This window comes from Heterocephalus glaber, unplaced genomic scaffold, assembly GCF_053883595.1.
Source record: "Heterocephalus glaber isolate CG9 unplaced genomic scaffold, H.glaber_assembly_v1.0 deba00001442, whole genome shotgun sequence".
In the NCBI taxonomy this organism is placed as follows: domain Eukaryota; kingdom Metazoa; phylum Chordata; class Mammalia; order Rodentia; family Bathyergidae; genus Heterocephalus; species Heterocephalus glaber.
In genome coordinates, this window is record NW_028258296.1 from 28,031,427 (window position 1) to 28,516,173 (window position 484,747).

General features: G+C 37.2%; 7 protein-coding genes, 2 long non-coding RNA genes and 9 pseudogenes across 34 annotated transcripts; 11 read left to right on the forward strand and 7 right to left on the reverse strand.

Moving 5' to 3' along the window:
- The first annotated feature begins 6,300 nt into the window (after positions 1 to 6,300).
- LOC147827661 (phosphatidylinositol 4-kinase alpha-like) lies at positions 6,301 to 10,285 on the forward strand. The gene is made up of 4 exons (XM_087212636.1): positions 6,301 to 6,393; positions 9,136 to 9,244; positions 9,801 to 9,937; positions 10,084 to 10,285. Exons 1-4 carry the CDS (start codon positions 6,301 to 6,303, stop codon positions 10,252 to 10,254), a joined length of 510 nt encoding a protein of 169 aa, XP_087068762.1. The 3' UTR covers positions 10,255 to 10,285.
- A 2,374-nt stretch (positions 10,286 to 12,659) lies between these two features.
- On the forward strand, positions 12,660 to 23,214 carry LOC101711248 (phosphatidylinositol 4-kinase alpha-like). Its single transcript, XM_087212637.1, has 6 exons — positions 12,660 to 12,760; positions 19,713 to 19,783; positions 19,866 to 19,990; positions 21,423 to 21,504; positions 21,796 to 21,879; positions 23,110 to 23,214. The coding sequence occupies exons 2-6, from the start codon at positions 19,715 to 19,717 to the stop codon at positions 23,212 to 23,214; spliced, it is 465 nt and encodes a 154-aa protein (XP_087068763.1). The 5' UTR covers positions 12,660 to 12,760; positions 19,713 to 19,714.
- A 1,020-nt stretch (positions 23,215 to 24,234) lies between these two features.
- On the forward strand, positions 24,235 to 31,846 carry LOC147827662 (uncharacterized). Its single transcript, XR_015451987.1, has 5 exons — positions 24,235 to 24,557; positions 25,750 to 25,873; positions 29,701 to 29,793; positions 31,215 to 31,371; positions 31,631 to 31,846. It is a non-coding gene; the product is annotated as an uncharacterized LOC147827662 (long non-coding RNA).
- Positions 31,847 to 34,353: 2,507 nt separating this feature from the next.
- Positions 34,354 to 35,749, reverse strand: LOC147827663 (transmembrane protein 65 pseudogene; annotated as a pseudogene).
- Positions 35,750 to 39,044: 3,295 nt separating this feature from the next.
- Positions 39,045 to 61,415, forward strand: LOC101697203 (leucine-rich repeat-containing protein 37A2-like). 2 transcript variants are annotated; one of them, XR_015451988.1, is made up of 3 exons: positions 39,045 to 45,316; positions 54,878 to 54,970; positions 61,237 to 61,415. XR_015451988.1 is itself a non-coding variant. In XM_087213129.1 (2 exons), exon 1 carries the CDS (start codon positions 39,745 to 39,747, stop codon positions 45,298 to 45,300), a length of 5,556 nt encoding a protein of 1,851 aa, XP_087069255.1. In that variant the 5' UTR covers positions 39,045 to 39,744; the 3' UTR covers positions 45,301 to 45,316; positions 54,878 to 57,250. The 2 variants fall into 2 exon arrangements, 1 of the variants encoding a protein (XP_087069255.1); XM_087213129.1 differs by lacking the exon at positions 61,237 to 61,415 and having other exon boundaries at positions 54,878 to 57,250.
- Positions 46,300 to 73,616, reverse strand: LOC147827664 (uncharacterized). Its single transcript, XR_015451989.1, has 3 exons — positions 72,305 to 73,616; positions 49,099 to 49,234; positions 46,300 to 47,214 (listed from the first exon to the last, which is right to left on the reverse strand). It is a non-coding gene; the product is annotated as an uncharacterized LOC147827664 (long non-coding RNA).
- On the forward strand, positions 61,722 to 67,985 carry LOC101696827 (sperm flagella and cilia-associated protein 2 pseudogene; annotated as a pseudogene).
- Positions 73,617 to 84,310: 10,694 nt separating the features above from the next.
- LOC147827665 (heterogeneous nuclear ribonucleoprotein A1-like 2) lies at positions 84,311 to 88,998 on the forward strand (annotated as a pseudogene).
- Positions 88,999 to 96,046: 7,048 nt separating this feature from the next.
- Positions 96,047 to 156,824, forward strand: Mtf2 (metal response element binding transcription factor 2). Of its 6 annotated transcripts, none has more exons than XM_087213140.1 (17): positions 96,047 to 96,344; positions 123,650 to 123,666; positions 123,747 to 123,848; positions 129,683 to 129,768; positions 132,670 to 132,765; positions 133,008 to 133,108; positions 133,474 to 133,622; positions 135,184 to 135,279; positions 137,422 to 137,490; positions 138,294 to 138,417; positions 145,709 to 145,776; positions 147,661 to 147,831; positions 150,864 to 150,959; positions 152,024 to 152,129; positions 152,250 to 152,302; positions 152,412 to 152,516; positions 154,411 to 156,824. In XM_087213140.1, the coding sequence occupies exons 5-17, from the start codon at positions 132,690 to 132,692 to the stop codon at positions 154,766 to 154,768; spliced, it is 1,572 nt and encodes a 523-aa protein (XP_087069266.1). In that variant the 5' UTR covers positions 96,047 to 96,344; positions 123,650 to 123,666; positions 123,747 to 123,848; positions 129,683 to 129,768; positions 132,670 to 132,689; the 3' UTR covers positions 154,769 to 156,824. The 6 variants fall into 6 exon arrangements, with proteins under 6 accessions (XP_087069266.1, XP_004841309.1, XP_087069265.1 ...); XM_004841254.4 differs by lacking the exon at positions 96,047 to 96,344 and adding exons at positions 115,278 to 122,876; positions 131,513 to 131,645 and having other exon boundaries at positions 123,650 to 123,848; positions 129,683 to 129,764; XM_004841252.4 differs by having other exon boundaries at positions 123,650 to 123,848; positions 129,683 to 129,764.
- An 8,452-nt stretch (positions 156,825 to 165,276) lies between these two features.
- On the reverse strand, positions 165,277 to 200,067 carry Tmed5 (transmembrane p24 trafficking protein 5). Of its 4 annotated transcripts, none has more exons than XM_004841250.3 (5): positions 199,879 to 200,067; positions 189,337 to 189,434; positions 182,437 to 182,620; positions 181,644 to 181,670; positions 165,277 to 165,482 (listed from the first exon to the last, which is right to left on the reverse strand). In XM_004841250.3, exons 1-5 carry the CDS (start codon positions 200,065 to 200,067, stop codon positions 165,384 to 165,386), a joined length of 597 nt encoding a protein of 198 aa, XP_004841307.1. In that variant the 3' UTR covers positions 165,277 to 165,383. The 4 variants fall into 4 exon arrangements, with proteins under 4 accessions (XP_004841307.1, XP_004841308.1, XP_087069268.1 ...); XM_087213142.1 differs by lacking the exon at positions 165,277 to 165,482 and adding an exon at positions 178,101 to 178,207; XM_004841251.3 differs by lacking the exon at positions 181,644 to 181,670.
- On the reverse strand, positions 174,231 to 177,522 carry LOC147827666 (cytochrome c oxidase assembly factor 5 pseudogene; annotated as a pseudogene).
- A 268-nt stretch (positions 200,068 to 200,335) lies between the features above and the next one.
- Positions 200,336 to 381,556, forward strand: Ccdc18 (coiled-coil domain containing 18). 17 transcript variants are annotated; one of them, XM_021255361.2, is made up of 30 exons: positions 200,491 to 200,630; positions 200,811 to 200,914; positions 202,538 to 202,673; positions 203,982 to 204,156; positions 207,276 to 207,437; positions 219,172 to 219,278; positions 220,732 to 220,860; positions 248,059 to 248,155; positions 263,765 to 263,886; positions 270,264 to 270,555; positions 273,303 to 273,427; positions 274,574 to 274,734; positions 284,126 to 284,349; positions 285,257 to 285,367; positions 285,753 to 285,884; positions 290,741 to 290,875; positions 291,034 to 291,111; positions 293,254 to 293,370; positions 295,323 to 295,490; positions 299,691 to 299,833; positions 307,610 to 307,773; positions 307,991 to 308,204; positions 310,727 to 310,826; positions 311,395 to 311,511; positions 312,426 to 312,569; positions 314,940 to 315,143; positions 316,287 to 316,421; positions 320,009 to 320,209; positions 323,389 to 323,856; positions 358,426 to 381,556. In XM_021255361.2, the coding sequence occupies exons 3-30, from the start codon at positions 202,540 to 202,542 to the stop codon at positions 358,615 to 358,617; spliced, it is 4,551 nt and encodes a 1,516-aa protein (XP_021111020.2). In that variant the 5' UTR covers positions 200,491 to 200,630; positions 200,811 to 200,914; positions 202,538 to 202,539; the 3' UTR covers positions 358,618 to 381,556. The 17 variants fall into 17 exon arrangements, with proteins under 17 accessions (XP_021111014.2, XP_021111015.2, XP_087069256.1 ...); XM_021255355.2 differs by lacking the exon at positions 200,811 to 200,914 and having other exon boundaries at positions 200,336 to 200,630; XM_021255356.2 differs by lacking the exon at positions 200,811 to 200,914 and having other exon boundaries at positions 200,336 to 200,630; positions 295,401 to 295,490.
- LOC147827667 (small ribosomal subunit protein eS24-like) lies at positions 204,391 to 205,292 on the reverse strand (annotated as a pseudogene).
- On the reverse strand, positions 304,581 to 305,162 carry LOC101708148 (chromobox protein homolog 3 pseudogene; annotated as a pseudogene).
- On the reverse strand, positions 335,605 to 338,327 carry LOC101707423 (SAFB-like transcription modulator pseudogene; annotated as a pseudogene).
- A 638-nt stretch (positions 381,557 to 382,194) lies between the features above and the next one.
- Positions 382,195 to 396,352, forward strand: LOC110348394 (cysteine-rich protein 2-binding protein pseudogene; annotated as a pseudogene).
- An 8,690-nt stretch (positions 396,353 to 405,042) lies between these two features.
- On the forward strand, positions 405,043 to 405,163 carry LOC147827668 (U6 spliceosomal RNA; annotated as a pseudogene).
- Positions 405,164 to 413,595: 8,432 nt separating this feature from the next.
- On the forward strand, positions 413,596 to 436,619 carry Dr1 (down-regulator of transcription 1). Its single transcript, XM_004841248.4, has 3 exons — positions 413,596 to 414,545; positions 423,028 to 423,191; positions 430,771 to 436,619. The coding sequence occupies exons 1-3, from the start codon at positions 414,326 to 414,328 to the stop codon at positions 430,915 to 430,917; spliced, it is 531 nt and encodes a 176-aa protein (XP_004841305.1). The 5' UTR covers positions 413,596 to 414,325; the 3' UTR covers positions 430,918 to 436,619.
- Positions 436,620 to 484,747: the final 48,128 nt, after the last annotated feature.

Consider the following 484,747-nt stretch of genomic DNA (forward strand, 5'->3'; position numbering starts at 1 on the left):
TATCTTGCCCGGGAGGCTCAGAGGTTATATGATTTGCTGCAAATGTGCTTTGCTGTCGGGAAGAACTAAATCTTTTCTACTATACTGCTTCTTTTCATGTGTGTGTAGAGATTTAACCCAGGGGCTTCATATTGGCTTTTTTTTTTTTTTTTTTTTTTTTTTTTGGTTAGACAGGGTCTTGGTAAGTTGTTACATTGCCCACTCTTGAGTGCCAGCTTTCCATCTTGCCTCAGCCTCTCAGAGTCCTGGGATTATTGGTGTGTACCATCATATGCAGTTCACTTTACTGCTTCTGATCAGTCTCGCCAGGTGCCTAGACAAAGTCTGTGTGAGGGTGATGGAAGAAGCTTCTCTCTAAAGGCCGAGGGATACGCGCTTTATTTAAGTAAACAAAGTAATGTGTAATGGGGACCTTGTGGTTGGCTTGTGGACCATGTGGTTGGCTTATTTTTCTCTACTCATCCCCTGCCTTGTTCTAAGAGGAATTTGCCTTGACTTGTCTAATCTATTTTGGCTGCCAAATGGCCTTGACTTGCTCTTTCTTACTTCTAAGTTATTAACTTCCTGTTGGGTAGATGAGCTATTATCTGATGCTCCCTTGAATGTAGATGTTTATAATCTGACCCAGGCAGACAATACATGATCCCAACTTCTAACTATCCCAGAAAGAATAATTGTGTTGTTATAAGTTTGTTGTGTATTTGTGACCATTTCCAGGAGTTAGTAGCCCCTGCCAAATAGTTGAACTTGTAAAACTTAAAGGATTTTAGGAGGTATAGTAATCTTTGTGAACAATTTGGTTCGCAAATAAAAGCATTCGGCCAAATTTTGCTTTTGTTTGCAAACTCGGCATTGGGTGACAGACATGACCACATCCATCTTCCCCTCACAAACACAAACACAGCCCATTTTCCCCAGACCAAGTTCGTAATCGAGGCACCACTGTAACTGTATGGATATCCCACTTGAACTGCTGTTTTATTTTTTTGAGATAGGGTCTTGCTCTGTACTTCAGGCTGGGCTTAAACTCATTATGTAGCCCAGACTGGCCTCAAACTGATGGCAGTCCTCCTGCCTCAGCCTCCCAAGTGCTGTGATCACTGGCATGCGCCACCACACCCAGCCCTGCTCTCAGTTTTGTTGATATTGATAATGGGAATGACTATTGTTGGAGTTTCTGTTGGATTTGAGCCAAGTTGGTTGAGCCCCCTAGACTCCCTACGTCAGATGCTCTGCTTTATTTGCCCCGGTGCACCAGGACTGTCCCCAGCTGCCTGGGCTTGGGGAGTAGCTGCTGGTCCTCCCTTCAGAGTACTGTTAAAATAGTCAGCTCCAGTTTTGTTTGAATCACACTTCAGAGACTTTTGAATTAATGTATTTTGGAGAGCAAAAGTCACATAGTTTCTGATTTTGAAAGTATCTGTTGTCTTTTCCAACCCTCCCTCTTGGCATGTCACTGAGGATGCAGTGGCATGCACATAGTCTGCACCAGTAAAACGATCTCTAGAAAGTCTTTCTAATGTGTGTGCCTATAAATAGAACTGGGCCCAGTTCCCATATAAAGTCAGACATGGGTATCAGGGGCAGTACACTTTGACAAATTTGAGGAGAGGAGAACCAGGCATGATAGCAAATGCTTATAATCCTAGCACTTGGGAGGCTAGGTTGAGGCAAGATCAAGCCTAGCCTGGACAACTTAGTGACTTAGCAAGATCCAAACTTAAAAAAAAAAAAAAAAGGTCTGGGAAAGTAGCTCACTGGGTTGAGTCCACAGCACCAGGGGGGAAAAAAAGGAAAGGAAAGGAAGTGAAGGAGAAAATTGTCAGGTAAAAGGGCCGAAAACCAAGAGCAGACCAGGCCACAACAAGCCTTTATTAGGGGAATAGATCTGCCGGGCTGGCTCTGAACAAAGGAGAGACAAAAGCAATATGGCCAGGGCAGGGAGAGTCTTTTATAGAGACTGGGGTGGGGTTTGTAAGGGCTGAGGCGGGGTTGAGTGAGGTAGTGACTAGGGACCGGAGGAGCCGGTGATGTCACTAGGTGGTAGGAGGTGAGTGAGTATTAGGTTACTTTCTACGTGGGAACAGGGGCATGCTGGGAAGAAGGGTTTATTCTTTGGTGGGAGCAACCATCTTGGCATGACGTCACACAGGGGAGGGGGCAAGGCATGCTAGGAAGAGGGCAGCTACTATACATAATAGCTGCTGAGGTAGTGGGAGACCTATCAAAAATGAACAACCTGCCTGGGATTTAGCTCAGTGGCTCCCTGCCTGCCTGGCAAACTCAAGGTCCAGAGTTCGATTCCCGGTACCAAAAAAAAGAAAATGAGCAACTTAGTGGAAGTCTCCTGGCTCAACTGCATTTAAGTATTCTTCACAGATTAAAAGAAAAAAATAAGGTTAAAGAACAAAACAAAAACTGGCAAATTAGTAAATGTTCAAGAAAATGAATGAGGCCACCTAGGAAGGCAGTACATTTTCTCATCCAGTATTGAGAGAGTATGTTTATAAGTGCTTATACCTTATTCCTGCATCGTTTGATGAAAAGCCAAAAATTTTTTTCATTTGTTCCTTGCCAGAGAAAAAAGAAAAATACCTGATACTTTCTATGGATTGAGAAATTGAAGATCTAAAAGGTAAATCTTTTACTGTTTTGCTATTTAGTATAATAAAAATAATATGAGGCATTTAAAAACTATCTCTAGATTATATTTAAATCCAGATTACAGTCTTGAAGAGAAGGAATAGTTTTTGAGATAAATTACAAAAATTTGTTTTTCTGGAAACACAGGGCACTTTCTTATGGCATGAGGTTGGCCTTTTTGGTTGTGCATCAGAGCAGAGTACCTGAAAACCATTGTTCCTCCCAGCTCATTGTCTCCAGGCCCAAACAGAGTAGGCAGAATGGGAGAAGTAGCTCTTTGCAGTTGAGACAACTTTTTATTTTGAAATAATTCAAACTTAAAGAAAGTTTAAAGAACAGCATTAAAGCAGCTCCTTTCTCAGATTCACCATGTTTTCATATTTTGGAACATTTTATTTATTCTTTATTTCTCCATTATATGTATGTGTGTATATAAATATATATGTACTCCTACCGACACAAACATATACATTATTTTCTGAACCATTTAAAATTAAGGTCTCATGTCATGTCTCTCTAACCTTTATTAGTAATGCTTTAGGGGAAAATGCCAAAAAATAAGAAGATTCTCATACATAATTATAGAACAGTTATCTGGCTTGAGTAATTTAAAATAGGACTTTAATGTCTTCTACAGTGTTTATCCCAGTTTTGTCAGTTGTCCCAATAATGTAACTGATAGAACTTTATAATAGACAGGTTGAAAAAATACGAACATTTTCCCAGTTCTTAGGTGGCATAGAAAACTTCTAAATTTGTACATCCATCCATAAAGGAACCAGTTGGCCATCTCTAACCACCAAAAATAAGAATTTATAATCTGTAGAAATGTTAAAAACTGAACTTACCTCTGTGCCTCTGAGAAGTGGAGTTACAGAGATGAAACCAGCCAGGGACACCAGTGGGGTTTCGATGTGAACTTTGGTGCCAGACTGTTGTTGCGTATTTTCCAAAGTAAATATGTCCCAATTCAAACACGACCCAACTAGCTTTGTCAGCACAAACTCCCTCAGCTGTATCTTAGATCACTTAGTGATTGACGTCTCCCAGACTCCAGTTTGTTTTCTGCCGAAGTTTTGAATATTACTGTTGCAGTGTTGTCGAAGCGCACACACAGCCTGGGTGCAGGAGCGGCTCTTGCTGGACATAACCAAGGAACCAAGCCACTTGCAGAGTTCTGGGAGCCAAGTTGCACCTGGAGTGTAGCTGTAATGGTCCCCTGAAAGGAGAGACCAGAGCACGTGTCTGCCTCCTACTGTGTCTTGATTGCAGCATCTGACCTTGCCCCAACTGCCAGGGCAGACATAGGTGGTTTGGCTGTCAGGCAGGTGTCCCCAGCCTTCCCTGAATTATTTCTTAGTGAAAAGTGGAGGGAAAATAAGATTGGTGGCTTATAGAAAAAACAGACTGTGGCATAGAGCTCTCTGCAGTCAAAGGTCGCTGTGTTCCTTGTTAAAGGATACTCCCTGGCTCTCTTGTCTGCTATGGGACAGAAAGGGATATTACTTAATTATGCTTCCCAAACCCAGGTCCACTTAGGCATCCATTGGGTCTATGGGGCTATAATAATTTATTTTTAATTTTATGAGGTAAAGTAATAATCTTACCTGACCAGGAGACCAGCTTATCATAGAGCCCTGCTCCCTGATTTTGACACCCACAATTTGATTTGGGAGACCATCTCCAGGAAGAGCGTAGCTTTTAGGCAGGAGAGTTTGTGGATAAGTGAGGGCCTGTGGGGCATCTGTATGTTGCTGTTTAATGGAACTTTTTTTTTCTTTAGTACTGGGGATTGAACCTAGGGCCTGATGCATGCTAGGTGAGCAGTCTACCACTGAGCTATCTCCCCAGCTCTTTTCATCTTTTTATTTTAAGACAGGGTCTTACAAAGTTTGTGCAGGTTGGCCCCAAACCTGTGATTCTCCTCCCTCAGCCTCCCAAGTAGCTGGGATGTGCCACCATGACCAGCTTGTATATTGCTTGTATATTGCTGTTGAGAGACGCTGGTGTATAAAGGGATTTTATGTTCAGGACATGGAAGGTGTGGTCTGGCTTTGGGTCTGGCTTTAGTCAGAATTATTTCCCAGAGGTTTCATCCTCCCTGCTTAATCCATCTCAGCTTGGATACCTTGATACTGCCTAAGAAGGCTCTTCCCTGCATCCAGACTCCTCTTGGGGGCTTGCTCGGCCCCACAAGCTCCTCTGTTCTCACACGTGCTAAGACTGGCCCCTGGCAGAACTTTGGCACTTGCTGTTCTTTTTGCTTGGCACATCTTCCCTGCAGAGTGGCACATGGCTGCTGCTCTCCTGCTCTTTATGAAGCTACACCAATCACCTGGCTAAAATCACACTCTCTGGGTTCTTTCCTCTAAAATGAGGGTGCTAATTACATCTGCTGCAGTAAAGGGTTGTGAAAATGAATGAGTGGAACGAGTGGAAAGCACAGAGCGGCACCTGGCATGAATGGATGCTAGGAAGTGTGGTAGCCTTTCTCATTTCATAGAACCCACGTTTTCACAGAAAAAGTTGGGGAGGAGACACAGCTTTCATTTGTACTTTATATACTTCTTCTCTGGAATTTCTTCTGTGAGTATGTATTGCTCTGTGTTTGGGGGTCAGGTGGATCGATGTAGGGAGTATCTTGGGGATTGAACCCAGGGCTACATGCATGCTATGGAAATGCTCTGCCAAGGAACTGTGCCTGCAGCCCTCTTCTGCTATTTTTAAAAATCAGTAGCTAGTGATGTTTCATGCATGTGTAGCCTTTTGATCACGTAACTCACTGTTGAAAACACCAGATTTCAGCTTTCCTTGATATCTTAACATTTTTCAACCTGTTTCCCATTTATAGGTAACAGATTGTGCATGGTTTTGGCCTCCACTGTAAAGTGGTACCATCTGTCAACATACTCCATTGTTTCTGCTTCTGTTTCAAAGCTTGCCTCGTGGTTAGGTATTTTTTCCGACTTTTAAGTAGGAAATTTAGAAAACTTGCAGAGAAGTTGAAAAAGTTGAATAATGCACATCCCTGAGAACAGCCTACAAAAACAGCTACTGTTTTGTTGTATCTGCTCAATTACACAGGTGTGGAGGGGTTGGCCTTTGCTGGTGGAATTTTAAGGTCAGTGGATTTGGCAACACTTCAGTCCTGGGCTCTGGAACATGTGTCACTTAAATGGAATGGTCTCTGCCCTGCATTTTACCACTGTTACTTCTGGGAAAATCATGGTCCGTGTGTCTATCATGTATCCAGTTCCATTCAGATTTCTCTGTGTCTTCAGAAATGTCTCGTAACTTTTTTTAAAAATTCAGCATCTAGTCAGAATTTGTGCATTGCATGTTTGTTATGCTTTTTTAGACTTAAAAAAAAAATCTCTCTTTTCACTTGTCCCCAGCCTTATTTTTTTTCCCTTTTCCTATTTGTAGCCTTTACCTTGTCTGTCATCTGGGGCCAGAGAGGACTCACATGAGTCCTTCTGTAGCCTTGTCTTAACTCCTTTTTATCTCTCTTAAAGCACAGGAATATTTCCCTGAACAGGATCCCAGCTGACCACAGCTGCATCCTGTCTTTGTCTCTGGATATGTCAAAGCAATGCTAGGACCTTTTCTGAAACTATTCTTCCATTTTTGGGGACCTGAGCAGGCTCAGTTGAGGCGATGACCAGTGGGCCAGGAGGAGTTAGAACACTGGGGCCATCCACAGGACCCTTTCAAGCTGAAGCCTTAGGAGGGAGCCAAAAAGTTCATAGGGTGAGGAGCAGGATCCTAAATCAGAGACCGAGTCACTTTCTTTTACCTATACCTATAAAAACCACCGAGGGAGAATGGCATATTCCTGTAATCCTAGTACTGAGAGGCTAAGGCAGGTGGAAATTCAGTCCCACCTGGGTAACTTAGGCCCTGTCTGAAAAGTAAAAAAATAACAAAAAGCTGGTGATATAGTTCAGTGGTAGAGTGTCCCAGGGTCCAATTTCTTAGTACTGCAAAGCAAAGCAAAGCAGAACAAAACAACCAATCAGAGGTTCCCGGTCAGCTAAGTGGAGCTTCTCTTCCCATCAGGAGTGAGGTATTCTGGAAGCCTGACGTTTTCCATAACCACCAAAGCATGTTCTGTTTATAGGACGCTGGCAGCTCTTAACCACAAAGACCTTGAAGAGTGTGGTGACCTCTTCACACCACCACCATTGCTTGGAACCTCTTCTGAGGCAGGCCCATCATCACAAAGACACTCAATCTCATGGTCACTTACGCTTACCCTCCTTAGCCACTGGGGAAAGTAGCAGCCCCTTGTCAATGGTCCTTTTTCTTTCCTTCCTGTTACTGGGGATCGAACCCTGGGCCTTTACACTAAACTACATCACTAAGCTTTTTTTAAAAAAAAAAAAATTTTTGAGCCTAGATCTTGCTAAATTACCCAGGCTGGGGTTGAGCTTGTGATCCTCCTGCACCAGTGTCCCAGAATGCTGGGATTATAGGTGTGCACCGCCATGCCCAGCTTGACTGTCCTTTTGTGGTCAGTGTCCTGTGCAGCCTTCAGCTTCTTGTCCTGTGACCCCTTCATCTACTGCTCCCCTTTCCTACACCCCTCTTCATCATTCCGCACATTCTCAACAACTTCCCAGAGTCTGTTCTGAATCTAGCCACTCAGGAATAATCAGTAGGAATATATGGCTGGTTTTTTGCTCTGTTTTTGTTCTATGCATGTATGTTTATGTATATATTTTTAAATCTGTATCATTAACATATGTTGGATTTTTTTTCCTTGACATATTGTGAGTTATACCTCTGTCACCAGATGATCTTAGAAAATGAGATTCTTTTTTTTTTTTGGTACCGGGGATTGAACTTGGGACCTTGTGCTTTCGAGGCAGGCAGCGGAACCACTGAGCTAAATCCCCGACCCCTAAGATTCTTAATATAGTGTTACATATTTAAATGCCCCTTTCAAGTAGATGTTTAATGTTTTTCTATTTATTTTGTTATTATAACAAATATTACAACATTTTTGTGCTTAAATCAGCTGTGTGTGTCTATGCACACTGTTTGTGGGGGGATAGTAGGGATTGAACCCAGGGCCTCACACATGCTAAGCAAGTGCTCTACTACTGAGCTATATCCGCACCCCTTTTCTGTGTTTTATTTTGAGACAGGTTCTTGCTGAGTCACTAAGTTGCCCAGGCTGGGCTTCAGTTTATGATCCTCTTGCCTCAGCCTCCCAGAGTACTGGTATTAACAGTTGTGTACCACCATATATACCTATATGTCCCAGAACTTTTTTATTTATATTTTGAGACTAGGTCTAGTAAGTTGTTCAGGCTGGCTTTGACCCTCCTGCCTCAGCCTCCTAAAGGATTTCAGGCATGTGCCACTATACTTGGTTAACTTATTGTTTGATAGATTCCTAGAGATGTGATTTGGGGTGCAATGTTTTTGGAAACATTTAGAATATTTGATGCATATTACCAAGTCCTTTTCCAGGAAGTGTTTTGCTAATCTATAGCTCTTCCATTGTGTGACTGTGTCCCAGCAATGAGTATCATCATTTATCCTCACTCCGAGTCCTTGGCCTCGGGCCTGGCTCAGATTTGGTGCTTGTGAGTGTTTGGGTAGCAGTGCCCACTGCACTGCATTACTATCTAGAGGTTCAGTGTCCTGGAGGTGCTGTAAGGACTGAGGTGTCCAAGTGGGTGTTTTGCACAAACTTAACCATTTTACATAACTGATGATGACATGCTGTGCCTCATGCCAGGTGGGCACGGTCTCAAGCAAGGGTGCAGGGAAACTTCACTCCTCACACCTGCACCCAAGCAACCCTGCTTTTACCTGTTTGCCATATTGAGACTCTGCCCAAGATTACTTTTTTTTTGGTACCAGGGATCGAACTCGGGACCTTGTGCTTGAGAGGCAGGCGGCAGAACCACTGAGCTAAATCCCTGCCTCCCCAAGATTACTTTTTGAAAAAGTTGTACTGCTGAAAGAGATTTTTCAAAGCCACTTCTTGTGCTCCATGCACAAGATTTCTCTAGCCACTCTAGTCACATTCCTTCCTTTTGGCACTGGCCCCCTGCTTATTAAATACTCCATGCCCTCCTAGTCCCAGGCTTTCAACAGGCTGTTTTCTCTTTTCTTCCTGGCTAAGTTTTACTCTTAAGACCCATAACAGCTTCTCTGGGAACTCTACCCCACTATGAGTGTTTGTCCACCTGTCTCTCAACTGAACAAAAAACCCATAGAGAATGAGAACAGGGCTTTTAATTTCCAGTCACAGTCCCTGTTGCACTAGATAATAAATGAATGAATGCAAGAGCTAGAATTGATGAAATTATTGAGAGGCATTAGCCACTGCTCAGTGTGCTTTTTCCTACCCGCCCTGACTGGCTGAGTATCTGAGAATGCTCTTGGAGAATGAGTCTGTGCTTGAGTCTACATTAAGTTCTTGTATTAGGGTTTTGTGAGCAAAATAACTTCTGTTCTCTCTCCTTGGCGTATCAGCTCACTAGACGGTTGCCACCCATCAAGGAAGCTAAGCCTCAGTTACAGAAGCTCTTCCGGGACTTCTGGCTATACTCTGTACTGATGGGATTTGCTGTGGAGGTCTCAGGTAGGGGGCTGATCTCTCCCAGGGAAGACAGAGTGGAGAGGGGAAACAAAGGTGAGGTGGGGCTCATCCTAATTATGAGTGTGAGCACATTCAAAATGAGTCCAAATGCAGCTGTTTCTTCCTGCAAGTATTTTTAGACATCACACTTCCCATAGAGAGCTTAGGGTTTTAAGAGGTATAAAAGGATTCTTTAGACAGCACTAAAAGTGTACACTCAAAGAAAATATTGTGGGCCCTAAGAGTGACACATTATAGTGGGAACTGGGAACCCAGGCACCGCCGCCCCCCCCCTTAAAATTTGAGACAGAATCTCACTAAATTGCTAAGTTGCCCAGGATGAGCTTGAACTTGCAGTTCTCCTACCTCAACCTCCCAGAGTCCCGGGGTCATAGGCATGTGCTACCACACTTGGCTTTTAGGATACCTGTGCCAAACAAAGGACCTAGGACTTTCTCTCTCTTTTGGTGCCTGAACCTAGGAACTCACACTGCTGGTCAAGCATTTTATCATTGGGTTGAATCCCTCACCCATGTCTGAGTTACATTCTCTCTTGAAGGACTCTGGCCAGAAGAATGGTATGAGGAGGTCTGTGAAATAGCCACCAAGTCTCCTCTGCTCACCTTTCCCAGCAAAGAGCCTCTGCGGTCACTCCTCCAGGACAACTCAGCCATGAAAAATGATACAGTCACCCCTGTAAGGATTCTCTTCTCGCTTTTGCTAAACTTTCTGTAATGATCAGCGCAGATCCTTTCAGTGTTCTTATGTACACGTCGTCCTCTGGGGCTCCTTTCTCCTGGGAAGGGGCCCTCATGAGTCTGTGAATGTTTCTTTCTCTCCAGGCCGAGCTGAGTGAGCTTCGAAGCACAATCATCAACCTGCTGGACCCTCCTCCTGAAGTGTCTGCTCTTATCGACAAGCTGGACTTTGCCATGCCAACATACTTGTTGTCCATGTACCGGCTGGAATACATGAGGTACACAAGCCTTTACCTCCTGCACATCTGTGTTTGAGCGCAGTTTTACATTTTTGTGCCATTCTACACATGGGAAAAATCATACGAATAGGCTGGGCATAGTGGCACATGCCTGTAATCCCAGGACTTGGCAGGTAGAAGTAGGAGGATCGGATTGCTGTGAGTTCAAGGCCAACCTGGGCTACATAATGAGTCCAAGGCCATCTTGAACTTCATAGTGAGACCCTGTCTCAAAAAACCAAAAAAGAAAAAAAAAAAAGCTAACAAAGAAAAACTAACAAAAATAGCCTTTGCTTTTCTCATGTGGCCCTCCTTCATGTGGCCCAGATGCTATGTCTAATAACACAGCCCACATTCAAACTCCATTATGGTCCTATCTTCCATAGGAAGGGGGCTTCTGAGAAGTCTTAATTGACAGTACAAACTCAGTCCATGGACTGGATGGAAGTTCCTCTGGGGAGCAGCCCTCACTGAGAAAGGTACCAGGACATTGACTGAGCTGGTTTCCAGGACCACATCTGAATACAAATAGGTAATGTGATGTAGGATGAATCAGGCGCCAAAATAGTGCTACTGATGGTCTGATGCTCAGGATATAGCTGTCACCACAGCAGCCCTAACCACTATGACTACTGTGACCTATAATTGCTGTCATGATAACAGCCATAGCTGACATGAATTGAGTGCCTCTGCTGTGCCCGGTATTGGGCCAAGTTTACAACCCTCTCCAATAAGCCTATGAGATTGGAACTATTATATGCCCATTTTACAGATGAGGGAACTGAGACAGAACTTAAGTAAATGGCTCAAGATTGTAATCTCTGATGTGAAATTAAACCAAAGAGATCTCATAAGTATGCTGCCTCTTATAAATGAAAGCCATAAGAAGCAGCCAGATAACTGGAGGGAAAAAAATTACTGATGTCACCACCATCCCCTGTAGAATGTTAATATGGTTCCTTCTAGCCCCCACCCCGGATATATTTTCAAAGACAAACAGGCCAAAACAAAATAAGCAAAACAAAAACACTAGCAGCTTTAATGCTTGTGTGTATGACTAGAAGAGCTGTCTCCTATCCTCCTGCAAGTGTGCCCAAGTGTTTTCAGGTTTTCAGGGCCCTGGGCTATTGGGAGTCCCTGAGAGTCCTATCCTAGCATAGAGAAGGAACCCTGAGGCCTTTATTCAAGAACTTGGCTAAGATTCCCAAACATTGGTATTGGGGATAATTTTAAAACGACACAAGGGAAGATGTGAAAAGTCAAGTTAAAGCCATGTGCATGTGAGCACCCAAGAATACAGGCTTAAACCCCAGGAGCACCCCATGGAGGAAACTGCTTGAGAGGCTAGTGTGGAGGCCATGGACTTGTACTCTGAGCCCCTGCTTTTGTGGGGAGCTTCCAGAACTCTGAATGGCTCCCTAAACAGCTGAGGGACAAGCACATGAATGTTTTTTTTTCTTCCTTTTCCCTGAAAGTTAAATATATATATATATTTTTTTCCTTTGCTTTATCATGCCTACCTGGTAATCTGCATGCATGAAAATATTTTATTAGTAATTATATTTTATTGTGAAAACTATATCTGGATCTTTTAAACTTTTTTTTTACTTTTTTAATTGGTTATACAGGTTAGTGAGTTTCATTTTTGTAGATTCATACATGCACATAACATATGTTGATTGTTTTTCACACTTTCCCATCACCCTCTTGCTCTGCCATTCCTTCCTACTGTCACATTTTTTGAGGGGGATTTCAATGTGTATGTTTTGTTCATATCCATCCCCCATGACGTATTTTACTATAAAAAGTCTGTGCTGCACAGAATCGAAAAGAGGAAAATGAAACCAATGAGTGGTACAGAAGAATCTAAAGGCAAAGGAATATAGGCCTCACTTTCCCAGCTTTTTGTCAGCCCGTCATTCCTGTACCCTCTGGATTGTCTCATTTTCTCCTCTACAAATTTTCTGTGCATAGGCAAACCTATATCTGACAAATACAAAAGCACAGATAGGCCTTTAGGAAACCTATCACTGGGACCCTACTGTGCCTGTTTGCCCTGTATTTTCTTTCCTCACTTAGTCATATCTCTTGGATGTTTTTCTGTAACAGCACATACAGGGCTGCCTCTTGATTTAGTGGCTATGTGATATGTCCTTGAATGACTGTGCTTTGATATAGCTTACCATTTTTCTGTTAGTAGGCATTCTGATTATTTCCATTTTGGGTAATGCAGTCAGCGCTGTTAATAAGAATCCTTAAGCACATAACCCTTGAGATGTGGGGTTCCTGGGTTGAAAAATATGGGAATGTTAGGATAGATAGTACACATCACCACCCCCCCAGAAGTCCAAGTTCCTTATGAATGGCAGGTGGTGACTGTTCCTCATAGCTGTACCAGTTCTGAGCAGTGTCATCTAATAGGGGCGACCTCAAAATTATTTAAAGCTGTTCTCCTTATTAGGGTACTGTGTTCAACAGACCTGATTGATTCCAGGTAGTGTTCTGCTACTTTGAGGATAAAGCTATTCAGAAAGACAAATCTGGTAAGTTTGTTATTCTGGTACTTTCATGATGAATTGATTTAATAGAATAAAAAGGAGTGATACTTGATATTATCTGTCCAAATGGAGAAAATAGTTTTATGAAGTTACATCGCACATTGGAAAGTCAGCATAAAGCAGAAAAATATATCTTCTAGCCAAGCAAGATGGCACATACTTGTAATCCCAGCTACTTGGAAGGCTGAGGCAGAAGGATTGTAAGTTTGAGGGCAATTTGGGCAACTTAACAAGACCCTGTTTCAAAGTAACAGGAGCAGAAAAAAGGGCTGGGGCTGTAGCTCAGCACTTTCTCTGATCAATCCTCAGTACTGAAAATAAAAATTAAAAAATAAATACGTGTATACGTAAGTATTTCTGGCTGTGCCATTTCTTCAAGGAGCCCCAACGCAGAAGGAGCCTCCCACCTATGTTCAGGTGTGTTTCATTATCCAGACGTTGATCCCTAATACTATCCTTTGCTGAAGGGAGTCAGAGCTCCTCAGATGGCCATTAATGGACCTGGAGCATCTTGGTTTTGCTAGAGAGGGTTTGTGCTTTTTAGACAAGGTTGGACATGTTCAGAGTGGTATGGCCGTAGACTGTGCTTTTTAAATGTCAGGATCAGACTGAGAGAACCAAGAAGCCAATTTAAAGGACGTCTCAGTAGATAAATCATCATAATCTGAATGCAAATATTAGTACTTTTAAAATTTTGCTTGATTAAAGCAAGTTTAGATTAGGAAAGCTATGAGTTCAAAATGATATTCTAAAAAGCAGAATTTCATATAAAATGTCTAAGATGGTAATTAAAAGAGAAGGGTGATACCTGGAACACAAAGATCTCTCGATCTCTCTCTGTCTCTCTGTCTCTCTCTCTTTCTTTCTCTCTGTATCAATCATTCCTTGGTATTCAAGAGATATTGGTTTCAGGACCTCCTACAAATAACAAAATCTGAGGATGCTCAAATCCTGTATATAGAATGGCATAGTATTTGCATATTACCTATATACCTTATCTCAAGATTACTAATAATACAATATAAAATTATATAAATAGTTGTTACACTGTATTATTTAGGGAATCATGAAAAGGAAGAAAAAGTCTGTACATGTTCGGCACAAATGCATTATTTTTTTCCCAAGTATTTTTGATCTGTGTGGTTGATTGCTAGGATAGGTATTGAATCCACAGATACAGGGCCAAATTTATATATAATTCTGGTTTCTTCCAGTAAGTCTTTGTGAAATGGAGCCATATAGTTTCTCTTGACCTAAGCAGAAAGAAAATACACCAGGAAAGAGCCATACAGGACAGGAAAAGGCCCAGCACCAGCATTAGAGGGCGTCTTAGTCACTTTCTCATCACTGAGACACGTTAGTACCCAATACCCACAACTGAAAGGAGGGGAGGGGTCCATGGTCAGCTGGCTCTAAGGCAGAGAACAGCACAGCAGAAGGACATAACAGAGGAAACGCTGCTCACATCATGGCTTCCAGGAAGCAGCAATAGAAGGGAGGAGCAGGGGAAGGAGGTACATCCTTCCAGGTCATGTCCCAGTGATCTGCCTCTAACCAGCCCTCACCTCTTAACAGCAAGCCAGCTGTAATGCCTCCATAATCCAGTCACCTCCCTCAAGCCCAGCCTCTGAGCACATGAGACTTTGAGAGGACATTCCAGATCCAAAGCACAAGAGAGAATGGTTCCGAGACTGAGCCAGTAGGTGGAACATGTAGTGGGTGATAGACAGAAGAGTTCAACAGAATAACCAGTTAAAGAGAGCTGGATGCAGACACATCCATTATCATGAGGGTTTCCACATGCTAATTAGGAGTAGCTTCCATTTGAGCAAGACTTCAGGCCTGGCAGGAATGCCAGGACACCAGGCCAGGCTCTGTGGACCCTGCCCAAACAGGGCCTGCATCATTTCTGGGAACATTTCAGAATATGTCGCAGTGCAACATCCCCTCTGACTCTTCTTGAGTGCATCAAGGGCCTCAGCTGTCACAAGTCCCAGCCAAAAGGACCACATTCCTAGGAAGACAAAAAATAGTAGGAACTGTAGGAAAGCATAAAAATATTACAAAATCCCTTGTGAGACAAACCCAAGAGGGGAATAGGTATAAAGAGAGGTGAAAATTGGAAAGAGGCTCAAAAGAACTCTCTGGACTGATGCAAATGTTCTGTGTCTTGTTTGGGTGGTGGTTGCATGAGTCTGTACAGCTTTGTAGAAGTCATCAAATAAAAAAACATAAAATCTATGGGTTTTCTTATATGCTATTTATACCACCATTTAAAAAAATTACAAAGAGCTAATATTGAGTTTGGCAAAAGTTTCAAGAAGCAGCAGCAGCAGAAGAAAAGATGTATAATGGGGACAGTAAAGAAAAAAGTTAAACATGTAGAATAAGCACTTCTTTACTAGTTTTCACCCTTCAGGAAGGGTGATGAGCCTGGTTTTTAAGTTGTTTTTAAAAACATAAGTGTTGAAATATTAGACTTATGATTTAATGAAATGCTTAGAATAATTTGATTAAATTTATAATCATGTTTAAACATGCAAGGGAACTTGGTAGAATCCGTGAATTTTGATTAACTGACTGGGTACATTTTTTGAGGAATGCTGACCAATAAATTTTTAAGGTTAATAAATGTAGTATTAATGTAAGTACAAATAGCAGTGAGCAGTTTTTTCCATGCCAGAAGCCAGTAGCACACTGATGAATCTTATCAACTCATTCCTGCCAGTATAGAAATTATCCCGATACTCAGTACTGTTTTTTTCTGGTGAAAAGTCAGTGTTTAAAGAAATGTATTTAAGCATCACCTCAGAGACTCCAAGATGCTGCTTCATGTAAGACGTATTTTTTGAATAAGGAATTGTTTATAGAGCACTTCACAGCAGTCAGGAAATTCTGTGCATGAATTTATTTCTGCAACTGTGAGCCAGTTGGGGTTGGGCTGGCCAGGAAGGACAATGCAAAGATTCTGGAAGCTCCCTCTGCTGGCAGTGGGGGAGGATTGGGAACTTGTTGAGGCCAGAGGCCTCTTCTAGGAGGGTTGTAGGGTTGGGGTCTGGGGCATGCTCAGAGGCTCATGCACATGTCCTAGGACCACTTTGGGGAGAGATGCCAACTGCTGTTCATGGATTTACTCCTCTCATCCATACTCCCAGCTCTCATTTATGGGGCAATTTTTGTACTGAGTTTTGTGCTAGACATGTCATTGGCTCACTCAGAGAGTCTTTGTTTCTAGGAGGGAGAATAAGCGGCAGCAGATGTGGTGGTACAGGCCTGTAATTCCAGCATGTGGGAGGCTGAAGCAGGAGGATCACGCTGTGAGTTCCAGGCCAGCCTGGGTACATAAATAGCTCCAAGCCAGCCTGAACCACCTAGCAAGATCTTTTCTAAAAACAAACAAACAAACAAAACCCCCCAAAACCAACAAAAAATAACAACAACAAAATTGAAACTGCCAGCCCCTGAGAGACCCAAGAACCTAACACATGTTGCCAGCTTCCAAGGGAATATGATGGAGTCAAATCCCTTTTGGAAACTGGATTGTCACTTGGCCCTCTGAACTCCAAGTTGCTGTTGCTGTCATCAGAGGACATCAAATGGTACTTGGAATGATTTGCTCTTCACAGACACTCTTCCATTTTTTTCAGTGTACTGTCCTCTTCTATGTGATTTTATTTTTATTATTAATTAATTGTTTGTTTGTTTGTTTGCTTGAGACAAGGTCCCGCTCTGTAATATAGGCTGGCAGTGAACTCATTGTGTAGCCCAGGCTGGCCTCAAACTCCTGCTTCAGCCTTCTGAGTGCTGTTTTTAAATTGACCATTTGTTTTGGGTCTGAGCATGTTCCTTAGGTTAAGCCAGTAAGGGTGCAGGTATTGAATTTACTTTATTTTCTTTCCTAAAAGAGATGGGAAGGAAACAACATCAGAGATACATACTGTTCATGAATTTTTAGAAATAACTAGGAATCAGGGCATATGAAACATTTTAGCAGCTCCCTGAAGGAGAGGGCTTCTGCCTCCTTCATGCACGTGTGAGGGCTCCTGGAAATAAGGCCAGGAGCTTGCTGCTTGCCTGCCAGTTGCACAGTTAGTTCACTAGTAATCTGGAGCTACCTTTAGGTCCAAGAAGAAAGATGGCTTTTTTTTTTTAAAGCAAAGATCTCTTTAGATGCTACTCTGTGGTATTTATTGGCATCTGACCACTATCTGATTATTTGTTAGGAACTGATTTAGTTTTTTACCTTGGTCATATATAAAGCTGTATATATGAAAAAATATTATACTAAACATTTCAAATAAGATTTCATGTACCCAACTCAGCCTCTTAAGGCAGCCTCAAGGGTGCAAGGGTGATCTGGCTGTGACGTCTGTCACCTCATTGATCACCACAGTTGATTTGGCTGATCTAGCTGACTCTGTGGGGTTCCCCTTCCTCGCTCACCACTCCATGCGCTTCTCTCCTGAAGCTGCGCACTTGGTTGAAGAGGACGACCTTCCCAGATAGAGGAAGGCTATTCTTTGGTCAAGGTATATGAATAGATGTGGTCCTCTGCTAGAATCTCTAAACAAGCTCTCATCTCAAGGGAGCCAGGTGATCCTAGCTCTCAGGAGCCTGAAGCAGGAGGATCACCACAAGTTCAAGGCCAGCCTGAACTACATAGTGAGACACTATTTCAAACAAAGCAAAACAAAAAACAGGACAAAAATGGGAGAGAGGAAGGAAGGAAAGAAGGAAGAAGGGAAAGAAGGTAGATTGGAAGGAAAAAAATGAGTCCAACGAGGCATTGACGCCTGTAATTCTGAGCTTGGGCAGGAGGATCACAAGTTCGAGTCACTCCTGGGCAACTTAGTGAGGAGGCCCTGGGTTCACTCTTCAGTACTACAAACACCCACAAAAGGAAGAAAAAAGAAATTGTCTCTACCCTTGGGGATCTGTCTAGGACACGCTAATCACTTTCCATATTGGTGAGAGCTGTGTTGGTGCCCATCTTTCCTTGTAATTAATAGCTATGAAAAGGCTGCGTGTCTCAGGCTCTGTGCTGGGCTTGGGTTCCAATGCTGATAATACTTGCCTAATCTCTGCCTATTGATGAGCCATCTGAAAGGCACTAGATGAAAGGACAGTGTTGAAGAGGTTGAAGTGGCGTTTCTTACAGTTCTTTCATTCATACTGTTATTCTCACTGCATTCTATTGCTTTTTAACGTCCTGCTTTGCATACTTGAAACAGTGAGTACATCCCATGCTCAGATCTTGGTTTCTAAATTCTCCAATAACAGGAACCAGAACTCCATGGAAAAGTGGTTAATTCCAGGGAGGGGTGGGCCAAGGAAAATACAAAATGAGCCTGGAATACTTTGTGGAACAGATTAAGTACTTCTCATCCAAAATGCTTGGAACCAGAAGTGTTTCAGATTTCAGAATTTTTGTATTTTGGAATATTTGTATGGACTTTACCGGTTGAACATTCTTATCCAAAAATCCAACATCTGGCATGCTATAAATTGCAAGATTCTTTTTTTTTTTTTTTTTTTTTTTGTGGTAGTGATACTGGGCATTGAACCTAGGGCCTTTGCACTGAGCTATATTCCCAGCCCTCTTTAAATTTTGAGATAAGGGTCTCATTAAGTCACTAAATTGCCCAGGCTGGGCTCAAATCTGCTGTCCTTTTGCCTCAGCCTGCCAGAGTACTAGGCTTACAGGTGTGCACCACCATGATCAGCTTAACTCTGCAACTTTTTGAGTCCCATGTTGGCCCTTAAAAAGTTAAGATTTTGTAGCATTTCATTTATTTTGGGTACTATTTCAGATTTTCAGATTAGGAATGCTCAGCCTGAACCAGGAAATAAGGATGTGGTAAGAAGAAAAGAAAATTAATAAAAGACATGTCAGGAGGACACGGGAGCCAACCTGAGAGCTCCAGCTAGAATGATTTGAACAATAAAATAGCTGTAGTATTTTATTATAACCCAGCAAGTACAATGGCTACTCATGAGTCCATACTGATTAGATTATTGACTAAAAAATAAGGAAGAGGGTACAACCTTTCCTTACAGAATTCCAGTTAACAAAAGTAGAATGGATAGGGGAAATAGGAAATCCCTGTGGCAGCCACAGTAACTACTTCAGGCAGAATCCACAGAGGCATGCTAAAATTAGTGGCCAAGATTTTAAAGAGGAATGGGATGTCTGTATGATCTCAAAGTACTTTTCTTTAAATGTTCATCAGTTATTGTGGTGATTTTTAACTGCCTTATCCACAAATCCTCTTCAGGAGATGGCACTTAATTCCCAGGCCCCAAGTGTGAGTTTGTTGACTCAGTTCTAGTGTGGAAAGGGAAAAATAGTCAGGTGATAGTCAAGTGATCAAGATGAACAACAGTAGGGATAAAAGATAGATATTACAGACCCTTTTCTGATATGACAAGAAGAGCATATTGCCTCCAAGAGTCTTGTCTAAGCATGAACAAGCATCAGACACCCAAATACTCGTGATCTTCAAAAGTGTTAAAGTCATGCAGTTTAAGGACAGACCAAGGAATCAACACAGATAAGAAGAAACAAGGAGACATGATGAGCAGATGCCTTGTGGTATCCAGAATTGAATCCTCTTGACAGAAAAGGAACATGAATGGGAGAACCGAGAAGTTCAAATAGTGCCTGACATTTAAGTAACAGTTCTATTAGTGTCCATCCAAATTCAGCCTGACTATGTAGCAGATGCTAATATTCAGGAAAGCCAGTGCATGGAAACTCTGTGCTTTCTCTGCACTTGGCTCTAAGTCTAGAATCATTTCAAAAGAAAACATTTGCAAGGTGTGGTAGTGTAAGCCTGTAGTCCCAGCTATTGGAAGGCTCAGGTGGGAGCATCCCTTGAGTCTATGAGTTCAATGCCAGCGGGCCTGTGCCTGATCCATGGAAACCTTTTGGTTTCAGGGATGATGCAGTGTGTGATTGCTGTTGCAGACAAAGTGTTCGATGCCTTCCTAAACATGATGGCAGATAAAGCAAGCCTCTTCAGAGCATAAGCATGCACCTGCTGTAGAGCATCGTACAGGGGTACTATTCTACCTTCTCTTCTGAATCTAGGCCAAGACAAAGGAGAATGAAGAGGAGCTAGAGCGACATGCTCAGTTTCTGTTGGTGAGCTTCAACCACATTCACAAGAGGACAAGGAGGGTGGCCGACAAGTACCTGTCTGGTCTGGTGGATAAGTAAGTTCCATTTCCCACTGATATTTGTGTGCCTTTGTGTAAGTATTTGTGATTTGGAATGAGGGGAACTCATTCTTATATCATCAGTCCAGAAGACAATGGGTTCAGAACAAAAGCTCTCAAGGATGATGCAGCCTTCCCCAGAATGTCAGTTAGTTTACTCCAGAAACGTCTTTTCTGAGCTATTGAGATTTTTGGCCTTGATATGTAGTCCAGGCCAGCCCTGAGCTCACTATGTAGTCCAGGCTGGCTTTTAACTCATGCTACTCCTTCTGCCTCAGCCTCCTGAGTACTGGGTTCATAGGCCTGGTGAGATTTTTTACAGTACCTGTCTTGCTGACAGGAGTCATGTCTGTTTGTCTCTAAATCTCATCTATGATGGGAAGATCCAGTCCATCATCTCCTAGCCCAGGGTCCAGCCAACAGTCCCTAAGTAGAGTGAGTAAACTATGGGCTTCTCAGGAGCAAAAGCCCACACTGGCACTTTTTTGTACTCCATGTGCTAGGAACCAAAGCAGACCCTCTTGGGGCATGTCCCCACTCTGATGAGAACCCTCAGAGATGGTCTGGTCCACCCTCTCTGAGATGTGCAGGCCAGTGGTAGTATACACCCACACTAAGCCTGCCTGCAACTCCTGGAAGGTCCAGGGGTTTGGGAGCTTGCTATGGATGCAGCATGCCTGGTCTAGGTAGCTGCACCCTTCAAGGGTAAGTCAGAAGCCTGCCAGGAGCCACAAGAATAAGAACAAGTCTTACTCATATGGGACATGTGTCTGAGCCAAGCCTTTCAAGGAGTGTGCCATGGATGACCTTAAAGTTGCATAAAAGTGCTGCTTCTCCAGCCCTGAGGCCACCAGAACCCTCACCTGTTACTTTTAGGAGCTTTTTCTTTTTACCCTAGGGCAGTGTGGCAAACCTATGGCACACGTGCCACAGCAGGCTGTTTGTATCATTGAGAGCTCTAAAAGGTTCACCATCACTGCCCTAGAGTATCATGCACAAAATTTTTATTTGTGCCACGATGTGAAAAATATTGGGGAACCCTAGTTGATTACCAATAATTCTCCAGATCAATTACTAGAATTATTTTGGGGAGGGGGAGGGTATGGCCTGGCGAGTGTAACCAAGACAGCCTGTTGTTATCAGGGTTGAAGCAGGCCACCTGGGGCATGTTAGGCCTTGAGGAATGGGACTTGCTGGGCCTAGGAATCATTTCTGATCAGTCACTGTGCACTTTACTGTGGAAAGCCTGGAGAGGGCTGGTGCCTGCCTGAGGGTATCCTGGCATACCACCTTTAGCAGCCATCAGCAGGTATAGCTTGTGCTGGTGCAGGGGGAGGAGAAGGCGGTGCCCCACCCCCACTCCCGCCCAGGGAGTGTAGGCACCTGGGAGGCTCAACTCCTGGGCCCTGAGAGCCTGCCTTTGGAATAGGTTTCCCCACTTGCTCTGGAGCGGGACTGTACTGAAGACCATGCTGGACATCCTGCAGACTCTATCCCTGTCGCTGAGTGCTGTGAGTATCCTGGGTGACCTGGGCTGGCCAGCGCCCCCACTGTCCACCCTGTGTTATGGGGTGCTCCTCCAGTGATATGCCTGAGACTAATTTAGGCTATACGTGGTGAATTTGCTCATGGGAGGGGCCTAAATCCTGCCTGATGTTTCCCAGTAAGCTGCAGCAAGTCTGGAAGACCATGGTGGATGGGGCACTGGCGGGAAAAGGTGGCAAGTGTACTGCTAGGTCAGTGGCTTGGGTGTGGACACCGCAGGAAGGCAGGTTGGAATAGGACTCTCGCTGTGCTTGCAGGACATTCATAAGGACCAGCCTTACTACAGCATCCCTGATGTGCCCTATTGGATCACAGTTCCTGACACATACGAAGCCCGAGAGGTAGGCCCTGCCTGCTCCCTGCACTAAGGCCCATTTTCACTACCATTCCCTGAATAAATCAGGGCAAGTACTTGACTGCAGGAGGTCCCTCTGTACCCAGCAGTTTAAGGTGTGAGTGGTCTTGGCCTTGTTCCATAGTGAGGACACTGGGCAGTGCTGGAGTCCTGCTGCAGAGGGCAAGGGCTAGCCTTGGCCTCACCCCTCCCGACCTGTGAGTTTCAGACATACTCACTTGGAGGCATATCACCTTTTTGCTGTTGTGGTAATAGAGTAGCATACCTTTGGCATTGACTGATAGGCAGAGTAAATAACTCCAAATGAGGACGATGAACTGGGCATCTCCTCTGCCTGACTCAGTCTCAGAGCCCCTGCTATGGCAGGATAAAGCTCAGCTCAGCTCAGCTCTGTGCTCCTCCAGCCTCGGGGAAGGACATAGAAATTCATAGAAAGCTCAGCTGGTTAATCTGAATGGGATCCAGACCAGCTGTCATTGGGGAGTTTTCTTGTGCTGTGATGTGGCAGATGTGAGGATATTTGGCACCCGGAACAGCCTTCCCTTTAGTTACTGACCTGGGACATGTTGCACTGTGCGTGGCCCTGTGATATAGGTCCTGCCACACAGCCTTGTGCAAGAATTAAAGACCACAGTGTATGTGACTTTCTGTCCCCTGGAGCCTTGGTATTAGAACATGATCATTATTAGGACTGCTGTAGCCAGGCACCATAGAATGGGTAGGTTAAGAAATAGGAAATGATTTCCTCACAGTTGTGAGGGCTGAAGGTCCCGAGATCAAGGTGTCCACACAGGTGGCTGCTCATCATGGCTATCGTCTCACTCTAGTATGTCCTTCCATGATCTCTCTGTGGGAACATATCCTTGGTGTTTCTGGGTGTTCAGATTTCCTCTTCACATAAGGATACCAACCAGATTAGATTAGGGACCATTCTAAGGCCTTTTCATTTAGTCGCCTCTTTCAAAGTTCTGTCGTCAAGTGCAGTTTTATTCTGAGGTACTGGGAGTTAAGGTTTTATGAACATAGTTTTGGGGGGAAGAAACAATTCAGCCCATGTCAGTCACTACAACAGCCTGGATAGGCTGACTTCAGGTTATTAAAAAGCATTGTCAGGGCCAGGGATTTAGCCCAGTGGTCCTGCTGCCTGCCTTGCAAGTGCAAGGTCCTGAGTTTGATCCCCAGTACCAAAAAAAAAAGCATCGTCACCCACTTCCAGAGCATTGTGAAGGACTTTGCTGCACACTGTGGAATGATCCTACAGGAGGAGGCCATGAAGTGGGCACCTACAGTCACCAAGTCTCACCTACAGGTACTTCCTTGAAGTCATCAAAAAGTGATCCGTGTGTGTTTATGATTTTTAATTTTTATCAGTACATGTTTGCAGTACAGAATGATTGCATTCATTGTGGAGAATTGGTACCTGTAGGCAATCTTGCTAAGCTCCTTTGAGCAGTCCAGAGAGCTTTTCACAGGCACAGTGAACTCAAAATACAAACAGCAGTAGTATGAATAAACAGAGACCAAGAACGTCAATCAGTGGAAAGCCTGAGAGTACTGGACCCTCAGTACTAGCAATTCAAGGTAGTGCTCTGTTAGGAGCACCTTGATGGGTGAGTGTGCCGGCCATCAGGGCAGGCAGTCCTAGACCTGACCATTCACATGAGATGAGGTGCAGAGTCTGTGGCAGGACTTGGGGCTCCTAGTGAGATGAGTGGGGCCTGTGTGGTGGGCAGAAGAGGCCGCTGGAAGGCAGCAGCAGTGCCAAGAGCTGAGTGCATTGAATGCACCTTAGGCAGAGCCAGGGACTTGTGTCCCAGTAAAGCTCTACCTGGAAAAAGACTACGTAGGCTGCATGAGTAGGTACATAAGAGTGTTTCGCAGATAAAAGTACTGGCTTATAAATGTGGATGACTGAAAGGTGAGCCATTGTTGTAGACAGTCAAACAGAGACAGAACAAAAATGCCACAGTATATGAGACTGAAGAGTCACCTTAAAAGGGGTCAAAGAGCTGGGTGTGGTGGCACACACCTTTAAGCCTCTGGGAGGTTGAGGCAGGAGGATCAAGTTCAAACCCAGGTTGGGTAACTTACTGACTTATCGAGACCCTCTTTTATTAAAAGGGCTAGGGATGTAGGACAGTAGAAAGGCCCTGGGTTCAATCCCTAGTACCCCACACAAAGTGTTTGGGGGGGGCAGATCAAAGAAAAGAAAAATGCCACTAGTAGGAATCTAGGTTAGCAAAGAGCAGGTGTGTCGAGAGGAGCTTATGAAATTGACCTCACATTTCAAGGCCAGTTCAAAATGTTTTTGAGTATGGGGCTGGTAGCTCATGCCTGTAATCACAAGTATTTGGGAGGTTGAGATAAGAGGGTTGCAAGTTTGAGGCCAGCCTGCATAACATAGCAAGATCCCAACTGAAAAAAAGAAAAAGAAAAGAAAAATAGTTTCTGGGTATGGAATCCTGAAAGGGTAGAGCAGCCAGCTCCAGGAGCTTTTGAGGCTGCTTGGAAATGTATTGTACAAGAACATGGGGCCTGCGTCTGGGGTTGCTGTGAGTTTCCTCCTTCTGCAAAGGGGTTGAGCAGCAAGGGGGAGTGGACCAGGTGGACCCCCTGTGGAACAGACCCACAGGCTAATTAAGCTGGACAGAGCCACTAGGCTGGGTAAGTAAGCCATTTGATGCCTTGTAGTTTTCACATTTGCACACTGGAATTCTTCAAACTCTGGCAGTTTTCCAAACTATTAATATTTGGGAAATAATCTGATTGCTGTTGTTTCATGTAAGCTGTAGTCTAGAGAGGGGAAGAGCCCTTTAATGCCTAAAAGGTTTAGTGGACAAAAAAGAGTCAGTAGAAAGACTTTTTTGTTTTCTGTAGCATTTTCTCAGGTAACTTTGTCCTGGAAAAGAAGTAGAAAATGACAGAGCTTGAAATGCTCTCTATGTTTCCCCCAGGCACCACCCTTGGCACCCCACCCCCATCCCTGCTTTCTCCTTTCCACAGCAGTCTACCCCTTCTGAGGATCACAGATCTCTCACTGCTCAGTCCCACCTCCCAGCCTCAGTCTTCCTGTCTGCCCTCATCTATGCCTAACAGAGTGGTTCAGTTTTAATAGTGTCTGGTCAATACACTTCCTTTTAAACTTGATCACTAGCCACTCTCCATAACCATGGGATCCATGAATGTTTTCCTGTGGCCTAGTTTTATATGTATGCTCATGTGTGTTTTTCTGTGGGGAGTCATTTTCTGTTGATCTATAGTCTCCCAGCCCCCAGCTTCATAACCCTGCTCCCATAGGTGGTGCTCTAGTGGTGTGAACTCCTGTGGTCCCAGATCAGGAGGCCTCCCTCCCACTTCTGGGCTCAGCCAGGTGTCCCTTTGTCCCAATGGCTCCTCCACCGGCCAGCCGGCGGGGGGGTGGGGGTGGTTCAGGTGCTTGTCCTGGGCTCCTGATGTCTTGCCTGCCTTGGACAGCAGGGGTGCTGCAGCAGTGACCATGGCCTGTATGCAGGCTCCACCCCACACTGCTGCACACTGTCCACAGGACCAAGGCCTTGTAGCTTATGTCCCAAGTGGCCAACACAGCTCTAGGTTAAGTGGTAGATTCTCAGAAAGGAGTGATCCTCTCCTCTTAACCATGTGACAGCCACTCTGGGCCTTGGGCCTTGTCCTCATTCATAGATGAGCAAGCAGCACCCAGTCATAGACCTTATTGACCATATTGACTGTCTCACAGCTGAGGAGTAAGGTACAGAGGCAGCATTGAAACTTGGTGCTTCCTCTGCTACTCCACGCCTTTTTTGTAAAGCTTTATTTTTCCCTTTAAGTGAAATAGCATGTTTTCTTCCTGTTTCAGGAAATCTGAACAAACATCAGAACTGGGTATCGGGATGGTCCCAGCACACAGGGCTGGCCATGCCTACTGAGAGCATCCTTCAATTTGCCGGATACAACAAGCAGAACACAACTCTCCTCTCGGGGTATGTGCAAACCTCCTGCAGAGCAGTGACGTCCCCCCCCTTAATTTGTGGGAGCAGCATTATAGGAGTGAGAGAAGGACTCGAGTTTATGTGTAGTTTGTTGTGAAATTCCCCTCTGTACACATGTGTTGGGTGTGTGTGATGTGTGTTGGCAGACAGGAGTTGGGTGACACTCAGGTGAATGAAGAGGTGGCAGCCCAGCCTTGGCAACTTAGTGACTTAGCAGGAAGCTGGTCAAAATTAAAAATAAAGTTAGGGCTGGGGATGTACTTAGTTCAAAGACCCTGTCAGTCCCTAGTACCACAAACGAAGAGGATGAGGAAGAGAAAGAGAGAGAGAGGGGAGGAGGAGAACAGCAGCCATTAAAACAGGCATTTCCTTAGTATACTTATATTTTTAATGTGTAGATTTATGGAGATCAAAAGTTGATTTGTTAATGAGGTCAGATTTAGATTTGAGTGTCTGTATCCAAAAGGAAAGAAACTGACCTCTTTTAGACATGGACAGCATCATTTCATAGTCGATGTTCATGTGGAATATTCACCAGACTTCCTAATAGTTCTGGGGTGTGGAACTGTGCACATGTACTTCAGCTTCATCTTGTTCTGCTTGAGATTAATTTAGGGGGGAACCAATTCACAATGTAGTGTTTTCTGAGTTAAATTAGAGCTGAAAAGTAAATGCGAATCAGAGCAGACAGTTAACATCCAGTGATCAAACTGGCCAGCCAGTGTTGTGTTTTGACATTTAATAACCCCAGCCCCCCCCCCCCATCACTCCCTCACTCAGGACTTGGTTAATCTGAACAGGAGCAGGGTTTTCGGGGCACTTGTGCTCTTTGACTTTCTCAGCATCGGGTGTGGGCTTTATATGGGGAGGTACCGAGACTGAGCACCCAGGAGGAAGGGTGGCAGGACTTCCCTGGGACACAAGCAGGAAGAGAGGAGTCCTTGCCTAGGCCCGAGTGCCCTCTGGACTCTGTGCAGGGCCTGAGGCAATGCCAGGGGAAACACTTGTCTCCAGCCCTCATTCACAGTAGAGTGCTCACCTCAAGGTCACTGACTTTCTCCAGAGACACCAGCCTCAGCACATGTGACCAGCTGAGCCATGTGCAGCCAGCACTCAGACCTTCCTGTGTTGACAGGGCACAGTGGGGTCAGTGCCCTGACGTGGGCCTCTTTGCCACTTGGAGGACACAGTCAGGCCAGAGGAGAACTCACAGATTTTGATTGAGGGTGCTTATAACAAAGAGTAGTCCTTCAAAGAGTGATTAGGATGAGAAGTTTGCCAGGTATAGTGGCACATGCCTGTAGTGCCAGTCCTCACAGGCTGATAGGCAAGGTCCTAAGTAAGTTTGAGCCTGGCTTGGATATGTAGCACCCTAGCAATACCCTGTCTCAAAAAAAGTTCAAAAAGGTCTCGTATGTATGTACCTCAGTGCAGAGGCCCTGGGTTCAATCCCATTACAAACACACACACACACACACACACACACACACACATCCTTTTCTGGGATCAGGCCAGCTGACTTGTGAGAGATCTATTTTGCCTAAAAGATTTTAATCTTTGTTCTCAAAAAGTTAAATATAAGTTAGGTTTTACCCTCTCTGATGCTAAACAGACAAAGATACATTTAGTTATGTGTCCAGTTGTTAGTTGTGCTCAAGAACCTAAGATACTTTCGCCCCATAGAAAGCACTGGAGAGTGCAGCACCCTCGAGACATCTCCCATCATATGATGCTTTGAGAAGAACATTCTTGAAGGACAGTCTCAACAGCAGGATATCAGCCTAATGGGACCACTGCATCAGGAAACCTCAGCAAGACCCTCCTGCAGCACCTCTTGGTGTCTTCTCTGCTGTCCTCTGGCTGACTTAGATTGGGCATACTGGGTACATGGGAGCAATTTTAGAAGGGAGAGAGCTGGCTTGCGCTTTGGCCCATCATATGCCATTTGTTGTTCTGGGGGCTTTGTGTATCTTACTCCGTTGACCCTACCCGTGACAGCTTCGTGAGAGAGGCAGTTATTCTCACTTATTTTGCTTTTTTGGTACTGGGGATTGAACCTAGGGCCTTCATACATCCCCAGCCCTTTTTTATTTATTTTGAGAAAGGGTCTTGCTAAGTTGTTATACTCCCCAGGCTGGGCTCAAACTCAGGATCCTCCTGCTTCAGCCTCCCAAAGTGCTAGAATTATAGAAGGGTGTAATCATACCTGGGTTTATCCCCAGTTTTCAGAGGAGCACAGTGAAGTTGAGAGACATTAAGTGCCTTCTCCAGGCTCACAGATGGTCATTGTCAAGCCAGGTTCAAATGCAGGCCTGGTTAATGCTAGGTAGGTGCTATACCGCTGAACTATATCCTTGCCCCCGCCGCATGATGCTAAAGGCCACACTGCAAAAAATGTAAAACACTTCTGACTTTGTGCCTGTGTGCTCACATGCGTGTGTGTATATATATACACGTGTGTGTGTGTGTGTGTGTACATGCGGAAATGAAGTATTGGATCTTGAACCCAGGGATACTGTACCACTGAGCCCGTTTTATTTTTTGATACAGTCTCATTAAATTGCCCAGGCTGGCCCCGAGAACTTGCAGTTCTGCCTTAGCCAACACCGCATCCAGCTATGTGACTTTTTTTTGTTTTTAAAGAAGCTAGTTTAATATTGTTGTACAAGAGCCGTGTAATTTTGTTCTTGCTTGTGTTTTGCTTTTCCCCCAAATGTATATTTTCCCCTTTGACCCACTTTATGCCTACTCCCCCAGTAAAAAAGTCCCTCCAAACTCCAACATTTGAGAAATTTCTCTTTTATTAGGAGTGTTGATATTTCAACATGAGTTGTGTCAATTTGTAGTAAATGATGCTAAAGGAAAAAATGTGTGCCACTGGCTGAGCAGGAGCTACAGAGGGGATAGCAAGGAAAAGCTGGGGTTAGGAGGAGAAGCTGCCCAGGGTGCTAAGCACCTGGGTCCAGAATTGGGGAGGGCCTGGGAGGCTGAGGCTTACAAGAAGATACATATGAGGGAGTGGTTTGCCTTTGTGCTCAGGGGACACACCTTTCCAGACATCTGTTGGATGTTTAAGGGCCCTGCTAGCTTTTACTCCCACCTTCAGTCACCCTTTTGCCATCACATTCAGAAAACTTTAGTACCAACTGCCTTCTGGAGGCATTTCCCACATCAAAAAACATTTTTCTTTTCTTTTCTTTTTTTTTTTTTTTGGTACTGGGGATTGAGCCCAGAATCTTTGCACTGAGCTACATCTCTAGCCCTTTTCTACTTTTAACTTTTATCTTAAGTCAGGGCCTTCCTAAGCTGCTAAGTTTCCCATGCTAGGCTTGAACCTGCAATCCTCCTGGCCCAATCTCCTGGAGTGCTGGGATTATAGGCATGCATCACGAATCCTGGCTACATCTAAAATTTAAAAATGATCTTTCTTTGTGTGATATATCTGATTCTAGAACCTATTCTAAAGTATCTCACTGTATTAACTTATTGGCACAACAATTTTAGTAGCCCCTGGGTCTGAACTTGTCATCTTCTCCTTCTTCCACTTCTTTTTTTTTTTGGTACTGGAGATTGATAAGCTACATCTCTAGCCTTTCTTTAGTTTTTATTTTGAGACAAGGTCTCACTAAATCTCTTAAGTTGCCTAGCATGGGCTCGAATTCATGATCCTTCTGCTTATCAGAGTGCTGGAATTACAGGTGTGTGCCACCATACCCAGCTTGATCTGGACTTCTTAATTAGACTTCTGTGTAGTCATGAAAAAAAAAGTGATTTTTGACGGTCTACAATAATTGTCTTTTTCTTTTTTTCCCCTGTAGGCAAATCAGCTAACTGAGTGCCCGGCTTGTGTGACAAAAGATTGTTCCAACTTCATGGCTTCCCTGAATTTGCACAACCGCTATGCAGGCGAGGTAATTTTGTCACCAGTGTCCAAGGTTTAGAGCATTCTCGTGGTTTGATGCCATTTGGCTCTTTTTTTGTGGGACATAAGTAATGAGTCTGGGCAATGTGGAATTCACTTACTTTAGGTGGCTTGAGTAGCATGGAGCCCCAACACTATTGGCATATTTTGGAGCATGTACCTCACAAATGCATGTTCTGACTATGCTGAGGAATTCTGGGTTTTGGTTTTTTTTTTTAAGTAGTAGCAAACACTTGTTGAGTGCCATGCATTCTCCTGGGTACTTGCTGAGATGTGCATACTATGATTCTGATTCTACAGATAAAGAAACTAAGGCTCCTGAAATTAAGTAACTTGCCACAGTCAGGCAGAACAGCTGCAGGAACAACCTCTGTCAGCTCCACTTTGAAGGCTTTCACCCAGCAAGCTGCAGTTTATTGGTGTATTTTTTTTTTTTGGTACCGGAAATCGAACTCGGGTCCTTGTGGTTGCAAGGCAGGTGGCGGAACCACTGAGCAAATCCCCTGCCCTCACACCACAGTTTATTTCACCCTGACCAGTTACTTCACCTCTCTGGGCCTCAGTTCCCTTATCCACAAACCACAGAAACTCACTGACACCATTGGGAACTATGAAAGTTTGTGAGTAGCCTGATCTGAGGGGGGCTCCCCTCCCCTGAAACACTACCTCTTGTTTATTCCAATGGTTGCTCTTCACAGGAGTCTCTGCAAGTAGAATCCATGCTCTGCTGAGTGACTGTTGTCCACATGCTGGGAATTGCTGAGAGTCCGTTGCACGTTGATTTGAATACCCTGGTGGCAGGAGGGCTGAATTTGAGAGAGAGATTTTCTTGGGGTTGGGGGTGGGGGAAGAGTCAGATCTTCTTTACAGTTTATGAATCAGAAAACACTTTCTGGGAAAAATAATTATGTCTGACTTTAAAGACAATGAGGCAGCTCAGCAATAAAGTGCTTGCCTAGCATGCATGAGGCCCTGAGTTTAGTCCCTCGAATCTCAAACAAAAAAAATGCAACTGATCTTGTTTGAATCATTGAGTCTAGAGGAATTTTACTTATCTAGTCCATGTGTTTGTGTATGGGTCAGACCGTGGGCACAGCACTGGCCACAAAAATAGAGAGAACAAGTCCTCTATGCTCAAGGAACATCTGCAGTAGTGGGGGTGCTAACAGGCATTTGTAGAAGAGAAATTTTTAAAGAAAAATCTGTGAGGGCTACAGTGGTAAAATGTGTTTAGCATGAAGTCCTGAGTTCAACCCCTGGCACAGTGCATGCATGCACATGTGCACACGCACGCGCACACACACACACACACACAAAACACAAACACCCACACTGGCATTGCTGGTTCTATTGTGAGCATGGTCAGGTCCTCAACCAGGTCCTGGCAGCTGATGAGTTTGCTTCTTGCAGGTGTACAGAATGATTTGGTTCTCAAGTGCTACAGGCCAGATGTCTGACCTGAACAGAAGGATGGTGCAGGATCTGAATACAGCTTTGGACCACAGTAATTCTCAGCACTATACACAGGCCATATTCAAGCTGACTGCAATGCTCATTAGCAGCAAAGGTAATGCACATAAGCCCCGTGAAATTCTGGATCGCTTCTAAGTGAATGTTTGCCAAAGTGGTTCTTAATAAACTGGAATCCTGGCCGAAGAAGGAGATGGTGCTCTCCAAATAGAGTTCTCTGTGGCATCTATAAGTGGAAAGTAAATAAAAGGCCATTGTTGGCCCTAGCTGGAGCTGACTGTCTTATCAACCCACAGAAGCTGTGTTCGGGTCCAGCCAGGGTCAAAGGCCTCTGAATGACCTGTTTTTGATTCCAGATTGTGACCCCCAGCTTCTCCATCATCTGTGTTGGGGTCCCCTCTGAATGTTCAATGAGCATGGCATGGAGACTGCCTTGGCCTGCTGGGAGTGGCTGCTGGCTGGCAAGAATGGAGTGGAAATCCCGGTAGGACAATGACCCTCAGCGTAGGCCTGATACGAGACACAAAGAGGCTGCCCTGGCAAGACCCTGGGCAGCCTGCTACCCTCTCAAGCCTTGGTCCTCGTCATAGATTGTGCTGTTAATGCCTGACTACACAAATATTGGAAAACAGAACGCAGTTTGTGTTAGAGTGGTGCTTGTAGAGCTGGTATTTTTTCAGAAGCTCAGTAGGGGGAGCCATTTCTCTACTGAAATTGGAAGACTGTCAGTTGAAGCCCTGTTGATATTGGTTCTGATGGGGTGCCTGTGCATTTGTCGATGAGGATGGATTTTTTAAAAATTAATTTTATTGGTACATTTAAGGTATACAATATAGTGACATCATCATTGGAAATTTGCACCTTTACATAATCCATCTTGGTTTTTATTTTTTCCCCATTCCCCTGCCCTCTCTTTAACCCCTCCAGCCCTATCTACAAAGACTTTGTTTCCATTTTTTTTCTCATATTCCATTGCCTTCTTTTCCCCTACCCCTCACACTTCCCCTTCCACTTTGCCCCTTTTCTTCCTATTTCACATTATCTATTATACTTTTTAGTCCTTATTTACACTTTCAGTTTCTCACACTAGAGAAACTTTGATATTTACACATGTGTGTCCTATTTATTTCACTTAAGAGTACTGCCTCAATGTGCATCCATTTAGCTATAAATGTCTCTAGTTTCTCATTCTTTATGGCTGAGTAGTACTCCATTTTTATTTTTAAAAAACCACATTTTTGAGGTCTTGTATATAAATACCGTGTCATCTGCAAATAATGATAATTTAACTTCTACATTTCCTATCCTTATTCCTTTTATTTCTTTCTCTTCGAATTGCTCTGGCTAATATTTCCAGAACTGTATTGAACCAGAGTGGTGGTAGTGGCCATCTTTGTCTTGTTCCTGAGTTTAGATTGAAAGCTTTCAGTTAATAAGTGCTATAGTTTTCAGAGTAGAGGTCTTTGATTTCTTTTTTTCCTTTCATTTTTTTTTTTTTGTACCAGGGATCGAACTTAGGACCTTATGCTTGTGAGTCAGGCAAGGGCACCACTGAGCTAAATCCCCTCCTCTCTTTGATTTCTTTGGTTAGGTTAATACCTTTGTTAGGTTAATTCCTAGGTATTTCATTTTTGGGGGATTCTACTGTGAAAGGAGTTGTTTCTCCAGGACCTCATTCAGTGAATCTGTTGTTCACGTACAGGAAAGCTATTGATTTTTTTTTTTTTTTTTTTGTACCGGGGATCAAACATGGGACCTTGTGCTTGTGAGGCAGGTGCCAGAACCACTGAGCTAAACTCCCGGCCCAAAAGCTATTGATTTTTGTGTGTTGACCTTGTATCCAGCTCCTCTACTGAATTTGGTTATCAAGTCTAGGAGACTTTTGTTGGAGTTCTTGGGGTCTTCTACATAGAGTATCATGTCATCTGCAAATAATGCCAATTTAACTTCTTTGTTTCCTATCTTTATTCCTTTTCTTTCTGTCTCTTCTAATTGCTGTGGCTAATGTTTCCAATACTATATTGAACAGGAATGGTGATAGTGGACATCCTTGTCTTGTTCCTGATTTTAGTGTGATGGATTTCAGCTTTTGACCATTTAGTATGATAATGACTGTTGGTTTTTCATAGATGGCTTTTATCAGGTTGAGATAGAGACCATGGATTCCAATTTTCTGTAGGGTTTTTATTATGAATGGTGTTGGATTTTGTCAAATGCTTTTTCTGCATCTATTGAGATAATCACATGGTTTTTGCCATTGGCTCTATTACTATAGTGTAGTACATTTATGGATTTGCATATGTTGAACCATCCCTGCATCCCTGGGATGAATCCCACTTGGTCAGGGCGTATGATCTTCCTGATGATCTTCTGGATTCTGTTCGCCAGTATCTTCTTGAGGATTTTTGCCCTTTCTGTTCATTAGTGAGATTGGCCTACAGTTCTCTTTGTTGGTTGGGTCTTTCTCTGCTTTTGGGATCAAGGTGATGCCTGCTTCCAGGAATGAATTTGGGAGTCTTGCTTCCCTTTCAGCTTCATTGAAGAGTTTAAACAGTAGTGGCAATAGTTCTTTCAATGTCTTGTAGAATTCAGCAGTGAAGCCATCAAGACCTGGGCTTTTCTTGTATTCTTTCTTTTTTTTTTTTTTGTACCCAAATAAAGAAATTTGGGAAAATCTTAAGTTTGAATTGTAACTATCAGGGAATAACAACACAAATGGTTTCATGCATGTAGACATGTTAAGTAACAATAAGCAAACCCCAAGTCAGAACAGTATATCAATGACTGAAACTTAATTAGTATTTTGATGTATAAAGAAAGAGAAGGAAAAGATAAAATATGGACTGCCATTGATGAACAAGCATTTCAAAAGTTAACACAAAACAATACTAAATAATTTTTTTAAAAAGATGTTCTAAGAAGACCAAATCACAATAAGTTAGTATTTTCTGTAATACATGCTGAATTATTTGATCCCATATCTATACAAGGTTTCTGTCTTAATTCTTAAATGTTGTGACAGCATGTTTAATAACAGAGGTACATTAGTTTACATCTTTTTATAGGTATTCTAAGAGGACTAACTTTTCTCTTCCAATTTTTCATCTTCTTCACCCCCTCCAAAGAATATCAAAGGGAACATTCCTAGAATGCAGCCAATAGTCAGTCACTCGAACAGCTTTGCCCCAAATGTGTACCACCACGTGTCTGCCACATGTAAACTTGCTTTGGTGTAAGATCAGGAATTGATAAGCCTAACCTGGAAGCCAAAGCTTCAGCATAGCCTGCAAGACCAAGTCCAGCTGAATCTGACACAAGATTTCCCAAAGAAACAGCTGCCATCATTGAAATTCCCAAAATAATTCCAATAGACAACTCAATCTGGGTTCCTGCAACAATCATAATTGCATTATCCAAAAGGCCAAACCCTATGAAAGGTATCCCATTGTGGAAGAACACATATCTCAGCTGTCCTGGGGTAGGTGGTTGAGCTTCCAATTTTTATTGGGTGATGGCGATGGACTCAAAGTGGTGCAGCTCCCTGAGCAACGGGAGTACCAGCTTCTCTTTTAGACATCTCTGAAATTAACAAATGATTCTCAAGTAGTGGAGGTGAGACTGAGTAGTAATGCCTTCATTACATCCCAGTGCCCTCGTATCTACAGTCAAGCTGCAGGATGTGATAGTCCCTCTCCTCCATCCTCCTCATGATAAGCAATAGGCAATATCCATTGTGTGAGAACCTGCATTGTTCACATGCACCTTTCTCCTGGATAACAGCTCCTGTTCATCAGTGTGATACATTGTACTCTGATTTTCTACTTCTGTCTTTCTTTGTAGATATTCCTTTCTTGTCTCTGATTGCTTTTTTCTTCTTAGAACCTTACTCTAGTTGATAGTGCCAGGTTATCATTGGGTCCCATCTCCCTCTCCAATAAGCCTGTGATTGATACTAATCTTGCTCATGGGACACATTTGATAGGATGCACAATGGAAACCACTCTCCAAATCTTAGCTTTCTATGTGCTGACAGTTTATAAGGTTGCACCTCACACACATCTCAGGAGGCTTAAGGGGAAATTTGAGAACCATGTAATCAGACCTCCTAATAAGAATACAAATGCCTTTCAACCAGAGATGCTGTCATGCCATTCAACAGTCTATGCAACGCCCTGTCTGTATTTTTTTTTTCCTAGCCAACAAATGCACATCTAGGTAAGTGCTATTTGGGACATGGCCAGTTCCTAGAAGCCCAGCATGCATCATTTCCCTCTTCTAAGGAGAGTGGTATTTTAATTACTCTAATGAAAGCTTTTTCTTGCCATCAAGTCCATAAAAACAGAAAATTAGAAGTGGTTGCAAACACCTCATTGAAACAGAAGCCTTGCTTTATGATGTACCTGCACCTTTCCTAGGAAAATTGAGCTCTTGGGAGATTGATAAATATAAATTGTCACCCTCTCGGCATAGCGCATGATTTTAGATTGATATTTTTTTCCCAGACCAAAGAGTATTTTGTGAAAAGTTTTGGTTTTTTATGTGGTTTGTGCCATAAGATATGCTGGCCAAGGAAACCGAACTAATGCAGTGTTTGCTTACAGTGGCAGTATTGGATTCAGTGTACTGTTTAAATGAGGGCTTGGTTCTGGACAAGAGTGGCTCATGGGACCCAAAACTTTCAAGCAACCCAGGCTATATTCATGATTTGCCAGCTACATAAATGTCAGAGGAAGAAGCTTCTGTCTCCTTCCTATACCTCATGGTCACACTGAGGGCCAGTAAAACTTGGAGTTAACTGATTTTGGTTAATAAAAAGTTTCAGATCCAGTTATATCTACTATAGAAAATAAATATACAGAAAGTATTTCTAACAGCTAGATTTCACTTTCATCCTTGTTCTACATCTGAATGTGGGGTTCCCCTTTGGGTTGGCCCTTGTAGGAGAGGTAATGCCTCAGAATCTGCCTATTTTTCTTTCTCAAATAGCTGTGGATTTTTTTTGGTTTTTTTTTTTTTTGTTTTTTTTTTTGCAAATTGAGTGTTATGAGTTGAGTGGAGCTGTGTACCCCTAAAATTTGTATGTTGCGGTTGTAGGTACTGTGTCCTCGGGTGATGACTGTATTTGATAATAAGGCCTTTACGGGGGTAATTAAGTTAAAATAGAGTTTTAGAGGGGCGTAATCCAACGTGACTGTAAAAGAAAAAGAGATTAAGACCCAGCCAACACAGGAGTGATCACAGGAAGACATGGCAAGGCAGTGGCCACCTGCAAAGGAAACAAAAAGGTCTCAGGAGAAACCAACCTTGCCCACACCTGGATATTGGACTTCCAGTCTCCAGAACAGTGGGAAAATAAGCTTCTATTATTGAAGCCACTGTTGTGTTATGACAGGAAGCGTGTTCCTGCATGTACATACCAGAAACTCATTATTTCTGGGTAGCTAACAGTTGCTTGTGCAAGTGCCACTCTGTGCCAGGTGACAGGGGCCCCGTCGACTATGGTGGAGCTAATGCTTGGCACCACTCAGCCTTGGAATCTGCAGAGTCAGCAGTCTGTGCCCCAAGAATACATACCCCTTTGGCCCTTCCAGCCCAGCCCCCGAGAGGCATGAGGGATGGAGGGAGGTCTGCTCGGTCACAGTAGAGTGTGCAGGGCCACCTGAATTGTGGGATGACAGTCAAGGCGGAAGCTCCATAAAGGCAGACCTGAAATGTGGGACAGTCTCAGAAGTCATGGGCAGAGGAGGAGAGGGGAGCTTTCAAGGCTGGAATTCAGGGCTGGCTTTTTCTGTATCCGCTGCACTTTTTTCTACTGTATCTGCACAGCACAGGCTGCACAGCAAGAGGTTGAATGCAGGAGCTGGGGGATCGGGCACAGAGAGGAGCTGGGGGGCATGGGCTTCAAAGCAAGTGGAGCAGGTTTTCAGTGAGGCCAGAGGAGGAATTAATGCAGATGCCCTTGCAGGTGTCCTGTGCTGCTGTTGGCAAAATCCACCCGCATGAGCCTCTTTTGTATTTTAGCTTCAAAACTCAGTCCAAGTTATAGAAATAGTTGGAGAAAACTGCCATGGAGAAAGGGGTCAGCATAAGGGAGCAAGTTTGGAGACAGCCCAGGCGACATGCTGCAGCCCGGGTGCAGGCCTCAGAGGAAGGACACCCTGGTTCATGTGAGCTGGGGGGGTTCTCAGAAGCCACGCCCCAGCTTTCTTCAGCACCCCACCAGAAGACTCCATCAGCCCCCCTAGAAGATGTCTTCCTAACCCTTTGCACTTTTCTTTCATAGCATCCATTGCTGTTGGTGATTCTGGATTTGTGTGATCATAATTGTATCTATCCTCCCCATCATATTCCCAGTCCCTAACGTGGTCCCTGCCAAGAGTAGACACTCAAGAAATATTTGCTGAACAAGGGAATGAACTGATTGAGTTCATTCATGAACTGATTTGCTGAACAAGTGAATGTTGAGATCACCTTCCAAAGGGAGCCTCCCCCTTGGTGCAGAACACTGAGGAAGCATGGAAGGGCAAGGTCAGAGGGACGGCCCCGCTGGGACTAAACTGAGCAGCCTGTGCCCACCCAGCCCCAGGATCTCAGGTTAGGGACCCCCGCAGACCTGAAGAGCAGCTCGTGTCTGGGCAGCTCCAAGTGCTCTAGAAGGCCTGGGAAGCCCTCAAGAGCAGGGCTTTGGGGATTTGGGAAAGGACTTGGACATGTGAGCCCCAGAAAATGTACAAGGGAGACAGAGGACCTGCCTCGCCTCGGCTAGAGATGTGAAGTAGGCCAGAGGAGGTGGCGTGCACACAGCTGTCAGTGCCTCCAAGCCTTTCTCAGAACAAACCGGACCAGACAGAACTTTAGTCCCCAAGGGTTTCTGCTAGGAGGCAGGATCATGCAATGAGAAAGAAACTGGCTGGAAATTGTAACCCAAAGTCTAGTCCTGGCCTTGACCCTGACCCATTGAGTGACCTTGGGCAAGCTCCTTCACCTCCCGGGGATGCTCTCTTCCACAGTTTGTAGTGTGGCTTATTTTAAGGGTCGTGCATGCCACCTGTTGCTGCCATTTTCACACGGGAGAGCCCTGGGACCTTTTGTTAAGCCAAGGTTGCTGGCTCTCAACCAGAGGTGACCTTAATGCTCAGACACTGTGAGCACGTGGGATCAGCCCGAACCCCTGTCCTGCTAATGTCCTCTTTCTCCTCAGTCCTGCTGTCTCCATGTAAGGGCACAGCATGGACGATTGCCTTTAAAATTGTTTCCTAAAAGGCTCACACGGCAGATGCAGTGAAGGCAGGATGGCAGTTGGCACCTCTTGCAGTTCCCACTGAGAGTGACAAAACCTTGCCGGTATAGGAGCAGAGCTCTGGCCCCTCGGCCGAGGCCTTGCTTTGGATTGTGTTCACAGCATTCTCCCAGTTCGGCTTCTGCACTCAGACTGGGTTGTCCCAAATCCCACAGTGGCCCATCCTGGGCCATTTCTGAGCTATCCAAATGTACTCAGTGAGCAATGCTCAAAGAGCCCAAAAGGCCCGTGACAGGAAGCTGCTTTTCCAGAACCCCCTAGTGCAATTTTGTCCTGGGACCAAACACGGGCAGTGACATGGGGCCTTTGCCCTGAACTACCTACGATGCCGAGAGCTGCCAGATTACTAACTTGGTCAGAGAAGATCATTCAGATAAACTCTGCTGAATCAAGAATGTAGTCTTTATTTTCATGGCATGGATATATTGGGTGAATGTGGCCTATATAATAATGAGCCACTTTCACGTGAGCCTCAGAAGGGGCAGGTACAGACTGGCCAATGTTACCAACCCTGCCCAAAGGAAGCCTGAGAAGGGGCAGCAAGACCCTGCCCAGAAATACTCTCTTGCTTCAAAGCCCTGAGGACCCAGACCCTGAGAAATCCCAGCTGAGTTGTTCGCAGCCCTGACTTGCTCATAAGAAGTGGATCTGATTGGTCTCAGCCTTCCCACCAGGGCAGCCCTTCCTGTGAGAGTCTCACTTCTGGGGTCATCTGCTGGGATTTCCATCGGTGTCAGCACTCAGTAACAACCTTCAAGAACCAAACTAAATACCCAGCAATTCTGAGCAGCCAGAGGCCCAGTCCTGTCCACCCCACCTACCCCATGTTCGGGACCCACCAGTTCTGAGCCCCACATCCTGCCTCGTGATGGGGGAGGCTGCCCTGTAAGAGGCCACTGTCAGCTCTCCTGGGGAAGGGGAAGTGGACCTTGCCACTGGGGGGGGGAAGTTCCCTCATGTGACGCAAGGCCATCTGGGCGTGATGTAATACAGGTTTCCTTAGCAAAGATGTCATAAACACAGGGCGAGGCAACACATTCCTGGTTCCCAAGGCTCAAAGGCAAGTGGCTGCCAGAAGGGTTCTACCCTACAGGGCAGAGCATCTGCACTCCACTAGGCTGGATTGCTATATCGTACTCATTTTGGTCCTTCCCCACCCCCACCCCTGCCATGTTCCTGCGGTGCCCCTGGGTTCCCGCACTCCTCATCTGGCAGCAGTTGTCGTTCCTGGTCCTGGCAGCCCCACTTTCAGAAAGGCACTGGGTCCCGCCGACCACCAAGCCAGAGTTGTCCCCTGAACCCTGGTCTTTGCCTAATCTCTTGCCAGAATTGCCCGATGCCCTTACTCCACAGCTACAGCCGGAGGGCTTTGATGACCTAGAGTCTTCTGCTCCCTCCCTGGAGTTGTCCCCAATTCTAGAATCTGCTGAGCAAACTGAACTTTCTCAGGTCCAGCCAGAGGCCCAAACTCGAAATCACAAGCCTACAAAGGTCCAGTCCTCTTTACCTCTCCAAGAAGTCAAAGATCAACTCTCACAGCCCCCCGAGGAAGCTGAACCTTCTGTAACCCAGCAGGCTCCCCGTGCTCAGTATGAACTTGGTACTGAGGAGCATACAGGTCAGCTGTCGATGCACCAGGAGGCAAATGCACCATCTGGAAGTAGGAGTGAAGCTCATCATTCAAACATGGCGTTTGTCACAGTGAGACCTGTGGACATGAAGGTTACCACATCTGCAGAGGCAGGGAAAAAGCCACAACCTACTTCAAGCCACCTGCAGACCCTGACCGAAGCCCCAGAGAGTCCTGAGGAGGAAGAACCTTCCTCAACCCTAGAAGAAATCCTGGCTCAGACTTCAGAGCTCTCTGAAGAAATGGAAATGTCCTCAACCCACCAAGAGGCCCCAGCTCAGCCTCTAGGCCCTCTTGTGGAGGCTGAACTTTCTGCCACTAAAACAAAGCCAGCTCAACCTTCTGAGTCTTCCAGGACAGAAGAACCTTCTGAAATCCAGTTGAAAGCCCCAGATCAGCCCTCAGATTTGGAAACTGAAGAGCTGGAAACTTCTCCAACCCAGTTGAAGCAACCAGCTCAGCTTTCAGAGCATGGTGAAGAAAGAGTGTCAACTCCACATCACCACAAAGCTAAGCATCCACACTTGCTCCATGTGACTGGTAAACCTCTGAATCTGCAGCTTGCCAAAACCCCAGAACCCACCACAGAGGAGGGAAACTTCCCAGTGCTCCCCAAGGCTGCAGCTCAACCCTCAACTCCAGTGAATGATGTGGAACCTTCTCTAAGTCAGCAAGAGGCCCCAAGTCTGTTTTCTGAGCCCTCCAAAGGAGCTGAGCTCTCACAATTTCAGCAGGAGGCTCCAGCTACATCTGCAGAACTGACTCAGCAAGAGACCCAAGTTGGCAATCTACACACTTTTGAGGAGGGTGAACCATCTTGGACCACTCAAGAGGCTGCAGCTCAGCCTCCAGAGCTCCCTAATGAACTCATACCTCAGCCTCCAGAACTACAGGAGAAAACAGTCTCTCCTGTAGGTGATGAGCAAGTTCAGCCTCCAACACTGACCCGTGGTGCTGTTACTTCTGCAGAGTCATTGTCTAGTGAGGTTGAAATTGAAAGTTCAAGTGCACAGGAGGCCCCAGCTCAGTCCTCAGTGTCCCTTGAGCAGCTTGAACCTCTTGGAGACAGTCAAGAGCTTACAACTCCACAGCCAAACCCTGCCGTAAAGGATGAACTCTTTCCATTTGATAGGGAGGTTCCAACTCCACACCCAGAAATTGCTGGGGAACATTCCCCAGCCCAGCCCCAGAGCTTAGCTATGTCCCCAGGCTCCTCTGGTGTAGCAGTTTCACCAATGCAGCAAGAGCTCGTAGCTCAGTTTTCAGGACTCCCCGGGAAGGTTATTCTTTCTCTTTTGTTGACAGAGAGAGTAACATTTTCAGCCCAGCCTTCAGAGCCACCTGAGGACACAGAACCATTTTCAGTCCCCTGGGAGGACGATGCAGCTCCACTTTCAGAGCCACCCAATGAGATGGAACCTTCTCAAGCTCAGCAGATGACCCCACCTCAGCCTGCAGAGGAGGAAGAACCATCTCCCGCACTGCCACCAGCTGCATCTCCTCCTCCACATCCTCCTGAGGAGGTAGAACTTTCTCCAACCCAGCCCATAATGCTCCCTCAGCTTCCAAGTGAGCCACCCAGTGAGAGCGCAGCTCACCCTCCACCCCGTTCTGAGACGACAGTTCCAACTCCAGCTCAGGGTCAAGCTCAGCAGCCAAGCGTCGCACTTCATCCTTCGGACCTGGAAGCCACCATCATTCCAGAACGTACTACAAATGGTGAATTTTCTACAGCCCTGAAGAAGGCTACAGCTCTTCCTCCGAAGCACCACGAAGTGACACTTCCACCTCCAGACTGGGTTCAGACTCAGCATTCAAAACTCAGTCTGCTCACAGGCCGACCTTTGCACAGGAAGCTTATCAGTGCTCCAGGAACTAGTGCAAAAGTTAGGTCTTTTCCAACTATGCCCAAGGCCCCATCTCAGCCTCCAGAACCACCTAAGGTGGTTCCAACTCCAGCGTCTCATGAGGTGAAAGTTGGAACTCCAGGTCTGGAGCCAGCTCAGCATCCAACACCACCCACAATCACAGACCAACCTTTGAACCCGGAGCTCACAGCTGCAGTACTCACCATAGAGACTCAGGTTTCTGTACCTCTGCAGGAAGCTGCATCTCCTCCTCTAGAGCAGCCTAAGGTGATGCTCACACACCCCAAGCAGGTGCAGGCTCAGCATCCAAACCTGGCTGAAGTCACCATTCAGCCTTTGGATGTGAAATTTGTGGTCACTGAGTATTCTGTGAGTCACTCTCCAGGAAAGGCTTCCACGCTGCAAGAGAAGCAGAATGCCAGGACACACACTGACATATGTGAGCTCTGTACCTGCCGGAATGAGACCTTGTCGTGTACTGGTCTCAGGCCAAAGCACAAGCTCCACCAAGTGCCTGTATTAGAGCCCAACAACACCTTTACCACCTTCAATTTCCAAGAAAATGCTATTTTTCACCTCGGTAAGAAGAGCTGGACAACATACAGGTGGGCGGAGAAACTAAATCTCAGTGAAAATGGCCTGACTGGATTACATAAAAATTCCTTTAAAGGCCTGCTGTCCCTCCGGTATTTAGATTTATCCTGCAATAAAATACAGTTTATTGAAGCACAAACATTTGAAGCACTACCCTTTTTGCAGGTTTTAAATCTTCGCTGTAACTTAGTTACACAGATTAGCTTCGGGACGTTTAGGGCATGGCATGGAATGCAGCTTTTGCACAGAGTCATCCTCAATCACAATCCTCTGTCGAGTGTTGAAGATTCCTATCTTTTTAAATTGCCAGCATTAAGATATCTAGACTTGGGGACAACACACACGCCACTTCTGGCGGTCGAGAACATCCTCATGATGACACTTGAATTAAAAACACTGATCATACCGAGGCACATGGTCTGCTGCCTCTGCCAATTTAAAAGTGATATTGAGGTTGTCTGCAAGACAGTCAAGCTGCACTGTGACAGTGAGTGCGTGACCAATCCCACACAGTGTCTTGAGGAAGCCCCTGTAGGGAACCCAGAAGGAGTCTTCATGAAGGTGTTGCAGGCCCGGAAAAAGAACACCAAGACTGAGCTGGTGATTGAGTCTGGAAAGTCATCTTCCGAACAAAGTGATGTCAGCTGGTCAGACTTCATGGACGAGGAGCTTGACTCTAATGATGAAAATGATGTGGCTGGAGTACTCAATCATATCCTGCCATATTTCTCAGAGGTAAATCTAGAAGATGTAGACTCATTATTGCCACCCATTCAACTCCTTTTCTCAGCTATCCAAAATGAAGCTAATCCCCAGGGTTACATGAAAGGCAATATGAAAAACCCCTCTCATCAACCTGTGTCCAGCAGTTTGGCTTACAGAAATGAACTGAAGAAGCTGTATTTTCTGCAGAGTTGGTTAGACGCAGAAATTCAGGGGAAACTTGAGGAGGTTAAGAAAAAAGAGAAAACAGGCATGCTTACGCAGTCCAGCCTTTCAAGTCCCAAATTTCACATCATTCCCGACGTTCCCGAGAAATTGGCAAGTGCTCAAGCACAGGAAAACAGGCTGGTGGAAGATCAGCATGAAGGGAAAAGGCAGCGGACAGTGGACAGGGTCCTCAAGGGCCTGAAGGGCATATGGAAAAGACTGCTCGAAGAGAGGCAGAAAGAGAAGGTGAGGGAGAAGCAGAGCACCCAGCCACTGGCCAAAAACACCGCAGACAGACGGAGCCTCAGGAGCCCCAGCACAGAGAAGCCGGGGCAGAATGAGGGGGTGCTGGGGCCCGGGAACCCGCTCCGTACAGAACAGAAGGTGCCCGTGTCTTCCGCCCTGCAGGATCCCCTGCTTCGCAGGCCGGCCACCTCCGCCTTGCCCAAAGCCCCACATTGGGCGAGGAACGGAGCCAAAGACCTCACCAACAGCATTTGGGTTTTAAAAAATGCCAGTGCGAGAGTTAACAGTATGAAAGCTACCAAACCGATCTTAGGTTCTAAAAATGGTCATGACTTATATAAAACTGCCTCTCTCAAGGCCCACAGAACACTCGAGGCTGACCCCAGGGAGCAGCTCATGGAGGAAGACACACGCGGGAAGCTGAAGATTGCAGAGGGGCCTCTGTTCGCAGCACTGAGGAGCCTCATCCATTTCCCCTCTCAAGGGCTCCTCTCATCCTCTGGAGACCCACGCGTTCAGGACCATCCTTTCCCCGAATTACATGATCCTGCCGAAACCACTACTATAGAAAACCAAGCTGCAGGAAACACCCCTGAAAAAAATGTTTTTGCCACAAACTCTCTGATTTCTGCCACAAATTCTGCCCTCACCCTGATATCCACCGATGACCACACCAATGAGAGACACTGGGAGTACACCAGCACCAGCTCTGAGCCACCCCCTCCAGAAACCTCTGTCCCCTTGCTGTCGTCCCCCGGAGATGAGTTTGAGACCCAGCTAAACCAGCAGCTTCACATCCTCATTCCCAACAAGGAGTTTAGGAGGTTCATTTGGTATATGATAAGAACTTTCAAAAGGGACTGTTCCGAGCCCAGCATGCACCTGGCCTGTGCCAAGCTCATCTCCAGAACAGGCCTCCTGATGAAGCTGCTCATGCTCAGTGAGCAGCAGGAAGAGAAGGTGGCCCAGGCCCAGTGGGACACGGAGCAGTGGAAGAGCGAGACCTACATCAAGGAGAGCTCGGGGGTCTCCAGCAATCAGAAGGCGCAAGGCGAGCCAAGAGGCCACACACAGGAAGTTCCGGGACACGGCTACAACAAGAAGCTCATCCTGGCAATATTAGTGACAGGGACCTCAATGCTTCTGATCATCATTCTCTGTCTCATCAAGATTTGCTCCCACAGAACAGCTTCGGGGAAAGATGACAGAGGGTCGTCAAATAGCGTTTGGAGGCAGAGAAGGAAGTACTCAAGGGAAAAGGACAGTCAGGAGGGCGTCTCCCGGTTTAGGCTGCTGCTGTGGTTCAGGGACCTGAGCAGGCTTCTCAGAGTCACCCAGCAGCAAAGCATGGTGCAGAAGCTGCACGACAAGGACTCTTCTGACGAGGATGAGAGTGTCGTATGGGGTGCAACTGACGCCCCCTCAGAGGCAAAGGAATCCACAAAGTCAGCTGAGTGACCCCTTCCCACCTTAAGTGAGTTCAAAAAAATTTCAAAATGAAATCCCAGGTACACAGGCACATCCTGGCTGTGCTGACTTTGGGAGGAGCTGGGAGGAATTTGTTCAGGGGCCCAATCCCGGCCTTGGCCCTGGGTTGTGGCGGTGTCATTGAGAGGGGTTTTGAGGGCCAACCTTAGCAACTCTCCAAGGCGGGGGGCATGGAGCCCTGGCTCCATGTGTGAAGGAGCAGTGTGGCCCTAAAAGGACACCAGGTGTCAACCATGGGACACGTTCTACTTATTTCACCGCTTAGCTGTCCAACTTTCCGGCATGTACGTGGATGGACGGATGGATGGGTGGATGTTAGATACAAAGGACATGGCTATGAGTCATACTTTCCTTTGTCCTGGGGATGGAACCCAGATCTTTCACACTGAACTACATCTCTGGCCCTTTTCAACTTGTTTTTTATTTTGATACAGGATCTTGCTAAGTCACTAAATTGCCCAAGCTGTGCTAATACTTGCAGTCCTCCTGCCTCAGCCTCCCAGAGTGCCGAGATTACAGGTGTGAGCCACCACACCTGGCTGGAACATACTCTAGGAGGCTGGCCCTGACCCCACGGGTGTGAACCTAAACTTGATCAAGAGCAAAGCAGGTAGAGGTCCCGGATCATGGGCACGGTGCTTTGAGTCGTCAGCCTTTTGCCCCAGGGTATTCCCCCAGGTAATGGAGGAGTCTGGGAGGGGTGGTGCTGATGGAAGAGGACCTCCACTTGCACTCCAATGACAATGCAGAGAATGCTCATTACATAGAGGCAAGTGACCAGCGCCCGCTCCAGCCACCAGTGCACAGTTGCTCGTCGTCCTTTTGCTGTTTTACACAGTAATTAACTCCAAAAGATATATCCCCTGCCCCTTAGTCATTTACAATAAAGATCAGTGTCATCCTTTACACTGAGTGACGGAGCCAGCCGTCACTAGACGAACAGTACCTGAGGAGAGGGGTGAGGATTAAGAAAGACAACACAAATTCGGGAGAAAAGAAAAGGAGAGGAGAGGGAGAGCCTTCTCCTTCCCACTTTATTGAGCCTCTTATATATCCTCCTTCATTACCCACAGCCTCCCTCCCCTCCTCCCCTCGTGACCAGGTGACTAATTATTTTTACAGGGAAAAGGTCAATTATATTTTTACAATTCTGGGAATGTTACTTTCTTGTCCAGCAGTCATTATGTTCTTATCTGACTCAAAAATCTCAAAAAGCTATCCTGGCTCATTATATTCTTATCTGACTCAAGATCTCAAAAGGCTCAGGGTTGTTTCAACCCTTCACTCTCTGCAACTGAGTAAGATTGAAACCTGTTCAAGTTCCTTTGTTCTTGAATGTGAGACTGAGCTGGGCTCCAAGGGAGCAAGGGTGAGGAGCTGGCTTTCCTATTGGCCTCCTCTGATTGCCAGACCCTTGCGTTGGAGATGGAGACCATTTACAGAGCATTTATCATGTGCCAGACATTGCACTAAGCTGTAGCTAACATCCCCAAATTGTCTAGACTCTAGCAAGGAACCCTGGCAAGTAAGCCACCTGTGTAATAGAGATGGAATCACTCAGGTGCATGGTGGTGAGAAGCTGAACTTTGGTGTTGCCAGTGGGAATGAAGAGACGTGAATGGAACTGAGAGAAACTGAGGACGAAGGAGAATGGCTTGGCTGAGGTGGGAGGGGAAGGGTGGGCTCAGTGTGGCTGACTCCTGGGTTCATGGCTTTGCTGTCTGGCAAAGACAAAGGAGATGGGTCCTTTGCTGCGTGGAAGGAAGAGAGATGGATTTGAGGAGACTGAGGATGGGTTCAGCTTTGTGTGTGTTGATGGCGAAGTTCCCATGCTCTTCCAAGGGGGGGAGTCCATTAGATAGTGGAATCATTTAATACAAGATACTGTTGAAAGAAAAGAAGAAATTATTTCATACACACAAGCTTAAAAAGTACATGGGTTCTCTTATATGCGAAACCCAAAATATAACAAAAGCCAAAATAAAAGATAGCTAATAGGGAATAGGGAGATGGATCTTTTTGGGGGAGATGGATCTTTTTTGGGGAGATGGATTTTTTTTTTAAGTTGTTTTATTGGTACATTTTAGGTATCCCAGTTCGTTTACGTTTATCATTGGGTGCTTGTACCTGTACATGATGTATCTTGGTTCTTATTTTTTCCCCATTCCCTGTGTGCCCTTCACCCCCTCCACCCTTCCCTATTTACATAGACATCATTTCCTTTTTTTGTTGTTGTTTTCTCATAGTTTTTCCTTTCTCTCCTTTCCTTTCCCCTTCCCCTCCCTTCACCCCTTCGTCTTTGGACCTTTTTTCCTATTTCAAGTTATCAATTATGCATTTTAATCATTTTAACCACTGTTTACACTCTCAGTTTCTCACACTAGAGAAACTATTTGGTATTTACACGTGTGTGTCGTATTTATTTCACTTAAGAGTATGGCCTCAATATGCATCCATTTAGCTATAAATGACTCTAGTTTTCATTCTTTATGGCTGAGTAGTACTCCATTTTATTTTTTAAAAACCCACATTTTCTTGATCCAGTCTCCAGTTGATGGGCAATTGGGCTGTTTCCAAGTTTTAGCTATTACAAACTGTGCTGCTATGAACATGGGTGCACATATATCACTGTGGTATGATTCTTTTAATTCTTTGGGGAAGATACCCAGCAAGGGAATAGCTGGGTCAAATGGGACTTCCAGTGCTAGTTCTTTGAGGTATCTCCATACTGATCTACATTTTAAAGACTAAATAGTTAAAAGCTAAGCACTTTGCCCACAGCAAGCTGCAAGTACTTGCTATAAAATACAGAGATTTAGTCCATGTCCTGGAGGAGCTTACACCTTAGGAAGACAGATGTTTTGTTTTGTTTTGCTTTGTTTTGTTTTTAAATACTGGAGATTGCACCCAAGGCTTTAATCCCCTGTCCTTTTTTTATTTTGAGACAAGGTCTCACTAAATTGCATGGCTGGGTTCAAACCTGCAATCCTCCTGCCTTAGCCTCCCAGAGTGGCTGGGATTACAGGAGCATCCACTATGCCCAGCTGAAATAGATGTGCTTTTAAAATTGCTTCAAAAGAGATCTGGAAACTCAGAAGACACTGTGCTTTACTTTTGGTAGGCCTAGGAAAAGGGGAATTATTATCTAGGAAGATTTCACATTTCAAACATGGTCATAATCTATTACATTTAAAAAGAAGTTACAAAGGATGACAATTCAGCATAATGGTATTTTTAATTTAAGTTTTTTCTTTTCATAGTTATAAATGCAGAAAAATGCTGAAAGTAGTAGAAAATATAGGTTTTGTTATTTATTATAATTTTCCCACAATATATTTACCCAAAATACTAAACTCAAAATTTTAGATCAAATATAAAAAACAAATAATGTATTTCCTGTAAAAGAAAGTGGACCTGTGAAAACTCACTATAATGCTGTAATCAATATTAAGATCTTCTAGGACTGAGGATTTAGTTCAGTGGCACTGCGCCTGCCTTGCAAGCGCAAGGTCCTGAGTTCAATCCCTGGTACCAAAAAAAAAAAGGAATATTAAGATTTTCTGTCCTAGATACATATAGGAAATATTCTTGCTTTAATAGTTTTACTCACATATTATTTCCTTAATATAAACTCCAGGGACAAATTACATCAAGGCTCAGTGATAATTTTGTGCTAAGTTTAAAGAAAAAGAATGAAAATTATATTCTTCCAATGTCTTAAAGCTTAAAAATAACACTTTTAAAATGTGGCTAGATTAACCAATTTACCTCATAGCTTCTATAATCCACTTCTACGTCATCTCCGTACACATTTAGTTCCATATTCTTGTGACTAAACACTGTAGCTGGTTTGGGATTTCTAGCATTGCAGGCCATATCATCAGCAAGCATCAGGACAATGTGACTAGGAGTGGGGGGAAAGCCAGCAAATATACTCTTTAAATGAAAAAGTTAAACACATAAATTTTACTTATATCATGTAGCAACTATGTTTATTCTTTTCCTCATTAAAAATAAGTGTATTTATCTTTTAACCAAAATAACTTCATTTATTTTTTTCTATTTATAAGTACATGTCTGCAGTATATAACGATTGCATTCACTGAAGGACATTGGTACATGTACATAACACAGTTCAATGCCCTTCTTTATCCTCCCTCCCTCCACTCCCTTTTATTTTTCCAGCTACATATTTAAAGGGGCCTTAATTATTTTTTCCATATTCTTGGGTAGTATAAATTTCAAAGCAGAGAAAAAAGAGCAATCTGGCATGAACCTAGCCACATAACTCATAAGTTATTAACTTAAATGTTTTTTCCCAAACAGAGTTTACTTTGTGCCACATAGCAAATGGAAGCTAAAGGAGTTGTACTAGTTTCCCTAAATTTTTTTTTTTTTTTTTTTTTAGTTTTTGAGTAGAATTTGACATTCTCAAAACTTGCAAAGTCAAGAATTGAACTTTTAGACTCGCAAGTGCTTACACATGAAGACGTGCAATCTGTCAGCGTGCCGCATGGCACGCAGCTCCGATCACTCCTCACAAACTCCCCTCCACCTCCCAGCTGCAGCCACCATCTTGGAGTAGCTGCTGGAACCTCTCCCTACCAGGCTTCCTGCTTCCATTTCCCCCCTCAGTTCTTTCTCCTGACAGCCTGCGGAGTGACCGTCCTTAAATATGTCAAAACTTGCCCATGTAAAGCCTTCCAATGGCTCCCAATTATGATTAGAGTAAAATCAAAACTCACAGGCGCATTTAACCTCTACCACTTCAGCCCCACACTCACATTCACTGTGTGCCTTCCACTCGGGCCTCACTGTTCCAGAGATAAGCCAAGCTTTTCCCACGAGGGGCTACTGACAAAATTCAGACTTCCCTCTGAGCAGATACTCAAATCATTCCAATCTCACCTAAGGTCTTCTATTTCATTATGTTCTATTTTTGACAGGACATTCATGCATCTGAAATTCTATCATCTCCCACACCATTCCATTAGGATGTAAGTTCTCAGAGAACAGAGCTTTATCTGTTCTCTTTCTCACTGTATCATTCTGGGTTAGTACAGTCTAGCATATAGTCGATACTCAATAAATAATTTTAAATGAATGAAATATTGTCATTTTTGTATATAATTTCTTGAAGAGAAAATTTCAAAATCTCTCATTTCGATCCTACTATGAATCAGGAAATTATTCTACCATACACTCGGACTTCTCAAGCATAAGGGGAAAATAAATGTGGTATAAATAATTAGTTTGGCAGAAGATAGCAAGAAGAAAATGTTCTTCTGTATATGTTCCAAATACATTCAAGTTCAAAGCTGAAACATTGTGATTTTTCTTGAAAATTGGCTACATTTCTACTTTGAAAGTGTTCCAATCCTGCCACATTCAAATATCAGGTCTTCAGCTGATTCATACTCACAGAACAGTAAATGTTCTTCCTCTTAAAATGGAAAGCATATCTTCTCTTATTTTTATAACTGAAGGAAATGACTCATTCATACTGTTATTAACAATCATAGAATTTTTAAATAAGACTGAACTCACATACACATGTCAAGATAAAAATGAGTCTTCCATTAGGCTATGTTTTTTGTTTCAGGTTAATTTCATTTGAAAAAAGTAAATTATTATCTAATATACATATAATGTCAATATCAATTATAAGGAAATAATAATTTCAGCTTAAAATCATAAATTCAATTGATATTTTTCTAGAGATAATTTTAAGCCCTACTTCTGGCTCTATCTTGAACATAATATATCATAAAAATCATTATATTTGTAATAATGTAAATAAATGAGAAACAAGTCAGGAAACAATGGATTTTAAAGTTTAGAAGTAAACCACATATTCTAATTCACTGTTTCTACAAAAAAAAAAAAGCATTTTTTTCCTGGAGAAAAAAGAATCCTCAACTGATCCCAGTGTTAAATGTTTTACGTAATGGTACTTAAGTATATACAAGCAAGTAAACTACTTAGGTTAATGATTCTTATAAAACTATGGACTCAGGATAAAATTATAAATTAAATTTATAAATTGGGCCGGGGATTTAGCTGGGGAAAATTATAAATATGAATTTATAAATTGGGCCAGGGATTTAGCTCAGTGGTTCCGGCGCCTGCCTGGAAAGCGCAAGGACCAGAGTTTGATTCTCAGTACCAAAAATAAATAAATAAATAAATAAATAAATAAATAAATAAAACTATGGACTCAGGATAAAATTATAAATCAAATTCTAACAAAACTAGCAATAACCTAAAAACAATTCCATTTGAAAGAGTGTTATTTTGCTAAAAATAAATGACTATTATTATGTCTAGTAGAAGAGGAGGACTGGTTCTACATTTAATTTTTTTCTGTGTTAATTTAATTTTTTTCTATATTATCAAATATAATTTGATAATATAGAAAATGTCTCTTCATAAAAGTATGATGTACAATATGCAATACTTCATGATTTCCAGCCTCTGTTTACTATTCAGGAGAATCGAATCTTACACTTCACCAAGCTTTTGGCAATAAACCTTATAGCCAGTTAGATCTTACTTGTTCATTCCGTATCATGTCTTTTATTCACTTGAGTATCAGGTTAGCATCACACTTAATAGATATCAAATGAACCATTGCTGGAGTCAAGACCAAAAAAAAAAATTTTAATTGAAAACATACTTGTATATTTCTGTAAGTTACAGAAACAAAATGTATCTTATTAAAAGTAAAACAATCCCCAAAATATAACAAATCCACATCAAATTATGATATTCTTAGTTTGGCAAGCTTATTCTAGCATGTGTGATGACTCAACTCACACTTTATTCTTTTCAAGCCCCTGAAAACCCTGATTCACACACCAAAGCATGGCCTTCTCTCAACATAATATCAAACAAAAAAATGAGCTCTCAGATTGTATGGCAGGTTCAGTTACAGAGTAATTATTTATAGGAATAATTTCTGTATTTTCAAATCATGTAAATCATAACACAAAACAACTGTGAGAATGAACATATATCTACTTCTGTGTAAGCCATATGTATTTATTAAATGTTTAATAAATACTCATGAAGGATAACTTTTTTCTTTTGGATAAAAACAAAGAAAACTGCTAATATTTTTCCTTTACCACTTTTTGGTATCTGATCTAAAATGAACAGCCTGGCCATACTTATACTGATTTTGTAAAAAGATCTTGATCAATTTTGTTGCATGAAAATAAAATTTAAAACTTCTTGAAAAAGAAGAAGGGCCAGAGATTTAGCTCAGTGGTTTCACTGCCTGCTGCGCAAGCGCAAGGACCCAAGTTCGATCCCCAGTACCAAAAAAACAAACAAACAAAAAAGAAGAAACCCAATTTTACAAAGATATTTAGGGAGGGGATAATCTAAATTGAATGCTTTCCTACTATTATGTTTGCCAAGCATTGTGTGTTCCAGTTAAGTCGTGCATTGTGGCAGAGAGGCCTTTCTTCATCTGCCTCCCTAAAATTCTTCCTGAACCCAATCAGGAACAGTAACCAATGAGTAAAAAATTACATCTCCAATACAAAAATAATTTTTCACTGTCCTGGGCTATTAGAGTATGAAATTTCAAAAAGGATAAATTTTTACTTGTAAGAGACTGGCATTATTAAAAATTTTCACCGAATGACATTCAAATAAGTTCTGTATTACTAAAAATGTTTTTAAACTGCTCCCTTACAGTCACACTACATTCCATATGCATGCCGCTACTCAGAAAATACTACCTACAGCATCTTTTGCTGTAGAGCTAGGATTACCAGGCTTATCTTCAGTAATATCATCAACCCAAGCTAGAAGAGCAGCTAAAATTAAAGCAGCAGGAAATATGAGGGTCACAGAAATCTTTGATGCCCTCCTAAACCTGGCCCTCTGGGACTCTGCCTCACAGATGTTTCTTTTACTCCGTGACATAAATTATTTAGTATACTTTACGTCTGCAGCAATGCAATGACTAATGGACCAAGAAAATGCAGCAGATCCAGCTAATCAGTAGCCTGGTGCCAAAATGGTTTTCTTTTAGGCTTTTCTTCTTCCTCTTCCATGTCCTAAAGAACCTTCAAATTAATAACTCCTATCACTAATCCACTGTGAAACTATTCTTAGTAATTATCTGCTAGTGACAGATGCTGGAACATCAAGATTATTCTGAGTTACTTTCAATTTGCCAAATGTCAAACAATTAGCATTCCTAGACTCTATGATGCCAGGTATTTTGTTTTTATATTATTAAAAATAAAAACTCAAAAAGATACACTGCAGACAGACGCATTATCATGCCTCCAATTTACATGTGAGTAGCTAGCTAGGTCATATATTTGAAGTCATACATGGTTCAGTATGATGAGATAATAGCTAACATTAAAGTACTTGGTATATCTAAAGCACTGTATTGATAAACAAGCACATTACATGTATTATCTCACACACTATTTCTCTGAGATATGTATTCTCATCTCTGTTTTACAGGTTATGAAACAGAAACACATAGAAGTTAAGTAACATGCCCCAGGTCACAAAACTGGCAGTAATGGAGTCTGAGTTCAATCCCAGATTTGGTCAATATGAACTTTGCTTTTAACAACTCTGCCATTCCCTAGAACTAATGTGAACTGCCATTTTAAAAGATTTAATATGTTTTGTCTTACATTGATAGTTTAATTGACTTGGATGATTAAATACCTGAACTCATTATCTCTGTTCAGTATTTATGGTACATTTTTAGAATAAAATAGGCCCTTGAAATTCTAAATGGAACTATCTACAGACCTTAGCAAATAATCAAGTCAAAGAAAAGCACTAGAGCATATAATTTCTGCTGAAAAGTACAGTAAGGTATAACAGAAAATGTTCAATGCCCCCTTAAATATAAAAATCAGAGAGCTGAACTTCAAAGAGATACAGAGGTTAATATTCTAGATAGTATCCAATCAAGGCCTCAAAGCTCGTAACTTTTCTATCAAAGGGCATTAGAGATATTCTCTATTCTGCTGCTAGCTCTTCTCTCATTAGCTCTTTTCAGCCATCAAGCCTACATTCTCACTCTCGTCCATCTGCCCCAGCAGTCTACATCTTAAGTCCCCACTGTTTCATCTCTACTTTCAATTACTCTCCCAATAGTTACTACTCTTCCCACAGATACCCCACCCACTCTCTTCCCTTTTTCTCTGGGGTTAAAATCAGTGGTATAGACCAGTGGTGGTGAACCTAGGATATGTGCATTACTTGTTTTCCTTTTCTTTCTTTTTTGGTACCGGGGATTGAACTCAGATCATTGCGCTTGCAAGGCAGATGTCAGGACCACTGAGCTAAATCCCTGGCCCCAACTTGTTTTTCTTTTAAGACAAGAGATGCTAATATAGAGTTGTTTTTTCTAATCTGAAACCTCAGTATTCAGGTTTAATTGCTGTGTTGGCATTTTGTGATAAATAAGTGGGTTTGGGGTTGCAGTTTGGGCCCTCATCTCTAAAAGGTTCGCCACCACTGGTATAGACAAATTCTCATCTCTTTTTTCCTTGTTTTCCAGTGCTTAACTCCTCACTAACAAGTTTAATGACTTACTCAAGCACATCAGATTCAAGACTTGGAATTGAAAACTGTCCATTATGTCGCTAAAATTGTAAGTTACTGTAGTTCTTGGATATTTTGGATGGCTCACAGAAAGAGTCAAACTTGGGAATGTTGCCTCAATGAGTATCACTGATCTAGTATAACCTACTTTTGCCAAAATATACAGAATCTTAAAAATCTTGATACATAGCATATAGTCTATCTAATGTCCAACCAGTATGTGCAGTCTTTCATACATTCTCATGTTTAACAGAAACTTCACTTTTGTTATTTTTTCCAATAATGATCTGCACTGATATATAGTCAATCTCCCTAACTCAATTACTTTTATGGCAAGTATTTTGGAATCTTGCTAAGCAAAAACAGATTTTAACAGTCTATATGTAATCACTTTAGAGTGCTGCAAGCAATTTCCTAGGATTGGACCACACACCTGAATTCTACATTTTATCTCAGAAATACATGCAAACATCATTAGAATGCCTTCTCTGGTACATTTCTATTCTCAAAAGACAAGAAAATCAAAAGATCTTAGCTTTCTCTAGGCATTAGGCAAGATGCTAAAGCATACTCTTTTCATTAACAACTCGGATGTCACATTTCTTCTGAGGTATCACTTATTTTTTTAAAATCTATTTGGCAAAAGATAAAATACAGAGAAACAACACTGGTGGTGAAGAGTGCACTGTGACCGCTCTGTTCCTTAACTGGATCATTAAACTCACCTCGGATGCATATTATAAGGGAATAATATAAAGTGGGAACTGTCACAGGAAGTAATTAACTGGAAGATATTAATACATCTCAATTAAATGTAATTCAACTAGGTAGATAGACAGATAGATATAAAGATATATAGATTTTGGGGGGGAGGTACTGGGGATCAAACTCAGGTCCTTGCGCTTCTGAGGCAGGCGGCGGAACCACTGAGCTAAATCCCCGGCCCAACAATATATTTTTAAAAAAGCAATACAATGATGTTCATGGGCATGAACATGATTTAACCATTTTATATTAAAGTGTCCAGGCCCTTACCATAAAATCCATGTTATTCATTTTGGATTCCACATTTTAATAAGATTACACAAAAATAAGATTAAAGTTTATATTAAAAATGGAAACTAGATAAGATTACAGAACTAACTATTATACCACATTTAAAGAGAATGTAAGAGAAAACTGGTTTAGACTGAGAAATACGGAATAATATGGTAGAACTTCTATGAAGGCCCCTGAACACAGAATTTTAATAGACAACCAAATTAAGAATAAAAGAGAAGACAGAGTTCTAGATAAAGAACTGTTCAAATTTCTTCCAGCTATAACATGGAAGTACTGATGACTAATACTTAAAATTTACCCACAAGAAAGTAGACATAATAGGAGCAGAGCATGGGATGGTGACAGGCACCCTCCTGGGGCCCTTGCAGATACTTAATTTTCACTAAATCACAACTATCCTATGAAGACAAACTATTGTCTCCATTCCAAAAATAAACAAATTCATTTGTCCAAAGTTGCATAGCTAGTAAGCAGAAGAGTTGAGATTTATATACAAAGAACTCAAAGAACACCAAAAAATACCCGCAACAACAAATGAGCAAATGAACTGAACAGAGAATTCTCAAATGAAGTACAATAGCCAATAAGTATATGACAAAAATGTTTAACATCTTTAGCCATTAGGAAAATGCAAATCAAAACAATGTTAAGATTCCATCTCACCCCAGTCAGAACAGCAATCATCAAGAACACAGGGGCCTGGGTTTTGCCTCCTGCTGTGCAAGCGGAAGGACCCAAGTTGGATCCCCCGTACCAAAAAAACCCCCAAAAAACCACGAAAAACAATGCATGCTGGGAGGTCTGGGAGAAGGAACCCTCCTACAGCATCAGTTTGGAATGTAAACTAATATAACCGCCATGGAAATCAGTATGAAGATTCCTCAAAAAACCAAAAATAGATATATCACATTTAAAGGGAGCAAAATGAGAAATAGATATACCATTTAATCCAGCTATACCACTCCTTGGCATTTTCCCCAGAGAACTAAAGACAGCATACTATAGTGATACACGCAGACCCATGTTTATAATACATAAAAGCTAAGCTGTGGAAACAGATGAATGGATAAGGAGAATGTGGTATACATACACAATTGAGCTGTTCAGCCATAAAAAAAATAAAATCATGTCTTCTGCAGAAAAGTGCATGGAACTGAAGACCATCATGTTAAGCAAAATAAGTCAGTCCCAGAAAATGAAATATCACATATATCCTCTTACATGAGCAGTATGAAAATAAAACAAACAAGTAAATAAATGACAGGTGACAGGAAACTAGAAGGTAGACTTCTAGCTGGGGAAGGGAATCAGGTGGGAGGGGGTGGGTAAAAAGGGGATAAAAAAATCAAACTACGCTGTATACACGTACTAATATACCAAAATGAATCTCATTATTCTATATCACTAATATACACCAATAAAAATAAAGAAATAAAAAATATAACTAGAAAATTTTCATGCTTCATAACTAAACAATATACCTTAATATAATTCCTGAGTCAAGAATTCACAATGGAAACAAAATATTTGAATTAAATGATAAAATTATGGCTGGAGATTTAGCTAAGCGGTTCTGCAGCTTACCTCGCAAATCAATCAATGTAATAGACTATATCAATAGAGCCAAGGACACAAACCATATGATTATCTCCATAGATGCAGAAAAAGCATTTGACAAAATCCAACATGCATTTATGATAAAAACCCTACAAAAAATTGGAATAGATGGTCTCTACCTCAAACTGATAGAAGCCATCTATGAAAAACCAACAGCCAGTATCATACTAAATGGTCAAAAACTGAAATCCTTCACACTAAAATCAGGAACAAGACAAGGATGTCCACTATCACCACTCTTGTTCAATATAGTTCTGGAAACATTAGCTACGGCAATTAGAGAAGAGAAAGAAATAAAAGGAATAAAGATAGGAAATGAAGTCAAATTGTCATTATTTGCAGATGACATGATATTCTATATAGAAGACCCCAAGAACTCCACCAAAAGTCTTCTAGACTTAATAACCAAATTCAGTCAAGTAGCTGGTTACAAGGTCAACACACAAAAATCAATAGCTTTCCTCTACACCAATGACAGACTCACTGAGAGAGAAATAGGGCAAATAATCCCTTTCACAATAGCATCCAAAAAACTGAAATACCTAGGAATCAATGTAACGAAAGAAATCAAAGACCTCTTCTCTGAAAACTATGGCACTCTGAAAAGAGAGATTGAAGATGATATCAGAAAATGGACAGACATCCCCTGCTCCTGGGTAGGAAGGATTAATATAGTGAAAATGGCCATACTTCCAAAACTGCTATATAGATTTAATGCAATTCCAATTGAGATCCCAGCAGCATACTTCATAGACCTCGAGAAAACAATCCAAAAATTCATTTGGAACAAGAGACCCAGAATAGCAAAAGCAATTCTAGGTAACAGAGACATGGCAGGGGGTATCACAATCCCCAACCTGCAACTCTACTACAAAGCTACTGTGATTAAAACAGCATGGTACTGGCAAAGAAACAGACTTGAGGACCAGTGGAACAGATTAGAAGATGCAGAAACAACGCCAGACACACTCAGCCATCTCATCTTCAACAAAGGAGCCAAACACCCTCACTGGAGGAAAGATAGCCTCTTTAATAAATGGTGCTGGAAAATTGGGCTTCAACTCGCCAAAGATTAAAACTAGACCTGTATCTCTCACCATGCACTAAACTAAAATCAAAATGGATTAAAGATCTAAATATTAAAATAGAAACTCTGAACCAGTTAGAACAGAGGTTAGGTAGAACCCTTGAAGACATTGGTGTAGGAAAAGATTTTATGAAGAAAACCTCAGTTGCCCATGAACTAGCACAATCAACAAATGGGATCTCTTCTTATTAAAAGGCTTCTGCACAGCAAGAGAAACCACCAGCACTGTGAAGAGACAACCCACAATGTGGGAAAAAATCTTCACCTGCTCTTCCTCAGACAAAGGTCTACTATCTAGAATCTATAAAAAACTTTAAAAAATCAGACCTCCCAAATTTAAAGACACAATTGAAAAATGGGCATCTGAAATGAACAGACATTTCTCAGACAAAGAAGTAGAAATAGCAAATAAATACATGAAAAAATGTTCACCATCACTGGTCATTGGAGAGATGCAAATGAAAACAACACTGAGATTCCACTTTACTCGAGATAGAATGGCTGCTATCATGAAATCAACCAATAACAAATGCTGGCGGGGCTGTGGGGAAAGAGGAACCCAGCTCCACTGCTGGTGGGAGTGTAGACTGGTGCAACCACTGTGGAAATCAGTATGGAGATACCTCAAACAACTAGGACTGGAAGTCCCATTTGACCCCACTATTCCACTGCTGGGGATCTTCCCCAAAGAATTAAAAGAATCATACCACAGTGATATATGTGTTCCCATGTTCATAGCAGCACAGTTTGTAATAGCTAAAACTTGGAAACAGCCCAAATGCCCATCAACTGGAGACTGGATAAAGAAAATGTGGGGTTTTTTTATAAAATGGAGTACTACTCAGCCATAAAAAATGAGAAACTAGAGACATTTATAGCTAAGTGGATGCACATTGAGGCAATACTCTTAAGTGAAATAAATAGGGCACACATGTGTAAATACTGAATAGTTTCTCTGGTGTGAGAAACTGAAAGTGTAAATAAGGACTAAATGTATAATAGGTAATGTGAAATAGGAACAAAAGGGGCAAAGGGGAAGGAAGTGGGAGGGCTAGGGGAAAGGATAGAAGGGAATGGGATTAATATGAGAAAATGGAAAAATAGGAACAAAATTTTTGTAAATAGGGAGGACTGGAGGGGTTGAAGGGAGGGCTGGGCAAGGGTGAAAAATAAGAACCAAGAGAGACTATGTAAAGGTGCAAATTTCCAATGATGAATGTCATTATACTGTATACCTAAAATGTACCAATGATTAGAATGAATAATTGATAATGTAAAATAGGAAGAAAAGGTCCAAAGGGGTAGGGGTAGTGGGAGGGGCAGGGGAAAGGAAAGAAGGGAAAGGAAAAATGATGAGAAATGGAAAAAAAGGAAATAAAGTCTTTGTAAATAGGGAAGGGTGGAGGGCATAAAGGGAGGGCTAGGAATGGGGAAAAAATAAGAACCAAGATGCATTATGTAAAGTTATAATTCCCAGTGAGAAATGTAATTGTGTTGTATACCTACAATGTACCAATAAAAGAATTTAATACAAAAAAATTTTATCTCACATTTCTGATTGCAGAGACTACTATTATGATTACAGTCATGATTATTACTACAGTCATGATTGTTGTCTTAATATGCTGCAAAAATACCTAAGTTGTTTTGCTAAATTAGTTCTCTGTGTATTCCATATAGTCATAGCCACATTTCTCTTGCTGGATAAGAGACACTCTTGCTTGAAAATGTATGTTCTTACTTGACAATATAGATATTAATTTTTGTACACTGTATTCAAGATTACACACAGGTCTGTAGTTGTATCTGTAAAATCCTAAAGATGTTCTTAAAGTGTAATTCTTGGTCTAGTCATTAGTGAATTGTGTGCTTTTTCCCAAATGGTGATTCATATCAGTATAAAAGAAGAGATGACTCTCCAGTATTTGCTTGACACTTTGCTGGCAAATCTAAGCTTGCTTAATAGACATTGGCTTTCTTCAATTAGCATGGTTACTATGTCTGTTAATTCAAGTCTGCTGTACAGACTGAATTTGTTTTGCTCTTATTGCCTGATTTTATGTCTGCTTATAGACTTTGCAACTATTTGTCAAAGTTCTATAGTTTTAGGATGCCAACTGCAAAATTAGACATGGGTAAGCTTGACAATGGATTCTAGATAAGCTCAGTTCTAAAACACTGACATTGCTCAAATCTGGCAGAAAGGTCTTATGACAGTGGCTCCACTTGTCTGACACATCCTGCCCCCAATGCGGGACATCTGCCGACTCACCATCGCCAGGGAAATGTTGTACAGAGCTGCAGATAGTCAATTGTAAATATCTTCAGAAAAGAAGAGAATACATTCAGAGATTGGTGAGGAGGTTGTGGGTCACTTGGGTGCCAACACTTCCAAACGAAGTAGAGCTGCAGACATTAAAAAAGAGGATTCCTATAGCTGACTGTCTAAAAACAAAAGGCCTTTCTAAAAGTTTCAATGGTTAGATATCTCTTGATTTTTGACTTTTATATTTGACTTAACAATTTTTTGGTGTGATGCTTTTTTTTAGGCTTGAGTGTCAGGCTTACCTTTGCTTATGATCCAGCTACCTTTGAGGAAACCAAGATGCCAATCCAACAAGAGACATCCAGCCAGATGATGTGGCAGCTCAAGGCCCTCAAGATTGAGGGCTGAAATAATAAAGGGAGAATTGTAAGCAGCATAGCAAGACACAACTTTAAACAGGAAGAGTTGAATATTTCTTTATAAGCGTGGCTGTTGTATCTGCTGACTTCCAAAACAAAATGAAAATACAATGGTGAAAATTTAGGCTGTACCACAGATGAAATGGTATTGTCACAAGCACTGAGAAATGGAACGTTGAAAGTTAGGGTTTTTTCTCCTTTAGAATGAGAGGCTCCCTGAAACCAAGGGCATACACAGCTTTCCACTTCTTTCCTCAGACCAGATGAATAAACAAAATATGCAAATGATGACACTAGGAAGCATGGAGCCCAGTTTCCTTTCCAGAAGAAAGAGGACAACGAGCTAAAAATGGCTGGAAGTGGTAAAGCAAATGAGATTTGCATTATTTCTCTGTGCTTCCTCCACACGGTTGCTTACTCTAAAATACCTTTAAGTGGAGAGATGGTGATTTGAGGAAAATAGGCCACTCTATCTCCTCACAGCTAGCTTTGAGCAAATCTTTTTTTTTTCCTGTACCAAGAATCTTTTTTTATTTCTTAACCAAATACATAGACTTCTTTGATTTGGCCAGTGGGCAGCAGGTGAAAACGAGCACATGAGTCTAAGAGGCCAGTAATTGTTTCTTAAGAATCGTATGTCAATGAGCAAGTTTTTGTGCATTAATTTGTCTCTTTCCTCAGCTATTTAATAAATATTGTCTTAGCATTCACTATGGTGATAGAGTAAACTGAGACCAATATAGTAAGCCCTTAAACCAGAGATTAGTAACTAATTATGTTCAGTACTGACCACAGGAAAGCACATGCATTTGGTGCAATTACAGTCAAGCATGGAGGATTAAGCTTCTCCTAATGTGCACATTGTAGGAAATATCTAAATTGGATTGTTTTATACAGTATTTGTTTTAATACTGTTTGTCTCAATTGATTATTTTAAAGTATATTGGTTTACATTTATATGGTTGTTTTTCACTCCAGACATCTTACTTCCTAATTAAAAAAAATAAATGGAGTAGGGGATGATACTACATACACACACACACACAAATGCAGCATTTTGGGAATCTAAAGAAAGGGGTTCACAATTTCAAGGTCAAAGTGGACACTTTTGCAGGACTTTGTATTGTTAGGTAATGAGCATAAAATCAGAAATATATTTGAAATGATGCCCTGGAAATCAAGTAGTAAATAGCTCATCTTCACTGAGATAGCAGTAGAAATACTTAAATCAACAACACAGAGGACGATTTCTTCCTATTTCATAATATCTATTATACATTTTGGTCCTTATCTACACTTTCAGTTTCTCACATAAATTAATAAAAAATAATACATAGAGATATTATTGTAATTCTAAAGTTTAACAAACTATGGAAAAGCATAGATGATTCATTCTAATTCACTTAATAATATTCACACACTAGGTATCAGATATATTTAGACTATTCAAAAAATAGAGTAAATGTTACCAGACAAACAGACAACTCTTACAAAACTTCTTAGAATGTATGAAATCTCTCCCTCTTTTTTTTTATTTTGGTACTGGGGATTGAATTCAGGGCCTCGTGTTTGTCAGGCAGGTGCTGTGCTGCTGAGCTACAATACCGGCCCTGAAATCTCTTTTTGTTTACAAGGTATAACTATTGCATTAAGTGCAATAAAGGAAAATTAGAAATTGTGGGGAATGAGTAGCTTTACAAAATTCATTTGCTTTCATTTCTCAGCACAAGGTCAGGGAAGGAATCCAGGACCTCAGCATCACTAAGCATGTGCTCTTCCGCTGAGCTACATTCAGTATACCCCTGTGTTTTTGATGCAAAATTCCTTCTTCAATAACCTCTTGATTCAAAGATAAGTCACAAAATGAATTTGGAAATATGCAACCTTAGGTGATAATTTAATTATATTGTCCAAGCTTGAAATAAAAACTTTCAGTTAAATACAGAGAAATTTATACATACTGAATTCAAGGACAGCCTGAATGACATAGTAAGATCCTGTCTCAAAAAACCAAAAAAATCATGTATATTTACCAAAAGAGTTCATGAGAAAAATACAACCATGAATTAATAAAATAGAAATCAATCCCCTGAAGAAGATAAAGAAGATGGAGAGTAGTAACAAGACAGGGGTAACACTAAAACTCACAATGAAAATGAGAACTTTTTACAAAGACCATCGATATTTTAATTTCTGAGAAAGAGTAACCTTCTCTCAAAAAACCAAAAGAAAAATAAATTGGAGAAGATGATCTGAATATGTAGAAAATAATATAAAAACCAGATTTAATGATGCGATAGGCTATAATTCTTGAAATTCTATTCTTAATACAACTATATTTCTAATACCACTGAAGCAACAATAAATGTGACCAAAACCTTCTACAATCCATTCTGAAAAACCTTCTCTCTCTCTCTCCCTCTCTTCCTCTCTCCCTCTCTCCCTTGATTAGTATCAATTGAAGGGCTGTGGCTTGAGAGCTCACGCCAGAAGATTGGTATCAGGTGCAGGGCTTCACTTGAGAATTTTCCGACAGCAGGATTTCAAAAGCCAGACTTCATAATCTTTCCCACTTGGAGCCAACGCTTCACCTTCTGGGGGTGTAGTTTGATAAGAATATGGCCCAAAGCATCATCCCAGAAAAGCCTGCAGCAGCAACAAAACTCCTATATCAAGTATACATCGCTCTTCAGAAAAAGAAGAAAAGTGGCCTGACTGGAGTACAAGTACCAACCGCACAGACTCTGGCAAACTTAAAATTTCAAAACATGAAAAATGAGGCTGCCCGAGAGCAACGCTTCAACAAAAGATGACAAAATGAAATCATGGCCAAAATCCAAGCAGCTATCACACAGATTCCTAAAACTGCACGCAATTGCACTCTGAAAGCACTTGAGGCCCCCAAAATGAAGAAAAACCAACAGGAGGCAGCGGATGTCAGTGCGGATGAGATCATGAAGTCTGAAGCATTAATAAAAAAGGATCTACAGGCAAAAGAAAGTGCATCCCAGACTGGTTTAGATACAGCAGACCATGAAACTACCGACTCGTTAAACACTTACTCAGATGGTGATTATATTAAAAAAAAAAATATCCAGAAGCGCCTAGAAGAAGATGCTCTTGCACGAAAGCAAAGGGAGAAAAGACACCGGAGGCTGTTAATGGACTAGTTCATCGACCACAAAGCACAGGAGGAGGTTTACCGTGAGGAGCAGCTGATACATGGCCTCATGCGACAGTCCCCACAGGAGCACAGGGTTGCTGTGCAGCTCATGCAAGTTCGGCATGAAAAGGAGGTTTTATGGCAAAACGGAATTTTTGGAGGAAAACAATATGAGGAAAATGACTTAAGGATTTCCAGGATGCTCTTGATTGAGAAGCAGCTTTCTCAAAGTAGGCCAAAATTGATTTTGAAGACCAAATCCCCAGAGAGAAAGAAGTTCATGAACAGATTGCTGTGGAAAGAGTTCAGGCTCATTATAGAAAGCATTATAAAGTCTGTGCAGAACGTTTAGATCACATAGTTGGTTTGTTCACTAAAGTGGCAGGCTATCAAATGCTGACAAATAATCTGATTCCACTTAAGATGATGCATGATCAGAGGGAATTGTTTTTTCATGGAAAGCCCCTATATGAACAAACCTCTATTAAGCATATGCCTGTTAATCCCTCTGAAGAACAACTTAGAGAACTGGATAAAAGAGACTTGCTAGATAGCAAAGATTATGAAGAATATAAGTACATGGTTGGAGAGGGCTGTGCCAGAAGAAATGACGGATAATTTACCACCCTCCAACAATTCCATACTGGGCCATGCCCTTCACAGACTGGTTGAAAAATCTCTTCCTCCTCCTCAAGCTGAGCCAACAGAGCCTGAACTGCCTTCATTTGCTCTTAAAAGATGCTTACTGCGGAAAACACTTTGTGGGAAAACTATCACTTTAAAGACTCTACAAAGAGAGTTTCCTATTCGGGTACTTTGTATAGACATTCTTGTCCAAGAAGCTATCCAAGTATTTTGTGACAATGAAAAAGTCAATGAGGACCTACCAACTCAGAAGGAAGGTGGAGAGGTTCCATCAGATCTGCAGGAGGACAGTAAAGAAAGCCAGGACTCACACAATGTATCTTCAGATGCTCCGGCTTCAGGTGAACCAGCACCAGAAACAGAAGGTGAAACTTACATCTGTTAGTACACATAATAGAACACCAAAAACAGAAGAAGTCAAATCAAGTGATAGTGATACTTTCTCTAAACTCACTGTACATGCTCAGCTTGGTGCAAAATCACAATTGCTGAGGAAAGGAAAGAGCATTCCAGATACATTATTAGGTAACATCAGAGTAAATGCTATTAACGAGATACCTGTGAATCAAGGGTGGATCCTTGATGGTTTCCAATGACATTAAACCAAGCACAGCTTCTAGAGGAAGCTCTCACCAGCTGCAATAGAAACCCAGTAGAAATGGAGGCAAAGAAAACACAAATATCCACATTGGTTTTGGATCCTGCGGCTTCAAAAGAAGTACCTCTTCCCTCTTCTGCATTTGATTTTGTCATATTACTAGATTCTTCAGATACTTTCTTGCTGAGGCGCATGAATGATATCATAGCTGAAGAATTTTCACATGAAACAGCTCATAAAGATACTGGTCAACATGGCGTTTCTGAAAACCAAGATAAGCATGGGTACCAGAACTTAAGAGATCTCATACAAAAGAGAACTATAGGCTTCTTGGACAACTGGCCTCTGTTGGAACATAAAATATTTTGATAAAAATCAATGTTGAAATAAAGAGTCTTTATGCCAGAAACTAAAAGAAATGTTGGCAACTGAGATAGTGAAGAAGAAGATTAAAGGTAATTGCATTTTATCGTAATTTAAGCTTATATCACTAAACTAAGTGCTTCTACTGACTTTAGAAGGAAATTAAAGTTTGAGTGCAAAGTTCTCTCTTGCATTTGGATTGACCCTAGCTACCAGTGTATTTTGCTTTTACTGTAGCTCTCTGCTGCACGTTTCTGAATAGCTTAGCTTTTTCTCTCCCTTTTAAATTAATTTTGTAGAAAGTGGTTATCACACTGAAAGCACCGAAGAGAACTTTACCCTTTTTCCTAAAATAAAATAAAATCAACTGTAAAAGTTTTAGAAAGTAGCTTAAAAATATAAAAAGCAAAATAGGCATTATTGCACTACTTTCATTTTTAAAAGGAAATAGTTAAAAATTAAGAATGTTAGACACATCATATACACCGAATATATACACTCTATTTGTCAATTCACATCTTTATATTAAAACTAAGGATGTTATAGAGAAGAATAAAGATTTAAATTTGTTAATTTCAAAAACAAAGCAAAAAGTTTGGGTAAAGAGAATTTATTTTATTTTCATGGTGGTGTTGAGACAGAGTCTCACCGTGTACTTCAGGCTGGCCTTGAACTCACTACGTAGCCCATGTTGGCCTCAAACTCACGGTAGTCCTCCTGCCTCTGCTTCCCAAGTGATAGGATTATAGGCATACACCACACACTTGGTCTGAGTTAAAAGAGTCTAAGCAGATAGAGACACTAGTCATATGTTTGAGGAGTTCTGTTTTAATCTGCCGAGGAATACAAGCGTCTGTGGTAGTTTCCATCTCTTTTTTCAATGGTAGCAAAGTCTTATTAAAGGTAGGAAAAGATACAGGCTGTTCAGAGTGAGTTTGGGCCAAGTGAAAGTAGGAAAAGAAATGCAGTCTACAGCCTGAGGGTGAGCCACCATGGAAGAATGACAACAGTGGCTGGCTGTGGCTTTTTACAGTGTTTTGATTACATCGGACTTGGCACAAAGTGATTTTGCTGTGATGCAACATGGCCTGCCTGACTAAAAGCGCCTTGTGATTTCATGGAACTATTCTAAGAAGATTCCTGGGAGTGGCTTTGGCCAGGATAACATCCATACCTGCTTTTTCTGCAGTCTTTTCTGGTTCAGTGCCAAGCACGAGGAAGAGGCTTCTGTGCCACTGATAATAGCAGCTACTTGGTTGATTTTGGGGAGTTTGTTATTGGGGTTGAAATTTTGTTTTAAATTTTCCTTCACTTTAGCTAACAGTCCTTGATTCACTTCTAAGTGTTTGTGTTTCAAAATATTTGTCAAATCTTGTTTGCTGAAAATTAATTGGTAACTCCTGCTACCTCTATTCCTTAATTAGAAAAAAGTCAGCAATTTTGAATATAAAAAATTATATTACCAAACTTTATTAATTTCAACGGTTTTTACAAGTATAATTTCCTACTTTATAAATGACTTTTGATTATATTTTATTTGTTGGCTATGCTGGTGTTCCAATCCCAGGGCATCATATATACTAGGCAAGTTTCCTAAGGCTACATTCACAAACATAATCATATTTTATTTTATTTGCTTTTTTTTGTTTTTATTTTAAAGCAAGGTCTTGCTATGTAGTTCAGGGTGGCCTTGAACTCACTATGTAGCCCAGGCTGATCTCTAATTCACAGGGACCTTCTTGCCTCAGCCTCTCGAGTTCTGGGATTATAGGCATGCACCCCTATGCCCAGCTCAAAATCATATTTTAAATTGAATGCTTATTTATGACTTAATAGGAAATACATTACTCAACACTGAAAGTTTATTAACATTAAATTATAAAATTTAATATTTCCAAAATGTTTCTTTTTGGGGGGGGAGTTAAATATAATTTATAAACAATTTCATTCTTTTTAGTCCAAAATGGTTTTAGTCTTGTGAAATGTGCTATTTTTGCCTTTATACATTTATCCCATTATTTTTCCAACTTGATGTAATTTCTCATGTCCATTAACAAGGACAGGTAAACAAACATTCTCACATTAATGATGATGTATTACTGTACTTTAACACTAGCAGACTACGACTTATACAACAATCTCTAGATTTCCATAAAGACACATATTTATAAACATGGCTGAGATGCCCATTTAGACAACTCTAAACATTATTTTAACCTAGTAGCACTTTAAAATAGCAGAAATGAAACAAAAGTAGACAGGAAATAGTTGTTACTATTGACATGATTCAGGCATTTAGAAATATCTATTTACATATATATGCCAAATACATTGGGAAAATGTAAAATATTTGCCATAAAACTACAATTGGTAAAAAAATGTTCAAAAGGTAAGGCATTTTAGTTTTCTATTTCTCAAATCGCTAGTTTTTTAGAACCTCATATGTAACATATGTCACTTAATGTAATTCTGGCTTTTTAATTTTAATTTTATTTTTTTTCCCATTAAGTTTATTGGTACATTTTCGGTATAAAATACAGTTACATTCATCATTGGGATCTTATACCATTACATGAGTCCCTTGGTTCTTTTATTTTTATTTTATTTATTTATTTATTTATTTATTTTTATTTTTTATTTTTTTTGGTACCAGGGATCTAACTCAGGTCCTTGTGCTTGCGCAACAGGCGGCGAAACCACTGAGTTGAATCCCCGGACCATTCTGACTTTTTTATGGTTCTAAGATTTCCACCTTTTAGAAGGCTCAAATTACCAAATGGAAGCCCCATGTAATTTATTAGATTCATTAGATTTCATTAAAAGTCTAAGTTATAAAGATGGCTTCCTACAACCATTACCATTTTTAAGACCCGCTTCTAGTTTCCATTGCTCCAGCTCACAACTACTTCCTTCCTACACCGTTTATAGCATGGGACTGATGTAAGAGTTTTGGAGGAGGACAGATCTGCCTAGAAAAAGGGTTAAGGCATTACAGGTCCCTGAGTACTGAAGCGAGCTGCTTGTAAGTGATGTTTGTGGCTGAGTGGCTCTTGGGCAGGGGATGGAGACCACACTGCTGGGCTCCCTCCACTTTAGCAGCTGCACAGATGCCCACTCTTGCTCACTTTTCCCTTTTCTGAGCATGGCTGGTTTACCTGAGTGGATTTTTTTTTTTTTTTTTGACTGAGCAAACAGCAGGACTGTTGACTGTGATGAAAACTTGCCAGCTGGACTAATCAGAACAAAAGCACTTCTCCAGCTTTAGAATTCTGATCACTTCATTTTACCCTATATATTTGGTGTGGATAGCCTAGGAATCAAGAAGAAAAGAGCAAGTAACCAAGCAATGTGCCCCTGAACCTTGACATTGCTTGGCCTTCCCAGGGTATGCACGTGTTCCCTTTGATGGCTACAGTGAGCAAGCTTCTCACAGGTGCTACCTAATCTTCAACAGAGAAACTGAAGTTGGAAAACAAGCCTCAACTCCAGCAGCCCACTTGTGAACAATCTCCTATCACAATTAACCTTCAAAGTGTACCAAAGTATTCATTCTTCTTTTTAGAATATTGTCAAAAAAATAATTGCGGCAAGAAATTTTTTATTTGCTTCTAGTCACTAAAACTTTTAAGTTGTATGTGGGTTTGAATGTTGGATTTTGTTCCAAACTGGGGGGAAAAGAAGTCTTCAGAAGATGAAAGTGGAATGAAACAAAAATAGCTATTATATACAGTTTTGACTCCTTAAACATAGCTGATATAGGGCTTTGAGGTAATAATCTTCAGAAATTGAAAAAGGCTAAAAATATGCATTTGGTGCTTCATAAGTTTTATTTACTTGTTTTCTTGATTCTTACTCAATGTGGGGGCTGTGTTTACTTACGTGGAACTTTCCTTTATCTGCACAGCTATGGAAATCAGCAATATCTTGGAAGGAAGACATCCAGCATATATTTGGATCCCAAAATGAAATATGACCCCTAATATCACAGCTCATTTCCCATGAAAATTCTAACCTAATAACACCACCTTTGTGATAGCACAGTAATATGGCTAGACACTACCATAAATCTCAGCTTAGGTTTTCTTATTTCACTGTTTGTTTTCAGATGGCTCAGTGATCAGGAACAATACACTGTAAACATTCAGGACTCTAAGTCTCAGTTAAGTACCAAGACACAGGGCAGGCAGTATGTGAATTTTGGTGATTTCCACTACCAGCCTTGGTGAAAATATATCTTCTAAAGACCAACAGTTCCAAAGTGACTATGCCATTAATTTATAGCTTATATTCCACTTATAAGAATCAAATAGTCTAAGAAACCACGACCCCAATTCTGTGAACAAGCTTTATTTTCCAAAAATTCATTTTGTGGGCTGGGGCTCTAGCTCAGTGGTGCCACACCTGCCTCACAAGTGCTAGGTCCTGAGTTCGATTCCCAGTACAAAAAAAATTCATTTTGTAATTTTTGTCTATTTTCACTTGAAAGATGAATCTGATTACTCTTCCAATGAGTCTTAATTACATTTTTTCTTTTTGCAGAAATGTATGGTTTTTTTAAACCTGGCAATTCTAATTCTCAAATATTTTAGATTTATAATTTTGCTATTCTTCCCTTACTTAGGCTTCACTCAGTTACACGGAGGATGTCCTAATTTTTCTCATAAATTTTCTGCTTCCTTAGTCATTTTATTACTTTCCTTAGGACTTTCTTAAATATCCTAAATCACCGAGTTAGGGAATGGTAATAGAATAAATCACTATAGAAGTAGATTACTATTCAGGAGAATATGTATCATCTCTTTTAAAAAAAAATTGCTGTAGCATATATTTGAGATTCTAAATAATGTTCTTTAAGGAGACAGACAAAGTTTAAGTGGTAGGAAAAATGTTTAAAGTCCTCACACTAGGAGGATCAGTCTTGCTATGCTCTGAGAAGGAGCAGCACAGCTACTGAGCTGCTGCTGGAAGCACAAGTGAGGCTGACAGGCAGCTGAGATGCTCATCTCCATTCAGCTGGTGGCTCAGCCTGTACCAAACACTTTCCTTGCTAGTTTCTCTTTAATCACTATTACCACTACATATTTGAGTCACGATCTAGAATCTAGTCCTTTTACTCTGTAAGAAAAACGGGAAGGGAAAAGGGCCGGGCAATTAGTCTCTGAGAGGTATTATTCTGGTGATCCTGGAGGCTTTTAGATTCTGCCTACAGAAGGAGATAGGATCAGTGTAGCTGCAATTAAAAAAAAAAAAAAGACATTCAAAAGTCACCTTAAATTCAGGCATAGTGGTGCATGCCAGTAATCCCAGCACTTGGGAAGCTGAGGCAGGAGGATCACCTCAAGTACAAAGCTAGCCTGGGCTATATAGTGAGTTCAAAGCCAGTCTGAACTATGTACATAGTGAATTCTCTCTCAAAAAACCAAAACCAAACCAAACCACAACAAAAACCTCCAAAACAACAAAAACAAAACAAAAGGCACCTTGACTGTAGAAAAGCACTAATAGAATGGATAGAAGTTCAATTGTACATTTCGAAGCATTCCTGTGAAGAGAAGTTTGTAAGAAATCCAAGTTAAGATTTTTTTCTCACTTATTTTTAAGAAAAAGAGCTCCAGTTTAGGGAGATGGGCTTCTGGGAAATGCTGTAAATTATGTTCTGCCCCATACCCTACTAACTACTGTAGGGACATAGGAAATTTGTCATTGCTTAACTCTAGGCCAAATGCTTAGGTTAGATTCCTGATTTCCAACAAATGCACTTGGTCAGGAGGGAGGCAGCTGGGAGTGTGCCAAGTCCCCATGTGTCTACCAAGCTGAGAGGTGACAATGCACAGTAGGTTGCAGACTGGCAGCTGTGCACTGGGGTGGCTGCAATCCAGCCCTCCAGGGCAGAAAGCTGTCCCTGGAGATCAGTTCTGCAAACTCCTGGAGATGCTGCCTCATTCTGTTTCCAAAATAGCACATGATTTTACCAACATTCCTTTTTCTCTTTGTAGTGAGGGTTTAATTTACCCTACCTATGCTTTTTAAGTGTAAAAAAATGAGGTGTGATGAAGCCAAATATTTAAACAGTTAATTAGCAAATGGAAACTCTGTTAGTTATTAAAAGCTTTCCAAATGAAATACCTTATTACATACTCTGTTAGGTCAGAATATCACTTACTTGTTCACAGGCTAGAAAGACTACAATGTCACCCTTCTCACCGGAGTGGTGAATTTCAAAGATAAAGCGTAAAATAGACTCGAAAGAATCCTTTCGAAGCCCACTAAGGTACACAACCTCCACAGGGTGTTTAGTTTTCACTTCTATGAGAGGCACGTTTCCATAATAAGAACTGAGTTTGCTGATCAGGAGAGGTGAGTTAATCATGAGCATCAGTTCTGGTCTTGCCAGTAAAACATCTTTAAGAAGTCCAAGTAACACATCTGTTGGAATGCTTCTTTCATGAATATCATCTAAGATGATGACCCCATAGCTACCCAAAAAAGGATTGGACATCATTTCTCTTTGCAACATATCGTCAGTACAGTACCTCAAAATTGTTTTACGGGTACAGCAGTTTTCAAAAGGGATCACATAGCCAACTTCATGACCAGTGTTAACGTCCATTTCATCTGCTACCCGCAGGGCGAGCTGGACCACAGTCTGCTTGTGCACCTGTGTGCATATCACACCACCATGCTGGTAGTGGATGGAGAGGCAATATTCAGCACACCACTGAGGGACCTAAGCACTCTTGCCACATTTAGCATCTCCTGAGACAATCACAATTTGATTTTGAAGAAGATTCTCCATAAAGGAGTATTTTTCTTTCCATATTGGAAGGTTTTCTCTTTCTTTCAGAAGTTTATAGTAACGTGATGAATACGGCAATTCATCAAAAGGGTTCAGTTCCAAATCCTCACATGACAGGAACTCTTCCACAACCCCATCACTGGAATCAAGGGATTTAGGAAAATGGCGTCTTTCAGAGGAAGAGTTCGGACATTCCAGTTCTTTTTCTTCCATCTTGTCCAACACTGATCTTAGGAAGCTGACATTTCACAACCAAGTTTTTCCTGTCAATAACCCATTGCAGACAGGGTTTGAAAGCCTACGCTTAGATGTCCTAACCTCTGAGGCTCAAGATTCTGGCAGGTTAAATTCCTGAGTCCTTCATCTGTTTGTTCCTGGATGCTGTGTTACCCACTGTGCTGGCTCACTTCAACACTCTTCCTATGTCGAATGACTGCCAATAACCCATGTTGCAGCGCTGGCCGCAGAGTCCCGGAGTGCGGCCAGGCTCCGACGGTCGTTCGACGCTCGGGCGGTCCCCACAGATGCCTCGGGACTGCGACGGCGAGGCCCGCAGCACCCACTCCAGAAGTCGCCGCGCAGGCTCGGAGTAGGAGGGCGCAAGGGCCTCCGGGGAGTCCCAACTGCACGACTAGGCCTCGAGGCCGTCTCGTCCTCGGGCCACTCGGCCACCACCTTCTCTCGGTGCCCCAGCGACGCGCGGGCCCTCGCGCTCACTTGCGTTTCCTCACGGCTTTTGGTCCCTCCCTCTTACCGTCTTTCTGGCCCCTCCCCCCCCTCCAAAATGTTTCTTACAAACACTAATCCCATCCATGTTTCAATTCAGTTTTATCACCCATCCTGTGAGAAGTGGTAGAGTACAATAGGTCATGGTTTTGCTCAAAGCCTGATTATTATAAATTGAAGCATTTATTATCTTTTATGCTCCTGGGACTATACTTTGTGTTAGGACCATTCAAATTTGAGTAATACATATTTTTTCCCTCCTAGAAAATCAAAAGATTTCGGTAGAAGAATTAAACAAAATATATAACTAATGATAATTAATTATAAGCCACACTGTGATTTTTTTTCCCCCATTAACTTTATTGGTACATTTTAGGTATACAATACAGTTACATTCATCATTGGGATCTTGTATCATTACATGAGTCTCTTGGTTCTTATTTTTTCCCCCTTCCCTTGCCCTCCCTTCACCCCCTCCACCCTTCCCTATTTGCAAAGACCTTGTTTCCACTTTTTTCCTCTTCTCATATTTTTTCCTTTCCCTTTTTTCCCTTCCCCTACCCCTCCCAATTCCCCTGCCCCATTAGACCTTTACTTCCTGTTACACAATATCAGTTAGACATTTTTTAAATTACAATATTAAGATCTAGAAGACATTACCACAGATTTTACAGAATTTAAAAGGATATAGAAAGCATATTACAAAAATCTGTTTTGAAGTAAAATTGACAACTTCTAAGAAGTAACTTGGAAGACAAATTAATGAAACTAACTCTGGAGGAAATATAAAATTTGAATAGCACCTATTAAAGAAAGTATATTCCTAGCTTGAAAACCTACCTATATGACAACAGCAGGCTCCTAAACATTTTAACTGATAAATTATATCAAACAATTAAAGCAGAAAAAAGAAGGAACACTTCTCCCCTCATTTTAGGAACTCAACATTGTGCTAATCCTAAAATTGGATAAAGATAATAGAAGAAAAAAGTATGAATATCGATAGAAATTTGTTTAACAAAACAAACTCTTAGAAGTCAGATCTGGCAGGATGTAGAAAGTGGTTTTGTTATAGGGATGGCAGTGTTGATTCAGCATTGGAAGATCCACTCCCCAAAGTCATCATTTTAACAGAGGAAAGGAAAAAGCCATATGATCCTGTTACTAGTTGGAGAAAAAGTATTGGACTAAATTCTACAGCTGTTCATGGTAAAAGCTATCAGGAGACTAGAAGTAGAACAGAAGCTTCTCGACAAATTAAAGACATGTACTCCATAGTTCCAGACAGAACGCCTTGTATGAATGGAGAAGATACAATGCTTTCTCCTTAAGGTGGGGAACAAGGGCAGATATGCTTACTCTTTATCTGTCCATTAAACTTTGAAACCTAGTCCCCACCAAAATAGTCTGGCAATAAAATGACACAACTAGGATAGGATTGGCAAGGTAGAAGCAAAATCTTTATATGTAGATGAAATGATCATCTACAGAGAAAATACTAAGAAATCTCTAGGAGCCCCTAGAACTTGTACTTGAATTTAGCAGGATTAGAAAACACAAGGTATATATAAAAATTCAGGTCTGTGTATACTTGCTATAAATGAAGAACTGGATATTGAAATTTAAAAGTTATATAGGAGTACAAAGGACCCAGAAAAGCCAAAAACAAAAACAAAAACAAAAACAGTGTTGGAAGACATTTAGTACCTAATTTTAAGACTTCTTCTAAAGCTGCAGTAATCAAGGCAGTGTTGGTGTAAGGAAAGACATATAGATCATTGGAATAAAACAGAGAATCTAGAAATAGAACCACTCATATATGGTCCACTGAGTTTTCAAAGATTATTGAACATTAGCATTTTATAGAATATAAACTCGATTCAAGAGCTGAGGAAGAGATAGTGTCTCCAGCAAACGACACTAGAACACCTGGTATCTGTATATAAAAAATTAACCTCAACCCTTTTTTCCATACATGAAAATAACTTGAAGGGATCTATTAACCTAAATAAGAAAGCCTAAAAGTATAAAACTTTAAGAAGAAATTATAAGGGAAAATATTTATAAATTCAGGGTAGGCAGGAACCACCTAGGATACAAAACACATGATGTATAAAAGAAAAAAATTGATAAATGAGATTCCATCAAAATTTAGAACTTTAAATGACATCATTAAAATGAAAAGTAGTCCTTAAACAGACCATATTTACAATGCATATAACCTATGACCAGAATACATAAAGAATTCTTAGAGCTCATTAATAGACAACCCAATTAAAATGTAGACATAAGAAGATGATAAATAGCCAGTATAGCACAAGGAATGGTGTGCAACTCTAGAATCAGAAAATACTAATCAGTACAATAATAAGATTGAATTATACACTCATTAGGGAGATGAAGTCAAAAGTTTTAAAAGCCTTGTCATGACTTTTTCTTTTTTTTGGATTCTCCTCCTTTGCATTTAATTTGTCAGGCCCAATGGATTCATTCTGCTGGGTTTCCTGGGGTTGTGATCCTCATTGTCTTTTCCTAGGGTATTGCCTAAAATTTTTGGAGTTTGATATTCATGAAGTTCCTGAGGTGCTCTTTATCATGAAAGTATCTTATTTCTCCATCCATTTTGAAAGATAGTTTTGCAGGGTACATCAATCTGGGTTGGAGGCTGTTTTCCTTTAGGGCTTGAAATACATCACTCCAAGCTCTTCTTGCCTTGAGGGTTTGCATTGAGAAGTCTGCTGTGATTCTGATGGGCTTTCCTTTGTATGTGATTTGTTTCTTTTCTCTCACTGCTTGTAGAATTTTGTTCTTTTGTTGGATTTCTGGAACCCTAACTATTATATGCCTATATGTAGATTTTTTTGATTAAGGCTAGCTGGAGTCCTATATGCCTCACTTATCTGTATGTCAAGTTCTTTTCCCCTCTTTGGGAAGTTTTCTGCCATCACTTCTGTGAAGAGATTTTTTATGTCATGTGCACTCTCTCCTCTTTCTTCATTGACTCCAATCAGTCTTATGTTATTTTTGTTTGCGTCATCTAGCAGCTGCTGGATTGATTTCTCATGTTCCTTTACAATTTTAAAGCAATTTTTCTTTTCCTGGTCACTAATTGCAATCTTATCTTCTATATGTGAAATTCTATCCTCACATTGGTTCATTCTGCTGCACAGACTTTCGATGGAGTTTTTAATCTCTTGGAAATCTGTTTGTATCTGTTTTATGGATTCCATTTTTTTCCTATGTTGGGATTCCATCATATTCCTCAGATCCTCTATTTTTTAATCTGTGTCCTCTCTAGATTTATTAATCATGTCTTGCACCATGAGCACAATCTTTGCTGTTATCTGAGTAATTATTTCTGATTTCATTTTTCCCACATCCTCTTTTGTTTCCAGTTCAGAGAGTTGAGGTGATTGAGTATCAAAGTGTTCCATCTCATTTCCCTTTGGGGTTGCTGTAGGTGATCCAGAAGTCTGTTTTTGAGGCTTGTTTATGTGTCTTCTCATTTCCACGTCGGGGGCGGGGGGGGAGGTGCTTCTGGCGCCCATGCAGCTCACCTTCTCTGCTCTAGGAGCTTGGGATGGTGGTGGGGGAACTTCCTTCTGGGTGCTGGGACCGGCTGAGCTTCACTGCCCTAGGAGCCTGGGATGGCAGTGGGAGAGCTTCCTTCCGGGTGCTGGGACCGGCTCACCCTCTCTGCCCTAGAAGCCTGGGATGGAGGCAGTGAGCTTCCTTCTGGGTGCTGGGACCGGCTGAGCTTCCTGTGACTTTTTTATTTTGTGGTTTTTTTCTTGTTATAAGTCCCAATTGTGCTTATAAGCAAATGCTAAATTAATGCAAAGGATGATTCAGGAATGACCTTCCAAACCTGTGTCATTTACTCTAGGCCTTAAGCATGAATTAGATATACTAGTAAAATGTGCTGGAGAGCAAGGCCTTTTCGGGCAGAGGGAAGAGCAAAAAGAAAGGCAGAGGGCTAATTAAAAATATAGCATAGTCATTTAAAGTGCCTGAAGTGGAAAGTAAAACTGTGTGCAAGATGGTAGGTAGATAACCAAGATGGGAACACTGGGAGAGTGGATATTTTTAGTGAAATAAAAGGAGGAAATAATGGACAGGTGATATGAAATATGAAACAAGATGACCTACTTTAGGAAGAGTAGATTAGGGGGATGAAAAGTAAAAGGACTGAGTAAGGGATATTGTGGTTATTATTTAAGAACTCAGCAGAGGAAGAGTAATCAGTAAATACATAAGCAGAAAATTTAAAAAAAGTATTGCGGTTTGAAGATTTATGTTAATTTATTGTGCTTCTTGATGCTTGTCCTTAGTCTTTACTTGGGAGATATATCTTTTTCTGTTTGTTTGTTCTTGTTTTTTTCCAAACAGGGTCTTGCTGTGTTGCCTGGGCTGGTTTTAAACTCGTGAGTCCAAGTACTTATCCCACCTTAGCTTCCTAGGTAGCTAGGACCATAGATGTGTACCACTATGATGTCCAGTTAGAGATACATCTTGAGAGTGAGATTATTTTTTAAATTTTACATTTATAAACCTTTTCCAGAAAATTCTTTTCTGTCTTTACTTCTAGTTTCATGGAGCACTTTAGCAATTGTTTTCAAAATAAGCATTAGAAAATAAAATATTCACAAATATATTTAATCCCACTCCTATTATTTCCTACATTTAATTTAAATAATTCATGGATGCTGTTTTAGCCTTTCCATCTCTGGGAAAAACACCTGTCATACACAATTTAAGGAAGGAGAAGTTTATTTTGGCTCATGATGTCAGAGGTCTCATTCCATGATTGGCTGGCTCCGGGGCAGAAATGGCATGATGGAAGGCCCTGGGAGAGGAATGCTACTCAACCCACAGCCTGGAAGTAGAGAGAGAGAGAGAGACTAAAGAGAGAGCCAAAGGGAGAGATATACCACCTAGAGGTATCCTCCTCCATCAGTAAACCATTTCCTCTAACTGGGTTCTACCTCCTAATAGCCCATTCAGCTATTGATCAATGGATCCACTGATGAGTATGGTGCCTCCATGATCCAATCACCTTTTGAAAATCCCACCTCTGACCACATGAGGCTTTCAGGGGATATTTAAGATCTAAACCAAAACAGATGTCCCATTTTTTTCTTTTATAAGAAGCATTTTATATGGGCATATGGGTACCAAAATATTAATCTTTATGGATATTATAAGTAAATTTTATTTTTTTGCATTATAGTTTTTGGTATTTTTCTTGAAATAAAATCAATACTTTATAACCAGGAAAATTATGTTGTGGAGACAACTACTGGCTTATACAATTTTTTTTTTGCTTTTGTGAATATACAGAGCAAAAACTAATGTTATAATGAATTGGTATTTGCTAACAAAGAAAGCCTTTTACAAAAGATCCTTCAAAATAAAAGAAAAATCAAGGTCAAAGAAAAAGCCTTGCCATGAATTTAAAGCTCCCAAGGATTCAAAATGTGCTAAACAGGGTGATTGTTGTCTGTAAAATACTAAGTATTCTGAATGGTTAGAAGGATTCAGCTATAAGCTGTTGGCCTAAAAGCAGTTATGGATATTTAACCTTAAAATTTTTTCTCATGTTACAGCAATTGAGATTCTGAAAAATGAACAGAAAATATTATATTTCACTCTCCTTATTTGCATGGTTTATTGACAGAATCCTTCCTCCATTTACAGCTTTAAATATATACTTAATAATATTTATACATCTCAAGTTTAAGTGACCACTCTTGCCACCATCTATGCACCAATAATTTTTATCCTCAGAGCTATTGGTTCCAGTGTATTGTTTTGACATCATACACTACAACTGACTCAAATAGAAGAAAATACCACAACAATTGGTGCTTTAAAATAGAATTCAGAGCAATAATTTTCATATTACTGTGAAATCTAATATACTGATCACTCACACTGCATTCATTACAGAGTCCAAGTGAAAGCTTGGGAAAGTAAGAATAAAATCTGTGCATAAATTATGCACACTTAACAAAAAAATCCTCAGTGAAATCAACTGAGACTCCAGAGTCCAAATTAGGAAAGTTACCAAGAAGTACAGTTCCCCACGCTTGCCCACTCTGGTTATTGACTGATATTTAAGGCTTCTCTTTCTATTTCTATTCTCTTCTTTTCAATCACAGTGTAGTATAGCTTATTTAAGTATTTTTCAAGAGCTGAAGTTTCAAAAACAAAACTAAACAATTTTAAAGGAAAATCTTGCTGGGAGTATAGATTCAAATTTTTTTTAAAATATGAAAACAATGTAGGAAATCATCATACACTATACATTTTAAAAAATTTTAATAGTAGCCAAAGCATAATAGCAAATTACATCTATTAAAGTGTTTGAAAACTCATTTTAGAAAGTTTGAATGGCTGTCTATGTCCTAACACTGAGGCTTGGAATATAGCTCAGTGATAGAGCATTTGCCTAGCATTCATGTGGCTATAGGTTCCATTCTCAGCACTAAAAAAAATTATAAATATAATCATAGCACCACCATCTGAGAGGAAAAAGAGGCAGGGAGAAAGCTCCTGAATTATACAAAAGGATAATTTTGAGACATTATGGTTATTTATTTATAATATTTCATGTATTTCCAAATGTCAATATCATTGAAGTTGAATGGCTTAATAAAAATGTCTAAAGTTAGAGAGAGAGAAGATCCTGGTGAGTTACTCTATTGGGTAATTCCAAATCCTAGTTGCAATATATACTGACATGACTCCATAATCTAAAGTTATTAAATCAATATTATTATAATTATATATAGATCCTCTCATCCTCAGTCACTTTTTATGAAATAACTAAACCCTGGAGTATGATGACAAGAAGGATGAATGTACTTAGACTGATGTAATCATTAGGTGACAACATTAGACACTATAAATACTAGAAATCAGATATGATAAATGCATGTTTTAGACTCTTCCTGACTAGACATCACTGTCCTTTTACTTTAACCTGGAATAGAAACATAACCTGCACCAGTCTCTACTGCCCCCTTGGGCTTGAAGATGCAATTCCTGATTGTTGCATTATTCTTCAACTCTGTCCTACCTCAACCCTGGTCCTAGATGATACTCCTTTCCCTTATTGAAAAGGCTTACTATGAAACTTTTGCTGTCCCTAGCTGGCCTGTGCTTTACTGGCAAAGTGTCTGATCTGTGTTAAACCCTAGGATCAAAGTTTCCATGTCAGTATCAAAACTTTCCAGAAATGAAAGTAGCAAACCCTACCACTGTCCCCAGGCCTCCCTCACTTTGTTATGTTGAGTAAAATATTTTAATCATATCTGAGGGTAGAACAGACAGCAAATGAAGAGAGTGAATCTATGATTTCTAAATTATTTCCTAAAATATGATCAATTTAATAAATATTAACTCAATTAATGTTAGCAATCTCCTAATGGGAAATATAAGGACTTTTAAAGAAATTAATCTAATAACTACAATCTGAGTGGAGATCAGAGCCAGTGTAGTGGCAGCAGAGAACCCCAGAAGACTAGGTACCTCCTTCCTATGCCAGCCCTGCAGCAGGGACTGGAGAAGAGTGATAGTGCAAATGCCATGCATTTTCTGACCCCAGTTTACTGGGCTTGAAACCTCAGGTTAGCCATCTGTCTTAGTCATTTTCTAGTTGCTAGGACACAGTACCTGACACCTACACCTTAAAGGAGAAGAAGTTTATTTTGGTTCATATTTTTAGGCCATAGTTGGTTAGCTGCAAGGTAAGAAGGCGTGGTGGAGGGGTCTGGTGGAAGAAAAGCTGTTCACATCATGGCAGTCAGGAAGCAGAGAGTGAAAGCCAAGGGCAGAGATAAACCCTTCCAGGTCACGTCCCCAGGAACCGGCCTTTTCCAACCAGACTCCACCTCCAAATAGCAAGTCAACTATAGCACACCCATAATTTAATCACCTTACAAACACTTGAGGCTTGGGGGCTATTTTAGTTCTAAACCATATGTAATACTACAGTTTTATCCCTACAGCTACCATCATCTGTTTTCTGGCCTAGAGTACGTTTAGCTGGTTACAATTGTCCATAACAAGGGCCTGAATGTCTGCTAAAAGCAACAAGTTTTCCACAGGTATAGGTCTCAAGAAAGAAGGCTCTGAGATTGAAATTATTATGCAGGAACTTTAATATGGAATCTTTTGGAATCAGTACCTGTGGAGAAAGGGAAGAAAGCTAGAGGCCTTGGCTTGACCCCATAGGGAGATCTGAAGTTGAGATGTCTCCAGTTGAACTAATAAGGCATGATGATTAACAATGCTGTGAGTTGCTTTGTTTTGTTTTTTGAGAGATTCTCACTAAGTTTCCCAGGCGGAGTAGGCCTAGAACTTGGGATACTTTTGTCTCCACATCCCAGGTAGCCAGGATTACAAGTATGTGGTACCAAGCCCAGTTGGTACCATCTTTTGATGTGCTTATTGGCCATTTATTTACCTTCTTTGGAGAAATTTCAATTCACTCCTTTGCCCATTTAATAAATTGAGTTATTTGTCTTTTTTTCTTTCTTTCTTTCTTTTTTTGGTACTGGGAATTAAACTCGGGACCTTGCACTGGCGAGGCAGGCGACGGAGCCACTGAGCTAAATCCCCGGCCCATTTGTCTTTTAATTATTGAGTTATAAGAGTTCTTTTTATATTATGGATAAAAGTCCTTTATCAGGTATATGATTTGCAAATATTTTCTCCCATCCTATGGATTGTTTTCTCAATTTTTTCATAATGTTTTTGAAGTATGAGATTTTTTTCATTTTGATGAAGTCCAATTTATGTATTTATTTTTGATTGCTTGTGTTTTTGGTGTCATATATAAAAAATCATTGTCTAAGTCAAAGTACAACTATATTTTCTTCAAAGAGTTTTACAGTTTTAGCTCTTATATGTAAGACTTTGATTAATTTTGAGCTGCCTTTTATGTGATGTACAAATAACAATTCAATTCAAACAACAACCTATACAGTATAACATTTGATCAATAGCAGCTGTAACTCAGACAAAGGGCTACTATCTAGAATATATAAAGAACTGAAAAAAAATCAGACCCCCCCAAATTCAAAGAGCCGATTCAAAAATGGGCATTTGAAATGAACAGACATTTCTCAGATAAAGAAGTAAAAGCACCAAATAAACATACGAAAAAATGTTCAACATCACTGGTCATTCGAGAGATGCAGATGAAAACAACACTGAGATTGTACCTCACCCCAGAAAGAGTGGCTGCTATCAAGAAATCAACCAATAACAAATGCTGGCAGGGCTGTGGAGAGAAAGGAACCCTTCTCCACTGTTGGTGGGAGTGCATACTGGTGCAACCACTATGGAAATCAGTGTGGACATACCTCAAAGAACTAGGGCTGGAGGTCCCATTTGACCCAGCTATTCCCCTGCTGGGTATTTACCCAAAAGAATTAAAAGACTCATACCCCAGAGATATATGTGCACCCATGTTTATAGCAGTTTATAGCAGTTTGTAATAGCTAAAGCTTGGAAACAGCCCAAGTATCCATCAGCTGGAAACTGGATAAAGAAGATGTGGGTTTTTTGATAAAATGGAGTACTACTCAGCCATAAAGAACGAGAAACTAGAGTCATTTATAGCTAAATGGATCCATATTGAGACCATACTCTTAAGTGAAGTAAATAGGACACACATGTGTAAATACCAAATAGTTTCTCTAGTGTGAGAAACTGAGAGTGTAAATAAGGATTAAAAGGATTAATAACTAGTAATTGATACTTTGAAATAGGAAAAGGCCCAGAGGGGTAGGGGTGGTGGGAGGAGATGGAGAAAGGAAAGAATGGAAAGGAAAAATTATGAAAAAAGAAAAAAAAATGGAAATGAAGTCTATGTAAATAGGGAAGGTTGGAGGGGTGAAGGGCAGACAGGTAATGGGGAAAAAATAAGAACCAAGATACAACATGTACAGGTACAAGCACCCAATGATAAATGTAAACCTAAAATGCATTGTATACCTAAAATGTACCAATAAAAGAATTTAAGCAAAAAAAAATAAAATAAAATAAAACATTTGATCAAATCCTAGAGCTATCCAGTGAGATCCTCTGAAAGCTTACAGTAAAGGAAAAGATTCCCTGGGGTGGGGATTTAGCTCAGTGGTTTCACCGCCTGCTGCGCAAGCGCAAGGACCCAAGTTCAATCCCCAGTACCAAAAAAAAAAAAAAGGAAAGAAAGAAGAAGAAAAAGATTCTCTGCTCTTGCTGTGTGTACAGGCAAGAAAAATCAGCACATTACTACAGGTTGCCGCAGTTCATTTGATAACATAGTTTATACCACCTGCCTGGGTCAAGGACAGTAGTCTCCCTCCCCCCCAACTCTCAGTGCTGGGGAGGGAACCAGGGCCTTGCACATAATAGACAAATGCTCTACCACTGTGCTACATTCCTAACCCCAGGACAGGTACTCAGTTCTCTGTTTTTGCGTAGAGAGGTGGCTGACTAGTCTGTCTCTAGGGCTCTAGGTATGCAAATCATCGCAGATAAAATGGGAGAAAGAAATGGAGAAAAATTTTAGAGAGATTAGATCAGATTTAAGGTTAATCTGATCAAATTTATTATAGTTAATTTTCAGAAAGTTTTAAAAGTGAATTGAGCATGATGGCACAGCCTACAATGCCAGCACTCTGTGAGCCTGAAGTAGGGGGATACAAGTTCAAACCCAGTCTGGGTGAGTTAGGGAGACCCTATCTCATAGTTTTTAAAAAATTGTTTTAAAGAGCTAGGAGTGTAGCTTAGTGCAAAAGCCCTGAGTTCAATCCCTAGTACCGTCAGAAAGAAGTTTTCAGCAGAAGAGCTAAATTGATGAGTGTGTCCAACAAGAAATATTCTTGATCAAGTGTCTCACCCAAAATTCCACAGAAGAAACTACAGATTCTAAGGTTGCATGTTGTGTCAGAGAACTTTAGGCTGAAAGTAAATAAAGTTTAAAGTAAACTAAAATTTTAAAGATCTGGGTCGCAGGTAGAATTAGGTTGTAAAATTTAACAAAGTCAATTAGTTTAAACTAGTTGAAATTTAATTTTTTTGCAACTGTACCCCACCTACATTTATGTTTCTATTCTAAGGTTTCCTGTCAAGAGAGCAAAGTAGTTTTATTATCTAACCAGCTAACCACACATGCTTTTCTGAGACCTGATAACTGGAAGAGTTTAAGTCTTAATTGTAATACAAGAAATTTTTATTATTTCTTTAAACAGGTAATTTGTGAACATATTTGTTTACTCATTCAACAAATGATTTATTTACCTATTTATTTATTTAATTTAGTTTGTGATACTGAGAATTGAACCCAGGTCCTCAGCACATCCCTAACTCTCCAAAAAACATTTTTTAAAAAAATTTGAGACTGAGTCTTCCTATATCACTAAGTTGCCCAGGCTAAGCTCAAAACTGTGACCCTCCTGCCTCAGACTCACAGGTGTCTTGACACCAGTTCAGACTAGGGAGGTTCACTTGAGATTCAGGCAGCTTGAAGAAGAGACACAGACTGTGGACTGGGTTAAACATCTTTTATTCAACTGTTTAGCCATAGCCCATCTGTTTAGCCACTCTTGCAGCCCCCAGCCACTATATAATTGCAGCCGTCTTCAGGCTGTCTAGTCTCCGCCTTCTCCCAGCAGTCCTCAACTGCTTAGTCTACATTTCTATGAAAATACACAGTAGTGGCCATGTGCCAGTAACAACCTTGGTTATACTATAAGTTATTTACACCAGCAAGCATTGGCCTTGGCTACAGAAGTTATTTACATTAGGGTATTGGGAGACGCGCCTGTGCTGGTGTCCTATTGACACAGAACCCACTGCCTCCCAGATGCCCTTCACCCCAAAGCCTGAACCAAAGTACTAGCATCTTAGGCTTCCTGTTTCCCTACACCAGAGTCCTGGAATTATAGGGATGTGCCACCACACCAAGTTCAACAAATATTTATTGATGACCTGTGTGATAAGCCTTGTTCAAGGCAATAGAGATATCACAAAACAGTCTTGACTCTCATAAGGCTTATATTGTAAAAATTATGTATTTTATTCTAGTGCCAGGCATTATTTAACTTAGTCTTGCAACGGGTCTATTAGGTAGTATTTTTATCTGTAATTAACAGAAGATGAAACGGAATTTTAAAGATATTGTTTCAGTTTTTTATTTTTATGTAACAAAACATCGCAAAATTTACTGACTTAAAACAACAGTGACTCATTTGATTGTAATTCTGTATATCACAGGAATTTTGAGTGGAATTGCACTGAATCTATAGATCAGTTTTTGAAAAATGACCATTTAAGCAAATTTAAGCAAATAGTTCTACTGATCTATGAACATGAAAAGTCTGTTCATCTTCTGGTGTCTTGTTGAATTTCTTTTTCTCCTTGGTTAAATTGATTCCTATGCATTTTTTTTGGAAACTATTGTGAGTAGAATTGTTCTATTGATTTGTTTCTCAGCTAGTTCATTATTGGTATATAGAAAAAGTATTGGATTTTTAAAGAATTTATTTTATATCCTGGGAAGTTTTAAATTTTAATGAACTCTAACTTACCAATATTCTTATTCATGGACTGTGGTTTTCGTGCTGCATTTAAAAACTCATTGTTAAACTTGCTACATAGATTTTTCTTCTTTGTCTCCTGGAAAGTTTAGTTTTTCATTTTATACTTTTGTCTACACTCAATAGTATTGTTAAATAACTTAATGAATGCTAATGACAACAGAAACGAAGCAGAAGATGTTGGGTGGGAAGAAAATTACTGGTCCTATACATTTTGAAGGAATCAGAATAAAGTTACACTTGATCTTAGCCAAAAGGCTGGGAAGCGATCAGCATGAAGTTAATAGTTAAAGCCTACTGGGAATTCACTCAGGGAACTGAGTTGTTGCCTTAAGAAATAATTTAGACCTGCAGCTGATCAGAAGGGCAAGATTCAAGGCAGACCTGAAGATTCAGCAGACACAAGGATCTGGTTCATTGAGCAGGGGCCGTCCAGTACCCTGGAGAGCTCCTGAGAGCCTTTGTTTTGACAACCCGGAAGTTTTCAAGTGACTCAGCTGCCAGCATCTAAACTTTTTTCATGGTCTTGAGAAGGTTTCATATTCACACTGCATGCATTTTAAATCACTCTAAAAATATTACAACAGTATAAACCAGAGGGAAGAGGAACACAGAGAAGAAAATAAAATCCTATCACATAAAGATAACCATTAGCTACATTCATTATTAACTGATAACAATGGTGAAAAGACATCCATAAATGAACCTTATTTATCTGTTCCTATCTTTATTGGTAATCCCTCAAATGCTCTAGGTTAGTGTGTACATTTTATATAATTAAAATTTAATACTACCAGGTTCAGTGGCACATGTCTAACTCTAGCTACTCAAGAGGCTGAGTCAGGAGAATCATAAACTTCAAGACAGTTTGGGCAACTTAGTGAGACTTTGTTTCAAAAAAAAAAAAGGTGTTGAGAATGTAGCTCAGTGATAGAGCACCCTTGGGTTCAATCCCCAGTGCCACAACCCAAATAATACCTAATGTTATGTAATTAAATATATTGTTTCATTTGTAATTAGTATTTTTGTCAAGCCTTTGTCCCTGGCATGAGAGGGACAGGGAAGACAAGTAGTCAGTCAAACCAGATTGGAGTTCCAAGTTTTGAATGGGTATGTAGTTCTCTATTTTATACAGCGTTTTTTATTTTGAGAGTACTGGGGATTGAACCCAGGGGCACTCTACTACTGAACTACATCCTCAGACATTCATATTTTTATTTAATTTAGCTACATGATTTATTTATTTTGTGGTACTGGGGATTGAACCCAGGTCCATTCCACTGGGGTATATCCTCTGCTCTTTTTTATTTTTTATTCCCGTTAAGTCACTAAGTTGCACAGGCTAGGCTCAAACTTGTGATCCTCCTGCCTCAGGTTTCTAGGTATCATAGGCATATGCCACCATGCCCAACTCTTTATTTTTTGTAAGGGAGTACCAGGGATTGATCCCATAGCCTTTTCACTGAGCTACATCTGCAGCCCTTTATTTTTTATTTTGAGAGTGGGTCTCACTAAATGACTAAGTTTTCCAGGCTGGGCTTGAACTTATGATCCTCCTGCCTCAGACTCCCAGAAAACTGAGATTATAGGCATGCACCACCATGCCTGGCTCTTGTTTTTTATTTTGAGACAGAATCTTGCTAAGATTCCTAAGCAGGTCTCAAGTTTTTGACCTTCCTGCCTCAGCCTCCCCGGGTGTTGGGATTACAAGCATGAACCACTGTACTCAGCTATCTCTCTCCTTTCTTGAGCTCCAAATGCATTGCAGTCACAATGGTCCCTTTACTTGGAATATTTCTCTTTTTGAATTCAATTTCTGCATAATGCCCAATTTTTTTTTTTTTTTTTTTTTTTTTTTAGTACGGGGTTCTAACTCAGGACCTTGCACTTGTGAGGCAGGTAGTGGAACCACTGAGCTAAATCCCCGGCCCCCAATAAATATTTCTAAAAGATAAATTAATTTAAAGTTTCTTATTGCTCTCCTATTTCTATTAGTGGCTAAAAGGCAGTCTCCAGAGTCAGACAAAATTAGATTTAAATTTTCACTTACTGTTGTGTGATCTTGGACACTTTGCTTATGTTTTCTGTACCTTCATTCCCTTTACTATAAAATAAGGGCTAATGATATCTTCCTCACAGTATTTTTAGAAAAATTAAATAAAACAACATATAAATTGCTTTACCTATAGTTGCCATAAAACAAACATTTAATGAAGGTTATCATTGCTATTATCTTTACTATTATCGACTGACCAAGGTAGTGGCAGGAAGAGGGGCTTTGCTTTTGTAACTTTTGATGATCATGATTCTGTGAATGATATTATCCTTCAGATATACCATGCAGTGAATGGCTACAATGGTGAAGTGAGGAAAGCCCTGATGAAGCAAGAGGTGGCTAGTGCTTTGTCTAGCCGAAGAGCTCATAGCAGTTTTGGAAACTTCGGTGGTGGTTATGAAGGCAATGACAACCTTGGTCATGAAGGAAGCATCAACAGTAGGTGAGATGGTGGCAGCAGGGATGGCTACAATGGATTTGGTAATGATGGAAGCACTTTTGGAGGTGGTGGAAGCTGCAGTGGTAATTACAACAATCAGTCTTCGAATTTTGGACCTGCAGAGAGAGTGAACATTGGAAACTTCTCTGGCATCTATGGTGGAAGAGGCCAATACTTTGCTAAACCACAAAATCAAGGCAGTTATAGTGGTTCCAGCAGTAACTATGGCAGTAGCAGAATATTTTAGTTACTGCCAGGAAACTAAGTTTAGCAGAGAGGAAAGACAAAGAAGTAACAGAGAAGCTACAGGTCACAACAGATTTCTGAATTCAGCCAAGCACAGTGGTGGTAGGGCTAATATGCTACACAGAAGACATATTTTAGACAATGCTCTTATATGGGCAAAAAATTGCTGAGGAGTTTATTTGTGAATAATTATATAACAGGTTATTTTAGTTTCTGTTCTGTGGAAAGTGTCAAATATTCCAACAAAGGATTTTAGTGTGGATTATTTTTGCACCCAAGACGTTAATTGGTAAATGTAACAGTATGATTATGACACTGAATAAATGTGTTTTTATGGAGCGAGGAGAGAAATTTATTACAGGGACATTATAGCTGATTGCTGTCAGGAGATAGGGCTTGGTTGAAAGAGTTCCATCACCATGGGTGTGACCTGGAAGGTTATATCTTTCTTCTTGGCTTCTGTCTTGATTTTCTCTTTCCTGGCCACTATGAGGTGAGCAGCTGTTCTTCCACCATGTCCTTGTGCTATGCCATCTTGCCTTGGAGCCAGCTGACTATGGACTGGAATGTGAGCCAAAATAAACTTGTCCTTCTTTTTTGTTTGTTTGTTTTTTTGTTTTTTGGTACCGGGGATTGAACTCAGGTCCTTGCGCTTGTGCAGCAGGTGGTGAAACCACTGAGCTAAATCCCCAGCCCTCCTTTTAGTTGTATGTGTCAGATATTTTGTCCCAGCAATGAGAAAAATGACTAAGACATGAAGCTTGTTCAGATTGCAGTCATGACCTTGCCAATCAATACCAATCAATCAATACCACTTGTCAAATGACGTCTCTTAAAATGAGGACCAACCTCCTCTCTATCCTTGTTTTTATTCTTCACACTGGGTTTTAGTGAATTTGTTCTTTTTGTAGGGCACTTCACACTACACTTGATCTTAGCCAAAAGGCTGAGAAGTGATACACTTCACATTTTGTACATTTGTATTGATGTTCTTATCTTATTTACTTATTATCTTTTTTTTGGTACTGGGGATCAAACTCAGGACCTTGTGCTTGCAAGGCAGGCAGAGTGCCACTGAGCTGAATCCCCGGCTGTATCCTAATAATTGTTTGGCTTGTCAAATCATCTTCCTCCTATCCAAACCTCAGGAGAATTTGGATGCAGTGCCATCAAGTGATATTAGTGCTGTCTTGGCATTTGAAAATTTAAGGTGTGTAATTGAAAAATATTTGTACAGTCAAAGAAAAGATAATAGGATACAGAAACAGTCACACTTTAATTTTTTTATATTCTTAAAAGGTTTTGCCACTCAAGTGTTCTTGAAATTGATGATATGTTGCCTAATTTTAGATAGTTGTATAGTTTCAATTGCTTTTTTTTTTTGGTATCAGGGATCAAACTCAGGACCTTGAGCTTTCGAGGCAGGCGCGGTGCCACTGAGCTAAATCCCCAGCCCTAGTTTCAATTTATTTTATTTTATTTTATTTTTTTGGTATCGGGGATCGAACTTGTCAATTGATTTTATAGTTAAAACTTTTACTTTATAAATACTAAGTGTTAAGGCAGGAAGACTCAGACTGTTCTGAATAATAATAACAAATTAAACTTTTTTCACTATCTTCATGAGGGTAAAATTTGGTTAACTCCTAACCTTATGTCCACAACATGCACTCTTTCCTTCTGTTATGGTTTATATTTAGATGTCCCCCTGAAGCTTGATGTGCTCATAGGTGGGGCTTTTAGAAGGTGATTGGATAGTGGGGATGTCTTAGTTACTTCTTTTGCTGCTAAGGCAAAATACCCAGCACCCAAAGTTAAAGAAAAAAAGGTTTATTTGCCTTACAATTTATAGAGGTTTCAGTTCATAGCTGGCTGGCTCCAAGGCAGGGTGGTGTGGGAGAAGGGCATTGAAGAAAAGAAATAGTTCATGGCAAGTAGGCAGGCTAGAGCATGCAAAGGGCTTTAGCAGCTTCTTTCTGCTCCTTTTGTCTATCTAGGATACCAGGATTAGGGCTGTGCCAAATCAATCAGTGGACATACCCTTAATCCCAGCATCATACACTCTAGATCCAGCCATCTCTGAAAAAGCCTCACTTATGAATTCATGGAGATTTTTGGGGACACCTAGGCACAAGCTGTAACAGGGGGCATGATATTTATCAGTGGATTATAGCTAGTGATGTTGGGAGGTGAAGTCTGATTGGAGGAGGTAGGTCACTGGAGGCAAGGCCTGGAAAGGTGTATCTCCCTTGATTTCTCTTGACTTCCCATTTTCATATCATGAGCTGTTTCTCTTCTGCCATACCCCTCTGCCATGCTGCCCTGCCTTGGAGCCAGCTGACTATGGACTGCATCCTCCACAAACTGGGCCAAAATAAACCTTTCCTCTTACAGTTGTGGGTGTAGGGTATTGTGTCTCTGTGACCAGAAAGTAACTAAGACACTTCCTACTCAGGCTTTTCAAGGCTGATCTTGAGACACCATAAAAACCCTAATGCATACAACTCAGAAGTAAGAGCCAGGATACCCTATGGAGAGAGGTACTGACCAATAGCAGACTGGCACTGATGAATAAATTTCTCCTTTCCTCCTCCAATGGAAAGAGAACCACCTCTATTTCCATACCACTGCCTTTCCTTCTGCTTTCAGTGTCATTATTCTCTAGTTTTACTTTTCAACTGGCACAGAAGCCTCCTCTGCCATCATGTCTTAAGCCTCAGTTTTCATCTCTTTCTCCATTTACCACTTTCCCTTCCCATCTTTCTTCCACCCCCTCTGGCTCTAAGGAAGCTATCACTTTTTCTTTTTCTTTATTACTACATGTTTGAAGTACATAATGGTTACATTCATCATGAGGTCTTGGTACACATACATAACACATCTTAATTCTTTTTACATCCCCTTCTCCTTCTTTCCTTCCCAGATGTATTTTTCCTCTATCCTACCAGCATCTCTTTCTTTCCTATTATCTATCTTTCATTTTGCTGTTTATTATATTTCTCATATAAAAGAAACCATGTGATATTGAAGTGTGTGTCTGATTTTATTAATACTCTGGTCTCAAGCTACATCCACTTTCCTACAAGTGACTTAAATTTACCCTTCTTTATGGTACAGTAATGTTCCATTGTGTATAAATACCACATTTTCTTTATCTGTTAATCTATTAATTGGCATGTAGGGCACTTCCAAGATTTAGCTATTGTGAATTGTGCTTCTATAAACATGGATATGCAAAGGCCTGGGGATTTAGCTCAGTGGTTCTGTCGCCTGCCTCACAAGCACAAGGTCCCGAGTTTGATCCCCGGTACCAAAACAAAAACAAACCAAACAAACAAAAACCCCCATGGGTATGCATGTATCACTATAACATATCTTTAACTCTTTAGGAAAGATACTTAGGAGAGGAATAACTGAGTCAAATGGAATTTCTTGTTTTATTTCTTTGAAGAATCTCCATACTTATTTCCATAATAGTTGTACTAGTTTACATTCCTACCAAAAATAAAGAAGTGTTCTTTTTTCTTGGCAACCTTGCTAGCATTTGTTTTTATCTGATTTCTTGATGATAGCCATTCTTTGTGGAGTAAGATGGAATATCAGTGTTGCTTTACTCTAATGGCCAGAGATGTTGAATATTTCTTTATGTATTTATTGACCATTTGTATTTCTTTTTCTGAGAAATGTCTATTCATTTCAGTTGCCCATTTTTTGATTTGGTCTTGAGGAGGGTCTAATATTTTGAGTTTTTTATATGTTCTACTATTAGTCCTCTGCCCAAGGAATAGCTGGCAAATTTTTCCCCATTCTTTAGGTTGTCTCTTCACTCTGTTGGTTGTTTCCTTTGTTATGCAGGAGCTTAATTTCATATGATCCCATTTGTTGATTCTTGGTGTTAGCTGTTGTGCATAGGGTTCTGTGCAGAAAGTCCTTGCATATGCCTACATCTTTAAGAGTTACCTATTTTATCTCCCAGCAGATTAAGTGTTTCTGTTTTAATATTTAGACCTTTGCTCTATTTTGATTTTAATTTAGTACATTGTGAGAGATATGGATCTAGATTCAGTCTTCCCTATGTAGATATCTATTTTTACCAGCACCATTTGTTAAAGAGACTTTTTTCCAGCATAAGTTTTTGGCCCCTTTGTCAAAGATCAAGTAGCTGAAAATGTTTGGAGTTGTTTCTGTATCTTCTGTTCTTTCCATTGATCTACATGTCTGTATTTGTGCAAATACCATGCTGTTCTTATCATTATAGCTTTTTAGTATAACTTGAAGTCTGAAATTGTGGTTTTTCTGCCTTGTTCTTATTGTCCAGCCTTGCTTTTGCAATTCTAGGCCTCCTCCTCTAGTTCTATATGAATTTTCAGATTGTTTTCTCTAGTCTTGCAAGGAATGCTCTTAGTATTTTGATTGAGATACATTAAGTCTGTATATCAGTTTTGGAATATGGCCATTTTGACTATATTGGTTCTGCCTGTCCAAGAACAGAGGATTGTCTTTCCAGTTTCTGATGTCCTCTTTGATTTCCTTTTTCAGAGTACTGTCAGGGTTTTCATTATAGAGGTCTTTCACTTCCTTGGTTGGGTTAATTCCTAGATATTTAATTTTTCTTGATGTTATTGTAAAAGGTAATGTTTCCCTAATTTCTTTCTCAGTGAGTTTATTATTGGTGTACAGCAACTCAATTGTTATTTGTGTGCTTACTTTGTGTCCTGCTACACTACTGAATTTGGTTATTCTGAGAGTCTTTTGGTGGAATTTTCTGGGTCTTCTATGTAGAGGATCATGTCACCTGCAAATAATGATACTTCAACTTCTTCCTTTCCTAAACGTATTTCATTTACTTCTTTCTCTTGCCTGATTGTTCTCTGGCTAATGTTTAGACAACTATATTGAACAGGAGTGGTAATAGTGGATGTCCTTGTCTTGTCCCTGATTTTAGAAGGAAAGTTTTTAGTTTTTCCCGATTTAATACGATATTAACCATTGGTTTTTCATAAATGGCTTCTATTAGATTGAGATAAAGTCCCTCTATAACTATTTATTTCAGGGTTTTTATTATGAATTGATGATGGATTTTGTCAAAGGCTTTTTTATGTCAATAGAGATAATCGTGATTTTTGGTAAGATTGGCTAAGGGCTTATCTATTTTATTTATTCTTTCAGAGAATCAGCTCTTCAATCCATTGATTCTTTGTCTCTATTTCATTAATTTCTGCTCTGATTTTTATAATTTTCTTACTTGTACTAGTTTTGGATTTGGATTGTTGGCCAAGAAGCCAAGAAGCAGAGAGAGAAAGGAGGAGCTGGGAAGAGAAATATATTGAAAGGGGATAGGAAAGGTGGGGAGAAAGTGGGAGAGAGAGATCACATTCATGATTTTTATCACAGTACATTGTTATAATGATTTATTTTGTTGATTATTGTTGTTAATCTGTTACTGTGCTCAATAAATAAACTTTATCATTGTTATGTACATATAGAAAAAAATAGTATATATAGGGTTCAGTATTATAAGAGGCTTCAGGTGTTCACTGGGGCTTTGGAATATATCCCCTACAGAGATCACTGTGTTGGTGTTTCTGAGATTGAAATGACTGCATCTGACTTACTGAAATCACTGAACATGTTGAAGTTGAGGTGTGATGACCACTTGACACAAATGTTGAGGCCTACTTAGATCAAATATATTCCAATACTGAGGTTCTATGATTAGACTTAGTTATGAAGCAAATATACCAATTTGTCTAATATCTTTATTCAATTTTGAATTGTGTGTCCTTTTTAATTGAAATTTTTCCTCCACCGATGAAGGAAAGGCATTGAAGATAAATTTATTAGAAATTGTATTATAGAATTGAGATACAGTGAAATTTGAAAGGCAGCAAACATGGTGAGGCTCAAGTAAGAAGACAGATTTAAACGATTAGGACTATTACTCGGGAAAAGAAGAGTGGAAGGGTATTACTAAAGTATTTCAATTTTTTTTTTTGGTACCAGAGATCGAACTCGGGACCTTGCGCTTTCGAGACAGGTGCCGGAACCACTGAGCTAAATCCCCAGTCCTAAAGTAGTTCAAATATTGACTAGTGCTGGGTAAAATATTGAATGATGGTGAACAACACAAATATGTTTATTTGATAAATTCTAAGATTATAGATTATAGGGAATTACAGATTATAGGGAATAGGTAATATAAGCAAGATTAGCATAGGTCCCAAGAAATACTTTTTAATTTTAAAAAACCCCATAATATTTATTATTCCTGTGGGAATAATGTGGGACAAAAATATAAAATGATTTTAAATGTTTTGACAGAATTGTAAAGGTAGTACACTTACTAGAGGTTTTATGTACCCAAAAATGAACCAAAGAGACAAGCATCTCCTTTCATTTCGTCAGTTAGGAGCCCTGTCGGCAGCAAGCTAAGGGTTTACCTTAGTATGAAAGTTCTGTATTTAAAAAAGAAAACAACTATGCACCAGATTCTCAGATTTCATTACAATTAGGAAAGGTTGCAAATCAGGTAAACATAAAAAAGCCATTTCACTCTGTGTGTGTGTGTGTGTGTGTGTGTGTGTGTGTGTGTGTGTGTGTGAGTGTGGTGTCCGAAAACCTTCCATACAAAGCAGCTCCTGATAAGGAGTCTGGACAGCATTCGCTGAACAAAATTTAATTTTGGTATTCTGGGTCTCCTCGCTGAAGGGAATTTTAACAGCAGGCCTTGAGGTGAAGGAATAAGAAACGGCGCTTTAGTTAAGGTTTTCTCCACAGGAAAATGTACAAAGCACTGTCTTATTTCTTAGCGAAAAAAATAACATGCATGTAAAGTCGGCCACCGCATTTTCTTTCAATAATAGAAACACCATACTACAGCCAACATCCCAGAGCACAGCGTCCACTATTGTGTTAGTACCGGCAGCGGAAGGACTTAGCCGCACAGCAACATTAAAGAGTCCTTCTTTGTTCAGTCCAGACCGGAGACGCAGGGTGCGGTGTTCTTCCGCGCTCTCCCGGCAGTCCCCGCCTCTCGGCGGTCCTGGAGAGCTGCCATTCGGCCTTGGAGTCGCTCCGCGCTCCCAGAATGCACCGGCAGTCCGCGGGAAACCAAAATGGCGAAGGGCTGTAGCGAAGTGGGCTGTGTTTGAGGCCGGTGTAAGAACGTTCACTGTACCCCTAACCCTCGTCCCCAAGGACCTTGGTTTGTGCGTTCGTATGTGCGGGGTTCCCGGTGGGGCGGGTGCCCAGTAAGTGCTCGGAGTCGCAGGGAAAGCGCCCACGGGGACGTGACTGGTTATTTTTTCCTGTATGAAGCGGTTGGCACCACTGAAGTGACCGAATGAGGTGAGAGACCTTGGCCTGGGAACACTCTTCCGGAGAAGGTGGGGGTGGGGGGTGGAGAAAGAAAGGAAGCAAGTATAAAAAGGGAAAGATGGAGGATCGAGGTTGGGGGTGGGGGTTCCCGTTTATATGTATGTTGAAAAGAATGGCTTGAAAGTAGTTGAACGTTGGAGAAAATAGGGACTACAGGAACGAACAGCGCGTTGGGGGCCAGTCCGTTGGAGGAACCAGATACATCGTTGAGACAGGGAAGCTGTGTTTGGAGAGCAGGAAGGAACCTGGGGGCGGGAGACGGTTGGAGGGGCAGGATGAACCCGGTGACGAGGGGGTGGGGGAACGGAGGGAGGAGCGGTTAGGAAATGGGGGCCGTTCGAGATTTGAGGAGCCAAGTGGTGAGGCTGCCTGGGACCTCAGTGGACGCTAAGGGAAGTAACATCTTGGAACCTGAGGGTAATTTTTGTGGGGTTGAAATAAGGAGCTCGGTTAGACGGGCTGGATTAAGTATGAGGATGAAGGAACAGTGAAGTGGGGCCTGGAAACAATCCTGAAAGCTTAAAGGGGAGAGGTGAGAGGGAAAACGAGATGGGAGAGAGGTACATTGTATGTGGAGTGCACTGAAAATTGAACCATTTTTTCTGTTTAAGCACATCTAACTCATACTTGCTCGGATGTAGTAATTAACGGTTTAAGGGATTTTAAACAAATTTGCCAAGATTTCTTAAGAGCATATTTGGGTAGTGCCAGAATACTGTGTTTTACAATCTGGTGTCCTTGGTTGCTAGAATTTTTCTTTGGAAGCAAGTACCAGGAACAGATGGATTTATCGGGGTGATTTGATGAACGTGAGGGTTTGTGAACAATGGGAAAAAGGTTTTGGAATATTACTTTATTCTTTAAAGAATTTGACTCTGGTTAACGGTAGAAACTATCTAATACTAATTCGAAAGTTTAAATAGGCCTGTGTATAACATATGGGAAAGCACCATGTGAGGTCTATACAGTTAGAAATATGTAAATAGTGGCTGATTTAATTTGACTCCAGATGCCAAGTAGTAAGTTTTTCCATAGATTTCCAGTGATCTTCCTGTGTAGTACCTTGCCTACGGGCTGGTTTCAATTTCGATGTTTAAGTTTTCTCTTGATAATTCCTTTTGGGGGAGAGAGTTGAATTTAGAAATATTTATTGTGAATAAAATGTACTTAAATTTTTTCAGAGGTTTGTCAGTACTTTAAATGGAGCTTTTAGTTGCCTAGGAGTTTAGGCAAGGAAAGAGTTGGTTTTAGATTTATTAACATAAAGCATTCTTTTTTTCTTTTGGGGATGTTATTTACTCTCCCAAGTATTTGCTGTAATAACTTGAGAGAAAGCAAGGTGGAGCTTTGTTTTTTGGGGGGGATTCCTAAATATAAAAATATATTTGAACTCATACTTTAAAGTTTTCTCAGCAGTTTTTTTCTGAAGTGCTAAAAGTGTACTAAATAATTGAATTAAGAATGCACCTGTTTCCTGATACCGCATATTTATGTTAATGGTTATTAACGGAAATTTATACCTACTGGAATGAAGTACATACACAATTTTCACTACATGTCTAGAAATCGCCTAAACCTTTTTTTCCCTAGATGAAACATTTAATAGTTCTTTAAGTTATGTGTGTTGCCTCAAAGCTCTGTTTAGAAAGGAATTTTATTCTGTATATTTTGCTGTGTGTCATGGGTTATAAATAGACCTTTCCTTTAGAGCTTTTCAAAGCTAATTTGCCTTATTTATATTTCAGCATGATTTTTACATCTGATTTGAGGATCCTGGGAAATACAGTAATAATCTGTTTTATCTCACAGGAAAATTTGCTTCTGAAGAGTTGCATGGCTAACATCTATAATTTGCTGAATTTCTTTGTGGGTATTTCTTATGTGTTAGAACAGTACTGTCCAATAGAACTTTATGCAATGATGGCAGTATTCTAATTCTACTTTATCCAATAAGCCACTAGCCATGTGTGGATATTTAAATTAGAAAGGTAACTAGTGAGACCAAGAGCTCAACTTACAATTTAATTTATTAAAACCAAAATTTACATGATTGTAGCTGGAGCTATTGTATTGGACGGCACTGTATTAGGAATTCTTGCATCCATGTATGTATTAGAAGTTGTCACATCCATTAATCATAGTACTCAGGAAGTTCACATTTTCTTTGTCCACTTTAACAGGAAGTATTCTTCATTCTTGCTGCACAGCATGTCTTTTGTATTTGTTTTCATATAACCTTGAAAAAGAATAATAAAGTGGTGACCTCTTTGGTCTTTTAAAATGTAAGATTCTGCTTCTTGTGTCAGAAAACAAGAAGATGGATGTTGGGATATTAGTTTACTTTTTAAAAAATTACTTAATTTAAAAATTATTTTTATACTTCAGTTAAACTTATTAAGGAAAATTGTAAATATATACATAGTATATATGAACTTAAATGTATCTGTTCTTGTTTAATCTGTACCACTCCCCACTCCATTTTTATTATTTCAAAAATATTTTAAGGTAAAATTCACATACAAAAATCTACAAATCTTAAACTGTACAGTTTTCTCAAGATAGAATTCACACATCATATTTATATGTATGTAATTCACTTGTATCCTTTAAAGGTGTACAGTGTAATAATTTTTAGTGTACTCACAGAGTTGTGCAACTATTACCATTATCTAATTTCAGAACATTTTCATGCCAAAAAGAAATCTGTATTCATTAGCAGTCACTCATTCTCTTCTCCAGTGAGCCCTTTGTAACTGCTAATCTTTCTGTGTCTGTAGATTTGCCTATTCTGCTCATTTCAGGTAAATGGAATCATTACAATATGTGGCCTTTTTTGTCTGGTTCCTTTCACTTAGTGTTTCAGGGTACATCCATATTGTGACATGTTTTAGTACTTATTTCACTTGTTTGGAATACACATTTTGTTTGTGAATTCATAGTTGATGGATATTTAGGTTGTTGATTCCCAGTTTGTTGGTACTGAGGATTGAACCCAAGTCCTTAAATTGAGCTACGTCTCTAGCCCTTTTTAAATTTTTAATTTAAAAACCAGGGTCTCACTAAGTTCCCCAGGCTGGGCTTAAATTTGGGATCACTCTGCTTCTGCCTCCCAGAATGCTGGGATTACAAGCATGTGCCAACATTTCCACTTGTTTCCATTTTTTACTGTTATAATTAATACTGAAGTGAACATTCATGTGTAGGATTTGTATGGGCACATGTTTTCATTTTCTTGAGTATGTATCTAGGGTTGGAGTTGCTGGGTCAGATAGTAACTATATGTTTAACATTTGAGGAACTGTTGAACTGTTTTTCAAGAGAGAATGCACCATTCTAAATCCCACCCGCAATGATGAGGTTTCCAGTTTTTCTACATCTTCATCAATACTTTTACTATTGTCTTTTTTATTATAATCATCCTGGGGAGGGGGAGTGGTATTTCATTGTGGTTTTGATTTGCATTGCCCTAATGGCTAATAAAGTTGACCATATTTCCATTTACTTGCTGGTCATAACGCATTTGGAGAATTGTCTCTTCGAGCACCACCACCACCCCACCCCCCACCCCTGTGTGTAGTGCAGGGGATTGAACCTAGGGCCTCTCAAATGCTAGGCAAGTGTTCCACTATTATTTCCACAGCCTCTTTTTATTTTTACAGGGTCTCACTTAAATTGTTCCCGCTGGCTTTGAACTTATGACCTTCTTGCATCAACCTCCCAAGTAGCTGGGATTACAGGTGTATACTACACTTGGCTAAAAGTTTTTAATGTTGATGAAGTCAATTTATCCCTTTCTTGTTTCTGCTACACCTTCCCCCTTTGACCCCCACTGGCAGTTGAACCCAGGGTTTGATAATGCTCTTATCATTGAATAACATCCCAGGTCCTTTGGCTTGTGCTTTTAATATCATATCTGATAAACCATTACCTATCAGGGAAACAGATTTACTTCTATGCTTCTAAGAATTTTATAGTTTTAGTGCTTACATATAGATCTATGATCCATTTAAGTTAATTTTTGTATATGATGTGAGGTAGGGCTCCAACTTCCGTCTTTTGCATATAGATGCCAGTTTCCCAGTGCTAGTATTTTTTGTTCACTGAATTGTTTTGGCAGCCTTGTAAAAAAAAAAAAATCAATTGACCATACATGTACAGGTTTCTGGATTCATAAAATTTATTTATTGCCTTGTCTGTATGACTGTAATATAATGTCTAATTACTGTTGATTCATCATAGAATTTGAAGTTAAGCAATATGACCCATGTTTTGTTATTTTTGAAGATTGCTTGGCTATTTGGGTTCCATGATTTTTTTCCATGGGAATATTAGGATCATTCTTTCAAGCCTCTGCAAAAATATACAGCTGAGGTTTTGGTAGATACTGTATTATATCTGTAGATTGATTTGGAGAAATTACCATTTTAACATTGTTAACATCCATAAAAGTGGGATTCTTTCTACATCTTAGCTTCTCTGATATTGTGTTGTGTAAGTCTTGCATTTATTTGTTTGCTTGCTTCCCTGCTTGCAGTGCTGAGTGATGAGCCCAGTGAGCTAAATCTCTTGCCTTTTTATTTTTTTCTTTTGAGGAGCTCTTTAAGTCACTAAGTTGCCCAGGTTGGGCTTGACCGTGTGATTCTCCTGCCTCATCCTCCTGACTGTTGGGATTATAAGTGTGTGCCACTGTGCCTGATTTATTTTTAAATTTTTTGTTGTTGTTGTTAAATTTATTTCTGAATAGTTTGTTATTTTTTGTAACAAAAGTAGTTATTTTCTGTAAGGGAATTAAAGTATATAATAGTTTATTCTGGGCCCCAGTATGTGGGTTTAGGGTTAGATAGAGCAAGTCTTCTTTTGATTTTTACTTTGGATAATAGGGTGAACCTGACTGATTTACTTTGTAACCCACTCTTTCCCACAACCATTTGATGGTGAGGTAGGAGAAATAAAGGATGCCTCAGTATTTTCTCTAATTTCTTTCCAGTGACTGCTGACACCCATCTCTATTTGTGTGCTGGCAGTCTTGGATGGATGCATATATAAATTTCTAGCTTGAGAAATGGTCAGATAAGAATGGCATTATCATAGGTAATACTGGAGGGAAGGAATGAGTTTCAAAAATTTGATTGTTAAGTTAAAGGTGTTAGGAGAATCCAGGTAGAGAGTGGGCAATTGAAAATGAGGATCTGAAGCTTTTCAAGATAGGATGGGGCTGGAAATAAGAGATTTAGAAATTGTCAACAAAAAATTAGATGATTCAATAGAAGAACATGACTATTCAAGATAAGCAAAACACATAGAACAAGAGGAAGGAACCCTAGACAACTCCAATATTTAGAATTGTCAGAGGAAGAAGCAGCCAGCGGTATACTGAAATGGCCAGAGAGGGAGGAGAATCACATTCTATAGGTGGAAGAAACCAAGGGGGAAAAATACAAGAAATAGGTCATAATCATCAGTTATTGTACAAAGATGGAGTGTAGTGAGAGCTGAAATTAAAATGTTCTCTAGTATTTGGTCATTTGGAGGACTTTGATGTAGTTGTTACTAGTGATCAGAATAGCAGTCAGCTTGCAAAGTAAATGGAAAGTGCTTTTCTATGTTTATTGGTGAAAAGGGTCAGGAAAATAGAAAAGTAATTTGTAAGAATTTTTATTGTTTTAATTTGATTTTGATTATGGCAGGTTTGCACCAAGGAGAGTTGGAGGGGATTTAAAATAAAGGAAAGAGATTGTTGATGAAGTGAGATGCTTGAGGATATGAAATCTCTCTCTAATACTGGAGAGAAGAGGCATATCCTTAAAGAAATGGGTGAGGTAAGTGCTTTTGTGGATGATTTTAGGGAAAAGGGAGAGGAGAAAGTTGAGGAATTTCATATTTTGTAGCTTGTGTTTACTGTGAACTTTTTCACCCTACCTTCCAAGTGAAGAGGTTAAGTTCCACAGTAGACCTTTAACCAGGTCCTCTTTATGAAAGTGTATAGGTAGCAGCAGTGGTTATAATCTTGTAGAGAACTATGTATGGGGAGTACTGGAAATTGAACCCAAGGAATGTTGAATTAGATCCCAACCCTTTTCACTTTTTAATTTTGATACAGGATCTTGCTAAATTGCATAGGATGGGCTCGACTTTGTAATCCTCTTGCCTCAACCTCTTGAGTAAATGCATTACAGTTGTTACATTCCCACCTAATTTTTTTCTTTGTGCTTTACTTAATTTGCATATAGTCTAGTTACAACACCTTTCCCGGGGGCAGGGGGTGCTAGGGAAACATAGCTTTGTGCATGTTAAGCATGTGCTATACCATTGAGCAGTGCTCCCAGCACTGGGACCTAAACTTTTTAAAAGCTACGATCCAGTTTTCTCCTGATTTCAAAGTTTCTTGAGCCCAAAGTAGGTCTTAATCATTTTGTGATTTAATCTGCCACATGTACCACTTTCCTAATGCAAGGAGAGTGTTTTTTTGTTTGTTTAGAATTACAGTTTTAAATTAAGATGCTTTAAACATAGAAACAAGCCAAGCATCCAGTTTTATTGAAAGGAAAACATTTTTATCTTCACATTAGTTTTAAGATTCTTATGAATACTTGAGCTCCTCCATTGACTTTCAGTCAGAGCATTTCATGAATTCTCTATCATTAGTAGAAGGGTAGTCTATGCAGCCCTGGTTGAAAGCATTTATCTAATATTAAAAATACTTTCATAATTTCAAAACATACTCATTTATAATACAATTTTGGATCCTAATAAAATTACTTCATCTTGAGTTAGCATCAGTAAATACGTTGGATGTCCATCTTGAAAGTACTATACTTCAGTGTATATTATTACGGAGGATTGTTTTTATTAGTTCAACAAATGTATGTTCAGAACTTTCTAAGTGTAATAGTCCTAGATGCTAGAGATATATTGGACAAGACATTTTCCCTGACACTATGCAGTATGCAGTATGGTTGGGAGGAGTGAGGAAGAGGCACACAACACAAATGAGTATACGTATAGCATCTTCTATGCGGTAATTTTGTTAAAACTGTTTAACCTTGACATCAGTCTTGACAAAACAGACGGAATGTGTAGCATGTTACCAAGATAGCTGGAATAATGTCAAATGTTAGGGAAAAAACAAACCAAAAACAAAGTAAGGACATAGCTGATATTAAAGAAGACAAAAGAGACTTGACATTCAAATGCATTGTGGAAACTTGACAGGATTCTGGATTTTGGAAAAGCTAAAAAGGACATTTTTGTGTCCACTTGAATTTGAATATGGATATTAGATGATATTGAACCAATGTTAAATTTGCTGGGTAAATTTGCTTTGATAATGGTTATGAGACTGTATAGGAGAAAGTTTATCATTTTAAGGGAATACATGCTAATGGTTAAGGGTGAAGTGTGATAGCTGCAGCTTTTAAATAGATTAGCAAAAGAGTGTATTATAGTAAGAGAAGGAAAGAAATGTGAAATATTGATGAATCTAAGTGAAAAGCAAACTGATTATTATCCTTTTGATTATTTGTAGTTGTCCATTTTCAAGATAAAGAATTGGAGAAAAATGTAATGAAGGTTATAGGTAATAATTTTTTCTTCAACATGTGGAAAGCCAGTTTTTCCAGCATCATTTATTAAAGAGACTATCTTTCTTCCAGTAATGGTATTTAGCCCCTTTTTTCCTTTCCCGGGTCCTGAGGAGTGAACCCAGGACCTTGCACATGTTAGACAAGTTCTCTACACTAAGCTATAATCCCATCCTGGTTATAACTTTTTAAAAACTGGGTTCTCTGAAAGTTTGTAGAGTGTACCTACTTTGATAGGAATTACAGCACTTAGAAATATCAACTGTGCAAAAAATGGAGGAGAAAGGGTAGTTTTGATAGTAGGTACAATGTATATGAATGCCTTATGTGGAAAAGAGTTGTTTATGGGTAGGGAGGTGGGAAGTGCCTCTCAGTGTTGCCAGGGCTGCCTTGAACTCCTGTATTCAAGCATACCTTTTGCTTCCCCCTCTTGGATGGCTGGGACTTACAGGTATGTGTCACTGTACCTGGCTTTGTGGTACTGGGGACAGAACCAGGGGCCTCATGCATGCTAGACAAGCACTGAGCTACAACCCAGCCGTAGATCTAGGTTTTTGAAGAATTGCTAGGAGGCCAGTATGGCTTGATCTGGAGATGGCAAAGATCTTTATATGGGAGGAGAAAAGTAATGTGCCATATTTGATTTGTACCATTTTCAGCCTAATGTCTTAATATTCCAGTTTTGTTGATGTTGGAAGAAATATTTATAAAATCTTTTTGTATTTATATGTATGACTCAGTTGTAAAACTTTGAGCTGGGTGTGGTAGAGCAGGCCTGTAATCCTAGCACTTGGGAGGTGGAGGCAAGAGGATCACCATGAGTTCAAGGCCAGCCTGAACTGCATAATGAAACCCTGTCTCAAAAAGCACCCCCTCAAAAAAGGTAGAGCTTTGAAAGAGAATATGAAAGACAGTTGTCTATGAGTATTTTATTGTGTCAAACATACGATAGCCAGCTATTACTATCATAGAAAATTTAACAACCAAGTTGAACCATCTCTAGAAATCCATCATTTTATCACTAGATGACTTCAGTTATATCTGTATAAGCCTTGTGTCTAAATATACTACGAATAGGTGGCTTGGATAGTGGTAATAAATGACCTGATTTTACCATTTGTTAATTCTGAAAATATTCCTGGCTTCCCTTCTGTATTTTGTGACTTTAGTTCGTGATTGGAATCTAGTTCATATCTTTCTTGGGAATATTTTCTTTCTTTCTTTTTTTTTTTTTTGTTGCCGGGGATCGAACTCAGGTCTTTGCGCTTGCACAGCATGCGGCGAAACCACTGAGCTAAATCCCCGGCTGAGAATATTTTATTTCTAAGGCTTGCAGCAAGGACACCTCAGTTCTGTTATTTCTTCTTTCTTGATCTCGGGACTAAAATCTGCAGGAGTATAATGAAAATTGTGAACTTTCTGTTCAGTTCAATCTTGCCTGAATTATTAGCAGTCTTATTTATGTGGTCTCACCTTTACAAATTCTGGAGTTGAACATGAGTATATGTGCATAATTTGCACTTATCTGAGGTTTTTACATATTTTATTTGTCTTGTTTTGGTATTTTATTTTTGTTTGGTTTTTTGAGACAGGGTATCACTGTGCAATTCTGGCTGGCCTTGAACTCATGGTGATCCTCTTGCCTCCACCTCCCAAGTGCTAGGATTACAGGCCTGCACCATCACGCCCGCCCAGCTTAGTTTTGTTATTTTAGGCCTATAGATAACCTTTAGTAGCTATTGTATATATGAGGCAATTAGTCATCTCACAACTAATATACCACCAGGTATCTGGAAATATTATTATTAAATAATACCAGTTAATATTAGCCAGTATTAAATGTCATTGTGGGGATATTCTGTTTTCCATTTGCACAAATAGTTTTTGATGGCTTGGTTACTGTGAAAGATTTAACCAGTTGTCATATTTTTTTAAAAATCTGATATATTCATCACTCTTGTTCAATATAGTTCTGGAAACATTGGCCACAGCAATTAGACAAGAGAAAGAAAGAAAAGGAATAAAGATAGGTAATGAAGAAGTCAAATTGTCATTATTTGCAGATAACGTGATACTCTATATAGAAGACCCCAAGAACTGCACCAAAAGTCTTCTAGACTTAATAACCAAATTCAGTCAAGTAGCTGGTTACAAGGTCAACACCAATAGCTTTCCTCTACATCAATGACAGACTCACTGAGAGAGAAATAGGGCAAATAATTCCTTTCACAATAGCATCCAAAAAACTGAAATACCTAGGAATCATCCTAACGAAAGAAATCAAAGACCTCTCCTCTGAAAACTATGGCCCTCTGAAAAGAGAGATTGAAGGTGATATCAGAAAATGGACAGACATCCCCTGCTCCTGGGTAGGAAGGATTAATATAGTGAAAATGGCCATGCTTCCAAAACTGCTATATAGATTTAATGCAATTCCAATTGAGATCCCAGCAGCATACTTCATAGACCTCGAGAAAACAATCCAAAAATTCATTTGGAGCAAGAAGAGACCCAGAATAGCAAAAGCAATTCTAGGTAACAGAGACATGGCAGGTGATATCACAATCCTCAACCTGCAACTCTACTACAAAGCTACTGTGATTAAAACAGCATGGTACTGGCAAAGAAACAGACTTGAGGACCAGTGGAACAGATTAGAAGATGCAGAAACAACTCCAGACACACTCAGCCATCTCATCTTTGATAAAGGAGCCAAACACCCTCACTGGAGGAAAGATAGCTTCTTTAATAAATTGTGCTGGAAAAATTGGGCTTCAACTTGCCAAAGATTAAAACTAGACCTATATCTCTCACCATGCACTAAACTAAAATCAAAATAGATTAAAGATCTAAATATATTAAAATAGAAACTCTGAACCAGTTGGAACCCTTGAAGACATCAGTGTAGGAAAAGATTTTATGAACAAAACCTCAGTTGCCTGTGAACTAGCACAAACAATCAACAAGTGGGATCTCTTCTTATTAAGAGGCTTCTGCACAGCAAGAGAAACCACCAGCAGTGTGAAGAGACAACCCACAATGTGGGAAAAAATCTTCACCTGCTCTTCCTCAGACAAAGGTCTACTATCTCGAATCTATAAAGAACTTAAAAAGATCAGACCTCCCAAATTTAAAGACCCAATCCAAAAATGGGCATCTGAAGTGAACAGACGTTTCTCAGCCAAAGAAGTAGAAATAGCAAATGAATACATGAAAAAATGTTCACCATCACTGGTCATTTGAGAGATGCAAATGAAAACAACGCTGAGATTCCACTTCACTCCAGAAAGAATGGCTGCTATCATGAAATCAACCAGTAACAAATGCTGGTGGGGCTGTGGGGAAAGAGGAACCCAGCTCCACTGCTGGTGGGAGTGTAGACTGGTGCAACCACTGTGGAAATCAGTATGGAGATACCTCAAAGAACTAGGACTTGAAGTCCCATTTGACCCCACTATTCCCCTGCTGGGGATCTTCCCCAAAGAATTAAAAGAATCATACCACAGTGATATATGTGTTCCCATGTTCATAGCAGCACAGTTTGTAATAGCTAAAACTTGGAAACAGCCCAAATGCCCATCGACTGGAGACTGGATAAAGAAAATGTGGTTTTTTAATAAAATGGAGTATTACTCAGCCATAAAAAATGAGAAATTAGAGACATTTATAGCTAAGTGGATGCACATTGAGGCAATACTCTTAAGTGAAATAAATAGGACACATGTGTAAATACCAAATAGTTTCTCTGGTGTGAGAAACTGAAAGTGTAAATAAGGACTAAATGTATAATAGTTAATGTGAAATAGGAAGAAAAGGGGCAAAGGGGAAGGAAGTGGGAGGGCTAGGGGAAAGGATAGAAGGGAATGGAATTAATATCAGAAAATGGAAAAATAGGAACAAAATCTTTGTAAATAGGACTGGAGGGGTTGAAAGGAGGGCTGGGCAAGGGTGAAAAATAAGAACCAAGAGAGACTATGTAAAGGTGCAAATTTCCAATGATGAATGTCATTGTATTGTATACCTAAAATGTACCAATGATTAGAATGAATAATCGATAATGTAAAATAGGAAGAAAAGGTCCAAAGGGGTAGGGGTAGTGGGAGGGGCAGGGGAAAGGAAAGAAGGGAAAGGAAAAATGATGAGAAATGGCAAAAATGGAAATAAAGTGTTTGTAAATAGGGAAGGGTGGAGGGTGTGAAGGGAGGTCTAGGAATGGGGAAAAAATAAGAACCAAGATGCATTATGTAAAGGCACAATTCCCAATGAGAAATGTAATTGTGTTGTATACCTACAATGCACCAATAAAAGAATTTAATACAAAAAAACCTGATATATTGGAATCTGCTATTCTAAAAACACTTGATATGTTATATTTAACAGTGTTATTTATAATTTTTAAAAATTTTAACATCTGTATTTTTATCATCTATAAAAATTTTGTGGTCACAAATACATGCTTTTTGCAAAAATTTAAATGTTTAAAATTTCTATAACATTGATTTTATTACTAATTTTAAGATTTTAAAAACATTTTTTGTAATTCTATGAGAATTACCAAAGCTACACTCACTGAAAATGTAAACAACTCTGTCATTGCCTCTCCTGTTAGGTGACTAACCTGTTTTTAATTCAGGCTTGGGCTTGGGGCAGAAGTCAGGGTGGAGAAGTTTTAATACTTAAAGTGAGGTGAAATTAAGTACAATATTAGAGTTAGATTTTGGCTTTTTAAAAAAATAATTGACAATAATTACATTTATGGGGTACAACATAATGTTTTAATGTATGTGTGGAATGATTAAAGCTAATTAACACCCAACTCCATTATACTTATTTTTTGGTGATAACATTTAAAATCTCATGTACATTATTAACTAAAGTCACTATACTGTGCAATAGATTTCTTAAGACGTTTTCTTCCTAAGTGAAATTTTGTGTCTTTTAAACATCTCTCCATTTCCCATCCTTCCTGACCCCATCTTTTGGTAATCACCATTCTACTCTGATTTCTAAGTACTCCTTCCCTCCTTGACTTCTTCTTTCCCCTCTTCCCTTATCCCTTCCCTTTTGCTAAAAAAATTTTTTTGTTCTGCTAGAAGTAGACCCCTGGGCCTTGCATATGCTGAACATGTGCTTTACCACTTACATCCCACCCAAAGAATGCATTTCTCAACATGGCATCCAGGATCAGTTACGTGTATGTGCAACTCAGCTTCACAAGGTGTTGGGGTGAGCACTTTTGCCTGGCATGCCCAAGGTTCTGAATGTGCCCAGTTACATATTTTGAAATTTATGCTTTAACTGTATCATCTTAGTTTTAATATATGGTTTTTATTGTTCAGTTCATAATACTTGATAATTTTTATCATTTCTTGTTTGGCTCATGTAATATTTGAAAGTGTATGTCTTGGTTTCCAAACTTTCAAAATTATCTTTTTATTCAGGTTTAATTTTATAGATAGCATTGTAGCCAAAGAACATATGCTTATGATTTTACATCTTGAAATTCTTAAGACTTGCTTTTGAATAAGTGTGTGGTTAATAATTTTTATAAATATTTTGTCTATCAGACATCTTTTCTTGGATGAAGCATAGATGATTCAATTTTTTTTTTTTTTTGGTAACCGGGGATCAAACTCAGGATCTCGTGCTTGCCAGGCAGGCACTGTGCCACTGAGCTAAATCCCCAGGATAAATGATTCAATTTATAACTTCCTTCCTCCAGATTTCCCCCATATCATCCTCTCAGTTACTCCAATTAAAAACCTGGTAATTATTCTAAATTTCTCACTTGTTTCCAATACCACATAAAGTTAATCCTTAATATCTGTTTGTATCCTAAATACCACTCTTACATTCTTTCTTTTTTCTTTTTTTTTTTGTTTGTTCTGACACAGGGTTTTGCTATGTAGTTCAGGCTGGCCTTGAACTCACTATGTAGCCCAGGCTGGCCTTGAATTTAAAACGGTGATCCTCCTGCCTCAGCCTCCTGAGTGCTGGAATTACAGGCATGCACCACCACTCTGAGCTATTTCTTGTTATAGAGCATACCATGACTTTTTAAAAATTAAGAAATGTAAAGTATATAAAATAGATGATTCAGAGCCCTACTATCCAGGGATTGTTTTCTTATTTCAACTTCTTCATGGCCCTAATTTAGGTTTTTCTTATTTATAGACTACTATAGGTTTATTAGGTTTCTCTTTTCTCTCTTTTGCATAACATTCATTTGCTTATTCCTTCAGCCAGAATTGAGAACCTGTTATGTGCTAGGTTCGAGGTATATATAACAATAAAGACATAAGTGATAAAGTCCCTACATCAATGGAGCTTTTAATAGTTCAGGGCCTTTTCATTTGTCCACTGTTATCTTTGCCATTTTCTCTGTTGTAATTTGAGTTTTAGCTGTGGAGTACTGAAGTTTTGTTTAAAATGTTATTAAGAGTGATTTTGTACCTTTACATGTGTCCCCTGGGCTTTTGAAGTCCTCTCTAAAGGTTTTCTGGGAGACTATTACAAACCCTTCACCTCTTTAGTTAAAAGCTGAGTCTTAATGAAATCTTATTTGACCCTGCCTCTTGCTCCTGGATAGATTACATACTATTCTCATGTTGTTTATTATAGGAATTATATTGCATATAGTTTTTGGTACTGTATATATTTCTCTTCTTAGGCTGTAGTTCCTTGGTGTATGTACTGTATCTTTCCATATCAGTTTAATACTCAGCCTGGTAGGAGGCATTCAACAAATGTAGTTTAGATAAAAATCATCATGTTTTTCTTAACTTTCATTATATGTCCTTGTTTCTTATTATAAAATGGTTTTGGGCATGGATTGTTTCAGTTGATGAAAATGTTCTGATTAGGGCCGGGGATTTAGCTCAGTGGTTCTGGCTCCTGCGTCATAAGCGCAAGGTTCCGAGTTTGATCTCCAGTACCCCCCCCCCCCCCAAAAAAGTTCTGATGAACTAAAAAGCATATTCTGAAATAGCCACTGTTAGATAATAAGTTTTCAGCAGCTTTAGACACAAAAATGTATGCATTGTTTGTTTATAATATGTTGCATTTTTGCATATAAGCCATTGTAATGGGAATTGAGATTCCAAATCAGCTGATCTATATAATTTGTCATTAGTTTATGTAGTGTTCCTAATACTTACTCTCTATTGTAATGGTTTCATAATTTAGCCGTGTGATCTAATGAATGTGTTTCTTAGTGTGGCCAACTGGAAATTACGGTATCTGCTTGTTTTGTCACTAGTAGTACCCCTAAACAAGAGTTACAGCAAGGTCAAGAATGTGTAGATAACATCTACAGAGAGAGTGAGATGTTTGTTTCTATACCCATATCCAGTTGTCTGACCCCTCAGGTAAAGAATAATGAAGGTAGTTTTTACATTGGTAAATCCCTGAAGATAGAGCTCCACATTTTGGCATTGAGAGGTTTTCAGTTTAAGTGTTGCCTTCCCACCTGATCACCCTAACACAAAACTCACTACTGAGCATTCCTGTGCCAATTACTGTAACCTCAGTGTTAAATTGTCAAAGGACAACTGAGGTTCAGTAAATAGTTGAATAAAGCTTGCTGTATGAAAGGAGAACCTAAGATAGGGGGGTAAAAAAGATCTCTGCAGAAATATGTATTAGAAAGGATTTACCAAGGACTGAACAGTACTAAAACATATCCTTAATAAAATTTTGAGCTATGAAGGATAAAGGAAGATACCAAAAACTTCCTTGGGGGAAAAAAGTAACCTATCAAGGAGTAAAAATCAGTAGAATGAGATTTTTATCACAATGCTGTGTGCTGAGTATAAAAGAAGAATAACATCAGAATTCTAAGGAAAATTATTTCCAACATAAAATTTTATGTGCAAGAAACTATTAAGTCATTATTGGTTGTTTTGTTTTTGTTTTTGCAGCACTGGAAATTGAGACCAGGATTTTATGCATGCTGGGCAAGCAATCTACCACTGAGCTATATTCCCAGGGCGCCCCCCCCCCACTTTTTCTTTTGCTTCAGGGCTTTGCTATGTTGCTCCTGGACTCAAGCAGTTTTGCTGCCTCTCCTGAGTAGGACCACAGTGCACACCTCTACACCTGTATCAATCAGTTGTCAGAGTAGGATTGGGATATTTTTAGATACATAGAGACTCAGAAAATTTACATGCAAACATATTTTTATTGGCATGCCACTGCTCCAGGAAAAGAATATGTGGTATAGAAAGCAGAATAGTAAGAGGAGCTTCAAAGAGAGCAAGACCAAGGCCTAGAATAAGCATTTCAGATTGGTGCAGGAAAATGGAGGGCTCCAGGAGCATGAGTTAACCTGTGTGTGTGAGATTTGAAATTATCCTTGAAATTTTGAAACAAGGCAGTAAAAAGATACGGTGCGCAATTCCAGGGAAAAATTAAATGTGAATAGAAACTTAGAGTGTGCTACTTATTTTTGCAGTGACTAGTGTATTTGCATAGTTTTAATGATGCAGAGCTTTGATTTAATGAAAATAGCTCAATTAGATTTATGGAAGATGAGAGGTAGGAAATGGAAGTCGATATAAGATGTGAATTATAGCAATAAGTTAGGTTCAAAATTGATCTTTTTTTTTTTTTTTGGTACTGGGGATTCAACTCAGGACCATCTGCTTGAGAGGCAGGCGGTGGCACGACTGAGCTAAATCCCCAGCCCAAAATTGATCATTTTAAAAAGAGAATTATGAGCACATTATTTGGAAATAAGGAAGTACATCTTACTCCTTTCTGTACTATTTGATTTTAAAATTCTGTATTACTCTATTGTTTCTCAAACGAAGAAATACAGTTTTTAAGCTCCCTGCTTTGTGCTTTTTGTCCTCTAGGTTGAACCCTGGTTTCTTTGACAGACTTTTAAGAATTCTTCAAATTAGAAAGAAGGCAGCCCGTTTCAGGCTTCAGTTAACTCTTAATTTATCTCAAAAGATAAGAGAATTTAGGGCCAGGGATTTAGCTCAGTGGTTCCGACACCTTCCTCGAAAGTGCAAGGTCCTGAGTTCGACCCCCAGTACCAAAAAAAAAAAAGATAAGAGAATTTATTCTCCTTAGCTTTGGTGCAGGGCCAAGCTTAGTTGGTTGCATGCTGCTTCCTTACACCTGGATCCTACTTTAACACTCTTTATTTAGCTTCTGAATTTGACCATATATGAATGAAAGATTCCCCCTGAAGTGGTACTCTTAATAGGTTACATTATATTCTTCAAATGAGTTTAACCCATACATAGTATTTACTACTTTTTCTAGGGAGTAGAAAAAATTGTGGGGAAAATGGTAGCTTTGTGCTGTTTAAGATACGAAACCTATGGCACTTAATGATTAGGATAGCAGTAGAACAGGTTTGTTTTCCTTTTCTCCCCCTGCAATTGCAAATGATTTACCTTTGTGAATTTGGTAAATCAAGGAAAGTGCTCTGGTGGAGGTGGCAGTGTAAAGTAGGACTAGATTTTTCTTTCTTTTCTCCCTTAACTGCAAAGTGGTACTTCCTGGGCTAACAAGTAGTGGCAAGGGTACTGGCGAAGTGGTGTGGTGGATCTGTCGTGGCTGATTGGGGTTACCAGTGAAGAGGAGGGAAATCGCAGCAGCACAGTAGAGAAATGAAAGTTTCTGCTGGGGAGGTGAATCCTATGTTGTAATGTGGCAGTTGGCCCTTAGAAGGTTGCTCTTCATGAAATTACCAGTTACTGCTGGTATTCTCCTGATTATTTATTGCACTCCTACTACATTCTGGGCACCCTGCTAGGTACTGGGGAAGTGACAGTAAACAAGAAAGGGCAGTCTTCCTCTCTGAAGAGTATGGACTACTTAGGGTGCAGAGAATATATAGAAACAAGTAGGCAGATGGAATACATAAATGGGAAATTTAATGATGTAGGAACTCTAGCATGCCAAGAGAACAAATAACCTGAGCTTGGTGGGTGGGCTTGCATCAGGAAAGTAGCCTTTAAGAAGATCTACCTGAGTTTTTCTTACCATAACATTGGGCTCTTAGGATAGGGATCTTGACTGTATTATTCAGCATTGTATCCCTAGAGCCTATCACAGGCACTTTATTTTGTGGGTACCAGGGATCGAACTCGGGTCCTTGCGCTTGCAAGGCAGGCGGTGAAACCACTGAGCTAAATCCCCAGCCCATAGGCACTTTTTTTTAACTTAGCTTTTATTGAGATATAATTGACATGTCAATACAATTCACCCATTTAAAAAACTGGTAAAAATGTTTTTTATCAATTTTTATTAGTATATTTTTGTTATATATAGTAAATACATTCATCATTGGAGAATTAATGTGTATGTGTATGTATATATATATATATAGAGAGAGAGAGAGAGAGAGAGAGAGAGCGCGCATCTTGTTCCTTTTTTTTTTTTTGGTACCGGGGATCAAACTCGGGTTCTTGCATTTGCGCAGCAGGCAGGGAAACCACTGCGCTATATTCCTGGTCCCATCTTGATCCTTTTTACTTCCTCTGCCTATCCTTTGAAAGAACCAACTCTTGATTCGCAAAGAACTTTGTTCTTGAGATTCATTGAATTTTTTTTTTTGGTTTTGATTCATTAATTTCCTCAGTTATTCTGTCACCTGTATTGTTTTATCAGAAATTGATGAATTGAGTCAGATCATGGTAAAATTAGAAGAAATGTACTAGTGTACTACATTATCTCTAATCTGTGGTTAGGTTACATCCCTTTTTACCAGTCCCCAGTTGAATCTTCATTCTTATCAATCATTGAAATGCTTACTTGAATATATTTAAAATATGCCCTTGTATATGTAGATTCCTTTAAAGATACATGTTGTTAATGTATACATGTTTTCAGTTTACATAAATGATTTGTTCTTTTACTCTTAGTGCTGGGGAGTGAATCCAGGTCCTTGTGCATGCTAAACACATACTCTCCCACTGAATTATATCCCTAACTACTTTTGTAACTGTGCACACATCAGTGTGTTTACAGATCTTTCTACAATATTGAATGTATACTCCACTCCCCAAATCATGACAGTACACTACATTTTTTTATTAGATTTCAAGATTTACATTTTACTTTTATGTCTGATCCATCTTACATTCACTTTTTCTGTGTGTTGAGAGGAGTATGAGCTTTCCTTAAATTTACTGAATATTGGGCTGGGGATTTAGCTCAGTAGTGCCACTGCCTGCCTCGCAAGCGCAAGGTCCAAAATTTGATCCCTAGTACCCCCCCAAAAAAACCAAACTGAATATTTCTTCACACTATTTATGAAGTAATTTATTTTTTCTGTACTGATTTTTTTTGTTACTTTATCAGTTTCTCTTAATGTAAATTAATCTTTTTGAGATACTTACTCTCTTAACATTAGTTCCATTGTTCATTCCTTACCAGTTCATAAGGTTTTCCTCTGGAGTATGTCAAGTTTCTGGGTTGTCAAGTCTTTTCTCTTCTTGTTTTTCCTGTTCAGCAGGCCCTGTGGTATAGGCATGTACTCCCAGTTATTTTGCAAGCAGATCACAAGTATTTTGCAGTAGGAGGATCACAAGTTTGAGGCTAGTTTAGGCCATTTAGTAATATTGTCTCAAAAAAAAAAGCTGGGGGGAGAAGGCTTGGGATATAACTCAGTGGTAAAAGTTGACTAACCTATTCTGTGGACCTTTAGCTTTTCATGTTAATTTTGTAATATATTTGGCTTCCTCAAAAACCCTGCTGAAATTTTAATTGGAACTATTCACTGAAAGGATAGCTTCCAAATACATGAAATTTGACTTGTATTTAGCTTGTAATTCCATTTTGGAGAAGTGACCATTTGAGGAAGTGAGAGGATTCTAGATATTCTTAACATCCTTGAAAAGGAAAAGATAGGAACTAGAAGTTTAAAATGAATCTTGAGACGATCAGGGAATGCCTTGTATAATACAAGAGCAGGAGGACATTAAGAAAATGGCTATGGGCCAGCTCCCATATTTGTTTTGTTTTGTTTTGTTTGTTTTGAATTCAGATTTTATGTAGTCCTAGTCAGAGAAGCAGCCTGAATCTGAAATGAGGTGAAATGCAGGATACAGCTTTGTGACTGTTGACTGGCATCAACTGTACCTACAAGGTACACTTAATAAACAGTCAAAAAGTTTGCTTGTCCTAGCACTTTACAGTTTATGAACTGTACTTGGAACATGTATAATAAAAGTTTGTTTGTACTGTAAAAGATGCTCTTGAAAATTATGAAAAGATTAACATTTCAGTTAAAATGGGCAAAGAACATCAACTACAGTTTCTAGAAGAAAAAATTGTTATCAAAGCAGTTTGATGATAGAAATTGTGTGTGTATGTTTTCCAGTAGAAAAAGAATGATAATACTTCTATTGTGAAAGTGTGTGCCCTCAAGTATTACCCTCATAGTGTCAGTGAGAATGTTGATTGGTTCCCTTGGGAGTATAATTTGATACTACCTACGACATTAAAAAATAAATGTAGAGGCCCGGGGATTTAGCTCAGTGGTTCCGCCACCTGCCTCACAAGCGCAAGGGCCCGAGTTTGATCCTGGTACCAAAAATAAATGAATGAATGAATGAATGAATGAATGAATGGCTGGGGATTTAGCTCAGTGCTGCCACCTGCCTCACAAGCGCAAGGTCCTGAGTTTGATCCCCAGTAACCCCCCACCCCCCAAATTAATAAATGTAATATAAGGCTGAGGGAAAGTCTGTATTAGTGAAACAGTTTTGGCCATGAGATGATAAATCAGTAACAAGTACTTAATGGTCTGTTACACTTGTTTTCTCTACTTTTGTATACTGTAATATTCTTTAATAAAAAGGAAAAATATATTTATTCCATGGTACAGAATTTACATTGTAATTGGAAGTGTAAAAGAAGGACTTTATATTATTGCTTGTGTGGTAAAACAGTGTAAACATTCTCAATATTCTTAAATTGGGTAAATGTTAGAAAGTAGTTTAGCTGGTGATGAAAAGAATGGGGGCAGGCAGTAGCCTTCTGCCACTGAGCTGCATCTCTGGCTCTTACATGTTTTTAGTGAGACAATAATCTCACTAAGTTGTCTAGGCTGGCCTCAAACTTGTGATCCTCCAGCCTTCATCTCCCAAATAGCTGGAAATACAGGCCTGTACCAACATTCCTAGACTGAAAAGATTTTTATAGTTCTTATTTTAAACTTACACAGATGGAAGTTACATTATCTAAGATATGATGTGTGATCAAAATATATGGTGAATGTTTAAATTTTAAAAATTTGTTACAGTTAAAGACACATTGCGATTAATGACTAGCTTTGCACACTTAGTCTGTTGTTCTTACCACTTTCTGAAGCAGTTCTGGAAGTCTTTTGTGAATGTCTTTATGAAGTATGATAAAATGTATGGTGATATGCTGCTGCGTGTCATCCAGTGGAAAGGCAGGCTTGTAAAATTACAGTGTGTTCTCATCCATCTTACTCACTGGTTCTGGCACTGTGCATCATCTGGCTCTTCCTCAAAGTGAAAATGACCATCAAAGATACATATTTTGAATGGATTCATTACATCTAGGCAGCCAGGACAGTGTAACTAAAGACATTTATGAAAGAGGACTTGCAGAACTACTTCAGAAAATGTCAAGAATGATGGGATAAGTATGTTTGAAGTGAGAGGACTATTTTGAGTGGGATTAATGGCAGTATGTCTTCTACTGTAATAACCTTTTTTTGAAAAAAAGGTTAAATGTTCCCTGTATTTTTTGAACATACCATGTATATTTTGGGAGAAAATTTATAGAAAATAATACATATAAAATGTTCCATTTTTGCTTTAAAGATATGAATTATATCTATCCATATATGTAATATATACGTAAGAAAAACCGGCATAAAATTTCTTTTGTGTGGCAGAATAGCACGGGGAATTACTATTTTTAACTATGTGTTTCTATGTTCACTTATTTTACCATCAGCATATTTACCTTTGTAATGTGAAAGGGAATAATAAATTTTAAAATAGAAAATTAATTTGCCTCCTAGTAAAGGTCACATTCTAGAAAGGAGAGAAATAATTAATGATACGGGAAAATAGAAAAATTTAAACAGTTGGGTATATGTACAAAGGTGTTTATCTTAGGTTTTAATTCGGTATTATGCATCATTTACCTTTTGTTTTATTTTCTGTAAGATTTCTTTGATTGGAAAAATTTTAAAGACGGTAATGCTTTTGCAAATGATTAATGTCTTTTTATGTGATGGTTTTTGTATTTATTGAGGTAAAAGATTGGTGTGAATCTGCCTTAGATATGAATCAGTGTGTTAGGGCAGAACTGAGATTATTTGTTTCATATAGTTCTTTTGAAAAAAATGTAGATTTTCTTGACTTCAACTTTATAAATTCATCATTAACTGGTCTACCTTTATATATGATACTCTATACAGAGCATTGTCTGTAAGCTGTTAACAGACACCTGCTTTTAGTGGAGGTTAGGGGTGTATGAGTTGCTCTGGATTGAAGAATAAATAGGGAAGATTATAGAATTAGAGATAATAAGTCTATATAACTTTCCCCCAGAGGTTTGGCTGTGAATGGGAAGAAAGAAACAGGAGAAAATGGTGGGAAGAGGGCATAAAGTATTAAGAGAATTTATCCCCTCCCCCATATTTTTGTGAGATGTTCAGCATAGTTGAATGCCATGGTTAAAAGTTACCAGTTTAAAAAAAAAGATTTATTAAATGCTGGCCCTGATTTGGTATTCTTTAACCTTTGTCAAGTTATTTTGTCTTGCAAGTTGCAGTTTCTGTGAGAAAGTAACTGTAAAATTTTCATCTCCAAAAATGTCTTCTCCATAGCACTACTCTTGAGTATTAAATTACCTGTGTATATGTCAGTCCTGGCACAGTAAATGGCTCCTAATATGGGTCCCCAAAATGATGTGTGAATGAATATGCAAATACTTAATGTGTATAGTAATCTTACGAGAGGTTTGGCTATGAATAGGAGTAAAAGATAAAGAGAAAGTGATAGAGGAAGGCATCGGGAATTAAGGCTAACTTCAGCTGAGTCAGGTCTCCTGAAACACAACACACCAAAATAGAAGTAGGGCAGAAACAGTGTAGTGGGGGTGAACCTATGCCATATGTGTCTCAGCGGGCTGTTTGTATCATTGGAAGCTCTAAAAGGTTTGCCATCATTGCATTAGGGGATGGAAAAATAAAAATGCTTGAAGTACTGTGTAATGTGAGTAGTAAAGTGGAGCGTAAGGTAGGAATAGGAAAACAACAACAAAAACCCGGATATTGCTATCATGAAAAGGGAACGCATATGTTGGAGCAATAGCAGAGCATATGAAACTCTTGGAATATTTGCGATTTTTATTTTTTTGTACATATTCCGGTCCAGAATTGGAAGATTCTATGTCTTAGCAAAATACCTCTGGTAATCTGTTATGGTCATTTCTCTCTCAAGTTAATTTTATTGTTGAGGCATGATTAGTTATTTTAACTGAAGGGATATAAAAATCAAATAGTCAATGGACTTACAGCTTTTTAAAAAACTGATTGTCAGTAGAGTCATTTTCATACTCTGATTTGAAGGTGTTAAATTGTTTCAGTGTCTAAAAGAAGAAGGTTCTTAGTCTGGCCTTGAACATCCCTGCTGATAGAATTGTGATTTATCTTCCATTTTTAAAAATTCTCTAGCACTCATCGCTGACTGTAACAACAATAAAGGGCAATATATATTCCTTTTATTTAGAACAGTGGTTCTCAGCATCTGATCAGTGGACCCTTTAAGCATTAAAAAATAGTAAGTTTGTTTTGTTTGCTTATTTTCTGAGATGAGAATTTTTTTTTGTATATCCTTTTATTGTTACATTTTAGGTATACAATATAATGACATTCATCATTGGAAATTTGCACCTTTACATACTCTCTTGGTTCTTATTTTTTCCCCTTCCCCTGCCATCCCTTCAACCCCTTCATCCCTCCCTATTTACAAAGACTTTGTTTCCATTTTTTCATTTTCTCATATTAATTCCATTCCCTTCTTTCCTTTCCCCGACCCCTTCTGCTTCCGCCTCCCCTTTGCCCCTTTTCTTCCTATTTCACATTATCTATTATACCTTTTAGTCCTTATTTACACTTTCAGTTTCTCACTTAAGAGAAACTATTCGGTATTTATTACATGCGTGTCCTATTTATTTCACTTAAGAGTATCACCTCAGTGTGCATCCATTTAGCAATAAATATCTCTAATTTCTCATTTTTGGTGGCTGAGTAGTACTCCATTTTATTAAAAACCATTTTCTTTATCCAGTCTCCAGTTGATGGGCATTTGGGCTGTTTCCAATTTTAGCTATTACAGACTGTGCTGCTATGAACATGGGTGCTCATATATCACTGTGGTATGATTCTTTTAATTCTTTGGGGAAGATACCCAGCAGGGGAATAGCTGGGTCAAATGGGACCTCCAGTCCTAGTTCTTTGAGGTATGAGATGAGAATCTTGCTATGTCGCTCAGTCTTCAGTACTTGGGTTCAAGCCATCATCTTGCCTCAGCCTCCTTGAATAGCCAATGCTATAATACATCCAGATGGTTTGTTTGTTTGTTTTTCCTTTCCTGCCTTGTTGACATTTGTAGATGTGCAGAAACAGGGTTAGATAAAATTGCTTTGTGCTTTTAGCATCTTTCAAGGTAGTGGCATCAGACTGTCCTAAGATGAGGTATAATTGAAATATATGGTAAATATTTAAAATTTTTAAAAATGATAGTACAAGACACATTGCCATTATTTGCCCTCAGAATAATCCCCCTTGCTTCAAACACACTTACCCATCATTCTTGCCACTTTCTGGTCTTTTGTGTGTCTTTACAAGGTATGATCAAAAATATAGTGAATGCTCCTGCCAAGGGCTGACCAGTGGAAAGGTAGGCTCATAAAAACATTGCAGTGTCTTCACTGACCTTATTCACTGATTGTGGTACTGTTTAACTTCTGGCTCTTTTGCAAAGTCAAAATGACCATGAAAAGTAAATCCATTCAGGACATTTAGGCTGCCATGACAGCACATCTGAAGACACTCATGTAAGAAGACTTCAGAAAGTGGCAAGAACAATGAAATAAGTGTGTTCAAAGTGAGGAGATTTTTGAGGGGGGATTAATGGTAATGTATCTTTTATAGTAATAAAAATTTTAAAATATTTACTGTAATTTTCAGTCACACCTTTGATTCATTGTCAAATACTCTGAAAGTAGAAAATATAAAATAAACACGAAATCTTATTTCACATTTGACCTTTTTTTTTTTTTTGGTACTGGGAATCGAACTCAGGACCTTGCACTTGCAAAGCAGGCACAGTGCCACTTGAACAGCCCCTGACAATTTTTGTTTTTGTTTTTGTTTTTTTGGTACCAGGGATGGAACTCGGGACCTGTGCTTGCGGGGCAGGTGCCAGAACCACTGAGCTAAATCCCCGGCACCCCTGACCATTTTTGATGAAATAGTAAAAAGTTATTAAATCTGGACCTGAATTGAGGTTTTTAATATCATGTGTGATGAAATAGGAAGTATGTATAAGATATTTGCCATAGTTGGAATTATCATCTTAATTAGTAGCTATTTCATGGAACTCTATTTTTACTTGAAACAGTGAATCACTTATGCATGTTGTAAATATTTTCTTGATATGACAGACCTTTTTATACTTAACCTTTTATTTAAGCTCTTGGTTTTCTTCATTCCAGTGGGTTTGAGTTAATATCTTGTGTCATTTCTTTAATACAGTTTTGCCCCTAACCACCTCCTTTATGCTGTTCTTGTCAAATATACTACATTTCTATATATTGTAGGCCCAACAGTATGATTATATACTTTGTGTATTTGCTTTAGAGGAAATGTTCACTCATAGTCTTTTAAAAAAATTTTTTTCCTCCTGGTACTGGGGATTGAACTCAGGACCTTGTGCTTTCAAGGCAGGCAGCAGCACCACTGAGCTAAATCCCTGGCCCCACTCATAGTCTTTTTTTTTTTTTTGGTACGGGGGATTGAATTTGGGTCCTTGCGCTTGCGCAGCATGCGGCGAAACCTCTGCGCTAAATCCCCAGCCATCCCACTCATAGTCTTTTATAATTAGTTACCTTTAATGGTTGTGTGTGGGGGGGTGTTTGAATTTCCTTCTGCATTTAGTTCCTTTCAACCTTGAGAATTTTAGAAATTGGGCATAGTGGTAGTAAATTCCTGTAATTCCTTGAATTTGGGAGGCTCAGACAGGAGTATCTCACGTGCAGGGCCAGCCTGGGCAATTTAGGATGAGTGACCCTTTCTCCACAAAAGGGGCTGATGGGTTAGGCTGGGGATGTAGCTCAGTTCTAACACTTATAAGATAACTCCTCTGATAACAAGTACAGTTTTTATTTGAGAATGTCTGTTTCAGTTTTGCTACCTATAAGATTCTTGGTTGACAGATTTTTGTTTATATTTTGACTGTGTTATCCCACTATTTTTTTCCCTGCATTGTTTCTGATGAGTAGTCATCTGTTGATCCGTGATTTCCTTATACATTATGAGTAATTTTTCTCTTGCTGCCTTCAAATTTTTGTTTTTGTCTTGCAGAATTTTTACTGTGTTGTGATTGAGGGTAGATCTCTGTTCTTATTGTACATGGAGTTTGTTGAACTTGAATGTATAGATGAATGCTTTCAGTAATGGGGGAAGGCCTTTGTTATTTCTTTGGGTATCTTTAAAATATACCTTTTTTCAACACTAACTCTCCTCCTTTTTTACCTTTAAGAAAATTGGTGGTTGGGCCGGGGATTTAGCTCAGTGGTTCTGGCGCCTGCCGAGAAGCGCAAGAAGCACAAGAAGCACAATAAGCACAAGCGCAAGGTCCAGAGTTCGATCCCCGGTACCAAAACAAACAAAAACAAAAGAAAATTGGTGGTGGTATGTTATGCTATTTATGGAATGATATGACATGAGCTATAGTTTTGCAGTATATTATTTTGAGGGTTTTTTCTTTTATTTTTTTTGCTTAAAAAGTAAGTGCTCTTGGACCAGGGATTTAGCTCAGTGGTTCGCTGCCTGCCTTGCAAGTGCAAGGTCCTGAGTTCAATCCCCGGTACCAAAAAAAAAATAAGTGCTCTTATGATACACTTTATATTTGAATGTGATTTTGTGAAATTGGTGGATCTCAATTTTTTTTAAAGCTCCCAGTCTGCATATTTGAAGAATTGTGAAACGTATCCCAAAATAAAAGGCAAAGTTCAGTAGTGATTCACTGTAGAGAAGCCATGACTGCTCGTCCACTGTGTGTGAATATATCTCTAGTCTGCCATAGTTAATGTGTCTAAACTGTATATGGCATAGTTAAGAGATTAAGGCTTAATTCACTTTTATTTTTTAGATTTAAAGCTAGTTGTGAGATTCAAGTTATGATGGAGGCCTGCCTATTTCAGCTTAACAAATGTTATTTGATGACAGCTGCTCAAATATGTTATGTTTGAGTAGTTGCTTAGTAAGGGGCAATGGATGAATATTGAGAAATGCTATAATTTTATTTTAGTCTTATTTAGAGAATATTTGTTATTTAAAGTACTTGTTGTATTTCCCACATCTGAAGGTTTTTAACAACTGTTTTGATTATGTTAAAATGCAATATATTATTGATATAAGCTCTGTTAGTAAGTCTTATATTTGGTCTTTTATTCCCCAAACAGAGACTCTACAGGGGCAGGTAATTCACTGGTCCACAAGCGGTCTCCTTTACGTCGAAACCAAAAGACCCCAACGTCCTTGACCAAGCTGTCTTTACAGGATGGACATAAAGCCAAAAAGCCAGCATGTAAATTTGAAGAGGGTCAGGATGTCCTAGCTAGATGGTCAGATGGCTTGTTTTATCTTGGAACTATCAAAAAGGCAAGTTATTTTAATATATTTTTGCTGTTTTTTACACTAAACTTTTTTGGTACATTTTAGGTATACAACACAATTACATTTCTCATTGGGAACTTGTACCTTTACATGATGCATCTTGATTATTACTTTTTCCCCATTCCTAGCCCTCCCTTCACCCCCTCCACCCTATCCTGTTTACAAAGACTTTATTTCCATTTTTTCCATTTCTCATCATTTTTCTTTTCCCTTCTTTCCTTTCCCCTGCCACTCCCACTACCCCTACCCCTTTGGACCTTTTCTTCCTATTTTACATTATCGATTATTCATTCTAATCATTGGTACATTTTAGGTATACAATATAATGACAGTCATCATTGGAAATTTGCACCTTTACATAATCTCTCTTGGTTCTTATTTTTCACCCTTGCCCAGCCCTCCCTTCAACCCCTCCAGTCCTCCCTATTTACAAAGATTTTGTTCCTATTTTTCCATTTTCTCATATTAATTCCATTCCCTTCTATCCTTTCCCCTAGCCCTCCCACTTCCTTCCCCTTTGCCTCTTTTCTTCCTATTTCACATTACCTATTATACATTTTAGTCGTTATTTACACTTTCAGTCTCTCACACCAGAGAAACTATTCGGTATTTATACATGTATGTCCTATTTATTTCACTTAAGAGTATCGCCTCAATGTGCATCCACTTAGCTATAAGTATCTCCAATTTCTCATTTTTGATGGCTGAGTAGTACTCCATTTTATTAAAAAACCACATTTTCTTTATCCAGTCTCCAGTTGATGTTCATTTGGGCTGTTTCCAAGTTTTAGCTATCACAAACTGTGCTGCTGTGAACATGGGTGCACACATATCCTTGTGGTATGATTCTTTTAATTCTTTGGGGAAGATCCCCAGCAGTGGAATAGCGGGGTCAAATGGGACTTCCAGTCCTAGTTGTTTGAGGTATCTCCATACTGATTTCCACAGGGCTTGCCCCATCTACACTCCCACCAGCAGTGGAGCAGGGTTCCTCTTTCCCCACAGCCCTGCCAGCATTTGTTATTGGTTGATTTCATGATAGGAGCCATTCTTTCTGGAGTGAGGTGGAATCTCAGCGTTGTTTTCATTTGCATCTCAAATGACCAGTGATGTTGAACATTTTTTCATGTATTTATTTGCTATTTCTACTTCCTTGTCTGAGAAATGTCTGTTCATTTCAGATGCCCATTTTTGGATTGGGTCTTTAAATTTGGGAGGTCTGATCTTTTTAAGTTCTTTATAGATTCGAGATAGTAGACTTTTGTCTGAGGAAAAGCAGGTGAAGATTTTTTCCCACATTGTGGGTTTTCTCTTCACACTGCTGGTGGTTTCTCTTACTGTGCAGAAGCTTTTTAATAAGAAGAGATCCCACTTGTTGATTGTTTGTGCTAGTTCACAGGCAACTGAGGTTTTGTTCATAAAACCTTTTCCTACACTGATGTCTTCAAGGGTTCTACCTAACCTCTGTTCCAACTGGTTCAGAGTTTCTATTTTAATGTTTAGATCTTTAATCCATTTTGATTTTAGTTTAGTGCATGGTGAGAGATATAGGTCTAGTTTTAATCTTTGGCAAGTTGAAGCCCAATTTTTCCAGCACAATTTATTAAAGAAGCTATCTTTCCTCTAGTGAGGGTGTTTGGCTCCTTTATCAAAGATGAGATGGCTGAGTGTGTTTGACGTTGTTTCTGCATCTTCTAATCTGTTCCACTGGTCCTCAGGTCTGTTTCTTTGCCAGTACCATGCTGTTTTTATCACAGTAGCTTTGTAGTAGAGTTGCAGGTTGAGGATTGTGATACCCCCTGCCATGTCTCTGTTACCTAGAATTGCTTTTGCTATTCTGGGTCTCTTCTTGTTCCAAATGAATTTTTGGATTGTTTTCTCGAGGTCTATGAAGTATGCTGCTGGGATCTCAATTGGAATTGCATTGAATCTATATAGCAGTTTTGGAAGTGTGGCCATTTTCACTATATTAATCTTTCCTACCCATGAGCAGGGGATGCCTGTCCATTTTCTGATATCACCTTCAATCTCTCTTTTCAGAGGGCCATAGTTTTCAGAGGAGAGGTCTTTGATTTCTTTCGTTAGGATGATTCCTAGGTATTTCAGTTTTTTGGATGCTATTGTGAAAGGAATTATTTGCCCTATTTCTCTCTCAGTGAGTCTGTCATTGGTGTAGAGGAAAGCTATTGATTTTTGTGTGTTGACCTTGTAACCAGCTACTTGACTGAATTTGGTTATTAAGTCTAGAAGACTTTTGGTGGAGTTCTTGGGGTCTTCTATATAGAGTATCATGTCATCTGCAAATAATGACAATTTGACTTCTTCATTTCCTATCTTTATTCCTTTTATTTCTTTTTCTTCTCTAATTGCTGTGGCCAATGTTTCCAGAACTATATTGAACAAGAGTAGTGATAGTGGACATCCTTGTCTTGTTCGTGATTTTAGTGTGAAGGATTTCAGTTTTTGACCATTTAGTATGATATTGGTTGTTGGTTTTTCATAGATGGCTTCTATCAGTTTGAGGTAGTGACCATCTATTCAAATTTTTTGTAGGGTTTTTATCATAAATGCATGTTGGATTTTGTCAAATGCTTTTTCTGCATCTATGGAGATAATCATATGGTTTTTGTCCTTGGCTCTATTGATATAGTGTATTACAATGATTGATTTTCATATATTGAACCATCCCTGCATCCCTGGGATGAATCCCACTTGATCAGGGTGTATGATCTTCTTGAAGATCTTCTGCATTCTATTTGTCATTATCTTATTAAGGATTTTTGCATCTGTGTTCATTAGTGAGATTGACCTATAGTTGTCTTTTTCAGTTGGGTCTTTCTCTGCTTTGGGGATCAAGGTGATGCTTGCTTCCAGGAATGAATTTGGGAGTATTGCTTCCCTTTCAATTTTATTGAAGAGTTTCAACAGTAGTGGCAGCAGTTCCTCTCTAAATGTCTTGTAGAATTCAGCAGTGAAGCCATCAGGGCCCAGGCTTTTCTTAGTTGATAAGTTTTTAATTACGTTTTTAATTTCATTGGTTGATATTGGGTTGTTTAGAATTTATAGGTCTTCGTTCAACTTTGGTAATTCATGTGTATCTAGGAATCTGTCCATTTCTTCTGTGTTTTCCATCTTACTGGTGTATAGGTTCTGGAAGTAGGTATTGATGATCCTCTGGATTTCTGCTGGGTCTGTTGTAATTTCAGCCTTTTCATTCCTAATTGCATGGATTTGGGCCTTTTCTTTCCTTTTTCTGATAAGGTTGGCTAAGGGTTTGTCAATTTTGTTGATTCTTTCAAAGAACCAACTCTTGGCTTCATTGATTTTTTTGTATCATTCTCTTAGCCTCCATTGCATTGATTTGTCCTCTGATCTTTATAATTTCCTCCCTTGTATGAGCTTTGGGGTTGTCCTGCTCTTTTTCTAGAAAGTTGAGGTTCAGCATCAGGTTGTTTAATTGGGCTCGTTCTGTTTTCCTAATATGCGTATTCACTGCTGTGAATTTCCCTCATAAGACTGCTTTCACTGTGTCCCACAGATTCCGATATGTTGTATTGTCATTATCATTTAATTGAAGGAACTGTCTGATTTCTTCTTTAATTTCCTCTGTGACTCATTGGTTATTCAGAAGTTTGTTGTTCAATTTCCACGTGTTTATGAAATTTTTCCAGTTTCTTCTGCTAATGGATCTCGAATTTCATCATGCTATGGTCTGATAATATACAGGGGATAACTTCAATTCCTTTGCACTTACTTAACCATGTTCTATGTGTGAGTATGTGGTCTATTTTGGAGAATGACCCATGTGCAGCTGAGAAGAATGTGTATTCTGATTTTGTGGGGTGGAAGACTCTGTAAACATCTGTTAAGTTCAATTGTTCAAGAGTTCGATTGAGTTCTAGTATTTCATTACTTATTTTTAGTCTAGTTGATCTATCTATTTGTGACAGTGGGGTGTTGAGGTCCCCCACTACAATTGTATTAGTGCATATATGACTTTTCAGGTCCGTTAGTATTTGTTTTATATAGCTGGGCATACTAGTGTTTGGTGCATTAGATATTTATGATTGTCATCTCTTCCTCTTGGATTGTTCCCTTTACAAGGATGTAGTGTCCTTCGTCTCTCTTAATCAGTGTTGGTTTGAAATCTACTTGATCTGCCAAGAGGATAGCTACTCCTGCTTTTTTTCAGATTCCCATCTCATGGAGTATTGTTTTCCACCCTTTAACTTTCAATCTATGAGTTTCCTTTTGAATGAAGTGTGTTTCTTGTATGCAGCATATTGTTGGATTTTGCTTCTTGACCCATTCTGCCAGTCTATTTCTTTTGATTGGTGAATTGAGACCATTAACATTGATGGTTATAACTGAAACGTATTGACTTGTCATTGCCATGACTTTTTCTTGTTGTTGGGTTCTCCCCCTTTACATTTAATTTCTTGTCATGCCAGATGGGTTCATTCTGCTTTGCTTCCTGGGGTTGTGATCCTCAATGTCTGTTCCTAAGCTATTGTGTAAAATTCTTTGGAGTGCTGGTTTGGTATTCACGAAGTTCCTAAGGTGCTCTTTGTCATGAAAGTATCTTATTTCTCCATCCATTTTGAAAGATAGTTTTGCAGGGTACATCAATCTGGGTTGGAGGCTGTTTTCTTTTAGGGCTCGGAATATGTCACTCCAAGCTCTTCTTGCCTTGATGGTTTGTGTTGAGACATCTGCTGTGATTCTGATGTGCTTTCCTTTGCATGTGATTTGTTTCTTTTCTCTTAACTGCTTGTAGAACTTTGTTCTTCTGTTGAGTTTCTGGAACCTTTATATGCCTATATGTAGATTTTTTTTTGATCAAGGCTATTTGGAGTCCTGTATGCCTCAGTTATCTGTATGTCAAGTTCTTTTCCCCTACTTGGGAAGTTTTCTGACATTATTTCTGTGAAGAGTTTTTTTATGTCATCTGCACTCTCTCCTGTTTTTTCATTGACTCCAATCAGTCTTACGTTATTCTTCTTTGCATCATCTAGCAGCTGCTGCCTTGATTTCTCATGTTCCCTTATAACTTTGAAGCAATTTTTCTTTTCCTGATCATTAATTACAGTCTTATCTTTTATATTTGAAATTCTGTCCTCACATTGGCTCATTCTGCTGTGTAGACTTTCAATGGAGTTTTTCATGTCCTAGAAATCTCTTTGCATCTGTTTTATGGATTGCATTTGTTTCCTATGTTGGGATTCCATCATGTTCCTCAGCTCCTCTCTAGATTTCTTAATCATGTCTTGCACTAGTAGCACAATCTCTGCTGTTCTCTGAGAAATTATTTCTGATTTCATTTTTTCCAGATCCCCTTTTGTTGCCAGTTCAGTGGGTCCAGGTGGTTGAGTATCAGAGGGTTCCATCTCATTTCCCTTTGGGGTTGCTGTAGGTGATCTGGAAGTCTGGTTTTGAGACTTATTTACGTATTTTCTCATTTTGACAGGGCGGGCAGGGGGGTGCTGTTGGTGCTCCTGTCGATCACCTCCTCTGAGCTGGGAGCTGTGGGACAGGGGCCAAGAGCGGTGGTCAGGATGGTGGCCTAGAAGCCCCTTCCTCTGGGTTGGGAGCAGAGGGGCAGAAGGCTGCCCAAAAGCCCTTTCCTTTGGGCTGGGAGCAGCGGGAGGGATGGTGGTTGGGAAGCCCCTTCCTCTGGGCCGGCAGCGGCGAGATAGACTGCGGCCCAAAAGCCCTTTCCTCTGTGCCGGGAATGGTCGGTGCACTAAACTTTTAATAATGTTTAATTTCAAATTTATAATTTTAAGAGATCACCGTAAATATATTCCTTTGTATTGCAGATAAACATATTGAAACAGAGCTGCTTCATCATATTTGAAGACAGTTCTAAATCCTGGGTTCTCTGGAAGGACATTCAAACAGGCAGGTGCTACTATCTATTGAACATGATTTATGGTGAAATTTGATTTTCTTCAACTTGGCATTTCCTGATACTGTCTTTTGAATCTGTTATATTGTAGTAACTCAGTGTCACATTTGAGGAACAGTTGGAAAAAATTACACTGCATGCAAAATTATTCCTTTGTTTTTATTTTATAAACATGGGTCTGTCTTTTGTAAGAATGAAACATGCTGTATTGTTTTCTGTTCATTTTCATTCACTGTGTGTTCCTTTGAGCTTTTGTAAAATTGTCCGTAAAACAGGTTTAATACAGATCCGTTGTTTTGTCCCTCCCTCTCTCCTCTTTTTTTTTTCTATTTTTTTATTCTTTTCTATTTTTGGAAACAAAGGGAAAATAATGGCATAGCTATTTTATAATATTCTGTAAAGATTTACTTTTTCATCATTTTCAAGACTTGCTTCCCCAGGAATGGAACGGAGGTGTACAAGAGAACCCTTTGGCAGTATAATTCTCTCTCTCTTTCTCTCTCTCTCTCCCTCCCTCTCTCCCTCTCTCCCTCTCTCCCTCTCTCCCTCTCTCCCTCTCTCCCTCTCTCCCTGTCAGCCACAAATATCACACAACACATAGCTCCAAACATCTCAGTTCCCCAAGAGAGGAGCAAAACAGGAGAATATCTCTTTATCCAGATCTAAGTACCTTTTTTTTTTTTTTTTGCTTAAATTCTTTTATTGGTCCATTTTAGGTATATAATACGTTTACATTTATCATTGGGTGCTTTCTTCTCTCTTTTAAATGTGGTAGAAACTGTCCTATCCAACAAGTACCGCATCTAGTATATCAGACTAGTCATTATAGATAGATATGTGTTAATAAAATAATTTTATCTAGTGAGATACTTTCAGATTCACATAAATAAGGAAAAATACAACTATAATAGTAGTCAGAAAACATGGCAACATCATAACAAGGAGATACATATCATGTTAAGACTGTTAACATAAATTTAAAAGAATTTGTAACACCTAATGCTATTCTTGTTTTTGTGAAATGATATCAGGACTCCTATATTGCTGGTAGTACTGTAAATTTGTTTGGGTTATTACTTTCGTAGTTGTATTAAGTGCCTAAAAATGTTAATAGACCCACTTCTAGTAGTTTATTTATGAGAAATAATTTAAAATAAAGAAGCTACATGAGAAATTTTTCTACTGTAGCTTTATCTTAAACAGAAAAATTGGTATTTCTAAGATAAAAGGGGCCAAGATTTACACTCAGATGGGTTTTGTAGTAAGGGAAACCAGAAGGTCCAGTAAGCTATATAAGAAGGTTCTTGTAAACTTCATAGTTAAAACATGTACTTGGACTTCACAAGTAAATATAATTCTCAGGTTCCTCAGAATTGTTTCTTGATGTAAATACATATTGTTTATGGTATCAGTATCTCCTTTTTTGAAGAACTGTCTTTGCCCTTACTGGTCTAAATGGTTTAGGGGGAGACACCTATCCCAGGATGGGAAATTATTCCCTTGCCATAGAATTATAGATTTAGACTTACAGGTCCCAGGTTGAATCTAGTTATTCTTACTGAGCCATAAATCTAGAAACCAAGAGAGACCCTATCCTAACAAGTATACCAGGAACCAAATATAGTGGAAGAGAGATAGTAAGAGACTGAAACAACCAAAAATACAAAGAGCAAATAAAAAACAGTAACCTTTGTACCCCAAAATAGAGGTGTAATGAAGTAAATTTGGTTCTTTCCACTAGATGGAATATTATGCAGCTATTAGAAGTTGTAATTTTGAAAACTGTGAAATGCTTTTGATAGAAGAAATATTACATAGTATTGATGAAAGGAAACATCTCGTGGTGGAGAGAACATGGATTCTGGCACATCTGGGTTTGAATTTTAACCTTGATTATTTTCTAATTGAGGGTCCTTTGACTAGTTACTTTGTCTGTCTGGGCCTCAGTTCTTCTCTTTGGATGTTATTTATCTAATACTTTATAGAATTAAGCAGAATATGTCAGGAACCTAACATAATGCTTGGCCCAGGGCACAAAATTGTACATATTTATTTGGATGTAAATAAAGTATGTTATTGTTTGGACTTACTGAAATAGGCAAGAAGAGAATATTGAAAATAAAAGTTAGTGTGATAAAATCCTAGTTTTAAATTGTTTTATGTTTTTAGAATAAAAATTGTTTAAAGAAGAAATGATTTCCCTTTTGGTTTAAAAATGCAATTAATGGGGCCAGGGATTTAGCTCAGTGGTTCCGCCACCTGTCTCACAAGTGCAAGGTTCCAAGTTCAATCCCCAGTACCCCCTCCCCCTCAAAATGCAATTAATAAATAGAACCCTCAATTTTTGTTGCAGTGTAATTCTTTTAGGGTACTTTATTGTACATTGTAATTCTAGATTTCAGAGATGGAATAATAGATGACCAGCCTCTTTTATAAATTAGTAAATACTCTGCAGCTAGAGAGATCAGGGATCATTAACATATCTTTCTTGCCCTTTTCCTTTTGTCTCATGATATTAGACATGCAGGATGAATGAATGCATGCACATGTGTAGCTGTATATTCTGGAGGGTAGCTCTAGTATTCATAAAACCATCTTTATTCCCCAGCCTAACTCGTGAGCCCATGAGAAATAAGAGATGCTGCCTGAGTACAATTTAAATTATGCCTGATGCCAAAAAGCACATTAAATTACGAGTTTAAGACAATCAGGTATCTTTAAGTTAAAGGTGCGAAGAACAGAAAGAGTAGAGAGAGCATTTTGTATACAGTACTTTGCCTTTTGATTCATTATAATCTAGTTAACAGTCACTTTGTAGGCTACCCACTGAGTCATAAAAGTAGTCTTGTTTTATGGAATTCTTTATGACTCTTTCAATGTTTTTAAAAAATATTTCAGGAGCCACTGGAAGTGGGGAAATGGTCTGTACAATATGTCAAGAAGAGTATTCAGAAGCTCCTAATGAAATGGTTATATGTGATAAGTGTGGCCAAGGTAAAAACTGACTTTTTAAAAAAATCTTGTGGAAAAGATTTGTTATATATTGAATGACGCTGTTGAAGATTAATGATTAAAAATAATTTACATTGGTAATTTGAAACTTTTATCATAAATTTTTTCATCAATTGTAAATATTTTAATGAAGGTAACTTAATACTAAAATGCCTTCTTGAAATTGTGTTTTGCAGTATTTATTAATAAAATAGAATTTGCTTTATGCTCTTTTTGATATTAAGGGTATCATCAATTGTGTCATACACCTCACATTGATTCCAGTGTGATTGATTCAGATGAAAAATGGCTCTGTCGACAGTGTGTTTTTGCAACAACAACAAAGGTATCTTTTAAGTGTTTTAGGCTAAATTAGCCCTAAGTGGAATTTGAAAGGCTCTATCAATTTAATGATTGTACACATTGAAAGTTTATTTGAATGAAGTAAGCCTTCTGTGGTGGTTAGAAAGAATTTCTATTTACTCTTTGAATAATGATACTTAAGTGACTTATTGTTACACTTATGATAGTGGCATGGGGATTGGAGCAATAATATGGAAGAAGACAAAATAGTGATTATTAGGCAATTTCTTATATGATAGAAATTTACAGTGGAGAATTTTTCAGAAGTGTCAGGCATTTTTAAGTTGTAGAATTGTATTTAAAATTTTATCAATAACCTTTAAAATAATTTTTCCCTCTAATACTTAGAGGGGTGGTGCACTTAAGAAAGGACCAAATGCCAAAGCATTGCAAGTCATGAAGCAGACATTACCCTATAGCGTGGCAGACCTTGAATGGGATGCAGGTCATAAAACCAATGTCCAGCAGTGTTACTGCTATTGTGGAGGCCCTGGAGAGTAAGTAAATACAATTTTTTAATGCCATTTAAGTAATTTTTGCTTTTCCTACTGATTGTGTTGTAGGAGTGATACATAAAAGTTACAGATACATAAAAATGCATTAGTAAAGAATAGGGTAGAAAATAGCTTTCACACATAGAAAAATATTTAGGTTTTGCTCATATCCATATGTTGAGAAAATTTTTAAGATTGGTTATTCTAGAAAATTAAAATGAATTGTAAGTATTTGTGTACCTTATAAAATAAATTGTATAAATGGGAAACATTTACTAAAGATGCTTCATTGCATGTCATTTTTAATGTGATTGACTATTTAGAAATTGGTACATTTAATAATACTATTTGAATGAAAGAGTAATAGACAGATTTTGGTTAAACTACAGAATCAAGGTAGGATTATTTTCATCGATTGCTTAGAGAGTAAACTGCTCTCCCCTACGTATTCCATTTCTTGTGAACCTATACAGATTGTTTTCAGAAGAAACTATTAAATAGCTTTTCTAAGATTTTAACTGAAACAACACCCCATCCAGATACTAGACATCTGTAATGGGAATCATATCTCTAAATGAGACTTGATAACCACAAAACACATAGCCAAGGTATTTAAACTTTAATCAGGATATCTGAAATGTGTTGTGTACAGGTGCAAGTGTTTGAGTGTGTGCGTGTTGCATGTGTTTTATTTTTTCATTAATCCCAGATGCTTTAATATTCACCAAACAGTTGTCATTATTACTTAGTAAAAGTATAAAAAGAAACAATTTAAGTTGATCATTCTGGTAAATTGTATATGCATAATTAAGGGTCTGTCATTTTATTCACCTTTGTTATTAAATGTTTGCTAAATCAACAAGCCAAAATTCTTATTAAGAGTATGTAGAAATTTAATTCTAACTCTGATCACTAGCAGCACAGTAAAGATAAAATTAAATGTTCATATTCTGAAAGCTGCCTAAGGCTATGTGGTATTTGGAGCAACCAGTTTTACCTCTCCTAGGGTGTAGAAAATTGACTTGAAAGAAATCTCAGGCATAGAGCAGGGTATGGTGGTGGATACCCTAGCCCCAGCTACCCAGTAGGCTGAGATACAGGAAGATAGTTTTAGCCCAGGAGCTCAATGCCAGCCTGGGAAACACAGTGAGACACCATCTCAAAAGGCGTGTGGAGAAGAGAGCTGGGCGTGGGGAGTAACTCAGTGGTGGAGTATGTACTTAGCATATACAGAGTCCTTAATTTGATCTCTAGCACTACCAAGGGGAAAAAGTAAATTGCAGTCTTATGCTCTGAGAGAGAGCCTTTACTACTGTAGGAGCCAGCAGTTGTTGACTAGAAATAGATGTATATTTCAAGAGATTATAAATCCCCATGAATAAAAGAGGACATATGAAATGGCCAATATTAGAAACCTTTTTGGGAAAGAAAAAAAAATTAACACTAAGTATAGTAGAAATGTAATAACTTTAATCACAACTGTATTCTGGATAATGGCACTTTGTTGTTTAAAAAACCTTTTTGAATCATCAAGAGTAGTTTAATCTTAATTTTTTCCTTATAGCTGGTATTTAAAGATGCTACAGTGCTGCAAATGTAAGCAGTGGTTTCATGAAGCTTGTGTGCAATGCCTTCAGAAGCCAATGCTATTTGGAGATAGGTAAGAAAGCATTTGAACTTATTTTTGTGGCTTTTAAATTGTGCTTATTTTGCAGTTTCAGATTTCTCAAAATAGTTTTGGCAGTAATTTGTAAAGAGGTTATTTTAGATGGAAAATATTGAATGATATATTTAAAATACACATAATTTTTGTGCTTTTTGTATTATTCAGAAGGATCCCCTCCTTGCTCCCCAGAAGCTGTTCAGTACTGTCAGTGATTACAGTTAATTACTTCTGTTGCTCCACAGCAGACTAGACTATTCTCGTTGGCACCTCCTTCTAAAGAATTTCAAAAGGATTATATAGGGAGTGACCAACAAATACAGTGAATGCTGTTTTTAAAAAACAATTACAATTACTACAGGAAACAACCCATTGCTATTATTTCCTCTCAGAATACCCCCTCTCAATTTGAACACACTTATTCCATCTTTCTTGCCACTTTCTGAAGCAGTTCTAGAAGTTCTCTAGAAATGTATTTACAAGGTGTGATAAAGCATATGGTGAATGCTGCTGCCAATACCATACAGTGGAAGGGCAGGCTTGGAAAAACATTACAGTGTATCTTCATTTACTTTATTCACTGGATATGGCACTTCAGCAAAGTCAAAATGTCCATGAAAAGCAAACAGTTTGTATTGATTTAGGGCGTGGAGGTAGCCATGAGATTGCTACTAATGACACTAGTTACTTCCTTGTTGCTGGGACAAAATACTGGACACCCACAAGTTAAAAGAGGAAAGGTTTATTTTAACTCAGTTTGTAGAGGTTCCAGTCTATAGTTGGCTGACTGCAAGGCAGGGCATGGCAGAGGAGAAACAGTTCATGGCATGGCAGGCAGGAAGCAGCAGGTCTTTCTTCTGCTTTCCTTTTTTTTTTTTTGGTACCAGGGATCAAACTTGGAAACTTGTGCTTGCGAGGCAGGCAGCGGAACCACTGAGCTAAATCCCTGGCCTACTTTCCTTTTTTATTCCTTCCAGGCTACAAGCCTATTGGACGATTCCACTTACACCCAGGGTAGGCTTTCCCTCTTCAGTAAGTCCATCACTCACACCCAGAACTATGCTAAACCAAACAGTGGACTGATCTTGTATCACTTAACCTAAAATCCAGTCACTCCCAAAAGCCCCACCATGGGGACATCAGGCTTTAGGGGGACATCTAGATGTAAGCCATAACACTCACAGAAAAAGACTTTCAGAGTGGTTTCATAAAGTGACAAGAATGGTGGGATAAGTGTGTTTGAAGCAAGGGAAAGTATTTTGAGGGAGACTAATGGCTGTGTTTCTTATTGTAATAAATTTTAAAAATTTAAGCGCTAATTTTAGATTATACTTTTGACAGTGAATTAGAAAAGGCCACAAGACCTTTTTATAGAACTTAGACATAAAGAATTTCTAGCCAAGTGTGGGTGGTACATGCTACTCAGGAGTTTTAGGCAGGAAGATCACAGGTTCGAGTCCAACCTGAGCCAGGGATTTAGCTCAGTGGCGCCACACCTCCCTCGCAAGTGCAAAGTCCTGAGTTCAATCCCCAGTACCGGAAAAAAATAAAAATAAAAAGGGCTGGGAATATAGCTTAGTGGTAGAGGGCTTGTATGTCACACACAAGACCTTGGATTTAATCCCTAATACTGGGGAAAAAATTCTAAAATCAGATATGTTCTCTATTAGGATTATTAGCAGTGAGGTCTAGAAAAAAAAAAGAGCATACATTTGGCCTTAAAAAACCTGGGTTTAAATCTTAAGTATTACTATCTTTTTAAGAGGGTTACCTTTTTACTTTTGGACTTATCTTACCAGGTTATTTTGAGTGTTGAATGAAACAATATATGAGGCAAGAATCACAATTTTTGCACACAAAAAACATTAGTAAACTATGGGTACATAGGAACTGCAAAGCTCTTTAATGGTTAAATATTGTCCTTTCCCCCCTAGATGTGAGCTATTTCATTATTTTTTGTTGTTGGAAAAGAAATTCCTTACAGTGCATACAGTGTCATAACTAAAATTACATGTTACTTTGAATATCAGTCCTTACATCAACTGTAGAATCTTCATTTGCTGACTATTCCCTGTAATTGTTAAATAATTTATGTATGTGCTTGATTACCCAATGTAAAACTTTTCATTTTTTCCTCAGATTTTATACATTTATTTGCTCTGTCTGCAGTTCTGGACCAGAATACCTCAAACGTCTACCATTACAGTGGTAAGCATGGAAATTTCTTTTAAGGGAAAAAATAGCCATATTCTTAAACCTATGAGGTGAAAGTTCTATACAGATACTGACTTAGCTTAAGTAAAACTTGATTGTTCTTTAAGCCTAGTTTTATTTCTATTATTTATCCTCAAGCCTATGTCACCTTCAGTGATCATCCACTCTTACTGTTAAATTTGTAAGCTATTCATTATTGAAGGGGGTAAATGTAGTTTCCAGACATCTTTTAGATCTTAAATTCTTGTTTGTATTTCTAGTTCTTTTGTGCCTTCAGAATGTCATCCAATAAAAAGGACATAAATTAAATACGACAGTTTCAGTGTAGTTAATTCTTATATGTGGGAATTGTGATGCCTTAACTAATAATAGTGGAGACTTAAAAAGTATAGCATTTATGAAATTTTGTTTTATTTTACATATTTTAGGATCGGATAAGTTTTAATTCATGAATCAGATAAAGCTTGGTAAAGTGTGGTTTTTTCTGTGGTGTATATGTAGTTATAAAAACACAACAATCCTAAGTTTAAGTTATTTTCTCTTAAAGTGCCAAATCCTCTTGAATGCATTTTAAATTTACAGTTACTGTCCAGATTAAGTAAATGTTTAATGTTTTCCAGTTTTTCTATATGTAATGTTATGTTATATTGTAAATACGACTTAGGATGTTGACCCTCTAGCCATCTTAACATTTCACTTTGGACTTTTAGTTGTTGGTTTTATAAAGAAAGTGTATGATTTCTTAAGAATAGCCAAACACATTGTTTTCATGTATTTTGATTATTTTTGAATTTCAGGGTAGATATAGCACACCTTTGCCTTTACAACCTAAGTGTTATTCACAAGAAGAAATATTTTGATTCTGAACTTGAGCTTATGACATATATTAATGAAAACTGGGATAGATTGCACCCTGGAGAGGTAGGTATTTAGAGCTAACCTCATTAGCTACTCAATAGCTTTTTAATTTTGTTTTTACAAAACAACAACTACAGGTGTGAGTTACACAACTAAAATACAATTTTATTTGTAGTTCTGGAAAGGAATAACTTTTATAATTACCTCAGGACCAGCTCTCTCATCCTCTTGTACTTTTTGCCTGTTAACTCTGAAAAAATGTAGATGAAGGAAGTAAAATACTACATTCTTCCATATTCTGAAGTGAGAATCACTGGAGTTAAAAGATAGAGTGGGAGAAATCCTTTGTATCGAATGTCTTACTTGTGATTTGACCTTCTTTTCTTCTAAGTTTTCTGTAAACTTAGAGCTCTAACCAACATTCTTTCCCTGTTTATTGATACTCCCTTACAATCTCTGACTCCCGGGAATGGTGGGATCCAATTAACAGATTAGAATAATGAGTTATAGAGTGAAGTTAGCTGGGTTAGAGATTACCCTTTTATTCTAACATCTCATTTTGCTTATTTGTGAAGTATAACCACTTATGCTTGTTTTTCAAAGGATCTTTTTAAATAAAAGAAATACAAAAAATAATACATAGTCATTGAATTTTTTTTTTTTTTTTTTGTATCAGGATTGAACTCGGGACTTTGTGCTTGCGAGGCAGGCAGCGGAACCACTGAGCTAAATCCCTGGCCCAAAAGATTTTGAAACTAAGCACAAAGAGGAAAGAAACTCAGCATAGACCTTATTTTTAGCATTTATTTAGAATTATTAAAATGTAGATGATTCTCTTAAGTGAAAATTTTAAAATGTGTTTGGTACCTTATTATATGTTTGCATTTTAGTTATGCATTACTTTTTGAGGAAAAGAGTGTGCAAACTGATTTGACATTTCAGAAAAATTTCTGCATTTGTAGCTTTAGATAGGTCTTAATGAAATTTATATTAAGTAGGAAATCAAGGGTTGGGGATGTAGTTTAGTGGTAGTCCATTTGCCTACATATGCAAGGTCTTGGATTCAATCTCCAGCACCACAAAAACCAACCATCCAACCAAATAAATAGTGTATCGAGGGTATTGGGGATTTTTGAATTGTAATTATGGGCATCAGTGAGGCTATAATGCACATTTAGTTGGTAGATGAGTTGCAAAAAATAAAAACTCAAGATGGAGTACTCAAGTATTAAAGTCTAGGATATTTTGAAATTTAATTGACACAAGATTTTCTGAGTATTAGATACTGAACTATAATACTAATTCTTGTTCTGTTTTTATAAAATATTTCTTTTAAGTGAAGTTTGAAAGAAAGTAGGTAACTTAAGAATGATACATTTTAAGGCCGGGGATTTAGCTCAGTGGTTCCAACGCCTGCCTTGCAAGTGCAAGGTCCTGATTTCAATCCCCAGTACCAAAAAAAAAAAGAATGATGCATTTTAGTAAGAAAAAATATAATAAGGTTCTAGTATTAGCTGTAGTGTTATGGTCATCTTAATAGTTAATGCTCTAAAGCAATTGTTTTAAAATCAATAGCTGGATTCTTCCAATACTTCAGATACATCTGATACCTGTTAGTACATTTTATTTCATATCATGAAATTCTGCAATAGTTACTTGATGTAGATAGTGCGTACACATATTAAAAACTCAAATTGTATTTATTTTAAATGCTATTTAAAATTTAAGCATTAATGTTTAATTTTTAAGTAAAAATGTGAGAAAGCAAAATTTATAATTAATCTGTTTTTAAAATCTTTATGAATGTCAAGTATCTCTTTTACTGAATTTCTGATACATCATAGTAGAAAAAATTTACTTCAGCAAATACATATTTTCATTATTTGTCACTTACAAGATGATGTCTTAAGAGGGCTGGGGATTTAGCTCAGTGGTCCCACCACCTGCCTTGCAAGTGCAAAGTCCTGAGTTGGATCCCCGGTACCCAAAAAAAAAAAAGATTATGTCAGAAATAAGAAAAAGTGGGGCTTGGATTCAGATTAGTTGTAGAGCACTTGCCTAGCATGCATGGGACCTTAGGTTCCATCCCTAGCAGTGAAAAAGTAAAGCAAACAAACAAAAAAAGAAAAATTAGAAAAAGTAAATTTTACTTTGTAGAAGTGTTCACATTTAATGATTTGTAGTCAGTTCTCATTTCTCTTTCTCTGCATTAAAATAAAAGAATTCAGGTTTGTTAGATTAGTTATCTGCTCTGCAGACTAGATACTGACAGATTGAGTTTGGGTTTTTAGTTCTGATACTAATCTTTTACATCTTTATATGGTAATTATACCTAGATCTTAGGATAGGACTTTAATAATAAAGATACAAAATTTATGCCAGTCTGTAGTGTGTATTTAGTGTTTTTCATTTAGTTTACTTTTCAATGTGAAACAAAAACAATAAAAATAATGGATAATCCCAGATGGCTTGAATAGTAAATTTTTGGTTAAGAAGAATTAAATTGCAAATTGAACTTTGTTTCTAAACACAGGTTAAAAAAGTGTTTGTTTTATTCTTTCTATAATATGCCATTAATCACTTTTAATATGTAGGAAATAGTGCATGATAAATGTACTAATAATGTACACATATACATACAGGCATTCCTCACTTAACTGGGTTATGTTTCTGCAACTAGGTTCTTAAATGAATTGGTTGCTAAATAAGGAATTGTATATAGTATGTACATTACTTTTTTCAGAATGGTGAAAAGAAACTCCAACTTCATGACTTTCCTTTTATTTGCACAGTTTTCATCCAGAGTTGTAATGTATAACAACATAAAACTACAGTACTGTACTACATAGTGCAGTCAGCAAAAATTACAGTACTGTATAAACAAGGTATACTGTATAATAGACATTGAGGCTCTATAAACAAGATGTACAGAACTGTACCCAAAAAAAGAGCCTTAAATCTGAATACTTGTCAAACAGGCCATTAAATGAGGGATATTTGTATATAATATATAATATTATATGGTATATATAATATACACCCATACTTGTATATATTTGTTTTGGTTTGGTTTTTTGAGACAGGGTCTTGATATGTGGCCTTAAACTTGCAGCTATCCTCCTGCTTCAGCTTCCCGAGTATGTGCTGGGATTTACAAGTATGTGGCGCCACACCTAGTTTTATTTATGTTTCATCATTGGCTACTTTGGAATTATTTTGAACATCAATTCTTACTGTAGATAACTTGAATTATGTTATATAAGCATTTGGCCTAGAAATTTCAAATGTGAAATAAAACACAATAGTAGTGAACAGTTTTGCTTTCTCAAATGTGGGGTTTCATCCCTTCTTGCTTAGGTGGGAAGAAAAATAAATCTTGTGATTATGTAAGAAATTGAGCCAGATGTGGTGGTGCATGCTGGAGGCTGAGGTATGAAGTTCTACCACAAGTTCAAGGCCAGCCTGGAGTACATAGTGAGATCCTGTCTCAAAAAACAAAACAAAAACTTTTTTTAAAAAAATTAACTTTTTAAGAGCAGATTTAGGTTCATATCATAATTGAGAGGGGGTTATAGAGATAGCCTACTTATCCTCTTCCTATGCATATAGTATATCGCTTCCACCATTGTCAGCATCCCCCACCAGTATAATGCATTAGTTACAATTGATTAACCTACATGGATACATCATCAAAGTTATGACTTCTTTGAATAGCAAAAAGAAGTTTTAAAAACAATAAATTTATTTTTGAGATAATACTTTCATACTGAAAGATAAATTTAACTTTCATATGTATCTTTTTTCTTAGTTGACTATAAGCTTGCTGATAAGAGGAACTCAAACTTGTAAACCATGTTAGAAGATAATGATAGTTTTATGTCATGTTTATGTGGTTTTTGTACATTCATGTTTGTAACTTGGTGTCTTAATGATTACCATATAAAATGAGTATAGTTGTTTGAGGAACTATGTTTTCAAATAGCTTCTTTGAGATAATAAAAATACTTAATGTAACATTTGAGACTATAATAAACATACCTTAAGGTTTTTTATTAAAATGAAGGGTCACTGTTGTATCATATTGCTTTGGGGACTTTAACATAAAATAGTAATACTTTTTGGATTCTGTTTTCAGTTGTCTTTGATTCTTAATGTGATTTGACATCATAATTCTGTAATAATCCCACTTTCTGTTGACTGTGATCTTAAAATTTTAAAACCCTAACGTTGATAGCAGAATAATATAGACTGCTACCTTTTGATGGGGATAAGGAGAAAAGCATAGGTGAAACTCAGTAACATACTATGGTGGGAATATTTTGGCTAGGAAAAAAACATATCATAGAGATGGTATCATATTTTTAAATGTGAATAGTAAATCTGATTAATAGCTATATTTGGGACCTTGAGTGTTATATATTAGTATGTGACATATGGGTTGACAAATAAATTGTTGGCATACCTGCGCCTAGGTGGCATGAGACTCAATATTGATAATTGAATGGTTTATTTTATTGAAAGTTATACTTTAAATATTAGTACTTATGTCTGTACAGAAATACATAAACTTGAAAATAAAAATAAACTGAGATTAATGTTTGCAGAGGGAGTAACAAAAAGTATTTTTTGTGTTGGAGATATAAAATAAACTTTATGGTAGGATAGCCTAGAATAATGATGGCGAACCTTTTAGAGCTTTTAATGATACAAACAGCCTGATGAGGCATGCATGCTATAGGTTCGCCAACACAGGCCTAGAATATGATGTTCTAGTATAGTTGATCTGATTTAAATTATTAAAGCTGCATGTTTAGATTTTAAAATACAGTAAGGGAACCTTTGACATTTTTATGTGAGTTTATATAGTCCTTTGCAAAATAGTCATGTCGGAAGACACTGACAGATAAAATTTGTGATAAACCTTAGGGAATAAGCACTGAAAGAACTGAAAGAAATCATTGTGATTTTCAAAAAGTAAAGAGGGAGTGGGTTTTAGAAATTAGGAAGTCAGTTTTTTGCTGAGTCTCACCAAAATTGTGGAGACTTTTCAGATCTATGATTTGTGAAGCTAAAAAGCAAAGAGAAAAAACCCCACCTTATTATAAATAAATCATATTAAGTACCCTAGTTTCTTTTTGACATGGTTAGCAGTGCTGGTTTGTCCAATGCTGTGGCCATCATAGGCATAGTATAACGATTTTAGTTAAGGTACTGAAATGTGAACTTACTACAGTGAAAATTTGTTTCATTTGTATGGAGTCATTCTTAAGGGATACTATAATGGAGGGTCACAAGGGTCTGTGTTTATCTCTGTCCTCAATTCACAAAGGATGTCAGAATCAAAAAAAGATCATGTGAAATATTGGAGCTGAAAAAAATCAAATTAGTAACAGTTACAAAGTTCTTTTAGGCCTAAACACAAACAACAGTACAGATGTGTGCTAGAGTATACTTGATTTGATAGCCGTTCATCTAGTAAGGGTTCATACTTGGGGAATGAGAAGAGAGAAGATCAAATTAACTAGCCCAGAGTTTAGTATGAAGCAATCATGTGATGTGATTGCTAAAATCTTTAACCTAATCTCCTACTTAAACATGATAGCTGCTTTTAAATGTTTGAAGAGCTGTTTTATAAAACAGGACATAGAGGATTCAAGGAAAGTTGTGCCTACCTATAGAATGGGCTTCAGCAGGTGCATTATACCGAGGTGGAATAACTAGCTCTCTTTTAAAAGAGATTGTTGTCTTAGTGGAAGATTGAATTAGATTTAGGGTTTGTTTCTTTCAAGCTTTAAAGTCTGATTTTGTCTATTTTTAAAATAGAAATTCTCAGGCTGAGGGTAGCGGTAGGGAGAGCATGTGTGAGGCCCTGGGTTCAATCCTCAGCACCAAAAAAGAAGGAAAATTCTTTATCTTTGGATACCTCAGAAATTTCAGTGGGATAAAGTTTTACAGCCTAACACCTAAGGGCTATGTTATCTCTGTCTGTCCGTCCATCTATCCTGTCTCTCTGTCTATGGCAGTGGACACACTGGTACAGAAGGAGGGGCTCTTGTTGAATGTTGACAGAGTGGAATTACTGTTACCTGGGTTTAGGTTCTAGCTCTTTTTCAAGTAACCAGGGGAATTTGAGTAGTCTATTTAAACTTCATGTTTGTTGACTCACCTGTATAATAGAGTTGGAATAGCTGACTAAATGTTAAGCCTCTTTTTGTTCCAGTATTCGTTTTGGAAGATTTTTTGCTCTTTCCCTTAAAACAGTTCTGAGCTAGAAGTTTAAATTGGTAAAGAATATACTGGGTATAATTATAAAAGCCAACTGTGATAATTTAGAACCTTTTTTTTTCTTATGTCTTTATGGCTTTAATTCATGATGATCCTTTCATAATTTAGAACTTTTTTGTTAACGTGCACCAGTGTTTAAACTTTGAAGAGCCGACGTGGGAGTGAGTATATGCTTATAATCCCAGCTCTCAAGAGGCCGAGGCAAGAGGATTGCAGTGAGTTTGAGGCTAGCCTGAATTACATAGTGAGACTGTCTCCAAAATAAACAAGAAAAGAAAAAGAAAAAAAAACCACACACAACTTTGAAGAAGTAGAAAGATCTTTGGGGGAAAGCCCAATTGTAACAAAATAGAATATTTTGTAGAATTCAATATGCAGATTTTATAATAGATTATGATGACAAAAAAATGACAGTCAAATAGGACCAGCTAAAGTCTACAGTTGTGTTTGTTTGTTTGTTTTGCGGTACCAGGGATTGAACTCAGGACCATGGGCTTGCCAGGCAGCCCAGTGCCATTGAGCTGTATCCCAGGCCCAGGTCTACAGTTGTTTTGAAAATACTTTCTCCCTCATTTTGCAGTACATTTTTACATTATGGGTAATTGTTTATGATAACAGTAAAGGCACTGGGAAATAAAATGCTTTTCATTACCTTTTATACCTTTTCCTATAGATATCTATTAGGAGCTTTCATGGTAAATGTTAAAATAACTAATATATTATTTCCCTGGGTTATAGAATTTTTAAAAATTAATACTAAAATTTTTGTAGTGTTTACCATTTGTATTTCTTTTAAAAATATATTATTTTCTATATAATGAACTAATAAAATAATTAGTGCAGAATTTATATCCTTTGTAGTTGAAAAAATAAGCCTTGAGAAGTTGTATGGCCCTATGTTGCTCACATGGCTGGTGGCTAATCAGTGAGGACCTGGACTTGGATCTTAGGCTTCTGACTATCAGTTAGTATATACTTTTCCTTTGCATCACATTGCCTCTATATAGCACTTGTATATTACTAATTGATGAAATTGTAGTGCGTTAAATTGTTTCTTGATACTTCACAGCTGGCAGACACACCAAAATCTGAAAGATATGAGCATGTTCTGGAGGCATTAAATGATTACAAGACCATGTAAGTTGATTTATTTTACGTATCCCTATGAGGGAGACAGTAAGAAGGAATAATGGCATTGTTTAAGAATTATGGGATTAGTATATAGGTCAAGTACATACCATTAAAAATTTTTTAATGTCCTGTTCTTATTTGGTTAGAGTACAGCAGGGATTCTCAAGGACTGGAGAAAGGAAGAGTAATCCTTCTGTGGGAATGGTGGGTGGGAGGCACCTCAGTATCATTCAGAGAGAATTTGATCTCTTCCATTGAAAAAGCATAGTCAGTAATTTATTTCTGTAATTCATTCTTCTAAAAATAAGTTAAAAATCTTGTTAATATTACAAAGAATAGAAGTGTCTTGAAAGTTTGAGATCTGTGGTTTTAAGGTTAGTTATTGTCATTTAGTTGTAGAAGTAGTATTACTGGTCTGAGTGTGGTCTAAGATAATTGAGTGATATTTGACATATTTTTATATGGATATCCCTCCTTTTAAAAAAATTTAGGGTATCTAAATTTCTTGAAAATATCTTCAAAATCTCATAGATGTTTTATAAATGTGTATGCAGACTCCAACTAATGAATTATATTTTATAATGTATTTTTATAAAATTTTATAATTTTTGTTTCTCACAAGATTCTATTTCCTCATTAAATTACATTTTAATTGCTAGTCATCAGATCTTTAGGTTGAATTAAAAAGCATAAGGTACCTGAGTAATTATTTTACTGGTAAAAAATATTTTATGAGACAGTGAATTCTGAATTACAGATTAGGGTGTCAGAAATACATCTGTTCCTATTTAAGTAGGAATGGGAGCTCGCTGTTCTTAAACTTGCATAAAAGTGGAAGAACATTCCAAATATTTGACAGAGGTTGTTGTAACTATTGAGGCTGTATTAGAGCTAAGGTAAATGAAGGTGTTTGGGAATAAGGACCGTAACAATTAAAGAAAAGGGCTTAAGAGCATGTTTTTCAGAGGCCCAGGTCTATACTAAAATAACAGTTCTCTAGGTTATTTCCAATTCCACATCTGGCACACTAGACACTTGTTTTATTTTCTGGGTTTCCTACTTTCTTTTCTCATTCTGTCATTTACTAGTTCTGACAAAATTTTCTCTCCTTACAGGTCCACTTTGAGATAGACTTCTTTCCATAAAACTTTTTTGAGATATTTCTAACATATCACTAAAATAGGGAAAATATTGGAATTAAAAAGACATTATTTTGTACCATTCTTCCTTGCTTTAAGAAATTAGTTGTCCCCCCACCCCCACCCGCCTTGAGACAAAGTCTTACTATGTTGTCCAACCTGGCTTCAAACTCCTGGGCTCAAGTGATCCTCCTGCCTTGGCCTCCTGAATGCTGGGACTACAGGTGCACACCACCACACTTGGCCTAGCTGCCATTTTTTCTTCCTGGAACTGATTGATTTCAGGGGTGCTGAGCTATATTCCTAGCCAATTTTTAAATTTTTTTTTTCATTTTAATTAGTACATGTTTTCAGTACATAATGATTACATTTTATCATGGGGAATTGGTACATGTATATATGACACATCTTCTTTTTACATCCCCTTTTTCTTTTTTCTTTTTCTAAAACGAGATCTCACTATGTTGCCCAGGCAGTCAAGCCTGGCTAATAGTCATATTTTGAAAAGAAAAGTGGACATGTGCCTTTTTTCGCTTCTGATCTTATCTCTTCCCCTATGATACCATACCGTACAGTGGACTGCCTCTAGGGAAGATAAGAATCAAGGAAAGCAAGGAGAATTAAGGGCTTTTGTAGTATTAGATGGGCTTCCATATAGAAGGGACTTATGAGTGAAAGTTAAATGAGTTAGGGTCTCCCATGTATATGTGTTGAGTTTTTAAAATTTTAGTTAATTCTTTTAAAAATTTAGGTTTATGTCTGGGAAGGAAATAAAGAAGAAGAAGCATTTGTTTGGGTTACGAATTCGTGTTCCTCCTGTGCCACCAAATGTGGCTTTCAAAGCAGAGAAAGAACCTGAAGGAACATCCCATGAATTTAAAATTAAAGGCAGAAAGGCATCCAAACCTATATCTGATCCAAGGTAAAAGTTGATCTGTGGCTTAGTTTTTCTCTTTAGCTTATCTGTAACTAAAAATGTGTGTTGTTTAGTCTCATTAGTATATTTCAAAGTACAAGCAGCCGTTACCTTGATTTTTTTTTTTCCTTCCATAATTTCTTTTTTACATAAACTATGAAAAGCATTGATTTAAATACTGACTTGATCATGTTTCTTCATTTACGTTTCATTCATTCATTCCACACATTTATCAAATTCCTCATCTAAGAGGGGATACCATGACAAGACAGATTTTCTTCTCTCATGGGATTATAGTGGGGAGATTTACATTATAGTGGGGAAGATAGGTGGTAAGTAAGTAAAATAATTACTGAATCAGTGCTGTTTAAGAAATAGCATGCAGGGGCCGGGGATTTAGCTCAGTGGTTCCACCACCTGCCTCGCAAGCACAAGGTCCCAAGTTTGATCCCCGGTACCAAAAAAAAAAAAAAAAAAAAAAAGAGCATGCAGGGCTACAGATATAACGCAGTTGCGTTGTGCCTGCCTGGAAAGCACAAGGTCCTGTCTTCAATTCCTGGTACTGAAAAAAAAGGAAAGAAATAGGATGCTGTTTTATTTAAACTTGACTGGGATTGATAGAGATGGGAGTTTTGTAGTTTAAAAGGGAGGCTTAAAGAAGGACTATTTAAGATAATATTTGAGACTTGAATGAGAATAACCTGTGACAAATCAAGGGAAAAAATTCCAGGTAGCAGAAATAACATGCACAGGGCCGGAGATTTAGCTCAGTGGTTCTGCCGCCTGCCCTGCAAGTGTAAGGACCTGAGTTCGATCCCCGGTACCAAAAAAAAAAAAAAAAGATAACATGCACAAAGGCCATGACATATATTCCAGAAATGCACAGAAGATAAGTATGAGTTAAATGAGGACTAGAGAGTAGTAGTACCAGATGTTGGAAAGTTTCAGTGGGGCTCGATCATGTATAGGTCTTGTAGGGACTTTGGGTTGTTTTCCAAGAATGATGCCTATGTAAGCAGGTTTAATTATTTTAAATTTATTTGGATTCTCTTTCTAGGATGGGTAGTATATAAGAATAGAAGCCAAGAGAAAATAAAAACTTGGCTGTTTTCTGGGTGAGAAGTGGTTGCCTATACAGGGGTAGATGGTAACAGCAGAGTGGAGAAAATATGTTTGAGATAAAGATAGGTGGATGTGAAAGTCAGGCACTCAGAAAAGGAGAGGTCAGGAAAGATGATATAAATTTGGAAGCTGATTGATAAAACCGTAAGGATGAATGAAATTATTTAAGAGAACAAGTAGAAAGAGAAGAGAAATGGCTCAGAATAGTATCCTGATACCATTTATAAATTTGGAAGCCAGAATGGTGGCACATGTCTGTAATCTCAGCACTCAGGAGGCTGAAGCAGGAGGATCACCACAAATTTGAAGTCAGCCTGAGCTACAGTTAAAGGCCAGCCTATTCTACATAATGAGACCTGGTCTCAACAAAAAGAGGGGAGGGAACCCTAAATTTGGAAGAGGTGAAATAAAGGAGTGAGATAGGAAACTACAGTAGTGTCATGAATACATACCATAGAGGGAATGTTTCAAGAAAGATGGGTATACTGAATTGTTCAAGGATGCTGGTGACAGGTGGGTTAAGATGAGAGACGAATGTTTACTTTGGATACTGTTTTTGTTACTTTTTTTTTTTTTTTTTTGGTATAGGGGATCGAACTCGGGTCTTTCCGCTTGTGAGGCAGGTGGCAGAACCACTGAGCTAAATCCCCGGCCCTGGATACTGTTTTTATTAGTAACCTTGATAAAAACAGTATTTTGGAGTAAAGATAAAGCCAAATTGAGGTAGATTGAAATGTAACTGAATCAGGCACATCTCAGTTTACATGTTAAAACTACTTTACCTACATATGAAGGAAGACAGATTCAAAATAATAATAACAATTACAGAGAAGGAAAACCTGTCGTTAAGAATTCTTAAAAGACATTGGAGAAAGTGTGGAAAGGATGAATTCGTCGAAGCTCAAGTTTTACTATGAAGGGAAGCACACATAATGGCAGCTGAAGAGAAGGATGAGAGCAGTAAGTGATGGGTTTTTAATTAGGTAGGAGATACTTGTGTGCCAGTAGAAATAATCTAGTGGAAATGACATTGGCATAGAAGAGAGTGAAACTGATTGAAGATATTACACTGTCTTTGAGAAAAACCAAAAGGGAAGGGATCTAGAACAGTGATGGTGAACCTTTTAGAGCTTTCAGTGATAAATAGCCCACTGGGGCACACATGCCATAGATTTGCCACCACTGATCTAGAGCCTTAATGTGAGAATAGCTTTTGATTTTTAAAAAAAATTTTTTTTTTTGGTACCGGGGATCGAACTCGGGTCCTTGTGCTTGCACAGCAGGCGGCAGATCCACTGAGCTAAATCCCCGGCCCGAGAATAGCTTTTAATAGGAGGAGAAATACTTTTCTGTTGAAATGAGGTGAGAAAAAGAAGATGCGAGATGCTCGTTGTATAATAATTTGGGAAGGAGGGAGATAGCTAAAGTTGTCTGGTAGTTTCTAATTTCTCCATGGACTATGAGGTAAAAGCTGAGATGGCTATATAATGAGGGAAATGTAAAGAGTAAATAAAAGATAGGGACTAGTCATCTTGGGAGAGTAGAAAAATGTAATTGCAAAGCATTGACAGTGTACCATAGCTATTTGAAATTTGTAATAAAGTGGAAACTACTACTTTAAAGCTTTTTTCTTGAAAAAAATACTTATTATTCCTGTCTCTTTAAAATTCTATCATTCTAATCTTTTATTAGTAGTTGATGAGTTAGGGGGGGAAAAAAAAGAACCAGGTGTGGCAGCAAATGCCTGTAAACCCAGCACTTGGGAAGCTGAGACAGGAAGATTGCTGTGAATTCAAGGCCAGCCTGGACTACATAGTGAGTTCAAGGCCAGCCTAAACAAGACTGTGTCTCAAAAAACCAACCTCTCCAAAAAATACTCCACAGAATTTTTCTCATTGTTACGATGTTTTTGATAGGATGCTTCATCTTTGGCAGCTGCCAGATCATCTGATGCCACCTGATAAAAGAGTTCAACTTTTTAAAAAGGCAGCCTCGGTTCTTCAGCCCTACATGTGGGTTGGTTTCAGTCTGAGAATATTCTTTCTAGTATTACAATGGTCCTTTATAAATGTATGTTGTTTATCTTTTTAAAAAATATATATCCCACCTATCTTATCCTTGTCTAGCTTTCCTTTGTTCTTTCTCCCCTACTTTCACCTTCCTTATACTTTCACTATTATTTCCTGACCTTTGTTAGCTAGAGGGATAGTTTTCCCATTTTCTTCATTCACTTCTCTCTAGCCTATTATATAGTATATTTCCTTTTCTTGAACTGAGTTTTCCTTGATATTTCTCATAGGACTCCATTTTATTAGCTTGCTTGTGTATATATTTGTCAACTTCTAATTATAATATGAACCTCAGCATAGGGAATAGCTTTGTTATCTCTGTTATCTAAAACCTTCGGGGATAGAAGCATTGTGGTGAGTAAATTAAATAGATGTTCTTTATATTGGTACTTGGTTCTTTTTTCTTCTATTAGGAGTGCCCTTGACTATTGCTCTTTTTCCCTTTCTGTTGCTTGATATTTAGCCCTCTGTTTCAAAGATTGTTTTCCAAGTCTTTTTTAGTTTGCCATATTAAAGACTCTGCCAACATTCTGCCACTTTGGCCTTCATTCTGTGTCAGTCTAGAACTGTGTGTGTTTGTGTGTGTGTGTGTGTTAGATAACCTTTATTGATAATCTACCATAATTTTAATACTGATATTTCTATGAGGCTAACTGCTAATTTCAGTCTTCCCCCCATGAAATAACAGCCTAAGCTAAATAATCAGACTTTCAGAAGTTTTAAAATCTTCTATCCAGTATGGTTGTCTGGTTGGTAGTGGTTGTTTTTTAAATCTTTAGGTGGTATGTATATTCCAGAATATTAAAGAGAAAATTTTTTACTTAAATTTTCACACTTAAATATCTCAAGTCAAGAAATATTTAAAATTAGAACATATTATCTATGCTGTTGACTAAACTTACAATTTTTCATGTTACTATTATTAAAAATATAAAACATGTCTAATTACATATGAGAGCCTTTGTCTTTATGCAGGGATTAAATACATAATGTTTTTTCTATTTCAGAGAAATAAGCAATGGAATAGAAAAAAAAGGAAAGAAAAAATCTGTAGGTCGTCCTCCTGGCCCATATACAAGAAAAATGATACAAAAAACTGCTGAGCCACCTTTGGTAAGAGGATATGTTGATATATGTTCCCGGAGAGGAAACACATGTGAACTTACTAAGAAGCTAATATTTCTTCCTGCTTACTGTAGAACCATGCTTTAACTCAATATTTTTATTTTCCAGGATAAGGAACCAGTTTCTGAGAATCCTGCCTTGGATTTACCTTGTTCTATAGGGTAAATAGAAAATTATTTTCTTCTTTCTTAGCGTTTTTTTTTTAGGGGAAATTAGTGTTTTTAGTTTTTGTAATATAGTTGCTATATCACTTAAGTTCTTTTGTCTCAGGATAACTGAGGGAACTGCACATTCATCCAATACCTCGGATATGGATTTCACGGGTGCTTCCAGTACAAAAGAAACTACCTCGTCTAGTATTTCCAGGCATTATGGGTAGGTCTTTTATGTTCTTCTTCCTTACTAATTTTCTTTTAGATTGTGTTTCATGGCAAAGTAATGATTGAATAATTTTTTACCCCCTGACATTGATACAAATGTGCTTTTTGAGAAAAAGTCCATGTGGAGATTCACTAAGTTTTTAATATTAATCTGAATATTTTTTCAGCTCAGAGTACAAACATTAAATTTTTCAAATTTGTTAGGAAATTTTATAGTCCTCTATAGAGGACTTTTCTGATAGGCTGTTTAATGTTTGTATTATACAAGTATACCTTGGTTGAGGAAATTTTTGGTTTTTAAGAATCAAGCACAGGGCTGGAGATTTAGCTCAGTGGTTTCACCGCCTGCTGCACAAGTGCAAGGACCCGAGTTCAATCCCTGGTACCAAAAAAAAGAATCAAGCACAAAGGGACTGGGGATTTAGCTCAGTGGTTCTGCTGCTGGCCTTGAAAGCGCAAGGTCCCAAGTTCAATCCCCAGTACCAAAAAAAGAATCAAGCACATACATGTTCTTATCAGTAAAAAGATTTTAAACTCAGAATTTTCCTTTTCAAAATTAAAAGTAGCATACTGTGGAGCATAAGGCTGGAGGATCATGATTTCAAGGCTAGCCTGGGCAACTTACTGAGATTCTGTCTCAATAGTAACAAAAATAGTAGCAAAGTCTCTTTTAGTATTTCTTGTAATCCAACTTGTCAGAAAGACATTTTTCCTAAAGCACATCATATCAGATATAAAAAGTTCATTCTAATTGGAATAGAATCATTAGTTTTTAAGTTTGAAATGTTCTTTTAAATTCTTAATCATAATTCAAAAACTGGTCTTGTAAATTATTAAAATTCTAAGTTAAAGGGTTGAAGTATGACCTGTTCATTAATAAATAATAGTAATGTGGGATATTTTTTGCTTTTTATTTTGTATTCCACAAAGCTACTTAAGTACATTATCTGATGTCATTTTTTTTTGGTACTGGGGATCGAACTCCGGACCTTGCGCTCTGCCAGGCAGGTGGCAGAACCACTGAGCTAAATTCCTGGCCCTGTCTGATGTAATTTTTAAAACAAAAAAATTTTTTTTGAGACATGTCCTGTTATTCCCATGTTTTAGATGAAGAATCTGAGACTTACATGAAGAGGGTATTTTATGACAAGCCCAGTATTATATGTTTAGCAAGCATAACAGCACTGAATTATTCCCTCAGGAATTAGATTTTATTGAATTTATCTGTTAGGTTCTTTCTTTGCTATAAGATTCTTTTGTTATAAGATCATAAAATCCTTGTGTTTCTGTGGTGCAAAAGACCTAAAGATGATCTTTTTCAAGTGAACAGAGGCTAAGAAATTTCAGTTTGGCCAAGTAACAGAGTCAGAGGTAGACCTAGGGCACCTTAACTTCTAATTTGTGCTTATTATACTACGTCACTTCACTATGCCTAGAACTGGTAATAAGAGAACCTTTATTTTAGTATTTAAGCACATGGAACAGTGTCTTGTTGGTGCTTTTTCTGTATTTGGGTCAGTGAATGAATGAATGAATGAATGGTCTCTGTTTTCAATGAGATAGTTGATAATATCAGATATAGGGCTTCTTGGTAAGAATTTGCCTATTTGGCCTCCTAGTTAAAAATGTGCTCTGATTGCTTAAAACTTAATAGTACATAGTTAAGGAAGAAAAAACTACCAAGGTCACCCCTAAGGTGATAGAATCTAAAGTAAATGAAAACAAGTGATAGTTGATTTTTATAGCATTTACATTTGTGTTGGTTTGGTTGGTTTTTATGTTATCAAGGGTATGTAATTAGAGTGACCCAAAAATAAACAGTATATATTATATGGGCAAAGGATGCTTTAAAAATTTAGTCGACAGTTTTGGCCTTTTCTGTTTCATAGCTTATCTGACTCCAGAAAAAGAACTCGCACAGGTAGATCTTGGCCTGCTGCAATACCACATTTGCGTAGAAGAAGAGGTCGTCTTCCGAGAAGAGCACTCCAGACTCAGAACTCAGAAATTGTAAAAGATGATGAAGGCCAAGAAGATTATCAATTTGAAGAACTCAACACAGAGATCCTGAATAACTTAGCAGATCAAGAGTTACAACTCAATCATCTAAAAAACTCCATTACTAGTTATTTTGGTGCTGCAGGTAGAATAGCATGTGGCGAAAAGTACCGAGTTTTGGCTCGTCGGGTGACACTTGATGGAAAGGTGCAGTATCTTGTGGAATGGGAAGGAGCAACTGCATCCTGACTGTAGGAGTGAATATTATGTTCACTGCACTCATTTTCTGTAGGTACAGTTCAAAGCCCTAAAGGAGTCTGGCTTTTACTATCTTTCTTAAAAAACAACATCATCAAAAACAAAAAAAATAGTCACAAAAGGAGATGATACTAGCCTTAACATGTACTTATCAATGTTATGGATATTGTCAAAAAAAGATATCTTTTAAAAATCAGAACAGAGACTTAATTTTTTAAATCATAAGATTTGTAGAATGTTTCTAGGATAGGATATTAAAAAATGAATCAAACTCATGCATGGTGTTAGATAATTTTTCTAATTATTCCATTGAGTCAGTTTTTGTGATTAGTGGTTATCAGAGCAAACAGATCGTGTAGATAGCACAAGTATTTGGAGAAACATTGTCTGTTTTGTTATACCAAAATGTTGGGAAAAAATTTATTTCAATACCTTTTAGATTTCATAAAGTGCAGTGTATATAATGCCTACCGAAAGACTGTAAAATATTGAAATTTTCTTTCAAGCAAAGTGTAAAAAATATATTGAGCCTGTAAATTGCTCTGTGACTAGACTTCATTGTCGTCTTAATATATTCTTTGCATGTACATATATATACACATTTGTGTATATATATGTGTGTGATTATGTGACCTATGCAATACAAATTATGGGAATGGGCAGCTTTGGAGTATATATCCCATAATTCTTTTTTCAGGAATAGTTGCAGTATTTACACAGCAGCATTTCTTCTCAGGCTTTTATTGGGTGCTGTTGCTTGCTATGTATGAAGAGAAATGTGTCAGACAAGTTTAGTGTGTACCGAAGAAGGGTGTGAACAACAGTGTTCATGGGCTTTTAGAATGCTTTTCACTTTCAGTCCTTGTAACTCAGCTGTTCAATACCTAAAACAAATTCAAATAATATCAACATTATTTCCTACCAGAAGTAACATTTTCAAGTTTTCATGGCACATTTGATTGTAAATGTCTCTCGCTTAACAGTAAGTCTGTGGGAATCAGGTGAAGATTCCTGAAATGTCTGTAGTTACTGTTAGTCATGTTTGAATAAGTGTAGTATGAACAAAGTATTTTATTGCACAGGGTTAACAAACAGTATGTTGCTAGTTGAGGCTTCTGCTGTTTTATTACAACATTACCTCTTGTTTTTATAAAATGTACCAAGATTTAAATTGATAACTTTATTTTACATGTTTTAAAAAAAACCACTTTCTTTTATCACCAGTGTTAGAGTTGTCTTTTGTTTCTTTTTGTTTTGTTCTGTTTTGTTTCTTAGCCAAAGAGTAAACAGAAGAATATTCTTATTTTGGTGGCTGTACATTTTACTTTTAAAAGTGATTGGTGGATTTTAGACAAGAAATTGGAGAATTTGCTGCCAAAATGCAAAATATGTGAAGTGTAGTGATGACAGAGTGGTAAAAATGTGGGTTAGTACTTATTTATTCCATTAATTGATTATTTGACTGTTTATAAAGAAAGTTGCTTTATTTCTTTAAACATCTTCAAAAGATGACTTTTTCTTATCACATTATAGCCAAAAGAAGCAGAGGACTTCATTGTCTTGCATTTGGTTCCTGGTTTACCAGGTATAAATGAGCTTTACAAAAGTGCAAATCAAAAACTGTCACTTCTGTTTACCTCCACCAAAACTTGATTTTCCCCTAGCTATTAATTTAAAGTTGCCTTTCTTGCAGCTGCAATATTTTGAATAACACACAGAGTTTGTGTTGATTTTTTGAATGTTTGTTTATATCTAGGGGTAATGGAAAATGTAAATCCCGTGTACACTCCACCTGTATCATATTATTTCATTTTCCCCAAAGTCCTTTAATTCTAACTGAACACCAGCAGTATTTTTAGTAACTCTTTATTTACCATACTTGGAATATGATTTACCAAGCTAAACTGTCTTTAGACGTAATTATTGTGAATGTCTGTTTTATTTTATCACGGTGGTTCACATGGCTCTGATGTTCAGTTTGTATTTTTGGAATTGCTTTACTTAGAATTAAAACAGACCAACATTAAATGTGTGTATTTTTTAAAGAGCTAATGAGTTTTGCTTCTGTATTTGCTTGAAAATACACACTAGTGCAGTAGTTGACTGCTTTTATTTAGCTAGGGAGGTAAGGATTTTCTGATTCTACTGCTGGTAGGTTTTCTTGAGTTTTCTTTATAAAACTTTGCTTCCTTTTCCTCTTACCCCCATGTAATAATTAGTATTTGCTATGTGTTTATCTTAAATGATCTTTTAAAAATAAGATATATTTGGGCTGGGGACTTAGCTCAGTGGTGCTGCTGCCTGCCTCACAAGTGCAAGGTCCTGAGTTTGATCCCAGTACTGAAAAAAAAAAACATTTATCAAGCTTGCACTTTATATTTGAAACACGGTGTCTCTGTCTACCCTTTAAAAAAATTTAGACTTCCCAATTGTTTCTTTTCTTATTTAAATAGAAGGTATCTGGGTTCACACAAAAGAATGTCCTTCCACCCCTAAAATACTTTGCTCCTAGCTCACAGAAAGAAAAGATGTAAAATTAATACATCTTACTAATTTTAATACCATTTTAATTCAAAACAAATACATTTTTATAAATACTCTGATAGTAAATGATGAACATAGTTTCTTAGGCCCTTAGATGACTAAACTAGAGCACAATATGAGTTATTAGAATTATTGTGAATGTCTTAAATCTTCAGTTCTAATGTACTTGATAAGGTACCTGATAAAGTCAGGTTTTGCTAGGTATATTTTGTCAATAACTAGTATTCACTGATGAAAGGTTGAAGGGTATCCCATCCCAATTTTGGAATATTTTTTGCAATTATGTTCTGGTATTCATATTTCATTTCTATCATGTATATATTTGGAAGATTTATCAGTGTTGAATATAGAATGCTTGTATTATGGGCTACTTTTTCGAACTACTAGATACTCTTAAATTTTGGATGGAACATAATCTAACTTAGCTATTTTTAACAGACTGTTTTGTAATATGTTCTGAAGTTCTTTGAGAATGTGGGGGTAGATGTCCGTGCAAAATCATGTGAGGAAGTGTTTCTTAATTACATCTGAACAAAGCATTCCCAGTCTTCCTTTTAGTTTAGTTTCCTCTGTGGCAGTTGATCAGTCATGCTCTTTCCTCAGGAGTATAAAAACTTGACAGTTAAATATAAAGTTAACTATTATCATGGATGATTTTCCAGTTTGCCATAGGAATCCACGTATATCTGTTTTGATACAGATTTAGAGGTAGAAGGGAGATATGTGTAAGCAAACTGGTTGACTCTGTAAAAGAAGTAGATTGGAACCCATATGATACTATAGTTGTAATTCTTAAGTTGAAATATCAAAATGTCTTGGATAGCTAAATCAAGATACTCTGGTAGATTTGTATTCAACATTAGAATACGATTAAAAGATTAGCCTGCTCACTTTTTTTTCCTTCTCCCCTCATCTCTACGCAACAAAATCCTGCTTTCTTTAGCTTCATTTACATTTTTTCTCATTGGAGATAATTATAAAAACTGGATACTCAGTAACTCATTTGTCCAGTATCTTCAAGGAATATAATTTGTCATTCAAGAAATTTTTCACTGGATTTGAACAAGCAAATAAGACTTTCAAAGATGATATTAAATGTATTTTTAGATAAAGCAGAAAATTTATTCTGTTCAAAATCACTAGTCTACTTCTGCAACTTGTATTTACTGAAAAGTGTTCAGTCTTTTCTCCCCCCACCTCTCACCCTATGACATACATTCCCAGTGAGAGTGACATCCCTAAATGGGCAAAAATTGGTTTATGGGGGCGGGGGCACAAAACCTTAGATAATGGTTTCTGACCCTTCCGAACAATAATCTTCATTTCTTAGTATTTAATTACTCTTATGTTTTCTTAGATAGCACATGAGCAGTATTGACTTTGAGTACATAGATAAGTCACAAAATAATGTGTATTTTTTACATATAGATCATCTGTACATGTGTACTGTGAAACTATAGCAGATGGGCATGTTTTGATGGACTGATTGCTTCATTTTGAAAACATTTTGAGAGTCTGCACATGCCAGTTGCCATTTCTTGGAGATGTTTGATCTTTATCCCGGTCTTATGTATGACCTGGGCAGTTAAATAAGTCTGTTTTGTATTTTGTTGTTTTATTCTACCAAGGTCATTTAGCCCATCATTATTATGTCATTTGCTAATAGGAAAAACTGACAATATGTAAAAGTAAAAAAGGGGGGTAGTGGTACCAAGATTGAATACAAGGCCTCATGAGTGCTTAGTACACACACTACCATTGAACTATATCTCTAGGCCAAAAGTAATATTTTCATAGCAAGCACAATTTAAAAGTAAGCTCACAAAAGTTTTCTAAAGAAATTAAGAGTTCCAGAAGTTTTACTTTTGCTGGAAAAGTAGCATTTTTAAATGAATTTTAAAAATTTGTAATATATAGCTCTTAGTCACTAAATTGCATATATAATTTGATACGTTACAGTTTTTATAAATAAATTGCTTTAAAATTACTCAAAATGTTATTGAAATTTAAGTTAAATAGGATAATAGCATCCAGGATCAGTGTTGTATTCTTTATGTTAAACTGTAAATATTGTCATTGTAACCAGTAGTTAACATTTAAATAATTCCTTTAGGGCCAGGATTAGGCCGCCTGCCTCACAAGCGTAAGGACCCGAGTTCGATCTCTGGTACCAAAAAATAAATAAATAATTTCTTTAATACTATCTGTGGAATGCAAGGTAATTTTTCCTATGCAGAAGTTTAAGGTTTTTTAACAAGGGTCCTCTTTAAAAATATGGTAAGCCTTAAATAGCCTTGAAAATAAACATATTTGAGGAATGTGGAAAGTTATAGAAATGAAAGTTTTTGGAAAAAAAATTGGAGAAGGAAAGCCTATTGGCTCATTTACCACTTAGTGGGAGGCTCAGTTTGTTTTCTATATTATTTCAGTATCCAAGGGTATATTCTGTAACAGAACCATTGTGAAAAAGTTATTTTAATTATAATATTTCAGAACCTTATACTTAGACTTTTCTGTTATTTTTAACTCTGGATATAAATTGTCCAGTGAAGAATTATTTCAGTAGAGACCTATTTTTGATACCTCTTTATAAAAATACCAGAAACACTAAAAATGCCTCTTATTGAAGGGTTTTCTAGAATATATTAAATATTTAATGCTCTTATAAACACCATTTTTGGCATGTTAACCTTTCTTGTCCGCTGTGAGATTATGTATATTTATTATTATGTGTTGCTGTAATAATGGTGGTACAGGGATCTGGATGTAGTTAGGGGACTCTTATCCTGATTTTCTTTATGACCTAGACGAGGTGGTACTTTTTTATATGTCTTTTTCCTGTATCTTCTATGGGAGTCCTCTTTTTAATCCATTTTATTCACAGTGCATTAAGTGGCTTTTCTCCCTTTCTTTTCCACCTAGTTGCTAAACATTATATGTGATAGAGTGGAAAGGATTTAAGCAAGGTTTTCTGGGACAACCAGGTAATCATGTGAATAAAAGTTTGGACCTTATTTTACTCACAATTTTGCTTTCTTTTTAGACTGAAGATTGAGTTATTTACTCCAAAGAAAGAGTAAATGGCATCTTATATTTATTACTCAAGAGATTCAATTTTTAGTTTGATTTTCTTGCTTCCTACCTTATGAAATAGAAGTCATTCAGGTATTTAGAAGTATCACAGCTGGAGAATTGTGATACAACTATAATGTAGAGTGTAGAATGAAGTTGATTATCTTGTGGCTCCCTAATCCATCTTCATCGTTCCTTCAGGTATCAAAAATTGCCTGCCCAGTATAGTATATCCTGTGGTTTTCTATTAACTGGCAGGTCAATTAAGACTATTCTAGAGTAGGTTCTTGTATGTATTCTGTGTTATGAGAAAGAAGAAATAGAAGTATGGACATTAAGTATAGTACCGTTTTAAAGAATAGCAAATTGATATGGCATGATTTCATTACATGTTCATATATCATAGGCATAAGAGAAAACCAATGAAATAGAGAAGAGATGGTATTTTAGCAGTAATTTATTAATTATCTGCTTTATAGGTTAAATGAATTTAAGAATTGATATTATAAATTGATTAATTTTTAGTATTTTAAGTGCCAAAATTGTGTGCAGTTAAACTTAAAATGTCAGGTTTCAGAAGATCATAATTAATTTCTGATATCATACTTTTATCAAATTCAAGTAGTAATGTTTATCAAATTAATTTGCTTTGTTTCCTGACTTTGGCTAAATAAGTCAGTAAAGTGTATAAAATTAAGTCACGTACAATGACTGTTATCTTTATATAGAAGTTTCAGTTGGATCAGTTTCATGATTTTTTGGAAATTATTTTTATTTTATTTATTTTATTTTTTGGTATTAGGGATTGGACTTGGGACCTTGCGCTTGCAAGGCAGGCGCCAGAACCACTGAGGTAAATCCCTGGCCCTGGAAATTATTTTTAAATAAAATACTTTTAATTACTTGAAAACAGTATTTAGACTAAAATATTTTTAAATGCTGGGTGTGGTGGCCCATGCTTTTAATTCCAGCACTCTGGGAGACAGAAATATCACAAATTCGAGCTCAGCCTGGGCAATTTAGTGGGTTAGTGACTTAGCAAGGCTCCTTTTCAAAATCAAAAAAGAACCGGGGTTGAAGCTCAGTGAAAAGGTTCTGGTCTCAATCCCCTGTTCGGTGTGGGGAAAAATAATTTAAAGAAATAGTTTACATTTTTTTTTCTATTTTTTAAAAATTTATATATTAATTGGTACATTTTAGGTATACAGTACATTTACATTTATCATTGGGTGTTTGTACCTGAACATGATGTATCTTAGTTCTTATTGTTTTCTCCATTACCTATGCGCCCTTCACCCCCACCACCCTTCCCTGTTTACATAGATTTCGTTTCCATTTTTTTTTCTTTCTCATAGTTTTTCCTTTCCTTTCTTCCCTTTCCCCTTCCCCTCCTGCCACTCCTCCACCTTTGGACCTTTTCCTATTTCAAATTATCAATTATTCGTTTTAATCATTTTCATCCATATTTACACTTTCAGTTTCTCACACTAGAGATACTATTCGGTATTTACGCATGTGTGTCCTATTTATTTCACTTAAGAGTATGGCCTCAATATGCATCCATTTAGCTATAAATGACTCTAGTTTCTTGTTCTTTATGGCTGAGTAGTACTCCATTTTATTAAAAAAACCTGCATCTTCTTTATCCAGTTTCCAGTTGATGGGCACTGAGGCTGTTTCCAATCCTTAGCTATTACAAATTGTGCTGCTATAAACATAGGTGCACATATATCGCTATGGTATGATTCCTTTAATTCTTTGGGGAAGATACCCAGTAGGGGAATAGCTGGGTCAAATGGGACCTCTAGTCCTAGTTCTTTGAGGTATCCATATGGATTTCCACAGTGGTTGCACCAGTCCGCACTCCCACCAACAATGGAGAAGGGTTCCTTTCCACACCCCCGCCAGCATTTGTTATTGGTTGATTTCTTGAGAGCAGCCTTTCTTTCTAGGATGAGGTGGAATTTCAGTGTTGTTTTCATCTGCATCTCTCAAATGACCAGTGATGTTGAACATTTTTTCATACGTTTATTTGCTGTTTTTACTTCTTTGTCTGAGAAATGTCTGTTCATTTCGGATGCCCATTTTTGAATTGGGTCTTTGAATTTCGAGGGTTTGATTTTTTTCAATTCTTTGTATATTCTAGATAGTAGACCTTTGTCTGAGGTACAGCTGCTAAAAATTTCTTCCTATATTGTAGGTTGTCTCTTAGCTCTGTTGGTAGTTTCTCTTGCAGTGCAGAAAGTTTTTAATAAGATGAAGTCCCAGTTGTTGATTCTTTGTGCTAGTTCCTGTGCTACTGAAGTTTTGTTCATAAAGTCTTTTCCTGTGCCAGTGTCATTGAGAGTTCTACCTAACATCTTCCAGCAAGTTTACAGTTTCTGTCTTGATATTTAGCTCTTTAATCCACTTCGACCTTAGTTTAGTGCATGGTGATAGGTATGGGTCTAGTTTTAATCTTTGGCAGGTTGAAATCCAGTTTTTCCAATACCATTTATTAAATAGGCTATCTTTTCTCCAATGAGGGCAATTGGCTCCTTTGTCAAAGATGAGGTGGCTGAGTATGTCTGGAGTTGTTTCTGCATCTTCTAATCTATTCCACTGATCCTCGGGTCTGTTTCTTTGCCAGTACCATGCTGTTTTTATCACAGTAGCTTTGTAGTATAGTTTCAAATTGGGGATTGTGATAGCCCCAGCCATGTCTCTGTTGCCCAGAATTGCTTTTGCTATTCTAGGTTTCTTTTGCTTCCAAATGAATTTTTGGATTGTTTTCTCTAGTTGTGTGAAGTATATTGTTGGAATTTCAATCAGTATTGCATTAAATCTATATAGCAGTTTTGGACATATGGCCATTTTCACTGTATTGATTCTTCCTACCCAGGAACAAGGGATGTCTTTCCATTTTCTTATATCCTCTTCAATCTCCTTTTTCAGAGTACTGTAGTTTTCAGTGTAGAGGTCTTTTGCTTCCTTTGTTAGGTTGATTCCTAGATATTTCATTTTTTTAGATGCTATTGTAAAAGGAATTATTCCCCAAATTTCTCTCTCAGTAAGTCTGCTATTTGTGTATAAGAAGGCTATTGTTTTTTGAGTGTTGACCTTATATCCAGCTACTCTACTGCATCTGTCAATTAGCTCTAGAAGGCTTTTGACTGAGTTTTTTGGGTCTTCTATGTAAAGTATCATATCATCAGCAAATAATGAGAGAGTTTAACTTCTTCCTTTCCTATCTTTATTCCTTTTATTTCTTTCTCTTGTCTAATTGCTATGGCTAATGTTTCCAGAGCAATATTGAACAGGAGTGGTGATAGTGGGCATCCTTGTCTTGTTCCTGATTTTAGTGTGAAAGTTTTCATTTTTTGACCATTTAGTATGATGTTGGCTGTTGGTTTTTCATAGATAGCCTTAATCAGGTTGAGGTAAAGACCTTCTATTCTAATTTTCTGTAGGGTTTTTATCATGAATGGGTGTTGGATTTTGTCAAATGCCTTTTCTGCATCTATTGAGATGATCATATGGTTTTTGTCCTTGACTGTTAATACAGTGTATTACATTTATTGATTTACAGATGTTGAACCATCCTTGCATCCCTGGGATAAATCCGAGTTGGTCAGGGTGTATGATCTTCTTGATGACCCTCTGTATTCTGTTTGCCATTATCTTGTTGAGGATATTTGCATCTATTACATTTATTTTTAAATGAAATATTTTTGTAAAGAAAATATGTGTTGTCAGATTTTATCTGCTGATTGAAGATACTAGGTTTCATAGATAAATCAGCAGAATTACACAATATCCAATTATTATTTGGAATTTAAGGGTTTAATTTATGGTTTAGGGTCATTGAATTATTTTATACTTTAGTGTACTCTGACTTAAGAAAAAGCACAAGTTGGATAACTTAGAAGTATAGTATAAGGGTAAAGGAAAGCACTGGATTAAAATTCTTCCTAAACAATAAACAGTACTAAAATGTGAAATGTAAAATCAACAGTAAGACATATTGTGGTGAAAATATAATCATAAACTACAACTTCTATTCACCATATTTTTTTTAGAAGAAGCATTTTGAAAATTACAGTCTATATGGGTAAAACTGGTTTTTACATCTTTTAAAATTGTGTTCTCTTGGCTGGGTGCAGTGTTTCACACCTGTAAACTCAATTCCGGAGGCTGAGGCTGGGAGATTGTAAGTTTGAAGATAGTATGTGCAACTTAGGGAATCTGTCTCAAAATTAGTTATTTATTTATGGTACCGGGGATCGAACTCGGGTCCTTGACCTTGTGAGGCAGGCGGTGGAACCACTGAGCTAAATCCCCAGCCCTCAAAATCTTTTTAAAAGGTTGAATCTGTAGAGTGTACTTGCCTAGCATGGGTGGAGCTCTCTGGGTTTAATCTCCAGTAGGACCAAAAAAACTCCTACAAAAAATAACAACACAAGATATTTTATATTGAGAGGTAGCACTGACTTCAAAATAATCCACTCCTAGGGCCGAGGATTTACCTCAGTGGCACCATACCTGCCACGAAAGTGCAAGGTTTTTAGTTCGATCCCTAGTACTGCAAAAAAACCCAAAAAACAAAACTGCCACTCCTACTTCTTGCTTATTAAAATCTCATCATACAAGTTTAGTTAAGTAAAGCATATGTGTGCCCTCCTCCATACCACTGGACTACCTCTTAGTCTTACTTTATTTTGAGACGAGGTCCTGTTAACTTGCCCAGAATCCTCTCAAACTTAAAATCTTTCTGCCTCAGCCTCCCAAGTAGCTGGGTTCACAAATGTGCACCATCACACCCAGGAAATCTATTTCTTAAGAACTCCATTGTTATTTCTGAAAATAAAAATTTGATTTTCCAGGGTTTTAAAAGGCCACAGTACTGAGGTATTTGTATTAGTTTATTTCATCATCTATGAGAAGTTACCACAAACTTGGTGGCATAAAACAACAGCAGTTTGACACAGTTCTGTAGACCTGAAGTCTAAAGTCAAGGTGGTGGAAGTAGTTTTTCTCTGGAGATTCTGAGGAGCAGCCATTCTTTGTCTCTCCTGTAGCTTCTGGTTGGAGCCAGCAATCCTTGGTTTTCCTTGAATATAAACATATCACTGTCAATTTCTGTCTGTATTTACAAGGCCTTCTATTTCAAATCTGTGTGACTTAAGGAGTAATTTGATTGAGGGTCCACTTTAAATCTTAGGTGATCTCATCTGGGGATCCTTAATCACATCTGGAAAGACCTTGGCCTCTTAACTTACATTAACCATTATTGAACTGGGGTTTTTTGGGAGTGCAGAGGGGACATAAGTCCAACCCATTACCATATTACTCCAAAATTGTTTTGTATGCTTCAGTTCTGAAAATGGTTTAGATACCAAAAATCTTGAACTGTTGTATCAAGTTAATGTTTCAGATGCTATAATCTGGCTCTGGAATGATCAGCCAATGGTACTATTGGGTGTGTGTGTGTGGAAACTTTAGATTAGGGTCTGGTGGGAAATCAAGTTGCTAGGGGATTGCCTTTGAAGGGGATAGTGTGACCCCAGCCCATTCCTGCCTTGGCTTCCTGGTCATGAGGTGAGCTCTGCTCTATCACACAAAGCAATGGAGCAAACTCAACATAGACCAAATCTATGAGCCAGAATGAGTCTTTTCTCTTACAAATTGATTATCTCAAGCAGTTTTTGTAGTAACGGAAAGTTGACTAACCCAGAAAACTGGTACCAAGAGGTGGGGTTGTTATAATCACACCTGATAATGTAAAAAAGCTTTCGGAAGGATGAGTGTGGAATGTCTTGAGCATAAAAGGCTTAAAATAGTATAGAGCAGAGCTTAATAAGGGTAGAGCTCAGAAGACCAGAGTGTTAACAGTGCAGACAGTAAAGGTGTGCTGATGTTGTTTGAGATGGAAATGAACCTGTTAGAAACTGGACTAGAGGATACCCTTGTTACTATAGCAAAGAGTTTACATTTTGTCCATGTCTATCCTCTGAGACTTCATGGAAGGCTGAGTTTAAGGGGATAAATTACAGTAGTTTATCTGTAGGAGCAAGCTTCAAGGCAGCATAGCATTCTGGCCAGCTGTGTGGGTATCACTGACTGCTTTTAGCCACATTTACAGTGAGAATCAGGAGGGAAAAGGAACAAGTAGGTTTGGAGAACTTGAAGTTTGGCCAGAATTTGGTGCAGCCAAAGGAGTATTTAGCTGCTAAATAGACAGTCCTACTAAAAAGAATCCAAGTCTTGGGGATTTAGCTCAGTTGTTCTGCCACCAGACTCGCAAGCACAAGGACCCAAGTTCTATCCCCGGTAGCAAAAAAAAAAAAGTTAAAAAAAAAGAAACCAAGTCTTAGGCTGGGGATTTAGCTCAGTGGTGCTACTCCTCCCATGCAAGTGCAAGGTCCTGAGTTCAATCCCTGGTACAAACACACACATACACAAGAAGCCAAGTCTTTAAATTGGGAAAACAGAAGAGATACCAGGGAGGCATCTTAGAATGACTTCCTATAGTACAATCTTTTGAAAGGAGAGCCCTAGGATGCCCTGCTCATCCAGGACTGCCTGAACTGGCAAAGTACTTGGGCCATTGTAGCCGTGGTTTTGATAGGCCCAGGTACAGTTCATCCTGGCAGCAAACCTTGATGTAGTGATGCTGCCTTTGGAATCATAGAGAATACAAGAGTTTCAGGGTCCTGGAGACTTCATCAGTGCTTTAGATGAAAGCTTGGTAAGCCAGATGGTATGTTGTGGGGTTTGAGTCTACAGACAGCTTCTAATGGTGTAATATGGAGTTGTGATAGTGAAGCCAAACTTGTAGGGAAGACTCCAAGAAGGAAGTGGTACCAGGAATAGAGAATGCCTGTTAAGCAAAGCTGTGCACAGCATGCAAAGACAAGCTTGAGAGTGTGGCCTGGTGACCTGCAACTAGCAAAGCTATGGGGGTAGGGCAGCCCAAGCTTGTGGCAGTCTGTATCTTACTATGGTGTGAATAAGATTCTGGACAAGCACCTGTAGGATTTAGTATGTTTGGGGTGATTCCTTTTATTCCCTCCTTTAGGAATAGGGATGCTTTCCCGGTGCCTGTCCCACCATTATATCCTAGAATTATATAATTTTATTTTTGGTTTTCATAGGAGCCCAGAACTCTGCCTTGATTTTCAGAGGACATTTTGGACTTGGACTTTGGGGAACAGCTAAAGCTTTGGGGACCCTTAGATAGACTGAATCTGAATTACATCATGAGGTGGACATAAGCCTTTGGGGGCAATAGGTTATATAGTTTGGACCTGTAATTTCCCTTAAAGTCCCATGTGTTAGAGACTTGATCCCCAGCTCTTGGTGCAATTGGAGGTAGGGCTTAGAGCTGGACATGGTAGTGTATGCCTCTAATCCCAGTAGTTGGGGAGGCTAAGACAGGATCGCTATGAATTTGAGGCCACCCTGGGCTACATAGTAGTTTAAGACCAGCCTGAACTACATAATGAGAACCTGTCTCAGAAAAAAAGTAGGGCCTATTAGTCTTCAGGTCACTGAGAATGTTCCCTTGAAGGAAGCAGTGAGACTCCAGCCCCTCTTCTCTCTTGCTTCCTGGCCATGAGGTGATTGGATCTGCTATATGCCCCTGCCGTATTATTCCACTAGAGGCCAAAAGCAACAGAGCCAACTGATGATGGACCTAAACCTCCAAAGCTGTGAGCAAGACTAAACCTTTTCTCTTTATAAGTTGGCAGTGTAAGGTATTTATTATGTTAACCTGAAGCTAACACAAATGGCTATGAATTGCTGTGAAGAGAGAAATGAAATATTAGAAGCCCTGATTTGAGTTCTTAAATTATAGAAGACACATAAATATGAATTTGAATTGAAAATGTAGTTGCTATGGAATATTGGTACAAAGTTGTATAGGAATTTAGAGTAAGCCTAAGAAAGATACTAGGAAAGGACTTAATGGAGGGAATTTGGCATTGAAGGATGATAGGATTTTTACTGGCAAAAATAGGATCAGACATAGAATGAATTAATATGGAACTTTTGGGGAGGAGGTTGAAGATATTTACATAGTATTATAGTCTTGGGAATTGGGACATAAGATATGCGTCAGGTGTCCCAAAGAGTAACATAACTACAGGTGTCAAAATACACATCATTGGGGGCCAGGGATTTAGCTTAGTGGTGCTGCCACCTGCCTCACAAGTGCAAGGTCCTGAGTTTGATCCCCAGTACCAAAAAACAAATACACAACACTGGGCTACATCATTGTGGAAATGAGATTGATTTGGACTTCAGTATTTGTTAGGTTGTAATTTGAATAATGGGTTATCTTCCAAAGCTAAGGAAAAAGCTCAATTGAAAATGGAGCCAAATATGAAAGACCTAGAGTTGAGAATGAATAGCTCATATATTCAGTTTTTGAGGGCGTATTTTTTTTCAAGACACTATTAGGAGGAAAATGTGAAATTGTTAACACTATTCCTTCTTTTTCTTTTGCTGGTAAGATTATGTTTGTTTACTCACAGGGTTTAGAGTAGCAAAACAGTTTAAAGGAAGGGTTTACTTTTGCCGGGCTGTGGAGAATATTTGGAAAATATAAAGAGAAGACTTCATAAAGGTGGAATTTAAATTATACCATTAATGATATAAAGTTGCATATTAAATGCATGTTAGGGCATTCCAGGGTGCAGGAAGAATAAACAGGATTAACTACTCCCACACAAGGATGGTTCAGTAGTGTGTGTTGGTGATAAAAATTCTGACTTGTCCAGTTTTCATGGCTTTCCTCAGGATAGCCCTTCCTGCTTTCTCCAGGGTGTTCTTTTGTCTTGCTTTTTCCCTTTACTTGGCCCAGACTTGCTCTGCAGTGCCAGTTTCTCTCCCCACTTTCACTTTGTCAAATAAATTTTGCCACTGCTTACAAAAAAATTCTGACATTTCCTAAATTTAGCTATGAGGCCAGAGGATGGAGAAGAGAGAAATTATTCCAGTTAACAGCATCAGGGCAAACAAAGTTTGTGGTGGGTGGTCTGCTCCAGATTTCTAAATATATGAATGAAATGAAAGAGCTCAAAACTCCCAGGAGGTTGACCATCACAAGGCACCCTTACCATCCCAGCCATTTAAGAAGCAACAAGTACTTACAGATTTATCATGTACTTCTTACAGACTATCCTCTTATCCCTAAACTTTGCCTGCTTTGCATTTCCCCACTGCTTTTATCTATAGCCAGTGTAGTTTCAAGGCAAGCAATTTATGCTCGCTTCTCAAAATTGCATTATAAAAACAGCAGTAGGCCGGGACTATAGCTCAGTGGTGCAGTGCCTGCCACAGGGCAAGCATGAGGCCCTGAGTTTCATTCCTGGTACTAAAACCCCCCCAAAACAAGTCCACAGGCAGACATTTTTCCAAATGCTACCTAGTCTGGCTGATTTTGATGCAGAGAACTTGTCCCAGAACTGGCCTGTCCTTTCTAGCTAGCAAACTTGTATTTCAGAGATCTTGCGTTCCAAAAAATTTTGGTTTCACAGTGGCTTGGGTGAGGCTAGGAATGATTTGGATTCCCAATGATTTAGATGGCCTGATCTTGCTATGCTCTGATGCATTTTAATAAGATGAATTTGCCACCAGTATGTAGGATGGATTAGGGAAAAGATGTGAAGTACAAAGCCAGTCAGAGTTAGGTAAATCTAAGAAATGATGTGAATGCTTGAGAGATTAGGAAGACTAGATAACTACTGAGGAGGTTAAGAGGTCTTTAAATTTTCAGGACATGGGAAGCTAAATGAGGTCATTAAATAGAAGAAAGAAGAATAGGCCTGTTCAGGAAACAGTAGGGCAAAAAAGATAGGTTTGGCTGGGGAAAAAAAGGCTCTAATGCTTGAAAGTAATGGAGGAGCTGAAGACATAGAGTTGGATCAGATTAGGAAAAGTCTTGCATAGAGTGGTGAGTAAAATGTCGCATTACGGGGGGGAGGATACATTGGAGAAGGCATCAAAAGGTTGAAATATTTCATAGCAGCCATTGAAGTGGCTTCCATAATACATTACTTAACTTTGTCTTTGGTATTGGGAAATACACAATTTAGAAAATGATGAACATATGCTACAGTCCAGTAACAGAAACCTGAAAACTAAGAACTCACCTTCCTTTAAAGGATGCAAGTCACTTACTTGTGAATGTTCTTGAAATAGGCATTATTCACATGGAATAAAAAGTACTTCCTGTGCTGCTGCCTGCCTTGCAAGGGCAAGGTCCTGAGTTCGATCCTCTGTACCCCACCCTCAAAAAGTACTTCCTTTTCCTCATCTAAACCTGACTTGAAGGAAACAATGTTAATATGCTGCTTCTCTGCTTAACCCCAAATTATTGTCTTACCTGGCAACAAAACAGAGACTTACTGTTGCAGTTCCAAGGAAATGAACAAAATGAATGATAGGTAATGGATGTAGGTAAACAGATGAGAAAAATGAGAGCTTTGCTTATTCCCACAGTGAAAAGTTTTTAACTATTTAACTGTGATTTAAAAATAGTGCTCAGTGAAAAAAATTCAGACAACACAAAGATTCTAAAATGCCTCCCAGTTCTATAATTTCAGAGGTAATGATATAGAAGATCTTAGCCCTCCAGGCTTATAATACCTGTTTTTTAGTGTGAAAGGCTCATTCATGTCATGAAATTTTAATAAGTGATGTGCTTCATTTTTTTTTGTATTAAATTCTTTTATTGGTACATTGTAGGTATACAACACAATTACATTTCTCATTGGGAATTGTACCTTTACATAATGCATCTTGGTTCTTATTTTTTCCCCATTCCTAGCCCTCCCTTCACCCCCTCCACCCTTCCCTATTTACAAACACTTTATTTCCATTTTTTCCATTTCTCATCATTTTTTCCTTTCCCTTCTTTCCTTTCCTCTGCCCCTCCCACTACCCCTACCCCTTTGGACCTTTTCTTCCTACTTTGCATTATCAATTATTCATTCTAATAATTGGTACATTTTAGGTATACAATATAATGACATTCATCATTGGAAATTTGCACCTTTACATAGTCTCTCTTGGTTCTTATTTTTCACCCTTGCCCAGCCCTCCCTTCAACCCCTCCAGTCCTCCCTATTTACAAAGATTTTGTTCCTATTTTTCCATTTTCTCATATTAATCCCATTCCCTTCTATCCTTTCCCCTAGCCCTCCCACTTCCTTCCCCTTTGCCCCTTTTCTTCCTATTTCACATTACCTATTATACATTTAGTCCTTATTTACACTTTCAGTTTCTCACACCAGAGAAACTATTCAGTATTTACACATGTGTGTCCTATTTATTTCACTTAAGAGTATTGCCTCAGTGTGCATCCACTTAGCTATGTCTCTAATTTCTCATTTTTTATGGCTGAGTAGTACTCCATTTTATAAAAAACCACATTTTCTTTATCCAGTGTCCAGTTGGTGGGCATTTGGGCTGTTTCCAAGTTTTAGCTATTACAAACTGTGCTATGAACATGGGTGCACATATATCACTGTGGTATGATTCTTTTAATTCTTTGGGGAAGATCCCCAGCAGTGGAATAGCGGGGTCAAATGGGACTTCCAGTCCTAGTTCTTTGAGGTATCTCCATACTGATTTCCACAGTGCTTGCACCAGTCTACACTCCCACCAGCAGTGGAGCAGGGTTCCTCTTTCCCCACAGCCCTGCCAGCATTTGTTATTGGTTGATTTCATGATAGCAGCCATTCTTTCTGGAGTGAAGTGGAATCTCAGCATTGTTTTCATTTGCATCTCTTGAATGACCAGTGATGTTGAACATTTTTTCATGTATTTATTTGCTATTTCTACTTTTTTGTCTGAGAAATGTCTGTTCATTTCAGATGCCCATTTTTGGATTGGGTCTTTAAATTTGGGAGGTCTGATCTTTTTAAGTTCTTTATAGATTCGAGATAGTAGACCTTTGTCTGAGGAACAGCAGGTGAAGATTTTTTTCCACATTGTGGGTTGTCTCTTCACACTGCTGGTGGTTTCTCTTGCTGTGCAGAAGCCTTTTAATAAGAAGAGATCCCACTTGTTGATTGTTTGTGCTAGTTCATGGGCAACTGAGGTTTTGTTCATAAAATCTTTTCCTACACTGATGTCTTCAAGGGTTCTACCTAACCTCTGTTCCAACTGGTTCAGAGTTTCTATTTTAATATTTAGATCTTTAATCCATTTTGATTTTAGTTTAGTGCATGGTGAGAGATATAGGTCTAGTTTTAATCTTTGGCAAGTTGAAGCCCAATTTTTCCAGCTCCATTTATTAAAGAGGCTATCTTTCCTCCAGTGAGAGTGTTTGGCTCCTTTGTCAAAGATGAGATGACTGAGTGTGTCTGGTGTTGTGCCTCCCAGTTCTATAATTTCAGAGGTAATGATATAGAAGACCTTAGCCCTCTAGGCTTATTATACCTGTTTTTTAGTGAGAAAGGATCATTCATATCATGAAATTTTAATAAGTGATGTGCTTCATTTTGTATAAAGAAATACTAGGTTCTAGGCATTTTGTAGTGGTCCCCCCCACCCTATAGTGAGGATCGAACTCAGGGCGTTGCACTTGCTAGGCAGGCACAGGGCCAATGTAGTGTGGTAGATAAAAGAGATATACAGTACTATCTGCCTTAGAGTTAACATAGGGTTTGTATACATTAATTATTGATACTGTGTGGTCAGAGCTTTGCAAAGGAAGTACAGATGGACCACTTAGAGGGACACTAAAGTTTGAGAAGTCTGGCAAAACTTCCTGGAATATAGAATGAGAAAGCTGAAACCTGGAAAAATGAGTATTGATAATTGCCAAATATTTATCTTTTTCCCCGGTTATTTATACTGTATTTTCTCCTTCCTTCTTTCCTTTCCAGTGCTGGGAATTGAACCTAGGGCCTTGCCATATGGTAGGCAAGTACTCTACTACTGAGCTACATCCTAACCCTTATTGATTCCATAAGAGCGGACTCTTTGCTTTTATGTAATCAAAGTATTGAGCTTAGTAATTCTCAGTTTTCTTATTCTTGTTTTTGTTGTTGTTACTATTTGGTTTTTGAGACAGGGTCTCACTACATAGTTCAGGTTGGCCTTGAACTCACTATGTACTCCAGGCTGGACTTGAACTCACAGCAATCCTCCTGCCTCAACCTCCCAAGTGCTGGGATTACAAGTGTGTACCACCATTCCCAACAGCTTTCTTATTCTAACACATTAAGCCTTGCTTTAGGTATGCTGTGATGAATGCACCTTGTAGTAGATGCTGTGGAGATATAAGAGATCATGCCTTGAATGGTCAAAAAAAGGAAATAATCTCCTTTGATGATATTATTACATGGGCCATATGTTTAATGTATCAGTCTTTTCCTGTTATGGTTTAAATATCTTCTTTGGTATTTCCCCTTTGCTGTTTGGGCAAGGGAGATCTGTCAGCACATGTAAAAAATTTGTGTCCCTTTGACATTTAAGAATTTTATATTATGCTTGAGCTTCTCTACTCCATGTGCTGTATGATTTAATTCTGAGATTGTTTTCAACAAGAACTTCGTCATCTTATAAATGAAGGAACTGATGTTCAGAATTTCCTTTTTACCTATATGCCATGATTATTCACTGAAAAGTAAACCTAAAAAAAGTAAAGATAACTTCTCTGTTCAGATTCATAAAAAATGTGAGGGCCAGAGATTTAGCTCAGTGGTTCCGCTGCCTGCCTTGCAAGCGCAAGGACCCAAGTTCGATCCCCAGTACGAAAAAAAAAAAAATACATATATATATATACATATATATATATATACATATATATATATATACATATATATATATATATATGATTACATTTAGAAAACAGGTGTGGTCTTCCTGTGGCAGTGTTGTAATAATTCTAATAATGTTAGTCTTGTATCATATTTCATAATTGTAGTATACCTTTTGGATAGTGTTTTAGAATGTAGAATTTCTTGAAAAAGCAAGGGATTGATTTGTCTTTCATATTTCACATGAAAAACGATCAGGATCAATTCTTTTAGGTTCCCTCAAGAATATATTTCACTGGGGCCAGGGATTTAGCTCAGTGGTTTTGCTGCCTGCTGTGCAAGCGCAAGGACCCGAGTTCGATCCCCAGTACCCCCCAAAAATATATATTTCACTAACCTATTTATAATTAAAATCTTAGTGAACGAATACTTTAATGTGACAGTTGACTACAGCTATTTTGGTTTTAATATGTTATAAATTATTTTGCTCATTCAGAAATACATATATATCAAAACAGCAGCCTATTTCAACCATAAAATACTGCTGCTTGAACATTTTTGTTTCCTATTTCTATTCTGAAATAATCATAGATTAATGGGAAGAGAATCTATAATAAAAAAGAATGTACAGGGAGATCTTTGTTACCCTTAACACAGTTTCTCCCAATGGCAACATTTTGAACATAGTGTAGTACAAGTCAGGAAAATTGATGTTGCTACAATCCAGTTTATTCAGACTTCACTAATTTTATATGCACTCATTCATGTGTATTTGTAGTTCTATGCACTTTTGCCATGTGTAGATCTGTACAACCATTGTCAAGATACAGAACTGTTCTGCCACAAGACTCCATTTATACTGTCTGGATAAGCCACTCTTAACACAGACTGGTAGAAATCCTTAGGCACCTTTGTGCTTCTGTAGTTTTCAGACATTTGGGCTTCTGAAAGGTTTGTCATAAACTGAAGCCATCCCCTAATCTGTGTTTTCCATCCCTAATCTTAGCAACCATTAATCTATTGCCTCCATCATTTTATTTCAAGGATGTCACATACGTACCATAAAGCACGTAAACTTTTTTTTGTTTACATATATTCATAGCTTTATAATAGTCCCAAAGAAGAAGCAATGTAAAGTTAATCAACTGATGAGTGGATAAATAAAATATGGCATGTCTGTACTATGGAACATTATTCAGGAGTAAATAATAAAGTATATAGATGCTACACGTTGATGAACCTTGAAAACATGGTAAGTGAAAGAAACCAGTCACAAAATGCCACATACTATACTGTAATTTCATTTATATAACAAGCCCAGAGTAGGCAACTCTGTAGAGACAAAGTATATTAGTGGTTGCTAGGAGAGGAGGGCGAGAAGAATTGAGGAGAGACTGCTGATGGGTGTTTCTCCTTAGAGTGATGAAAACATCTTGGAATTGTGTTGATGGCTGCACCCTCTGTAGATATAGTAAAAATACTTAACTGTATAGTTTAAGAGTGAATTGGTGGTATGTGAATTTCTCCAAATAAAGGTTCAATAAAACTATACCTAAACAGAAAAAACAGGGTTTTGTATAAAGTTGTAGCACTCAGGCCTAGAAGTTTAGTTCGGTGTTAAGAGTGCTTGGAGGGGCCAGGGATTTAGCTCAGTGGTTCCGCTGCTTGCCTTGCAAGTGCAAGGTCTTGAGTTCGATCCCCAGTACCAAAAAAAAAGTAGGGAAATTCAAAGTTTCGCCGCCTGCTTTGCAAGCTCAAGGACCCAAGTTCGATCCGTGGTACCAAAAAAAAAAAAGTACTTGGATAGCATATGCAAGGCCATGAGTTTAACGTCCAGCCCCACAAAAAGTTGTAGCACTTAAATAGGTATACAACAGTTATTGAAGAAACCCATTTTTCCTTTCCCTGTGATACTCTGGGGGATTCTCACAACTTCTGATGAACCTTGAGTGAGCAATACAATACCTCGATTGCTTTAGCTCCAATGAACTGTGGAGACACTATGGCTTTTCATTGATCTTCAGTGCCAAAAATAAAGCTGGAAACTTGGATTCCTATTTAGCTCTACTGTATGAAGTGATCAGAATAAAGCTATTGAGGGAATAAAATTTAGGGCTGGGGATACAGCTCAGTAGTACAGCACTGGCCTAGTGTGCATAAGGCCCTGGGTTCAAACCATAGCACAGCAAAAAAGCCTAAACATTTCCAACACTTCCTGTTTTTCACCTTTGCTGTCTGTAGTGAGTATCTGATGTTTTGGTTTGCTCCATTGCCCTCTTTAAGTGTTGCAGATCCCTCATCCAATGCGATTCCAGTGGATGTTACCAGTCACAGGCCTGGCCAAGGTCAGGTATCTGATGATCCAGAGGAGACCCAAGTCCCTCAGTAGGATCTGATTTGTGGACCCTGGTAAGGAAAGTTTGCTCGCTCTCTTTTGGATCTCAGATGTTAAGGGTGTGGGCTTAAGGCTGATATTGGCTCCTTATGTGGACAGGGTCAGCCTGCCAACAGCCAAGAGGTAGAAGGAGCCCTGGCAGTATCTTCTAGGGGCATCCAGCTGTGCCAGTGGAGGGTTTTAAAGTTTTGAGGTTGGTACTTCATTGAATTGATACAAAAGGACATTTCCTCTCCAAGGAATCAAACATAATTTAGTTTAGGTTTTATTTATTTTTTGTACCGGGGATTGAACTTGGGACCTTGTGCTTGCACAGCAGGTGCTGGAACCATTGAGCTAAATCTCCAGCCTTAAACATAATTTATTTTAAAATCAAACAGGACAAACTGAATAAAAGAAAAAGTTTTATCGTAAACTTTTCTAATAAACTTCGTCTCGACAGGCTTTGTATTATTGACTCTGTCACATTAGTGGCTTCCTGATACACAAATTAATTTGATTAAAGAGTCAAGTTTGAAAATAACCTTACCATTCCTTGCGCTTTAGGTCAATCCTCAAAACTGTACACCTAAATTGATCTTTTAAAAACAATGTAGATCAGGAAAAACATTTCCCTTATACATATTAATAGAATTCATGTTTTTTCCAGTGTTGTATGGAGAAAACTCACCTGAACAAACAGATAACAGCAAAAATTAATGGTTTTTTTACTTTAATGACCAGAAAAAATCCTTTGTTGGTTTTCATCTTGCCGTCAGCAAAATGGTATCAATATACTTTTCTTCCTCTGAATCTTGATCTGGTATCCAACATTGATCTTTTACACTCAAAAAATGAGTATTTCAGAGCTTTGCGGTATATTTCTTTCAAGCACTCCCGAGGAGACTTTCCTTCCTGGAGCACACAGTTCGACTGCAGCAGACATGCACCCAGGTCCTCCTTCAGACCGGCTTGTCCTCGTAATAACGGGTCATGTCCATGCCTTCCGCCCGCTGCCACCTTGACCCTCTTGGTCCTCAATCACTGCATGTAAACTTCTGAGATTGGCTTTTTTCATTAACCACAATTCCTTTCAGGTCCATGTAAATTATTGCATATATCAGTAGTTTGTTCTGGCCTGAGAGTGTAGATCGGAGGCAGAGCACTTGCCTAGCATGTCCAAAGCCATGGGCTTGATCCCCACCAAGTTCCTTTTTCATTAGTGCACAGTATCCCATGGTATGGAAATATTACCACTTAATCATTTGTTTTTGTGTGTGTGTGGTATACTTGGGATGGATCACCTAGCTAACAAATGTCCAAGGATAACTGACTTGATAAAATTATGATTACTAAACCACATTCTAAAACTAAACAATTGGGCTGGGCACAGTGGTGCACGCCTGTAATCCCAGCACTCAGGAGGCTGAGGCAGGAGGACTGCCATGAGTTCAAGGCCAGCCTGAGCTATACAGTGAATTCAAGACCAACCTGAACTACAAGGAAGACCCTGTCTCAAAAAAACCACCCCCCCCCAAAAAAAAAACCCCAAAAAGTCCTAAAGAATCAATACCTGTGGTAGAGGAGTGCAACAAATTCCCTGGGACCTCGTGTAGCCATCTAAACTTGAGAACTGATGTACTTTGCATCTTTGTATTTTGAGGATCTTTTAGGTGTAACGCACATCTATATAATAGATGAATAATTATATGAACTCCAATACAAAGTAGTATGATTTAAAGAGAAGAGCTATGGGATTTCAAAATTGGAGAGAAGGGCACATTAAGACAGATCAAAGAAGGCTTTCAGGGTAGAAAGAATTTACAGTGATTGGTAAGATTTTCTTTCATAGTAATTTTTATTATATATACTCAGTACCCATAATCTTGTTCATTTAAGATAGCTGTTCATAAGTATAAACAATGGTAACACTGTATATTATACACCAGACGAAACACCATTCACTACATGCTGAATTAATTTCTTTAAAAACTTCAATATATAATTTTATAATCAGATACTTGATTACTGTTAATTTTAAGCCACCATAATATTCAAGAAGGGTCAGTATACTTAAATTTGTAACTTACTTCAATGCTATTTTCAAACATTACTTTCTTGTTTGTTTTTGCAGTACTGGGGATCAAACTCAGGACCTTGCACTCGTGAGGCAGGCGCAGTACCACTGAGTGAAATCCCTGGCCCTTCAAACACTACTTTTCTCTATGTTCACATTCACATGAAAGAACACATCAACGATCCAAATGCAAATCAGAACTCTAGGCCTTAGTTCAATGTTGTAGTATTTTAAGTTAATTGGATAATTAGAAAGCCACGACAAATCAGCTCTTAAGTGATGAATAGCTTCCTTCATTTTAGCATGACTTAAAAAAAACATATGAAGTAGATAATATACCTTTAAAATATTAAAGTTTTTAACCGTTGTTTACAAATTTTACTTTTTTTTTATTAATACAGATAGCATGCTACTTCATCTCACTCTTCACTTTGTGACTACAAAAAATAAAACTATCCTTAATCTTCCTAAAGTCTTTATTACTCTTATATGGTAAGAAGTTACTGAATCAGTTTTAAAGTCAGTGACAAAACTCACATTATGGTAAAGATGATGTAACAAATTCAGTGTTAGATAAGGAATCAGAGCACAGTACAGCAGACATATATATATATATATATATATATATATATATATATATATGAGGTAGAATTCTTAATCACAGTTTTATAGAAAAGATGCAGTAGTTTGTATCTGTACCCTGCTTTATTAGTTATGGTACTACAAGTTTGCTTATGAATTTAACAGGAAGGGCAAAAGGGAGGTCTCTTCATAAGCAGTGATCTTACTGACCCTTGTTTTGCATGTGTTATGTGTTACAGGGACTTCTAGCCACCCAAAGCATTTTCTTGGCCAATTAAGGTAACTGGTCATATATGGCATTAATCTCATTTTTAAACAGCCTCTAGGGAAATAGAAATTTACATTTTTCTCCCAGGGGCCTTAAGGAAGAGGCAAATGTCTCTCTGTCCCACTCTGAGCATCAATTACAAATGATATCACATTTCTCTGGGTATCATTACTGCTCATCAAGATCTCCATCAATATATAGATGGGTTCTATACCTAAATTATTTTTTTTGGTACCAGGCATCAAACTCAGGACCTTGTGCTTGTGAGGCAGGCAGCAGCACCACTGAGCTAAATCCCTGGCTCTATACCCAATTTTTTGATTGTTTCTAACTCACAATGCATTTATTATATTACAAATGGGTATAACTTTAACATTGTTTCATTCAGGATGAAGTTAAATTACTGTTCCTTTAAGATTCTAGATTGCAGTAAACTAGGGTTGCAGAGTTTCATGTGTATATGGCTTATTTACATGTCAGGTGTTTATAATTTGAATCTCTGTTCCTAATCTTTCAATGTTAATAAGTTGATCAGAAAGATCATTTTATGAAAGTTATATTTACATCCAAAGCTAAACTTTATAGTGGGGGTTACATGTCATAAATGGTGCTTGAATAGTTATAAAAGAAATTTCAAAACAGTAATTATAGAAAATAAAGTCAAATACAGTTTTTTTTTAAAGTTAACTAGAAATTCCTCTTATTTATTTTAGGATTAGGATGTCATAATGGGCATATCAGATTTCAGATTTTTATAGTTCTACTTAAGTAAACTTTATTTTGTTTGTTTGGTACCGGGGATTGACCTCAGGACCTTGCACTTTTGAGGCAGGCGGCGGAACCACTGAGCTAAATCCCCAGCCCTAAGTAAACTTTATTTTGAATCAGCTATTCTCAAGTTTACCTCACTTCTTTCTGTGTCTGACAATTTTGAGAACTCAGAAAAAAAAATTTATTTACCCTAGGTCTAGATCCTTTGAGCAAAATTTCCTTCACAACTGCTGGTAATGTATTATTGAAGTCAATAATCATGTTAAAACTTGCATAACACTGTTGGCAGATAATAGAAAAATAAATTCATTTTATCTCATATTTAATTTTTTTCTCATATTTAATTTAAAAATACTATACTTTGGGCCGGGGATTTAGCTCAGTGGTTCCGCTGGTTGCCTCGAAAGCGCAAGGACCCAAGTTCGATCCCCGGTACCAAAAAAAAAAAAAAAATACTATACTTTAGCTACTGTGACTGAATGCATCCTTATGGAAATTGAGCAAGCTTTATTTATATATCCTCAATTCAGAAAACCTTTAATTATATATTTTCATTTCAAAGAGAAAACTTGTCTTAATTGAATGAGAAAGTATGCCCTTGCAGTTTGAAGAATTAATAAAATATCAGCTTTTGGGAATGTAGGCTAAGTACATGAAATTAATATTCTGTTAATATTTTACACTGAAATATATTTTATATTAAAAATCTCAAAAATGTCATTTTATTTCAAAGGTATCTATCTTTTAGAAGAGGTACACATGTAAATAGAAAAAAGTTGATATATTTAATCCATAATTACATAATTCTGTTGATTTGTAACTTGATATATCAAAAATTTCTACAATTAATTTGTAATTGCCACCATTACAAAGAAGTATCTAAGTAAAAGCAGGTTCTATGGTATTGCATTTATGGCCAGTGTTAATTCATTTAATTCACAAATGATATTTGTAAAATATTTTCAAACTTAGACAAATGCAGTTATTAATATGGATTAATTCAATTAAACTTAACATTTTATAAATGTTCCTGTTACACCCTTAAGTATGACTGGATCAATAAAGTAACTTGCACAGAAAGTGTAGACTTTCACAGTAAAATTATACTTGTTTTACATTTACTAAGAATGCCTGAAAACATTTTGGAAAAGACTAATGGTCTTGAGTATTAATGGTAACAACTTATTGCATTTTTTCTGCCTTTTTGTTCAATTTTGTTAAGTAGTTGAGGGTTAAGTTCTACTTTTCCTTTTATCTTCAAATAGACTCTTCAGCATATAAACTTGAATGGCTGATACCACCACCATGACAACTAAATTAACCATAGACCAGAAATTGACTCTATCAAAGTTGCTTTCTTGTATGTTTCGATCACGAGCTTCAAATGCTCTAAGTAGAGTTTGTATATGAACACTTTTGCTTACTCTGGACTTGATGCTGTTGATGGATTCCTGGAGATAAATAAAATAATTTTACTATAAACAATTCAGAAATATTATGTGAATTTAAAACAAGCCTAATGAGTTTTTTTTAATCCAAATGTAATTTTAGCGGCACAATTCAGTAAAGGGACAGTAGTACTCATATTATTTAAAAATCCACTGTAAGATTATATAATAGTTCTCCTGATTTATTTAAATTTAGTTATTTAATAAGGTATAATGACACTATGAATTAATATGAAACTATTTCAGTAGCACAGCACCTGGAGTCTCATATATAGTATCTTTGTAAGCTCATAAAACCACAAAATGATTATAGCTTTTAAAAAGCCAACTGTTTATTACCTTTAGGTATTTACCTATTTTTTTAATGCACTGTGTGTTTATAATATTTTGTTGTTTGATTGTTAGTCTGACCAATGTAGAATGTAGCAAAATACCAAATGTTTTTATCTCACAAAGTATTAGTAAAATCAGAAAATATTTCATTTTTATATGGGCTACATACAATTAATAGTATTTATAATAAAAAATAGTTTAACATAACATTTATAAAATAAGCCTACCAAGATGTACTCTTAAGTTGCACTTTCTGGAAAAAATAGAAAATTATGATAGGGTCCTGTAAAAGCTCTAATAGAGCTGTATGAACATAAAGTAAAACTGAGATTTGAAATGATATAAAAGGTAGATAAACTGCTTAGTTTAATGCCTATAACATTTAGGCATCTGGATGTTAATAAGTTTTATTGCTTTATTAGACGATCATACTAACCAGGATGTCTTCCAGTTTCATCTCCAACATATCTGTACCGGTAATATATTTCTTCCAGTCTTCTTGTTCTTGTGCCTGTTCTCCCATATTATCCAGGATTAATTCAAAGAAAATTACTTTCTCAGAAATGGTGCTGAATGTATTGTCAAAGCAGAACATGTAATCACCAACTTCAGTTTCTACACTGAATTTAAAAAAATGCATGTTTTCAGTTATTTGTACATCAATTTGAGATCAAAAGGAAAACAACTACAAGTAAAAGAGAAGAAACATGGTTTATAATTAGATAGCTTCTCAATTTCCTTAGTATTAAGAGGTAATTTATAGTTTTGGTGAAGAAGCAGTCTGGAAACACTTGTAACTTAAACATGTGTGGCATTTACTTTTTAAATTATCTTGATCTAATTTTTGAAAGATGATAGGATTAAAAACCTAAATATACCATAATTCATAAGAAATTTTAATATTTATACATTAAGGGAATTTTATCATGAGTTTAGTTCATTATGCTATGTGTATATATGACCACCGATGTACCCTTCAAGTGAGATTAATGTGTAAATTGTTTTTAAGATTGTCTGTAATGTTTTCTTCTAGGCCTCCTATAATTAAGTACATTTTTGTAATACAGTCTAAAAAGATTAAAGATGAGGTCTATAGCCAGCAAACAGACCTTTACTTTTAGTTGCATTACCTTTATTGAAAAAATGCCATTCACAAATAAACTGAACTTAAGATCTTTGGTCTTACTACCTTCCCATTCAAATAACTGGCTTGGCCATAGTTGACTTGTTAGTGAAGTAGTTTCCCAAAGATTTTTTATGGAGATAAGCTGAAACAAGCAAAATACTCTATGGTAATGACATTTACTATTGTGGTCCCAAATAAGAAAACAAGTAAGTGTCCTTGAATGAATGGCAAAACTAATTTACATTTTTATAATATATCAATGAAATACCTGTTATCTTTATTCAGTTAATTATTTCACAAGAAACTACTGATAAAACTTTAAGAAACTGGCCAAAAAAGAAATGCTCTGAAAAAAAAAAAAAAAGAGAAATGCTCTGGTAGGGCTACTGAGTTCATAAAAATTACCCTATGAGCACTAATAATAGATACATATATGGCCTCTTTTATTCAGTAATAGAGCAACTATAATTTACAAAGAAACTTTTACAAAATAAGTACACTTAATGTGCACATTAAATGAGCCTTTTCCCAAATTAAAGTGTTATTATATTTCTAATAAAGGTTTCGATATGCCTAGCAAGTTTCTTATTTAGATGAACTGATTTCTAAACTGTTTCAGCTATATTTTAAACTGCTTTCCACCTCTATTCAATATCCCAAGGGTGGGTTCAACTGGAATTGGGGGAAATCTAAGCAGTGGGGGTGTGGAGTCAGAGCTGCTTGTCTTTTATAGTCCTACATTAAAGTTTTTATAGCTAATATCCAGAATTTCATCATCTTTTATTAACCTGTACATTAATGTATACTTCTTTTGACTTAGATAATCTTGCCTATACTTCTCTTTGGTTGACATGCAGCATTATATTGTCAGGCTTTGCAAGGGAGGAGCCAAATTATATTCTTCATGTTAAGATCTTCAGTGAATCCAGAGCTAGTGGGGCATCTGTCAGTTTTGGGGTAAGTGTGATATATCAAAGGATGCAGAGCACTGACTACAATTTATGAGGCCTGAAACAGGCAAACATCCCTCCAACTTTCTAGATTATGCCCTCTGTTCTACTGTCCAGTGAATATGTGTGAGGAGGTTCAAGAAAATGCTAAATTGAAAGAAAGGTACATGGTGTGTATGTGCGCTCTGGGCCCATTTCTGTCTTTTCAGTGTGATCTGAGGACCCAAAGGACAAGCTACTAAAACCTGGTGTGTGTGTGTGTGTGTGCGCGCGCGCGAGAGAGAGAGACATGTAGTGAAATTTTTCTTAAACATGTATCTTTCTTTCTTTTGTTTTTTGCTTTTTTCTAGACAAGGTCTCACTATGCAGTTCAGGCTAGCCTTGAACTCCTGGCAATCCTCCTGCCTCAGCCTTCCAATTGCTGGGACTACAGGCATGCGCCACAATGCCCAGCAACATTTATCTTTCTTCAATGTCCTGCTAATGTCACATACTCAGTTCAGCAAAGAAAACCTGAATTGTTCTTTTGTTCTAACCTAAGATCATTGTTTTCTTTTTGGGCATGCCCTCTTACAGTTACCTATCAATACTCTATCCATTAAAATGTTCAGATCCTCCTGGTTTGCCTCTCTCTAATCACAGGTATCTGTATTTTAACCATAAATTCATTTTTTATGATGTAATTCTATGTAATGACTACTGACTTTCCACACTGTATTAGGTCACACTAGAAAAACACAATTTAAATGGTCTTTTCCCATTGCCAATATGCTGACAGAACACTTAAATTTTCAAGAGGGTTGCATTATTTTCTATGGCCTTCTGGATACATGTAATTCTCATTTTTTAAACTAATCTGTTGCCAGGGATTTAGCTTTTAGCTCATTGGTTCAGCCGCCTGCCTTGCAAGCGCAAGGCCCCGAGTTCGATCCCTGGTACCAAAACCAAAAAAGAAATATGTTTAGTTCCTAAAGTAATCTGTCTCTTTTTATCCTATTTCCAATTTATTGAGGTTTTTTTGTTTAAGCACAAGAGATAACTATACAATGGTGAATGCTGTTCATTTATGCTTCAAATAAAGTAGTAACAGCTAATACTTATGTAATGCTTCATAATACATACACTGACTTCACATCTTTTATTTCTTTTAATCCTTATCACATTTGGAAGTAGGCATAATTTAACTTTTACAGGTAAATAAAATGAAGTTCAAACAGGTTAAAATATTTTCACATGATCATCACATCATCTGTTAACAGGCATCGATGAAGTCTGATTCCTGATTTTTTTTGATTACAAGTCAGGGTCTCACTATGTAGGTCAGGTTGGCCTTGAACTCACTATGTAGCTGAGGCTGGGCTCAAACTTGTGGCAATCCTGCCTCAGCCTCCAGAGTGCTGGGATTACAAGTGTGCACCACCATGCCCAGTTCAAGTTAATCTTTCTGTTATACTGCTCAGAACTTGCCCATAGTCTTTGCAGTCCCAATTACGACAAGCTTGTCTTCTGGGGACATATTTACCTTTGGGAGAAGCCTGTGCAAATACTGATGAATACAGTGGGGAACAATTTTAAAAGGTAAAAAACTATGACATAAATAGGAGATAATCTAACCCAGATGTAGGACATTTCCTGAGGAAAATTTTCCATTGCACTCTAATGTGTACATTGTTACAAGAACTGTATAACCAGTAAAAATGACTATTCTGAAGGATAGCATTCATTTACTCTAAGCTTTCTCAATGAATGTGATATTGCTCAGAAAAGGACAAAAGAAAAAAATCTTAGATATTAAAATGGTTTGTGACCTCCAAAGCTCAACCCTCAATTTTATTCCTTAAAATTTAGTTTCTGTCTTTGGGTTTTCCTGGTATCTCACAAACAGCATCAATTCAGAGAAAATACACAATAAGTATGCAGTAATAATGTTATAAAACATGGTGTTCTTGTTCACAAACTATTCTATTCTTTGAGGATTTTCAACTGATTGATTGCTTGATCTTGAAGTTATATTGGAAGAGGTAGTCTATAACATGCATCTTGACTGACAATGGCTCCCTTATGGATGATGTATAATCTTCAAAGATTTTCTGGAGAATTAAATAAAAGTAGTTTACTATTTAATTCTACAGATGTTATTCAACTCATTAATTACGCCAAACACTGAAAAAACTTTCAGTATTATCTGAATAACTAGTAGCTAGTTAGAATTAGTTTCCCCTGTCAAGAAAAAATTAAAAATTAATTTGACTAAAAATAATTTTTTAAAAAACGAATGTTATTTTAGAATAATTTACTTGTACTGAAAAATGGAACAATAGATTTTAATTACATTACTAATCTTATGTAGTTATATAAACTGCTATTATGTATAATTGATACATTGCTCTATCTGCAAATAAATGCATTAAAAGTTACTCAGAAAAGATTTTAAACTAAAAGTTGCATTTCATATTAATAGTTTCCCAGTTTTAAAGTTCTAATAATTTTGGACTTAATTATGTTTAATTGAGCTTTACTTAGCCATTCTTCATCTGTGCACTGAACAAAAAGAACAAGCTTTGTATCTGCTGTATTTATTATTTAAAGCACAGATATACATACAGTATATAAAGAAATATGCAGTGTATCTGTCTTATTAAAATGTCATGGGGAAAAGGATCTACAAAGGCTGTAAGCAGAGGAATAAAGTACAAATAGAAAAAAGTTGAAAAACCCTGAGTCAACCATATGAGCTTCAGCAAGTGTATAAAAAAAAGATTATGTAGGTATATGAAAAATAAAAATTCCTTACTATGTTATAGTTATTTCTTTATTAATCTCTTTCTAAATTTGTATTGACAGCTTTTAGTAGAAAGGAATCTTATTATAAATGATACAAAATATTACACAACTAAAAATGCATAAGTTACTAGTAGAATGAGTTAACAATCTAAAATTCTAGTAGTATGTTAGGGTAATATTAATTTAGTTGTCTAGAAAAAACTGCATTCATGTGGGCCGGGGATTTAGCTCAGTGGTTTGGCTGCCTGCCTCGCAAATGCAAGGTCCAGAGTTCGATCCCCGGTACCAAAAAAAAAAAAAACCAAACCAAAAAAAAAATTGCATTCATGTATTTATTATTCCTCATTACAGGCAGTGGTAGATAGATATTATTTAAGCTATTAAATTCTGTTTGAAGATATTCACTAACCTTATTTTACCCGACATTTAATGCCAAGATCTTTAGTGGAAAAATCTACTTCAGTATTATAATTGAGATTTTACAAAATTAATGTAGCTAAAAATGAAATTTCTGTTTAAATCCAGTTTTTAGAAATATTTTAATTTGCTGTAGTGATTAACAGTGAGTTGTACTGCCTGGGTTTAGATACTGGCTTTGATTTTTACTAGCTGGTATCCTTTAGCAACTCACTTAGCTATACACTGTGCCTCATTAGCAAAATATTATATACCTCAGCATTGTGGTGAAGAATAAAAAAATTAATACATAAAAAGTGTATACTGCCTTGGCATGTTAAAAGAACTCAATGTGAATTATAATAAACTCAATTCTTTTTTTTCTAATGGCTTAACAAGAGGTAATTCTAAAAAAAGAAAGCGATAAAATACCTTTTGTCCCCAATAGTTAACTTTCACTTATCTCTAAAGAAAAGCAGATAATTAGGGACAAATAAAAACTGACAAGAAATTTTTTATATTCTGAAACTTAAAGATGAATTATTCTTGTTCATATACCTATTTTTGATATCAATCAAAAATGACTTTTAAATCACCATTTTTCTATTTTATTAAAGGTTTATGCAAATATTTTTCTGTGTTCTATGTAGGCAAAAAACATTTTAGCTGGGTGTGGTATTGGATGCCTGTAATCCCAGCATTTTGGGAGGCCAAACCAGGAGGATTGTAAATTTGAGCTCAGCCTGGACAACTTTGTCTTAGTGAGATCTTACCTCAAAATAAAAAAGGACTGGGGATGTAGCTCAGTGTAAAGGCCTTGGGTTCAATCCCCAGTTCACCAAAAAACTATTTTAAATTAGTATTCTAAAAAAATATGGTTGAGACTTTTTTCCTCCTCATTCATATATTTAGTGTTTACTCAGTATCAATTATATGCCAGGCATTTTGGTTAACAAAAACCAATAATTATAATAATACTTAGTACTTACAGTAGTGCTATGTGCCAGGGATGTTCTGAGCATCATATAGTAGAAAGCAAGAGTTTTGGTTCATCCTGTCTCCGCCCTGAATGTGTATCCCTGCAGACTTATTTAACATCTCTGAGCGTCCTTATCTGTAAAATGGGGATTTGGAATCAAAGAATCTATCTTGTAGTTGGTGGAAGGATTAATTTAGAAGCATATGACATGGTAAACTTAGCTTACGACAAATAATATACTCTGGTTTTACTCATCTTCCTTTTGTAAACTCAGTTCAGTTTTAACATTAATACTGACTAAAGAATGTGCTATATCCCAGCACTTGGGAGGCTGAGGCAGAAGGATCGTTGCAAGTTCAAGGCCAATCTGCGATACACAGTGAGTTCAAGGCCAGCGTGCACTATATAGCGAGACCCTGCCTCAAAAAAAAAAAAAAAAAAAAGAATGTGGTATAGTGAAAGAGAATGGGACAGGAAAACATACCAGTGAGATATGGAGAAGTGACACGTAAGAAGAGATGGTGTAACTTTTTGTCAAACTTTGAACTCAGAGATTTTTTTTTTTCTATATGGTTACAGGCCTTCTAATTAGAGTAAGGTGTGACTAAAACAGTTTACACATACAAAGATCTATTATATTATTTCAAGAAAGAAGACTTAGAATCAAATTGTGACAGCCAGCAGCTCAATAAATCTAAGACACACAACCTGTAACTACTTTTTAGTTAAAATGCAAAGTGTGTGCTAGCCAGAAAGGCAAGTGTAAAATGCCTTATACATACCTAGGGAATAGTAATGTATTAAAGCAAAGAAAAAATGTAATCCAGATCAAAACAAAATGCCTAAAAAATAAAAAATTAGCTGATTATAGCAACTGAGGAGGCTGAAGTAGGAGGATTCTTTGAGCCCAGAGATTCAAGGCAAACTTGAGCAATACAGCAAGTCTTTGTTTCCAAAAAATAAAAAGTTAAAATGTAATGTTTTAGTTTAGAAGATGGTCCACCATTGAAGACTGTTTACAATTATTTGGAATTATCTAATACTAACTCTACTAAATTACCCTGCCCTGCAGATAGCTCTTTAACCCAAAACCCAACTTACGTGTGAACTCCATCTGATTTTCTTTGTTCAAAAACTAAAGTTTTGCCTTCTGGAGAGGCAAGATGGAAATCAATATCTAATCCTGCTCCATCTAAAACCTGTAGAAGAGCACACAAGAAAAATATGCATTATAAATTCTGAAAAATTATAAAGTAGATCAAATGATATAAATATTTTCTTTCTGAACCTAGCGGGGTAAGAAAGCCACCAAAGTTATGGTAGGGCTAGAAAGGAATTGAAACTTATCTCTACCGTACCCATTCCTGTTGCCATCACCTGAATTTAAGCCTTGTGGATATACTAAAAATATACTTTCCTAAAACAGTGCTTTCATTGAGGAGCCCTGTGGAGTTTACAGTAATATACATTGCAGTTTAAATGCTGGTACTAGTTCTTTTACTTAATATTTAAGCAGTTGAAGACATGCTATATATATTTTTTTGAGTTTGTTTCCTTTTCAATAAACAAATAATAATTAGCTACTTTTTGATCTAGCATCCCAGGTCTTTATGATCTAACTCCAGCTGACTTCTTGAACACTTTATGAATTATGTATTATAATCAAGCCAGTCTTACTGGCCAGTAAACATGATTTGTTCCTTTATAATTCCCAAATATCTGTATAAAGATGATAGTGGTAACAGCAGATCACAATTACAGATTATGCCATACATTGTTTTATAATTTTTTGGTACCAGGGATCGAACTCGGGACCTCGCACTTCCAAGGCAGGCGCTGGAAGCACTGAGCTAAATCCCCGGCCCCATACATTGTTTTAAAGTGCTTTAGTTTTATGTAGATTACTTTATTCCTTCCAAAACTCTAAAAGGTAGGGCTTATGATTTTTATTTTAGTTTTTTAAAAAATTGAGAAACAGAGCAGTAGTTTTCCCAAAGGTTCAAAGCAATTAAGTAGCAAGGTCTAATCTGAACTGAGCAATCTGCCTCTGAGTAATTATTTTTGGTACCGGGGATCAAACTAGGGTCCTTGTGCTTGCGCAGCAGGCGGCCAAACCACTGAGCTAAATCCCTGGCCTGCCTCTGAATAATTTTTATTTTTTATTTTTGGTACTGGGGATCGAACTCAGGACCTTGCGCTTGCACAGCAGGTGGTGAAACCACTGAGCTAAATCCCAGCCCTCTCTGAATAATTTTTAATGAGTATGTTGTATTGCTAATAGTCCTAGGCCATTTTCCTGAACAGATAGTTCCTGATCCAGTAGTACCCATTCAAGAGCCAGCTTAAATATTTGGAAATGGACTCCTCCCCAGTTCTCTCATACTGTCCCCTGTATTCCTACAGAATCCACACCTATCCTCTTTGATACTTAATCATACATTATCTGGGACAAAGCATTTTTATGGTGGGCGAAAATTTTTCAAATTGCTCTCTATTTTTGTAACTCTAAGGGTACTGATCCTAACAATGGTAATGTCAGTATTTTAATTTTGTCACAGATGCAAGTATTTAAAAAGTACATCTATATGTCATACAAATTAAAGTGCTTTATTGTTTCACTGTAGAACACTGTCTGCTCATCTTGTCTTCCCCTCTTTCAATTCTCTCCCTGCTTTTTCTCTTTTCTATTTATAGCACTTGTTAAAAAGCAAAAATTACCTATTTGAAAAAGTATCTATTTGGAACATTATATAGTAGAGCCCTTTTATTTTCTTTTTTATTATTTTATTACTACACATGTATAGTCTTTTTAAAACCTGTATTCAATACCTATTCTCTCTTAAATAACAATACATTTTATTTTTCTTGCTGACTTTAGTAGAGTGCTCTATTCCTGTGCTCTACATAATTTTTTCTTCTTTAAATCTCAATGAAATGTAGAAGCTATATAACAATAAACGGGCCGGACATTTAGCTCAGTGGTTCCACCACCTGCCTCACAAGCCCAAGGTCCCTAGTTCAATCCCTGGTACCAAAAAAAAAAAAAAAAGAAGAATCCTTAGATCTATTTAGTTGTAAAGAAGAATGAAATTAAATGTATATAGAATTCTATATATACTACATGCAAAAAAAAAAAAAAAAGAGCCACATCTTCAATGTTCCTACGTTTAAAAATAAATATGTATTTACTGAAGTGAAAGCAAAAGTAGCACCCCTCCACCCCTGAACCCAGGGCCTTGCACATGCTATGATAAGCACTCAACCACTGAGCTATATTCCCAGCCCAGAAAAGTCATTTTTCAGTATCAAAGGACTCAAAAAGTTTTTAAAAAATTACTCAAGGATATCTTTCCCCAAACCTAAAACCATATCCATTAAATTAGAAAACAAGTGATATAACAAAGTTAAAAATATTTTCATTAAAGCTGAGGCAAGAGATTAGAGCTGGCTGGGAAAGCTGGTGTGATCTATCAATTATGGAAATACACACATGCAGAAAAACAGTTCCAACCCCTGCACCTGGGACAAATCAGAAAATGCTATATTCAATTCTGGCACAAGACTAAGTAGGTTTTTGATAGGATGGTCTAGATCTAACAGGCATTTATCTTTTCCTACCTTTAATAAATGTAAAATCTCACAACTTTCTCACTGTTTTTGTCCAATTCTAATATTCCCATGTTCAGGACAACAAGAACCAGGAAAGAATCTCTTGAAAGAGCCCACAACATCCCAGAACCCCAGTAACAAAAGCAATTACTATTAGTGGCTATCAGGGTTAATAAAACTGTTAAATAATTTTTAAGAATACAGAAATATAAGAATAAAATATATTACAAAAACAAAATAATACTATAATGTAAACTTCCAGATGATTTCAAAAGAACATGATGAAAACTGTAGTAAAACTGTTCAAGTTTTTGGTAAGTTAAGAGAAAACATATACAGCAATATATATGCTAATTTGTTTCATTTATACTAATAATTTATCTTCCTTGAAAAGAAAGTTTGTGTTATTATCTGTTTCTTTTTTGTAAGAATCTTTTTGGTTTATGTCTTATATTGAGTCATGAATTTGAAGGAAGCAATACACAGTGTAGTAACCTGTTATTCTTATTGTTGGAGTATAAAAATTTGTTTTTTTAAATAAAATTTAAAAATAAACAGAAAACATACAAATAAATCTCTGGTTTCAATTGCCAGTACAACCAGAAAAAACCCCCAAAAAACCCAATAAACAAAACCAAAAAACTGGGATGCTGGATTATACTTCAAAAAAAATCCTTTCAACTGCATAACCAGGAAAACAAACTCAAAAAATTAAAACCAAAGTGGCAAATAGAATTCATCAAGGGGGTTAGTTTACTCACTACAGTTACTCTGGAATTTGAAGTTTAATATACCCACGAGGACAGGGGATAACACTTTGAAACTGAATTATGTAGGGAGGAAGAATTTAAAACTAAACTAAACTAAACTTTGAGGTATCTTCCTCAAAGAATTAAAAGAATCATACCACAGTTATATAAGAGCACCCATGTTCATAGCAGCACAGTTTGTAACAGCTAAAACTTGGAAACAGCCTAAATGCCCATCAACTGGAGACTGTATCAAGAAAATGTGGTTTTTTTAATAAAATGGAGTACTACTCAGCCATAAAAAATGAAACATTAGAGACATTTATAGCTAAATGGATGCACATTGAGGCGATACTCTTAAGTGAAATAAATAGGACACGTGTGTAAATACCGAAGTTTCTCTAGCGTGAGAAACTGAAAGTGTAAATAAGGACTAAAAGGTATAACAGATAATGTGAAACAGGAAGAAAAGGGGCAAAGGGGAAGGAAGTGGGAGGGGTAGGGGAAAGGAGAGAAGGGAATGGGATTAATATGAGAAAATGGAAAAATAGGAACAAAATCTTTGTAAATAGGGAGGGATGGAGGGGTTGAAGGGAGGGCAGGGGAAGGGGGAAAAATAAGAACCAAGAGAGATTATGTAAAGGTGCAAATTTCCAATGATGAATGTCATTATACTGTATACCTAAAATGTACCAATAAAACAAAAATTTAAAAAACAAAAAAGAATTGAGAACTATCCATAATACCTATGCTCTCTGAAGGGTCAGACCATCAGCAAAAGTGGAATTAAAAGCCAGGCATGGTGGTACATACTTGTAAAAACAGCAGTTGGGAGGCTGAGGCAAGAGGATTGCAAATTTGAGCCTAGTTTGAGATCTTGTTTCAAAATTTAAAAAAGAAAAAATTTTAAAGGGGCTGGAGCTGCAGCTCCTTGCAGCCTTGGTTTCAATTCTCAGTACCTTCAACCTTCTGGTCCACAAAAGGTCCTAAAACAAACATAAACTGTGGGAAATTGGTAATCCATGTGCAGAAGAATGAAACTAGGCCCATATCACTCACCCTGTACTTACATCAAAATAGATCAAAGACTTAAATATTGAAAATGCTTGAAGATCGCATAGGGCAGTGGTGGCGAATCTACGGCACATGTGCCACAGTGGGCTGTCTGTGTCATTGAAATCTCTAAAAGATTCACTGTCATTGACATAGGGGAACACCTGAATCCATACACACAGGCAAGGACTTCCTGAACAGAACTCCAATACCACCAGAAATAATTCCAAGAATCAACAAATAGGATTACATTAAAAAGTTTCTGCACAGCAAAGGAAATGGAGTGAAGAGACAACCTACAGAATGGGAAAAATTATTGCTAGCTACTTTTCTGATACAGGACTAATATCTAGAATGTATATACAGAAATAAAAACTAACCCCTCACAAAACAAACAACCCAGTTAAAAAAATGGGCAAATGAACTAAACAGATACTTATGGCTAATAAGTACATGGAAAAAATGTTCATCGTCATTAGCCATTAGAGAAATGCAAATTAACCCTGAGATTCCATCTTTCTCCAGTCAAAATGGCTATCATCAAGAACATAAAAAATGCTGCAAGGATGTGTGGGGGAAGAAATGAACATTTCAACATTATTGGTACTATGTAAACTACTACAGTCACTATGCAAATCAGTATGGAGATTCCTCAAATTAAAAATAGATGGGCCAGGGATTTAGCTCAATGGTGCTGCTGCCTGCCTTGCAACCGCAAGGTCCTAAGTTCGATCCCTGGTACCGCAAAAAACAAAACAAAACAAATTAAAAATAGAAATTTCATTTGATTTAGCTATACCTCTCTCGGACATACTCCCAAAACTTCACACTACAGTGATACATACATATCTATGTTTATAAGAGCACAGCCTAGGTGACTGTGATAGTTAATTGTGGTGTCAAATTGAATAAGAAACTCTTGGCAGACTAGCACAGTTATAGCTGTGTCTGGATGATTGACTTATAGAGGAGGGAAGACTCACTCTGGATGTAAGTGGCACCAAACAACAGGCTTGTAGCCTGGATGGAATAAAAAGGGAAAGAAGAAGGAAGTCTTGGTTTTTGCTGCTTTGGAGGAGCTCCAGTCTTCACCATTGCCTTTTTTTGTTTGTACTGGGGATTGAACTCAGGTCTTTGAGCTTTCGAGGCAGGCAGCAGAACCACTGTGCTAAATCCCCAGCCCTACCATTGCCTTTTTTTGTTTGTTTGTTTTTTTTGGTACCAGGGATTGAACTCGGGTCCTTGTGCTTGCACAGCAGGAGGTGAAACCACTGAGCTAAATCCCCGGCCCTCAACAATTTTTAAATGAATGATTTATTTTACTCTTAAGATATATGTAATGGCATTAAAAAATTTCAAGAACTTTTATCAATGTAATGTTGGGCTAGTCATTTACCCAAAAAGTAGTCTGCTAAAACCTAAAATGTAATAAAAATGATAAAAATTTAATAAGCTGGAGATATAGCTCAGTGGTGGATTGCTTGCCTAGCATGCATGAGACCACAGGTTTGACCTCCAGCACTGGGGAAAAAAATTCAACATGTCATAGCAATTAAGGGCAATGTTAAGAATATCTATTCATTAATATTGTAAAAACTAATGTTAGGACTCAGAAAATGATACTTCACAGTGAAGACCTCAGAAACAAAGTTTGTCTCTGTCTCCTGTCCTCCTGTCTCTTACCCCTCTTCCTCTCTGCAGGCAAGCCATACAAAATAGAATTCTTACTCAAGGTGAGTCATAGAAATCAGAACCTCTTTTCCCTAAAACTAGCCAAAAACAAAAATGTTATTATAATTTTCCCCTGCCTTTCCATGTAACAGTTGTCTATAAAGAAATTCTCTGATACACTTTACTGGATTATAGATCATAAGACTCCCAGTCTAGAAAGGACCTTGCTCCATCCTCAGAAGGAAGAAATGCTTCACAGAGCCGAAGAAAAATCTAACAGACACCTTGCTGGATTTCTCCTCTAAATCCATTTCTATGAGACCATACCTTTTTTGTTCAATTATATTTCTACAAGGCCATCCACACTGCATTGAACATTAGCATAAATACAGATAGTACTCCTTATGGGTCAGCCTTTGAGTCTTCAATCTGAAGGCTCCTGTGTTATATAAAACTATAATCACATAAATTTATTTTACCTTTTCTCCTATTGATCTGTCACTTCATTTCAGTGAAAGTTCAGGGGGCAGCAAGAAATTTTCTTCACTTCTATACTGACTTTTTTTTTTTTTGGTACTGGGGATAGAACTAAGGACCTTGTGCTTTTGAGGAAGGTGGTGGCACCACTGAACTAAATCCCCAGCCCACTTCTACACTAACTTTAAGACAAGCAGTTACTGAAATATTAATCATGAGGCTAAAAAATGTAAACAAAGGGTTGAAGATGATCATCATCCTACAAATCCCTCTAACAGTAAGATTAAAGATATTAAATGACATGACTTTATTTTTCTCTAATCAAAACAAATGTAGGGAGAATGCTTTGGAGGAACCAAAAAAAAAAAATCATGGGCCAGGGATCGGGGATTTACCACAGTGATGCTGCGCCTGCCTTGCATGCTCAAGGTCCTGCATTCAATCCCCAGTACCAAACCCCCACCCCCCCAAATCACGAGTAACTAAAGATGCAAAGTATAAAGCTAAAGCATGCTGAGATCATATTAAATTAAAAAGCTTCTGCATGGCAAAGGAAACAACCAACAGAGAGAAGAGACAACCTACAAGATGAGAGAGAATTTTTCCCAGCTATCTGGACAGAAGACTAATATTTAGAATATATAGGAACTCAAAAAACTCAGCCCCCCCCAATAAAAGCCAAATCAAAAAATGGGCAACTGAAATGAGTAGCCACTTCTCAGAAGAGATACAAATGGCCAATAAATACAGTACATGAAAAAAATGTTCAAAATCTCTGGCCATTAGAGAAATACAAATTTAAACAACACAGAGATGCCATTTTACTCTAAAAAGAATAGCTATCATCAGATAACTACAAATGCTGATGAAGTAGGTGGGGGGGTTCCTTCTACATGTTGGTGGAAATGTAAACTAGTACAACCATTATGGAAATCAGTACAGAGATTCTTCAAAAAAACTAAAACAAGAAATTCCATTTGATCCAGTGCTTCCCCTTCTAGGTGTCTTCCTGAAAGAGTTAAAGACATCACATCACAGTGATACATGCATGCCCATGTTTACAGAAGCACAATTCACAATAGTTAAATCTTGGTAGTGGCCTAATGTCCACTGACAGATGAATAGATTTTTTTTTTAAATGTAGTATTATATACAATGGAATACTACTCTGCTATAAAGAAGGATAAACTTGAGTCATTTGTAGGAAAATGGATATACTTTGAGAACGTGTTAAGTGAAATAAGTCACACACAAGCTTAAATATTACACAGTTTCTCTTATATGAGAAACCCAAAATATAAATTAAAAGCAAAATAAATGATAGATAATTGGAAATAGGTAGATTTTTGTATATGGGAAGGGGACAAAGAGATGGAGGAAGCAAGAAGGGACAGGAGGGGAAAGGGATTACAAAAAAAGAATTAAGATGTGTTATATACACATACCAATTCCCCATAAAGAATGGGTTCATTATGTACTATAAACATATACTACTAAAAAAAAATACTAAGGCTAAAGCATGCTCTAGAGATATAAATTTAAAACTAATATCCATTGAATATGTATCAAGAACAGTCTTTGAATACCTATTAACTCATTATTTCAAATGGACCTCATGAGGTAATTATTATAATCACTTCACAAGTAAGAAGTTAAATAACTTGTTCAAGATCAAACAAATTCTAAGGAGTAAGAGTCAGGATTCTGAACCAAGAAACAATACTTAAACAGATTCCTTCCCTAATATGTGGGTAAATAGCCAGGAATTTTTGATTAACATAAATTGTTTTCTTATCTAGATGATTTCACTAAACCCTTAGGTGGTTTCCTTGCCTCTAATTTTTATTTCATTCAATCTACCTTTCAATGCCCACCATATTGACACACACATGTAATACAGCATTCCAGAGGCTGAAGTACGAGGATTCCAAATTTCAAGGCTAGTCAGGACTACACAGGGAGATCCTGTCTCAAAAAACAGACAGAATAAAACAAAACTACCTTTACACTGTACTGAGCAATCTGCTTAAATCTTAAATGGTGTCCATCTGGATGCCTAAGATGACTCAGTCTTTGGGTCTCTCCAATTTCCCTTTCTCCTACTCCTACAGACTTAAAACTCTATTACAGACTCAAAAATCTATGCTGGTTGCCCTAGTTCTTGGGAGGCTGAGGCAGGAGGATTACTGAGAGTCCAAGGCCAGCCTGGGCTAACGAATTCAAGGCCAGCCTGAATTACAAGAAAGCAGACTCTATCTCAAAAAACAAATTTCAAATCTAATAAAACACTTAGTACTTACAGTGTATACTATATACATGCCTACAACTAAACACTATGTATTTTCAGAATTATGTGTCTATTCATTTTGTCCCCTTTCCTGAAATATCCCTTATTTCTTGCATTTCTGTCTCATTTAAGCATCTTTCCAGATTTAACTGCATTTTCTTTGGGAATCCTCTTATGAAACCCAGAAGGGGCCCTCCTCTAACAGTACTTACCCATACTTTATTGAAATTACAGTACCTGTTTATGAATCAGTAATTCTTAAGTTTCTTTGAGAACAAGGGCTATTTCTTTTTCTTCTATTTGCCCCCCTCCTTGCACCATTCTAGGCACAAATTAAATGTTCAGTAGTTTAACACCTCCTCCATCCCAGCCCCTGCTGGTAATGAACCCAGGTGAGCAAGGGCTCTACCATACAGTCACACCCCCCCAGGACTTAAGCGCTGAGCTTCTGAACACTCCTGAAAATCAAAGTATGTTAAGTTCTAAAAGAAATGTTGAATTCTAGTCTCAGTTTTGCTCACTATGTCATTTTAGATACTTTACTTTCTGTGCTTATCATATGTAACTATAATCTAATTCTACAGGTCCTCTGGATAAAAATTCTACATTAACTTAATTTTCCTCTTTAAATAACAGTACCTGGCATTTTAAAAAATTATTTACATTAATTTCAAAACATAACATTTAATTATAAAGTAATTGGAAAAAATAGAAGATGAACCACACATTTTTTTTTTTTTTGTATAGGGGATTGAACTCATGACCTTGTGCTTGCAAGGCAGGCGTGGGCACCACTGAGCTAAATCCTGGCGGCCAACATGCATTTTTTGCAGTGCTACCAGGAAATGTCGAAATTGGCAGTATGGAACTACTAAGCTATCTTCTAAGTAGGGGTTGGGGAAGAATAGGCTTGTAATGCCAGCATTCTGGGAGGCTGAGGAAATTCAAGCCCAACCTGTCTCAAAATAAAAAATGGGCTGGGGATGTAGCTCAGCGAGGTGACCCTGGGCTGAATCCTCAGTAGTGCTGAATAAATAAAACAGATTGTCTTCTAAGAAATTGTCCCCTACCAGAATGACTATATAAACCCATCCAATTCTTTATAATAGAGTATTATGCATATATCAAAAAATGACACAGGGAAATGCTGACAATGCCAGATAAAAGAAAGGTTACAAAGTTTCAATATATGATTTGATTATATTTGATTTGAAAAAAATGGATATATAAGGGTCGGAAATATCCACCAGTCAATATGGCAGGCAATAGCACCTCCCAAAATATTTGAAAATCAAACTGAGTGATAATCACACGGTTACGATTCAAAAATTCTTAACTGAAGTAAAGATAGTGAAGGTTTATAATATCGGAATTGGGTGAAAGTAGTGGAGGTGACTCAACAAAGTGTCATCACTTCGTCCAATGATAAAGGAGAACGTGTTTCTGTCTTGTATTGTGAAATTCTCAGTACTGGAGTGTAGACTGGGTAGAACACCAACTGGTAAAGAAAGAGTAAAGTCACCGACCTCACCAGTTCTGGCCTCTTTCCGACCGGAGAAAAGGGAAGAGGGCGGACAGCAGTCAATTGCATGGCCAGGCAAACTTCTCTGTCCCGGGTCCCCTCGCCCCAGCGAGAACCTCGCCTCGCGCGCGAGCGCGCGCCTGCGCGGACCAGGCCGGCTGCCGGGGCCGCCTTGGCCCCTTCACTTCCCCGGCGGTCCACAAGAAGTACCCCAGCGAGTGCGACGAGGTGCAGCCAGGCTAAAGGAAGAGGGCGGGCTCACGCTCCCCACTTACTTGGTACTCGATCTCCAGCGAGGCCTTCAGCGGCATGGACTGGTAGAAACACTCCTTCTGTCCGGCCGGAAGGGTAAATGTAAAGTCGCTGTCTAAGGAAGGCGTGAAGCCGGCCACCCCCGGCAGCAGCCTTAGGGGTAAAGCGACCAGGAGGAACAAACAAAAGGGCAGCCAGATTTTGTCGCCCATCCTAGCTGGGGCAATATCGGGCTGAAGGTCGCGTGGAGATGTGGGACACTGGCGCTTCGGCTCCGGTTTTCCTCCCTGAACTCCTCGAGGCAGGGGAGCCCTGAGTCTAAGAAAACTTTAGGTGGCGGCCGCAGTAGCAAAGGCGGTGGCGGCAAGTGGTGTCCTCTGGAGGGTAGAGACTGAAGGCGGGGCCAGCGGTCCCTTTCCGCACCCTTCTCAGTCTTGGCCTCTTCACGCCGGGCGTGAGCGCAGCCCGCCTCACACTCACATGGCCGCAGGTTCCCATGGCTTCCCTTACACCAATGGGCGTCGCGGCCGTAGTTATGGGAAATGTAGTCCTGGGCGAGGTCGGAGAGCCGGCTCAACTGCGCTCGGCCACCACGATCCCGGCAGGCCCTGCGCGCTGGCGTCTCGCGGAGCCGCCTCGCAACGGCTCCCGTGGCGGTTCGAACTCTTCGCCGCGGGCGTTTTCTTGGTCTCAGTCCTTGTGTGTCTGAGGCTTCCACGCCGTGCCCCAGGAGAGGGTCCCAGCGCAGACAAGTCGCGCCGTGCGCCGTCGTTTGGTGGGTCTCTCCCTAGCTGGGGTTTGGTGGTGAGCGAATGCCCCTTAGAGGGTGGAAACCGACACACCTTGGGGAGTTTCTTTCTCTGAGGTACCTCGCTCACGTACCTTTACTGCCGTTGTATTTTATTTGAGGAAATATCCGAGAGGAGATTGTCAGCTTTTGCTCCAATTCTTTTAGACGGGTAAAAGATCGACTGTGGCATGTAGGAAATCTTTTTTCGACTACAGTCCATCCTATCACACCCAGAGGTTATAGAGAATACTGTGCTTGACCTTCGAGGGGTGAGTGTGCATCTATACACCTACAAACGAATGGTTGATCGAATTGTTGATCGAGGCTAAAAGATGACGTAAGATAGACGATATGCCTTTTCACGTTTGTACAAGCAATGAAGAGACCTGCCCCCATTCCCCAAGTCCTGGGGATTGAACCCAGTTTCTTCACACAAGTCACTGAATTGCCCTGGCTGGGCTGGAATTTGCTATCTTCCTGCCTCAGCCTCCCAGAGTGCTAGGATTGTCGTTATGCCTGCCTAAGATAGGCTTTTTTTGGTAACAACTATAAATTGTAATGAACAATCTTTGTTTGACAGTAAATGACTCAGGAGAAAAATGAAAATATTTGAATATAGAATGATTCATTGCTGCTTCAGAAGAGTTAAAAAATTCTTACGTGAAAGTACACAGATGTTGAACATATAGATGAAATAAATACACAGTACTGAGCGACATTTGAAATTCTGTCCAACTACAGTGTTCTTTAGCTTTATCCTATAGGGAGCTAGAGATGTTGGATAGAGCAAAACAGTTGCCTAATCCATTGACTTTTACCTGGGAGTCTTCTTATTTAAATTGAAGCAAATTTGTATAAAAACAAAGGAGGCAAAGGATAGAGTCTGCTAAGATTACAAAGGATCTCATTTAATTTCTTGCCTCAGCTTTTTCCAATAAGGCCAGGGTTTTGTTTTTAACCTTAAATCCTACTTGGCAAATGTTGAGAGGAAAATAAATGTAGCATACTATCTTAACCAGATGAAGGGAGGAAAAGGCATTTTCTTATTTATCATTTATTTGTCAAAAATACTGAGCTTTTCTAAGTACATTACAGTCCTGAACACATGACACGGGACTGCTGGCCTTTTTGGAGCTTGGGCTGTGGTCAGTTTTAAGAAATCAGAAAAGAAGAATGAAGTAGTAAGATTATACAGGAAGGTTTCTAAGAGTAGTAGAGATTCTAAAGATTGAGTTCTTTATTTTGATAATTACAATAATAAAATGTCCCTTAACATGATTTTTTTTTCTCTTTTTGGTACCAGGGATTGAACTCAGGACCTTGCGCGTGCCAGGCAGGCACAGCGCCACTCAGCTAAATCCTCAGCTCCCCTAAAATGATTTTTTATGTGCAAAGGGATTTAGTGGTTTCATAATCCTGGAGATACTCACCAGTGCAAAAAACAAAAGCTTCATATAGTAGTTGGACAAGTGAATTGCCAAATGTCATTTTGCTCTCTGGTTATGACTTGTGAATGAGTGTGTGTGTGTGTTTAAATTTTATAACCATTGTGAGTGAATGCTTGTAATCGCAGCTACTCCCAGCTACCCAGAAGTTTGAGGCATGTTACAAGTTTGAGACCATCCTGAGTACCCTGTCACAAAACAAAAAAGGGTAGGGATGTACCTCAATGGTACACTCTCCATTCAATCCTCAGTACTGGAAAGCAAAAACAAATGCAAAAACAAAACACCTTATTAAAATTGACTACTTTTCTTGTTGTTTTAACCACCACAAGAGATGTCATATTTGGAATAGAAAAATAATGAGTTAAATTTTTATTACTGTGAGAATATTTTGACTATATTACAGAATCTCTCAGGTAAGATACAAGAAATTAATTTTTTTTAAAGAAATGGAATCAGGTTCATCAGCCTGTTATAATGAAGACAATGAAGAAGAAAGTTTGCTTGCAAATGTTGCGTCGTTAAGACATGAACTGAAGATAACAGAATGGAGTTTGCAGAATTTAGGGCAAGAGTTATCCAGGTAAGTAAGTAAAATTTTGTATAGAATTCATAGTATGAATAAATTATAAAATGTTTAGATTTAATTATGTTTTATATGCCTCTGGAATAAGATATAGTTTTCTATATTTTATTTTTTATATTTTTGTGGTACTGGAGATTAACCCAGGGCTATCAGTCTTGCTGTGACCAAATACTTGACAGCTTAAAGGAGCAAAATTTACTTTGGCTTATGGTTTCAGAGGTTTCAGTCTATGGTCTGCTAGCTCCAAGACAGAAACATTATTGCTGGAGGGCATGGCAAAGAAAGGCTGCTTACCTTGTGGCAGCCAGGAACCTGAGACATCAAGAGAACAGGAGCTAGTTTAAGGAGCTAGAAATAAATCTATTCTTCAGAGGCACAATAGGAGTGACTTCTTCCAACAGGGACCCACCTTCTAATAGCTCATTTGACCCTCATGATCTAATCACCTCTCTAGGCCCTACTTCTGAATATTACTACATTGTGATCAAGGCTTCAAAACATAAAAGTCTTTGGGGCCATTTCATATTTAAACCATAAAACCACCAAGCTACGTCCCCAGGCCTACTTATTTTATTTATGAGACAGGTTCTTGCTAAGTTACACAGTCTGTTCTTGAACTAAATATTCTCATGTATTAGCCTCTTGAGTAGCTAGGATTACAGGCATATGACACCATGCCTGTCAATTTTCTATACTTTTTGACTCTCAGTTAAAAAAACCCAGGAATATCCGAAAATCATTTACATATTAAGAAAACACCCATAATGTATTAGGAATCAGTATAAAATATACACTTGAGACTTTCTTAATCATTATTGCTATGATTACATTTAGAATCCTAAGAAACCCTAGCATAGAGGCTCAGGAAATACATAGATTGCTAGTTTAAAATTATGGTTTAGGGCTGGGGATTTAGCTCAATGGCACCATGCCTGCCTTACAAGCACAAGGTCCTGAGTTCAATCCCCAGTACCACAAAACCCCCAAAAAACTATGGTTTATTGCTGGATATGGTGGTGCATACCTGTAATCCCAGTACCCGGGAGGCTGAGGTAGGAGGATTGCCATGAGTTCAAGGCCAGCCTGGGCTACATTGTGTGTTCAATACAAGCCCAAGCTACATAGACCCTGCCTCAAAACAAAACAGAAAAACCTCACAAAAAATAAAAGTATGGTTTACTTATGTTCATAACTATGGGTCTAATTGTCAACATCAGTTTTTTCTATTTTCTTATTTACTATATAGAAATTTGTAGTAAATATTTAAACTAAAAACTAAAATGTATTTTTTTCTTTTTTCTGTAGTGCTAGTCCAAGTGAAAATTCCAATTTTGCTTCTAATCCTTCAAGGTTTGAAAAACGTATTATGGAAGATCTTGTTCAGCCTAGCCACCCAGGACTTTTGAATTACTCATCTTCTAAAAACATTTGTAAAATGTCCAGTAGCAGCTCTGATTTTCAGAAAAAGCCAAAAGATAAGGTTATTGTTTTTAGACTTATTTAATTTAAAATAGTTTTAGTTTTAGACTGGTTTACTTAAAATTTTTTTCCTTGAGTTTTTCTTTAAATGTCTTATTCATGTTTTCTATAGTCTTTTACTATATTGTTCAAGAATTAAATTGTAATTGTTCTTTTTATGTCCTAACCAAAAGATAATTATCTTGGAGTATTATTCTGATTTGTTTTTTAAGTGTTTACAGTTTATTAATCCTCTCATGAAAAAATTGCACAATCACTGCAGACAGGCATTGTGGAATCTTTACTCCTTTGCCTTTTTGCCAGTACCAACATTGACCTTTGCGGTCTCCCTGACTTTCTTCATTGTGTTCCTGCATTCCTTTCACTGCTTTCCTGAGGTCTTTTTCTTCTCATACAGGCCATGTCTTTTTTTTTTTTTTTTTTAGTAACAGGGATCAAACTCGGGACCTTGTGCTTTCGAGGCAGGCAGTGGAACCACTGAGCTAAATCCCAGACCCATACAGGCCATGTCTTGCAAGTTTATGTTTGGGTTCATTTTTCTAAGCATAATCCAAGGAATCATAAATTGTGCCAAAGCCAGTTATCTTGCCACCACCAAAATGGATTTTGAAACCAAGTACAAAAATGACATCTGGTGTGGTCTTTTGCATTTTTCAAATTTCTGTCTTAGTTATTGTTGCTTTCCCAGGGTGAAGGACACCCATGATCATTTGTTTCCTTTGAAGTAGTCAATTGGTCATGAACTTCCTGGTCTGATAGTTACCATGTCATTCATGATGGCAGCAGATCCTCAGGCAGCCAGTGAGGAACAGCTATTCTGTTTTTAAACTTATGTATTTATTGTTGTTTTGCCGTTAAATCGCCCTTTCTCAAGTAAATTAAAATCCCCTGATTTTAGCATTATGCTCTGAAAATAATAGGTGATCAGTTATTTATTAATTAAAGTATATCCATCATTTAGCTTGAGTCATCTGCTATGTCATAGCATGGGACTAGTCTCTTTCAATACCCCTAAGGTTGTCAGTGATGTTAGAAATGTCTTCCTGCTCTGCAACTCTTTTCCTCTTATTGTGTCATATTATCTATCTCCTTGTGTTTATCTCTGTTCCTTACTTAACCCTTTTTCTTCTCTCTCTCTCCTTTTTTTTTTTTTTTTGTGACGGGGTCTCACTGTGTAGTCCAGGCTAGCCTTGAACTCACTATGTAGCCTAGGTGGTCCTTCATCTCAAGGTCCTCCTGCTTCTGCCTTCCAAGTGGCACAAATAAAATCAAAAGAAAACCACAAGTTGAAGAGAAAAATATTGGTAATGCTTTATAAAGACAAAGGCTAATCTCAAGCATGTAAAGAGCCAGATAGTGAGAACAAAAAAACAATGAAATGGATAAAAAAGACATGAATGGAAAAGGAAATGAAAATGATCTTCAAACAAATAGGAAGGTGTTCAATTTCACTTATAATAAGAGAAATTAAAAATGAGACTATATTTAGTACTAGTTCTTACCTATCAGATTGTTAAACATTTATATATATCACACTGTCTTGTGGTGATATTGGGATACACATTGTTGGTAGAAACATGAAGTTATATAAACCAAATAAAGAGGCACTTGGCAATATTTACCTGGAAAACTACCCAACAGGTATACCCACACAAGTATAAAATGAGGCATTGAATGTCATAACAAAAGATTAGAAATAGCTAGCTCCAGTGTCCAGTAGTACATGATTGATTGAATAATCTATAGTTCATTCACTCAATGGAAACTGCAATTGTGGGGGGAGACTATTAAGTTTCCCCATGAATTAATATTAGAGAAATTGGCAGTATGTATTGTTCAAGTAAAAAATACAATGTACAGAATATAGTATTTATAATATGCTAGTTTTAACATAAAGACATAAGGGAAGTTAGTAATTTGCATTGCTGTGTACACATGTAGAATCACTGAGGACTAAAATGTTATAAAAATGGTTGTCTAGTAAAGATGGACTGAAGATTTCTGTGTATGCCTTTTCTTTATATAATTTTGACTTCTTTTCTTTTTTGTTTTTTGAGACAGAGTCTCACTATGTAGTTCAGGCTGGCCTTAACTCACTGTAGTCTACAGTGGCCTCGAATTCACAGTGATCCTCCTGCCTCAGCCTCCCAAATGCTGGGATTACAGGTGTGCACTATCACGCCTTGCTAGTTTTGACTTCTGAATGCATAAATATATTACTCAAAAAATAAAATTAACCAAATGAATGTTTTAAAAAATTGCAAACCATGCAAAAGAGTATATATATAAAAGATATATATATATTTATATATAAATTTTTTTTTTTGGTGAGGAGCATGGTGGCACATGGCTGTAAACTCGGATTGAGGAGTCTGAGGATAACAAGATTGAGGCCAACCTGGGCAATTTAATTTAGCAGTCCTTGTTCAGAATAAAAATATTGAAAAGGCTGAGAATGTAGCTCTTACCTAGCATGTGTGAGGCCCTGGTTTCCATCCTCAGTACCATACACACAAAAAGAGTACAGTAGAAATGTATGTATAAGTTGGGCATGATGGTACATACCTGTAACCCTAGCACTAAGGGAGGCTGAGGCAGGAAAATTGCAAGTTTGAGTCCTGCCTGGGACACTCAGTGAGACTGTCACAAAATAAAAAATAGAAAGGGCTAGGGATGTAGCTCAGAGGTAGAATGCCCCTGCATTTGATCCCCCTTACCAGGGATCGATGAATCAGTCTGTCTGTATGTAAATATGTATGAATCTGTCGGGGGGATTTGGCTTCTATTTGTTGTGTCTTATGGATAGTGTAGTTATGGATATTTGTATATACTCAGATACAAAAGTCTCGGGTTTATATCTAGTTGTGATATTGTTGCTTTTATACATTTACTTTTCATGGATAAGACCCAGCAGTTTAACAAAGTATACCACTGTTTCCCAAATGTACACTTCCACCAGCAGTGGGGAAGAGTACTGATTTTTCTCACATTTTTATCAGTACTCAGTAAATATTTTAACTCATTTTTCTGAGCTTCTAGGTCATTATAATAATTGTGTGTCATTTTCCCAGTATTTACCCTTAAGTAATTGAGAATAGATTGCTCTTTTTTATTTTTCAGGTGTCTTTTTTGTCTTCTGCTCCTGTGGATCAGGAAATTAAAAGTCTGCGAGAAAAACTTGATAAACTTAGGCAACAGAATGCTTGTTTGGTCACACAGAATCATTCTTTAATGAGTAAAATAGAGTCAATCCATTTTGAACTAACACAATCAAGAGCAAAAGTATGTATCTTGCTATGATAAGAATGCCAACAGAAAATAGTTGTAATTTTAAGATTTGTAATTGGAAAAATATTCTTTGTATTACCTTAGTGGATTATACATATTTATTATATATTTATTATGATAATATCAATGTTAGGAAATCAATTTCATATCTGAAAATTATTTAGGAGAGAGGCCTTTATAGTTTTTACATTTATATGAATCAGCTTTTTTAAAATTAAGTTTATTGGTACATTTTAGGTATACATAATGATCACATTCATCATAGGGAATTTGTACTTGTATATGATATATTTTGGTTCTTATTTTTTCCCATTCCCCTTCCCTCCCTTCAACTCCACCCCTCCTTTTTACAAAAGCTTCATTTGCATTTTTTTCTCTTCTCATTTTTTTTCTTTCCCTTCCTTCCTTTCCCCTGCCCCCCTCCCTAGTTCCCCTTCCCCTTTGAACATTTTTTTCCTATTTTACAATACCTATTATACATTTTGGTCCTCATTAACACTTTCAGTTTCTCACACCAGAGGAAGCAATGTGGTATTTACATATGTGTGTCTGATTTATTTCACTTAAGCATATGCTCTCAAGGTCTGAATAATAGCTCTTTTTTTCTCATCATAGATTATTCTGTAGCATTGGATGGCATTCTGAATGACTGCTGCAATCTTTATGTATGATTCTACATTGGGGTCCTGTGGCTCAAAAACTTAACAGTGCCTCTTCAAGTAAAGAAAATCCCCTTGCCATTTCCTGTGTTGTGAATCTCTTTGCTTCTTCAGTTCTGTCTTCCTCTTTACTGTTCATCTTTATGCTGGGCCTCTAATTCCATCAGGCCCTCGTTGGTAAGCTCCTCGTGCTGTACAGCAAGGAATTCAATGAAGTTGCCCTCTTGGAAGATCTAGCTCCAGTTTCTTACTAAGGGTTACTAAGTTGTTGAAGACCTCTTTGGACCCCTTACCCATTTCTCAAGTCCATGAACTTCATGAGCAAACTCCAAGCAAAGGTTCTTCCAAACCTCATTCATGGTAACAGCTGAAACCTCATGCCAAGCAAAGGTGATTTTTTATGGCCTTGTAGATGTTATAGTTTTTCCAAAATTGTTGCAAGGTTGTTCTGTTTCATCAGTTGCCTTCACTGCCTGACAAAAAGTGTGACATACATAATACTTCTTGAAAGTTGCAGTCACTCTTTGGTCCATAGGTTAGGTGAGCACTGTAGTATTCAGAGGCAGACACACTACTTTAATGTTGGGATGAAAGTCATCCATGAATTGGAGGTGACCTGGTGCACTACAAAAGAATATTGAAAGGGATATCTTTCTCCAAATAGTATTTCTTTATTCCACGGATAAAGTGGTGGGAAAACCAGGCTTGGAAAATGACCTGTTGCTCTTATGTGCAACAGGTAGAGAGCCCTTGGCTATATTTTTGAGGGCTCTTGGGTTCTCTGAATGGTAAACTAAGAGAGGCTTTAGTTTCATATCACTGAAAGCATTGCCACAAAACAACAGAGTAAGTCTGTACTTTGCTGCTTTGAAACCTGTCATCATCTTTTCCTCTTTCCTGATGTAACTTTATTCTGGCATCTTCTTCCAGAACAGTCATGTCTTATCAATGTTAAAAACCTATTGGGGTTGGGCCAGGGATTTAGCTCAGTGGTGCTGCCGCCTGCCTCACAAGCGCAAAGACCTGAGTTTGATCCCTGGTACCAAAAAAAAAAGCAGCCTATTGGGGCAAATAAGCATCTTTATCAATAATTTCTGTTTTAAGAGCTGCTGGAAATTCTTGGGCAGCTATGGTTATCTGCTCTTGCAATCTCACCACTTTTACATTGTGAAGGTTGGCTCTAGCCTTGAATCTGGTAAACCACCTATAGCTCACAATGAAAGAGGCACCCTGTTCACCTCGTTTCTCTTCAAGTCTTCAAACAGACTTTTAGCTTTTTCCAGAGTAAGCATTAAACTGAATAGGACTCAGTGCTGATGCTGATCCTACATTTACACACTGAGAAGTTTCTCCATCTCCTCTATCATTGTACCATGCTTTTTGGGTGTTATTATTGACTTCATTGGGACAGTGGACTTTACATGTTCCGTGATCTTGTTCTTATTCTTTAGAATTATACCAACGGTGGAATGATTCATGCTATAAGAATGAGTGACATCTACCATCAGATCACCTCAGTCTAGTCTCTCAATTATTTTTACTTTTGTTTTTTTTTCCAGTACCGGGATATTTTCACTTTTGATTCCATGGTTATTGCTTTGCACTTCCTAGCTGTCCCCTCCACATCACCACTGCTTTTCCTCTTGCTTCCAGACATCCTGGGCTCTGATTGAGCACTGCACCATTGTACAGTATCACACTGTACAGTAAGCACAGAGCAGCACTGCTGTGACAGTGTTTGGCAGACCCGTGAGCTACTTCTGTATTTTGTTCACATCTACAAGTGTCCTTTTTTCTCGGGTTTTTTTTTTTTTTTTTTGCATTAAATTCTTTTATTGGTACATTTTAGGTATACAACACAATTACATTTCTCATTGGGAATTGTACCTTTACATAATGCATCTTGGTTCTTATTTTTTCCCCATTCCTAGCCCTCCACGCCCTCCACCCTTCCCTATTTACAAAGACTTTATTTCCATTTTTTCCATTTCTCATCATTTTTCCTTTCCCCTGCCCCTCCCTCTACCCCTACCCCTTTGGACCTTTTCTTCCTATTTTACATTATCGATTATTCATTCTAATCATTGGTACATTTTAGGTATACAGTATAATGACATTCATCATTGGAAATTTGCACCTTTACATAGTCTCTCTTGGTTCTTATGTATCACCCTTGCCCAGCCCTCCCTTCAACCCCTCCAGTCCTCCCTATTTACAAAGATTTTGTTCCTATTTTTCCATTTTCTCATATTAATCCCATTCCCTTCTATCCTTTCCCCTAGCCCTGCCACTTCCTTCCCCTTTGCCTCTTTTCTTCCTATTTCACATTACCTATTATACATTTAGTCCTTATTTACACTTTCAGTTTCTCACACCAGAGAAACTATTCAGTATTTACACATGTGTGTCCTATTTATTTCACTTAAGAGTATTGCCTCAATGTGCATCCACTTAGCTATAAATGTCTCTAATTTCTCATTTTTTATGGCTGAGTAGTACTCCATTTTATTAAAAAACCACATTTTCTTTATCCAGTCTCCAGTTGGTGGGCATTTGGGCTGTTTCCAAGTTTTAGCTATTACAAACTGTGCTGCTATGAACATGGGCGCACATATATCACTGTGGTATGATTCTTTTAATTCTTTGGGGAAGATCCCCAGCAGTGGAATAGCGGGGTCAAATGGGACTTCAAGTCCTAGTTCTTTGAGGTATCTCCATACCGATTTCCACAGTGCTTGCACCAGTCTACAATCCCACCAGCAGTGGAGCAGGGTTCCTCTTTCCTCACAGCCCCGCCAGCATTTGTTATTGGTTGATTTCATGATAGCAGCCATTCTTTCTGGAGTGAAGTGGAATCTCAGCATTGTTTTCATTTGCATCTCTCGAATAACCAGTGATGTTGAACATTTTTTCATGTATTTATTTGCTATTTCTACTTCTTTGTCTGAGAAATGTCTGTTCATTTCAGATGCCCATTTTTGGATTGGGTCTTTGAATTTGGGAGGTCTGATCTTTTTAAGTTCTTTATAGATTCGAGATAGTAGACCTTTGTCTGAGGAAGAGCAGGTGAAGATTTTTTCCCACATTGTGGGTTGTCTCTTCACACTGCTGGTGGTTTCTCTTGCTGTGCAGAAGCCTTTTAATAAGAAGAGATCCCACTTGTTGATTGTTTGTGCTAGTTCATGGGCAACTAAGGTTTTGTTCATAAAATCTTTTCCTACACTGATGTCTTCAAGGGTTCTACCTAACCTCTGTTCCAACTGGTTCAGAGTTTCTATTTTAATATTTAGATCTTTAATCCATTTTGATTTTAGTTTAGTGCATGGTGAGAGATATAGGTCTAGTTTTAATCTTTGGCAAGTTGAAGCCCAGTTTTTCCAGCACCATTTATTAAAGAAGCTATCTTTCCTCCAGTGAGGGTGTTTGGCTCCTTTGTCAAAGATGAGATGGCTGAGTGTGTCTGGCATTGTTTCTGCATCTTCTAATCTGTTCCACTGGTCCTCAAGTCTGTTTCTTTGCCAGTACCATGCTGTTTTAATCACAGTAGCTTTGTAGTAGAGTTGGAGGTTGAGGATTGTGATATCCCCTGCCATGTCTCTGTTACCTAGAATTGCTTTTGCTATTCTGGGTCTCTTCTTGTTCCAAATGAATTTTTGGATTGTTTTCTCAAGGTCCATGAAGTATGCTGCTGGGATCTCAATTGGAATTGCATTAAATCTATATAGCAGTTTTGGAAGTATGGCCATTTTCACTATATTAATCCTTCCTACCCAGGAGCAGGGGATGTCTGTCCATGTTCTGATATCATCTTCAATCTCTCTTTTCAGAGTGCCATAGTTTTCAGAGAAGAGATCTTTGATTTCTTTCATTAGGTTGATTCCTAGGTATTTCAGTTTTTTGGATGCTATTGTGAAAGGAATTATTTGCCCTATTTCTCTCTCAGTGAGTCTGTCATTGGTGTAGAGGAAAGCTATTGATTTTTGTGTGTTGACCTTGTAACCAGCTACTTGACTGAATTTGGTTATTAAGTCTAGAAGACTTTTGGTGGAGTTCTTGGGTCTTTTATATAGAGTATCATGTCATCTGCAAATAATGACGATTTGACTTCTTCATTTCCTATCTTTATTCATTTTATTTCTTTCTCTTGTCTAATTGCCATGGCTAGTGTTTCCAAAGCTATATTGAACAAGAGTGGTGATAGTGGACATCCTTGTCTTGTTCATGATTTTAGTGTGAAGTATTTCAGTTTTTGACCATTTAGTATGATATTGGCTGTTGGTTTTTCATAGATGGCTTCTATCAGTTTGAGGTAGAGACCATCTATTCCAATTTTTTGTAGGGTTTTTATCATAAATGCATGTTGGATTTTGTCAAATGCTTTTTCTGCATCTATGGAGATAATCATATGGTTTTTGTCCTTGGCTCTATTGATATAATGTATTACTTTGATTGATTTGCGTATGTTCAACCATCCCTGCATCCCTGGGATGAATCCCACTTGATCAGGGTGTATGATCTTCTTGATGATCTTCTGCATTCTGTTTGCCAGTATCTTGTTAAGGATTTTTGCATCTATGTTCATTAGTGAGATTGGCCTATAGTTGTCTTTTTCAGTTGGGTCTTTCTCTGCTTTGGGGATCAAGGTGATGCTTGCTTCCAGGAATGAATTTGGGAGTATTGCTTCCCTTTCAATTTCATTGAAGAGTTTAAACAGTAGTGGCAGCAATTCCTCTCTTAATGTCTTGTAGATTTCAGCAGTGAAACCATCAGGGCCCGGGCTTTTCTCAGTTGATAAGTTTTTAATTACATTTTTATTTCATTGGTTGATATTAGGTTGTTCAGAATTTTTAGGTCTTCTTCATTCAACTTTGGTAATTCATATGTATCTAGGAATCTGTCCATTTCTTCTGTGTTTTCCATCTTATTGGCGTATAGGTTCTGGAAGTAAGTATTGATGATCCTCTGGATTTCTGCTGGGTCTGTTGTAATTTCACCCTTTTCATTTCTAATTGCATGGATTTGAGCCTTTTCTTTCCTTTTTCTGACAAGGTTGGCTAAAGGTTTGCCAATTTTGTTGATTCTTTCGAAGAACCAACTCTTGGCTTCATTGATTTTTTTGTATTGTTCTCTTAGTCTCCATTGCATTGTTTTCTCCTCTGATCTTTGTAATTTCCTCCCTTGTATGAGCTTTGGGGTTGTCCTGCTCTTCTTTTTCTAGAAGCTTGAGGATCAGCATCTAGTTGTTTAATTGGGCTCGTTTTGTTTTCCTAATATGCGTATTCACTGCTATGAATTTCCCTCGTAAGACTGCTTTCATTGTGTCCCATAGATTCCGATATGTTGTATTGTCATTGTCATTTAATTGAAGGAACTGTCTGATTTCTTATTTAATTTCCTCTGTGATCCATTGGTTATTCAGAAGTTTGTTGTTCAATTTCCATGTGTTTATGAAATTTTTCCAGTTTCTTCTGCTAATGGATCTCGAATTTCATCATGCTATGGTCTGATAATATACAGGGGATAACTTCAATTCCTTTGCACTTACTTAACCATGTTCTATGTGTGAGTATGTGGTCTATTTTGGAGAATGACCCATGTGCAGCTAAGAAGAATGTGTATTCTGATTTTGTGGGGTGGAAGACTCTGTAAACATCTGTTAAGTTCATTTGTTCAAGAGTTCGATTGAGTTCTAGTATTTCATTACTTATTTTTAGTCTAGTTGATCTATCTATTTGTGACAGTGGGGTGTTGAAGTCCCCCACTATAATTGTATTAGTGCATATATGACTTTTCATGTCCGCTAGTATTTGTTTTATACAGTTGGGTGCACTAGTGTTTGGTGCTTAGATATTTATGATTGTCATCTCTTCCTCTTGGATTGTTCCCTTTACAAGGATGTAGTGTCCTTCTTCGTCTCTCTTAATCAGTGTTGGTTTGAAATCTACTTGATCTGCAAAGAGGATAGCTACTCCTGCTTTTTTTCGGGTTCCTGTCACATGGAGTATTGTTTTCCACCCTTTAACTTTCAGTCTGTGAGTTTCCTTTTGAATGAAGTGTGTTTCTTGTATGCAGCATATTGTTGGATTTTGCTTCTTGACCCATTCTGCCAGTCTATTTCTTTTGATTGGTGAATTGAGACCATTAACATTGATGGTTATAACTGAAACGTATTGACTTGTCATTGTCATGACTTTTTCTTGTTGTTGGATTCTCCCCCTTTACATTTAATTTCTTGTCATGCCAGATGGGTTCATTCTGCTTTGCTTCCTGGGGTTGTGATCCTCAATGTCTGTTCCTAGGCTATTGTGTAAAATTCTTTGGAGTGCTGGTTTGGTATTCACGAAGTTCCTAAGGTGCTCTTTGTCATGAAAGTATCTTATTTCTCCATCCATTTTGAAAGATAGTTTTGCAGGGTATATCAATCTGGGTTGGAGGCTGTTTTCTTTTAGGGCTCGGAATATGTCACTCCAAGCTCTTCTTGCCTTGATGGTTTGTGTTGAGACATCTGCTGTGATTCTGATGTGCTTTCCTTTGCATGTGATTTGTTTCTTTTCTCTTAACTGCTTGTAGAACTTTGTTCTTCTGTTGAGTTTCTGGAACCTTTATATGCCTATATGTAGATTTTTTTTTGATCAAGGCTATTTGGAGTCCTATATGCATCAGTTATCTGTATGTCAAGCTCTTTTCCCCTGCTTGGGAAGTTTTCTGCCATTATTTCTGTGAAGAGATTTTTTATATCATCTCCACTCTCTCCTGTTTCTTCATTGAGCCCAATCAGTCTTATGTTATTCTTCTTTGCATCATCTAGCAGCTGCTGGATTGATTTCTCATGCCCCCTTATAATTTTGAAGCAATTTTTCTTTTCCTGGTCACTAATTGCAATCTTATCTTGTATATCTGAAATTCTGTCCTCACATTGGCTCATTCTGCTGTGTAGACTTTCAGTGGAGTTTTTCATGTCCTGGAAATCTATTTGTATCTGTTTTATGGATTCCATTTGTTTCTTATGTTGGGATTCCATCATGTTCCTCAGCTCCTCTCTAGATTTATTAATCATGTCTTGCACTAGGGGCACAATTTCTCCTGTTATCTGAGAAATTATTTCTGATTTCATTTTTTCCAGATCCCCTTTTGTTGCCAGTTCAGTGGGTTCAGGTGGTTGAGTATCAGAGTGTTCCATCTCATTTCCCTTTGGGGTTGCTGTAGGTGATCTAGAAGTCTGGTTTTCAGACTTATTTACGTGTTTTCTCATTTTGGCTGGGACTGGGGGCTGTTAGTGCCTGCACAGATTACCTCCTCTGAGCTGGGTGAGGTGGCACAGGGGCCAGGAGCAGCAGTAGGGATGGTGACCCAAAAGCCCTTTCCTGTGGTCTGGGAGCGGCAGGACGGATGGTGGCCTGGAAGCCCCTTCCTCTGGGCCAGGAGCAGCAGGACAGAAGGTGGCCCAAAAGCCCTTTCCTCTGGGCTGGGAGCAACAGGAGGGATGGTGACCGGGAAGCCCCTTCCTCTGGACCAGGAGCAGTGGGACAATGGCTCAGAAGCCCCTACCTCTGGGCCAGGAACAGCGGGACTCAGTACCTTGGTCTGGTGCTCTGGTGTCCTCTGCATCTTTGTAGTGTGAAACCAAGGGGCTGCCTGTCTGCAGCGGGGTGATTTGGCGTCTTCCACGTGACTCAGGACCTTGGTAGGGCATGCACAGACCTTCCTGTTTGCAGTGGGCTGATTCGGCGTGTTATGTGCGACTCAGGACCTCGGTAGCTTGTGGGCAGACCTGCCTGTCTGCAGCAGGCTGATTCGGCGTGTTCTGTGGGACTCATCTACAAGTGTTCTTAATGCAAGGTCCATTGGTATCTGCAAGCTCACAACTTGAATGTTCATAAGTCAGAGACTTACTGTACTGTTTTTCTTGATTTCTTAACAAGTTTATTTTTTTAGAATATTTGTTTCCCGTGTAGATTTCCCTGTGTTCACTTTTCCTGTTCAATAATGATGTTTTAAATTTTTTCAACTATAATTTGTAAAACATAAATGCTTAAAGTCAAAACAGATATAGAGAATAAAGTATAGAGAGATATATTGAAGTAATAAAATTTTGGACTTTTTGGTATATAAACACACTAGTGGTTATTTTATGCAGATAATATTTTATTCCCCCTTTTAACATTTTCTAAATTACCTCAATAAAATATTTTTTAAGGAAGCTGCCTTTTCCAGGGAAATTCTGAGTAGTTGCGTCCTCCCCTCGCCCCCTGCAGTACTAGGGATTCAACCCAGGGCCTTTGCACTGAGTTACATCCCCAGGTATTTTGAGAGAGGGCCTTGGTCTGTGACCCAGGATGGCCTCCAATCTACAGTCTTCCTGCCTTAGCCCCCCAGAGTGCTGTTATTACAGTTGTAATCCCAGAGTCTGCCTTTGATGAATTAGGAAACTTTTGCTGAAGTTCTCCATTGACTCAATCAGTATGTTCATAATTTACCTTTTGGCAATGTTTTGTACACATCTGGAACCTGGCATCCTGCTCTTTCTGAGCATTTTGCCCTCCATGCCTGCTATCCAGCTGCCATCCTGAGGCATTTCTGATATTATTCTAGGTTGAACATATTGTTTCTTGAATACCATGTTGTGTTCTTTCTCAGTTTGTTCTATTCTTTTTTGTAATTAGAGCTCATCTTCCAGTGGCTTCCTCACCTTTCTGAAAAGTCCTAACTTCTCCTTATTGCACGATTAAATTTTACGTTGAAAGAAATTTTTTTGTGTGTGTGGTACTGGATATTAAACCAAGGGCCTCATGTATACTAGGCAAATGTTCTGTGTTTTGCCACTCAGGCTTTTTAATTTTTTTAATTTTTTTTTTTTTAAATAATGTCTCTTTAAATTGCCCAGGCTTGCTTCAAAATTGCAATCCTCCTGTCTCAAATTCTCAAGTAGCTGGGATTACGGGTGTGTGCCATTGCTCCTGGATGAAAATTGTTTTTTCTCAGAATTTCTAGAGCATTGCTTTCTTATTTTCTGCCCTCCAGTGCTGCTTTGAAAAGTCGGATGCTATTGTGAATCACTTTCCTTAGCATGTGATCTTTTATTCATTTGTTTTTCACTTTATTATAGATTTTAGGATTTTTCTTGTTCTCTTTTAAATTTTATGTTGATGTGTCTTTGAAGGTCTTCATTACTTGTGTTGGGCCTACATCAGGGCCTTTTCAGGCTGAAAATATGTGTCTTTTGGTTCTGCAAATTTTTCTTTTATTATGTTTTTGTATAATGATAGAATTGTCTTCCCTCTATGTTCTTCTGTTTTTCCTTTGGGAAATGTCCCCCATTACCAGAATTCTTCCTCTAAATATTTTAGGGGTTTTTTTTAGGGGGGAAAAACCTAAGTCATGGAGATTTTTCATCTCCCTATCTGCTGTGGTTCTTTACAGAAGATTTCTCTAACATTATTTTTATACTTCTGTTGAATCTTTTGACTATCAAACTTTTTTTCTTTTCCAAAACCTTTTCTTCTCTCTTTTGTATTTAAGAACATCCTGGTTCTGGCGCCTGCCTTGCCAAGAGCAAGGTCCTGAGTTCAATCCCCAGTACCAAAAAAAAAAAAAAAAAAAAAAAGGAACATCCTGATGCAGCAAACTCTGAAGATACAGTGATTTATATATATATATATATATATATATTTGCAGGATATAATTGCTTTTCTTGCTGATAGTTCCTTTTTTGTTTTGTTTGGACCTCTTTCATGGTAGAGATATTAGTGTTTTGACTATTCATATTAGGAAAAAGGCATTTATAAATGCTATTTTGGAGCTCTATAGATCGGTGGTTTATTCAGTGGGCTTAATTTGCGAGTAATAATTGTAGCAGTAGCTCTTTTCTAGGGAAGCATCTGCTTACCTTCAACAAGTATCAGTTTGTGATGGTCTTTTTCTTTGTATTTAGTTTCTCCAGCAAAGAACCTTTGATCTCCCACTTGCATGATAGTCCTCAGTGAGATGGAATAGGAGCTTGGTGGCTGATGGTTTTATATTGGTTTCCTTATTTATAGCTGTTTCATCCTTGCTCATGATTGTGTGTAGTGCCCCAGATTCCCAAGCTTGTCTTGTTCAATTTCTTTTCTACTTTAAACTATTTACCTGTAGGCCTTGCTGTTGGTGTTCTGGGAAGGAGAAAAGAAAGGGGTGGTTGTTTTCTGTAGAAACTTTGAATTATATCTCTGATTTTCTACCCAGTATCTCATCCCTGTCCTCTACTGTACCTCATATTCTACATGTTCTCAACTTTCTTTTTAGGAATAATTATTTCTCATTGATATTTTGATTTTTGAGTAATTTAAAGAAAAGTAATTTTCTTCTTCACCATTTAGGTTGTAGAGTCATTCATAAGATGCTACAACAGTATACTCTGTTCGTCTTCCAAGTTTTATGATTACTACATTTTCCTGTATAATCTAGGGTTTCCCTATTAAGCATGTATTTTATAATTAGTTTTTAAATCATAAAAATTTTAATATATATTATATATATATATATAAACTTTTTGGTAGTACTGGGGTTTGAACCTAGAACCATTGCACTGAGCTGCACCACTAGCACCTTCTCCCTTTTTATTTTGAGACAGGGTCTCCCTAAGTTGCTAGGTTAGCCAGGCTGCGCTTGAACTTGCAATCGTCTTTCTTCAGCCCCCCAAACTGCTGGGATTACAGGGATGTTATACCATACCCTGCTATAAATATTTTCTTATATAACTTTTTATAGTTTGACATATTTTTCTAATTTATGTGACACTAATCTTTTTAAATGGTATATCAGTAGATACTCTTATTTTTCTCCCAAATAACTAATTTGTTATACTGGGATATTAATTTAAGGGTTATAGTAGAATCTTACATGCTGAGTATTTTTTTGATAATGACATACCCATGTAAATGTTGATAAAAGAAATATGGTGAACTTTACATTTGACCAATGATTGTGGAATCCTGTTGAACCCTCTCATCTGATAGGAAAACAGCTAAGGACCAAGTACATTAATTTATTTTTTGAAAGAAAATGTTCTAAAAGTTGTTTTTATGGTTTAGATTTCTGTGCTTGAGTCTGCTCAACAGCATGCAGCAACTATCCCAATCTTAGAAGAACAGATTATGAATTTGGGAGCAGAAGTTTCAGCTCAAGATAAAGTTTTGAGGTAAATATACTTTTTATAGCCTTAAAATTTTTATTATTAAAAATTTTTTTTTAATTTTTTCTGGTTGTTATATTTTGCTAAATCTTACCCCTCACCCTACTCCAATAAATCTATAGTGACCTATAAATTTATAGCTCACTATAAATGATACACTAAATTATACACTAAAAATAGTGTCCAGATGTCCTAGAATTTATTGGATATATTTTCATTCAGTCAGTCTTGGCTACAAGTTATAACTAGCATATAAGAACTTTAAAAAGATGCTTATTTACATATTTTCATTAAATGTAAATTGGTTTGTTTCTTTCCCTGTATAGTAATATATATACTCAGTATTTTAATGGAGTTTAGGAAATAAAATATTAGGAATTGGATACTTTATCAGTTATTTTTCTCTTCTTCCTAGAATAACGTGTGTGTGTGTGTGTATGTGTGTGTGTGTGTGTGTATTTATTGAATAGCGTATTACAGTATTTGAGTAATTCTCAAAGTACAGTTCTCAGACTGGCAGTCGTAGTATGATCTGGGAACTTATGAGAAAGCCAAATTTGCAGCTCCAGTTTCAGGCTTACTGGGAGGTGGGCCCCAGAAATCTGTGTTCTAACAAGTTCTGCAAATGATTCTGATATATTCTAAAGTTATCATTCAAGTCTTACCAATTTTTAATTTTCTCTGTAATGCACATATTATTTTATATTTAAAACTTATTCCTAGATATTTTATAATTTTTTATTGTGAATTTGTTCCTATTATGTTCATTGCTAGTAGATGGGAAGACTACTGATTTTTTTTTAAGAAATAGGGTATTTGTTACCCAGGCTGGCTTTGAACTCCAGGGATCAAGTGATTCTCTTGCCTTAGCCTTCTAAATGGCTGGGACTAACTGTGTCCTAGGTTGATTTTTGTATAGTATAATTATTTTGTAATTGGGCTATTTTTAACATTCTTATTCCAATTAACGTCTCAGTTCTCAGTTTTCTAGGTAGGTAATGATATCATCATAAAATAAAAAAAATTTTGCTTTTCTTATCATTCTTTTTTTTTTTTTTGGTACCAGGGATTGAACTCAGGTCCTTCCACTTGTGAGGCAGGCGGCGGAACCACTGAGCTAAATCCCCGGCCCTTTCTTAGCATTCTTAATACTTCTTTTTACTTAATCAGTTTTTTTTTTTTTTTTTGGGTAGAACTGTCAGAAGAGTCTTTGGATGTAAGAATGATAACAATTGTTCTTGTTTTGTAATGTTTCTAGTATGTGACTATGAAATACAATGAGCCTTTACCTAAGGTATATTTCTCATTTGATGAAAGTATTTATTCCTTATAAAAACTTTAGTTGAAAATGATGAATATGTCTTTTTTTCTGTTTCAACTCCCTGATTCAAAGTCATAGAATTTCTAGTGTTGCGTTATTATATACTTGTTGTTGTCACTTGTAAATTTTATTTTATAGAGAGGCAGAAGATAAATTAGAGCAGAGCCAGAAAATGGTGATTGAAAAAGAACAGAGTTTGCGAGAGTCCAAAGAGGAATGTATAAAGTTGAAGGTAGACTTACTTCAACAGAATAAACAAAGAAAAAGGTATGTGTTTCTAAAGCGAACAGTGTTTTTTTCTTTTTCTTGAGACAGGGTCTCCCTGTGTAGTTCAGTCTGACCTTCAGCTCACTATGTAGCCCAGGCTGGTCTTGAACTCACAACAGTCCTCTTGCCTGTCTCCCAAGTGCTGGGATTACAAGCATTCACCATCATGCTCAGTCAGCTAAAGCAAACTTTTTTTGAAGTGAAAAAATTTTAGAAATTTGGCAGTAGAATAACTTAGTGTTCATTTTAGCCTTTAGATTTTTCCTATTAAAATTTTCATGTGTAGAATTTATTACTGGTATTCTGGCTTGGAATTAATTCATGGATTATTGATAATGATTATTAATGTAAACTAAGTTGCATTATCTACTTAAAACCAGTATATTGAGTTTCAAAGAATAACACAAAAAAGCCTTTAATATATCCTCTAAAGCAGTTTTTTCTTATTCATTAAGTTTATTGTTACATTTTAGGTATACATTATGATTGCATTCATCATTGGGAATTTGTACCTGTACATGATATATCTTGGTTCTTGTTTTTTCCCCATTCCTCTTCCCTCCCTTCCACCTCTCCACCCCTCAACCACTCCCTATTTACAAAACTTTGTTTCTGTTTTTTCCTAAATAAAGTATTGTATGAACTCTTTTTTTATTCTTTTTAACTTTTTGAGTCAGGGTCTCCCTTTGTAGTTCAGGCTGCCCTGAACTCACCTTATAGCCCAGGCTGGCCTGGAACTCACAGCGATCCTCCTGCCTCAGCCTCCCCAGTGTTGGGATTACAGGCGTGTGCCACCATGCCCGGCTTATTGTATGAACTCTTTAAAACAAAATTTTGCCTCATAGATATGATAGAAAAAGCCAATTCATGAGAAAATATGGTTATGTCTTCTTTAGGAAAATATAAGTAATATAAAAATATCTTTTGTATAAATAATATTTTGAGATAAAGTATTATAGTTAGCTTTGACCATGAAACTATAGTTTCATTGCTAATTAAGCTTTCAAAATAATAAAGACTTAAAATTTTTTAGTTTAAAGTAATGAGATTTTGGGCCGGGGATTTAGCTCAGTGGTTTCGCTGCCTGCTGTGCCAAGCGCAAGGACCCGAGTTCGATCCCCAGTACCAAAAAAAAAAAAAAAAAGTAATGAGATTTTATAACAAAATATAGTGCATTTATAGCACTTATGTTTATAGCAGCTTTTAAACAGTGCAAAATATGATCTGCAATTTTTTTATGATCAGCATTTTTATCTTTGACAAAATTTAAGATTTATACTATAATATAAATTAGGTTTTCATGAATGTAGTTTTTTTTAATTTTAAAAATTTATTTTTTTTCTAATTATTTTTAGTAGTATATGTTTATGATACATAATACATTCATCCAGGGGAATTAGTATAAGAAAGTATTTTTTTAAAGTTACTTTAGGTTTAAGTATTTGACTTCATTTATACTTTAAAAATTCCTAAAAACCCACCTATCATTCATTTTTTTCATTCAAAAATGTAAGAACATTTCTCCAGCACCATTTGGTTAGCCTTATCCAAATTACAACATGTATTTGTTAGGCAGTATTATTTAGTGGAAAATATTTAGATTTTGGAGTCAGCCAGATTTTACTTCAGTGGCTTTGTTACCTTGGGCAAATTCTTAAACCTTCTCAAACTTTAGTTTTTTCATCCATTATGTCAAAGTGATATTATCTTGATAGGAATAGAGGTGAAGATTAAATGAAAAATTATCCGATGCCTAATAAATATTAACAAATTATGGCTATTGTGTAAACTGTTGTGGTTAAATATTCTAAAATTCAGACTACTTATTCAGATAGAGTTGCTTAAAATGGTAAGATAATAATACGTGAAGACCAGATTTATAATATAGCTGCTTAAAAGAAGGGTAAAAAAAGAACTACTAATTCCCTCTATAGAACTTATATAAGATACACTTTTTAGAATATTGACTTTGCTTCAACAAGGCAAATAAATGGGGATAGATACATTACAGATAGCATGTGCAAAGGTATGGGTATGAAAAAGCATCATTTCTAAAGAAGTCTAAGTCATTATTTTATGGTGCTGGAGATTGAACCTAGGGCTTTGCACATACTAAGCAAGTGCTCTAAAACCGAGCCATATTTCTGATCTAGTTTTATGGTCTTTTTAGATGGGTATAGGAAGTGAGGTAAGGAAGAGGCTGAGTCTGTATTATGAATGATTTTGTGTGTTTTATCAAAGAACTTGTATAAATAGAGGTATGGCATGAAGCCTTTTGGAGCATTTTGTGGAACTAGAATGAGCATTGATATTATGGTATGATCTGAATGTGTCTTTCCAAATTCATGTTTTGGCAATTTACTCTTTAATGTAACAGTCTTGAAAAAGGTGAGGCTTTTGAGAGGTGGTTAAGTCATGAAAGATGGATTAATATCCATATAAAAGGGCTTGGCAGAAGTGTTTCATCCCCTTTTGCCCTTCTGCCTCCTGGCATGTGAGAACACAACATTCCTCCCTTCTGGAGGGCACAGTATTTAGGGTACCATCTTGGAAACAGGCTGGGTCCTAACTTTCTAGGACCTCATTCTTGAACTTCCTAGCCTCTAGAACTATCAGCAATAAATTTTTATTTTTGTTATAGCAGCAAAATGGACTAAAACTGAAAAAACAAAACCTATGCATATATTATGAATTATGACTAACAATTAATGAGCCAAAATATTCACTTATGTAGCCAGGAAAAGGACATCAGAAGAAAGACTATCAAAAAAATTGACGAATGTATTAAAATAATGAAGATAGCTGGGGATGTGGCTCAGCGGCACCATGCCTGCCTGGCAAGTGCAAGGTCCTGATACCAAAAAACAAACAAACAAACAAAAAAACCAAGAAGTGAAGGTAAAGGGAAATTGGATAAATGGAAATCAAAGAAGCAACATAGAGGACTGAAAAAGCTTGTCAGGGACCGCGGATTTAGCTTAGTGGTTCTGGTGCCTGCCTCACAAGCACAAGTTCCAGATTTCGATCGCTGGTACCCAAAAAAAAAAAAAAAAAAAAGCTTGTCAGTTCTTTTCATAGTGCTGAAGTAAATGGACACAGACAAGATTAATCAAAGATAAAAGGCCCAGGGCCCAGGGATTTAGCTCAGTGGTTCCGTGCCTGCCTCGAAAGCGCAAGAACCCGAGTTCGATCCCCAGTACCCAAAAAAAAAGATAAAAGGGACAAAATATAATATTGAGATTGAATCCTAAATTACAGAGTTAGCTGTGATATAAAATATAGAGTCCAGGACTAGGAATGAGCTTCAGTGTTTAAATGCTTGCCTAATATGCACAAGGCCCTGGGTTTCAATCCCCAGCACTGCAAAAAACAAACAAATGATAAAATAACCAGTACCAGGAGTAAGTATGAACTATTTTATGACAATAAATTTGCAAACTTAGGCTAAATAAATTTCCCAGCAAAATATAGTTAATAAAATTAAATAAAATGAAAACCTAAATAGATGTATAGCTAGCTAAATCTGCAAACAAATAACAGTGATGATGACAAAAGGAAAAATCAGGCCTACTACATCCCACAATGGCTAAAATAAAGAAGATGCACAATATCAAGATTTGGCAAAGATGTGGAGCAATTGGAATGCTCATACATTTCAAGTGGGAGTGTCAGTTACAGAACTACTATAGAAAACTGTCAGTATCTACTAAAGGTAATCATAAGCCTGCTGTATGATCTTATAGCCACTGCAGCAGAAATGAGTGCCTATATCTATTAAAAGACATCCACAAAGACTTTTAAATTAATTTTACTTGTAATTGTTAAATGTTCATTGATAATAAAATCAATAAATAAATTGTGGCATTTCATATTAATAACATATCATTTAGAAAACAATCATAACTATGTAACAACGTGGAGACTTTCAGCAAAAGAGACCAGACCCAAGAGAATACTATATAATCCCATAAGAAATCAAGAATAGGCAAAATTAATATACCCAAAGAAAAGTCTAAATAATGCTTACCTTTTAGGATAGAGTTTAAACTGAGAGGGCACACAGTATATACGTGTACAAAAATTCACTCATTTAAAATGTATATACTTCACCCAATAAAAATTAAAGATAAAAACTATAAAACATAATTTTAATGAGTACTTTAAAATGTATGCAGGATTTTTTTTTATATCAGGTATGGTAAGATACACAGATACGTAACCCACATGAAGTTTTTACACACAGTTTTGCACCAGGTGTGATGGCACAGCCAGGCATGGTGACACACTTCCAAAATCCCAGCACTTGGGAGCCTGAGTCAGTAGAACTGACATTGGAAGACAATCTGGGCTCCATAGTGAGTTCGAGCCCAGTCTGAACTACACAGCGAGACCCTGTCTCAAAAAACAAACAAATAATTGCTGGAGACAAAAGGCACAGTATGCCATGCAGAAGGCTCACATGGGGAGGCATCAGTTAGTAAGGAGGCAGGAGTGTATCAGCAGGATTCTTTATTGTGGTTTCTGTGGGAAGGAGCTGGTGAGGCAGGGTAAACAAGTTTAAGATTGGCTAGTTTAAAAAATTAAAACTCTAGGTTGTAAGGGCAGTTGTCTGGTACCTAACCCTGAGACGATTAAGATAGTGTAATATTGGCCCCAAGGGTAAAAGCCAGATAGGAGTTAGGGGAAGTGGATTGTAGATTTGGTGACACATGAAAGTGTGCTGGAGTTTGTCCTCTTTAAGAATTTTGAGATGGAGGGAGGGAGGGAGGGGAATGGGAAAGGGAGAGGGATTTAAAAAAGAAAGAGGAAGTGTTATGTACATGTACCTATTCCCCCAAATGAATGTAAACTTCACATACTACAAATGTACTAATAAAATAAAAATAAAATAACAAAAAGACCAAAAAAAATTGTCTAACCCTGAGTAGGGCAGTCCTCCTATCATCAGTAAGGTCCTATATGTTGAAATGTCAGAATGGAAATATTTGATTAGTACAGTAGAGAAAATAATAAAACTTTATTGGAAGTCTTAAAAGAAGATGATATAATGAGATATATACCATTTTTCTAGGAGGGAGCCTAATATAAAAATGCCAGTTTTTCCTAAAAGATTTTTATATATTCATTACAGTTGGGCTCAATCATTAACCTAACTGTTTTTGGTAGAATTAGACTCACTGACTCTAAAATGAAATAATCAAGGTCAGTGAATAGACAAGGCAGTTTGATGCTGTATACTGTACCAAGGTGAACATGTCTACAGATATTAAGTCTTTTAAAGTTATATACTAATTAAATTGATGTGGTATTCGGTCAGTGTTATACAGGAACAGTGTTACAAAACAAGTCCATAAGAAAGCCCCCATTCAGTGGAAACAATATGTAAAAGTGACATCACAAATCGGGGAAAAGATGGAAGAATCAGTAAATTTAGGTGCTGGACAAATTATGTTCTATATTGAGAAGACTACAACATCATTTAGAGCTTCCAAGAATGAGTAGCTTCAATTTAATCATAAGGAAATGGCAAATGCACGTTGATCTTCTGTAAAACAATTGTATATTCCTGAAAATTTCAGTGTCATGAAAGGACAAGAAAAGTTAAGGTGTTCTAGATTGAGAACACTAAGGAGACATAATAATCAAAAGCAGTAGGTGATCCTGGATCAAAAGGAAAAGAAAACTCTAAAGAATATTATTAGAGTAATAGGTAAAATTTATATATGGTTGGTATGTTAAATAATAGTATCGTGTCAGTTTTAGATTTTTTAAATTTGTTTTATAGTTACATGAGGCTGGGTCCTTGCTAGAATATATCCTAAAGTGTTTAGTAGTGGAAGGTGTTAATTACTCCAGAATGTATTTCGGTGCAAAAAATTCAAAAATTCTCTCAACTGAGAGACACAGCAATTGTGGTCAAAGGTAAAAAATATATCAGTTTGCCTCCATATAGATTTTTTTTTCTTAAATTCTTTTATTGGTACATTTTAAGTATACAATACATTTACATTTATCTTTGGGTGCTTGTACCTGTACATGATGTATTTTGGTTCTTATTTTTTGCCCATTACCTGTGTGCCCTTCAACGCTAAACCCTTCCCTATTTACATACTTTGTTTCCATTTTTTTTTTCTTTTCTCATAATTTTTCCTTTCCATTCTTTCCTTTCCCCTTCCCCTCCCACCACCCCTATCCCTTTGGACCTTTTCCAATTTCAAAGTATCATTTTATTAGTTATTAATCCTTTTAGTCCTTATTTATACTCTCAGTTTCTCACACTAGAGAAACTATTCGGTATTTACACATGTGTATCTTATTTATTTCACTTATAGTATGGCCTCAATATGCATCCATTTAGCTATAAATGACTAGTTTCTTGTTCTTTATGGCTGAGTAGTACTCCATTTTATAAAAAAACCACATCTTCTTTATCCGGTTTCCAGTTCATGGACACTTGGGCTGTTTCCAAGCTTTAGCTATTACAAACTGTGCCACAGTAAACATGGGTACACATATATCGCTGTGGTATGATTCTTTTAATTCTTTTGGGAAAATACCCAGCAGGTAAATAGCTGGGTCAAATGAGACCTCCAGCCCTAGTTCTTTGAGATATCTCCACACTGATGTCCATAATGGTTGCACCAGTCTGCACTCCCACCAACAATGGAGAAGGGTTCCTTTCTCCCCACACCCCCGCCAGCATTTGTTATTGGTTGATTTCTTGATAGGAGCCATTCTTTCTGGGGTCAGGTGGAATCTCAGTGTTGTTTTCATCTGCATCTCTCGAATGACCAGTGATGTTGAACATTTTTTCATATGTTTATTTGCTGCTTTTACTTTGTCTGAGAAATATCTGTTCATTTCAGATGCCCATTTTTGAATTGGGTGTTTGAATTTGGGGGGGTCTGATTTTTTTCAGTGCTTTATATATTCTAGATAGTAGCCCCTTGTCTGAGGTACAGCTGCTAAAAATTTTTTCCCACATTGTAGCTTGTCTGTTAGCTCTGTTGGTGGTTTCTCTTGCAGTGCAGAAGCTTTTCAATAAGATGAGATCCCAGTTGTTGATTCTTTGTGCTAGTTCCCGTGCTACTGAGGTTTTGTTCATAAAGTCTTTTCCTATGCCAATATCTTCAAGAGTTCTACCTAACTTATCTTCCAGCAAGTTTAGTGTTTCTGTCTTAATATTTAGATCTTTAATCCACTTAGATCTCAGTTTAATGCATGGTGATAGGTATGGGTCTAGTTTTAATCTTTGGCAGGTTGAAATCCAGTTTTCCCAACACCATTTATTAAATAGGCTATCTTTCCTCTAATGATGGTGGTTGGCTGCTTTGTCAAAGATGAGGTGACTGAGTATGTCTGCAGTTGTTTTTACATCTTCTAATCTATTCCACTGATCCTCGGGTCTGTTTCTTTGCCAGTACTGTGCTGTTGTTATCACAGTAGCTTTGTAGTATAGCTTCAAATTGGGTATTGTGATACCCCCAGCCATGTCTCTGTTGCCCAGAATTGCTTTTGCTATTCTAGGTCTCTTCTGCTTCCAAATGAATTTTTGGATTGTTTTCTCTAATTCTGTGAAGTATATTGTTGGAATTTCAATCAGCATTGCATTAAATCTATATAGCAGTTTTGGAAGCATGGCCATTTTCACTATATTGATTCTTCCTACCCAGGAACAAGGGATGTCTTTCCATTTTCTTATATCCTCCTCGATCTCCTTTTTCAGGGTTCTGTAGTTTTCAGCATAGAGGTCTTTTGCTTCCTTTGTTAGATTGATTGCTAGATATTTCATTTTTTTGGATGCTATTGTAAAAGAAATTGTTTCCCTTATTTCTCTCTCAATGAGTCTGCTATTTGTGTATAAGAAGGCTATTGTTTTTGAATGTTGACCTTATATCTAGCTACTCTACTGAATCTGTCAATTAAGTCCAGAAGTCTTTTGGTAGAGTTTTTTGGGTCTTCTATGTAAAGTATCTTATCATCAGCAAATAATGAGAGTTTAACTTCTTCCTTTCCTATCTTTATTCCTTTTATTTCTTTCTCTTTTCTAATTGCTGTGGCTAATGTTTCCAGAACTATATTGATCAGGAGTGTTGATAGTGGGCATCCTTGTCTTGTCCTGATTTTAGCATGAAAGTTTTCAGTTTTTGACCATTTAGTATGATGTTGGCTGTTGGTTTTTCATAGATAGCCTTAATCAGGTTGAGATAAAGACTTTCTATTCCAATTTTCTGTAGGGTTTTTATCATGAATGGGTGCCGGATTTTGTCAAATGCCTTTTCTGCATCTATTGAGATGATCATATGGTTTTTGTCCTTGACTATTAATATAGTGTATTACATTTATTGATTTACAGATGTTGAACCATACTTGCATCCCTGGGATAAATCCGACTTGGTCAGGGTGTATGATCTTCTTGATGACCCTCTGTATTCTGTTTGCCATTATCTTGTTGAGGATTTTTGCATCTATGTTCATTAGGGAGACTGGCCTGTAGTTCTCTTTTTGGGTTGGGTCTTTCCCTGGTTTTGGAATCAAAGTCACACTTACTTCCAGGAATGAGTTTGGAAGCCTTGCTTCCCTTTCAGTTTCCTTAATGAGTTTAAAGAGTAATGGTGATAGTTCTTCTTTAAATGTCTTGTAGAATTCAGCCATGAAGCCATCAGGACCTGGGCTTTTCTTTGTTGGTAAATTTTTTATTACATTTTCAATTTCACTCATTGTAATTGGGGTATTTAGAATTTCTATATCTTCTACATTTAACTTTGGCAATTCATATGTATCTAGGAATCTGTCCATTTCTTCTGTGTTTTCCATTTTATTAGAGTACAGGTTCTCAAAGTAGGTATTGATGATCCTCAGGATTTCTGCTGGTTCTGTTGTGACTTCCCCTTTTTCGTTCTTAATTGCGTGGATTTGAGTCTTTCCTTTTTGTGATAAGGTTGGCTAAAGGTTTATCGATTTTATTTACTCTTTCAAAAAGCCAACTGTTTGATTTACTAATTTTTTTGTATCGTTCTCTTAGTCTCCATTCCATTGATTTCTGCTCTGATCTTTATAATTTCCTCTCTTGTGTGGGCTTTGGGTTTGTTATTCTCTTCTTTTTCTAGGAGTTTGAGGTTCTGCATTAGATTATTTATCTGAGTTCTCTCTGTTTTCCTAATATGGGCGTTCACTGCTATGAATTTCTCATGTAGAACTGCTTTCATTGTGTCCCATAGATTCCTAAATGTTGTACTGGCATCATCATTTACTTGTAGAAACTGTCTAATTTCTTCTTTAATTTCCTCTGTGACCCATTGGTTGTTCAGGAGGGTGTTATTCAATTTCCAGGTGTTTGTGGGAGTTTTGCAGTTTCTCATGTTATTGATCTCCAATTTTATTGCACTGTGGTCTGAGACTATACGGGGGGTAATTTCAGTTCTTTTACAGTGACTTAGACATGTCCTGTGAGCTAGCATGTGGTCTATTTTGGAGAATAACCTGTGTGCAGCTGAAAAGAATGTGTATTCTGATTTTGTGGGGTGGAACACTCTGTAAACATCTATTAAGTCCATTTGTTCAATAGCTTGGTTCAGTTCTAAAATTTCATTGTTAATTTTTTGTCTAGATGATCTGTCTCTTTGTGATAGTGGGGTATCGAGGTCTCCACTACAATTGTGTTAGTGTTTATTTGGCTTTTCATGTCCATTAATATTTGTTTTGTGTAGTTGGGGGCATTCGTATTTGGTGCATATATATTTAGGATTGTCATCTCTTCCTCTTGGATTGTTCCCTTCACAAGGATACAATGACTATCTTTGTCTCTCTTAATTAGTTTTGGTTTGAAATCTACTTTGTCTGCAAGTAAGATTGCTACCTCTGCTTTTTTCTGGGTTCCTGTCGCGTGAAGAGCCATTTTTCCATCCTTTTACTTTCAGTCTATGAGTTTCTTTTTGAGTTAGGTGTGTTTCTTGTATACAGCATATTGGTGGATTTTGCTTCTTAATCCATTCTGTCAGTCTACTTCTTTTGATTGGTGAACTGAGGCCATTAACATTGATAGTTATAATTGAGAGATATTGACTCATCCTTGTCATGATGTTTTACTGTTGTTGGCTCCTCTTTCTTTTTCCTCCTTTCCCTTTAGTTTCTTACCTTGTCTGGTGGCTTCCCTCTGTTGAGCCTCATGGAGTTGTGACCTTCGTTGCCTTTTTCTAGGATATTGCTTAGAATCGTTTGGAGTGCTGGTTTGGTATTCATGAAATTTCTCAGGTGTTCTTTGTTATGAAAGTATCTAATTTCCCCATCAATTTTGAAAGATAATTTTGCAGGATACAACAGTCTAGGTTGGAAGTTATTTTCTTTTAGGGCGTGAAATACTTCACTCCAGGCTCTCCTTGATTTGTTGAGAAGTCTGCTGTGATTCTGATGGGCTTTCCTTTATGGGTGATTTGTTTCTTTTCTCTAACTGCCTGTAGGGTTTTGTTCTTCTGTTGGGTTCCTGGGATCTTCACTATTATATGTCTAGGTGTAGATTATTATTTATTTATTTATTTATTTGGTACTGGGGATCGAACTCAGGACCTTGTGCTTGCAAGGCAGGCGCAGTGCCACTGAGCTAAATCCCCGGCCCAAGGTGTAGATTTTTTTTGATCATGGCTGGGTGGAATTCTATATGCCTCACTTATCTGTATGTCCAATTCTCCTCCTCTGTCTGGGAAGTTTTCTACTATTACTTCTGTGAACAGTTTTTTTATGTCAATTGTACTTTCTCCTGTTTGTTCATGGACTCCTATCAGTCTTATGTTATTCTTCTTTGCATCATCTAGCAGCTGTTGAATTGATTTCTCATGGTCCCTTACTGTTTTTAAGAAATCTCCGTTTTCATGGTCCTTCACCGCAATCCTATCTTCTGTATCTGATATTCTATCTTCAGATTCTCTTAATCTGCTCTGCATGCTTTCAATGGAGTTTTTAATCTCCTGAGTATCTGTTTGAATCTGTTTCATGGATTCCATTTCTTTCTTATGTTAGGCGATCATGGTTTCCATTTCTTTCTTATGCTGGGCATTCCTGGCTTCCAGCATGTTTCTGAGCTCATCTATTTTTTTTTTTTTTATCAGTTTCTGTTCTAGAGCCTCTAATCATGTCTTTCACTCTGCTCACCATCTCTATAGTTATCTGGGAGATTATTTCTGCTTTGAATTTTTCTAGAGCCTCATTCATCTGTTTTGTTACTTCCTGTGCTGTCAGTTCAGGGTGTCCAGGTGTTTGATTATCAGACTTTTGCACCTCATTTCCCCCAGAAATTGCCTTTTGTGGGGTGGAAGTCTGGGTTTGTGACTTGCTTAAATGCCTTCTCATTTTTGTTTTTGGTACTGTCCCTGGTTTAGTTCCTGGGTTGATATTTAGAAGTTGTTTATTGTAAGTATCTTTGTTGATCTATTTAAAACCCTTATGGAATGATTGCTTCTCAGAGGTGTCTACCAGATATAGCTGGTCTTTAAGTTTTGAGTCTAATGACTCTGAGGCTATCTCATTTTCATTATACCAGGAAGGAAAACTGTTTAGATCAATCATGACACCTTAGCCCAAGTCATACAATCAGCAACACCATAGCATTAAATACCTCTTAAAGAATGACAATTTGTGGTAGTTATTAATCTATCACCTTTAGAAAATAAAGGGCCTCCCTCAAGGTGTGTCTCTGCTGTCACAATAGACAACGTGGGCAGCAGTGTGCAGTTATTAGTCAATGAGTCTCAGTAAGCTAGTCCCAGACCTGTGAGATTCAGGCAGATTTCTGGTTGCAAGTCCCAAGTTGAGTTCCCTGTCCTCCTGCAGGGATGCACTCTCCAAGTTTCTGCTGCAGGTTTTAGCTGCTTTTCCCCTGAAGACAGTCGAGTTTCCCATGGGAGCTGATGATCCCTCCAACTTACCACACACGGTGGTCTGGTGTGCCTTTATTGCAGAGATTCCCTTCACTTTTCCAGTGGGCTTGTTTTCCTCAGGGAGCCTGAGACAGGTGCTCTCTCTGTTGTTCCCTCCTGGCGCTCAGGACAATGGCTTTTGTCCCCCTGTGCCTCTGCAGTGTGTAACCAAGTAGCTGCACAGCCAAAAGGCCAGAGGCCAGTGGTGGTGGGTTATTGTTGGAGGCACCCGCGCAGCCAAGATGTCAGCTGGTGGGCCTGCCCGGGGGGCTCCTCCTCACCCTGTCCTGGTGGCTGGTGGAAAGCTGGTGGAGCAAGCTGGAGCAAGCAGGTCCTGGTCAGCCTGCAACTGCTCGGCCCCACTCGGCCCTGCCAGCTCGGTTCAGCCCAGCCATCAGCTTTCTATACAGATTTAAAAAGTTTAAAAAGTGATACTGTGGGGCTGGGGATTTAGCTCAGTGGTTCCGGCACCTGCCTCGAAAGCGCAAGGTCCCAAATTCGATCCCCAGTACCATGAAAATGAAAGTGATACTGTGGAAGGATGTGGTGGCTTGCACAGACCTGTAATCCCAGCATTTGGGAGGCTTAGGCAAGAGAATTGCTAATGTGGGACCCACCTGGGCAACTTGATGAGACCCTGTCTCAAAATTTAAAAGTTCTGGGGATTTAGCTCAGTGGTAGAACACCCTTGGGCTCAATCCCCAGTGCTGCCAAAAAACAAACAAAAACAAAACAAAGCAGCTGAGCGAATTAGTCATTGAATTAAAAAAAGATCAGATCTTTGCCTCATGTTTTGTACTTGGATACAAAACAAATTCCACGTGGATTAAAGACCCTCTTGTAAAAGTAAAAACTTTAGAGAGAAAATAGGCACATGTTTTTCATGATGTCTCATGGTAGAGAAGATAGTTTTTTTCCTAGTACTGGGGATAGAACCCAGAACCTTCACACTGAGTTATATCCCCAACCCTTTATTCTGAGGCAGGATCTCACTAAATTGCCCAGGCTGGGCTTGAATTTGTGTTCCTCCTGCCTCATCCTTTCAGAGTGCTGGGATTACAGGCATGTGCCACCAAGCCCAGCTGGAAAGAATGTTTTTAAATGAGATCCAGAAAGCATAAGGATTATAGGAAAAGATTACTGAAGTTTGAGTTCATTTAAAAAATTTTGTTTCTTTTAAGCTCATTGTTTAAATGTAAAAGACAAGCCATATTCTTGAGGAAATATTATAAAAACATAATTCACTAAGATTAGTATCTAGATTTTATACAGCCTCTTTAATAGCGTTGGGAAAATTGGCCATCCAAATGCAGAATATTAAATCTAGATTCATATCTCCAGTGATGTACTAAACTAAAATCAAAATGCATCAAAGAACCAAATTTTTGAATAGAAACACTTAACCTGCTGGACAATAAAATAACGTTGTGGTATAGATCTAAAATGTGTCCCAAAGCCCCATGGACTCATCAACAGATGAATGGATAAATAAAATGTGGTATTTACACACCATGAGGTACTTCTCTGCCATGAAGAAAGATAAACTTCCGAGCAGAAATTCATGCAATTGAGACTTAAAAAAATACAAAGAATGCATCGAAGAGTTGGTTCTTTAAAAGATTAAACAAAATAGCCCTTAGTCAACTTTATCAAAACAAGGATGGAGAGACCCAAATCCATGCAATTACAAATAAAAAGGGCGAAATCACAACCAATTTTGCAGAAATCCAGAGGAGCATCAGTAACTACTTTGAGAAGCTGTACTTTAATGAAATGGAAAATTCAGAAGAAATGTATAAATTCCTAGATACATGTGAATTATCAAAGTTGAATCAAGAAGATATAAAAATCCTGAATAATCCAATATCATTCAGTGAAATTGGAGAGTAAAAAAACTACCAACTAAAAAAAGCCCAGGTCTCAATGGATTCACTGCCAGATTCTATGAGAACGTTTATTTTGTTTTGTTTTATTTTATTTTATTTTATTTTTTTTGAGACAGGGTCTTGCAGTGTAGTCCAGGCTGCCCTTGAAATCACTATGTAGCCGTGGTGGCCACTAACTCCTGGTGATCGTCCTGCCTCAGCCTCTGGAGTGCTAGGATTACAGATGTACACCACTAGAAAAACTTTAGAGAAGATCTAATGCTATAAGTCCTCAGATTTTTTAATGAAATCAAAAGGGAAGGAGTACTCCCAAAGTCATTCCTGGAAGAAAGCATTACCCTGTGTTATGGCTTGTGTTTAGATGTGTTCCCACAGCCTCATGTTTTTTCAGAAGTGGCTGAATCTAGAGTGTGTGACTGATTCATTGTGGGGCTAGTCCTGCGGGCACTAGGAATAAGGGCATGAGTTCTATCCGCCCTAAGTAGTCTGAAAAAGATAAAAGGGGCAGAACCAGCCTCACTTCATGGCTTTGCTGTATAAAACACCTTTGAAAAGTGGGGTGGGCAGGCAACCCATGTTCTGGTCCCCTTCTGTCTTAGACAGAAGCTATCTTTCTCAGTAAATTTTTCCTACTCTTAAAAAAAAAAAAGATAAAAGGGCAAAAAGACACTGTAAAGGTCCCGTGTTGCTTCTGCTGTCTTCTCCCACTGTGAACTGTTGCCCCTCTGCCACCCTGCATAGGAGCCAGCCAATTGTGGACTAAAACCTCTATGAACTGTAAGCCAAATAAACTTATCCCCCTTTAACTTTGGGTGTTGGATATTTTGTCTCAGCGATGAGAGAAAAATAACAGACAACCTGGAAAGAGAACTACAGGCCAATCTTTTTAATGAACATAGATACAAAAATTTTCAATAAGATACTGGCAAATGGAATGCAACAAATCATCAAAAAGATTATACACTATGACTAAGTAGGGTTCATTCCAGGGATGCAGGGATAGTTCAATTTATGCAAATCAATACATGTAATACACCACATCAATAGCAAGGACAAAACCAAATGATCATCTCAATAGACGCAGAGAAAGCATTTGAGAAATTTCAATATTCAGTCAGGATAAAAACCCTAAAAGAAAGTGAAATAAAAGGTTTTTTTCTCAATCTGATAAATGCCATCGATGACAAGCCAACAGCCATCATACTACATGGAGAAAAGCTGAAAGCTTTCACACTACAATCAGGAAAAAGACAAGGTTGGTGCTCACAATCACCATTCCTGTTCAATATAATTTGGGAAATATTAGAGCATTTAGATGAGAAAGAAAGAAAAAGAATACGGATAGGAAAAGAGAAAGTTAAATTATCATTATTTGCTGATGACCCGATCCTCTACATAAAAGGCCCTGAAAATCCCACCAAAAGACTCCTAGAATTAATAACCAAAATCAGCATAGCAGGATACAAAGTCAACACTCAAAAATCATTAACATTGCTATACACTAACAAACTCACTAAGAAAAATTATGGAAACACTACTTTTCACAGTAGCATCAAGAACAGTTGAATACTTAAGAATTAATCTTACCAAGGAAGTAAAAGACCTCTACAATGAAAACTATAGCACTCTGAAAAAGGAGATTGAAGAGGATATCAGAAAATGGAAAGGTGTCCCCTGTTCCTGGATAGGCAGAACCAATAGTGAAAATAGCTGCACTTCCAAAATTGTTACATAGGTTTAGTGCAATTCCAGTCAAAATACCAATAGCAGTGGCAACATGCTTGCCTTGCAAGTGCAAGGTCCTGAGTTTGATTCTCAGTACTGAGAAAAAAGGGGGGGGGATGCCAATAGCAGGACAGTCATCTTGGTCACTCTTGGTGTCTATTTCATGTGATTCTTCAGTAGTCAGTTGAGTGCAAGATAGAGTAAGCAGAGTTGAGAGCAAGTGTTGTTCCTGCTGATAGAGATGGTTCTAAAGATTACTGTGAGGTTACTGCAATGTGACAGTGTTATTGCAGAGTCCACCGCACATGGCTTTACCCTAGCTACAGGCTTTGATGGTGATGGTTGCCCAGAAGGACCCAGCTTAGGTACCTATGGGAGCAGAAGAGCTTACTCATCATGCAGAGGACAGTGTGACCTTTGGGGATGTGGAAGTGAACTTTTCCTGGGAAGAGTGGAAACTTCTTGATGAGACACAGAGGCACCTGTACTTGGATGTGATGCTGGAGAACATTGCCCTTGTGGTCTCACTGGGTCTTATATCTTCCTGGATTCATGTAGTTCAACTGGAGATGGAGTAACAGACCTGGGTGCCTGACATAGCTGACCACTCCAGTCATCTCAAGGGGGACTGGCTCTCGTTGTTGATTTCCAATTGAAGTTGAGGAGGCATCTTCTTTTTTTTTTTTTTTTTTTTTGGTACCAGGGATCAAACTCAGGACCTTGCGCTTGTGAGGCAGGCGAGGAGGCGTCTTCTTAAGAGTCACAAGTCAAGGAACTGAATGCAGGTACTGTCACCCAGAAAGTCTGGCCTTGTGAGATGTGTGGCCCAGTGATGAAAGATATTTTGTTTCTAGCTGAGCATCAGGATATATATCCTGGGCAGAAGCTGCACACATGTGAAGCCTGTGGGAGATAACTGTGGTTCTTTACAGATGTCCTTCACCACAAGAAGCAGCACAATGAAGAGAAAGACCTCAGGAAGAATGAGGAGATTGCTGTTTGTTTGTTAACAGCTATAGAGTACACACCTCAATGAGTTCCTTTATGTGTATAGATGATGGAGAGGATCTCCTGGCCAGCTCAAACCATCTCCAGTAGCAGGCCAGGAGTAATGAAGAAAATCCACACCTGAGCACTAGCTACAGCATGGTTTCGCACTAAGGAAGTGCAGCGAATGCGGAAAATTCTTCATCCACAAAATCACATTTGTTTGGCACCAAAAAGGAGAAATGACTGAAAGGGGACATCCTTAGATCAGACCCTGTCTTTATTATACATAAGAGTTCACACCAGTGAGAAGCCATGCAAGTATGATGAACATAGCAAGTTCTTTAGCAAAAACTCCAGCTTCACCCTACACTAGTAGGTTCATGCTACTGTAGCACCTTATGAGTTCAGTGAATGTGGAAGAGCCTTCAGATGCAAATCCAGACCTGGTCAACACCAGAGAATTCACACTGAAGAAAGCCCTTTTGAGTGTGCCAAATGTGAGAAATTCTTTAGAGAGAGTTCTATCTTTATTGAACACCAGTGAGTTCACACTGAGACAAAAATCAGTGCAATGAATGCAGGAAATAATTTATTCAGAGTTCTTACCTTACTGCACATAAGAAAAGTCTTATGAGTACAGTGAATGTGGGAAGTTCTTTAGAGAAAGCTCCAGCCTTATTTCACACCAGACAGTTCACACTGGTGAAAAGCTGTATGAGTACACTAAATGTGGGAAATGTTTCAGCCATGGATCAAGCCTCCGTTTACATCAGGGAATTCACACTGGAGCAAAACCTTATGAATGCAGTGAATGTGGGAAGGCTTTCAGCCATAAAGATAGACTTGTTCAGCATCAGAGAATTCAGTGAAGAAAGACCTTATGAGTGCAGCATATATGGGAAATTTTTCAAACAAACCTCTGGACTCTGCACCAGACAATTCACAGAGGAACAAGGCCTTATCAGTGTAATGAATGTGGTAAAAACTGTAGCAGGAGATCCCGCCTTGTGCTCAGCACAAGAAATTTCACATTGGATAAAGGCCATCCAAATGTAACAAAATGTGAGAACACTTGTAGCAGAAGCACCAGACTTGTTTGTCATAAAATACAACACTGGAGTAAGACCTTATGTGAGTAGCCTATGTGGGAAAGCCTATAGCAACCAAAACATACTCCTTCTACACTGGAGAGAGGACTTGAGTGTTGTGAATGTGACTGAAGCATTTATATACAATCTGATCAAGCATGAGAAAATTCACATTATAGTGATCATGCAGCAGATGTGTAAAATTATATAAACATTTAGGTTAAATACCAGAGGGTTCACACTAATGCAGAATTTTAGGAATATAGCAACTCTAGAATATTCTTTAACTATAAGAATACTTGTTGGGCACCAAAGAATGTACACTGGGCATAGGCCTTGGGAAATTGTTTTGCCAAAGCTCTAGCTTCATTGTACATCAGAGAGTTCACACCTGCTAAATGAGTGCATTGAATGTGAGTAATTCTTTAGCCAAAGCTCCAACTTCATTTTACAACAGAATTCACATCAGAGCAAGGCCTAATGAGTACGAGAAATGCCTTAGTCCATATTTTTTTAGTACCAGAGAATCCATACTGAAAAATAGACTTCTCAGCTCCACAAATGTGAAAACTTATTTAGCCCCAAGTCTGGCTTTATTAAACATTGGACAAATCAGTGCATAGGAGGAAAGTGCAGTTACTGAGAAAGCTATCAATTAGCGACCTTTACTCATCCCCGCTGAGAAAGGCCTTAGGAATGAAAGAGATGTGCTGTCTGCTTGTTCAACATAAGGATAGACATTGGAGAAATGCCTGGAGAACCATCAGCCAAATGTTAAATCTCAGATCTGAATATCTACACTCAAGATTCCCTATAGGTATGTGGGACTGTCTCAAGAGCTGCATTGCACATTCTGATCTATCCAAGGGCCTAGTTATTTCAATGCCAATACTTTTGGCTGGAGGCTCCTTACCTGTACCACTTGGCAAATAAATATGAATCATATTACCCCAGTATGCTTAGTGAGCACAACTTCAGTGGCTTTTACCCTGTTCCCTGGAGGCAAACCACAAATTGTTTAAGCATAGTTATAATTGGAACTAAAATACTATCTATGAATAACCGTTGGGGGTGACTATAGCAAGCTTGGGGCTTTATCCCATCTAAAGGTGCTTCCACAAATATTCCAGTCCAATCACCATAGCTCTGAGAGATGAGGGTAACTGGCAGAGAAAATAATCCAAAAAATTTTCTGGATTTCAATAGCCTGCTTAGGCTGTGCGCTTCAAGGCCACTGCCACATTGGCAAGAAAAAGGAGCCAGAGAAGAAATACTACACTGTAGTCCAGAGACAAAAGACTTCTGTGACATATAGAAATATCCTTCATTGATAGTCTTCCTAAAGCATGAAGAGAATTGTATGTTGGCCCAATCTTGTTTTTCAAGAGGAGTAGATTACATTTTTACATAGAACCATTTTTAGATGATGTTTTGAGATATAATTGATATAAACCACAGACAAAAATAAATCTGTCTTGCCACTGCCTGCCTCACAAGCGCAAGGTCCTGAGTTTGATCCCCAGCACCCCCCCCCAAATCTGTCTTAACTTATGTAGAAATCCATGAAACCACCATAAGTATAATATATCCATCACCTGCAAAGTTACCTTGTGTACCCATAAGGAATCCCTATCTTCCTTCCTGGCTCCTGATCTCCAGGAACAGTGATTTACTGTCAGTATAAACTAGTTTGCCTTTTCTGGGAATTTATTTAAGTGATATCATAAGCTGTTTATGCCTTTTTTCATTCATCATTATTTGGAGATTCATCTGTGTTGGATGTATGAGATTTTGTGTTCTCTTTATTACTGAATAATATTTTCTGTATGGATATGTGATAATGTTATTCTGTTAATGGACCTTCAGATTGGTTCTAATAGAAGGTTTTAACAAAGTTGCAATTAGCACTTTTTTGCTAATATTTTTCTTTAGTTAATACCTAGAGGTAAAATCTCTGTATCAAAAGGAGGTAAATGTTTATCATTCTGCAGACTGACCAGTTCCCATAGTGGGTGTACCATGGTACATTTTTATTAGCATTCTCAGCTGGGGATTTAGCGCAGTGGTTCCACTGCCTGCCTTGCAAGTGCAAGGACCTGAGTCCTCTAATTTCTACTTGGTATGTCAATCTTTAATTTTATGGCTGATGCTCTTATAAAATATTATTTATAAAATATCAATATCTAGGTCTTTGCCAGTACAGAGAAGTATAAGTATATCATCTTGTATATTGATTTTAAAAATACCAATAGCTTGGGCCAGAGATGTAGCTCAGTGGTTCTGGCACCTGCTTTGCAAGCGCAAGGTCCCAAGTTCGATCTCTAGTACCAAAAAAAAAACACACAAAAAAAACCCCAACAGCTTTTCTCACAGAACTAGAGAAAACAATCCTAAAATTAATATGGAAGCAAGAGAAACCTAGAACAGCAAAAGCAATGCTGAGCAACAAAGGCAAGGCAGGAGCATCACAATCCCAGACTTAAAGTTATATTACAAAGTATAATGATTAAAAAAAAATAGCGTAGTGATGGCCAGAAAACAGACTGTGGATCAGTGGAACAGAATGAAAGATGCAGAAACAAGTTTGGCCTCACTCAGCTACCTTATCTTTAACAAAGGGGCCAAATACCTGCGCTGGAAGAAAGATAGCCTCTGTAACAAATGGTGCTGGGAAAACTGGCTTTCCTCATGCCAAAGCCTGAATTTGACCATATCAGCATGCACTAAACTAAAATCTAAATGGATCAAAGATCGAAATATTAAAACAGAAACATTTAAATCTTCTGGAAGATAGAATAGGTAAAACTTTTGAAGACAGAGGTATAGGCAAAGACTTTATGAACAAAATTCTGGTTGCACAGGAAATATTAAAAAGAATCAACAAATGGGATCACATCAAATTAAAAAGCTTCTGCAACTAGGATTAGAGGTCCCATTTGACCCAGCTAATCCTCTGCTGGGTATCTTCCCAAAAGAATTAAAATCATACCACAGCGATATATGCACACCCATGTTTATAGCAGCACAGTTTGTAATAGCTAAAATTTGGAAACAGCCCAATTGCCCATCAACTGGAGATGATAAAGGAAATGTGGGTTTTTAAAAAATAAAATAGAGTACTACTCAGCCATAAAGAACAAGAAACTAGAGTCATTTATAGCCAAATGGATGCACATTGAGGCCATACTCTTTAAGTGAAATAAATAGAACCACATGTGTAAATACCAAATAGTTTCTCTGGTGTGAGAAACTAAAAGTGTAAATAGGGATCAAAATGTATAATTGATAATGTGAAATAGGAAGAAAAGGTCTGAAGAAGTAGGAAGTGGAAGGAGTAGGGGAAAGGGAAGAAGGAAGGCTGGGGATTTAGCTCAGTGGTTCTGCTGCCTGCCTCTCAAGTGCAAGGACACAAGTTCAGTCCCTGGCACCAAAAAAAAAAAAAAAGGGAAAGAAGGAAAAGAAAAAATATGAGAAAAGGAAAAAATGGAAACAAAGTCTTTGTAAATTGGAGGGGTTTAAGGGAGGGCAGGGGAATGGGGAAAAAATAAGAACCAGGATACATCATGTAAAGGTACAAGTTCCCAATGATGAATATAATTATTGTATACCTAAAATGTACCAATAAACTTAATAAAAAAAAAAGCTTCTGCACAACAAAGGAAACCACCAACAGAGTCAAGATACAACCTACAGAAAGGGAAAAAATATTTTCTAGCTCTTCCTCATACAGAGGACTAATACCTAGAATAGATAGACAATTCAAAAACATTAGACCCCCAAAATTAAATAACTGATCCAAAAATGGGTATTTGAAATGAATAGACACTTCTCAGGTGAACAAACACAAATGGCCATAGATAAATGAAAATTTGGTCAACGTGGCTGGCCATTTGAGAAATGCAAATTAAAACAACACTGAGATTTCATCTCACTCCACAAAGAATGGCTATAATCAAGAAATCAACCAATAACAAGCTGGCAAGGCTGTGGGGAAAAAGAAACCATTCTCCTTTATTGGTGGGAGTGTAAATTTGTACAACCACTATGGAAATCAGTATGGAGATTCCTCATAAAACTAAAACTAGAGGTCCAGTTTGACCTGACTTCCTCTTCTAGCTATCTTCCCAAAAGAATGTCAACATACCACAGTGATATGTGCCAACTACTCATGTTTATAGCAGCATAATTTATAATAGCTAAATCTTGGAAACAGCCCATATTCCCATCAATAGATGAATGGGTAAAGAAAACGTATTAAGTGAAATAAATAGGACACACATGTGTAAATACCAAATAGTTTTTCTGGTGTGAGAAATTGAAAGTGTATGTAAGGATCAAAATGTATAATAGATAATGTGAAATATGAAGGAAAGGTTCAAAGGGGAAGGGGAAGTGGGAGGGGTAAGGGAAAGGAAAGAAAGGAAAGGAAAAAATATGAGAAATGGAAACAAAGTCTTTGTAAATCTGGAGGGGTGGAGGGGTTGAAGGGAGGGCAGGGGACTGGGGAAAAAAATAAGAGGCAAGATATATCATGTAAAGGTACAAATTCCCAATGATGAATATCATCATATTGTATACCTAAAATGTATCAATAAACTTAATGAAAAAGAAAATGTGGTATTTATATGCAGTTGTGTTCTACTCTACCATAAAGATGGATATACTTAAGGCATTTTTAGGTAAATGGATACACCTTGAGAGCATAATCTTAAGTGAAATAAATTGAACATAATCTTAAGTGAATAAATCTTGTGTGAGTACCCTAAAATATAAATAATGAGCAAAATGAAGGATAGATATTAAGAAGTAAGAAAAACTTGTTCAAATGGGAAGGAGAATAAGAGATGGGGTAAGAGGGAAGAGAAGGAAGGGAAAAGGGATTTAAAGGGGAAAAAAGGGAAAAATGAAAATTGAGCTTTTATAAATTAGGGTACGAAGGGCTGGAGAGAAGGAAGGGGACAAAAAAGAAAAAGAATTAAGATGTGTTATGTACATGTACAAATCCTCCATGTTGAAAGTGATCATTATGTACTGCAAACATGTACTAATAAAAAATAAATTTAAAATGAGTACATTAGGTCCAGAGAAAAAGAAGATAAACTTGAGTCATTTGTCAATATGAATGCACCTTGAGACCATAATATTAAGTGAAATAAATCAAACACACAAGCTTAAACATCATATGGTTCCTTTTATAAGAGATATCCCAAATATAAATAAAAAGCAGGTTAAAAGATAATAGGAAGCAAGGAGATCTTTTTCAAATGAGAAGAGGGTCAAGAGATGGAGGGAGAGAAAGGAAAGGGATGAAAAAGGAAATTAAGATGTGTTACGTATACATGTTCCAACTGCACGTAAGGAGTATAAACATTACTGCAAACATGAATTAAAATGATTTTTTAAAAGAATTCTTACAAATTTATAAGAAAAGGGGAAAGTACCCAGTACTAAAAAAAAAAAAAAAGAATCTGTACAAGTAGTTTAAAGAATGGGAGACTAGGGCCAGGGATTTAGCTCAGTGGTTCCAGCGCCTGCCTTGCAAGCGCAAGGTCCTGAGTTCAATCCTCAGTACCAAAAAAAAAAAAAAAAAAAAGAATGGGAGACTCAAATAAATGAAACTTGAAAAATTCTACAGTTTCATTGTGATAAAAAATTACAGATTAAATTTACAATGAGAGTGTAAAAACTGACCATTTCATACTACTAGGTTGACAAATTTTAAAAATTTGATAATTATAATTTACCAAAGAGTTACTATTGTGTGAAAACTTTTCTGAGTATTTAACATGTATAAATAAATTGTTTAATCATCAATCATAAAGGTAGATGGTATACACATTTTAGAGATGAAACAATTAATTTGGTGAAAATTTAAAGTAACACAGAAAGTAGCAGAGGTACAATTTGAAAGCAACTGCTATAGCCCTGAGACCCGCTGATTTGAATACTGTGCAAGAACTAATAGTGCAGTGTGATGAAGTGAAAGATTTTAGACACAATGTTAATTCTACCCATGAGCAGGGGATGTCTGTCCATTTTCTGATATCATCTTCAATCTCTCTTTTCAGATGCCATAGTTTTCAGAGAAGAGGTCTTTGATTTCTTTCGTTACGTTGATTCCTAGGTATTTCAGTTTTTTGGATGCTATTGTGAAAGGAATTATTTGCCCTATTTCTCTCTCAGTGAGTCTGTCATTTGTGTAGAGGAAAGCTATTGATTTTTGTGTGTTGACCTTGTAACCAGCTACTTGACTGAATTTGGTTATTAAGTCTAGAAGACTTTTGGTGGAGTTCTTGGGTCTTCTATATAGAGTATCATGTCATCTGCAAATAATGACAATTTGACTTCTTCATTACCTATCTTTATTCCTTTTACTTCTTTCTCTTGTCTAATTGCCGTGGCTAATGTTTCCAGAACTATATTGAATAAGAGTGGTGATAGTGGACATCCTTGTCTTGTTCGTGATTTTAGTGTGAAGGATTTCAGTTTTTGACCATTTAGTATGATATTGGCTGTTGGTTTTTTGTAGAGACATTTATAGCTAAGTGGATGCACATTGAGGCGATACTCTTAAGTGAAATAAATAGGACACACATATATAAATAACGAATAGTTTCTCTGGTGTGAGAAATTGAAAGTGTAAATAAGGACTAAATGTATAATAGGTAATGTGAAATAGGAAGAAAAGGGGCAAAGGGGAAGGAAGTGGGAGGGCTAGGGGAAAGGATAGAAGGGAATGGGATTAATATGAGAAAATGGAAAAATAGGAACAAAATCTTTGTAAATAGGGAGGAATGGAGGGGTTGAAGGGAGGGCTGGGCAAGGTTGAAAAATAAGACCCAAGAGAGACTATGTAAAGGTGCAAATTTCCAATCTTGAATGTCATTATATTGCATACCTAAAATGTACCAATGATTAGAATGAATAATCAATAATGTAAAATAGGAAGAAAAGGTCCAAAGGGGTAGGGGTAGTGGGAAGGCAGGGGAAAGGAAAGAAGGGAAAGGAAAAATGATGAGAAATGGAAAAAATGAAAATAAAGTGTTTGTAAATAGGGAAGGGTGGAGGGCATGAAGGGAGGGCTAGGAATGGGGAAAAAATAAGAACCAAGATGCATTATGTAAAGGTACAATTCCCAATGAGAAATGTAATTGTGTTGTATCCCTACAATGTACCAATAAAAGAATTTAATAAAAAGAAAAAGATTTTAGACACAGGTTATACTTACTAGTTGTGAGAACTTTAGTAAGTTACTTAATATCTCAGTGACTCATTTTTGTATTTCTTCATAGATTATTGAAATTTAAATAAGTTATTCTGTACTGCTTCTTTAAGTGTGGACAGTGTTGTCATAGAACAAAAACCCTTATGTATTTCTAAATTGTAAGCATAAATTTATTTATTTATTTACTTATTTATTGGGGGTTACTGGGGATCGAACTTGGGTCCTTGCACTTGCGCAGCAGGCAACGAAACCACTGAGCTAGATCCCCGGCCTGTAAGCATAAATTTATATAGCTGCTGGACCAGTTTTTCAAAATAAGATTTAGGACTGGGTATATAGCTCAGTGGTAGAGTGTTTCCTTAGCATGTATGAGGTTTGATCCCCAGCACCATAAGACAGAGACAGAGACAAGAAATGGGGAGGGGGAAAAGAGAGAGAGATTTAGTAGAAATTGAAGATGTACTTATCTAGTACCTTCAACTTCAAAATATCTTTTGGAAAATAGCTAGTAATTCAACTTCTAGCTATGTATCTTAGTTCTTACACATATTGCCAAGGAGTAATTCACCAGGATATTCACTGTAGCATTGTTTACATTAGCTGGAAATAATCTCTGTGTATCAAGTTAATAGTGAATATATAAATTAGTGTTTTAACACAGTATAATAGTATGAAATTGATTTTTTAAATGAACTAGAGTTGGGTGGGTGAATATAAATATATTTATACGTTTCTCTGTGGCTGAAATAGCTCATGATGTTTTTAAATTTGGAGATCAGGAATAGTAGATAAGTATAAAGTGCATAAATTTGGCTTGAAAAGAAATGATAAAAGCAAGCACAATATCTGGGGAAAGTTTTGTTTGTTTACATAAGAAATGCAACTTAACTTTAACTGTACAAACTCAGGAATGGGATATATCCTTATAGATTGTCAGAAAAATCACTTACTATAGATGTTCCTGATATTCACAGTTGCTATCCAAATTAAGAATCACAGTGATTCAGAAAATGAGGTATACTTTCACTTGAATTTGTTTATAAAAATTGGATTTTAAAAACTAATAGAGAAGATACTAAAAAATAGAATGTGTTTCAAAAGGCAAGAGTTATGGTATAAATCTAGTATAAATTAAGTATAAATCAAGTAATTCACCTTGCATAAGAGAAGGGTCATTGTCTTGGTTTCTTCCTCATGGCTGGGACAAAATAGTTAATACCCATAAGTTAAAGGAGGAAAGGTTTATTTTTAGCTCAGAGTTTGTTGAGTTTCCACAGTCAGCTGGCTCCAAGGCAGGGCAACCTGGCAGAGGGACATGGCAGAGAAGAAACAGTCCATGGCAGGATAGGCAGAAAACAGCAGCAGCAAGCCTCCCTTTCCTTTATTCCATTCAGAGTACAAACCTATTGCTTGGTGCCATTCACACCCAGGGTGAGGATTCTGTCTTCAGTAAAGCCACACCCTAAACTATGTTAAACCAGTTAGTGGACTAATCCATTACAACACACCCTTAGCCCCAATATCATACAACCCATGATCCAGTTACCTCCCAAAAGCCCCTCCTATGCATGTATGAGGTTTTAGGGGGACATGAAGATATAAACCATAATAGTCATGAGTTTTACTTACCCTAGAAAGAATGCTATGAGAATAGCTTTAAATATAAAAAAAGATCTTAGGTATGTATGTGATAATTGTCCAAGTTCCAGTTCAGTAGTCTCAGTGAAATTTGAGAAGTATGGGGAAAAGCCAGGATAAACTAAGAGGTGAAGCAGCATAGCTGGGCTTAAATAATACTCGGTAATAGTTGGATTTTTCTGTTGTATCAGTAGAAGTTATTCTGTTTTTTAAATACCTTTCCAAAAATTTACTTGGCTTGTGCATAGGTCACTGAACTTATTGAGTATCTTTTTAATATTCTATACAATTGACTGATTCTGTAATACTTAACATTTGAACCTTCATCAGGTTGCTTTCCTAATTTAGCTTTTCCAGATTGGGGAAAATTGCCAACACGTAGGAATTTATGTATATTTCAGAGTTCATATATTTAAGTGTACTATGTTATATTTTTATTTGATAAGAGTTAGAAATTGCTGGAGTATAATCTTCATTCTTCATTTTATAGTTTAAACCTAATACTCTCTTATTCCCACACTTTTTTATTAGTGCATATTGGTTATACAGATTAATGGATTTTGTTTTGGCAGATTTATACATGCACATAGCATACTTTAATCATCCCCCTCTACTTTTTAGTACAGAGAAATCTGCTTTTTCTAATAATTCCTTATAATTAGGTAAAGATTACATTGAAACTTAACTATTCAAATGCAGAGCATTCTTTTATTTATTGTCCCTATAAATTTTAGAGCTGAACGACAAAGAAATGAAGCACTGTGTAATGCTGAAGAGCTGAGTAAAGCTTTCCAACAATATAAAGAAAAAGTAGCTGAAAAACTGGAGAAGGTAAGAGGAAATTGTGCAAAATCAATATTTTTTATTACTGTTCATATTCTAAAAATGTAGATATAAGTAGAATGTTTATGGTCAAATATCAGATTTTTATGATTATATTTATAACAAAATAATTGAAATAAAGAATTTTCATTTATGTTTTTAAATTAAAGTTTAAAAATTTTTTTTGAGATTGGATCATGTGGTATTTGACCAGGCTGACTTTGAACTTGGCATCTTTTTTATTTTCTTTTCCATATTCTGTATTTCTGTAAGGAAATATTATAATTTAGAAGAAAGTGTTATAATTTAAAAAAACAGATTGGGAATGAGAAATAAAAAGAAATAAAATCAGATCACAAGAAGGCACAAAACTATAAATCACAAGCAATGAGGTTGGGGTGGGATGGTAGAGCACTTGCCTTGCATGTAAGAGGACCATGGGCTCATTACCACTGTAGGAAAAAGTAAAACTAAAAACTGAAAAGGGAACTATGCTAGGCATGGTGATATATGCCTGTAATCCCAATACTCTGGAAGGCTAAGGCAGGAGCATTACAAGTCAAAATTCAGTCTAGGCAACTCAGCAATTTAGCTAGACTCTGACTCAAAAAGTAGAAAAAAAAAGTGGGCTCAGTAGCACACACCTATAATCCCAGCACCCTGGAGGCTGAGGCTGGAGGATTGCCATAGGTTTGAGGCCAGCTTGGGCTATATAATGTATTCAAGGCCAGCCTGAACTACATATGAACTACATAGTGAGACCTTGTCTCAAAAAAACAAAAACCAAAAGAAAAAGGGCTGGGGATGTAGCCAAGTGCAAAGGCCCTAAAATCTCTAGTACTACAAAAAAGGAAGAGGGGGAGAAGGAGAAGGTGGCAGCAGCAGAGGAGGAACAAGGAAATGGGGGAACTACTGTATAAATATGTAACATTGAGGATATATAATGATATAATACCTGGAAATCGCTAATCACTGTGTATCTTGTACTTTCCAAGATGGTCATGTTTATCTCTGTATTTGTCTTCTCCCTCACACTTTTCTTACTTTGTGACTAAGGTTGAAACTATGACTCTTTCCCTTGAATTGGAGAGTCCAGTAACTGCCAAAGAATAATGGCAAAGATGACATACAGCACCCTCACATTAAAGTTAGTGCCTTATATGTATTTTCTTATTAAATTCTCACAAAAATCCTATCCTATGAGGCAAGTACTATTGTTATCACCTCCCCCACTTTTTGTAGTACTAGGGATTGAACCCAGAGCCTGTGCATTGAGTTACATCCCCACCCCTTTTAATACAGAGTCCCCTGAATTGTTCAGTTGTCCAGGCTGACCTTGCCATCTTTTTCCTTAGCCATCTCAGTAGCTAGGATTACGTTTGTGCCACTGTACGCAATGAAATAAAAAATTTTTAAATATTTACCAACAATGATGTTCACGAATCTTTTTATTATCTGCAGAAATATGTGTGTGTGTGTGTGTTGTGTGTGTGTTCATGCAATCTAAGGAAAAAGAGTAGAACAAGAGAAGGGAAAATAATATAGTGAAAAGTAGAGTGGATAACTAGAGGCTGGAGCCAAAGAAGCAGATGAAGGAAATTTCTTCTCACTTCCTTACTGAAAATGAATGCAGTGTACCTTATGTATCCCCCAAATGGTCTCCCTTGACCTGCCACCCTAAGAAGTACTCACTTCTGCCTCTCAGAGTGAAGTTTCCTTGAACTGATCCTATCATGGAAGATAATGACTTTATTACATTCATTTAATATCTCTAAATAATACTATATGGTAATAAAACCTTAACAAAGGAAGGCTACAAGTTTAATATTCACATATTGAGCTCAGTATAGATAGATGTCTATTAAAGAGATACCAATATGGGAAACTTTCATATTAAAATAATAAAGCAGAGGAACATAATGATTCCATTCCAAAAAAGGATAGAGGAAAGAATCTTTTAGGTGAAAGAAGAATAAGATTTACAGTATGGATAACTAAAGAGTGTTCACTTATTAAACAGTTACCAAGTTCTTTTTAAAAGAAGCATGATGCTAATTTTGTCATAAAGATACAGAAATGTGGGTGCATAATACTCCTGTTTATTATTTAGAATATTTCTATTGATGAATTATTTTAATTTTATGAGTCTTATTATTTTAAACAATGGATACTTAACAAGAAATATATCAAAAAATAAAGTATTGAATTTTTAATATTTATTGTTTATTAAAAAAGCATCAAAATTTTCAGCATCAACGTTTTTGATGTACACAGTCTAAAAAATAACATAAATTTCTACATGAACTACAATGAAAATACCAATAGAACTCTACAACAAGAATAATCTTTGCTTCAATTGTCATACACAAAGCAGTCTTCACACATGACAACTGCATGTTTCATGCACATGTCTCACACTGACAGCGTATGTGCTTAGCTTTCTGTTCCTGTGGGGCAGTCTGTTCTTGTCACCTCTTTTGTCTTCTTTTGTCAGAAACTTCTTACCAAACTGTACAACATGCACTTAGAAGGAAAGTAAGATAATAATAAAATAAAAATATCAAATATGTAATGAGTGCTTAGAATAGACATCAGCATTTTCACATCAGCTGTTTCCTTGCTTAACAAAACCTAAAAGATAACATCATAAATAAAAACGTAAGTAAACTACAGTGTAGATACAAACAAAAGTTACCACAGAAATCTTTGCTTCAACTGTCACATCCAAAGCAGTCTTCATATGTAAAAAGTGCATGTTCCATACACAAGTATTGCTTACACCGATAGCATGTATGTTTTGTTTTCCTGTCCTTTTTTGTCAGGCAAAGCTGACATCTTTTTTTTGTTTTCCTGTTGTCTTAGTAGGTCTTTGTGATGCTCCGCTTGCCTGTTCACTTGTCAGCTCACCAGTGTGCTCCACAGTTTTTTTGTGTAAACATTTGTTTTTCTTCTGCTGTAAATGATCTCTTATTAGTTCCAGTCCCAATTCTCTTAGAAAATTTCTTATAGGATTTTGCACTTGTTATTTTCTTTTGTAAACTATTAAACTATTTATGCCACACATGTTTAAGATCTAGTAAAACTCAACCATTGGCCAACGCTTTGTGTTTCAAGTGACATCATGGTTGCTGCATAACTTATCAACAACATCTACTCTTTGGTTTTGTTGTAGAAAGTTACTATCTCATGCTTCTGTTTTGTCAAGGTTTCCCTATCAATATTTCCATCATGGTACAATGTTGACATCAGCAGTATCACTTTATTTTTCTTGGCCATATACCAGGCCATTGTTATATCTTTCCGAAATATAAAGATTGTACTATATAATTCTGTTTTGAAATTGCAACATTTCATTTGGAATTTCTGCTTTGTACCTGCATACAGTTCCTACACTGGTCAACTTGTGCTCTGCTAGCAAATGTAACATCAATTGGAAACTGGTAAACCAACTGTTGAATGTCACATTCTGATTAGTTTGGGAGATGGAAGCATCGAGTCTGTTCACAACATCATTTGGTTTATTACTATACGAATAAGGACTTGGTGGTTGAGTTCCAGGATAAGTCTTTGCATCTACAAAGGCATAGATTTTTATACCATATTTTGACCCATCACTTTTCTGTAAGTCTTTTACATTCCTGTGATTACCACAAGAAATCCCTGCTAAATACAGCAGACCTATGAATGCTTTCAGTTCAGATAGTGAGGTGTTATAATAAATACATTTTTTAATATGGCTCTTGGTGTATACAGAACATTTTACTTGTATTTCAGCCTTTGTGTATTTCACAACATCTTGTAGCTTTTTATCTGTTACAATTTCCAGCACTGAATGGCAACACTGGCATTCTTTCCAATGGGTTTCATTCCTGCCAAGATCCTCACTATATTTTCAGACCTAGTTCTAACATTGGATCATTTCATTTGGTTGTGTGATCATTTGCAACATTTCAACTAGTCAAATATATATTCACATTGCTGTTTTCTTCATCATCTGAGTCAAGGAGGTCTGCATTCCTTATGTCTGTATCAGTTTGTTCTTGCTCCATCTCAATGTCACAGAAACTTTGGCTCATATGGCTAGCATCAAACTCATTATCATCTTTATCATCCATGCATTAGTAATCTGATGATTCACTTTTGATCTCCTCCAAAATTTGCAAATCTGTTTTTTCATGCGCTATTGTACTGAATTGGGGTACTTCTACCAGAAAAATCAAAAGAAAACTTTTTTAAAAAACAAATCCTAGCCCACTGCAGATGGGCAGGATTGTGCACACCCTACCGAGGTCCCAAGTCGCACGGAAGACCCAGAATCACCCTGCTGCAGACAGGCAGCCACCTGGTTCCACACTACAAAGATGCAGAGGACACCAGACCACCAGACCACGGTACAGAGTCCCACTGCTCCCGGCCCAGAGGTAGGGGCTTCTGAGCCGCCGTCCCACTGCTCTTGATCCAGAGGAAGGGGCTTCCTGGTCACCATCCCTCCCGCTGCTCCTGGCCCAGAGGAAGGGGCTTCTGGGCCACCATCCCTCCCACTGCTCCTGGCCGAGAGGTAGGGGCTTCTGAGCTGCCATCCCACTGCTCCTGGTCCAGAGGAAGGGGCTTCCTGGCCACCATCTCTCCTGCTGCTCCCAACCCACAGGAAAGGGCTTTTGGGCCACAATCCCTACCGCTGCTCCTGGTCCCTGTCCCAACTCTCCCAGCTCAGAGGAGGTAATCCGTGCAGGCACTAACAGCCCCCCACCCCAGTCGAAATGAGAAAACACGTAAATAAGTCTCAAAACCAGACTTCCAGATCACCTACAGCAACCCCAAAGGGAAATGAGATGGAACACTCTGATACTAAACCACCTGGACCCACTAAACTGGCAACAAAAGGGGATCTAGAAAAAATGAAATCAGAAATAATATCTCAGATAACAGGAGAAATTGTGCCCTGAGTGCAAGGCATGATTAATAAATCTAGAGAGGAGCTGAGGAACATGATGGAATCCCAACATAGGAAACAAATGGAATCCATAAAACAGATGCAAATAGATTTCCAGGACATGAAAAACTCCATTGAAAGTCTACACAGCAGAATGAGCCAATGTGAGGACAGAATTTCAGATATAGAAGATAAGATTGCAATTAGTGACCAGGAAAAGAAAAATTGCTTCAAAGTTATAAGGGAACATGAGAAATCAATCCAGCAGCTGCTAGATGAGGCAAAGAAGAGTAACATAAGCCTCATTGGGCTCAATGAAGAAACAGGAGACAGTGGAAATGACATAAAAAATCTCTTCACAGAAATAATGGCAGAAAACTTCCCAAGAAGGGGAAAAGAGCTTGACATACAGATAAGTGAGGCATATAGGACTCCAACTAGCGTTGATCAAAAAAAATCTACACAGAGGCATATAATTGTTAAGATTCCAGAAACTCAACAGAAGAACAAAGTTCTACAAGCAGTCAGAGAAAAGAAACAAATCACATACAAAGGAAAGCCCATCAGAATCACAGCAGACTTCTCAACACAAACCATCAAGGCAAGAAGAGCTTGGAGTGACATATTCCAAGCCCTAAAGGAAAACAGCCTCCAACCCAGATTGATGTACCCTGCAAAACTACCTTTCAAAATGGATGGAGAAATAAGATACTTTCATGACAAAGAGCACCTTAGGAACTTTGTGAATACCAAACCAGCACTCCAAAGTATTTTACACAATATCCTAGGAACAGACATCGAGGATCACAACCCCAGGAAGCAAAGCAGAATGAACCCATCTGGCATGACAAGAAATTAAATGTAAAGGGGGAGAATCCAACAAAAAGAACAAGTCATGGCAATGATAAGTCAATATGTTTCAGTTATAGCCATCAATGTTAATGGTCTCAATTCACCAATCAAAAGAAATAGACTGGGAGAATGGGTCAAGAAGCAAAATCCAACAATATGCTGCATACAAGAAACACACTTCATTCAAAAGGAAACTCATAGACTGAAAGTTAAAGGGTGGAAAACAATACTCCATGTGACAGGAACCTGAAAAAAGCAGGAGTAGCTATCCTCTTTGCAGATCAAGTAGATTTCAAACCAACACTGATTAAGAGAGACAAAGAAGGACACTACATCCTTGTAAAGGGAACAATCCAAGAGGAAGAGATGACAATCATAAATATCTATGCACCAAACACTAGTGCAGCCAACTGTATAAAACAAATACTAGCGGACATGAAAAGTCATATATGCACTAATACAGTTATAGTGGGGGACCTCAACACCCCACTGTCACAAATAGATAGATCAACTAGACAAAAAATAAGTAATGAAATACTAGAACTCAATTGAACTCTTGAACAAATGAACTTAACAGATGTTTACAGAGTCTTCCACCCCACAAAATCAGAATACACATTCATCTCAGCTGCACATGGGCCATTCTCCAAAATAGACCACATACTCACACATAGAACTTGTTTAAGTAAGTGCAAAGGAATTGAAGTTATCCCCTGTATATTATCAGACCATAGTGCGATGAAAGTGGAGATCCATAGCAAAAGAAACTCAAAAAATTTCATAAACACATGGAAATTGAACAACACACTTCTGAACAACCAGTGGGTCCCAGAGGAAATTAAAGAAGAAATCAGACAGTTCCTTCAATTAGATGACAATGACAGTACAGCATATCAGAATCTATGGGACACAATGAAAGCAGTCTTACGAGGGAAATTCATAGCAGTGAATATGCATATTAGGAAAACAAAACGAGCCCAATTAAACAACCTGATGCTGGACCTCAAGCTTCTAGAAAAAGAAGAGCAGGACAACCCCAAAGCTCACACAAGGGAGGAAATTATAAAGATCAGAGGAGAAAACAATGCAATGGAGACTAAGAAAACGATACAAAAAAATCAATGAAGCCAAGAGTTGGTTCTTCGAAAGAATCAACAAAATTGACAAACCCTTAGCCAACCTTGTCAGAAAAAGGAAAGAAAAGGCTCAAATCCATGCAAGTAGGAATGAAAAGGGTGAAATTACAACAGACCCAGCAGAAATCCAGAGGATCATCAATACTTACTTCCAGAACCTATACACCAATAAGATGGACAACACAGAAGAAATGGACAGATTCCTAGATACAAATGAATTACCAAAGTTGAATGAAGAAGACCTAAAAATTCTGAACAACCCAATATCAACCAATGAAATTGAAAATGTATTTAAAGACTTATCAACTAAGAAAAGCCCGGGCCCTGATGGCTTCACTGATGAATTCTACACGACATTTAGAAAGGAACTGCTGCCACTACTGTTTAAACTCTTCAATGAAATTGAAAGGGAAGCAATACTCCCAAATTCATTCCTGGAAGCAAGCATCACCTTGATCCCCAAAGCAGAGAAAGACCCAACTGAAAAAGACAACTATAGGCCAATCTCACTAATGAACATAGATGCAAAAATCCTTAATAGGATACTGGCAAATAGAATGCAGAAGATCATCAAGAAGATCATACACCCTGACCAAGTGAGATTCATCCCAGGGATGCAGGGATGGTTTAATATATGCAAATCAATCAATGTAATAGACTATATTAATAGAGCCAAGGACAAAAACCATATGATTATCTCCATAGATGCAGAAAAAGCATTTGACAAAATCCAACATGCATTTATGATAAAAACCCTACAAAAAATTGTAATAGATGGTCTCTACCTCAAACTGATAGAAGCCATCTATGAAAAACAAACAGCCAATATCATACTAAATGGTCAAAAACTGAAATCCTTCACACTAAAATCAGGAACAAGACAAGGATGTCCACTGTCACCACTCTTGTTCAATATAGTTCTGGAAACATTAGCCACGGCAATTAGACAAGAGAAAGAAATAAAAGGAATAAAGATAGGTAATGAAGAAGTCAAATTGTCATTATTTGCAGATGACATGATACTCTATATAGAAGACCCAAGAACTCCACCAAAAGTCTTCTAGACTTAATAACCAAATTCAGTCAAGTAGCTGGTTACAAGGTCAACACACAAAAATCAATAGCTTTCCTCTACACCAATGACAGACTCACTGAGAGAGAAATAGGGCAAATAATCCCTTTCACAATAGCATCCAAAAAACTGAAATACCTAGGAATCAACGTCACGAAAGAAATCAAAGACCTCTTTTCTGAAAACTATAGCACTCTGAAAAGAGAGATTGAAGATGATATCAGGAAATGGACAGACATCCCCAGCTCCTGGGTAGGAAGGATTAATATAGTGAAAATGGCCATACTTCCAAAACTGCTATATAGATTTAATGCAGTTCCAATTGAGATCCCAGCAGCATACTTCATGGACCTTGAGAAAACAATCCAAAAATTCATTTGGAGCAGGAAGAGACCCAGAATAGCAAAAGCAATTCTAGGTAACAGAGACATGGCAGGGGGTATCACAATCCCCAACCTGCAACTCTACTACAAAGCTACTGTGATAAAAACAGCATGGTACTGGTAAAGAAACAGACCTGAGGACCAGTGGAACAGATTAGAACATGCAGAAACAATGCCAGACACACTCAGCCATCTCATCTTCGATAAAGGAGCCAAACACCCTCACTGGAGGAAAGATAGCCTCTTTAATAAATGGTGCTGCAAAAATTGGGCTTCAACTTTCCAAAGATTAAAACTAGACCTATATCTCTCACCATGCACTAAACTAAAATCAAAATGGATTGAAGATCTAAATATTAAAATAGAAACTCTGAACCAGTTGGAACAGAGGTTAGGTAGAACCCTTGAAGACATGAGTGTAGGAAAAGATTTTATGAAGAAAACCTCAGTTGCCCGTGAACTAGCACAAACAATCAACAAGTGGGATCTCTTCTTATTAAAAGGCTTCTGCACAGCAAGAGAAACCACCAGCAATGTGAAGAGACAACCCACAATGTGGGAAAAAATCTTCACCTGCTCTTCCTCAGACAAAGATCTATTGTCTCGAATCTATAAAGAACTTAAAAAGATCAGACCTCCCAAATTTAAAGACCCAATCGAAAAATGGGCATCTGAAATGAACAGACATTTCTCAGACAAAGAAGTAGAAATAGCAAATAAATACATGAAAAAATGTTCAACATCACTGGTCATTTGAGAGATGCAAATGAAAACAACGCTGAGATGTGTAAACTGGTGCAAGCACTGTGGAAATCAGTATGGAGATACCTCAAAGAACTAGGACTGGAAGTCCCATTTGACCCCACTATTCCACTGCTGGGGATCTTCCCCAAAGAATTAAAAGAATCATACCACAGTGATATATGTGCACCCATGTTCATAGCAGCACAGTTTGTAATAGCTAAAACTTGGAAACAGCCCAAATGCCCATCAACTGGAGACTGGATAAAGAAAATGTGGTTTTTTAATAAAATGGAGTACTGCTCAGCCATAAAAAATGAGAAATTGGAAACATTTATAGCTAAGTGGATGCACATTGAGGTGATACTCTTAAGTGAAATAAATAGGACACACATGTATAAATACCGAATAGTTTCTCTGGTGTGAGAAACTGAAAGTGTAAATAAGGACTAAATGTATAATAGGTCATGTGAAATAGGAAGAAAAGAGGCAAAGGGAAAGGAAGTGGGAGGGCTAGGGGAAAGGATAGAAGGGAATGGGATTAATATGAGCAAATGGAAAAATAGGAACAAAATCTTTGTAAATAGGGAGGAATGGAGGGGTTGAAGGGAGGGCTGGGCAAGGGTGAAAAATAAGAACCAAGAGAGACTATGTAAAGGTGCAAATTTCCAATGATGAATGTCATTATATTGCATACCTAAAATGTACCAATGATTAGAATGAACAATCGATAATGCAAAATAGGAAGAAAAGGTCCAAAGGGGTAGGGGTAGTGGGAGGGGCAGGGGAAAGGAAAGAAGGGAAAGGAAAAATGATGAGAAATGGAAAAAATGGAAATAAAGTCTTTGTAAATAGGGAAGGGTGGAGGGCATGAAGGAAGGGCTAGGAATGGGGAAAAAATAAGAACCAAGATGCATTATGTAAAGGTACAATTCCCAATAAGAAATGTAATTGTGTTTTATACCGACAATGTACCAATAAAAGAATTTAATAAAAAAACCAATCCTAAATGCACAGAAATTTAGCCATGAGCATTTCATGGATAAAACTCACCTGTTGCTGCTTTGGAGGTCCTGTACACACCTTGCTGTTCATCTGCCAAGTGGGTAAATGCACAGAATGGCTTTTACTTTTCCCAGGTCCAGCTACTGTGTGTCATACCCACAATCCATTATGAAAATATACCTGTTTTCATAACAGAAGAGTGATGTGGGTGTATTTTGTCCCCTGCGATGCTCAGGGAGACATATGCAAAACCTGGTAGAGCATTATATGGGTAAAAATCTGAGTTTGACCCTTTTGTACACACCTTGCCATTCATCATACCAAGTGGTTAAGCACAATGATTGTTTCCTGTGTCCCCCAGGTGCAACTACTGAGACACACAGCTGGCTACTGTTGTGCTAAAGTACAAATTTATAGTAGGAAAGTATGGGATGGGTTATTGTAACCCAACGTTAGGCCCTTCAGGTTTTGTTTGTGGTTTTTTTTGTACTGGGAGATCTAACTCGGGACCTTGTGCTTTCGAGGCAGGCGCGGGAACCACTGATCTAAATCCCCGGCCCCTCTTTGGGTTTTATATGCCACATCCTGTGCTAATTGCTGGGAGATTCAATAATATTTAATACATGTAGCTTACTCTAATGAGTTCAGACTATTAAGATTTGGCAAGGGTGACGCACCTGCTGTAGGAAAACTAATTAATTAAAATTGCCATGTATCTTATGAATACAAGAACCTTGGGAAATAGATAAGGAGAAATGCCATGTGTCATCAGGTACTGAAGTTGTGAAGTTAGAAGACATTTGCTGAGTCAGATGACCTCAAGAAAGTTGCTGTTCAAGTTGGTGTTTCCAAACACATCATAATGCAGAATTCTTTATTAGTACCACCAAAAGATCAAGGTACTGGGCAAAAGGAAGAGTCACTGTCCTTCAAACTCCATTCCCCATCCACCAGCAAGAGGAAGGGCATGCCTTGGCTTGGACCGTAGGCACAGTCTGAAATGAAAGGACAGAGAGGGCTCTGGGAGGACACCTCAAAAGCCCGTAAGTCCTAAAGCCAGGGGAAGAACATCGTGACTGACTGGATCCCAAGACTGCAGATATTGGAAAAAAACCACTCATTTAAAAACACAGGAATTTTTTCTTTACTCATTCTTTTTTTGATTTTCTATTTCTTATTATTTTTATCTTTCCTTTATGGGTTTTTGTCAGGATTAGGGTTTTTTCTCCTTTTTTCTCTTTTCTTGCTCTTTTTCCCTTTCAACTTCTTTGTCTTCCTTTATTTTATTTCCTATATTTTTTCTTTTTTCTTATTTGTTATTTCCTGTGACTGTTTTCTAAAATTATTAATTTCCTTTTACTCCTCAAATAGGAATCCCTGCTTTTCTTTTTCTCATCCTCATATCCCTTTGATAAATATTTCAATTATTGCTTTTTTCATTCTCCAATTCTCCACCCCTTCTATTTTTTTTAACATAACTACTAAGCATTATTAAGCTTAGTTAACTAGTTAACATTACACTATTGCCATCAAGTACTATTCTATTGTAATGAGAGGTAAAGTTGTTCCATTTATTAGATATTTACTGTAGGTCAATACTTGGTTTGTCTTGGAGTTCATACTTATAGATCTCTTTTCTGTGGTGAAGGGTGGTACATTATTGATCTTTAGGGTTTGTCAATATTGTTTGTATTTCATGCTGTAATTGATGCTGATTTTATTTCTTTAGCCAAGGTGACATAGCTGTTGCTTTTAATTGGTTTTCTCTATATGCCAGTACATCTGGATAGTCTTAGGGTCATTAATACTGTGGCCCATTCCTGGAGAACTGAGTACTGGGCCAAATATGCTGCAACCTCCCATTCCAAGGAAACAGAGGTGGTTGGATCCCGGGTAAGGCCAATAGTTAGCCAGACCCAGAGGAAACCACTGAAAAGCAGACATTAACTGAAGAGATCTCCATACTAAATACAAAGCTTTTCACTACAATCAGCTTGAAGTCTCAACACAAAAACACAAACAAGCTCTCTGTTTTCCTATTCCAAATTATGTGGATGCACCACAGCCTGTGGGGCTGCAGGGTTGAGGGAGGCAGCCAATGCTGTCACCACTGCTGTTGCTGGGGTCATAAACCCTGTGCCTGTCCACAGTCACCACACTCAGGCTACCTGTGCCTCTCTGGGGAAGCCAGTGTCTGGTCATGTCCACCCAGAGCAGGCACACCGTCAAAATCCAGAAGATTCTGGCCTCAGATTTTGAACCCAGCTTCTTAAGGCTATTGGACAGAATAACTAATGGTTCTCAAATTGAAGTAAACAAAACAATATATGTGCACCCATGTTCATAGCAGCACAGCTTGTAATAGCTAAAGCTTGGAAACAGCCCAATTGCTCATCAACTGGAGACTGGATAAAGAAGGTGTGGTTATTTTATAAAATGGAGTACTACTCAGCCATAAAGAATGAGAAACTAGAGACATTTATAGCTAAATGGATACATGTTGAGGCCATCCTCTTTAAGTGAAATAAATAGGACACACATGTGTAAATACTGAATAGTTCCTCTGGTGTGTGAAAGTGTAAATGAGGACCAAAAGGTATAATAGACAATGTGAAATAGGAAGAAAAGGTCTAAAAGGGAAAGGGAAGTGGGAGGGGTACAGGAAAGGAAAGGAAAAATATGAGAAAATGAAAAAATGGAAAGAAAGTCTTTGTAAATAGGGAGGAATGGAGGGGTTGAAGGGAGGGCAGGGGAAGGGGGAAAAATAAGAACCAAGATACATCATGTACAGGTACAAATTCCCAATGATGAATGTCATCGTATTGTATACCTAAAATGTACCAATACACTCAATAAAAGAGATAAACAGAAAAAAAAAAGATTGGCAAGTATGTATGAACACACGACAAAATTTTAATATTTTGAAATAAAATATAATAAAAAGTAGTAGGTATTGCTTGTGGCATAAAGGGGAATTATCAAACTCTGGTGGACCTAAAGAACACTTCACAGAGTAGGAGATACTTGGGCTGCTAAGTTATCTCAAAAATGATGTTATGCCAGGTGTAGTGGCACACATCTGTAATCCTAGCACTGGGGAGGCTGAGGCAGGAGGATTGTGATGAGTTCAAGGCCAGCCTGTGCTACAGGTTGAGACCTCCTCCCAATGATGTTATACCACTGAATAATATTAAGCTGAGGAAATGGTCAGATACACGTTTTAGGATGCTCACTCTTATATTGCTATAAAGCTGTATTGGAGAGACGAGACACAAGTCAAGAACACTCAGACCAGCCAAAAGATACTGAAGATCATGGATCTGAGTCTGTAGGTATGAGCGGTATCAAAGCTGAAGAATCAGTGGGATCTGGTGACCACTTGAATATATTAGAAGCAGGCAGTGAGAAAGAAAAGTATTAGGTTGCTGGCTTGAGTGACTGAATCCAAATAGATAATTTGGAAACAAAGACATTCCAAAATAGAACTCAGATAGCCATCGTCTACAAAGTTCTACAAAGGGCCAAAGATTTAGCTCAGTGGCACCGTGCCTGTCTCTAAAGCACAAGGTCCTGAGTTTGAGTCCCATACCCCCCCCCAAAAGTTCTACAAAGAAAAAAATAAATAAAAAGAGGGATGGAGAACAGGACAGAGCTATATAGAATACACAGCCTCCAAGGTGGGAAAATGGGAAGAGAGGCAGTAGAGGTATGTAATAAGTCTATCAGTTCTTATAAGTCTATTAGTTCTTATTCTTTATATAGGTGAAGAGGAAACAAGTGGTAGTGGAAGGGGAAATGGAAAAGTAAAAAGAAGCTGCATTAAGGAAAGGGGTTTTTAGAATTGAACTTACTGCCATATGCCATAGTATATTTAAAGGGCAGGAGGCTGTGCAGAAGATAACAGAGATTAAAGATCTTGCAATTACAGAGATTGAAAGATGGCACAGAGATATGAAGGAGATACAAGATGATATAGTCTGAGAGCTTATACTTTAATGAAATAGGGATATTTCTGTTTCTTAAGGGAAAAAATTGAGTAAAAATACAGAAAAAAGTTGTAGGTAGAAGGGTGAAGAAATTTGAATGTTTTTTTTTTTTTTGGTACCAGGGATCGAACTCTGGACCTTGCACTTATGAGGCAGGCGGCGGAACCACTAAGCTAAATCCCCGGCCCTGAATGATTTTGAATTAAATGTCTTTGATCTTATAAGTTCAGATGTTGCTAAAATTATTTGCTTAGCTTGAGGGTGATGGGAGGGGTTTTGGAAACTTGGGCCAAGTGCTTCTCATAGCACAGCTGTAGCAGGGGAAAAAAGTATCCAGGTTAAAGGGCCAGGGATTTAGCTCAGTGGTGCTGCCGCCTGCCTTGCAAGCTCAAGGTCCTGAGTTCGATCTCCGGTACCAAAAAAGAAAAAAAAATTATCCAGGTTTTGGAAGGGCATATATGAAAAGAGAAGAGTACAAAACATGATCAGTTAATAAAAGTAGTGAAAATAAGAATGGTCAAAGCCCAATAGTGTCATAGATAAGGAATAAGAGTTTAGAGGAGATCTTATCAACCATATTACGTACTGAAGTTGAAGAACATTTTTATTTGACATTCCTTTGCAATAAAACTAAATATCATATACCAGTATAAAAATTTAATTCTTAATACTGAAATCTTAAGTGTGAATTAATCAGATTACCGTTTTTGAAAGCCTTGCAGGTCCTGTGGGAATAGAATATGTTAGAACAGATTTTTAATAAACTGATCTGTAGGAGAACGAATACTTAGCTAAGAGGAATATCTTTAACGAAAGAGAAAAAAATGTAAGAGGCAGGTTTTTCACATTTTCCTTAGGATTATCAATTTCTAACTGCAGAGTCGTGCCCCATAGTTGGGTGGATGTAACAAATGAAAACAGGAAATGGAACATATCTTCCCAGTCCTTCACTCCTCTCTCTCCAACTTGGATGCTTGAATTTTATCTGTTTTATGTTTGGGGTGTTATTTCAATGGGGTATTTTGTGGCTAAAATTTCAAAAATGACTTGTGGAACATTTGCACTGAACATTACTTCCCTTTAATCTTAGTAAGTTGAGTACAGCAACCTTACTTGAGTTCCTTGTCTTGTTCACATGAGGCTAGAGTACTTTTGCTTTCAGATGACAGAGCTGTTTCCTGTTACAGGCTCGTAAGGATTTCTGGACAGGTGGTAGTAGCATTGTGCTCCCTGACTTTCATTACAACCCAGGAGCTTCATTTTGCTACAAGGCTGAGGACTTAAATATATGAAATCACTTAGTTTAGTCTCACGCTTATTTATTTATTTATTTTTGGGGACCGGGGATCGAACTCGGGTCCTTGCGCTTGCGCAGTAGGTGGCGAAACCACTGAGCTGAATCCCCGGCCCTCATGCTTATTTTTGAAATTACTATTTAAATTTTTAGTTTGAGATACTTAAAATTTATGGCTACATTTTTACATCCACTTAAGACAATTTCTTGTTTTAGGTTCAAGCCAAAGAAGAAATATTAGAGAAAAATCTAGTTAACTGTGAAAAAGAAAACAAAAGGCTACAAGAAAAGGGTGGTCTATATAAAAGTGAACTTGAAATTCTGAAGGAGAAATTAAGGTATCGTACTCTTGTGAAAAAAAAAGGTTTCTGCATGGAAATGGGGAAACAAACATAAAGAGTTTGTATATTATAATTATGGATTTTCAAAATGCAGAAGGATAAATTTTATGACTGAAATTGTTTTCTAGGTATAAGGTCACAATTTTAAGTAATGAAACATGTTAATGTTAATATTATAAACAAAAATATCGATCATATTTGCTTTTCATATATTTAGAGAAAATTAACACAGACATGTTTTTATAATATGATCAATTAGCTGGTAAGTAAAGATGCTCAAATAAAGAGAACTTTTTAAATCATGAAGAATCATTTAGTCTAACCTTGTTTTATAAATAAACAGAGGCCAGTGAGTAACCTTCATTTGTCCAGATCATGGATGAGAATCAGTGTCTTGGCCAGGGATTTAGCTCAGTGGTTCTGCCTCCTGCCTCGCAAGCACAAGGACCCAAGTTCGATTCCTGGTACCAAAAAAAAAAAAAAGAATCAGTGTCTTTTGACTCCTGTTCTCTTACCACGATATCATGTTAATCAGTTCTTATCACCTTGTCAAAAGAGGGGAGCAGTCAAAATAATTGTTTTCTCTAATTTTAACATTTTCCTTAAGGTAATGTATTTAGTATTTTTGCCTAGGTGGAGGAGGAAGTAAATATAGATTTCATAATAGTTACTTTGTGTAACTAGAATATTTACTAGACCTTGATGCTGGCATTTGTAAGATATACTTTAAGAAAAATATTAATTGTACTATGATACAGTGCTTTATCATTTAAATTTTAATTTTATAAAGATATTTATTTATTTATTTATTTATTTATTTTGGTGGTAGTATTGGTAGTGGTAGTGGTGGTGGAGATGGAACCCAGGGCCTTTTGTTCCTCCTTCCTCAGCTTCCCAGAATGCGGGGATTGCAGGCATGTACCACCACACCTGCCTTACTTTATAAAAGAATGTTTATACTTAGACATCTTTTTCTTTCCTTCCCTCTTCCTCCCTCTAACCTCCGCGCCCCCCTTCCCGTGTCGGCCACCAAGATCAGGAGGCATCTTGTTGGCCTCCTGCACTTCATAACTTCCCTCCCTTTGTGCCCCGATTTACCCTGCCAAAATAGCCTGGAGTACAAAAAAATGTTCCTTATACTCTGTTTATTATAGTCCTAGTTGACATGGTCCCAGGAATAGCAAGCTTGCATGTCCCTGTTCCCACCAGCCGTATCAGTCAGCTAGTCTCAAAATATATTAAAACAACAAATTACCAAAGACACCTTGCCCCATCTACTTGTTTATACCCTTCTCATGTCTTAAAGTGATACATAGGCTGTGATATTCTTCTCGCTCAACAGGCGGTGAGGTCCCACTCGGTCCCGCTTTAATTCTTTGTTTTCTACATCTTCTGCCCTACTCAGACCCTAGTCCCTTGCCACGCAGGCTGTGACACTCCCCCTTCCCCTCTCCTTGCCCCTATCCCTTCCCTTCCCCTTTCCCTTCCCTTCTCTTCCCTTTACCTGCCCCTACCTCTTCTTCCTCCCCTCTCCTCCCCTCCCCTTCCCTTCCCTTCCCTTCTTTCTATCTGCCCCTAGCCCTTCCTCCTTCCCTGCCATGCCCTGCCCCTGCCCCTGCCCTTTCTTTTCCTTGTTGGGGATCCGATCCAGGACCTCACAGCCTTGCATATACCAGGCAAGCACTCTACCACTCAGCACCTTAATTAAATAGTTCTTATTTTATATTTTACTTTTGTATAAAAAGGAAAATATAAATGAAATGAATTGGTTAAAGTATTCTTAAAACTTCTCATTCAGTCCGCGCCTGCCTTGCAAGCACAAGGTCCTGAGTTCAATCCCCGGTACCAAACCAAACTAAACAAAACAAAAACTTCCCATTCAGAGAGTGATCCTTCTAAATTAGCCACAATATCTTTCCACATAGCATCTTCCTCTGCACCATCAGGAATGTGCTGATACAATGTTTCTGAAAAGAATTGGTTTTTTTTTTTTTGGTACTGGGGATTGAACCTGGGACCTTGTACTTGCGAGGCAGAGGGCGGAACCACTGAGCTAAATCCCTGGCCCTCAAAAGAATTCTTATAAGAACTACAGGTCATTGATGGTAGACTCTTAAGTTGACTTTGCAGTTATGTAGAGCCAGTTTACTTCAGAATCCTGTGTCAGAAGTCTTGAGATCTTTCTCTCCCACTCCTTCCTTCCCCCGAAACTGTTCCCTATAATCTTTTGTTACTGTGAGTTTGATGTGCCCTATTATCTCCTGGTTTTTCTCTTCAATTACATATACCCATTCTCCTTTTGATGTTTACATATATGTAAGCAATGAAACTATATTGCAACTCTGCTTAGCTAATGGCTCTTATAAGGAACTATTCATTATCCCAATTTCAAAGATGTTAAAAATGTGAAAAAGTGAACTGGTAAAATGCAATAAGTCCTAAACATGAGATTGTTCTGTTTGACATATTTTTACAGGTAAATATGTGTATTTGAAGTATTGCTGCCTAATAATCTGTTACTGATAAATTAGACTTAACTTTTATAATTGTATAGAGTTCATGATTTTTTCCTGTATTATACAAAACTTTCTTGATGCTACAGAATGCTGGGTCAGGTATCTAGATTTTTTATCTTACATTTTAAAAGGGAGCAGAAATTTTTCCAAGACTGTCATATAAGATACTGGGCAATTCTGTGCCTCAGTTTTCTTATCTATAAATGAAAAGTAATACTAATGTCCACCCTAAGAAGTTGTGAATGCTTGGCATGCAGTAAGTGAACATTCAGTAATTATGAGTAGGTATTAATTCAGAATTAGGCTTCAAATTTTTTTAATTAAAAATGTTAAGTGACACATTAAAACAAAATTATACTTATTAGTGGCATCCCATGTGATGTTTTGATACTTGTATACATTGTGTAATTAGGATAAAATATCTGTCTTCTCATTTGTCATTTCTTTTGATAAAAACACTCAAAATTTCTTCTAGGTTTTTGAGATATGCAATACATAATCACTATTTAAGGGGTACCTATAAATACTAGAACTCTTATTCCTAACTATAATTTAGTACCTTTATAGCTAAAGTTTAGTACACTCATCACCTTTTCTCCATCTTTCCCTTTTTCTACTCTCCCCATTCTACAATTTTATATATTTTGTTACAAATGACAGGATTTTATTATGTTTTTATGCCTGAGTAACATTCTGTTTTGTATGTATACCACATTTTCTTTATTCATCAATTGATGTATATTTCAGTTGTTTCCATTTCTTGGCAATTATGAGTAGTGCTGTAGTATACACAAGAGTACAGATGACATACTGAATCATTTCTGTGGGATATATACTCAGGAATAGGTTTGCTATATCATAGAGTAGTTCTACTTTTAATTTTTTAAAAAATTTTTTGAGAGGCCGGAGATTTAGCTCAGTGGTTCTGCCGCCTGCCCTGCAAGCGCAAGGACCTGAATTCGATCCCCAGTACCAAAAAAAAAAACAAACAAAAAAACAAACAAAAAATTTTTTTTTGAGGAACTTTCATACTGTTTTCCATAATGGCTGAACTAGGTACTTTACCTTCCTACAACAGTATTCAAGGTTTGCCAGGAATAGTGGTGCATGCTTGTAATCCTCGCACTCAGAAAGCTGAGGATCACCACAAGTTCCAGGCTAGCTTAGGCTACGTAGTGAATTCAAGGCCTGCCTCAACTACATAGTGAGACCCTGTCTCAAAAAACTGTATGCAAGGCTTCTCTTTTTTCCATGTTCTTTCCAGCACTTAATATCTTTAATATTTTTGATAATACCTATGCTTAGTGGAGTGAGGTGATATCTCATTGTGGTTTTGTTTTACATTTCCCTAGTTATTATTATGTTGAGCATTTTTTCATATACCTTTTAGTCATTTGTATTTCTTATTTGGAGGAATATCTATTAGAGTCTACAACTGATTTTTAAAGTTTTTTATTTTTACTGAGTTTATTGGTACACTTTAGGTATAACTTATGATCACATTCATCATTGAGAATTTGTACCTGTACATGATATATCTTGATTCTTTTTTCTTTCCTCATTCCCCTGCCCTCCCTTCAACCCCTCCACCTCTCCCTATATACATAATCCTTGTTTTCATTTTTTAAATCAGGAATTTTTTTTTTCTTTTTGGTAATGAAGTTTTTTGGTTTTTTGTTTTTAAGATGGAGTCTCACCATGTAACTCAGGCTGGTCTTGAACTCTCATTGATCTTCTTGTCAGTTTCCCAAATCCTGGAATTATAGCTGTACCCCACCATGCCGAGTTTGGTGATGAATTTTTGTAGTTCTTTATATATTCTGGATATTAACTCTGTCAGACCTGTATTTTGCAAATATTTTCTCTCATTTTGTAATTTCTCTCTTTGCTCTGATGATTGTTTCCTTTGCTGTATAGAAGCTTTCTAATTTGATGTCATCTCATTTGTCTATTTTTGCTTTTGTTACCTATGGTTTTGAGATATTGCCCCAAAAATTTCTTTCCCATACCAATATCCTGAAGTATTTGCCTGGTATTTTCTTCGAGTAGTTTTATTGTTTCAGGTCTTAACATTTCAGTCTTTAATCTCTATTGGGTTGACTTTTGTGACTGGTGAGAGGAATCTAGTTTCATTCTTTTACTTACATATAAATACCTATTTTCTTAGCATCATTTATTGAAAAGACTGCCTGTCCTCCAGTACTTGTCCTTAACTACTTTGTCAAAAATCAGTTGGCTGCTGATGTGTGCCTTTACTTCTAGATTCTCTGTTTTGTTCCACTGAACTATGTATCTGTCTTTATGCCAATAACATGCTGTTTTGATTACTGTAGCTATGTAGTATACCTTAAAATCAGATAGTGTAATGCTTCTTGCTTTCTTTTTTCTCAAGATTAGTTTGGCTTTTAGAAAATAGTAATATATTGCTTTTAGTTATTTGGGGGTTTTAGTGATTCCATACAAATTTTAGCATTTTTTTTTGATAGGGATAACATTGAATCTGTTGATGCTAAATGCATGGACATTTTAACAATATTGATTCTTCATGAATTCCCTCCCTCCTTCCTTCTCTCTCACTCTTTCTTTCTTTCTTTCTTTCTTTTCTTTCTTTCTCTCTTTTTGTATCCTGTTAAATTTATTTTATCAGTGTTTCATGAATTTCATTATAGAGAGCTTTCCCTTTATTTAAATTTATTCCTAGGAATTTTGCAGATTTCTTTTTTTGGGGAGGGGGAACTATTGTAAGTGGGCTTAGTTTCTTGATTTCTATTTTAGATTGTTCACTATTGGCATATTACAATGCTATTTGTTTTTGTACATTGATTTTGTATCCTGCAACTTTGCCAAATTCAGTAAGTCTGTTTTTTGGTAGAGTCTTTGGATTTTCTGTATATATATGATCCTGTTGTCTGCAGTGACAGTTCAACTAGCTCTTTTCCAACTTAGATGCTCTTTCTTTCCCTTGCCTTGATTGCTCTGGCTAGGACTTCTGGTATCGTGTTGAATAAAAGTGGTAACAGAAAACATCCTTTTTTTGGTTCAAATCTTACAGAGAAGGCTTTCAGCTTTTCTTTATTAAGTGTAATGTTAACTGTTGGCTTATTATATACTGTAGCCTCGATTGTGTTAAAGTATGTTCCTTATAAGCCAGTGTTTTTATCATGAAGGAATGTCAATTTTATCAGATCCCTTTTCTTCATCTTTTGAGATGATCATATGGTTTTGTTCTTCATTCTGTTGATGTGGTATATCTTGTTTACTGATTTGTGTATTTTGAATTACCCTTGCATCCCTAGGATGAATACCACTTGAGCATAGTGAATAATACACCATTATATTGAGTTTGCTTATATTTTGTTGAGGATTTTTCCATCTATGTTTATCAAGGATATTGACTGTAGTTTTCTTGTGTCATTGCTTGTTAAGCTTTCAAAAATATGTTTTGCAGTGCTGGGAACTAAACTAAGGCCTTGCACATGGTAGACAAGTGCTCCAACACTGAGCTAAATCCTGAGGCCCCTTGTTTCAGAAAATTTTTTAAATGATAGTACAGAGGTATCTCAATATTTGTCCTTTATTGATTCTGGGAGGCATGAGTATCAGAAATAACCAAACAGCCAAGAGAAATTATTTTGGCTGGAAAGGTTAGTGAGTCACAAGACAGTAGACATTGACAAGTTCTAGCTTATTCACTGAGCACCAAACAAAGGAAAAATACTGGGATAAAATTTTCATGTCAAAATGCATCAAGTACCAAATTCAATTAATTTCAAATCAATCAAGTACCAAGATATGACTCTATCTAAATGTGATTATTGAAAATGAATACATATTTTATTTTTAATTGTTTCCTTGTAGACAATTAAAAGAAGAACATAACAATGGAAAAGAAAAATTAAGGATTATGGCAGTGAGAAATTCAGAAGTCATGGCACAATTGACTGAATCTAGGCAAATTATTCTGAAATTAGAAAGTAAATTAGAGGACAAAGATGAAATACTGAGAGAGAAATTTTCTCTAATGAATGAAAATCGAGAATTGAAGGTCCAAGTTGCAACACAGAATGAACAACTGGATTTGTGTCAGCAGGAAATTGAAAACTCAAGGATAGAACTGAGAAGTTTTGAAAAAATAATATCCCAGTTACCGGTAAGCATATATGAAAAGAACTGTGCTGTACTTGATTACATAATGGAAAAGAAAGATTTCATTGATGTGTTTTATGAAAGACTATCATTGTTTGGTTTCTTTATTAGCTTCAGTTTTTTTTCTAATTGTACTTTCAGTCACCTATTACTTTTCTACCTAATCCCTGTATTTTTCCCATTTAACTTCTCTATTCCTTTTTTTTTTTTTTTTTTTTTTTTTAGACAGGGTCTTACTATACAGTTTAAACTGGCCTTAAACTCACTATGTATCCCAGCCCTGGAACTCACAGAACTCCTCCTGTCTCAGCCTTCTGAGTGCTGGGATTATAGGCGTGTGCTACCATGCCTGGCTTCAACCTTTCTATTCTTATATCCTTTCTTAGTTTCTCAGAAGCCATATCTAGAAGTGGCACAGAAATTTTTGAAAAACAACATTATAGACTTATAATTTGCATACTGTATCATCCTTTGAAAGTATTCATTGAGTTTTAGCAAATTTACAAATTTTGTATTACTCACCACAATACAGTTTCAAACCTTTCTGTCATCCCCAAAAGATCACTTGTGCCACTTTATAATCAGTGCCTCCATACCAACAATCATACACTTGGGCAAACATTAATAGTTTCTGCTTCTAGATTTATCTTTTCGGAATATTTCATTTGAATGAAGTCATAGTGATCTTTTGTATGTGTCATTTCACATTTTAATATCTTTGAGAGTCATTCATTTATCAGTATTTCATTTTTTATTGCTCCATAGTATTCCATTGTGTGAATATACCATATTTCATTTATTTAATCACCAGTTGATGGACATTTGTATTAGTCTCACTTTTATGCTCTTATGAATAAGGCTGTTGTGAGTATTTGCGCTGAAGTCTTTGTGTGGACATGTTTTTATTTCTCTTGGGTAGATATCTAGGAGAATACTGGATCATATGGTAAATTCATGCTAAACTGTTTTCCTAAATGGGCACAGCCTTTTACATTCTCAAGCAGTAATGTATGGACATTTCCCTCCACACCCTTATTAACACATATTGTCTGTCTTTTTATCTATACCATCTAGTGAGTGTGATATGGTACTCACACTGTAGTTTTAATTTCCATTTCTTTGATGACTAATGTTAAGCAACTTTACATGTGCTTATAGAATGACATAGAACTAGCCTGGACCTGTATCTTGTTGGTGAAACATTTACTCAGCATGCACAAGGCCCTCTGTTCATTCCCTAGCACTACAAAATAAGGAAATGAATGAATGAATGAATGAATGAATAGAATGTCATAGAACTTTGAAATGTTTTTGTGGTAATGACCTGCTACCTTTTCTCTTTGTATATGAATATATGTATATGGTGGTACCTCAGTTCATGAACTTAATTCTTTCCACAATTCTGATCACAAACTGAACTAGATGAGAACTAAATAAAATCCAGTGGTTAGGTTCAATGTTTACCTTATGGGGAAATTTGATTTGGTTTTTGTACAATTCAGTTTGCGACCAGAATTACAAAGAGAATTAAGTTTGTGAACTGAGGTACTACTGTATATATTACGTATATATATATCACTGTGTATATATCACTGTATAAGTAAGATTAGGAAGAGAATGCATATAGCTGTTTCAAGAACTTATCATTGATAAGTATGAAATAAAGATTAAAAATAGAAAACTAGAACTAGATAAATATGATAATTATAGATAAATATGTTATGGTTGCTTGTATTTATGAATATAGGTTGGACTGGGTGGTAGATTCATACCAGTTTTAAACTGCTATGAACCAAGGAATTATGAAGCTGAAGAGAATCGTAGAAATCATCTAATTCAATATCATCATTTTATCAGCAAAGAAATACAAAGAAGTAAATAGTCTAGCAAGTTGCAGAATTTTGCAAGGAACAGCTGATTCTTGGCTCCCAACCATCTGCTATATCTAGGATGCTGAAATTTTGCTAAGATTTTTAATATATTATGTTTTCTTTTGAAATTGAAATTAATAATTGCATTAATTTTAAATTGAAATTCTCTTGTGCTCAGTGACAACAATTATTTGATACATGATTCTGAAGGTGTATTGCAATATATATACTTGATTCTGATTCATGAAGTGCTTACATTGGTGTGGTTTGGAAATGTGAATTTTTTTCATTTCTAAAAAGTATGATTTGGTTATAGTTTGAAGCTGGTAGTCATTAAGAATATATTTAGCTCATTTTCATAAGTATTTTTAAAGATTCGGTACTTTTCATTCATGAAGAAAAGTACAGAGACAAATGCAGCTTAGCCATTTGTAAAATATAGGACACATGTTGCTATATCAACTTGAGATATTTTTAGAATTAATTTTACAGGTAAATCCTCTTTATGTAGTTTGTCCGATCCATTTTCCTTCTTGAAAGCAACAGCTATTCTGAAATTCATGTGTATCTTTCTCATCCATGCTTTAAATATTGCCACATATAAATGCATCTAGAAATACATACATTGCTTAACGCATTTTTGAAAATATTATGTATACCACTGTAATTTGTTTTTTTCACTCAATATTATGAATAACTTGAGTTTACTTATTTTAGCTATTATAGTTTTCCTATTAATATTTGATACATTCTCCTATTGATGGACATTACGCTGTTTCCATTAAATTGATATAATTTTTCACTCTGAGTTTTAAATAAGGAACAGCTACATCCCACATTCATATTACAAATGTGCAAATGTTTGTTTTTAAATTTACAGTTAAAAAGAGAAATACTTGGTTTTAAATCATCTCAGTCTAAGCACCAGATGAATAGTTTGTCAAGCAAGGAAGAGAGTTGTGTTGGCTGCTGTGAGGCAAATAAATTGATGATTTCAGAATTAAGGTATACTTTTCAGATTTTGAAGTTATAGCAAATAAAATTTTTTTTGTTGGTAATTAAATTAAGGTGCTTATTTGAAAAAATGAAAAATATAAAAAAGCCCAGAGACTATTATAACATTTGATTGTACAACTAAGAATTGATTCTTCTTAATATTTTGTGATCGTTGTTTCAAATATTTCTCTAAATAAAAAAATAAAACATTACAAAGTGGATAACATCTTTTGATCTTTACTGCTAGTTCCATTCTTTCCCTAAATATCCACCATTATGAATTGGATGTGTATTTTTCTATCCATACTGCATGTTTGTATTCACACACACTAATATTAAATGTACTATATGTTTGTAGTGTTTGTAATTTTGTTTTTCCACTCAGCATCATTTTGTTGTTGTTGTTGTTGTTTTGTTTTGTTTTTATTTTGAAACGGGCTGGCCTTGAATTCACTACTAGCTCAGGCTGGCCTTGAATTTGAGATCCTCTTTCTTTAATCTTTTGAGTGCTGAGATTACAGGCCTGTGCGCTAGTCCTTGTTAACATAATTTTCAAAGTCTCTCCATGTTGAGATAAATACAGTGATTGATCAATGGATGGATTTATGTGACTAGGTTAGTTTTATAATAGCTGCATAGGAATTGAGATTTATACAGTAAAATAGATTCTTTCCTAGAACTCTGTCAGAACTAATTTATCCATTTTTTATTGGTAGTACATTGTTTCTAGTTTTTTAAAATTATAAACAGAGCTGCAAAAAAATCCTCATGTAAGGTTCCTTGTACATACATGTGAGAGTTTTTCTTATATATATTTCTAAAAGTTGATTCTTTTTTTTTTTTCCATTACCGAGGATCAAACTCAGGACCTTGCACTTGCCAGGCAGGTGCAGCGCCACTGAGCTACATCCCTGGCCCTATATTTCAAAAAGTGAAATTGCTCAGTTGTGGAATGTCTATGTTTTCAGGTTTACTAGTTTTTAAGTTTGGAAAGTAATTGGTCAATTTATAATCCTACTAATGGTATATGAGAGTTTCTTTATCCAAAGAGTTGAAGAATATCAAAATTTTTAAGTTTTTACCAATTCAGAATGTGAAACAGTCTGTTCTTATAGAATTTTCCTAATAATTTTGGGCTACTTTTCTTTTGTGCAGGATTAAGCTTGCAATAAAAGAGGCAGAAATTCAGAAACTTCATGCAAATCTGACTGCAAATCAGTTATCTCAGAATCTTACTTCTTCTAAAGATAGCCAGGAAAGTGGCAAATTAAATATGTTTGAAACAGAACCCGTAAAACTAGGTGGTAATCAAATAGGTGAGTATCTTATATTGAATTATTTTAATAAATGTTCCATTGCTCTTGGTGATAGTATTTTTAAGGAACAAATTAGCAACTGTTTTTCTATTGTCAAACATATACGATAATCTGTTATTACTAGTACTTATGCACCTATTTTAAATATACAATTTGGTAAATTTTGTCACATGTTTGCTTTTTAATGTATTTATACTGTTATACAGTATCAACACAATCAAGACATACAGCATTTCCATCAGGATCCTTTGTACTCCTTTTCAGTTTAGGTTTAAATTTTTCTTCTTTTTTAATTTCTCTTAAAATATAAGTTTAGATTGTTAATTTTTTAAACCTCTCTTCTGATGTAAATATATAAGGGTAAATTTACCTTTAAACAGTACTCTGGCTGTATCTCACTAATTTTTATGTGTTGTATTTTCATTTTCATTCAGTTCAAAATATAATATCTCTTATAACTAATTCCTTAACTCTTAGGCTATGTGTGCTTTATTTCCAAATATTGGGAGATTTTCCACATTTTTGCAATCATTAGTGGTGTTCAGAGGGCATGTTTTATATGGTTTTATTGTTTTTCTGGCTGCTGGGTCTTGAACTGAGGGCTTTCTGCATGCTAAGCACTGATGCTATCACTGAAGTATACCTCCAGCCTTGATTTTGTATTTTAAAAGTATTTTGAAACTTGGTTTATTGGACAGCATTTGGTTCATCTTGTTGAATGTTCCAAGGGCACTTGAACAAAAAGATCATATCTTTTGCATTTGTTGGGTATTTTGTCTTAATATCAGCAGTGTCAGGTTGATACTATTGTTTAAGCCTTCTTTATCCCTAATGATTTTCTGTGTATTTGTTCTACCAATTACTGACAGAGTAGTATCAGAATTTTCAGATATATTTGTGCTTATCCTTTTAGTTCTGTCAGTCTTTGCTTCTTATATTTTGAGGATATTATATACCTAATCATTTAAGTTTACTATATCTTCTTATTGAATACATCCTTTTATCATACTAAATGTCCCTTTAGTCCCTGGTAATAATCCTTATTTGAAAACTACTTTGTTTGAAATTAATCCTATTGCACTTTCCAGCTTTTTCTGATTAATGTTTGTCTGGTGTAATTTTTATCCCATACTTGGAACCTTTATCTTTGGTGTTTTTTTTATTTTTATTTTTGTTTTTTGTTTTGTTTTTTGAGAGAGGATCTCACTGTGTAGTTCAGGATGGCCTTGGACTCACTCTGTATCCCAGGCTGGCCTTGAACTCTGGTGATCCTCCTGCTTTAGCCTGAGTCTTGAGATTACAAGAATGGCCCACCATGCCCAGCTGTGAACCTTTATCTTTGTATATAAAGTGAATTTATTATGGAAAACATGTAATTAGATCTTGCTTTTATTTTTAATCACAGTTTTTGCTTTTTAATTAGAATTTTATTAGATGTTCAGATCACTTGTATTTAATGCAACTATTGATATTTTTAAGTTTAGCTTACCATCTTTGGTTTTTGTTTTTTTACAATTATGTTATTAAACTTTTGGTCCTTTTAAAGTATCTCACATAAATCAACTTAAAGGAGAGAAAGTTTATTTTGCCTAATGATTTCAGATGTTTCAGTCCATTGTCAGCTGGCACCATTGCTTTTAGGCATGTGGCAAGGCAGAAGCATGGCAGAAAGGTGTGGCAGAGGAAAGTTACTCAACTCATGGCAGCCAAGAAGCATAAAGAAAAGAAAAGAGCCAGAGAGGAAGGGGCTGAATACCAGAAATAATCCTGAAGGTCACACCTCTGTGATCCACTCCCTGCAACTAGACCCTACCTTCCGTTTCTGTCACTTCCCAATAATGGCATCAAGTTATGATCTCATCAGTGGATCAATTGACTGATGAAGTTAGACCTTTATGACCTAATCACCTATCAGAAGGACATCCTCTGAATACATGAGAACAATTTAGAGCTAAACAGTAACACCTATTTATTTAATTTTGTTCATCTTTCTTGCCTTCTTTTGAACCAAATATATGTTACCATTTCATTTCTTATCTCTATTAGTATTAAGTCATCTGTTAATTATAGCTCTTTGTTTTCCTTCTTTTAGTGGTTGCCTTAAGAAGTTAACAAATTCATCTTTAGCTTTAACATTCTATCTTTAAAGACAACAGTCTGTTAGTAGCAGAAATAACAGAAAATCAGATGTCTAAGTTATTAAAGAAAATAGGGAAGAGAACTGTTATGGCTTGTATCTAGATGTCCCCACGAAACCTCATGCACTCATAGGTGGGGCTTTTTTGTTAATTCATTAATTTCATTGGTACATTTTAGGTATATGATATGCTGACATTCATCACTGGAAATTTGTACCTTTACATAATATATCTTGGTTCTTATTTTTTTCCCCAGTCCCCTTCCTTCCCTTCAACCCCTCCACCTCTCCCTATTTATAAAGACTTTGTTTCTGTTTTTGCCTTTTCTCATATTTATTCCTTTCCCTTCTTTTCTATCCACTACCCCTCCCATTTCCCCTTCCCCTTTGAACCTTTTCTTCATATTTCACATTATCTGTTATACATTTTGATCCTTATTTACACTTTCAATTTCTCACACCAGAGAAACTATTTGATATTTACACATGTGTGTCCTATTTATTTCACTTAAGAGTATGGCCTCAGTGTGCATCCATTTAGCTCTAAATGTCTCTAGTTTCTCATTCTTTATGGCAGAGTAGTATTCCATTTTATTAAAAAAAGAAACCACATCCAGTCTCCAGTTGATGGGCAGTTGGGCTGTTTCCAAATTTTAACTATTACAAACTGTGCTGCTGTGAACATGGGTGCACATATATACTGTGTTATGATTCTTTTAATTCTTTTGGGAAGATACCCAGCAGGGGAATAGCTGAGTCAAATGGACCTCTAATCCTAGTTTTTTGAGTTATCTCCATACTGATTTCCACAGTGATTGCACCAGTCTACAGTCCCATCAACAGTGGAGAAGGGTTCATTTTTTCCCCACAGCCCCACCAGCATTTGTTATTGATTTCTTGATAGCCATTCTTTGTGGGGTGAGGTGGAATCTCAGCTTTGTTTTCATTTGCATCTCTAGAATGACCAGTGACGCTGAACATTTTTTCATACATCTATTTGCTATTTCTACTTTGAGAAATATCTGCTCATTTCAGATGCCCATTATTGTATTGGGTCTTTAAATTTAGGAGGTCTGATTTTGTAAAGTTCTTTATATATTCTAGAGATAGTAGATCTTTGCCTGAGGAACAGCTGGTGAAAATTTTTTCCCATATTGTGGGTTGTCTCTTCACGCTGTTAGTGGTTTCTCTTGCAGGGCAGAAGCTTTTTAATAAGATGAGATCCCACTTGTTGATTGTTTATGCTAGTTCATGTGCAAGTGAGGTTTTGTTCATGAAATCTTTTCCTATCCCAAAGTCTTCAAGAGTTCTACCTCACCTCTCTTTCAGCCAGTTTATTGTTTCTGGGTTTTTTGTTTTGTTTTGTTTGTTTTGTTTTGGTACTGGGGATCGAACTCAAAACCTCGTGTTTGGGAGGCAAGTGTGGTGACACTGAGCTAAATCCCCAGCCCGTTTCTGTTTTAATATTTATATCTTTAATCCATTTTGATTTTAGTTTAGTACCTGGTGAGAGATATAGGTCTAGTTTTAATCTTTGGCAAGTTAAAACCCAAGTTTTCCAGCACCATTTATGAAAGAGGCTATCTTTCCTCCAGTAAGGGTGTTTGGCTCCTTTGTCAAAGATAAAGTAGCTGAGTGTGTCTGGAGTTGTTTCTGCATCTTCTAATCTGTTCCACTGATCCTTGGGTCTCTTTCTTTGCCAGTACCATGCTGTTGTTTTTTTGTTTGGTTGGTTGGGTTTTTTTGGTACTGGGGATCGAACTCGGGATCTTGTGCTTGTGAGGCAGGTGGCGGAACCACTGAGCTAAATCCCCAGCCCTGTACTATGCTGTTTTTATCACAGTAGCTTTGTAGTGTAGTTTCAAGTTGGAGATTGTGATACCCCCTACACTGTCTTTGTTGCCTAGAATTGCTTTTGCTACTCTAGGTCTCTTCTTATTCCAAATGAATTTTTGGATTGTTTTCTCAAGTTCTGTGAAATATGTTGTTGGAATTTCAATGGGGATTGCATTGGATCTATATAGTAGTTTTGGAAGTATGGCCATTTTCACTATGTTGGTTCTTCCTACCCAGGAGCAAGAGATATCTTTCCATTTTCTGATATCCTCTTTGATCTCTTTTTTCAGAGTGCTATAGTTTTCAGAGTAGAGGTCTTTGATTTCTTTTATTAGGTTGATTCTTAGGTATTTCATTTTTTTGGATGCTATTGTGAAAGGAGTTCTTTCCCCAGTTCCTCTCTCAGTGAGTCTGTTATTCGTGTACAGGAAGGCTATTGATTTTTGTGTGTTGACCTTGTATCCAGCTACTCTACTGAATTTCCTTATTAAGTCTAGAAGACTTTTGGTGGAGTTCTTGGAATATTCTATATAGAGTATCATGTCATCTGCAAATAATGACAATTTAACTTCTTAGTTTCCTGTCTATTTCTTTTATTTTTTTTCTCTTGTCTAATTGCTGTGGCTAATGTTTCCAAAACTATATTGAATAAGAGTGGTGATAGTGGACATCCTTGTCTTGTTTCTGATTTTAGCATGAAGGATTTCAGTTATTGACCATTTAGCTGTTGGTTTTTCATAGATGGCTTTTATCAGGTTGAGGTAGAGACTGTCTATTCCAATTTTTTTTGTAGGGTTTTTATCATGAATGGATGTTGGATTTTGTCAAATGCTTTTTCTGCATCTATTGAGATGATCGTATGGTTTTTATCCTCGGTCTATTTTTCTTTTTCTTGAAGCTTGATGTTCAGCATTAGCTTGTTTAATTGTACTCGCTCTGCTTTCCTAATATGAGTATTCACTGCTATGAATTTCCCTCATAAGATTGCTTTCATTGTGTCCCATAGATTCCATTATGTTGTATTGGCATTATCATTTAATTTTAGAAACTGATTTCTTCTTTAATTTCTTCTATGGCCCATTAATTGTTCAGAAGTGTGTTGTTCAATTTCCATGTGTTTATGAAATTCTTCTGGTTTCTTTTTTTGCTGTTGATTTCTAATTTCATCACACTATGGTCTAATAATATACAGGGGATAACTTCAATTCCTTTGCACTTACTTAAACATGTTCTATGAGCAAGTATGTGGTCTATTTTGGAAAATGACCTGTGTGCAGCTGAAAAGAATGTGTATTCTGATTTTGTGGGGTAGAACACTCTGTAAACATCTGTTAAGTCCATTTGTCAAGAGTTTGGTTGAGTTCTAGTATTTCATTGTTTATTTTTTGTCTAGTTGATCTATCTATTTGTGAGAGTGGGGTATTGAAATCCCCCACTACTATTCTATTAGTGCTTATTTGATTTTTCATGTCCATTAATATTTGTTTTATGTAGTTGAGTGCACTAGTATTTGGTCCATATATATTTATGATTGTCATCCCTTCCTCTTGGATTATTCCTTTTACAGAGATGTAGTGGCCTTCCTTGTCTCTCTTAATTAGTGTTGGTTTGAAATCAATTTTATCTGCAAAGGGGATAGCTATTCCTTCTTTTTGGGGGGTTCTTTTCACATGGAATATTGTTTTCCACCCTTTAACTTTCAGTCTATGAGTTTCTTTTGAATTAGGTGTTTCTAGGATGCAGCATATTGTTGGATCTTGCTTCTTGATCCATTCTGCCAGTCTATTAATTTTGATTGGTGAATTGATACCATTAACCTTGATGGTTATAACTGATATGTATTATTTTTGTCATAACCTTTTCCTGTTGTTGGATTCTTCCCCTTTGCATTTAATTTCTTGTCTTGTCTGATGGATTAACTGTGCTGGGCTTCCTGGGGTTGTGATCCTCATTATCTTTTCCTAGGATATTGTTTAAAATTTTTTTGGAGTGCTGGTTTGGTATTCACGAAGTTCCTCAGGTGCTCTTTGTCATGAAAGTATCTTATTTCTCCATTGATTTTGAAAGGTAGTTTTACAGGGTACATCAATGTGGGTTGGAGGTCATTTTCTTTTAGGGCTTAAAATACTTCACTCCAGGCTCTTCTTGACTTGAGTGTTTGTGTTGAGAAGACTGCTTTGATTCTGATGGGCTTTCCCTTGTATGTGATTCGTTTCTTTTCTCTAACTGCTTGTAGTATTTTGTTCTTTTGTTGGGTTTCTGGGATCTTAATTATTATATTCCTAGGTGTATATATTTTTTTGTCACAGCTAGTCCTATATACCTCACTTACCTGTATGTCAAATTCTTTTCCCCTGCTTGGGAAGTTTTTTGCCATTACCTCTGTGAACAGTTTTTTTATGTCATCTGCACTCTCTCCTGTTTCTTCATTGATTCTGATCAGTCTTATGTTATTCTTCTTTGCCTCATCCAGCATCTGCTGGATTGATTTTTCCTTGCCCCTTACTATTTTTAAGAAATTTTTCATTTCCTGGTCACTAATTGCAATCCTGTCTTCTATATCTGATATTCTGTCCTCACATTGGCTCATTCTGCTGTGTAAACTTTCAGTGGAGCTTTTAATCTCCTGAAAATCTGTTTACATCTATTTTATGAATTCCATTCATTTCCTATGCTGGAATTCAATCATGTTCCTCAGCTCCTCTATTTTTTTTTTTTTACCTGTGTCTGCTCTAGAGTTATTCATCATGTCTTTCACTATGGACACAATCTCTGTTGTTATCTGAGAAATTATTTCTTATTTTATTTTTTCCAGATCCTCTTTCATTGCCAGTTCAGGGAGTCCAGGTGGTTGAGTATGAGATTGTTCCATCTCGTTGCCCCTTGAGGTTGCCTTAGGTGATCTGGAAGTCTGGTTTTGAGACTTGTTTATGTGTCTTTTCAGTTCAACAGATGAAGCCTGCTGCACCTTTGTTGAGGCATCTCTTTGCTTGCCCAGTGGGCTTCATTTCTGAGCAAGCCTCAGAGAGTCCATCTCTCTGCTGCTCAGCACTGCGCCAATTCCTGGTTTCAGAATGATGATCTTCTGGATCCCTGCACTGTGCTGTTGTCCAGGAGGGTTTCTGGCTAGGGCCTGCGTACACAGTATGGTTTCTGCGTGTGTCTCTGGCTGGGGCTTGCCCACCTGCATAACTGTTGTCTGGGAGGGCCTTTGTCTGGGGGCTGTGTGCCTAAACCCCTGGTGTCTGGGTGGGACTCTGGCTGGGACATGGGCACCTGTGCCACTGTTTTCCATGCAGGCTTCTGGCTGGGGTCTGTGCATACTTACCAATGGTATCTGGGCAGGCCTCTGGCTGTGGCCTGTACATCTGTGTATCTGTTTTCCAACTGGGCCTTTGTCTGGGGCCTGGACACCCAAGCAGCTGGTGTCTGGTCGGGTCCCTGGTTGTGGCCTGTATGCCTGTGCAGCTGCTTTCCAGATGGGCCTTTTGCTGGGGCCTGTGCATCCCATCTGCTGGTATTTGGATGGACCCCTGGCTGAGACCTAGGCACCTGTGCCACTATTGTCCATGCAAGCTTCTTGCTGGGGTCTCAAGTGGGGCTTTTAAGAGGTGGCTGGATCTAAGGTGTATGATACTGGGATTAAGGGTTTATGTAACTAAATGGATTTAGCATAGATCTGGGTTTGGATAATGGAAGCCCCACCCTGGTTGTGGGTGGCACCAATCAATAGGGTCCTGGACTTGATGGAACAGGGGAGAAAGAATGAATGTAGACTTGGTGCTTGCTACCTCCTGTCTGCCCTGCCATGGACTGTTTCTCCTCAGGCATCCCCCTCTGCCATGCTGCCTTGCCTTGGAGACAGCCAACTGTGGACTGAAACCTCTACAAACTGTGAGCTGAAATAAACCTTTCTTCCTTTAACTTTAGGTGTTGGGTACTTTGTTTCAGCAGCAAAAAAAAGTAACTATGACAACAATGACATGATTGAAGGAAATGTTAATTATTAGAGGTGGTGTTAAATATAAATTATCATAGGTCTTCTGATATCAAAGAAGAATATTGCCAATGACATACAGGTAGCCTAGAAAATGAAATATTGTATACCTGGAGAAATTGATGGAAAATGGCTGCTCATCCAGCCCTTGAAGGCAATGTGCATCTCTCCTTGTTTTCATATGTGTGTTCTTATGTAATCATCTATATCATTTCTGTTTAATTAAAGCACTCCTTAAAGCTCAATTACTATAGAGTAGATACATGTAGCAGACACCTTCATCCAGTATTAGCAGGCTATGGTGGCACAAGCTTCTTGCACCTCCATAATTTGACTGTGTTACATTGGAAGTAGCAGAGCTTGGCTGAGTTCACTCCCAGTAAAAGTCAACTGACTCCAGCTAAATTCTTCCCCTCTGAATTAACTGTTTGTTCTCTTCTACAAAGATATGCTTGTGTCCTCATTCTGCCGTCCTGCCTACTTGATACTTGTTATCAGCAGGTGTCCCAAGGCCTGCCCAGCTTTTCCCCCTTCCCACACTTACACTGGATGTCCTCAGAGTCTTTTGTCTTTGCTGCTCAGGTTAGATCAGCCCAAGACTCAGTTTCTCTCAAGTCTCCTCTGCCTCTGTGTTTCTTTTAATTCCAACTTTCCTATCTCACAGACATCGTACTGGCTTGCAGGAGGCTAGGACCACTGCAGGGGTGTCTGGCAGCTTGCATTACCCTTTCCCTATAGATATACATGCTTCTAATGGAGGAAGGACATAGCAAAGCAACTCCCTCTGAAAACCCTCTGTAGTTTTTGAAAACATCAGTATTTTCATCTGCTAAATTTTAGAGGAAAAAGATATGACTAGGAAGGATACACTGTCTGCACCTTTGAACGTGCTACATACAGTATATAAAAATAGTCTTAATGATCTCAAATTGTCCAAATAAATTTTATAATTAATGATAAATTAAGAAAACAGGGCAACTTAAAAAGTTTCTTTACAGTGATTTTTATTGAAAAAATAGGATCTTAAAAGTAGGAAACATTTTTAAACTTCTGACACAAAGAATAATAATTTTTGGTTATCTAGAAAAGTGAATGATTCAGAAGAACTTTCCCCCTCCTTGTGTATTTAATTTAGAAAGTGCTTTACTTGGAGCCAGGCTCAATGATGCACACCTGTAATCTCAGCAGTCTGAGTGGCTGAGGCAGGAGAATTGCAAGTTCAAGCCCCAGTACCACCAAAACAAAACTGATTTACTTGCCATATTCCTTACATGTTTTCCTTATTGTATGTCTCATGCTGAATCCCTTTTAGGTATTTTTTAAATCAGAAACTAAACTTTGTTTATGATTAAGTCTTGTGTTTTAACAGATTTTTATTCTTGAAATTTAGTTCAGAATGGTTTTCTTTTTGTGTGTATTAGCCGAGAGAATAAAAGATCGAAGTCAACATACTGTGAACAAGCAGTATGAAAGAGAAAAGCAAAAACTTGCTACTGGAATAGAGGAACTGCGTACTAAGCTGATGCAAATAGAAGCTGAGAATTCTGATTTGAAGGTTAACATGGCTCACAGAACTAGTCAGTTTCAGTTGATTCAAGAGGAGCTGCTAGAGAAAGCTTCGAACTCTAGTAAACTAGAGAGTGAAGTAAGCTTGTAATTAGCTGGGTATATGTGTTAAATTTTGATAGGAAAAGATATTGTTGTGAGGTTTTTAACAATTTAAGCCTAGATTTATAAGTTTCTTTTTTGTAAAATGGTACCAGATAAATTATAAATTCTTTTAAAAATTCTGTTTGGGAGTTCTTCTGTTTTAGTTTTTTAAAATAGCCACATATTGGGGCCGGGGATTTAGCTCAGTGGTTCCACCACCTGCCTTGCAAGCATAAGGTCCCAAGTTTGATCCCCGGTACCAAAAAAAAAAAAAAAAAAGCCACATATTCCTTAATGGCTAAAAGGCTTCAAACTGGGTGAAACTAATACTGTGTTTCAGTATTTCTTCCATACTGTAAATTAATATGGTTAATACATATTTTACAAGAATTTGTATTATGTAGTTGGAAGAAAAAGAGAGGCAATAGAGGATTTTAAATTTTATCAAACATCAGAGCCACCTATAAAGCCTGCCAGATTTCCAGGTCCTATTCTAGCAATTTTAATTCAGTAGTTCTGGGAGACGGCTTAGGAATCAATTTTAAGTAACTGTATGTGAATCTATACAGATATGCTGTGTATCTGAAAAGGGGATAATATATGTTTTATGAATATCTGATGTTCATTTTCACTGAGGACAGGAAAAGGATGCCTCAATATGTAATTGTGGATCAGGACTACATGTGTATGTGTTATACTAAACTATCATACCAGAGGCTGCAGTCATCTATAGGGGCATTTAAAAATGTCTGTTTTCATATCTCAAAGTCTATAGCCAAGGCTAAGGAAAAGACTTAAGGGATTGGAATTTAATAATGGAAAAGAAGAACAAGTATTTGATGTTAGGATGGAAAGTCGTTACTTTTTAAAACTAATTTTGTATTTATTTCAATGTGTTTTAGATGACAAAGAAATGTTCTCAACTTTTAACACTAGAGAAACAGCTGGAAGATAAAATAGTTGCTTATTCCTCTGTTGCTGCAAAAAATGCAGAACTTGAACAGGAGCTTATGGTAAAATTCACTCTTTCACCTGTAAATTTACTGTCACATTTAGGCACTTAGCTTGTAGCGTACTTGTTTTTCTATAATTATAAAATACACCAAATAAGAAAATTAAATTTTAAGCTCTTCTGATCTTTTTCTTTTGTTTTTATATTTTTAAGTTAATAGACTAATATTTCAAATTTTTATCCAAGTTTTGTTGTTTTTTAAATCTTAATAAAATTGAAGGAATGGTAGTTCTTTATATGTCTTAATGTTTTAAAATAGTTTAATCTCATTTTAAAGTATTAACTACTGGAGTTCTTTGAAGAATAGAGTATGACAGATATAAGTGACTGATGTTTTTGAAAACTGGCTTTTAACTATATTCTGCTAAAGTGCCTTGTATTTGTAGGAAAAGAATGAAAAGATAAGGAGTCTAGAAACCAATATAAATACAGAACATGAGAAAATTTGTTTAGCTTTTGAGAAAGCAAAGAAAATTCATCTTGAACAGCATAAAGAAATGGAAAAACAAATTGAAAGAGTAAGTAATGCATACTTAGTGCTGAAAAGAAGCTTAAACAGTACTAGACTTATATCATTTATTTTGTAGGTGAAGAAACAAAGACACAGAAAAGGTAGTGGCAATAGCTATAAATAGAACCTCATTTCTTCAGAATCATTTTTCTAGAATGTGTGTGTGTGTTACTGAAGATTGAACCCAGGGCCTTGCACGTGCTAAACAGGTACTGTTTCTCTGAGCTACACCTCCAGACTGCCATTATTTTTTAATATAGTATGACTTCCACCTCGGTTTTACATTATCAAATTATAGTAATTCTATAGACTCTATACCTTTATAGAGTCTATAGATTCTATAGTCTGATCAAAAGGAAATTTGGAATCTCAAAAATGATCAAAGCACCACCAAAATAGTAATTATTTGGATAAATATAATGGGTTTTCTCCTGTGAGGATTTTAGTAATATCTATGACAATTGAAAAAGACACAACATTTTCTGGCATGGTATGTTGGTATATTACATGTGAAAACTACAGTATGAAGGAGGAAGTTAAAGGGACCTATATTATTACAAAGTTCTACATTTCACTTTGAGTGGCAAAAATATTCTCAGTAGAAAGTAGAAAACTTAAATATTTAAACATAATCTTTAGAGTGACTTCTAAAATACTATTGAGACAGTAAGAAAGCTAATAGATAAATTAAAATTTGAAAATATTCAAGTAACTTAAAAGAAATCTGAAAAAGAGAAACAAGTTAAAAAAAGAGACAGAAAACCATATTAAAATAGTATGTTAAAATTAGTCATGTCAAAATTACTTTTGCACCAAATAAGACTGGGATTGTGAGACCGGATTTTTAACAGTAAAAGTCATATATATGGTCTTCAAGAAATTCATTTAAAATGTATGGATGGGTTAAATGTAAAAGGATAGAAGAAGATGTATCAGGTAACCACTAATCAAAAGAATACTAGAGTGGCATATACATATCCAACAAAGTAGAGTTCAAATCAAAAAAAATTATTATCACCGAGATAACATAACAGTCCTAAAAGTGTATATATTTAATTAACAAAAGAATTTTAGAATATATGAAAAAAAGTAAGAGGCCTGAAAGGAAAAACAAATTAACCTAAAATTATGGTTGCAGATGTTAGGACTACTCTTTTCTCTAATTGTTAGGAGTAGACCAAAAAAAAAAAATCAACAAAGATATAGAACACACTTGAATAACACCATCAACCAACTTAATCTAATTAATGTTTATAGAATACTCCAGTCAACAACAAAGGAATACACATTCTTCTCAAGTGCTTTGAAATATTCACCAAGATAGACCACATACTTGGTAATAAAAATAAATCTTTACTGAATTTAAAAGAATTGAAACCATATTTAGTATGTTCTTGGTCCATAATGGAATTAATCTACAAAACGGTCCCCCCCAAATAATCCATGAATCAAAAAATAAGTCTCAAGGGAAATTGATAGTATTTTGAAATACATGAAAATGGAAACACAGTAAATTCCTGTCTTATGAACAAGTTCCATTCCAGGAGAATTGTTTGTAAGTCGGATTCATTTGTAAGCCAACAAAGTGAGTCTTATACAGTATACCTGTGAAAATTTGCAACTTGAATGTTTGTAAATTGGGGACTTACGGCATGTAAAATTTATGGGATGCAGCTAAAATAGTTCTTAGAGTGATACTTATAGCATCAAATGCAAATATTAGAAAAGAAAAATCATGTAAACTTCTAGTTTATGAAACCAGCAAAATCAATCAAGAAGAGAAAGATGGAAATAAAAAACATAACTGAAAATAAAACATCAATAATATAATTGAAACCAAATGATGGTTCGTTGAAAAAAATCAATAAAATGTATAAACCTCTAGCCAGCCTACTCCAGGAACAGGAATTACCTATACTTGGAATAAGAGAGCTATATCACCTACAGAACCTGCAGACAAAAAACTAAAAACAAGGAGATATAGGTAACCTGAGTACTTCCACATATATTAAGGATGTTGGATTCATAGTTTTAAAATTTTACAAAGAAGAAAATTTCTGGCCTAGACAGTTTCACTGGTAAATAAATTCTTCTGCACACTTGAGGAAGAAATAACACAGATGTCTTATAGTCTCTGCAAGAATACAGAAGAAGATGAGTCACTTCCTAACTCATTTAATAAGCCTAGTATTACCAAAATAAGACTAAGACAATACCAGAAAATATAGACTATATAAATATCCCTCATAAACATAGAAGCAAAATATTCACAAAATACTACCAGACCAAATTTAGTAATGAATATATTCCTGTCTTACTTTTCATTTCCAAGACAAAATGCCTGACACCCACAAGTGAAAGGAAGAAAGGTTTATTTCACCCCACAGTTTGTAGGAGTTTCAGTCCATAGTCACCTGGCTCTAAGGCAGGGTGACATATTGGTAGAGGAGTATCCCAGAAGAGAAACAGTCATGGCAAGGGAGGCATAAGGGAGCAGCAGCAGCAAGTAGCAAAAGTAAGCCTCCCTCTGATTTTATCCCATTCAGGATACAAGCCTTTCGGGTGGTACCACCCACACCTAGGGTGGGCCTTCCTACACCCAGAACTGTGCTAAACCAATCAGTAGACTTATTTAGTACCACACATCCCTAATCCCAGTATCACATACCCTAGATTCAGCCAGCTCTGAAAAGCCCACCTACAAGCTCTTGAGGCTTTAGCGGGACATCTAGATACAGACAATAACAATTCCCTCACCTCCTCCCGTGCACACAGAGAACCCTGGGGTTTACCCTGGGAAAAGGAGGCTGGTTCAACATTCAGAAATCAATTGATGTAATCTACCATATTAACCAATCAAATGCATAAAAATCTACATGACCATTTAAAAAAAGAAGCAGAAAGATCATTTAACACAAACATTCTCTCATGATGAAAACGAGCCAACTGGGAATGGAGGAGAAATTCCTTAATCTGATACACGGCATCCACAAAAATGTCCAATAGATAACATACTTAATGGTAAAAGACTGAACACTTGTCCCCTAAGATGGGTAGTAGCAAGGCAAAAATACCTGTTCTCATCACTGCTGTTCAACGCTAGAAGCAAAAATGCAACGAGTAAGAAGTAAAAGCCAGTTAAATTGGAATAAAAGTTAATCTCTTTTTGTAGACAACATGACTGTACAGAAAATCTCAATCTACAAATACCTAAAACTGGTAAGTAAGCAAGAGCATGGGGTACAAGGTTAAAATTTAAAAAACAGTTGTATTTCTGCTATATACAAAGAAACTAATATTGTCATGGGAATTGGTACACATACATATCTCAATCCCTTTTACTTCCTTTTCCTCTTTCTTCCTTCTCTCCCTTTTCTCATCATGCAGTAAGCTAAAATAGAAATGGGCAGATCTAAATATTGAAACAGAAATACTTAATCTCCTGGAAGGTAGAATAGGTAAAATATTTGAATATATAGGGATAGGCAAAGACTTTATGAACAAAACAGGAAATATTACAGAAAATTAACAAATGAGATTATTTCAAGTTAAAAATCTGCACAGCAAAGGAAACCATCAATAGTGTGAAAAGACAACTTACAGAATGGGTAATTTTTTTGCCAGCTATTCCTTGGACAGAGGACTAATACGGGGAGTCGGTACATGTACATAACACATCTTAATTAATTTTTTGAAAATCCATTTCCCCTCCTTTCCCTTCCCTCTAGCTCTTGGTCCCCTTCCCATATGCAAAAGATCCATCTTGCTGTTTCCTGTTATCTTTTATTTTACTCTTTATTTATATTTTAAATTTCTCTTATAATAGAAACCATGTGATATTTAAGTGTGTGTGTCTGATTTATTTAACTCTACATTATGGTCTTAAGGTACATCCATTTTATTGCCAGTGACTCAAGTTTATTCTTCTTTATGGCAGAGTTGTACTCCATTGTGTATAAATACCACATTTTCTGTATATATTCATCTGTTGATGGGCATATAAGTCATTTCCAAGATTTAGCTATTGTGAATTATACAACAGTATATAGGGTATGCATTTATCAGTATAATATGATGTCTTTAACTCTTTTGGGGACATACTAGGAGAGGAATAACTAGGTCGAATGAGATCATATCAAATTAAAGAACTTCTATACAGCGAAGGAAACAACCAATGGAGTAAAGAGACAACCTACAGAATAGAAAAAAAATTGCCATCTATTCCTTGGACAGAGGACTAATATCTAGAATATATAAAGAACCCAAAAGACTTGACCCCCCCCAAAACAAAAGACAATAAAAAATGGGTAACTGAAACGAACAGTTACTTCTTAGAAGTACAAATGGCCAATAAATACACGAAAAAAATTAGAAAAATGCAAAATTAAAACAAAACTAAAATTCCATCTTACTTCAGAAAGGATGCCTATCAAGAAATCAGACAACAAATGCTGGCAAAGCTGCAAGAAAAAAAAACATTTCTACATGATTGGTGGAAATGTAAACTAGTACAACCATTATGGAAACCAGTACAGAGATTCCTCAAAAAACTAATAGATGCCATAATCCCAGCAATCAAGAGGCTGAGGCAGGAAGATAGCTTTAAGTTCGAGGCCAGCCTGAGCTACAAAGTGAGTTGAAGGCCAGCCTAAACTACATAGTGAGACACCATCTCAAAAAATAAATAAAAAATAAATATTAAAATGCAAAAATCAGTGTAATTTCTGTGACAATTTTAGTATATGTTCTGCCAAAATGAGCACTGTAATTTCAGTGACAGCTTCACATATATTTTCTTCTGTATATTTAAAATATTTTATAAGTTTAATATGAAAATTAATTCCTTTTGTTATTATTGTTTAGCTTGAAACTCAACTGGAGAAAAAAGACCAGCAATTTAAAGAGCAAGAAAATACTATGTCCATATTGCAACAAGATATAATGTGTAAACAGCATCATCTTGAGTCACTAGATAGACTTTTGACAGAAAGCAAAGTGGTAAATTCATCTTTACAAAAGTGCTATTTAAAAGCTAATATTTTAAGTTTTTGTAAAATACCTTAAATTAATTAAATCAGTTGTTTAATAGCTTATATTTAATGCAGAAATGTTTATTTGCATCCATATATTTTCTCTACAAATGTTTACTTTTTCAGGAAATGGAAAAGGAAAATATGAGGAAAGATGAAGCTTTGAAAGCATTACAAAATCAAGTATCTGAAGAAACAATCAAGGCTAGTATGTTGATACTTTTGTTTTTTTTATTGGAGACATTCTTGTGGCTTTTAAGCTTTTTTCATAAGTTGTATACCTAAAAGTCAATTGAGAGTTGACAGCTTGACTTGACTAAGTGAATTTCATTTCTATTTTAATCCTAATTATTGGATAGTAATGTCATTTGTATGTTGGCCCCTTTTTGTATTAAAAGTTTTCTTAACCTCAAAAAAGGATTTTTTAACTTTAACTGTTACTGCAACTTACTAGCATTACCAAAGAATTAAAGAGGAAATGAAAGTGAAAGTCATCCAATTTTGCCTCTTTTTACCAGTTCTTCTGTTAAATTGAACCCATAATTTGCAGCTAGGATATGGTTTTGTACCTAAAAATCAAAACAAAAGAAGCTGTGATATGTACATGTAACCACTCTCCAAGGTGATTGTAAACTGCATGAACTACAAACATGTACTAATGAAATGAAAAAAAATGATTTAAAAAATGGACTTTGCTGGGCAGGGTGGTGCTGACCTGTAATCCCAGCACTTGGGAGGCTGAGGCAGGAGGATCACTGAGTTTGAGGCCAGCTTGGGCTATGTAGTGAGTTCAAACCCAGCCTGAACTACATAGTGAGATCCTGTCTTCAAAAAAACAATAACAACAACAAAAAAAACCATGGACTTTGTTACTGAATTGGATTTCATTTCTGGCTTCACAGTGCAATACTACCTGGCTAAAATTTGACCAGGTTATTTAAGCTGTCTAAACTTTAATTTTATTCATCTGTAAATTAGGGATAACAATACCTTAAATATTAAATGAAACAAAATAGAGTGCTTAGCACATAGTGAGTTACTCAACTTAGTGTAATAACTAATTGTTACACAGTAATCCCCCCACCCTTTATTCCTGGTTTCACTTTGCCTGGTCAATTACCTGTAGTTAACTGTGGTCCAAAAAAATTAAATAGAACATTTGAGAAATAGACAATTCATGAGTTTTAAATTGTCCATCATTCTGAGTACTGTGAAGAAATCTTGCATTTTCCCCGTATGTTCCACCCAGGATGTGAATCATTCATTTGTTCAAAGTACCATTTAGTATATACTGTCTGCCCATTAGTCATTTAGTAGCCATCTAGGCTATCAGATTTATCGGCACACTATCACATTGCTTATGTTCAAATAACCCTTATTTTACTTAATGATCCAACGGTTTGTCAAATAGAAGCTATAAAGCATTTTCTTTCAGGAAAAAGATTAAAAGTTCCTTGACTTAATAAGGAATTGGTGGGGGGGGGGGCGGCTTGTGTACTTGAGGTGGTGATATCAATAGTAAGAACAAACCTGTGCATTGAATTGTAAGGAATGAAAATCTATATTAGTTTTACTGTTGCAATTCAAACTGCAAAAGTTATACACTGTGCTAAGTGTGTAATTAAGATGGAATGGGAATTAAATTTGTGCACATATGTATAAAAAACAGTTCATATGTGATTCAATACTATCTGTGGTTCTTGAATACCTCTTGTGAATAAATGCTTTTTTTTTTTTTTTGGTACCGGGGATCAAACTCAGGACCTTGTGCTTTCGAGGCAGGCAACGGAACCACTGAGCTAAATCCCCAGCTGTTGTGGATAAATGGGGACTGCTATATATTCAGTATTTTCTCCTCTGCATTCATGGAGATAATAGGTCTAAATATCCTGCTACCTAATTCTATCATACATAACTTGAATATAAAAGATGTTTTTTAAAGTTGTTTAATTTTGTCTAGTATTGAATTTAATCCATTTTGTGACTCTGTATGCCCATATAAACATAATGGTATGTGTATCATAACTATTAACTATAGATTCACCAATGTCAATTTATTTCCTCATATAAGAATAACCTCAAAGTTCATTAATACTAAAAAAAGTCATGAGTATACAAAGGTTGTAGGCATGAAATAATCTTTAGAATTCCATTCTCTGTTTTCCTCTTTGGTTCCCTCATTTGCAGTGAAGAAGCTATTTTTTCAAAAGAATGTTTTCTGTTATGGCATTTTATATTGTAAGTAGGACTGTATATTTAATCTTTGAAGCAATGATGTAACAGTAGGAGATGAGTCTGTAAAATGTCAAGCATATAATGACAAATTGATTTTTATTTCTTGCTTAGGTCAGACAGCTAGATTCAGCATTAGAAATGTGTAAGGAAGAACTTGCTTTGCATTTGAATCAATTGGAAGGTAATAAGGAAAAGTTTGAAAAACAACTAAAAAAGAAATCGGAAGAGGTAAATTAACATTTCCTTTATATGTTGCACATTTTCCAAGTGATTTTTTTTTGAGATATTATTTTCAAGATACTTTAAAAGTGTATCTTTTTTTAAAGCCAGATGTTGTGGGGCATGCCTATAATCCCAGCACTCAGGAGTCTGAGGGAGGAGGAGCACCAAAATTTGGAGGCCAGCCTGAACTACATAGCAAGATCCTGCCTCAAAAAAAATAAAATAAAATAAAAAATTGAACTTTCTTTTGGGGATAAGGTCTCAGATACTACATTAAACGCCTTTCATTTTAGTTTTTGAAATAGGGTCCCACTATGTAGTTCAGGCTGACCTTGAACTCATTATGTAATCCAGGCTGGCCTTGAACCTTGTGATTCTCCTGCCTCAGCCTCCTGAGTGCTGAGATTACAGGCCTGTGTCACCACTCCCAGATAAAGACCATTCTTCAGTCTTACTATCTTTTTATCCTCAGTATGTAGCATTTTACTTTCAATATAATGACACTTACTAAATGTTTAGTGAAAGAGATTGTTTTAAAATAAGAGATTATTTTATTTTTTGTTAGAATTTATAATGTAGGTATATTAACCCTATCTAAATTTATTTTTAGAAATAATCCTCAATGAGGATTAATAAAGATTGACTTCAGTTTATTGAAAAGATCAGGCCAAATAAATGGAAACACTTATAAATCTTTCCCATGGAGAAAATTGTATACAGAAGATTAGATATACAGATAATAGATGAATAGAGAAGACAAACAGTACACTAAGGCAACTCAGAAACTGTCACAAGCAGAAGCCTACTATCACCCTTAGGGCAGAAGGAATATCTGGGAGAGGTAGTATGACTGTATCCAGAAGCAAGCTGCCTCACGGGAGCTGGGGCAAAAAAGAGAAAGGGTCTATATAGCAAGAACTAGGTCCGGAGGAGGAGAACTGAAGCTACTGGCCGCTCCCATCAGCCAAACCTATGAATAATCTAGAGAACAAGGATTACTAATAAATGCTATTTCCTACAGTGCATAGAGAAGAGCAGGAAAAAGGCAGAAATACATCTAAAAGCAAACCTTAGTTGACCAGCACTCCAGACTTAATAAGCACATCATGTAATGATACAACCTTGAAGGTTAAAAAATTTGTAATGTCTTACAGAGAAAACTCTTTAATGCTGATTAATATAATTAACATCTTGTAATGTGGATTTGCAGAGTTTTTATCATATTTAGCTAGGTTTTAGAACTTCATATTTATATGGTCATGTCTTCTCTCTACTCCACCTATGAAGTTTTGTTTTAAACCGTGGCAGAGTTTCAGTTATTAAAGGTAGGAAAAAACAGGCTCTGCAGAGAGAGTTTGGGCCATTTAAAAGTAGGACAAAATTTTTAAAAATACACCCTGTTGTGGTTTTTTTTGTTTTATGGGGTTTTTTGTTGTTGTTGTTGTTTTGGTTTGGTTTGGTTTTGCTTTTTTGAGACAGGGCCTTACTATTTAGCCTAGCCTGGCCTCAAACTCACAGTGATCCTCTTGCCTCAGCCTCTCTTCAAAATGCTGCACTTATAGGCATGTGCCATCACACCCAGCTAGAAACTTGTTTATGACTTGAAAGTTAAAGGTTTTATTAGGGGCTGGTCACAAAGGAATGATGGCCAACTTGTAAGTATCCAAATTGCATAGGCCCAGATAAAAAGCATGTTTCAGTGCCCCAGCCATGCAAAACAATCTCATCACATCCCCAGACACCACCCAAGAGCCAACCCTATAAGCAGTCCCTAATAATACTGCACCTATGCTGTCCTTATGAGCATATGATTAACCATACCCTTAACTATAGCCTATAACTACAATTGTATGACAGATGAGGATAATTGAATTGAAAGACAGCTTTTACATTGTAGTGCTTTTTAAATTTTGAAACATTTCATTCATATATATGTATATAATATATATATTTGTTAGGTATATTGTTTGCAGAAAGAGCTGAAGATAAAGAGTCACAGTCTTCAAGAGACCTCTGAGCAAAATGTTATTTTACAGCATACTCTTCAGCAACAGCAACAGATGTTACAACAAGAAACAAATCGAAATGGAGAGCTAGAAGATATTCAGACTAAACTTGAAAAACAGGTATATAGTGACCATAAACATTTTTATTTGTATGAAATAGAAATTTTTGAAATCATTAACATAGTTGTATAAATTACTGCTTAACCTCAAAGATTTCACATTATGGGGAATATTCTATATTAATACTATAAAAATAATTCTATTACTGTATAATTTGACCTGAATCTCTAATACTGTAGCCATTTGTCATTTTACACAATTGATTTGCAGTTTAGACTTCTTTACTCAATCTTTTTTTTTCTTGGACCCAAATATAACACCTATCTGAATCATTATCCCCTCTAATGTCTACTTTTTGGATCAGTACATGATGTGATATTTCCTAAACAAATAGCAAAGCAATGCATTAAAAGAAAAAACCCAAAGGAAAATTCTAGTTCTAAAAATAAATTATGAGACTGGAGATGTATCTCAGTGGCAGAGCACTTGCCTACCATATATGTAGCCCCAGATTCAATCCTTAGCACTATAAAAACAAATAATACTAATGACTAAAAATAAATAAAATAACTTATTACTTCAGTGAAAGAGTCCTACAGAATTTTACCCTAGAATCTAATATTTTTTCTTGCATTCATTACCAAATTTATCTGAATTCTTTACAAAGATATTTTATGGTTTTGTCTCTTTCCAAAAGAAATAAAATTTACAGAAGTGTATGAATTGGTAAATTTACATATTTTCCTGTGTAATCTTACACAATTTACCTTTCTGTAAAGTGGTAATGGTCTTTTATTATTCTGAATTCATCCTCAGTCTCTGTTGTGCTTGGAATGTCCCACCAAAACTCATGTTCAAATTTAATCTCTATGGTAAAGTATTAAGTGAGACTAGGTGGGACCTTTTAGAGGCGATGGGGAGTCATAAGAATTCTGCCCTCATGGATGGTTTACTTTAAGAGTGGGTCTCTTTAAAAAGCCAGTTTTGCCCTGTCTGTTTTATGGGCTCCTCTTGCCATGTGATGTGCTAAGATACCTTGGGACTCTTCAGATTCCTCTCCAGGAAGGACTTTAGATACATCATCATCCTGTCTTTGGACTTCCCAAACTCCAGAACCACTAGCAGAATAAACCTTTATTCTTTATAAATTATCCAATCTATGATATTCAGTTATAGCAACATAAAACTTTTAAGCGTCAATGAAGTTAAAGAATATCCTCTCAATACATTCAAATACATCAAGCAACTATCCTATATTTTCTTTTTTTGATCCTCTTGTGATTTTCCATTCCTTTTGTTACTGTCTAGACCTATTGCTTGTTACGCCTCCTATACAGCTTCACTCTGAAGTACGTCATCTCAATATTTCACTCCCACTACCTAAATCCTTTATCATTGACTGGTTTTAGCAGATTATGATTTTTATTTCTACTAAGGTAGTTTTCATTTCCGTAATGATTTTATAATTTCCTTCCCTCTGGTGAGTAGGTCTTCTTACCTCTAAAAGTTCATTTGGATTTTTTTCTTTGGTTGCTTTATTTCGTGATGATCTTTGTTTTAAATGATTTTGTGTTCTCTTTTAACTTCTTTAATGACCTACAGAAGCTTATACTTAAAATTTCTATTTATATTCTCTTCCTCTTTTCATTTATATTCTACTGTGTATAGGCTCCATGTTGGATGATTTCAGATTATTGCTCATCTTTACATTCCTTCACTTATGTTTGTGCTGTTTAACCAAGAATAGAGGGCATAGATGTCTTATTTCCCTTTTCTTTTTACCAGGTACTGTTTTTGTTTGTTTGTTTGTTTGGTAGGTGGTGCTGAGATCAAACTCAGGTCTGATACATAATCAGATCTGCCATGGACTGGCATCCTTAAGGCTTTGTTAACCCTTTTCTTTTTCTTTTGTGGTACTTGGGATCAAACCTAGGGCCTTGTACATACTAGGCAAGCATTCTGCTGCTAAGCTATATCCCCAACCCCTGAATATTGTGCTCTTTTAATACTATGTATTTTTTAAACTTGAGTTGAAGGGATGGGTATTAATGGTTTGTAATCTATATTTAGTTCTTCAGCAAGGAGTTTTAGAAGACCAGGGATGATGTTCAAGTCAAAAGTAGAAGACTTTTGAGACCACAGTCATGTAAACATTCACTGAAAACATTAAGTGACTGAGATTATCTAGGATTTTAATCTAAAAGGAGAAGAGAGAATATTGACATGGACAGATCCCTGAGTAATATGATAAATGGAAGTATTTCATAAAGGAAGAAATGACAGTTGGAAATCAATGTCAAGTAAAATGTAGGTTGGAAAAATTCCATTGATAAATTAACACCTTAGAAGATAGTGGTGATTTAATCACAGTTTATTTGGAAAAACCAGTTTGCTATGGCTTGAGAAACAAGTGAAGTGAGAGAATGATACAGGAAGCATAGAAACTTTGAGAAATTGAGCTGTGAAGGGTTTGAAAGAAAGGGTGGTAGGTCAAGGGAGGTAGAGGTATGAAGGAAACTTTTTTACAATAGCAAGGTCATGTTTAAATAATAATTTTTAAAAGTAGAGGAATTGAAGATACAGGAAAGAAAAAGATAGTCAATAGTATGAAGTTCCTGAGAAAGTAGGTAGGAATTGAATCTAGAATACTTTTGAAAAATTTGACTTATACAGGCAGGAAAATACCACCTTTATCATAGTACAACAGGAGAAAGGATAGGAGCAAATGCAAGTTGTAAAGTTTGAGCTCAGGTGAAAATCTAGGAACCCTTCCCTGAAGAGCTATTGTTTATTTCTTTTTTGTTTTGTTTTGTTTGTTTAGGGGAAGAGTTGTTTGTTGGTTGGTTCGTTGGTTTTGGTTTTGGTTTTTAGTTTTTATTTTGTTTTGTTTTGCTACTGGGGATTGAACTCAGGACCTTGAGCTTGCAAGACAGGTGGTGGCACCACTGAGCTAAATCCCCAGCCCTGGTTTTTAGTTTTTTGAGACAGGGTCTCAGTAGGCAGCCCAAGCTGGCTTTGAGCTCATTATGTAACCTGGGCTGGCCCCAAACTCACAGTGGTACTCCTGCATTACAGTGTAAGACCGTGGGCCTCACCAAACGCTCCGAGGAGCTGACTACAGCAAAGATCACCCGGGAGGGAACACACCGGACAAATTGAGAAAGTAAAACAGACCTTTATTAGTCTGGCCAGATGGCACCCTCCAAGCACCAAGCTTAGAGAGGTGCCCGGCTCAGAGTCTGAGGTCCTTTTATAGGGGTCGCAAAAGGGAACTTGGCAAGCAGCTGTACAGAAGCGAGACGTTGGTGGTTAGGTTAGGGGAGTGTAGCAACCGGTACAGAAGGGAGACATTCTGCTGTTAGAACATTTGTAAAACAATAGTTGATTAATTGTTGTTTCTAAGAGACTCTCTAAGGGGAGGAAGTTTCTAAGCTTCCTTCTTCTGAGTTCACCTAAAGGGCAGGCAGGTGGGTCAAGCAGCAATATGGAGTCTGTCTTGTTAACAAGGGTCCTTCAACAGGCATGCGTCGCCATGCCTGGCTGTTCAGTTCTTATGAATTATTTCAGTGATATGGCCAGTTCTCTAAAGATATATATGGGGCTGGGGATTTAGCTCAGTGGTATCACCGCTTGCCTCACAAGCACAAGGTCCTGAGTTCAATCCTGGGTACCAAAAAAAAAAAAAAAAAAAATCATGGTTATTAAAGGTATATATAAATGAAATATCTTTTTTTTTTTTTTTTTTGGTACCAGGGATTGAACTCTGGTCCTTGCACTTGTGAGGCAGGCAGCGGAACCACTGAGCTAAATCCTTGGCCCTCAAAATATCTTTATTATTAAAAAGTATGTTTTGCTTTTATATATTCAAAACATTGCTTCCTAGACTATACTTTGATTTTGAGATAAGGGGTCTCACTATATTGCCCAGCTGGCCTTGAACTCCTGGGTTTAAGCATTTCTCCTGCCTCAGCATCCCGAGTAGCTGAGACCACAGGTCCTGGCTTACTTGGATTTTTGTTTGTTTTTTGAGATAAGATCTCACTGTGTTGCATAAGCTAGCCTCAAACTCATGGCAGTCCTCCTGCCTCAGCCTCCCAGTGCTGGGATTACAGCCGTGTGCCACAATGCCTGGTTTACTTGGATTTTTATAGAAAAACTTGAAACTGAATGATATGGTAGGGTACATATTTAAAAAATTTTTTCTTGGAAATGTTTAGCTGTGATTGAATTTAAAATACTGACTAAAAACTGCTTTACAAGGTATCAAAGCTGGAACAAGAACTTCAAAAACAAAGGGAAAGTTCAGCTGAAAAGTTGAGAAAGATGGAAGAAAAATGTGAAGCAGCTGTACATGATGCTGATTTGAAAAGGCAAAAAATTATTGAGCTTACTCGTACTTCCAGGTAAGATGTAAATACGTTAGTTTTATTTACTTTCCAATTTTTTTTCAATAGTATCTGAGTTTCAAAATTATATGTTCACTGAAATATTTGCAAGAAGAATTAATTTTTTCATAATCTGAGTTCCTATACCATTTTGTTTGTATTTTCTTCATATCCTTCATTATGCCTTTTTGTATTTTAGCGTAATACTTTAACCCTTCTACTATATTCTGAGTTCCTTAAAGCGTGGATCATATCTGGTTTAAGGTTTTCCATTACGATTATCATAACTAGCAAAGATCCTTATACAGTGAACCCTTGAGTAATGACCGGCCTGACATACAAACATTTTGGGTTATGGAATTTTAGTTTTAACTTATGACCAAAGTCTTGAGTTATGACCCGAATGCCGGCTGCTTGTGCTTCCAGATGGACTCAGATACAGATTTGACCCTTAAAGAGTTCTGGAAGGAAGATTACAACATGCCTTTCTGTGTGGGGTTAATTGAGAAATCCTGGGCCAATGTCTCTCTAAGGACACTGAGATCTGCCTGTGTACAGGAGAGAATCTGAAGGCTCTGTAGAGGAGTGTGAGCCTTCAGTTGACCAACTTGAGTTACAACTGGCCCTTGGGAACAAATTGAGTTTGTAAGTCAAGGGTCCACAGTACCTCACAGGCACTCACCAACTCTTGGTAATTAAACTGAATGGCATTCAAAGTTGCAGGCAAAATTGTCCTCACAAAGAGGAAACTTTAAGGGGATATAATTGTGTGTGAGCAGGAGTAACTTGATAAAACAGTGGTTTTCAGTCTTGACAGGACATTAAAATCACTGTGCAGTGTAAATAAAAAATACTGCTGCTTGGGTCCCACCTTTGTAAAGATTCTGATGTAATTTGCATGGGCTGGACCCAGGCATCAATATATAACTGGTCAGGAAAGGAACCCATGAACAGAAAGCAATACCTAGCTTCTCTAGACCTTCTACTTTGTCAACAAGAATTGACATAATTAATAATGCATTCATAATTAGTCCACCTTTCTATCAACAGGAGCCAGGAGTGATCTTAACATACTAGAATTATAATCATAGGTCCACAGATTCCCTCTTCTTCATTGACAAGTATTAAGATACGACCTTTGTGCTTAGAGTAGCAACTTGCTTCCCCCATATCCTCCCCTCTCAGCAGGCTCAAGATAGTGTCCCAAGTTTAAGGCTAAGACCATAGCTCTTCAGGCCTTTTTCCCATTGAAAGGTGACTACCCACCAACATTGCTGACCACCAGTCTCTGCCTTAAGTCCATGAAGACTAATCACATTTTAGCTTTATCCTTATTTATGCAAGAAACCACAAGAAGTGCTAGATTTCTAGGTCAAACCTCTTCCTCCCACTAATTCCCAAAAAATTTCTACATACTCTCCTTTCTCCCACCTATCCCAGGTTCTGAAAGACTTTCACTGTGCCTTTTGGAATTCATAGTCCATCCTGAGAGACATCCCCTGTATTCTCTGCCTCTTCTTTTTTTTCTGTAACAGAAATATAATATTCCCCTAAGAGCATTGGTTTTTTTCTGGGTCTCGCTAAAGTAAAAACTATTCCCCTCAGCTTTTATACCACTATGTCAAGGCATAGAGTAGTGTACCATATTCTGTGAACCTAAGGTCACCAATTCATGCCATATCTCATAGTTGCTAACACTTATAGACCACCTGACTTACAGACCACCTGTTGCTCACTCCAACACCACTCCTGATTCTTAGCAGTTTCAATATATGTCTAGCAAATCCTTCTGACATCTTGGTTATTCATTTTTAAAAAATTCCTTTCTTCTAATGATCTTGATTGCTATCATACCTCAGATATTCATCCCATGATTTAATCCTAGATCTTATAATTTCCAGTATCTATAATTTTTCCAAAATCTGAATCTGAATATTATATAATATTCTCTCTACTACCCCAGTTCCAACAATCATTTGACCTAATCAAGATCTCTAATCTGTAATTAATATGAGAAAATGAAAAAATGGAAACAAAGTCTTTGTAAATAGGAAGGGATGGAGGGGTTGAAGGGAGGGTAGGGGAAGGGGGAAAAATAAGAAACGAGATATTATGTAAAGGTGCAAATTTCCAATGATGAATGTCATTATATTGTATACCTAAAATGTACCAATAAAATAAAATAAAATTTTTAAAAAATTTAAAAGATCTCTAGTCTGTCAGTTCCAATGCTGCTTCATTCCCTGATGCACTTTCTTCTTTACTGAGCTTAAAATTGAGTTAGTCATTGAAATTACTAATTTGCATGTACTCACAACTCCGTTATCCTTCTTTTTGTAGTATGCAGCATAGAATTAAAATCCAATGCAGGGCTGGGGATTTAGCTCAGTGGTTCTGCCGGTTACCTTGCAAGCGCAAGGTCCCGAGTTCGATCCCAGGTACCAAAAAAAAAAAAGAATTAAAATCCAATGCAGACTACTCCATGCTAGTATCTGTATGGAAGCCAGAGGAAAATCTAGCCATGTTGAGTAATCTAACTTTAAATTCATAATTTCAAACTTTAAGCGTTCCCTTAATGCTACCTGGCAATTATAGTATTATTTATAGAAGATTGTTCTTTTTTTTTTTTTGGTACTGGCTGGGGATGTCTAAATCCCCAGCTATAGAAGATTGTTCTTATACTTTTGTCTTTTCTTTCAAAATATCATCAGCTTCTTCCCAATCCTTCATCTCATCCATGATCTTGCTTTTTTCACCACTGGAAAAATTAGAGCAATTGCTTCTGACTTTTTTAACCCCTTTGTTTTTTACTTCTAGACCAAAAAGAAAAAAAAAACAAACCTACTTCATAATTATAGCTAATAGGCATATATTCAGTAGGAAAGCAAAGTCCTAAATACTAATAGGAAGCTTATGAACTAAATGTTTAAACTTCATGAGAAAGGTGTACCCTGGTTTCAAAAAATCTCTTCATGAAAAAAAAATCTCTTCATGAAGGATTTTCTCTATTTCCACTTGTACTTTTTTCACTTGTGGAGTTACAATTTATAAAAGTTTTTTCTTCCAAAGGTAACAGTGTTAAAATACAGCATATCCATGTATGTTTCCTTGGGTGTGTTTTTAGAGTTAAAATATCATCAAGTAGAAAGAAAGGAAACTAACTTACTGAGTACCTTCATTGTTCCAGGTAGAGTGCTAGATAGACACATTAACTTATTTAACCTCAGAATAACCCTATAATATTGTTTTATTATCCATTTAAAATAAGGAAGCTGAAACTCAAGTTAAGTTATGAGATGCACCATTTAGACATGATCTAAAACTGGAGGGTTTTTTTTTCTTCAGTAACATAACTACTAGAAGTTCTTCTGTTGTTTTTTTTGGGGGGGGTACCGGGGATTGAACTCGGGTCCTTGTGCTTGCACAGGAGGCAGTCAAACCACTGAGCTAAATCCCCAGCCCTTAGAAGTTCTTCTGATACCACATATCATTGCATTTGGATGGTCCAGCACCTAATTTCTCATTGCTCAAGTTCATAGAGCACTAGTTGGATTTCTCATACTTTCCTTATAGCCATTTCTTTTTTTATATATAAAACTATTTATTGGCCACTGCTCACCATTATTTACAATAAAGTAAGCAATATGTAGTAGGATAACATTCTGGCTACTACAAAGTTATTTTTCTGGCTTCTGCTTCAGAACAGTAACCCGAATACTGAAGATTGAGCCTACATGTAAGAAAAAGTTGGGGTCAAGAAAGACATGCAGGTCAATAATTTAAATTATAAGTTTGTTCACTCATTTATTCTAGCAAATCCTAAATTGTGACCACCTCTAGCCACTCAGTAGATTTCCATGAGCCAAGTCTTAGACATCCATGAATCCTGACTTTGAATACAGATTTCAACTTGTTGTAAGGGAATGGGTCATGAGGAATCTTTAATGTTCCCTTAACAAATCTCCCTTAGCTAATTCAAACAAACCAGGTTTTGACTAGTTACCTTATTTGGATAGAGAAGTTGTTGGTAGTGATACAATTCTTTTCAGGAATTTTGCAAGCAAACTGCTGTATTTTTGTAACTAAACACACATATATGGATTCTGATATGGCTGCTTTGAAAATACCCACTTTAAGCTGTCCAATTAACCACAGAATCATCTATTTAACTTGAAAGGTTATGGCTTCAGGAAAACTTTCAATTTAACTGTGATTTATTTCTTAGGTTGCTCAGAATGATACCATCTCAAACATGGGCATATCACCCATAGTTTTTGTTTTGGTGAATGTTTAAAAACAAAAACCATTTACATAAGTATTTTATTTATACACACACAAACAAAAAACTCAGAATGGTCCCTTAAACATGTGAGCTAAAAATGAGTTCTGTTTGAGTTTGACTATGGATAATTTTCCCAATATTTAAAAAAGCAGAGGAAATATATCAGGCTATCAAATGCCATTTTCTGATAAAGGAAGCAATTACAGAAAGCTTTTTTTTTTTTTTTTTGGTACCAGGGATTGAACTCGGGACCTTGTGCTTGAGAGGTGGGTGGAGGAACCACTGAGCTATATCCCTGGCCCCAGAAAGCTTTTTATTTGTTCAAAGTAACCAGTGCTATTGATGCAAAACAAACAAAACCCAACAACTTCCGCAAATACTTTCAAAACCAACATACTAAACTTGATTTTCATTAGAATGCTGTTTTTTTCAGACTAGTGAATCAAAAACCAAGACCCATATTTTATATATATATAAATATATATAAAATGATGTAAGTTATTGAGCTTCATCTTCTGGACAAGAATGCCAAGTTAGTCTCTCTTCATAAAAAGCAATTAAACAATTTGAGGACATTTCATATTTGCCCCTTTTGCCAGCATCAAGTCATCCTCATCTGAATCTTTTTATTTCATGAGAAACAACAATTCTCCACTACTCTCTGTGGCACCAATTATTCATTCAGGATCAACACCTCTAGCAAATCCTCTAGGTTTGTCAGCAGCATCTCTTTTCCTTTGATTTGCTATGATTAGATTCGCTGTCAGATAAAGATTTCTTTTTGTACTGTCTTTTTCTTTACCAACTTTTTGAGAATTAAGAAATGCTTCAATTAATTCTGGACAATCTAAATTTTCTTCAGGTTCCCATGTATTGTCAGCATCTGTAAATCCCTTCCACTTCAGAAAATACTCCACCTTCCCATTCACTACACGACGATCCAGTACTTTTTCTACCACAAATTCTTCAAGCTCTGCTTCCTCAACTTTTTTACTTTTTCCATTTTGGTTTTTTTCCCACTTTTTGCAATGTAGTTTTATTGGAGTCCATTTTTTATTGCAGACTTGTAGAGCTATGATTCACTGCCTGGGATGCTTGCGTCGCGGGTCCGCAGTGTCTCGGCCTGCGTGCCTGCAGCTGCGCTCACATCCGAGGCCTTATAGCCATTTCTGAATCTTTTTCACATTGAAGAAGATGGAACATTTCAGCTGCCTTGTTCTAAAACTTTAGTATTACTTTGGCCTATTTCTCCCTGTAGCCCTGTTTCCACTTTTAGGCTTGATTACCCACAGTGACTCTGAGACAATAGTGAAATGTTTCTGGAAAAACTGGTGAGTTTAAAGCCTCTCATAAAATTTTAAAGGTTACTAAGAAATTTTTATTATTGTACTTATTTATGTAGTAGTAAAAGATGTTAAACCCTTCAATATTTATTATATTATAGTAATGCTTCATTTATTCACCTTCAGCAAGGAATTAGTAGTTGCTCATAAGTTAAGAAATAAAGGTGGAGTATATCTCTTATTGAGTACTAAAACTTTAAAACAAAACAAAAAATTAGTAGAAATACTCTGAAATATATATTTTCTTGACATTTCTACCTTCTTTGGGTTATTATACTCATCTGTTATTATACCTTGCTAAAATGTAGTCCTATCTTAATACAACTTTGAGGTATATAGAGCCTGTTGGTTTATTTTTGGTTTTTTTTTTTTGGTTTGTTTGTTTGTTTTGGTACTGGAAATTGAACTCGGGACCTTGCGCTTGTGAGGCAGGCAGCGACACTACTGAACAAGGCAGGCAGCGGCACTACTGAGCTAAATCCGCTGCCCTTATTTTTGTTTTTTACTAAATAACTACAGACTGCTGAACTTCTTGAGTTCTTCTATGTGGTTTTTTGGGGGGTGGGCGGGGGGTGGTACCGGGGCTCAAACTCAGGAACTTGTGCTTTCAAGGCAAGCGCCGGAACCACTGAGCTAAATCTCCGGCCCATTGTATGTGTTTTTATATTTTTTTTTCTCCAGCTCCTTTGCTGACAAGCTGTCAGCTCTTGGTAATGTATGTCAGTCTTTTTTTATTCTTGTCTAAATATCTGTTTCATATCTGCTCTAATACTAGAAAACAATTGGTCAGCTAGAAATTGTTGGCCAAAAATAAAAGAAGATAAAAATTGTTTAGCTGGGATTTTAGAAATGTAAAAGTACTCGTCTGATTTAATAGCTCTTAAGTAAGTTGGGTAATGGACATAATGAAGATTCAATAAAACAGCAATAGATTATCTATACATAGATATTATACATGCATACATAATTTCATACATCATGTCAGAGGTTTTATGGTTTTCCTCAAGTTCACCCATGGACTCCAGATTAAAATCTTCTTGAACTAATCCAAATTTAAGTTACTTACATGTATACATACAAACAAACATTCATTCATTCATTTATGGTGCTGGCATTTGAACTCAGGAGCTCATTCATCCTAACACAGACTCTGAGGTATACCCCAACCCCCTTACATTTAGGAAAGAAATATTTCTACTTGCAAACCCAGTTTAGAAATCTTTGAAGGCCAAAAGAACAAAAACCAAATGTTGGCTCAAAGGAATATAAACACTTCCTACCATTGCAGATAATATTAACAGTTTTTGTCTTAGTGACTACCACTTTGGAATTACATACAAAGGGATTTTAAACTGCCTCTTGGTATGTTTGTATAGCTAGAAATAGAGGAGCTTCATATTGAAATAAGCTCAGGATTGCCTGAGAGTTGGTAAACTTGGCCTTTTCACTATTGATATCTAGTTATATTGCCTCAGACAAATTCACCTAACCTTCCAGTTTCCTCACCTGTAAAGTAGGAGCTGTAAAATATAGAAAACTCTAGCCCTGTCCCCTACTTTTATGTTTTAATATACTGTCTTGCTGTGTAATCCAGGATAGCTTTGAAATCATTGTGCAGCCCTGGCTAGTCTCAAACATGTGATCCTTCTGTCTCAGCCTCCCAAACGCTGTGATTATAGACATGCACCATTAAGCCCACCTTCTAGTTCCCTTTAAAGCTAAAATAGATAATACGAATAATATAGTTTTAGGTAAAAAAGAAGTATTTTGGCTCCCTTTTTTATAAAAATGGTCTTTATAATGAATATTTTGATTGTTGGCTTCTTTATTGTCTGTTTCAGATCATAGAAATTCTACATGAATGAGGTGCCCATCCTTGGATGTCCTCAATACATACAAAGCTTTGTAAAGTTACATGTAGTTAGATTGAAAAGAATTCTAGACTTGTTAAATATTGCTAGGTAGTATATTTGTGTTTAGTGGAATGTAATGTGTAAAGAAATAGTCTTTTAGTTGGAGAGTTTAAAAAAATACAGTAGGTAATTTAAAATTCTGATGGACAGTTTGCTGATATTTGTCCTTATATAACTTGCAGGCTTCGTTTAGTTAGAGACAAATCTGTTGGTTTTAAGTTTTCTAATTACTATTCTATTATTTGTTTTTAATTAGGCAAATAAAACTGGAGATGGATCAGTACAAAGAAGAGCTGTCCAAAATGGAAAAAGAAATAATGCATCTTAAACGAGATGGAGAAAATAAAACAATGCATCTCTCTCAATTAGATGTGATCTTAGATCAGACAAAGACAGAGCTAGAAAAGAAAACAAGTGCTGGTAAGCAGTGGTTATCTGAGTATTATTGCCTGCATATTTGTATTTGTATTTAAGAAGTGAAATAAGGCGAGAATTTGAGATGGTAGGGCTAGAAGGGATTAAGGATAGTCAGTATTTTGTCTCTTATAGATAAATTACATTGGATATTCTTAATTATAGTTATTTTTTACAAAGTTCTTAATAACAGATGTCTAAAGTTTTTCCCTCCTCATCATAGTGAAGGAGTTAGAGAAGCTACAGCAGCACTCGGAAAATGAGCTGACAGAAACCCTCCAGAGAAGAGACGTTCTGGAGACTGAGCTGCAAAATGCTCACAGGGACCTGAAAAGTACTTTAAGACAGCTGCAGGAATTGAGAGATGTACTACAGAAAGCCCAGTTATCCTTAGAGGAAAAATACACAACTATAAAGGATCTCACAGCTGAACTTCGGTGAGTTAAATAAGAAAAAATATCACAATTGCAGGTACCTCCTTTATTACTCTAAGTCCTCTGGTCATATAGTAAAATTTGCTATTGAATTCTAGATGTAAAATCTTTTCAACGGCCTTTACCTTACCCTGGCTCATCCTGGTCTGCCCATTCCATGTTCCATCAAACTAATTCAGCTGTTGCAATAGGTCATTAATACTTCCATCCTTAGTCTTTGGACCATTTTACACTGGCCCTAACGGAAAAAAAGAAAGTAGTGGCTAATAGCAAAATAATATTAATAATATTGTTTTTTGTATTAAGCCCATATTTTATGTTAGAACTATAATTTGGATGTCACGTACATCTCATTCACTTCTTTACAACAAAGCTGTCATATATGTATTGTTGCCCTTTTTTTTTTGGTACCGGGAATCAAACTTGGGTCCTTGCGCTTGCGCAGAAGGCAGTGAAACCACTGAGCTAAATCCCCAGCCCTATTGTTGCATTTTTATAGTTGAGAAGACAGGCTTGAGAATTAAATAAAATATCCAAAGTAGGTAGGGGTCAAAAAAAGGAATTAAAGACTGAGCATGTATAGCAAATGCCTGTGATGCCAACACACTGGGAAGCTGAGGCAAGAGGATCACAAGTTTGAATCCAGCTTGGGCAGCTTAGCAAGACCCTGTCTCAAAACACAAAAAGGACTTGGTAAGATATAGCTCAGTATGAAGGCCCAGGGTTCAATCCTCAATACTATAATAAAGAGTGTATATGTGTGTGTGAGAGGGTAAACATAAGTCTGTCCAACTCTGAAATCTGAATTCTAGATTAGCAATGATAGCATAAAGTGCTGTGTCAGGGGGCCAGGGATTTAGTTCAGTGGTGCCGGCACCTGCCTGGCAAGTGCAAGGTCCTGAGTTCAATCCCCGGTACCAGAAAAAAAAATGCTATGTCAGTTTGTATCTATACTAAATGAAATTGGAGAAGTAAAGCAGAGCCAAAGTATTCCCATAAATCCAGAAAAAGAAAAGAGAATTATAAACTAGATGTGAAATATGAGCATAAAGACTAGTAATGTCCCCATCTCTTCTATGTCCACCAACTCATCCTTAGTAAATTTCATATTGCTTTAAATACTGTGTGAGAGACATTTGAACCCATTTTTCCAGCGTTGACCTCTTCCTTAAACTCCAGATTCAGTATCCAACTTACATGCTATCTCCACTTGGATTTTTTTTTTTTTAAGTACTGGAGATCTAACCCAGAGTGTGCCTGGCTACATCCCCAGCCCTTTTTTTTTTTTACTTTGAGAAGACTGGTCTCAAAGTTGTAATCCTACTGCCCTGGTCTCTGATGTAGCTGGGATTTCAGGCATGCACTTGACTCCGTTAGGATATTTTAAAGAGACATCTCAAACTTGGTCAAAATACAACTCCTTTATTTCCTCATAACCTGTTCCTCCCCATCTCAGTATTAGGCAATTGCTCAAACCAGAAATCTTTACAATTGTTGTTATTATTATTATATTTTTCCATCTAGTTTGCTAGTAGGTCATGTCAGCTTTATTTCCAAAACAAATTATAAAATTCATTGATTTCCTGGCCTCTTTTCTGTAGCCATCATAGTGCAAGACATCAAATCTCTTACCTAGTTGATTGCCGTGGCTTCCTAACTGGTCTTTCTTCTTACATTCTTGGCTCCTCACCTCTACCCCCACAGTCTGGTTTCCACAGAATAGATAAATGATTTAAAACACAAACAAATTATATCATACTACTTTTCTACTTAAACTTTCTAATGGCTCCCAAAAAATTCAGAATAAAATTCAAACTCCTTAGGAAATGAAAATCAGAACCACAATGAGATACCCCCTGGGATAGCCATTAAAAAATATCATAAGTGTTTTGTAAACACATAAAGAATTTAAAAATATGTATTCAAACAAAAATTGAACACAGATGTTTATAGCACCTCTATTCACAATAGCCAGAAAGTGGAAAACAACCCAGATGTCCATCAACAGATGAATGAATAAATAAAATGTATACTTGCATCCTTACAAGCAGTATTATTCAGTCATAAAAAGGAATAAAATATTGATGCATGGTCTACAAAGTTGAGAACATTGTGCTAGTGAAAGAAGCTAGACTTATGTTGCATAATTCTATTAAATTTTCAGAACTGGCAAATCTATAGAAACAGAAAATAGATCACTGGTTGGCCAGGGGTTGGTGGAAGAAATAATGGGAAGTAACTGCTGATGGATAGGATGTTTCCTTTTGTGGTGATATAAAAGTACTGGAAATATATAGCAATAAGATTGCATAACATTGTACTTGATGCCACTTAATTATATACATTAAAATCGCTAAAATGTCAGTCATTTTCTTAATACATTTTTCTTTAATTTGACCTCTCAATATGAGTTACTTTCATATAATCTATTCCTCTTAATTTATAGGAAAAGTAACCCAAATGCTTAACTTTTTAGAGCTATATATTCCTGTCTGTTTGGATCTTTTTTCTTTGATAAATTACAGAGATTGCAAGATGGAGATTGAAGACAAAAAGCAAGAACTCCTTGAAATGGATCAGGCACTTAAGGAGAGAAATTGGGAACTAAAGCAAAGAGCAGCTCAGGTTGATTTTCTTAATTATATTTTAATGAAATTTTTTATTATGACAGTCATACAGGGTTTTAGAAATCACCAATTTGGTATAAAGTGGAATTTTTATATCATTTTTATGGATATAAATATTTTCACATTACAAATATATCTTCTTTTTTATCTTGATATATTTTATAGCACATAGGTTTTGAGAATATTGATTAGCCTAGTATGAGTCTTTTGATCTTTCATTTTACTCTGTATCTCAAGAAAATAATTTAAAAAGTTACTTTCTCAGCTAAGTGTTGGAGGAACATAAATTCCAAAGACATTACTTAGAAGTTTTTATCCAATATGAAATTAATTTTGAATCACTTTGTCATTTATGAACATAATTTCTCATGATCTTCAGTTTCTGTAACATATTTGGGTCTCAAGCCCCAATATTAGTAAATAATGATTTATTTTCCTGTTTTAAAAAATTGTTTATTTGAGATGAGTTTATCTTTTAGTTATACCTATTCTAAACAATTCCAGGTCATTCAAGTTTTCACATCAGTATAAACTGAATAGTAGTTTAATATTACTTTTGTATTTAGGTTACACATTTGGATATGACTATTCATGAACACAGAGCAGAAATGGAACAAAAAATAATTAAATTGGAGGGTACTCTGGAAAAATCAGAATTGGAATTTAAAGAATGCAACAAACAGGTAATTAATTTAAAATTACATGTTTAAAAAATTTTTTAACTCTGTAACTATATGCACCCATTCACAAAGTATGGCATTTTTTAACTTATTTTTTCTTTAAAGATGGGATCTTGTGTGGCCTAGCCTGTTTTTGAACTCCTGAGCTCAAGCTGTTCTCCTGCCTTAGCATCCTGTGTAGCTGGGGCATACAGATGCACATGACTGCACCTGAATATGCCATTTTTATACAATACATATGATAAAAGCATTACATAAGTCAGGTGTGGTGGTACACACCTGTAATCCCAGCACTAGGCAGGAGGAATACAGCTTGAGAACAGCCTGGGCAATTTGATGGCTTAGGGAGATCCTGTCTCAAATAGAGGTATGTGGCTCAGTGAATGCCTTGTGTTCAATCCCCAGTACTACCAAAAAAAGCCAAACAACCATAGTTTTCATCATCTTGTATGTGCTGTTTATTAATTTTTGTCTTCTTAATGTTGTTTTGAATGTAATTTTTCTTGTATCAATGTGTCCATGTTCTTATTATCATATGTGTATGTCTGAATATATATAACATATTTCTGGAAACTGCCTTTTAGGAAGGAACACAATGGTAAGGAAACATTGCTTGCTCTATTTTTACTTGATACATGTATTACCTATAAAATTATTCTGAAGGTAATATGCATTTGGTATTTTAATGCACCTTTCTTATACAAATTGTGATTAAGATTTTGGTGTATATGTAAGCATCTTATTAAAGAGTACAAGAATTCTAATGCTGGCTTTCAAATTATGATTTTTTCAAGAAAAATAAATTTTTATACTTTGCTTTTGATATTTTAAATGAGTGTTCAAAACTGACAGAACAGAGCTATGAATAAATTATGTTTCCTTAGTTATATAATAATACTTGTCTGTTTAAAATTCAGATAGAAAGTTTAAATGAGAAATTGCAAAGTGCCAAAGAACAGCTTCGAGAGAAAGAGTTTATAATGCTACAGAGTGAGCAGGAGATAGGTCAACTGAAAAAAGAAGCTGAAAGAACACAACAGAGGATAAAAGAAATGGAAAAGGTAAGCAAATTATTTTCTACCTAAGGAAAAGGTAGCATTCTACAAAGTATGAAATGAATTTTTTTCCCAAGCTGGTTTTAATATGTAGAAGTTTAGCCTCAAATATTTTTAGCCTGCTTATTTGTTCCAGATGCTTATTAGTTTCTTTGACCTTATAAAATATTGTATTATGGAGCTAGGCCTAGTGACACACACCTGTAATCCCAACACTCAGGAGGCTGGAGCTGGAGGATCACCATGAGTTCAAGGCCAGCCTGAACTATATAGGAGACTCTGTCTCAAAAAACCAATAAATAAATAAAATATTGTATTGTGATGGTTTAAGTATGGGCAAGGACAGTATCTGTTTATTATATATCTTTCACATGTTATCAATCATGTAATAAATCCACAATTTATACTTTTTTGGTTAATAAATATTTATTGAGAATCTACTATTTTAAAAAGTGGAAGATGCAGACGTTAGTAAAAAACAGTCTTTTGTCCCTGAGGCACTCCATCCAGAGAATGGGTAAACAGTTGATGATTGAGCATTATTGAGGTCAGTGCATAGTGTTATTTGATGAAGTTTGATGACTTCATAACATCAGTTTATATATGTGTTGACTGGTGAGTCTATTCAACCAAATTTGCCTTCTTAAAAAGTGAATTTGTTTCTATAAGCCCTAATGAATAGAATCTTTTCTTGTTTTCAAAGACTCAAATTTTGAAACTTCAGATGCAGTATAGCTCTTTACTGTGTTTGACCAATTGTCTGGCTCCCCCTATATAATACAGACTCATAAGAACAGCAGCATGAATATGTATTTGTTGAAAATATATATAGATATAGATATCTATAGATAGATAAATACATAGATAGATAGATACATAGATAAATCTATCTATATATATCAAGAAGTGTTTCTGAGTGCAAATTTGGGCCCCAAACTTGGGTGGGAGATAATGATTACTAACCCTATCATTACTAGATAATCATTACTAGTCCTAATAAGAAATGGCTAAAAAATATATTATAGCACTTATATTAGTTTTACAACCTGAGCCTTCATTCAAACATTAGGGACCTAGGGATTTGTACTGGTTTATTTTCCTCTTCTTTGAAATCAAGGGTCAATACCTACTTCCTAACCTATCTCACCCAGCTGACATAGAACAGATTTAATTTTGATTGATTTTTTTTTCTCTAAGAAACAATAAAGTTTGAATATTCCTTATCCAAAAGGCTTGAGGCTAGAACTGTTTTGGATATTGAATATCTTTGGGTTTTGGAAATTTGTTTATACATAATGAGATATTTTGAGGATAGGACCCAAATATCAGCATGAACTTCATCTGTGTTTCTAATACCCTATATATGTATTAGGTTATACAGATAACCTATAGATAATTTTATATAATTTTTATACAATATTTTTAGTAATTTGGTGCATAAAACAGATTGGTGTGGAATTTTCCGCTTGTGTCATAGTGGTACCCAAAAAGTTTCCTATTTGGGGGGATATTTCAGATTTTGCGTTTTCAGGTTAGGAATATTCGATCTGTACTTTACAAGGGACTTAACTGAGAAATGTAAAAACATTTCCAAGGAAATAATAGCCCCAGTGACAAGTTTTACCTTCACTGAGAATAAGGTCATAACCTTAACCCAAATGACAGGACTAATGGTGGATTTTAATTATCCATTTCAATATATGCTCCATTTTTAATATGGATAATCAAATGTTAACATTCCTTTTTTTCTATCTATACCTTTATATATTCTTTCATAAATGTTACATTCATAAAGATAATGAATTATACAGCATATATATATCCCCCCTGGTACCAGGGATTGAACTTGGGTTCTTGTGCCTGCGAGGCAGACGGCAGAACCACTGAGCTAAATCCCTGGCTCAGCTTGTATATTGATGTCTTGCAAAATAAATCAAGGGTTCCAGATTTATTATAATACTTTCGTCATTTTCTCATTAAAGGTTTTTCCCTGAATTAGCATTTTTGCAGTGGTGACAACATATGGTAAATTTTAAAGGGATTTAGTTGAGGGGAGAAATTCACTTATTAAAAGGAAATCATGGCCAGGTGTGTTGGCTCACGGCTGTAATCCCAGCACTTGGGAGGCTGACGCAGGAGAATTGCTGTGAGTTAAAGGCCAGCCTGGACTACGTAGGAAGACCCTGTCTCAAAAAGAAAAGAAATCAGAATAAGAAATTGACTATAACTATATATTTAATTTCAAAACCTACAAATGGGCCAGAAATTTAGCTCAGTGGTTACACCGCCTGCCTTGCAAGTGCAAGGACCCAAATTCAATCCCCGGTAGCAAAAAAAACACACAAAAAAACCCCTACAAATATCTGTGCTTTTCAGGTTATGAAAGAGCAGGAACAGTACATTGCCGCACAGTACAAGGAGGCCAGAGATTTGGGACAAGAATTGAGGCTAACCCAAGAGCAGTTGCAGAATGCTCACACAGAATTGGTGGAAGCTCATCGTCAGCAAGTCCAAGCACAGAGACAAATAGAAAAGCTCACCAGTGAACTAGAAGATATAAGGCAGCTTTCTAAAGAGAAAGTAATCCCTATTCTAAATTATTTCATTTAACTGAAAATCTAAAAAAGTTTTATATGTTTTGAACTGTATTGTATAGTTCTTAGAAAAAATGAACTGTGTTGCACAATAGGAATGTACTTAATGCTGCTAAATTACATACTTAAAATTATAACTTTATGTCATACGTATTTTACCACAATTTTAAAAAAGAAAAATAGTTAACTCTGTTGTACTTACATAACTTTATAATATTACTAGGGAGTCCCTCCGAACTCAGTTTTGGCCAAGACTAATTAGTACCTGATAAATTGAATTACAAAGCACTTTTAGACTTTCTTTTATTTTTAAGAGTAGTAAAAATTTATTGAAAGATAGCTTCTGCCTAAGAGAGGCAGAAAGGGGACCAGAAAATGAGTTGCCCACCTCTTTTAGACTTTCAAGTGAATATGAACTACTACTTGAAGAAAATTAAAGCTAATAAATCTTTTTTTAAATAAAAGTTTTTACATTTGTAGCCACTCTTATACATGAAATAAAAGCATTTCTGGTAATCTTAAGTTTTCAACATTGGGAAATCTACAATTCAGAACCCTTGGAAAGAAGTAAAATGCTTTTTAAAAAGTCTATTTTTATGCTAATACCATGCTAGTTTTGTTTGTACTGCAGTTGACTACAGGTTACTGAAACCTCAGAACAAAACCAACAAAAGCAAAACTCCATTCACTTAAGAGGGGAGTATGTATATAATAAAAGTATGTAATTAAAATCATAGTCATACCCAGCATAAACTAGAATAAATAAAAACACAAATCAACTTGATAAGTAAATAATGCTTCTGGAGAGCAAAAATACAAAGGCATACCAAGGAGTACACTTTTATATGCCAAATATAGATGATTATCTAAAGTTCTGTACCCCATGGTTATTAGTTTGTTTCACAGAAAGCATTGGTTAGAAAACTAGCATTATGATAACAAACAGTATGCCATTACTTTCAATTTTACTTTAGACCTTTTTGAAAGGTCTAAGTTTTAAAGTGTACCATTTAATAAGCTAATTTTGAATGTTTATATAAAAATTAAGCTGCTTGCATTAATCCACTGGATTTGTTTAGATATGATAACCAAATAAATTATATTGCCTTTACTCAATATAATTTTTAAGGAAGCTCACAGAAATCATTTAGCTGAAGAATTGGGGGCATCTCAAGTACGTGAAGCTCATTTAGAAGCAAGAATGCAAGCAGAAATCAAGAAATTGTCAGCAGAAGTAGAATCTCTCAAAGAAGCTTATATGGAGGTAAAGAAAATTTTAAATTATTCTACTATCCCTCATAAAAATGAGTTGACCTATCTGGACAGAAGTATGAGTTTAGCTCTTAAGTGTTCATTATAGAATGATACATTGTGGTCTTCATTTATGATAGCTAAACATACAACTTTTATTTCATATCTACTGAGCTAATATACTACTGCACAGTATAAGGTTAAGAGCTTGAGTTCCTAATCCAGACATTTTTGGGTCTAAATCCTGGCTCGTCATTAAGCATCTACATGATCTTAGCCAAGCTACTTAACCTTTCTGTCTAAAGTAGATATAATAGGGCCGGGGATTTAGCTCAGTGATTCTGCCACTTGCCTCGCAAGCGCAAGGACCCAAGTTCGATCCCCAGTACCAAAAAAATAAATAAAATAAATAAAGTAGATATAATAATGGTATCTGTCTCATAGAATTGTGAGGATTAAATAAAGTAACACATGTAAAGTTCTTAGACCAAAGCGTGGTTTATCATTATTATCAATTATAAAATGGCACTTGCAAAAAACTGACTGGAAATATTTGGTAGCTAATATAAATAGTTTTATATGATGTTAATCTATAGTGCTTTGTAATTTGAAACATTTTTTCTGATAGTAAGTTAGGCAATACTAAATTTTTTAATCTATCATTATATCTTGAGCCTTTATTGAAATGAGGAATACTTTTTTTTTTAAAGACAGGGTCTCACTATGTATTCCAGGCTGGCCTTGAACTCGCTAGGTACCCCTGGCTGGCCTCAAACTCACAGTGATCCTCCTGCCTCAGCCTCCCAAGTGCTGGGATTACAGGCATTTGCTACAACACCCATCTGAAATGGGGAATAGTATCAATTAAAATAGTGTTTTTCATCTTAACTATATATGAGGATATTACCCAGAGTCTTTGTATATGATCTAAACAAGTTACTTACTGAACTTGGTACTAATAAAGCATTTTTCTGTATAACAAGGATTGCAAATACATTTGTATTAAACTCTTTTTGAGGGAGTTGGTAATGTTTTTATGAGGGATTGATGGGGCTTGTAATAACTATGTCTTGCTTAAGTTCGTTTAGATTCGGCCTTGCAAAACAAAATATATTTGCAAGTTGAATTCAGTTCTTAAGCCAAAACATTGTAATCATTGGTCTTTAGATTTAAATGTGAATGGTTTTGGATTGAGCATAGTTATTTAATTGATTTTAGCCGCTTCATTTAATAATGAATAATAAGTCCATCTCATGTATTTGCCCTTAACTGCTTGTTACACATTTATTATATGGCCTTTAATTTTATTTTTATCTCTAGTAATTTTATTTTTAATTATTTTATTTTATCTGTAATTACTTTGTTTCATAAGCTACCTAAAATTTTATATGAAAGTATATAAAATAAGTTGTAAAAACTGATTCTAATATTGCTGTTTATTAAGTATTTGGTACTAATATTTCTATGCCTGACAAAGTATTTCATAAAATATGTAATGTATTTTCCTGCTTTTATTACTGACAAAAATTTATTTTTAAAGTATGTATATTGTTTGAATATAAAAATGAGTGTAAGGTATTAAAGTAATGGAGAGTTAAAAGAGGGATCAATAATTTTTACTAGAATTTTTAAAATGTGGTTTTACAATTGTCAGAAAAGTCATTTAATAATTGTAAAACTTTTTGGCAGGGGGTACCTGGGATCAAACTTGGGTCCTTGCGCTTGCGCAGCAGGCAGCAAAACCACTGAGCTAAACCCCTGGCCCAAAACTTATTATTTTGGGGGGTGATAATGAGATTGTTTAAACATTTTGTTGTGGTAAAATCTATAGATGATCAAAAATAGAAGGGCTAGGGATGTAGCCCAGTGGCACCACGCCTGCCTGGCAAGCACAAGATCCTAAATTTGATCCCTGGTACTGGAAAAAAAAAAAAGAGTAGTATAAGTGGTATAATCTCCCCCATGTTTATAATTTAACTTCTCTAATTATCAACTTATGGCCAATTTTATTTCACAAATGTGTTGACCATTTCTTTTATTAAAAGGAAATACTTTAGGGGAGGCCGAGCTCCGTGGTCCCACTGCCTGCCTCGCAAGCACAAGGACCCGAGTTCGATCCCCGGTACCAAAAAAAAAAAAAAAAAAATACTTTAGGGAATAAAAAGAGATGCTGTTAGTAATTAGACCAAGACACCAATTATAAAACCCAGATGCTTCCAGACATACTGGGAAGTGTGGTTAACATGTTTTTAACCTCAGTCACTTCCCTCCCTATTTTTCCCTCAGTATTCAAATATTTCTTTTTAAGCAAAACACTTATTGGTTTTTTATATATATATATATATATAACATTCACCATAGGGAATTTGTACTTGTATGTGATATATCTTTCTTCTTTTTTTACCATTCCCCCCTTGACCTCTCTTTCCCCTCCATATTTACATGTTTCCATTTTTTTGCTTCTATTCTCTTGTCTCTTCTTTCCTTTCCCCCTCCTTTGTTCCTCTTCTCATTTGAACATTTTCTTTCCATTTCCCAGTATCAATTATACATTTTCATCCTTATTTACACTTTCTCTTTCTCATACCAGAAAAACAATGTGGTATTTAAACGTGTGTGTCTGATTTATTTTATTTAGGAGTATGGTCTTGAGGTGCATCCATTTAGCTAGAAATGTCTCAAGCTCATCCTTCTGTATGGCAGAATAGTACTCCATTATATAAAAAAAATATATCTTTATCCATTCATTGATTGGTGGGCATTTGGGCTGTTTCTAAGATTTAACTATTACAAACTGTGCCACTATAAACACATGGGTGTGCATGCATCACTGTGGCTTGATGCTTTTAATTCTCTTGGGAAGATGCCAAGAATGGGAATGGCTGGGTCAAATGGAACCTCTAGTTTTTGTTTTTTGAGGAATCTCCACACTGATTTCCACAGTGATTGCGCTAGTCTACATGTCCACAAAGAGTGGAGAAGTGCTCCTTTTTTCCCCACAGCCCCACCAGCATTTGTTTTTGGTTGATTTCTTGATAAGAACCATTGTTTCTAGAGTGAGATGGAATCTCAGTGTTGTTTTAATTTGCATCTCTCAAATGACCTATGATGTTGAACATTTTTTCATAATTTGCCATTTCTACTTCTTCATCTACGAAGTATCCATCAAATATTTATTTTGATGCAAATTCCAGACATCATTTCACTTGTAAATTTTTCAAGAAGTATTTCTAAAAGAGGACTATTTTTAAAAATCCTAACAGTAGCATTATCATACAAAAATTTCTTAATATCATTAAATATCTATTGTTCAGATTTCCACATTTGTCTCAAAAATGTCTTTATAGGATCCAAATGGAGTCCTTTGCATATGACTGTTAAGTAAATTTAAGACTTTCTTTTGATTCTCTCCCATTTTCTCTCTAGTATTTTATTTGTTTAGAAATCAGGTGTTCATAGCTGCAGACAGAATTTACTTTCTTTTAGGAGAAAGTAAGTGGTCGTAGCAAGTATGACAGTGTTCTTGAAACCAAATCACCTTCTTTTCTTGTGTGTGTGTGTGTGTGTGTGTGTGTGTGTGTATTTTGGAACTTTATACAGGTAATTTCACATCAAGAGAACCATGCCAAATGGACTATTTCTGCTGACTCTCAAAAGACTTCTGTTCAGCAACTAAATGAACAACTAGAGAAGGCAAAACTGGAATTAGAAGAAGCTCAGGACACTGTAAGCAATTTACATCAACAAGTTCAAGACAGGAATGAAGGAATTGAAGCTACAAATGAAGCATTACTTATTAAAGTAAGCATATAAAAGCAGTGAAACAAATTTATGACTTATTTTTCCTCTTCTTATAGTTTGTAAGGGACATTATGGCCAACATATGCCTGTTTGAATAAAAAGCATTTTATGTAGAAGACTAATTGGGAAATTACTACTATGATGTACATCATACTGCCACAAAAATATAAATAATAAAACATAAATTTATCCAACCATAACATTTACTTTAAAGGCGTTATACTTCATGTACCTAAAAAACAAGCGTTTTTCAAAATCAGTAAAATTCCTTTAAAAATCATGAAGTAGAAATATACAAGATTATACTTTAAAAAATTTTTTAATGTATTCAAATGTAGACATCATTTTTAAATAGCCTGTTCTACTTATTTACTTCTATTGATCCTGGCAATTTTCTCTAAAATTTGAAATTAATCTCAGTATGGATATATAGAGATTATATATAGAGATTAATTTTCATAAAGTTAATATTGGTAGATATTAAAAAGTTAATATATAAGATAAAGTTATTAGTAATACTCTTAAAAGTGAACAAACTAATAGTTGTGAAGCAGTAAGTGGTTTTATAACAAAATAGAAGTTATTAAAAAAGGAAAAAAATTCAACCAAATAATACCTTAGTAATACTTCTAGTTCTCTACCAAACTGAGCGCTTAAATTCTTTTTCTAATAGGGTTAACATTTATAGTACTAGACGAAAGCTGAATCGATATAATCTAAAATTAAGTTTAGGGGCTGGGATTGTAGCTCAGTGGTATAGTATGTGTTTATTATGTGTAAGGCTCTGGGTTCTATCCCAGGAATATAAGTTTGTGTGTGTGTGTGTGTGTGTGTGTGTGTGTGTGTGTGTGTGTCTTTAGGCTTAACTATATAATAATTTCATTAAAACAATATTCCTAGTATTCTGGAGATTTGTAACATTTATACAAAGTTACAAATCTTCATTTTGAAAAATTAGCCTTAAAAATTAAGATGCTGTTGTATCCCCTTGTTACACTAATTATCTCCACTCACTTGCTAGATAGATACTATTACCAATGAGATAAATGCAGTTAGACTGCACATATCAATTACACAGAAGATTTTAAGTTCAGAGACTTGGGAAATTGCCAAAATATTGGCTATAAAGTAGCCATTCTTAAATGAATGGTAGCTAGAGATCTTAGAACATGTAGTGTGATTGGCCAGTACTCCAATATACATACCAGTTAGAAAGTAGAATCCCTTTGTTGACTGACACAGATCTCAAAACTCAACCTCAAAGGCTCGAAAGTCTAGAAAAGAAGTTAAGGAGGATAAAAGAAAAATAGAAAGACTAATAGAAGTACCAGAGCACACAGTAAGAATTAAAGAAAGGAGCTCCATTGACAGCATCAGTAGACAACAGAAGAAAGCAAAAGTGAGGGAGAAAACTTTGAGGCAACTAGCCTTTCTAGCTTACCTCCTCCACTACCCTACCCAGTATCCTAGTTTTTGTGGGGTTTTTTGTTTGTTTGTTTGGCAATACCGGAAATTGAACTCAGGACCTTGTACTTGCAAGGTAGGCATGGTGCCACAGAGCTAAATCCCCTCCCTCAGTATTCTAGTTTTTGAGGGCAACTGGAGTAAGGGTAAAGCTAAGACAACTCTGACAGCCCTGAAAGCATCATTATATTATGGAACACCACACTAATCTTCTTACAGTGACCTTCTTTGAGTTTTAAGAAAAAGGTGACATGCTTAAGGTACTCATTGTACTCCCTTTCATTGTAAAAGTTACATGTCATTCTACTTATGTGAGATTTATTTTTCAATTATGATGAGATAATGCATGACAGGAAAAAAAACTCAACTCCAGATAAGCAAAATTCTCAGCACTCTAGGAGGCTGGGACAAGAATATCATAAGTTTGAGCCCAGGCTGGGCAACTTAGTGACTTAGTGAGATTCCATCTCAAAATAAAAAATAAAAGAAAGGCTGGAGTTGTAGCTCAGTAGGAAGGCCTTGGGTTTAATCTTCAGTTCCACAAAAAGAAAAAAGAATATGAATGTGGGTGGGGATGTAACTCAGTAGTGAATGCTTACATAGTATGCACAAGGCCCTGAGTTTGATTCTTAACACTGCTAAGAAAAAAAAAAAATTGGCATGGTGTCTAGCCTCTTACAAGTAAAGTTTTTTCTAAATACAGTAGTATACCTGAAAAAACTAGAATATGCATGTTCAAGTTTTCATTTCCTACGATATAGTAATTATAACAGTTTTAATTATAAGCATAATTATTTTTTAAACCCAAACTTAATAATAGAAACTATCAGATTTAAGGTGACTGATTTATATTTAGATACAGATATAGATATGGATATATCTTATAAATGTGTCTTATAGATGCCTGTAAGAAAAGGTAAAATGAAAAAAAAAAGGTAAAATGTACTTATTTATCAAAATATTGTTTCTTTATATTTTTAGGCTTTATGATTTTTCAGTGTTATATTTCATTCCTAGGTTCCCAAAGTTGGATCATAGGACCCAAATGAAAGACATGGGAAAATATAATGAAAAGTTTATTTAATAAAGATTTATTTATTACATGTCAATCATTTTTTTCAAAATAATAGATTAAGAAAATATTCTTTTAATGAAAACATATAAAACAAAATAGCTAACGTATATTTATTTCCTTTTAGAAACTTTGAAAGGAATCGTTTTTTGTGTGTATGTCCATGTTAGATTTAACAAAAGGTAGTGTACCTCAATACTTTTTTCTTTTCTTATTTTTTTTGGTACCGGGGATTGAACTCAGGACCTTGCACTTGCAAGGCAGGCAGCAGAACCACTGAGCTCAATCCCTGGCCCTACCTCAATACTTTTGCAGAGAAATTTTTAGGTATAAGATTTCATTCTTGAATAGAATTTGATTCCTTAACACTTAAAAAAGTCTCTAAGAAAAATTTGATTTTCATGGAATTCCTTACAGTACTCCAAAGGTATAAATGAACATATGTAATTGTCTCAAAATGAAGCTGTCTTAAATAGTACAGGTTTAAACAGTACTTGGAATACTCAAGAATTGTTAAAACAATTCCTGTACAAGATGAATGTTGACTTAGATGACTTCTGAGTCTAATTTTCTAAGTAGTTCATTCATTTAACAGAAATATATTGTACACTGACTATGTACATGCACCATTTTTTTTTTCCAGGAATCAGAATTAACCAAATTACAAGCCAAAATTTCTGGACATGAAAAGGCAGAAGATATCAAGTTTCTATTAGCCCCATTTACACCTCCAAAAGAAACTATGCCTGATATTCAAGATCCAGAATTCGCTAAACATCCTCACACATCTTTTTTCAAGTGCAGAAAACTACGTCGCTCTATTAGTGCCAGTGACCTTTATTTCAAATCTCAGAGTAATGAAGATCTTTCTGAAGAATTACTACAGGACTTTAAAAAAGTGCAATTAAAACAGCCTTCAACATTAGAAGAAAGCCAGAAGGATCTGATTTTTACCCAGCCAGACTCATTTAAACCTCTTACATATAACCTAGAAGATGATCGTTCTGAGAGTAATGACTTTAGTACTCTTAGTGGAATGCTAAGGTACATAAACAAAGAAGTTGGACTATTAAAAAACTCTTCTATGCCGACAGGTGCTGGTTTAACTCAGGTATGTATTTCATACATTATAAGTTGTAATAATTTGTCTCTAGTGAATATCATTTTATTACTTCAAGGAAAATTTGTGCAGGGGTTGAGCAAATTTCCAAAATGCTTGGGACCAGAAGTGTTTCAGATTTCTTCAGATTCTGGAAGATTCAAATTCTTCAGATATCATGCATAATGAGATATTTTGAGGATGAGACTTAAGTCTAAACACAAAGTTTATTTGTGTTTTGTATACCCAGAGCTTAATGGTAGTTTTGCAATATTTTTGGTATATAAACCAAAGTTTCATAGTGTGAAATTTTCGTCTTGTGTTGTCTTATTGGCACTCAGAAGTTTTTGTGGTTTGGTATGTTTTGGATGTCAGATTAGAGATTCTCAACTTGTATTTAAATGAATCATGCTATGTCATGAAAATCCTGTTTTTATGTGTTTGTCTTAGGTCAGTGATGGACATATAATGTAAAGGTTGGAATAGAGAAAAAGTACTTTTCATCAGTGATACACAGATTGTTAAGTGGGAAAACCAAAAAATTTATTGTTTAATTTTTTATTAGTTTATTAGTACATGTGTGTAGTACATAATGTTTACATTCCTTTTGGAAGGTTGGTACATGTACATAACACATCTTAATTCCTTCCAAAATATTTAAAGGACTCAAATTTCACCAAAAAGTGGCTTAGAAATGACTTAATACCTGGTAAAACAACTATTAATATTTGAAAAGGGAAGATTTTAAAATTTATATGTTAAATATAACTAATACTAAAAAATATATACTCTGAGTTATGATGTGAAATAATATAGGGAAAGAGGCAGAGAGACAGTGGAAGTGGAATGGAAAACAAAAAGAAATATTGAATTGAGAAGAATTAGAGAAAGTAGGTTCTGAAGTGAACATTTTCCATAATTTTGTCATAATTTACTGTTTACTTGGGTTCTGTGTATGAGATTAAGTAATTATTGGATATATCTGACATTTGGAAAGTTGATTTACTGATTGCCATTATTAAAAAACAAAGAATAGGGCTGGGGATTTAGCTCAGTGTTTCCGCTGCCTGTCTCGCAAGCGCAAGGGCCCGAGTTCGATCCCTGGTACCAAAAAAAAAAAAGACAAGAATAAAGCCAACTCCCATCATATTTTTTATCTCTTGATCCTAAATATATATCTTTTTTTTTTTTTTTTGTACCAGGGATCGAAATTAGATCCTTGCGCCTGCAGGCCAGGCAGCGGAACCACTGAGCTAAATCCCTGGGCCTTTTTTTTAACCCAGCTACTTACGTACTTTAAAAAAATTTTTTCTTGTTTTATTTTATTTTATTAGTGCATGTTTGTAATTCATGCAGTTTAAAATCATCCTGGAGAGTGGTTACATGTACATATTACAGGTTTTTTTTAAATTCCCTTCCCCTTACCTCCCCCTCCCTCTTCCTGCTCCAATTCCCCAATCACCTTTTTCATACCTGTTAATACTATTTGTCTTAGCAAATGTTGTGGCTTTTAATATTTACATTGATTAGGGTTATTAATTTTCTGTAGATGACATATCTTTATTCCTCTCATTTCCCCTTCCCTAAAATATCTTTACTCTGTGTTCATCTTCCCTTCTTTTCTTCCTCTTCTTTCTTTCATTTATTTATTTGTTTGTTTGTTTGTTTATTGGTACCGGGGATGGAACTTGGGTCTTTCCGCTTGTGAGGCAGGTGGTGGAACCACTGATCTAAATCCCCGGCCCCTTCCTCTTCTCTTTTGAGAGAAAGGCGGTGTTTCTTTTCCTTTGGGGGAGAGGCCCAAGTACTTTCATGCCTTAAATATGCTTGCCTATTTGTTATTTTGCTTCTTCATTTAAACTACATCTTTCACCTTTTTTTATGTCCTACTTCCTTTCATTTCCAGGCATCTTAAATTCATGGCCATTGTTGCTATCTCCTTACCACCCTTAACCCTCTGTAGTTTAACTGTATTTTACTTTTTTTGGTACTGGGAATGGAACATGCTACACAAGAAAGCATTCTGCCACTGAGCTACATCCCCACTCCTTTTTATTTTTTGAGACAAGGTCTTCCTAAATTGTCCATGCTAGTCACAGACTCATGGTCTTCTATTTCAGACTCTCAAGTAGCTAGGTGTGTGCTATCATGCCTAGCTCACATACTTTATTTTTATGTCTTCTGTGTTGAGTTTTAAAATTAATTTAGTTTAACGTTGACTCCCAACCCACTCCTCTAAATCGGAACTACTGGCTTTTTATATCCATGTAGTCTGCTATTGAGTTTCTGTTTCATATTTTGCAATTGACTAAATTATGCTTCTGCACTCTTGCTTTAAATTATGCTTTTGATTATTACAGTGGACTTTTAATGCTAAATCAGCATAAGAATATTTCAAATATTAATCTATTATTTTGCATTATTCTAGGAAGAAAGTTTGTGATTAAAAGAAGATGTTCATGTGATGAAAAAAATGGAATTATTGGTTCTATGCTATGTTTACTTATTATATTTAGCTCATACTTCATAGAAGATGTATTTTAGTGCTTTCAAATAAGCTTTATATTTTAATATTTTTGAAGAAAGCCCATTCATCTAAAACTTAATTATATTTTTAGTAAAAATGAAATAATTCATTTTATTCATTACTTTTGGTTTAAACTTGCTGCTTTCCTTGTCTGTTTTTTTAATGTGAAAATCATGGATAAAATATGTAAAAAGTACACTGAGTTACTTACATTTTTATCATACTACCATATTATTTACTATTTTTCTAGTAACACTTAGTTTTTTAGATGAATAATAAGAATTTAGAAGTCATCCTGAGATAGGCTCATAATTATACTAACAATGACTGATTTGTTATGTTTTTACTATTTATCATGGACTACTTTAGGCAGTTTATGTTTATTAACTCATTTAATCTGTATAACAAACCTATGAAGTGAATATGGTACATTTTTATTTCTCTTTACAGGTAGAATTATTTAACATAATGATGAAAGTTACATGTTCTAAAAAAACTGGGCTGGATATTTAGCTCAATGGTGCCATCGCCTGCCTCGCAAGGGAAAAGTCCTGAGTTTGATCCCCGGTACCAAAAAAACATAAAAAAACAAACAAACTGGTTAGTGACTCCATTTACACATGGTTCTATGGTAGAATAAAAATAGTATAACACTATTCAGATGACATTTATTTTTACTTTTTATTTTACTGTACATTTTAGATATACATAATGATAGCATTCATCATCTGGGAATTTGTATCTGTACATGATATATCTTGCTTCTTTTTTTTTGGTACCGGGGATCGAACTTGGGTCCTTGCGCTTGCGCAGTACGCGACAAAACCACTGAGCTAAATCCCCAGCTCTTGCTTCTTTTTTTACCACTCCTCTCCCCTCTCTTCAACCTCCCCCTCCTCTTTATCTACAAAAGCCTTGTTTCCATTTTTTTCCCTTCTATTTTTTTTTCCTTGTCCCTTCTTTCCTTTCCCCCTCCCCCCTCCCTTGTTCCCCTTTTCATTTGAACATTTTCTTCCATTTCCCAATATGTATTATACATATTGGTCCTTATTTACATTTTTTGTTTCTCATGCCAGAGAAACCATGCAGTATTTACACATATGTCTGATTTATTTCACTTAATATGGTTTCAGTATGCATTCATTTAGCTAGAAAAGTCTCAAGCTTATCTTTCTTTATGGCAGAGTAGTACTCCACTGTATAAAAAAACCTTACATCTTTATCCATGCATCAATTGATGGGCATTTGGGCTGTTTCCAAGATTTAGCTATTACAAATTGTGCCACTATGAACACATGGGTGTGCATGCATAACTGTGGCATGATGCTTTTAATTCTCTTGGGAAGATGCCAAGAATGTGAACAGCTGGGTCAAATGGAACTTCTAGTTTTAGTTTGTTTTTGCTTTTTTGGTACCAGGGATGGAACTCGGGACCTTGCACTTGCGAGCCAGGTGGCGGAACCACTGAGCTAGATCTGCGGCCCTAATTTTAGTTTTTTAAGGAATCGTCAGACTAATTTCCACAGTGGTTGCACCAGTCTACATGCCCACCAGGAGTGGAGAAAGGTTCCTTTTTCCCCACAGCCCTGCCAGCATTTGTTATTGGTTGATTTCTTGATAAGAGCCATTGTTTCTGGAGATGAAATCTCAGCATTGTTTTAATTTGCATCTCTAAAATGACCTAAGATATTGAACATTTTTTCATAATTTCCCATTTCTACTTCATCTGAGAATGGGCATCCTTTCAGATGCCCATTTTTGGATTGGGTCTTTAAATTAGGGGGTTTGATTTTTTTTTTCTTTTAGTTATTTATATATTCTAGATATTAGTCCTTTTCTGGGGAACACCTGGCAAAATTTTTTTCCCACACTGTGGATTGTCTCTTCAGTCTGTTGGTGGTTTCTTTTGCTGTGCAGAAGCTTTTTAGTAAGATGAGATCCCAGTGATTGATTCTTTGTGATACTTCCTGTGCAATGGGGGTTTTATTTGTAAGTCTTTGCCTACACAAATGTTTTCAACAGTTCTACCTGTTCTATCTTCCAGCATATTTAATGTTTCTGTTTTAATATTTAGATCTTTCATCCATTTTTATTTTACTTTAGTGCATGGTGAAAGATACGGGTCTGGTTTCAATCTTCGGCATGGGGAAAGCCAGTTTTTCCAGCACCATTTATTAAATAGACTTTCTTCCAGTGAAGGTGTTTGGCTCCTTTGTCAAAGATAAGGTGGCTGAGTGTGTTTGGAGTTGTTTCTGCATCTTCTAATCTGTTCCACTGATCCTTGGGTCTCTTTTCTTCTCTTTTCTTTTCTTTTCTTTTCTTTCTCTTTTTTTGTTTTTTGCTAATACCATGCTGTTTTTATCACACTAGCTCTGTAGTATAATTTCAAGTCACAGATTGTGATGCCCCTGCCTTGCCTTTGTTGCCCAGGATTGCTTTTGCTATTCTAGGTCTCTTCTGGTTCCAAATGAATTTTAAAATTGTTTTCTCTAATTCTGTGGGATATCCTATTGCTATTTTGATCAGGATTGCATTACTTATGTGTACAAATTTTGGAAATATGGCCATTTTCACTATATTAGTTCTTCCTACCTCAGAACAAGTGATAACTTTCCATTTTCTGATACCCTATTCGATCTCCTTTTTCAGAGTACTGTAGTTTTCAACGTAAAAGTCTTTTACTTCTTTCATTAGATTGACTTCTAGGTATTCCATTTTTTTGCACCTACTGTGAAAGGTGTTGTTTCCCTAATTTTTCGTTCAGTTAGTTTCTTAGTTGTGACCATGAAAGTTGTTATTTTTTGATTTTTGTTTTGTACAGGTGATGGAAATTGGGACCTTGGACTTGTGAGGCAGGCAGTGAAATGGTTGTTGATTTTTGAGTGTTGACTTTGTATCCAGCTACACTACTGAATTTGGTTATTAACTCAAGAAGGTTTTTTTTAGGGGGGGAGTTAAATGTCCAAAAGTTTTATTAGTTATCTGGAAAGGAAGGAAATGGAACATACCTTCAGTTTTGTCTTCCTCAGAACTTTAGGAATACTGATGGTCTTTTTTTTTTATCTTAAATTCTTTTATTGGTATATTTTAGGTATACAACACAATTACATTTCTCATTGGGAACTTGTACCTTTACATGATGCATATTGGTTCTTATTTTTTCCCCATTCCTAGCCCTCCCTTCACCCCCTCCACCCTTCCCTATTTACAAAGACTTTATTTCCATTTTTTCCATTTCTCATCATTTTTCCTTTTCCTTCTTTCCTTTCCCCTGCCCCTCCCACTACTCCTACCCCTTTGGAACTTTTCTTTCTATTTTGCATTGTCAATTATTCTTTCTAATCATTGGAACATTTTAGGTATACAATATAATGACATTCATCATTGGAAATTTGCACTTTCACATAGTCTCTCTTGGCTCTTATTTTTCACCCTTGCCCAGCCCTCCCTTCAACCCCTCCATTCTTCCGTATTTACAAAGATTTTGTTCCTATTTTTCCATTTTCTCATATTAATTCCATTCCCTTCTTTCCTTTCCCCTACCCCTCCCACCTCCTTCCCCTTTGCCTCTTTTCTTCCTGTTTCACATTACCTATCATATATTTTAGTCCCCATTTAAACTTTCAGTTTCTCACACCAGAGAAACTATTTGGTATTTATACATGTGTGTCCTATTTGTTTCACTTAAGAGTATCGCCTCAATGTGCATCCATTTAGCTATAAATGTCTCCAATTTCTCATTTTTTATGGCTGAGTAGTACTCCATTTTATTAAAAAACCACATTTTCTATATCCAGTCTCCAGTTGAGGAGCATTTGGGCTGTTTCCAAGTTTTAGCTATTATAAACTGTGCTGCTGTGAACATGAGTGCACATATATCACTGTGGTATGATTCTTCTAATTCTTTGGGGAAGATCCCCAGTGGTGGAATAGCAGGGTCAAATGGACCAGTCTACACTCCCACCAGCAGTGGAGCAGTGTTCCTCTTTCCCCACACCCCCGCCAGCATTTGTTATTGATTGATTTCATGATAGCAGCCATTCTTTCTGGAGTAAGGTGGAATCTCAGCATTGTTTTCATTTGCATCTCTCGAATGACCAGTGATGTTGAACATTTTTTCATGTATTTACTTGCTATTTCTACTTCCTTGTCTGAGAAATGTGTGTTCATTTCAGATGCCCATTTTTGGATTGGGTCTTTAAATTTGGGAGGTCTGATCTTTTTAAGTTCTTTATAGATTCGAGATAGTAGACCTTTGTCTGAGGAAGAGCAGGTGAAGATTTTTTCCCACATTGTGGGTTGTCTGTTCACACTGCTGGTGGTTTCTCTTGCTGTGCAGAAGCCTTTTAATAAGAAGAGATCCCACTTGTTGATTGTTTGTGCTAGTTCACGGGCAACTGAGGTTTTGTTCATAAAATCTTTTCCTACACCGATGTCGTCAAGGGTTCTACCTAACCTCTGTTCCAACTGGTTCAGAGTTTCTATTTTAATGTTTAGATCTTTAATCCATTTCGATTTTAGTTTAGTACATGGCAAGAGATATAGGTCTAGTTTTAATCTTTGCCAAGTTGAACCCCAGTTTTTCCAGCAGCATTTATTAAAGAGGCTATCTTTCCTCCAGTGAGGGTGTTTGGCTCCTTTATCGAAGATAAGATGGCTGAGTGTGTCTGGCGTTGTTTCTGCATCTTGTAATCGTTTCCACTGGTCCTCAAGTCTGTTTCTTTGCCACTACCATGCTGTTTTTATCACAGTAGCTTTGTAGTAGAGTTGCGGGTTGGGGATTGTGATACCCCCTGCCATGTCTCTGTTACCTAGAATTGCTTTTGCTATTCTGGGTCTCTTCTTGTTCCAAATGAATTTTTGGATTGTTTTCTCAAGGTTCTTGAAGTATGTTGCTGGGATCTCAATTGGAATTGCATTAAATCTATATAGCAGTTTTGGAAGTATGGCCATTTTCACTATATTAATCCTTCCTACCCAGGAGCAGGGGATGTCTGTCCATTTTCTGATATCATCTTCAATCTCTTTTTTCAGAGTGCTATAGTTTTCAGAGAAGAGGTCTTTGATTTCTTTCGTTACATTGATTCCTAGGTATTTCAGTTTTTTGGATGCTATTGTGAAAGGAATTGTTTGCCGTATTTCTCTCTCAGTGAGTCTGTCATTGGTGTAGAGGAAAGCTATTGATTTTTGTGTGTTGACCTTATAACCAGCTACTTGACTGAATTTGGTTATTAAGTCTAGAAGACTTTTGGTGGAGTTCTTGGGTCTTTTATATAGAGTATCATGTCATCTGCAAATAATGACAATTTGACTTCTTCATTTCCTATCTTTATTCATTTTATTTCTTTCTCTTGTCTAATTGCCATGGCTAGTGTTTCCAAAACTATATTGAACAAGAGTGATGACAGTGGACATCCTTGTCTTGTTTGTGATTTTAGTGTGAAGGATTTCAGTTTTTGACCATTTAGTATGATATTGGCTGTTGGTTTTTCATAGATGGCTTTTATCAGTTTGAGGTAGAGACCATCTATTCCAATTTTTTATACGGTTTTTATCATAAATGCATGCCAGATTTTGTCAAATGCTTTTTCTGCGTCTATGGAGATAATCATATGGTTTTTGTCCTTGGCTCTGTTGATATAGTGTATTACACATTGATTGATTTGCGTATGTTGAACCATCCCTGCATCCCTGGGATGAATCCCACTTGATCAGGGTGTATGATCTTCTTGATGATCTTCTGCATTCTATTTGCCAATATCTTACTAAGGATTTTTGCATCTATGTTCGTTAGTGAGATTGGCCTATAGTTCTTCTTTTCGGTTGGGTCTTTCTCTGTTTTGGGGATCAAGGTGATGCTTGCTTCCAGGAATGAATTTGGGAGTATTGCTTCCCTTTCGGTTTCATTGAAGAGTTTAAACAGTAGTGGCAGCAGTTCCTCTCTAAATGTCTTGTAGAATTCAGCAGTGAAGCCATCAGGGCCCGGGCTTTTCTTAGTTGATAAGTTTTTAATTATGTTTTCAGTTTCATAGGTTGATACTGGGTTGTTTTGAATTTTTAGGTCTTCTTCATTCAACTTTGGTAATTCATACGTATCTAGGTATCTGTGCATTTCTTCTGTGTTTTCCATCTTATTGGCGTATAGGTTCTGGAAGTAGGTATTGATGATCCTCTGGATTTCTGCTGGGTCTGTTGTAATTTCACCCTTTTCATTCCTAATTGCATGGATTTGGGGCTTTTCTTTCCTTTTTCTGATAAGGTTGGCTAAGGGTTTGTCAATTTTGTTGATTCTTTCAAAGAACCAAGTCTTGGCTTCATTGATTTTTTTGTATCGTTCCCTTAGTCTCCATTGCATTGATTTCTCCTCTGATCTTTATAATTTCCTCCCTTGTATGAGCTTTGGGGTTGTTCTGCTCTTCTTTTTCTAGAAGCTTGAGGTTCAGCATCAGGTTGTTTAATTGGGTTTGTTCTGTTTTCCTAATATGCATATTCAGTGCTATGAATTTCCCTCATAAGACTGCTTTCATTGTGTCCCATAGATTCCGATATGTTGTATTGTCATTGTCATTTAATTGAAGGAACTGTCTGTTTTCTTCTTTAATTTCCTCTGTGACCCATTGGTTGTTCAGAAGTGTGTTGTCAATTTCCACGTGTTTATGAAATTTTTTGAGTTTCTTTTGCTGTGGATCTCCACTTTCATCGCACTATGGTCTGATAATATACAGGGGATAACTTCAATTCCTTTGCACTTACTTAACCATGTTCTATGTGTGAGTATGTGATCTATTTTGGAGAATGACCCATGTGCAACTGAGAAGAATGTGTATTCTGATTTTGTGGGGTGGAAGACTCTGTAAACATCTGTTAAGTTCATTTGTTCAAGAGTTCAATTGAGTTCTAGTATTTCATTACTTATTTTTAGTCTAGTTGATCTATCTGTGACAGTGAGGTGTTGAGGTCCCCCACTACAATTGTATTAGTGCATATATGACTTTACATGTCTGTTAGTATTTGTTTTATATATTTGGGCGTACTAGTGTTTGGTGCATAGATATTTATGACTGTCATCTCTTCCTCTTGGATTGTTCCCTTTACAAAGGTGTAGTGTCCTTCTTCGTCTCTCTTAATCAGTGTTGGTTTGAAATCTACTTGATCTGCAAAGAGGATAGCTACTCCTGCTTTTTGGGGGTTCCCGTTGCATGGAGTATTGTTTTCCACCCTTTAACTTTCAGTCTATGAGTTTCCTTTTGAATTAAGTGTATTTCTTGTATGCAGCATATTGTTGGATTTTGCTTCTTGACCCATTCTGCCAGTCTGTTTCTTTTGATTGGTGAATTGAGACCATTAATGTTGATGGTTATAACTGAAACATATTGACTTATCATTGCCATGACTTTTTCTTTTTGTTGGGTTCTCTCCCTTTACATTTAATTTCTTGTCATGCCAGATGGGTTCATTCTGCTTTGCTTCCTGGGGTTGTGATCCTCGATGTCTGTTCCTAGGATATTGTGTAAAAGTTTTTGGAGTGCTGGTTTGTATTCACGAAGTTCCTAAGGTGCTCTTTGTCATGAAAATATCTTATTTCTCCATCAATTTTGAAAGATAGTTTTGCAGGGTACATCAATCTGGGTTGGAGGCTGTTTTCTTTTAGGGCTTGGAATATGTCACTCCAAGCTCTTCTTGCCTTGATGGTTTGTGTTGAGACATCTGCTGTAATTCTGATGGGCTTTCCTTTGTATGTGATTTCTTTCTTTTCTCTAACTGCTTGTAGAACTTTGTTTTTCTGTTGTGTTTCTGGAATCTTCACAATTATATGCCTATGTGTAGATTTTTTTTGATCAAGGCTATTTGGAGTCCTATATGCCTCATTGATCTGTATGTCAAGTTCTTTTCCCCTGCTTGTGACGTTTTCTGCCATTACTTCTGTGAAGAATTTTTTTTATGTCATCTGCACTCTCTCCTGTTTCTTCATTGACTCCAGTCAGTCTTATGTTATTCTTCTTTTGCATTGTCTAGCAGCTGCTGGATTGATTTCTCATGTTCCCTTATAATTTTGAAACAATTTTTCTTTTCCTGGTCATAAATTGTAATCTTATCTTCTATATCTGAAATTCTGTCCTCACATTGGCCCATTCTGCTGTGTAGACTTTAAATGGAGTTTTTCCTCTCCTGGAAATCTATTTGCATCTGTTTTATGGATTCCATTTGTTTCCTATGTTGGGATTCCATCATGTTCCTCAGCTCCTCTCTAGATTTATTAATCATTTCTTGCTCTAGGAGCACAATTTCTCCTGTTATCTGAGAAATTATTTCTGATTTCATTTTCGAGATCCCCTTTTGTTGCCAGTTCGGTGGGTCCAGGTGTTTGAGTATCAGAGTGTTCTATCTCATTTCCCTTTGGGGTTGCTGTAGGTGATCTGGAAGTCTGGTTTTGAGACTTATTTACATGTTTTCTCATTTCCAAGGGGTGGGGTGGGGGGGTGCTGTTGGCGTCTGCACAGCTCACCTCCTCTGAGCTGGGAGAGGTGGGCCAGGGGCCAGGAGCGGCAGTAGGGATGGTGGCCCGAAAGCCTCTTCCTCTGGGCTGGGAGCGGTGGCATGGTTGGCGGCCCAGAAGCCCCTTCCTCTGGACCAGGATCAGTGGGATGACGGCTCAGAAGCCCCTACCTCTGGGTAAGAATTCTTTAAATGCTGAGAACTTGATTAGCTGCAGTACAGTAGTCTGGTGGTCCGGTGTCCTCTGCGTCTTTGTAGTGTGGAACCAAGTGGCTGTACAGAGAAGAGGCCAAAGGAACGGAGGGGGATCCAGTGGATTGCTGCCGGGGTGCGGGCTGATTCGGTGTTTTCAGTGAGACGGGTGACCTTGGGATGGCGTCAGCAGACCTGCCTGTCTGCAGTGGGCTGATTCGGTGTTTTCAGTGCAACTCAAGATGGTCTTTACATAAGGTGTCTGCTTAGTACCTACTGGATCCCAAATCCCCTGCAAACCTGTACCCAGCCTGGTCCACTTGTCAGAATGCAAACAATTCACTTTCAATGAGGAACCCAAACTAACAAATTAGCATCAGCAGCCCTGCATACCTCTCAGCGATACTGAGTTCAGATGGGGAAAGTTTAAGCAGACTTACGTTTTTCCTATTCACAGTTCAATCTCTCAGCAACTATAATGACCTTTGTGTAAGGCTAAGGAAGTGACTGTGTGATGGCAGAATTCGTCTTCATGGACCAGCTCCTCACCTCGAGTGCTGGCTCATCATGCCTGCACCTGCCAGGCCATTGCTCATTAACCTTGTGTCATGGTAGCCAGGCTCTTGAGAAGGTGGACCATGCCTCTCTTTCCTTGGTCCACTTGTGATCCCTCCATGTCGATCAACCACGTGTCGTTCTTTAGGGTAGTGCTGGGCTCCACTGCCCCTGTCTGAGTGACTCTTCTGTCACTCTCTCCTTTGCCATACCCAGAAGCATTACTTCGACTCCCAGGTGGAGCGCCTCTCACACTGTGTCCTGACAAGTCCCTGCCAGAATGCTCTGGCCTTTCATCTCTGAAACCCAACACAAAACCTTGAATCCCACTTGTCGGCAGGCATTCTCCCTTCACTCTTCCAGGAGACTGCTCTAGAAGGGTTGGACCCAGCCTCCCAAGGGTATCTCGGGTGTGCCATGTTGGGCCTGTTGTGTATGATCACTGTTCTCTCCTTGCTCCCCTCGAACATCTCTTCTGTCTGTGTCTCTAAGTTCATTTCATGGAGGAGGTGGCTCATTTCTTCTTGAATCACTGAAATTTTGGGGGCATCTCAAAGCTGGGATCTTCTCTTCATGCAGTTGGCCATGCTTTTTTCCCTTCACTCTGACCAACAAAGCGTTCCCACTATCAAAAGAGGAAGACTGTATTGCTGAACTGTCAGGAAACCTGCCCCTCTCCCTATGATCAAAGTCATTAAATCTGTTCTGTTGGTGGGAGTAGTCAGATCCATGGCTGAATCGGGCATCTGTATCTAGGGACAACTTTTTATTCTCACTTCAGTAAGGACCATCTTGCCTATGATCTACATTACATGGGCGTTTCAGAGAATTCCTTTTTTCTTGTTCATAACAAAGCTGCTGCTGTCTTACGAGTTCCTCTCCTTCTTGAGCAATCCTTTCAGCTTTCTTATGCTGTTCCTATTCAATATGAATGCATTCCCTTTCCAAGCGTTCACATTCCATTCTCTGTCTAGTTTTTGCCTTTCAATTTCTAGGCACTCTCTCTCTGTAAGCATTCCCGTTCTAATTATTCTAATTAGTTCTCGCTCTCAATGCTCTCTTTGTGCAATCTCTTCATCTTCGAAGTTCCATTGCTTGTCACAGTCTTTCAAAACGAACTAAATGTTCTTTCAATCTCTGTTCCTTCATCTTTTCAAAAGGCAAGATCTCTTTCCTTCTGCAGTCTTTGTCCCTCTTTTGATCTAGGCTAGCTCTCTCTTTTTCCTTGCTTCTTGCATGAATTTTCTCATATCTTCCTCTTTTTGATGGCCTGCAATGATCTCCCTTAGTTTGGTCTGATAGGACCATATGTCCTGGACTCTTTGGACTTATTCATTTCTTTTCTTCATGTTTTTTACTCAATTCTGAAGTCTGACCACTTTTTCCATTATCATTCTTCTCTTCTTTACTCTCCATTTTCTTTTTTCTTGCTTTCTTTTTTCCCAGATTTTTCAGATAATCTCTTCTTTCTTGACAGGTTTGTGTCTTGCTACTTCTATCACTTATATTCTTTTTATCTCCAGAACTTCTTGAACTACTCTTTTCATCATTTTCTTCATTTATTTCTTAGAAGGATCACCTTTTACCTTCTCCACAGAAATCAGCTGACCATACAGTTCAGTTCGATAAAGATGTGCAATACACCTGGACACCTCTGTGCTTGAAGACATAGTGACAATACCATAGCATTTTGGCCCAGCACTTCAAGTATTTGTAACCACCTTTGCATTTAGCACCTTTCCATATTTGCCAAAGAGGTTCTTCACATCAGCAGCTTTGGTATTAGAAGAAAGTCCACTAACCCAGATACTTTTAGTTGAGCTTCCATTGCTACCACTAGTACTACTTGTACTTCCTTTGTCATCTTTAAATGATGTTTTGCTGTCTTTAGATTCCTTTGAATAGCTGTTTGCTTGACTAGAGGCCCCGGTAGATAAGGGCCCTTTCTTCAAAGTATCCTTTTCTTTGTCTCCAGATTCTGCTTTCTTAGAACTTTCTCTGGCTTCCTTCTCGACAGGATCACCCTTCACGAACTCTTACTTCTTACCATCTTTATGGTTCACATTCATCTCATACTCCTTGCTTTCCTTCTCCAGGTTCTATGCAAGAACATCCTGCCCATCTTTTGGCTTACTTAATTCAGAATTTTTCTCATTTTCCCCTTCCTCACCATCTTGGGCTGTTAGAAAGGTATCATCTTCACCTTCTTGAGCCTCAGTGTCCTAACTTTCAGTGTCCTCTTTTTCTACATCTTCTATTGTGTCTATTAATTCATGAGCTCTTTTGTTCTCTTCAGCAGAAAGTAACTCCTTGGAATGCGCATTTTCTTCTTCATTTTCACCAAATTCTTCGGAATCCTTTATTTCGTCACTTTCATCTTGTTCATGTGCCTCTTGATTCTCCAATTCACAGTCCTTGACAAAAACATCGTCTTCCACAGAAACATCTACACTCAACACATCTGCTTCTTGTTTTTTACCTTTGTCTTTGGTTGGTTTCTCGTTTGGAGTATCAGTTGAAACAGTTAATTCAGTATTATCTGAATAATAGAGACTCCTTCCTCTTCAATAGCCTGCTTCAGTCGGGAGACCAGCACCATCTTGACTCCGTTGATGTCCAAGTTCCACCGCTTCAGCTCAGACTTGAGGTTGATGACCCTCAGGTCAGCGATCTTGCCTTCAGCTGACCCCACGGTACCGGCAGTGGCAACCATCTTGGGAGAGCAGTGTGCCACTGAGGCAGCGAGCAGACTGAGGGCTGCGGCAGCACCACACAGAGCTGCACACAATGAGCCATGTCCCACCCACAACCCACGCCCATGCCCACTCGCCTGGGGCAGCCTTCCCTGCTGCACCTGGATGAGGATGCCAAATCAAGAAGTTTTTTGGTGGAATTTTTGGGGTCTTCTATGTAGAGTATCATGTCATCTGCAAATAATGATAATTTAACTTCTTCCTTTCCTATCCTTATTTTATTTACTTCTCTTGTCTAATTACTCTGGCTGTTTCCAGAACTATATTGAATAAGAGTAGTGACAGTGGACATCATCATCTTGTTCCTGATATTAGAGTGAAAGCTTTCAGTTTTTGTTCATTTATCATGATGCTGGCCATTGGTTTGTCATAGATGGCTTTTGTCAGATTGAGATAAAGACCACCTATTCCAATTTTCATGAATGGGTGTTGGATTTGGTCAAATGCTTTTTCTGCATCTATTGAGATTATCATGTAAGGTTTTTGTCCTTGCCTCTGTTAATTTATTGTGTTGCATTTATTGATTTGCATATGTTGGACCATCCCTGCATCCCTGGGATGAATCCTGCTTGGTCATGGTAAATAATCTTGAAGATTTGCTGCATTCTGCTTGCCAGTATCTCATTGAGGATTTATGTGTCTATGTTCAGTAGAGGGATTAGCCTGTAGGTCTCTTTTTGGTTGGATCCTTCTCTGGTTTTGGTATCAGGGTAATGCTTGCTTCCAGGAATGAATTTGGGAGTATTGCTTCCCTTTCAATTTCATTAAAGAGTTTGAGAAGTAGCGCACTAGGTCTTCTCTAAAATTCTTGTAGAATTTGGCTGTGAATTTGTTAGGGCCTGGGCTTTTCTTTGTTGGTAGATTTTTAATTACATCTTCAACTCCATTGACTGATATTGGTTTATTTAAAATTTTTATATCTTCTTGATTGAGCTTTGGTAATTCATATGTATCTAGGAATCTGTCCATTTCTTCTGTGTCTTCCATCTTATTAGAATACAGGTTCTTGAAGTAGGTATTGATGATCTTCTGGATTTCTGCAGAATTTGGTGTGATTTCATCCTTTTCATTCCTAATTGCATGGATTTAAGCCTTTTCTTTCCCTTTTTTTTGACAAGATTGACTAAGAATTTGTCAATTTAATCTTTCAAAGAACCAACTCTTTGATTCATTGATTCTTTGTATTATTTTCTTAGTCTTCACTGCATTAATTTCTGCTCTGATCTTTATAATTTCCTCCCACATATGAGCTTTGGGCTTGACTTGCTCTTCTTTTTCTAAAAGCTTGAGGTTCAAGATTAGGTTGTTTATTTGAGCTTGCTCTGTTTTTCTAATATGGGAATTCACCACTAAATTTCCCTCGTAGGACTGCTTTCGTTGCATCCCATAAGTTCCAATATGTTGTATTGGCATTATCATTTAATTGTAGAAACTAATTTCTTCTTTAATTTCATCTGTGACTCATTGGTTGGTCAGGAGAGTGTTATTTAATTTCCATGTGTTTATGAAGTTTTTGTGGTATCTTTTGCCATTGATTTCCAGTTTCATTGTACTATGGTCTGATAATATGCATAGGATAATTTCAGTTCCTTTCCATTTACTTAGCCATGTTCCATGAGCTAGTATGTGGTCTATTTGGGAGAACATTCTATGTGCAGTGAGAAGAATGTGTATTCTGATGTTGTGGATTGGAACACTCTGTAGACTTTTACTAAGTCCATTTTTTTCAAAAGTTTGGTTCAGTTCTGATATTGCTTTGTTGATTTTTTTGTCTACTTGATCTGTCTGTTTCAGTGGAGTATTGAGGTTCCCCATTACAATTGTATTAGTGCTTATTTGATTTTTTATGTCCATTAATATTTGTTTGATATCAGGTGTGCTGGTATTTGGTGCACATATATTTATGATTGTTATTGCATCCTCTTAGATTGTTTCCTTTACAAGGATGTAGTAACTTTCTTTGTCTCTCTTAATCAGTCCTAGCTTTAAATCCACTTTGTCTGCAAATAGAGTAGCTATCCCTGCTTTTTTCCAGCTTCCTGTCACATGGAATATTGTTTTCCATCCTTTGACTTTCAGCCTATGAATTCCTTTTTATTAAATGTGGTTTTTGTATGTAGCGTATTGTTGGATCTTGCTTTTTGATCCATTCTGCCAGTCTGTTTCTTTTGATGGATGAATTCAGACTGGACTAGCGGATAGTCCCCGCAAGTGTACAGCTTTAATTCCACTGAAGTTCAGGCTGGTTTCTGACTGTAAGGCTGAAACCCGATTTTTTTCAGCCTGCAACACACTGTGTGCCTCCTGGCAGCTTGAACTCAGCTCCTTGAGCTCCTGCCAACTTGAACTCAGTTCCGCCTAACTCTGATGCTGAGAGCTGCTAGATAGAGCCGAGTTACTTGGAGTTCTGAGCTCAGTTGGCCTCTCTCCAAGATGGCTACCAGTCAATCACCCTCTCTTAGGGGATATCTGAACCTAAATAACTCACTTGCCACTTCAGTACACTGCATCCAGTGCTTCATTCCACTGGTGCATCTCTCCATGGAGGCCTCTGGGGTAACCAGTAGTCACTGTGTGACTGCACGTTTGGGCTGCCCCTCCCATGAAGTAAGTCAGGGCTCAAGAAGAAAGCTCCACTTGTCACCTCCTTCTTCTTCATTAAAGTCTCACTTTGCTCTCCCTGTGGGCTTCAATTCTCACTTCAGATCCTTGCTGGGTCCCAGGACCCACTTCCCTCCTCTTCCTTCCGCTGTCTGGACACCAAATCTTGGAGAGGGTGTTTTGCTACTGTTCACCACTCTGCCATCTTCCTGAAAGTCCTCAAAAATGTTTAATACAACATCATTAAAAATATATTTAGGGTTAAATGTAATGGAAAATATGAAGACTTATACACTGAAAACTATAAAATATTTCCATGACAAATTAAAGATATAAATATATAGATACTAGTTACCATGTTCATTAACAGAAAAATTCAGTATTGCTAAGATCTCATTTCTCTCCCAAATTGATGTATAAATTCAGTATAAACCCAAACTAAAGCTCAGTATATCCTTTTTTTTTTTAAATCTATAATCCAGTTCTACATGGCAAGGACCTAGAGGAGACAAAATAGTCTTGAAAAATAGCTAAGTTGGAGAACTTATTGGACCTGATTTTAAGAATATTATAAAATTACAATATTAATAGAATCAAAAGAAGAGCCCATAGATTTATCAAACACATTAAACTATATTTATATTTTATAATATATATAAAGGTATACATTATGTATTTGATTTTTAACAAGGCCATCAAAGTCATTCAGTGTTGAAAGTCTTAAGAATGGTGCAACTGAGAAGAATTAATACAGTCCTCAGCTCATATTATATATTAAAATTAGATCAGAATGGGTCATAGACATAAACATGAAAGCTAAACTCTAAAGAAATAGGAGAACAACTTCACAACATGGGGATAGGCCAAGACTTCTTAAAACCCCAAAAGCACTAACTATAAAAGAAAAGGTTAATAAGTTGGACTTGATCAAAATTCAACTTTGTGTTCATAAGAACTCACCATTAAGAAAAGGTAAAGGCAAATCAGAGAGTGCTATTAATATAGATGAGAAGGACATTGTATCCAAAATGTATAATGTTCATTCTAAATCACTTATTAAAACAAACATCCCAATTTAAAAATAGGTAAAACACTTGAAAACTTTACAGAAGAGTATGTGTGAACATTTGTGAGTGTTCAACATCTTTATTCAACAGGGAAATAAAAAAAGCTCAATGAGATATCCACTAGAAATGCTAATATTAAAAAGACTAAGAATACCAAATGATGTTGAGCATCTGGAATGACTTTGAAAATTGTTTGGCTATTCCTTTTAATATTGTACATGAATCTACTACATGATCCAGTGATACTACTCCTAGTTAAACCAAGAGAAAGGAAAATACACCAAGATTTGGACATTAATGTTCACAGTATTTTTTCCCCATTGGCAGCAAATGCATACAACTGAGATGTGAAAGAATGAATAAGCTACTTGATATATTTGAATACTTAAATACTGTCAGAAAGTGAACTACAATTATACCCAGTAACATGGATGAAGCTCAAAAGACATACTGAAAGAAAAAAAACCTGTACACAAAAGTAAATAGTACATGATACCATTTATTTTAATTTCAAGAATAGACAAAACTTATCTGTGATAACAGATCAAATCTCAGTGGTTGCCTCTGAGTGTGGGGAAAATTGAATGGAAGAAAATAGGAGTAAACTTTCTAGGGTAACAGAAATGTTCTGTGTCTTGATTAGGTTGTTAGTGCCAAGCCTATATACTTGTCCAAACTCATTGAATTGTATGCTTAAAATAGTTGAATTTCATTGTTCATAAATTCTACCTCAATAAAAAACCTTAGAAATTTAAAAATAAGAAATAAGCTCTGAGGTCATACAGATCTGTTTGATCCTGGTTCCTCGTTTATAAGCTATGTGACCTTGAGCAATAAATAACTAAACTTCAGTCTGTTTAAATGTAAAATGAAAGCAATATCTAATAAAAGTGTCTGGTGTGGATTAAATAAGGTAACAAGTGTGAAATAATAGCATGCTACTTGAATGCAGTAAGTATTCAGTAGACTATAACTATTAGTGAGGCAGGTGCAATCCTATTGTCAAGAGTGTGTGGGCCCTTGAACCTGATTAATTCTTATCAGTTTGAAGCCTGGCCTTGCTATTTGCTGTGTCACTTGGGGCAAGTTACTTAGTTTCTCTATGTCTTTTGTTTCTTCCACTGTAAAATACAGTAAAATAATGGTATTTACCTCAAATAGTTATTGTGAATATTAAACCCTTAGGAAAAATAATCTGACAAATAATAATTGATCCTTAAGTGTTATCTTGGCTTCTGCTATTATTCATTTTTTAAATTCAGCTTAGTTATCATGATAGCCTGTCACTTTAAGTCTCTCCCTTGACATTATCCTACGATTTCTAGTTCTTTGGTTTTAGGAGGAAACTGCCAAACTCATTAACTGTCCTTTTTTTCTCTCCTATGTTTAAGCTAATTTTTCACTAAAGTCAGTTTGTCCTCTCTCTTCATAACAGTTTTAGCTGGGTCCATGGCCAGATATTACATTTCTCAATTCCTCCTGTGACTTAAGTTCTTGCCAGCAGAACAAAAGCAGAAATAATGTGTGGCACTTCAGGCCCAGGCATCAAAATTTTATATATGTGCTCCTCTGAGCTCTTTCCCTAGGGCTGGGCTAGCCTTAAATCAAACTTCAGCCATTCAGATGAAGGAAAATACTATAGGCAGAAAATACAAAATAAAGGGAATCTGGTGCCCATGTGAACTGAAGCATTCTTCTTGGTAGACTACATGAATGAGAAATAAATTTTTTCATAAGCCATTGAATTTTGAGAATCTCTTTGTGAAGTAGCTTAAACTCACCTTAGCATACACGTTTGTTTTTCTCTACCGTTGCCTAACCATTTTTCTTAGTTCCTTATGTACATTTTTCCCCAGTTATATCAAACTTAAGTTGTTATGACACTGTCACATGATCTCATATGACATATGCATATTTAGCAGGTAACTTCACCTTCTGCTTCAGAGAAAAAAGGGTAGGCATCAAAAGAGAAATCCTACAATTTCTTGCCCCTGAATTTATAAACTTAGTCTGAAACTGTGTTCATTTTACCTATTTGTCAGCTCAATGAAAACTGGGTTTCCTTCTAGGTAATCTGTCTACCTGAGTTTTGAATCCCTTTTTTTTATCTCCTTTAATATTTCTTTTCACCACTTATTTCCTTACAACTGTATCTTTATTTTTTCTTATGTTTTGTTTTTTCCCACTGCTATGGGCTGAATGTTTATGTCAACCAAAATTCACAAGTTAAAATCCAGACCCTCAAGGTAATGGTGTATTAATAAGTGGGACCTTTGGGAGGTGATGGGTTTGGTAACTTTATCAAAGAGGCCTTAGAGGCCCTTTGCTCTTTCTACCAGCAAGAAGATGCTATTTGTGAACCAGAAAACAGGTCCTCACCAGACACCAGTCTGCCTTGATCTTAGTCTTTCCAGGCTCAAAACTGTGAGAAATATATTTTTTTTGCTTGTAAGCTTCCTAGTTCATGGTATGGTACAGCTGGAATGGACTAAGATACACACCAACATTAAACATATTCAAAAAAATTTTTTTTACGTGCTCAAATTTCTAACCCCAAACAGAAAAATATTTTCTTCAATCTCATATCACTAGTTTAACTACCCATCTTCTCATATAATTTCATGGGTCAGATTCTTAAAAGAATTAAATAAACTTGCTGTTTTCATTTCATTGTTTTGTTTTCACTCTTCAGTCAATGTATACTGTCCCTTTTGATGTCACTTTAGGTTGCCCTCATTGAGATCTTTCATCTGACAGCAACAAAAATATACTCAGAGCAGCAATGTGGCAGCACAGTGCTGGGTATTAAAGATAAAATATAGATTTTCTCATATTAACTCCATTTCCTTCTTTCTTTTCCCCTACCTTTCCAATTCCCCTTGCCCTTTGCCCCTTTTCTTCCTATTTCACATTATCTATTACACCTTTTAGTCCTTATTTACACTTTCAGTTTCTCACACTAGAGAAACTATTCGGTATTTACACGTGTGTCCTATTTATTTCACTTAAGAGTATCACCTCAATGTGCATCCATTTAGCTATAAATGTCTCTAATTTCTCTTTTTATGGCTGAGTAGTACTCCATTTTGTTTTTTAAAACCACATTTTCTTTATCCAGTTTCCAGTTGATGGGCAATTGGGCTGCTTCCAAGTTTTAGCTATTACAAATTGTGCTGCTATGAACATGGGTGCACATATATCACTGTGGTATGATTCTTTTAATTCTTTGGGGAAGATACCCAGCAGGGGAATAGCTGGATCAAATGGGATTTCCAGTCCTAGTTCTTTGAGGTATCTCCATACTGATTTCCACAGTGGTTGCACCAGTCTACACTCCCACCAGCAGTGGAGCAGTGTTCCTCTTTCCCCACAGAGCTGCCAGCATTTGTTATTGGTTGATTTCATGATAGCAGCCATTCTTTCTGGAGTAAGGTGGAATCTCAGCCTTGTTTTCATTTGCATCTCTCGAATGACCAGTGATGTTGAACATTTTTTCATATGTTTCTTTGCTGTTTCTACTTCTTTGTCTTTATCCATTCATTTCAGATGGCCGTTTTTGGATTGGGTCTTTAAATTTGGGAGGGCTGATTTTTTTTTTTAAGCTCTTTATAGATTCTAGATAGTAGACCTTTGTCTGAGGAGCAGCTGGTAAAAATTTTTTCCCACATTGTGAGTTGTCTCTTCACACTGTTGGTGGTTTCTCTTGCTGTGCAGAAGGCTTTTTTTTTTGGTATCGGGGATCGAACTCATGACCTTGCGCTTGTGAGGCAGGTGGCGGAACCACTGAGCTAAATCCCTGACCCAAGAAGCTTTTTAATAAGAAGAGATCCCACTTGTTGATTGTTTGTGCTATTTCACAGGCAACTGAGGTTTTGTTCATAAAATCTTTTCCCACACCAATGTCTTCAAGAGTTCTACCTAACCTCTCTTTCAGCCAGTTCAGTGTTTCTGTTTTAATATTTAGATCTTTAATCCATTTTGATTTTAGTTTAGTACATGATGAGAGATATAGGTCTAGTTTTAATCTTTGCCAAGTTGAAACCCAATTTTTCCAGCACTATTTATTAAAGAGGCTTTCCTCCAGTGAGGGTGTTTGGCTCCTTTGTTGAAGTTGGGGTGGCTGAGTGTGTCTGGAGTTGTTTCTGCATCTTCTAATCTGTTCCACTGGTCCTCAAGTCTGTTTCTTTGCCAGTACCATGCTGTTTTTATCACAGTAGCTTTGTAGTATAGTTTCAAATTGGAGGTTTTGATATCCCCTGCCATGTCTCTGTTGCCTAGAATTGCTTTTGCTATTCTAGGTCTCTTCTTGTTCCAAACGAATTTTTGGATTGTTTTCTCAAGGTCCGTGAAGTATGCTGCTGGGATTTCAATTGGGATTCCATTGAATCTATATAGCAGTTTTGGAAGTATGGCCATTTTCACTATGTTGACTTTTCCTACCCAGGAGCAAGGGATGTCTTTCCATTTTCTGATATCTGATAGAATTAATATGAGAAAATGATATTTGCCACCTGCCTCGCAAGTGCAAGGATCCAAGTTCAATCTCCAATACCAAAAAAAAAAAAAAAGAGAGAGAAAATGAAAAAAATGGAAACAAAGTCTTTGTAAACAGGGAGGGGTGGAAGGGTTGAAGGGAGGGCTGGGGAATGAGTAAAAAATAAGAACCAAGAGAGACTATGTAAAGGTACAAATTTCCAATGATGAATGTCATTATATTGTATATCTAAAATGTACCAATAAAATTAAAATTTTAAAATGATAAAATGTAGAGCAAGACAGAAACGTTTCTTCCTTTTTACAAAGTTTACATTCTAATGAAGAAAAGGACAGTCAGTCTCTAGTGAACATGAGGTAAATACCTTGAAGGAGAAGTACAGGATGCTATGAGAGTTCATACCTAGGAAGTCAGAAAAGGCTTCCTATAAATTATTTTTTGTATTAAGAACAAAGGATGAGAAGTAAAGTCAGGAAAATGACAGGGGACCTGGAGAGTGGAGAGGATGAGGAGAGAGGCAAGGTGCTGTGGAGTATGGGACATCAAGAAGAGTGTTACAGAGAGGAAATCACAAATATTTAGATGAGGAGGCTGGCACATTTGAAAATTGTGCATAATTTCTCATCATCTTTCCTAGTCTCTAAGAGTCAATGTCTGAAATGCCAGCTACTTCACAGGCTGTGTGATAACACTGAGGCAGGAGAATTGCAAGGTTGAGGCCAGCCCAGGTGACTTTATAAGAACCTGTATCAAAAATAAAAAGGGCTGGGAACATAGCTCAGTGATAGAGACCACATGCCTAACATATGTGAGTCCCTCAATTCAATCCCCAGTACTGCAAAAGCAAAAATAATAATTCTAGCCCCCTTTATCATGTGCTTGCAAAAAGTTCAGTTCTTCAGATGTTTTTCTTTCCCAGGCAAATACATCATGTTCTACAAATCTACCCTAGTTGTCACCTATCACCTTAGCCCAAGAGGCAAAAATTAGCAATATAAGTACTTCAGCCAGACAATTCACACATTTCATTTACTTATACCCAAGAGCTATATAGGGAATATATGCATAATAAATGAGACCATATCCTTGTGTTTTCAGTAGATACCCAATTAATCCACTTTCTGATTCTGTGCTTACCATGCAACCACATAGTTATACATTTGCTTTCTACACAACTTCTCATTAGTAAAATGAGAATGTAGTAATGGACCAGTATGAATTCATAAAAGACTAATTACAACTTGATTTTTTGGGTTAAATATAAGTGAATTTTATTACTATGGAGTATTTCTGGGTGATTAGCTTTTATCTACAAAGCTGAGGAGCATGTCATAGGCCACTAACTTTATAAGGTAATGCTATGTCTGCTATCCCAAGATAAAAATTTCAAAAAAAAAATTTCAGACGATATCACTATGTAGTGCAAGCTGATCTCAAACCCAGTATATAGACCAGGCTGGCCTTCAACCCTCAATCCTCCTGGTTCAACCTCCCAAGTGCTAGGATTACAGTCATGTGCAACTGTCCCCAGCTTCCAGAAGTTTTAAGAAGAGAATACTTCCCAACTTCTTATATAAGCCCATTTGTATTATGATACCAAAATCAGACAGTGTTACTACAAGAAAACTATAGCTCAATACCACTCATAAACATAGATTAAAAAATTATAAAATTTTACTAAATCAAATTGATATTATATAAGAAGTATAGCATGACAAAATAGGGTTTATCCAGGAATATAAGGTTGTTTTAACATGAAAATCAGTGTCATTAGAGCTCAGTAATGACAATTTAAAAATGGGCAAAGAGGGCGAGGGATTTAGCTCAGTGGCAATGTGTCTGCCTCACAAGCATGAGGTCCTGAGTTTGATCCCCAGTACTGCAAAAAAAAAAAAAGTGGGCAAAGGAAGGTTGAACAAGTGGCTCAGTAGAGGGCTTGCCTAGCATGTGCAAGGAACTGGACTCAAACCCCAACACTGAACAAAAGTCAAAGGAACACAATAAATCATTCTGCAAAGAAGATATACAGATGGCCAGTAAGTACATGAAATGATGTTCACTATTATCCACTATTGGAGAAATTCAAATCCAAACCACAGAGAGATAATACTTCACACTGACTAGGATAGCTATAATCAAATACATAATAACAAATGTTGGTGAGAAGGTGGAGCAATTGGAATCCTCATAAACTATTGGTGGGAATCCAAAGTGGATATACCACCATTTTAGAAGAGAGTCTAGCAGTTTCTCAATTATACATTGAGTTATGATATGATCTCACAGTTTCATCCCTACATATATACCAAGAGAAATGAAAACATATGTCCACAGAAAAATTTGTATGTGAATGTTCTGAATACTATTATTCATAATAGCCCAAATCTGAAGGCCTGTATTCCATTTCCCCCTCCCCCATTTTCACTGGCTAAAACCTCCATTAAATGCTTTTTTTCATAAGTGTTGAAAATAAATGGTGAGAGTAAACATTCTTAACTTATTTCTAATCTTAAGAGAAAATCACCTATTGTGTCCAATAAGTATGGTACCAGCTGTACGTTTTCATAGATGCCTACTATCAGATTAGGAAAGTAGAAACGGGCCAGGGGTTTGGCTCGGTGGTTCTGGTGCCTGCCTCGCAAATGCAAGGTCCTGAGTTCAATCCCCGGTACAAAAAAAAAAGTAGAAACAATCCAATGTCCATGAACTGATGAATGAAGAAGCAAAATGTAGTTTATTTATACAATGGAATACTGTTTGACTTCAAAATAAAAAGTGAACATCAATTGTAGAATGAATCTTGAAAATGTGTTAAGTGGAGGGCCAGGGATTTAGCTCAGTGGTTCCGCTGCCTGCCTCGCAAGCGCAAGGACCCGAATTCGATCCCCGGTACCAAAAAAAAAAAAAAAAAAAGAGACTGTGTTAAGTGAAGGCCACATATTGCATAATTTCGTGTATATGAACTCTAGAACAGGCAGATCTATAGAGACAGAAAGATTTGCTTTTACCTGGCTAGTTAGATGGTGTGATGGTTAGCCTAACTGAAGATTCTTGTTAATAATCAGAGTTTAAGTTAGGCTAGGTTAAACAATGACGTTCAGTAAGTTAGATGTATTTAATGCATTTTTTATTTAACAGTGTTTTAAGTTTACATTTACTGGGATTTATTCCCATCAAAAGTAAAGGAACATCTATATTTAGATGAGACTTTGGAGGGATAGAATGCTTGGGTTCAATCTCCAGCACAAAAAACAAATAAATGAGACTTTAGCATGGAATTTATGTTAGAATGGGTTAAAGGGGAGCCTTTTGGGACTGGATAAATATATTTTGCATGTAAAAAGGACATGAATTTCAGGAGGCCAGAGGGGCTGATTACCATGAAATTTCATAGTTTGAAGTTCCAACTCACAATGTGACCTTTGGAAAAAGGACCTTTTAGGAGGTAAATTTAAATGAGATTATGAAGATGGTGTGCTATTCTAGTAGGATTGGTGTCCTTATCTTTAAAAAAAGAAAAGGCAGGAGGAATGTGGTGGTGCATACCTGTAATCCCATCAGTAGGGAGACTGAGGCAGAAGGATTGCTGTGAATTTGAGGCCAGCCTGAATTATTTAGTGAGACCCTGTCTCAAAAAAAAAGAAAAAGAAAAAAAAAAAAGATACCAGAAGTGTACATGCACAGAAAAAAAGCCATGTGAAGACACAGTGATAAGATGTCTATCTTCAAGCCAAGGGGAGAGGCCTCATCAGAAACCAACCCTGCCAGCAACACCTTGATCTGGACACCAGGCTTCCAGAACTGTAAAAGTAAATTTCTGTTACATAAAGCCAACCAGTCTGTGACATTTTATTATGGTGGTCCTAGCTGACTAATACAGATGGAAATGGGGAAGGAGCGGGGAAAAAGCTATACCCTCTGCCCAAATAATATGGCATCCAATTTGAAAACACAATGAGCAAATGGCTTCTGGGTAATATTGCAGAAGTAGACTATGCTCAGGTTTGCTCCGAAGTTACAGATTTAAGTTCTAGGTTCTTTCACAAATGAGAATTATTTAATAACAAGAAATATCATTGTGAATTTCCTTGTATTAGAACCCTATTTTAAGATCCTACATAGTGGGCCAGGGATTTAGCTCAGTGGTTCCAGTGCCTGCCTCACAAGCGCAAGGTCCCGAATTATATCCCCGGTACCAAAAAAAGATCCTACATAGTAAAAAAAAAGTTTTATTTTTTGTATTAGTTTTCTATTAATATACCACAAATTTAGAGGCTTAAAACAACTAATTAGAATTTTGTTAAGGGAGGTTACCAGAGGTGGAACCCAAGGTGCTCTACCACTATTATGTCCCCTGCTTTTTTATTTTTTATTTTAAAATGAGGTCTCACTAAATTTCCCAGGCAGGATTTAAACTTGAAATCTTTCTGCCTCAGCTTACCCCTCAGTGCTGGGATTATGAACCCAGCTAATTATTAATCTCAATTGCATCTGAAAAGGCCTTTCAAGTAAAAAGTTATAGTATTGTTTAATTTAAAGATAGAAATCTTGAGATCATTGTAAGAATTCTTCCAATCACAGCTATACCAAGAAAAGTGTAAAATTACTGAGCATTTACTATTCTTATGGAAATGTGCTGGAGCCTAAAGATAAAAAATGTTCAACTACCTTCAAAGAATCTAGGGACAGGGATTTAGCTCAGTGGTTCTGCTGCCCGCCTCGAAAGCACAAGGTCCCAAGTTCAATCCCTGGTACCAAAAAAAAAAAAAAATTCTAGTTGTGTCCCACGATTATAAAAGAAATATTTGTGCCAGGTGTGGTGGTCCATGGGTATAGCACTCTGGGATGCTGAGGCAGGAGGATCTCAAGTTCAAGCCCAGTCTGGGTAATTTAGTGAATTAGCAAGACCCTATCTTAAAATAAAAAAGACCTGGAGACCTAGATCAGTGTGAAAGCTCTGGGTTCAATCCTCAGTACTGTTTAAAAATTTAAATGTTTGTATGAGAATGTAGTTCTGCAGGGGACCATAATATTGATTATGCCCAAGGCAGGCTATAAGCAGTGCTGGCTGTAAAGAGTTAAATCCACAATTGGCTTGTTTATGAAAGTGAGTCTGGCTGAAGCCTATGTGCCAAAGTCAGAGTAACTCACACGCAAATTCTGTTCCCACATCTAAAATCTTACTAGAAGGACAGTGTTCTAATTACAACCATGTATTTTGTCTATTCTGTTTTTAATTTGAGAATGCTTTGTCTTGTCTTTTACAAGCCTTGCTTACATTAATTTCCATAGAAACTGCATGATTGGGTGTCCTCCCACATAGTTCTGCCCTTGCACATAGCTCTCCTTTACCCCAATTGATTACCAATAAAAATAAATGCCTGGGGGCTGGGGATTTAGCTCTGGTTCCACCGCCTGCCTTGCAAGCGCAAGGTCCTGAGTTCGATCCCGGGTACCAAAAAAAATCAGTGCCTGGGACTGGCCAGAACCTTTGTTGGTTGCACCAGCATTGGTTGTCCTGGCACCCCACTTTCTCTCCTAGTTCTGTCTTTTAGTTTGATTTCTCAGGCCTGCATAGTTTACTGGGGAGGAGACTGGAACCTAACTGCAGGGGTCTCCAGTAGTAGTTCTGTGACGAATTTGTTTTAGAATACCTTTCCAACAATTTCATCTCGGTTTAACCAGCTCTTCAAAATTATTGTTTATACTTTTATTTTTAAATAAATCTATTTCCTGGATTTATTCACTGGTCAATATGGACAATTAAACCATAGTTTAACAGTTTTTAAAAATTTTCCAGTAAGTAAAACAATTCTCTGATTTATAGGTCCAATAAATTTGCAAGGAAGGGTTGAAAACCTTTAAAATAAAACCTACCCAATTCATATTTAAGACCTTTGGGAAATATTCCTTGAAACCCTTAGAATTGTTGCAATGTAAGTATTCAGTAGCCTCCTATACAATATGCCAATTCTCTAGTCTTTAAATAGACTAAATAGAAATGTGCTGTACCACTAGAAGCATTTTAATTTAATAACCAAATCAACTATGTGTTTAGTCATTTAAATGTATTTCACAATATATTTTTCTAATCTGGCCGTAAGTCTCTTCGCCTCATTAAGTCTGGATAGCCTCAAATATTGTGACTCGGTTGAGAAGTTCATAGCCTCAGCATTTTATAAGAAGAGTCATTCTATCTATAATACTGTAGAAAGATAGGAAGCTTTTAGTTCAAGTCATCCCCTTGAATAGAGAGCTCAATAAGCCGTTTCCTCATATTGAGATAGAAGTTTTTAAATAATAATACAGACCAAATTATATCACCAGAGAAGTGTATGTGTATGTGTATAATGAGCCATGCAAACAGACTTGATACATCTAAATTTTAGTAAAATATTTTGACAAGCTTTTAGGATTCATTTTGCACTGTATTTTATTACCCTGGTCAGTATGCTTATTTTTTTCTGAGAGAGAGTTTGCTTTTTCAAATGTGAAAAGGATCAAAGTAAGCCTCCCAAATATGTAACGTTGACATTAGGAATATCTTGAGCTCAAGGCAATTGAAGAACAGCAGATTTTTTCTCCCTAAAGCTCTGTTTCTCAAAATGCTTTTTAGGATCCACATGTAGGAAATATAAATAGCCACTAGAGGGCTGCAGTCACTCACATAATGACTGAATAACATTCCCCTCTAAACTTTAAAAATCAGAAAAGCCAGATGCTCTTGGTAAACTCTTGAGTGGGTTTATATTCTCTCTCATTTGTGATGCATAATAATATATAAACATGAAACAAAAGATACATATGGCCTAGTATATTTCTTCCCAATGAAAAAGTGTTTTCTGTGGTCCTCATTACAAGGGCAAAATGACCAATTCACAGTTACATTTTTTTTTCTTAGCTTTTCTTTGTCTACCACTTTGCTGGTTTTTTTCCCTCAGCGGTGAAGTTTATCATATTCTTTTATCACTCAGTCGAGTAACTAGAATTATATTGGCTGAATTTAAAATGCTTGGATTTCTCTTTTCCCTACTTTTTTTTTTTTCTACCTTTCTTCTCCTGCCCTCATATAATTCCAAGCATTTTTTTCTTCTTTATATTCCTTTCTTCAAGTATTTTACTCCTGAAATGTTTCAAGTAATGGGAAGACCATCCATACCAAACCCTGGGAATAAGAACAGACTAACTTCAGGATCAGATAGAGACAGGATCTACCTGTTTGGAATAACCTTGCTGTGGGCGTGGTCTTCCACAGCAGGCCTGGATAAATATGGTGCTTCATCAGGGGAACAGAAGTGAAATCTCTCAGAGCCTTCCTACAGGAGGACAATGAGTAAGAAGGCTGGGTTCTGAAGATTTGGAAATGTAACTGACAGTGATGGACAATGTGAAGTAAACAAGACAAAATACTACAGAGAAAAGATCAACATTTGCAAACTCAAATACCAGAATTGCTACATAGGTGATACCTAAAATCATTTAGATCATTTTTCACTTTTGAAACAATGTCACAAAGCCTGTTGAGGATATAAAGTTGTCTATTGTGGCTCCTTCAAAATGTCACTAAAATATGTTTGTCTTCAAAGCCCACTATGGCTTTTCATCCCTGAAGTATTTAAATTATCTTGGAGACTCCTATATTTCAGCCTGTAAATCCTCTTGAGATTGGAGGCTTCTGGTGTTTAGAGTCATTTGATTCAAAAAATCATTTTGAGCTAGGTATGGTGGTGCTTGCCTATAATCCCAGCTACTTAGGCTGAGGCAGAAAGATTACAAGTCTGAGGCCAGCCTTGGCAATTTAGTGAGACCTTGTTTCAAAATAAAAAATGTTAAAGGGCTGGGGATGTAGCTCAGTGATACAGTTCTTGCCTGGCATGCCCATGGCCCTCACTTCAATCCCCAGTACTGAAAAAAAAAAAAAAAAAAGAATTTTATGCCCTTATTTGTGCCAGGAACTGTTTCATGTATGTCCTGAAAATAGAGAAATGAAAAGACAGAATCTCCTCACCCTTTAAAAAAAAATCATCATAGGGGGAACGATGGCCCTATAAAAAATAAAGTATAAAGTAGTAATCTTGGCTTAACTTTCCTTTCACAAAGATTCCTCCCTCCTCTAGTATTCTGGTGTATTGTTTTTGTTTTTGTTTTTTGGGGGGGGTTCCCTCCATTAAGTTTATTGGTACATTTTAGGTATAAAATACATTTACATACATCATTGGGATCTTGTACCATTACATGAGTATCTTGGTTCTTATTTTTTTCCCCTTCCCCTGATTTTTTTTCCATTTTTTTCCTTTTCTCATATTTTTTCTTTTCCCTTCTTTCTTTTCACCTACCCCTCCCACTTCCCCTGCTCCTTTAGACCTTTACTTCCTATTACACAATATCAATTATACATCTTTAAAATTAAAATATCAAGACCTAGGAGACATTACCACAGATTTTATAGAATTTAAAAGGATATAGAATGCATATTTCAAAAATCTGTTTTGAAATAAATTTGACAACTTCTAAGAAGTACCTTGGAAGACAAATTAATGAAACTAACTCTGGAGGAAATATAAAATTTGAGTAGCACCTATTAAAGAAAGTATATTCCTAGCTTGAAAACGTACCTATATGACAAAAGGCTTGTATACACTTTAACTGATAAATTATATCAAACATTTAAAGCAGAGAAAAAAAGGAACACTTCTCCCCTCATTGTAGGAACTCAACATTGTGCTAATCCTAAAACTAGATAAAGATAATAGAAGAAAAAAATATGAACATAGATAGAAATTTGTTTAACAAAACAAACTATTAGAAGTCAGATCTGGCAATATGTAGAAAGTGGTTTTATTATAGGGATGGCAGTGTTGGTTCAGCATTGGAAGCTCCACCCCCAAAAGTCATCATTTTAACAGAGAAAAGGAAAAAGCCATATGATCCTGCCACTAGTTGGAGAAAAAGTATTGGACTAAATTCCACACATGTTCATGGTAAAAGCTATCAGGAGACTAGAAGTGGAAAAGAACCATCTCAACAGATTAAAGACATGTACTCCATACTTCCAGCGAAAATGCCTTATATGAATGGAGAAGATACAGTGATGTCTCCTTAAGGTGGGGAACAAGGGTAGATATGCTTACTCTTCATCTGTCCATTAAACCTTGAAACCTAGGCCTAAACCAAAATAGTCTGGCAATGAAATGACACAATTAGGATAGGATTGGCAAGGTAGAAGTAAAATCTTTATATATAGATGAAATGATCATCTACTGAGAAAATACTAAGAAATCTCTAGGAGCCCCTAAAACTTGTATTTGAATTTAGCAGGATTAGAAAACACAAGGTATATATAAAAATTCAGATCTGTGTATACTTGCTATAAATGAAGAACAGGATATTGAAATTTAAAAGTTATGTAGGAGTACAAAGGACCTAGAAAAGTAAAAAGAAAAAAACTGTTGGAAGATGTTTAGTGCCTAATTTTAAGTCTTCTTCTAAAGCTACAATAATCAAGGCAGTGTTGGTGTAAGGAAAGACATATAGATCATTGGAATAAAACAGAGAATCTAGAAATAGCACCACACATATATGGTCCATTGAGTTATGAAAGATTATTTAACATTAACATTTTATAGAATATAAACTCAATTCAAGAGCCGAGGAAAAGATAGTGTTTTCATCAAATGGCACTAGAACACCTGGTATCCATATATAAAAAATTAACCTCAACCCTTTATTTCCATACATAAAAATAACTTGAAAGGATCTATGAACCTTAATATGAAAGCCTAAAAGTGTAAAACTTTAAAAAGAAATTATAAGGGAAAATGTTTATGAATTTAGGGTAGGCAAGAACTACCTAGGATACAAAAACATGATGTATGAAAGAAAAAAATTGATAAATGAGATTCCATCAAAATTTAGAACTTTAAATGACATCATTAAAATGAAAAGTAGTCCTTAAACAGACCATATTTACAATGCATATAACCTATGACCAGAATATATAAAGAACTCTTACAGCTCATAGACAACCCAATTAAAAAGTAGACATAAGAAGATGCTCAATAGCCAGTACAGCACAAAGAAAGGTGTGCAACTCTAGAATCAGAAAAATACTAATCAGTACAATAACAAGATTGAATTATACACTCATTAGAGAGATGAAGTTAAAGGTTTTTGGGGGGGGGGGTTGGTACCAGGGATCGAACTCAGGTCCTTGCGCTTGCTCAGCAGGCGGTGAAACCACTGAGCTAAATCCCTGGCCTAAGTTAAAAGTTTTAAAAGCCTTGTCATGACTTTTTCTTTTCATTGGATTCTCCCCCTTTGCATTTAATTTGTCACGTCCAATGGATTCATTCTGCTGGGCTTCCTGGGGTTGTGATCCTCATTGTCTTTTCCTAGGATATTGTCTAAAATTCATGAAGTTTCTGAGGTGCTCTTTATCATCAAAGTATCTTATTTCTCCATCAATTTTGAAAGACAGTTTTGCAGGGTACATCAATCTGGGTTGGAGGCTGTTTTCCTTTAGGGCTTGAAATACATCACTCCAAGCTCTTCTTGCCTTGAGGGTTTGCATTGAGAAGTCTGCTGTGATTCTGATGGGCTTTCCTTTGTATGTGATTTTCTCCTTTTCTCTCACTGCTTGTAGAATTTTGTTCTTCTGTTGGGTTTCTGGAATCCTATTATATGCCTATGTGTAGATTTGTTTTGATCAAGGCTAGCTGGAGTCCTATATGCCTCACTTATCTGTATGTCAAGTTTTTTCCCCCTCCTTGGGAAGTTTTCTGCCATCACTTTTGTGAACAGCTTTTTTATGTCGTCTGCACTCTCTCCTGTTTCTTCATTGACTCCAATCAGTCTTATGTTATTCTTCTTTGCATCGTCTAGCAGCTGCTGGATTGATTTCTCGTGTTCCCTCATAATTTTAAAGCAATTTTTCTTTTCCTGGTCACTAATTGCAATCTTATCTTCTATATGTGAAATTCTATCCTCACATTGGTTCATTCTGCTGTGCAGACTTTCGATGGAGTTTTTAATCTCTTGGAAATCTGTTTGGATCTGTTTTATGGATTCCATTTGTTTCCTATGTTGGGATTCCATCATGTTCCTCAGATCCTCTATTTTTTTATCTGTGTCCTCTCTAGATTTATTAATCATGTCTTGCACTATGAGCACAATCTTTGCTGTTATCTGAGTAATTATTTCTGATTTTATTTTTCCCTGATCCTCTTTTGTTGCCAGTTTGGAGAGTCCAGGTGGTTGAATATCAGATTGTTCCATCTTGTTTCCCTTTGGGGTTGCTGTAGGTGATCTGGAAGTCTATTTTTGAGGCTTGTTTATATCTCTTTTCATTTCCATGGCGGGGTGGGGGCTGCTTCTGGTGCCGGCAGGCTCACTTTCTCTACCCTAGGAGCGTGGAATGGCGGCGGGGGAGCCTCCTTCCGGGTGCTGGGACTGGCCCACCTTCTCTGCCCTAGGAGCATGGAATCACATTCTGTTGTTTATTAAATAAATTCAGGTAGACTCTAAGGGGCCGGGGATTTAGCTCAGTGGTTCCAGCACCTGCCTGGCAAGTGCAAGGTCCTGAGTTTGATCTCTGGTACCAAAATAAAAAAAAATTCAAGTAGACTGTAACCTTTTACAAACCAAGCTATGCTACATATAAATCACTCTTGTTATTAAGAAGAGAGGTCTTAATGTATATCACAATTCTTTTCTGATTCTTACTGTCTGTTATGGCTTGTGTCTAGAAGTTCCCCCAAAGCTTTGTGTGGTCATAAGTGGGGCTTTTCAGAGGTGGCTGGATCTAGGGTGTGTGATGCTGGGAGTAAATGTGTGATGCTGGGATTAAGGGTGTGTGATTACTAAATTAGTCCACTGATTGGTTTGGCATTGTTCTAGGTGTGGATAATGGGACAACCCACCTTGAGTGTGGGTGGCACCACCCAAAGGCTGGGTAGCCTGGACGGATATAAAGGGACTGAAAGAAGGCCAACTGCTAGTTCTTTGCTAATTGGATGCTTTGCTGTCTTCTGCATGCCTCTGCAATGCCCCTCTCCCATGCCACCCTGCCTTGGAGCCACCCAACTATGAGAAACCTCTACAAACTGTAAGCTACAATAAACCTTTCCGCCCTTAACTTTTGGTGTCAGGTATTTTGTCTCAGCAATGAGAAAAATAACTATGACCTTGTCCATAATTCTTCAGAAAATTTTTTCAGTACCTCCAATGTGCCAGGCATTTTAGTAGGATGCTAAGTTACTAATACAGTATGAATATGAATATGACATTATTTCTGAGTCTCTTAAGTTATTTATTTCACATCTCCTCTTTCCTAAAACCTCCAATATCTCATCTTCCTCATTCTCAACAGATTACCTCACTTTAAACTTCATTAAAAAACAGAAGCCATCACACAATACTAATTACTTCACCTTCCCACCATCAAATCACCGACCTCCTTGGATTGAATGCATGAACTAATTCCTTCCATAATGAAGAAATACACCCTGTCCTCTTTAGGCTCTGGATCACATGCTCTTCTGCCTATTTGAGAATTTTCATTTCTGTTTTTATCTGCCCTTAGTATTTTCATTACTTGACCTCTTCATGACATATTCTCACCACCTTCTGTGTTTCAGCATGAAACTTATTAAGAGTTGCCGTGCTTACTCTTTCCACTTTCTCACTTCTCTTTCCTTGTTAACTAACTCCGATCATATATTTATTGCATCTGCTGAAATGATCTTTGTTAGAGCCATCACCCACTGGTGATGAACTTTACTGTCCCAAATAATGTGAGTTCTCAATCCTCTCTAACTTGACCCCTCTGAACAATTTGGCAGAGATGATCATTTCCTGCTATTTAAAACCCATTCTAGTTTTTGGCTTCCATAACAATGCACTCTGAATTTTCCCCCACTGAAATTTCTTCTTGGTCACCTCTTCCTTTACTTGATCTCTAAATATTAAAGTATGCAGGACTATTCTAAGACCTATTATTATAAGCTCTCAGTCTCATTCCATAAGTAATTATATCCCATTTCACTCTTTTAAATACAGTGTGTTTACTGATGAATTACAAATTATGTGCCCAGCACTTATCTCTCCCCAGATTGCCTCACTTTTATATTTAACTACCCTTAGCCATTATTCTTGCAGCTTTCTGAAGAAGTTCTGTCTTTAATTGTGCTGTCATGGCTGCCTCAATGAACTGAATCAATTCAAAATGCTTACCTTTTGTGGTCATTTTGACTCTGGGCAAGAGCCAGAAGCCACACAGTGCCAAATCCAGTGAATAAGGTGGGTGAGCACACACTATAATGTTTTTATGATCCTGCCTTTCCATTGGATGGCACATGGCAGCCACATTTACTGTACATTATTTTTTATCACATCGTGTAAAGACACTCAGGAGAGAGGACTTCCAGAACTGTTTGAGAAAGTGGTAAGGACAATGGGATAAATTTGTTTGATAATTGTGTTTGTTTAAACATTCACCATACATTTTTGATCACTCTGTGTACTCTTGCCCACTGTTAGAGAAGCCAGAGAGAATTTTTAAAAGAAAACCACACTTCTGCCGTACTTAAAACCTATGATAACTTCCTATTGTCACTAGAATAAACTGAAGCTCTTTTGCAAAGCCTTTAAGACAAGCATAGGTTTCTAGCCTCATCTACCACTCTTCCTTTTTCACTGCACTTTAATCACATGGGCCTGCTTTATACTCCTTGTTTGATGCCAAACACATATCTGTCTCAGGCATTTGCCAGTATTTTCTGTGCTTTTCCCACAGATTGATGTCCCATGGCCAGTATCTTCTCTTTATTCACTTCCTGGAGCTGTCAGTGCAAATTTTGTCTCTTCAGATCCCCTCAGCATGCTATACAAAATATTCTTCCCACCCACCACTCATTCCCAAAGTCATTCCATACCCTATTACCCTGTTAGTTTTCCACATTTGTCTCTTTTTTCACTGCTTGTAAGGCACAAGGCAGGGCCCTGTGTTTATGTTTATGTTATGTTTTTACTTAGGCCTGCATCCCCAGTGTCTGCCATGTAGACATGCTCAATAAATAATGATTAAACGAGTGAAACATCTAATGGATGAATGAATCAGAAGACATGAAACTCAGCATATAACAACTCTTAGGGTAATATGAGCTGTGACAGAGCTAACCAACCAAAGAAATGGACCATGAAGATAAACAGCAATCAAATTGCTGGATATTGCTAGGTGGGGCAGTGCATGCCTGTAATTCTAGTTCTCTCTGAGGATGAGGCAGGAGGAATGGAGGTTTAAGCCCAGTCTAGATAACTTAGCAATTTAGTAATACCTTGTCTCAAAAAAATATATAAAAGGGCTAGATATGCAGCCCAGTGTGAAGGACCTGGGTTAAATGCCCAGTAATAATAGTAGTGGCTGGGGCTGGAGATTTAGCTCAGTGGTGCCACTGCCTGCCTCACAAGCGCAAGGACCTGAGTTTGACCGCTGGTACCAAAAAATTTTAAAAAATAATAAAAATAATAGTAGTGGCTGGATGCTTTTTATATGCCTGACCTCAGGTAAGATTACAGTTTTATCAGTTTTACCATTCAGAGCTTGAATATTTAAAGATGAACACCTTTCATATAGCAAATCTCACTTTTCACCTCTGGATTTTCCAGCTCCATGTTTCCTCCAACTTGAAGTTCAAATCTCATTCCTCTGTCCTTTTGAAGCATGTACAAATATTCTTCACAGAAACAAGAGGGAATGAATATAATTCTCTATATCTTTGAAATACTACAGTTAAATGATGTTTTGAACTTGTCAATGCCAGGACAAGCACTGTTTTAACTTCTGTGAAATACATTCAAATAGTTACCTCAAAATTAATAAATATATTTTAATTAAATTATCAGGGTGTCCTATATTGTCATCTTTTTTTTCTTTGGAGTACCAGGGATTGAACTCAGGATCTTGCACTTGCCAGGTAGGCGCAGCACCACCAAGCTACATCCCCGGCCCCTATATTATCATCTTTATGCCATATTTTATTTTTAATTAGGTTTATTAAAGCCAACTTATGTAAAGTAAAATTCATAAGATACATACATACATACATACATACATACATACATACATAGGATTGAACCCAGGGCTATTACACTGAGCTATTTCCCTAGCCCTTTTAAAAAAATTTTTTTGTGGAGTTACAGGGTCACACTAAGCTGCCAAGAGGACTCGAACTAGTTGGTGTTTCTGCCTCAGCCTCCCAAAGTACACAGAATACAGGGATGTTCCACCAAGCCTAGCTTATATCTATGATCTGTGATTTTTTTTTTTGGTACTGGGGATCAAACTTGGGACCTTGTGCTTGTGAGGCAGGCCATGGCACCACTGAGCTAAATCCCTGTCTCTGATCTGTGATTTTTGACAAAAGTATACAGTCATGTAACCACCACTATAATCAAAGTGCAGAACATGTATATCATTCCAAAATTTCCTCATGCCTCCTTAATTAATCGCCTTCTCTACACTCCTGTCTGCCACTGTTTTTGTCTCTATAGTTTTCCAAAATGGAATCATAGTATATATCCTTTTGCTATACAAATTTTTTTAAGTTTATTGGTACATTTTAGGTGTACAATATGATGACATTTATCATTGAGAATTTGTACCGTCACATGATATATCTTGGTTCTTATTTTTTCCCCATTCCCCTGCCCTCCCTTCAACCCTTCCACCCCTCCCTATTTACAAACACTTTGTTTCCATTTTTTCCTTTTCTCATATTTTTTCTTTCCCTTCTTTTCTTTTCCCTACTCCTCCCACTTCCTTCTCCCTTTTAGATACTTTCTTTCTGTTTCACACTATTATATATTTTGATTCTTATTTACACTTTCAGTTTCTCACACTAGAGAAACTATTTGGTATTTACACATGTCTGTCCTATTTATTTCACTTGAGTATGGCCTTAATGTGCATCCACTTAGCTATAATTGACTCTAGTTTCTCATTCTTTATGGCTGAGTAGTACTCCATTTCATTAAAAAAAAAAAGCCCCACATCTTCTTTATCCTATCTCCAGTTGATGGGCAATTGGGCTGTTTCCAAGTTTTAGCTATTACAGACTGTGCTGCTATAAACATGGGTGCACATATATCACTGTGGTATGATTCTTTTAATTCTTTTGGGAAGATATCCAGCAGAGGAATAGCTGGGTCAAATGGGACCTCTAATCCTAGTTTTTTGAGGTATCTTCATAGTGATCACCACAGTGGGGAAGTCTGTACTCCCACCAAAATGGAGGAGGGTTCCTTTCTCCCCACAACCCCACCAGCATTTGTTATTGGTTGATTTCTTGATAACAGCCTTTCTTTCTAGAGTGAGGTAGATAGAATCCGTGTTGTTTTCATCTGCATCTCTCGAATGACCAGTGATGTTGAACATTTTTTCATGTTTATTTGCTACTTCTACTTTGAGAAATATCTGTTCATTTCAGATGCCCATTTTTGAATTGCATCGTTATATTTGGGGGTTCTGATTTTTTTAAACTTCTTTATGTATTCTAGATAGTAGTCCTTTGTCTGAGGAACAGCTGATAAAAATTTTTTCCCACATTGTAGGTTGTCTCTTAGCTCTGTTGATGGTTTCTCTTGCAGTGTAGAAGCTTTTTAATAAGATGAGATCCTAGTTGTTGATTCTTTGTGCTAGTTCCTGTGCTACTGAGGTTTTGTTCATAAAGTCTTTTCCTAGGCCAATGTCTTCAAGAGTTCTACCTACCTCATCTTCCAGCAAGTTCAGTGTTTATGTTTTAATATTTAGATCTTTAATTCACTTCGGTTTTAGTTTAGTGCATGGTCAAAGATATGGGTCCAGTTTTAATCTATGCCAGGTTGATACCCAGTTTTTCCAACACCATTTATTAAAGAGGCTGTCTTTCCTTCAGTGAGGGTGGTTGGCTCCTTTGTCAGAGATGAGGTGGTTGAGTATGTCTGGAGTTGTTTCTGCATCTATTCCACTGATCCTCGGGTCTGTTTCTTTGCCAGTAACATGCTGTTTTTCATCACAGTGGCTTTGTAGTAGTTTTATGTTGGGGATTGTGATATCCCCTGTCATATCTTTGTTGACTGGAATTCTTTTGCTATTCTAGGTCTCTTCTGGTTCCAAATGAATTTTTGGATTGTTTTCTCTAGTTCTGTGAAACATACTGTTGGGATTCCAATCAGGATTGCATTGAATCTATATAGCAGTTTTGGAAGTATGGCCATTTTCACTATGTTGGTTCTTCCTACCCAGGAGCAAGGGATATTTTTCCATTTTCTGATATCCTCTTCAATATCTTTTGTCAGAGTGCTGTAGTTTTCAAGGTAGAGGTCTTTTACTTCCTTTGTTAGATTGATTCCTAGATATTTCATTTTTGGGGGATGCTAATGTGAAAGGAATTATTTCCCCATTTTCTCTCTCAGTGAGTCTGTTATTTGTGATATACAAATATTTTTGAGGTTCATTCATATTGTTATGTTCACCAACTGTCCATTCCTTTTTTCATGCTGAGTAGTATTCCATTTTATGACTACTTAATTTGTGTATTCCTTGGTATCTTTCTGTGCTGAGTTTTGAGGAATTATATCTAGGATTGTGATTGTGGAAGACATTTTTAATTTACTAAATAAACATTTAGTGGTCATCTATTAGGTGCCTGTGGATTCTAAATGGACAAGACATAAAAGAAAATAATAGCAGGTAGAAGAACAAAGCTTTAGGTTTTTGTTGTTATTGAGCTTTCTTGTTTTTAGAAAGGCCCTAGTAAAAGGCAAGTTGTCCAAACTGTACTACATAACTCATTAGTGAGTTATGAAATCAATTTAGTAGGTTGTGACCAGCATTTTAAAAACAGAGAACACCCTCACCCCCAGCCAATGATGACACAAGCTGGAGTCCTGGCTGGAGTACCACACTAAACCCAGGAGGACCAGGGAAGTATGCATCCCCTTGCCAGTCCCTGAGTTCTGCACAGCACAGGGCAACAGAGTTGACAACCAACAGACCAACTTGACTGAAGAAGAAACAAATGCTCAGAAGAAGAGTTTCTTTCAGGTCTAAACTCATACCCTTCCACAGAGAGTAGGTGAGAGGCAGCCTTTGGAGATAGACTTGGAGACGTGAAGAGCTAAATAGGATCTCCTGGGAGACGCTGGGAGGGCCAGAATCAGACCAGGAAGATCATGGGGCCTGTATTTTGTTGTGTGAGGCCAGGTTGTGTGGGAGTAATTATCAGAAGGGGCAGTTCTGAAGAATAAGTTAGACAGTCTAGTGATATGTTTGAGCTCTGCCAACAACCAGCAGAAATCAGTGGTCTGAATTACTATAGGTCAATATAAAGGGGCCTAGTTGTCTTCACTAAAATCAGAGTCCTCTTTATTTTGGTAAAGAACTGCTTATGAGTGGTTCCTAGGGTTTGTCAGTATCCAGTTGATATTTGATGCCCTTTTTGTTACTGACTTTACTACCATAGAAAAGGCAACATGATAGTGTCCAGCAATTGGTTTTCTCTCTATGCCAATACCTGGATTCCCTGGGGATCATAAACAGTACTCTGGCTAATGCCTGAAAAATGGGACTGAGGCAAAGAATTTAGACTCCAGCCTGAAAGCAAACAAAAACCAGAAACATGAAAGGACAAGGCAACACAATGCCACTAAAACTCTCAACTTCCCCAAAATTTGTAGAAGGGGTATTGAGGGGGAAGAAATCATAAGCTACATAACAGATAGGTCTGAAAGGGTACCAATGGAGGTAAAACAGTTCTATTAGGTGCTTGGCAAATTTAAAGAAGATATAACTAATCACATCATGACCTAATGTAACAAATGATTAGTGAGTTTAGAGAAGGCAGTAATAAAAACAGCTAGTGGAGTTCAAGAAAGATGCAAAATATGAATGCCCAGCATAGAAAAGAATGGGAATCCATAAGAAAGTTCTGAACAGAAACCCAGGAGATTAAAAACATGATTGCAAGTATGGGTAGCACAAGTGACCAACATGAAGACAAAGTGTCAGACCTAAAGGACTGGGCTGTGGTCAATGATCAATTAATGAGGATACCTTAAAAACAAAAAGAGCTGGAGATTTAGCTCAGTGGTTTGGCCACCTGCTGTGCAAGCACAAGGACCCGAGTTCAATCCCCTCAATCCCCGGTCAAAAACAAAACAAAAAGAGAACATGAAAATGGATTTAGCAGCTCCTAGATGACTCAAAGAGAACTAAATAAGAATAATTGGAATTAGCAAAAAATTCAGAAGGTAGCACAAAAGGCATAAGAAAACTTGTTTACACAAGTAATAGCAGAAAACTTTCCAAACATGGAAAAATAATTTAACATACAGATAAGCAAAGCATATAGAAACCTGTATAGCCATGATCAGGAAAAAAAATTCCATGCCACATAATAATTAAAATATCAAGAATACAACACAAGAACAGAATCTTAAAGGCTGCTAGAGAAAAACAACAAATCACTTTTAAGGGAAAATCTATCTGAATTACAATAAATTTCTCAACACAAACCTTAAAGTCAAGGACAGCATGGAATGAAGTATTTAAAGCTCTTAAAGAAAACAACTTCTAACCCAGACTGTTATATCTTGCAAAATTGATAGAGAATAAGACACTTCCATGATAAAACCTAAAGAAATTCATGACCACCAAATCAACACTCCAAAAAATTCTCAAAGATACCCTAGAAAAAGACAATGAAGCTAATAATGTCAAAAGGTCCAATAAAATGAGTACATTAGATAGGGCTAGCAATTAAGTAAAAGGGAAAGAAAGCAAAAACAGCAACAGGAAATTAATATAGTGACAGGAATAAGTCAGTATCTATCAATTATAGCTATCAATGTAAATGAACTAAACTCACCAGTCTAAAGACACAGTTTAGCAGAATGGATCAAGAATCAAAATTCACCAGTATACAAATAAACACAAAAAGGAATTCATAGACTAACAAAGGAAGGAAAACAATGTTCCATGAATGGGAAGCCAAACCCAAACAGGAGTAGCTATCCTATTTTCAGACGAAGTGGATTTCAAGCCAAAGCTGATCAAAAGGGGCAGAGAATGACATTACATATTGGTTTTGTAAAAAATTATTCAACATAAAGAGGTAACAGTTACAAGAATTACAAGTTACAAGCTTATATGCTCCAAACCACAGTGCACCCAACTTCATAAAACTAACTCTAATGGATGTAAAAAATAAGACAAACATCAATACAATTACAGTGGTGGATCCCAATACCCTACTATCACAAATAGAACAACTAAACAAAAACCAACAAATACCATAATTGAACCAAACCTTTGAAAAAATGGACTTAATAGATATATACAAAGTGGTTCCATCTAATAACAACAAAATATACATTTTTTTTTTTTACCACCAGTGGTAAAAAAAATGGTCAAAAATAGACCACATACTAGTGAATAAAGCATGCCTAAGCAAATGCAAAGGAGGCAAAATTTTACAATGCATATTATCAGATCACAGTGCTATAAAACTAGAAATCAATAGCAAAAGAAACCATAGAAACTAGGCAAATATATGGAAATTAAATAACACACTCCTGAATAATCAATGGATCACAGCAGAAATTAAGAAAGAAATAAGACAGTTCCTATAATTAAATGATAATGCCAGTACAACACACCAGAACTTATGGGATACAATAAAAGCAGTCTTATGAGGGAAGTTTATAGGGGTGAATGCCCACATCAGAAAAATAAAATGAGCTCAAATAACCTAATTATTCATCTCAAGCTCTTAGAAAAACAAAAATAGTCCAAAACCAGAGCTTGTACAAAGAAGGAAATTATGAAGATCAGAGCAAAAATTAATGAAATAGAAACTTTAACAACAATACATAGAATCAATGACTCAAAAATCTGGTTCTTTGAAAGAATAAATAAAGTAGGAAAACCCTTACCCAATCTTACCCAAAAAGGAAGAAAAAACATGAATTAATGTGATTAGAAATGAAAAAGGTGAGATCACAATGAACACTGCTGAAATACAGAAAATTATTAACAACTACCTCACAAATGTGTATGCCAAACAATTGGAGAACTCAGAAGAAATGTAGAGATTCCTAGATAGATATGAACTGCCAAAACAGAACCAGAAAGACTTAAAAAATCTTGAGCAACAGAATAAGAGGCAATGAAATTGAAGCAGTAAATTTTTTAAAAAAAAACTACCAACTAAGAAAATCCCAGGACCTGATGAATTCACAGCCACATTCTACAAAAACTTTAGGGAAGATCTAACACCAATACTCCTCAAACTTTTTAATAAAATTGAGAGAGAAAGAGTACTTGCAAAATCATTCTCAGAAGCTAACATTATCTTGATCTCAAAACCAGACAAGGATCCAACCAAAAAGAGAGCTATAAAACAATTTCTCTAATGAACATAGATACAAAAATCCTTAACAAGATACTGGCAAACAGAATGTAACAAATCATCAAAAAGATCATACAGTATGACCAAGAAGGCTTCATCCCAGAAATGCAAAGGTGGTTCAATATACCCAATAAATGTAATTTATCGCATAAACAGAAGCAAAGACAAAAATCATATGATCATCTCAGTAGACACAGAAAAAGCCTCTGACAAAAATCCAACATCCATTCCTGATTAAAAAAAAAACACTGAAGAAAAGAAGTATAAAACGTCTTTACTTCAATATGAGAAAAGCCTATGAGAAACCTACTGCCAACATCATAATAAACGAGGAAAAGCTGAAATCCTTCCCTCTAAAACTAGGAACAAGACAAAGATGTTCATTATCACACTCCTACTCAACATAGTCCTCAAAATATTAGCCAGAGCAATCAGGCAAGAGAAGGAAAGGATATGTATAGGAAACAATGAAGTCAAAATACTTGCCGATGACATGATCCTTTACTTATAAGCCCAAAAAATTCCACCAAAAGACTCCTAGAATTGATAACCAAATTCAACAGTGTAGCAGGATACAAAATAAACATATAGGCCAGGGATATAGCTCAGCAGCACAGCACCTGCCTGGCAAGCATGAGGTCCTGAGTTCAAGCCCTGGTACAAAAATAAAAACAAAACAAAAAAAATATAAACATATATACAGAAATCAATAGTATTTCTATACACTAATAATAAACTCACTGAAAAAGCAACTAGGTAAACATTCATAATAGCCACAAAAAATTAAATACTTAGGTATCTAATCTAATCTAATCCTTAATTTAACTCAGGAAGTGAAAGACTTCCTGAAAAAAAAATACATCAGACTGAAAAATGAAATTGAGAAAAACATCAGAAAAAGAAAAAATATACCCTGTTCCTGGTTAGGTGGAGCCAGCATAATCAAAATGGCCATATTTCCAAAACTGGTATATATAGATTTAATGCAATCCCAATCAAAATGCCAACATCATGTCTCACAGAGCTAGAGAAAACAATCCTAAAATGTATATGCAATCAGAAGAGACCCAGAATAGTAAAAGCAATCCTAGGTAACAAAAGTAAAGCAGATTGCTTGAAGTTATAATATAAAACTACAGTAATTAAAACAGCATGGTATCGGCACAAAAATAGACATGTAGATCAAGTAAGCAGAATAGAAGAAGCAGAAACAAGTCCAGGAACATACAGCTATTTGACCCTTGACAAAAGAGCCAAAAACATATACTGGAGGAAAGATAGGCTCTTTAATAAATGGTGCTGGCCATGATGTTTTTTCCAAAATAGGTTACATACTAGTCTGCAAACCCTACTTTAGTGAATATAAAAGAATAGAAATTACCCCATCCATACTATTCATGGACTGTGCAATGAAAATAAAAATCAACAGAAGAAATTTTAGAAAAGGCAAAAGCTCCTGGAAAATTAACCATATACTCCTAAACAACCAATGAGCCACAGAAGAAATTTTAAAGTATCTTCTAGTTAATGACAATTATAGTACAACTTGTCAAAATCTCTTGGACACTATGAAAGCAGTTCTAAGAGGAAAATTAGGGCTGGGGATTTAGCTCAGTGGTTCTAATCCCCGGTACCAAAAGAAAAAAAAAAAAGAGGAAAATTAATCACAGTCAATGCTAACATTAGAAAAACAGAACAACCTCAAATAGATAACCCTATGAGAAATCTTAAGATACTTAAACAACAACAAACCAGCCCAAACCCAAATTAAATAGAGAAATTATAAAGATGAGAATGGAAATCAATGAAATTGAGACTAAAAAAGTTTTAAAAAATCAACAAGTTGAAGAGTTGGTTCTTTGAAAGAATAATAAAATAGATAAGCCCTAGCTAGACTTACCAAGAGAAAGTGAGAAAGGACTCAAATCAATGCAATTAAAAATGAAAAAGACGAACCAAGATGCATTATGTAAAGGTACAATTCCCAATGAGAAATGTAATTGTGTTGTATACCTACAATGTACCAATAAAAGAATTCAATACAAAAAAAAAATGAAAAAGGTGAAATCACAACAGACACTGTGGAAACCCAAGAAATAGTTAATAACTACTTTGAAAAAGTATATTCCAACAAATTAGCAAACTTTGAAGAAATGGACAGATTCCTAGACATACGTAAAATACTAAAACTAACCAAAGAAGGCATAAATATGCTTAACAGCCCAATAACAAGCAATTAAACTGACATGGTAATAAAAAAAAATCTACCACTGAAAAAAGCACAAGACTTGATGGATTCACTGCTGAAATCTACAAAACTTTTATGGATGTTATATCACCAATACACCTCAAGCTCTTCAATGAAATTGAAAGGGATGGAGTGCTCTCAAACTCATTATGGAAGCCAGTATCACACTGATCCCAAAATCTCAAGTCCCAACTAAAAAAAGAAAACTATAGACCAATCACCTTAATGAACATAGTTGGAAAAATCTTCAACAAGATATTAGCAAATAGAATCCAATTATTGAACAGGTCAAACATCATGATCAAGTAGGTTTTATCCAGAAATAAAAGGTTGGTTCAACATATGTAAGTCAATAAATTTAATACACCACATAAACAGAAGCAAGATAACAAATTATATGATCATATGAATAGATGCAGAAAAGGCTTTTGACAAAATTCAACACCCTTTATGATAAAAACTCTGAAGAAAACAGGTATTGAAGGACCATACCTGAATATGATAAAAACTATATATGACAAACCAATAGCTAGCATCATACTAAGTGGAGAAAAACTAAAAGCATTCTCCCTATAATCAAGAATAGGATAAGGATGTCCACTATTGCCTCTTCTATTCAACATAGTATTTGAAACATTAGCCAGAACAATTAGGCAAGAGAGAGAAATAAAAGGGATACATATAGGAAATGAACTCAAATTATCATTATTTGCAGATGATATGATATTTCTACATCAGAGACCCAAAGAACGCCATAAAAAACTCTTAGAATTAATAACAAACTTTAGGAATGTAGCAGGATACAAGATCAACACACAAAAATCATTAGCCTTTGTGTACACCAACAATGAAGGGAATGCAAAAGAAATTATGAAAATAGTACCATTTACAGTAGCTTTAAGAAAGATGAAATAGGGAATAACCTAACTAAGAAGTGAAAAAACCTCTACAGTACTCTGAGAAAGGAGATTGAAGAAAACATCAGAAAATGGAAAGATGTCCCCTGCTTCTAGATAGGCAGCAACAATATTGTCAAAATGGCCATACGCCCAAAACTGTTATATAGATTTACTGCAATCCCAATCAAACCACCAGCATACTTTGCAGATCTAGGAAAAACAATTCTAAAATTCGTATGGAACCAGAAGAGACCTAGAAGAGCAAAAGCAATTTTGAGCAATAAGAGCAAAGTAGGAGGCATAGCAATACCTAACTTTAAGCTATACTACAAAGCAATAGTGATAAAAACAGCATGGTACTGGAACAAAAACAGAAACATGGATCAATGGAACAGAATTGAGAATACAGAAACTTCCCCAGACACATTCAACTATATGATCTTCAAGAAGGAAGCAAAAAGCATATGTTGAAGGAAACACAGCCTATTCAACAAGTGGTTCTGGGGAAACTGGTTATCTGTGTGCAGAAGATTGAAACTGGACCCTTATCTCTCACCATATACTAAATTAAAATTAAAGTGGATCAAAGATCTAAACATTGAAACAGAAATATTAAACCCACCGGAAGATAAAAATAGGTAAAACACTTGAAGACATAGGTGTAGGAAAAGATTTTCTAAACAGAACTTCAATTGCACAAGAAATAACAGCAAGATTCAACAAATAGAATTATATCAGACTAAAAAGCTTCTGTGCAGCAAAAGAATCAATCAGTATAGTGAAGAGCCAACTTACAGAATGGGAAAATTTTTTGCCAGCTACTCCCCAGACAGAAGACTAATACCTAAAATATACAAAGAACTCAAAAAATTAAACCACCAAAAATTAAAGATCTAGTCAGGAAATGGGAAAAAGAAATGGACAGATACTTCACAGAGAAGAAATACGAATGGTCAACAAATATATGAAAAAATGTTCACCATCTCTGGCCATTAGAGAAATACAAATTAAAACAACTCTAAGATTCTATCTTACTCAATAAAGAATGGAAATAATCAAGAAATCAAACAATAACAAATGTTGGCCAGGCTATGGTGATAAGGAACTGTCCTTTATTGTTGGTGGGAGTATAAACTAGTACAGCCATTATGGAAATTAGTAGGAGACTTCCCAAAGAACTGAAATGAGGAATTCCATATGCCCCAGAGATCACCCTGCTAGGTATCTTCCCCATACTACAGAAATACATGCATACCAATATTTATAGTAGCATAATTCAAAATAGCTAAATCCTGGAAACAGCCTATATACCCATCAACAGATGATTGGATAAAGAAAATTTGGTATCTATATATAATGAAATACTACTCTGTTACAAAGAATGACAGATTTGAGACATTTGTAGGAAAGTGGATGCACCTGGAAAATGCAATGTTGAGTGAAATAAATCAGACACATAAGCTTAAATAGTGTATGCTATCTCTTATTTGAGTGAGGCAAAGTACAAGGAGAATAATAAAGGATGGATAGAGGGAGACAAGGAGATGGATCTCTTGCAGTAGGGAAATGATCCAAGGGAAAAAGCATGAGGTGTGAGGAGGAGAGGAAAGGGAAATAAGTAGAACAAAGGTATGCCATGTACAGGAACCTAATAACCTCAATTAATGTAAACATTATATGCCATAACATGAGCTAAGATTAATAATATCAAGAAGAATGAAAAATGGAATAGGGGAACTGGAGGAGTAGGAAGGGAGTGAGGGGGAAGGGGATTTAAAAAAAAGAAAGAAACAAGCTGTGGTATGTGCATGTAACCACTCCCCAAGATGATTGTAAAACTGCATGAACAGCAAACATGTGCCAATAAAATTTAAAAAAAATAAATGGTGCTGGGAAAACTGGATATTCACATGCAAAAGAATGAACCCATGTATTTCACTACGTACTAAACTGAAATCAAAATGGATCAATGATCTAAATGTTAAAACAGAAACACTTAACCTGCTGGAAGATAAAATAAGTACAACTCTCGAAGACATAAGCATAAGCAAAGACTCTCTGAACTTTGGGCCACTCTCTTTTGTGTTCCAATGGCACAAGAAATAATACTGTACCAAGAATCAACAAATGAGATCATATTAAATTAAGACCTTCTGCACAGCAAAGGAAACAACCAAACGAGTGAAGAAACAATCTACAAAATGGGAAAAAATTTTGCCAGCTATTCCACAGAGGATTAACATCAAGAACATATAAGGAACTCGAAAAAATTAACCCCCTCCAATAAAAGACCCAATCAAAAAATGGGCAGCTGAAATGAATAGCCACTTCTCAGAAGAAGTACCAATGGCCAATACATGAAAAAATGCTAATCATCGCTGGCTATCAGCACAATACGAATTAAAACTGCTCACAAACTTCTTACTAGGCTCCATAATGTCCTCCAAATCTTTTTCTGACTGCCTGTCTGTCCTCATCTACCCCTACTTTTCCCCTTATTGATTGAAATCCACTCACTCTGATCTTCCTGTCCCATTACATACCAAGCTTGTTCATATCTCAGGCCATCCCACCTATTGCTCATTCTGCTTGAAGAGTGCCAGTGGACTTCTTTTTATCATTTAGATGATTAAAGTGATACCCAGATGTCACTTTCTCAGAGAGGCTTTCCATAACCACTGCAGCTAAAGTAGTATCATGGCACACTGAGTCACATTTATCACAATATCCTACTGCAGCTTCTTTGTAACACTTATTTGTAGTTGAAGTTTTTATTCATTTCTTTTTTATATGTTTATTGTTCATCCTCCCTCACTAGAACATAAACTTCTTAAGGGCACTATTACTGTCTGTCATTTGTTTGTCTTTTTTTTTTGCTGGAGGAAGGATTGAACCCAGGGCCTTTGCACCAAGCTACCTCTCCACCCCTTTTTAAAATAATTTATTTATTCTATTTTGAGACAGAGTCTTGCTAAGTGGGTGTAAGTTACATAGGCTGGGCTCAAACTTGGGATCCTCCTGCCTCAGCCTCCTAGAGTTCTTGGATTACAGGTGTGCTTGGCCTGTCTGTCTTATGCACAGCTGATTCTCCAGGACCTAAACCATGTAATCCACAAAATAGATACACAATAAAATTCTGTTTAAATTTGCTATTCTTGGCAGAGGAGGAGGCTTCCAGGCCACCATACCACTGCTCCCAGAGCAAAGGAGGTGAGCCACGTGGGAGCCAGCAGCACCCCCCCACACACCCTGGCCGCCCGATGAAATGAGAAGACAGGTAAAGAAGTCTCAAAACCAGACTTGCAGATCACCTACAGCAACCCTGAACTGGCAACAAAAGAGGATCTGGAAAAAATGAAATCAGAAATAATTTCTCACATAGCAGCAGAGATTGTGCTCATAGTGGAAGACATGGTTAATAAATCTAGAGAGGAGCTGAGAAACATGATAGAATCCCAACATAGGAAACAAATGGAATCCATAAAACAGATGCAAATAGATTTCCAGATTAAAAACTCCATTGAAAGTCTACACAGCAGAATGAGCCAGTGTAGGACAGAATTTCAGATATAGAAGATAAGACTGCAATTAATGATCAGGAAAAGAAAAATTGCTCTAAAATATTAAGGGACTATGAGAAATCAATCCAGTAGCTGCTAGACAATGCAAAGAAGAATAACATAAGACTGACTGGAGTCAATGAAGAAACAGGAGAGAGTGCAGATGACATAAAAAAACTGTTCACAGGGCCGGGGGTTTAGCTCAGTGGTTTCGCTGCCTGCTGCGCAAGCACAAGGACTAGAGTTCGATCCCCGGTACCAAAAAAAAAACAAAACTGTTCACAGAAGTTATGGCAGAAAACTTCCCAAGCAGGGGGAAAGAATTTAACATATAGATAAGTGAGACATATAAGACTCCAACTAGCCTTGATCAAAAAAAATCTACACATAGGCATATAATTGTTAACATTCCAGAAACCCAACAGAAGAAGAAAGTTCTACAAGCAGTGAGAGAAAAGAAATAAATCACATACAAAGGAAAGCCCATCAGAATCACAGCAGACTTCTCAATGCAAACCCTCAAGGCAAGAAGAGCTTGGAGTGATGTATTCCAAGCCCTAAAGGAAAACAGCTTCCAACCCAGATTGATGTACCCTGCAAAACTATCTTTCAAAATTGATGGTGAGGTGGCTGTGCCCTGCTCCGTCTGGCTTGCCCCAGCCACTTGCAACCAGGAGACTGTAAGGACCCCCTGGGCACATCCACTAGCCGCCAGCTTGGCCGCGTGGACACCTGCAACAACAGCCCCCCCCCACCTCTGGCCTCTTGGCTGTGCAGCTACCTGGTTCCACAGTACAGAGGAACAGGGGGGCATAAATGCCATTGTCCTGAGCTGCAGAAGTGAACAACAGAGGGCCTCTCTCAGGCTCCCTGATGAAAACTGAAGCCCACTGGAAAAGTGAAGAGAATCTCTGCAATAAAGGCACACCAGACCACTGTACTTGGTAAGTTGGAGGGATCATCACCTCCCATTTGAACCTGAACTATCTTCAGGGGAAAGGCAGCTGGAATCTATAATAGAACCTTGCAGAGTTCAACCCTGCAGGAGGACAGGGAGCTCAACTTGGGACTTGCAGCCAGAAATCTCCCTAAATCTCACGGGTCTGTGACTGGCTTACTAGACTCATTGACTTATAACAGCACACTGCTGCCCACGTTCTTTTTTTGTTTTTTGTACCGGGGATCGAATTCAGGTCCTTGTGCTTCCACAGCAAGCAGCAAAACCACTGAGCTAAATCCCCAGCCCCCCACATTCTTTATTGTGACAGGAGAGACTTACCCTGAAGGAGTCCCTTCATTTTTATCTATTTGTTATTTTCAAAACTACCACTATTTTTTTCTCTTATTTTTGATTCTTTTCCTTCTTTTTCTACTCTTCTAAAACCTTCATTTTTTCTTTTTTCTTTCTCTCTTTTCTTTCTCTCTCTCTCTCCCTCACTCCCTTGTTATCCCACATTGTTTTTCATCTCCCTTTGTGTTCCTGTTCTGGCCTTAATTCATATTTCTTCTTTATTTTTCTTTTCTTCTCTTTCCTTCTCTCACCTATGTCCTCTAGCCTCACTGCTAACCTTCCCGTATCCCTCTACCTATCTATTCCTCCCTCCCCAACTCCTTCTAACTCCCCATTCTGAAGGGTAAAGTTGCTATATTGAAGAGTTTATTCACTATAAACATATGTTGGGTTGGTCCTTGATCTTGATTTAATTCACACAGTTAAAGGTGATAGGTTAGTAACCACCACAAATTATCATTTTCTAAAAGGAACTTGATGCTATTGTGTTGCTGATTATATCACTTGGACTAAGGTGTTGTGATTGATCTAATCAGTTGTCCTTTCTGGTATAATGAAAATGAGACAACCTTAGTGCCATTAGAGACTCAAAACCTAAAGACCAGCTATACCTGGAAGACACCTCTGAGAAGTAATCATTCCATAAGGGTTCTAAATACACCAACAAAAATACTTACATTAAGCAACTTCAAAGTATCAACCCAGGAACTAAACCAAGGACAGTCCCAAAAACAAAAATGAGAAGACATTTAAGCAAGGCACAAATTCAGACTTCCAGCCCACCAAAGGCAAGTTCTGGGGGAAATGAGGTGGAAAAGTCTGATAATCAACCACCTGGACACCCTGAACTGATAGCACAGGAAGTAACAAAACAGATGAATGAGGCTTTAGAAAAATTCAAAGAAATAATCTCCCAGATAACTACAGAGATGGTGAGCAGAGTGAAAAACATGATTAGAGGCTCTAGAACAGAAACAGATTTAAAAAAATAGATGAGCTCAGAAACATGCTAGAAGCCATGAATGCCCCACATAATAAAGAAATGGAAACCATGATCGCCCAACATAAGAAAGAAATGGAATCCATGAAACAGATTCAAACAGATATTCAGGAGATTAAAAACTCCATTGAAAGCATGCATAGCAGATTAAGGCAATCTGAAGATAGAATATCAGATATAGAAGACAGGACTGTGGTTAGGACCATGAAAACAGAGATTTCTTAAAAATAGTAAGGGACCACAAGAAATCAATCCAGCAGCTGCTAGAAGATCCAAAGAAGAATAACATAAGACTGATAGGAGTCCACGAAAAACAGGAGAAAATACAATTGGCATTAAAAAAAACTGTTCACACAAGTAATAGTAGAAAACTTCCGAGACAAAGGTGGAGAATTGGACCTACAGATAAGTGAGGCACATAGAACTCCAACTAGCCATGATCAAAAAAATTCTACACCTAGACATATAATAGTGAAGATCCCAGAAACCCAACAGAAGAACAAAATCCTACAGGCAGTTAGAGAAAAGAAACAAATCACTACAAAGGAAAGCCCATCAGAATCACGGCAGATTTTTCAACATAAACCCTTAAATCAAGGAGAACCTGGAGGGAAGTATTTCAAGCCCTAAAAGAAAATAACTTCCAACCTAGACTGTTGTATCAAAATTATCTTTCAAAATCAATGGAGAAATTAGATAATCCCATGATAAAGAACACCTGAAAAATTTCATGAACACCAACCCAGCACTCCAAACAATTCTAAGCAATATCCTAGAAAATCACAATGAAGATCACAACTCCATGAGGCGCAACAGAGGGAAGCCACCACGCAAGGTAGGAAATTAAAAGGAAAGGAGGAAAAATAGGAAATAGAAGAGCCAACAATAGTAAAACATCATGACAAGGATGAGTCAATATCTATCAATTATAACTATCAATGTTAATGGTCTCAATTCACCAATCAAAATAAATAGACTGACAGGATGGATTAAAAAGCAAAATCCAACAATATGTTGTATACAATAAACACAGCTAACTCCAAAAGAAATACATAGAGTGAAAGTAAAAGGATGGAAAACAGTTCTCCACACCACAGGAACCCAGAAAAAAGCAGGGGTAGCAATTTTATTTGCAGACAAAGTAGATTTCAAACCAAAACTAATTAAGAGAGACAGAGATGGTCACTACATCCTTGTGAAGGGAACAGTCCAAGAGGAAGAGATGACAATCATAAATATATATGCACCACATATGAATGCCCCCAACTATACAAAACAAATATTAAGGTACATGAAAAACCAAATAAGCACTAATACAATTGTAGTGAGGGACTCAATACCCTATTATCACAAATACACAGATCAATCTAGACAAAAAATTAACAACAAAATTCTATAACTGAACCAAGCTATTGAACAACTGGATTTAATAGATGTTTACAGAGTATTCCACCCAAAAAAATCAGAATACACATTATTTTTGGCTGCATATGGGTCATTCTCCAAAATAAACCACATGCTAGCTCATAGGACATGTCTAAGTAAATGTAAAAGAATTGAAATTACCCCCTGTATATTATCAGACCATAGTGCAATAAAATTGGAGATCAATGATATAAGAAACTGCAAAACTCCCACAAACACATGGAAATTGAATAACACCCTCCTGCACAACCAATGGGTCACAGAGGAAATTAAAGAAGAAATTAGACAGTTTCTACAAGTAAATAATGATGCCAGTAAAACATTTAGGAATTTATGGGACACAATGAAAGCAGTTCTACGTGGGAAATTCATAGCAGTGAATGCCCATATTAGGAAAACACAGAGAACTCAAATAAATAACCTAATGCAGAACTGCAAGCTCCTAGAAAAAGAAGAGCATAACAAACCAAAAGCTCGTACAAGAGAGGAAATTATAAAAATCAGAGCAGAAATCAATGCAATGGAGATGAAGAGAACAATACAAAAAAATTAATGAATCAAAGAGTTGGTTTTTCAAAAGAATAAATAAAATCAATAAACCTTCAGCCAACCTTATCAAAAAAAAAAGGAAAGAAAAGGCTCAAATCCATGCAATTAAGAATGAAAAAGATGAAGTAACAACAGACCCAGCAGAAATCCAGAGCATCATCAATACCTACTTCAAGAACCTGTACTCTAATAAAATGAAAAATGCAGGAGAAATGGACAGATTCCTAGATACATACGAATTTCCAATGTTAAATGAAGAAGATATAGAAATTCTAAACACCCCAATTACAATGAGTGAAATTGAAAATGTAATAAAAAATTTACCAACAAAAAAAAGCCCAGGTCCTGATGGCTTCATGGCTGAATTCTACAAGACATTTAAAGAAGAACTATCACCATTACTCTTTAAACTCATCAAGGAAATTGAAAGGGAAGCAAGGCTTCCAAATTCATTCCTGGAAGCAACTGTTACTTTGATTCCAAAACCAGGGAAAGACCCAACCCAAAAAGAGAACTACAGGCCAATCTCCCTAATGAACATAGATGCAAAAATCCTCAACAAGATACTGGCAAACAGAATACAGAGGGTCATCAAGAAGATCATACACCCTGACCAAGTCAGATTTATCCCAGGGATGCAAGGATGGTTCAACATTCATAAATCAATAAATGTAATACACTGTATTAACAGAGTCAAGGACAAAAACCATATGATCATCTCAATAGATGCAAAAAAGGCATTTGACAAAATCCAACACCCATTCATGGTAAAAACCCTACAGAAAATTGGAATAGAAGGTCTTTAGCTCAACTTGATTAAGGCTATCTATGAAAAACCAAAAGTCGACATCATACTAAATGGTCAAAAACTGAAAACTTTCATGCTAAAATCAGGAACAAGACAAGGATGCCCACTATCACCACTCCTGTTCAATATAGTTCTGGAAATATTAGCCACAACAATTAGAAAAGAAAAGAAATAAAAGGAATAAAGTTAGGAAAGGAAGAAGTTAAACTGTCATTATTTGCTGATGATATGATACTTCACATAGAAGACCCAAAAATCTCAGTCAAAAGACTTCTAGACTTAATTGACAGATTCAGTAGAGTAGCTGGATATAAGGTCAACACTCAAAAAACAATAGCCTTTTTATACACAAATAATAGACTCACTGAGAGAGAAATTAGGGAAACAATTCCTTTTATAATAGCATCCAAAAAAAATGAAATCTCTAGGAATCAGTCTAACAAAGGAAGCAAAAGGACCTCTACACTGCAAACTAGAGCACTCTGAAAAAGGAGATCGAGGAGGATATAAGAAAATGGAAAGACGTCCCTTGTTCCTGGGTAGAAAGAACCAATATAGTGAAAATGGCCATAATTCCAAAACTACTATATAGATTTAATGCAATGCGGGTTGAAATTCCAACAATATATTTCACAGAACTAGAGAAAACAATCCAAAATTTCATTTGGAACCAGAAGAGACCTAGAATAGCAACATCAATTCTAGGCAACAGATACATGGCTGGGGGTATTATAATCCCCAACTTGAAACTATACTACAAAGCTACAGTGATAAAAACAGCATGGTATAGGCAAAGAAACAGTCCCAAGGATCAGTGGAATAGATTAGAAGATGCAGAAATAACTGCAGACGTACTCAGCAACCTCATCTTTGACAAAGGAGCCAACCATCCTCACTGGAGGCAAGACAGCCTCTTTAATAAATGGTGTTGGAAAAACTGGATTTCAACCTGCCAAAGATTAAAACTAGACCCATACCTATCACCATGCACTAAATGAAGATTGAAGTGGATTAAAGATCTAAATATTGAGACAGAAACACTAAATTTTCTGGAAGATAAGTTAGGTAGAACTCTTGAAGACACTAGCATAGGAAAAGACTTCATGAACAAAACCTCAGCAGCACGGGAACTAGCAGAAAGAATCAACAACTGGGATCTCATCTTATTAAAAACTTCTGCACTGCAAAAGAAACCGCCAACAGAGCTAACAGACAACCTACAATGTGGGAAAAAATTTTCAGTAGCTATACCTTAAACAAAGGACTACTATCTAGAATATATAAAGAACTGGAAAAAAATCAGATCCCCCAAATTCAAAGACCCAATTCAAAAATGGGCCTCTGAAATGAACAGACATTTCTCAAAGAAGTAAAAGCAGCAAATAAATATATGAAAAAAATGCTCAACATCACTGGTTATTCAAGAGATCCAGATGAAAACAACACTGAGATTCCACCTCACCCCCAGAAAGAATGGCTGTTATCAAGAAATCATCCAATATTAAATGTTGGCTGGGGTGTGGGGAGAAAGGAACCCTTCTTCCTTGTTGCTGAGAGTGCAGACTCGTGCAACCACTATGGTGATCAATATGGAGATACCTCAGAAAACTAGGATTAGAGGTCCCATTTGACCCAGCTATTCCTCTGCTGGGTATCTTCCCAAAAGAGTTAAAAGAATCATACCACAGCAATATATGTGCACCCATGTTTGTAGCAGCACAGTTTGTAATTGCTAAAGCTTGGAAACAGCCCAAGTGCCCATCAACTGGAAAATGGATAAAGAAGATGTGGGTTTTTTTTTTAATAAAATGGAGTACACCATAGTGCAATAAAATTGGAGATCAATGATATAAGAAACTGCAAAACTCCCACAAACACATGGAAATTGAATAACACCCTCCTGCACAACCAATGGGTCACAGAGGAAATTAAAGAAGAAATTAGACAGTTTCTACAAGTAAATAATGATGCCAGTAAAACATTTAGGAATTTATGGGACACAATGAAAGCAGTTCTACGTGGGAAATTCATAGCAGTGAATGCCCATATTAGGAAAACACAGAGAACTCAAATAAATAACCTAATGCAGAACTGCAAGCTCCTAGAAAAAGAAGAGCATAACAAACCAAAAGCTTGTACAAGAGAGGAAATTATAATGATCAGAGAAGAAATCAATTCAATGGAGACGAAGAGAACGATACCAAAAAATCAATGAAGCCAAAAGTTGGTTCTTCGAAAGAATAAACAAAATCGACAAACCCTTAGCCAACCTTATCAGAAAAAGGAAAGAAAAGGCCCAAATCCATGCAATTAGGAATGAAAAGGGTGAAATTACAATGGACCCAGCAGAAATCCAGAGGATCATAAATTTACTATTCTTCTGTAAAGAGGTTGAGAAAAGATGGAGAGAGGAAGGAAGACACTTGATTTGGGACGTAATGTGTTTGGCAAATGGGAAACAGGTAGGACAGGGATTTCAGAAGGGTAATGAATTATTCTACTCTTTTCTCTCATTATTTAAAAAACTTTTTAAAAATTCAGAAGTGGAAAGTTTTTTGTTTTCAATTCTAATTAATGTTTCTTCAAAAGTGAATTTGTTGAATAAAAATTTGGAATTTTTACCCTTTTATATAGCATTGGCTTTCCAAAACACCAATCTTGAATCTTTGACCTTATCCACTGTTTTGTTGTCATTGTTTTTCAAGCATTTTTCCTCCCCCTTTCTAAAGGATCTACTATCTGAACCTTACCATGCAAGTTCAAGACCCAGGAAAGCACAAATATCAATGCTTTCTTTCCTTATGACCCTTCATTATAATGATAGCAATCTCTTCATGCATCCATATCCACACTTCTGTCTCTATTTCCCATCAACAAGGGTCAGGTATTTCACAAGCATTAAATTCATGCTTTTACATCCATATTTCTATCTCTTCCCCATCAGCAAAATCTACATGTTTTGTAAGAATGAAATAGTCATGTTTTTCTTAGATATGTTGATCATTTTCTACATTTGAACAAAATTTTCTATTCAAGGTATATTATCTCTGCTGCATAATTTATTTTCTTACTCAATTTTAATGGAGTTTTCTTAAAATAACTTTAAAAAATCTTTTTCATTAGCTGGCTTTCGGGCCAGGGATTTAGCTCAGTGGTTCAGGCGCCTGCCTCACAAGCACAAGGTCCCAAATTCAATCCCCGCTACCAAAAAAAAAAAAGGAAGATAGCGATTAGCTGGCTTTCACTGGCTCACATATACTACTCAAGAATGTTGCTATGACCTAGATATGGATTTATGAAGATGATGAAAAGAATAAACAATGAATTACTGACAGATGAAAACATTATTATTTTTCCTTAGAGAAATGCATATACCTATATACAAAGCAAAACACCTTTGGAAACCAGACTACCTTGTTAGACAGGCTTAACCTGTTGTACTTTATTCCAAAAGTGGAAAGCAAAATATATGAGATTTTTAAAGCCAAACATATTTCTACATGATATAGCATGTCAACTTCATGAGGGCTTTGACTTGGCATTTTTCAAAAACTGTTTACAAGTGTCGCAAATAATCAGAATGAACATGGACGTGCAATTGTAACTGGTCAGCAGCCAAGTAAACTCCTATAGGCTCTTTGTACTAGGCCCAAATATGGATTTGTAAGAATAGGCCTTTCGCCAATAACTTACCGAGAGCTCTAAGAAATGAATCATTGTTGAAATTTCTTTTAGCCTGTGGCTGGTCTGGAATCTTGATTAAAGAGCTTCTTTTTAGAGCTGTCAACATTTGGGCAACCACATATGTTGGAGGAAAAACCATAATATTACTCTGAATGTGACACTGTGATCATTCTCTCTTTTTTTAAAATATTATTTTATTGGTACATTTTAGGTATACAATATAATGACATTCATCATTGGAAATTTGCACCTTTACATAATCTCTCTTGGTTCTTATTTTTCCCCCTTCCCCTGCCCTCCCTTCAACCCCTCCATCCCTCCCTATTTACCAAGAGTTTGTTTCCATTTTCTCATATTAATTCCATTCCCTTCTTTCATTCCCCTACCCCTACCACTTCCTCTTCCCCTTTGCCCCTTTTCTTCCTATTTCACATTATCTATTACACCTTTTAGTCCTTATTTACACTTTCAGTTTCTCACACTAGAGAAACTATTCAGTATTTACACGTGTGTCCTATTTATTTCACTTAAGAGTATCGCCTCAATGTGCATCCATTTAGCTATAAATGTCTCTAATTTCTCTTTTTATGGCTGAGTAGTACTCCATTTTATTTTTTAAAACCACATTTTCTTTATCCAGTCTCCAGTTGTTGGGCAATTGGGCTGCTTCCAAATTTTAGCTATTACAAATTGTGCTGCTATGAACATGGGTGCACATATATCACTGTGGTATGATTCTTTTAATTCTTTGGGGAAGATACCCAGCAGGGGAATAGCTGGATCAAATGGGACTTCCAGTCCTAGTTCTTTGAGGTATCTCCATACTGATTTCCACAGTGGTTGCACCAGTCTACACTCCCACCAGCAGTGGAGCAGTGTTCCTCTTTCCCCACAGAGCTGCCAGCATTTGTTATTGGTTGATTTCATGATAGCAGCCATTCTTTGTAGGGTGAGGTGGAATCTCAGAGTTTACATTTGCATCTCTTGAATGACCAGTGATGTTGAACATTTTTTCATATGTTTCTTTGCTGTTTCTACTTCTTTGTCTGAGAAATATCTGTTCATTTCAGATGCCCATTTTGGGACTGAGTCTTTAAATTTGGGAGGTCTGATTTTTTAAAGTTCTTTATAGATTCTAGATAGTAGACCATTGTCTGAGGAACAGCAGGTGAAGATTTTTTCCCACATTGTGGGTTGTCTGTTCACACTGCTGGTGGTTTCTCTTGTTTTGGAGAAGCTTTTTAGTAAGAAGAGATTCCACTTGTGTTTTTTTTTTTCATACCAGAGATTGAACTCGGGTCCTTGCACCTACGAGCCAGGCGGAGGAACCACTGAGCTAAATCCCCAGCCCCTGAGATCCCACTTTTTTATTGTTTGTTCTAGTTCATGGGCAACTGAAGTTTTGTTCATAAAATCTTTTCTTACACCAATGTCTTCAAGAGTTCTACCTAATCTCTCTTCCAGCCAATTTAGTGTTTCTGTTTTAATATTTAGTTCTTTAATGTGTTTTGATTTTAGTTTAGTGCATGGTGAGAGATATAGGTCTAGTTTTAATCTTTGACAAGTTGAAACCCAATTTTTCCAGCACCATTTATTAAAGAAGTTATCTTTCCTCCACTGAGGGTGTTTGGCTCCTTTATCGAAGATAAGATGGCTGAGTGTGTGTGTGGAGTTGTTTCTGCACCTTCTAATCTGATCCACTGGTCCTCAGGTCTGTTTCTTTGCCAGTACCTTGCTGTTTTTATCACTGTAGCTTTGTAGTATAGTTTCAAGTTGGGGATTGTGATACCCCCTGCCATGTCTTTGTTACCTAGAATTGCTTTTGCTTCTCTGGGTCTGTTCTTATTCCAAATGAATTTTTGGACTATTTTCTCAAGGTCCATGAAATATGGTGCTGGTATTTCAATTGGTATTTCATTGAATCTATATAGCAGTTTTGGAAGTATGGCCATTTTCACTGTGTTGATCCTTCATACCCAGGAGCAGGGGATGGCTTTCCATTTTCTCATATCATGTTCAATCTCTCTTTTCAGAGAAGAGGTCTTTGATTTCTTTCATTAGGTTGATTCCTAGGCGTTTCAGGTTTTTGGATGCTATTGTGAAAGGAATTATTTGCCTTTTTTCTCTCTCAGTAAGTCTGTTGTTTGTGTAGAGGAAAGCTATTGATTTTTGTGTGTTGACCTTGTAACCAGCTACTTGACTGAATTTGGTTATTAAGTCTAGAAGACTTTTGGTGGGATTTTTGGGGTCTTCTATATAGAGTATCATGTCATCTGCAAATATCGACAATTTGACCTTTTCATTTCCTATCTTTATTCCTTTTATTTCTTTCTCTTGTCTGATTGCAGTGGCTAATGGTTCCAAAACTATATTGTACAGGAGTGGTGATAGTGGACATCCTTGTCTCATTACTGATTTTAAGTGTGAAGGATTTCAGTTTTTGACCATTTAGTATGATATTAGCTGTTGGTTTTTCATAGATAGCCTTACTCAGGTTGAGATAAAGACCTTCTATTCCAATTTTCTGTAGGGTTTTTATCATGAATGGGTGTTGGATTTTGTCGAATGCCTTTTCTGCATCTATTGAGACGATCATATGGCTTTTGTCCTTGATTCTGTTAATACAGTGTATTACATTTATTGATTTATGAATGTTGAACCATCCTTGCATCCCTGGGATTAATCCCACTTGGTCAGGGTGTATGATATTCTTGATGATCTTCTGCATTCTTTTTGCCAGTATCTTATTAAGGATTTTTGCATCTATGTTCATTAGTGAGATTGGCCTATAGTTCTCTTTTTCAGTTGGGTCTTTCTCTCTTTAGGAATCAAGGTGATCCTTGCTTGCAGGAATGAATTCAGGAGTATTGCTTCCCTTTCAATTTCATTGAAAAGTTTAAACAGTAGTGGCAGTAGTTCCTCTCTAAATGTCTTGTAGAATTCAGCAGTGAAGTCATCAGGAGCCAAGCTTTTCTTAGTTGGTAAGTTTTTAATTACATTTTCAATTTCATTGATTGATATTGAGTTGTTTAGAATTTTAGGTCTTCTTCGTTCAACTTTGGTAATTTATACGTATCTAAGTATCTGTCCATTTCTTCTCTGTTTTCCATCTTATTGGCATAGAAGTTCTTGAAGTAGGCATTGATGATCCTCTGAATTTCTGCTGGGTCCATTGTAATTTCACCCTTTTCATTCCTAATTGTATGGATTTGGGTCTCTTCTTTCCTTTTTCTGATAAAGTTGGCTAAGAGTTTGTCAATTTTTTTTTATTCTTTTGAAGAACCAACTCTTGTCTTCATTAATTTTTTGTATCATTCTCTTCATCTCCATTGAATTGATTTCTTCTCTGATCTTTATAATTTCTTCCCTTGTACAAGCTTTGGGTTTGTCCTGCTCTTCTTTTTCTAGAAGCTTGAGGTTCAGCATCAGGTTGTTTAATTGGGCTCGCTCTGTTTTCCTAATATGAGTCTTCACTGCAATGAATTTCCCTAAGACTGCTTTCATTGTGTCCCATACATTCCGATATGTTGTATTGTCATTGTCATTTACTTGAAGGAACTGTCTGATTTCTTCTTCAATTTCCTCTGTGACCCACTGGTTATTGAGAAGTGTGTTGTACAATTTCCATGTGTTTAGGAAATTTTTGTGGTTTCTTTTGCTATTGATCTCCAATTTCATTGCACTATGGTCTGATAATATACAAGGGGATAACTTCAATTCCTTTGCACTTACTTAAACATGTTCTATGAGCGAGTATGTGGTCTGTTTTGGAGAATGACCCGTGTGCACCTGAAAAGAATGTGTATTATTTTGTGGGGTGGAACATTCTGTAAACAAGTCTTAAATTCATTTGTTCAAGAGTTCGATTGAGTTCTAGTATTTCTTTACTTATTTTTAGTCTAGTTGATCTATCTATTTGTGACAGTGGGGTATTGAGGTCCCCCATTACTATCATATTAGTGCCTATATGACTTTTCATGTCATTAGTACTTGGGAGCACTAGCATTTGGTGCATATATATTTATGGTTGTCATCTCTTCCTGTTGGATTGTTCACTTCACAAGGATGTAGTGTCCTTCTTTGTCTGTCTCAATCAGTTTTGGTTTGAAATCCACTTGATCTGCAAAGAGGATAGCTACCCCTGCTTTTTTTCAGGTTCCCATTGCATGGAGTATTGTTTTCCATCCTTTAACTTTCAATGTATGAGTTTCTTTTTTTTCCAGACTTTTTTTTTTTTGTTATTGGGGATTGATCTTGGGACCTTGAGCTTGCGTGGCAGGCAGCAGAACCACTGAGCTAAATCCCCAGCTGTGAGTTTCTTTTTGAATTGTGTGTTTCTTGTATGCACCATATTGTTGGATCTTGCTTCTTTACCCATTATGCCACTCTATTTCTTTTGATTCATGAATTGAGACCATTATCATTGATGATTATAACTGATACATATTCACTTATCATTATCATGACATTTTCTTTTTGTTGGATTCTCCTTTACATTTAATTTCTTGTCATGCCTGATGGATTCATTCTGATTGTTCCATCTCGTTTCCCTTTGGGGTTGCTGTAGGTGATCTGGAACTCTGTTTTTGAGGCTTGTTTATGTGTTTTCTCATTTCCATGGGGGGGGTGCTTCTGGTGCCCACGCGGCTCACCTTCTCTGCCCTAGGAGCTTGGGATGGCATCAGGGGAGCTTCCTTCCAGGTTCTGGGACCAGCTCAGCTTCTCAGCCCTAGAAGCTTGGGATGGCGGTGGGGGAGCTTCCTTCCAGGTGCTGGGACCAGCTCACCTTCTCTGCCCTAGGAGGCTGGGATGGAAGCGGGGAGCTTCCTTCTGGGTGCTGGGACTGGCTGAGCTTCTCTGCCCTAGGAGCCTGGGATGGAGGCAGGGAGCTTCCTTCTGGGTGCTGGGACCAGCTGAGCTTCTCTGCCCTAGGAGCCTGGGATGGCAGTGGGGGAGCTTCCTTCTGGGTGCTGGGACCAGCTGAGCTTCTCTGCCCTAGGAGCCCAGGATGGAGGTGGGGACCCGATGGATTCATTCTGCTGTGCTTCTTGGGGTTGTGATCCTCATTGTCTTTTCCTAGGAAATTGTGTAAAAATTTTTGGAGTGCTGGTTTGTTGTTCATGAAGTTCCTAAAGTTCTCTTTGTTATGAAAGTATCTTATTTCTCCATCCATTTTGAAAGATAGTTTTGCAGGGTACATCAATCTGGGTTGGAGGCTGTTTTCCATTAGGGCTTGGAATACATCACTCCAAGCTCTTCTTGCCTTGAGGGTTTGCATTGAGAAGTCTGCTGTGATTCTGATGGGCTTTCCTTTGTATGTGATTTGTTTCTTTTCTCTAACTGCTTGTTGAACTTTCTTCTGTTGGGTTTCTGGTATCTTAACAATTATATGCCTATGTGTAGATTTTTTTTGCTCAAGGCTAGTTGGAGTCCTATATGCCTCGCTTATCTGTATGTCTAATTCTTTTCCCCTGCTTGGGAAGTTTTCTGCCATCACTTCTGTGAAGAGTTTTTTTATGTCTTCTGCATGCTCTTCTGTTTCTTTGTTGACTCCTATCAGTCTTATGTTATTCTTCTTTGCATCGCCTACCAGCTGCTGGATTGAGTTCTCATGGTCCCTTATAATTTTGAAGCAATTTTTCTTTTCCTGGTCACTAATTGTAATCTTATCTTCTAAATCTGAAATTCTGTCCTCACATTGGCTCATTCTGCTGTGTAGACTTTCGATGGAGTTTTTAATCTCTTGGAAATCTGTTTGCATCTGTTTTATGGATTCCATTTGATTCATATGTTGGGATTCCATCATGTTCCTCAGCTCCTCTCTAGATTTATTAACCATGTCTTCCACTATGAGCACAATCTTTGCTGTTATCTGAGAAATTATTTCTGATTTCATTTTTTCTAGATCCTCTTTTGTTGCCAGTTCAGGGATTCCAGGTGGTTGAGTATCAGAGTGTTCCATCTCATTTCCCTTTGGGGTTGCTGTAGGTGATTTGGAAGTCTGGTTTTGAGACTTGTTTACATGTCTTCTCATTTCAATGGGGGGGGCAGGGGTGTGTGTGCTGTTGGCACCTGTGCAGCTCACCTCCTCTGTCCTGGGAGCTGTGGTACAGGTATTCTCTCTTCTTGAACATCAGTTAGGTGCTGGTAGTTTCCCTGATCTATTTTCTAACCCCAAGCAGCTCTGGATTTAAACAATTCTTAGACTCAGTGTTAGTTCAATTAATTCTTTTGACTCTTTTAAAATTCTGTAACTTGCTTTTCTGTGCAGTAATTATTACCCTAACTCACCACATAAAATCTTTGTTTTCCCATGCAATTCCTAGGACTTTTGAATATATGAATGACACACAATCAGTTGTATCTGGCTCTAAGCTCCCACACTGGTTTCTTTTTGAGTACATCCAACTTCTTCAGTTTCTCTCATTTTCATTGGTCCCAAGTGGCCAGGATCAGCCTCTTGCCAAGACTGTAGTCAGGAGTCTGCATGAGTTCTTCCCCTACTCCAATCAGGACTCTGCTTATTATTCATGGGAATGGTGTGGGGATAGTGATTTCTACTCCCTTTTTTTTTTTGGTACCAGGGATTGAACTCTGGTCCTTGCGCTTGCACAGCAGGCAGCAAAACCACTGAGCCAAATCCCCAGCCCCTCTGCTCCCTTCTTTCACCAGAAACTTGACAAGAGCTCTAAGAATTGAATGTTCTACCTCCTTTAATTGTATCTAGCTATTAGGTTAACTTGATTCAAGAGACAGAATTTTTCTCTTGCTGATCTTTTTGTCAAGGACTTAAAACAAGTTTCCTCAGACACTAGGCCAGAAGAACATTAATCTGTGTCCTAAAAAGCAGTTCCTCACATGCAGACAAGCTGATGTCCTAAGATTAGTTCATCTCTTAGATTTTCTGCTGCCTTAAGATGAATTTACCGCCATCTCAGATAGCTCTGTCCATTTCCCCAAAAAATATTTAGAAAAAGTCTTTTTCTTCTCGTTTGGTTTAGGAAATACAGTCATAGTATTCAAGAGGATTGATCATTAGTCCCAAATTCTTGCACTGTTTTTTTTTTTTCAGGAAGCTTATAGATCCTCATATAAGTAATACTCTCTTGGGGTGGGGATTTAGCTCAGTGGTGCCACTGCCTGCCTTGCAAGCACAAGGTCCCTAGTTTGATCCCTGGTACCCCAAAAAAGTAATACTCTCTTATTCTATATCCTAGCCTTTCAAAGTGAACTTACAGATTACACATCTTTCTTCTCCCTTACTTGACCAATGTAGGCTTTGTTCATACAGCATCTCTAACATTTTCCCAAGCTTGACAGAATTTCATGGAGCTATAGCGTGTCTCTCTGCCTTATTCTGCATGGGCATCATCCTCTTCTTTCCACCAGTTTGTCTACCCTCCAACCAACTCCTACACACCCATGATTACAAAGCTCTCTGGGATATTAAAAGCAACCACCACTACTACCTTGCATGCATGGGCATGTGTGTGCACTCACAAGTTGGAAGCCCCTTGGATTTAAACAATTTAACAAAGATGGGGAAAAAAATGCATGCTTGAAGGCAAAATAATGACATCTTTCAAATCAATATTTAGAAATACTTTCTCATTGTTTATAAATTGGAAACAAAACAGGATTTTAGAGTTTACCACTAACATAATACAAGTCCCCACTGTCTCTTGCCTGGACCCCTAAAACAATTTTCCTTTTACTCTTCCTCACCTATAACACATCCCCACACAATATCCATTGTTCTTTTAAAGTCATATAATTTACTTCTTTGTTTAAGTCCTTTTGCTGGCTGCTAATTTGACAAAGAATAGAATCCAGACTCCATACTCTGGCTTCCAAGGCCTGATCTTTCCACCTGTCCCAACTCATCTCATGCACTTCCTGCCCCTGGCTAACTACTCCATTCACACCAGTCCTCAGTTACAGTTTCTGGGATATGACAAGCTCTCACCTCAATTAGGACCTTTGTAGCTGCTATTCTTCTACCACAGAAGCTGTTCTCTTGGATCAGTCCACAGCTGGCTTCCCTTTCGAGTTTCAGGTTAAATGTCACCTTCCTAGAAAGATCTTCCTTTATCATCCTATCACAGTAATGGTGATGATTATTATATCACTACTATTCTATAATAATAACAAGAATAGTAATTAATAATAGCAGGTAAGAAAAATAGTAAGTCATCCTTATCATTCTCTATCATTGAACTTTGTTAGCTTTTTGTGACATGAATTTACATTCTATTTACGTGTTTGCTGTCTGTGTCTTAACCTTGAATATAGCTTTCCAAATACAGCAGCATTGTTTTTCCTATTCCCTGTTGTGTTCCTATCTTAAGGCATAATGCCCAACATATATGAAACAATCACTAAATATTTGAAGGAATAAAGCTTTAGGATTAGAAAGTAACTTAGAAATTATCTTAATAGTTTAGTCCCTTAGCCCAAGTCAGTATTTAATTTTCAGCCTTCTATATTACGGAGGCCACTTCAATAGGTTTTATGCTGGTGAACAACAACAGAAGAACAATAGGACAGCACTCTTTCCCATTCCCTCAGTGATTATACCTTACTTGTTCTTACATCAGCTTTGCCTTTCACCACATAGACAAATAGTCATGTGAGTCATTTTTTCTTAGCTAAGCACCTAGTCTTGTGTGACCACTCTTTTGTGGGGAGAGGCTATAACTGAGTAGTTTCCAGATTAATAATCATCTAGGCATTCAAGAGATCATAAACAATTGTCTATGAAGATCTCTAGTCATCCTTTAATATAGTATTTTCCAAACCAAGGCCTTTGAATCATCAATGCATATTATTAAAACTATGGTCTGGTGAAATTCTTATTTCAGTCATATATATGACTGTGCACATATGTGTGTAGTATGTTGAGATAAACTGTATTTTTTATTTTGGAAAATCACCAGTAACAAAAAGTCTGAAAACCATTGCCCAAACAAATGTTCAATGTCTTATATTAGAAAGGAAGGAGGCTGGAGATGTAGCTCAGTGGTGCTGCGCCTGCCTGGCAAGCGCAAGATCCTGCGTTCAATCCCCAATACCAGAAGGAAAAAAAAAGGAACAAAGGGCTGGGGATGTAGCTCAGTGGTAGAGTGCATACTCAACAAGCAGAGGCCCTTAGTTCAATACCCAGGGACAAAACAAGAAAGAAAGAAAAAGAAAAGAAATGAAGGCCTAGGATGGTATTCAGGTTGACTCTAGAGCTCTTTTCACTTAGATCTCTGAAGCTGTTAAAGTCTGAGCAGGATGAGAAAGATAATTCTCATTCATGATATACTGAGAGAGTAAATGCTAAGGAAATGTAGCATGATTATGGGCAGCACTGACAGGCACGCTATAAAGTGGGACCAGAGAGCTTGATTACAGTTTGACTGGGGGATGCAGGCATGTAATTGTCAGAGAGATGATTTTAACCAGAGATGAAAGGAAATTCTGTTTAGGAAAAAGAATAGCATAAACAAAGCTGAGTGCCTGAAATGACATAGTGTGTAAATATACTTTAAAAAAAAATTTAGAGCTGGGCATGGTGGTACACACCTGTAATCTCAGCACTCTGAGAGGCTGAGGCAAGAGGATCACAAGTTTTAGCCAGCCCTTTCAATTTAGCAACTTAGTGATACCCTGTCTCAAAAAAAAAATCTTTTTTAAAGGCTGGGGATATAGCTTAGTGTGAAGGCCCCAGGTTCAGTCTCTATTACCTCAAAAACAAACAAACAAAAAAACAACTTAGGTATCAGAAACAATTTATTTGGCTAGGAAACAGGCTGGCACTCTCCTCTTGCAGGTGAAATGTGTAGCATACCTGACTAAAATAGGGAGGCTGAGAGAAAGCTGCTCCTCTGGTCTTCCTAATTATAATGACTGGCTTGCAGAATCCAGCTAAAGTGTCATTTAATGTGTATTTGATTCAGCCACCTCTGTTCATGTCCTACAATATCAGGAGGGCTTTTCATAGTAACAATAACTAGAAATAGCTGAGAAAGACCGAGTACCCACTGTGGGGTAAAGACTGTGAACACTTCACTGGACAGTTAATTTCATCAAGATTTCATAATATATCAACACATCATAGCTAATATTTAGTGGGAATGGTATCTATATTTTTCCTTCAGTGAGTAGCCAGTGAGGCTAGGGATTCACCTCTCTTCCAGTTTAATATGATACCTTCTTTTATTGCATTAATCAAATCTGTATTTTTTCAGCCCTCTTATATGTAATTCTCTTTTTTCTCAGGATGTTTCACCTGAAGTTTACCATTAAATCTGAGTCTTTATAACCACCTACAAAAATTCTTACTCTATTAAATATTGCAATTTTTCTTTTATTCCACAAATCTTTATGAAATCTCTAATCATATGTCCTGCACCATGCCAAGCCCTAGAAATGCAAACACATCCAATCAGAAATAGTTGTTGCCTTTGAAGGGCTTTTTTTTTTTTTTTGGTACCAGGGATCGAACTTGGGACCTTGTGCTTGCGAGGCAGGCGGTGGAACCACTGAGCTAAATCATTGGCCTAGGGCTTACTTTCTTAAATGAGCAATCACAGTGACATGTGTTAGGTATTTTAAAAAGAAATTAAACATAGGTAGAATTATCAGATAAAATATGGGATGCTCAGTTAAATTTAAATTTCAGATAAATAGGCTTGCTGCTTCACTGTCTCCTGCCTGCTTGCCGTAGACTATTTCTTCTCTGCAATGCCCCTCTGCCATGCCACCCTGCCTTGGAGCCAGCCAACTGTGAGTTGAAACCTCTACAAACTTCAAGTCAAAATAAACCTTTCCTTCTTTAAAAATTTTTTTTCAGGGCTGAGGATTTAGCTCAGTGGTTCTGGTGCCTGCCTCGCAAGTGAAAGGTCCTGAGTTTGATCCCCGGTACCAAAAAAAAAATTTTTTTTTCAGATGAATAATGTAGAATACATTAATTACTGTAAGTGTGTCCCATTTGATCTGGTAAGTTCAGAGCAGGAGCTTTTAAATTAGTCTAAGAAGATGAGAAAAATACTTCCTGGAAAAAGGCACATTTAAATTGAAACCTAAATTTTACTCTGTGTACCAAATCTTTATTAATGGTATTGCTAAGTAGGATTTGGTTCTCTACAAAATGCCTTCTGCCCATTCTTCAGATATGGTGTTCTCTCTCTTTGTCTCTGTCCCTGTCCCTGTCTCTGGCTAGTGTTCTTCTCATAGTGTGAAAAGAAAGGTCTTTTAAACACTTCTCTTTTTATAAAAATAATAACTTACAAATTAGAGTCTAGGCTGAAACTTCTCCCCATTGGACAGAAAATTCTGCTGCATAACTTCCTGTGTGACGCTATTAAGTATCCTTCTGGATATTAGCAGCTCAAAATTTTAAGATGCCCATACCCATTTAGGCTACACAAGCTATTAACTGGGTGGCATAACTTTTAAAATGAATTATTTATATATATTCTCCAAAGAGAGTACCTTATTTTTAATTTTTAAAAAGGGACTAGAAGCTGGGTCTGGTGGCACACACCTGTAGTCCCACCACTTGGGAGGCTGGGGCAGGAGGATTGCCTCGAGTTTGAGGCCAGCCTGAAATAGAAAGAGAGACCCTGTCTTTAGAAAATAAAAAGGACTGGAGAAACAGATCTGATCCCAGATATGATGCCACCCCACCACAGACCTTGTTCCGTGATAATGATGAGATAGAAGGTGAAGGTGTCACAGATCCAGGGATGGATTACATCATTCCCCCAACTGGGTCAGCAGCTTCTGGTCTAATAGTTGGAGGCAGAAAGAAGATCAGAGCCCTTGAATAGATAAAGGTGGAGATAGAGAGCAAGGATGAAAAGCCCAACAGGATGGACACGGATAGCAAAGACAGATTCAAATATGTCTTTGCAAACAAGGGTTTGAGAAAAGAAGAAGCATCCCCTAGAGAAGGATGCAAAAACCTCAAAAAACCCGGGACAGGGATGTAGCTCAGTGGTGCCATGCCTGCCTGGCAAGTGTAAGCTCCTGAGTTTGATCCCAGTACTGGGGAGGAGGGGGACACCTAAAGGGCCCAAGTATACTCCTGTGCCCATCTATGAAGAAAAGCTACTCTTCAGCAAAGTGGAAGGATTATCCTAATGCAGTTGCTATGGCACAGAAAGCTTGGAGACTGAATTGGAAATTGTCAGACAACTGATTGTCTGAAAAATGATGTGGCATAACCACTTTTTGACTTGATCAGATTGTTAACATTGCTTTTCTGTTAGTCAGTGGGACTTATAGAGCCAAAGGAGAAGTTTCCATAGTTCCATATGGACAAACCATGCACCAGATGACCTGCCAAGACTTCAGGATCCTCCACCAATACCAGACTTGCCACCCAGGAAAAGATTGTGGCACCAGGCCACTAAGTTTTATAGTTTGGTGGGATTGGAAGATATGACTGTGGACCAAAGATTGTCAGCCCTTATGCTTCGCAGGTCTTAAAGCCTGTATCAGGCATGATTCTGAGATAAAGCCACCCAAACCACAGCTCCTGTCACAAATCTGTTATCCCCTGCTCAAGAGCCTCATGTACTTTTCCATTACTTCTATCTCCACCCAAATCAAATCCCGATGATCAACTCTATGTGCCAGGAGTTTTTCTGGCCTGGCAATGACTTGCCCAAGTGTCTGCAGTATCCCAGTTGTCTGCATTGCCTTTGGCTTCATGGTACCTAATGTGAAATACAAGGAAGCTTACATTTCATTTCTGTTTGTCCACCTGAATGGAGAAGAACAGAGATTGCTTTTGTGATCTATCACTGTGGTAGCAAACCTATGGCATGTGTGCCACAGTGTGTGGTTTGTATCATTGAAAATTGTAGGACCGGGGATTTAGCTCAGTGGCAGAGTGCCTGCCTTGCAAGTGTAAGGTCCTGAGTTCAATCCCCAGTACCAAAAAAACTGTAAAAGGTTCACCACCACTGGTCTATTATCTGATTCAGAACTGCATAGGCAGGGATGTAACCCTTCAGGTCTCAGCCAGCAATCCCACTATACTGTGCTGCTGCAGCAGAAGATCAGATTCCAGACTAAAAAGTATATTTTAGATTTTTATGATAAATATTACCCACTGGGGAATACAGAATGTGAACATGTGTTCTTTCTGAGACTCCAGTGCTAATGTGAATGCAGCTCTTTGCACAGGAACATATGCTATCAGAGAATAGGTTTACACGGCGACCTGCAGTGACCCAGCCTCTTTGCAGTTAGGGGTCCTCCACACCTCCAGTGGGGTGAATATAGTGGTAGGCAGGGGAGTGCGTGGTGAGCAGTCTTTCCACCCAATCACTCAGTCCTCTCTGGAGTGGCCTTCAAACAGCATCTGGGACTCCACTGTCAACTAAACTGAAAGATGCTGCTGTCCTTCCACCTGGAGCTTGCAGGAGTAAAAGAACTTCTAAGCTGATACTCTTGGGAGAGAGAATCTGCCTGTCTTAAGAGGATGTGAGCTAATGGCAATTCATGGAGTGCCTAAGAGGTACTATGCTGCACTGGGATGAGAGCCTAAGAGATGATCCTAGAAATGGATTTTGATCCTGTTCCCAGCCAGTGATGTGCTGTCATAGAATCCAGGAGTTCTAGGGCACTGATTTCATTATCTTTTTTGCTGACTTTGGTCATAATCAGGAAAAATAAGTCAGTGTCTACATGTTGCTTTACCTGGTTTTTTTTTTTAAAGGAGGGTGAGGGCTGGACTCATTTTGATTACTAAAAAAGCAAGTTACCTTTGTCTCTGCCTGTCTGAGAAATGTAGGCACCTTTATCTCTGTGAGTCTCTTCTGTTCTCTTTTTTCCAGTGCTAATGTGCATTACAAGAAGACTGGATGTTTCTGGGGATAAAACAAACTTATTTCCCAATAAATGGTACCACAAATACCATAAAATATTTATTTCTTCAGTGAAACTCTTTCAGTGAATAGATTATTTGAATTAGCCTATTTATAAGCATATAAACTTGTTACAACTGTATCAGTTAAGATGTTAAGGGAGTAGAATCAATTCTTTTGAACAAACTTGATCATTGTCAGTTGTAGAGAAAAATAGCTACCTATTGTTCTAGGGGATGATGTACCACAGACAAAAAGAAACCAATATTTTTTTCAATTCTCTTTTAATTTGACCATCAAGGTCAAAAGATGCATCAAGAAAGTACACCTGTATAGCTAGAAAATCATATCCCTGATTGCCCCTCAGCACATTTGCTTTCCCCAAGGGAGAAGGATCAATCCTGCCAGGATCCAGCACTGCACTTATGAAGTAGATCAGGTTCACTGATAACCAAGGGAGGACTCTAAATGCATGAAGAGCAAAGATCTTCACTATGCTGGCCATAGGAATAGGAGTCTGAACGCTTGCACATCCTGCATCATGAGCTGCAATTTTACCAATTGCCTGAATCCAATGACACATAATTTACATACAACAGATTATAAGAAACAGATTTATTACTTAGAGGTAAGCTGCAAGGGACAAAAGCCTAAACTTCATCGGGACCCCAAGGCTTAAGAAAGCTGTGCCCTAGCTGGGTGTGGTGGTATGTGCTTGTAATCCCAGCATTCTGGGAGGCTGAGGCAGGAGGATTGTAAATTCAAGCCCAGCCTGGGCGATTTAGTGACTTAGCAAGACCCCGTCTCAAAAATAAAAAGTAAAAAGACTGAGGATATAGCTCCATGCAAAGGCCATGGGTTTAATTCCCAATACTGGGGGGGGGGGGCAAGAAAGAAAGCTGCCCTGGAGAGATGGAGTCTTGACTTCTTATGCTCCAACTGCACTGCGGCTGAGGCACCCCAAAAGGCACCTGTCACAGGTCATATACTCAGGGGCAACAGATTTGATAGGTAAAACTTTTTTCCTGGTGCTGAAGATTGAACCCAGGGCCTTGTGTATACAAAACTCACACTCTATGACTGAGCTTACTGCCAGCTCAGGGCAAAGCTTTGAAGGACAGGTTGCTTATAGGGGAAAGAGGAATAAAACTGCTACCCTGAGCAGTTCCTCCCTATCTCAAGATGTTACACTCCCTAGAAGGGACAGGAACAAGGTCCAGATGATTTCAAATAGTTTCCTCTCAATCTAATGATATTGCCACTCAAGAACATTTTATGGTTATTCTTAGGAACTACAAGCATGAAAGGGGAGGAGAACTGAATTGGTTCAAGGCTACCCTTCAACACATTTCTGGCACATAACTTTTTTCTTTTTTGACACAAGATCTCACTATGTAGTCCAGGCTGGCTAATAATGAATCTTTCCATGTGGCCGAAATTGTACAAAGTAAATATGGAAGCTATGGTTGCCATCTGCCAGCTGCCATATGGCTCAAATAACTCAGAAAGCCAGATGCTGAGGGGAAAAATGAAATGAGAAACAGAGTGCTGACCTTTCCTTTTCACACCAACTCTGATGCCTCATTGCTTACATTCCTGCCTTAGCTCAGTGAGATGGCCCTATTTCTTTTATAATTTCCCCCTTTCTACCTACAGTATTTCAAGTGTGTTCAGGGCTGGGTACTTTCCCCATGAATTCTGCTGACAAGATGGTTGTTTCTCCAGTTGCCCTATGATGTGCACACTGCTTTTTCCCTAGTGACCTGCTCCACTCATCAGCTGTGCTGGGCCAGACAAAAGAGAAGAAAAGCACAAGGAGAGTGACAAGAACTGGACAAAACTGAATTCAAATTTATCACTCATTCACTGTTTGACTTTAAATAAGTTCCTTAAACTTTCAGAGCCTCCATTTATGTTTATATGAATGTCTCCCTTACCAGACTGATTAGGCAAAATAAGGAAATAAGGCATATCAAAATATTAGAACAGGGTAATGCATATTATAGGCACTCATTGACTACAGATAAAACATTGAATGGAGACCTATAACACTTAGGGATTATGGTTCCTGGCCTCATAGCTGTGATGATATCATCATTTGGTATCCATGGACACATATAAGTATCTTGTCCAAAGTAAGCAATGAAATATTTGAGATGGCCTTCAGTTTTTCTGCTATTAACATAAATATGCCATGAACATTCTTATAACTAAATCTTCGTACATATACTTTACTTTCTTAAGTTCCTCTGAAGTCAGAACACAGGTATGTTATTCTGGCTTTTGGTACTTATTGCCAAAGTTCCTTTCAAAAAACTGAACCTAGTTATAGTTCCAGCAGCATGCCTATGTATCAGTGTAGCAGATGACTAGTTGTCCCCACATCCATTCTCCCTTTCTTCCATCATCAGAATTGAGCTAGGGCCAGGGATTTAGCTCAGTGGTTTTGCTGCCCGCTGCGTAAGCACAAGGACCCGAGTTCGATCCCCTGTACCAAAAAAAAAAAAAAAAAAAGAATTGAGTTTAGATGTGTACATGGCTACCCAGATTGACTACATTTCCTGTAAACAAGTATAATACCTTCTTAGGGGATTGCAAAACAGAAAAATTGTAGGATTTTGGGACCTTGAATGACTTCATGAAGCCTTAAGCCTGATCAGTTATATAAGGTCTCTTCTATAGACTCTCAGCCTAAATCTTAAAAGTACAGTGGGGTTAAAACATCTTTTATTAGTAATAGTAAGGCACTTTGGAGTACTAATTCATTTTATATGATGAGTAGGTTATGTATGACTGCATTATCCATGACAACAAAAACTATGTATCCCCCATGTACAAACAGGTGCCAGTATTCATGTGTTAACAATTATCATTCACATCCACATTAAAAAAAAATTCCCTTCATGTAAAAGCGCAGTGGATTCAGTGCCAATCACTCTACCCTTCTTCTTCATAACCATCCTTCAATGTTAATGCACAGTGTATCTTTCCTCATAGGAAGTTACTAAAGTTTGGGCACATAATCTAATCAAACACTATGGTGTTCTTTTGTTTATTTTCAAGTCTAAACTTGCAGTTAATTGTCTATGAATATTTTGTAGGATTATAGGTCACACTTCTGGAGAGTTAAATTAAGTTGTACAACCCATTATGGAGACGAGAGTCTTTTTTTTTTGGTACTGGGGATTGAACTCAGGACCTTGCACTTGCAAGGCAGGCACAGTGCCACTGAGCTCAATCCCCAGGAGAGTCTATTTTTTAAAAAGTAATTCTCTTAGTATTGCAGTAGGCCATATGTTAACTTCTCTCCTGTCGCTAATTCTGGAAGTTTCTAATCACTGTTAACAGAGGAGAGTTCCTAGATCATAAAGAATTCTAGAAATAAAGTGAATATTATTATGAGGATTTGTACAAGCTATTTCTGTGATAGTTAACTGATTGTGTCAACTTGAATAAGAAACACTCAGTTGAATTGGATCAGCATAGTTGTGTGGCTGAAGGGATTTACTGAAAACAGAAGACAAACCCTGAGTGTGAGTGAAACGAACAATAGACTTCCTGCCAGAATGGAATGACAGGGAAGGAAGGCTCGCTTCTGTTTCTGTCATCGCCTTCACCCTGGACGTTGTCTCCTGGCTTCCACGCAGACCCTTCAGCTTCCTCTTTACGGATGCACATGGGACAATATAGTGAGCTCCACGCCTTTGACTGGATCTTTCAGATCTTCAGTGCACAGAGAGCCCTTTTGCATTTTTCCACATCTGACTTTGTGGGTGGCCACTGTAAGTCAATCTTGTAAATTCCTATATATTTGTATATCTTACATTAAATCTGCTTCTCTAGTAAGCACTGACTGTATAATTTCTAAATAGGTGTTTAATATTTCCTTTACTTTTTAAATAGATGTTAAATTACCCATGATTAACACTATCTTTGTTCTCCTTCTCTCAAAGATTACAGCTCTGTACTATTTTCTAATGCCTGAAAAGTTACTTGTATTTATTTTAAGCAGTATTATTGTTTGAGAAAGAGTCTCACTATGTTGTGCAGACTAGCCCTACACTCTTGATTTTCCTCCCTCAGTCTCTTAAGTGCTGGAATTACAGGTATGCACCACCATGCCTGGCTTTATTTTATTCAGCTTTATGGTCATCTATTGTGGAACTGTGAATCTTTTATTCTGTCTTGGTTGAACCAGAAGTGTCTGTGAAATTTTAAGTCATATTTTTTTTTACCTTAATGCTATATAAGGATTACCTTATATTAAATAAACACTCAGGAACTGATATAGCTCTAAGACCTGCTTCATATCACTGGCCCTTCTTCAGTTGCCATTTATTGATTTACCATCATAATGGTGATTCAATGGTGATTCTCTCCATTTCAAGTCCCCCATCTCCTGCTACTACCAACTCCTCAGCTTCTCCTTTGTATGTGTATTAACAAGACTCATGCTTTCTTGACAACTTTGGTCTACTGTAGAACTATAATGGTATCTCTTTATGAATCCTTTTAGCAACACTTTCAGCTTCTACAACCTACTACTATCAACCCATCCTCTGTATTCCACATTGGAACTCCTGAAGAGATAACCTAATAACTACCCCTGTCTCTCTTTTGAGAGATTTGAGCCAAGGTTTTTTGGGGGGTTTTTGTTTTTTAATCAGCTATGGCAAGGAAGGCAGGTGGGGAAGAGAGTGAAGTTGGTCACTGTGTGCAGATCATGGCCACCCAGCACTGCTTACTTAACAGGGGCTGTGGCCAGAGAAGTTCTATTAGAAGGAATAGTGAATGTAGCAGTCACTGAGATTGACCTATAGCAGTGATTTATTTATACATCTCTCTAAATGTGAAATTTTTGAGGGTGGAGTTCATGTTTTAGATATTCTTTAATCATTTAGTGCTCAGCAAATTGGTTGGCACTTAGTAAATTAAATTTTATTGAATGAATGAATGAATGAATGAATTGATCAACGGCTATCTTGACTTCCCAACTAGACTATAAACTTTCTTGACAGGTTCCAGAATTTAACATAAATCCTTTAAATGAACAAATTAAAGGAGTACTTTGGGGATGGTTTTAAGAAATTCTGTTTTACAAATAATTGATAATTTGAAATAGGAAGAAAAGGTCCAAAGGGGTAGGGGAAGTGGGAGGGGAAGGGGAAAGGAAAGAAGGGAAAGGAAAAATTATGAGAAAAGAAAAAAATGGAAACAAAGTCTATGTAAATAGGGAAGGGTGGAGGGGGTGAAGGGCGCACAGGTAATGGGGAAAAAATAAGAACCAAGATACATCATGTACAAGTACAAGCAACCAATGACAAATGTAAACATACTGTATACCTAAAATGTACCAATAAAAGAATTTAAGCAAAAAAAGAAAAAAGAAATGCTGTTTTAAGAAACAACTGAACCAGGCTTGGTGGTACACTCCTATAATCCCAGCACTTGGGGAAGAGAGGCAGCAGGATATGAAGTTCAAGACCAGCATGAGCAATTTAGTAAGACCTTGTCTCAAAATAAAAAATAAAACAGGGCTGAGAATGTAGCTCAGTACAAAGGCTACAATCCCCAGGTATAATTTCCAGGTCCACATCCATACATACCTACACATACAAATTGGTTTTACTTAATTGTTCTGAGTCAATATTTTATAGTGGTTCTTGATAATAAGAATTATTTTGTACAGACAGTGGGTATGGGTTTAAGTCTTTGTTGTTTCCCTCTAAACTTGTGAGTCATTGACCCTGAAGCTGGAATAGACCTGGTTTGCACCATAGAGAACTTAATTATCCCCATGGTAATGCAGAACTTCTTGCCTACCAGTTCTTCCCACATATTTATTATATTTAAAACAAGAAATCATTATTTACTTCATAGTTGATATTCTGATGTTTTTCAGGACAAAATTCTTAATCTCATTCATTCTTCTATGTAAAACACTGTTATAGCAGCAATATAAAGTAATTCATAGCAACAATAAAAAAGTAATTATCAGTAATACTGTATGAAATAGAAAGTGATCTGACAATTTTATAGCATTTTAGTATTCAAAATTTTCCTTTCATTTTACCTAACAATTATATGAAGATATTGGTATTGAAAAGTATTTAGCCAACTAACTGATAATTTTACATATCTTAAAAAGGCAACCACTAAGTTATATCATATATTTAAATTTAAAATATTTTTGTTTATTAAAAATTCTTGTTTATTATAAAGTTAGAAAATAAGGACAGGCAAAAGGACATTTAAGCCAGGCATGGTGACATACATCTATTATTCCAGCTACTTATGAGGCTGAGGCAATAGGATCACAAGTTCAAGGCCAGCCTGGGCAACTTAAGAGTCTCTGTCTCAAAATAAAATTTATAAAAAAGGTGGGGGGTGGCTGGGAATATAGTTTCATGGTGGAGTGCCTAACATGTTCAAGGTATTGGGTTTAAACCCCAGTACTGCAAAAGACCAAAAACATTTACCAGTCTAGTAATCTCTCCTCCCCGTGGTTGATTATGTCTTTCTAGTATATGTATATGTGGAGGTGGTACAGAGGTGGTGTACAGAGAGAAAAAGAGGCACTTCACTCATTACACTTTGCCCTCTAGCCCAACTTTGTTTTAGTTAATATACTGTGAACACCTTTTTAACTATATTAACTATGGTGTTGTTTTAATTGGTTTGAGTATTATGGGTGTTCCTGTTGAATGAATTTACAATACTTTAACCAGTATTTATTTTGTTGGACAGTATAATTTTTTTCAATTCTTAACCAATATAAAATATAAACACAGAGATAGAGAGATAGGAGAGATGGGAGTGATGGGGGGGGAGAGAGACAGTGACAGAGACAGAGACAGAGACAGAGGAAGAATGTAGGACAGAGAGAGAAAAAGAAGGGAGGCTAGTGGAAACGACAATGAATATCTTGTGGCACACATTATTGATTATTTTATTAGCATAGATTCTTTTAGTGTTATTTTTGAAGTGAATTGCTGGTCATTCAGGGTACACATTTTAGATATTTTGTCAAAGAGTGTGGGGGACTTCGCTGGAGAGAAATGATTAAACTGTGGGGCAAAAGCACACAGGTTCTGTAAAAAATAAATGGTTAAACAACAAAAAGTTTAGATTAGTAAAACATGCTGTATTTGCCCATTGTCCTTCCCCTTTCCCCCAAAAAACTGCCTAGCTTTGAGACAGTTACTTGCCCAACTGCTTTTCTTCTTCTTTTTTCTCTTACACTGATATTCTAAATAAAAGCCAGAGAGTTCTTGGCTTTGGTGCTATTCCTGAAAGTCTCCCTAATGACCAGGTGCTGTTGGCTGAGATAACCCCTCTGGGCTCTCAGCGATTAAACTAAGTCTCATCTCTGAGTAATCTTTCATTCTCTATGCCACCACAGTCACACATCACAACAAAAGAGCTCTCCTGATTAAATGTAGAACCTTCCCTAATAATGGATATAATCCTTATCAGATAGGCAAAAATAGTTCTTTAAATTTGCATTTTTTGATTACTGATGAAAATGAAAAAATTATCTTTATTGACTCCATTCTTTACTGGCTTATCTGTAGAAGTCTTTTGCTCATTTTTGTTTGTCTATCTATCTTTTCCTTATTGGTTTGTAAGACATAACCTTTGTTCTTTTTATTCCTTTCAGTTTGGAATCAGCCCTTAATTTTTTGGTGATTTCTGAAGCACAGGTTTTAGTTTTTTGGGTATTTTAAAAGTCAGTCTTTTGTGCTTGCTTTGGCAGCACATACACTAAAATTGGAACAATACAGAAAAGATTAGTATGGCCCCTGTGATTATCATCCTGTGCAAGAATGACATGTAAATTCATGAAGTAGTCTATATTTTTTGAAGAAACAGTCTTTTGCTTTGTTTCATGTAACATAATCCCCACTCCCCACCATTTCCACATGTAGTCCATGGTTTCATTCTTTTATCTACATCTTTAATCTATCAGGAATTTATTTTGAAACATGGTGTATTTTTTCCTCAAAACAACTGGCCAATCACCCCTTCATTTATTGTATAATCTGTACTGTACTTTCCTCACTCATTATGAAGGTCACTTTTATTATCTGCTTGGATCTGAATAACATTGAATGTTAATGAGAAAACATAAAGATGTTCTACAGATCTAGCCATTTTTCTGAAACTTCTAGAACTGTTTTCAGTCAGCATCTAGGTAGAGGGGTAAAGAGATATAAATTAAAATGTCAGAGACATAATGAATAAAATTTTAAGTCAGAAAATATTATAAATATTTTATAACAATGGCATGGCTAATGTGGACTTGTGAGATTTTTTTTTTTTTTTTTTTTTTAGTACTGAGGATTAAACCTAGGACTTTATACTGAGTTCTATCTACAACTATTTGTGTGTGTGTGTGTGGAGACAAGGTCTCACTAAGTCACTAAGTTGCACAGGCTGGACTTGAACTTGCAATCCTCCTGCCTCAGCCTCCTACAGTGTTGAGAGCACATGCACTATGCTAATCTAAGATTTTATTGCTATGCATCTGCAGTATAATGGCATGTATTTTATGATGATATTTGGCTTAATAAGACAATAAGATAGTCTTAATAAGTTATAGGTGACAGGGGCATAATGCATATATATGTATATAATTATTCAGAAGCAAAATATTACGAATTTAAAGTGCTCAAGCAAAATATAGTTTCATGTTTTTCCAAAACAATGTACATAATTACACCACAAAAACTGAAATCAAGGGGTAGAGGTATAGCTCAGTGGTAGAATACTTGCCTAGAATGCATGAGTCCCCAAGGTTCAGATACCACCAAAAAAAAGAAAGAAAGAAAGAAAGAAAAAAGAATACATTTTATTTAAATTGAAGCTCCAAACACCTAGAAAGTCATCTGTGTAAAAGATGAATCTGTCACTGTAAGTTGTTCCTTTCTCACAAACTACCCCCCCATCACAAAAATACCTATTTGATCTCAGCAATGGCCCTAATTTTAGTTTTAGTAAAAAATGACAGATTTGATAGTGAATACAGTAAGCTGAGATTTACTTAGGAACAATGACTTTCTCAACTACTATGCATGTAATTTAGTGACAATTAAGTCACTTACCATTGGATTGCTCCTGAAAATACTATAATTGGTTAGTTAATCCATGTACCATCTCACTGTGGTAAATGGTGGCCTTAACTGTGACAATGACTTGGGTCAAATTACATAACCAAGCATATAAGGATAAATCTGTAGAATTTTATATTAGGTCATTGCGAAGACTGATATATGTAAGTGATTCTTCTTTCTCTCAGAGTTAAGAAGACACTTTTAGACATATTTGGTGCATCTGATGTTAAACATAATACATGCTATCAAAAATCAGGATTACTTAAGGACTTCATGTGTGTGAACCTGACTGTAAAAAGAGCTGCATTGGTATCAGCAAGAAACTGGCAGGTGAATTGTCTAGGCAAACTCTCTAATGCCTGTGCTTTTCCCAGTGCTCATTTACAGTAAAGAAAACAAGCCAGGTAGCTGGGGAATTCTGCCTGAGAAAAGGCTTATTATCCCCTCTTGAGAGATAAATTTGATTTTATCTCTTGGCCATATTATAAAGTATGGCTGTTTTCCACATCAGCACTTGAGGATAATTTTTTTAAATGTTTCTCACTTCTTTCCCTGTGATCATGCTTTCTACAGTTAAGTGTATTAACTAACAAATAAAACAAAAATGAAAAACAACAACAAAAGAATATTACCACTTCATCTCTATAGGTCTCTCACAGATCTCTTCTCATTTCACCTACTCTAACTTCCTGTTCGCCAACAAGAATCTCCTGGTCAATTCATTCCACTTGTAAAATCTAAATTTTTGTATGCTAGCCTTTAAGAAAGCTAGGTAAATTCCATCCCCAGTATCACACACACACACACACACACACACACAAGAAGGGAAGGGAAGGGAAGGAAGGGGAGGGGAGGGGAGGGAAAAAACTAGGTGATGGTCTTATTTTGGAAGTTTTCCTGATTTCAGTCCTGTGTTTTATCTTGTGGCCTTTACTTGTGATTGTTCCAGGCTGTTTCACAATCACCATGTTCCCATGTGTAGGTCTTAGTGTTTATAATCTGAGACAAAGGAGGCATATGTGTGACAAATCGCTGTTTTCATTTTATGGCTTAGTTCAGTTCATTTTTATTGAAAGATCTATGAACACAATAGCTAAATCCACTGTACTTATAGTGCAAATTTTTAAATTAAATTTGTAAACTACTAATTTTTATTTGCACTGTCATGGCTGCCTCAATGTCCTGAGTCATTTCAAAACGTTTATTTCATGGTCATTTTGACTTTGAGGAATAGCCAGAAGTCACATGATCCCAGAGCCAATAAGGTGAATGAAGACACACTGTGATGTTTTTACAAGCCTGTTATTCTGTTAGATGACATTCAGCAGCATCATTCATTGTACTTTTTTAATCATATAATGTAAAGACACTCATAAAAGAGGACTTCCAGAACTCCTTCAGAAAGTGACAAGAATGATGGAGTATATTCAAAGCAAGCAGTATTTTGAGACAAATTAATAGCAATGTGTCTACAGCAAATAATAAATTTTTTAAACTCTCTCCATATATATATATATATATATATATATATATATATATATATATATATATATATGGAATGAGACAGGGTCTTGCTACGTAGTTCAGGCTGGCCTCCTGCCTCTGTCTTCGAGTGCTGGAATTACAGCAGTGCACCACCATACCTGGCATTTAGTGCATATTTTGATCACTTCTTTTTTTTTGGTACTGGGGATCAAAATCGGGACCTTGCGCTTGTGAGGCAGGCGCTGGAACCACTGAGCTAAATCCCTGGCCTTTTGATCACTTCTTGTATGTTGAAATCTTGAAAGATCGAAATGTCTAAAGTGTAAAGTCCAAGAAATAATAATCTTGGAAAATCCTGAGTATTGAGATCCTGAAAGCTGAAATCCCCTGTAAGGGAAAAAAGACTATGTAAAAAAGGCAGAAAGTTGAATTATTGAGACTGGCCACACAATATGGCAACAATGAAAGCCTCAATCTAAAAATATGTCACTTGTCTGCATTGATATTCTTTCCAGCTGATAATTTTCCAGAAGCTGTTAATGAATTAAAGCCACCATTTGCCTGCAGAAGCCACCAGTTTCTGATTGGCTGCAAAATGATTATGTGCATAGAGACATATACACAACAGTGTTGTTAGATCAAAATCCTCCTGAGTCAGCCTCCCAAGTGCTGAGATTATAGGTATGCATAACCATGCCCACCCAGCTTTTCCCCTCTTCTCATAAAGCCACCATGATTTAATCATGGGTATTCCACCCTAATGATTTTAATCCTAATCACTTTCCAAAGGCCTCACCTTTAAACACCACAATTGGATTATATTTATACCCTTCTAATATCTCATAATAGATTACATTTAAATACCTGAAGCTTTGAAGGGCACTCAAATAATATCTAAACCATAGCATACCACATACTTACCTGCTTTGATATTGTGCTTATAAAACCTGTCACAGTCATAGTACTTAGCCATATTGTACTGTGTCATCTTTTGTTTGGTTTTGTTTTTTGCTGTGTCATCTTTGGTTAACTTGCCTATTTAATGGTAAATTCCTCAACGTGGGAAACTTCCCATGAGACTTTGTGTCTCCCATTCTTTTTTATGATATCTACCACATACGTGACCTGTTAAGTAAACAGTTTCTGCTTCATCATGAAAACATGCAAGTGTACCTGCTAGAAGAATGTGAGAAACAATGGAAAAGAACCAAGGTCTTTCTAGATCTGATGACAGCCAGCTGGTCCCCAAACATGTGGGTTCAGCCAAAATCAATAAAGCTACCTACCCAACTCAAAGTTGAGTCAAAAAATATTCCAGAAGACCTATCCAATAAATGCATAGTCTCCTAAGACATAATATAACTTATTGTTTTAATCCACTGACCTTTGGGGTAGCTTCTTAGGCAGCAGCTTTGTGGCAATAAGTAACTGGTAACAATATCTGTGGGTTAAAGTTTACCTGAAGAGTACCAACTTGAGAACTCTGCTAGCTTAAAAAAAAAATTAATATTCAAGGCTTGCTTTTACCAGTCTTATTGTGAATATGAAGAGACATATTTATAAATCAGTAGAAATAATATTTTCCATTGTTTGTTGTTTTAAAATGAATATGACATTTTTAAAAAGATTAATATAAAATTTAATTAAGGAAAAATAAATCACCAATAATCTTTTTTATCCCAACACATTGATGTTAAGTTTTGCATTTCTATTGAACCAGTATTTGTGCTTATATTTACATGCAGTTCTAAGAAAAAAAGATGTTTTGCTTTAATACTGAAGGAAAAGTACCATATTCATACTTAATCTTCACAAGTATTTTAATGGTTTATTAATAGTTCTTCAAGTAGATTTACTATAATTCTCAATTGCTTTAAAAAGTTAATTACTGTTTTCATATTACCAATGTGATTTTTTTCTTTCTTTGGTATTATTTCTTCAGGGAACAGGCAATAAACATTACCCTTTTTGTTTACTGTTCCATCCTTTCATATCTCCAATGCCTAGCTAAGTGTGTAACAGGCAACCAATAAACATTTGTTGAAAGAAAGCAACGAATGAACAAATGGAATTTATAGAAGGAGGCTTTCTAGTTCTGTTTGCTGCAAATGCTTTATACCTATATAAATCCAGTACTACTGATTGGTAGATTGAACCCAAGACTTAAAACACCTAGCTATATCCCCAGCCCTTTTTATTTACTTTGAGACAAGGTCTTACTAAGTTTCCCAAACTGGTATTGAACTTGTGATCCTCCTGCCTCAACAAATACTTTTTAAACAGAATTAATAGGACTGAATTAGATTCAAAATTCATGTCATTTGAAATAAAACATTTTGCACTCATTTTAAATTTATCATGTATAGATAAAGGGATTTGTTATTCACTTCTAAATCCATGGAAAAAAATTTTAAGTTTTTATTAGTAGATCTGTGGGGATTTATCAGCTTTAACTGAACAAAAGAAAGGGCTTTAAAGCTTTTGTTCACAAACTGCTTGTACAAATATCACTGTTCCCAGTGTTTATTCTTCTCTTTGTACATTTAACACTTTTTGCTACTTCCTAATTTTCTAAAACATGGTCAGTTTTGGGTCCACTTCTGTGACAGTGAATTTACCAACTTATTTTGCTATTTCTCTCACCACTCCTTTGTCCTTCCCTATGGTCATTCTCTAAAAAGATTTCCTTTGTCTTCTGTTCATCTCCCTTTGTAATCACTACCTATAATCACTCACCTATAATCCTGGCTTTGTCTTTTCCGTTAAATATGCTCAGATCTTATATCTAATTCTGACCACTCTGTCTGTGCTTTTTCAATCTTATCCTCTATTTCCTTAAGACTTTATTTTACTGTATTTTCAATCTACCCCTCTCCACTGGCTCCTTTCCCTTAAATTACACAAGTCTTTTAGACTCTATAATCCTTCCTCTACTTTGCTTCCTCCTCAGGCTGTTTTCCCTTTGATTCCTTTCCCTTTATTACCAAACTTTTAAATAATATTCTCTTAAAAAAAAAAGAGTACCTTGGCACCTGGTTCCAATTCTTCTCATTCTTCTTTAATTCCTTCCATGTTGATTTTCCACTCTCTCCTCTTGACCTTTTAATTCAGTAACACTATTTTTGATCCTCTTCCAACAATGCCTGTCTGTGGTATCTCATCCTTTTTTTTTTTTTTTTTTTGAGGCAGGGTCTTGCTCTGAATCAGCCTGGCCTCAAACTTGCAGTGATAGTCCTACCTTAGCCTCCTAAATGCTGGGATTACAGGCATGCACCAACCATACCCAGTGTATCTCACCTTCTTGCAAGGCTCTCCCTGACAAGGCTCTCCTTCATCTTACACTATGTTTCTTGGGTTCTTTCAAGTCTTTCCTGACATACTTTCTTCTTTGCTTTGTTTTTTTATTTTTGAGACATACTCTCACTGTTACCCAGGCTGGCCTCAAACCCACAAACCCTTTTTCAGCCACCCAAGCAGCTGAGATTACAGGTAAGGATCACCATGGCCTCTGTCTTTGTTCTTTACTATCCTTAAAGGTCTTCATACACTTTCAAAGTCAGTGATATTTGTTGAGTGCCTGTCATGTGCTTGTTACTGTGCTGGCCCTGGGGCTACAAGGATAAAATCTGAGACTGGAACCAAAGTCTCTTTTACTGTTTCATGCTATTTATACTACCACAGAACCCTGTAGTAATAACCTATTGGTAAAATAACAATTTAACATGCATGTTCTACTGATTTGTATTGCTGAAGTCTATAAATAAGAAATATTATATCAAAAAGCAAAAAAAATTTTTTTTCAGAAGGGATAAGGTTTGGGTCATTGACAATGTGACAACTCTGGGGACAATTTTTGCTAGATAGATGAGCCAACAGCTTCACTTTCTTTTGCAGTGTTGGAGATTGAACCCAAGATCTTGAGCATACTACTCTCTATCCCTAGTCCAGAGTTACAGCCCTAGCCCCCTTTTTAAAAAATGTATTTTTTATTTATTTTTTAAATTTTGAGGCAGGGTCTCAATAAATTGCCTAGGCTAGCCTCAAAGTGGGGAGCCTCTAGCCTCATCCTCCAAAGCAGCTGGGATTACAGCCATGCACAACATCTGGGCACATTCATATTTTTAAGAAAACTTTAAAATATTGTTTGCTTATATGTTCTGAGACAGGTTCTCACAATGTAGTTCAGCTTGGTTTCATGATCCAATGTCATAATCCTCCTGCCTCAGCCTTCCTGGTGCTGGGCTTACAGGTATATGCTACCACTCCACACTTAAAACACCATTTTTATCAAAGAAATTTGGTCCTGACTAAACTCAGTAACATTAAAAAACAGGTGTCTGAGCTTTAAAAGTTAAAGAACCAAGTAAATGTCCTAGAAAAAATATTAAATGAAGAAATAATCCAGAGCTGGGGGCTTTGCTCAGTGGTAGAGTGGTTGTCTGGTATGTTTGTAGCCTGGGGTCTGATATTCAGCACCTCAGAAAGAAACAGAAAAAGCAATAAATTGTAAGGTCTCCTGGAAACCAAATGTTTTAAGAAAACATTCCAATCAAGCCAGTTGGCATTTAATGTTCATGATCAATTAACCTGATGAACTAAAGTGCCCAAAAGGATTTAAATGGTTTAGGGTTTATTTTTAGAAATTCCAACACCCCACCATTTATAACATAGTCTCTTCTTCCACATGACAGTATAGAAAAATATTGGTTTTCAAAAATAATGCAATTTCTGTGAAGAACCCAGCACTCGTTGGTATTACTAGTGACTCTGTAAAGAAGTAAAAACCAGTTACTTAAAATGCTCTAGAGCCAGGCGTGGTGTTGCACGCCTGTAATCTCAGCACTCAGGAGGCTGAGGCAGGAGGATCTCGAGAGTTCTAAACCAGCCTGGTCTACATAGTGAGTTCAGGGCCAGCCTGAACTACAAAGGAAGACCCTGCCAAAAAAGAAAAAAATGCTCTAACATGCTTTTTCCGCCCTTCAGAAGCCATCCTTCAAGATACCATGAAAAATAGCTAAATTGAAACCTTGCAATAGGTACACTGTATGCAACGCACTCCACTGCTTAGGATCTGACTTTTAGCTTCCGACTTAGCCATTTGTAGTGACTGGGGAAGTCACTTCTTTAAAAGTTTCAAAAATGAGAAAATGGGTGGAGGGCTATAGAGAGCTTTGATCACAATAATGTCAACTACATTATCTTCAAAAGGCTTTTCTCCAAAGCATGATGACACACACAAGTACTGTTTTCCCACCTTCCATTCCCGAGTCCAGGGCCCTTTCCTCTCGCTTTCAATCTCAATTCAGCGTTCTAAAAGAATCACGAAATACTAGTAATATGCAGCGCTCCCTTGCCCCCAAACGTGGACGGATGTTTTGAAGCCTCCGGTGGCTCCGAAGGACAGAATGACCCACCCTGGTCTGTCTACCCGTCCAGCCTTTCCTGGTCAGTCGCCCAGCCCTGGGGCAATTGCTGTGGACACTCAGGTACCGCGAAGCGCGCGCTAGCCTCGTTACAGCCCCTGTGGAAGGCACAGGAGTCCCCGGGCCCGTGCCGAGACACCTAGAGGAGGAAGCTGCTGGCGGCAATGACTGGCAGTGAGTACAGGTGGTTCCCGCCGCCACGGGTGGGGGAAGGGCGGCAGCCATACCCGGAAGTCGATCTCGGAAGGAGGCTGGGGCCTAGGGAGCGAGACTTCCGGTGGCGCAAAGGGTGTCGGGAGCAACTTCCCGCAAACCTTTTTCCCCCGGCTTCTGGAGGGACCACCGTTGCCACTGCTTTGGTTTCCACGACCTGCATTCCGGCTAAACGGCCACGGCGGGCGCCACAGAAACTTCCCTTGTGCTTGGCTCTGTTCATATTCATTCCCAGGCGGCTGCCGCAGTTTAAGCGGCAGTAGCGGCCGACATGTTGTGAGGCGGCGGCGCCGGTGTCTGAAGGATGGTTTGGCCGAGGCGGCGGCAACGGCTGCTGGCGGGGGCGGCAGCTGGGGCTCCAGCAGTGTAGAGCCGAGCCCGCTGGGTGTCCGCCGAGCGCCGAGGCGAGGCTTGTACCTCCGGGTCCTGCTCTGGCTTCGGCGCAGTTGAGGACCGGTTAGGCGACAGCTCCCGCCTCTCTGAGAAGACGCGAAGGTGGTCCCCAGCCACTCAAATTTCCGGACCACCTTGCTGTCCCCTCCCCAACCTGCGCAGTGGTGTCCCCAGAGTCCTCAGCCTCCCCGACTTTCTTCTCAAACTCTCCCTAAATCTGTCACAGAATCAAGTGTTCCGCCCTCTGGAGCTCGTTTCTCTCTTCCTCATTTTCTCTACCCTTTTCTACGAGTGCTCTAGGGATCACTCGCAGAGACGGCCTTTTGAGAAGTATCGAGTAGTGGACCAGAGCCGGGGAGTTTTTAAAAGTCGGAGGTTGGAAAAACAGAAGGTACGATGGCTTCCTCATCTGGTAACGATGATGATCTCACTATCCCCAGAGCTGCTATCAATAAGATGATCAAAGAGACTCTTCCCAATGTCCGGGTGGCCAACGATGCCCGAGAGCTGGTGGTGAACTGCTGCACTGAATTCATTCATCTTGTATCTTCGGAAGCCAATGAGATTTGCAACAAATCAGAAAAGAAGACGATCTCACCAGAGCACGTCATACAGGGTAAGTCGTTGTGTGGAATTTGGTTTCAATGAGGTCACAGGGGGACAGTTGCCTAATCTGTTCATGTCAGAATCCTTCAATCCTCTTCAAAAGCTTCTCGGGTAGGGAGGCAACTGGTGTTTTAAGAAAATACCTTGTAGCTTTCTTTCGCCTGTACTTTTCATCTAGCTAATACAAACCAAAGATTGCAAACATATACTCAACAAATACTTCCAAAATATAAAGTATCGTTACTGTTCACAAGTAGCTCTCCAAGCAACAAAAATTGCCTGACTGCAGTTGAACTTGGATAACGATGACTGGGAAAGGAACCCAAAAATTCTCCCTTGCAAAGTTAAAATTTAGACAGAACCTCAAGAATGAGTGAAGTGGCCCGGGGATTTAGCTCAGTGGTTTCTCCGCCTGCTGCGCAAACACAAGGACCCGACTTCGATTCTCGGTACAAAAAAAAAAAAAAGGACGTGTGAAGTCAGAGCACTCCTTTCTCAAATGACGGTTTTGGCAAAATAGAAGAAAATTTGATTTTTCTGAACACAAATACTTAACATGAATGTGTTCAACATTGTAAAGTTTATTGGGATTGAATAAAGGGAGTATATTTTCAGATTCATGATTTTGTGGTGGAATGTTCAAGTTACTAAAACACTCATGTTCTCTAAGAAAATGGTAAATGTCTCTCTCTCTCTCTATATATATATATATCACTTGTTTTTTGTTTTGCTTTATTCTTTGGAGATAACTTAAAAGCTTGGATTGAAAGGTTATATAACATGATTTTTGTTTTCTTTTATTTTTTGAGGCAGCTATATATTTCAGACTGGCCTTGAACTCATGCACTAGTATCACAAATATGGATCACCACGCCTAGCTAAGAGATGATTTTTTTAATGGAACATTTCCCTATCCTTTCCTTCTGCCATTCCCATTTGGATGCATATATGCACTTAAGCTTTTGTTGAAAAGCACCTCTAAAAGTTTCAACAGTTTCTTCCTTGTCTTGAAAAGATTGTCTAGTAATAGGGACTTGGGAGGTTGTATTTGGATGGTTTCAGGGAGGGAAGACAATTACTAGTCACAGTGTTTTTGGAAGCACTTTCTGCAACTTTTACGTGTACTGTTATGAAAAAGTTGCATTTAATTTGAGCTGATAATTTGTCTTTTGTAATAATCTAATTCCAACACTTTCTTGATTGCTTTTGAAGTCAGGAAGAAAAAAAAACCTTGATCAATGTTAATTATATTGGGAGGCAAGTACTCTATTTCTTTTTTGTAATTTAACTTTTTAAAATTTGACTTTCCTGTTACTATCAAGTAGAAAACACATCTGCTTATATTGACCATATGCACTGTTTTATTGTCAATATTGACAAAAGGATTAAATGATTCACTTTTGAACCTTTATGACATCCTGAAGGTAGATTTAAAATGTATCCTGCTGGACTGGGGTTGTAATTCACATGTAATACCTATCATGTGTAAGTCCTTGGGTTTGATCCCCAACACAGCTAGGAGAAGAGATACACACTTGTGCACAAATACTGCCATTTTAGTACTATACATATGCACAACACCATTTCAGTACAGAGGAGAAAAACCCCTAAGAAAAAGCATATTTGATTCTCTTTATTGTTTTTATTTTGAGACAGGGTTTCACTATGAAGTTCTGGCTGGCTTGAACTCACTGTGTAGCCTAGGCGGGCCTCAAACTCACAGTGATCCTCCTGCCTCAGCCTCCCAGCTGCTGGGATTTTAAGTGTTTGCCACCATGTCTGTCTAAAAGCATATTTGATTCTTAAAGCTGATATTTTTTCCGTACTTGTTTGAATTGCAAGTGAAATGAAAGCCAAGTTGTCTATTTTTCTCTGTATTTTTATTTTTACATTATGTATGTGATTGTTGTCATAAGTCTCAATATTATCCAACACAAGTAGCTGTAATTTCTTTTTACAACTAAAAAAAGAGAAAAAAACCCCATTTATCAACATTTCTTTTTTTAATGAAAATTGCAGAAGATTTTAACAAGATCTGCCTTTTGTGGTGATGAACCTGTGGCATGTGTGCTGCAGCCGGCTGTTTGCATCATTGAATCATTGAAAGTGCCTTTAAAAGGTTCACCATCACTGGATTGTTTATACCACAGAAGTGTGATATATCCAAAAATCTAATAACACATTATAGTCTGTCTTGTTAGGGGAGAGTTTATTCTTTTATAGGTTGTATTTAGATCTGATTGACATGGTGGAATAAAAGTGCAGTTATAGCAAGCAGTATGCTAAATAGTTCAACTTTGGTATATGCTAAATTCATTTTAATGTGTGAGTCAGAAAGTTACAGTGAAAGAGCATTTTCTTTTGTGTAATGAGGACAGTCTATTAACTTTAAAAAATTACGTTGACCTGTTACAGTCTTATAAATTTACCTGTTTTTAAAAAATATATAACATTGCTGTTAAGTGGGTAAGAATCTGTAATTTCACTGTGGTGGGGGAGATTTTATATATTTATAATCTGATATTAATCATTTTAAAGTGTTGTATTGAGAGATTAAATTTTTGTTAAAGAAAGCTTAAGGTTTGTATGTTTTAGGTGTTTAAAGTACTTGTGTCTTTATAGAGTAACTGAAAGTAGGAAAATCATGGAATATATGACCTTTTATATACTTTCATGTCAGGGTTAATTTAGGAATATAGATTATATTCAAGTGGGATAATAATGTACATTTTTGTTTGTTTTATTAATAATGTACATTTTAAAGTGGTATGATTCTCACGTGTTGAAGTTTTTGTTTTTGTTTTTGTTTTCAGTATGGGGATTATACTGGGGATCAAACTCAGGACCTTGTGCTTACAAGGCAGATGCAGTGCCATTGAGCGTAATCCCCAGCCCCAAAGTTTGGGGTTTTTTGTAATAAGTTAAATTAACTAGACTTTGCTTTAGCACATCTGACTTGTTCAGTTGCTATCTGGCTTTACCATATCAGAGCAAATCAAGCATTCTGAAGCAGTTCTGTAAAACGCAGAGTAAAGTTGAATAACTTTACTACCAGTGAATCTGACATACCATAACTTAGTTAAAAAAAAAAAGTTTTTCCCCTTCTGATTTGCTTATTTTAAGAAAGTACACTTAGTTTAAAAAATCACAGATACATGAATACAGAGGATTTATTAAAGATACTTGTTTTATTTCATTACTGGTTTTTGTGAACATATATTTTTAAATGAATTCTAACCTGTTTTGCATTATGGAAAGAACTGACTTTGAGACTCAGAGCTGTAAGTCCTGCTCTGGAAATTCTTTGGCCTTAGGCAAATCTGTTAACTAAAATCTTCCCATTTATGTATAAATAATACTTGATTCCAGATATAATTTAAAAGTTTTGAGAATCAGTTGGAGACTGAAGTTCTGTCTTACATAAGATATACTACAATAAATATTCTCAAAACTTGTAATTATACTGATTAAAATATATAGCTGAAGGTCTGTTGTATGTCATAGTGCCATGTATATGTATTGTCAAAATTAAATAAGAATGTTTTAAGTGACATTTTTCTTCTCAGGTTTTTCATCTCTTGCTACCATTTTTCACATGTATGAAACTAATAATGAGGCAGGAGGATTGCAGGTGCAAGTTTCAGGCCAGCGCGGGCTACATAGTGACGTCAAGGCCAGCCTGAAGTACTTGGTGAGATTCTGTCTCAAAAAACAAAAGTGAAACAAAAACAGTAATGAAAGTTTGAGAAAGTCTCCTGAGAATTTGCTTTTTCAGCCATTGAATTGCTCTAAGCTGTTTGTGTTGAAGGACTTTTATATATTTTTTTAAATTCCAGTCCCTCTCACACCTGTAAAATACAATAAAAAGATCACTGGAAAAGCAAACGGTGAAAAATACATAAGCTAAAAGCTCAGGTTTTTTTTTTATTAGATTCAGTAGACATAAAATTACTCTGTCAAATTGTTGTAAAGGTTCTTAATGCTTGCCTTGAATTTTCATTCTTAACTCATTGCAACCGTTAAAAGCAGCAACCATTACAAGCAGGTCTGGCACAAGTCCATGGACCACATTTTGAGTTGCTTTGCTCTAAAGCTTAAACCACAGTCTATTTTGGAAAGTGGATGTGAAGTAGTTTTCAAATCAGAGAATTTGAGTGATTGCAGAGAAGTTACAATAATAATGAGAATGATGTGTTGTGTGACCAAAAAGTCATGCATACAGATATTTTTTTTTCTAAGGGACACCTCTAATTTGACTGTACACTTTATCACATAATCAGATACTTTTCATTGTATTTTTTCTTTTTTATTAAATTTTATTTTATCCTGTTCCCCCACTCAAGCCCCCACATTATATTTTTTCTTAAAATTTATTTTTGGAGAGAGGTTCTGGGGATTGAACACAGGGCCTCTGGAATGCTAAGCAAGCTCTCCACCACTGAGCTACATTCCCAGTCCAAATCTTGTTTTTATTTTGCTTATGCCACCCATTACTTACTGAATACTGCTAAGTACCTGATTTTGTGGTAAATGATGATTTCTTCATTGTTGACCTAGATTCCTGAGAGTTGTATTATCATGAAGGGTATAATTGTTAAGGGTCTTCAGAAATCTTCGCCATACTAATGAGCCAAGAAGACACTTTGGCCAACATCCCCTTAATGTATTTTCAGAGAACTATATCACCCTCTTCCCTCTCCACAAACAAAAGAAAAATTAGATTTTGGAGGAAATGTGGTACTGAGGAGCGAACCTTTGCACTGAATTTGAATTACCTCCCAGTCACTTTTTATTTTTTATTTTGAGAGAGCATCTCACTAAATTGCCCAGGAGGGCCTTAAACTCCTGCCCGCCTCCCCAGAGTGCTGGGATTACAGGTGTGACACCATACCTGGCTCGATACATAGTTTTTTAAATGAAAAAAGTACATTATTCATTTGAAGCATGGTTATTCACACAAATTAATGTTATAACAAAACTTTGCAAGGAGCATGTTTTGTAAAATAAGATCACCCTTTGAGCTGGGCGTGGTAGCACATGCCTCTAATCCTAGTATTCCGAGAGACTAAGGCAGAAAAACGGCAAGTGCAATCCCAGCCTGAGCAATTTAGCCAATTAGAAAAGGTCTTTACTTTCTCAAAAACCTTTACTACTATCTGCCAGAAAAAGTAGCATAATCATAAAATCTGTGATATTTACAGTATGAATGGCCCTCTTTAGGTATGATACTACCGTATACTAAACAAACAGCACAGCCTTAAATCAAATTGCTTAGAAGCTATTTCCCTTATCCTTTTTTTTTTGGTACCAGGGATCGAACTCAGGTCCCTGCACTTGTGCAGCAGGCGGCGAAGCCACTGAGCTAAATCCCTGGCCTCCCTTATCCTTTTAATTTCTTCTTTGTGTAAAATGGCAGTGACTACCAATGATGTAAAATATCTCCCTGTTTAAAAGAAATATCTCCCTATTTAAAAGATGCTGTATCTGGTTTTTTATATCTTTTAACTAAAAATGTATTTATACTTCAGGTTAAAGTCAATAAATTTTGTGAAATAAAATTATGGCCACTCCCGTTGAGCCATTTTATTGAGAGTACAGTATTATGTAGCAGCTTTTTAAATAATATTAAGTATAAACAATAGTCTTGCAAATTTTTTGAGAGTAATATTCTGACCATTAAATATGATTTTTTCTTTGTATTATGAGACAGAGTCTCATTAAGGATGGCCTCCAAATTGTGAACCTCCTGTCTTGAGTCTCCAGAGTAGCTGGGATTACAGATAGTGTGTCACCTTGCCACCTCTGGGGTGTTTTTAATTTTTTTTTAAACTCAAGCCCTTTGTGGTTGAAGGTAGTTTGGCTGGTCTGTCTTTGTCTGTCTGTCTGTCTCTCTCTCTCTCTCCCCTTCTCTTTCCTTCTCTTTCTCTCTCATTTGGTGGGCATAAGCCAGTGATTTTCAGCTTTGTTTCAGTAGTTTGTAGCTATTGTAATGTTTAATCCTGTAAGACAAAGAAAAAATTCTTGGCCCCTGTATTAATATACTTCAATTTAAATTTAATGTCATGAAGTATAGTTGTTTAGGTTTTACACACTTAATAGGCTACTTTTTTAAATTTAAGAGAAAAAATAAAGATGAGAAACATATTCCAAGTTGACTGATTCTTAGATGCTAGACACTGTTAAAAGCCTGTATTAATTATTGGTTCCTACAGCCCTAACATTGTAACAGTATATATTTAATTTTGTTTGGGGCCAGCCTTTGTTCTAAGTTATTTATATTCATTTATTCTTCTCAACACCCTGATCTAGTGAGAGGTAGATACTGTTTTATTCTTTTTTAGAGGTGAGTAAATTGAACCCAGAACTGGAGGAATTAAGGGTCACAGGACTAATATGAGGTAGACTTGGGAGTCAATTCATAGCAATTTGGACCTGTGGCCAACCTGCTTACCCACTACATCTCCTCAGATTGCAGCAAGATATGAAATAGATGCTATTCTTAAGCTGTACATTGAAAAACTAAAGCTTAAGCAATATTAAGCAACATATCCCAATTTTGCGGCGGGGGGGGGGGGATCAGGCATTGAACCCAGGACTTTGCGCTTGCGAGGCAGGCGCTGGAACCACTGTGCTAAATCCCCGGCCCCAACATATCCCAAATTGTACAAATAGTGCCAGCTCAGTTTCAGTTCTAGGTCTATTTCATTTCGAAAGTGGGAGAATATGTCTGGAAGGGTTGAACAAGTTTAATTTGAAGATGAAATTTAATCCATTCTTTGAATACATTGCCATCACCATGAATGTGGGAAGCTGTGGTTTACATTGGGAAACACTGAGCCAGCTGTCAAATATAGCAGAAGTATGCAGAGATTTAATGGCAGAAATAAAACTGCTAGGATACAGGGCAGGTAGGAGGCAGGGAGTTAGATCCTAGACCTTAGTGTAGGACTAAGGAAATCAGACTTTGTTTAGAATATGGTGGGAAACCATAAGCTCTCACTTGATTTCCTTTGTTATTGTCTCCAAATACTCTATTATGTTTGTCTCCTCAAAAAGAGAAAAGATAAGCCAACCATGGTGGCGCATACCTGTAATCCCAGCACTTGGGAGGCTGAGGCAGGAGGATCACTTCGAGTTTGAGGACAGCCTGGGCTACATACATAGTGAGTTCAAGGCCAATCTGAACTACATAGTGAGACCTTATCTCAGAAAAAAAAAAAGAAAACATAAAAGCTTTGGCTTTTATAATTGACACATTAAAAAAAAATGTCAGTTTAAGTGAAAAATGCAGGCTGCCTAGTCAATTATTTTTCCCACTGTGTCCCAAGCTCCTTGAAGTCAAGAATTATGTGGTGGTGAATGTGACATACAGAATTCAGAATAATACCTTTCTGAGGCTTTCAGGTAGGAAGTGTTATGGGAAGGATAAATTAATTAAAATTCACATTAATAAACAGTAATCTGCTTTTGGATCAGATTATACCTTCAGAAGGTTGATTAAAAACAGCATAACATGTGAAATAAAGTTGTGAATCATTCAGTGTCTTAAAAATCATATTTATATGAGAGAATGGATTTCTAAAGGCACATTTAGTGTTTTCCTTGGAGAGCAAATTTCTACAGTTAGAATTTGAGAGCATCTTTTTGGAGGGCAGTCTGGTTCATTACAATTGTTGAAAGACTACAAGAACTCATGAGCTATATTGATTTACTCTTAAGTTTTTATCATCTAAATTTTATCATTGGCTCAAATTATAAGGTATGCGGCAACATATAGAAAACCATAAAATATAATATTGAATACTATGAATGAAAAGAAAATTTTATGGCTTGTCTTTTCTGATTACACGAGTGTTTTGAGTTTCTTATGCTACAAATAGCTTCCTGTTGTATATTGGACAAAAGAAAAATATATCTGTTCTTTCATCTTGTCATTCTGAAACAGAATGTTTTGGAGCATGTGTTATAGGCCCACTTTTTCTAAGCCAAGTGGCACAAAATATTGTTAACAAATATATTCCAAATATTTATTTTTTTATTCTTTAAGAAAATGACTGACTTGATGTTTGACTTATTATGAGTGCTAGAGAAAACAATAATGTTTTTACTAAAACCATGTTATTAAATTGGATCTTTCTCCCTCACAGGAAGTTCTTTGATCTTGTAAAAATTAGAATGAAAAGTGAAGGCTTTGCTTTGAAATGTTCTATAAGTTTTAACTAATCTGCAGTCTTACACTAAGAAAGCTGAGAGGCCAGGGATTTAACTCAGTGGTGCTGCCACCTGCCTTGCAAGCGCAAGGTCCCCAGTTCGATCCCCAGAAAAAAGAATATTTTGCCTCAGGCAGTTGTTGTACAACTGTAAAATAGGTAAAGTTATTAGAAAACACCACCCCTTTCCTCCCAGGTAAAAAAAAACACACAAAACCTTCATGTTCCATAGCTGAGGGAAAATCTATATTTTCTTACCCTTTCATGTTTTCATTTCTCTAGCACTAGAAAGCTTGGGCTTTGGCTCTTATATCAGCGAAGTAAAAGAAGTCTTACAAGAATGCAAGACGGTAGCGTTAAAAAGAAGAAAGGCCAGTTCTCGTTTGGAAAACCTTGGCATTCCTGAAGAAGAGTTATTGAGACAGCAACAGGAATTATTTGCAAAAGTAAGTCATACATTTTAAATTATTTTCATTTAAATCCTCATCCTGTTTGCTAATAGAAATCATACAGTTATCTAAAATTATGTCCTAAATTTCAACATAATATACCCAAAGAATTCTTTTCTCTGGCTTATTATTTGATTATAGAGTCTGATATTTAAAGCTGGCAAGTTTGACTCTGGTATATGTAAAAAAGTAAATATCTGCAGCAACCTTTTTTCTAAAGTAAGCAACTCCAAAAAACTACTGAGATTTTACTTTGATGTTTTTTCAGACAGAATGACAACCTAATAGCATGAAACATGGTGGTGCATGCTTGCAATCCCAGCACTCTGGGAGGCTGAAGCAGGAGGATCCTGTCCAGCCTGGGCAACTTAGCAAGACCCTGTCTCAAAATGAAAAAGAGGCTGAGGATGTAACTCAATGTGAAGGCTCTGGGTTCAATCTCCAGTACCACAAATGACTGAACAAATGAGGATAAAGAAGATGTGTTTTTTTGTAAAGTGGAGTACTACTCAGCCATAAAGAATGAGAAGCCAGAGACATTTATAGCTGAATAGATGCACATTGAGTTCATACTCTTAAGTGAAATAAATAGGACTCATGTGTAAATACCAAATAGTTTGTCTGGTGTGAGAAAATGAAAGTGTAAATGAAGACCAAAATGTATAATATATAATGTGAAATAGGAAGAAAAGGTCCAAAGGTGAAGGGGAAATAGGGAGAGAGGGTAGGGGAAAGGCAAGAAGGGAAAGAAAAAAATATGAGAAAAGGAAAAAATGGAAACAAAGTTTTTTGTAAATAGGGAGGGGTGGAAGGGAGGGAAGGGGAATGGGGAAAAAACAAGAACCAAGATACATCATATACAGGTATGAATTCCCAATGATGAATGTTATCATAATGTTTACCTAAAATGTATCAATAAGCTTAATGAATAAAAAACAAAACAAAACAAAAAAGAAGACCTAAATATCCTTAAGATTTAAAGTGATGGGCTAATAAGAAAATTCTGTATTGGAGTTTATAATGAGTAGCACACAAGGAAAATCTGATTAATATCTATTTTGTAGTTAAATTGAATCTTTTACATATCTTCAAAATATTCCAATTTTTAAAGGGCCAATAGAGCAAAGAAAGGGAAAAAATTTTTCTGCTTTCTTAATCCTCCCTCCCTCCCTTCCTTCCTTACTGTTATCAGGGACCGAACTGAGGACCTTGCACTTGCAAGGCGGGAGTGACACCACTGAGCTAAATCCCTGGCCCCCTTCTTTCTTACTTGTTACATTTCTAACACCTAGTCCAGTGGTGATGAACTATTATCACGGGTGCCGCATTGGGCTCTTTGTATTATTGAAAACTCTAAAAAGTTCACTATCATGGACCTTGTCTATGAGGGATTAGCACCAAATAGTGATATCCTGTTTTGGGAAAGTAAGGATAGGAGGTGTCAAGGCTGGTTTTTTTCTGCTGAGTTTTAGTCTCATTTGAAAGTTTTAGGTTGAACAGGAGTGAATTTTTCCCCCAGCTACTAGAGTAGACAAAAGAACTAAGACAAACTTCCAAATTAGCATTATAGATGATTTCCCTGCAATTATAACAGTTACTGTAGTTAGCATTTGGGTCTTAATAGGCACTTGACACAAGGTACCATTTAAAATAATTAGAAAAATACACCTCACCAATATTTATTGAGTTCTGACTGTCTTAATTACATTGCCAAGTAACTTACCTGTATTATTAGTTCATTTAATCCTCCTAAGAACCCATGAGATAGAAAAAGCCTTTATGACCTTCATGAACACATGCAAACAATATTATATTCTGCATTATAATACATATGAGATACCAAAGAATGAGTGATATTTTTTAAAAACATAAATGGTGATTATTTGTTAATTCTTTGCTATTGCAGATTACCTGTAGGGTGGCAAATTAAATACAGTGGTACCTTGGTTTACAGACTCAGTTCTCTCCACAATTCTGTTTGCAAACCAAACTGGATGACAAACGAATCAAATTTCCCCTTAAGGTCAATATTAAACCTCACCATTGAATTTGATTCAGTTCTCCAACTTGATTTGTAGCCAGAATCATGGGGGAAAAAAATCAAGTTTGTGAACTGAGGTCCCACTGTATATGATGATAGAAAATATTCTAGTAGATATTTTATATACCTTGCAAAATTTTTATTAAATAGTACATATTTTATTATGTCAATTTACATATTAAGAAACAGATTCAGGTGAAGAAACTTGTGTGAAATAATTCATTTGTTGTAGATATTTATTGAAGTCCTCACTATTTATCAGACATTGTGCAAGATGCTAGGCTTATTACAAAAAATAAAAGAGGCATGGTGCCAGGTATGATGGTGCACACCTGTAATTTCGCTGTTGGCAAGGGTGAGGCAAGAGGATCTCAAGTTTAAGGTGAGCCTAGTTAACTTTACGAGACCCTGCCTCAAAATAAAAATTTTAAAAAGGTGTGGCTCAGTGGTAGAGTACTTGCCCAATACATGTGAGGCTTTGGGTTTGGTTCCTGGTATATACACACACACATAATCACACACACAAAAGAGCAGGGGACATGGTTTCAATCATTATAGGATATAATCTACTGGGAAAAATTGACTTACGTAAAATAGGTAAGGTTAGACAGTTTAGGAAATGTTGGAGTCTCTATTTAAAGTTATGTCTTTTTAATCCAAAATCTGTATTCTTTCTATAGTATGTACTACATACGCTAATGCTGTTCCCCCTGCTTTCTGCTTAAATTTATCATGGAATTTTAAAAAATAGGACAAAAAGACATTAAAGAAATAATGTACCACCTGCCATATCTGCCTTCACCTCTCTTTACCGTCTGGATTTTAAAAATTCTTTTTCCTATCTCCTTTCTTGTTTATCCTGGCCTATGGGTGAAGATCCCTAGTATTTTCTTTTGTGAGGAGGATCAGCAAAGAAGTAAAATTATAGCAGCTGCCTTGGACTTCTTCCTAAGAGCATAAAATATTTAAGATGTTAATACAAAAGGAACCAGTAAATATCTTGTTTTTACTTTCTTTTTTTTTTTTTTTGGTACCAGGGATCGAACTCGGGTCCTTGCGCTTGCGAGGCAGGCGACAGAACCACTGAGCTAAATCCCCAGCCCAGTATCTTGTTTTTAAATCTCTTCATTTTGTTTCATTTTTAGATTTTATTTCAAATACAAATAATGATAGCCTCACTTCAAAGCTAGGAGCAGATATTTTGAAGGGGGAGCCTTTAATACATCAAGATTAAAGTTAACTGTAGATTATAAATGAATCATTTTAGTGTGCTGGAGTAAGAACTTTAAAACATTGAAAAAGAATTAGGAAGTGCTATGGACATGTACCAACTCCCCACAATGAATGTAATCATTATGTATTGCAAACATATGCCAATAAAAATTTTTTTAAATAATGAAAATTTCCAAAAGAAGTAGTAAATTAGGAGGTATATGCTTACTTATCTCTATATCACCCCTTTCGTTCATTCATTCATTTATCTATTTGTTTGTGTGTTTGGTTGGCTTTTTGATAGAGTCTAGCTATGTAGTTCAGGCTGGCCTTGTACTTACTATGTAGCCCAGGTTGGCCATGAACTTGCAGTGATCCTCCTGCCTCAGTCTCCCAAGTACTGGCTGGGATTACAGGTGTGTACCACCATGTCTGGCTCCCTCTCATTTTAGAAGAAAAATGCTTGGGTTGGGTTGGGTTAGAAGACAAGAAGGAAAAATGAAATTAAATACCACTGAAATTATTAATTTGTAGAAATGAATACAAATTGTATTAGTCAACAATGATTTTTAGTTATTTTATTTTAGGGTTTTGTTTTGTTTCACTTTGGAGACAGGGTCTCACTGTGCTGGCCTTGAACTCACTATGTAGCCCCACTGACCTTGAACTGAACTCCATCCTCTTACCTCAGCCTCCCAAGTGTTAGGATTACAGGCATATGCCACCTCACCCAGCTCAGCAGTGATTTTTTTTTTTTTTTTTTGGTATCAGGGATCGAACTTGGGACCTTGTGGTTTCGAGGCAGGTGGCGGAACCACTGAGCTAACTCAGCAGTGATTTTTTAAAGGGACAAGAATACTTTTATGTTCAGAGAGAAAAGTATGCAAGGGTTGATCAAAAAATACAGTGCATGTTTAAATTGTTAAAATGTAGTAAAACACATATTACCATTCACCCCCCTCAAAACACTGTCCCTTGCTTGCTTATCCCATTATTTTTGCCATTTCCTGAAGCAATTCTAGAAGTTGTCATTAGTGTATTCATGAGGTATGATCAAAAATATGGTGAATGTAGCTTCTGAGTGTCATCCAATGGAAAGACAGGCTCAAGTATGGTATGTCCTCATTTACTGTATCTTATTAACTGAATCTGGCACCATGTGACTTCCAGCTCTTCCCTAAAGTCAAAATAACCATGAAAAGTAAATGTTTTGAATTGATCCAAGACAGCTACAACAGTTCAGCTAAAGACAAAAGGACTTTCAAAACTGCTTCAGAAAGTGACAAGAATGATGAGAAAAAATATTTTCAAATATGCTTGTTCAAAATAAAGGAGAGTATTTTGAGGATTTATGGCAATGTGTCTTTTACTATAATAATTTTTAAAAATTTTTTTCACCATATTTTTTATCACATCTCATAAGAGCTGATATGAGGCCTTAGCATTTAAAAGTCAATTAAATTTGGATGCACCTAAATTTGCATGCCTCTGCAGACCATTGATGATAAACTATAAGATGAAGGACATTTGTAGAAACTTGAAATTACTTGAATTTTTTGTCACAGAATTATATGGAGTTGGTATTAAGTTGATTAAATTCTAATATTTGATTTACCCTGACATTTGAACTTTTTAATGAAGCACTCAGTCTCTTTGAGCTCTTTTGATATCGCTGACATAGAAGTAAATATCCCTGTGTGTTAGAATTGTGTCCCTTTTTCTTCATAAAGATAGGTGAAAACGGTTGTTAGAATACCTACTTTCTAATTTTTAAAGCTAAAGGATGTTTTGGTTCGTTGCAAAAAAAAAAAATTTCTCTTAGTCATGTTTTTTCTAATACCTTTAGTCTTTTCCGGAATCACTTCCTCCTCTGCCTATAACCATGTATGAGTGTCTCTTCCATCTTTTGTTGTAATGACCATGTAACATCTTTTAAAATTTATGGTACTTATTCCTTATGGTTTGACCTCTGTCCTACCACAGAGACATCTAATCTTCAAATTCAGACTTTTCTTCAGCTTCCATTTTTCTTTTTGATTTTTTTTGTACCAGGGATTGAACTTGGGACCTTGCACTTGTGAGGTAGGCGCCAGAACCACTGAGCTAAATCTCTAGCTCTTTTTTTTTTTTTTGGTGCCAGGGATCAAACTCAGGACCTTGTGCTTGTGAGGCAGGCGGCAGAACCACTGAGTAAAATTCCTGGCCCCTTTCCCTGAGTCTTTTTGATAATTTTTTTTTTTTATACAGGGGATTGAACTCTGGTCCTTGTGCTTGTGCAGCAGGCGGTGAAACCACTGAGCTAAATCCTCAGCCCTCTTTTTGATATTTTTAAAAAATAACACAGACCTCTTCCTTTATTAGCCTCTGAGTAATACTATCTTTGCCTGGATAGTCTTCCTCAAGGCAGTTATATTTATTTTCATCTTCTGCTTCATTATTGTCATCTTCACTAAAGTCACCCAGTTCCTGCCCTCAATATTTTTAAAGTAAAAATTCAATTCATATGTGAGTTCCCTCTATAAGATATTATGTATGGTGCTACAGATGTACAAAGATGAAAAGTACTATATCATTCTTGTTCTTAAGAAACTTAGTGTCTCACAGGACAGGTATAATAGATATATTAATAGCTGTAACATTGGTTGAATGATGAAGAAGATAACTAATATGAGGCTAACTTTGATGAGAAGGAAATCACATGTACAGAGATGTCACATAATATTTTGGGGTAATAAAAGTATTTCAGCTACTGACCATTGTCTTAACCCAAAATTCACCTTTCTTTGCTCTGCTTTGTGACTGGACTTCATACATTACCCCACTGCCACCGCACACACAATCTTCCAGGAGATCCCCAGTGGATGTCTGAACCATCCAAAGCCTACGCACAAGAACTGTAGTACCATGTCTGTTGATCTGATAACCAAGATAGCTATTCAGTGAGTAATAGGTAGCATATATAACATAGGCAATGTGAGCTTTTGTCACGCTGCTGGAAGTGGCACACAATTTAAAACTTATGAGTTAATTCTGTAATTTTCTATTTACTATTTTGATTGACTGTGAGTAACTAAAACTTCAGAAAGTGAAGTTGCACATGGGGAAGGGCTACTTAGCAATATGGGGTGGTTTGTACTGCAAATCACCTCTACTAGCTGACTCATTAGACCCTGATCTAATCATGGGGTTTCAGAGAGAAATTGGGAGGCTAGGGAAAATAAATGGGGCTTGCTCCTTTTACTTCCTCTTGGCTTCCATTTCCTTTGAGCAAATCCAGAAGCACTTCTTTACCCTGGTGGCCCCAGTTTGTCTTGTGAGGAACTAAATCCAGTTTCCATTTTCTTTGATACTTACAGAATCAGCCTGAACCTGCACCTTCCTCTTCAGGGGTATGGATCCCAAATCTTGGGTCCTGCTCCAAGCTTAGATATATCAGTACCAAGTAATTTATGCTCTTTCTTCAGAGGTCTGAGTTTCAGTTCTATGTGGTTGTTACTTTACATTTAAGTTTTAAAGATTCCAGCCTTGTCTTTTGATCATCTTATTTTAAGGTTGATGACTGCTCCCTGCTGTTAAACACCTCTATGATATCTTAGTGTTCTCTTCCTGTTTTTTCAGTTGCCTATTACCAACTTTACACTTTGTTAACCTTTATATTAAATTCTTTCTGTTCCTAAGTGGTATGATTTCAGTCTCCTGATTATTCCTTTACTAATACAGGAAGGAAAAGATAGTATTTCAGTTCAGCTTGGAAAGAGTGAAATTTCACTAGGTAAAAATCAGGAAATTTCAAACAGAATGAATATCAGCAGTAGTAAAGGTAATAAAGATGAGAAAGTATGTTGTACATTTGGAAAACATTTTCACTATAATTTGAGGAGGCAGAAGAATTAAGTGAAATGAATGGAAAGAAGAAAAATGAGAAGGAGCCAAAGAGAATTATTATTGTAATTTTACTCTTCTAACATTTTCAATTGCTTAACTGGGCATGGTGGCTCACAACTATAATCTCAAGCCAAGGCAGGAAGATTACCTAGAGTTTGAGACCAACCTGGGCACAACATAGTTCAAGTCCAGCCTAAACTACATAGTGAGACCCTGTCTCAAAAACACAAAATAAAACAAAACAAAACCTTTTCAACTTCATCATTTGAACAAAAGGCCATAGAATTCTTGTTTTCCAGATATGCCACAATTATATACTAGTTGGAAAATACCCAGGTTTAATAATGACTAAGTCTGTTATTTGGATTAATTTACATTTAAACAAAGTATATATGTACTTAAAAAAGTATTATTTGCTTTTATGTTTTTGATGTTTAGGCTAGACAACAACAAGCAGAATTGGCCCAACAGGAATGGCTTCAAATGCAGCAAGCTGCCCAACAAGCCCAGCTTGCTGCTGCCTCAGCTAGTGCAACTAATCAGGCAGGATCTTCTCAAGATGAAGAAGATGATGATGATATCTGAAATTCACCAGTTGAGTTTCTGTTTTCTCTATAGATGTTTCTTCTTGCACAACAAAACAGTGATGGAAATGCTTATCTGTAATTTTGTATGCATCTTGGTGGACTTACCATTGGTATTCTAGGGATGTCTGCTGTTAAGTTTCATCTATTGTGTGCTATACATGTAAAAACTGTCTCTTTGAACTATTGAAAATTTAAGGTTCAGTATAATATCAATTTTGAATTTTTAATGGTGTTTATGAAATTTTAGATAGCAGTGAGGCCTTTATTTGATCAATAAACAGTGTTACAGAAAAACTTCAAGTTTATAAAAATACAGTGAAATTTATACAAAAGCTCTTAATGTGCATTTACAGTTCCTCTGCCCTTTTAACTAAACTAAAATTGGGAATTTTAAATTGAGGTGTGGTGTGGTATGAGGCAGAATACATTGGATCAGGTTGGTTAAAGAGTTCAGTTCTATAGTATCTGAATTTTTTTGTCTTTTAGAAAGAGTATATATACAGGCAATAAATATATATATACTCAGATACATATACTTGTTTAGAGAAATTTCAAAATAAGACATTGAAAAACTAGGAAAGAGTGTGCTCAGTAATAGTTGTATAAATTTGGTGAGTTATTTTTTTATTTTGTTTTGTGTAGAGGTAAAAACTAGTTTTATTACAACATAATTTATCTTGAGCTATGCTATTACATTTCAAAGACTGCCCAATTTTGAGGACTGTTGTGATTCTATTTCACTCCAGTTCAATAACTGTCAATAGTACTACTTGCTTAGTCCATCCATGTTTATATTATTCAAATATATAGTTGGGACTTGTTGAACAGTTGCTTGGGTTCCATTGATTTAACTGAGGTTTATAAATATTCAGACCTTTACTAGGGAAAAGAAAGGCAATGAGCATGCTTGCTATGAAAAAGGGCCCCCCCTTTTTTTTTTCAAATTTAACTTGTAGCTGTAGTTTACTTGTTTGCTTTTAGCATTAATTTACATTTTCTTGACTAGATGGCCTAGAGTCTACTGCTACCTTTAGAAATGGCATCATTGTCTCCATCATAATTGAATGATAGCTTTAAAAAAAAAGGTTTGGTTTTGTTTAGGAAAGTGTGTCATAATCTACACCCCTATATGAAACAAATAGTTTCAACCTGCTTTTTAAAAGGGAAAAGCTTTAATTTGGTTCCAATAAATAAAGTACAGTAGTGATTGTTACAGGAATCTAGTGTATGGAGAAATTGCATATAGTTTGTATTTTGGGAACAGACAATAAAAGCCAATTAAGATAATATGAAGTAATTAAATTCCTAGTCAATTGCCAAATCCTTTCAATTTCTATATTCACCAAGCCCCAAAATAGATCATAGTTGCAAGGATTCCAATTTTAATTGAAGAGCGAGCTAAGTAAGTAAAGTTTATAAGTATTAGGTTTGTTAATGATTATATTTTGCAGTTTTAAAAAAGGGAAATAGTGTTATATATTTATCAAATATACTTCACCCACATAACGAGAAGGTTAGTAATTTTGATGAATGTTTTAAGTTGAAGTTACTTCATGGATATTTTACCCATGAAGTGTATTTGGACAGAATGAAAAGAATTGTGTTTTAAAAGTTTAAGTACCAAAGGTAGTCTAGTCTAGAGAAATAATAAGTGTTGGCTTTACTAATTTGTACTGTAACATCCTTATACTTCTATTTTATGTGTATCTATTTCTCAAGGAAATAACTTAGGTATTTTTCCATACCTTTTTATTTCTGATGCAGAGTTCAGGTTAATATTTTGCTGCATCTGATAATGTATTATATGTTTGAAGCCTAGTGACTTTTCATTTTGACATTCTTGTGATTTCATATGCTGTATTCTTCAAGCAATAAAATTCTGATGTGTTTTATAAATTGTTTTTATGTTTAATGATCCATAGAGATATTTCTTTCACCATCCTTACTATTTCAAGATGTTAGACCCAAAGAACATTTTGGTTATTTGGCTTGTAGTATCTACCTTTCTCCTTAGTTTAATGTTATTTGAGAAAATGTGGTTTTTCTTGTGTTTTTGAAATTTAAAGGCTTAGGATCAAGGCATAACAAAGCTAATGAAGTATTTTAATTTTAGCATTTAGAAGTAGTCCCTATGATATATTCCCAGTCATTGAACATTTTAGTCTTTTGGAGAAACAAAAGCTTTGGAGTTTTTGAGAAATAGGTATTGTTTTGTAAAGGATCTCTCCCACTTTCTTGTATACATATCTTTTCACCAGATTCTAAGTTTGATAAGTTTTGAAAAGATACCAACTTTTAAAATTGCATATACCATGGTTACAGAAGAGTGTACAAATAAGGGTTTGCACAAACTGAACATGCTCATCACCAGTATTTAGAGAAAACAAGAGCATTATGATCCCACTTGTCCCTATCTTAACACTATCACTTTATCTAGAAGTAACTACTATCCTGACTTTTAAAACTATGGATAAAATCTGCTTACTTTTCATTCTATGTAAATGTAACCATATACATTAGACTTTTTCACTTACTATTTTTGTGACTATTGCCTCTGTAATAAATAGCCAAACTTAGTGACTTAACAAATTTATTCTCTTACAGTGCTAGAGATCGGAAGTCCAAAATCAGTTTCATTAGGCCAAAATCAAGGTGTTCCAGGGTTGGTTCCTTCTAAAGGTCATAAGGAAAGAATCTGTCTTGACAGCTTTTTTCAGGTTCTAATGCCTTCCTGTATTTCTGGACTTATGGGTCCTTCCATGTTAAAAGCCTGCTTTTGTCGCTACATCATCATCTCTTGTATAGTCACATCTTTTTTTTGCCTCCTCATTTGTAGCCCTTCTGGATATTCCAAAGTAATCCTCCCATCTCAAGGTCCTTAATCAGATGTGCAGTCTCAGGGCCGGGGATTTAGCTCAGTGGTGCCGTGCCTGCCACAAGTGCAAGGTCCTGAATTTGATCCCCAGTACCAAAAAAAAAAAAATCAGATGTGCAGTCTCTTTTGCCATATAAAGTAACATTCACAAATGCTGTGTATTAGAACCTGAATATTTAGCCTACCTAAGGAAGATCCTACCATACTGTTGCGTGTATTTGTAGTTCTTTCATTCTTATTGCTGTATACTGTAGCATTCTGTTTATCCATTTTTAAATGTATATCCAAAATTATCCATTCTTCCATTGATGAGCATTTGAGAAATTTCCACTTCTGGGCTATTATGAATAGTGTGGTGAAGAACATTCTTCTACTACACATATTTTGGTGAGTATATATACACATTTCTGTTAAATTACTGGGTCATGGGTTGTATATATTTTCAGTTTTGGTATGTATTGTACAAAGTGTAAAAAGGTACCTTTTTTTTGGTACAGGGAATCAAACTTGGGACCCTGCGTTTGCAAAGTAGCCGCCGGAACCACTGAGCTAAATCCCCGGCAGAAGGTACCATTTTAATCTGCACTGAATAATGAATTACCCTAATGGCCTATAGGCCTGAGAATGTTAATGAATTTCTCAAAAACATCTAGATTATACTAAATGAGTTATACTTCTACATCAGGTCTGTTCTTATTTAATATCATGTAAAAGGAGAATAAAAGCAAAAGTATTATTCTTATTACTGATGTAGTAGTATTAGGCACTCATTAGCAGTAGCTCCTCAGAAAATATACAAGTTTTAGGTAATCATAAATAATACATTATTGGGCCAGGGATTTAGCTCAGTGGTGCCACGCCTGCCTCAAGCACAAGGTCCTAAGTTTGATACCAGGTACCAAAAAAAATCATAAATAATGTTATTTATAAATAGTATGTTGACTTATAAATAGTTATATTATTTACTTTGTCAATTAGGTTATAACTTATTTAAACACACAGATATCTCCTTATCGAGTTCTCTAAATCAGTATGTCTATCCAACTCTTAGACATCCATTGGCCATCAGGAAGAACTGTTGAATCCAGAAAGCATAGGCACTGCTTTCCACTGGCTTCACTTGGATATTTTACTTCCTTCTCCTCTGTCCTTAGGCCCTTGGCCACAACTCCTGCCCTACTTTGCTAGAATATCATAGGTAAGATTGGCTAGGGTAAAGAGCAGGAAAGTGTTACCACTGATTCTTAATTTTCTTAACATACATGAAAAGAGAAAGGAAGAAATAAAAAGTAAAATTTTTACTCAGGATCAATTTCTGCCATAAATTAAGAAACTTAGTAAAACCTTAAAACAGAATTTCTCAACCTCATCATTGGCATTTGGGGCTAGTTAACTCTTTGTTGGGGAAGGTGATCTTGTGCCTTGCAAGTCTGTAGCTGCATTCTTGGCTTAGATCCAGTATATGCCAGCAGCACTCCTTCCAAACCCACTCCCCAGTTGTGACAACCCCAAAATATCTCTAGACATTGTCCAGTGTCCCTGGGAGTTGGAAGGTGGTCAAAATTACCCCATTGAGAACCGCTGCCTTAGAACATCTATTTCTTATTTTTTAGGGCAGGTTATTGGCAGAAAGGCTGTAAGCTAATCTCTGTTAGAAGGAATATGCAATGTCACTGGAAAAAGACAAAACAAAACCAAAAAACACAGGTGATTTGGAGAGAATAAACAGGATTAAAATGTGTTTCTAGAAAAGCAAAATCTTACTGGAGGCTCTTAACTTCACATCTGTTGGTCCCTTTATCCACTAGGGCCCAGTCCAGTTGTACACCTCTCTACCTGCTTTCTGCTTTTTCACTTTGCTGCTAAACACAACCAGTGTGACAGATCTGTACTACTATCTCATTTACTGTTTATTTTTTTTAACAAGGTTTTTTGTTCAGTCTTGCTGTGTGGTCAAGCCTGGCCTCAACCTTATGATCCTCCTGCCTCAGCTTCACAGAGGGCTAGGATTACAGGCATCCATCACAATATCCAGCCAGCGTGCTATTTTATTTTGGTACTGGGGATTGAACCTAGGGCCTTTGCACTGAACTACATCCCCAGTCCTTTTTTATTTAAAATTTTGAGACTGGGTCTTACTAAGTCTCTAGTTTGCCCAGGCTGACCTCAAACTTTGTGATCCTCCTGCCACAGTGACCTAGAGTGCTGGGATTATAGGTATGTGCCACTATGCCCAGCATGTTATTTTTTTATTAAAACTTTTTTTGTGGTTAAATATACCATAAAATTTACAATTTAATCTGTTTTAATTGTACACTTCTATGGTTTTGAGTACATTGAATTATCACTACTATTCATCTCCAGCACTCTTCATTTCAAATTAAAACTCTGTCCTCATTAAACAATAACTCCTCATTATTTCCTGTCTTCCCAACCCTTGATAAAATGACTATTCTGGCGTTTACCTCTGAATTTGACTACTATAGGCACCTCATATTAACAAAATCATACTTATTTCACCTACCATAATGTCTTCAAGGTTCATATTTTTTGTTTTTTGGTACCGGGGCTCGAACTCGGGTCCTTGCACTTGCGCAGCGGGCAGTGAAACCACTGAGCTAAATCCCCAGCCCTAAGGTTCATGTTATATCATGTATCAAAATGTCCTTTCTGTTTAAGGCTGAATACTATTCTGTTGTATATGTCACACTTTGTTTATTCATCTGTTGCTTCTACCTTTGGGATATTGAAAATAATGCTGCTGTGATCATGAACATAAAAATAGCTGTTAGGACTGTTTCTTAACAGCCAAGTTCTTTTTTGAATGCATGGATCTATATATTGAGAACTGAAATAAGGAAAGTGTAATGTGAATGTGCATATAAAGACCATTTAGGCCGAGGGATGTAGCTCAGTGGCGCTGCGCCTGCCTAGCAAGCGCAAGGTCCTGAGTTTGATCCCTGGTGCTGAAAAAAAAAGAAAAGACCAGGGGAGCAATTATTGTGCTAGATTTCATGTATGTTATTTCATTTGCTCATTTATGAGATAGCTTCGTATTCATAGTCCAGCATGGTAGACTGTTGATATAGGTATACTAGTAAAAAATAATAGACATACAATATGCATTTTTTATTTGAGAAGCTCTATATCTCATGCATAATATAGTGAGTGTAGAGAACCCTGGTATTTCCATTTAATTTCATATTATAAGTTTTTTGCCTTTGTATATTTTTTATGTAAATAGTACTTGTCACTACATAGAAGTAGAAGTAGAAATAGGAGATGTTTCAGAGTAAGTCTTTAGTGTGATCAAGTTTTTTTTTTCTTTTTGGTACCATACATACCATATATAAGTATAAACTTCTAGAATCTGTAACATATGGTAGTAATGTGGTTGAAATATGAAGATATGAGTACTGAAACATTTATTTGTTATTTGTTTTTTTTTACTGTCCAAACTTGTTTTTTATTGATATAACTGAACTTTACAACATTGTCATAAAATACTATTATAAACAGAGCCTTTGGATAGAGAGAAAACCAAATTTATAATAGGTTAAAGCATGCAAAAGAGCCAATGATAAAGACATTAAATTAATAATATGATAATGATCTCTAATCTACCCATTATAGCTTCTTTATATTCAGGCAAAAAGAAAATCAGTAAACATGACTTTGAAATTTGGTGAACAGATCTGATTTCTGATCTGTGGTATGCTTTTTGCACTTACACAATTTACTGGCTTTGGCACAGCATGTTTAGAGAAACTTGGTACTGGCATCAATTTACTATCCACACTGCAGTCAATAATGGGAAATGCCTTCTCCTAGTTTGCTCTGTGAACTTAAAACACATTAATGGATTAATAATACAAATCACTGAGGTACCAAAATTCCTTAATACTCACTTTCACTTTTCCCATGAAAAGTGTTAAATATAACTCTAATAAAAAAATAGTTATCAAGGCAAATTTTCAGCATAATATATAGAAAGGGTTTTTGTTTTTGTTTTTTGGTACCAGGGATCGAACTTGGGACCTTGCACTTGTGAGGCAGGCAGCAAAACCACTGAGCTAAATCCCCACCCCCCAGAACCATTTAAATAGAAGTCAATAACCAATCTGATCCTAAAAAATATACCTAAGTAAGAGTGATCTCAGCAACATGCTGAAATGCCATTAGGAGTCCCATATGCACAAGGACAACCCAGACAAAAAGAATGAAATTGTCTAATCACAAATTTTAACATGTTCGTATTCAAGGGGAGAGCAGGAGGGTTCACGTTAATGAGAAACATTTATTTGTATATTACATAGTACAGGGTATGTTTTCTAAGTTTGGTTTACAATGCAGTTGCATCATATATATATAATGGTAGCCTTTACAAACTATGTTTTATTATGAAAGTTATAAATAAGGAAGATAAGAGTCAAATAATACAATAACATCTAGCAAAATTTTAACCTCAATATTTAGAGTTCTAAGGACTATTTTTCTTCCACTAAATCGTTTTCTTCCAAGAGTATGCTGGAAAAACTGGAGTGAATCTTTATACTATTTAAAACATTATAATCCTGCTGAGCTGTTGCAAGATAATTGTGGAGCTCACTTAAAGGAAGCAGAGGTAATGTCTGGTAATATTTTTAGCTTCCTTTTTCTATCCACTCTTGTCTAAATGATTCCCTTAGTGTTATGTAGAATGTCAAATGTTAGAGAAGCTATTTCATAAAGTTGATGTATTATATAGGACTTTTCTTTTGTAGCCTTACTAGTTCTTGTCTAAATCATGGGGTAACCTAATTTGGCTTGCTGCGTCCTTCTTAGATCTATCCTTCACATTGCCATATTAAATATAAATGTGAATATTAGACTTCTGTCATCCTTGGTAATAATCATATAAAGTCTAAACTCTTACACATAATGTAAAGTGTCTTTTACTGCACAATTCAACTTATTTTTCTGCAGTCTTTCTAATTGCATGAAATCTGGACTAATGCCATCTCTTTTACTACCTTTGTACACACTTCCTCCCTACTCTGGAATGACCTTTTCCTTCTTTACCTGGCAAACTTCTAACCTTACCTCAAGATTGAATTTTAGTTCCTATGTCAAATTTCCCCCCATGCCTCTATACAGGGTCATTTACTCTCTTATTAGCTATGTTTATGGTAAATGCAGGCTGAGCACCCTAATCTGAAATTCTGAAATCCAAAATGCTCCAAAATCCAAAAGTTTTCGAGTACCAGCATGATACCACAGTGGAGAATTCTACACCTGATCTCCTGTGATGAGTCTAAATGCACTAAAAATATTGTATAAAGTTATCTTTAGGCTGTGTGCAAAGGTATATATGAAATATAAATGAATTTCATGCTTAGACGTAGGTCTGAAACCCAGGATACCTCATTATGTATATGCAAGTATTCCAAAATCCCAAAACATCCAAAATCCAAAGCAATTCTGATCTCAGGCTGAAAAAGAATACTCCACCTGTGTTTCTATTTTTGAATCCTCACCATATTATAATTTACATGTTTACAAATCTATTTCTGTTTCAGTGGGAGCTGCTAGAAAAAAGGGACCATGTCATCATCTCAGTCAGTCCCTCGCTACTGACAAAGATTTGCAGTTGAGCTTAAAAATATCTGCTATGGTTACATCTATTTTGTCAAGATACTGTATACCATTTGTTCCTAGAGCTAAATACAGTATACAATAGGTACTGAGTACATATTTGATGGTGATAATAATGGGAAAGAAGGAAATTTTGCATTTCATGAGCTATGTTAGGAAAAAGGTCCAGCCAGATATGCTGGTGTACGCTGGTGGTAATCCTAGCACTCTGGGAAATAGGCAGGAGGACCACAAATTCAAACCCAGCCCTACCCTGTCTCAAAACAAAAATTAAAATGGGTTGGAATATACCTCTGTGAAGGCCCCGGGTTCAATGCAAGAGAAAAGGAAGGGAGTAGAGGGAGAGGAGAGGGAAAGTTCATGTACAAATCATTTAAGAAAAGCTTTCAGAGCCAGGCATGGTGGCACATGCCTGTAATCCCATCACTTAGATCAAAAGTTGAAGCCCAGCCTGGGCAATTCAGCAACCTAGTGAATCTCTGTCTCAAAATTTTTAAATGAAAAAAAAAGTTCAAGAAAAAACAAAGTGTGATTTAAAAAAATATAGTGAATGTTAAAAAAATTTTAGTAAAAGACACATTGTCATTAATTCCTCCTCAAAATACTCTGCCCCTCTTTGAGCACCCTTATCCCATTATTCTTGCCATTTCCTGAAGCAGTTTTGTGAGTGTCTTTAGTTGTGCTGTTATGACTGCCTAAATGTCTGGAACCCATTCAAAATGTTTACCCTTCATGGTCATTTTGAATTTGGGAAAGAGTCAGAAGTTACAGGTTACTAGACCTAGCTAATAAGGTGAATGAATACACACTTTAATGTTTTTACAAGCCTGCTTTTTCCTTTGTATGGTACTCAGCAGCATTTTTTTTTTTTTTTTGTACTGGGGATTGAACTCAAGACCTTGTGCTTGTGAGGCAGGCAGCAGAACCACTGAGCTAAATCCCTGGTCCATCGGCAGCATTTTTGATCACTCCTCATAAAGACAAAAAAGGACCTCCAGAATTGCTTCAGAAAATGACAAGAACCATGGGATATGTGTGTTCAAATTGAGAAATATTTTGAGGGGAATTAATGGCAATGTGTCTTTTACTGTAATAAGTTTTTAAATGTAAACATTCATCATGTATTTTGACATAGTTATTTCAAACTGAAAGACAACTTGAAATTATAAGAAAACTTTAAAAACAGCACATTCTCTAGTTCTAGGAGTGCAAGATAATACAATGTTATATCACATGATTAACAGAAAAACAGAAGCCACTCAAGTATTTCAAGCACATAGTAACTTAATGTTAGAAATTAGATAATTATTGGAAGAACTAGAGGAGCAAAAAAGGGAAGGCAGACATTGGCCAATGATAAACTGCAAGAATTCCCCCTGGAGCCTCCAGTCACATTCTGACTTTCACTCTGCAAGCACCCTATTACTGCATTGGAGATCACTTCAAAAATTATCAGCTTAAAGCAATCACTGTAATCTTACAATTCTGAGCATTGGGTGGACTCAGCTGAGTAGTTCTTCATATGATGTCATCTAAGGGATCACCTGAAATTTAACAGATGGCTCACTTGCATGACTTTTGGTTGGCATTGACTGTCAGGTGGGATCTCAGCCGGGGTGCTCAATTCCAACACCTTGATTTTCTATGTGGCATGTGACAGGTCCCCCAAGTTGGACCCCTGCCCAAGCCAACCTGCTACCCACGTCCACAGGAGCACAGAGATAACAAGCCAGCAGCCACCCAGCTACTCTCACCACCACCCTGTTTATCAGCCGGTCCCAGGCCCATCATGGGACTCTAAAATTTTCAACCCTCTTGGCTAGTGCCCCTTCCCCTACCTAAAATGTCCCATATCAACCCCGGGCACCCTTTTCTCAGTGCCAGTGGCCTTCTCGCCCTTGGCGCATCTGCATCCAGGTGGCAATAAACTCATTGAATGTTGCTTAGACTTTGCCTGCCTCTGTTCTCAATCGTGCCTCAGTCTGACCTTACAGTATGGACTTAGAGAACATCTTAAGAGGTTTCCTGGGAAAAGGAAGTGGAAACTGCTAGTCATCATAAGCTCTGGGGTCAGAAGTCCTAGAAAAGCTCTTCCATCACATTATATTGTTGAGTGCAGTTGTAAGGCCAGCCTAGATTTAAAGGGAGAGAATATAAGCATAAAAGAAGTGGATAAGGCAGGTGTGGTAGCAAACAACTGTAATCCTATTCAAGGAGGCTGAGGCAGAGAATCACAAGTTTGAGGGCAGTCTGGGCAACTTAGTAGCTTAGTGAGACCCCTGTCTCAAAAAGGGCTAGGAATGTAACTCAGTGCAAAGGCACTGTATTCAATCCCCAATACTGTGAAAAGGGCTGGGGCATGAATTTTGGGAGCCCTTTTTGGAGATTAGCTATTAGACCTGTCTTTCCATATGCTTATTCCTTGCTCTGGTGATGTTACCTAGAAATGAGGAACTATATAGGAAGTAGCTTTTCCTGGAGCCTATAATCTATTTGCAGAATTCAGCTCATTCAAGTACCTATACTGCCCATGTCTTTGATAGAATTGTACTCTGCTATACCTACCCTCTGTGTGACTAATGCAGCCACTTTGCCAAATCAGTATTCAGGTGCTACAGGATCCTACCATTATGGCAATTTGGTGCAACAGTCTGTTAGCACCCATGACCGCCGGAACCAGAAGATTGTTAGGGTTCTTGCAAAGGACAATGTCAAAAGAATTTAAAAAGCCACCAAGTAGGAGAAAATATTTACATATGACACATCTAATAAAGGACTGTTATCTAAAATTTATATAGAGAACTCTTAGAACAATAATAAGGAAACAAACGGCTGAATTAAAATATGGGCCAAAAACCACAGAAACCTTACCAAAGAAAATATTCAGATACCAAATAAACATATGAAAATAAGCTCCACATCATATGTCATTAGGGAGATGTAAATTGGAATGGCAACAGGCACTGTGACACACCTATTGGAATGGCCGAAATCTGGAACACTGAAAATAGCAAATGCTCACAAGGATGTGGAACAACAGGAACTCTCATTCATTGCTGGTTAGAATACAAAATAAACACTTTGGAAAACAATTTGATCCTTTCTTATGAAACTAAACATACTCTTACGATATGACCTAGTCATAACACTCCTTGATATTTACCCAAAGGACTTGAAAACTTATGTTCACACAAAATTCTGCACACTGATGCTTATGGTACCTTTGTTCATGATGGCCAAACTTGGAGGTGTCCAGTAGGTGATAGGTAAACTATGGTACATCCAATGGAATATTATTTAGTGATTAAAAAGAAATGAGCTATCAAGCCATTAAAAAATATGGAGGTGGCCCGGGGATTTAGCTCAGTGGCACTGCAAGCACAAGGTCCTGAGTTTGATTCCCAGTACCAAAAAAAAAGATATGGAGGTACCTTTAATGTACATTACTAAGCAAAAGAAACTAATCCTAAAGGAAAATGTGCTGCATGATCCCAATTGTATGATATTCTGGAAAAGACGAAACTATGAAAACAGTAAAAAAAATCAGAAGTCAGTAGGCAGAGCACAATTTTTAGGGCAGTGAAAACTCTATAATAATAACTGATCAAGTGATTATATATTTATCCAAATCCATAACACCAGTAGTAAATATGGATTTATGATGTATCATGTAGGCTCATTAATTGTAGAAAATGTACCACTCTAATGAGGGATATTGATAATGGAGAAGGCTATGCATGTGTGGGGCAGAGTATGTGGGCTGTGTTCCTTTTAATTTTGTTGTGAACCTAAAACAAAGTCTTTTTTAAAAATTATAAAAGGTACCTGACCTGGAAGTCTTTCAAAAGTACAAAAGTAGAAGGGTCTTTGAAATTATTGGATAGGGCACAGCAGGGGGTGTTACATGTATGTATACATGTGTGTATATGTGTACACATTATATACATTGTGTATATAAGTGTATACACATTATGTATGACAAAAAGAATAGTGTCTTATTTCAAAGAAATGAACCTGACCTGCCCTCCTGTTCCTCACAATTCTGCACTCTAAGGGCCAGGGATTTAGCTCAGTGGTTCCACCGCCTGCCATGCAAGCGCAAGGTCCCAAGTTCAATCCCCAGTACCAAAAAAAAAAATTCTGTATTCTAGCTACATTAAAATGTTTATAGTTCTCAAATGCATAGTGGTATTCTGCAGTCGTCAGTGTCTTTCTGCATTCTTTCTCTAGAACACCATTACTCATTCCCACCTTTTTTTTGTCTAATTTCTTCTTCTCTAAAACTCATTTCAAGGATTACCTTTCAAGATGTTTCAGTTTACTCTTTCCCCACTGGACCAAGCTTATATGACAAGGCATGTGTCACAATGTCCTGGAGTTGTTGGTATATTTATCCTTTTTTCAACTTAAGCAAGAGGTCTTTGAGGTCAAGAACTCTATCTTGATGATTTTTGAGACTCCTGCTTTTTAACAGTACCCAACATATGGGAGATTATGTGTGTGTGCGTGTGTGTTTGTGTTTTGGATTTTATATAACTTAGTAGAAAGAAAGTAATGAGTTTTTTCATTTTTAAAACAGCATCCAAGGTTAGATTCACCCATGAAGCAACCCAGTATGAGAATTGTTATGTTCTTAAGTATAATCCCAAGAGATTGGGATTTGAGGTAGCTTCAAGAATATATATAATTGGATGGGCCGGGAATTTAGCTCAGTGGTTCCAGCACCTGCCTCGAAAACGCAAGGTCCTGAGTTCGATCCCTAGTACCAAAAAAAAAAAAGAATATATATAATTGCAAATAAGCAATATAAACATAAACATTCAAAAGTCAGAAAGAATAAGCAAAATCAAGACTAGGAAGAAATTTAGAATGAAGATATATCAAGTCCTGTATAATAAGAATTAAACTGGAAAACATATTATTGAGGGCCAAAGTACAAGTAAAAAGAATAATTATATGTTTCATGGTTGTCCTTCAGAAGAAAAATGTTAGGTCCTCAAGAAAAGAAAGCTTTACTTTTTCTAGCACTCATTCTCTAAGAAATTTCTAGGTAGATTTCAATTTAGACATCATTTTCTCTAACAAATTGCTCCTGAGCCCCCTCTCCAAACTAAACACCATGCTTACCTGTTTAACATTTATCAATAGCAAGACCTCTGTAGAACTGTAAGCTCTTTGAGGGAAAGAATTGTGATTAGCTTACCCTTGTATCTTCAGTACTATTCCAGTGTCTGGCACATTGTAGGATTCAAAATTTGTTGAATAAATGTACTACGAAGCTTCATAGTACTGAGTATCCATCCTAACAGTACACTAAATTATAAGCCAAGCTTTAAGGGAATGAAAGTCTTCCTTACAAAATAGCTTGGGGTTTGCACCAAGACATGACATTTTGCGTCTTCAGATTTTAACAATCAAAGTCTCTTTAAAATGATTTTAACCCTTCAAAACATTCAAACTAAACTTAGTAGATGCCCTTTGAAGTTCCAGTAATCCATGCGGGTTTTAGCAACCCAGTTTCCTGTTGAAACCTAGCACAGTGATGCCAAACCTTTTAGAGCTTTCAATGATACAAACAGCTGACTGTGGCATGCGTGCCATAGGTTTGCCACCACTGCAGCCTAGCCTAAGCTAGCTCAACCTGATCTTTAAGAAATAATAACAAAATTGAAGTGCACACCTGTAATCCCAGCAACTCAGTAGGCTGAGCCAGAAGGATTGCAAGTTCAAGGCCAGCCTGGGGTACTTAGTGAAACTTTGTCTCAAAATAAAAAGGCTGGGGCTGTAGCGCAGTGGTAGTGCTTGCCTAGCATGCATGAGGCCCTAGGTTCAATTCTAGTACCACTAAAACAACAAACCAAAAACCAGCAAATGAAAACCAAATTTATTTGTGACTCCTTTAGAAAATATTATTTTAACAACAAACATAAAAACATAAGTGTGATACAATTGGAAAAAGATCTGATTAGGGATTAAGTGAAAATCTGATGTCACTAAAAAATTACTGGATATTTAGGAGAATTTCTCAGTTTGGGTTCTCCCAGACCTTAAAAAAAATGTAAATTATATTTGAGACCTCCAAGGAACACCAGAAGAGAAGAAGGAAGTGAGATAGGAAAGAAATGGAAGCCAATAAAAGCTGAACTATTAAGCAAACTACCACTCTGGTTGAGAGAACTTACTCTCACTGGTATACTGTGGCAAATCGTGTAGAATACACCTCAGAATTAGTTCCAAGCCCCCTGGACAAGGGAATTGGGATACATTTAAGCAAACAGGCATTGTTTAAGAAGGAAGGAAAATACTTTCCCTGAACTCGCAGGCCTACTCTGGCAAGTAAAGAACATACACAAAAATAATAATGACCAAGATGCTGTGGGCAAAAGCACCAATACCATCTGCTTCACTGTGATAATAGCATTGTGGTCATGTAAAAACTTGGCCTTCTTGGACCTGAGATTTAGCTCAGTGGTGCTGCCACCTGCCTCGAAAGTACAGGGTCCTGAGTTTGATCCCCAGTACCAAAACAAAACAAAAACTTGGCCTTCCTTTAAAAAGAATACTGAAAATTTCCAATGATGAATGTCATTATATTGTATACCTAAAATGTACCAATGATTACAATGAATAATCGATAATGCAAAATAGGAAGAAAATGTCCAAAGGGGTAGGAGTAGTGGGAGGGGCAGGAGAAAGGAAAGAAGGGAAAGGAAAAATGATGAGAAATGGAAAAAATGGAAATAAAGTCTTTGTAAATAGGGAAGGATGGAGGGGGTGAAGGGAGGGCTAGGAATGGGAAAAAATAAGAACCAAGATGCATTATGTAAAGGTACAATTCCCAATGAGAAATGTAATTGTGTTGTATACCTACAATGTACCAATAAAAGAATTTAATTTAAAAAAAAAGAATACTGAAGTATATGAGAGTAAAGGAATTTTTTAAACTTTTATTTAATTTTATCGCCAAGGATTGGATTGTGGTTTAGTGCTTTTCCAACATGTACAAAGCCCTGGGTTTGATCTCTCACACTTAAAAAAAAAAAATGGAAAGGAGGGAGGGAAGAAGGAAGACAGAGTGAATGAGAGTGAGAGATAATGAGAATGAATCTGTCCCTAAAACTAAAGCCGGTAACGAAAATCCATATGTCCTCACCCAAGAAGATAAAAGCTTCCTTAAGTATTTGTGCCCTATTTCAGAACCTGTTGATATCAGCATTTTTCTACTACCATATTAATCCATCTTTGACCATCTGTTTCTAACCTGAGCATCACCCAGTTCGGATGTATTATGGTGGAGTTAATGTCATAATAAATTCATTATAAATTGAAAAATTTTATAAATCTAAAATGTATTTAATACATTAACTTACTGAACATCATAGCTTAGCAGTGGAGTACACTAGAGTGTTGGTAGTTTACCCTCATGATGATGTGGCTGGGAGCTGAGACTCACCTCAGCTGCCCAGCATCACGAGAAAGCATCATATTACATGCTAGCCCAGTGATAGATCAAAATTCAAAATTTTATTTTATTTTTGTGGTGTTATGCGTTTGTTTTGTTTTGGGGTTTTTTTGGTACTGGGTATCAAACTCAAGACCTTGTGCTTTCGAGGCAGATGGCGGAACTACTGAGCTAAATCCCGGCCCTGGGTTTTTTATTAATACATGTTTATAGTACATAATGTTTACATTCCTTATGGGGAATTGGTATGTGTACATAATACATCTTAATTTCTTCTTTTCATACTCTTTCCCTTCCCTTTCTCCCCCTTCACCCATCTCTTGATCCTCCCCCTTCTTTTGTACATGTTTGCAGTACATGTTTACATTCCTTGTGTCGAACTGGTACATGTAAACAACACATCTTTTTACTCATCCTCTATCTCTTCCTTCCCACGCCCCTTCCTCAATCTCTCAATCCCTTTCCCCTTTGAGAAAGATCTATCTCCCTACTTCCTATTATCTATCTTTTGTTTTGTTCGTCATTTATACTTTGGGTTTCTTATGTAAGAGAATCCATGCAATATTTAACCTTTTGTGTCTGATTTATTTCACTTAACATTATGTTCTCAAAGTGCATCCATTTTCCCACAAATGACTCAAGTTTATCTTTCTTTATGGCAGAATAGTACGCCATTGTGTGTAAATACAGCATTTTCTTTATCCATTCATCTGTTGATGGACATATGGGCCACTCCCAAGATTCCAATATTTAGCTGTTAGGAATTGTGCTACATGGGTATGCATGTGCCCCTGTAATATGATGTCTTTAAGTCTTTTGGGAAGATACCTAGGAGGGGACTAGCTGGCTCAAATGGAATTTCTAATTTGAGTGTTTTTGAGAAATCTTCATACTTATCTCTATAATGGTTGTACTAATTTACATTCCTACAGTAATGTAGAAGGTTCCTTTTTCCCTGTAGCCATGCTTTTCCATCATGATTGTTCTATCTTGGAGCCAGCTAATCAATGACAAACCTCTGGAGCCATGAGCAAAAATAAACATTTTCTCCCTTAAGTTGTATATGTCAAATATTTGGTCCCAGCAATGAAAAGCTGACTAATACAGGTAGCAACTATGTCCTGATCTTTGACTGCCTCATAGCATATTAAGGTGATTTGCCCTTTCTCTAACTCTGATAAAGAAAAGGAAGAGAAGCCAGTAAATGGTATGTTAATAAGATAATTATCATTGTAATCACCTGGGAATCTGCTATGGCTTAAATGTTTGTGCCCTCTGAAATTTGTATTGAAACTTAGTCTTTATTGAAACAATATGAAGAGGTGGATCATTTATAAGGTGGTTAGTTCATGAAGGCTGTGCCCTCGTGGATGGACTTAATTCCCTTACAAAAAACCTTGAAGGGAATAAAGGAATAGCTCAGTGACAGAATAAGTGGTTAGCATTTGTAGATGTAAATTCAATCCATAGCACCTCAAACAACAAGAGCAATAATAACAACAAAAGGGCAGGTAGAGAGTTTGGTCTCATTTGCCCCTTTTTCCATATGAGAATACAGCAAGAAGGTACTACCCTAGACCCTGCTTCCCATTTGATTGAGGGTTAACTCTCCAATACTTGTAAATTGTACTTGCTCATAAAAGAGTGGTCTTCATCAGCTTTAGAGAAATCAGAGTAAAGATATATCAGAGCACGCGGTTGATGCAGCACACTACAAGGATACATGGAACTGTCCACTATGGCTGTGCTGAAATCAGGGACATCAAGAGAGATGTGTTGCAATGTATCAGAAGTCTCTTCAGCATTTGGAATTCCAGTCTAACATACATATGATTGGAGACTAAGGAGGACCAAAGGCTACAAAGAGGAGAGAAAGGAGGAGAGAAAAGAGGAGGAAAGAGAAAATGAGAGGAGAGATACTAAAACTGATGAAAATCCTAAAACCCCAATTGTATATTTAAATGTCTTTCATAAAGGAACTCTAAGCCAAGAAAATACTTTCTCATATCGACCTGTCTTGTATAGGATGAGAGGAGATATGCTTTTCCCTCCAAAATGGGAAGAAGACTGGATTCCTTAAAGTGTGGGTCCAGAAAGACAACCAATCCAGGAACTAATATAACTTTTGCAACTATTCTCCTTGTTTGCCTTCTTTAAATTTATAGATGTAACAAAAAGATTGCCATCAAAACTTCAGAGACAGGAATATTTTGACTACATGTTTGCTTTAAACATTGCAGTTCTCTTTATTTCTATTTTAATAGCTGTGTAAAAACATAGAAGACCCAAAAAAACTCTGCCAAAAGACTTCTAGACTTAATGGCCAGATTCAGTAGAGTAGCTGGATACAAGATCAACACTCAAAAATCAACCTTCTTGTACACAAATAACAGACTCACTGACAGAGAAATTAGGGAAACAATTCCTTTCACAGTAGCATCCAAAAAAATTGAAATATCGAGGAATCAGTCTAATGAAGGAAGCAAAAGACCTCTACATTGAAAACTACAGCACTCTGAAAAAAGAGATTGAAGAGGATATAAGAAATTGGAAGGACATCCCTTGTTCCTGGGTAGGTAGATCCAATATAGTGAAAATGGCCATACTCCCAAAACTGCTATATAGATTCAATGCAATCCCTATTGAAATCCCAATAGTATATTTCACAGAACTAGAGAAAACAATCCAAAAATTCATTTGGAACAAGAAGAGACCTAGAATATCAAAAGCAATTCTAGGCAACAGAGACATGGCAGGGTGTATCACAATCCCCAACTTGAAACTATACTACAAAGCCACTGTGGTAAAAACAGCATGTTACTGGCAAAGAAACAGACCCGAGGATCAGTGGAATAGATTAGAAGATGCAGAAACAACTCCAGACATACTCAGCCACCTCATCTCTGACAAAGGAGCCAACCACCCTCACTGAAGGAAAGACAGCCTCTTTAATAAATGGTGTTGGAAAAGCAATTTCAGCCTGCCAAAGATTAAAACTAGACCCCTATTTTTCACCATGCACTAAACTAAGATCTAAGTGGATTAAAGATCTAAATATTAAAACATAAACACTAATCTTGCTGGAAGATGAGGTAAGTAGAAGTATTGAAGACATTGGCCTAGGAAAAGACTTTATGAATAGGACTGGGGATTTAGCTCAGTGGTTCCACCGCCTGCCTCACAAGTGCAAGGACCCGAGTTCGATCCCTGGTACCAAAAAAAAAAAAAAAGACTTTATGAACAAAACCTCAGTAGCACAGGAACTAGCACAAAGAATCAACAACTAGGATCTCATCTTATTAAAAAGCTTCTACACTGCAAGAGAAACCATCAAGAGCTAAGAGACAACCTACAATGTGGGAAAAAAAATTTTATCAGCTGTTCCTCAGACAAAGGACTACTATCTAGAATATATAAAGAACTGAAAAAAATCAGACCCCTCAAATATATAGACACAATTCAAAAATGGGCATCTGAAATGAACAGATATTTCTCAAAGTAGAAGCAGCAAATAAACATGAAAAAATATTCAACATCACTGGTCATTTGAGAGATGCAGATGAAAACAACACTGAGATTCCACCTCACTCCAGAAAGAATGGCTGTTATCAAGAAATCAACCAATAACGAATGCTGGCAGGATTGTGGGGAGAAAGGAACCCTTCTCCATTTTGATGGGAGTGCAGACTGGTGCAACCACTACAGCAATCAATATGGAGATACCTCGGGCCGGGGATTTAGCTCAGTGGTTTCGCCGCCTGCTGTGCAAGTGCAAGGACCCGAGTTCGATCCCCGGTACCAAAAAAAAAATATAGAGATACTTCAAAAAACTAGGATTAGAGGTCCTGTGTGACCCAGGTATTCCCCTGCTGGGTATCTTCCCAAAAGAATTAAAAGAATCATACCACAACAATATATGTGCACCCATGTTTATAGTGGCACAGTTTGTAATAGCTAAAACTTATAAACAGCCCAATTGCCCATTAATTCTTCTTGACTGGATAAAGAAAATGTGGGGTTTTTTTTTAATAAAATGGAGTACTACTCAGCCATAAAGAATGAGAAACTAGAGACATTTATAGCTAAATGGATGCATATTGAGTGAAATAAATAGGACACATGTAAATACTGAATAGTTTCTCTAGTGTGAGAAGCTAAAAGTGTAAATAAGGATAAAAATGTATAATTGATAATGTGAACTAGGAAGAAAAAAGAAAAAAAGAAAATCAAAAGGAACACAAAACTATTCAGTATCAAAATATACAACACTCACAATATCTAACATCCAAAAGTTACCAGGCAGATGAGGAGACAAAATATGATTTATAATAACAAAAATATTAAATTTATTGGTACAGGTTGTCATCAGTGTTAGTATCATCTAAGTTATTAGTATGTAGTAAGCTATTATACCTTTATGTTATATATTTGTATTAGTTGTTTTCCCATCACTGGGACAAAATATCAGACATATACAAATTAAAGGAGGAGAGGTTTATTTTAGTTCACAGTTTAGTCCACAACTGGTTGGCTCCAAACAGAAACTGCCTAGTAGAAGGCATGTCAGAGGAAAGTTGTTCAACCTATGGCAGCCAGGAAGCAGGGACAGTAAAGGGAAGAGCTGGGAACAAGAATACACCCTTCCAGGTCACATGCCCAGAGGCCCACCTCTCCCGACCAGGCCCCACCTCCTAACAGCACAGTGGATAAATCTAGTACTTCCCAGCCACATGGAGACTTTGGGGGAACATTTTACATCTAAACCATAGCATTCGAACTCTGACCCCCAAAAGACTCATATCCATCACCATATACAAAATACCCTTAGTTCATTTCCAGATTTGCCAAGGTCATCACAGTTCCAGCATTGCTGAAAAGCCCAAGTCCAAAGTCTCTCCTGAAACTCAAGGCAAACTCTTATCTGTTAGCCCCTGTAAAAATAAAAATAAGATAAAGTTAAATACTTTCAACATAAAATGACAAGGAGTAAACATCTGATTCCAAAAGGCAGGAATAATGGGATAGAAAGGAACTGCACCAAAGCAAGATAGAAAACCCACTGGGCAAACATTAAGTCTTCTAACTCTATGTCCAGCACCCAGGGCAAGTTGTGCTGAGATGTGAGCTCCAAAGGGCTTGGGAACACCCACCCCTATGACCTTGCTTGTTGCAGCCCACATGTCTTCTTGGGCTGTCTCTTCTCAATGCCTGAAGCTTTACTCAGCAGAAGTTTCACATTCCTGGTACCTCCAATTTACTGTGGAGTCTGCCCTGCACTTTTGCCATCATTCTCACAGCTTCATACATTACCCTTTTTGGAGCACACTACCTGCCTTCCAGGCATTCTTCTGAAATCTAGATGGAAGTCTCTGTGACCCTACAATTCTTGCCTCTCAATTAGGGTGCCCTGGGGTACTCTTCTCAAAGCAAAGTTTTTCAAAGAAGTTTACCTTTTTCTGCTCTTAATCCTGACAAGGGTGGGGACTGACCAGTTCCTGATATGTCTTCAAGCCACATTTCCTTTTATCCTAATGCAGAATATGTGATTTCTTTTTAATACAACCACACTTTCCATGGCCCCAAGTTTGCAGGTGCTTCCTTTCTAGTGAAACTGCAAACTGCAAACCTTTCATATCATTTGGCTCTGCTGTGTATTTCTGATTCTCATTGTAGATCTGGCTAAAAGCAGCCAGCAGTATTCATGCCATAGCCTGCCTATTGGGTTGTCTTGAAATTTCTTTCCGCTGGTTAATTAGTCCATCATTTTTAAATTCAGCCTCACACAGTGTCTTAGGACATGGGCAAAAAGTAGACAAGCTTTCTGCCAGAGTGTAACACACATGGCTTCTAATCCAACTACTGATAGCCCATGCAATCATTGATAGTGTCCTTATTTCCACCAGAAACCTTCTGAGTCTGGCCTTTACTTTCTGCATTTCCATCATCACTCTGGCTTTCTAAGCTCCAACCAAAATTTCTCATCAATCTCTGCTTACAACATTCTAAGATTTCTCTATTCAGCATCTTCAAACCTTTCCAAACTCCTGCAAACCAGTTTAAAATGCTTCTAAACCACATGGTTGGTTATAGACATAGCAAGGACTCCACTTCTCTGGTACCAATTTTCTATAGTAGTCACTTTCCCATTGCTAGCACAAAATACTCAACATTCCCCACTTGTAGAAAGAAAGGATTATATTGGCTCATAGTTTAGTCCACAATTGGCTGTCTCCAAAGCAGAAACAAGATATTGGAAGAGCATGGCAGAGGAAAGCTATTCAACCCATGGCAGCCAGGAAACAAAGTGAAGGAAGGAGTTGAAGACAAGAATACACTCTTCCTGGTCTCCAGTGGCCAACATCTTCCAACCAAGCCCCATCTCCTAACAGCACAATGAATGAGTCCACTAATGAGTATAGTACTCCCATGAGCCACTTACTTTCCAAACACATGGAGACTTTGGGAGGAATTTTAGATCTAAACCATTACAATGTTCAAGAAACATGTTAGAACCATAAAGACTTAAAAGAGGAGTTTTAAATCATACTTGAGATGAAATATAAAATGTCTGAGATCTAAAAATATACCTGATGGTAGTAGTCACCTTCTTCCTAACGTCTATTGCTTAATTTTTCAAATTCTACTTATTTTCATGCTTCCATAACTTGCAAAATCTATCCTTGTTAGTATTACCATTAAGCTTTATGAATTTATATATAGTTTAAAATAGACTATACGGTAGCATATTCGACGCTGGAAGAAAGTATTAGTGAATAAAAAACATTACAATAGCTGATGGTGCTGCAGAACAGACAGACCTGCAATCCTGTAAAATGGATGGACATGTGGGCTGACCCCTGACCAACTCCACACTCACAGACTTCATGCCTTGACTACAGTCACTACCAATTCTGAGCTGGCTCTGAGTTTTGTTTCCCCACAGCATAGGACCACAGAGGTGCCAACCAACCAATCAACTTGACCTTGGAGGAGGCCAAAGCCCAGGATAGAAGATCCTGGTTAGATCCCACATAATTTCCCTCAGGACATTGGAGATACTTCACTGTTGCAAATAGTTTTCAAAAACACAAAGCCACACCGGTGACTACCAAACAACCAACCTGATCGAGGGAGAAGCCAACTCCCTGGAGAAGAGGTAAGCCCTGATGACTCAGCTGCTTCAGGGAGACATAACAGATGGGCCAACAGCACTAGCTCCAAGAAAACCCTACAGCTGATGTAAACTAAGAAAGAAAAACAGCATGGGGTTTTACTATGAGGGTGACGTCACAGTGGGATAGAGTTGGAGTAAAAAAATCCAGTTCAGCACCACTGTATTGCCAGGGAGAGTTTCATCTGGTGCCACTTTGGAAAGGGTTTGATTGTGTGGGATTGAGCCATGGAATACCTATACTCCAGCTTCACTCCATGTCTGAAGTGTTACCACAGTGACTTGGTGAGAAACAGCCACAGGAGACACACTGAGAGAGGGTGAGGGCTAGACATAGATCCCCTGAGATGCCCTGAGAAGTTCAAGCTCAGGCAAGAAAAGACATGGGGCTTACATTCTGTGATGGGAAGACAGGTTCTGTGAATCTAGTTTTGAGGGGTGGTTGGATCTGAAGTTGATGGCATTGAGTCTAGCCCCTGCCCCTCTGCCTACATCCAGAGGAGACCAGTAGTCTGATTGCTTCCCTGTGTACCAAGATGAGCGGAGATGCATCTCAGCTTGAACAGTTGCCACAGACTGGGGTTTACAGATGGAGTACCTCTTGAATGCAGAATTCACCACACAAACCCACAGGCTATAAAGAGGGACAGAAAGGACTGTAACTTGCTAGATTCCAAAGACTGCATTGCTTCTCAGCCTTTTGGCTAAGATCAAATGTAGATTCCAAAGACTGTAGGTCCTGGAATAAAAGCACTCATTTGGAAATACATAGAAAAATTTTTCCTTTGATTCATTTTTTTTCTCCTCAATTGGGTATTTTTGTTGTTGTTCTTTTGGGGGGGGCGGTATTTAGAGTTTATCTCCCACTCCTCTTCCTATTATTTCTATCTGTTTGGTTAGGCCCTCTTTTTTTCTCCTCTCTCTCTCTCTTAATTTTTTCCATTTTTTTTTCTTTTTATCTCCAGTTTACTCTCTCTTTTTAATTATTTACCCTTTACCTTTCTGGTTTTTCCTGTTACTTTTATCTAACAATGCTAATTTCTTTGTACTCTAATAGAATCTTATATTTGAATTTTCCCACCTTCTTCCCATCTTATATTGCTTAATTTTTCAAATTCTACTTTCTTTTCATGCTCCCATAACCTGCAAGCTCTATCCTTGTTAGTATAACCATTAAGCTTTATGAATATATAGATAGTTAACTATATCTTACTACAATTGAACACTGTTCTATTGTTAATGGAGGTAAAGTTGTTCTATTGAGTAGATTTTTACTATACATCAATATCTGGTTTGTCTTAGAGTTTATACTGTAACTACAGATACTCATTGTTTAACAACCAAGTTCCATTCCTGTGGCTAGGTCATTAAATGAATTGGTTACTAAATGAGGAATTGTATATAGTATGTACACTACAATATACAGGACACAGAAATGGTCACAGGAAACTACATCTTGAAGACTTTGCTTTTATTTGAATAACTTTACATATAGTACTATAATGTATAGCAGAACATAAAATCACAGTACTGTACAATATAATCAGCAAAAATTATAGTATTATATAAACAAAGTATACTGTACAAAAAAGGCATTGAGGGTATATAAACAAGATACACAGAACTGTACAAAAAAAAAGATAGGTTTTAAGTCCAAGTAGTGGGTTTTATGTAAATCTGAACAGTTGGTAAGCAGGTGGGTCATTCAGTGAGGAATATCTGATAGGTCACTTTTATGTGGTTAAGGACAGTACGTTATTGGTTCTTATGGTTTGTCAATATCCAGTTTGTATTTGATGCCATTATTGTTGCTGATTTTACTACTGTAGCCAATGTGACATAATTGTTACTGTCAATTTGTTTTCTCTGTATGCCAATACAGTGATACCTCAGTTCAGGAATGCCTCTGTTCATGAACAGAATCATTCAGCAAGATTTTGCTTCTGTTCACAAACCACATCAGGTGATGAACATGACTGTGGCCATCTTCTCTAGAATCATGGAATGAATAAAGTTCATGAATCAAGATACCAACCACTATGGGCTGATCCAGGACTGCCACTGGCCACCCCAGACTGCACAGGGATCTGGATCCACATGGCAGAGGTGCCTAGGGCCATAGAGGCCATTGCTACAAGCTTGAGAAGTGGTGGTGAGGAACACAGAGGGCCTCTCTGAGGCTTGCTGATGAAAATTGAACCCCACTGGAAGAGTGAAGAAAGTCTCTTTAATAAAGGTGCAATGGACTACAGTGTATGGTGAGTTGGTGGGATCAGCACCTCTTATCAGAAACCAGACTTGCTTCAGAGAAAGGGTGGCTCAAACCTGCAGCAGAACATGGCAGAATTCAAACCTGCAGGAGGTCAAGGAGCTCAACTTGGGCCTTGCAGCCAGAAACCAACATCAATCTCAGTGGATTATGGCTGGTTCACTGAGACGAATCAACTTGGATCTGCACGCTGCTGGTGACAGTAAAGACATGCCCTGAAGGGGGCTGCTGCTGCTTCTTTTTCTCCTCCTCCTCCTCCTCCTCCTTCTTGTCTTCTTCATTTCTCTCCTTTTTGTTCCTGTTTCTGTCCTATTTGGGATTTTTCTTTCTTTTCTTTTCCAATTTTTCTTATTTTTATGGGAGAGTGAATACAGTTTCTAGTTTTCCTGTTGTTGTTAGTTTATTCTGTTCTTATTTTTGTTCCTTCCTTCTCTCTCTTCCTCCTGTCTTCACCAGTTTCACAAAGTTTGCATAATCTTCCTGTGTTCTCTAGCCCCATTTCTAACCCTTCCCTCTCCTTGTAGCTCTCTTTCCTCCCCTAACTCTTTCTAAGTCTTCATCCTGAAGGGTAAATTTGCTATATTGAAGAGCTTATTTACTGCAAACATATTTCTGGTTGGTCCTAAGGGTCATTACAGATTCAAAACCTAAAGACCAGCTATAACTGGAAGACACCTCTGGGAAGTAATCATTCCCTGAGGGTTCTAAATACTAGCAATAAAGATACTCACAATAAGCAATATAGAAGTATCAACACAGGAATTAAACCAAAACATCAACAACAACAAAATAAAAATGAGAAGACACCTAAACAAGATGCAAGCCAGACTTCCAGCTCACCAAAGGCAAATCCTGGGGGCAAAGAAGTGGAAAAATCTGACAATTAACCACCTGGACACCCTGAACTGATAACAGCGGAAGTAACAAAACAGATAAATGAGGCTCTAGAAAAAAATCAAAACAGAAGTAATTTCCCAGATAACTACAGAGATGTTGTCCAGAATGAAACTCATACTTAGTGACTCTAGAACAGAAACAGACATTAAAAAAAATAGAGGAGGTCAGTTCCATGGTGGAAGCCATGAATACCCAGCCTAGGAAAGAAATGGAAATCATGAATGCCTAGCATAGGAAAGAAATAGAATCCATGAAACAGATTCAAACAGATATCCAGTAGATTAAAAACTCCATTGGTAAGTATATGCAGCAGAATGAGCCAATGTGAGGACAGAACATCAGTTATAAGAGATAGGATTGCAATTAGTGACCATGAAAAGAGAGATTTCTTAAAAATAGCAAGGGACCATGAGAAATCAATCCAGTAGCTGCTAGATGATGTAAAGAAGAATAACATAAGACTGATTAGAGTCAATGAAAAAGCAGGAAATAGTGCAAACATTAAAAAAAAAAACTGTTCACAGAAATAATGGCAGAAAACTTCCCAAGCAGAGGAAAAGAATTTGACATGCAAATAAGTGAGGCATATAGGACTCCAACTAGCCATGATAAAAAAAATGTACACCTAGACATATAATAGTTAAGATTCTAAAAACCCAACGGAAGGACAAAATATTAAAAGCAGTTAGAGAAAAGAAACAAATCACATACAAAGGAAAGCCCATCAGAATCACAGCAGACTTCTCAACACAAACCCTCAAGTCAAGGACAGCCTAAAGTAAACTATTTCAAGCCCTGAGAGAAAATAACCTTCAACCCAGATTGATGTATCTTGCAAAACTATCTTTCAAAATTGATGGAGAAATAAGATACTTTCATGGCAAAGAGCACATGAGGAACTTCATGAATACCAAACCAGCACTCCAGAAAATTCTAAACAATATCCTAAAAAAAGACAATGAACTCACAACTCCATGAGGCCCAACAGAACAAAGCCACCAGGCAAGACAAGAAATTAAATGGAAAGAGGGAAAAAATAAAAAATAATATTTTTTAAATGAATCAAGGTACCAGGGCTGGTTGTAACTCAAGTTGGTCAATTGATGGCTCAGGCTCCTCTACACAGCCTTCAAAGTCTCTCTCCTGTATACAGGCAGATCTCAGTGTCCTTAGAGAAACACTGGACTTGGATTTCTCAATTAATCCCACGCAGGAAGGGATATTGTAATGTTTCTTCAAGAACTCTTTAAAGGTTAAATCTGTATCTGAGACCATCTGGAAGTACAAGTGGCCAGCATTTGGATTGTAATTGAAGACTTTGTTTGTAAGTTAAAACTAAAATTCTGGTTGTAACCCAAGTTGTTCATATGTCAGGCTGGTCATAATTTGAGGGTCCACTGTATCTGGATTGTCTGGGAGGTCATAAATAATACAGCATCCTGTTCCTGAAGACCTTTCTTCCCAAATAAATGGAGGTGGGACAGAGGTAAGGGCCAATTGTTAGCTACACCTAGAGGATGTCTCTGAAAAGTAGACATTAATTAAAGGGATCTTCATACTAGCCACAAAACTACCTACTATAATCAATCCACAAGGCTCAGCACAGAAAACAAGCAAAGAAATAAGAAACAAAAAGTAGAAAATAAGAAAACAAGACCATAAAAGTGCCTCCAAAATCTCCCAACTCCCCCAAAGCTGATCCAGGGAGCATCGATGGGAAAGAAATTAAAATCCCCACAGCCAAAATATCTGAAAGAAAAACAGTGAGGTAACAAAACAGATCAATGAGGTATTTAGTGAATTCAAAGCAGATATTACTGAAGAGATAGTAATCATAATGAAACAAATGATTAGAGAATCTAGAGAAGACACTATTAAAAAACTAGAGGAGCTAAAGAAAGATGCAAAGCATGAATGCCCAGCATAGAAAAGAATTTGAGTCCAAATTCTCAAGTTCCAAACAGGAATCCAGATTAAAAATCCTATTGAAAGTATGGACAGAAGAAGTAATGAATGTGAGGACATAGTGTCAGATGTAGAAGACAGGGCTGTGGCTGGTGATTGATAAATGAGAGATACTTTAGAAATAACAAGACATAATGAAAAAAATGGATGACACAGGGCTGGGGATTTAGCTCAGTGGTTCCACCACTTGCTGTGCAAGCGCAAGGACCCGAGTTCAATCACTGGTACCCCCCCAAAAAAAGGGTAACACAGCTGCTAGATTATGCAAAAAGTACTAAGATTAGTTGGAATTAGTGATAAATCAGAAGACAGCACAAAGGGCATAAAAAACCTGTTTACAGAAGTAATAGCAGAAAACTTACCAAACATGGAAAAAAATTAACATACAGATAAATGAGGCATAAAGAACCCAAAATAGCCACAGTCAGAAAAAACCACTCCAAGGCACTTCGTATTCAAAATACATAAAATCCAACAACCCAGGGACAGAATCTTAAAACCTGTTAGATGTTGCAGTGAGTGACTGCAGGCAACATACGGAATGAAAAAGATTACTTGGAGATAGGACTTAGTTTAATCACTGAGAGGCCCAGAGGGGCTATTTCTCAACCGAGAGAGCCCAGCCATTAGGGAAACAGAGAAGAAAAAAGCCATCAAGCTGAGAACTCTCTGGCTTTTATTTGGAATATCAGTGTAAGAGAAAAAAGCAAGAGAAAGCAGTTTGGGCAGGAGTTGTCTTAATGTTAAGTAGTTTTCCTTGGGAAAAGGGGAAGGGCAATGGCCAGACACAGCATGCCTCACTTAATCTAAACGTTTTGTTGTTTAACAATTTGATTCTCACACAGCCTATGTGCTTTTGCCCTGTTGTTTAAACATTCACTCCTCACAGAGCCTGCATGCTTTTTTGCCCCACAGTTTATTTACTTCTCACAGAGCCTGCATGCCCACAGTTTAATTATTTTTGTGCTTTTCCTCCATATTTTAACCATCCACTCCTCAGAGCCTGTGCACTTTTGTGTCACAGTTTAATCATTTACTCCTGGCCGGGTCCCCCACAATTAGAGAAAAGTACCAAATCACTTTAAAGAAAAATCCATCAGAATTACAGCAGACTTCTCAATATAAATCTTAAAGAAATCCTAAAGAAACCTTAAGGAGTTCTTGGAGTGAAGTATTTCAACTCTAAAAGAAAACAACTTCCAACCCAGACCGACATATCCTGCAAAATTATCTTTCAAAATTGATGGAGACATAAGATATTTCCATGATAAAGAGAATCTAAAGGAATTCATGACCACCAAAGCAGCCCTTCAAAAAATTCTCAAGAATATTCTTTTTTTTTTTTTTTGGTAACAGGCATCAAACTCAGGACCTTGAGCTTGGAGGCAGGTGTGGTGCCACTGACCTAAATCCCCAGGCCCTCAAGAATACTCTTGAAAAAGACAATGAAGCTAACAATGCGAAGAGTCCAATAGAATGAATACACCAGGCAGAACAAGCAATTAAGTGGAAGGGAAAGAAAAGTAATGAACACCAGGAAAATAATACAATGACAGGAATAAGTCAGTACCCATCAGTTATAACCATCAATATGAATTGTCTCAATTTGCCAATCAAAAGATATGGACTAGCAAAATGGATCAAGAAACAAGATCCAACAATATGCTATATACAGAAAACATTTTATCTAAAAAGAAATTCATAGACTAAAAAGCAAAGGATGAAAAATAATATTCCATACAATAGGTACCTGTAAACAAGCAGGAGTAGCTATCCTATTTTCAGAAAAAAACTCTAAACTTTAAGCCAAAACTGATGAGAGGAAGAAAAGAAGGTCATTATATATTGGATAAGGGAACGATTCAACAGGCAGAGATAACAATTATAAACATATATGCACCAAACAACACTGCACTCAACTTCATAAAATGAACTCTAGTAGACATAAAAAATAATCAAATATCAATACAATTATAGTGGGGGACCTCAATACTCTACTATCACAAATAGACAGATCAACTAACCAAAAAATCAACAAAGAAATATCAGAGTTGAATTAAATGCTCAGAAAAAATGGACTTAATAAATATATAGAGAATGTTTTATCCAAAACAACAAATACACATTCTTCTTGGCTGCACATGGAACTTTCTCCAAAGTAGACCATATACTAGCCAATAAAACATGTTTAAGTAAATGCAAAAGAATTGAAATTTTACCATGGATATTATCAGATCATGGTGCAATGAAACTAGAAATCAATAGCAAAAGAAACCACAGAACTTACACAAACACATGGAAATTAATGGCATACTTTTGAATAATCAATAGATCATAGAAGAAATTAAGGATGAAATAAGGCAGTTCCTAGAAGTAAATGATAATGCTAGTACAACATACTAGAACTTATGGGACATAATGAAAACCATTTTAAGAGGAAAGTTTATAGCTATGAATATCCACATCAGGAAAAGAATGAGCCCAAGTAAATAATCTAATTATGTACCTCAAGGTCCTAGAAAAACAAAAACAATTCAAATCCAGACCTAGTAGAGGGAAGGAAACCATAAAGATCAAAGCAAAGAACAATGAAATGAATTTTTTATAAAACAATATAAAGAATCAATAAACCAAAGAGCTGGTTCTTTGAAAGAATAAACCAAATAGACAAAGCCTTAGCCAATCTTACCAAAAAAAGGAAAGAAAAGACACATATCAATGCAATTAGGAAAGAAAAAAGTGAAAGCACAACAGACAATGCCAAAATACAGATTACTAGCAACTACTTTACAAGCCTGTATTCCAATAAATTGGAGAACTCAGAAGAAATGGAGAGATTTCTAGATACATATTAATTACCAAAACTGAACCAAGAAGACTTTAAAATCCTGAATAATCCAATAACAGGCAGTGAAATTGAAGCAATAATAAAAAATCTATCAACTAAGAGGAGCCCAGGACTTGATGGACTCACTGCCACATTCTACAAGAACTTCAGGGAAGATCTTACGCCAATACTCTTCAAACTGTTTAATGAAATTGAAAGGGATGGAGTACTCCCAAAGTCAAACCTGGAAGCTATCATTACCCTAATCCCCAAACCAGACAAGGATCCAACCCAAAAAATAACTACAGGCCAATCTCCCTAATGTACAAAGATGCAAAAAATTTTTACAAGATACTGGCAAACAATGCAACAAATTATCAAAAAGATCATGCACCATGACCACATAGGCTTCATTGCAAGGATGCAAAGATACTTTAACATATGCAACTCAATAAATGTAATCCAAGAAATAAACAGAAGCAAGGACAAAAATCACACGATCATCTCAACAGGCACAGACAAAACCTTTGACAAAATCCAACATCCTTTTATGATTAAAACCCTGATGAAAATAGGTATAGGATTTTATCTTAATCTGATCTATTATGACCAACCTACCAACATCATATTAAATGGGGAAAACCTGGAAGTTTTCTCTCTAATATCAGTGTCCACTATCACCACTCCTGTTCAGCATAGTCCTCAAAACATTGGCCAGAGTAATTAAGCATGAGAAAAGAATACTAAAAGGGATATGAAAGGAAAGGAAGAAGTCAAAGTATTATTATTTGCAGATAGCACAATCTTCTGCTTATTAGGGTAAAAAATTCTACTAGAAGACTTCTAGAATTAATAACAAATTTGGCAAGGTAGCAGGATATAAAATCAACACATAAAAATAAAGTGTTCCTATACATTAATAATGAACTCACTGAGAAATTAGGAAAGCAATACCATTCACAGTATCATCAAGAAAAATTAAATACTTAGGAACTAACCTAACCAAGGAGGGGAAAGGCCTTTACAATGAAAATTACATCACCCTGAAAAAGAAAATTGAAGGGCCAGGGATTTAGCTCAGTGGTTCTGCTGCCTGCCTCACAAGTGCAAGGTCCCGAGTTCCATCCCCAGTACAAAAAAAAAAAAAAAAAGAAAAAAGAAAAAAAAAGAGGATTGAAGAAGACATCAGAAAATGGAAAGATATCCCATGTTCCTTGATAGGCGGAACCAATATAGTCAAAATAGCTATGTTTCCAAAACTGTTATCTAAATTTAATGCAATCCCAATAAAAATACCAATAGCCTTTCTAGAAGAGACCCAGAATAGTAAAAGTAGTTCTGGGCAAAAATGGCAAAGCAGGAAGCATCACAATCCCTGATTTGAAGTTATACTACACAGCTACAGTGATTAAGAAAAAAAAACCCAGCATGTTACTGGCACAAAAACAGACATATGAATCAATGGAACACCCACCAGAATGGTTCTAATAAAAAAGAAAAATAATAACAAATGTTATCCATTCTGGCAAATCGTGTTAGCTATGAATTTCCAAAAAAGAAGAAAGCATGTGTTCTCACAAAATCTTTTACACAACTGCTCGTGGCAGCTTTATTTATAGTATTTATAAATAGTGTGTTAGTCATTTTCCTTGTCATTAACACAATACCTGATGCTCACAACTTAAAGGAAGAGAGGTTTATTTTGGCTCACAGTTTCTAGAGGATTCAGTCCATAGTGGCTGGTTTCAAAGTAGGGCGGCATATCAGAGGAACACGGCAGAAAAGAGCTACTTGTGGCATAGTGATTGGGAAGCAGAAAAGGTCAAGGGAGAAGCCAAGAAGGGAGATAAAATCTTCCAGGACATTCCCACAGTGACCTGCCTCTTCTAACCAGACATCATCTCCTAATAGCAAGTCAGTATAATGCCTCCATATCCAATCACCTTCCAAAAGTCCCACCTATGATCACATGAAGCTTTAGGGAGACATCTAGACCATAACAAATAGTTTATTTCTAAAACAAAAAATAACCTAAATGTCCATGAGCAAGTGAATGAATCAAATATGGCATATCCATACACAATATAATACTCAACAAAGAAAATAATTGAGTATTTATGCAGCAGCAATCTACTTGGATTCAAAATAATCACACTAGGTAAAAGGAGCTAGATGATAAGTACAAACAATATGATTATAATTATATAAAAATCCTAACTTAGTTATAAAGTTAAAAGAAAATCAGCAGCTACCTAGAAACAGACTGGGATTGGGGGTAGGAAGGTATGTTTGGATTACAAATGATCATAAGGAAGAATGATACATATACTCATTATCTTGATTGTTGTGATTTTGCAAATGTATACATATATATCTTCAAATATGCGCAGTTTATGTCAGTTATGCTTCAAGAAAGCTGTTAATTTTTTAAAAATGTCTGTTTGGATTAAATGTAAGTGTTTGGAGCATTTCTCTGGAGGATGAAACTATGTTCATCTTGATTACTTGGTAAACAAGCTAGATTTTGTGAGGGAAAGGATGCTAGAAGAAATATAACCAAAGATTCCTCTTTTCCTATTTACTTTTCAATTTTTAAAATTTTCTGTAGAAATGGCTGAAACCCACCAACATTTTTTGTTTTGATTTAAAAGATTCAGAGGGCTCTACCTAGGAAAATTTCTCCTTCCTTTAAAAAATATCTAGTTAACACCTGAAGCCCAGAAGTGCTTATTCTCACCTCAAATTTTCACCTAAGAATTCTCTTTCTCTTTTGGCTATAGATTTCACCACAGTGTTGTAAATTCTAGGTCAGACTATAACAACATATCATATAACCCTTGCTTTCAAAATCTCACTGAGAAACTAGGGCCCAAGGAGAATACTTTAAGCAGCACCCCAACCCAATATCTTGTACTGAGCTCTGCTTATATTCAAGAACTGAATTACAAAACTAAGTTATTGCTTTTGTTGGCCTTCATGTTAACAGAACTATACATTGTGTTGCTGCCTGACATTTGTTGTTTTAAATGGGTTATATAATCAAAAGGGGGTGTAAAGTGGTCAGGAGAAAGAATAGTGTTATGAACTTCTTACACAAAGAAATGGGAAATTCTGTTCTACTTAAGATTTAACAGTCCTAAATGAATCTCATAATATTTATGTCATGTCTAATATTTACAGTGTTTGCAGTTGGTAAATTGAAAAGCAGTCCTTTAAATTGTAACCAAGGTCAAGGTCTTTGCTCATTGCATGAACAGATTCTGTGTACTTCTGTATAGTTACAGCATTCTTGCCATTAGATGGCAGTCAAAACTAATACATGATTTAATTCCCCTACTTTACATTTAATAATGATTTACATAGGTGCAACTTGTCTATTGAGTGAAAGTATTTCTGAAAATTTCTGTGAAAAGTGAATGATGTAAATTATCCAACATTCCTTTTGGAACCAGTCATTTTACAAGATGAATGAAATCAGATCTTTTTAAATATATTTTTTTCTAAAAAATTGAAGTATAAGATAAATACAGTAAAGTGGACAAAGTCAGTGTAAAGTATCATCACAAAGACCCTTATATAAACATCACCCAGATAAAATGGGTATTGTTAACATCTCAGAAGACTCTCTTATGCTCCCTCTTAATCATTATCCTCTCCCTTTTCCCCAGAGGTAAACATTATCCTGACTCTTAACGTTACAATTTAAATTTTCTATTTTGAGAAATTTTTAAAATGTAATTATGAGTTATATAATGTTTATGTCTGACTTCTTTCAATGTTTTAAATTTTTGCTTATATGTATATTTCATTCTTTTTCCAGTTGTCAACATTTTATCATATGAATATACTATCATTTATCTGTTTTCCTGTTGAAGGAAATTTTGAGTTGTTTCCAGTATTTAGGTATTATGAATAATTATTTCCATGAACATTTTTGTATGTACCCTTTGGTACAAATATAAATGTATTGTGCTTTTTTTTTTTTCTACTGGGAATTGAACTCAGGCCTTTGCATTGAGCTAACAGCCCTTTTTTTCCCTCCCATCCTTCCTTCCTTCTTTTTTGTTTTAACAGAAAATCTTGTTATGTTACTAAATTGTTCAGGCTGTGCTGAAACTTTCAATCCTCTTGCCTTAGCCACAGAGAGTGGTAGGCTCACAGGTGTGCACCACCATGCCAGGCTGAATGTATTGCTCTTGCATATAAGGCTAGGAATAGAACTATGGGGTCATATAATATATAATATTGACAAACAGTTCTTCAGAGTTGTATCAATTTATACACTAATAGTGTGTGAGAATTTCTGCATATCCACTAACACTTGGTATTGTCCATCTTTTAATTTTAGCCATTCTGATAGATGGATAGCAATATTTTAGAGGAGATTTAATGTGCATTTCTCTACTATCTACTAAAATTAAACACTTTAAAAGAACATTTACTATTTACTATTATGTTATATATATTATATATATATGCTGCTTCATATATTTTGCCAGTTTTCTACTATGTGGTTTAATTATTTTAGTTCTTTACATATTCTAGATATGAGTGCTTTGTTGAATGTATGTATTGCTAGTGTACTTTACTATTCTGGGCTGGTCTTTTCATTATCTTAAAAGCATTGTGTGAGTATTTTAATTTAATCTATTTTATCATTTTTCCCCTTTATGGTTAGTGCTTTTTGTATCCTATTTAAAAAATATCAGGGGCTGGGAATGTAGCTCAGTGGTGGAGTGCATGACTAGTACATGAAAAACTTTGGGTTCAATCCCCAAGAATCCATAAATAAATAAATATTTCTGCTTACACCAAAGTGATGAAATTATTCTTTTTTTTTTTTTTTTTTTTTGGTACCGGGGATTGAACTTGGGACCTTGCGCTTGCAAGGCTGGAACCACTGAGCTAAATCCCCGGCCCTGAAATTATTCTTATATGGTATATTCTAGATGTTTTTTCAATTTGGAATTAAATTTTGTTTAAGGTGGGCATGAAGATTAATTTTTTTCCATAGGAATATCCAGTTGATCCAGAATTGTTTGTTAGACTACATCTTTCTAATATTTACTGTGCCAGGATGGGTATTTTACTGTCAAGTTTCTGAAAGCTGTATCAGATTTGTTAGAAGTAGAGCATATTCATATTTAGCATAAGTTCATGATTTGAGAGGGGTTTTCTAAATTAAAAAATGCGATAAAATCCCATTCACATCCTTTATTATTTAGACAGATGAATGGTTTTTTTGTTTGTTTTTTGGGATTTTTTTTTTTTTGGTACCAGAGATCGAACTCAGATCCTTGCGCTTACAAAGCAGGCGGTGGAACCACTGAGCTAAACCCCTGGCCAGGGATGCATGGTTTTGTCAAAATCTGAGTGCATTTGGTTTAATGGAATAATTTCATCATTATTCAAGATATACTTCCTGGTGAGTTTAAAACTCTTTTTGGGGGGAAATTTAAATTGAAGTTAAACAATTTTCTTGAAGTAAAGCAAATTACTCTTAGAGACGATTCTGTAGATACTGAAAGAGCAATTAATCATCTTTGAAGATTGTATTAATCTGCTTTGTGACTGAACTGATCTAAACCTTTGAATTTGTTATCATCTAGGTGGGGAAATATCTACATGTTAACTTGTAGAAAACAAGCACTATAATACAAAATTTAGTGTACTTGTATTTCTTCTTAGTGGTAAAGGGCAAAAATAAACCATGAATCCCGTCTCTGTACACTGAAAAGCAAGATTTGTAGTTTTAAAAGTCCGATTGTGGTTTTAAATAAGAGATGTTGCAAAATTTGTAGTTTTAAAAGTCTGATTGTGGTTTTAAATAAGAGATGTAATCTAAAATTATTTCTGTAGTTCATAAATTTTATACCTCAATGTCCATTAACTTGTTTACTATTTCTTGGAAATTTTTCATTTGATTTTTTTGAGACAAGTTCTTACTAAATTGCTCAGCTGGCTTCAAAGTCATCATCCTCTTGTGTCAGCCTCGTGAGGAGTGAGATTGCAGGCATTCATCACCAGGAAGAACATACAGAAAAGCACCAAGTATAAAGCCAGGAAAGAAAACAAGAGGAAGAGGAGACTTGTTGAACACTTCTCTGTCCTCATCAGATCGGGAGGACCCATGCTCAGAGTCATGAGAAACACCCATGCAGTCATAGAACTATGTCTAGTTGATACATCTTCAGTTTAGGACCAGTGACAGAGAGATGGTTAGAGGTCATATCATGAAGATTCTTGAATGCTGACATTCTAGAGAAAAATACAAAAGTCACAATTCTGTAATACCTCTTTTTGTTAAAACAAAATGCTATCTTAAGGATTTTACAGTGACTGCCCTGGGTCCTTTTAACCAACAAAATATTCAGGATTATTTTGGGAGATTTCAGACCATTATCTGCCAAAGAATAAGTGAAAAAACTTATCATGACCTCAGAAATTACCCAATTTGGAGCCTGAAGTAGGGTCTCCAAGAACCCCAGGACTAGTGTCAAAAGAAAAATATCAGCCACTATTTTCTAGGACATGGGTTCATGGTAGTATCCAAGGTTGATTTTGTGAATGAAATCAAATGCATTGCAGTCATGGATTTTGTGGCATTCCTTTCCTCTGGACACAGTGGACCAGAAATAGAACACTAAGAATGAGGAATAAACAGGTACTTTTTTTTCTTATATTTCATGTTTGCCTATGAAAAAAAATTATTTCCTGCCCATTTTTCTGAGATGGAGAAAAGCATGGGTAACGAAAAGATATTTTTTCTTTTCTTTCTCCTCCCCCCTCCTTTTTCTTGCTAGTGCTGAGGATCAAACAATAAATCATGCTAGGCAAGCACTCTACAACTGAGCTGTACCCCCAGCACCAAGATACTACTTCCTTACTCGACTCCAGGAGAATTATTGAGGTAATGCTCTAACAGATCGAGCTGGGAGGGTATTTTCTCTTTGCAGATTTAGCCTTAAAGTAGTGTAGTCCTTCTGGAATACTGAATGACATTTGCTAGGTAAGATGAGGTGAATTGTGAGCAGGTAAAGTGTCACCTTGAAGCAGACTGGGTAAATTCCTATGATGCCAGAACACTAGATGTTTTCAAGAGTGGCAGGGTTGTACCTGTAGCCCTACCTATTAGAAGTACAGAAAAGTCAAGTTACTTAATAGGGGCTAAGTAAAGGCTCATTTACCCCTTGGGACAATCTAGTCGCCAAAAAATATTAATCAGGAGTCCACTTTCCTGAATCTTCTACTTAAACACTGAGCAAGCAGTTGCCTGTCTCATAGCAGAGTGTGTAATGGTTTGACTCACCCTGCAGTTCTAAAACAGAACCTCTTCAGCCTAGCTTGAAGCAAACCGCTCATTTTCTGGGACTTTCCTGGGAGATGCAGGGAATGGTATGTGTGTGGGAGGGGGGCATGATTGTATGTATTTGTGTATGTTGTTTTTAGCAAATGCCACAGAGCAATGTGTTAGATTTAAAACTTTTTAAATACACTGTAGAGTTAAAAATAATACACATAAGCACATACAAACATTAAGGGCCAACCACTTGAAATTTAGAAATTCTGATGTAATATACCTAGAAAGTGAGATCTGGGCACTGTTTTTTTTTAAATAGTAAACTCTTTTAAGTAGATAAAATAGGGACATTGCAAGAAAATGAAATAGTACAAAAGAGTAATAGTGAAATGTAGAATTTTCAATACACCAATCTCCTAGTTCCTCTGTCTAGAGGTAACTATTACCTCCAATGTCTTATGAGTCCTTTCAGGGCTATTCTAAATAAATACTTTAAAAGTGTTTTTTACTTTTTGACAAGTTTCATTAGAGTAATTATATGAGCTACTTTAAGTAGATATGATAATGAAGTAGAATCCCAAAAGACATAAAATAGTCTGCCTGTCCATCTGTCTTTTTTTCTATTTCTTCTTCTCCAGGGAGCCACTTTGAACTATGTCCTTGAAGTTTGGATGTTTTCCAATTCTTGGTTAGGAAAACTGGCAGTAGAGAAAGTAGTGAAGATTATTAACTAGCCAGTGCCATTCTTTGTTTGGCTGGCATAAATCAGTATGCTACTATGATTCGGTTTCTGGTATGGTGCTTCATTTGAAGCAATTAAATGGAGATGCCAAGACCATGGGAAGGAATCCAACCACTGCCATCCTGATCAGAGAGGCTCCTCTAAAGTACTCCCTCCCAGCACAGATGCATCTGGGAACTCAACACTATCAGCCCTGCTACTGATAGTAGCCACTACCCCCTGTGCTTTCCCAAGCCTCATCCTTGGGCAACCATTATGGCTTGTGCTCTCTCAAGCCTTGTTCTTAGCAGGTAGCCACAACACCCTGTCACTGAATTCCCCTCTCCCCATGACCCTACAAAAGAGCCCATAGGCTGTATGAGATCAGCTGGTCTGGTCTCTAGTGTCAGAGTGGTCCCTCTCAGGTTTGTTTTAAAATAAACTTGTCCTGTTGAGGTAGTACCTGTTTCTTTTTATTTATTTATTTTTTCTTCATTTTTTTCCCCGTTAAGTTTATTGGTACATTTTAGGTATAAAATACAGTTATATTCATCATTGGGATCTTGTACCTTTACATGAAGTATCTTGGTTCTTAGTTTTTCCCCATTCCCCTGCCTTCCCTTCACCCCCTCCACCCTTCCCTATTTGCAAAGACTGTTTCCATTTTTTTTCCTTTTCTCATAATTTTTCTTTTTCCTTCTTTCCTTTTCCTTACCCCTCCCATTTCCCCTACTCCTTTAGACCTTTTATACCCATTATACAGTATCAATTATACATTGTTTTAATTACAATAACAAAATTTAGAGGACATTACCACAGATTTTACAGAATTTTAAAGGATATAGAAAGTGTATTACAAAAATCTTTTTAAAAATAAATTTGACAACTTCTAAGAAGTACCTTGGAAGACAAATTAATGAAACTAACTCTGGAGGAAATATAAAATTTGAATAGTACCTATTAAAGAAAGTATATTTTGAGCTTGAAAACATACCTATATGAAAACAGGCTCATATACATTTTAACTGATGAATTATATCAAGCATTTAAAGCAGAAAAAAGAAGGAACACTTCTCTCATTGTAGGAAATCAACATTATGCTAATACTAAAACTGGATAAAGATAATAGAAGAAAAAAGTATGAATATAGATAAAAATTTATTTAACAAAACAAACTATTAGAAGTCAGATCTGGCAGTAGGTAGAAAGTGGTTTTATTATAGGGATGGCAGTGTTGGTTCAGCATTGGAAGATCCACTCCCATAAGTCATCATTTTAACAGAGGAAAGGAAAAAGCCATATGATCCTGTCATTAGTTGCAGAAAAAGTATTGGACTAAATTCTACAGCTGTTCATGGTAAAAGCTATCAGGAGACTAGAAGTAGAACAGAAACTTCTCAACAGATAAGACATGTACTCCATACTTCCAGCAAAAATGCCTTATATGAATGGAAAAGATGCAATGCTTTCTCCCTAAGGTGGGGAACAAGGGCAGATATGCCTACTCTTCATCTGTCCATTAAACTTTGAAACATAGGCCCAAACCAAAATAGTCTGGCAATAAAAAGAACAATTAGCATAGGATTAGCAAGGTAGAAGTAAAATCTTTATATGTAGATGAAATGATCATCTACAGAGAAAATACTAAGAAATCTCTAGGAGCCCCTAGAACTTGTACTTGAATTTAGCATGATTAGAAAACACAAGGTATATATAAAAATTCAAGTCTATGTATACTTGCTATAAATGAATTGGATATTGAAATTTGAAAGTTATGTAGGAGTACAAAGGACCTAGAAAAATAAAAAGAAAAAAAACAGTGTTGGAAGACATTTATTACCTAATTTTAAGACTTCCCCTAAAGCTACAGTAATCAAGGCAGTGTTGGCGTAAGGAAAGACATATAGATCATTGGAATAAAACAGAGAATCTAGAAATAGAACCACACATATATGGTCCACTGAGTTTTGAAAGATTATTTAACATTAGCATTTTATAGAACGTAAACACAATTCAAGAGCAGAGGAAAAGATAGTGTTTTCAGCAAATGGTACTAGAACACCTGTTATCCATATGTAAAAAATTAACCTCAACCCTTTATTTCCATACATAAAAATAACTTGAAAGGGTCTATGAACCTAAATATGAAAGACTAAAACTATTAAACTTTAAGAAGAAATTATAAGGGAAAATGTTTATGAATTTAGGGTAGGCAAGAATTTCCTAGGATGCAAAAAACATGATGTATAAAAGAAAAAAATTGATAAATGAGATTCCATGAAAATTTAGAACTTTAAATGACATTGTTAAGAAAATGAAAAGTAGTCCTTAAACAGACCATATTTACAATACATATAACCTATGACCAGAATATATAAAGAAGTCTTACAGCTCATTAATAGACAACTCAATTAAAAAGTAGACACAAGAAGATGATAAATAGCCAGTACAGCACCAGGAAAGGTGTGCAACACTAGAATCAGAAAAATACTAATCAGTACAATAACAAGAGCGTATTATACACTCATTAGGGAAATGAAGTTAAAAGTTTTAAAAGAACAAATGTCAGCTTAGGTGTGAACCAGTTAGAACTTTCTAATACTGCTAATGTGAAGGTAAAATGATAAAACCATTTTGGAAAACAATATAGAAATTTCTTGTATTACTGTTAAGAACCAACAGTTCTTTTCTTAAGTTTTTACTTAAGAGGAATGAGAACACATGTTCACAATAGATTTGTACATACAAGTTGACTATCCCTTATCTGAAATTCTTGGGACCAGAAGTGTTTCAGAGTTTGGTTTGAAATCCACTTGATCTGCAAAGATGATAGTTACTCCTGCTTATTTTCAGGTTCCTATCACATGGAGTATTGTTTTCTACCCTTTAACTTTCAGTCTATGAGTTTCTTTTTGAATTAAGTGTGTTTCTTGTATGCAACATATTGTTGGATCTTGCTTCTTGACCCATTCTGCCAGTCTATTTCTTTTGATTGGTGAATTGAGACCATTAACATTGATAGTTATAACTGATACATGTTGACATCATTGTCATGACTTTTTCTTTTTGTTGGATTCTCCCCCTTTGCATTTAATTTCTTGTCATGCCCAACGGATTCATTCTGCTAGGCTTCCTGGGGTTGTGATTCTCACCTTTTCCTAGGATATTGTCTAAGATGTTTTGGAGTGCTGGTTTGTTATTCATGAATTTCCTAAGGTGCTCTTTATCATGAAAGTATCTTATTTCTCCATCAATTTTGAAAGATAGTTTTTCAGGGTACATCAAATCTGGGTTGGAGGCTGTTTTCCTTTAGGGCTTGAAATACATCACTCCAAGCTCTTCTTGCCTTGAGGGTTTGCATTAAGAAGTCTGCTGTGATTCTGATGGGCTTTCCTTTGTATGTGATTTGTTTCTTTTCTCTAACTGCTTGTAGAATTTTGTTCTTCTGTTGGGTTTCTGGAATCTTAACAATTATATGCCTATGTGTAGATTTTTTTTTTAATCAGGCTAGATTGAGTCCTATATGCTTCACTTATCTATATGTCAAGTTCTTTTCCCCTGCTTGGGAAGTTTTCTGCCATCACTTCTGTGAACAGTTTTTTTGTGTTGTCTGCACTCTCTCCTGTTTCTTCGTTGACTCCAATCAGTCTTATGTTATTCTTCTTTGTGTCATCTAGCAGCTGCTGGGTTGATTTCTTGTGGTCCCTTACAATTTTAAAACAATTTTTCTTTTCCTGGTCACTAATTGCAATCTTATCTTCTACATCTGAAATTCTGTCCTCACATTGGTTCATTCTTCTCTGTAAGCTTTCAGTGGAGTTTTTAATCTCCTGGAAATCTGTTTGTATCTGTTTTATGGATTCCATTTGTTTCCTATGTTGGGATTCCATCATGTTGCTCAGTTCCTCTATTTTTTTTTATCTGTGTCCTCTCTAGATTTAATAATCATGTCTTCCACTATGGGCACAATCTCTGCTGTTATCTGAGAAATTATTTCTGATTTTATTTTTTCCAGATCCTCTTTTGTTGCCACTTCAGGGAGTCCAAGTGGTTGAGTATAAGAGTGTTCCATCTCATTTCCCTTTGGGGTTGCTTCAGGTGATCTGGAAGTCTGGTTTTGAGACTTGTTTATGTGTCTTCTCATTTTTGATGGGGGTGGGGGAGGGTGTTGCTGGTGCCTGTGCAGCTCACCTCCTCTGCACTAAGGTGGGTGGTACGGCGGCCTGGAAGCCGTACCTGTTTCTTCTTTTCCTTTCTCCTAACAGTGGGTGGCACATATGGGGAGGGGTCGAGGGGACTACTCCAATATCCCCCACTTCCTTTTGTGGCCCTAATGCTTTCCAGTGTGGCCCCAATCCCAGTTCTCTCTCATTTTCCCTCTCTTCCTTATGAGCTCCAGGAGGTAATTTGCTGTTTCCTGCTCAACCTCCACTCAGCATTGGACACTTCATTATCCAGCCCAGGACTGGTAAGATCAACCCCTACCTTCCTTCAGGCATGACCAGGAAGTGTCTCTTTGTCCCAGACATTGAAACAGGATGTCTGACCACTCTCAGAAAAAACCTTCTCTGATGTGGCTAGGCCACATCCACAAGAAAATGTCCAGGTTTCTAGTCCTATCTGGGGGATGCCCCAACATGGAGCTCTGGACTCCCAGACACTCTTTTATCAGTTACTATGGGCTCCCAAATTTTCAAATTCTGGCAGATAGTATCAATTACTAAAATATCTGCTCCTGCCCAATCTCCCAGAAAAACCTTCTCTGATGTGGCCAGGCCACGTCGAAAATCTCAGACTCCCGGGGTGTCTCTTAGGGCCAGACTCTGAGGTAGACTTCCAGAGAGATGGGAGCAGGAGGGCAGATACCCCTTTGGGTTGCCTTCTAAAAATTATTTCATCCCTTCAGTTTAAAAAGGGTATTCAGCCTAAGCATCTTATATTTTATTCAGCCAATAGCCTAAATTTGGCATGTTTAATTTCTAGATTCTTTGTGATCTTGATAACTACCTGCAGGGAAGTAGCAAATGACAGGAGGTCCTTAAGCTTTCTTTGCTCTCCACTCATGCCTCTCTGTCTCTCTGTCTCTCTGTTTCTCTCTCTCTCTTTCTGTCTCTGTCTTACCCCCTCATTGCTCTGCCTGCCCTGGAGATAAAGCCTTACAAACAAGCTCTGAATTACAATAGTATACACCAATTGGGTCTATTTTGCAAAAAGGAAGGGCTAAAGGCAACAAAGTCAAGCCAGTAAATAATGCCAAACTTGGACAGACTAGTCAGGAAAAGAAAGAAAGGAAGAAAGAAAAAGAAAGAAAGAAAGAAAGAAAGAAAGAAAGAAAGAAAGAAAGAAAGAAAAAAGAAAGAGAGAGAAAAGAAACCTCCATCAGTATTTTACAGAGGCTCAGGGACTGCTTTGAGCTCAACAATTTCTTTGGCTCTCTTTGAGATTTCCATGGAAAGCTGTTTATTTAGGTTTTCAGGATAGCCAAACTTATTAAAGCCTTGCTTTCAGTGCCTCCAGAATTCTATTTGAGTCTAAACAAACAAATTCATTTCTAACAATTGGAAACAGTCACAGGTACCAGCCGGAAAAGGACAATAAAAATTTCAGGCCTGGGGAAACAAAAATTGATAAATTTACTTTTGGCTTCCAATTTGAGTGGGTATTTTTCTTTAATTGATATGCATAAAATATTTCTTATACATTGCATGCAGACTATAATTACAGAGTTAACTTGTTCTTCTTTCTGCTTTCTACAGGTTCAGTACTAAAATAATTTTTACTATTCAAGGTTAGTCAGCAGCCAATCAAATTTCACAGAAAAAAAAATCCAAGCAGCAACAGCCAAATATATTATGAAAAATTTATAGTAAGATATAGTAGGAAATGGAGAAAACTTTAAGAATAAAGATTTTTGTTTTGTTTGTTTGTTTGTACCAGGAATTGAACTCAGGGCCTCAAGTTTGCCAGGCAGGTGCTGCACCACTGAGCTACATCCTGGCCCAAGAATAAAGGCATATTTTGATGTGAGAGTATTTCGTATGTTAAGTTTTTGTCCTAGCTAGTGGCAGAACTGAAGGCTCATGTCAAGAAAGATTTGTGGAGGATGCAGTTTATAGAAAGAAATATTTTTGTTTGCTTGTTGGTTTGGTGGAGCCCAGGAAGTTCCTTCCAAAATCGTCATCTTGCTCAAAAAATACAAGGCGGTCTATGGTCCCAACTCTGAGATCATCAATCACTCTTCTCCAGGTCCCGATCTCCTCTTTGATCTAATTGGTACTTTCAGACAAAGGCTTTAACTCTCATTTCTGAAATTGATACTGGACATAAGCTTTTTCTGCATGACAACAGGGAGACCTGGACTCTTCAATGACATGACAAGACAGAGCTGCCTGACCTGGTTTATGACACTCACTCTTGCTGCATTTGTGATTTATGTTTCCCAAGTGTATAGGTCTTCAAAGATGCAAAATTGAAGAATATCACTCCATGCAAGTGACTTTCAGGCTAAAGTTATTTATGTTGATAAACTTTCAGGCTTAAGCATCGGGCTTTCCCTTACTTGTTTTCCAGCTACTTATGATCAAATGTGCATGAAAATCTAGCATGAGAGTCAGCATTGTTACGTATGTTATGTATGTGTTACAACACTTAGAGATCCCTAAACACTGTGAAATCCAGATAATGTCACATAAGATACATTCTCCTTGGATGGCACTCTGTTGAAGTATATGACAAGTTTAGGTAAAAGTTTCTTCATGTTATTTAATTGTGTCATCATGATTGTTATGCTGAAATGTGATCTCAAGTTTTCTCAGTGAAGCTTTATAATTGTTATCCTTTAACAGTCTGCAGGGATTCAACTTCTAAGACAACCATGATTGGTAAGGAAATAATAGTTCCCTAGTCATGTTATATATCTCAAAGTGCTTGATATCAAGATCACAAGATTAAACCTACTGCTCCCACTGCAGTACTGGTCGAACTGATCTCCTGGGTATTCAACAACTGAGGTTTGGAAACCAAAGCTAGAAAAGTAACTGGGCTAAGAGGACAACCAATATTTTGGCCCTGGCACTCCAAAGTCAACAAGGACCCAGTCATGAGAGGACCTTTCTGCAGTATCCTACAATTTTGGCGAGCCCCCCACCTCTTGAACAGGTAGATTGTTGGATCCCAGAAGGCAAGAGTCAACCAGTGTATGGTATGCTAAGGGAGGGTCACCAGCCATGCTTCCACGGAAAGCCATAGTCAAATGAGACCATGACCCATCCTGGCAGCTGACACTGACAGAGGAGCTGAGAGGCTCTGCACATGGTTCCAAAAGTACTGCCTGAGGAGACTTGACTGACCTTGATAGATAACAAGAGGTTAATTTTTTTTTGTACCAGGGATCGCACTCAGGACCTTGCGCTTGCAAGGCAGGCATGGTGTCACTGAGCTACATCCCTGACCCAACAAGAGGTTTAACTTGGTCTTGAACACCCAGCAGAAAAGTACAGTATAACCAAAAACATATTAAAGTAATAGTAATATGGGTTTAACATAATAAGAGGGCTCCAATCACTGACCCCTGTTGACAGTTCCTGGCTACACATATAGACAAATCCAGGAGACAGCTGGCTACAATTGCCTGGTTCAATTGCAATTCCAATCCCTTAAGAACAGAGTCTGGATGTGACTCCTTCCCCAATCTGTCTTTCCACACTGACGCTCATGCTTTGGTCATATGTGCTTTAATCTCTTGGTAAAGTTTGCTTGTTCTGGTCTAGGGAGTGCCAAACTCCCAGGGATCATGCAGATGGAACCTGGGATAAAAGTGCCTGGGATCCATCTTCCCCATGCAAAATCTGCCCACGGGGGCTTATGTGCCATGCTTCATGCAACATGCTGTACTTTTATCCCAGATAATCATGATAATGTAACTGCAGCTCTGCAGGAAATAGACGCAGAGAGGCTGGCAGTACAAGTAATGTCCTGGGACCCAGTGCATGGGATTCATGGAAGTCCACTACCCTATCTTGAATTCTTCCTTTTATATTGCCTGTCCTCTTTCTACTCACCTGTTTATTATTGCAATGCCTAGTCCATGTGTTTGAAAGATTTCTCACCAACAGGATTGGGGATGTTTCACAGACAGTAGCCAAAGATCATGACCATGGGCTGGGGATTTAGCTCGGTGGTTCTGCCTCCTGCCCCTCAAGCGCAAGGACTTGAATTCGATCCCCGATACCAAAAAAAAAAAAAAAAAAGAAAAAAGAAAAAAAGGATCATATCAATACAGTTCTTCTTCAGTCTAGCTGAAATTAAAACAATCACTGGCCCGAATCAGCAGAAGTAGTTAAGGAAGAGAGATGCTGCCCATTTTCCATATCTAACCACAGAGTCTGGAATGAAGGAATCTGACTGCTGCCATCCAGATCAGAGACCCCTCTAAATGCCCCCTCCCACCACAGCTGCATCTGGGCACTCATAATACTACCAGCCCTGCTACTGATAGTAGCCACTACCCCCTGTGCTTTCCCAAGCCTCATCCTTGGGCAACCATTATGGCTTGTGCTCTCTCAAGCCTTGTTCTTAGCAGGTAGCCACAACACCCTGTCACTGAACTCCCCTCTCCCCATGACCCTACAAAAGAGCCCATAGGCTGTATGAGATCAGCTGGTCTGGTCTCCAGTGCCAGAATGGTCCCTCTCAGGTTTGTTCTGAAATAAACTTGTCCTGTTGATGTCGTACCTGTTTCTTCTTTTACTTTTTCCTAACTCCATGGCTTCTGAATTCTTTCTAACACAGTTTTATTTTGATTTTCTGGTCTAGCTACTTAGATAATAATTTTATTTGTGGATAATGCTTCTATTGCTTTACTTTAAAGGCATATTCTTTTTTTTTGGTACCAGGGATCAAACTCAGGTCCTTGAGCTTATGGAGCAGGCGGCAAAGCCACTGAGCTAAATCCACGGCCCTAAAGGCATATTCTTAAGATTTTTAAATAAGGAAAAAGTGAGTTGCTATTATTTATGCTAGAGATTGTTTCCTTTGAGTAGTAGAAATTCCATGATTGATGACAGTTAACGAATGAGATATTAATACAAACATGTTAAGAAAATCTTCCTGTACTCAAGACATTCAGTTGACCTAAAGTTTTATTTTTTCCTTGAAACCGTGGGATTAACATATGATTAGGGTTTAATGTATTTGGACTAGTGAGTAATTATATATTCCTGAAGGAAACTGAAAAAGTGTGTTTCATATCTTGACTTAAAAAAGAATTCAGAACCAAGTGTGGTGGTGCATACCGTTAATCCCAGCACTTTGGGAGGCTGAGGCAGGAGGATCACAAGTTTGAGCCCAAGCAACTTAGTGAGACCCTGTCTCAAAAAAGGGCTGAAGGGACCGGGGATTTGGCTCAGTGGTTTCGTCACCTGCTGCACAAGCGCAAGGACCCAAGTTCGATCCCTGGTACCAAAAAAAAAAAAAAAAAAAAAAGGGCTGAAAGCCAAGGATTTAGCTCAGTGACACAGTGACTGCCTGGCAAGTGCAAGGTCCTGAGTTTGATTCCTGGTTCCACAAAGAAAAGAAAAGAAAAAGGGCTGAAGATGTACCTCAGTATGAAGACTCTGGGTTCAGACCTCAGTAAAACACACACACACACACACACACACACACACACACACACACACACACAGGAGTTATGATGATGCAGGGAAAACTTGAAACTGGAACATGTATTAGCTAAATGTTTATAATGAAAAGAATTATAAGGGGACAATCATTATATGACAATTAAAAATAAAATCTTAGGAATGAATGTAGTGGCACATGCCTATAATCCTAGCACTCAGGAGGCTGAGACAGGAGGATCTCCAATTTGAGTTTGAGCCCAGCCTGAGCTACACAGTGAGACCAAATCTCAAAAACAAACAAACAAACAAGAAACCCAAACTTGGGCCGGGGATTTAGCTCAGTGGTTTCACCGCCTGCTGTGCAAGCGCAAGGACCCGAGTTCAATCCCTGGTACCAAAAAAAAAAAAAAAAAAGAAACCCAAACTAAGGCAAAAACACTTTAAAAACTTAATCAGGAAAAAAGAAATTATAAAAGTCCTGTATTGGAATTAATAGATGATAAAATATGCAACAATATAACATTCATACTATTTAAAATATGTAATAAGATAACACTTTGATTGTTTATTTTATTTTATTTTATTTTATTTTGGTACCGGGGATCAAACTCCACCTTGTGTTTTTGAGGCAGGCAGCAGCACCACTGAGCTAAATCCCTGGCCCACTATTGTTTATTTTAAAGTTCAACCATAAACTTGAAGAGAAAGTGCATTCAATAAAAATATTTCCCGTAACTAAAAATTTACAGTATAATAATTGTTTAAATGGCAAAATGGCCTTTGTAATGTGAGTGTCTCTATTTTAAAAATATGTGAAGAAAGGATAGTTATTCCTTGATTCTTAGTATTGGTTAACTTATTAGAAATATAATATGAAAGAACTGTGTGGTACTTTAACTGATTGCCAATAGGTCAAGTAGCAGAAAAATACAACTAGTCTGACAGATTTTGTATAGCTTAATGATTCAAATTATGATATGAGAACATCATCTGCAAAAATTAATAATAGATTTCTGTTATACTAATGAGATATTTCTTTCCAGATTCTGAGTTATAGCTTACTTTTCTTAGAGATTAAAAATGATATGTTTGAATTGCTTACAAAATGCCTTGTTATGGGTCCATAAAGAACAAATTAATATAAAAATAATTTAAAGTCCAAATAATTTTAAGCATGAACTTCCATTGTCAGCTATAATGTTCATGTACTTAGAGAAGATTTGTTATAAAAAGGAGTATTTTGAAGTGTTTATATATATTTTTTAAATAAACTTTATTGTGTATATTTAACATATACAATATAATACGATGAGATACACATAGGCAATAAAATGCTACTATAGTGAAGAAAATTAACATTCATCATCTCATATAGTTACATATTTCTTTTGTTTCTGTATCAAGAGTAGCTAAAATCTCACTTATCACAAATCCCATATTCAGTACAATTGAATTACCTATAGTCTTAATGTTAGTAGCTCTCTAGACTTGTTCACACTTCAAATATGCTATTTTGTATTCTCTGACCTGTAGCACCCCTTCTATTTCACCCCACTCCAGGTACCCACTCTTGTTTGCTATCTTTGTGTATTTAATTTTTTTTTTTTTTTTTGGTACAGGGGATTGAACTTGGGTCCTTGGCTTGGGAGGCAGGTGGTGGAACCACTGAGCTAAATCACTGGCTCTGTGTATTTAAATTTTTTAAAGATTCCACATATAAATGAGATCATGCAATATTTTTCTATTTGTGTCTGCTTTAATATCCTCTAGACTCATCCATGTTGTGGCAAATTCTCACCAACAGTTTATAAGTCCTTTCCTCTCTCCATATCCTTGACAGCACTTATTGTGTATCTTTTTGATGGTACAGTGGATCCTTGACTTTTGAGCTCAATTCTTTCATGCGGGATGGTTGTAACTCAAGTTGGTCAATTGAAGGCTCAGACTACTCTACACAGCCTTCAAAGTCTCTCTCCTAATACACAAGCAGATCTCTGTGTCCTTAGAGAGACATTGGCCCAGAATTTCTCAATTAACCCTACACAGGAAAGGATGTTGTAATGTTTCTTCCAGGACTCTTTAAAGGTTAAATCTGTATCTGAGACCATCTGGAAGCACAAGCAGCTGGCATTCAGGTCATAACTCAAGACTTTGGTTCTACATTAAAACTAAAATTCTGGTCTGGTCGTAACTCAAGGAAATGTCTATATTTTTGTAACAAAATATAACATTAAACATTTTTATTCCTATAGTATGATAGCTTTCTTTTTCCTTTTTGTTTTTCTGTGTTGGGGCTTGAACACAGGGTCCTGGGCATGCTAGATGAGTGTTCCACCACTGAGCTACACTCACAGCTGTAGTTTTCATTTTTTAATCACTTTTGCTTAAAAATGTTAAATAATCACCGAACCTTACTGAGCTTACTGAGCACTTCATAAGGACATAAACTCAGAGAAGAAGCAAACTAGAAGGAATTAGATAAAGGTAACCGTGATGAAATGCCCTGTAAGATGGGTTCAGTGTTTCAATGAAAAGAATCAGAGAGAGGGAGGGAGGGAGGGAGAGAGAGACAGAGAGGGAGAGATTGGTTAGTAAGTGACAGTGTTATGGTCTGGGTAAAACATGTCCCCCAGAAGGCTCATGTGACAGTTCACAGCTGAACAGGGTATTAGAAGATGGGGCTACTTGTCTGGTCCCACTTTCTTTCTGTCTCTTCCACGGTTATTGCTTCTTGCCTTCTATGCAGTGAGTAGTTTTCCTCTGCTATGCCCTTTCTTCATGAATTTTCTACTTTGGAGCCAGTTGATCATTGATTGAAACCATGAGCTACAATAAACATGTTCTCCCTTAAGTTGTGTATGTCAGGTATTTGGTCCCGGCAATGAAAAGCTAATACAGCTGTGTCCTAGTCCTCTCACTGACTTATAGCATTTGGGTAATTTGCCCTTTCTCTAACTCCCTGAAATAAACAAGAGAAGCCAGTAAAGGGTTTATTAATAAGATAATTACTGTGGTCACCTGGAATCCTGTGTTGGTTTAAATGTTTATGCCCATCACAAGTTCATGTTGAAGCTTAATCCCTAATACAATAGTATGAAGACATGGCTCCTTTACAAGGTGATTAGTCCATGAAGGCTCTGCCCTCATGAGTGAAATTAATGCCCTTACAGAAGTCTTTGAAGTGATATGTTGGTACTGTGGTTTGAACCCAGAGTCTTTGCACTGAGCTACAGCCCCAGTTCTTTATTTTGAGACAGTAGCTAAGTTGCCCAGGCTGGGCTTGAACTTTCAATTCTCTTGCCTCAGGCTCCCAGAGCATTGGGATTACAGGTATGTACCACCATGTCTGGCAAACATGAAATAACTTTGTAAATTAGAAATAATTAAAAGAAATTATCAAATTGAGTTGGTCATGTGAATTATATATAAAATTTTATAGTGATAGAAGATAACAAAAATTTTATCTAAAATTGAATATTAAGCTTGGTATTCCCAAATCTAGTTTTTTGAAGATAAATGAATCATTTTAAGTTAATGGATTAACCCACTGATGAGTTCATAACTGAATGGAATTCTGTTCAGAAACTTTGGAAGAAAAATGCTTATTATGGAGGTGAAACTTTATATTCTATTGAGGAATTATATACATAGACAGCATGGTCAGGGTAATCTTTAATGTGAATGGTAGATTATTTTACTTTTTAAGGGGGAAAGCCTATAATTTTAGTTTAAATTATGGTCTTATGTCTTAACTTTTATGACAGTACTGAGATATAATAAATCTTATTGGATTTGGAATGGATATTGGAGTTGGAATGGATATTGGAATGGTTCTAAATAATGAGACATCCATTTAATATATTTCCATTACTACTTTTACTTGTGATTGAGAAGTACACTCATGTCTAGGGAGTGAGAGGGAGAGGAGAGGTGGTTAGTACTGTTAGGTGATACAAATAAGCTTAAAACCATTCTATTTGAAATAGAGGGTAGAATAGAAAAATATTTGAAAAAGTATTGTTCAAGCAATGCTTCAGAGACTTTTCATTGCGTAGTACGATTCAGCATTTAAAAATTCGTTATAATGCACCTGGAAGAGAGTATTTGAATGCTCAAACTACCTCGGAGAAGGTGGCAAAGAATTTAGCAATAGTGGTGACCGACTGTTAGGAGAACTCAGGTTACTGAATCTCAGCAGTGAGCAAGGCTCCACAAGGGCGGGGACTCAAGTGGAAGAGGCTGGGGCACCTGTGCAGGCCCAGGCAGGGGAGGAGTTTCAAATGCTGACACAGAGCCTGTTGGGAGAACTTCTTAAAACACTCAGCTGTCATGACTCACTCAGGAGTACTTTACTAGTCGACTAGATTGAAATGTGTGTTTTAGGAGACAAGCAATTAATGCTAAAGCATATGTTAGGGAGTCGCTAAGCATACCGTACTTAATGTTTAGCAGCACTAGCCGAACTTGCTGACTCCCTAACTATGGTGTTGGGCTGGGAAGTAACTCTAAAGGAAAAAAGGAAGTAGTGTCTGCCTCTGAGGTTCCTATTTTCTGAGGTGCGAGGCATCTTAAATTCTGAATAGGTTGCACTACCAGGAGACACCTGACTCTCCTCCCCCACCCAAGCCCTACTCATAGAAGCCCATTTTAGAAATAGGGCAAGATCCTTTTCCACCTCTGTAGGTAACACCGGCCCACGTCTTCCTTGTGTGATGACGACTCCCCAAAATATTACTGGACGATTTGTCACTTTTAATAATTTCCTGAAACCACCTATAATAAAATTACAATGCTTTATTAAAAGCAGAATCAAAGACAAGTGGCATTTACATTCGACGTTCAATCTCTACATATTTTAGCGACTCCCAAGAATCATATAGTTGGAGCATTAGGCCCCAAATGAGAGATAGCCTTAAACCAACACTTTTTTTAATTAAAAATAATTTAAAAACACTATTGTCTTCAACCTAAACCCCAAAATTTGGATGAGGTTTGTCAGAATTCCCCTCAGCGGAGGAAAAAAAGAGCAGGAAGGGCGGGTGTCTGAAGTTGCCTCCTTTAAGGGGTCGGGGCAGAGAAAGGGCAAT

What these genes read in the sequence shown, in the direction of transcription:
- LOC147827661 (XM_087212636.1), top strand. Translation starts at nt 6,301, where the DNA reads ATGACCAGTGGGCCAGGAGGAGTTAGAACACTGGGGCCATCCACAGGA. An exon ending in GGAGCCAAAAAGTTCATAGG is followed by an intron (nt 6,394 to 9,135) that starts GTGAGGAGCAGG and finishes TTGGCGTATCAG; the next exon opens with CTCACTAGACGGTTGCCACC. An exon ending in ATTTGCTGTGGAGGTCTCAG is followed by an intron (nt 9,245 to 9,800) that starts GTAGGGGGCTGA and finishes TCTCTCTTGAAG; the next exon opens with GACTCTGGCCAGAAGAATGG.
- LOC101711248 (XM_087212637.1), top strand. Translation starts at nt 19,715, where the DNA reads ATGATGCAGTGTGTGATTGCTGTTGCAGACAAAGTGTTCGATGCCTTC. An exon ending in TAAACATGATGGCAGATAAA is followed by an intron (nt 19,784 to 19,865) that starts GCAAGCCTCTTC and finishes TTCTGAATCTAG; the next exon opens with GCCAAGACAAAGGAGAATGA. An exon ending in TATCCCTGTCGCTGAGTGCT is followed by an intron (nt 21,505 to 21,795) that starts GTGAGTATCCTG and finishes CTGTGCTTGCAG; the next exon opens with GACATTCATAAGGACCAGCC.
- LOC101697203 (XM_087213129.1), top strand. Translation starts at nt 39,745, where the DNA reads ATGTTCCTGCGGTGCCCCTGGGTTCCCGCACTCCTCATCTGGCAGCAG.
- Mtf2 (XM_004841252.4), top strand. An exon ending in ATGTGATAAGTGTGGCCAAG is followed by an intron (nt 132,766 to 133,007) that starts GTAAAAACTGAC and finishes TTTGATATTAAG; the next exon opens with GGTATCATCAATTGTGTCAT. An exon ending in AAACGTCTACCATTACAGTG is followed by an intron (nt 137,491 to 138,293) that starts GTAAGCATGGAA and finishes TTTGAATTTCAG; the next exon opens with GGTAGATATAGCACACCTTT.
- Tmed5 (XM_087213141.1), bottom strand. Translation starts at nt 200,067, where the DNA reads ATGGGCGACAAAATCTGGCTGCCCTTTTGTTTGTTCCTCCTGGTCGCT. An exon ending in AAATCAGATGGAGTTCACAC is followed by an intron (nt 182,621 to 189,336) that starts GTAAGTTGGGTT and finishes TTTTAAATTCAG; the next exon opens with TGTAGAAACTGAAGTTGGTG. An exon ending in TGAAACTGGAAGACATCCTG is followed by an intron (nt 181,671 to 182,436) that starts GTTAGTATGATC and finishes ATTTATCTCCAG; the next exon opens with GAATCCATCAACAGCATCAA.
- Ccdc18 (XM_021255355.2), top strand. Translation starts at nt 200,336, where the DNA reads ATGGCCGCAGGTTCCCATGGCTTCCCTTACACCAATGGGCGTCGCGGC. An exon ending in AAATAATATCCCAGTTACCG is followed by an intron (nt 270,556 to 273,302) that starts GTAAGCATATAT and finishes TTAAATTTACAG; the next exon opens with TTAAAAAGAGAAATACTTGG. An exon ending in CTAGTAAACTAGAGAGTGAA is followed by an intron (nt 284,350 to 285,256) that starts GTAAGCTTGTAA and finishes AATGTGTTTTAG; the next exon opens with ATGACAAAGAAATGTTCTCA.
- Dr1 (XM_004841248.4), top strand. Translation starts at nt 414,326, where the DNA reads ATGGCTTCCTCATCTGGTAACGATGATGATCTCACTATCCCCAGAGCT. An exon ending in ACCAGAGCACGTCATACAGG is followed by an intron (nt 414,546 to 423,027) that starts GTAAGTCGTTGT and finishes TCATTTCTCTAG; the next exon opens with CACTAGAAAGCTTGGGCTTT. An exon ending in AACAGGAATTATTTGCAAAA is followed by an intron (nt 423,192 to 430,770) that starts GTAAGTCATACA and finishes TTTGATGTTTAG; the next exon opens with GCTAGACAACAACAAGCAGA.